Source organism: Cervus elaphus, chromosome 23 (assembly GCF_910594005.1).
Source record: "Cervus elaphus chromosome 23, mCerEla1.1, whole genome shotgun sequence".
In the NCBI taxonomy this organism is placed as follows: Eukaryota; Metazoa; Chordata; class Mammalia; order Artiodactyla; family Cervidae; genus Cervus; species Cervus elaphus.
Window position 1 is genome coordinate 25,699,380 of NC_057837.1, and position 576,716 is coordinate 26,276,095.

The 576,716-nt window shown below is 39.5% G+C and overlaps 1 protein-coding gene and 2 long non-coding RNA genes across 4 annotated transcripts; 2 read left to right on the forward strand and 1 right to left on the reverse strand.

Moving 5' to 3' along the window:
- Positions 1-94,679: 94,679 nt before the first annotated feature.
- On the forward strand, positions 94,680-385,311 carry GPR158 (G protein-coupled receptor 158). Its single transcript, XM_043884892.1, has 11 exons — positions 94,680-96,415; positions 126,922-127,027; positions 237,488-237,590; positions 261,381-261,604; positions 299,229-299,297; positions 345,620-345,729; positions 358,650-358,888; positions 372,382-372,520; positions 376,515-376,620; positions 379,955-380,101; positions 380,858-385,311. Exons 1-11 carry the CDS (start codon positions 95,523-95,525, stop codon positions 382,334-382,336), a joined length of 3,615 nt encoding a protein of 1,204 aa, XP_043740827.1. The 5' UTR covers positions 94,680-95,522; the 3' UTR covers positions 382,337-385,311.
- Positions 385,312-428,363: 43,052 nt separating this feature from the next.
- On the reverse strand, positions 428,364-431,844 carry LOC122681142. 2 transcript variants are annotated; one of them, XR_006336884.1, is made up of 3 exons: positions 431,532-431,844; positions 431,310-431,446; positions 428,364-428,454 (listed from the first exon to the last, which is right to left on the reverse strand). It is a non-coding gene; the product is annotated as an uncharacterized LOC122681142 (long non-coding RNA). The 2 variants fall into 2 exon arrangements; XR_006336883.1 differs by lacking the exon at positions 428,364-428,454 and adding an exon at positions 430,382-430,511.
- A 112,155-nt stretch (positions 431,845-543,999) lies between these two features.
- Positions 544,000-560,966, forward strand: LOC122682133. The gene is made up of 3 exons (XR_006337225.1): positions 544,000-544,128; positions 545,181-545,273; positions 560,749-560,966. It is a non-coding gene; the product is annotated as an uncharacterized LOC122682133 (long non-coding RNA).
- Positions 560,967-576,716: the final 15,750 nt, after the last annotated feature.

A 576,716-nucleotide genomic window follows, 5' to 3' on the forward strand; every position in this document is an offset into this window, starting at 1 on the left:
CATTTAAATGGTCTAATATTTATCTGTACTTGCATCCGATAGGTATATTGTTTCATAAAATTTGTATTGAAGGCTAGTGAAAATGAACTTCCAAACATCTGTGATTCTTTCTAATGGTATATAAAATGTACTTCATATCTTAGCTGTATTAAAATAAAAATGTGTGGTTTGTTTATAATATGAAAAATTATCAGTTCTTGAGCAATGGTTGTAATTTCTTGCTTCTCCAATCTTTGAAATTATTTTACAGTGTCAAAAATATGGTGAATTTGTAAGATTTTTAAGAAAAAAGAAATGAGATTTTTAATTGGATATCAGTGAAAATAGCAAAATTTTTTTTCATCAAAATAGAGTTTAGGAGGTAATAAATTGTTCTGTTTGAAGTTTTTGTTAGATTTTAATAGCAATTCACTTCCAAAAACGATCATGGCAAATACTGTTTCTCTCAATCCATTAGATCATTTAAACATTTTGTAATTCAGACTACTTAAAACATTAAGAAAAAAAGTAGCTGTTTTCACATGAGCCTCAAACTCATGGGAACATAAATAATAGAGTTTTGTGTAGGAAGATGATTAAAGCCTGATGATTAAAACCTGCGTATGAAATAGTTATTGGTTTGGGCCCTGCCTGTGTACTCAAACCACTCTTTGAAACTTTAAAAACTTAAAAAACAAACAGCCTCCTTTAAAATCAGAGGTAGAATAAGCTCCTCTGGTTCAAAGAAAGCAAAGTCAAGCAAATTGTTGTGTTATGGAGAAGGGACCTGTCAAACACAGGAAACCAAACCAACATCATGTACAGCAGTTCTCTGCTCAGTTGGCAAGATTTAGACCAGAGGCCTGTATCAAAAAGTTGTTTGCTTCCTACAGAAGGTGCATTACTCAGTTCAGCTATTTTTCTATCTAAACTCTTTATTGCTGTCTGAATTCTTGGGTCTTTATTTCAGTGGTGGTAACAACTGTCTTGAGCTGAGGTTCCATGTTCAGATGTGGCGCTACTTGTTCGGTTATTATCATAGACTTTATTGGGATCGTAATGGCCTATACAATGCAGAGTTGCTAATGGCACATTTAGTTTCACTTACAAATATTAGGAGGGTTTGTAATTTTAAATTACTAAAATCCACAAGGGGCTATTTTAAATCAATTATTATATTTGGTGATGGAGCCCTGAAATTATTTGTTTTGAATTTTATTTACAAGGCTCAAATCAAATAGTTGAAGTTTTCAGAAAATAATTTTACTTGCTCTTGATGCTACCTTTATTTTCTAGAACTCTCTCCAATCTGTTTGAGATTTTAAATATAATTGGCTGACATAATATTAGGAAAAGGAGTACATCAAAGGCTGTATGTTGTCACCCTGCTTACTTAACTTATATGCAGAGTACATCATGAGAAACACTGGGCTGGAAGAAGCACAAGCTGGAATCAAGATTGCCGGGAGAAATATCAATAACCTCAGATATGCAGATGACACCACCCTTATGGCAGAAAGTGAAGAAGAACTGAAGAGCCTCTTGGTGAAAGTGAAAGAGGAGAGTGAAAAAGTTGGCTTAAAACTCAACATTCAGAAAACTAAGATCATGGCATCTGGTCCCATCACTTTATGGCAAATAGATGGGGAAACAGTGGACACAGTGACTGACTTTATTTTCTGGGGCTTCAAAATCACAGCAGATGCTGATTGCAGCCATGAAATTAAAAGACGTTTACTCCTTGGAAGGAAAGTTATGATCAACCTAGACAGCATATTAAAAAGCAGAGACATTACTTTGTCAACAAAGGTCCATCTAGTCAAGGCTATGGTTTTTCCAGTAGTCATGTATGGATGTGAGAGTTGGACTATAAGGAAAGCTGAGCGCCGAAGAATTGATGCTTTTGAACTGTGGTGTTGAAGAAGACTCTTGAGAGTCCCTTGGACTGCAAGGAGATTCAACCAGTCCATCCTAAAGGAGATCAGTCCTGGGTATTCATTGGAAGGACTGATGTTGAAGCTGAAACTCCAATACTTGGGTCACCTGATGCAAAGAGCTGACTCATTTGAAAAGACCCTGATGCTGCGAAAGATTGAGGACAGGAGGAGAAGGGGATGACAGAACATGAGATGGTTGGATGGCATCACTGACTCAATGGACATGAGTTTGGGTGAACTCCGGGAGTTGGTGATGGACAGGGAGGCCTGGCGTGCTGCAGTTCATGGAGTAGCAAAGAGCTGGACACAACTGAAGGACTGAACTGACTGACATAATATTTAAACAACTGCCAAATCAGGGTGGGTCATTACCAGAAAATACATCATTTCTTGTAAATTTCACATCTGTGTAGGGTTCTTCTCTATTAAAGTCATGTAATTTAATCCTAAAGGATCTGAATAGCATATTTATTCACGGTATTCTGTACATTTTCCAGAAAAAGAGTCATCAGGTCAAAAGGTATCCCCTTTCCTCTTCAGTGTTGTAGCCTACTATGAAGAAATACAGAACATCTTTCTCTTGAGAAAAGTTGAGTATAACTATTTTACTGGCAGCAGAAAGAAGGAAAATATTAGCTTAAATTGGGTCAAGAGGATAAAATTTTTACTGGCCAAAAGTCATACCAAAATAAAAAAAAGTCATACTGAAATGAAACAAAATTTTAGGGAGAAAACAAAGCTAAAATATCCTTTGAAATATGCAGGTCCTTCTTGTCAAAGGGGAAAAATCACATGTAGGAGATTTGTGATTTGTAAAATGATTACAAATTGTTTGATTTTTCCCAAGGCCTCAGAAAGGGAGAGAGTGCCTAGATGTGGTCTCCAGAGTGAGAGGTCCAGAAATTAAATTTTTTTCATGTACACAAAGTTGCACAGATTTACAGATTTTATCTTCTGCTAATCACACTTGTAAGAGTTATATAAAGTAAAATGTACATTTATTGATTTATAATTGTTGTGTTTTTCCAGTGACCACAGATTTGGTCTTTTCTACCCAAGATTCTTCATCCCTTACATGAAGATATCTAGGAGACAGTAGTTCATTTGGCAAATATGAAGTCAAACCACAGAGAGAAGGATAGTTTTCAGGGATATTTCACTCACAATTATCTGATTTATCAAACAACATAGAATACCTCTTGAGTAAACAGAATATTCTTCCCTGTTTGACCCAAGGTGATTCTTCTCTGAACAGTGCTAAATATATACTGCCAACTTTTGATCTTTGGATCATTACCCTGCAAGATCACACACTCTGGGTGAATATGCACCTTTTCCAGATTTGTTACAAAGCAACAGATTCATAGTCTCAATCCCTGAGAAGCTTATGGAGAACTTAGGCAAGTAATTCAACTTAACTACAAGAGCATACAGTAAATACAATCATCAGGACCAGCCAGAAACATGGTGAACCCTGAGAAAGCCAAGTTAGATATTTGGTTAGATATTTGGTTCCCATTCAAACTGACGTTCTCTAAGTATGTGTTGCACTTTTCTTTTGGAGCATGACTACAGTTTTCTCACAGACCCCCACGCCACAAACATACTGCAGGGGAGGACAAAGAGGGACACCTTCTGGCAGAGGTTACCCTCTCCTGTGCTGTCCTAAGCAGCTCAGTTCTGGCAAAGAGAAGTGAGTGCAAGTTGCTCAGTTGTGTCCAACTCTTTGCGACCCCATGGATAAACCTTACTAGCAAAACAAAAACATGGAAACTAACCAAACTCAACCTCTTTGAAAGGCAATTAAGAAACCCTTTATTGCTACTCAAGCATATTCTTGGGTCTTCTCACCTTCTAATTTCTAGAAGCTTGTCAGTAATCCTAAGCGCCAATGGTATTGATAAACACTATCTTTTCTTCCCGCAATATTCCTGTGTGTATGTGTTCAGTCATGTCTCTTTGCAACCCCATGGACTGTAGCCCACCAGGTTCCTCTGTCCATGGGACTGTTTCTCAGGCAACAGTACTAGGGTGGGTTGCCATTTCCTTCTCCAGGGGATCTTCCCAATCCAGGGATTGAACCCTTGTCTCTTGTGTCTCCTGCATTGCAGGTGGATTCTTTACTGCTAAGTCACCAAGGAAGCCCTGCAGTGTTCCTAACAACATGTAAAGCTTTGTGAAGACTGGTGCCCTGGACCACTGCCTGGCTGACTCTTCCCTAATCCACTTCAGGCCGTGGTCATGTTTTAGACCTGGGGCTATGGGATGGAAGTAAAAAAGACAGACATAGAGATCACACTGAGGGATCAAAGAAGACATTCTAGAGGAGAGGCTCACAGGTGAGTCAAAGTTTAAAGGTTAGGTTACAGTTGATATAGGTGAATTGGTGAGCAGAGGGAACAACATGGTGGGGAGTGCTGGATGTATCACTCAACTTGCCTGGAACAAAATGTGTATGTATGGGTTTGTGAAGATGAAGCTAGAAAATCAGGCATGATCCATGAGTTTTCATGTGTCTGAAAGCTAAGAGATATCGCTTATGGTAACATAAGTTTACTTGCCATAAACTTACAGTAAGTAGAATACCATAATCAACACTTGATTTAGAAAGATTGTGCTGGCAATTGCGTGGGGTAGATAGAAGGGAGTAGACTCGCAGACCTAAGACTCATAAGGAGGCCAGAGTATGGACTGCAATGGTGGAACCTAAAGGAGTGAGCAGTTTCCAGAAATATTTAGGACATTGCTTTATAGGATTTGATGACAGATTAAAGGAGAGGGGCATGGAGAAGGATTAGGGTTTATAACCTAGTGGGATGGTTTTACTATTCACAGAAATCAGGAATATAGAAAGGTGTGCAGAATTTGTGATGAACAGAGTGGAGAGGAGCTGGTGATGGTTTTTCTCATCTCACTGGACATTTAATTTTCACTCTAATATTCCATCACATCTTAGTCTCCAAACCCTCGTTAAAGAAGAGAAAGTAAACTGACTCACTCACTAATGGAAGCATGTGGAGATTTGAACTTTACCTCTGAACAAATGCATCTCTTATTTTTCCCCTAACTCCCAAACCTGTCTTGCTCGTCTTTCCTCCTGTCTTTTCTTATCATGTTCTACTAAAAACATTCCTAAATCCTACCCATGTGTTTGTTAGCATTTTCAATTTTCAAATCAGAATTTATTTCATTTAAATTATCCCCTGAGCAACCACCATTCTTGTTCATTTTAGCCTTAGCATTTATATGTTCTTCTGTAGTTGCTAAAATACTGTCTTGCTTTATTATAAATATTTATCATTAAAAATTTAATTATAAATTTCCTTATAAGTTTAAATTCTTTGATATCTGACAGAGTATCAGTACATTACTGTCTAAAAGATGAAGTCTTAACCTCTTTAATAAGTGGTGCTGGGAAAGCTGGTCAACCACTTGTAAAAGAATGAAACTAGAACACTTTCTAACACCATACACAAAAATAAACTCAAAATGGATTAAAGATCTAAATGTAAGACCAGAAACTATAAAACTCCTAGAGGAGAACATAGGCAAAACCCTCTCCGACATGAATCACAGCAGGATCCTCTATGACCCACCTCCCAGAATATTGGAAATAAAAGCAAAACTAAACAAATGGGACCTAATGAAACTTAAAAGCTTTTGCACAACAAAGGAAACTATAAGCAAGGTGAAAAGACAGCCCTCAGATTGGGAGAAAATAATAGCAAATGAAGAAACAAAGGATTAACCTCAAAAATATACAAGCAACTCTTGAAGCTCAATTCCAGAAAAATAAATGACCCAATCAAAAAATGGGCCAAAGAACTAAGCAGACATTTCTCCAAAGAAGACATACAGATGGCTAACAAACACATGAAAAGATGCTCAACATCACTCATTATCAGAGAAATGCAAATCACAACCACAATGAGGTACCATTACACGCCAGTCAGGATGGCTGCTATCCAAAAGTCTACAAGCAATAAATGCTGGAGAGGCTGTGGAGAAAAGGGAACCCTCTTACACTGTTGGTGGGAATGCAAACTAGTACAGCCACTATGGAGAACAGTGTGGAGATTTCTTAAAAAACTGGAAATAGAACCGCCATATGACCCAGCAATCCCACTGCTGGGCATACACACTGAGGAAACCAGATCTGAAAGAGACATGTGCACCCCAATGTTCATCGCAGCACTGTTTATAATAGCCAGGACATGGAAGCAACCTAGATGCCCATCAGCAGATGAATGGATAAGGAAGCTGTGGTACATATACACCATGGAATATTACTCAGCCGTTAAGAAGAATTCATTTGAACCAGTTCTAATGAGATGGATGAAACTGGAGCCCATTATACAGAGTGAAGTAAGCCAGAAAGATAAAGAACATTACAGCATACTAACACATATATATGGAATTTAGAAAGATGGTAATGACAACCCTATATGCAAAACAGAAAAAGAGACACAGAAATACAGAACAGACTTTTGAACTCTGTGGGAGAAGGTGAGGGTGGGATGTTGCGAAAGAACAGCATATATATTATCTATGGTGAAACAGGTCACCAGCCCAAGTAGGATGCATGAGACAAATGCTCGGGCCTGGTGCACTGGGAAGACCCAGAGGAATCGGGTGGAGAGGGAAGTGGGAGGGGGGATCGGGATGGGGAATACGTGTAAATCTATTGCTGATTCATGTCAATGTATGACAAAACACACTGAAAAAGAAAAAAAAAAAAATGAAGTCTTAGTTAACTGAATTCTTGGTATACTTCATTCACCTCTTTCTGATAATGGACAATAAAACAGATATCACAATAAATGATTGAATTCTAAGCTTGTAGGGCAGCCTTCTTCACATAATGTAACATTTTGTCTTGCAGTCATTTCCTAAGGTGCATAGTATTATAGGATATTTCAGTTTCTTTGTGGGTACCATATTTAAAAATCTCTAATTTTATTTTATTTTGTTGTTGTTTTTTTTTGGCGGCACCATGTGGCATGCAGGATCTTAGCTCCCAGACCAGTGATCAAACTCGTGCCCTGGCACTGGAAGTGCTGAATCCTGACCACTGGACTATCAGGGAAGTCCCTGCGGGCATCATTTTTGTTTAATATCTACTCACAAATTTTTTGTTTGTGTTCTAGGGTAAAATGTCACAGGAAATGGTTTCCCTTTGAAAGGAGTTATCTTAGTGTTGTGGTTATCACAAAAGATGACAGAAATCTGATAGATGGCTGAAAGGGTCCCATGAAATTTGTGCTCTGAATGGACTTGGAACAGCACTGTGTCCCCACTTCCCGTGTCTCAGTGCTGCCTACGCCCACATGTTGTGATCTCCACTTCCAATAGTAAGAGAACTAGGCATTAGACATTTGTTTAACTCTTAGGGTACTTAAGCTTACGTTTAAAAGATACTCTTATTAGAGTATCAGTGAGTACTTCTCTCATCTGTACAGGCCTCTCTTTTTTAATCTATTTCTTAATCTCTTAATCTTAAAATTGGTATATGTTTGTTACAGCAATCTAATAAAATGATGTGTGTGAGAAGATTTTTTTAAGGTGTACATTATTCTTAGAGTGCCATTAAAAAAAAAAAAAAAGACATCAAAAAACAGGAACTTCGCTGGTGGTCCAGGGGTTAGGACTCTGAGCTTTCATTGCCATGAGCCTAGCTTCAATGCCTGGTCTGAGAACTAAGAACCCAGAAGCTGTGTGGTGTGCTTAAAAAAAATAAAAACAACTCTTAGGGTGCCATTACTGATACTGTCTTAAATTTTGAGATAACTAAGAAAAACACTGATTTTTTTTTTTCAGTAGTAGTTTTCTTTCCTGAGAATGATTTAATGTATTCATGAAGAATCCCTGCAATCCTTTTAGGTTGATTTCTGAAATGAATGCAAGTTTTTGACACTGAAATCGAATGGGACAAGATGATCTTAATGCACACTTTTGTTTCAAACTATGTTTTTTTTTGTCCTAAATAGTTCCTGAATGGTATCTGTGTCTCATGATGTCAGTGATGTGGAATGACCTGAACATTATATCCAGAAATTGTTTCAGTCAATCTTTGGTTTGATTTGGCACTGATTAAAGACTTAACAGATGCTTGCTCCTTGGAAGAAAAGCTATGACAAACCTAGACAGCATATTAAAAAGCAGAGACATTACTTTGTCAACAAAGGTCCATCTAGTCAAAGCTATGGTTTTTCCAGTAGTCATGTCTGGATGTGAGAGTTGGACCATAAGGAAAGCTGAGTAGCAAAGAATTGATGCTTTTGAACTGTGGTGTTGGAGAAGACTCTTGAGAGTCCCTTGGACTGCAAGGAGATCCAACCAGTCCATCGTAAAGGAAATCAGTCCCGAATATTCATTGGAAGGACTGATGTTGAAGCTGAAACTCCAATACTTGGGTCACCTGATGCAAAGAGCTGACTCATTGGAAAAGACCCTGATGTTGGGAAAGATTGAAGGTGGGAGAAGGGGACAACAGAACATGAGATGGTTGGATGGCATCACCAACTCAATGGACATGAGTTTGAGCAAGCTCTGGGAGTTGGTGATAGACAGGGAAGCCTGGTATACTGAAGTCCATGGGGTCGCAAAGAGTCAGATATGACTGAGCAACTGAACTGAATTGAACATCTTCTCAAATGGGCTTCCCAGGTGGCTCAGTGGTAAAGAATCCACCTGACAATGCAGGAGATGCAGGAGACATGGTTTCAGTCTCTGGGTTGGGAAGATCCCCTGGAGAATGAAATGGCAACTCACTCTAGTATTCTTGCCTGGAAAACCCCATGGACAGAGGAGCCTGATGGGCTAGAGTCTAAGGGGTTGCAAAGAGTTGGACATAATTCAGCAACTGAACAACGTGCATCTTTTCAGCTTCCTTTTTGTCAAGAGTAAAAGAATTGAAAGAAAAAAAACTGCAAGAAGATGTGGAGAAGTGCTTTACCAATGCAATGGAGGGGGGTTTATTAATTATAATGATTTGATTCATCTCTTTTCTCTCCTTCACTGGGGAAATAAGAGATTTCCTGGTGGTAGGATCAAAATGATACATTTTGCTATTTCTTTGCAAAGCCAAAATGATCTATTAAAAGCTGAGGTATGTTGTATCAAGTCCAGAATTAACCTCACTGACAAAAAGGGGAATTCATAATCAATAGAATCATAGGCTTTTGATGAGAGTATTATGTCAATCATTAGAACTATCACCTCCATTTTCTTGTGTGGTTGGTAAACTCTAATTCCATAATTTAAAGGTTTACTTGAATTTTACCATCTTTATAATATCCCAGAGGTGGAAAACCTTTCCATATGCTCTATAGAGGCAGTTCTGTAACTAGATCACCTGTATCCAGGCCCTGGTTCCAGCACCAGCTATAAGATCCTGGGAAAGTTACTCTATATTCCTGTGCCTTGGCTTCTTATCTGGAACATATGGATTAAATACCTGCCTGGTTGGGTTGTGAGGACAATACGCAACAGTCTTGCAAAAGTGAAAAGTTGCTCAGTCGTGTCTGACTCTTTGCAACCCCATGGACTATACAGTCCATGGAATTCTCCAGACCAGAATACTGGAGGGGGTAACCTTTCCCTTCTCCAGGGATCTCTCCAATGTTTAAGTAGAAGCTTTTATTTAGTTGGGGGGGGGGGGGCGGGAAATGACAATTTGTCATTTGCAAGTCTGGGCCAAAACAGTAGACTCTCACTTTCCTTTTCACCAACTAAAATTAGTTTTTGGCAACGAGATTCAGGGTTATTGACTCTGAAGCTGCTGGCAGTTTAAGTTTTTAGTCTATCCAAATTCTTACAGTTCAGAGAACAGAAAAACCCAGTTTCTCTTCTTATAAACTTAATCCAATGTGAACACAAACTTTCAAGGTTCGTCCAGGGATGCTAATTATTTTCGTGTTCAGTTTTTCCGTGATGAGGCCCTTGGATGTCAGTGAGCAGGATTAAACCCCAGGAGCATGTGAGGCCACCCTAAAATGCCTCATTGTCTTTCAGCCTTTCTGGGTCACTCAGTATTTGATTATCCAGACTAATTGTGGGCAAGGAAAGCGTGAATAATCAAATTGTACAGACAAGCATTAGTACCTTATTTTGGCTGACGACTTCATCCTTCTCAAAATTTTTTTTCCAAAAGAGCTAAGAAGGAAAGTAGAAGCTTTGTTTCCTGTCTTTGCTCTACTTCCTCTGCCCTTTCAAAGAACTATTGACAAATGACAAGTTGTCTTCCTCCCAAGAGTCCCCTTCCTTTGGCCGTAAAGAAGTGGTATCAACAATATATCTAGGTAGTCATTCCCTGAGAAGGTGAACTTGCCTGTTTCTAGAACTTTCTGGTATAAAAAAGGAAGACAGAACTTGAGCCTGAACTCTGCTTCTGGCTTTTTCTTGATCATCTTCCAACAATCTTAAAGGTCATTTTTTTCTTTTTTTCCATTACAGGATTTTTGGCACCTCAGAAGTAATAATGGAAATAAACATTTAACAGATGGTCCCAGCAGCTTCCCTGACATACATGCATAGCACAAAAGGGAAACATGTATAATAGAGTTGATTAGATCTTATTTTAATTTGCTTTATTTCTTATAGGATATTCTCCTGGTCACATTTCTAGTTTTCTTTCTTTCTTTTTTTTTTTATATGCCTTTTATTACTGGGGTCCCTTACACACAATTTCTGAATTGTTTCTCAAAGTCAAGACCCTGTACCTCCCTCAGCCGCATTCTGCACCACAGAGAAACGTCTACTTTAGTGTCAGCACAAATGGCTTTGCCCCAGCAACTCTGCAGAGGTTCTGCAGGAAAACTTAGGAAGTGTTCCCTAAACTGCATCTGGTTCTCTTGTGAAACCAGTGGTCACAGGGTGGAAGTAAGTCAAGGAAATATTAGCAACAAGGAGAAGAAAGAAAAGAATTGAAAGAATATATTAAAGGTTTTCCACTGCTAAGTGCCGGGGTGGGGGGGAACCCCTAGGGTAAAAATGTCAGCCTCGGGTTAGAGGGACAGCAAATAGTCCTGGTGAAGCTATCTGTGTTTTCATATTCACACAAAACTCTGCAGGGTCCTTTCCTGAAAGTTGGGGAGAGATCACTAATCTGTTGACATGAACAGAAGAGAAGCAGCAGTCTTGAGGGGCTGAGAACAAACCCAGCTCACCTTTCTGCTTAGAGACCTGTCCTGGCAACCCTCTGAGAGGAGGGCTGTAATTCACCATTGCGACACCTAGTGGCTGGCAGCCATGTCTGCATCAGCAACATACACATTTATAAGATGTTATTTTGGATTTTTAAAAATGGAAAAAACTTACCTTGAACTGCAAGATCACCGTTTAACCACCGGAGAACAGAGCAAAAAGCCAGTTGTATTTAATCATTGACTTGAAAGTTACATTCCTTAGGATTCTTAGATAAGATGTGCAGAAGCAGGTGAACAGAAATATCAAATCCTTGGCAAGGTCCATTACAATATAATATCAGTCTTATGGGCTAGTGGAATAAGTGAGAAACTGTCCCCTGAGTTTCACAACTTGATAAGAGGAAGGAAGCAGAAAGTCAACCTAAATCAAACCTTCTCATCTGGAAAGGAAAGAGACAAGTGTGCTAAAGAAAGGCTAAGTTTTGTAGATCTTGATAGTGGTGACCTCGCTTGGGCCTTTCAGATGTTTCCTTCTTCATATCTCTTTGTTTAAGTGTTAAATATTCTTACACTTTATGGGCTGATGTGCAATGCTAACTGAACATTTCTAACTCCTCAGGAATACTCATCTAGTGAATACATTTAGACTGATCATAGCCTTAATACAGTACTGGAGAAAATGAAGAAGAATCAAGTTTTCAATTAGGTGCGAGCTTTCTATCATCTTCCACCCTCAGTGGTAGCGGCAGAGGCTCGTTCAGCAAAATGAGGTGATTTAGGGTTCATGGGACGATCATAATAATGTTAATATTATCCTCCCTTTTTTACTGTGCCATAACTTATTAAACCAATTTTCTTTTGTTGGACACTTAGCATACATACTTGGCCACATGGAGCAGCATGTGGGGTCTTTGTTCCCTGACCAGGTTTGAACCCATTCCCCCTGTAGTGGAAACACAAGATGTTAGCCACTGGACTACTGGAGAAGTGTCCTAGTTTAAAATATTCTGACTATTGCAAATAACCATTTAATAAGCTTCTTTGTGCATAATCCTTTGTACCCAGCACTGATACTCTGTTTTAAAATTATAATGAAATATTTAAAACATATAAAATGCACAAATCATTTTTAAAAATACCTGTGTACCCACAGTCCTGCTTAAGAATTTGATCTTTACCAATATAGTGGGAGCCTCCAGGCATTCTTCTCCATCTTACATTGGGATAAGTCTCTTTTCTTATCCCAATGTAATCTTGTCTTGATGTCAGTGTGTAACACTCTTTCATATTCCTATATGCTTTCACTACATAGTGTGTATTTCTAAGCCACACATATATTAACTAGTTAATATAACCGTCTCTGATTGCAAATTTAATACATGCTCATTGTGGAAAGGCTGGCAAGATAATGAGGTATAAAGAGAAGTATAAATAAGAATTCAAACAAAATTATTGTCCTAAACACAACAGTATAAATACCATTGTTAGTATTTTGATCCATTTTGCTCCTCTTATTACATACTTCACAAAATCGATTGGGTTCAAAACAATTGCTTTAAAATGAATGGGGCTTCCCTGGTGGTCCAGTGGTTAAGACTCTTCTACTACAGTGGGTGCAGATTCAATCCCTGGTCGGGGAACTAAGATTCTATTTGCCACTCAGTGTGGCATAAATAATTATAAATTTAAAAAAATAAAATAAAATTGATGTGGCTGTTTCATTTACAAGTGCTTTTGTTTCCCATGGGCTTCCCTTGTGGCTCAGCTGGTAAAGAATCCACCTGCCATGCGGGACACCTGGGTTTGATCCCTGGGTTGGGAAGATCCTCTGGAGAAGGGAAAGGCTACCCACTCCAGTGTTCTGGCCTGGAGAAGTTCATGGACTGCATAGTCCATGAGGTTGCAAAGAGTAGGACACAGCTGAGCGACTTTCACTTTTACTTTGTTTCCCATCTCACTCACTGACTTCCCTGTGAGGTCAGTGATGTATTTTCATCTCCATTTTTGAGATGAGGAACAGAGGTCTTGAGAGATAAGACAGTATGTCAAGATCTCTCAGCTGTCAAGTGAAGGAATCAGGACTCATATCTGGATCTTTGGATTCAGAGCCGGGTGGCTTTTCTGTTGAAATATCCCAGGGTCACCACCATTCTCCCACACTGAAGTCCCCAAAAGTAAATGGTGGCCCTTCCTTATTCTGTCTCCTTGCCTTCTCATGATCTCTTCAATTTAAGTGCCAGCTTGCATCTTTATTTTAAATCGATTTTGCCTGTGTGTAAAAGTTGACTGGGGAGAAGAAACACAGTGTCATTTACCTTAGAGGACACATTTTTTTAAAAACTATTTTTAATTGAAGAACAGTTGCTTTACAATATTGCATTGGTCTCCGCCACACATCGACCTGAATCAGCCATAGGTATACGTACGTCCCCTCCCTCTTGAACCTCCCTTCCGCTTCCCACCCCTCTAGGTTGTCACAGAGCCCTGGTTTGAGTCACACAGCAAATCAGAGGTGACATCTTTAAGAAATGGTCCTGGCTTTCAGCTGTTGCTGCTCTGACTCACCTTTCTTCCGAGCTAAGGCCTGTATCCTGAGTAGAGGCATGACTTTAACTTGATGTTGTCAGAAAGGTCCATGCTTCCAAAATGTGCTTAAACTGCTCCTGTGTGGTAGGATCTCTCCCAAGGACATGAGCTTCTGGGAGCAAATAAATTGACAAAAAAGTGGGGGTGGGAGGGGAGGCAGCAATTTCCATTAAGATGACTCTAGATTTGGCCTAAATTGGAATGTTAATTTTGTCAGAAGTTTCCATAGAAATACTGATGATAAATTATCTTTTTTTTTTTTTTGCTGTGTGGTGGTTTAGTCACTAAGTTGTGTCCAACCCTTGCAACTCCATGGATTAGCCTGCCAGGCTCCTCTGTCCCTGGGATTCTCAAGGCAAGAATACTGGAGTGGGTTACCATTTCCTTCTCCAGGGAATCTTCCCGACCCAGGAATCAAACCTGGATCTCCTCATTGCAGGCAGATTCTTTACCGACTGAACTATATTCTTTTTGAGTGGTTAACAAAAGAATGCAATGAAGCTCTTTTATGTATCTTTTCAGCTACTCTTCTTTTTACTTTCATTGAGGATGTCTGCAAACACTATGATTCATCTGTCTATTCCTGCAGCACAGCCAACCTTCTTTTTTATTAGAGAAATTCCAGCCACCAACTAGAGCATCTCTAGCATGGCAGGTGTGAGGAAGACTTTGGAAATTCTTAACTGTTTTCTGGTGGTGTATGTTTTATTACATTGCTCATGCACAGAAGCTGAAGATGTTACATCATCACCCACCATCGTCATTGTAACACGGGTCAGACAGTACAGCGTAACTACCATATTCCTGGTACTATCTTTAGAACTCCTTTGAGGTGACTGTTATCTCCATTTTGCAGATGAGGAAACTGAGGCTCAGGGTGGTTAATCAAGTAGCCTGAGTTCACCTTGTTAGTAAGAGACAGAATCAGATTTTGAATGCAGGTCTGTCTGTAATCAAAGTCTGAGTTCTTTAAAGAGCGGTTCGCTTGTGGAACTTCTCTAGCAGTCCATTAGTTAGGACTCTGCGATTCCAGTGCAGGGTCTTGGGTTCAATCCCTGGTCAGGGAACTAAGATCCTGCATGCCACACAGCACAACCAAAAAAAAAAAAAGTGATCCATTCATGGAGCGCTTCTGTCACTTACATACTATGTACTCTAAGTTATGCAGAGGTGACAACACCTGCCTGTTACCCCAGGAGTTTCCAGTTCAATGGAAAGGAAAAAGACACACACAGAAACAATTGCAGTGCAAACCCAGCGTGTGGACTGCTATTAAGAAGGACTAGCAACACATCGTGTGAGCCTAGGGGAAGATTAACTCATGTTTAAGGAAAGATGAACTCATTTGGGGGAAGTGAGGGATTAGAGGAGGGTCTTGAAAAGGTACAACTTCTTCGGGTGTCACTACAGAGTAGTTCCCATGAATACAACATTACTAATGTAAGTCTAATGTTGTAAAAGTGTGTCATTGGGGCTTGATAATTATTAAGTGGCTACTGCTAGCCCCTTGGTCTGTCCTATATCATTCAACTTTAAATACAGCAGGGATTGGTTCTCACCTTTGATCAAATCCTACTGTGATTAGAAACAAGAGAGCTGACTAAGGACATCGAAGGCAGCCAGCAGGAAAGCTGTGTCTGGCAGGTTGAGGGAGGTGGGGGCACATGGCAGGGACTACTGAGGCTTATAGCACCCCAACCGCTCTGAGAAGCCCCTGCCCACTCCTGCCCCTCAGCCATGCTTCCATTGCCGGCTTCCCCTTTGTAACTTATTTTTCTATTTAAGAGGATACTTGATTGATGTTCATTTTGTCCTGGTATCTGTAGAAAGTATAAAAGAAGATGTATATAGCAAATATCATCTTCACTGTATCACCTCCACAGTCTGGACCAGAGCCTGGCACACAATGCTTGGCCAAAAAAATGTCAAGGGACATTTACTGCATGAAGGTCTGTTTGGTGGGAATGGAAGGATGTGCTGGCCAGTGTTGACACAAGGAGAGATACAAAAGTCTTGGATGAATTGGATGTGTTTCACCGTCTTGCTGAGGGCAGCCTGGTGTGAGTTATTTGTAGGAATAGAAGTGTCAGACCCTGTACCAATACCTAGCTGTCCCAGGGGAGTGGGCATCTCATATATAGAACCCTTTCATCTGCCCGGGCCTCTCTGCTTCAGGTTAGGCGTCTGGAAGGCCTACCTGTCTGTCCATGGAGAAACCAAGGTTTTAGAATGCTGCTGAGTTTAATGCAAAATGATACCAAGAAGAGAACTTAAGGTGACTCAGAGTCTAAAATTGTATTGTACAATCAGCCAGGGTGCCAGGCTTCCAGGTAAGCTGGCTGGACTGGGAAAGACTAGGGTTGAGGAATGCTGACCTCTACTGTCCACACACCCTCCAACAAAAGGCCAGAGTAAACCTCCACCAGAAATGGGTCCAGGCTGCTCTCATTTCCAAAGAGATCGTCAGCAGAAACACAGTGCTCATCTTCAACAAGGTCTACTGAGGAGACGTAACACTGAAAGCCTCTGAGTACTGAGGGAACTGAAGAACTATCTGCTCCCCATGAACGCAGACTCACCACACTGAAACCATGGGGCCATCTTCCCAGAAGGACCTCCTCCAATTTTTGTGGTCCTAAGTCACAAAGCTTGGGTGGTGGCTGAACCTGAACTTAATGGTAGGCAGTTCACCGTGTTGGCACAGGAGACAGCGCCCCTGGGGTGTGAGGATGTAATGCAATGATTATGTCAAACACCATCCCCCGCACCCACCACCGTGTTTCTCTCAATGAGACAAGGGGTCTCCTGGGTTTCCTGATATGGGCTTGGCTGCCCAGATGCAAAATCTTTGAGCCCAAGAATGTCAGTCTTTCCTGGGGCGCCACCTCCAGCCACCTGCTCTGTGGTGACTGGGTGCCCTGGGAAGCTCACGGGTGTCTGAGCCTGTTTGTGACTGTGTGGCGGACACTGCCGGACACTCCCGGGTGAGGAAAATAAACCTGACCCCAGGCACCGCACTGAGAACCAGGTCAGGCCTCCTCATCCTCCAGCCACCTTCCCTGTCGCGGGCGGGGCCTTCTCTGTACCTGGCCTCTGGCAGAAGAAACGCGGTCACTCCTAGCAGGAGCAGACACCCTGTTTCTCCTTCTGTTCCTCTCCGTCACGCTAGTCTCGTGTTTCCCGTATGTTTCCAGCTTCACACAGGAGAGGAAAAAGCTTTGGGCAAGCTCTCCTTCGGGCTTTTTATTCTTTCCTCACATTCCCCTGAGGGTCCTTGGGGAAGGGACAAGAGAGGTAATTAAGCCAGTTTTTAAAATAGCTATTCTGGAATCATTCAAGGAAAACTTTGGGCTTTGCATGGCTGCTTCCTGTCTGGGAAGTCTCAGGTCAGAGTCTCTTGAAGATTTTTCTCCTTTTTTTTTTTTTCTATTTTCTCCTTCTATTTTTCCTCTTCGTGGCCTCCCCGCCCCAATCCCCACCCCCGAGGGCATTGTCCTGTCTTAGGAGGCAGGAATCTGTCTGCGGGCAAGGTCGGGGAGGTGATGGCACCTCTGGCAGGTGGTGACACAGCGGGCCTGGCCTCATCTGTTACTAACTGTTGACACTTGGTCCAGAGGAAGACGTTAGGAACAGCGCTCACCTCCAGCAGGCTGCTCTCGGGCGTGGGCAGAGAAGACAGGCTGTGACTCACAGCACGGCGGGGGAGACCCAGTCACTGGGCCTGCGGGGAAACAACGTGGAAGGACAGGCCAGGAAAGGAGGGCGTCTCTCTCTTCGTCCCCCCAGGTCCCCGCCATCCCCAGCCTCCACCCAACCCCAGTCTCTCCCTGAAACAGGCTCTCAATTCCCACCTCCTCACAGGCTCTGGCCCAGGGGAGATGTGTCTGTCTCTTTATTTTCTTTCTTTGTCCTGTGAATTCCTCACAGATTTATTGTTTGTCTAAAAAGTATAAAAGCTGTCTGCTTTGGTTACTTCTCTGGTCCCATTTCTATGAGAGACTGCCATGTACAAGAACTAAAATGGGTCCCGTTTTCTTTGTTAACCTGTCTTGTGACAGTTTTACTATGAGCCCAGACACAAGCACTCAAGGGGTGGAGGGGGAAATTTCCTCCTCCCTAGCAGATGCTTCAAAACGGAAGCTCACAGACTCTTAAGGGTTGAAGGGCCCATATGTAGGGCATCTTGCCCGATTGTCCATCTGGTTCAGGAATCCCCTCTTTAGCATCCTTGCCAGGAAGCACCCAGCCATGGCCAAACATTACCAAGAGTATGGAAATCAGGGTGCTTGTTGTCACTGTCGGGCACTCCAAAGACCAGACAATTCTGTCTTCATTCTGAATCTGATTTGAAATGAGATGAAATTAGAGAAAAAGTCTTTACTTTATGGTGATATTTTTGCCCTCCAAAACAAGTCTATCTTAGGTGGCCCTGAAAGAGACACAGTACTTTAGGAAAGGGGGAGGGCCATATTCCTCTTGAAATTACACACAGAATCGCGGGGTATGTGTCTATATGCTCTTTTACTGTTTTCCCAGGAATGGGAGCCAGAGGTTGTATGGGATTCTGTCAGGCCAAGAGTCCCGCAGGGCCTGTGCCATTTGTGAAGTGCTGTGTTGAGTTGATTTTGTCGTACACCCGAGGAAGACAGACGGGCTCTTGCTCTGATCTCACACACCGATACCCCAGCCTGGCTGGCTTGTTGCAGGGGTGCCAGAGCCCAGAGACCACGCCGCTACCTCAAGGCCAGCCACGCAGAGACACGGTGCCGTAGGAACCTCCGTTTCAGCTCATGCTCCCAGTTCTCAGGTGTGTCAGCTTCTCTGCCTTGACTTCACATCCGCAAGACCCAGTTCTGGAAAAGGCGTGAGGGATATGGGTCATGATTGCAGAGCTGGAGGGCATCATGAGGGTTTTCCGACAAAGGGGTACAGACGCTCACGCGTTCCTAAGTCATCATCCGCACACCTGATCAGGAAAAGGAAATGACTGGGAGCCTCGTCACTCAGAGCGTGTCTCTACTTGTCCTCAACACACACACACACACACATAGACACAAAGGGACCCTTTTCTCTTCTGTTTTTAACAGCAAGCCCTCTCTAGGGGTTATGTTGTCTCTATGTTGATTATTTTAAAAACATTCTGGTGTAATCTACATCCTGAGAGTAGTGAGGAAATAGCTGAAGTGTCTTAATCAGGCATCCACATTCCAAAGGTGGTTAGTTAGCATCTGAAATGTACTAATTAGGGATTGACACTTCAGAGTGCAGGGAGTGACTTGGCATCAAATATTATTACTGACGTCTACACCACACAGAGTGTGTTCATGAGCAGAATGGATGTTAGGAGTAAAATTTTCAGTGGTGGAATGGATGGTATTTAAGTCATGCAAACTGGCAGTACAAGGTTTCAAATAAAAATAAACAAACTAAAGCCTCCACATGTAAATATTCTCCTTTTTTCCCCCTGTCCAGTGTGGATCCTTCAGGACGTTTCATAGTTATGGGATTAAATCCAAAATGCTTAATTCAGCAACTCTGCATGGCTTGGCTGCAGCTTCAGACATAGAGTCCCACCTACGAGGCTCACACGGGCAGCTTGTTTCATATGCTGTTTTCTTGGTGGGAAGCTCTCTGCTACTTGCTGTGTGAACTTGCTTAAGGCACTTATATTTCTAAGCCCCCACTTTCTCATCTATAAGATGGGGGAGAAAAACCACTCTCTACAATATTATTAAGGATGAGATTACATCTATAAGAAGTTCAGCTCAGTGCCTGGCATATGGAAAATGGGATCACTATGGTTTTTTTATTAGTCACCTAGCTAACTCCAACCTGATGGAAACTCATCTCAGATGAGTTCTTTTCTAGGGGTTTTTCTGGTCACCCACCCATAAAACCAAGATAATATATCTCTGCTCTCAGCTTTCACAAAGCCTGGTTAACCTCTGTGTGTGTACACACCATACTTTATAGTAAATTTCTTTGTATGTGTCTATCTCTACCTAAAAACCATTAGCTCTGTTAGAGCTATTTTTATGTCTCCGGTACCTGGTATCTAATAGATACTCCATAAATATTCAATCAACGAATGAACAAGGGCATGAGCTAATTAGAGATGTGTGACCCTCCGTAGAGACACATGGGAAGGAGCTGTGAGGATTAGCATCCAGTGGTGGAACGGGAGTCATGTGGAAGGAAGAGGAGTAAACCAAGCTTGACTTGGACACTGTAGTAGAATTCAGCTCAATATATGGAAGTACTCCTGTGACTTGAAAAAAATGGAAGGAGCTGCCTTAGTGGTAGTTCTTTTCCAAAGTGATTTCAACAGAAGCTAATAATAAGCAAACTTAATTTACCTATGGGATAAAGATTTATCTGTAAGGTGCTGCCTAACATTTACCTGATATTCTATGACAATTCCATATGAGAAATAAAACATTTTTTTTATTTTGTGAAACATTCCCAAATGAATATTTAGGCTTTATTGCATATTGATCCTATATCTTAACATCCTTAACTTTTCTCCTAAGTAGACTTTTTAGTTTTCAAATGATCTGTATCTCTGCTTGATCAGTTCGATTATTACAGACTTCCCAGGTGGCACTAGTGGTAAAGAACCCACCTGCCAATGAGGAGACATAAGAGTTTAATCTTATTTTAATAACTGCGTGTTCAATCCCTGGGATGATGAAGATCCCCGGGAGGAACCCCGGGGCAACCCCCTCTAGTACTCTTGCCTGGACAGAGGAACCTGGAGGGCTATAGTCTATAGGGTCACAAAGAGTCGGACATGACTAAAGAGACAGCACAGCTGCACATTATTATAGAATATAATACTTCTACATGTACTTATCCTATATATAGCTAATATTAAGGCCAGTCTTATTGATAGGATGATATATTCTGTGAGACTTTTGCTTGATTTGGGGGGAAAACAGGTAGAATTGTAAATTATTTGTATCAAATTGTTGGGGTTTTAGGTCCACTTACTGAAAGCACAGGAGTGGCTGAAAGAGGCTGTTTTGGCTTTAAAACCAGAATGACTTTAAACCAACAAGGGCTTTAAAGCCAAAAATCAAGGAAATCTTGTTTCAAAAAATCAAGTAAATTCACAGTATTATTAAATGTCAAATATTTTTTTAATTTCCAGAAAATAGTCAAACTTCAGATAAATCCAAAGCCTGAGTTACTTTATCCAATTTGCACTAACCAATCAATCCTTGAATGGGGAATATTCTCAAGCTATAGCTTGTGTACAAACTTCACATAACCAGGAAATTCCCATGTTGCCTCTGGAGCAGGTCTTTCTTTAGAAGGTATCCACTAAGTAGACACTTTGTGAATAGGTTAAAAAAAAATAGATCTAATCTAGCCATCTAGAAGGAGTTTGTATTTTTTTATTGGCAACATTGGGGCTAAACATGTGTCAATTTTTTTCTGGCCTTTTTTTGAAAAGCAGAGACACTCACATTACTTTATGAAAGAACCAGATTACTTCAACTATTTATATTTTGTGATTGTGCTCAGTCACTCAGTTTTGTCCAAGTCTTTTGCAACCCTATGGACTGTAGCCCTCCAGGCTCTTCTGTTGTTGGGATTTCCCAGGTAAGAATACTGGAGTGGGTTGCCATTTTCTCCCCCAGGGAATCTTCCCAACCCAGGGATCGAAACTGTGTCTTCTGTATCTCTTGCATTGGCAGGTGGATTCTTTACCACTGAGCCACCTGGAAACCCATTTATATCTTAGAAGAATTTTTTCTTCATTACTTTATACCTTTTCCTCTGCATCCATTGGGCAAGTGTCTAGAATAGGATAAAGTTCAGATCAGTTGCTCAGTCGTGTCCGATTCTTTGCAATCCCATGAATTGTAGCACGCCAGGCCTCTCTGTCCATCACCAACTCCCGGAGTTCACTCAAACTCATGTCCATCGAGTCGGTGATGCCATCCAGCCATCTCATCTTCTGTCATCCCCTTCTCCTCTTGCCCCCAATCCCTCCCAGCATCAGGGTCTTTTCCAATGAGTCAACTCTTTGCATGAGGTGGCCAAAGTACTGGAGTTCACCTTCAACATCAGTCCTTCCAATGAACACCCAGGACTGATCTCCTTTAGGACGGACTGGTTGGATCTCCTTGCAGTCCAAGGGACTCTAAAGAGTCTTCTCCAACACCACAGTTCAAAAGCATCAATTCTTTGGTGCTCAGCTTTCTTCACAGTCCTACTCTCACATCCATACATGACCACTGGAAAAACCATAGCCTTGACTAGACGGACCTTTGTTGGCAAAGTACTGTCTCTGCTTTTTAATATGCTGTCTAGGTTGGTCATAACTTTCCTTCCAAGGAGTAAGCGTCTTTTAATTTCATGGCTGAAATCACCATCTGCAGTGATTTTGCAGCCCCCCAAAATAAAGTCTGACACTGTTTCCCCATCTATTTCCCATGAAGTGATGGGACCAAATGTCATGATCTTAATTTTCTGAATGTTGAGCTTTAAGCCAACTTTTTCACTCTCCTCTTTCACTTTCATCAAGATGTTTTTTTAGTTCCTCTTCACTTTCTGCCATAAGGGTGGTGTCATCTGCATATCTGAGGTTATTGATGTTTCTCCCGGCAATCTTGATTCCAGCTTGTGCTTCTTCCAGTCCAGCATTTCTCATGATGTACTCTGCATATAAGTTAAATAAACAGGGTGACAATATACAGCTTTGACATACTCCTTTTCCTACTTGGAATCAGTCTGTTGTTCCATGTCCAGTTCTAACTGCTGCTTCCTGACTGCATATAGGTTTCTCAAGAGGCAGGTCAGGTGGTCTTGTATTCCCAACTCTTTCAGAATTTTCCACAGTTTATTGTGATCTACACAGTCAAAGGCTCTGGCATAGTCAATATAGCAGAAATAGATGCTTTTCTGGAACTCTCATGCTTTTTCAATGATCCAGCAGATATTGGCAAGTTGATCTCTGGTTCCTCTGCCTTTTCTAAAACCAGCTTGAACATCTGGAAGTTCATGGTTCACATATTGCTGAAGCCTGGCTTGGAGAATTTTGAGCATTACTTTGCTAGCGTGTGAGATGAGTGCAATTGGGTGATAGTTTGAACATTCTTTGGCATTACCTTTCTTTGGGATTGGAATGAAAACTGACCTTTTCCAGTCCCGTGGCCACTGCTGAGTTTTCCAAATTTGCTGGCATATTGAGTGCAGCACTTTCACAGCATCATCTTTTAGGATTTGAAATAGCTCAACTGGAATTCCATCACCTCCACTAGCTTTGTTCGTAGTGATGCTTTCCAAGGCCCACTTGACTTCACATTTCGGGATGTCTGGCTCTAGGTGAGTGATCACACCATCGAGATTGTATGAGTCATGAAGATCTTTTCTGTATAGTTCTTCTGTGTATTCTTGCCACCTCTTCTTAATATCTTCTGCTTCTGTTAGGTCCATACCATTTCTGTCCTTTATCAAACCCATCTTTGCATGAAATGTTCCCTTGGTATCTCTTTCTTGAAGAGATCTCTAGTCTTTCCCATTCTGTTGTTTTCCTCTATTTCTTTGCATTGATCACTGAGGAAGGCTTTCTTATCTCTCCTGGCTATTCTTTGGAACTCTGCATTCAAATGGGAATATCTTTCCTTTTCTCCTTTGCTTTTCACTTCTCTTCTTTTCACAGCTCTTTGTAAGGCCTCCTCAGACAACCATTTTCCCTTTTTGCATTTCTTTTCCATGGAGATGGTCTTGATCCCTGTCTCCTGTACAATGTCATGAACCTCCATCCATAGTTCTTCAGGCACTCTGTCTATCAGATCTAGTCACTTAAATCTATTTCTTACTTCACTGTATAATCGTAAGGGATTTGATTTAGGTCATACCTGAATGGTCTAGTGGCTTTCCCTACTTTCTTCAATTTAAGCCTGAATTTGGAAATAAGGAGTTCATGATCTGAGCCACAGTCAGCTCCCGGTCTTGTTTTTGTTGACTGTATAGAGCTTCTCCATCTTTGGCTGCAAAGAATATAATCAATCTGATTTCAGTGTTGACCATCTGGTGATGTCCATGTGTAGAGTCTTCTCTTGTGTTGTTGGAAGAGGGTGTTTGCTATGACCAATGTGTTCTCTTGGCAAAACTCTATTAGCCTTTGCCCTGCTTCATGCCGTACTCCAAAGCCAAATTTGCCTGTTACTCCAGGTGTTTCTTGACTTCCTACTTTTGCATTCCAGTCCTCTATAATGAAAATGACATCTTTTTTGGGTGTTAGTTCTAAAAGGTCTTGTAGGTCTTCATAGAACTGTTTAACTTCAGCTTCTTCAGCATTACTGGTTGGGGCATAGGCTTGGATTACCATGATATTGAATGGTTTGCCTTGGAAACGAACAGAGATCATTCTGTCATTTTTGAGATTGCATCCAAGTACTGCATTTTGGACTCTTTTGTTGACCATGATGGCTACTCCATTTCTTCTAAGGGATTCCTGCCCATAGTAGTAGATATAATGGTCATCTGAGTTAAATTCACCCATTCCAGTCCATTTTAGTTTGCTGATTCCTAGAAAGTTGACATTCACTCTTGCCATCTCCTGTTTGACCACTTCCAATTTGCCTTGATTCATGGACCTAACATTCCAGGTTCCTATGCAATATTGCTCTCTACAGCGTCGGACCTTGCTTCTATCACCAGTCCCATCCACAACTGGGTATTGTTTTTGCTTTGGCTCCATCCCTTCATTCTTTCTGGAGTTATTTCTCCACTGATCTCCAGTAGCATATTGGGCACCTACTGACCTGGGGAGTTCCTCTTTCAGTATCCTATCATTTTGCCTTTTCATACTTTCATGGGGTTCTCAAGGCAAGAATACTGAAGTGGTTTGTCATTCCCTTCTCCAGTGGACCACATTCTGTCAGACCTCTCCACCATGACCCGTCTGTCTTGGGTGGCCCCACATGGCATGGCTTAGCTTCATTGAGTTAGACAAGGCTGTGGTCCATGTGATCAGATTGGCTAGTTTTCTGTGATTATGGTTTCAGGGTGTCTGCCCTCTGATGCCCTCTCGCAACACCTACCGTCTTACTTGCGTTTCTCTACCCCACGTCCAAGGTAAGAGAAACCCAAGTAAGAGGGTAGGTGTTGCGAGAGGGCATCAGAGGGCAGACACACTGAACAGGATAAAAGCTATGCATTTAAGACAAAGTGGCTCTTTTCACCACCAAGTAGAATAAAGACAACAGCAAGCAGCTGAAATGTGATGCTTCCTGTAAAATAGGTTTGAATACATTTGAGAAATATTTGGCTCCCCATTTTGGTCAGATGAACAGAACATTGGTTATATATTGACTCTACTTGTGGTCATGTTGATGGGGTTTGTTTACGTTCATTCTTAAGAATTTTCCTTGGCTTTAGCAAAATGGAAGTATGCTATGGACTTCCCTGGTGGTCCAGTGGTTAAGACTTCCTATGCAGGGGGTGCGGGTTTGACCCCTGGTTGGGAAACTAAGATCCCAAATGCATGGTGCAGCCAAAAAAAAAAAAAACTCACTGAAAACAAAAACAAAATGCAAATATGCTATTGTTCCTTTGATGAATGTGACAATGGGTCATGCCTTTTAGGAAGACTAAACTTCCTGGCAAAAGCCCATGAATCACTAAGCGGCATCACAGCCAAAGACTAAAATAAGTCATTACAAGTTTTCTGCAGGTATTTCATTATTTGAGAATAGGCACCATACAGTGCTTAGGACAGACTCACGATATAGTTCACTATGTTTCTTAAAAGACTTCATGTTGTGTAAAGCTGGTAAGATAATAACAGTCTCAATCTCATTATACTGAGATTTCATTTTATTTTTATTTTCTAATATGCCATTTCAATAATAAAGTGAATAAAATGAATGATAGCAAACATCTCAACAGCTGGATGGTGAAATTAATCTTATAAGGGTGCCTCACTCACAACTATATGTCATTATGATTGTTTCTTAGAATAACTTTAAGGAATCCCAAGGGATTGTCAGGCTCACAATGTTTCTAATCGAGGAAACAGTATGGACTTCAGAAAATTCCCACAACTGTATTTTATCAATTCTCTCCTTTTTGGCATTGGAAACACTTAGAATTTCATTTCTTGTTTAAAAGATTCCATGCTTATAAAGCAGGAGGAGGAGGAGGAGAATTGCCAACAGTTAAGTCTGGCTGAAAATTAACCTTAAAATCCTATAATTCTATATGAATCATAATGTTTTGTTTCTGAATTTATAACAACTTCCCTGGAGGTAATGCTTAAGAGGCTAGAATTTTCTTAGATTAAGCAATCTCGGGAGAATTCTAAAGTACTGGCAGCTGTGAGAAAGTCAAGTCTCTGAATTACTTACCATGTCCCCTAAATACTGAAATCAAAATAGCCTTGAGCTTAAAGAAGATATTCAGAAACTGTGCCCCATAGGATTAACAGAGGCTGATGACTAGCAGAAATTCTTGAGCCTGTTTTACAGAACAACAAGATAAAGGAACAGTTTGTTAAAAACCCTTCTCCTTGTAAACTCCCTTCACCGATTAAGCTTGCTTTAGCTCTTTCTTTTCTTCCCCCTTCTCTTTACTTGCATATCCTCCAAGCTTCATAGAGTCTACCTAATGCATCACAAGACTTCTTAAACCACCCCTATAGGTAACACCTCTAGCATATGGGTTTCTATGGCAACAAGAGCTTACACTGTTTTTTAGTAACCTGGATTCAGCTCTTATCCAGTGCAGGCTGGCTAAGACTGGTTGGAACCACCAACCTTAAAAGAGGACATGTCAATAAATGACCTTCTGACATCAAAAGGCCAAAAACACCACTGTCAGATCACATTAAGGGCCTCCATTTTTGACTGCCTACCGTGAAGAAGCATGTAGCCCAAGTACACCTGCATGGAACACTGATAACCTCACCTTTTCCCTACCTCCAAGGACCTTCCTCCACACCCAAGACCACCCTGCTTCTTTATCCCATAAATATCTCCAGCCCCTCACCTTCAGGGAGGCAGATCTGAGACTTGTTCTCCCATCTCCTTGTTTGGTTGCCTTGTGAATGAACTCCTTCCCTGCTGCAAACCTCAGTATTTTAGTGTCTGGCTTGCTGTGCATCTAACAAGTGAACCTGGTTCAGTAACAGTTCTATATAATGCAACATTTGGGGGAAAAATATATCAGTGTATCTATAAGCAGACACATATGCAAAATGAATCAGCTCTGGGCACCATTCTATAAGGTATGATTTAAATGCTCTGCCCATTCAGGACACTCTGAGAGTCATTACACATGTCCTGTAGGTCCTACCCCCAATTATTCACTGCTCCTCAAAAATATCTTAAGTTGAATACTGGAACTTCACCCCACTGCTGAGAAGCCTCTGTGGTGGTTCTCTGTGTTCCACTGTCATGTCCATGGTGGCTCTAGTGGTAAAGAGCCTGCCTGCCAATGCAGGAGATGTGGGTTCGATCCCTGGGTTGGGAAGATCCCCTGGAGGAGAGCATGGCAACCCAGTCCAACCCACTCTTCTCTGGAGAATCTCATGGACAGAGGAGCCTGGCAGGCTACAGTCCATAGGGTTGCAAAGAGCCAGACATGACTGAAGGGACTCAGCATGCAAGCATGTACCATGTCTAGAGTCCCTTTACTTCTCATTGCTTCTCAGATATGTTTATTTATCTTGAGGCAGTGTCATAATATTTAAAGTAGAAATCTCATTAATTTCTTTCCATGGAATCATTTCCTCCCTAAAACTAGAAACATTTGTCAAGCTAAGGAAAGTACAAGGTAATATGTCTCTGCAGTTGAAGAAAACCATAATGGCCTTTTATATTTCTTACATGGCTTTATGCTTTAAATAGGGTTGGGAAGAAGAAGGTTGGAATGGGGAATCTTTGAAAATGGCATGGCAACCTCCACTGACTCTGGGACCTCTGGGTACATCCAAGCAAGCTACTGTTCCATATAAGACACAATGCCTAGAAAGTTAGTTTAGAATGGCAATATTCAGTGCATTTTATTGTATTTTTTGACCTCAAATATCTGAGTGATTTTTCAGTTTTTCTGGGTAAGAAAGCAAAAGAATATGGGAGAAAAAATCATTTTAGGCTCAGATTTTTAAAAATGCTTTCTTACAATGGTACCCACAGTGATTAAGTGCAAGGTAATTTTTTCATTTTAATGAAAGAACTGGAGGTATTTCCTTTGGGAGAAAAATGAAGATGTGAAAGATGGTATGACCTAAACCAAATCCCTTACAATTATACAGTGGAAGTGACAAATAGATTCAAGGGATGAGATCTGATAGACACAGTGCCTGAAGAACCATGGACAGAAGTTCATGACATTGTACAGGAGGCAGGGATCAAGACCATCCTCAAGGAAAAGAAATGCAAAATGGCAAAATGGTTGTCTCAGAGGCCTTACTGAGAAAAGAAGAGAAGCTGAGAAATAAGAGAAGCAAAAGGCAAAGGAGAAAAGGAAAGATATACCCATTTGAATGTAGAGTTTCAAAGAATAGCAAGGAAAGATAAGAAAACCTTCCTCAGTGATCAATGCAAAGAAATAGAGGAAAACAACAGAATGGGAAAGACTAGAAATCTCTTCAAGAAAATTACAGATACCAAGGGAACATTTCATGCAGAGATGGGCACAATAAAGAACAAAAGTGGTATGGACCTAACAGAAGCAGAAGATATTCAGAAGAGGTGGCAAGAATATACAGAAGAACTATACAAAAAAATCTTCATGACCCAGATAATCACCTAGAGCCAGACATCCTGGAATGTGAAGTAAAGTGGGCCTTAGGAAGCATCACTATGAACAAAGCTAGTGGAGGTGACAGAATTCCAGTTGACCTCTTTCAAATCCTAAAAGATGATGCTGTGAAAGTGCTGCACTCAATATGCCAGCAAATCTGGAAAACTCAGCAGTGGACACAGGACTGGAAAAGTCTGTTTTCATTTCAATCCCAAAGAAAGGCAATGCCAAAGAATATTCAGACTACCACACAATTGTACTCATCTCACATGCTAGCAAAGTAATGCTCAAAATTCTCCAAGCCAGGCTTCAACAGTATGTGAACAGTAAACTGTTCAAGCTGGTTTTAGAAAAGGCAGAGGAACCAGAGATCAAATTGCCACCATCCATTGGATCATTGAAAAAGCAAGTGTGTTTTAGAAAAACATCTACTTCTGCTTTATTGACTCTGCCAAAGCCTTTGAGTGGGTGGATCACAACAAACTGTGGAAAATTCTGAATAAGATGGAAATATCAGACCACCTGACCTGCCCCCTGAGAAATCTGTATGCAGGTCAAGAAGCAAGAGTTAGAACTAGACATGGAACAACAGACTGATTCCAAATCAGGAAAGGAGTATATCAAGGCTGTATATTGTCACCCTGCTTATTTAACTTATATGCAGAGTACATCATGAGAAATGCTGGGCTGGAAGAAGTGCAAGCTGGAATCAAGATTGCCAGGAGAAATATCAATAACCTCAGATATGCAGATGACACCACCCTTATGGCAGAAAGTGAAGAACTGAAGAGTCTCTTGATGAAAGTGAAAGAAGAGAGTGAAAAAGTTGGCTTGAAACTCAACATTCAGAAAACTAAGATCATGGCATCTGGTCCCATCACTTCATGGCAAATAGACGGGGAAATGGTGGAAACAGTGACAGACTATTTTTTTGGGCTCCAGAATCACTGCAGATGGTGACTACAGCCATGAAATTAAAAGATGCTTGCTCCTTGGAAGAAAAGCTATGACCAACCTAGACAGCATATTAGAAAACAGAAACATCACTTTGCCAACAAAGGTCCATCTAATCAAAGCTATGGTTTTTCCAGTAGTCATGTATGGATGTGAGAGATGGACTATAAGGAAAGTTGAGTGCTGAAGAACTGATGCTTTTGAGCAGTGGTGTTGAAGAAGACTCTTGAGAGTCCCTTGGACTGCAAGAGGATCCAAGCATTCCATCCTGAAGGAAATCATTCCTGAATATTCATCGGATGGACTGATGCTGAAGTGGAAACTCCATTACTTTGGCCACCTGCTGTGAAGAACTGACTCATTTGAAAAGACCCTGATGCTGGGAATGATTGAAGGCAGGAGGAGAAGGGGACAACAGAGGATGAGATGGTTGGATGGCATCACTGACTCCATGGGCATGACTTTGAGTAAACTCTGGGAGTTGGTGATGGACAGGGAGGGGTGGCATGCTGCCGTCCATGGGGTCCCAAAGAGTTGGACACGACTGAGCGACTGAACTGAACTGAACTGAATCATAGACACCTGCAAATGACCAAATGAATTCCATGAAGGACAGAACGTCATTTAGAGCTTATTAAATATTATTTGGGCCATTCATAATCAATGTGAATCGAGCTGAGCAGAGCAAAAATAAAACTTTAAATGGTGACTGATTTTTCTGTTCTTTCTGCCTTGTGAAGTCACCAAAATAAAGATCTCAAAGTCTATGTATGAATCTATCTGTTATCGAGAGGGTTTGTTTTCCTTAGGCAATGTCTTCAATGATGTCTTTCTGTTTTGCCAGATTCTTGACTCTGGATAATAGTGGTTAGCTGGGCCCGGTGCTGCTCTCCTGTTACAGAGGCAGGTGAAGTGAGGCCTGAATGACCCAAGGTGGTAGCCAGAAAAAAAATTGTTTCTCAATCTTTCCTTCCTGCCCTTTACCCACTCTCCACCACCTCCCTACAGGCCTGCCTGTGTAATCCTGTCAATTATCCCTAGCTCTTGTTAGCTGGTAAATCTCCCTTTTTCTTTGGACAAAAACTTAGCTATCCACCTTTCTCAGGAATAATGGCATAGAAAAAATTATTTCTGATTATAAAATTAATATTCATTTTTACAGGTTTGGTGGGAAAATATAAAAATAAAACAAAACCTAAGTCCATTTGTAATTCTACCTTTTAGAGATATTGGTCTCAGGATTTTGGTGTCTTTGTTTTTTTTTAAATTAAAAAATAGAGATAATTTTTTATATTAGACCTCCAGCATGCTGTTTTTCAACTAACACTATTTGGTGATCATTTCTCATATTATTAAAATTATATGCATGATTTTAAAGTTGTCTTCATATTACATCCTGTGGTTTCATCATAGTTTATTCTATCCATACTGGTCCCCTGGTATAGAGCATCTAGTCTCTTTCCCATTTTGCTTTTTTTTTTTTGGCTGCGCCATGCAGCAATGTAGGATCTAGTTCCCTGACCAAGGATCAAACCTGTACCCTCTGCACTGCAAGTGCAGAGTGAGCCACTGGACCTCCAGAGAAGTCCCCATCTTTGCTGCTGTTTTTAATAAATAATACTATAACATACTCTCCCTGCACATGTCAATGATATTTTAATAGGGGATTCTTAAAGACTCCAAGTGAACCAGAGAAGTTGCTCAGTCGTGCCTGACTGCGATCCCATGGACTGTAGCCTACCAGGCTCCTTCATCCATGGAATTTTCCAGACAAGAGTACTAGAGTGGGTTGCCATTTCTTTCTCCAGGGGATCTTTCCGACCCAGGGATCGAACCCAGGTCTCCCTTATTGCAGGCAGACCCTTTACCGTCTGAGCCACCAGGGAAGCCCAAAGACTCCAAGAGATGCATCTTTAATATAAAACTACAGAAATAGGTTACAGGAAGGAGTTATCATTTTGAAGAAAAAAGGGGCTTTTGCTTAATTTTCTTGCTAAAGGGATTAACTATCTTTGCATGTGGCTGAAGTCAGAGAGAGATGAAGCAACTGGTATTGACTCCTTCACACACCCTTAGGTTATCACTTAGGAAGGATGAAAGTGGGGTGAAAGTTGACCGGTTTTCAACTAGTAAACTGAGATCACAGGCTTCCCAGCTTCTACTTTCCATGTTAGTTAGCTAGTTGCTCAATCGTGTCCCGAATCTTTGCAACCCCATGGGCCGTAGCCCTCCAGGCTCCTCTGTTTATGGAATTCTCCAGGCAAGAATACTGGAGTGGGTTGCCATTTCCTCCTTCAGGGGATTTTCCCGACCCAAGGATCGAACATGCATCTCCTGTATTACAGGCAGATTCTTTACCATCTGAGCCACTAGGAAAGCTCAATGCATGGTTCCAAAATGAAAGAGAGGCTGGTGCTTCCATGTGTGGTGATGTCCACGGTTCCCACTGCCTACTTTAGACACGTATCATATAGCCCCTCAATGATTGTTTGTTGAAAGAAGAGCTAAATCCTTGAATTGAGCCTTCTTCAAAGAGAGATGTGTCCACGGCGAAAGAGACACCTTCCTCCTTTCCCAGCTTCCATCATTCTGTTTGTATTTCAGGTGACCGCCTTTTGGAAGTTCCTCCCTGTAGAAATCCGCAGAAGGCTGCTGCCTCCCCCTAGTGGATGTCAGCACTAGGCAAACAGGCTAATTCTCCCCTGCAAGGTCCAGAAGCCAAGAACTGGTGTCCTTAAACGCCCTCCTGAAATAATGGAAGCTGTGTTTCTGAAGGAGACTCTTCCTACTGCATGGAAGCTTTTGTCTTTAACAGGCCATCTGTGTCTACTGCTGCCACAAGACAAGACATCAGGGGAGGTTTTTTTTTTTTTTTCTTCAGGGCAGTATCCTGGCCTCTTTTTTTCTTTTAATTAATTCAGCAATCTACTGGGTTGTGCTTCTTTCTCACCAGTTATTATGTCCAGATTCACTTTATGCTGTGCCATGCACCAGAAGTGTTGCTAATATGAACAGAGCCCAGAATAAAGCAGCTGGGAACCTGAGAATATTCAGATAAACTACTGGGAAAATGTCATAAAAGCACTTCCTTTTGCCTTCCTATAAATGTAAAAATTAAGGAACATTGAGAAAAACAGAAGAGAATATTACAAGAGTTACCGGCAAATCACTTATTTTTATGAGGGTTATGTCCGAAGACTCTGTGATGTTCTTTTTCGGAGTTTAGCCAATCACCTCAGATGGGCATGCTGCTATTTTAAGAGTGAATTGAGAAGCTTTCACACATAAATCGTCTAAACCCCTTATTGATCTCTTCATGTGCTTATAAAGAAGTCTAGCTATGGTCAGATGAGGTGAACTGGTATCTGGTAAAGAGCCCACCTACCTACTTATCGCCTCCCTCCCTCCTTGCCTGCTACCTATACCGCCTTCCTTTCCGCCTTCCTTTTCTGCCTGCTTACCTACACCAAGCTGCCTGAAAGCTCTGGATCTAGATTTTCTTATTTGCAAAATTAGAAGATGGAATTAGATGAGACGTCAGCAGCTTTTCCAGTTATAACCAGCGTGAAAAACCAGCAGTTAGCCCCTTCTTAGAGAGCAGTCTACGAAAAGGTTTCTCCCCTCTGTCCACCACCATTATTGTTGGCTGATGATCTAAGGCGAGTTCCAACAACAAAGCAGGAACTATTTCCTTTTTCTAATTCCCAGCTCAAGTGTCCCCTTGACACTTGAGTCCGTAGCTGTTCTGACCAGGGCTTCTGAGCATCTAGGTCTGCGTCCATTGATGAGCAGGCAGCCTCTAGGACAACATGCGCAGTTGTGGCTGAAGAAAACCTTCCTGGATGCTGTACTCGAATTCTTTCCCTCTTATTTAAACTGAGATCAGAACGAACACTACAGCCGTGGCCTGTGCAAATACAATAAGCACTTCAGCCCAGAAACAGTTTTACCTCTTTTATTAGATTGGGCTTTCAGTTTGTGTTTGAAGAGGAGCTATTTATGGGCTTGCAAACAAAGTGCTGGAGGAAAGGAATTTAAAGGATGTCCTTGAGCGAATTCTGGGGGTTTTATTTCACGAGGCTAAGCTGCATATTAACCCTTCATCTGCTGGCGCACATGACCTCCATGCTGCTCCCCCATGTCTGGGAGGGATGAGTGGTCAGAGGCCTTGAGAATGTCACTTCCTCAGTGTGCTGGCTTGTCCCCCGGAAAATGAGAGGGCTGACGGTGACCTCCTGACCACAGGGAAGGAAGAGAAGTTCAAGATGTACAAGTCTGCTGGGGGGAGAAGGTAGGTCCTGGGAATGGTGATTTGGTTATTTGGCTCCTTTGTGACTTGGTGTTTTGTTTCCAAACTTTAGTCATGGCTATCCTGTTGAAAGAATGCATGAACTTTAAAAAAAATTAATAAAGTAGCCTACTACTGCTTTGGTGTGCCTGATGTAAAGTAAGATTATAGCTGCAGATTTTATAAAATCAATCTGTTGGACAAAAGATTGTCCAACACGGTAAAGTTAACTTGAACCCTTGCAGATCACTCCTCTGCCTCTTTCAGTTCAATTCAGTCGCACAATCTTGTCCAACTCTTTGCGACCCCATGGACTGCAGCACGCCAGGCCTCCCTGTCCATCAGCGACTCCCAGAGTTTACTCAAACTCAGGTCCATTGAGTCGGTGATGCCATCCAACCATCTCATCCTCTGTTGTCCCCTTCTCCTCCCGCCTTCAATCTTTTCCAGCATCAGGGTCTTTTCATAGACAATGGACACTGTGATTTTACCATGTCATTTTGTTTTCAGTCTTTTCTTCTGTGACCACAGATTGTCATTTGACATCTCTTACATCTTGGTTACAGAAAGTAAGAAAATAAATCTCTCTCTCTTTTTTTTTTTTGATTACTTGGTTATCTTTTTAAAAGTGATGGGGGAGGCAGTTGAATCTCCTGTTAGAACAGGGCAGTACTGCGATTCCCAAAATACTTGCACGTGACATTAATAGAGGAGACTCCAGAAAAAGGGTTTGTGCTCAAATGAATTGAGTTAGCATTTCTCAGAATGAACAAAGCAGTTCCTGTTCTCTCTGGAACCTCGGTTGACCCTGCTGCTGTGTCATCCCATGACTAGTGAGAGAAGGAATGAGAGCATCCTTATACCCCTTGGCACTTGGACTTGGTTGAAGTAAAGTGGCTGGTCAGTTGCTAGGGAGTATGTGTTTTCTGATCAAATGACTGGACCCCAGTGCTGAAAGAAAAATGGCTGCATTCAGAGTTGCAGGCGCCCCATTATACATTATCCCCTGCATCTCCCAGGCTACCTGGTATACCTTCTGCTGCTGCCAAGTAGCACCGGACAAGACAGCCCTGTCCTGGCCCCCATGTTTAAGAAAACCCTGCTCTGGCTCTCTTCCAAAGGGCCCTCCCTAAAGGCCAAAGAAGTTACACCCACCCAGAGCCCACGACCCATCTTCCTTCTAGACCTGTGGCTCTCAGATCTCGGTCTCCAAAATGGCAGCATCAGGTCATCTAGGAATTTGTTAGAAATGCAGATTTTCGGATCCCAATCAGAGCCACTCCATCAGAAACTCTGAAGGATGGGACTAGCAGTCAGTCCCATCTTTTTAACAGCCCTCTTGGTGATTCTGCCTGTTCTAATCTAGACCAGACTCTGGGATCTCATACCCAGAGATTCCCCGATCAGATGGCTCTGGGCCCCCTCTAGGGCCTGCAGAGGGGTTTTGAGGACAGATGTGGCTCCAATGGCCAAAAGCAGATCTTGGAGGAAGGCTGGGAGACAGAGCTTGAATTCTGTGGGTTGGGTTGTTCACAGTCATACTCCAAGTATCTAAGTGATTATGAAAGTACATTTTTCAAAGTATGAGGATAACACATACTTTATTTAACTGTCAGTTTGATTTGTAACTTTTAAATATTTAGATAAATGGTAGATAGGGCTCCGTTTTTTTCACTCTATCCTAGACTGTGCAAATGCCAGGGGTAATCCTGCTGCTAAAAGTCTGTTCTTTCATTTACCTGTTCATTGATTCATTTATATATGAGCTTGTTTAATAACTCTATTGATGTTCTTTGATGTGACAGTTATCATCATACCTTTCTTAACTTCTTTAGTCATAGTTTCCTTTCCTTCACTGAAGGATTTATAATGGCCACTTTGAAGTCTTTTTCTGTTAATTCTACCATCTGCTTGCTCTCACAGGCTGTCACTGTTGCCTGCCCAGGATCTGGGTCATACTTTCCTATGTCTTTGCATGTCTTGGAATTTTTTGTTGGAAACTGGACATATTGTCACAACTCTGGTACTTTCCTCACTCCCACTTGCCAGGGCTTGTTATTTGCCAATTTAGTTTTTTAGTGATTGGCAAGATTGTTTTAATGAAGTTTCCTGCCCCCTCCTCCCCCCACCCTCCCACACACAGTGTTGAACCTCAGATTTTGCTCCTTATGGACCTACAGCTTTGGGTGGGGGGCAGTCACACTGGGAAGATGTGGGTTGGATGGAGCTTTAGTCTTCTCTTTTCCTGACCACACCCAGCTGTTAGGCTCCACTATTGCTGGCTGATTAATCGCTCTATTATTTTCCAAAATACCCCAGAGACATAAATTGCTCTGAAGACAAATCCAATCACTTTCAGGTTTCCTTGAAGGAAAAGTTCCCTGATCACTGGTATTTGTTCTGACCCCAGGCGGGGTTCCACCCAGGCCACCTCTGACCTGAGCTCTTCTGAAAAGTAGCCAGCTTCTTCCCTATCCCGCCCTGCCCCCGCTCCCCCCACCCCCCCCAACTACAATAGTTACTGTCCATGAGAGCTCCTAGGCTTGAACTTCTTTATAAATTTGTTGCAAAAAGAAGCCAGTTCCTCTGGAAAGAGTTGAAGATCCATCAGTTGCAGAATCTTTTGCTCCCTCCAGGCAAAATTTCTGAGGCAGGGCTAGGAGCAGGGGCAATGGCACCCCTTCCTCTGCGTGACTCCCCATCCTAGGAGTTGACTCTTTGCCACTTCTAACACGAACCACTGCCTGCCAAGCTGGACCAATAGTGATGGGGGCCCCAGGATTTTCATTAGTACTGCACCCATGGTAAAGCCTACCTTCCATCAGTGAGGCCTTACGGGAACCCCCACCTCTCCAAGACACTTGCCCACAACTTAACCTCAGCAACAGGGAGCTGAGGCTGGATGAAAATGCTGATGTCCCTCTCTTGCTGGGAAGACAGTCCTCTAATGGGAGCTAGGGGTGGGGGGTGGGGTTGGAAGAAGGAAGCACTGTGATCTTGGCTCCACCAGCCTGGAGGGGAGTCTATGCCTCAGGGAACCCAGAAGGCCAGGAAGTGAATGGCTCAAATACCAGCGATTCCTTTTTCTTACTGAATTTTATAGATCTTCTTTTTCTTTCTTTTGGCCGCACTGCATGTGGGATCTTAGTTCCCTGACCAGGGCCTCAAACCCAAGCCCCGCTGCAGTGGAAGCACAGTCTTAACCCCTGGACCACCAGGGAAGTCCCTAGATTTTCTTGGATAGATTTTCTTTTTCCCCTTTACTGTATGCCCTTCAAACCATTTTTAGGGGTTTTAAATGGGTACTTTTAAAAATAATTTTCACCAATTTCACTGGGAAACAAGTCTGCAGAGCCCCTCACGCTGTCATATTAGAAACTGATCTTCATTAAAATTTATTTGGACATTTCATATTTTAAATCTTTTGGAGCACATTTTTGGGACTGTTTTTGGGTCAGATTTATGAGTGATAAAATAATCAGCTCATTGTTAGAATTCATATATAGCGGAAGTGTAGTTGAAATCATACTCATATTTTTAGTCAAAACAGCACTCTTCATATATTAGTCTGGTAACCTTGGGTTTTGTATCAGTTTGAATGAAGAAAATGTCAAACACTAAAAAAAGAAAAGGGAAAAATGTTTCATTTCATATACTGAATTAATTTTCCCATCAAAAAAAATTTTTTTTTTAATTTACTTGGACATTCTATTGAGCACCTACTGTGTGCCACGCATTATACCATGTATTGGGAGTACAGTAGTGAACAAAAAGGACACAGTCTTTTAGTTGATGATCCAGTCAAGTGCTTGGCATATGGAGGTATGTCAATAAATACATGTCAAATAAATGTATGGCTGACAGAAGTGTTTCTTTGTTGAGACAGTCTGAACTCGGGCTGGAAAAGAATTTCCAGACACAGAGCATTTCAGAAAGGAGTGAGTTTACTAAGAATGAAAAGTAGAGATAATATGGGCACTGTGAGCATAGCGGGCTGACCTCCTGACAGGACAGGGAGAGTTGGCACTTTTGTTGAGTTAGTAGCCAATTTTTGTGGCCTCGAGACAAAGAAAATTCCTGCTGGAAGGTTGGCATTAGGTGATTGCTTAGGGCACTATAGGGACTACCGGGTGGGTGAAAGTGAAAGTTGCTCAGTGGTGTCTAACTCTTTGCGACCCCATGGACTATACAGTCCACAGAATTCTCCAGGCTAGAATACTGGAGTGGGTGCCTATCCCTTCCCTAGGGGATCTTCTGGACCCAGGAATCCAACCGGGGTCTCCTGCATTGCAGGCAGATTCTTTACCAACTGAGCTATTTGCCTAATTCGGAGTCAGGAAGCCTGCTGGTGATGATCGGGGGCTTTTGGCAACAGTTACCAAAGGGTTCTGTCAGTTTCAGAGGGATCTTGGTTCTGGGCTCCGCCTCTGTGGCCTTGGTGCCAGGCCTTGCACCTGTGGCCTTGGGGCCAGATTCCACATTTTTCTCTGATTTTGTTTTGTTTGTTATTTATAGGAGATCTGGGAAATTTCTGGAACATCTTGCTACCTGGGTTTCTGGACATTTAGAGGCACTGGGAGTGTAATGAGGACAAGAACCTTGTTCTATCATGGAGTTTGCACATCTTCTAGTCCCAGCCTGATGAAAGCACATCATCTGGCAGTCACTGTTATTATTCTTTGTTACTTTCTCCCCTCTGTCTTTGGGGACCTTCACTGAGAGTTTAATATGTGCCCTTATCACATGGCCTGGGCTTGATGACTACAAGGGCATCTTCTGGGCATGGTCTTGCCAGGAAAAGCCTTATTTGGGGTTGTGCAATCTCGGAAAACCAGCCTGTACTCATGTCCTCAAAATCCTCCAATTCACATATTCTTCCAGTAACTAATTATGTGCTTTCCAATGACCCGCGATGCTACGTCTTCCTAATTCTTAAAGACCACTGAGGGAAACATGACAGAAATACAGAGGCTGAGTGTCCAGCCCCAGAAAACACTTGCTGTCATGCTCTGACCCTCGTACTTCAAGAGTAGAGGGGACAGTCTGATCAGTCACATCTGTCCAGGTGGGTTGTGTTTAGCAGGGTGAAGCTGAGCACATATTAGAGAGACTGGGAAGCTTTATCAGAATATCTGTAGGTTTTGTGTAGGCTGAAAAAGCTCTTTCCAGACACAGAGATGTATCATTATGGAATTAACTGCTGTCCCTAGAAGCTTCCAGATCAAGATTCTGTTTTCAGCAAATTCCCAAATGAGCGGGTCCTGTCTCCAGCTCATTGTGTTTCTATTTCTGCTTTGAACTGAGGTGCAACTAGACCCAGTGATAAGTAAGTTATTTCAGAGCCTGTAAGAAGTGCTAACTAAGCAACTCCAGAGAATAAAGTCCTCCACGCATAAAATGGGGCAATGTGTACCTTCCTGGGATTTGAGAAAGCAAGGCTAGGAGCAGCTAGACTGGCTCTTGGGCCAACTTTTCCCCAGATGACAAGGGTGATCACATGTTCATGACTGTTTTTGCAAAGAAGCAGTTCTTCTTTGGATGTGGATATGTCCATAAATGGATGATATGTAATTTTACTTTTTGATATTTCTAAGAATATATACTCAAGTCATAACAGCTTCTTTCTGGGACTTCCCTGGTGGTCCAGTGGTTGGGACTCTGTTTCCACTACAGGGGGCACGGGTTTGATCCCTGGTGGGAGAACTGAGATCCTGCATGCCCTGTGTCATAGTCATAAATAAAATAAAAATTCAGTGGAAATATATTCAAATAATTCAATTCAAAAAAGGATGACTTAAAAACAAACAAAACAGCTACTCTGTCATTCAGATGCTCACTTAATTCATTCAGCAAGCACTCATTAAGGGTTAACTATGTGTCAGACACTGTTCTAAGCACTAATGAATAAGATCCAGTCTCTGACCTCAGGAATTCCTGTCTAAAAGGTTAATGGATCCACAGGCATGTTACTATTTGAGAACATACAAGGAACGATAAAAAACATCTTTGGGAACATAGAAGGGATGGGTCTACTTCTGACTGGGTGAAGTGTTTTCAAGGAGGCTTCCTAGGGGAGGTAACACAGATTGAGTCTTTAAAGATAAGTAGGAATCAATCAGAGAATAGAGGGTTGGGTAGAGGATTAGGGGCATAAGGTCAACCTATACACAGACACTCAGATGAGTAGCCTTGGAACGTGTTCAAAGAACTACAAGGGCTGGGTTTCTTAGATCGGTAAGAGCAAGATGAAGAGCAAGGGATACATGTGTCAACATGGACAGCCTATGTATGGCTCGTTAAGGAGCTTGAACCTTTTTTCTAGGCAAAGAGAAGCTACTGGAGCATTTTATACAGTGAGAGGCATGGTTTGATTGTTGGCCTTGGGTAGAATGGATGGGGGATTTGAGAATGGAGAAACCAGAAGGCTGTTATTAATAAATGGATAGTAAGGGTTTGATTTGAGAAATAGTTTGGAGTTAAAGTCTCTAAGAATTGGAGACTGCACGTGGGGATGTGGGAGAAGGAGGAATCAGTGCTGGTCAGATCAAGGGTCCCACTGTCAGCCTCACCCCTCATCACAGCCTCAGGGCTGTGATGGCTACCTGTGTTTCTTCCTCCTGCCCCATATAACTTAGACTATAAACTATGGTGCCTGGAAACTTATCTTTTTGCATCTTCAAGTCTTTAAGGTTCTTTTTCTCTGAAAACCCCAAAACAAAATGTAAAAATAAATAAGAAGCAAATACCTTTAACATCTGCTAATGTAGTAGCTAAAAAAAATTGTTCAAGTTGATGAACTGAGATTTTATAATTATGATTAGACTACATAAGAGTATAGTTTGGGACATTTTTCTTCCCTTGGGACTTTTCGCACCTGAACTTCTAAAAGATCTTTTTTTGTACCTTTTTTGAGGGAGTAGATGAAGATGGAAAAGCAAAGGTGTGTTGCCCTTAGCAACGTGACTTGAACTATCATAGCATCACTGAGCAAAAAGAGTGACTTAATTTGAGGATATGGACCTGCAGCCGAAGGTCCACCCACTTCTGGCATCAAGGCCCATCCACAGGTCAGCATTTCAAGACTGGAATGGAAATTGGCCTTAAATATAGGTTATCTAATTAATTGATTAATCCAATGAATGTTCTTTAAGCACCTTCTATATACAGTACAAAGACAAACACAGAGTCTGTTCTCCTGACAACATATTCTAGTTGGAGGCCTGAGAGAGAGAGAGAAAGAGAAGAGGATGGGGAGGAGGCAGGGGAAGGGAGGATTTCAGATAGTGCAAAATGCTATGAAGAAAGGAAAACAAGATAAATGAGCAGAGAAGGACTAGTGAGTGAATGGTAGGGACAGAGCTGGTCTGCAGTGGGTGCATCACTTACAAAATATGATTTTAGTGGTCTGGATTTTCCCAATAGCATTATTAGCTTGACATCTGAAGTGGATCCTATTTTAACAACCACCTCTTCTACACAACAAAACTATTTTCAGTAATAATTGTAAAATTAAAAGAAGAATAGCATCCAGAAAAGAAATCTAGTAGAATTTCTCTTTTCTTGTTACCAATATTCAACAATAAACTGCAACGACTGCTTACAACTTAGACCAGGTAAAGATTCTGGGGAGAGAGGGAGAGGTATTTTATCAATGACATTGTTTAAACTTGCTGGAGAAAGTGGTAATAAAAAGTAAACCAATTTTGGTCAGATTTCAAATTGCTTTTAAGTTCTCTACCACCTCATTAGGTCTCTGGTGGCTCAGATGGTAAAGAATCTGCCAGCAATGTGGGAGACCTGGATTCAATCCCTGAGTTGGGAAGATCACCTGAAGAAGGGATGGCTACCGACTCCACTCCAGTATTCTTGCCTGGAGATTTCCATGGACAGAGGAGCCTGGTGGGCTACACTTCATCGGGTCGCAAGAGATTTGGACATGACTCAGCAACTAACACACACACACTCAACCTTATTGCCTGCACCCTGGGCTTGAAGACTTCCCTAACTGGTCATTGAGTTTTCCTCGCTCCCATGGTGCTTAAAATTCTCCAATTCCTTTAGCTAGGTTGGGGAAAGATTTTCAGAATGCAAATATTCTGGAGTAGTACTGCTTGATCTAGTATGCATGTACTCGGGTAGTTTTCACTTTAATTTGGGTTTACCAGAGCCAGTCCTGCGAGTTTAGTCAATCCTTCGTTTATTCAACATGTTTAATCATCTCACAGTATGCACCAATGACTGTGGTGGGGCGGTGTCCTCAGGGTGTGCAGGGCCTCGTGGGAGAGACAGATGCCTGGAGCAGTAATTGACATGCAGCATGATCAGGGCTGGGTGTCCGCTATGCTCTGTACAGAGAAGCCACAGCTCTGCGACGGGCTGATGGAAGGGGGTGTTAGTAGAAGAGAAACACCCCCAGGGAGGCGAGGAGTCGAGGCTGCCTAGCAGCATCCTTAGAGCCCACGTTTGCAGCCAGAGGCACTGTGACTGTCGGCTGGGCCTCCCTGCAGAGCTGGGTTCTGCAGGCACTGCCTGTTCTGAAAAGACTCATTTCCGCTGCCGTGGGAGACAACGGGGAGGAAAGTGTCTCATTAGTGTGGGGAGGAGGGACAGAGAGATTGTACTAGGCTCTGGAGGAAAGGCAGGGCCACTTCTTCCTTCACAAACCCCCCCGACCTGCTCAACACCGTGACTCTCGAGAGACTTGGGTTTCCTGAGGGGCGCTTTGCTCTGATAAGTGGCATGAACCTCCTTCACACGAATTTCCCATTAATTAACACACTACTTCCTCTGCAGAGACAGCTGGCAAGAGTTGTCATGAACTGAGGTAACTGAACTCCTGCCAAACTGTCCATCTTGTGCCTGCTTTGCATAAAATGTGCCTTGTCTGAGGCTGGACGTCATCGGTACAGAAAAGTGTTCTGGGACGCCCTCCCCCAGGAGGGAGCCTGAGCAAACTCCTGTGGGGTGGGGGGAAGCCTGGAGCTGGAGTGAGGCCAGGCTGCCTGGTTTTATGAATCCTGGTTTTATGAATTCTTTGGGGGGTGGTCGGGGGTGATGCAGAGAAAACAGTTTAAATCAGAAAAGCCTAGAGAAGTTCTGCGACCAGTCATTCGAGGTCAGTGCTGGACTGGACTCTGTGACCAGAAAGGTGGCCAGGAGGGACTGGGCCAGGTTTACTAGCATCTGAAAGCAGGGGTGGGGGACTCGTCAAAAGCCAGGCTCCCCACAGCTTCCAGAGTCTGGACAAAAATGCAGAGAAAGACTGTCAGACCTGCCCCCTCCTCCTCACTGTCATAAACCAAAAGGGAGCCACCTATTTGACAGAGGCCAGTGGAGAGGGATGAGGTGGGTGACGTGGAGAGGGGGACATTTTTCTGGGCCTTGGTTTCCTCCTCTGGAATATGGGTTGGTCTTTTGGATCCCTAAGGTCTCTCCCGTTCCCCCCCCAGGGTGGATGGAGGGCAGAAGGGGCTTGTGGGTGAAAGAAGAGGTAGTTCAAGTCCAGGGCCGTCTCATCTCCTTGAGCTCTGATGAGCAGAGAAGCACTGCACCTGGGAGCCGGGGAGACGACTTGATGGTCATTTTGCTCACAGAGGTCTTCTTCTTACACAGACGTGATCACATATCAGGGCTTTAAAAAGAACAATACACAGCCCTGGCTCTCGAGGAGTTCTAACTGTGAAAACAAGACATGTTCCTATGACAAATGGAAAATCGGTCTAGACTGCAACGCAGCTTCCAAGCACTCGTCGGAAGCATCGAGTGCCAGCTGAGTGTTCAGAGGAACAGGCTCTCTCATAACTCACAGAGGGACTGATTACAGCGCGCTGATTCACAGCTCAGGAAGCAGCCACCAGGTAACGTTAACAGAGCTCTTTGGGGGAAAGCAGAAGCAGAAGCTGGAAACTAGACAGAGGAGGTCAAGGTCATGGAAGCCGTATCTTCTAACAAGGATTTGAAAAGTGTTCCTCAGCCACACAGTGGGCCCTCTGTTGGGCCCGAGGCAGGGTAAGAGAGGGTAGGGGAACATGTCAGGACCTGCTCCTCTATGAATGGAATGAAACTGCAAAGGTTGCCAGTTCAGTGCCAACCTCCTGGCCCTACAGGCCTGCTCACAGCATCGGCTTCCACCCCACCCCCGCCCCCCCAGCAGTGTCTGCCCTGGATCCTTAAAGGGCCCCGGTCCATATCAAAGGACACTCAATCCAGTCCTTATCAAAGGACCCTGTGGTGGGACTGAACAAATCAGGACCTGAAGTGGTTCTCTCATTCCTGCACGGCCCTTGGGCCATCTCTTACTTCTGCTTCCCTCTTGGTATCTGATTCCTTCTGCCCTTTTCCCATAGCCAGACATTCTCTGTTTGTCAAGGTACACCTGGTTGGAAACCAGGTCTCTTTGTCTCTCAGCCACACTGTCTGGGATGATAGTCTTTGGATTACGATTCTAATTCTCAGGGCAAAACTTCTCTTAGCTCATCTAAGGTCCTGTATCTAGGTCTGATCCCATCAGCTGTGGTCAGAGGACCCCCTGTCCCTTCACCAGGGCCTGTGGGGAGCAGCTAGTTTCCAGAGAAGGGAGTGTTGACAGGGCCTTTTCTCCAAGAAGCGAGATCAGGGCTGGTCTCGTCTTCGTAATTACCCACAGGCAGAACAGTCTCCTCTTTGGCTAAGCTGTCATAGATAAATTTCTGAAGCCAAAAACCCCATCTGAGAGTCTTATGTGCAGTCTCAATGCCTACAACCAGGCCTGAGATGTGACTCACGGAACATTTGAGATATTCTACAAATTGTGTAAATGGCGACAGTGAATGAGTAGTCACTGAGAGTCACCTGGCTAATGAAGATGGCAAGGAAGTCAGCACAGAGGGTGATGTTCCTCTGGGCTTTATTCCTAATGCCATGTCCCCCACCCAACCCTGGAGAAGATCAAAATCCTCTGGCTTTAGAGCCAAGAGGCATTTGCTGTGATGTTTGTTTTCTTCATGCACATTTCCTATTAGTCAACACAATTCTTCCTCAGCACAGCCGTTGGCAGGGACCTGCCTGATCAGAGCACTCTGAATACAGCCAACCTGTATTCAGAGTGGCTCCTCGGCGCGACAGTCCACGTGTGAGGGCCTGCCAGTCAGCCTGGCTGCCGACGAAGTGACTCTTGGTTTCTGCTTTGACGGGAATCTCTTCACATTTACTATTCTTTCCCCATCACTGAGTTTACTCTTGACCCTTCCCAAAGTTCAGGACCAATTTGCACTCAGGACTTAGCTTGTCATATGGGGAAGGGGTTATCTTTTGAAGCTGGGTCCTCTCACCATCGCCCCTGCTATGAGTGGGTGAGGCGAAGTGTTAACCACTAATCATTTAAGAGAAACTCCATTTCTGTTGATTTATGTTCCAAGAAACCCCCGACCCTGAATTCACTGGAGTCTCCATTTATAGAAAGTCGTCTTGTCTTTGTCATGGAGTAGATGTTGGGGCCTAGCCTCAGACCAGTCTGAGTAACTGGAGTCCTCTTTCTCATCCTTTTGGCGAGTTGGGCTTTCCAACTGCACAGATCTGTTTTGCTCTGAGGGAAAACTCATTGTCTTGGGCATAATGCTGAATGTAGTTCACATGATTGAAGTCTGGGTTACATGAAGGGAGAAGGTGGTGACTGGATAGATTGCAAACCCAATGTTCCTCTTCTTTTAAAAAAATCAAATAAGTCCAAACTTAAAGACATTGTCCTCAGTCCCATTCCTTTTGAAATAAAGCCTGTTGAGGAGGATTCACGTGGGACACTCAGTTCATCCTCCTGGAGAATGTCCTGGTTTGTGGCATTTAAGGGAGGTGAGGTCATGGTCGGGTGCAGAGATTTGCAGGGGCTGTGGGGGAGGCATATGGTGACTTTTGAGTGTATTAGGCTCTTATTGCAAATGCATTTTTAAAATCTCCTTTTAAAAGACACAATATTTCATATTTATTATCAATCATGAAACACAAGGTAGTGCTTTTTTGATGTGTTGTGGATGTTTTGAAATTGTCAGAGTTCTCATAATTGTTGGCTGTAAAAATGTGCATGGACATGTGTTCTTTATTAAGACATAACCTCACACATCATTCATTCATAACACATTACTGACTCCGCTCCCTCTATTAACATCCGGGAAAAGAAATGGAAAGTTGAATTGGAAATGAATTTATATGCTCATTTAGCTTGGTTAATTACCTGCTGAAATAATGTCCCCAATTCTTAATGGGTGCTCCTCTTGATAGATAAGGCAGCTGCCTGAGATGAGGTGACGGCTCGAAAAGGCACCTGGCTCATGATAATGTTTGTCAAAAACATGACAGGAAAAAGCAGGTTGGAATGTTCTATCTGCCAACAGACAAGATGCTGCCAAGCCTGGAGGCAGTTGACTGACAGCCTGTTAAAACTGAGGCTGCTTACATAATAATAGGACCATTTTGTGTTCTTGATAATGCTAATGTATGCAAATTTACAGTAATACATTCCCTGAGAGTGCCCTGGATGGACAGTATAGGAGGGAAGCTGAGAGCCTTGCAACGATGGAATCTGAAGTTCTCTGAGGGACTGAGCAGGATGTTTACATGTAATTTTTAAAATTTTTAAGTTATCCACATTGTGCTTTCAGTTCTATTGATTGACATTCCCACTGTCAACTTTCTGAGGCTACTTCTAGTATGCATTGGTCTTTTTTTTTTCTTTTTAATGAAGAGCTCATCAAAACGGTATAGTATACATGTCTGGTCTTTAAAAGTCTACCCAAAGTTGGTTCAGAGCATCTCTATTTTCTTTTCCTCAAACAGCCCCCAAAATTCCTAAAGTTCATTTTGCTAAGTTGAAATCATTTACCTTCCCAGGATTGCTGGGAAGTTTGCTGAAGGGAGACACTGTCCTCCCCATTTTGAAGAGGGAATGGATTTGGAGTGCAGAGAAGTTGTGACTTCTACCCAGTTCGTAATGGAGCAACAGGAAGAATCTGCTTCTCTGATTTCAGGTTAATGTACTTTTTAGATCCCCCTCACTCATTGTTGTTGTTCAGTTGCAAAGTCATGTCCAACCCCTTGGACTACAGCACTCCAGGCTTACCTGTCCTTCAGCATCTCCCGGGGTTTGATCAAATTCATGTTCATTGAGTCAGTGATGCCATCCAACCATCTTATCCTCTGCTGCCCCCTTCTCTTCCTGCGCTCCATCTTTCCCAGCATTATGGTCTTTTCCAATGAGCTGGCTTTTTGCATCAGGTAGCCAAAGTATTGGAGCTTCAGCTGCAGCACCAGTCCTTCCAATGAATATTCCAGGTTGATTTCCCTCAGGATTGACTGGTTTGATCTCCTTGCTGTCCAAGGGGTTCTCAAGAATCTTCTCCAGCACCAAAATTCAAGCATCAATTCTTTGGCACTCAGCCTTCTTTTTTCACATCTGTATGTGACTACTGGAAAGACCATAGCCTTGACTATATGGACCTTTGTTGGCAAAGTGATGTCTCTGCTTTTTAATACATTGTTTAGGTTTGTCATAGCTTTTCTTCCAAGGAGCAAGAGTCTTTTAATTTCATGGTTGTAGTTACTGGGTGCAATGATTTTGGAGCCCAAGAAAAGAAAATCTGTCACTGTTTCCACTTCTTCTCCATCTATTTGCCATGAAGTGATGGGATTGGACACCATGATCTTAGTTTATTGAATGGCGAGTTTTAAGCCAGTTTTTTCACTCTCCTTTTTCAACCTCATCAGGAGGCTCTTTAGTTCTTTGCTTTCTGCCATAAGAGTGGTGTCTGGGGTTGGGAGGGAGGTGGGAGCGGGGATGGGGATGGGGAATACATGTAAATCCATGGCTGATTCATGTCAATGTATGGCAAAAACCACTACAATATTGTAAAGTAATTAGCCTCCAACTAATAAAAATAAATGGGGGGGGGGCGGGAAAGAGTGGTGTCATCTGCATATCCCCTCACTAGTAATGCCTAATCAGACCATATGAACTGGGAACCCAGAAATGGAGTCAGCCGTAGGAGCTGGAGGAGGGATGTAGACGGCTGTTTCAGATGAGGTCCAGGAAGGGCTGACTCAGCTCCACCACGCCTCGCAATGCTATCTGCTGCCCTTTCTTCCCATTCTTTCATCAGTCACCAGACTACTGTGTTTGCTAAGCTCCTGATGAGAGTTCCATCTTACCCGGCCAGTTGCTATTCTCTGAACACAATAGAATGTTAGAGTTGACAGTTACCTCAAAGAACAGCCAACTGTAAACTTTTTAGTATGAGGAACTGGACCCAGAGGGTTTAAGCAATTTGCCTGGAAAGGCTGCAATTCTCATATCTACTTAGTACCTGTGCCTAGGCTGCTACCCGTCTTGAATTTTCATCTGTCTTTGTTTCCTAGTGATGGTTACTGTTACTGCTGGCTTTGGTTGAGCACCTACTATGTGACAAGCACTACACATGCTTTTAGACCCCACTATGACCCTCTAAATGGGCCACATTATCTATCCTTAGGGCCAGTGTAGTCCAAAAAGGAATGAAAAACTACTGGTCCACATCAAGGTTTTTATAAACTATTGTAAAAGACAGCAGACAAATAATCACAATAATTTACGTGCCTAGCACACAATTACAACAGCAAGAACAACAATAACATCCAGTACTTATGATGTGTCGGGTTCTATTCTAAGGGCTTTATACATGTTAACTCATTCAGTCCTCTGGGTCACACTATTTGGTAGTTACTATATATTATCCCTGATTTACAAATTAGAACACAAAAGCACAGGAAGGTGAAGTCATTTTCCAAAGGTCCCAGTGCTGGTAATGGATGAAGATGGGATTTGATTCTGGGCTGTCTGGCACCTGAGCCCATGTATCCTAACAACTATATTTCTTCAAGTGATCATTATATGTTAACTATAAATAATGAGTAACAACTCTGACTCAGTCTCGGCTGGGAAACCGAGGGCCAGCGTGTCAATTCACAGGGTCAGCCCTAGGGTCTGAGCCGGCTCTGCAGCTTGATCTCCAGTCCCCTTACCAGCCTGTGGACCAGATGGGAAGGAAACCTCATTCCATTTTCGGAGAGGTTCCAGTGTGTTTCCTCTGGAAACAAGCAAGACACCCAATGCTCAGCGTCCATACAAGTTGTGCCTGTTACGCTACTCCAGACAAAGGATAGTGACTTTTCTTGAAAATTCAGTGTGGCCTCTGCCTGGCAAGCATCCCATCCTTCCCGCATATTGTCTGGCAGAGGTGAGGCACGTGGCCTCTGGTCTAGCCAGTTTGGTGTGCCCGTTGGCACTGGGGAAGGGAGAAGGCACTTTTTTCTAACGTCTTCCCATCACCTTTCAGGCCCTTGCTTTCCAGGTCGCGAGGGCTCTCTGCAGCTCATGGCACAAACCTTTACCACTAGGGGGCGCCTAGACATTTCAGAGAGCGCCCCAGCAAGGGGCCCTTTCAGGACACAGCAGACTCTGACAGAATGGATGGATTCCTGGTTATGAACTTGACGTTATGATTGTAGCTATGCTAGGCATAAACATGGGGAAATGCTTCTGTAGGATTAAATGAGGTCAGCTTGAGTCATTCCAAGACACTCAGGAACTCTGGGAGCCACCTCATTCTCTCTCCCTGCTGCCGATCCAGCCGTCCCGGCAAACCACAGTCACAGACCCCCCTTTACAGGGTCTGCTCTCTAAGCAGGGAGTGGGGTGGGTGGGGCTGGGGGTCCTGACACCACCCCTTGCATTGTTGACTGGGCCGCTCCTGGGGGCAGCCACGGCTAGGGCATCGCACTTGGGATCACTCACTCCTGGTGGCTTTACAGATGTTCGGTGACTAATTAGCTGACTAACTTTTTTATTTCTCTCACCTATTTGGCCATGTCCTTTCCTGTTTCTGCAAAAACGATGACAGTAAACCAGGAACCAAGGAACCAGCCTTAGGAGGAAACCAGCAGGCACGTGTGGCAGGGCTGGAGCTGTGGTGAGGCAAGCGAGGCACCCAGGCAGCCCTTTGTTGCCTGAGACTGTTGCCTCCTTTCGTTTTATGCCCCAGCAACTCTCTTGCCTTCCTAGTCCCAGCCCGGAACTGCCACAGTGGGAGATACCCGGCCGCACAGAAAACCAGCCCGCTATTTGTTTTCTGCTACTCTTCTCGCCCCTTACCCCAGTTCTCCTCACCCCCAGCCTCCCAAGCCTACGGCTCTTCCTGCTCTGGTTCGGATGTTGGTTAATAAGGATTAGTGAGAACTTCCCAGTCAAGGGCCTCGACAATAAAAGTGGCTAATGTTTACTCAGTGCTTTCTGTGTCCCAGAAATGCTTCTAAATGCTTTACAGATGTTGGGTCACTTAATTCTCTCAACAATATCGTGATGAAGGTGTCCATTTTACAGATAAACTAACTGAGGCACCGAGAGGGGACGATATTTACTCAAAGACACAGTAGATGACACAGGGTTTCCCTGGTGGCTCAGAGGGTGAAGTGTCTGCCCGCTGTGCGGGAGACCTGGGTTTGATCCCTGGGTCGAGAAGATCCACTGGAGAAGGAAATGGCAACCTACTCCAGTACTCCTGCCTGGAAAATTCTAGGAGGAGCCTGGAAGGTTGCAGTTCATCAGATTGCAAAGAGTCGCAGAAGACTGAGCAACTTCACTTCTTCACAGTAGATGGTGGTGGAGCCATATTTTGAATCCAGAGACTCTTTACCCCAGAGCCTGTACTCAGACATTATACCTTGCTCCAAATACTAAAAACCTTCAAAGATGCAAAATGCTGGATTTTGAATTTCCCGGGGGTTCAAAAAGCGGGGGAGGGGGTGTTGTGGTTTGCCATTTTAGACTGGGAACCCCTAAAATCACAAGTGATGTCTCTTTGGCAGACTGGCCAAGCCTGAGACCTATTGCCTTTGGCTTATGTTTGAACAGATTGCTGTTTTTCTGAACAAAAGGTTTGGCTTCTTTGATGGTGGTTTATTACAACTCTAAAGACTGAATTCACTTATATCTTTCTTACTCCTATTCTCATCTGGTACCCAAAAGATGGCTGTGAACTTGAGAAGGAAAAAATCTTTTTACTTGTCTTTGTGTTTCCATAGTCTCCAGTCCTTGGGCTTAGTAGGTGCTCACTAAATGTTGGTCCATTGCAATTACATCCCTGTAGTGTGTATCAACCACCTTGAATCCTGGGCCATGGTAAAGGTGCCCCTCTGGGACTGGCAGATACACCTGTTCTGCCTGTCACTGATATTTCACTCCCCACTTGTGCACAGAAGCATGAGTTCTTTTCTTTATTCAGATTTAAAGTGTGTGTGTAGGGGGGTTGGTTCTCTATGATAACTGTGACACAGAACATCATGCATTCTTGATTACTCTATATCTCTTGAACATATATGAGTAGAAAGGACTAGGAAACCTACCCTCTGTTTCTAACTGCTTGCTTTCAATTTAAACCCTATTATTCTAGCTCAACCTATCTTATCTATCATTTCAGATGCTTTCCTCTGCCATATCCTTCATTTTTTCCCGTTTCTTTCTACGAGCATTGAAGATCATTCATTTTGTTCCTCAATTTCTGATCTCCACCTTTTTGACAAACTTAATATGCACCCAAATATGAATTTAAAGGTTGAGACACATTAACCAAACTCTCTAATCCCAGGCATCTTCAGAAGGCTATCTCCTGAACAACCTTATCTTTGAGAGACCCTGGCATGAGGCAGATTCTGTTTACAGAAAGGAGATTCAATGGTGCTCAGAAGAGTAGGCTGACCCGGAGAAGCCAGGGACCTCAATCCCAAGGCTGATTCTGAGCAGATCTGAGCCTTTGCAGATCTGTGGATGAAGTGGACTCACCTGCTGCCTGTGGCCATTCCAGCCCTTGCCTGCTATGGACAGCCTCACTGTCTTCAGACTGCTCTGTCAATAGGTTCCTAACACTTTCAAAAGAAAATTCCTAAATCTGATGTGACCATATCTGATCAACCTCAAAGATCACTGAGTCTTCCTTTATTCTGTGTCCCTTCATCATCTAAATCTCAAAATTTAATTAAGGGTTTTTCAGACCTCTTCCAAGAACTGGAATATCTTTAGAGTCTTTTCTGAAATAAATGGATTTGTAAGGATCTGGAAGTCATATACAGGTTTTCCTACAGTTACAGAACTTAAATGAAGTTTGGCTTCTATATTTGTATTGATACCTGTGAATATGTTGCTTAATAAAAGCCCTCCAGACTCTCTTGAGTGTGATGCTTTTCTTTCCAAAGGCACAGAGCTAGGCTTCCTAGTGTTGTCCTTCTGTGTGTGACTGTGCTCAGGTGACGATGATCAGTAGCCTGCCCAGGGCAAGAATCTCCCCAAAAGGGACCCTGAAAGTTTATCTACCTTTTAAGAGTCTCCTACAGTGAAAGGGATCAATCCTGCAGCTCTGCAAATTAACATTCTCCAGGCCTCATTTTGGGGACATGGGACCTGAAAGTCTTTCTGTGCTGTATTTCTGTGCTGTGCCTTTCTTGTGCACCCACACTGTAGCCTCTGCAACTTCCCTTTCCCCCGTGCTAGGATTTCAGGACCTAGGAATTTCCCATGATGTCCTTTCACAGGCTTTTCATCAGCAGGCCTGTGCTGGCGTGTCACACAAGACTGGCTCCTACAGCCGACCATGTCTCTGTCTCTGAAAGGCATTGTTTGTGCTGCTCCGCAAATGTTGCCTTGACTAAACTGAATCTGGCCAATGCAAATGCTGGAGGGCTGATTCAATGCATGGGAGTATTTCATAAATACTGCATCTGAAAGTGACAGTTTTTCTGATCTTCTCATGACAATGAATAACTTCTCTGAATGTTTCTTTATGCCTGTGATTAGCTTATTGAAATGGATTGAACATATTTTTATCCATGTTCTTAGTTCTTATTAATATCTGCAATAGAGTTCTTTTTAGTTTGTTATGGAAATAACAAATTGGGAAAGATAGCTTTAAAAAACTTTCCAGTAACCAAAGCATAATCAATCGGAAAAATTTTTTGAATTCTTTTTCTTGTGAGAAGCATGAGAAATAATAGGAAAGGGAAAGTTGGGAGTGCCACTCATCAAAAAAATGTTTTAAGAAATGTGCTGGCTTCTATTTCAGGAAGGTCTGCATCGACACTGCTAACACAGACAAATGAAGGAAAAGGAAATGTGGCTCATTAGTTGGTATTTTTCAGAAAGGCTGATTGATAATATTTTCTTGTATTTGAGATAATCAAGGACAGAAAGCAATGTCACCGGATATGAGTGACTCCCCATGACGGTCGGGAATGCAGCTGATATATGGGTGTCTATTTTCTGTCTACAGTAGAATATGTCTTTGAAGTCCCTTCCACCCTGTGTCCTTGGTCTTTTTTCCTCTGACCCTTTCACATGACTTTGCCTCCTTATTGGTCGGGCCTTTTCCTAGGATTCTACTGCTGATAATCCAGTCGCGCTGTTGTCACACAAAGGCGAGTGCTAGAAATAGGCACATCAGGCTATGACACAGCCTTCCTCCTCCTTTGTGGGGGTAATGACCTTATTCAAGACGCTCTTATTAGGTCTTAGTGCTTCCATACAAGTCACCAGGGGTCAGTCTTCCTTTTACAGATTCTAGAGGACGAGTAGAAAAGGCGTTGCATTTCACACAACAGTGCTGCCACTTCCAATCTGGGTGGCTCTCCCAAGCCTTGTCAACCCTGTTTTATATGGAAGAGGCGAGGGAGGAAGTTGGGCAACGAACTGTCATAGCCCGGCTGATTTATCATTTTGCTTTCTAAAAAAAAAAAAAAAAATACTAAATATTATTATCTTTTTTCTGGCTGTAAAAGTACTCATTCTGACTGTAGAAAACACAGGGAAAACATAAAGAATAAAATTAAAATTCCAGAAAATATCACTGTTATTACATTTTGGTATTTTTCCATCTATAGCTTATTTTCTGAAAACCAAAAATATAAATACTTGATGAAGTTTCACTGTATGTATATATGTGATTTCTATTACAAGATTGGAACCATATTCTACATATAATTTTGTATCCTGCTTCTTTTCACTTGGCATTACAAGGTGGCAGAGGCTGCTGTCTTTAAATATGCCTCAGTGATGTAATTTTTAATAGATGTACAATAGTCTACCATATATGACTGGACCAAGGTTTATTTAACTTCTCTCCTACTGTCAACAATTTAGTGGTTTTATCATTTTTACTATGACAAATCAATGATAAATAGCCTTTAGGTAAATCTTAGGTAATGAACCTCATTCCTTGGGGTAGATTTTTAGAAGGATAATTCCCAGGTCAAGTGGTAGGAGCGCTTTTGGATATATATACTAGGTGGGCCAAAAAGTTCACTTAGGTTTTCCATAAGATGGTACCAAAACAGTGAACGGACTTTTTGACCAATCCAGTATAATCCTGCCCAGTTTCCTTTGAGAACAGCAGTTGCAATTTAAAAATCCCACTGGCTATGCATGAAAGGTCCAGGGCCATCACTTCATCAGCATTGTTAGTTTGTGTGTGTGTATGTGTGTGTGTGTGTGTGTAAACACACCTCTGCAAATACATAAAGTGATATAGATAATAAGACATGGTCTGTTTTTGAAATTAACAGAATTTTAAACTTGGCTTTATTGAGATATAGCTGACATATAACTGATAGTGCCTGACTTTAACTTGCATTTAAAAAATATTATCCCCTATCATTTTATTTTTTTCAAATTTTATATTATTAATTTATTTAATTTTTGGCCACAGAGCATGTGGGATCTTGGTTACCTGACCAGGATCAAACCTGTGCCTCCTGCTGTGAAAGCTCAGAGCCCTAATCACTGAACATCCAGGGAAGTCCCTTAATTTGCATATTTTTAAACTAGTAAGGTTGAGTACTTTTACTTTGGTATTTACGTACATTAAATGATCAGCCATGAACCTGAATTATATTCATTTTCCTAGCAGATTTGTAAGGATGTTAAAATAAGATTTGTATTTATATATATCATTTGTCTTTAGGTTCCTCTTTATAGCAGCAGATAGTAATATAAAACTTGATTTGCCCATTTAGGAGTGGGTACTCTATATGTATGTTGAGATGAAACGGAAACCATCAATGGCTAAATGGGCACAATAATGCCTACTTCACTGTGTTGTTGGGGAGATAAAAGAATTTATGTCAGCCCTTAGCTTAGGGTCTGATACATAATGAGAACCTGATAAATAGTAGCTGTCACTGTGATCACTGACAAGCATAAAATGTCATCTGCCCCCAACATCTTGTACTAAGTTCATTGCACAGAATCCTCTATTATTTGACAGTAAAATTATGGTGAAATAAGTGTAATTTCTTCTCATTAATGCAAATTTAGGCATGTGGCCTGTTAATTGGTTTGATTCACCATCCACCCCCATTGTATTTCATGTGATGTTGGTTTTCTGAACCCAGAAGGCAATGAAAATGACCCAATGAGAGGAAATGCAATAAAAATCAATCACCCAGCAAGATACCAGTACACACCTATTAGAATGGCTAAAATCTAAAAAGACTGACCATACCAAGTGTTGGGAAGGATGTGGAAAAAATGGAACTCACATATACTCTTTTTTTAAAATTAATTTATTTTTTATTGAAAGATAGTTGCTTTACAGAATTTTGCTGTTTTCTATCAAAGTTCAACATGAATCAGCCATAGGTATACATATAACTCTCTCCCACATCCCTCTGCATCCCACCCCTCTAGGTTGATACAGAGCCCCTGTTTGAGTTTCCTGAGCCATACAGCAAATTCCCATTGGCTATCTCTCTTACATATGGTAATGTAAGTTTTCATGTTACATTTTCCATACATCTCACCCTCCCTTCCCCTCTTCCCATGTCCACAAGTCTATTCTCTATGTCTATTTCTCCACTGTTGCCCTGTAAATAAATTCTTCAGTACCATTTTTCTAGATTCCATATATATGCATTAGAATACAGTATTTATCTTTCTCTATCTGACTGACCTCACTTTGTATAATAGGTTCTAGGTTCATCCACTTCATTAGAACTGAATCAAAAGCGTTCCTTTTTATGGCTGAATAATATTCCATTGTGTATATATACCACAACTTCTTTATCCATTCATCTGTTGATGGACATTTAGGTTGCTTCCACTGTTCTAGCTATTGTAAATAGTGCTGCAGTGAACAATGGGACACATGTCTCTCTTTCACTTTTGGTTTCCTCAGGGTATATGCCTAGGAGTGGGATTGCTGGGTCATATGGTGGTTTTATTCCCAGTTTTTTAAGGAATCTCCATACCGTCTTCCATAGTGACTATATTAATTTACATTCCCACCAACAGTGCAAGAGTGTTTCTTTTTCTCTACACCCTTTCCAGCATTTATTGTTTGTAGACCTTTTGATTAGGGCCATTCTGACTGGCGTGAGGTGATATCTCATTGTAGTTTTGATTTGCATTTCACTAATAATGAGCGATATTGAGCATCTTTCCATGTGTTTGTTAGCCATCTGTATGTCTTCTTTGGAGAAATGTCTGCTTAGGTCTTTTTCCCACTTTTTGATTGGGTTGTTTGTTTTTCTGGTATTGAGTTGTATGAGCTGCTTGTATATTTTGGAAATTAATCCTTGGTCAGTTGTTTCATTTGCTATTATTTTCTCCCATTCTAAAGGTTGTCTTTTCACCTTGCTTATAGTTTCCTTTGCTGTGCAAAAACTTTTAAGTTTAATCAGGTCCTACTTGTTTACTTTTGTTTTTATTTCCATTACTTTAGGAGGTGGGTCATAGAGGATCTCACTTTGATTTATGTCATTGAGTGTTATGCCTTTGTTTTCCTCTAAGAATTTTATAGTTTCTGGTCTTGCATTTAGGTCTTTAACCCATTTTGATTTATCTTTGTGTATGGTGTTAGGGAGTGTTCTAATTTCATTCTTTTCCATGTAGCTGCCCAGTTTTCCCAGCACCATTTATTGAAGAGGCTGTCTTTGCCCCACTGTGTATTCTTGCCTCCCTTGTCAAAATAAGGTACTCATAGGTGCATGGGTTTATTTTGGGGCTTTCTATCTTGTCCCATTGGTCTATATTTCTGTTTTTGTGCCAGAATCCTACCGTCTTAATGACTGTAGATTTGTAGTATAATCTGAAGTCAGGAAGCTTGATTCCTCTAGCTCCACTTTTCTTTCTCAAGACTGCTTTGACTATTCGGGGTCTTTTGTGTTTCTATATGAATTGTGAACTTTTTTTGTTCTAGTTCTGTGAAAAATGCCATTGGTAATTTGATAGGGATCACATTAAATCTGTAGATTGCATTTAGTAGTATAGTCATCTTCATGGTATTGATTCTTCCTACACAGGAACATGGACTATCTCTCCATCTGTTTATGTTACCTTTGATTTCTTTCATTACTGTCTTATAATCTTCTGTGTACAGTTCTTTAGTCTCTTTAGGTAAGTTTATTCCTAGATATTTGATTCTTTTTGTTGCAATGGTGAATGAGATTGATTCCTTAATTGCTCTTTCTGATTTTTCATTGTTAGGGACTCACATATACTCTTGATGGTATAATCATTTTGGGAAGTAATTTCTGAAAAAGTTAAACTCACATGTACCATAGGGTTACCTCCTCCCCCCAAAGAAAGGAAATATATGTTCACAGAAATACTTGTACACAAATGTTTGGCAGCTTTATGAGTAAGAATCTCAAACTAGACATTGAAAAAAGTGTGAAAGTGTTAGTTGCTCAGTTGTGTCCAACTCTTTACAACCCCATGGACTGTAGCCTGCCAGGCTCCTCTATTCATGGAACTCTCCAGATAAGAACACTGGAGTGGGTAGCCATTCCTTTTCTGTGGGATCATTCCAACCTGGGGGATGGGGTTTGAACCTGAGTCTCCCATACTGCAGGCAGATTCTTTACTGTCTGAGCCACTAGGGAACAACGTAAATGTCCACCAACAGATGTGTGGATAAACAAATTTCTGTATATCCACACAACAGAATACACTCAGCATTAAAATGGAATGAAGTATTGGTACACAAAACAACATGGATGAATGTCAGTATCAATATACTGAACAAAGTAAGTTGGACTGAAAAAAGTACATGCTGTCTGATTCCATTTATATAAAACTTCAGAAAATCCAAATGAATCTATACTGACAAATGCTAAATCAGGGATTGCTTAGGTGTGGAATGGGGTGGGGGGACAGGAAAAGATAGGAAGAAGAAATTACAAAGAGGTATGAGGAGACTTGAACATATTGACTTGATTGCAGTGATGGTTTCAAGACGGTATGCACATGTCAGAACTTATCAAATGATACTTTAAATGTGCTCCATTTACTGTATGTCAATTATACCTCAATACAGCTATCTTAAAAAAGGCCAATCAATTATATACCAGTGTGATTTATTCACCTTTCACTCTTTAGTCTCTGGATTTGACTAGTAGTTATGATAATAAACAGGCATGCAGACCCTCAGCTCTCTGACTTCAACAAAGGTCATGATTTAATTGGGTCACCTACTTCTTGTTATAAATAGCATTTTGACTCTTGAACTCGTGCCTTTTGGTTCCTAAAACAGTTTTGTTATTTCTATTCATTTTTCATTTCTTTCATAGTTCTGGTGAATTTTAAATCATGTACATCACACACACATGTGTAAATTGAATTTTAATATGTGAGCTTACTAGAATCTGTTTTTGTTGTTTTTGTTGTTCAGTTGCTAAGTAGCGTCTGACTCCTTGTGACCTCCTTGCAGTACACCAGGCTTCCCTGTCCTTCACTATCTCCTGGAATTTGCTCAAACCCATGTCCATTGAGTCAGTGATGCCATCCAACCGTCTCATCCTCTGTTGTCCCTTCTCCTCCTGCTCTCAACCTTTCCCAGCATCAGGGTCTTTTCCAGGATCTGCTCTATTCAACAACAACTCCCAGTTCCCAAGAAGCAAACCCCACCTATTTGAATATTAGGTTATAATTAGTTGATGGGTGTACCCAAGGAAACTCAAGCACTGAGACCAAAATAAGGAAATTCAATTCAAACTGCAATTCAGATGCTTCTCAATAACAAAGTCACTGCTGAGATGGAGAGCAACCATCTCTTTAGCTGTTCCTTTTGGCCCTTCTACTTCATCAGTACTATCCTGTCATGGAAAAGAGCCGGTACCCAGTTCATCCTTACAGATGCTCTGGAAAGGGCTGGGCTCCCAAGGATGCCTCTGATCTAAGACAGACGCTACCCACACAGCCGAGAGGAGCCCAGAGCCACACTGGAAAGAGCAGGCTCCTCTGCAGCCCTCTGGCTTTGCTGCTCTCCCTCCTTCATGGTTTGGTGGGCAAGGAATCCAGTTGCCATGGCAACTAACCAGCATCCAGTTCAGGCTGGAGGGAACATTCCCTAAGGCTCCTCTCCATCTGTGTGTCCTTGGCGATCTCCCTGCCTTGGTGAAGTAGGTGGGGAACCCCTTCCTCCAGGGATCTCCCCCAGCTCAGGGATGGTGTAAATGGGCAGGGGAACTGTGTTGCCATGGTAGCAACTCCTCTACTTCTTCCATTCAAAGATAGTCTGGCTCAAGGGATCTGCCTGGTGCTCCCAGTGGCAAAGTCAGCAAAGAAGGAACTGCATTATCTTAATGGTTTCCATGCAGTCTTTCCAAGAGAGGGGTTGGCTTTGTGGGTTGGATCCTGGGGGATGATGGGCAGGAAGCTTGGCTGAAGAGGCTTGTTTCCAGGGACCTTGATGCCATGGTTACATCCCCAGTGGCAGGGACTGGGCAGGTCTATCACCAGTGAAGCCCTAATGTCACCTTTCAGATCTGTTCTTACTCTTCGCTGCTCCGTTTTCTCTTTTTCAAATGCCCTCTCCCCCTCAAGGATTCTGCTGGCTTCTCCTCTCTGGATTCTTGAGATCACTATGATTAAGCCTTTCTTCTGCCCCAGACTAGTTTCAGGGTAGGCTGCAATCATTGCGTACTGTTACCTTCTCTGCTTACACACAGACACACACACACAGACACACACACACAGACACACACAAAAATCTTTTGAAAAAAGGCAGCTTTGTACGCAAGATAATGGGGATAGAGGAAATCACAAAAATAATAGTCATGGGAAAGCTGAACCAATTCTGTTAGTTGTAACTGTGTTCATCCGGGTGAGGGCAGCTTTTCCCCCAGCAGATGGTCTTCCTTCTTTTAGTCTTGGAGCCCTTGGTGGGAACAAAAATAGCTTTGGTGCCCAAACATCTGGGTTGGAATCTTGTTTCAAGCGATTCTGACCAGCTGAGAAGTCACAGGCAAGTCATGTACCCTTTCTGGTTGTCTGTTTTCTTATCTGCTGAAGGAGAAAGCAAGACGTCTTACTTGGAGAACTGTGGTGAGAACCAGGAGAGGTCATCTATGTATATAAGTACTTTGTCCATACTGAAGCACTTTAGAAGTCTTCGTAATTTTGGTAATTTCTGTTCTCATGGAGCATTCTTTTTTGTCACCTACGGAGGCTTGTGCTCATCATCGGGACCTGTGGGGAGCCAGACCTATGGTAGGGGTTGAAGTGTCTGGAGCACTTGGGTGTCCATGGGCAAGTTGGAGATGTCTGCAGGCATAGTACTGCAGGCTCTGGTGTGCAAGCCTCCTGATGGAGTCTGAGAGCAGTTTGTAGGGTCTACAGCCCTTTGTTGGATTTCTAAGCTCTGGCTGGTGTGAGTCCTCATGACTTTCCAGTATCATTCTGCCAGCCATCACCCATGCTGACTCCCTCGTCATTCTCAGTGAAATGAGAATGCAGTGAGCCTCTTGGGCAGCGTCCTCCACCTCTGGGGTTATGGAGCATTCTTGATTGGTTGTTCAATCAATTATTCATTCCATGAATGGATTAGGGAGCGCATTTCTAATGCCTCCTTTAAGGCAGGTTATGTAACCTCCAGGAGGGTTATTGTCTTCATCTGTACAATGGGACAACCATAGTCTCAAAGTATTATTTTTGAAGATTAACTGAAGTACTGACTAGTGACTGTGTACAGCAGTGCCAGGCAGGATACCTGCTCAGTTCATAATTACTCTTATAGATTGCGACTACCCACTCTTCTCGGTTTCTCCTTGGAAGTACTGAGTCATGCTGCTGTGACTCAGGTCTGCTTGTGATGCTCTCCAGAACTTGGAAAGATTGAGAACTGGCAAAGAAGGGTGGGGCTGTGAAGTTCCACCTTCAGACTATGCCAGGACCAGGGATTTTTGAAATAACAAGAGAAGCTATAAAACTCCTCAATGCCCTTTCTATTCAGTGGAGGGGCAGCAAATTTGGCCCTAAATCATGTTGCAGGCAGACCTCTTTGGGAGAACTTCTCTTCGGTTGCCTCGTCTTCCGTTCTTTGAGGCTTTCTGTCCACGGGGCTCAAGAGTTAACACCCTCATGCTAATCCCCTAGGGACTCTCATGCACTCTGACCTTCCTCAGGTGGTGCCTCCAGCTTGCAAACCTTCTTTAGGCCCTTCCTCCCTCCAAGCTCACCTGACTCACTGTCCGCTAGTCCTCTCAAGTATTAATACAACCCAGTGTTCAGTGGTCTAATCAATAATTTACGGATAAGACATTAAAAAGTAATGAACACTTAAAACACTGCCCCTCCCAGAAAGTATTTTTTGTAGTTTGACTGGGGCTTTCAAACGCTTCACTCCTAACCCCTTCGTGAAAGCTTTCATAGCTACATCAGCCTGCGGTGACTGGGTTCTCCCCTCCCTGAACTACCACTCAACTCAGGGTATTTTAGATTCCATTGTGCTTTATTGATCTCATATGCTGGTCTATTCGCCCCAGTGAGATTATAATTTCTTGAGGGCAGGACATTTTAAAAAATACTTCTTGATACACTCTTCTCTGACCAATAGTGTGGAGCATAATGTAGACTTTCAGTTAAAGAAAAAAAAGAGCAATTAGGAACTTCTCTGGTGGTCAAGTGGTGAAGAGTTCACCTTGCCACGCAGGGAATGTGCGTTCAAACTCTGGTTGGGGAACTAAGATCCCACAGGCTGAGCACATAGGCCCGTGTGCCACAACTAGACAGTCTGTGCTCTGCAACAAAAGATCTCGGGTGACACACTAAGATTAACGAAGATTCCATGTGCTGCAGCTAAGACCCTACACAGCCAAATAAATAAATAAATTTCTTATTTTTAAACAAAAGTGCAATTGATTTATAACAGTGAGAATTTCCTGAGCCAAGAATACGTCTTCTCATACACTGGAGTTACATTTGGAAAGCTGAATTCACTTAAACTTCTGATTGATTCTAGACCATTTTGGGGTTCTATCTCTACATCCTTTCCCCTGGACAATCTCGATAGGATAATTCTATTTAAGTGAGAACGTCATTTCAAGTGGAGTGATTTTACCAGCATTCTTTTGATGGCTTTGTATAAATTTACATCCCAAGAGGCAGTTGTGGACCTGCAAATATACTTTGTTCAAATTGTCTAATTATTTCTGATAAACCACTGGCTATCTTAGTTCCAAGAAGTCCAGGTTTAAAATAGGACCTATTAAAGGAAGTGATGCATAATGGAATTGCATCTTCTTTATTGATTAGATATTTTTAAGATGTGCCTTTCACTCAAAACCAAAGGACAGAAATAGAAGAAAAGTATACTCTAAAACAGTTAAATGAGAGAAAAACAGTGGAGTAAAGGGGAAAAAAATGAATGTTAAAATTAGCTTCAATTTGTAAGGAAAGTTTTTCTTCTTTTACTTTCAGCCAAAGGCAAATGAGAGTTCCTCAGACATAGGGTCCCTCTAGAAAAAGGCTGCGGGCCTCTGGTTCCCCTAGGTACAAATTAAGGAAATGTTAATAATACCACACAATGGGACTGTCACAAGAATATACAAGGGTAGAGCTTATCTCAATGGTAACACTGAACATGTCAGATTCTTTTTTTTTTCCTGGGGGGAAAAATTAAAATGCCCTTTAAAAGGCAGTGCTCACGGGGTTAGAGTAATATCCTCTGTACTACTAAGGAGCCTGATTTCCTCTGAGGGCTGTTTGCATAATTGAGTTATGCTCAGTGATACCATACAAGAAAGCTAGGCAAGGGGGACTCCAGCATTAGTTTTCCCTTCAGGAAATCACTAGAGGGAGAGTAGGGTGCCCCAGGCCATCCTATAGGGCCAGAGACTGGGAAGGGAAGAGACAGGGCCTTCATGGCCCTGGTCCCCATACTTAGAGGATGTGGGTACAGGACACGCAGTGGGTACCGCTGCTGCCGCTCAGACCCCTGAATCCCGCTTCAGGATGGAGGCATTCTGTCCCTGGTTTCCAGGGGTGTTGGCTGTTTGGAAGTTCAGTGCTGTGTCCTTATCAGGCAGCTGCCAACAGCTTGAGAGAAGTGCCTTACCTAGGTCAGGCCCTCTTTCTGAGGGGAGCTGCACCTGGTGCCTTGTTGCTAAAACCCAGACCCTCCCCACCTCATCGTGGGCCCTGAAGGTCCATCCAGGTCCACTGTTCCCTGCTTGGTGACAGTGAGGCCTGTATCAGCTCTGTGAAGCAGGGCCTTCCCTGGTGGTCCAGTGATTAGGACTCAGTGCTTTAACTGGCAAAGGCCCGAGTTCAATCCCTGGTTGAGGAACTAAGATCCTATATGCCTGCGGTGCAGCCAAAAAAAAAAAAATTACTAAAAAAAGACTGCATCACAGTTCACTCTGTCCATCTCCCAATACTACTTCTTATCTCCTCTCAGGAGTGTTGATCTTGCAGGAGGTCCCCACAAAATCCCTATTTGGATCTCTATATATTGGGGCACTAGAACTATGATAGAACACCTTTTTCAATCTTGAACTAGAATGGAGACTCTTCTACCAGGAAGTTTATCATAAAAACCTAGGCTCTTAAAACATGATAGGGCAATGTTAGTTAATTTTACAGGAGGAGCTGAGACCCAGAAAGATAAGAGGACTGAGGTCACACAAGAGACATCACACTGTGGCCAGGCCCTGACCCCAGCTTCGAAGACCCCCAAACCAGGGTTTTTAATCCATGTCGTGTGGCCACTGTGGTATCTACCCCATGCAGGTGGCAACTGAAACTGACTTGCTCCCTTCAGAGAAGAGAGCCACATGAGATTCTGAACCATGAAGGACCCTGCTCCCATGCCTGGTAAGGTGTTTAAATTTGTGTTGAGAAGGGGCCAGAAGGAGGTATGTTAGTTCCACTGCGACTGATCTTCCTCCAGTTTTTTTTTTTCCTTTTGATGTTGAGGGGGCTATGTTATGATGTAGGTAATAAACGTCACTGAGATGAAGGAGGCCCTAAAGTACCCTCCAGGCTTCTATAGCTCAGCTGGTCCCATAATAACCATCTTGACAAGGAGGGCTTGCTGCCAGAGCAACAGCAGTAAAGTCATCCTGAGCTCAGGCAGTCTGCAGAGTTACTGTGGGTACAGAGCAGCCGCATGATTACACTCTTCTTGTTTAGTGGCTCATTCTTACTAAATGCTTTACAGGGACTGAAGCATTTCCCCAGATATCACTTACCATATTACTGCCTTCTTTTAGTGAATGAGTCTGAATCTTTCCAGTTTTGGAGGGTCTACCTGTTGTGTGAGCTGCTGCTTTCCTTTCTGGCAAAATGCCCGCCTTCCTGCTTCCTAACACATCGTTAGGGGGTAGGTGGGTAGGACTGACTCTTGACCACCCCAATCCTCAACCAAAGCAGGGGGATCCTGACTAACCTGAACCAGTCAAGGCATATTCTCATCCCTGTTGCCATGGTTGCCTAGAGATTACCTTCTTATTTCTAAGCCTATGCCAGTCAGCTCCTGACACTGCTCTGTTCTTAGTGATTAGTTCCAAGGGGTATAAGAACTAAGATGGACCCAGTAGAGAGGAAGACTTTGGTGGTTGGAGAAATAAAAGCTCCCTTTTCCTCCAAAGTGGTGCCATGTGGAAACTGGAGGCCTGGGACTGATGTATCCATTGATCCATCCTGTCTTAAAGGAGTCTAGCCTAAGATTGAAGATAACATACAGAGGAAGATAGAGTGGAGACCACTACCAAGGCTGTGCCAGAGTCCTGATCAAATAGCATCTGAATTTCACTCTATCTTTGTACTTTTTAACAGCGTATGCAATTTATTTCTTCATTTCCTGTACAGTTTGAGTTGGGTTTTCTGACAAACACATGTCACTTGTCATGCTTCCTGTGGAGGCTGTTTTTTCTACATAGGCCCCTCTTCTATGCAGTCTTAATCTGGACCTTCTTGGGAAAGAGCAGTTTCAGATGGGAAATAAAACTCTTGCCAAGAGGAAGTTGAAGGAGTAGCTCAAAGAGCATCCATCAGTGGATTTTATCCCAATAGTTTTGGTTCATTTTAACCTGGTGCTCAAGGCCTCAAGCTGCGGGTCATGTATTTTGACCTGTCCAAATATTGGTCTTTCCTAAGTAGTCTGTAGTATCTGTGAGGAGAGGGCCAATGTATTATATGACCTGAATGTAATCCTGCCATACTGAAAAAATATTTTGCACCATATAGGTGCTTAGAAAATGAGAGTTGAACACAAGCAAATTCAGCTCCTGTCACTGCCATCAGCACATCTTCTGGAAGTTGGGAGTAAAGGACACTCCTCACAATACCATCAAGTTTTGGGATATAAAGTAAACTCCCTTGGCCAGACTCCTCCCTATTAAATCAGCAGCAACTAACACAGGGTATAACTCAGAGAAAGTGGTCAAATATTTGTTGAATAAATCCAGTTTGAGTTTGTAACCACAAAACTCATGTGGTCACTTAATGGTTTTGAACTACTTTGAGATGACATGATAGGTCTCTTTAAAGTCCAAACTGTTTTGTGTTTGGATTTGACTGACCTTGTTTTCTGTCTACCAGCTGTGTTACTCTGTCATTTCATTCCAAAAACCAAGTGTAGTACATTTATGGAAAGTGAAAGTCACTCAGTTGTGTCCGACTCTTTGCGACCCCAAGGACTATATAGTCCATGGAATTCTGTAGGCCAGATTACTGGGGTGGGTGGCCTTTCCCTTCTCCAGGGGATCTTCCCAACCCAGGGATCAAACCCAGGTCTCTCACATGGCAGGTGGATTCTTTACCAGCTGAGCCACAAAGAAAACTGGAGTGGGTAGCCTATTCCTTCTCCAGGGGATATTCCCTATCCAGGAATTGAACTTGGGTCTCCAGAATTGCAGGTGGATCCTTTACCAACTGAGCTATCAGGGAAGATCTCATACATGCCATGGAATTCTCCAGGCCAGAATACTGGAGTGGGTAGCCTTTCCCTTCTCCAGGGGATCTTTCCAATCCAGGGATCAAGCCCAGATCTCCTTCCTTGCAGGTTGATTCTTTATGGGAGGGTTGATAAATAGGCCTTTCTTGAAGGAAGGAAGGATGTGTGAGGAGTAGTGGTGAAAGTGATGGGGATAGTAGGGAGTTTTGGTGGGGCTATCTGCCTGCAAGCAATATTGCACAGAAATGCCCTTTATTGATTGTTGATTGTTATGCAGAAAGGGAAAATGTATACAAGAAATGCCTACTGGGCTGTAGGAGGTGATACTTCTCTAAGAAGTTCATAAAATAACTGTCGTGATTAATAGTGACTTGGGCAAGCTGTTTTATTAAGTAATAATCCTCTTCTCTGGTATAATCTTATCTTGGCAGAGAACTGCCATAGCTAAGCAAGAAGAAGAGTGGTTTCTCATCTTCACCAGGCTCAACAGCAGAATAACAAGGTTTCAGGGAAGGTTCCTTACCCAAGTGTACGTGTGGGCTAAGTCACTTCAGTCATGTTTGACTCTTTTCGAATCTATGGACTGTAGCCCGCCAGGCTCCTCTGTTCATGGGATTCTTCAAACTTTTTGCAAAAATAAGAAGAGAATTGTCTGTAGAGAAGTGCACCATGACTGGCCAGCTGGGAGCATTCTGAGTCTGGTGTTGATGTGCACTGGCCGGCTTGGCTTCAGTAGAATGGGCATGGAGATGTCTTTGTGTGAATCCTTTCAAAACATGCACGAAGCTGTGGCTGCCCCTTGCTGGGACTATATCCCCAATAAGCGAGAGCAGCTAACCAGGTTGGAGCAGAGTTTGTCTAATTTGGTTAAGAGTATCTATCTGAATTCATTAAAATGTAAACAAGATAGATCTTGCTGTTTAAACAACATCAGAGTTTGTCTTTGATCTGATGCCCAGAAAAGAATCTACCTTAGATGCACCTTGCTCCCTCCTCTGAATTCTCTGAGCTCTCCTCTTTCATCTGTGCATTCCAAGATTAAATTCTTCATCTTGTCTGCTTAACTGCTAGCTCTTGTAGGGCAATTCTTGCCTAATTTATCATTGCATCCTCCATAGCTCATAGTGCAAAGGTTTTGGGATATAAAAATTTATAGTAATGCTAACAATACTTAACATTTATTGATCCCATACACTGTGGCCATGTGCCAGTTTCTATGAGTTATTTCTATTAACTGATTTCTTCCAACAACTTCTTGAGATATGTACTATTAAATTTCCTGTTATATGATGAATTGGCTAAGGCATAGAACTGCTCAATAACTTTCCGGGGTTCATACAGCAAGTATTTGACGAGGCCACTGAGCCTAGAACCTGTGATCTTAACCTCTATATTGTGTAATAGATGAATAAATGTATGTCGAGGATTTGGTACCTATGCTCTTGAGTGACGAAGACTATTTGACTTGAGATCACAACAAACTTGGAGAATTCCTGTGGGTTTCTTGCCAATTTTGAGCATCATTTAATCTGGAAGATTTCTAGGAGATCAAGTTAGGATGGACCTTGATGCTTGTTCATTCATTCATTGAAATATGAATATTCAGGTATTCATCCATTTATTCAGTAGGTATTTATTGAACACAAAATATGGGCCAGGCACTGGTTAGGTATGGGATAAGATAGTGAATAAAAAGAAATGTTGTCTTGATGCTGGTACAGCTTTCCTTCAAGTGCGAATGATGGTGACAAGATGGTTATACTAACAGATATGTGAATTGTTACAAATTGGGAGTATCTCTGAAGGAAGAAGATATGAAGACTGCACACAACAGAGGAACCAGACCAGGGCCAGGTATCAGGCAAGGCTTCTAGGAAAGAAGTCATCTTTTAATTGTCTTCTGAAGAATGATTAGAGGGAGAGGAAGACAGAACGGGTGGGGAAAGCATTCTAGGTAGCTAGTCAGATAAAGCAGCACAAGGGCCAGGAGTTCTGGGCCAAGAGACATGCTGGCACGTCAGGACCTGTGCAGTAACCCTGGCCAAAGTGAGTGAGTTCACTCTTTGAAATAACATTAACTAGAAATCTACATATATATAAACCATCTTGCTTTTGAATATGGGCTTCTCAGGTGGCTCAGTGATAAAGAAGTCACCTGCCAGTGCAAGAGATGTGAGCTTGATCCCTGTGTCGGAAAGATCCCCTGGAGAAGGAAATGGCTACCTACTCCAGTATTCTTGCCTGCAGAATCCCATGGACAGAGGAGCCTGGTGGGCTATAGTCCATGGGGTCACAAAAGAATCAGACATGACTTAGCGACTAAATAACAACTTTTTAATGTGCATATATAATACGACAAGAGTTGGAATCACACGTAATACTGTTCTATAAAGTGCTTTATAAATTTAAGTTAGAACGTGAGCATTCTTCATGTATATATTTCTTATGATTTTTAATTGGCCCCATAATTTATTAAAAAAACCCTTTAGGTATATAACCAACAGTGGAATTGCTAGATCATATGACAAATCTAATTTTAATTCTTCGAGGCACCTCCATAGTGTTTTCCATAGTGGCTGAAGGCAATTGACATATCCACCAACAGAAAACAAGGGCCCCCCTTTCTCCACATGCTTGTCAACACTTGTTATCTTCTGTCTTCTTGATGCTGGTCATTCTAACAAGTGAGAGGGATCTCACAGTGGTTTTGACTTAATTATTGCTACAGTGGCAGTCATATTGCAATATGGAAATGGGTCAAATGAACATGTTTACACTTTAAATTTATACAATGTTATATGCCAAATATACTTCTATAATAAATAAATAAAATCCTAGATAAATAAATTTTTAATGTTGCATATTTTTTCTATTTTTTCACTATTAAAAAACATGAATAAATACCTTTGTATAAAATTATTTTGGTCAAACCTGATTCATCATCGCCAGCCCAGGCTGGATGCATGAGACAAGTGCTCAGGCCTGGTGCACTGGGAAGACCCAGAGGAATCGGGTGGAGAGGGAGGTGGGAGGGGGGGTCAGGATGGGGAATACATATAAATCCATGGCTGATTCAGGTCAATGTATGACAAAAACCACTACAATATTGTAAAGTGGTTAGCCTCCAACTAATAATAATAAATGAAAAAAATTATTTTGGCATATTTGTGATTTCTTTCTTTATGTAAACTTTTGTGGGCTTTGGATACACATTGTCCGGCCTCCCAAAAATGGTTATACCAATTTATAATTCCACAAATAGTATATGATTATCTATTTTACTCCATCATCACAAATCTTGGTATTTTTTTCTTTTTGATTTTAAGTTTTCACTAATACAATTTTTTTTTATGAAAGGCATGTATTTTTATTGGCATTTTTCTCTCTTGATTACAAATGAGATTGAGTTTTTATTCCACAGAATTATCAGTCATGTGTGAATTAGCATTTCAATATTTTGAGAATAGTCTTTCCAGGCTGACGAAGCCCAATGTCCCAGGGCATTCTACAAAGATGATGAATCAGGTTTTGACCAATTTCTATATGACCCTGAAAAGATATAATAATCAAACTTTTCTATTAAAAGAGGAATATGGCCATATTTGGTACTGAGCTTCTGCTTGTAACAATTTCCTCCATCATCTCTCTCCCTTGTCCTGAGACAGTTTGACCTTGCTAAAGGTCACTGCCTTGAGTCTGGTGAGTCCCATGTTGATTGGCAGAGTCAGGCACCCCAGTCAAAGGTCCACATCTAAGCTAGGAAGACAGTGAAGAAAGGAAGTGAATGAGGTGGGGGAGGAGACTCAGAAGAACATGGGAAAGGAGGAAGGAAAGTGATGAGGAAGGAAAGAAACAAATTGCTGAAAATACAACCCTGTTTGCCTCGTGTCTATTTCTCCTGCCCTTTTGATGGAAGGGCTCCCATTCTACGTAATTCCTTTCTAGACACAATTTCATTGCCCCATTTAGGGTTATCCTTCTCAGCCTAGACTCCGAAATGCCTTTCTCTTGTCTTAACTTTGTAAAGTGTTCCTCACACAGGATCTATTCTCTCTTCCCATTTCCCTTTCTGACACCTTTTAATACTCTCTTGACTAAAGTCAGCTCTTTAGTTTTCCACCTGAGAAAGTTTCTTCTCAGCTATTTTTCCTGAACAGCATTCATTGTTCGGGAAGCTCATGATCGAGCAACCCTCAGTGTTAAGCAAAGCAAAGCTTGCGGGGAGGTGGGGTGGGGTTGGCGGGGTGGGAAGGGAGAAGCGCCAGAAAACAGGATCATCCTATGCATCCTGCCCTGTGGCTGCCTGACTTGGTTTGGCTGGAACACCGCTGGTTCTTCGTAATAGCTTGTGTATCCTCTACTTCTGACGATTTTTTTTCTCATGTTCAATTTCCAAATACATGCTCAGGGAGTCCCCAGCAGTGATTTCCCTGAGTCATTTCCTTCTTTAATTGTCACGTTTCTCTTCATTTCCAGGATCACTCATTACTATGTGCTCCCCACGCACCCCCCCATCCATCCCCTGCCCATCTCTTTCTCCTCATTCTGTCAGTCAGGGGCGTGAGCAATGGCTCACGTCATCCCTGGTCCCTCTGGTCCCTCATGCCATCCATGGCCTCTGATGCATCGCTTTAATGACACTGCTGACACCTACACAGTTCTAAAATTCCTCCATTAGTCATTCCTTTGGTCAGGGCTCTTAAGGTCCTTTCAAAATTCATAAATGCTCTCTGGGAAAGTGGCACATTTAGCCACCTTTTAGTTATTAGTTTTCTCATCTAGTAGGTTCAGAGAATGGGGCCACAAGGTGATCTTTAATAAAGAGGTTTGGGACGTATGAAGCAGTACCTGGGAAGAGATGCTTCAGCAAAGGACTGAGCAGCCCCGAGGTGGTTCCAGAGGAAATAGGAGGTGCTGACCAAAGTGAAGAGAGACTCCAAAGCCAAAGGCCAAAGAAGATGCGTGTGTGGGGACAATCATTTCGTGGTTGTCCTTCATTTCTTCAGACTGACTTCTTTTGGCAAGGTAAGTTCTAGGTGACCACATAACCTATTGTCCAAACTAGGACACACTGGGGGCTTCCCAGGTGGCTCAGTGGTAAAGAATCCCCCTGCCAATTCAGGAGACACAAGAGATGTGGGTTTGCTCCCTGGGTCAGGAAGTTCCCTGGAGGAGGAAACAGCAACCCACACCAATATTTTTTCCAGGGAAATCCTATGGACAGAGGACCCTGACAGGCTACAGTCCATGGGGTTGCAAAGAGTCAAACATGACTTAGGGACTAAACAAAGAACGCTTTTGTGGGTGTAATGGAAGGAGGTTGCTCCTAAAGACTATACAGAATCAACAGTTATAAACAAGATTATCCTGGGCAAATGAGGACACACAATCCCTCTAATTATAGGAAGTACTGGTAAGGACTTTTGCATTTTCCCCAGAAGTCAAATTAAAAAAAAAAAAACACGACAAACCCAAACCTGCTTCCTCCTCCCAGGGCCACACAGAGTCACAAGACAAATATTCATTTGAATTTTTAAAATGCACTGATTCTTATTTAATGTATTCTTGGTTCAAAGTAAAAGGTGAAATATGAAAACAGAGGTAGGTTAGGGGCAAGCTGTGAAGGGCCTTGAATGCTGAGCTGAGGAATCTCAACCCTGTCTGCAAAAAGGAACTATTAGGGGAGGGAGCAAAATGACGGAGGGTTTACAGATCCCACCCTGGTGTAGAGAACGGATGGGTACAGTAAACACATCAGAGAAGAGACGCTTTTGACAGGGCGTGCGGGTGTGAGTGAGAGCAGGAGAGGTGGGCACACAGAGGAGGCTTCTTTGAGAGCCTATGAAGCAAGAATCAGTAGCACTTGCTGAGTTACTGAATGTGTGGAATGGCAAAGAAGAAGGAGTCAAAGATGACTCAGGTTTCCTGAAAGACAAACTAGATGAAGGGCCAGGCTATTTTAGCCCAGATCAGGGATGCAGGAAGAGGAACAAGGCTGGGGACAAAACAGGTTTCATTTTTTTATCTAATGTATAAGGAACATGGGGAACTCCCTGGAGGTCTAGTGGGTAGGACTCTGTGCTTTCACTGCCTTTAGTGTGGGTTTGATCCCTGGTTGGGGAACTAAGGTCCCACATCTGTGCCACATACCCAAAGACCAAAATAAAAAAAGAGAGTGAAAAAGCAAGCTATGGATGGAGTGGGCAAAGAAAGGTATTTGTAACACATATAACCAACAAATTAGTATAAAAAAGATAATTAAAAAATAGGTAAAGCAAACAAAACAAAACAAAACACCCCATCAACAGCAAAAGAATATGTACTATGTGCCAAGGCTTTGCAGGTACGTTATAAGCCATCTTGCTTAATCTTCTCAATAGCCTTCAGAAGGAAGTCTTAGCATTATTCCCATATATGCCTGTGTGCTAAGTTGCTTCAGTCATGTCTGACTCTTTGTGATCCTGTGGACTGTATCCTGCCAGGCTCCTCTGTCCATGGGATTCTCCAGGAAAGAATACTGGAGTGGATTGCCATGCCCTCCTCCAGGGGATCTTTCAGACCCAGGGATCAAACCAGCATCTCCTGCGGCTACTGTATTGCAGATGGATTCTTTACCGCTGAGCCACCAGGGAAGCCCCCATTAATCCCATGCAAAGGAGGAAAAGAAGGCACACCAGAGGTTGAGAGGCTTGCTGTGGACAGCCAGCTAATGCGTAGTGGAGATGCGGGTGCAAGAGCTCTCGCTCTAAAACTGTGATCACCTCTATGAGATAAACTTGGAGTATGTTAGGTGGCAGTGATCTGGGGCTATTGTTGGTATACATTTGGCAGATAAAAATCTATTTCCTTTTGTCATTTTTCTTTTCCTTCCATTTAGGTATGAGTATTATCAAGGCTTGGCACGGAGTCCCATACTCTTTCCTTTTGAGCTTATATCTGCTTTCATGTCACATCCACGGGATGACACCAAAGCATTGATCTCAGTCTTTGACAAACAGTTGTGTATCTACAGCCATCTGCTAACCTTTCTAATTGCATAACTGTTGCCATATAAATATTTAAGCCCTGATTGAGGATCTGTAACTAACTAGCTGCATTAACCTGAAACAGTCTTATATCTTTTCAGAGCTTCAGATTTTCCATGGCTGACAAGAGGCAGTTTGAAGTGAACAGCTATAGTACAAGACTTTAAGGCTAGGAGAAGCCTTAACTATCTAATTACTGATAAAACCTCTTTATTCTGCTTCTGCATAGCATTCCTATAACTTGTACTGTCCAATATAGTTAAACTTAGAATATATACATAAAATTCCAATTCCCTGATCTCACTAGCCACTTTAAATGCTCAGTTGTCACATGTGACTAGTGGCTACCATAATGGACAATGCTGATAGAGAACATTTTTATCACTGCAGACTGTTTTACGGAATGGCACTATAGATTTACCAACAATCATGTCTAAAGCCAAAATTATTTTCCTCTCCATTAGCTCAAACGTCATAGTTCCTTTGTCTCACAGTAGCACATAACACCACTGTTTTGTACTGAAGCGGGTCCCCTCCCGACCCCGTGCCCCAGGTTCACATGACGAAGCTCTAAACCCCCTGCCCCCATGGGACTGTATTTGAAGACAGAGCCCGTAGAGAGATAATTACAGTTAAATGAGATCATAGTGTGTGACCCTAATCCAACAGGCCTGGTGACCTTGTAAGAAGAGGAAAAGATCTCTCTTTGAACATGCACAACTGAAGGACCGTGTGAGGACTCAGTGAGAAGGCAGCCTCCCGTCAACCAGGGACAAAGGCTTCACCATAAACCACCTGGGTTGCCACCTTGATTATGAATTTTTGGATTTCAGAACTGTGAGAAAATAAGTGTCTGTTGCTTAAGCCAACCAGTCTGGTTTTCTTTCTGTTCGTTTGTCCATGCAGTTTGGCTTGCAGGATCTGTCTTCCCTGACCAGGGATTGAACCCATGGCCCCTGCAGTGGGAGCAGAGAATCTTGACCACTGGTCTGCCATGGAATTATCTGGTTTTCTGTTATGGAAGCCCAAGCAGACTAGTGAGACATTCTCTAAGAAACTTGACCTTGAGATCCAGACGTGAAGATAAGAGATGCCTACTTCCATCCATGACTTTATATCTTAACCTAACACCCCTTTCCTCTTTTTTGAATTGATTCTTCTCTTTTGAATATTTCCTAAATGTTCTCCTTCCTTTCAATTTCCACTACTAACCTTGCATCATCTCATATCTAAGGTACTAGGCTACCCAGCATCATTTTTCCTACTGCTCTCAATTTGTAAATTAATCTTACTAAAAGATTATTTCCATTTATGTTATTTTTTTTTGTCACAAATATTCAGAGATTCTGGATAACACTGAGCAAAACCCAAACTTTCTATCCCAAGATTCACAGTGTGGCCACTATTTACTCTTTTTTAAAAAAAAAATTTAGATATAATTGACATATAACATTATATTGGTTTCAAGCGTACAACATAATGACTTAATATAATATGTGTATACATTATGAAATGATTGTCACAATAAGTCTAGTTAGTATCTTTTCTTTCATCATATCTGGTTATGAAAAAAAAATTTTTTTTTTACTGTCCACTCTTAATGCCTCCCCCTGAAGCTGTACACACTCTGAACAAACTGATCTTCTGATTCATCTCCATACTTTAACAATCACCGACCTTGCTCCTTGTACCCGTGTCCTGCCCCAGGATGAAGGTGAATCCTGCTCTATATTTTGACCCTTCCAGCTGCTCAATGTCTGTCATCCATCATCTGCAACTCAACCCACAACTCTCTCTCTCTCTTCTAAACTTCATTCATTATCAGCAACAAAATCACAACAGACATTAAAATAAAAACACTTCACTGAGTGGTTATCATGAGCCAGCAACTGTGCTTAGGAGTTTGGACTATGTTATACAATTTTTATAAAACACTATGCAACTAATATCACTGTCACCATTTATAAGTGGAAAAACTGAGGGTCATATTGCTCAGGTTAAGGCAAACCTTAGCTTATCCCTCTTAGTTACACTCTTTACTGAACATTGATTTGGTGCTGGGTGCCAGAATATTTCTCTCTTCAAGCACGGATCTTGTTTTCACTCCTAGTCTGGAGATTTCCCAAAGGCAAGTCCCATGTCTAACACACTCTATTTAGGCATCAAAGCAGATCTCAAACTGTACTGATTTTCATTCTACATACCTTTCTGAATCTCATCCGCTGAATGTTGGCATTCCTCAAGTATCAGCCTGAAGCCCTCTGCTCTTCTTGTTCTAAACGCTTTGCATTGTAATTTCATGAGCCTTGGCTCCATCTCCAGCTGCGTGTGTGGTTCAGACCTGCCTGGCTGATTCTTCTGGTTAGAGAATACCTGTATAGGGAGAAAAGCTGAGTCCATCAAGAACATTGGAACACTTGTGATGTCTGGCAGGGCCAAGGCTAGGAGGAGGACACCCCAGAAGAACCCTAGGGTGTAAAATTTAAGGACATGCTCACTCCTTAGAAAGGATGGTGGACTTGCTGACCCTGCACTTTCATGACCCTGAGAACAAGTACTGGCTGTGACCTCTGGGCTTGGCCTAAGTGAACATGCTTAGGACAACCACAGTGTCGGGCAGTCCCAGAGCCTTTTAACATTTATTGTTATATAATATGGGCCTTCCTGGTGGCTCAGACAGTAAAGAATCTGCCTGCAATGCAGGAGACCTGGGTTTGATCCCTGGGTCAGGAAGATCTCCTAGAGAAGACAATGGCTACCCACTTCAATACGCTTGCCTGGCAAATTCCGTGGACAGACAAGCCTGGTGGGCTACAGTCCATGGGGTCACCAAAGAGTCGGACATGACTGAGTGACTAAGCGTGCATACACACACACATTTTCCCTTGTAGTATTGTTAGTACTATGTCGGATTTCCCCTTTTTATTAGATATTAAGTTTCTTGAGAACAGAAACTTATTTCCCTCTCTAACTCCTCCCCACCAGTGCTTTATAACACCCCAGCCATTCCAAAAAAATGGCTGTGATGTTGAACTGTATCCCCACTATTTTTGGCCAGTCCCCACTGTGGAAGCTTGAGTGAGCACTCCTATTCCCCACCCCTCCACGTGCCCTCCGAGTTTCATCCTGGACCAGCAGAGATAAAATCTATAAGATATGTAGGGACTAAAGGGAGTCAGTGGAGAAATAGGAAGAGAAGGTAGCCATCAAGGCACCAGAGCCAGAGCAGTGGTTCTCAAAGTGTGGTCCCTGGATCCACAACTTTATCTGAGAACCTGTTAGAAATGCACACTCCCAGGTCCACTCCAGACCTACTGAGTCAAAAACTCTGGGAGTGGGTCCTAGAGGGCTATGCTTTTTATAAGCCCTGGGGTGATTCTAAGCTGCAGAATGATCAGGTAGTGAGTCAACGTTAGGGCAGGAAAGGATTTCTTGGAGCTACCCAGAGGGAAGAAACTGTAACTGTAGAATATCAGTCTTGTTCAGTAGCAGAGCTGAGTAGGCCTGACCTTGGGAAATGCTGTTCTAGTAAAGAAAAAAATTGAAATCTGTGATGCTTTTGACATTAAAGAGAAGGGTTGAGTTTATAGAGAGTTTCAGTCTGTTAAATAAAAACTCAAAGAATGAAAAGGATCCCAAAGAGACTGGAGTATCAGGGGACACCCAAGATGAGAGAAGCCTGCTCAGAGAACCAGATGTTTAAGATTGTGAGTTTCAGAAAGAATAGAGAAACTTACATGGCAGGCTTCACTTAGGACCAGGAGTTCAGTGAAGCCAGTGACATTTATGCCAGGCTCATCCAGGTGGGGGAACGGACTTCTCCCAGATATTAGACCTTGTATTAGTCAGACTATTTCAGAAAATAAAAAGGAGTGTTGAGGGTGGGGGTGGGGGAGGTGCAGGGGGGATGAGAGAGACGAAGGATGAGATTTTAAGGAACTGGTTCACTTGATTGTAAGGGGCTTTATGAGGCCAAAATCTGATGGAGTAGGTTGGCAGGCTGGAGACTCAGGGAAGAGTTGCAGTTCTAGTCTAAAAGCAGTATCCTGGCAGAATTCCTTCTTGCTGAGGGAGACATGGGGTGGTGGTAGGGGGTGTCTGTCGTGGTTCTACCGAGACCTTCAACCGATTAGATGAGGCCCACCCACATTGTGGAGAGCAATCTGCTTTGCTCAAGGCCCATCAATTAAATACTAATCTTATTCAAAAAACATCCTCACAGGAATCTCCAGAACAATATTTGACCAAATATCTGGACACCATGGCCTCGCCAAGCTGACAAAGAAGACTAAAGGGTGGTAGGGGTGGGTGTCAATGGTATGGTATACTGCTACTGTGCATTGATAAGTCAGAAAAGCAGAGATCTGACAGGGAGCTCCTCACTAAAGGTCTACCCTACTTTATTTGTGTTCAACTAATTTCCATTTATGAGCTATGTGTATATAATATTCTACATAGAGGAAAGGAGTGAATTTATAAATTTCTACAAATAAATCAAGTAAAAATAATTCCTTAACAGTTTGAGACACCATATCTAAAATGTTAAATTTATCTCCCTTACCATTCTCTTACTCAAGGCTGTCCTAGTTTCTAGATCTCTGCTTCAGCATAATTTGATTGCTTTTCAGGCACTTCCTGATTACTCTTCATCTGTTTTGACCCTATTTTCCTTCCCTTATTTATCTCTTTATTGTCTATAAAAATCAACAAGTGTTTGGACTATTCTAATTTTTTTGTTATTATGAATGATATTACTACAAACATTTATGTATAAGTGTTTTGATATGCATTTCCACTCATTTCTGTTGGGGACATTCCCAAGTGATATACATGCACATGCTCAATTTTATTAGACTATGTAATGTAAGTCTTCTTAATCTCTGTCTGAGAATTCCAGGTGCTCTACATTTTCATCAACATTTGGTAGTATCATTCTCACTCTGATAAGTTTGAGCTGACTATTTTACAGTGGTTTTATTTTGCATTTTCCTGAGTACTACTAATAAGTTTGAATTCCTTTTCCTATGTTTGCTGACCATTTTGATGTTTTGTGGGGGAGAGGGGAAGTACCTATTCAAATCTCTTGCCTATTTTCTATTGGGTTGTCCAACTTCTTATTGATTTTTTGGTCTTTATTCATATATTTTGTGTATAAGCCCTTTGTAGTTTATAGATATTGTGTATATCTTCTCCTATGCTATGGCTTGTCTTTTTTACTCTAAGTGGTATCCTTTGATAAACAGAAGGTCTTAATGTGGTCCAGTTTATCAATCTTTTTCTTCATGATTAGTGCTTTTGTGTCCTATTTAAGAAATCTTAACTCCAAAGTAGTGTAGGGTCTGTTATGTTAGAAACTCAAAAAAACTTTATGCTTTACTTTTCATGTTAAGATATATACTATCAACTGGAATTAATTGTATGTAAGGTATGTGTCAAGGATAATTTTTTTCCAATGTGCTCCAAGTTGAGTTGCCTGGGAAACAGAATCTGGGACATTGAGATTTGTGTGCAGGAGTTTTGTTGGGGTAGACCTATTAAGTACAACCTGAGGGGAAGCAGAAGCAGCAGGATTGGGTGGAGGGAGACTTAAGCTGTGGGAACAGTTGCATTAGTGACCTAAGCCAGTGGTTCCTAACTTTTGGCACTAGGGATTGGTTTCATGGAGATGAGTTTTCCTTTGACAGGGGGTGGGGGTGGTGGTTTGGGGATTCAAGTGCATTACATTTACTGTGTACTTTTTATCTACTGCTACTGCTGATCTGACAGGAGGCACTGGTCCATGACCTAGAGGTTGGGGACCTCTGGGATGCTCTCGGACTGCAGTGGTCCTTCAGAGACCACTCTAAGCAAGCACCAGGACTTCGCATCCTTATATCAACCAGTCATTGGGTGTGTGTACCCTCAGGGAAAGAGAAATACTGGGTGAAGCAGCTTTCTCTGGCTAAGGGAACTTTTCAGAGAGATGCAGCTCTGAACAGTGAGTAGCCACCTAACTTTCCCAGCAACTGGGAGAATGAGTGCCTCTGTCCTGAAGGTGCATCTGAGTAAGCCAGATGATTCAGGACCATTTATTGAAAAGATTTTCCTATTCCCACTGTTCTGCAGTGCCACCTTTGTCATAGATCAAGTGACCAAGTGTGTGGGTCTGGTTTTGAAATCTATTCTTTTCTATTGATCTCTTTGCCAATCCTTGAAGCAATAAATATGACACTTTTAATTACTGCAGCTTTATCTTAAGTTTGATACCTGGGACATTTTGCTTCTCAAGATTGTCTTGGCTATTCTTGGTCCTTTGCTTTTATATTGAGGCCCTCAAAATAGTTCAATTATCACACATTCAAAATGTCTGCTGGGTTTTTGATTGGGTTTACACTGAATCTACTAGGTTCAATAGAGGAATTGGCATTTTAAAAATACTCATTCTTGTAATTCGCTAATGTGATCTACCTCTTTCCTTATTTTGGTCTTTAATATCATTAAGTATTTTAGAATTTTCTGTGTAGTTCAGTTCAGTCGCTCAGTCATGTCTTACTGTTTTCAACCCCATGGACTGCAGTACGCCAGGATTCCCTGTCCATCACCAACTTCCAGAGCTTACTCAAATTCATGTCATTGAGTCGGTGATGCCATCCAACCATCTCATCCTCTGTCGTCCCCTTCTCCTCTCGCCTTCAATCTTTCCCAGCATCAGGGTCTTTTCAAATGAGTCAGTTCTTCACATTGGGTGGCCAAAGTATTAGAGCTTCAGCATCAGTCTTTAGCATCAGTCTTACTGGTTTCCTTTATGATTGACTGGTTTGATTTCCTTGCAGTTCAGGGACTCTCAAGAGTCTTTTCCAACACCTAGAGTCCTTGAAAATATTTTCCCTTCCTTTTTTTTTTTGATGTTGCTATAAATTAAAAAATTATTTTCATTTTAAAACTATTCATTTTGGTATAAAACTTACAACAGACTCTTTTATATTCCCTTGTATCTGGCAATTTTGGTTTTTTTTTGTTTTTTTTTTGTTTTTTTTTGCAATTTTGTTAAATTTATTTACTAATTCAAATAATTTGTAGATGATCTTGGATTTTATAATGCATAACTATGTTGTCATTGGAAAATGACAGTTTTATATCTTCTTTTCCACAACTTATAACTTTTAACTTCTCTTCCTTACTTTAGGAACTCTGATTTAATGAGGATTAGAATATCAGGTTTAACAGTCATAGCAGATAATTAGAGCACAACTTATTTAATCAACATTTGATTGAAGGATATTTAAATCAGTTCTCTTTCTCATAAATAATGCTGTAATGAGCATCTTTTTACGCACATTTTTGTCAGTTGTTTCATTCACTCCTTAGAATGTATTCTGGATTTCTTGGAATAGTCTAATACATATAAATATATTTTAAATACTTTGAAAACAAGTATATGTGGTTATCAGACAGCCATGCATTTTCTTAGTAACGTCTGTTTTGAGTCACAATGGGATCACACTTTTCCAGAAAAAAGTCTAGGGTCTTGAAATGTAAATTTAGAATACGGATTTTCGTGAGATGTGAGCATACCTACTCTTTTGTATCTGTGTTCTAAGGTCCTCTGACTTCCTGGGCTTCATAGTCTTACTGTATTTTCATAAATCTCTTTCAGACTGTAAGAACTGCCTGATCCCTTGACCTAAATAAAAATGCATTTTCCCAACATGTTCCTTTGATATTGCAAAAAGAAAGCAGAGAGAAGAGGAAGACAAAGAGAGAAAGAACAAAAGAGATAAACAATGTGAGACCTTAATTCCTGCCTTGCCCCCAGCCTTCTGCTTCAAGGTAGCACACTAATTCACGGCCTCAGGGCAGGTATGTGGCAGGTGGAAAGCAGAACCATCTGGAGGATGTTCCCAGCTTTGTTTCAAAAAGTTTAATCCCATTGAGAACAATAATTCCCCAGAGAAATAGTGCCCCCTTGTCTAGTATTAGAAGAGGTTCATAATTCCAGAGACATAGCAACTCGGGCCCTGTTTATAGAAGATGCTTCAGGGAGGTGCGAAGATCTCAGAGAGGAATACTGGCCGGGGGATCACAGTAGAATTCTCAGATAAAATACAGGACCTCCAGTTAAACTTGAAATTCATAGACAGCAAATAACTTTTTTTGGATAAATATGTTCCAAATATTGCATGGAACACACTTACACTAAGGATTAATTTGTTGTTTATCTGAAATTCAAATTTAACTGGATGTCCTCTTTTTTGTTGTTTATATGTTTCTTCCTGTGGATCTGGCAACCCCAGATCACAGGCACTTCAGAGCTCAGCTGTGCTTGGCACAGAGATTCCTGAGGTCCATGTGTGGTCTGGAATGCATGAGAGGGTGGCCAAGTCTGGGTCTGTACAACCAGGGACAGAGGCCGTCTTGGTAGTAAGTGGTGATTAAACAGATGACTGAGGGCCCGGCCCCCACCCCCTGTCACTGTATGAAATCTTGGGACCCAGAGTCCAGTCTGGTATGGGAGAGGTAGATCTTTCCAGAGTTTTTGATGCTGAATTTCTTTCTGATTTTGCTTACTGAGATGAAATATTCAAGTGACAATTAATTTGTTGCCCAGAATATAAAAAAGCCATGTTCCATGCACATCTGAGTTTGTAAACCATGAATCTTTCTTTGGGATGATACAAAAACAAGGAACAGAGAAGTCTGGAGTTTCAGAATCTGGGCGATTAACATCTTGACCCTTGTTTCCCAATGGTCAGAGATAAGTAAAGGCTTTGAGTAGGTCAGGAGTGGAGAAAAGGATTCTGGGTGACTCGTGATTGCTGCTTATTCCTGCATCTGAATACATCCTCATAACGTGCATCTGTTTTCCCTGAGCTGCCTCTGAATTGCAGAGTACAGGGTACGAGGCAGAGGTCCATCCAGCTCGGGCCGCAGGGCCTGCCTCTGGCTCACCCTCCTTAGTCACAGGCAGTGCTTCCACTCATCACTGCAGAGCTGCATGATGGTGGTGGGAGGTATTAGTCAGTGTTGGTCACGGAGAATGTGACCATGACCAGGATCTGCAAACTCAGCCCAAATGAATGAGATTCCTCAAGGAGCTCTGTCTGGAGGGAGAACTACCCCCAGGTAATATGTATTGTTTATTACTACAGAACTTTGGCTCCAACTTGCATGGGGCTCTTCTGATCCTGGTGAGTTCAGCTGAACCTGAGTTGTTGTGAAGAGTCCTTTTGTCCTCATGACTTAGAAGCCCAGTCTGAAGGCAGCCAGGCTGTTTTTCTTGGCCCTTTTTCTCCTGGCTCACTCCCTAAATTTTAATGCTTTGCCACTTCCATGGTAAGAACAAAAACAAAGCAAAAGGAAAACAAAATATAGAAGTCAAACCTAACTAGGAAAAGATAGCTTATGAGAAATAATGTTGAGGTCTGAGAAAGTTCTCGCGTGGCCACGCTCATCTGCCTGCTCACTGCTACTTCCCCACCTCCCCTCTGATTTCCTCCTGACCTTTGACTGGAGGTTATTTTCATTGATTTCTTCTGGCAAAAATGTGTGGGGAGAGGAGGTGCTCTCACTCAGGGGATTCTGGGCCCATATTTTCACTTCAACTGCTCACATGACAAGTTTAAATAAAGCTAAAGAATCCAAAAGAGAAATCTGGGTGGTACATTATGCAGACGAGATTTTTTTAATATCCAATTCACTCTTCATGCCTCAAATATCTACCCATTAGCACTTTGGCTCAGTTTTCTCCTGGTCCTTGTCCCAAACCTGCCCCCATTTCAGGAAGGAGTGGTGCAAGGGTGGGGCAAACCCACTTTCCTCGATAGACTTTGTAATACAAAGCCAGTAAACTAGAGGCAAAAACTACTTCATCATAATTTGCAGGAAGCTCTAACCTGGTTTTTAGGAATTCACCAATTCTGAACTCATTTAGCAGCATAGAGACCTATATCTGTCTTTTTTTTTTTTTGAGTACTCTTTCCATAATGTCCAGGTCAATTTTAGAGACGAATTTATTGATGATCAAGGAACTGAGTACGAAGTCTAAAAATCCTCTGCCTGTATTTAAGAGGTATCCTGACTTTTCTCATCTCCATTCCTAATGTGCTTGGAATGAGTTAAATAGTAAAAAGCTTAGCTTTATGAAAATACCTGGAGTGAAGGTTATTATGTTGCACTGAAAAATATGACTATTCTTCTAGCTTGCTTATATATCTAGCTGCCCTTTCCAGCAACTTTCACTGAATAGCAGCTTGTTTCTAACTTCTTGATGTTTGAAAAAAGCCCCACCCTCTCCACCCGCCTTCCCAGGGAGGGCTTCTCTCTGCTGTTATCAGAGGGAGATCTGACCTGACACCTTTGACTTCGAAATGAACACTGAAGTTGGCCTCTCTGGGGTGTCTTGCTGTTTTCTTCTTTCAGGTACTGTGGGACACCTTCAAGCCTTTTCAGGGGAGGAAGACTGGAGCCATGCTCTGTGCCCTGCTGGCAGGAAAGAAGCTCATATACTTTATCTTTTCTCTTTCCCATCTTTTGTCTGAGGGAATCTCAGATACAGCTATGATGGTAAAATACGTGAACGGCTTACTATTTATATCTGGTGTTTTAGGTGCCATAATGATCATAATATGTATCATCAAATATGTCCGATTAAATTGGTGGTAAATCTTACTTCGATGTTACTGCTTGTATTTAAAAACCCAGGAGTTTCATCTGGAACCAGGCTGTTCTATCATTGATCAGAATTGGCCTTCTGGAGAATTATGTTGTGCCTCTGTGTGATCGTGCTGTGTGCCCCATGCTGGAAGCTTCGCTCCCCTCCCAGTAGGAGTGCAGCTTCTCATTTCCTCAGCCTTCTGTTCATGATTTATGGATCAGATAGAGGATAATGTTGGCTCCATCTGGAAAGTGGGTCAGCCAGTCTTTGAGGAGACTCATTGGAGGCCTTGAAATAGTGCTCTGGATACAGACTCCAAGAGGAGAGAGACTGATAGGGAAGAAAAGAAAGGGCTGGACTCTCAGGAAGTGAAATCAAATTGCTCCTCAAGTGGATTTCGTCAAAGAAGGAGGCTCAGCACGGTGTTATTCCCACAAAGATCTAGTTGAAGACAGGAACTGAAAACCCTTCCTGATCTCTAATACCTCTCCAGGAGGGTTGTCTGAGCACTGAACTTTCCACAGGTGGACTGCTGGCCATTGGGCTAAGTCAGTTAGAAAAGCTGACTCTGTTACCCAGGAGAAGTATTATGTTGACACCTACTGGAACAGTTATACCCTTTCTTTGCCAAATTTGTCAGCCCAATAAATTGCAAAATGTGGGGGATACCCTATCCCATTTTCACACCTCCCCCAACCCATGAAGATCAGCCACCTCCCTGAATCCTGTGTTAAAAATTTCCTTGCTTTCATTTTCTTCTGTGTGAGAATAAACACAGTTCATTCATCTGTTCTCCTGTGGATCGGCATTCAGATTTTTCCAGGTTTGTGCTTTTTACACAGTTGATATTATTCACATTCTTACACATATCATGGGGTATACATGTGCCAGAGATTTTTTTGTGTGTGTGCATCTATCAAGAGTGAAAGTGCTAGATCAGAGAGGAGGTGAATGTTGGACATTACTACATTATCCAAAATTATTTTCTGAAATGATCATACTAATTTACATTTCTACCAGCAGAGCACAAGAGATTTTGTAAATCCACATCTCCTCTGTCCTCTCCCCATCCAGTGCCAACAACTTGGCATTATTAGGCTTTTTAATTTTTGCTAATCATATATATTTAGTTTGTTTGTCTCGTGTTTTAATTTGCATTTCCACACTCCTAATGAGGTTGAACATTTATGTATTTACTGGCCATTTATATTTCTTCTGTTTTGAAATTTCTGCTCATGTCTTCTGCTCATTTTTCAGTTGGGATATCAGTACTTTAAACTGATACATAGGAACAGTGATTTTTCTAAAGAATAAAAATAATTTAATTCTAAACTTAGGATTCTACTCCCAAATGGAGTTGGCATACATTATTTTATATATTAAAATTATTCTTACTCTAGGAAAATCTTATTTGCATCTACAATTCAGTGGGTATGTATGGGCAGCCACATTCTCGATCTTTGGAAAACGACAATCTTGAATTCAACAATTTTCAACTGTCTCAACCATCATCATCCTGGCTTCCCCATCCACTTGGAGTCCAAACCACCCTCATCTCTCACTTTGACTAATGCAACCACTTTCTAACTAGTCTCTACTCTCCTCTGTCAGTCTACATAGCAGCTGACATGATTTTGCTACTCCTGTCCAAACCTTCCCATGACTTTCAATTGCCCTTGTAGTGAAACCAAAACTCATTGCCGCAGAGCAAAAAACCCTATGTGATTTGATTGTTACCTTCTCTCTCCCTCTATCATTACTTGACCCCTGTTCACACAGAAATGTTTGCTATTTCTGGGACAGACAAAGTTTGATACTCTTTCAGGGGTTTTATGATCATTATTTTCTGTGGGGAAAGTTGTCTCCTGTGTCTTCCTATGTATCCCTCTTTCATACCACTCACTTGTCTACTCAATGCCACTTAACTGGAGGTGCTTTCCATGACCTCAAATCTCTGTATATCTTTTTTTTTTTTTCTCACTATTTACTTCTTTGGCTGTGCCAAGTCTTAGTTGTGACACATGAAATCTTCCATCCTTGTTGCAGTGTGCGAACTTTTGTTGTGACATGTGGGATCTAGTTCCCTGACTAGGTGTTGAACTCAGGCCTGTGCCTTGGGAGCATGGAATATTAGCCACTGGACCACCAGGGAAGTTCCTCTATATATCTTCATATCCCGCTTTATTTTTCCTCACAGTACTTATTACAACTGAATGTAAGCACCATGATGGCAGAAACTTGACTTGTTTACTGCAGTATCACTTTCATCTAGAACAGTGTCTGGCAAATAGTGGACCCCCATAGGTATTTATTTGTTAAATAAGGTAATAAACAATATATATGAGAATGCAACCCAAAACTTCTTCAGTGGTCTACCTAGAAGTTCACAGATAGCATTAAATCAGCACATGTAAATCATACCGGGCAGAATGGATCCTAGGATGGTTCTGAAAGTTGTGAAAAAGTGAAAGCATTAGTTGCTCAGCTGTGTCCGACTCTTTGCGACCTCACGGACTATAGCCTGCCAGGCTCCTCTGTCCATGGGATTCTCCAGGCAGGATTACTGGAATGGGCTCCCATTCCCTTCTCCAGGGGATCTTCTGGACCCAGGGATCAAACCCAGGTCTCCTGCATTGCAGGCAGATTCTTCACCGTCTGAGCCATCAGAGAAGCCCCTAGATAGAGTCAAAGGCTAATTTTAGAAAATCAAGTCAATTGTGGAGAAAGCCTAGAGTTGGAAGTTTTTTTTTTTTTAATTTAAACAAACTTTATTTGAAGTACATTTTATATAGCACCCATTTCTAGTGCAAAATTCAATGATTTTAAATAACTTACTGAGTGGTACAGCTACCATCATCTGCTTTAGAACCTTCTCATCCTCTTTCAGTGAGATCCCTCAAGCCATTCTCCAGTTGGTGGATCTTTCAGTGGTTTCTGGACTTTGGCTGTTGTGAGTAATGCTGCTGTGAACAATGTGCATGACTTTGTATGAACATAATGCATTCATTTTTCTTGGGCAAATGCCTAGGAGTAGAATTGCTCGGTCACATGATAGTTTATACTGGACTCATTTGAGAAACTGCTAATCTGTTTTCCAAAGTGACTGTGCACTTCACACTCTCACCAGAAGTATACAAAGGCTCCTGGATTTCTACATCCTCACCAACATATGTTATTGTCTGTCTTATGTATTAAAGTCCTTCTAGTGGGTGGGCTTCCCTGGTAGCTCAGATGGTAAAGAATCTGCCTGCAATGTGGGAGACGACCTGGGTTTGATCCCTGGGTTGGGAAAATCCCCTGGAGAAGTGAATGGCAACCTACTCCAGTATTCTTGCCTGGAGAATCCCATGGACAGAGGAGCCTGGGGGGCTACAGTCTATGGGGTCGCAAACAGTCTGACACGAATAAGAGACTGAGCACTCTTTGTCTGCCTAGGCAGAATGAAACAGAACTCATTTCTAATACATGGACACAATTTCTACTGGAGATCACTAATTATTCTTCAGGAAAAGATATTTGCTTCTGCTTTTGATTAATTCATTTCAATTAAAAACAACCTTGACATTCAGAAAAGCTTTCTTATTTCTTTCTTGACTTTTAATTACATTTTAAGTTTTGATTCTAAAATATCTGATTTGATAAATAAAAACGAACAGTTGAGACAGCTACTTTTCATCACTCAGGATACTGCAGAGCCTTGAAAACTGTTTCTCTTTTTAGCGTCTGTTCACTAGTCTACTTTTTCTATACTCACGAAGAACCCATTCCTCCCTGGATGCTATGATAAATAATGGCCATATAGACTGGAAGTCAGCCCCATCACCCAAAAACATTCACTGACACAGTGAACGAAAGGAAGTGAAAGGTTCTTGTGCCAAAACTTCTCTAGAATTTTTCTGTGTCTGAATAGGGAGCTGTTGGTAAAGACTAGGCAAAAATTTTCCTGAAACTATTGATTCCCAAGAGTCCCTCCAATGGACAAGTTGGAATGATTTATATATGGCACAGGTCTCGGGCTTCTGCCTTAGACCTGCTTAATGCTAGCACAGAACATAATCAAAAGAAGACATTTCTAAGTAAACCTCAGTAAGGTATGGACGTTCTTTTTTCCCTTGTCCTGGGACAATCCAGACTTTCAGTTACTTTTTCATCGAGCACTTGATGTCTATAAAGGGATGAGAAAGAAGAGGAAGAGGAGGAGAGGCCAACTGACCAGAGATTAAATAGGAACTCTTAAATTTCTTTGCCTTCCTTTTTTTTTTTTTTTTTTCCCCTTTAAGGATAGCAGAGGTCTGGAGAAAACTTTTTTTTTTTTAACTAGGCAAATATAAATTACTGTTAAAATAAAACCACAGCTTTGTAAAACTGTTTTGTACCTGGACTCATACTTAGATTTGTCATTTTCTCAGTCTGAAGGTATTTCTGAAACATGTGCAGTGACTGCCTTCTTTTCCTACATTTTGTTGGCATATATTTCCATGCTGTGTTTCTTTGTTTTCCTTTCCATACAATCCCGACATTAAGATGATGTTTGAAATTTCAACAATATCAATGCCATCGAAATGATTTCCCTTAAGTTTTTAAAAGCTGCAGAAAACATTTTACTAGCAGTTTACTACTCTAAACTTGTTCTTTGTAAGTTTCTTTGGATTTACAACATCTGCTCTTTATCAATGAGAAATTGTCATTAATTAGTGGCTCCTATTTGCGTGTGATGCCGGGCACTTGAAGATCCCAGCTTTTAAAACCTCCTGCATTCAGACTGAGAGTCAAGTCCTAAACTGATCATGAAGTAAAGCCCCATAATGCCCAAAGTAGTATGCTGATGAGGGCTACATCATGAATTATAACAACATATGGGTGTATCTGGTGTGAGGGGCTTCCCTCCAGCAAGGGAAGCAGACAAAGTTGAGCAAAGACAAAATAATCCATTTCCCATCTTTTGCTATCCACAAAGTCAATTTATCAGTAAACTTGGCTTCAAGTTTTTGTTCTTGTTCCTTAATAAGAAAGAGAGCTGATCCATGTGTTGAGTGGAGTTGGACTTTGAATAATTTTTGTTTTTTTTTTTTTGGGTGGAGGTAATATATTAATCCTTTCCTGCACTGCTGCATATAGGGTCAGCATCATGGGAAGTTGTTTGAGGGAAATACTTGGCCTCAGCACACTTAGGATTTTCCTCCATAAATGCCAATTCCTGGTGTTCTCTTCCCTTGTGGTCAGGAAGTTCATCAGGTGTGTTTAGTTTGCAGAACCATTTTGTGTGCATAGGGGCAGGAGAATTAAGGGAAATTAGCAACGTGGATCAAAGTCCTAGTGACTCTGTAGATGGTACTATGCTTCAGTTCAGTTCAGTCGCTCAGTCATGTCTGACTCTTTGAGACCCCATGAATTGCAGCACTCCAGGCCTCCCTGTCCATCACCAACTCCCGGAGTTTACTCAAACTCATGTCCATCGAGTTGGTGATGCCATCCAGCCATCTCATCCTCTGTTGTCCCCTTCTCCTCCTGCCCCCAATCCCTCCCAGCATCAGGGTCTTTTCCAATGAGTCAACTCTTCGCAGTGGTATTAAACATGCACTTCACTGGCAATGCAAGAACAGTCCAAGTCATGACATCTCAGTGAAAAACAGAGATGACTCTGGAAAGGGAAGGAGTGTTGTTAGAAGTGATGCTGACAGGCAGCAAGAGTTTTAAGGGTAAACCGGAGGCAGATGAGAATAAACTGCTAAGTAAAAAACATAAACATCTTGAGTAAGCTTTCTAAGTTAGAAATAGAAAACTGCTGAGTTTTTTTTTTTTTTTTCCTGAGTAGATTTCAGGCATCTTTTCATCCCTTAATGTTGACTTTCTCCTTTTTCCATATAAAATGGATGGGGAAGTGTTACCAAAAGTGTTACCAAAAAGCAACAGATTATAATGGTGCAAAGCACTGCTCAGAGCAGTGGTTCTCAAAGTATGATCCTCGTGAGGCAGGAGATAGATGAGCCCCCACACAACCAGTCAGAGTTTGTTCTCTGTGGACCAATACTCCAAGAAGAAAACAGCAGGACAATTGAGAGAGGAGGCTGAGCCCTGCCCAGATAAATGAAAAGAGACCACATATTACTCACTCTCGAAGTCAGCAGACTTCGCTGACTACACATGCGCAGAAAGGCTCCTCGGAGATCAAAAGGGGAGTGATGCTAAGTGACGGTAAATACTCATAGGTCTCTTCGGTAGAATTCATCTTGGTCAAGAGATGTGTGCAGATACATGGAAGGATCTTGGAATATACCAAATATAGACTCTGAACCAGGCAAATCAAAATGATTGGCCAAAGGAAACCTGAAGAAACATCTCATAAAGGTAGTTGAAACTACCACAAGGGTGTGACTCTCTGAGTCTGCCCTTGTGTCTATCACCAGGTACTGCTCTCTTTTTTCCTCCTAATACTTTACTAGTTTCACTGCTTTCCATCTTTGTGGAATTCTTTTTCTGCAAAACTGAAGAGCCAGGGCCTTGTCACTGACCACTTGTCAAGTGGCTAGGATTTGGTGCTCTCACTGCCGTGATCCAACCTCAATCTCTCGCTGGGAGCTGAAGTCCTGCTTCAAGCCACTGTAGGCCAAGGCCACCCGGGATCACTTGAACCAGCAATATCAGCATCACCTGGGAATTTTTTCTCAGGCCCTATTCTAGACCTACTGAGTTAGCAGTGTGGGGGCTTAGGGCACTAATCTGTGCTGTGATGAAAGCTCTCCAGGTAAACCTAGTGGGTATCAACATTTGAGAACCACTGGTGTAGTGATTAAAGGTACGACATCTGGAGCCAGATGGCTGTATTTCTTAGGGCAATTCATTTGCTTGTTTCCTATCTGTAAAATGGTAGCTGTACCAAACTCACAGTGTGGTAATACAGACTACACGAGCTAAAACCTTAGAATAATGCTTGGCTACTGTAAGTGCTGTGTAAACATTTAGGTGATCATGACGATGATGATGATCCTCTTTATAGGTGTTATTTTCATTTTTTCCACCCACAGGCTATGTTTCACAATTTATACCACAGCTTTGTGTTTACCAGGAGATCTTCTCTCCTAATATATTAGAGTTATTATCCATGGCTCAAGGCAGTATTTCTCAGCATGTGCTCCGTGGACCATTTGCATCAAGATCACCTGTGGTGCTTATTAAAATGCAGATTTTTAACTTCTCCCCAAACCTAGAGTGATGATCAGAATTCTCTAGAGACAATTTTGCATCAAGAAATTTCAAAACCACTGCTCTTGGGTAACAAAGACTATGCTCTTCATTTTGCAGATGGGCACAGGAGACACAGGGCCAGCATATGCTCAGGGAAATCCAGAATCTCAGTAAGCCTGGGAATAAGAACTGGGTTTCTGATTTCATGTTATATCGACAGATTATGCTACTTCTTTGTGGCTTTATTTGCTTTATTAAGAATTTTATTTGGGTTGTTCCATTTTGTTTACTGAGACCTAGCATTATTGAACCTGAAAATAACATTATCTTATAAAGCTAGAACTATCAAGGATGATGAGTTCCTGGAAAATATACCTGGACCATTATCCATGACTCAGCTAAAACTGCTTCAGTTGTGGCTGTATCTAATACATCACTCTTGTGTTACAGATGAAGCAAAAGGGCTCAAAGAGGTTGAGAAAAATTGTCTAAAATCACATGACCAGATATCAGCAAAGTGGAAAGTAGAGCCAACTGCCAATCCAGTGTCCTCTCACCAAATCACACTGTCCTAGTTCTTGCTGATTTAAATGATTTAAAGCAGCACTTAAAATTTTAAGACAACTTTATACTGCTCGCATAAAATATGGTCTCAGCAGGTTTTTTTTTTACTTCTTTTATTTCATTTAAACATATGCTAATATCACATCTTCCTTTTAATAACAGTGATAAATTGATAATATCCTGACAACTAATAAGTCAAAGCTCCATTGTATATTGCTTTTTCATCAGTTCGAAATGGACTGTTCTAAAGCAATTAGATTGACTTTTCAAACTGTGATGAAATGGTTTGGGCTTTTTCACACTGGGCATACAGGTCATGCATACATTCTCTGTTTACAGTCAAGTTCCCACACAGTATTAATATGCATTTAGATAACTTAGCTCTTAATTTGAGGCCACATATGGTTATTAATCTCCCCTACAAATCATGTTCATGTAATTTGTGGTAGGACGGAGGTGCTATTCATACCAGGATCACTTGATTAACTTACAAAACAATTTTCTTTTTGTCTCCATTGTTTGTACTTTTTATATTATATACGGACTTCATCTTAATGCAGTCATCTTTTCCCATTTCTCTTTCCTGATAAGCTTCTTTTCATCATACCCTCAGCTGGTTCACTACTACCTACTACCTAGTTAATTACTCCTCATTTGTTATATCTCAGCTCAATTGTTACCTCCTCATAGAAGTCTTTTTTTCCCTTTATCTCTTTATATAAGAATATCCTTGGCCCCATATCCTTCACTCTTTATAAATTTACAGCATTTATTTCTTCATGGCACTTACCAAAATATGTAATTTAAAATTTTGCTTATTATCTCTCTCTAAATACACCTGACTGTGAGGTCCATGTGTCTATCATGCAGATGTTTGCCCCAGTACTAAGCACAATGCCTGATACACAGTAGAGACTCAGTCAACATTTGTTGAACGAGTATGTCTGTGAGTTGGTGTGGCATTCCACAGTCTGATTAGAGGGCTATGAGTTTGTGTTGTGTCTTGGTCCTTATAAAAGACCTCTTTTGGATGATCTGCTTCAGTGATGGATAACACAGACATAGGGTTGTCTACCTAGTCAGTTAGTCACTTTCACTCTAGACTTGTAAATGGAGCATACCTCCTAGACCATTTGGACCATAGCACCTTACTGTGAGTGAACCTAGGTTTTCTAGATCATTCTAGACCATAACATGCTATCTTCCAGAGCCTGTATTCTATGGTAGCCTCTGGCCACACGTGCTTATTGAGCACTTGAAATGTAGCTAGTATGAAGTGCCATATGCTGAGAGTGTAAAATACACATTGTATTCTGAGGATTTAGTACAAAACTGTAGACTACCTCATTAATAACTGCTATATTGCTTACTTATTGAAGTGAAATTTGGATATACTGGACTAAGCAAAATATATTATTACATTTTATTTCACCTTTTTCTTTTAAAATGTGCTACTGGAACATATAAGATAATATATGTTGATCTGTGACATGCATTATATTTCTATTGGATGGTGCTATTCTAAACCTAACTAGTTCACCTCTGTTGTTTGGCAATGTAGATGGAAAGTGATCCCCTAAAGGTTATGACAAAATTGCAGGTGCCTCTCAAAGCTTGCTCCAATCTTGTTAGACATGCACTAAGAGAAGGACTAGCACTCCTGGAAAGGGGCTCGGGTGCAGTTTTGGTACTCTCTCAATGTCCAAGCATGAGGCTCACATACAACTTATGTTCCAAGACACAGAAACTTTAAATATCTTGTTAGTTGCCATATATATTGCTTAAAATAATACTGGGACCAGAACCCAGGTCTTTCAATTACACGGAGTCACTGAATTACTTATAAAGGGACCTATTAATAAAGTTATACCTTCTTTTTCAAATGTAATACTAGCAAATTTTAAAGAATTGTTAATAAATTATATAGGTTTTATAAAAAATCAATGAGGAAATGACACTTCAGTCTTCAAACAAATAGAAAATCATATTGTATATTCTAATAAATTAAACAGAAAATCACATTATTATTGCCATAAGCCCTATATCAGAGGATTAAGCTGGATGACATTTATTTAGCAAAGGAATATACTTTGCAAAGCAAAATCAAAACAAGTCAGATATGAACATGAACTCTACTTGTGAATAAACACAAATCTAATAACCATTCTTTGCAAAGCTATAAAAGCTCTCTTGGGGACCCAACATTGCAGTTTAAAACACTGGTTGCTATGTCCTATTCCAAAAGCCATCACCACTGACACATCAGGCACACATGTCTTCTTAGAGAAGGAGACAGATTTAAAAATAATTAGCTTCCTCATCATGATCTTCTGGTTCATTCATTAGTTTAGCAATTAGCACCAGGCATCTGTGTATTCTAGGTGGTCAAGATACTACAGTGACCAATGCAGGCAAACTTTTGCTCTTTGGAGTTTAAAATTTCATCCTTCGATATTTTCTCAATAAGGTGAATGAAATGATAAAGCAAGTCTAAGCCATGTTATCTTAGAATGTCATAGGTAGCTTTTTTAAAGTTGGGAATTGAAAGGTTTTTGAGAATTTCTGTCTTGTGTCTTTCTCGGGAAATTTTAAAATGGAGGTGTATATGGAAGATGGAAGTGCATAAGACACTACATATCCAGTATTAAATAGTATTTTTGAATGAAAATGTCAGAAGACCCGGTTAAAGCTTCAAATAAAACAATTCGACTGTGTTAAGGGATTTTCAAATCATTTTTTTGGGGTTCTAGCATAGTTATTCTGCTCTTCTTTCTTCAATTGGGACATCCCAATCTATGGAGAATCAGATGTCTTAGTTCTTGCCTTCATTAATTTCAGGAACTCCCAGTCAGAATGGCTCTCCTTCCCACTCACCACAGACTGACTCATCCTCATTCTCTCACAGTCTGCGTCCTGCCCCTATCCTCGCCCTTTGGCACATTCTCTGTTTACATTTCCACAGGTTCCCCTTCATCCCTTTCAAGCAAACCTTCCTTAGATACGGCATTTTTTTTTTTTTTCCTTAAAGTTCAGCCAGTAGATGTCTCCGTTACTGCCGTACAGCCAAGACCTTGGCAAGTAGGGTTTAACAATTTCTTTAACCGACAACAAGGAGGAGGATTTGATCATTTGCCTAAAATGAGCAGATGCTCGGGAGGACACGTCTTCATCCTTCATCCCTCCCCTCCGATATATGTCACAAATGAAAACTACTTTCTCCCTCTTTTCCAGGCAAAAGAAAAGACTGATTTAACGAAGCATGCAAGACGCCAACACCCTCCTCCTCAGTACGTCCAAGTTTCCTTCTCTCTGAGCCACCCAAGCTCTGCTTCTCCCATTACTCCCGGCCACCCACCCCCAACCCTTCACGCTCTCGAGTCATCAGGGAACGCGAGTGGGTGAAAGGACTGCTGCAGCCCGCGCCGCTGCCTCCTCCGTGCCGCCTCGGGTTCAGCACTGGACAGCTCCCGCCCCAGACCAACAAATGGTACTCAGCTGATTGACAGAGGAGCCGACCAAACAGAGAACAAGACGAATTGAAGCCGCCCTTCAAGGGTTTGGTTGCGGCCAAGCTGCCTCTTTAAACCGGCTTTCCTCCCGAGAGTAGGGAGAGGCAGGAGTGTGGTTTGTGGCCAAACCTAAAGACTCCAATTAACCAGCTGCCTAGCCCTCTTGGCTCCGGAGAGACAAACGTCTTAAAAGAAACCCTCGCTCTCTGAGACTCGCCCCTGCGCTCGCGGCGCCGCTCTGCGCGCGCGAGCGCCGCGTCTCCGGGCGAAGCGAACGAGGAGGAGCCAGACCCAGGAGGCGGGAACGACCTGCCACGGGTGAGATGATGGAGCAGCGTCTTCGGCGGCCGCGGCGGCAGCAGCAGCAGCTCTTGAACACACCTCAATGAGAGCGGCGGTGGAAGGAAAGACGTAAGCAGGCTAACTATAGCTGCCGACTGCGAAAGGGGATGTAACCTGTTCGGTTCAAGGCTGCGAGGTGCGTAATCCTGAGGCGACCCATTGTGGAGCGGGAGCAGCCGGCGTTGCCACAGGTGATTTGATTTCCTGTGACGGTAGCTTAGTCAGCCGGGCATATTTCGGAACATCCCTATTTTAAAGTCCTTTTGGACTGATTGCCTGCTGGAGAAGGGGGAAGACCCCTAGTAAAAGTCTTACTGCTGACAGACTGACGACTACAATTTAAAAAGTGACTCCTCCCGTTACCTCCTCTCCGCTCTGCGAAGCAGATAGGAGCCATGGCTTACCCCTTCCTCTTCTGCGTTCTGCTCATTCATTTCGGATTGGGAGCTATTGGCGCCAGCCGCGAACCTCCAAGTCGGCCGGATTCACCTCGAGAGAGGACCCTGAGGGCGAAGCAGCACGCCCAGCAGTCGGCTCGAGCCTCTGCCTCAGACCCCTCTGCTCCCTGGAGCCGCTCCACCGACGGCACCATCTTGGCGCAGAAACTCGCCGAGGAGGTGCCCATGGACGTGGCCTCTTACCTCTACACCGGGGACTCCCACAAGCTGAAGCGAGCCAACTGCTCCAGCCGCTACGAGTTGGCGGGCCTGCCGGGGAAGTCGCCGGCCCTAGCCAGTTCCCATCCCTCATTGCACGGGGCGCTGGACACGCTGACACACGCCACCAACTTCCTCAACATGATGCTGCAGAGCAATAAGTCGCGGGAGCAGAACTTGCAGGACGACCTGGAGTGGTACCAAGCGCTGGTGCGGAGCCTCCTAGAGGGTGAGCCCAGCATCTCCCGGGCGGCCATCACCTTCAGCACCGAGTCGCTGTCCGCCCCGGCCCCGCAGGTCTTCCTCCAGGCCACGCGCGAGGAGAGTCGCATCCTGCTCCAGGACCTGTCCTCCTCAGCACACCACCTGGCCAACGCCACGCTGGAGACCGAGTGGTTCCACGGCCTCCGGCGCAAGTGGAGGACTCACTTACACCGTCGTGGCTCCAACCAGGGGCCCCGGGGCCTGGGCCACAGCTGGCGGCGCAGGGACGGACTGAGCGGGGACAAGAGCCACGTCAAGTGGTCTCCGCCGTATCTGGAGTGCGAGAATGGCAGTTACAAGCCTGGGTGGTTGGTCACTCTCTCCGCTGCTTTCTACGGGCTGCAGCCTAACCTGGTCCCGGAATTCAGGTAGGGAGGGGAAAAAAGACAAAACCTTCCTTCCGGTTTTGCGGGTGACTGTGAGTGTGGAGAAAGAACACTTGGCTGTGACCCTTACGCCTCCCACCGTCAAAGCCCAGACCCGGGCTGAGGGACACCCCACGCAGCCGCAAATGCTTAGGGATAAGAAGCGCCCCGCGTTTGTCAGCTTCAGACGCTCAGCGAAAGCTTTTCTCTCAAATCAGTTTCCCTGCAAGGAGAGATGCCCTGTTTCTCTCTAACCCTCGGGAGAGCAGGGAGGGGAGTTCCCCGTCAGGGATGATGCACAGAAACCTGGAGGGCTCAGGGCATGCTAGCCAGGCACAGACTGGTGAACATCTGATGAGAGTAGAGAAGGGAGCAGGAAGAGTTCGTTTTTTCCTGCAACTTCGGGATAGCCTCCTCCTGCTTCCTCCTACGTGTGCAGTTTGGGGCGTCAGTCTGCTGTTAGTCAGTTACCAGAGCGCATGATGAAAACAGTCAATCCCGCCGGCAGTGCTGTACCCTCAGCAGTGAGTCAGTTTCAGCAGCATAGCTGTCTCCCAGATCCAGACTTTGCAATTTGCTCTGTGTACTCCTTCCACTCATTTCCCTCCGTCCCCCAGTCCATCTCCCATTCCCTGGTCCGCTCTTTCTCTTGTTTTCTGTGTTTAGGCACACCTAAGGGTTCTCTGGCTCTTCAGGTGCACATCCTTTATAAATGAACCTGATTGAATTAGCCTAGGAAGGGAGGGATCAGTTCTCATTGAATTCAGTCAGGGAGCTCAGAGACTTAATAGTTCTGTAGTTCCTGCATTTGTGGGAAAATGAGAATGTGCAAATTAGCAGGGGGTAATTTGTGCCCTGGAATGTGCCTGATCTTTGGTGTGAAGAACTTTTAGAAGTAGCCCTTAAGAGAGGACATGAGGAACAGAAAGGAAAGAATAGAAACTCCAAAGAGGGCCTGGGAGAGGGCCATAGATTAACTGGGACCTTTCCCCATTCCCAATGGGAAGAAGGTTTTGGGGGTAAAGGCTGCTTCTGTACTTTTTGGGAAACTGGGCAAAAGTGAGGCATCTGTATGAGTTTTAATGCCCTGCTGGCACATAAAAGAATGATAACCTGGTGAAAGATACCAGGGGAAGTACTGGGTGGGTGAATGGGAGAAGTCAGAACACTTATTTGTCTTGGCACTGTCATTTACTGCTGAATGGCCTCAAGAAATCTGCTTAATCTCTCTGCCCTCAGCTACTTATTTATCAAGTAAGGAAGGTAAACTAGAGATAGATAGTCTCTAGGGAGACACCCAGTTATAAAATTCTGTAGCTGTTAATGCTGGCAACACTCAAGATTACATGAATGAAAAATAACCCCTTTTCTCTGATATTGTATGACCATATTAAATGTTTTTTTGTTTGTTTCTCTCTTTCAAGGATCTTGTCTTAAACCAGCATAACTCTTTCTTACTTTAAGGATAATCTTATTTCCTCCTAATTTCTGCAGGATCCTATTAGTCAGAGCTGATCCCAGGTTTGAGTATTTGACATATTGCTTGCTCAGAAGAGGAAAGATCAGCAGATGCCATTCACTGCCAAAAAACTGCTTTCAGCCTTCACATAAGCCTTTTCAGGGAGTCCCAGCTCCCAGGATTGAAAGATCCATCTATGTATCCATGTATCTATCTATATTATCCATCCATCCACCCATCTTACTAATATATACTTTATACTAGGCTCTGTGCTCTGCTTTGCATGTATTATCTTGATTAATCCTCACAACAACCCTCTGAGTTAGGTTTTATTAGTTTCCCGATTTTACAAAAACAGAACCTGAAGCTTCTTTCCTAAGATCATGCAGCAGTTAAACAGTAGCAGAGGCAGGATTTGAGCTCATTTCATACTTTTAATCACTATGTTAAACTCTGTTTCATGAAGGTGTCCTAGGAGTGCTACGTATATTGTAGCTGATGCATAAAAATATATGTATTTTCAAGGATCAGATGTGGGACTGGGGATGAGTCCATTTATTCTCAGAACTGTTTCTCATAAGGCTCAGAAAGCATACGTTGTCTAAATGAACTTAGGCCTTTCTGCCAGTCAAGATAAAAGGCTGAGGACACAAGGGGTCTGAGGTCGTGAGGGTTCACATGACCCTACCCGAGTTTTTGGACTATGTTCAGAAAATAGTTTCTTTCCTCTTTAAGTGCCTTCAGAGTCACTGATGGTGTTCTTCAGCCAAGGCACAAAGCCAGGCCATTTAGTGTCTGGCTCTCTACAGAATCTGGCTCCTCCTAGCAGCATGCATGAAGAGCAGAGTAAGTGCTCTCCTGTGAGTACTTTTGCCACATGTCCTGTGCCACTCAGGTACAGCTTATAGAAACTGGAAGAAATCTTGGAGATCAGATGGTCCCTCCCGTTTCATAAAGAAACAGATAAGAAAGGTGAAGGAACTTGTCCAAAAATCACACATCAAGTTTTTAACAACAGCAGAAACAGGATCTAGGCCTTCTTGCCTCTGGTTCACACTATGCTAGTTATATATGTATATGTATGCCTAAAGTATGTATGCCAGAGAGGTCCATATACTTTAGGCATACATATACATATATAGCAAGCATAGTGTGAACCAGAGGGACCTCTCTGGACTTCTGCACACAACTTATATTGAGGAACATAGTTTACTCTCTGTCACTTTTAGAACCAAAAATTTAGCCCATATAACACAGCTCTTGATTTAAAAAAGTTACAGTATTTCAAACATTTGAGAAAATTTCAATGGGCCTTTTCTGTCTCTTAATACTAATAAAAGGCACAAGTTTTTGATGCTATTGATGTTTTATCATCTAAGATGTGTATTCTAAAATTTTATACATGAATAACACTGTACAGGTATAGTAATAGGGTAGACACCAAATGAATTTTTGGGAGACCATGACTGGGAGCTCTAATCATTATTTTAAATATATTTTGAACCTATAGAGTGTTATTGGGTTGGCCAAACTGTTCATTCGGGGTTTTCCATACAATGTTAACAAACTTTTTGGCCAACCCAATATGTGTAAAATGCTTTCTCTATAGTAACAACAACAAAAAAAGACTGATAATGCTTTCCTCAAGGAAGAAAAGAGGAGGAGAAACTTTGCAGTTAAGGTTTTCATTTAATTTCAGTTAATATTTCCCCAGGTCTTGCTTTTGAGACTCAAGCATTTAAATTATACATTATTTATAGAGAATGTAAATCTGAAACATGAAATTCAAAAGCACTGTGGAGAACATGGTCAACTACCTTCTTACATTAATGCCTGTCACTGTAAAACATCTCTCAGAATAAATTTTATTCCCCTCTGCTTCAGAATGACACAAATTTCTTAAATTGTAAGGTCTAGCATAAGACTCACATGGGAAGAGAAGTTTATTGCTCTTCCTTTTCTCTTCCCCACAAAATGACATTAGTTGCTTTACCTAAATGGCTCTTGAGTCTATCGTTATAGGCTTATAGTATCAACACTTAAGTTCTCATCTTCTATCGCAGCAAAAAAAAAGAAAAAAAGAAAAAGGAGTAACAACTTAAGATATACCCTAAATTGTATTTATTTATCACATAGGTTTGTGATGTCATTGTAGAGTTTTCTTTAAAGTTAAGTCCTTTGGTTTTGTGTAGTAATTTTTCCGTGTGGAACTTAAAGTACTATGGAGTTGGATCCCAAATCTTTGAGATCACAGAAACATTGCCAAGGATGAATAAAAGGTACCTAGTGTTGGCTGAATTTAAATTAAGGTAAAGGAAGCTTTGGGAATTAATTCATACTTGATGAGTTGTAAGGGATTTTGGAATTCATTTGATTTTTTTCCCCTCTTCTCATGGTACAATGGAGGAAACAGACCCAAAGGGCTAAAGGAATTTGTTAAGAGTGGTACAGCTCTTTAAGGGTGAGTTAGAATGAGTGGGAACCAATATATCAAGCATCTACTATGGATCAGATGCTTTATAAATGTCCTACTGCATTTAATTCTTAATATTCTCAGGTAGGCTTCCCTGATGGCTCAGAGGTAAAGAGTCCGCCTACCAATGAAGGAGATGCAGGTTCAGTCTGTGGCTGAGGAAAATCCCCTGGACAAGGAAATGGTATTTCTGCCTGGGAAATTCCATGGAGAGAGCCACCCTGTTGGGCTACAGTCCATGGAGTTACAAAGAGTGGGACATAACTTAGTGACTAAACAACAATATTCTTGTAGTTACAACTCCAGAAAAGCTGACCAACTTGCCCAAGTCAGCCAGTTAGTAAATTAAAGAGGTTAAATCAAACTTGGATCTATCTAGCTATGAGGCTTGTATTGTCTTTCTTCTACTCTAGGCTCCTGAGCACCGATTTTCAAGCTTTCAACTTGCTGTTAAAAACATGATATTGACTTGAAGTAATTAATGTATTTGGCCAAAGACATGAGAGACACTTGTTCTTTTTGGCCAATTGTATAATCAAGTATGTTGCATAGAGAGAAGAGTATTAGACTTGAGTGAGAACTTTGCCTCAAGTCCCAGCTTTGTCTCAGACTGGCTGAATTACCTGTCTGGAAATCAGTTTCTGCACAACTAAGTGTGGAAACAGACTTGATGACATCCGTATACCTTTGTAACTCCTTATCCTGTGTAACTCCTTATCCTGTGAATTTTGAAACTTCCTATCCAATGGGTAACAAGGAGGCTTTGAAAAAAAGGTTCATACACATAAATGCAGTACCCTGTGGAAATGATGATTGATGGGGGAGTAGCATGCAGAGGAAGAGGACACCAAGTGAATGTTAGATCTGAATTTTTCCACAATAGTGTGGAAATGCTATTTGAACATTGTTGTCACTGAGTCACTGACTCCTGAGGGGTTACTTTACTTTTTCTCCTTCACAAACGTATGCTCACACAGCTTCATCAGAGATTCTGGTACAGATCTCTGCTTGGAACAAAAGAGGGCAAGAGAAAACACCATCTTGCTCTAGGCCACACATATCCTGTCTCTCTTGTGGGTTCTGGTGGTGGTGAAGAGGGTTACCTACAGAACAGCACAGAGATGTCTACCTGAGTAGTAGATCAAAGAGTTTTTAGATGAACTTCTGTTATTAAGGTTTTTGAGTTTCAGTCTTTAAACTGTGAATAGTGAAGTGTATCTCCTTTGGGATTCTGTGAAGACTAAATGAAGAACTGTCATCCCACAGGAAGTTCAGTAAACATTTTGTATCAAAGCTTCTGTCTTCCTAAATACTGTCCTCAGCTGAACACTTTCTTATTTTAGGTGTATTAAACTCACATGATTTATAGTAATTTATAATTATATAATGGTTTAGTTTCATTCCTAATTATTGTGAAGGCTTGTAATTACAGTGGATTATGGTGGAAATACTGACCTTGGAGACAGAAGATGTTGGCTCCAGGAAAGGACCACATCCTTGACTATTGTATTACCAAGGGCAGCAGCTGTCTTTTCTTTTTTTAATTTTTATTGTAGTTGATTTACAATGTTGTGTTAGTGTACAGCAAAGTGAACCAGTTATACACATATATACATCTAGTCTCTCTTCGATTCTTTTCCCATATATACCATTACTGAGTACTGAGTGAGCTCCCTGTGCTATACTGTAGTCCTTATTAGTTATCAGCAGTTGCCTTTCTAATTTATTCTTCTTCTATAAATTAAATGGGGCTGTACTTGGTGACTCATTGGGTTCCTTATAATCTAGAGATCTACGATTATGTATATAAATTAAATATGTCACTTTAACTCTTGAAGTTTTGATTGTAATACTGAAACCAGTCATTGTATGCATATTTAAATGCAGATCATGTTCACATATGTTCAGTGTTTGACTTTATCATGGTGATTTGCTAATAGGATATTTAAAGAAAGCCCTCTCATTGTACACTGCATTAAATATATATATGCTAAGGGAAATGAGAATTCCATTCAAAATAAGAATAAATATGATCTGAGTTTCTAGATGTTGAAAGAGCCCCTGAAATTTACTTAAAGTCAATAAGAAGCTGTTGCACAGATTTCTAAACCAAGGGCCTCAGTATATGGGGGTAATTTCTCTCCAAATAATCAGTGTTGAGGCATCCTGAAACTCCTTACTTACTTTTAAAAACAACCTGTGTTTGATTTTCCCTTTGTAGTTGGTGTTAAAACTTCAAAGAAGGCTATTTAGTGTCCTATAGCATTATCATGCCACGTTTTAGCACACACCTGTGGAAGGAGAAATGGGATTTCCAAGACTTAAATAAATGACAAGAGTTTAGGCCTACCCTCTGGGAAGAGAACTAATGCCCTCACAAGACTGATTTTACAGCCTCAAATGCTAGATAGGTCAAATTTTACTTTCAACTTCATGAAAGCATCAGTTTGTTGATCACCATTCAGGGTTTTAAGCCTACCCTTTTCTAACATGCACTGTTTTATGATTATACTGTAATGCACTGGGATGTCAAGAAGTACATTGTTGGTGTTATTTTGTACTTGGTTGGTACAGAAGAATTAGGCCCTTGTTTGTTTACTCTCTTCAGTTCTGGATTGATGTTCACAGAGTTATTTAAACACAATTACTAAAATCAGTTCAGTTCAGTACAGTCGCTCAGTTGGGTCCAACTCTTTGCAACCCCATGCACTGCAGCACGCCAGGGTTCCCTGTCCATCACCAACTCCCAAAGCTTGCTCAAACTCATGTCCTTGTGTCGGTGATGCCATCCAACCTCATCCTCTGTTGTCCCCTTCTCCTCTCGCCTTCAATCTTTCCCAGCACCAGGGTCTTTTCAAATGAGTCAGTTCTTCGCATCAGTTAGTATTGGAGAAACTCCAAAGTATTGGAGTTTCTGCTTCAGCATTAGTCCTTCCAATGAATATTCAGGACTAATTTCCTTTAGGATGGACTGGTTGGATCTCCTTGCAGACCAAGGGACTCTCAAGAGTCTTCTTCAACACCACAGTTCAAAAGCATCAATTATTCTGTGCTCACCTTTCCTTATAGTCCAACTCTCACATCCATACATGACTACTAGAAAAACCATACCTTTGACTAGATGGACCTTTGTTGGCAAAGTGATGTCTCTGCTTTTTAATATGCTGTCTAGGTTGATCATAGCTTTTCTTCCAAGGAGGAAGCGTCTTTTAGTTTCATGGCTGCAGTCACCATCTGCAGTGATTTTGGAGTCCCCAAAAATAAAGTCTGTCACTGTTTCCATTGTTTCCCCATTTATCTGCCATGAAGTGATGGGACCAGATGCCATGATCTTAGTTTTCTGAATGCTGAGGTTTAAGCCAACTTTTTCACTCTCCTCTTTCACTTTCATCAAGAGGCTCTTCAGTTCTTCTTTGCTTTCTTCCATAAGGGTGGTGTCATCTGCATATCTGAGCTTATTGATATTTCTCCTGGCAATCTTAATTCCAGCTTGTGCTTCATTCAGCCCAGCATTTCTCATGATGTACTCTGCATAGCAGTTAAATAAGCAAGGTGACAATATACAACCTTGCTGTACTCCTTTCCTGATTTGGAACCAGTCTGTTGTTCCATGTCCAGTTCTAACTGTTGCTTCTTGACTGGCATACAAATTTCTCAAGAGGCAGGTCAAGTGGTCTGGTATTCCTTTCTTTTGAAGAATTTTCCACAGTTTGTTGTGATCCACACAGTCAAAGGTTTTGGTGTAGTCCATAAAGCAAAAGTAGATGTTTTTCTGGAACTCTCTTGCTTTTTCAATGATCCAGCAGATGTCGGCAATTTGATCTCTGGTTCCTCTGCCTTTTCTAAAACCAGTTTGAACATCTGGAAGTTCATGGTTCACGTAGTGATGAAGCCTGGCTTGGAGAATTTTGAGCATTACTTTGCTAGCGTGTGAGATGAGTGCAATTGTGTGGTAGTTTGAACATTCTTTGGCATTGCCTTTCTTTGGGATTGACATGAAAACTGACCTTTTCCAGTCCTGTGGCCACTGCTAAGATTTCCAGATTTGCTGGCATATTGAGTGCAGCACTTTCACAGCATCATCTTTTAGGATTTGAAAGAGCTCAACTGGAATTCCATCACCTCCACTAGCTTTGTTCAGAGTGATGCTTCCTAAAGCCCACTTGACTTTGCATTCCAGGATGTCTGGCTCTAGGTGAGTGATCACACAATCGTGGTTATCTTGGTCATGGAGATCTTTTTGTATAGTTCTTATGAGTATTGTTGCCACCTCTTCTTAATATCTTCTTCTTCTGTTAGGTCCATACCATTTCTGTCCTTTATTGTGCTCATCTTTGCATGAAGTGTTCCCTTGGTATCTCTAATTTTCTTAAAGCGATCTCTAGTCTTTCCCATTCTATTATTTTCCTCTATTTCTTTGCATTGATCACTGACAAAGGTTTTCTTAATCTCTGTGTTCTCTGGAACTCTGCATTCAAAGGGGTATATCTTTTCTTTTCTCCTTTGCCTTTCACTTCTTTTTTCTCAGCTATTTGTAAAACCTCCTCAAACAACCATTTTGCCTTTTTGCATTTCTTTTTCTTGGGGATGGTCTTGATCCCTGCCACCTGTACGATGTCACGAACCTCTATCCATAGTTCTTCAGGCACTCTATCAGATCTAATTCCTTGAATCTATTTGTCACTTCCACTGTATAATCGTAAGGGATTTTATTTAGGTCATACCTGAATGGTCTATTGATTTCCCCTACTTTCTTCATTTTAAGTCTGAATTTGGCAATAAGGAGTTCATGATCTGAGCCACAGTTAGCCCTTGGTCTTGTTTTTGCTGACTGTATAGAGCTTCTCCATCTTTGGCTGCAAAGAATATAATTAGTCTGATTTCGGTATTGACCATCTGGTGATGTCCATGTGTAGAGTCTTCTCTTGTGTTTTTGGAAGAGGGTGTTTGCTATGACCAGTGCAATCTCTTGTCAAAACTCTGTTAGCTTTTGACTGGCTTCGTTTTGTACCCTAAGGCCAAGTTTGCCTGTTACTCCAGGTATGTCTTGTCTTCCTTCCTACTTTTGCATTCCAGTGCCCTATAATGAAGAGGGCATCTTTTTTGGGTGTTAGTTCTAGAAGGTCTTGTAGGTCTTCACAGAACTATTCAACTTCAGCTTCTTCAGCATTACTGGTCAGGGCATAGACTTGGATTATTGTGCTATTGAATGGTTTGCCTTGGAAAGGAACAGAGATCATTCTGTCATTTTTGAGATTGCATCCAAGTCCTGCATTTCAGACTCTTTTGTAGATTATGATAGCTACTCCATTTCTTCTAAGGGATTCTTGCCCACAGAAGTAGAAATAATGGTCATCTGAATTAAATTCACCTATTGCAGTCCATTTTAGTTCACTGATTCCTAAAATGTCAATGTCCACTCTTGCTATCTCCTGTTTGACCACTTCCAATTTGCCTTGATTCATGGACCTAACATTCCAGGTTCCTATGCAATATTGCTCTTTACAGCCATCTTTACAGCTCTTTACAGCCATGGACTTTACTTCCATCACCAGTCACATCCACAACTGGGTGCTCGTTTTGCTTTGGCTCTGTCTCTTCATTCTTTCTGGAGTTATTTCTCCACTGATCTCCAGTGGCATATTGGGCACCTACTGACCTGAGGAGCTCATCTTTCAGTCATACCTTTTTGCCTTTCATACTGTTCATGGGGTTCTCAAGGCAAGAATACTGAAGTGGTTTGCCATTCCCTTCTCCAGTGGACCACATTTTGTCAGAACTCTCCACCATGACCCGTCCATCTTGGGCAGCCCTACATGGCATGGCTCATAGTTTCACTGAGCTGGACAAGGCTGTGGTCCTATTCCTCTGCCATCTTAAGTAACCATAATTACTAAAACAATACATTGGAATTTTGATAGCTTTGGCAGCCTGATGGCCACTACGTGCAAACAGGCAGTTCACTGATCTTGGGGAGACTTGCAGAGATGCTTGGGAGACTTGCAGAGATGCTTGGGAGACTGTGCAGCTAATAGCATCATTAGGCCCTTGCCCAGCACAGCTATGGCATATACATTGGCTTGTTTTGCTGGTCTTTTAGCCTTCAATATTATTTTTCAGCTTTTAGCAAGAATCCTTTTCTAGGTGTAATTTCTACTTTGACTGTGCAGTTACTCATCTGGGCAGTCTTTCTTCCTAACATTGACCAATGAAAAGATTTAGGTGGATAGGCTGTTCTATAAAATACCTCCTTAGTTTAGGAAAAATTAATGTTCTTGACCAAAAGTCTTTCTCAAGTACCCCCTTGCCCAGCCCACCCCATTTTCTACAACACTGAACTTAATATAGGAACCATGACTGACCAAAGGATGTTACACCGCCTCAAAGCAATCACAAGGTTCGTTTAGTTTTATTACCTTCATTATAGGTAGAATTTAGAGAAAACAGAGATTAGCTTAAATGTGATTTGACCCCAAGATCATTTTTCCCCAAAATTCCTATTTCCTTTTAATTAAAGAAGGCAGTCTCTATTACAGTTAATTGATACTTATAATTAATCGATATCCAGTTAATTTTTATTATAATATCTGTTATAACTTTACCCCATTTATATCTAGAAGTCTTGTTCAATTAGCAAAGTTCCCAGTTTGCTTAAAACCTAAAAGGGAACTTAGAATTCTGTAAGATTTTAGTTTACTTTCTTACCCTAGTTTTCTCACCATTTATGTGTTTTATCTATTGTGTATATGTCTTATTGCATTATTGTGGAAAGATTTCTAAAGCTAACACAACACATGGCTTTTCTCTCAGAAAGAGGAAAAGGAACTGTAGCATAATGTATTTTTGTCAAGTCTAAGATGTACCTTTTCCACATTCTGATGTCACTCAAATTGAGATGTGTCTTATTATTGAGGGCATGGGCATGTCATTTTCCATTGACAGAAACTTTCTTTTAGTGGTACAGAATGCAATAATGCATCTTACGATTAATGGCATCTTATATTTGATGAACTTGGATATTAGAAAATGGGAAATTAAACTCCATGGTCTCTCCAACTACAAAGTTCTCTTATTATCTATAAGTTATTAAGATACAGCAAAATATGCCTATGAAGAAACAAAAAAAACCTAGACCTTACTTCTGCATATCAATTAGATTGCTATTTGTCTTCATAATTTTGTTAAACAAGACAAGCTATACTAAAACATGTAATATATGTGAAATATACAAAACAAGGGGCCAGAAGCTGCAGAGACTTTTATTTTCAGAATAGGTATGGTAAGGATTATCAAAATCTTTCCTACACCATCTGGCAAGTATTTCACTCATACTGTGGGGAAATGCCTAGGACAGCGAGAATAAAAAGCCACTTGTAAACTGAGAATGGATCTGTCTTTTCATTCTAAAGTGCTTAGAGGTTTCAGGGTGGAAAGAAAAACTTTGTGGTATAGCCATATAACCAGCTTGGTTAAAGAGATTTAAATGGAATTATGGAGGTGTGTGTTTTTTCTCTTCCTGTTCTAATCAGTTGCATAGAATGGAATGAAGAATTTGGCTTTCCCCCTCTTTGAAGCATTAGACTACTATGTAGAGCATGGTTTCTCAGCCTCAGAACTATTGACACCTGGGGCCAGATAATCCTTCGTTGTAGGGGTTGTCTTGTTCAGCTGTATCCCGACTCTACCCACAAGATGCCAGTAGCAACCTCCCTGCCCAGTGTGACAGTCAAAAATGTCTACAAACATTGCCAAGTCTTATGCTAAGGGGTAAAAATGCCTCTGGCTGAAAGTTGCTGGTGTAGAGAGAACACATATAAAAATGCTATTTTATGGCTATCCTTATTTCAGGAGTTCTATATGTATTTGTGTGTGTCTGTGCATGTATGAGTTTGTCAGATCACATTTCTATTTGTTTGGAACATAACATCATTGCATATATAGAAAACAGTATGACTAAGAAATGGAAAATTTTGATGAATCAATGGAGTATTAATTTATATTTAAATATCATTAAGGCTCAAAAAGAACATCTGGCCAAATTATCTGCAGATTTTGTTGCTAAGCATGGTTTTGCTACTTATATAGTTAAATGTCTTATGTTTGAGATTTCTCATTAAAGGATGCATTTTGAAAAGAAAATATGTGTGTGTGTGTATGTGTATGAATCTGGGGGGACCAAGAGAGAGAGAAAAAGTAGGGGATGGAGAGGAGTGGGGACATGGAACAAATGGAGATGAAGGAAACGATGAAAAACAATTAACAATCTATGATGCTGTGGAACAGTGTTTTACTTTATCATGAAGCTCTGTTTATAACAGAGCACTTTCACAGTTCTGATAAAATTGAATTATTCTTTTCTAGCAAGTAGTGAGAAATCAAATTCCAGAAGATTTAATCATTATAAAGAAAGGTTGATTGTGCTTGCATTTCAGAGCTTTATCTCAAGAAGTCAAAGCTATAATCAGGCTGATGCAGAGCTTATCCCATTAAAAGAATATCAATAGCTTACAACATATATATTTTAAATGCTCTGTTTTTTTTTTTTTTTTAATGATTTTTTTGTTTGGTTTCTGGCTGCATTGCATGGTTTGCAGAATCTTAGTGTTCCAATCAGGGAGTGAATCCAGGCACTCTGCAGTGGAAGCTTGGAGCCCTAAAACTGGACCACCAAGGAATTCCCTAAAATGCTCTTTTCTGCTTTAACTTTACTGATTCAACTAGAGTTGAATTTGAAATTATTATAAATGAAATTTCCTAGAATAATAAGTGACATATAGACATTATATAAGATGGTAACATGTTTAAAGATGCAGTTTTTAACATTATTAATGTCTAGACCTGATGCTGGGAGACACTGAGGGCAGGAGAAGGGGGTGACAGAGGATGAAGTGTGGATGACATCACATCCATGATTCAAAGGACATGTGTTTGAGCAAACTCCGAGAGATAGCGAAGGACAGGGAAGTCAGACCTGTTGCAAAGAACTGGACACAACTTAGCGGCTGAACACCACCACCACCTAGAATCTTATCAAAAGAGACCTTAAAAAATAACAATGACCACATGATAGAAAAGAATGTTTAGGCTTCACCGTGCAAAGTACTGGCGTGCAAACTGATGCATGGCTACTTCCTCCTGTGGTATCAATAAACGTGTAATACATGTGAGCGGCAGGGGCAAGGAATGAGCAGATGGCAGCTGTATATTGGGCTGATTACAGAGGAATGACAATGAATGATGTGAATGTTAAGAGATGAGTCCAAGGCTCATGAAAAGAAAGATGAACATTATTATTTTTCTGGATAAGGCAAAATTTTGAGAAAGTTTTTCAGGTACTGACCTAAAAATTAGTTTTGTGGGAAGGCTCTCATAATACAGCCCCTCTGAAAGTTATTTAGAAATCTGTCTTTTCGCATTTTTGAGAAAGAGGCAAATAACAACTGGAGCATTCTTTAAGGGAACAATGTTTTAGTAAACATCTTGGGAAAGCTCCTTTTTGAATAATTAGACTTATAGAAGTAAAAAGGATTTTGTTGTTTAGTTGCTAAGTCGTGTCTAACTCTTTTGTGACCCAATGGACTGGAGCCCACCAGGCTCCTCTGTCTATGGGATTTCCCAGGCAAGAATACCGGAGTGGGTTGCCATTCCTTTCTCCAAGGAATCTTCCTGACCCAGGGATCGAATCTGTGTCTCCTGCATTGCAGGCGAATTCTTTACCACTGAGCCATCTGAAAAGTCCCAAAAAGGATTTTAGAGATCACGTAGTCTGACTTATTTTTACTTTTACACATGAGGATATTGAAGCCCAAGAAAGTGGTGACAATCACTTGTTGTTAGCTGTGGCTGCAGTGAACTTGTAGTTTAGTTAACAGGCACAGACAAGATGACTCTGAGTCCTCAAGTAAATGCTAACTTCCATCCATTATTCACTGATTCCAAACTTGGCTGGGTATCATGATCACTTGAAAAGCCTGATAATACCTTCCCAGGCCCTTCCCAAACCCTGTGCAGGAGATAAATCTATATCAAAAACAAAATCCTCATAATTCAGAATCAGATGGTACTTAAACACAAACTTGGGAAAATGTAGACAGAATTTGATAAGGTTGAAGCATATAATTCCTTTTATATGATCTTAAGAATAAGAACTGAAAGTTGTAAATGCTTAGCAACTTTAGTTTTAGTGGTTCACAAAACCTGGCTGCTGACTATGCTGGTGGTACCTGAAGCTTTCCAACATTGTGAATGACTGTCCTGGCAGGGGTAGGATGACTAGCAGGTCATGAAGGCAGGGAGATCACAGGTACTGAGCACTAGGCTGTATCCTGGTTCTCCATCACTTTATTGTGAGTTATTCTTTCTTTTCTCACCTTTAAAACAGGGACTATAATGAGAGCAGCTGCCTCTTGTTGTAATTTGTCTCTTGATGTAAACTTTCTATTTCCCCAAACAGTTCTACTGGTCTTTCAAATGTAAGGACCATAATTCATAACTTCCCATATTCACTACCATTTGAAAGTGCCTTGCATATTTCAGGAAGTATGGAATAGTGTCTAAGAAAAACAGTTTTAGGATTATAAGCCTAGATTTGAATCTATAAGCTTCTACTTTCACCTACTTTTTGGCCAAGTTATTTAACTCCTCTGACTCAGTATCTTTATCTGCAAAGAGTACAGAGTACATTGTAAAGAGTAAACAATCAAAAAAAAAAAAAAAGAGTAAACAATCTAGTGAATATAAAGAGCTTAGCATAATGTGTAGAATGTGTTATTAAAAATAAAGTATATAACATGCACCTGGCTAAGAGTATAGGTATTGAGGATGTAATAGTGGAACAGACAGATAAAAATCCATGTACCTGGGAATTTTTTTGCTCAGGGTGGGCGGACATAGATGACAAGCAAGATAAATGTAAGTCTTGATAGAAACAAATGCTGTAAGAAAATAAATAAGATAATGTGGTAAAGAATGGCTGAGAGATAAGGTGGGTTACAGTAAATAGGATTGTCAGGGAGGATCTCTGTGAAGACTCTGAGTTAAGAAATGATGGATGAGTAGGAGATACTCATGAAACAAGCTTAGGTAATCATGCTTGAGACAGGGAACAGCAAGAACAAAGGCTTTGAGACTGGAATGAGTTTCAGAAGTTCTAAGAGCAGAAAGAAAGTCAGTGCTGCTGAAATGCAGTGAGAGGGAGTCTGACATAGAAAATGAGAGCGAGGGATGTAGAAGGTGCTCAATAAATGGTTAAAATAGAGAAACATGTTAAGGGCTTTAAAAACTTCTAGCCCTGCAGTAATATGTAGATTGTCAATGTATTGTCATTTGCTTCACTTTCCATTTTTCTTTCCTCCTTTTTTCAGTATTGGACTTCCTGTCCAGTGCCTCCCTTAGCTCTGGGAGCTTGGGCTTTCCAACTTCTCTGATAGGATTTCAACCAAAGAATAAGCTATCTATAGTTGTTCCATTCTTGACTGTGAATGAATAAATGGAAATAACTGACCAGCAACGCAGGCTGAAGAATGAAAATCCAGAACTTCTTGTAAAAACCAGCTGGCTGCTTTTCCTGCTCCCTGGCTTAAAATTGTACAGTGAGACCCTCTCTAAACACAGACAGCAGGAGAACTCAGGGGCAAAGCTTTTTTTTTTTTTTCCTTCACCAGCATGCCTCGGAAGACATCCTGTGGGTCCCCCCCTCTCTCGAGCTGGTGGCTGGCAGGTCTTGTTATTTAGTGTTTCCTGACTTACTTCGTTATCTTTTATTTTTGTTGCTGTTGTTTGGTCCCTACGTTGTGTCCAACTCCTTGTGACCCCACGGACTGCAGCATGTCAGGCTCTTCTGTCCTTCATTATCTCCTGCAGTTTGCTGGGTTTCATGTCCGTTGAGTCGGTGTTGCTATCTAACCATTTCATCCTCTGCTGCCACCTTCTCCTTTGGCCTTCAATCTTATCCAGTATCAGGGTCTTTTCCAATGAGCTGGCTCTTTGCATCAGGTGGCCAAAGTAATGGAGCTTCTCCATCAGTCCTTCCAATGAATATTCAGGGTTGATTTCCTTTAGGATTGACTGGGTTTATCTCCTTGCAGTCCAAGGGGTGCTCAAGAGTCTTCTCCAGAACCACAACTTAAAAGCATCAGTTCTTCTGTGCTTAGCCTTCTTTATGGTCCAACTCTCACATTCATACATGACTACTGGAAAAACCGTAGCTTTGACTTTATGGACCTTTGTCAGCAAAGTGATGTCTCTGCTTTTTAATACGCTGTCTAGGTTTGTCATACTTTTCCTTCCAAGGAGCATGTGACTTTTAATTTCATGGCTGCAGTAACCATCCACAGTGATTTTGGAGCCCAAGAAAATAAAATTTGTTACTTCTTCCACTTTTCCCCTTCTATTTGCCATGAAGTGATGGGACCAGATGCCATGACCTTCATTTTTTGAAGGCTGAGTTTTTAAGCCAGTTTTTTTCACTCTCTTCTTTCACCATCATCAAGAGGCTCTTTAGTTCCTCTGCACTTTCTGCCATTTGAGTGGTATCATCTGTATATCTGAGGTTGTTGATACTTCTCCTGATAATCTTGATTCCAGCTTGTGATTCATCAAGGCTGGCATTTCACATGATGTACTCTGCATATTAGTTAAAAAAGCAGGGTGACAATATTGTCTTATATGTCAGTATTGTCTTTTATGGTGAGGGTTAAGATGTCAGGTCAGGGGCCTCAGAAACTGCCAGTGAGAGGCTCAATATAGAGAAGTAGGATTGGAAAAGCCAGAGGAGACAGCATAAACATTTGGACACAAATTTGAGGGAGGAGGACTTTGCATCATAGGAAAGGACGTACAGGTAGAAGTGCATCTCTAATGAAGAGCACTATCAGTGGAAAACTGGGATTATGAATTTTGGGAAATAAAATCATCATTAGCTTTTCTGATATGACAAATGTGGGATTCAGCTTCTTTGTATTGCATTTTCTTCTTACTGTACTCTATTGTTTTATTAATTATATTTAAAAATTTTCCTTGATTATTTTGATTTTTCTATCCATAAAGTTTAAAAAGTATTTTCTACTGTTTTTTTTACCCTCTTGATCCTAATGCAACATTTTTAGATAATTCAAGATGATTACATTTTCAGTCACAGCAGTAAAAACAAACAAAAAAACAAAACATGCTTTGTCCATCAGTTGCTTCTAAGAGTTGAAATGTGAATATACGCATCTATGCCATTTTTAGAATGTTCCAATTTCAAGGACCAATGGATTCTCTCTCCCTTTTTTAGATCAGTTGTGCAAAATCATGTTATCTTTAGTTTGGGCACATATGCATGGAAACTTTTCACCTATTTTCTTTCCATGTAGTTGCCAATGCTCTCCTTTTCATGTTAAAGAAACAAAAAGAAGTCCTATGCTTTCTTACTTCTAAGATCATCTAACTTAATCAATCATTGTTAAAGAAAATTTACATTGCTTTTGTTACAATGTTGAAGACATTCTTCTTGGAGTCCCATAATTTGTACCGATTGCTTTAGGCCTTCTACAGAATAACTATCATGGAAATATTTTCAAATTATTGAAATTTTGGATTCAACTATGTGTTGGATGCTAGTCCTCTTATTTCAAGAATTCTTTTCTTCCCACCCCTTAATGTCCAATTTCAAATACTTTTTCAGAAAGAATCAGTGTGAGATAAAATTTCTAAGTCTTCCCATGTCTGAAAGTGTCTTTGTCTTCATGCATGATTGATAGTCTGAATACAGAATTATAGGTTCAAAGTCATTTTGCTCTCAGAATTTTAAAGGTATGGTTATATTGTTTTTAGCATTCATTGTTGCTGGTGAAAAACTTGATGTTAACCTGATTTATTGTATCTTTGTAAGTAATCTTTTTTCCTCCTCATGGAAACTTTTAATATCTTCTCTTTTTCCTCAGGGTTCTGAATATTCATGATGATGTGTTTAGATGTGATTCTTTTTATTCACCAACCTCACCACTTAGTTGGCCCTACTAGACTTTTCCACTCACTAATTTTCTTTTATAATGGCTTAAAACTACTTTCTGCTATCCATTTTCTCTTTCTGGAACTTCTATAGTTAGGTATTCATCTTTCTTTTACTTTCACTTTCATTCACCTTTCTGGATTGATCCCTATATTTCTTTACTTTTCTCTCATCTTTCATCTCTTTTTAACTTTACATTCTAGAAGATTTTTTTTTTTTTAACCTTTTGGAAAAATTAGTTTTCATTTGTCAGTCTCTTACTTTCCATGAACTCTTTCTTGTTCTGATTGTTTCTTTTATCATAACTGTATGTTCATTTTCTTAACTCTCTTTGAGAATATTAATGAAAATATCTATTGATTATATTCTGTTCTGTGAACTATTGCTATTTGTTACAGGTTCAGTTATTTTGCTTGTTCATACCAGTTCTTCTCCTTTATACTACCAATTCATCTCAAATATGATCCTGTCAGTCATAATTTTATGACCAAGCGACCAGGTTAACATACACAGGTAGATGGCATGCATTCCTGTGGCAGGTGTATAGGCCGAGTTCCTCAGCATACCTCCCCTTGACTGTCAGTCTTTCAACATTTACCTTTAGATGCCTGAGAAGGAAGCACACAGTCTCTGGGTCACTGCAGATCTTTACTCTGGGAGAATTAATAACCATTTAGAAGTTTTAGTTCTTTCTAGGCATTTCTTTCAAGCTCTTTGTAGAACAGACCTTTGTTTTCAGCTTGAGAATAAGTGCCATCACTGCACACAAGGAGAGGATGTGCCGACTTGAAATCCTTCATCACCTTGATATTTGCTTCATTTTCTACTTTCACTCTTGAAACCTATTGACTTTGGTTATTAAAACCTTTATGGAAATTCTGCTTAAAGAGCAGTTTCCGCCTCTGTTCCAGCCTTCTCCTAAGCATGTCCTGGGCTTGGCTGCCACCACTCCAGCTGATCATCAGTAGGATCCCAGAGAATTATGTCAAATCTTTGGTCAGCTACTTCTTATTCCATCTTATATTTATTTACTGCCATTACAGTTGTATGTGGAGGGATGAGGTAGAGAAACATGCTCAATTCACCAACATGAATAAGAACTCAAACTTAGGTCTTCTGATTGCTTCTATTACTTTTATACCTAAAGATATGGACATCATATTCAGTTCTTTTGCTTATTTGGTTTGTACCTTAGGTATACTATTTCACCTCTTTGTGTCCCAAATTTCTCAACCATTATTTAGGGAGAATGATAATGACCATATATAGTTGTAATACAAATTAGGGAGAATAGTATCAGTCATATAACAAGTTCAATGAGGATGTTTTAAGTGTGCATAGGTAATATCTGATACACAATAAGCACCCAATAAATAATAACTAAAAACACATGATTCAAAGCATACAAGTAAGCCCTATATTTAGTTCACAGTTGGGTATCTAACCACCAAAGTACTTTATTTAAATTCAAATGGGAATATTTTAAATGTACTTTGTAGGCTTACTTAGTTACCTTCTGTACAAAATTATAAAATATTTTTATAAAATAGTAGGATCTTGAAAAAAGTAATTTAGAATAAAAAACTACACATTATCAGATGGACAATCTGACTTGAAGAGCTATATGAGTAAGAACCAACAGAAAAAAGAAATTTAATGACTTAAAAAATTACTAACAAAAAAGAACATTTTCACTTAGGTAGTGTAGCCAAGCACTAACATAAGTGACTTGTTTAATGAGGTCACCAGGAAACTCAAGGTATAACATTGTTATTATATATTTTAAGATAGATTAATGTTCACATTACATCTTTATTTTCTCTGACAGAATATACTTTGTTCTTAATTTTCCTTCCCTAGCAATTAAAAAAAGTGTCTTTGGACATATTATATAACTTTTCTGAACTCTATTTTCCTCATCTATAAATGAATAAAAATATTCTCTCTTTTATAGAATTGTTATTTGAATAAAATGGGTCAATACAGGTGATCTCTTTGTACTGGTTTTCTTGACAAGGGAGTTTCCACCCCATTTAGAAATGGTCATATTCAAAGAGGTCATATAAGGAAGACTGGATGTGTTTGAAAAATAAACTGTCCTCTTGTCATTTTAAATTGAAACAGAATGTATCTCAAAATTATTCCAGTAAAGGAAAACTGTAAAATAAGACATTAGTCAGCTACTTTTGGGAAAGCAGCAAACTCAAAATATATTTTTCAGGAGGACAATTATCTATTATCAAACTCTTAAACCCTAGCATTTTTAAGATGTATGCTGAACTTAACTTTGAAAAAGGATCATCTTCAAGAGCCCCAAAATACAAAGACTGTATACCTGTGGGTGAAGAACTGACATTCTGATTGACCTTACTTCATTTTATATTTATTGGTTCTCTTTTTTTAAAACCAAACTTATTTTCTCCACAAAAAAATATATGGATCTTCCCAAGGAAGGTGTGACCTGATTACCAAAAAGCCTTCCAAGAACAAGAAGCCAGACAGATGGAAGACATTTGTCACTATGTAAAGTTTTGGCAAGCTTCTCTGGACATGTCAGCTGCAAAGTAGTGTGGGGGAGGAGAACATTTTCTTGCTTTGAGACAGACTGTCGTCAAGTTCTTCAAGATACTCTAGAGGTGATCAGACTGTGTTCTTGATTCTCCTGTACTTCTTGTAGTGATGGGTCTAAGTTAAATGATTAGAGATGTTTGTGTGGGCATTTCTGAGGACGAGAAGCCCCAAATGAGGAAGTTACCCAAAGATGATTGAAAGATTAATCTAAATTCTTCTACAATTATATGGAAACAGAAAGGAAATTGCTCTTTGTCCCCTTTAAAAGTCTCTTTTCCTTGACCCTACCCCATTAGCAATGAACCTGTGACATGTGCTCTTCTGTTCATGTACTATTTATGCACAAGTCATTTTAGGTAGATGATTGCTGTATTTCTCATTATTTTGCTTACTTTTTATTTATACAATTCTGTTTTAAAAATCTCTTCCTGCTGCTATGTATTCAACCAGTCTATTTCCCTACTGCTGCCTTGTACTCTATTGCTGCATAGTATGTAGAAATTGTCCAGTTCCAGGGATGGACAGATTGTTCTTTGGTTCCTTGCCATTACAATGACATTGTGGTAAGCTTATATGCCCCATTAGGGACCTGTGTGAGAATTTCCTTGAGAGATAAACTGAAGTGCAGGATTTCTGGGACACAAGGAAGGGTAAATGTAATTTTACAAAATATTGCAAGATTGCTCAATAGACAAGCTGCATCAGTCTACACGCCCACTAGCAAGGCATAAGGGCTCCTATAGCCTCATATTCCTGCCAGTATTTGGCATTATACAGCTTTCTAAGTTTTTGTTAGTTTAATGAATATAAAGTGACATCTCACTATTGTTTTAGTTTGCATTTCTCTGATTACTGATTAGCTTAAGCATCATTTCATGTGCTTGTAAACCTGTTGGGCTTGCTCTTTATTGAACTGCTTGTTTATAGCCTTTGCCCATTTTCTATTGTGATTTCTATATTTTTGTTATATTTCAAGAGATCCTAGATATTATTTCCTTGTCAACTTTAGACAGTGCAATATTGCCCAATCTGTTATCTTTCAGGTAACTTTGACCATAATATTTCCCCTTGAGTTATTTTAACATTTTTGATGTTATTTACTTACTCAAAATTTTACCTTACAGTTTATGCTTCTGGGTTTTATTTACGAGGTCTTTCAATGCCTTGCCTCAAAATTATTCTCTTATAATTAACTAATATTTTAAAGTTTTACCTTTTACAGGTGGATCTTTAACACTGGGAGTTCACCTTTGCACATGGTATTTGGTAGGGATACAGTTATTTTTATCTATTTAGTGAGCCAAGTTTCCACCCCATCAGCCTTTATAATACATACAAGTGTCTTATGTGCATGTGTATGTCTCTGAGTTCTCTGTTTCAGTGCTTCTCCTGTGTGTTTTCCGTCCCTAGTCAGTACTATTATATTTTATTTCCATGGTTGGGTAATACATCTCAATATTTGCTTTGGCAAAGCCTAAAGCCTCCTTCTTTCCCCTTTTCACAGCTTCTATTTTTCTACTTAAAGAAAGCTGTCAAGTTTCTAAAAAAAAAAAATCTATATAGAATTCTGATTGGTTCTGCATAAAATGTATAGCTCCATTTGATGAGAATTGACATTTTTAATACAGTAAATTATTCCCTGAGAGCTTGTGATGTCTTTCCATTATTCAGATAATCTATTTTGGCCTTCATTAGAGTTTCAAAATTTCTCCATAGAAGTTTTGTGTATTCTTCATTAAGTTAACTACTAACATAATGGGTTCTGTCCTGTTTTAAATGGAATATTTTCAGTTATAACTTTTTGCTGGAAATTGTTGGTGTATATATAGATGTTTGAACACTGATCTGGTATCTACCAACTTTGCTGAACTTTCTTCTTGTTCTCATATTTGTCTGTTGATTTTACTGCTAAATAAAGGATCATATCATCTACAAATAATGACAGTTTACTCTTTTCTCTTCAGATCTTTACATCTCATTTTTTTCCCTAGAAATCTTGAATTAGTTGTGAGTTTCAGTAACTATGTTAAACAGCATCAGTGATAACAAACATTTTTGATTTCAAGAGAACATCTTAAAAGAAAATGTTTTTCCTTCAAAGTATAGAGTTGATAGAGGCAAATTTTACTAAGTTAAGCATTTCCTTCAATTTCTAGTATACCACTAAAAAAATAACAGCTGCTGGAACTTTTAACTGTCATCTTTCAGGTAACTTTTAGAAAATAATTAGTGTTGCTGTTGTTTAGTCACTCAGTTGCGTCCGACTCTTTGCGACTCCATGGACTGCAGCACACCGGGCTTCCCTGTCCTTCACCATCTCCTGGAGATTGCTCAAACTTATGTCCATTGAGTTGGTGATGCCATCCAACTATCTCATTCTCTGTCGTCCCCTTCTCCTGCCTTCGTTCTTTCCCAGCACCAGGTTCTTTTCCAATGAGTCAGCTTTTCGCATCAGATGGCCAAAGTATTGGAACTTCAGCTTCAGCATCAGTCCTTCCAATGAATATTCTAGGTTGATTTTCTTTAGGATTGACTGGTTTGATCTCCTTGCAATCCAAAGGATGCAAGAGTCTTCTCCAACACCACAGTTTGAAAGCATCAATTCTTCAGCACTTCTTTATGATCCAACTCTCACATCATATGTGACTACTGGAAAAACCATAGTTTTGACTAGATGGACCTTTGTTGGCAAAGTAATGTCTCTGCTTTTTAATACGCTGGCTACGTTTGTCATAGCTTTTCTTCCAAGGAACAAGTGTCTTAATTTCATGGCTGCAGTCACCATCAGCAGTGATTTTGGAGGCCCCCCCCCCCAAAGTCTGTCAGTGTTTCCATTGTTTTCCCATCTATTTGCCATGGAGTGATGGGACCAGATGCCATGATCTTTGTTTTTTGAATGCTGAGTTTTAAGCCAGCATTTCTACTCTCCTCTTTCACCTTCATCAAGAGGCGCATTAGTTCCTCTTTGCTTTCGGCCGTAAGGGTGGTTTCATCTGCATATCTGAGATTATTGATATTTCTCCCTGCAATCTTGATTCCAGCGTGTATTTCATCCAGGCTGGCATTTTGCATGATATTCTCTGCATATAAGTTAAATAAGCAGGGTGACAATGTACAGCTTTGATGTATTCCTTTCCCAGTTTTGAACCAGTCCATTGTTTGATGTCCAGTTCTAACTGTTGCTTCTTGACCTGCATACAGGTTTCTCAGGAGACAAGTAAGGTGGTCTGGTATTTCCATCTCTTAAAGAATTTTCCTCAGTTTGTTGTGATCCACACGAAGTCTTTAATGTAGGTTTTTTTTTTTTAATTACTTTGTATCTATTCATTCTGCATTTATTTGCATATTTCTTGTTTGCATATTTTCTCTTTAATTCTTGAGTCTCCATTTATTTTCTCAAAGAAGTTTAGTGTTTTTATAACTAAAAATTTTTACTATTTTGAAATATTTTTAGACTTTCAGAAGATTAGCAAAGATGATAAAGTTTCCTTTACCTTACCTAGGTGAATACGCTTCACTGAACTTCCTATAACGTTAACATCTTCCATGAAATGATCAAAATTAAGAAACTCATATTGGTACAACACTATTACCTAAGTTACAGATTTTATTCTGATTTCCTCAGTTTTTCCAATAATTTTCTATTTCTCTTCCAGGATCCAAATAGGTTATCATATCTTATAGACTGAATTATGTTTCCCCAAAATTCACACATGGAAATCCTAACCCTCAGCACCTCAGAATGTGACTGTATTTTGAGACAGGATCTTAAAAGAGATAATTAGGTTAAAATGAGCTTGTTAGGATGGGCCCTAATCCAAGATGTTTGTGTCTTCATAAGAAGAAATTAGGACACAAGAACACACAAAGATCATATGAAGACACAGACAGATGACAGTCACCTACAAGTCAAGGAGAGAGGCCTCAAAAGAAACCAACTTACACCTTGCTCCTGGACTTTTAGATTCCAGAATTATAAGAAAATAAATTTCTGTTGTTTAAGCCATCCAGTCTGGGTACTTTGTTATGGCAGCCCTTGCAAACTAATGTATCACTTGCTTTTCATATTTTCTTAGTCTTCTCCAATCTGTGAATTTCTCAGTCATTTCTTGCCTTTAAATCATATTCTCTTATGTTATCAACTACCAACTGACACTTCTGAAGTGTGCTGGTAAAGTATTTTGTTGAATATCCCTCAATTTGAACTTGTCTAATGGTTTCTCTTAAGACTGAGGTTAGGGGCATTTGGGAAGGAAACAATAGAGGGGAAATGCCCTTCTCACTGTATTATACCACAGAGTACACAGTATCAATGTCTTTTTACTGCTGATGTTAACCTTGGTCACTTAGTGCGGTGTTTCTCAGGTTTGTCCATTCTAAAGTTACTATTTTTCCTTTTCCATACTTTATTATAAATGAATCACTAAGTTAAGGTCACACTCAAGGGGAAGTGAATTCCTTTGTTTAATGGATTCAGAATTGCAGTTCTGCAAGATGAAAAGAGTTCTGGAGATTGTTTGCAGAACAATATGACATACTTAATACTACTAAACTGTGGGCATCCCTGGTGGCTCAGAATTTGTGGCAAATGAATCTTTACTGGTAAAGAATCTGTCTACAACATGGGAGGCCTGGGTTAGATTCCTGGTTTGGGAAGATTCTCTGGAGGAGGGAATAGTTACCTAGTCCAGTATTCTTGCCTAGAGAATTCCATAAACAGAGGAGCCTGGTAGGCTGCAGTCCATGGGGTCACAAAGAGTCGGATATGACTGAGCGACTAACAGTTTCACTACTAAACTACATTTAAACATGGTTAAGATGGTATGTTTTATTCTATTTATTTTACCACAATTAAAAAAAATTAAAAAGCGAAAAAAAAAAAAAAAACCCAAAACACCAAAAACAAAGAACAAGCAGCCCTTCTTTAGTTCATGCTTTTCTCCTTGAATTCCATCACAGTCAGCTGGGAAAAGCCAGATAGTACTCTCTGCATTTTACTTATAATATTCCTTAGCCATATCCACAAGTTCATTTGCTCACAAGTAACAGCTTTGCCAAACTTCCAACTGTTATACAACAAAGGTTGCTTTTTTTCCCGTCTCCAGTATCATTTCTACATTGTCCTTTAAGACTCACCATGTTCTGGTTTTTATTAACCATTTCTTTTAAGGCCTTTCCAGTTCTGCCTCTGCCTGAACCCAAAGCCAGTGCCATAGGTTTCACGCTTTTGTTATGTAAGCAACCCCTGTTAGGCACCAGACCTTGTTCTGATCATCTATTGTTTGGAGTAAACCACTAAGGGCAGCTGGTCTACCAGCATCTGGTTTTTATCAACTCTTTAATTTTGACTGAACTTCTGCCCTGATTCCCCTTCAATGTTGACTAATGGGCTGTTACTGTCAATTTTTGTAGTGATGGAAAAAGAAAAATATTGCCCAAGGTGACATGGTGAAGAAACAAAAGCAGATTTTCAAAACTTTCTGTCAACCTATCCAGTTTTTCTTTCTACTCATTAGCCCATACCAGTCCATGATAGTTTTCTGTTTGCTTGGGTTTTCATTCTCTCTCTCCCTTTTTGGTCATGGTTTTTTTTTTTTAGCTACTATTTGCATCTCTCTAGCATCTGCCATTTTCCAGGGTTAACTTTTGGGGTGGGCTCATTTAGGGTTTGAGTAAACTCTGGAAGTTGGTGATGGACAGGGAGGCCTGGCGTGCTGAGATTCATGGGGTTGCAAAGAGTCAGATACGACTGAGCGACTGAACTGAACTGAACATTTAGGGGTTGAGGGAAAATATTAAAAAGACAGACAATGGAAATTTTGCCCATGGGAAAATCAATTAAAAACCAAATATTATAATAAAGAGTACTAATGGTATAAAGAAGGTAAGCATAGTATATCATGTGGAGAATAGAGAAGTAGTTTCTAAATGAGACTTGTAGTTTATGAAAGGTTTTAGAAAAGAGCCAGATAGAAGCTATGATAGGGAGAGCACAGCTTAGGCAAAAGGACTTCAGGTATAAAGGCATATATAAAAGAATGATTTTCTGAGATAGCATGAATTATTTAGGACCTTTCAGACTAATTCTGAATTGTCTAGAAGAAAGAATGTATGTGAGTGAGTGAATGGAGAAATCAGAAACAAGAGGGGCCTGGATATAATGTTATACCAAGGAATTTGGATTTCATTCTTCAGGAGAGTGGGAAATACTGATTTTAAGCAGGTAACTGTGAGGATCATATTCACGTATTCCAAAGATTAAATAGACAGCAGCGTTTGATGGTTAAGCTTTAGGGCCCCCTGCTTGCATAGGGAACTTTCTAATGTCCTGGGTCAAGCACCAACAATGAGTTTTGTGGTTAACTGTTTTTGTGTAAAATTTGCAACAGGAAGTTATAACTGAATGGTCTCTTTATACTATAATTTTGCCCTCCATTACATTTTCCCTGGGCTGTGGGCATTTTTGGAAATTGGTTAAGCAGAAGTTCTGAATTATTTAACAATACATACTAAGTTAGTTTGTAGTCACATCTAACTTATCGCTAGCCATCCTGGTATAGAAAAGCCTTCTAGTAATGAAATTACTACCCATTCAGCAGTAGTAACACAAATACCTAAGGCCAAAGGGTCATATTGTGATAAAAATAAGTATTCATGATTTTGTGCTTGTTTCTTAAAGAAGGACGCTAAACCTTTCTTAAAGAAGGGCCTATAAATCAAGACCTTCACTGGTGCAATGCCAGACAGGACCAAATAAGTAGACTATTACAGAAATTTTTTAGCTCCATGAGAGATGAAGAAGGCCTGAATGAGGCAGGATTAGCAGAAATGGAGGGAAAGGGTCAAGGTACCCGAAGGGAGTAGAATTTAAGGAACTTGACAAATTGTTTTGATTTGGGGGGTGAGTTTCACAACAAACAAGTTACCTACCAGGTAACTTTAAGGACGTAAGCCCATCCACGGACAGAGAACTTTAGGTAAATTCCAAACCTGGTTGGCGGATGAACCTTGTTTTGGCCTTGAGGCCTTTTGGAAGTCAAAGGAACAAGGGGAGAAAAATGCTAGTCTGCGGGTCAGTTAAGCACCCAAAGATTTGGGGAACGTTACCTGCTATATTTTCCATTCTCTGGAGCCCACTTACCAGGCTCTTTTTGGCCCTTGTCTTCCAGTCTTCAGCCCACCAAACACCAGCCCCTTCTGGGCCCTCAGCGCTTCCTAGCGGTGCCGGCTCACCGGATGTGGTAGCAGCACTTCCGCCTCAGAAGAGAGTGCTCAGGGGAGCAGCTTGCAGGCTTGGCGTGGATCTTCCCAGGCCCAAGCCCTGCCAGCGCGCATGCGTGGGGCTGTTAGCTTTTTGAGCGTCTGCCTTGTACTTGGCTGCATGATTTTCGCCACTCGGAGAGCTTTCTTTTCCAATTTAGTCTCGCAGACTTCCACTTACCCTGCAGGAAGTGTCGGTGCCTTCCCGAGGGCTTTGTCGCTCCCTAGGCGCCAAGGCCCAGGTACTAATGAAGATGAGTCAGCATTGATTTCCCAGCTGGTAAGCGCATGGCTCATTACCTTTGGTGGCTTTGCACTGAGCCCTGGGAGCATTCAGAACTGGGTTTCAAGTCTATGGTGACTTTTTGTTTCTGTAGGAATGTGGAGTTAAAAAAAAAAAAAAAAGGCGGAAAACTCTAGCCCTTAAGATACCAGTTTTTTAAACCAAATTTCCCAGGGAAGGGACCAGAGGTAATTGCATCCTTCTGGAATCCCTAATTAGCCCTTGTTCTTAAGCCAGCTCTGGAGGGTTTTGAGATCTTCACTATCTTGCGACTAAAGTGTAGCGGTTACTGGAGGAAAACTTGTGGAATAGAAATGTATATTTATATTGGTTTGCTACTTACATTCCTCAGCTGTTCAAGAATATCATAGCGGACATAGTTCAGTGGGAAATTTTATGTCGTAGAAGATGATGACTGGTAACTTAGTGTGTGAATACAAAACTACCCGTAATTATACCTTGAACCAGCGAGTTAGAAATCTTAACTTCAGTGAGGCCTATCCTGACCACCCTTTGAAAAAATCTTGACCTACTCTGTACTCGCGTCCATCCCTCTTACCTACTTGAAGGTAGTTTTTCCCCTCCATCTCACCTTATAGTTTGTATTACTAAGTTTAATTTACTTATTTATTATGTGTCTACTCAGTTATGTCCGACTCTTTGCGACCCCATGTACTGCAGCCCATCTGGCTCCTCTACTCATGAAATTTTCCAAGGAAGAATACTTACTTATTATAACCGTGGTTTATTTGTCTGGCTAGAGTTAAACTCCATGAAGGCAGGAACTTTTTTTTTTTTTCAGCTTACTAATGTCAGAGGCCAAGAATAATTTTGGCCCATAGTAGATGCTTGATAAGTAATTTATTAAATGAATGAAAAGCTGAATATGTTATTTTCAAAAGACCTAAGTAGAGCCTGGAGTGGGCTTGCCTGATTGGCATGAATATGTGGAGCACAATTTTATGTGAGGTCCTGATTGCTGAAGACAGCAAGTCAACCAGTGTTTATAGAATGCCTGTTGTACCCCAAGTGTTAACTTTCCACATTCCCCAGAATTTAGCATCCATTCTCTATGAAATATTCCAATACTTTTTTTTTTTAATTCCGATACTTTTAAAGACATTTTAAACCTTTGGGGTTTCTTGGGAGAGACCGTGGCATCTCTTATCTTGATATGTATATTTACCAGACAATAAATATGTATTGAAAGAGCAAATGGTTTTAAGGCATTAGGAGAAGAGAAAGGCTACCCACTGCAGTATTCTGGCCTGGAGAATTCCGTGAACTGTGTAGTTCATGGGGTTGCAAAGAGTCAGACTCGACTGAGCGACTCACTTTCACGGCTTGGAAATGTAGCTCTTTATTGCATAAATAGTATTTGTTTTATGGGATTATAGTCCACAGCGGTAGTATTTTGCAAACTAGGGCTATTTCTCTGAAGTTTTTTATGATAAATTTTTGCATCTTCCTTTGAGTGATCCTCTGAAAAATGAACTTACATATATTCTGGGTTGTCTGGATAACTAAATGCTGATATCAGGTTTTGGTGTGCCTCTTTGTTTTTAAGCATGGTAGCACTAGGTAGTGTAGTACATACTTTGTCACAGGTTAATATGAAAAGAGTGGAAACAGCCTTAAAAAGTAAATGATTTATTCACTCTAGATGAAGCCCAAAAGACATTAACCCACTCTGTCAGAAAATTTCACAGTAGTTTAAAAGGAGAAAAGAGATGAGAAAAATGAGTCATGACATGTGGTATCAGGCTTCCTGAATTAGCTGTTGTACCATATTCCTTTTCTGAGAGGTGATTTAGTTTGGCACGATGTAATCATTAATGTTTTTAAATTAATATTTTAGATTTAAAAATTGTTGGCTGTATAGCTTTTACATTTGTTTTGTTATTTTATGTGTGTGTTTTGTAGCTAGAAGAACTATAATACAAAGAATTTGAGGAAAGAGATGCTTTCTTTCTGATCCTATCTTCCCCTCTTAACTCATTCCTTCTTCCTCCCTTGCCCCAAACTTCCCATCCCTGGCCCTGCATTGGGAAGTAGGAGTAGAAAGAAATGAGAGAAGGGCTTTTGAAAAAATGTACTTTGACAAAAGAGGTTTTGGGAGCAAGTATTATTTCAGAGTCAGCTTTGCTTCCATGTCCACAGTAATTCTGTCTGGAGTTCAGCCAATCAACAAATACTATTGAACAGTTACTGTGTGCCAGGCATTATACAGGGAGCTGAAACAGAGAACAGTACAGAGCCCGCCTTTGGTGCTTACACAAAACGAATAACTTGCTGTTTCTGTTCTTTTGTCCCTACCTACACTGGCACACTTTAGATGAGTGTGAGTAGGCAATTTGGAGAATTTTAGTGCATTCTTGTGCCGATTTGTCTGATTTTTAGGTTAGAACACAGAATTAGAAATTGTAAAAGCTCAGATTAATTTGTTCTTTTTGTCTTTCTCTATTTTAAGGGGTGTCATGAAAGTAGACATAAATCTTCAGAAGGTGGACATTGACCAATGTTCAAGTGATGGCTGGTTTTCAGGAACTCACAAATGTCACCTTAATAATTCAGAGGTAAGAAAATGGAGATAAAGTTCTCTGAAATCTCAGAAATATATTACTTCTGAGTAGATTGTATTTGTGTGTGTAAGTGAACAAGACGTATCTTACTGGGGAAAAAGATCTGTTATGCAGGCCTGACTGTTGCCAAATGAACTGAAAGAGGAGTAGAAAATGAAATTTGCGCAGAATAACTAACTATTCATTTGGGGACTAAGAGAAGGCTGAAACTAAAATTATGTCTGAAGTTTGGCTTTAGTCAAAGTCTGACCCTATTGTTCAAAATGAGCTGGAAATTAAAATAGCCATGAAGTGAGAAACCATCCCAATAGGGGTCAACCAAATTATGCACATTTTATGGAATGTGATGCTTTTTGAAACATTGATGCTATTCGTTCAGACACCCTGCCATCTGTCAGAAAAGCAAATAGAGAAAGTACAGCTAGGAGATATTGAGAAGAAGGAGAAAACTGTTCGCAGGAAACTGGAAAGGAGATGTGTGTATTTGGTGTGTTTTTTGCAATGTTCAATTCCTGTCCCTACTTAATTTCATGGAACTCCAGTTGGCAAGGAACAGGCAGAGAAATCATACGTCTGGAAATAAGACTGTCATTTGTCTTCTTTAAAAAAATTTTTTTTAAATTGAATGAAAGAGTCTTTAAATTCTGTGGTGCTTTACAATTGTCAAGTTTAACACAGTTGATTTCATATAATCCCATAATAACCCTTTTTCCCTCTACCCCCATATTGCCACTCCCCTCATTCCCTCTCCTCACTGGTAATCACTAGTTTGTTCTCTAAATCTGTGAGTTTGCTTCTTCTTCTTCTTTTTTTTTTTTTTTACTATAATCACTAGTTTGTTGTATTTTTTAGATTCTACATTTAAGTAATATAGAGTATTTGTCTTTCTGTCTGACTTATACTACACTTAGCATAATGCCCTCCAAGTCCATCCACGTTGCTGCGGATGGCAACGTTTCATTCTTTTTCTGGCCGAGTAGTATTCCATTGTGTGTTTGGGTGCACTCAGTCACTTCAGTCATATCCTACTCATTGCAACCCCGTGGACTGTAGCCCCCCAGGCTCCTCTGTCCATGGGATTCTCCAGGCAAGAATACTGCAGTGGGTTGCTGTGCCCTCCTCCAGGGGATTCTTTACTGCTTGAGCCATTGAGGAAGCCTCTATATACATATATAATGTATGCCACATCATCTTTGTCCATTCATTTGTGGATGGACACTCAGGTTGTTTCTATATCTTGGTGATTGTAAATAATGCTGCTACGAGTATTTGGGTGCTTGTGTCCTTTTGAGTTAGTATCAACTGATGTTCTGTAATTCCAGAGGTGACATGTGATGACATCCTCATTTCATTTTTAGTAATCTTATTTCTCAAGTCCCCAACTGCTCTAAAACAAATGTACACTAAAATTCCTGACCTTAAGTACTTCAGTTGTCTCTACTTTGAGTCCCTGAATTTTTTTTTTTTTTGAGTCCCTGAATTTATGAGGAAAGTCAGCACGATTTATTTAAAACAGGGGATATTCCTATAAATGGAGTAATCTACATCTTCAGTTTAATTTTTGCCACATTTCCCTGTAGCCCACCATGACCCAAATAACCTTCCACAGTTCCGCACATCCCCCCTACATTCCACACACACCTTTACCTGCCCACCGCAGTATCCCTCAACCCTCTCACCCCCTAATCTCCCTGATAAGTCACTTCAGTCGTGTCTGACTCTGTGCGACCCTATAGACGGCAGCCCACCAGGCTCCCCCGTCCCTGGGATTCTCCAGGCAAGAACACTGGAGTGGGCTGCCATTTCCTTCTCCAATCCTAATCTCCCTAGGAACCCGCATAGTCCCCTATATCTCTCTAAGCCCATCACATATTCCCACCATGTTCCTGTGACCCCCACTTCCTCAGTAACCCACACACCCCGACTCCTACATCTTGATATACTTCCACATAGCCCACCCTCCACCCACCCTTATTGCCTTTGTCCCCTTCTTCCCAGTTGGTACCCTATTATGTAAATGAGTATTTCTGTTTTGTCAAGTCACAGAGGTCAAGATCCTCTTTTCACCTCTGCTCACTATTTTTCTTATGGATTTGAACTTTTCTGAGTTCCCACTTCCCTTTAGATGGTTTTGGCATTTCTAAACATATGAATTTCAGCCAGTGATTTGGTAAATATCTTTAGCCTGATTATTGTCTCCATGCCAGTGGCATAGAGCTTCATAACTTTGTCTTTTAGCAAGGGTGGAATTTTTTTCTACATGAGTGTCAGATTGTGAATATTGATCTGTATGTGCTCATTTCTGTATAGCCTTGTTTCAGTGGTATTCCTGGGTGGTTCAATAAGCAGTCTGTCCAGAAACAAGGAGATATTTGCTTATCAGTCTGTTACAGTTGTTGCTTGCCTCTAATAATCTTGGTGTAGTTTTCTTTTTCCTTATAGCACATCTGTTTATTTGACTAGGTGGTCTTATTGGATGGCTTTTTAGAAGATTGATTTATTTTCATTACATCAGGCTTATCAATTTTCTGTGGGTTGTGTCTTTCTAAAGCTGTCAAATAAACTAAATTATTTCAAGATAAAATATTATCCTCTGTTGTGGTAAACAGAGATTAGGGTGAAATATGTAACTTTTGGCTTTATATATGGGAGCTTTGAATTTATTCAGTTCCTATAGGAAAAAATGAAAAGCTCACCCTGTAAGACAATCAACAGTTCAGTGAATCTCATTTGACAATGTTGTACAAAGGTTCAGTGATCAAAAAAATAACATCAACAAACAATGAATCTACAAAGTGCCTGTTTGACTTAAACTCTGGATCCCTTGACCCCCTCACTTGCCGAGGTCCTAGTGTTGGGAGTAGGAGATGTTGGTGTCCTAGGTTGGCAGTCCCTGGTGCATAGTCTGATGGACACAGGGCTGGACTGGAACTCTTCACATCTTTTTGTGGGGCTTCTGTCAGGTTCTGGAGTTGGTGCTGGTCACTCTCGGCACTACTGCTGGTCTATACCACATTCTCAGACTCAGGAGTAACGATAGTCTTTCAGTTCCTTCTGTGTAGTGATGTGAATTGGAGACTAGGAACTGGCTTCTACTGATGTTTTTACTGCGTGGTAAAATCGAAACAAAGCTCTTGTTCAGGGTGTTTTTCATCTGCACTGGCTGCCTTCCATTCCTTGTCACAAATCTGTTACAGACCCCCAAGGATCATTGTGTAAACTGACTTGTTTTGGGACGTTCTTAACATGATTGGTATTTGTAAGAGGTATGGGTCCGTCTGGGCTGCCCAGGTGACTCAATGGTAAAGAACTTGCCTGCCAGTGCAGGAGACATAAGAGATATGGGTTTGATTCCTGGGTCAGGAGGATCCCCTGCAGAAGGAAATGGTAACCCACTCCAGTATTTTTGCTTGGGAAATCCCATGGACAGAGGATCCTGGTGGGCTACAGTCCATGGGGTCACAAAGAGTTGGACATGACTTTAATGACTAAACAACAAAACAGGGGCCTGTCTATGAAAATCCACATCATTAGAAACAGAGACTTAAATAATGTTTCCTGGGGGTTTTATTTTTACCAATGTTTAACATTCTTCTCTTGTAAATATGACAGGGAGTAACAAATTTCTAAGTTGTAATTGAGGCAAGCTTTTCACTTAAAAAACTTTTTTTTCCAGCGTGTTGACTTTTCAGCCTCTGAGGTATCTTAAACTAGATACAGAGTCTGATATTGGGAACAAATAAGTAGTATGTAACCAGTGAAAGAAGCTTCAAGAGCATTTTAGAAAGGCATGGGATGGTTTGTGAGGAAAATGATTTATCAACAAGTTTGGGTTGTTACCAAGTTTAGGGGGCCAATAAGTGCTTTTTGAAGGGCATAGTAAAATGAGATCTCAGTTGACACCGTGAGTTGAACCAGATTCCAGGATTATTTTGGCCATTTTTATAACTGATCCATATCACTGCTACCTGGACTCAATCAAGTTTCCTGTGGCCATTTAAATAATTCTTGACCTATTTCATATCACTGTTTCATTTGGGTACACAGAGTCCTCTCCTACAGAATAGTTTATTAAAAACATTCACCTAAATTGCTATTTTTGTTTTAAAGGTTTTCTTTTGCTTGTTTCCTTTAGAAGATTTTTTAAAATCACTATTTGAAGTGCAGAACTGTGACCTTGAAACTTTTTTATTATATTCTATTAGTAAAAATGCTTTTAGCATTCACAAATAGTATTTGTATGTTTTTTAATCTGTAAAGTAGATGCATCTTTTGTAATATATTTTGTATGTTATAAGAAAACTTAATTGGGTTGAGATAAAAATGAAACATTGTTTTAATGTAGATTATATTTTATAATAATAAATATTGTTATTAGTCACTCAGTTGTGTCTGACTCTTTGTGACCCCATGGACTGTAGCCCACCAGGCTCCTCTGTCCATGGGGATTCTCTGGGCAAGAAGACTGGAGTGGGTTGCCATTTCCTTCTCCAAATATATCTGGTTACAAGTTTTGAAAAATTTTCAGTGATAGTGTTGTGATTTATCATGCTTCACCATTTAAAATTTTAAAAGTCTTAGCTTAATACTTAGCAGTGCAATGATTCAGAGGTCTCTAAGTTCAGTTTATTTTTATACTTAGTTTTAATGTCTCTCATAGTTGAAAATATGCCTCAGAAGGATATGTCAGTCCACACTGAAGAAATAAATTGTTGACTGTATTTGCTAAATAACAGTGTTCATTTTTCAGTTTCCAATTTTGCAAAGGTTTTTTTCAGAAATACAGCTAGCAGTTTTTCATTTTACCTGATGTCAATTGGTCCCTGAAAACTAATTGGAAAGCTTGGCATTTTAATATTTTAAAAGAATAGGTTAAAAATCCACTCAGACTTTCATGGGGAATATTTTCAAATAGATTAGAAAATTTTATTTCCAAGTTTAAACTGTATGGCTATATGAGTATTTATAGTTTTTGACAACAAAAACCACATAACACTGAAAACATTTCCAAATCCATTTTCAAAATGCTCACTTCAAAAGGCTTTCTCACGGATTATTAAAATGTCACATTTACTTTGAAGGAAGAGCTTATATATTAAAAAAAAAAAAAAAACCTGCTGCATACACCCTGCTAACATCCACTTGTCATCATTGAGCAGGACAGCAAATTTAGAACACTTGCCTTTTTTTTGTAAAGAGCAATGAATAACTAATCTTCGAGTTCAGAAATAAGTAATTCACTTTGAGATAATCAGAAAATCTTTGTGTGGGAAAAGTGTTTCCAGGTCACACACCATCTTATTGATATTATGAAGAATTGTAAATATTTTGCAATTTAAAATAATATACTCTGTAAATCCCCTTGGATGGTCAAATACAAAAGGTAATACTTTCTTTAGAAAAGTTCTGCATTATGAGTATTATCATTCACCTGTCTCTAGAACTGTCCTGTTCAACATGATAGCCACAAGCTTCATATGCCTATATTGAAAATCAGCTAAACAAAATTAAGAATTCAGGTCCTTGGCCTTATTATCCTGATTTGAAAAATAAAATAACCACCTACAACTACTGGACACTGGACAGTGTAGTGGACAAGCCAGGCTTTTGAATATGGCCTACTTACAGTGCAGTCAAACCACACAAATTATTGAAACCTTTCAAAGCCCTGAATTTCCTTATATGGGTGAATCATTTCCCTTAACTTCACTAAGGGACATTTAAGTACAAATTTGAAATGAATTTTGGCTAATGTAATGAGCCTTATGATCTGCTGTATTAACGGAATTGAAAATTAATAATAAGAAATCAACCAACTATTTTTAATGCCATTTTACACTGAAAACTGTAAAAAGTCTTCCAGTAAATGGAAAAAAGTAAATGCTGATAATCTTCTAGATATTTACATTTCCGTTGTGTTTGTAGTACCAATTCTGTTTCCTCTGATTACCAATACAAAATGTGATGACGTGAAATCCCACTCTTCTCCTTGGATGTAGGGTAGTGATCAGCTGTTCACTGGTGCCCAGCACAGTGCCTGGCACATTTATTGAATTAATAGAGGCTGCCCACTCTGTGCGTAGATGGCCTCCTTATAATATAGAGTTACTGCTTTTGATTTCTCCCCATGGAATTGCTCAAAATAAAGTTAAACTTTTTTTTCTTCATAACAAACACACAGATATTAGAAGACTGATGTCAGTATGCTTCTCAGTCTTTCTTTTAGGCTAGATGTCTTCTGATTCAGGCAAGTATGGGTGTTTTACTAGGTTTAATCAAAAGAGGCCGTACCACTACTGTATAAGTCCCCATTTCTTTTTGAAGTTGTTTGAAGACCTAACTTGTTTGATTTTGTTATATAGTCCTTTCTAAAATTAATAGAAAACTGTTTATATTTTCAGAGTTTTCACTATACTCCTGAGAGTTATTTGGACTAGATATTCTGTATTGTTCCAAAACTAGGGCTAGGAAATATTATTTCAAAATAACTGTACTGAGATGCTTAACAGGTTAGTTAAAGGAAAACTGGGTCTCTCTCTTTTTTATCTTATTTTTTAACTTTTTACTTTATCTTGGAGTATAGTTGATTAACAATATTGTGTTAGTTTCAGGTCTACAGCAAAGTGATTCAGTTATACATATACATGTATCTATCCTTTTTCAAATTCTTGTTCAGAGCTGGCTCTCTTGTTCAGAGAAAGATGTTTCCAACAACAGAGCAAGGATTCACCAGTGGCTATTGCCATCTTGTGGCTAGGGGAAAGTGGGGGCAGAGAGAGGGAAGGAGGGAGGAATTTTGCAGGGCTCATAAAAATTTCATGCACCATTAGCTATATAGTTGAAGTAGGTGCCTCTTAAGTATCTTTGCAGCCCTAAGATTTTATATGTCTAGTATACTGTAAAGGAAACCACTAAAAGGTATTTCCATCCAAAAGCAAAGCTCTGCCTACCCTTGCATTGGAAATACCTGGAATTCTCACACTGCATGTGATCGTGCCTGCCAAACTCCAGATTTTCTTATTTTTCTCTGTCATAATAATAAAGCAAATGGTTGTTCATTATTGTCACCTTCATCCAAGCTAGCTTATGAGATTTGATTTCTACTTGCTCATTAAGCACTTTGGTAATGGTTATGCAGGACTAATACATTCCGGTTGAAGTGAGAAGGAAAAAATCAACTCTTGTTTAGTTGACTTTAGGTTGTGAATCTGGAATAGTGTAAGCCAGAAACGAGGCATAAGAGGAGTATAATTATTTTTTCCTCTAAGTTGCTTCTTTTTCTTATGAAGGAATCAGATACCAGGTACCACAGAGTGGAAGATAAATCCATTTTTCCACTGTGATAAGGTCATGATATTCGGTATCTGCTTCTGAATAATCCTCCTTTGTATACATTCCATGTCACTCAATTGCATTACCAGCCTTCTTGAACTTGTTGATCTAATGTTGGGACCTTTGAAGTATCTGCTTTAGAATTTACAAAGAGGGAGCACATCCTGTCTATTTAAGGTGAACAGACTCTTTCTCTTGATCTATCTCTTTATCTGTCTGCTTGATCTATAAAACCATTAAATCCTGATTTATAGCTTTCTACTTTATCAACTTTATGGACTACCTAAAATTAAAAAAAAAAAAAAACAACCTGTTAACAGGATCTTATAAGATCTCTTATGAATAGTGTAGGTAAAGGCATTTTTCATAATATCTGCTAGTAATTAAATTTTCTTCAGCCCAGGTCTGAAGAGTCTATTCGACACCAGAAGTGAAGCATCCCTTTGATACAAGTTTGTTTTTCGATCTTTGTGTAAGAAGATAATTATTTAAAAATTAAGACATCCATTTCATATTTACTTATTCTGTGAGTTGCCTATTTCTGTTATTCCTGTTTTCTAGATGAGAAAATTAAGACTTAGAGTGGTTTAAGTAACTTGACTAGGATCATAAAACTAGTAAGTGTTATTGTAGAAAGTTAAACTCTAGGAAGGTACTATGGGTGACATATGGTTGTTTGGAAAGAGAATCACTGAGTGGTAATGGCCCATGGGCTGATACTGTTAGTCCTGTGGTGGTACCCATGGGGGTTCAGCCAAGAGACATGGTAGAATTTGCATAACATTGATTAGAAGCAACCAATCAAGAAGAAGTGATCTAGCTCTCAGGTGGCCAAAACAGATTTCTGAGAGGGTATGGAAAGCTCACATGGAAATTTGGATTAGGATCCATGCGCAAGGCCTTCCATCTTGTAAGGGTGTGAGTGGCAACACCATAAGTTTCTTTCCAGTGGTGCTATTCTTGTTTCAATGTATGGCAGTGACTTGTGATGGTAGGAATGTCCAGTTTGAAATTAAACTCATGGGATAAATCCATCTCCATAGATATAGATATAAAGGGTTTCCCTGGTGGCTCAGACGGTAAAGAGTCTGCCTGTAATGCGAGAGACCTGGGTTCAATCCCTGGGTTGGAAAGATCCCCTGGAAAAGGAAATGGCAACCCACTCCAGTATTCTAACCTGGAAAATTCCATGGACAGAGGAGCCTGCCAGGCTACAGTCCATGGGGTCGCAAAGAGTTGGACACGACTGAGTGACTTCAGTTTCTTCTTTCCTTAGATATAAGGTGGCAAAGACTGTACACATTGTCTAGACATCAATTAAGAGGGCAGATGTGAAGGAAAGGGACCTTCTTCTTCCTAGGAGGGAATCAGAATACCAGTCAGAATGTAGAAATGAAACAAATGTGAATATGAAGGATTGCAACTCACTGGGTACTGGGATGCCAAGGAGATCATTATATATAAGTAAACTCTATTGGTGAAGATAAACACTTAAAATACTCCCAGAGTTCTCTGTGATCAGAGGTTAGAGTGGGGCTGAGCTTAAAGGTAGGCACATATGTATGCAGCATATGCAGCTTGGCTAGAATAGGCTGGGGCAAGGAGATTGTCTTACATACGGCAATAGATATAAGCTCAAAGGACTAGATTTCTTGATCTTTTCAATGCAGTGAGAGAACATCTGATGAAATATGAAGTTACTGAACAGATTTGGAGTATGTAGCTAAATTTATAATGAGTCAATCAGAGGAAAAAATATCTCAACCTATTAAACCTTTGCTTTTGTCATTTCCAGTAGCAGAAAAATTGCTACTTGTCCAATTCTAGATATGATAGGCAATCATAATATACAGTGAGTGCTCGGGGGGGGGGTACTTTTTAGGGGTTAAATATAGCTTTGCATCATTAGCTTATGAGGAAAAAAATCCCATCATGACAGCAAATCAGATCTAATCTGGCACCCCCTGTGCTACAATTATATAAAATATGGTAGAAACTTGTCAAAGCTTTCAGTGAGAAATGAGGCTACTGATGCCTGGCAGCCCCCTTTTTTGAGCACAGTGAAGAATCATGTTGCTTAGCTACAGTCTTTGGTTGATTTAGAAAGCTTTAACTGACTTATTATACAAGAGTTAAACTCTCTTTCTTGATTTTTTTTTTCTAAAAGAAAAAAATCTTTGTCACCTTTTTCTTTTGGGGTGTCTTTACCAAGTCACTTATGTTTATTCACCCAGGACAAGTTTTGATTTAGCATTGTTTTCCCAAACCCAGGGTTTATAGATTGCAAGAGAACAAGTGGGTGGTTGATACAAGCAGAACATAAAGTATTGAAATAGCTTAAATGCTTTTGCTGGCAAAGTAATGTGCAAGTGTCTATTGAAATTTTTTTTTGGGTCATTTGAAACTATTGTGTTTTCCCTTCTCTTTCAGTTTATTCATAGTTTGAGTTGCAGTTATCTTTATAATGCACAAGAACGTACAACATTTAATTATATTTTTGAATTTCAAAATGTAAACTGACTTACAGGTGTATGGAAAAATACAGGCAGCAGTGAATGAAACTGATGAAGCAGTAAGTGTGGGGGCTGGAATTGGAACCAAAACACTGTGAAAACAGAAGGATTAAGGAAAAAACAAAGAAGAACTGTCAATGGAGAGGTTTGCATCAGTTATTTGTTGATGAAGTAGAAAAGTGTGTAAAGGAGGAAATGTCAGATGTGTCAGAGACCATTTCAATGGGATAAAAATACTCAAGGACTCTTAAGTCTAGAAAGGAATATTTTTTATACTGTTCTAAATATGTAGATATCCACTTTATTTTTATAGCTCTTCAGGAAAGAGCGTTGACCCTTAGCAATGCTTTCTAACATCTTACCATAATTATTGTAATGAAGTAGAGCTGTGTCCTAATCTTAATTATGTAACTATTCAGTAGATTTTACTATTGACTTGTCTGTATAATCTGTTTTATACTTGCAGAGGCAGTTTTTTTCATCCTTACAGTTCCATGATTACCTGGAGGAAAGTCTATAGAGTTGATTCTGTATTTACATTCAATAATAGGGTGTTCGTTAATTGTCTCTATAGTCTTGAAAGTGAAAGTGCTAGTTGCTCAGTCATGTCTGACTCTTTGCAACCCCATTGACTGTAGCCCGCCAGGCTCCTCTGTCCATGGAATTTTCCAGGCAAGAATACTGAAGTGGGTAGCCATTCCCTTCTCCAGGGGATTTTTCCCACTCAGGGATAGAACCCAGGTCTCCTTCATTGCAGGCAGATTCTTTTAACTGTCTGCGCCACCAGGGAAGCCCATTCTAATTCTAATTCTATTGAAGCCCAGATTTCATAGACTTAGAAGCTAAACCACTTGGTTTATGAACTTTGTTTTTATGGTCGTCTGCAAATCACCTTCATTTGCCACCTTTTAAAATATGTTTGTGTAATATCATCATTTTCAAAGTGTGGAAATGGAACCCCTCAAGTGGGGAGCCGTTGGGATCCTCAAGACCCTGTTAAGGAAGTGTGAAGTTAAACCTTTACATAATAATTTTCATAATAACATGATTTGCCTTTTGAACTCTTATTTGTCTTATGGGTGTACTGAGGATTCATAAGATATGATATAGAAACAGATTAAATGCAGAAAGAAATATGACAATCTGGTTGTCTTCTAATAAGCCAGACTTTTAAGGAGATTTGCAGAAATGTAAAACAATAATACTCTTCTTGCTAAGTTTTTTTTAATTTTTGGAAGACATTGTTATTTTTCATAAACACATTTGTTAGCATGTTATGAAATTATTTTTAAATGAATTTATGAATATTTAAAAATTTTCTTCATTTAATATTTAAGATGGTAAATATCAATTGATATAACCAGCATAAATAAAAGCTCTTTGATATTCTCAACAATTTTCAGGAGTGAAAGGGGTCCCAAGATCAATAAGTTTGAGGGATCTAATTTAGCACATTTTTCAGCTCCTGCATGATTCTGACCTTGACTCCACTTCTGGTTTCTATGCTTTCTCTTCCTACCTTTGATGATTCTACCTACTATTTCTCACTTTGGCCGCCTGACAGTTTCTGCATATCCTTGGAGTCCTAGGTTTTGCTCCTTTGTGACCCCCTTGGCAACTTGTTCCCACTTCAGGCAGAGCAAGTTGTCTTCTATATATCACTATAAGGCTTCCCTGGTGGCTCAGATAGTAAAGAATCTGCCTGCAATGTGGGAGATCTTAGTTTGATCCCTGAGTTGGGAAGATTCCCTGGAGAAGGGAATGGCAGTCCACTCCCGTATTTTTGTCTGGAGGATTCCATGGACTGAGGAGCCTGGCAGGTTACTGGCTGAGGGGTCACCATGGGGTCACAAGCAGTCAGACACAATTGAGCAACTAACATTGATAGTACATTGTACATATTTTTGTTTTAATACCTACAATGCTGTGTTAAAATGACTTGATTACTCCTGAATTATAATTGCTACTTTTATCAAATGCCTGCCCTATTATTGTGTCCTATATATATGTGTGTATACATATATATGTATATATAAAGGTGAATTTAATCCTCAAAACAGTCTTAGAAAATACCTGTTATTATTCCAGTCTTACAGATGAGGAAACGGAGACTCAGCTACTTAAAAAAAATATAGATTACATCTTAATTAAGAATTTGAACTAATCAGTTGCTGATGAAATTTATGAGCCTTTGAGACAACGGCTGTGGCCTGCTCATACATGTTATTGGTATGGCTGCTCCTGCAGTTTAAGTTCATGTATAGTATCATTCTTTACCATCTGAGCCACCAGGGGTATTTATTTTTTTAGAGTATCTCTTACGGTAGTTTTTCATCACTGTGTTACACCCATAAGATTTAGATTAATTCTATCATGACTTGGCAGGTAGTCCATCTTCTTTAGGAACGGAAGATTCTAGGTACAGCCTGATTACTCAAGATATTCTTTCTAGTATCTGAAAACCTTTTTGGGTTTTGTAGGTCTAACTTTAATTTGTTTTACATTTTACTTCACTTATTTCATTTACTCATTGCAAGCACTTCTAATTAAAAATGAATAGGGGTTCAATTAAAATGGATGGTTTTAATTCTTAATAGAGAACTTCTATTTTCACAAATACTATAATCAGCTACTATTATTTTTAGAATCAAAGACTCTGTACATGCCACAATGACTTAGTTATGTGCTTTAGTTTCTACTGTTTTTCATTTATGATAGATGCATTTTATAAAAAGGGTATAAAGAATTCAGAGTAGGTGGTTCAACAAATTGGCTAGTGATTATTCTCAATTCACCATTGTCAAGTATTTTTGTCGCTTATCCAGATTTGACAGAATGAATGAATACATGATGCCTTTAAAAACTACATCTCTTTCTTTTTGACATAAAAATAGAGAGCTTTACAAATACTATTCAGCTAAATCCGTGTAAATCCTCCTTCACAATGAAAGTTAGATTGTTTTCTTGGTAGGTTTTTCAGTCTGTATAAATGTATAATTGGAACTTCATCAAATTTTAGCCTTCTTTCTTATCTCTCCCACCCTGTTTCTGTTTTTTATTTGCCTGTCTTTCCTTATTTTATCTCTTCAGTGCTTTCCTTTTTCCTGTCCTATACTCTCCTCCTTTCCCCCTTTCCTATATCTTCTTTCTTTTTCTTAAAAAAAAAAAACAAAACAATTCCTAGAAAGAGAAATGAAAGCTAGAAGTTTTAAATTCCAATAAATGTTGGGCTAAGAAATAGCACAACTTTGTCTGAAGCATTCCTAGAGCACAGTGGCCACATATCTTTTAAAATATGCTCGTACTTTTAGTGTCTGTTAATTGAGAAAAGCATAAACAATTCAGATAAACATAAACAATAAGATATTCTAATCACTTATTAAAATAGCCTTGTATACATTTGAAAAATAAGATAGAGATGGTTAAAATATATTTTTAATTTAAATTAGAATGACTGCTTGATATGGTCTCTTGAGTTTTTGAGTCTCTTGAAATGACTTTATGACTCCACAAAGGTATATGAGTTGCAGGTTCTATAGTACTTTGATTTGAAAATCAGCCTATTAATAGTATTGCCACACTTGATTGCATAATTGAACATTTTATTTTTATAAAATTCTTCCAAAATTATAAAACAAAATACCTATTTGTTATAATCATGCAAATAATACAAAGGCTAAAAAAAAGAAAACAATTACCTCTACATTTCCTCCTTTCACCAGCTTCAAATTTCACCCTTTTCCATACCCTTTCCATTATTAGACAGTAGTTTTTTGTCAATTTATTAAGTAAAAAGTATGTACTTATTGTTGCTTCATTTATATTTCCTTAATAACTAATAAGGTTAAATGTATGTGTGTGTGTATACATGTAAAGAAGCAATTATGTGAATATAATGAAAATATTACAAAATATGTATATTTCATATATATTGTATATCATATTATATCATATCTGGGGAGTTTGGGTCATAATAAATATTTTCTGAATATTTCCCAATTATGCTAGCAGACTAAAAATTAATCTGGAAAAAGAGAGTTAAAAATGTTACATTTCACTAGTAAAATATGAACTGAGTTGTGCTTCTGTTCATTATTCATATTTTCATTGTCCTTTTATCTGAAGCTAAGAGAGACTTGTGGTTTTTATTGGTAAACCCCCCAAGTTGAATCTTTTCTGTCAGAGGTGGAAGTCAAGAGATAAATGTTTTGTATATTCTTTGTACCAGTTATTAATTTATTTTCTCACTCCAAATCCATCTTTTTTTTTGCTCCACTTTTGTGGTACTGAATCTGAGCCCTCTAACCATTTCCCTTTTGCCATCTGGGACAATATTAAGCTTTTCAGTAGTTGGTATTGGAGAGACACTGTGTGAAGAAGGGATTTATCTTTCTGGTTCCAAGTGCTTTTTCCCTGCTCTCATGGTGAGCTGCAGGCAGTGGGATGCAAGGTACCCAGTGTCACATGCATGTTCTCCTGTGAATTTTGATGGTACTACAGGCAGCTGGAGGGACTTGCTCCCTCAAATGTATAGATATCCATGCAAGGTCACCGGAAACACAAAAAACAAAGAAACATGGTAACACTAAAGAAACACAGTCATTTTCAGTGAGAAACTCCAAAAAAATGGAGAGCTACAAGTTACTTGAAAAATAATTCAAAATATTTATTTTAAGGAAGTTCAGTGAGATTCAAGGGAACACAGATAATTTGATGAGCTCAGGAAAACCATGTGTGAACAAAATGAGAAGTTCATCAGAGGGGTAGAAATCATAATAAAACTAAACAGAAGTTTTGGAGCTGATAAATACAACAAATTAAAGAAAAATGCAATAGAGAGCTTCAACATTAGGCTCAATCATGCAGAACAAAGAAGCTGTGAACTTGAAGACAAATCTCTGGATAATCTCCAGTCATAGGAGAAAAAGGAAAAGGAAGAAAAGGCATGAAGAAAACCCGTGTGAATTGTGGGATACCGTAAAACAAAGCAACGTTCGCATTATTAATATCCCAGAAAGAGAAGAGAGAGAAAGGGATTGAAAAGTTATTTAAAGAAACAGTGGCTGAACACATCCCAAATCTGGGGAGGATGGCTGTCCAAGGAGATGAAGCTCAAATGTGCCCAAACAGTTTCGACCCAAGGGTATCTTCACTGAGATGCATAATAATCAAACTCTTCAAAACTAAAGACAGAATTTTGAAAGCAGCAAGAGAAAAAGGAGCTATCACATGAAAGGGAACTCAGCAGATTTCTCAGCAGAAACCTTGTAGGCCAGGAGAGAGTGGGATGATATGTTCAAAATGGTCAAAAAAACCAACCTGCCAAGCAAGAATACTTTACCCAGAAAAGCTGTCCCTCAGAAATTAAGGAGAGAGATTTTTCCAAACAAACAAAAGCTGAGGAAGTTTATTACCACTAGACTTGCCTTACAAGAGATGCTAGAGGAAATTTTCAAGCTGAAATGAAAGGGTACTCATTAGTAACATGAAAACATGAGAGTAGAAAAGTTACTAGTAAAGGTAAATATATAGTCAGATTCAAAATATTCTAATGGTGATGTATAAATCACTTTAAATTCTAGCATAAATTAGAAGACAAAAGAGTTTTAAAAATAACTATAGCTATAATATTTTGTTAACCAGTACACAGTATGAAATGATGTAAATTGAAACATCAACCATCAAAAATGTGGAATCAGGTAACTACAATGTTTTTTATGCAATTGAATTTAACTTGTTATAAGCTTAAAACAGGCTGTTATAGCTTCTGTAAGATAATACAAAGTCTCATGGTAATCACAAAGTAAAGATCTAAAACATAAATGATAAAGAAAAAAAGAATTAAAGCATATCAGTACAAAAAATCATCAGTTTATAAGAAAAACAGCAAGAGAGGAAAGTGGAGTTTAGTTCTAGGTGCATCCTCAGTCGTGTCTAACTCTTTGCTACTCTTTGGACTGCAGCCCGCCAGGCTCCTCTGTCCCTCGGCTTTTCCAGGCAAGAATACTGGAGTGGGTTGTCAGTTCCTCCTCCTGGCAAGTTCTTTACTGTCTGAGCCACCAGGGAAGCCCAAGAAAACTGTCGAGTTTAGTAATTATAAAACCATACATTTGAGTGATAAGATTGTAGAAAGCATAAAGATTCCATTCTTGATATTTCCAAATAGTTGTCTCAAGCTAACTTAATTAGCGCTTAGTTTGCTTTCCCAATGGAAGAATAATATATGCCTGAATTTACGAGCTTTGGCTATCATGTGTCATTCACTTACAGAGCATTATAAAGAACTTTGGTGGCTAAGAACTAAGGAACAAAGGTTTTTTGAAAAGTTTATATTACCAACTTTGGTCTTTTGATTTTTGTTTGTAGTATTTATAAAATATTATTTAATGAAACCAAAGCTGCCTATCCATGTTTTGTTTTGTTTCTTTTTTCCGTAGAACCATTCACAGAGATGCCTTGAAAAATGTGTTTTCCTTCATGCTAAAACAAGACAAATTGATTTACAAAACCATCTGAGCCTATATGGCTTCTAAAAATGGATTTATAATAAAACACTGTATGATGTAGCAGATCCTGAAGATAAGCTTCTTAACTGCTTTAGTTTAAAATTGTATTGTTATTGAAGAATTTTGGTTTGCCTGTTTAAAAAAATGGCTTGTTAAGATTTTCTTTGAAGTTTTTAGCAAAGTCACTGAATCAGGAAGTTCTGAAAAGCTCATAAAAGAAGGAGTTCACTAAATTATAAAATAGTAAATAACTCAGAAGTGAAAAAATAAATTCTGTTTCCAGTACTCTTACTGCATTGATATCATCATGTTGAATTATATATGAGAAAACAAAGAATGTAAAGAAGGGTTGTAGAAAGGGAAACAGATTTTAAAGATTCTGTTTCAGAATACCTTGGTATTCTTGTTAGAGCAAAGTTGAGTATGTGATTGTTTGGGGACTAAAAATGGATTTGAAAGGTTATTGGTATAATGTGTTTGTTTACTGGTTGTTTCTAAAGCTATTGGCAAATTAACTTTCTCCTCTTTTAAGACTATCCATCTACTAGATACATTGAAAACAACTTTTTCAAGAGAGCTGGCTAATCTGGACACTCAACCACTTGAATACTTAGCCTTGAAATCAACATAGAAAGTCTTAGGTCTAGTCCTGTTGTGTCTGATTGTTGTTTAGTTGCTCAGTTGTGTCTGACTCGTTTGTGACCCTATGGACTATAGCCCGCCAGGCTCCTCTGTCTGTGGGATTTTCCAGGCAAGAATACTGGAGTGAGTTCCTATTCCCTTCTCTAGGGGATCTTCCTGACCCAGGAATCAAACCCACATCTCCTGCATTGGCAGGCAGGTTCTCTACCACTGAACCACCAGCGTTGGTGGAACTGGAAATCATTCAGCACAGGAAGCTCAGGGTGGGCACAGATGAGCAGGAGAAGGCGGGCCAGAAGTCCTCTAAGACTGTTCTCGGGAGTCTGAGGCTTCTTCCAAAGGCAGTGGGAAGCCAGAAAACTGTTTTAGGTCAGGGAATGCAGAGATTAGCTTTCGATTTCAGTAGGATCCCTCTGCTATGGAGGCAGGTCAGAGCTGGAAGCGGGCAGGCAGGGAACCTGGGACACTAGTTAGGAAGCCTGGTCTGTGATTCATCACCGCGATGCCACTGACCTGAGCTCAGGGAGTGGCAGCAGGACCTGGAATGTAGACTCAATAGGACTGTGACAGGAGGGAGCAAGAGAGAGGGGGGTCAGGATGGAAGGCTGGGTTTTGACTGGGTGGTGGTTGTTGTTTTGTGGCTAAGTCATGCCCAACTCTTTTGTGACCCTGTGGATTGTAGCCTTTTAGGCTCCTCTGTCCATGGGATTTCCCAGGTTAGAATACTGGAGTGGGTTGCCATTTCCTTCTCCAGGCGATCTTCCTGACCTGGGGATTGAACCTGCATCTCCTGCATTGTAGTGGGGTTTTTACCACTGAGCCACCTGGGAAGACTGCTGCATCTGCTACTTCCTGGAAATTCTTGCTTTATAATGACATCAAGTGTTCTATGGATCTGGAATCCCTGCTCTTCCTGGATACTGTTTTTGTCAGCTTGTCTGGTTATAGAAATTATTTGTATTCATTCTGTCCCCTGCCCTCCACTCTCTCTCTGTCCCTCTCTCAGTGTCTTTCTCTCTGTTTTTGTCTCTCTCTGCAAATAACTCTTTTATTGAGAGCAAAACTAAGTCAGTACTGCTCCCAGTAGATAATTTTAGCAATGATAGTTGAGTTTTGTTTTTGTCTCAGAGTTCATTACAGCTTTCAATATATTTCAATTCAGCTTTATGCATCAAGTCACCAGGTACCTTGTTTGATGGCAGTACTAGAATGACTGTCTTATTTCCTACATTCTGTATTAATTTTGTATTGCTGTATAACAGATTACTACAAAGTTAATTATTACTACAAAGTTAACAACAAAAATTTGTTTTCTCACAAATTTCATAGGTTAAGCTCTAGGTGCAGTCTTACTGGGTCCTCTGCTCAGGGTTTCACCAGGTCTCTAGGTGTCATCTGGGACTGTGTTCTTATTGGGAGCATGGGATCTTCTAAGCTCATTCAAGTTAGCAAAATTTACTTGCATATGGTTGTAGGAATGATATTCCTCTTTTCTTGCTGGCTGTAAGCCAGAGGTCACTCTCAGCTCTTAGAGGAGCTGAGTGGCTCTCTCACAACACACAGGCTTGCTTCTCCAAACCCAGCAGGATAATCTCTTTTACTTCAAATCTCAGCCCCTTTTGGTAACTCTTGCCTGATTAAGTCAGGCCCATCCAGGATAGTCTCCCTTTTGACTCTCTCAAAATTGTGTCAGCAAAATTATTTTGTTTATGTCATGTAAAGTAACTTAATCATAGAAATAAAATCTGACATATTTACAGACTTATCCATTCTCAAGGGCAGTGGATTATAAAGAATGTGTGCAAAAGGGAATGGGAGTTTTGGGGACCATCTTAGTACAGTGACTACTGCATAAGCCATTGGTTGAGGATCAAAGTGTGCTGAGGTCTTGGGATATCAGTAAGTGCTGTGATTAAAGGCCTTGTGGGTCCACAGCTGCAATAGCCTTGTGTTTACCATCTGCACTCATTACCAGTAGCCCTTACTGTGAGTACCTTGTGTGTGTGCTCAGTCACTTCATTCATCTCCGGCTGTTTTCAACCCTGCAGACTGTAGCCCACCTGGCTCCTCTGTCCATGGAATTCTCCAGGCAAGAATACTGGAGTGGATTAACATGCCCTCCTCCAGGGGATCTTCCTAACCTAGGGATCGAATCTGTGTCTCCTGTATTGCAGGCGGATTCTTTACTGCTGAGCCTTCACGGGAGCCCAATGAGTACCTTAGGTTTTTTTTTTTTAAACACCCTATTTTTAGCAGCTAAGTAAATGTTAAATACCTTCTTTAATTACTGTTGTAACCTGAAAATATTACGAAGTTGTTTAGAAGAAGAAGATGGGTTTTTATTTAGAGATGACATTCAAGAATCTGTTGGAATTCAGTGTGCCTTATGCGTTCCACATGAAGAATCTGATCTTTAAAAGTAGTATGCTTTAATTGTCATCCTTGGTTGTCCTATTTCATGCCCTAGTTAAACACAGAGATATGCTCAGCAAATCTGCAGATGAAACAAAGCTAATAGCATTAGTAAATGTATTACAGTTACAGAATTGAGATCCAAAAATATTCTAACAGAATAAAAACAATTGGCTGAAATTAGCAAGATAAATTTTGAAACAGATAAATATAAAGCCCTGTATTGCTGTTTTCTCTAAATAAGAAAACATTGTCTCAAGTATGGTGGTGAATAGATGGCTTAGCCTACCTTTTAATAAGTGTGAAAAAGACTTGTGGATTTTGGTTAACATTGGCATTCCATGTGAGCCAATAGTAATATATGGCTGCCAGAGAAAGCTGATAATTCTATTTAGAAATAAGGGAGGTAGTAATAATGCTCTATCTTCCAGTCAACAGAGTAAGTAAATACATCTGCTGCCTTCTTTTTTCCTGTTTATTTATCCAAAATAATTTTGCAAGGTTTAGAAACATTTTGACACCTATTTGTATATTCTCATTTTGTTTATTCTGCTTATTAAATATAAATTACTTTGTATTCATATTTATCATTTGTATTAATGGTTATTTTTGAATGACCTTTAATTTTTGGCAAAATGTGGAAGTTATTTAGGTCCATTTTCGCAAGAGTATATCTTCTTACACAGTTAAGCTTGTTCTCTAAGTTTCTTGTCCTTGGATCAAGCATCATCTCCTTTCTTATATGCTTTCTTATTCTTTGGTATGTGAATGCCTTTCTTCTACAAAATAAGAATAAAATGTAGCTTTACCATCTGATTCCAAGGCTACGTATTATTAAGAAATAAAAATAGTCCCTTGGAAAGTGTTTCTGTGAGATATTTTTAACTACTAGAGAATTTCACCTGGTGCCTAGAGCCAAATGCCTAACTTAAATGTTCAAAGGCATTTAAGATAAAAGACTTCAAGTAGATTTTTAAACTAGGTGTAAGGAACTGCTCATTCAGGGTTCTAGATCACCCGTGCATAAAGTGGGCTTCCCTGGTGCCTCAGACAGTAAAGAGTCTGCTTGCAATGCAGGAGACCTGGGTTAGATCCCTGGGTCGGGAAGATCCCGTGGAGAGGAAAATGGCAACCCACTCCAGTATTCTTGCCTGGAGAATTCCATGGACAGAGGAGCCTGGTGGGCTATAGTCCATGGGGTCACAAAGAGTCATACATGACTGAGTGACTCACACTTACACGTAAAGTAGACATGCATACGTGTGCTCATTCATTTTATTCCTTTATGCATTTCAAATATACTTAATTGCATTATAGGTACTGTAATGATTGCTGTATCTTAATTTTTCTGTCTTTTTTTTTTTTTTTGAGTGTGTATTTTTTTTTTTCATTAGTTGGAGGCTAATTACTTCACAACATTTCAGTGGGTTTTGTCATACATTGATATGAATCAGCCATAGAGTTACACGTATTCCCCATCCCTCTCCACCCGATTCCTCTGGGTCTTCCCAGTGCACCAGGCCCGAGCACTTGTCTCATGCATCCCACCTGGGCTGGTGATCTGTTTCACCATAGATAATATACATGCTGTTCTTTCGAAACATCCCACCCTCACCTTCTCCCACAGAGTTCAAAAGTCTGTTCTGTACTTCTGTGTCTCTTTTTCTGTTTTGCATATAGGGTTATCGTTACCATCTTTCTAAATTTTTCTGTCTTTAAAATGCTTTAGTAGAGTCAGTGTCCGTTGAACCAGAGGCTTCCTTTAGCCTTTAAAAATGGCTGCTAGACTGGCTGACTTCTTCCCTGCCTCCCTCACTTTTTTTCTCCCTTCCTGCCTTTCTTCCTTGTTTTGTTATGAAATATACCAGGTGTGCAAGGCTTCCCTGATGGCTCAGTGGGAAGATATCCCTTGGAGAAATAAATGGCAACCAATTCCAGTGTTTTTGCCTGGAAAATCCCATGGACAGCGGAGCCTGACAGACTACAATCCATGGGGTCTCAAAGTTGAATGATGACTCTCATGAGCTGGACATGACTTCATGACTAAACAACAACATTACCATGCATACAAATGAATGTATATGATGCATATTAATATGGTTGTTAGTAACAGTAATAATTATAGTTGGATTCATGTAAATACCATTCAGTTTCTAAAATAAATATTGGAAGCCTCCTGGGAGTTTCTCTTCAAATACATCTTCCTGTTGCTGTCTACCAATGAAAGAACTCTTTTCTTTTTAGAGAATTTAAAAAATCTTTTAAATATCCTTTTTTGCTATTTTTCATAGTTTTACTTTATACATATGTATCTCCAAACAGTAACATTTTTATTTTTTAGTTTTTTAAAAATTTATTTTTTATTGAAGGATAATTGCTTTACAGAATTCTGTTGTTTTCTGTCAAACCTCAACATGAATCAGCCATAGGTATACATATATCCCCTCCCTTCTGAACTTCCCTCCCATCTCCTCCCCACCCCACCCCTCCAGGTTGACCCAGAGCCCCTGTTTGAGTTTCCTGAGCCATACAGCAAATTTCTGTGGGCTATCTATTTTACATGTGGTAATGTGAGTTTCCACGTTACTCTTTCCATACATCTTACCCTCTCCTCCCCTCTCCCCATGTCCGTAAGTCTGTTCTCTATGTCTGTTTCTCCGTTGCTGCCCTGTAAGTAAAATTCTTCAGTATCATTTTTCTAAATTCCGTATATATGTGTTAGAATATGATGTTTATCTTCCTCTTTCTGACTCACTTCACTCTGTATAATAGGTTCTAGGTTCATCCACTGCATCAGAACTGACTCAAAGGCATTCCTTTTTATGGCTGAGTAATATTCCATTGTGTATATATACCACAACTTCTTTGTTCATTCATCTGTCAGTGGACATCTAGGTTGCTTCCATGTGCTAGCTATTGTAAATAGTGCTGCAATGAACAATGGGACACATGTCTCTCTTTCACTTTTGGTTTCCTCAGGGTATATGCCTAGGAGTGGGATTGCTGGGTCATATGGTGGTTTTATTCCTAGTTTTTTAAGCAATCTCCATGCTGTCTTCCATAGTGGCTGTATCAACTTACATTCCCACCAACAGTGCAAGAGTGTTCCGTTTTCTCTACACCCTTTCCAGCATTTATTGTTTGCAGACCTCTTGATGAGGGCCATTCTGACTGGTGTGAGGTAATATCTCATTGTAGTTTTGATTTGCATTTCTCTAATAATGAGTGATGTTGAGCATCTTTTCATGTGTTTGTTAGCCATCTGTATGTCTTCTTTGGAGAAATATCTGCTTGGGTCTTTTTCCCACTTTTTGATTGGGTTGTTTGTTTTTCTGATATTGAGTTGTATGAGTTGCTTATATATTTTGGAAATTAATCTTTCGTCAGTTGTTTCATTTGCTATTATTTTCTCCCAAATAAGGGTTGTCTTTTCACCTTGCTTATAGTTTCCTTTGCCGTGAAAAAGCTTTTTAAGTTTAATTAGGTCCTATTTGTTTACTTTGTTTTTATTTCTGTTACTCGAGGAGGTGGGTCATAGAGGATCTTGCCTTGATTAACGTTATCGAGTGTTCTGCCTATGTTTTCCTCCAAGAATTTTATAGTTTCTGGTCTTCCATTTAGGTATTTAATCCATTTTGAGTTTATCTTTGTGTATGGTGTTAGGAAGTGTTCTAATTTCATTTTTTTCCATGTAGCTGTCCAGTTTTCCCAGCACCATTTATTGAAGAGGTTGTCTTTGCCCACTGTGTATTCTTGCCTCTTTTGTCAAAAATAAGGTACTCATAGGTGCATGGGTTTATTTCTGGGCTTTCTATCTTGTTCCATTGGTCTATATTTCTGTTTTTGTGCCAGTACTATACTGTCTTGATGATTGTAGCTTTGTAGTATAATCTGAAGTCAGGAAGGTTAATTCTTCCAGCTCCATTCTTCTTTCTCAAGACTGCTTTGGCTAATTTGGGGTCTTTTGTGTTTCCATATGAATTGTGAACTTTTTGGTTCTAGTTCTGTGAAAAATGTCTTTGGTCATTTGATAGGGATCACATTAAATCTGTAGATTGTATTTGGTAGTATAGTCATTTTCAGAATATTGATTCTTCCTACCCAGGAACATGGAATATCTCTTCCATCTGTTTATGTTATCTTTGATTTCTTTCATTAGTGTCTGATTATTTTCTGTGTACAGTTCTTTTGTCCTCTTAGGTAAGTTTATTCCTAGATACTTAATTCTTTTTGTTTCAATGGTGAATGGGATTGATTCCTTAATTTCTCTTTCTGATTTATCATTGTTAATATACAGAAATGGAAATGATTTCCTTGTATTGATTTTTGTATCCTGAAACTTTGCTAAATTCACTGATTAGCTCTAGTAATTTTCTGATACTATCTTTAGGGATTTCTATGTACAGTATCATGTCATCTACAAACAATGAGAGCTTAACTTCTTCTCTGATCTGGATTCCTTTTATTTCTTTTTCTTCTCTGATTGCTGTAGCTAGGACTTCCAGAACTATGTTGAATAATAATGGTAAAAGTGGAAACCCTTGTCGTGTTCCTGATCTTAGGGGGAATGCTTTCAGTTTTTCACCATTCAGAGTAATGTTTGCTGTAGGCTTATCATATATGGCCTTTACTGTGTTGAGGTAGGTTCCTTCTATGCCCATTTTTTGAAAAGTTTTAATCATAAATGGGTGCTGAATTTTGTCAAAGGCTTTTTTTTTTGCATCTATTGAGATCATCATATGGTTTTTATCTTTTGATTTGTTAATATGGTGTATGACATTGATTTGCATATATTGAGGAATCCTTGCACCCCTGGAATAAACCCAACTTGATCATGGTGTATGTGCTTTTTGATGTGTTGCTGAATTCTGTTTGCTAAAATTTTGTTGAGGACTTTTCCATCTGTGTTTATCAGTGATACTGATTGGCCTGTAGTTTTGCTTTTTTGTGTTGCCTTTGTCAGGTTTTGGTATCAGGGTGATGGTGGCCTCGTAGAATGAGTTTGGAAGTGTTCCTTCCTCTGCAATTTTTTGAAAGAGTTTTAGAAAGATGGGCATTAGCTCTTCTCTAAATGTTTGCTAGAATTCTCCTGTGAAGCCATCTGGTCCTGGGCTTTTGTTTTTTGGGAGATTTTTGATCACAGCCTCAATTTCAGTGCTTGTAATTGGGTTGTTCATAATTTCTACTTCTTCCTGGTTCAGTCTTGGAAGATTGAATCTAGATAGATTCTGTCTGTTTCTTCTAGGTTATCCAGTTTATTGCCATATAGTTATTCATAATAGTCTCTTACAATCCTTTGTATTTCTTCATTGTCTGTTGTAACCTGTCCTTTTTCATTTCTAATTCTGTTGATTTGATTCTTCTCTTTTTTTCTTGATGGGTCTGACTAAAGGTTTGTCAATTTTCTTTATCTTCTCAAAGAACTAGCTTTTAGTTTTATTAATCTTTACTATTATTTCTTTCATTTCTTTTTCATTTATTTCTGCTTGGATCTTTATGATTTCTTTCCTTCTACTAATTTTTGTTTGTGTTTGTTCTTTTTCCAGTTGTTGTAGGTGTAAACTTAGGTTGTCTATTCGACGTTTTTCTTTTTTCTTGAGGTAAGATTGTATTGCTATAAACTTCCCTCTTAGAACTGCTTTTGCCTCATCCCATAGGTTTTGAGTTGTTGTGTGTTCATTGTCATTTTTTTCTAGAAATTTTTTGATTTCCTTTTTGATTTTTTCAGTAACCTGTTGGTAATTTAGAAACATACTGTTTAATCTCCATGTGTTTGTGTTTATTTCAGTTTTTTCCTTGTAATTGATATCTAGTCTCATAGCATTGTGGTCGAAGATGACGCTTGATACAATTTCAATTTTCTTAAATTTACTGAGGTTTGATTTGTGACCCAAGATGTGGTCTATCCTAGAGAATATTCCACAGTAACATTTTTATTTTTGATATTTGAAATAATTTATGAATGCAGTTTATCCTTAGTTTGCATCATATAAAGTTTTTTCTCGTTGTATCGTCTTTTTTTGCCCTACTGCACAGCATGTGGAATCTTAACTTCCCCAGCCAGGGATTGAACCCACACTCCCTGCATTGGAACCATAGTCTTAACCACTGGAGCACCAGGGAAGTGCCAAAAAAAGTTTTTGATATTATTCTTTACAGATGTTTGTAGCTCTGTTACTTCATTCAGTTTTAATATTTTGTACTATTGCTACTGTATGAATATACCATACTTTTATTTATCCATTCTGTGGCTCAGTGAACATTTATGTTTTGTTTCTTTTTCTGATAGAACAGTGCCTAAGTTAGCATTCTTAGCCACATCTCCTGGTGCATGCATGCAAGAATTCCTCTAAGGAATGGAATTGCTGGGTCACAGACTATACACATGTATATAATTGCACCTTATCTGTAATGCTGATTTGTTTTCTGAAGTGGCTGTTGCTGGTTTGTATACCATCAGTATTGCTGGAGAGTTCCATTGTTCTGCCAGATCCCTGGCCCTTGGTATTGTCTGATTCTTTAATTTTGGTTTATCTGGAGGATGTGACATGACATCTCATTGTGGTTTCAGTTTTCATTTCTCTGCCTACTGTTGAAGTAAACTTTTTATTTTGTTGTGTTAATTATATTAATGTGTGTGTATGTGTCAGTCTCTCAGTTGTGTCCAACTCTTTGCGACCCCGTGGACTGTAGCCTGCCAGGCTCCTCTGTCCATGGAATTCTCTAGGCAAGAATAATGAAGTCGGTTGCCATTTCCTTCTCCAGGGGATGTTCCCGACCCAGGGATCAAACCTGGGTCTTCTGCATTGCAGGCAGGTTCTTTACCATCTGAGCTATTAGGGAAGCCCAATTGTATTAATAGATCATGTTAATCAGTCCTTCATATTTCAAATACCTGGTGAAATGACTCTTTTGTTTTCTTAATATTTCTGACTTTTACATTGCTAATATTACAGAATTGTAGGATATGATTATGTATTGTATATATTAATCCCTTTGTGACTTAATGTGATTCAGTATCTTATCTCTGGTTGTGGGTTTTTGTTGCCTCTTTGAGAAACCAAAGTTAATTTTAATTTATTACTTTAAAAAATATCCTTTTAAATTTGTGCTTTTCATATATTTTAAAATCTTCCCTTATCCCTTAATCATAGAAATATTTTTCTATGATTTTTACTATGAGTCTTAAAGTTCTTCCTTTCCCATTTACATTCTTTTTGTATTTGGACTTGATTTCTGTTTGGTAGAGGGTAGGAATTCATTATAATTTTTTATTACTAGCAATCACTGATCAGCACACTTTCCGGTAAAGGTCAGAATAGTAGATATTTTAGGCTTCTCCATCTGTATGGTCCCTATTGTAATACGTAACTTTGTCATTGTATCACAGAAGCAGCCAAAGACAAGTTGTAAATGGATGAGCATGCTTGTGTCCCCATAAAATTTTATTTACGAAAAGCATGAGGCTTGTTGGATTTGGCCTGTGAACTGTAGTTGCCAACCCCTGATATGGATAACTAATTGTCTCAGAAAATTTTTTGTCTTTGTTTTCCACTGATGTCCATTGTCTTTGTGAGTCTTGTTTCTGGGCTTCCATTTTTAAAAAATAGGAAAACTACTTTAAAAAATCATTTTACTAGTCCATCCCTGTGCTTATATCCCACTTCCTAACTACTACAGCTTTATTGTAAGGTTTGGTATCTGGTAGGAAACATCTCTCCTGATTCTTTTCTAGATGTGCTTTGGCCTTTCTTGGCTTTGCCTCTTCTCCGTAAATCTTAAAAATCAACTTGTCAAGTTCCACAAAATCTCCATTTAGAATTTGATTGAATCATATTACATCCATTTGGGGAGAACTGAGATTAGAATATTGTATGCCTGTTTTTGAGCACATTATGTCTCTCTTTTTATTTGAGTCACCTTTAATGTCTTAAAGTAAATTTTATAATATTCTCTAAGCCTTCCTTGCATAGGACTTTTTAGATTTATTTCTAGCTTCCTTATTTTTGTGTTACTGTGATAAATGGCATCTCTCTAAAAATTGCATTTTCCAATTCCTTATTGTTGATGTGTAGAATTTAAGTAAAAAGTTATATGCTGATCTTACATACATTTACCTGGCTAAATAATTTCTTAGTAATTTTAGTGTTTTCTTTGGGGTTTATTGTCTATATACAATAATAGTTTTTTTCCCCTCTTTTCTACTGCTCATATTTTTTATCTTGTTTTATTCCACTTACTGTAACCTCCAGAAAAATGTTGAATAGAAGTAATGAGAGTAGGAATCCTTGTGTTTTCCCTGCTTTTTAAGAATTATTTAACTGCATATTGATACCTTCTGACTGATTTTTAAAAATTTAATTAATTTTTGGATGTGGTAGGTCTTCATTGCCATGTGGGCTTTTCTCTAGCTGTGGTGCATGGGCTTCTCATTGCAGTGGCTTCTCTTGTGGAGCGTGGGCTCTAGGACCCAAGGGCTTCTGTAGCTGCAGCACATGGGCCCAGTAATTGCAGCTCCCAGACTCTACAGCGCAGGCTCAGTAGTTGCAGCAGACGGGCTTAGTGGTCCTGAGGCCTGTGGGATCTTCCGAGACCAGGGTTGGAACCCATGTCTCTTGCATTGGCAGCCAGGTTCTTTACCACTGAGCCACCAGGGAAGCCCCTGTGACAGAATTTTTGTTTATTTGCAAGATATATTTTATTAGATCAAGGAATTTGCTTTATTTCCCCCATTATACCTGATAATTATGGTTTTGGATTTGATTCTTGACCTTTTTTTCCCTTCCTTATGGCTCTCAGAGGGACTTATATTTCACATATTGCAAGGCCCTGTTTCTCAGGACATCGTGTGAAGACATTTTTCAGGCCAGGATTGAAGTGTGTTCTCCCAGAGAGACATGAAGTCTGTATCTGCTAGTGTGGTCACCACTATCTCAGGACCTATTTAACTAAATTTTTGGCCTGTGATTTTTTAGGCCACACAATTAACATGAATTCCTATGCAGGGCAGACTTCTTTCTTTTCTTCTGAAGAATCTAGAGTTAAGGCTAAGAATCACTTGTATTATTATTTTGGTGGGACTGGTGTTTTTGGCTTTGTCCCCCATCTTTCATGTTCTGAGGATGTCACCCTTCAAAGGCATCAGGTTTAAGGGAGCATCTGTAATCAGGCCACTCTAAAAGGACCCTTGGCTTGGTCTTCTGTTAATTCACATACAGCTTATTAAATCTCAGGATCTCAATTAACAAGAATTGCCATAGTCTCCAAAACAGCTGCCAGTCCCTATCCTACTCATTTGTGAGGATTTATGCATTCTTTTCATTCTGGCCTTTGAGAATTTCTCTTAATTTCTTGTCAGGTGGACAGTACATTAGAAAAAATGTCTTAAAACATTTTATCTAGCATTTTAGATTTAGATATTTAGCATATGTAGCATTGTGCTATACCATGAGATGGTTCTGTGAAAATGTCTTCTGCTATATTGCCAAAGCCAGTATTTGCCCTTAGCTCTGACCTATGATGGCAGTCTCCTGTCCTGAACTGTATCCCATCTGACCATGACTGACATCTGAATCAGTGGTCCTCCAGTCTCAATGCTGCACGTTGAGAAGCTTGTAAAAATCCTGATGATCAGGCCACACTCCAGATAAATTACATTAGAATACCTGAGACATTAGTGACTTTTAAATCTCCCATAGGGTTCCATGGTGGAGTCAAGGTTAAGAACAGCTCTTGAAAATCTAGCTGCTCATTTTGATTCATGTCTCTTCCTCTTCACCTGCCTTTTCCCTTTCCTCAGGCAAATAGTTTACTTTGGAGGCCAGGTGACCACATTCACATAAAACGTCAGCTTTCTAACACTCCTAATCCTCTTCAAACCAATATGCTTTTGGTGTAACTAAATCTACTCTACTTGTGGTCAACTGAATAGGAAGATGTTCAGCTTGTTTTATTTTTCTTTACAACATTCTATTTTTTTTTAACCTCTTTCACAAGATGCTGATGCCATTTTGTTTTCCTCTGCTGAGAAATTTTTAGTGCAAAGTCTCTTAATTTGCTAATTAATTCTGATAGACTAGTTTCACAGCCTCAGCAAATCAGTGTGTGATATGCTTGGATTATGAATAGCTTAGCACGGAAAATGATGTAATTTCAATGGAATAAATTAGAGTCAATTAACAAGACAGACTCAGTTATCTTTTTTAATAATGCAGATTTGTTCAGAAAAGCACTCTGCTTTATTTGTAAAATGATCCATGCTTTTAACCATTTTGACTGCCATAGCCCTTTTCCCTTTGGAGCTAATAATTTTAAAAAAGGGGAAGATAAATGACAGGAATAGCAAGGCCAGATGTAGCCAAACAGAGAAGTAGGGTTGTCACCATACTTTGTTCTAAGTCAAAGTATGTTAATTGACCATAGCTTGTTATTAAAATGCTGTGTTTTATGGCTGTCTTTAATATAATACTGCTGCTGCTGCTAAATCACTTCAGTTGTGTCCGGCTCTGTGCGACCCCATAGACAGCAGCCCACCAGGCTCCTCTGTCCCTGGGATTTTCCAGGCAAGTATACTGGAGTGGGTTGCCATTTCCTTCTCCTTAATATATAATACTAGGACATGTAAAAATGTGATACAGGTATAAGTTTATAATTATTTCTTCTGGAGAAGTAATAATGACATTTCCTGCAAGTCAAGCAAGTTGGAGCTTTCTTATATAGCTTTATTTACATATCTTTAGAGTTAGGGCTTGGGACCAAGTACAGTAAATAGAGATTCAGCAACAGTATTAGCAAATGATTAGTGTAGCACATTAATTTTAGCATCTGCAAGATAAAAGATATTTTCCCAAGTGAACAGATGGCTTCACCAGAAATGGCAGACTTCTTATGATTTAATGGTGAGAGCTGAGGTCTGGAAAGCTTTAGAGAAAAATCGCATTCTTTGGGTATGCACTTGGGCAAGTTGGTCTTTAGAAGCCTGCTATTGCTTTCCATAATACTGGATAATTATCATTATTTTCCTTGGGGGAACATTGTGTGGAATAACTAATTAATGATTGCAATGCACTTTGGAAGACATTCTGAGTAACTTTTAAGTATTTTGCATTTTAGTATCAGGAGAAAATGAGCATGAATAAAGAAAACCTGGAAGTAAGGTTTTAATTTCTAGATTGTGAAATGCTTTTTCTGACATTTTACTATGTTAATAGTTTCAATTTCTTTTAAAAAATGCTGTTATAATTTTGCTTCATGTTTACAGCTTTTTTGGGTGGGGAGGGGCATGCAACTTGTGGGATCTCAGTTCCCTCACCAGGGATTGAACCCGGGCATGGCATTGAAAGCTGGAATCCTAATCGCTAGGCCACCAGGGAACTCCTTTATTTCATGTTTAAAGATGCTACTTAGAAATTACTATTTTTAAAGATTCTGGTGCTGTGTGATGTTCGTATGTGCCTAGAAGTGGCTGCAAGGTCCAATACACAAGAAATTTTATACAGTGTATTCTGTTAGTTAATGCCATCTTTTAGTATATGGAGACCTGAATTTTCACCTTATTGGATATATCACAGGTTTGTTTTCAAGAAATGGACTATTACTTAGCTATTAAAAAGAACACATTTGAATCAATTCTAATGAGGTAGATGAAACTGGAGCCTATTATACGGAGTGAAGTAGATAAGAAAGAAAAATACCAATACAGTATGGAAGTGAAAGTGAAAGTTGCTCAGTGGTGTCCGACTCTTTGCGACCCCATGGACTATAGAGTGTCAGAATACTGGAGTGGGTAGCCATTCCCTTTTCCAGAGGATCGTCCCAATCTAGGGATTGAACCCAGGTCTCCTGCATTGCAGGTGGATTCTTTACCAGCTGAACCACAAGGGAAGCCCAGGAATACTAGAGTGGGTAGCCTGTTCCTTCTTCAGGGGGTCTTCCTGACCAGGAATCGAACTGGGGTCTCCTGCATTGCAGGCAGATTCTTTATCAACTGAGCTATCAGGGAAGCCCCCATGTATATGGAATTTAGAAAGATGGAAACGATGACCCTATATACAAGACAGCAAAAGACACAGATATAAAGATCAGACTTTTGGACTCTGGAAGAAGGTGAGGGTGGGATGATTTGAGAGAATAGCATTGAAACATGTATACTACCATATGTGAAATAGATGACCAGTCTGAGTTTGATGCATGAAACAGGGCACCCAGAGCCAGTGCACTGGGACAACCTAGAGGGATGGGATGGGGAGGGAGGTGGGAGGGGGGTTCAGGATGGGGGACACATGTACACTGGTGGCTGATTGATGTCAATGTATGGCAAAAACCACCACAATATTGTAATGTGATTAGCTTCCAATTAAAATAAATAAGTTAGTATATAAAAAAAAGAAAGTTATTCCTAAGTGTCACCTGTTAGGTATTTTTGACTCTGGCTCTTATTTTTTGAGCCAGTATTGTGGCAACTAGTTTCCAAAGATCCCTGATCCCCAGTAAATACCTCTTGTGTCTGTGTCTTTGTCTTATCGTTCACACACTGAAACTCAGCTGGCTCTTTGTAACCAAACTGATGCTGCATGCATTCCAAAGACAGGTCACAAAAAGCCCTGTAGCTTCCACCTGGATTTCCTGGGGGGGAAAGCTGTAGGGGAAGCCAGCTGCCATGGAAGAATTGCAATTAATTTTGAGATTTGCATGCTACAAGGTTACTCAAGTGAAGCATTTGAAAAGGTCACGTGGAAATATATATATACATGTGTGTATGTCCTTGTTCACATATTATATATATATGAACATTTGGCCATTCCACAACTATTGTATCCATCCTATTTGAAATGCCAGATATGTGAATGTAGAAGCATTTTAGGTGTCCAGACCAGCATCCATATGACTATAGGACTAGCTATCATCGCTTGCAACTGCAATAGCAAAAAAAAAAAAATCTGAATTAGAAATGGGCACATGACCTGAACAGACACTTTTTCAAAGAAGAATATGAATAGCCAGCAGGTACATGAAAAGTTGTTCAACATCACTGATCATTAGGGAATGCAAATTACATCCCCTTGAGAAATCACCTCATACCTGTCTTAATGACCATCATCAAAAAGACAGCGATAACAAATGTTGGTGAAGATGTGGAAGAAAGGGAACCATATGTGTTTGTGGGATTGTAAATTAATACATCTACTGTGAAAAGCAGTATGGAGAATCCTCAAAAAATTAAAAATAGAACTACCATATGATCCAGATTTCACTCCTGGATATATATCCAAAGGAAATGAAAACACTGTATTGAAGAGAGATCTGTGCCCCTCTTATTCGTAGCAGCATTATTTACAATAGCCAAGACATGGAAACGACCTGTGTGTCCATCAACAGATGAATGGATTAAGAATATGTGGTGTGTGTATGTGTCTTTCTGTGTATGAGTTTGTGTGTGTGCATATACAATGGAATATTATTCAGCCTTAAAAATGAGGATATCCTGCTATTGGAGGCAACATGGATGGACCTTGAGTGCTTTACTGCTAAATGAAGTAAGTGAGACAGAAAGACAAATACCTTGTGGTTTCACTTCTGTGTGTAATCTAAAAAGAAAAAAAGGACAGACTCCAAACTCAGATAAAAAGAGCATAATGTGGTTACCAGGGGCTGGAGGTAGCAAGGGGAGCAGGAATTGGCGGAAGGTGATCAGCCCAGCTCACACATACTTCTTGTCATCAAAGAACTTGGAGGGTAGCTGTCTGAAATTCAGATGAACAGTAATGAGTGAGGGCTTATGACACTCAGAGGGCAAAAGAAGCATTTCTGAACTACAAAATAATACAGCCACTTAGTTCAGTGATACTAATGTAACTTAGTGATATTGCTAAACAATTAGTTAAATATGCTTGAGTTTTCTAAATTCTTGCTAAGCTTCTGAAGTAGTGTTTTTTATTGATATATTAATATTATTTGATTTTTTGATTCTCTTGTCACATTTTCTTAAGAAAATTTTGAATTTGTGCTTATTCAGGTAATACAGATGGCGTTAATGTGTCACTGCTGTGGCAGGTGATTTATTTCCCCTATTTTCTGCTTCCTTTCTTTTGCTTTCCTTTCCTCCTTCACTCTCCTCTCTCTAACCATGTTTTCTTTATCCTGTTTCAAGACCCAATCTCTTATTTACGTGTTTTCATGCTCAAGTCAGCCCATAAATACAGACAGAAATATGTACAAATGTCAGCTTTCTGTCTTGAGTGGAAATCACCTTCCCAGAATGTTTATAAAAATGGATTACTTCCCTCAGGAGATTCATTCATCAAGACCGAAGTTGGTCCTCCTGTACAAAATGAGTGGAAATAGAAAGTCAAAATATACTAGGATAAACACAGTGATCAGAGCTAAGGTGAGGAGGGGAAGCCTCATTTGGAGGAGAAATGTTGGCTGCTTGTGAGGCCAAGAAATAGAACAGCAAATGTTCCTTCAAATTGCAGCATGAGAGGAAGGTTATCCAGCGATGTACTAGACTAAAAATTTTATCCACGACTGTTTTGAACCAAGGCTGAGCTCCTAGAATTATGGGTAAGATCAATGCATATGTCAATATCATAATTTCATAGGATTCTAGGACAGGAAAGCTGGAGGACTCTTAAGACAAGAAAGGTGTGTCTCAGTCAAAGTCACACAATAGGTCATAACTGGGACTGAGATTCACATATTCTGATTTCCAGGTCATTTTAAAATTTCACTGCTTATAAGCACTGTTACTGATTTTTGGTTCCTGGAGATGTACTCCTTACATCACCTGGCTTCTTCTGTATCCTCTCTGGTTTGCTCTGTGTGATGTGATCATCAGGCACCATTTCAGACACACTCCCAACACGGGCAGGATATTGTCAATAGCAGTATCTCTTAACTTTAAGGGAAGTGACATAGTAGATAATGCAGTCCAGCTAGAGACTCCTCCCTTTCACGCAGAGAGAAGTAGTTTGGCAAATGGGCTACCATTGAGAATCTGTTCTATGAATATTCAGGGTCTATTTAAAAAAATGTTTTTTTATTGGGGTCTAGTTGATTTATAAGGTTGTATTAGTTTCAGGTGTACGGCAAAGTGAATCTGTTACACATATTCATATATCCACTCTTGTTTATTTTGTTTTCCCATATAGGCTATTACAGAGTAGTAAGTAGAGTTCCTTGTACTAACAGTAGGTCCTTATTAGATATCTGTTTTATACATCATGTTGTATATGTGTCAATCCCAATCTCCAAGTCCATCCCACCCACCTTGGTGTCTATACATTTGTTCTCTACATCTGTGTCTCTGTTTCTGTTTTGCAAATAAATTCATCTATACTGTTTTTCTAGATTCCACATATATGTTAATATATGTTATTTGTTTTTCTCTTTCACTCTGTGTGATAGTCTCTGGGTCCGTCCACATCTCTGCAAATGATCCAGTTTCATATTCAAGGACTTCGATAAGGGAATCTTAACTTTTTTGGCACTAACATAAAGATTTCCATTATGTGTAGAAAATAGCACTCCCTTTGCTTAAAAACATACTTTGGAGATAAAAAGATGAATTATCTGTTCCTACTATGACTAAAGTACTTGAAGACGTCTAGCTCGGCAAGTGTAGCATGAAAGTGAAAGTGAAGGTCACTCAGTTGTGTCTGACTCTTTGCGGTCCCATGGACTGTATGGAACTCTCCAGGCCAGAATACTGGAGTGGGTAGCCTTTCCCTTCTCCAGGGGATCTTCCCAACTCAGGGATTGAACCCAGGTCTCCCACATTGCAGGCAAATTCTTTACCACTGAGCCACAAGGGAAGCAGTCTAGCATGGGCTTTAGCTAATTAGAGGGAAAGCATTTCTTTGCTTCCAAATTCATTCTGTCTTCTGTACCTTCTTTATGCATAGGAGAAAGTGGTTTTTTCCTCAACGTGATTCTTCTCTGGTCTACGTGGTTTAGAAAAAGATGCAAGTTAGTAGTGCACCACTTCCTCTTTGAGTGTCCTTTTATAGTTGGCATATTTTTCTCTCTACTTAGCCCATTTATTATTCTGCCTTTGAAGTCAACATTTTTATGAAAATTATTTACACAACATTCAAGATTGTTTCAATTTCATTATTGAACTATTTCTAAACCATTTTTTCTTTCAGTTCAGTTCAGTTCAGTCGCTCAGTCGTGTCCGACTCTTTTTTCTTTAGGAGATACTTATTTCCCTCCTGTCTTCAAAAAAACATATGTACACGCACACACTTCATGTGGTATGTGCATGTGTGTGTGCTCAGTTGTGTCCGACTCTTTTGCAACGTCATGGACTGTAGCCTGCCAGTCTCCTCTCTCCATGGGTTTATCCCAGCATACTTGTTGCCATTTCCTCCTCCAGGGGATCTTCTTGATGCAGGGATTGAACCCACATCTCCTGCGTCCGCTGCATTGGCAGGTCGATTCTTTACCACTGAGGCACCTGGGAAGCCTGTGGTCATACCACATCCTATATAGTTTGTGTATGATGAAATAGACTTGCTTCTAGAATAAGCTGTTCACTGTGTCTTCAAATAGTAATGATATAAAGGGAGCATAAAAAAGCTTCAGCAAGGGGATAATTTTATGTGAAGATTAACATATATGCATCCCGCAATAGGTATGCACCAGTTAACACCACCAGTGCCTGTGTCTGACTTTGTAAAACAACTTACTCCTCAGTGTTCACTGCATATAGACCAGAATAAGGAAATTGGTGACAGCTGAAAAGCAAATTATCAAATTCCAAGCTAGATGAATATATATTTCTTTGGTCAGAATGTAACCCACTCTTCTGATATATCTAAAAGCCCATTAATGCAGATCAAAGCCATATAACCATTTAGATAGTCACTGCGGAGAGATTATGAAGTGTTTTTAATTCTACCAGGTGTTATAGAAATGAAATAAATTACCTTTATTATGTTTTTCAGTCTAGTATAATAAATTAAGTAAATTCCTCATTGTAAATATAGATTCTTCATTTTCTGTATCCTAAATTCTGATGTTTGTGTATGCTAGGTGAAACTTTATAAAAACAGAGTTATGCTGACAAAGAAAAAGGAATTAAATTATCAGGAAAACACTATTGCTAGAATTATAGAAGTTTATTCTTGTTTGAAAAAGTGGTTGGGAACCATTTGTTTAGGAAAAATTATATTAGATTATGCTAATTTAATCACAGTGTTGTTCTAGAATCCTGCTTACAAACCTCTTGGTATTAAAGGATTATGTATTTGGATTTTGTTTAAATCATCTTAAAAAGTTTCCATGAAGTTAAGCTCCGTAGGCACTGTTTCACAGTTCTGTAACAAATTTTACAATTTGAGCTTTGTTGAGAGATGTATTTTTAAAATATAGCCCAAGACTGTCTTCTTTGGAATTATCAGGGCTGCCTGTCAGAAACACAGATTTTTGAGGCCCTTCTCAAGCTCGCCACATTCCTGACTTAAGAATCCCAGGTGATTCTATTATACACTAAACATTGAGAACCATCACTTTTTTAAGTAGTAACCCTTTTATAGACCTCCTCACCCTGCTCTCTCTCTCTCTCTCTCTTTTCTTTTTGGCCATGCTACTCTGCATGTGGGATCGCTTAGGTCCTCAACAAGGGATCAAACCTGCATCCCCTGCATTGGAAGTGGAGTCTTAACCACTGGACTACTAGGAAGTCACCACCCTGAACTCTTGAAACATCTCTGGTCCTCTACCTTAGTCCCTCAGTAACAACTAAAACAATATTAGAAGAGATAAATGACTTTCATTCCAATACTACTGTTTAACACCCTTCTTTCACATGTTTCCAGAAAGGGAGAAACTAGGGCAGTTTTCAAAGGGAAAACTAAGAAGTCGATGCTTGATACTTAAATGCTTCCAGGCCTCTTTATCCATCTTTTATTTCCCCAGTTCAGACTTATTACCAAAGAACTGTCATGACAGTGACCTTCATTTACATAGCCTCTCTTCTTGTGAAAAAGAAGGTACAAATTAAAAAATTCATATGACTTGCATCCAGAAGGAAACTTAGATCATTTTGCTCAGTTCTGTCATTTTACAGGTGAAGAAAATGATATCTAGAGAGGTTGTGTGATTTTTTTCAAGGTCATACTCCTAATTGTTGGCAGAACTAGCATAGAGATCCAGGTATCCTGACTCCCAGACCATTGCTCTTTTTTAGGGCATGTTTTTATAAGAATATTGTAGGGCCTTCCCTGGTGGTCCAGTGGTTAAAACTTCTTGCTGCTAATGCAGGGGGCCTGTGTTTGATCCCTGGTCAGGGAACTAGATCCCACGTGCCACAACCAAGACCCAGTGCAACCGAATAAATGTATTTTTTTTTAAGTTTGAAAAAATATTGTATATTGCCCTTGTTTACTTGAAGAGGAGCTTGTTTTGTGGCAAGAACATCATTACTTACTTTTATTTTTTTCTTTTTACTGTTTTTAATAGTCTCACTGCTTCCCCAGGTCTGTTTCTATTTATTGCATGTTGTGGGAAAACAGCTAAAAAAACATTTCTTATTGAGTGAGCTTTGGTGCAAATTGTGGCTTTCAAAGGAATTAGATCCCTTTTGCTTGAGGTTGAATTTGGTAACACTTTATTTTAGGTGTCAAGGCATGGTATGTTTAATTAGCATTCACTGTAATAACACTGATCAGTGTGAATTCTGTTGATTAAAATCTGGATGGTTGTATTACAGTACTTTGAGCAGAATCCACCCACATGCTGTTATATTCACTGGACTCCTCTCTCTTGCTCTGTTTTAATTTAGAAAAAAAACAAAACAAAACCTGAACACACAAGAAATCAAAAAATAAAATAGCTTCTGTTTCATTGTTTAAGTGATAGTTGTTGCATATATTCAAAGTATCTAGTTGGCAGGGACACAGTAACGAGGTCTTTTGCTCTTTCTGATTATGTGACAACTCAACTGGGTAATTATTTAAATTTAGATATAGAGCATTTTGATAACTTATTATAGTGATAAAATTATTCTGCTCTAAAAATCTAGACAAAGAGCTAAGAAACAGAACAGCAGTCCAAACCTATCAGTAGGAGTTCTTATAATTGGACCTTGTCTGTAAAAGATAAGGCAAGAGGAATACTTTAACTTGAGTGAGAGAAGAGTCGCATTTTTTTGCACGAAAAATGGTAGTTCTGAAGAATAGAATCTGCTGAACCCAGAGACCGTTTTGAGTCAAGAAAAATGTTTTTTTCTATTACAAACCTAAGCAAGAAACTCACCTGAACCTTAATTTCAGATTTTGAATCAAGAAAAGTGAAGGCAAGTTGAGTGGTTAGGGAACAGAAGCAGTAAAAGCATCAAAATATATATCCTAGAGATTTTGCCCCCACACCTAGAGTATTAAAAGCATCCACCTATTAATTTGATTTTAATTGAAGCTTCTCAAAGAAAACTAAAAAGTAATAGTGGTTTTTGAGCAGAGTTATAATAAGTAGGATTGTACTGTCGGCTCTGACAGAGAAGTCAATAAAAGACTTCCTGCTTCTGACAGAGTGATAAATACGGTATTTTTAAAATCTGGATAAAATAAAATAAATGTAATTTTAACTGAATATCTAACTTAGTAAAAAAGTAAGGGGAGATCTCCAAATGCCAAAAATGAAATTTTAGTAGCAAAATCAAAATAAAATTCAAACCTGAAGCAATTATGAAGTTGAAACCAGACAGATAAGCAAGTTTGGGAACTTGGGTTGCAGAGGAAACAAATGCTGGTATGAAGAAACTTGTCTTGGGCATTAATGGCTTCTGGTGGAGACTTGTATGGAAACCTGACCTGAGGCCATCAAAAAGTGGCTAAACGTGGGCCCTCAAAGGGATAGCAGTCTTCAGAGAAAGGGGCCTACAAGAAGCCTATTTGGCTGGCACATTGAACAAAGTGATCTGATACCTAGATGACTCTGGTTTGGAGATGTGGAGGTGCTTTCCTGAGAATTTGCAACTAGAGATCTCAAGCCTACCCACATCTGGATCTGAAGCTTGAATTTAAGTTATATGCATATTAGGACAAATCCTAGCCAAGACATTATTTTAAAGTAATCCTTGTTTGGAATCCTTCCAGTGCTACCCAGCAGGAGCAAATACAAAGCTTCCCTGAAGATCCACCTACCACCATAGACTCAGAATTACCAGACACGGCATTTAGCCAAATCTTACGTGATTAAAAAGGGATAGCCACACTAGGAAACCATGAAAAATTTAATGAAAATGACAGACCGCAGATTTAGATTTCTAAATACTTGAGATACTGGCATTATCAACAAAATAATATATTTAACACATAAAATAGAAAGATACCAAAAAAAGAGCAATAACAAGAGAGTATCAAATGTGGCATACAGATTTAAAGACATCCTTCTAGAAATAAAAATATGATTAATAACTTTGAAATTAATAAATTAAATGTATTAGATGCAGGTGAAGAGAGAATTGGTGAACTGAAAGTTTGATATAAAATTAGCCAGAAAGCAAAACATAGAGAAATAGGTGGAAAATATGAAAGTTTAAGACAAATGGAGAATTAAATGAGTACTAATATATGGCTACCCAGATGAGTAGATTTAGAAAAGTAGAATAAGGAAGAAATAATTCCTTAGAAGTTTCCAGAACTGATGAAAGATAAAAATTCTTAGATTTGGAAAAGCCCAGTATCTCTCAGCAACAATAAATAAAAAAGAAAGCCATATTGAGACATATCATCGTAGAATATGTAAAATAATTTCAAAAGAAAATATTAAAAGTATCAGTGAAAAGTAGCTAGTACAAAGGAATAATAGAAACTTAATATCTTCAAAATGCTAAAGAAAAAACAGTCTATCTAGAACTGAATGCCCACCAAGTCTATGTTTCAAGAATAAGGATTAACTGAATAACAAGCTGAGAGCACTTACCATTAGCAGGCCAAAGCAATGTCTAAAGGATGTACTTAAGGGGAAAAAAATCCCAGAAAGATGAAAAAGAAAAGAATGGTAAGCAAACAAAATAGTACATATGTGGGAAATAAACTTTATGTTGAAAATAATAATGTATGATATTAGAAAGTATTATATAATTAAAATGCTGAACACAAATAGGTAATCTAGGAGGGAGTTACGTCTAAGCTCATTGTGTTTTGGAAGAGGGTGATTGATAATAGTAATACCCCTACTAGCTTTGATAAATTTAGGGCTTGTGATATGCCAGTCATGTTCTGATTGCTATTTGTATATTTACCCATCTTAGGGTGCACAATAACCCTATGAGGTTAGTGATTATTATTTGCATTTTATGGATGATAAAATTGACAACCTGAAGCCACAGAAGTGAGACAGGATTTGAAATCCAGATGATCTGACTTGAGTCCATGGTCCTAACCACTAGATTTTCCTACTACTGATTAATTTGAAACTTTTATGCATGGTAACACTTTAAAGTTAAGCCGTTAAAAGAAAAAATAGTGTACAGCTACTTATGCATTAGAGAACAAAAATGGAGTAAGTGGGGAAAATTGGTAGCAATTCCACATAAGCTTAGAAAAATCAGGCCAGATAAAAAGCACAAAATAAGATGGTATAATCAAATCAAAAGATTTCAGTAATACATAAATGTACACAGAAGTTTCTTATTAAAGGAGGTTGAGATGGAATTAAAAATAGAAAATCCAGCTGTATTCTGTTTAGACAAAACACAGTCAGAACACAAGGATGCAGATAGTTTGACAGAATAAGGATGAAAAAAGATATGCCAGACAAATACTAACTGAAAGAAAGCTGAGATAGCTGTCTTAATGTTGGATAAAATAGACCTGAAAGCAAAAAACACTTGGTTATAAAGATAGTCACTATATAGTTAGCAAAGATTCACTACACCAAGAAGGAGATAAATAACATTTTAAAATTATATGACCATAATAAAATAGTTTTAAATTGTATTAAAAATTGACAGAACTGCTTGGAGAAATTGACAAAGCTACTGTAAGGGTAGGAGATATCAGAAACTTCTGGGTGAGGCAGTTAGTAAGGAAATAGAAGATTAACCACACAGTCAGGAACTTTAATTTAATGCACATACACCAGACTTTTCACTTCCAAACTAAGGAATATGTTATTTTTCTCATTTACAGAAAGAAAACATTTACAAAAGTTGACTAGGAAGCCATAAGTCACCTTCATCAACTTTAAAGAGCAGTATTATACTGGCCATATCACATGCATTGCCATACGGTAAAATTAGTCATCAGTTAAAAAATAAAGCCAATCCCCTCTCTGTCTTTTTATTTAAATTGTTTCAAATAACTCATGGATAAAAGAAGAAACAAAAATGGAAATTAAAAAAAATACTTAAAAAACAATAGTGAAAATAATATATATCAAAATTTGGGGATTAAGTAAAAGTGGCGCTTGGAAATGACTGTATAGTCTTAAGTGCTTGTAGAAGAAAAAAAAGACTGAATATTAATAAGGTAAGTGTCTAACACAAGAAGTTAGCAAAAAGAATAATAAACTCAAAGAAAGTAGAAGGAAGAAAATAAAGAGCAGAAATTAATGAAATAGAAGGCCATATAGAGGACCAATACTACCTAAAGTTAAATGAATGGACATGAAAGTCACTCAGCCCTGTCCAACTCTTTGGGACCCCATGAACTGTAGTCCATGGAATTCTCCAGGTCAGAATATTGGAGTGGGTAGACTTTCCCTTCTCCAGGGGATCTTCCCAACCTAGGGATTGAACCCAGGTCTCCTGGATTGCAGGCAGATTCTTTTACAAGCTGAGCCGTAATGGAAGCCCAAAAATACTGGAGTGGGTAGTCTATCCCTTCTCCAGGGGATCTTTCTGACCCAGGAATTGAACCGGGGTCTCCTGCATTGTAGGTGGATTCTTCACCAATTGAGCTATCAGGAAAGCCCAAAAGTTAAATGAATAAAATTGCCAAATTTCTAGTGACATTTCTCAACTGAATATAGAATGTGAAGAGACCCATCACAAGAATACCAGTGTAGATATAGAAATATGGTCCAGATAAGAACAACTTTAATTTTTTTTCTACAAATTTAAACTGTATTTCAAAATTTACATAAATGACAATTATTTTTAGTATGTATGAGTTTTGATAAATTTATAGAGTATCTACTATCATAATCAAGTTACAGAACAGATCACTATCCCCAAATTTCTTTCTGTTGTGTCTTTTTTGACAACTACTCATTCAATCACCCAAATTTCTTTCTGTTGTTTCTTTTTTGACAACTACTCATTCAATCACCCAAAACTTCTGGCAATTGGTGATTCTGTTATTGTTCAGTTGTTAAGTCGTGTCCGACTCTGCAGCCCTACGGACTGCAAAATGCCAGGCTTCCTTGTCTTTCAGTATCTCCCAGAGTTTGCTCAAACTCATGTCCATTGAGTCAGTGAGGCCATCCAACCAACTCATCCTCTGTTGCTCCCTTCTCCTCCTGCCCTCACTCTTTCCCAGCATCAGGGTCTTTTTCCAGTGAGTTGGCTGTCTGCATCAGGTGGCCAAAGTATTGGAGCTCCAGCTTTAGCATCAGTCCTTCCAATGAATATTCAGAGTTGATTTCCTTTAGGAATGATTTCCTTTAGGTGATTCTGATACCTGTCCCTAAAATTTTGTCTCTGCCAGAAAGTCACGTAAATGGAATTGTGCAATATTTAACCCTTTGTGTTTGGTTTCTTTCATTTAACATAATATATTTGATAAATGTTCATATGTGTCAGTAGTTTCTTTTTGTTGTTAAGGAGTGTTCCCTTGTATGATTGTCCACAGTTTGTGCGTTCTTAGTTGAATGCTTTAATTTTCAACCCATTCACTAGTTGAAAAACATTTGAGAAGTTTCCAGTTTTTAACAGTTATGCATAAAGCTGCTATAAATACTCATGTACAGGTTTTTTTTATGAACAGAAGTTTTTACTTCTCTTGATAAGTCCTAGGAGTGAGATTGGCATATGGTAAATGCATTTCAACCCTTATTTTAAAAAAAGACATACTGTTTTCTGAAGTAGCTCTATCATTTTGCTTTCACACCAGCAATATCTGAGGATTCCATTTGTTTTGCTTTTTCACCAGCACTTGCAATTTTCAGTTTTTAAAAAACATTAGGCAGTCTAATAGGTATATATTGGTGTATACTTGTGGTTTTAATTTGCATTTCCCTAATGACTAATGATGTTGAACATACTTTCATGTGCTTATTTACCATCTATTAACATAAGTCTTCTTCATGAAGTTTCTGATTATTTTTTGTTGTTGGCTCATTTTCTAATTGGGTGGCTTATTCATTTGAATTTTCAGAGTTCTTAATATTATATATTCTGGATATCCTTGTTTGTGATGTATCATCCTTCTAATATATTGAAAAATTTTATTTTCTAATATTCTGTTGAGAATTTTTCTGTCCATGATAACAAGAGGTATCCATCTCTAGTTTTGTTGTTATGTTTGGTTTTAGCATCAGAGCAGTACTGGCTTTTTAATATGATTTGGGAAGTATTTCATTCTCTTGTGTTTTCTGGGAAAGTTACTGTAGAGTTGATATTGTTTTCTTCCTTAAATGTTTCATAGAATTCACCAGTAAAGGCATCTGTATCTAAAGCCTACCTCTCTCCCTAACTTCCTCTCTTTCTTTGCAACGATTTTTGTTAAAAAATTAATATATATTTAATGTATGACATCATGCATATTTAAAGTGTGCAGTGTGTTACCTTGATACATTTATATATTTTTATTCTTTAATTTCTGAAGGAACCTCCATATTATTTTCCATAGTGGTTGTGCCAATTTAAAATTTCACCAACAGTATGTAAGAGCTCCCTTTTCTCCACGTTTTCACTGACACTTGTTTTTGATATCTTGTATTCTTGATGATAGCTGTTCTAACAAGTGTGAGGTGATATCTCATTGTGGTTTTGATTTGCATTTCTCTGATGATTAGTGATATTGGGTATCTTTTCATGTACCTACTGGTCTTTTGGGTGTTTTCTTTGGAAAAATGTCTATTCAGTTTGTCTGCCCATTTAAAAATCTGATTGTTTTCTTGTTATTGAGTTGTATGAGTTTTATATACTTTAGATGTTAATCCCTTATCCAGTACATGGTTTGTAAAATTTTTTTCCCATTCTGTAGGTTTCCTTTTCACTTTGATGATTGTTTCTTTTGCTCTGTGGAAGCTTTTAAGTTTGGCTTGGTTCTGTTTGTTGAGTTTTGGCTTTTCTCTTTTGTGTGTTTGGTGTTATATCTAGAATATCATTGCTAAGAGCAGTGTTGAGGAGCTCTTCGTTAAGCTGTCTGCTGGGACTTTTATGGTATTGAGGCTTAGTTTTAAGGCTTCATCTATTTTGAGTTAATTTTTGTGAGCCGTGTTAGATCGGGGTCCCATTTCATTATTGTGCATGTGCTTATCTAGCTTGTCCAACACCATTTGTTGAAGAGTGGTTTTCTTTTGGAAGATTTATCTAAAATTTAATTTCTTTAGTAGATAGAGCATTCTTCAGGTTATTTATTTCTTCTTGAATGGTTTGTGTCCCTTATCTAGCTGTCCCCTCTTGCTTCTCCCTAGTTTTAGTGGGTTTTCATTAGTGCCTTCTCCCCATATTGGAAGACGTTTGTTCTATAGGGGGGAAAAGTAAAGAGAGACCTGGGTGGGCGTTCTTGTGTTCTTTTTTTTTTCTGAAGTGACTGTTGTTACCTTCCTCCATGCCTGCATCGCAAAGAATGCTTTCTCAAGACTCTAACTAATCATTATTTATTTATTTATTTTAGGCTTTTATTTGTTTATTTTTTTTTCAGTTTTATTTATTTATTTACGTTACAATATTGTATTAGTTTTGCCATACATTGACATGAATCCACCATGGGTGTACAAGTATTCCCCATCCTGAACCCCCTCTCACCTCCCTCCCCATCCCATCCCTCTGGGTCATCCGAGTGCACCAGCGCCGAGCACCCTGTATCATGCATCGAACCTGGACTGGTGAATCATTTCACATATGATAATTTACATGTTTCAATGCCATTCTCCTGTATCATCCCACCCTCGCCCTCTCCCACAGAGTCCAAAAGACTATTCTATACACCTATGTCTCTTTTGCTGTCTCGCATGCAGGGTTATCGTTACCATCTTTCTAAATTCCATATATATGTGTTAGTATACTGTATTGATGTTTTTCTTTCTGGCTTACTTCACTCTGTATAATATGCTCCAGTTTCATCCACCTTATTAGAACTGATTCAAATGTATTCTTTTTAATGGCTGAGTAATATTCCATTGTGTATATGTACCCCAGCTTTCTTATCCATTCGTCTGCTGATGGACATCTAGGTTGCTTCCATGTCCTGGCTATTATAAACAGTGCTGCAATGAACACTGGGGTACACGTGTCTCCTTCAATTCTGGTTTGTTCAGTGTGTATGCCCAGGAGTGGGGTTGCTGGGTCATATGGTGGTTCTATTTCCAGTTTTTTAAGGAATCTCCACACTGCTCTCCATAGTGGCTGAACTAGTTTGCATTCCCACCAACAGTGTAAGAGGTTTCCCTTTTCTCCATACCCTCTCCAGCATTTATTGTTTGTAGACTTTTGGATAGCAGCCATCCTGACTGGCGTGAAATGGTATCTCATTGTGGTTTTGATTTGCATTTCTCTGATAATGAGTGATGTTGAGCATCTTTTCATGTGTTTGTTAGCCATCTGTATGTCTTCTTTGGAGAAATGTCTGTTTAGTTCTTTGGCCCACTTTTGGATTGGGTCATTTATTTTTCTGGAATTGAGCTGCAGGAGTTGCTTGTATATTTTTGAGATTAATCCTTTGTCCGTTGCTTCATTTGCTATTATTTTCTCCCATTCTGAAGGCTGTCTTTTCACCTTGCTTATAGTTTCTTTTGTTGTGCAGAAGCTTTTAAGTTTCATTAGGTCCCATTTGTTTATTTTTGCTTTTATTTCCAATATTCTGGGAGGTGGGTCATAGAGGATCCTGTGGTTTATGTTGGAGAGTGTTTTGCCTATGTTCTCCTCTAGGAGTTTTATAGTTTCTGGTCTTACATTTAGATCTTTAATCCATTTTGAGTTTATTTTTGTGTATGGTGTTACAAAGTGTTCTAGTGTCATTCTTTTACAAGTGGTTGACCAGTTTTCCCAGCACCACTTGTTAAAGAGGTTGTCATTTTTCCATTGTATATTCTTGCCTCCTTTGTCAAAGATCAGGTGTCCATAGGTTCGTGGATTTATCTCTGGGCTTTCGATTTTGTTCCATTGATCTATATTTCAGTCTTTGTGCCAGGACCATACTGTCTTGATGACTGTGGCTTTGTAGTAGAGTCTGAAGTCAGGCAGGTTGATTCCTCCAGTTCCATTCTTCTTTCTCAAGATTGTTTTGACTATTCAAGGTTTTTTGTATTTCCATACAAATTGTGAAATTATTTGTTCTAGTTCTATGAAAAATACCATTAGTAGCTTGATAGGGATTGCACTGAATCTATAGATTGCTTTGGGTCATATACTCATTTTCACTATATTGATTCTCCCAATCCATGAACATAGTATATTTCTCCAACTATTTGTGTCCTCTTTGATTTCTTTCATCAGTGTTTTATAGTTTTGTACATATAGGTCTTTTGTTTCTTTAGGTAGATATATTCCTAAGTATTTTATTCTTTTTGTTGCTATGGTGAATGGAATTGTTTCCTTAATTTCTCTTTCTGTTTTCTCATTGTTCAGTTCAGTTCAGTTCAGTCGCTCAGTCGTGTCCGACTCTTTGTGACCCCTTGAATCGCAGCATGCCAGGCCTCCCTGTCCATCACCAACTCCTGGAGTTTACTCAACTCATGCCCATCGAGTCGGTGATGCCATCCAGCCATCTCATCCTCTGTCGTCCCCTTCTCCTCCTGCCCCAATCCCTCCCAGCCTCAGGGTCTTTTCCAATTTGTCTCATTGTTAGTGTATAGGAATGCAAGAGATTTTTGTGTGTTGATTTTATATCCTGCAACTTTACTATATTCATTGATTAGCTCTAGTAATTTTCTGGTGGAGTCTTTAGGGTTTTCTATATAGAGGATAATGTCATCTGCAAACAGTGAGAGTTTTCTTCTTCTTTTCCAATCTGGATTCCTTTTATTTCTTTTTCTGCTCTGATTGCTGTAGCCAAAACTTCCAAAACTATATTGAATAGTAGTGGTGAGAGTGGGCACCCTTGTCTTGTTCCTGACTTTAGGGGAAATGCTTTCAATTTTTCACCATTGAGGATAATGTTTGCTGTGGGTTTGTCATGTATAGCTTTTATTATGTTGAGATATGTTCCTTCTATTCCTGCTTTCTGGAGGGTTTTTATAATAAATGGATGTTGAATTTTGTCAAAGGCTTTCTCTGCATCTATTGAGATAATCATATGGTTTTTATTTTTCAGTTTGTTGATGTGGTGTATTACATTGATTAAGCAGTAGGTCAGGGCAGTGGAGAAGAGCCTGAAATGCTCTGGCTTCCTCTTCTGTGTATGTTTCCCCAAGATTTTTACTTGTGTGCTATCCGCATTTAATATTTACTGATTTATTAGAAATTTTGACTGAATTCTTACTTGTCTCTGATAATGTGTGTGCCAGAGAAGCAAGTGCTCACATTCCTGTTTCTTCTTGCAGGTACCTGTTTTTCTCTAGATTTTAGGTTAGAGTCTGTTGCCCTATCACTTCAGCTTTCTAATGAGTTGATGAAATGTTGAGAGTTTTCAAATTATCCAGAGTTTTCTTAGTTATTTTTATTGTGTTAAGGGTGGGAACAATGTTCTTTCCAACTTTTTATGTCTCAAAAGCTGGCAGTACCCATCCATTATGTTTTAATGAGAAAATATGAAAATATGGAGTTTATTGATATATATTCATGGAATATATTCACAAATTACCAAGTCCTTGTGTTTAGATAGATCAAGCATAAATCCCATTATAACATACTTTGTGCATTCTTATGTTTATCTTTTCACCGTTGATAAAAGTTGGCATGATAAGATCAGAATAGCTAAAATACACATAGTGCATACTATATGCCAAACACTATTTTAATCATGTTCCACATATTTATTTACCTAATCTTCACACCTTTTATTTTGCTGATAAATTGAGGCACAGTGAAAGTAAGTTACTTGCTTAAGATAGCATGCCTTCTTAGTAGTAAATTTGGGGTTTGTACCCATGTTTTCAATCATTAAGCTCTATTGCTTCTCAAGAAAAAAGTATAAAATTATGGATGACAAATCAGGGTAATTTAGAATTTTGAAGAGCATTTAGTCCTGCTCTTTCATTTTACAAATGAAATCATAAACAGATGAGTTAAAGGACTTATCAAGGGCTAGACACAGTTTGTGGCTGATTTAATATAGAGTCAGGATCTTCCATTTCTCATCCTATTTTTATTTAATAACATTTAAATACAAATGGGAATACAGTTACAGTGTTCCTGGAACTTATTTAAATATACCGATTTGATTTCCTTTCAGTTTATTTTATTGGGAAGAAATGCAGTCATTTGATTTTCTTTTATGTTGCTGGGAGGAAATGCACTCAAATATAGAAACTTAACCCTTCTAGATTTTCTAGGCTTAGAGATTGATTTTTTTTAGTTATTTTTCATTTAGACTCAAATTTATTTATAGATTCAGCTCAAAAGATGGAGGTGAAGGTAATTTTCAGATTGCCTTATAATTATATCACATCCACTTATATGTGCAAAGAACAGAACACATACAAAGTTAAAATAGCCATCTTGTTCAGACAGGAAAGAGTAAATACTCATAGATGTGAGTCTTCTGTCAAAAGTTGTTTCCCTCTCGATGTTTGTTAACTAATATATTTGATGCATAGAAGCCACTTATTCCACTCAGGCTTTTTTCATAATAACTAACTCTTATTAGTCTTCTGAATGAATGAATCTTAGTATTTTTGAGCTTCTGTTTTCTCACATTCACCTCATGGTACATGAGGATCAAATTAGACACCTGTGTTTATTCACCCATAAGCACTTAGTGAACTTTTGTTATATGCAAGACACAGCCATGGGCACTGGGGACACAAAGTTTTTATAGGACATAGTTGCTGCTTCCTAGTGAGTTTATGTTCTAATCTGGGGATTGACATGTAAATAATTATGACATAAAACCAAATATATGAGTTTAATATTAAAAAGTCATGTATGAGAGTCAAAAAATAAGGAGAGAGCATTCCAGGCAAAGGGAATAACAATTAAATGTTTCTTTTTTTAAAAAAAAAAACTTTATTTTTTATTTATTTTCGGTTGTAATGGATCTGTTGCTGCATGGGCTTTTTCTCCAGTTGCAGCAAGTGGGGGCTATTCTCTAGTTGTGGTGTGTGGGTTTCTCACTTGTTGTGGAGCACAGGTTCTAGGGTGCGCAACCTTCAGTAATTGTGGTGTGTGGGCTCAGTAGTTGCTACTCCCAGGCTCTAGAGCACAGGCTCAGTAGTTGTCGCACATGGGCTTAGTTGCTCTGCACAGTGTGGGATCTTCCCCACCCAGGGGTCAAACCTGTGTCTCCTGCATTGGCAGGTGAATCCTTTGCCACCAAGCCACCAGGGAAGCTCTAAATGTTTTCTAAGTGTGCATCAAGAAAAGGTACAGGCCCACAAATGTCATTATTTTAAAGAACTATATACCAAAGGATTATGAAAATTGTAATTTGAATTTTGAAAACCACCCTTTTATGGTGTTGATAGTAAGCTTAGAGAAATGCTAGTTTTAAATTCATGAATAGGATATGGAGATGAAATGACAAATCAAGCTGTAATTAGTTATAAGAAATTGGATCCTCTTGTCTTCATTATCATAAGCCATGTTAATTAACATTTCATTAATTACCCTGACAATGAAATAATCACACAACTAGTGACCCTGTGAGCTCATAAAACACAGCAAACACAAGGTACATTCTTAGAATGTCAAGGTTAAGTAACTGAATTTTGAGATTGGCTGGCATTAAGGTCAAAACCCATACAATGCAGAAAAGAGCAAGAAATAGAAAACCTGACTCAGATTTAGTATGGCTCTTTTTATCCAATATATCAAAGACATTTCATAACATTGACTTCTAGAGAATAATTCCATATACTACCTCTCAGATTTTCTAACATGACTGAATTCCTATTACTACTGTCCTCTTGAATAATATAATTTGTCATACTCTAGGCAAATTTTGTCTTCAGAGGTTGGAATTTAAAAAGAAAAGTACAAGGCAAGATAGTTAATAATGTATGTAGTCCAGTTTTTAAAGATTTAGTAACAGTCTACAAAATCCATTGGTAAAGCTTAAAAGCAAAAGAGGATAATTCATATGATGATAAAACCTTAAATTGTCAGTGCAGGGGAAAAGAAAATGTGATTTCAAAAGAAAAGGGAAAGACAGTAGAAAGCATCAAGGGAGAAATAGATCAATACATAAAATGATAGAATTTTTTTTTGTCTATAGCAACAGAAATATGCTAGATAATCAACTGGCAATGACTTCGTAGCAGAGAGGTGTTCATTTGTATAAGGCAAGGCAATTCATGGAGTATTTTCTTCTATTTGTCTTACTATATATGTCTCTCACTTTGAACCTAAGTAGGGTAATTTTTATTTATTATACATTATTTATTTATTATACATTATTTATAACTATTATACAAATAAAATTTCCTTTTGAAATGTTTAATTAAAGCCCAATCTTAATTGAACAAAATACTGCATTTCTTTGGTTCTTTAGGGACACCAAAGTACTGCATATTAAAGATAAAATTCTACTGTAATACAAATTTTACCAAAATATGTAAACATTTAACAGACTATGTCATCATTAGAAAAAAAATGTTTATAATACAATACTAACACCATCACACAGTTATCTCATTATTTGTGCATTGTCTTTTCCATGTGGCCATGTCTTTAATATAATTGCAGTCATAATATGTATCATTATATTATAATTTTTGTATTGTGAATTGCCAACTCTCTCCACCTTGTGTAAAAAAAAGTTCAAGTTAGCTTAAGAAGATATGCACAACAGAACAAGATAACATTAAATGAAAAACAGTAGGCAAAGAAAAATTCAGGAGAAATACAGAGAAGTGTGGGAGAAATAAGAAATGTGTGAAGTAGTGTACAAAACATATGCCATTAGATTCTAAGTTTAAGTCACGAATTTATCTTTGAGCAGCCTCTCTAACACAGAGAGGGAAGTGGGGTCAATTCCTGATTTATAGTGAACTGAAGATTTAAAAAGACAGGTTGTTTAGGAGAAGTAAGAAGTATTCTTAATCCTGAAGCCATTTAGAAATTTTTTTGTTTGTCATAAAGATGATACAGTGACTTCAGTATCACTCTGGCATCAAATATGCAACTCATATGTTGCACAGGGCTTTTTATAATAATACATTTTGACATATTTAGAGTTGGTAAATACTATAGAACCAAAGTTAACATACAATAAGGCGTTTTAAGGAGCTATTTAAATTTATGATTCTGTTTGCTTTAAGAATTTAGAAAGTCTGTTTGGAATAACCTGGTTGTTGCTTTTGTCTTAAAAAAATCTTTCAAGGTTACTTTGAATGGACATTTTCTTTTCTTTCGGGTAATCTCTCCCATGATAAGCAGACAATTTAAAGCATTTCCTTGACTTATGATCTAGTTATGCTTTTCAGTGTAACCTTCCTACATTTCCTCTTCATGGCTAGTTTAATAGCACTATATAACAGCACCATTGAATGAGGGAGTAAAAGATTCAACAATGAGAAATAGAGCTAAGTTCAATATAATGACCTATAAAAATGAGGACAAAATTTGAGGCCAGTAAATGAAATAATGGATTTGAAAGATGTTAACCTAATGTATACAAATTTGAACCAAATTTTACAGAGTTGTTTTTCTCCCTCTCCCTATACATACATGCATGCACATAGAAACACACATATGTATGGAAAGAAGAAGAAATTTATTTTCTGTACAAAATTCAGTATTTTCCTGGTTATACCGGTTTATTTTCTCCAAAAATTACTGTGTCTTTTGCTATATAAGACACTTCTCTGTCTAGAATTATGTGGTTCATTAAGAGAGTAAACAATCATGGAAAATAACAAAAGAGTTTTAAGGAGAAATCAGTCACAGTGAGTTGTATATGATTTTCCCATTAGGAAATGTTTGAGAGATATGATAAATTCCAAAGACAGTATGCAAAAGTTATCTTTTTCTATTAGTGAAAAATAATGTCTTTTACCATTTCTGACCAAAGATATAAGCTCACTGATTTCTAAATGACCCTTTGAGATTTTGCAGTTTTCCTTTGTGGATCAACTGTGAAAGGTACATCCTTCATACACTACGGCTTCATGAATGTTCTTTTTCTAGCAGAGAACCAAGGGATTTGCTCAGTTCTTCATTCTCTACTTTTATCTTTTTTTTTTTTTAATGAAGAAAAATCTATATTATAACATGGGCTGCTGTATGAAGTCAGGGAAGATATCTGACCATGAAACTGAGCCTCCCACTTTAAGTAGTATTTATAATCTTCCAAGGATGAGTAAATTTATTTTTACTGTTTTACTGGAGAGTAAACTTTAAATAAAGGGGGATAATCTTCACAATGTCTTAGTGCCTGTTTAGAAGACACAATAAGACACTGTAATTCCATGGCTGATTCATGTCAATGTATGACAAAAACCACTACAATATTGTAAAGTAATTAGCCTCCAACTAATAAAAATAAATGGAAAAAAAAAAAGACACTGTATACCCAGCACAGTAACTAGTAAATACTAGTCTCTCAAAAAGTTGGTAGCCATATTATTTATTGCCACTGGTGTAATTTTTTTGGTGCAAATTGGCAAGAATAGTGACCAAATTTCTTGCAAGATCCCTGTAGGCACCATGCTTCTGTAGATAAGTATTTAGGATTACAGGAGAATATTAGACATAATTTCTTCATAGTATAATTTCTTCTTGCTTCTATGGATCATCTGGTTTCCTTGGTTCTGGTTTGGGGATTAAAAAATTTCTTTAAACTTATAACTTCTCATATTTTAAATATGTAGGTTTACTAACAGATCAATTAATTATCTTTTATCCTGTCTTCTTTGCATCAACTACATTTATATTGCTGTTGTGTGATCAATCAGCTAATGAAAAATGAATGAATTCTAGTTATATGAACCAAGGGAAGGACAGCTGATTATGAGTAAGCAAACAAAACATCTTTAGTGGGAGGACTGTGCAAGGAACTTTGTGAGTCGTTATTCTTTAACAAAATTTTTAATCAATATTAAAATCATGTTTTAATTTTAATACTCTCATAATTAAAAATAGGAGTGGAAATCCCTCTTTCAAGCAACTTAGTTTGCTCAGCAAGATAATCTCAGTTGATGTTCTTGCTGAATTTTCTGAGTTGTGCTTGTGAGTCACTGGGCTAGCTTTGAGGATGGTGAGTCATTTCAGATTTTCTGGAAAAAGGCTACCTGACTATCATCGGTTTATCTTTGGTTTGCAATGAGTTGAGAAGGCGCCCCATCACAGGTGACAGAAGAGATAACAAGGGGAGTATGGAAAGAAAAGCCAGCCCCTGTGATTTGGGTAGAATCTCATCTATCAGCTAAAGGACCAGTGATTTGTATATTAAAAGAGAGTCTAACCCAGCAGGTTATCTAATATGGCCAAGAATTTTCCTCTTTGCATCCTAACTAGGAACATGGAAGCAGAATTTTCCATAGGCAGTGGCATTCTCCCTATCTTTTGATTTTAATTTATTTTTTTCAAATTAATTTTTCTTGTAGTGGAGTTGAACTACAATGTTGTTAGTTTCCACTGTACAGCAAAATGAATCAGTCATACATATACATATATCCCCTCCTTTTTTAGACTTCCATCCCATTCAGGCCACTGAAGGAGCAAAGTAAAATCCCATAAAACCAAATAAATGAAGAGGAAATAGGTAATTACTTGAAAAAGATGCAGTACCTGTCTTTGTAAAACATAAGTTTGCATTGGGGCAAGATGCCCTATCTGAGAGTCATAGGACGTCTAGCTTGTCAGGTGAGCATCTAGATGTATAAATGCATAGAAGTTGAAAGTAAAAATTAGAAGACGTTAACTTCTGATAAAATTCTAACCTCTGTTGATTTAATACTTTAAAAAGAGGGTATAGGCGTTGACTGCTTTGTCAGTATTTCATTTGAAGATTTTTTTTGTTTTTTTACTACTATCCCTTTCTCAACCTACTCCTTTCCCACCTTCCCCATGTCAGTACCTCCCCAAGTCACCCACCTGTAGTCAAAATCCTAAGAATCATGCTCAACTCTTGTTTCTGATTACCTTCATCAGTTCTTTTATCAACTTCTCTGTCTTCAGAATACATCCTAAATCTTTGCACTTTTCATTATTTTCATTGTTAAGTCTGTAGTCCAAACCTCGTGATATATAATGTGGGTCTTCTCTAGTGGTTTCCTGACTGACAGACCTACTTACACTCTTGCCCTCTCTAAAGTCTGTTCACCCAACAGCCAATAATCAATTTAAAAAAGAAACCAGGTCTTGTCTTTCAGCTTAAAATCTCCCAATGATTTTGCTTTCCTCCCGTTTACCGTTCAGCCTTCAAATAAAACCTGGAAACACTTTTCATGGTCTTACTGGAACCATGAGCCTGAACCTGCTTAGTTCCTTCCAGACTGAGGTGATTGCTTTGCCAAACAAACTCATCTTCTTTGTAATATACTCTTTACAAAGCTCTCCTCTTTTGGTCTCTGCTCCAATATCAGAAGAGCCTTCCATGACCCTGTTTTAAAGAATAACATATTCTTTAAGGTCAGTGATGTTAGAAGCAGAGCCTGCAATAGGAATTCTTGAGAAAGTCATTTGTTGATGGAGTGCCCTCAGGAGAGGGGAATGAGAGGAATATTATATGGCAGGGAAAAAGCTAAACAAACATGATGGGGACTTGCTTTAGTTTGGTTGCATTAGGAGTATTGGAGCACAAACCTTATCAAAGCCTCAGTCCCAGCTGGAGGCAAAGAGGCTGGCCAGTTGTCGAACTTGTCAGTCAGTCATTGGCTGCTCCTGGGATGATGGTGATGGGATGCTGTTGCCTGGATGAGGCAACTCCCATTGAGCAGAGGGCAGTTCTTCAGGGAAGGAGGAAGCCATGAACCCTTAGCGGCCAGAATGGACTGAAGCTGAGGATGGGTACATCTCTTGCTGAGAGGGGATATGAGTGAATCACCAACAGCATGCCCTCCAGGTAATGTCCCCAATTATGTACCGTGCTTAATGTTTATATTATCTAAGTGTGTGTTTGTGTGTCTGCTGTCTATGAACCTTTTTTTTTTTTAAGAATTAAAATGAAAGGTTCATGACAAAAGGGATTTTCTCTTACTGCTGTATTTCTAGCACTCAAATAAGTACTCGATTCATTGTTGTTGTTCTTTAGTTGCTAAGTTGTGTCTGACTCTTTTGGACCCTGTGGACTGTAGCCCACCAGGCTCCTCTGTCCATGGGATTTCCCAGTCAAGAATACTGGAGTGGGTTGCCATTTCCTCCTCCAAGGATCTTCCCAACCCAGAGACTGAACCCGTGTCTACTGCTTGGCAGGCACATTCTTTACCACTGAGCCACCAGGGAAGCCCACCCAGTACATTAGAAATATCAAATAAAATAATCATGATGAACATGTATTGAGTATTTACAGCATGCTAGGTAGTAATTAACTTAATTATCATAACAATCTTGTAAGAAGTTTGCTATTACTCTCTCCATTTTACAGGTGAGGAAGGTGACACAGAGACAGAATAACTTGCTCACAGTTACATATTTAGGAAGTGCTGGGTTTAGGATTCAGCTCCATGCTGTCTACTTTCTGTAAATATTTGTTGAATATTAAAACATTTGAGTTCAAGTCATCAAGCATTTTCTAGGTAGTTTCTATCATTCTACCTGAGCACAGACTCAGGTAGCAAAAGGCTGGCACGACCCACTCTACTCATTGCTTGTGGCCTGTGTTTTAGTTAACTTTTTGTGAATCGACTTGCTTGCTGTATGTTGTACTCTAGGGCATAAGAACTTTGCCAGAAGTTTAAGAATGGGATTCTACTTCTAGATCTGACATTGCGATCTTTGTGAACCAGGGCAGCTTTGTCAGACTCTATGGCCTGTTTCTTCATTTGTAAAACTGATCAGTTCAGTTCACTTCAGTTGCTCAGTCCTGTCTGACTCTTTGCGATCCCATGAACCACAGCACACCAGGCCTCCCTGTCCATCACCAATTCCCGGAGTCCACCCAAACCCATGTCCATTGAGTTGGTGATGCCATCCAACCATCTCATCCTCTGTCATCCCCTTCTCCTCCCACCTTCAATCTTTCCCAGCATCAGGGTCTTTTCAAATGAGTCAGTTCTTCACATCAGGTGGCCAAACTATTGGAGTTTCAGCTTCAGCATCAGTCCTTCCAATGAATATTCAGGACTGATTTCCTTTAGGATGGACTGGTTGGATCTCCTTGCTGTCCAAGGGACTCTCAAGAGTCTTCTCCAACACCACAGCTCAAAAGCATCAATTCTTTTGCTCTCAGATTTCTTTATAGTCCAACTCACATCCATACATGACCAATGGAAAAACCGTAACCTTGACTAGACGGACCTTTGTTGACAAAGTAATGTCTCTGCTTTTCAATATGCTGTCTAGGTTGGTCATAACTTTCCTTCCAAGGAGTAAGCGTCTTTAATTTCATGGCTGCAATCACCCTCTGCAGTGATTTTGGAGTCCAGAAAAATAAAGTCTCTCACTGTTTCCACTGTTTCCCCATCTATTTGCCATGAAGTGATGGGACCAAATGCCATGATCTTAGTTTTCTGAATGTTGAGCTTTAAGCCAACTTTTTCCACTCTCTTTCACTTTCATCAAGAGGCTCTTTAGTTCTTCTTTACTTTCTGCCATAAGGGTGGTTCATCTGCATATCTGAGGTTATTGATATTTCTCCCAGCAATCTTGATTCCAGCTTGTGCTTCATCCAGTCAAGCGTTTCTCATGATGTACTCTGCATATAAGTTAAATAAGCAGGGTGACAATATGCAGCCTTGACGTACTCCTTTTCCTATTTGGAACCAGTCTGTTGTTCCATGTCCAGTTCTAACTGTTGCTTCCTGACCTGCATACAGGTTTCTCAAGAGGCAGGTCAGGTGTTCTGGTATTCCCATCTCTTTCAGAATTTTCCACAGTTTATTGTGATCCACACAGTCAAAGGCTTTGGCATAGTCAATAAAGCAGAAATAGATGTTTTTCTGGAACTCTCTTCCTTTTTTGATGATCCAGCAGATATTGGCAATTTGATCTCTAGTTCCTCTGCCTTTTCTAAAACTAGCTTGAACATCTGGAAGTTCATTGCTGTAGCCTGGCTTGGAGAATTTTAAGCATTACTTTACTAGCGTGTGAGATGAGTGCAATTGTGCGATAGTTTGAGCATTTTTTGGCATTTCCTTTCTTTGGGATTGGAATGAAAACTGACCTTTTCCAGTCCTGTGACCACTGCTGAGTTTTCCAAATTTGCTGGTATATTGGGTGCAGCACTTTCACAGCATCGTCTTCAAGGATTTGAAATAGCTCAACTGGAATTCCATCACCTCTACTAGCTTTGTTTGTAGTGATGCTTCCTAAGGCCCACTTGACTTCACATTCCAAGATGTCTGGCACTAGGTGAGTGATCACACCATCGTGATTATCTGGATCATGAAGATCTTTTTTGTACAGTTCTTCTGTGTATTCTTGCCACCTCTTCTTAATATCTTCTGCTTCTGTTAGGTCCATACCATTTTTGTCCTTTATTGAGCCCATCTTTGCGTGAAATTTTCCCTTGGTATCTCTAATTTTCTTGAAGAGATCTCTAGTGTTTCCCATTCTATTGTTTTCCTCTATTTCTTTGCATTGATCACTGAGGAAGGCTTTCTTATCTCTTCTTGTGTTCTTTGGAACTCTGCATTCAAATGGGTTTATCTTTCCTTTTCTCCTTTGATTTTCGCTTCCCTTCTTTTCTCAGCTATTTGTAAGCCCTCCTCAGACAGCCATTTTGCTTTTTTGCATTTCTTTTTCTTGGGGATGGTCCTGATTCCTGTCTCCTGTACAGTGTCACGAACCTCTGTCCATAGTTCATCAGGCACTCTCTCTGTCAGATCTAGTCCCTTAAATCTATTTCTCACTTCCACTATATAGTTGTAAGGGATTTGATTTAGGTCATACCTGAATGGTCTAGTGGTTTTTTCCACTTTCTTCAATTTCAGTTTGAATTTGGAAATAAGGAGTTCATGATCTGAGCCACAGTCAGCTCCCAGTCTTGGTTTTGCTGACTGTATGGAGCGCCATCTTTGGCTGCAAAGAATATAATGAATCTGATTTCGGTGTTGACCATCTGGTGATGTCCATGTGTAGAGTCTTCTCGTGTTGTTGGAAGAGGATGTTTGCTATGACCAGTGCGTTCTCTTGGCAGAACTCTATTAGTCTTTACCCTGCTTCATTCTGTACTCCAAGGCCAAATTTGCCTGTTACTCCAGGTGTTTCTTGACTTCCTACTTTTGCATTCCAGTCCCCTATAATGAATAGGACATCTTTTTTGGGTGTTAGTTCTAGAAGGTCTTGTAGGTCTTCATAGAACTGTTCAACTTCAGCTTCTTCTGCATTACTGGTTGGGGCATAGACTTAGATTACCATAATATTGAATGGTTTGCCTTGGAAACAAACAGAGATCATTCTGTCATTTTTGGGATTGCATCCAAGTACTGCGTTTTGAACTCTTTTGTTGACCATGATGGCTACTCCATTTCTTCTAAGGGATTCCTGCCCACAGTAGTAGATATAATGGTCATCTGAGTTAAATTCACCCATAGTCCATCTTAGTTCGCTGATTCCTAGAATGTTGACATTCACTCTTGCCATATCCTGTTTGACCACTTCCAGTTTGCCTTTTTTTTTTAATTTCTGAAATTTTTATTAGAGCCTGTGTTGGCATTTCAGATACAACAAACTGTGAAAAATGAGTCCTCTTCGACTCTTAACTTCACAACTTTAACAACATCAGGGAGCAAAGAGAAATCCAATGCTTTGATCAGTAATATACTGAAGTGATATGTTTTTGCCAGGTAAATCCGTTTATCTGAGGCATAGTAAAGCTTGATATTGGTCTTCAGTGGGTATTGTTTGAATGAACATGCAGGCATCATTTGAGATCCCAGGGAATTGTTTTGTGTTGTTTTAACTGATTAGGCCAGAAGGCATAGGAATATATGGACTTCACCACAAGCAGAAGCATTTCTCATCTATTCTCCTCACACATGCTACCTATTTCAGTCCTATCACCTGGGTGTCATCATTTCATAAAACAGGAAATATGTTCCATTTTACCTCTTAACTCCCACCTTTGGTAATATTACCAAAGCTCAGATGAAGGTACAAAATTCTGAGGGTCTGTCAGTATAATGACCAGACAACATAGGTATCAGTGGCATATCAACCATAATCTTAGCAAGAAAACTAGATTCAGGGACAAGAGACATAGCTTTAAATTTCTATTTCTGTCAGTAGCTGTGTACTTGTGACCCTTCCTGTTGAACTGTAAGAACAAAGAACTCTGAGGTTTAATATTATATTTGCTGTGTTGTGCATTGGGAAGAGCATGCACAGACTTGGGAACCAGTCTTGTGAGGTTATAATTCCAAGTCTGTTCCTTAATATCCAAGCGTCTTGGCCATTCCTGAATCTCATGTTCCATCTGTAGAAAATGAGTAAATGAGGGGGTATGATAAGGATTATGCCTAGCAGAGTTGCCTGTTGAGATTCATGGATACTCCATAAATTCAAGCTTTAATTATCATTGTTATGAAAACTTTATTTATATTATTATTATAAAAAAGGTTGAGCGCCAAAGAATTGATGGTTTCGAACTGTGTTGCTGGAGAATACTCTTGAGAGTCCCTTGAACAGCAAGGAGATCAAACCAGTTATTCCTAAAGGAAATCAGCCCTGAATATTAATTGTTCACTGGAAGGACTGATGCTGAAGCTGAAACTCCAATACTTTGGCCACCTGATGCGAAGAACTGACTCATTGGAAAATATGCTGATGCTGGGAAGGATTGAGGGCAAGAGGAAAAGAGGGCAGCAGAGGATGAGATGGTTGTAAGCATTACTGACTCGATGGACATGAGTTTGAGCCAACTCCAGAAGATTGTGAAGGACAGGGAGGCCCGGCATGCTGCAGTGCATGGGTCACAAAGAGTCAAGACACAACTGAGCGACTGGACAACAATTGTTATTTAGATTCAGTTCAGTTCAGTCACTCAGTCATGTCCAACTCTTTGCGACCCAGTGAACTACAGCATGTTATTTAGATTATGTTCTGTAATATTAATAGGTTCCTTCTTCTTGTACACTGTTCTTACACTTTGGCTATGCTCTATAGTAAGGCTAACTCCAAGGTTCCACATAATAGAGTTTAGCTGCTTTAATTCTAATTTTCCTATCTTCTTTTATTATAAATATTTGTTTAACTTAGCAAACTTTTGACCTTATATAGTGTTACCCAACAAAATAAATAATTCTCAGAGCATGTTTTTGAAACAGGTTATTCTTTGTTAAAAATCTTTTAATTGGTATCATTATTCTATAAACAATGGATTTTGCCATTAAATTAATAAAATGTCTGTTTTTGAATCTGTTTCATTAAAAGAGAATAATTGCAAATTAATATATCATTATGTATCTTAAGTTTAACAGTGGACCTTCTAATTCTCTTAAGGGTGCAATACAAATTTGTTCTCAATTTTAAGCAGTTTAAGGTACATTTTTATCTTTCTCATTAATTTTTTACCTTTTCCTTTATCAGCTTAGCCAGAATCTTGGCTTTAACTTAAAAGGTGGGTTGTTGAAATCTTTGAATGAATCATAATCTCAAACATCCTGGCCTGTGTATTTCACAGCAGTTTTGCTTCTTTTTATTTCTTCTTAAAAAAAAAAAAATAAAAGAAATAAAAAGAAAAAAAAAAGAAGGAAAATTTTTTCTTTCTTAGTAAGAAGTCTTCTATTTTTCCCTGCCTAGACTTTTGAGCTAATTTAAAAAATGTTTTAGTTTGTTTCCATTTCTCTGCTTTTAGAGAGCTTGGTAAGGTTGCCAGGAAGATAAAATCTCCATGTTTGTTTATTTATTTAAATCAGAAGAAGAAGAAGCTTTTCACTTTACCTTTATGTTTCATTTTTCAACTTAGTTTCTTTAGCTGGAGCTAAATTACTTGATATATATAGAGTACTTGTTTATTTTCTAAACTGTTCAGTCAGGAATGATTTGAGATTGTGGTTAGCAGAATTAAAATGGTTTCTTTCAGAATTATTTTGTAAACGAGCTGTATCCTTCACTTGGGAATAGTTTGAACATGTTTTTAGTGCAAATTTTGAATGAAGAGTTTAATTCATATTATGACATGTTATAAACATTTTGTATCAGTTTTCAATAGAAAACTTCTGTAACAGGTACCCACATTCATTGGCTTAAAAATAATAACATACATATATTATTTTACACTTTAGTAGATTAGAAATCTGACAGGGGTCTCACTGGGCTAAAATCAAGGTTCCAACCCCTTTGTGGAAGCTGGAAGGGAGAACCTGTCCACTGGAACTTGATCCCCGTTCCTATTATTATAACACTAAATTGGACTTGAAATTGGACTGATCACTTGACACTTGGGCTACAGTTTTGCCTTCCAGATTTTCTTCTTGTTAGTCTGTAATATCCCTACCATTTCCCTAAAATGCCATTTTCAGGAGGTCACTTCCCTGATCAAGGTTGTACAATGAATCCTATTGTCCACTCCATATATTACTTTCATTTAATTTCTTAGTTGGCTTTTAAGAGCCTCCATAATTTGGTTCTACTGGACTCGTCCAACCTTATTTTTCACTTGGTACTACATATTGTTCATTGAGTTTCAGCTGTAGTCAGACTGGCTGTTACTATTATTTTTATTATTGTATTATCATTCATTGTTCCCTAAATGCTTGTTGAGGCCACGTGGATACAACTGAAAGCAAAAGAGATGTGGTATCTGTTGTCATGATGCAGAGAGTCCAGAGGAGAAGACAAGTATTGATAGAAATTAAAAAATACGAACATAAATTAGTCTTTTCCTACTTTTTTGCAGTAAGTATGCACACATGCACATGCACACACATACACACACACACTTTTGTTTTTATATCCTATCCTTGCTGTTTGCTGTATCTGTTAACACCCAGAATTATTTTTTTCTTTTCCTGCATTTGTACATATGCTGTAAGTCTTATAGAACTATACTAAATTGTGCATCCATAGTTAAGTTCATGCTGAATTGAAGGTACTGCATTGGTCTGCAAAATCCAATTTTGAAAAACTGTTCAGTAGGGATTTAGACTTATCAATACTTTCCCAAAAGCTGAAATTCAAGACTTTAAATTGACTGTCAAATAGCAGTGCTCCATGAACACAACCAACTCTGATAACGATGGACAAGTTAGAAGTACTCTAGAGCATCTTTTATTTATAAAAGTAACATGTGGGCACATTATATAAAATTTTTATGGCTGCCTACTTGGGAAAGGTTTCAATTATGTATTTTGGAATGGTACCAGTTGAAGTTGAACAAAAAGGATTTATATTCTTTTTGACAGTTTCACTTTGAAACCACAGGAAGGCATTTTGGCATTTGAAGAAGACAATATTTGAAAAAAAAATAATGTGAAGAATGTATATCTAATCTAGGGTGGCCGATGTCAGAGGAAGCAATGGGAAGTTGGAGCATTGTTTTTCTTGAAGTGGCATTTAGGATGAAACCCATGGCATTTAAAATGGTGGTTAGTTATTTTTTGTCTTACAGTGGAAGTGAGCAATCAGTATATGTCTGAAATATATGTAAAAATCTTCCTTCCTTCCCTCCCTCCCTCCTTCCCCCTTTCAGTCCCGCCATCACCCTCTCTCAGGCTTATGTTGTCCTACTCACCACTTTCTGTCTAGGTTCCTCTTGGCTTTAAGTTTCTGGATCCATTTTCTGGAAACTTTTGTTTTCTCCTAGTACTATTTAACTTTTCTATGCTCTTACTCCCCTACACAGTTGTATCAGTCTATAGAAGTGATACAAACTTTATTTTCATGAGTACCCTCATTTTTCTTACCCTATGGACCTTTGAGTGAACCCACAGAACTTCCTTACACAAATCACAAAAGTACTTCAGTCTCCACACATTGGAAGTTTCATGCTGCTAAAGCAACTAATCTAATAATAGAAATGTCCATTTATGATATCTCTGAAGTCTCAAAATCCATTTTAGACTTTTCCCTCTCTTCTCCAACCATTAACCCAGCCTCCACTTTTCTCACTCTCAGAGGGTGATTTTATCTTCTATCCATATTCTCAAATTTAAGCCATTTACATAGATATACATGCTTGTCATCTTTCCACAGGAAATTGTACAGGATCAGATATTTTGCTTACTGAAGGATAAATCTACTTTTGCTTTATTGACTACACCAAAGCCTTTGAGTGTGTGGATCACAATAAACTGTGGAAAATTTTGAAAGAGGTGGGAATACCAGACCACCTGACCTCCGTCCTGAGAAATCTGTATGCAGGTCAAGAAGCACAGTTAGAACTGTACATGGAACAACAGCCTGGTTCCAAATAGGGAAAGGAGTATGTCAAGGCTGTATATCGTCACCCTGCTTATTTAACTTATATGCAGAGTACATCATGTGAAATGCCAGGCTGGTTGAAGCACAGGCTAGAATTGAGATTGCCGGGAGAAATATCAATAACCTCAGATATGCAGATAACACCACCCTTATGGCAGAAAGTGAAGAAGAACTAAAGAGCCTTTTGATGAGCCTCTTGATGAAAGTGAAAGAGGAGCGTGAAAAAGTTGGCTTAAAGCTCAACATTCAGAAAATTAAGATCATGGCATCTGGTTCCATCACTTCATGGCAAATAGATGGGGAAACAATGGAAACAGTGAGAGACTTTTTTTTTTTTGGGCTCCAAAATCACTGCAGATGGTGACTGTAGCCATGAAATTAAAAGATCCTTGGAAGTAAAGCTATGACAAACCTAGACGGCATATTAAAAAACAGAGACATTACTTTACCAACAAAGGTCCGTCTAGTCAAAGCCGTGGTTTTTCCTGTGGTCACGTATGGATGTGAGAGTTGAACTAAGAGAAAGCTGAGCACCAAAGAATTGATGCTTTTGAACTGTGGTGTTGGAGAAGACTCTTGAGAGTCCCTTGGACAGCAAGGAGATCCAACCAGTCCATCCTAAAGGAAATCAGTCCTGAATATTCATTGGAAGGACTGATGCTGAAGCTGAAACTCCAATACTTTGGCCACCTGATGTGAAGAACTGACTCATCTGAAAAGACCCTGATGCTGGGAAAGATTGAATGTGGGAGGAGAAGGGGATGACAGAGGATGAGATGGTTGGATGGCATCACCTATGCAATGGACATGAATTTGAGTAGTCTCTGGGAGTTGGTGATGGACAGGGAAGCCTGGTGTGCTACAGTCCAAGGGGTCGCAAGTAGTTGGACAGGACTGAGGAACTGAACTGAACTGAAAGGATAAATCTGCCCGTCTCTGACCAGCCCTTGCTCTTTTGGATATCACCTCTCTTCAGCTTGTGCTTCTCCACTGCTACTTCTACTTAGTCTAGAAATATGCCCAGTCCTAAAACCAACCAAACATCATTGCCTACCTACAAGTTCTTTTCTAACTGTCTTCCTATTTCTCCCTGATCCCCAGCCCCATCCAGGCAACTTAAAAGAGTAGTTTGCACTCTTCCTCTGTTACCCTTTCTAATTTACTCAATAAGGATTAAAATCGAAAAATCATTGCCAATTCCAGTGGATGTGGTTCAGGTCTTATGTTAAGGTATCTGGCATTGTTACTCTGCCTTGAAACTTTAGAGACTTCTGGTTCTTTCTCTGTGTCAGCCTGTTCCTTTTAACAGGAGGTGCTGAATATCTCAAACCCTCTGAGTTTAAAACTTAGCTCTTTATTTTCCATACCCATGTTAATAGTGGAGCTTCTCCTGAACTACCTTTATCATCTGGTCATGGGTCATGCAGGCCTGAATACTGAGCCATCCTCGACTTTTTCTTCTTCAGCCTTCAGCCCCAACCAAACATAAAACTCTCCTTTTTTATCTTTATTTCCTTAAATCCACATCCTTTTTCACAAAATTTTCATTAACCATTCAATACCTAATCTTGTTTTTTGTGTGTTTCTGTTTAAAGATACCTTATTTAGCATATTTGTAGTAACTCACTAACATTGAACTCATGGCCAACAGCACTATGCCTCATGCCTGAACTAAGGTTATCTGACGCACACATTTTCTCCATAAGTCACGTTACATCATAACCTTCTTGAGCTTAGGAACACTAGAAGGCCATTCAGCACTATGCTTGGGACACAAAATCACCAATAAAAAGCTCAAAAATGTGGAAAATCATGGCACTTCATGAGCCACAAAAAGGACACTTGACTATAATATGAGAACTGAAGAAGTTAGAGTGAATATTTATATCTGTTTCTGTGTTCAGTCTGTTGCACTATTTTTTCTGGTTGAGCTGTATGAAGATTATCTGATTTCATGCAGGTGTATAGTTGGAAAACAAAGAAAATCTTAGTAATATTTTCAGAGAATTGTAGATAGTCTCCTTTATACTCCAAAACATGATTGTGGTAACTGGTAACTGCTATTTCTAACATGGACTCTAAAACCATTTCAGTGTACTTTTAGGATATATTACATTAAAAACCCATTACTGTGTCTTGCAATTTGAATGAATCTTAGAGCCATGCAAACTTCCCTGGTGGCTCAGATGGTAAAGTGTCTGCCTAGAATGTAGGAGACCTGGGTTTGATCCCTGGATTGGGAAGATCCCCTGGAGAAGGAAATGGCAGCCCACTCCAGTACTCTTGCCTGGAAAATCCCATGGACTGGTAGGCTACAGTCCATGGGGTTGCAAAGAGTTGGACACGACTGAGCAGCTTCACTTTCACTTTTATAGCCATGCATGACTTTGTTGCATATGTAATAGAGATATTGTTTCATTAATTTATGCAAGTATTCTAAATGTAAATGCTCTTCATTAGAAAATATTAAAGTATCACATTTGTTAAAATTACCAATGATCTCATCAGAAAAGTCTTTAATTATTGGGAAGCTGTCAAACTCATGGTGGTAAATATAAGATTTCTAAAACTTGAATTTTGTTATTGGCAGCAAATCTTGCCAGTTGTTTTCCTTGAAGTTCACTTTATGCACTTTCTAAAAAATGTCTGCCAGATATCCAATCTGAATAACTATAATTTATCTGTCAGTTTTTCTTTCAAGGGAAATGGTGTTCCATGAAATAAGTGCTAATTCAGCTCACAACTGGAACAATTGTACAAGTGATTTTACTTGAGACAAACATTATAATTTGGTGTGCAGCATAATACTTCATGCATACTTTCCTCATCACACTGAATATTAAGAAGTGTACTCAAGGATTAAGACTTAATAATATTAACATTTCTTATCCCTTGATTAAGGGCATTCTTAAGTGAAATTGAAAATTTTTTTCTTCTAGTGCCTGACAGTAAGGAAAACAGTAACTAGTAGTAAAGTTTGGTGCCTTTGCCTGGATTCATGCTAAGATGCCAGCAGTTTTAACACCTGTGCTTTTGCGCCATCAGTTCCAGTATCAGTACAGTAGAAAAAGCAAATGACATTTTAGTAGTATTGGAGGAAAAGCTTTGACATTGCTAACCCCCTTGAAAGAGTCCTGGGAATCACCTGCAGTTTTTAGACCACACTGTAAGAACCAATGATCTAATAGATTTTCCTTTTCTAATTGCTTTTATTATTGCTTCCAGTGTAGTATTAAGTAGTAGTAGAGAAAGTGAGTGTCTGTATCTTGCTCCTAATCTTAAGAGAAATATCTTTTGTGTTTTTCTGTTAAGATACTGGTTTTAAGATCAAGATTTACATATTTTATTGTGTTGAAAAGTATGTATCAATTCCTGTTTTCCTGAACCAGAACCAGATGTTAAATTTTGCCAAAATATTTTGTTTTTTCTTTTGTAATCTAAAGCAGTAAGTCAGTAATTTTCTCCTCAGATGCTTTATTATATAGTATTATATTAATGGACTCCTTAATTCATTAATATATTTCTTGGAATAAATCTCCCTTGGTCATGATGTGTAATATCTTAATATAGCATTAGATTGTTGGATTTAGTTTGTTAGTATTTTATTTTTATAATGATACTGATGTGATATTAATCTGTAATTTTTTGTACTTGTATTTATAGATTTTGTAGATTGTATTTTGTAGATTGTAATGTAATTTTGTAGATTGTAATATATAGATTTATAGATTGTAATGTTATACTTGCTTTACACAAAGAATTTTGAAGATTCATTTCATATTTTGTGCTTTGGAATAACTTATGTGGCATAGGGATGATCTGGTCTTTTAAAGTTTGGTAGAATTCTCCAGTGAAACCCTCAGGGTCTGGAGTTATTTAGTTGGGAATTTTCTTAAAATTTTCTTTATGAGTTATAACTGTCTTTTAAAACATTGTAGTACTAATTGGATAAAATTTTTGAACTGTGTTTTCTTTGGAAATTATTCATTTCATATAAGTTTTCAAATTTATCATAATAAAAATTTGCATCTGTGTGTTTTATTTTTCAATTTTGAATGATGTTTTCTTCTTCTTCTTTGTTGTGTTTTATGTTTGCCTTCTCCTCCCACGTTTTTAAAGTATTTTTTTTCACTTGTTCAAGGAACCAGTGTTTAGATTTATTATTTAGATTAATGTTTTTCTTTTTTCCACCTCATGATTTTTGTGCTTATCTTTACTGTTTCCCTCACTTTGTTTCTTCTGGTTTAGTTGTTTGTTTTCTGGCTTTTCTAGCATATTTATTTGTATTCTTTTGTTCTCATTAACAAAAGTGCTTAAAACTATAAGTTTTCCACTGACTGGTTTAAGTATATTTGATAATGCATAGTATTTTTATTAACATTATCTTTAGAAATTCTCAAATTGCTATTTTTTTTCCTCTTCCATCCAAGAGTTATTTAGTAAAGGTTTTTTTTTTCCTCCTTAATATTCAGAAGGTAGGGCTTTATATATATTATTATTAATGTCTAATTTTACTGTGTTTTTCCCAGATAATGAAAACATTTGTTTTTAATACTTCTATTTTATGAAATGTACTTAAGCTTTCAGTATGACTCATATGTGGTAAACTTGTGATTATTTCACATAATCTTAAGATAAAGGATTTGTGTTTATTTCTTAGTGCTGTTATAACAAAGTGTTGTAAACTGCATGGCTTAAAACAACACAAATTTATTCTGTCACAGTTCTGGAAGCTCAAAGTTCATAATCAAGGTGATGGAAAGGCAGTGCTCCCTCTGAAGTCTGTAGTGATGAGTCCTTCCTTGCCTCTTCCTAGTTTCTTATGGTTTTATAGCTGTCTTTGGTGTTTCTTGGTTTGTGGTAACCACACTTCAATCTCTGCCTCTGTCTTCACATACTGTTCTTCTTTCTTGTGTCTCTGTTTCCTGTCCTCTTCTTATAAGGATACCAGTCATATTGGATAAGTTTTACCTTGACTCTGTATGACATCATCTTAACTTGATAACACCACAAAGATCCCTTTTCCAAATAGGAATATATTCATAAGAACTGTTGATGAGGATTTCCATATATCTTTCTTGGGGACACAGTTCAGCCCCTAACAGTCTATCTTATGGTCACCCTAAATTCATATACTTTCTATATGCCTAATATGTTCACCTAATTACACTGTCCCCAAAGTCATAGCTCATTCTAGCATTAACTTGAAGTCCAAAATGTCATCTTAAGTATCATCAATGCAAAAAGTCCCAAATATCATCACCTAAATCATCTGAATCAGTTATGATGAGACTCAGAGTATGAATTCCTTTTTATGGAAAATGAATTTTCTGCTTCCAGAATCCAGTGGTAGAGCATCCATAAGATAAACATTTCTATTCAAAAAGGGGGCAGTTAGAAAGAATACAAGAGTAGCAGGTTCCAAACAAGATGATAACTCATTAGGGCAAGTTGAGTTTCAGGGCCATAGAATAATTACATGTGACTGGATTCCCTGTCCTCTGGGATGGCTGGAATGGTAGACTTGCTCTGGACCTATGTGTGTAGTGGTCTTATTCTCTTGGGTCTACCATTGGCTCCAGGCCTCTGCATCCTTGGCTCTGCCCTCAAAGTCATTCTTCCTTCACCAAGATAGGGCTAAGTTCTATATACTTTTTATGTATTTTCTTCCACTCTCTTCTGACGTTTCCATAGATAAGCCTATACAATAGAGGAAAAAAGCAGGAAGAAAGGAGAATAGGGAAAAGGAGAAAGAATTAGGGAAGAAAACCTGTGATTGAAATCCAGCATGTATTATTCATTCAAAGATGTGGAAAGAAGAAAACCTTGACTGAAGTACGTGCAGAACCTTTCTACTTTATGTCCGTGGGTGCACACCATATACACACACAATATGTATAAAAGAGATAACTAATGAGAACCTGCTGTATCGCACAGGGAACTCTTAATGTTCTGTGGTGACCTAAATGTGAAGGAAATCCAAAAAAGAGGGTCTATATGGATCCATACAGCTGATTCACCTTGTTGTTCAGAAGAATGCAACTGTATCCCAGTTTAAAAAAAAGATCTTAAGAGCCAAAAAAAAGAGCCCAGTATCCTGAAGCCTTAATTCAGAGTCACCCAGATAACCTGATTTTATTGGCTTCTTCAGTTTTTCTATGGCCTTAAGTATTTTCTAGCAAAATGCCGCACAAATAGCTAATATATTGCTGTGCTAAGCAGCATTTCTGCTGCCGGTAGTGCACCAGCAAATGAAGTGCCTCATGAGGGAACTGTTGAATTAAATGGTGCACACTGGACTGGCTTGGTTCTCTCTCATTTTGGAATGACTTCACCTTCTTCATTCCCAAGCGAGAAAAAAAACTCTTTCCATCTGTGCTAGACTTGCATTCTGAAGGGATTTGGGGATTTATGATTCTTAGACGTGGAAGACAGGATCAGTGAGGCACTAACCGAATGTAAATTACCACACTGACTTTTAGAACTGTTACTATTGACTGGGGAGTTAATTGCCTGTGTACTTCATTTTTAACTATTGGGCTTAACTGGAAACTGAAGAGTTGACAAAACTACACTAAAGCTAGAAGAGAATAAAATAAAAGGGTGAAGAAGAGAGATTGAAATTCAGAATTCATTTGCAGAATTTCTTGAACCAAAGATTTTAAAAATGACAGTGTTGATAGTGTGTCCTATCGGTAATGCTAAAGTGTATATAATTTTTCCTTATGATTTGGTTAGTGTATTGGATCTGAGAGTTAATTCACTTGAAATGTTCCTAAATGAGAAGGCACTGGTTCTTGTCTTGATAATAAAGGAAGAGCAATACATGCAGACAGGTGTTGGATACCAAGGAATCTTCACAATTTTTATTCTAAAACCCACCTGTGGCCACGTTTGGAACTATGGTTCTAATCTCAGACTTAGAGAGACTAGGGCCTGTTGATAAGCCTTATTTATTTTAGTCGGAAATTGTTGGGGTACATCAATAATAGTACCTTATTAAATATATGTTTCACTTTGTAAATATTTGCTACCTAATGTTTGTTTGTTGGAATATTTCTTTAGTCTCTTGAAACCTTGACAAATATATTGATAGCATTCAGTTCAGTTCAGTTCAGTACAGTTGCTCAGTTGTGTCAAACTCTTTGCGATCCCATGAATTGCAGCACGCCAGGCCTCCCTGTCCATCACCAACTCCCAGAGTCTACCCAAACCCATGTCCATCGAGTCGGTGATGCCATCCAGCCATCTCATCCTCTGTCGTCTCCTTCTCCTCCTGCCCCCATTTCTTCCCAGCATTAGGGTCTTTTCCAATGAGTCAACTCTTTGCATGAATTGGCCAAAGTATTGGAGTTTCAGCTTCAACATCAGTCCTTCCAATGAACACCCAGGACTGATCTCCTTTAGGACGGACTGGTTGGATCTCCTTGCAGTCCAAGGGACTCTCAAGAGTCTTCTCCAACACCACAGTTCAAAAGCATCAATTCTTCGGTGCTCAGCTTTCTTTATAGTCCAACTCTCACATCCATACATGACCACTGGAAAAACCATAGCCTTGACTAGACAGACCTTTGTTGGCAAAGTAATGTCTCTGCTTTTTAATATGCTATCCAGGTTGGTCATAACTTTCCTTCCAAGGAGTAAGCGTCCTTTAATTTCATGGCTACAGTCACCATCTGCAGTGATTTTGGAGCCTAAAAAAAAAAGTCTGACACTGTTTCCACTGTTTCCCCATCTATTTGCCATGAAGTGACGGGACCAGATGCCATGATCTTAGTTTTCTGAATGTTGAGCTTAAAGCCAACTTTTTCACTCTCCTCCTTCACTTTCATCAAGAGGCTTTTTAGTTCTTCTTCACTTTCTGCCATAAGGGTGGTGTCATCTGCCTATCTGAGGTTATTGATATTTCTCCTGGCAATCTTTTTTTTTCTTTACAATATTGTATTGGTTTTGCCATACATTGACATGAACCCACCATGGGTGTACAGTGTTCTCCATCCTGAACCTCCCTCCCACCTCCCTCCCCATCCCATCCCTCTGTGTCATCCTAGTGCACTAGTCCCGAGCACCCTGTATCATGCATCAAACCTGAACTGGTGATTTGTTTCACATATGATAATTTCCATGTTTCAGTGCCATTCTCCCATATAATCCCTCCCTCGCCCTCTCCCGCAGAGTCCAAAAGACTGTTCTGTACGTCTGTGTCTCTTTTGCTATCTTGCATATAGCGTTATCATTACCATCTTTCTAAATTCCATATATATGTGCTAGTATACTGTATTGGTGTTTTTCTTTCTGGCTTACTTCACTCTGTATAATAGGCTCCAGTTTCACCCACCTCATTAGAACTGATTCAAATGAATTCTTTTTAATGGCTGAGTAATATTCCATAGTGTATATGTACCACAGCTTTCTTATCCATTCGTCTGCTGATGGACATCTAGGTTGCTTCCATGTCCTGGCTATTATAAACAGTGCTGTGAAGAACATTGTCTCCTGGCAATTTTGATTCCAACTTGTGCTTCTTCCAGCCCAGTGTTTCTCATGATGTACTCTGCATATAAGTTAAATAAGCAGGGTGACAATATACAGACTTACCGTACTCCTTTTCCTATTTGGAACCAAGTCTGTTGTTCCACGTCCAGTTCTAACTGTTGCTTCCTGACCTGCATACAGGTTTCTCAAGAGGCAGGTCAGGTGGTCTGGTATTCCCATCTCTTTCAGAATTTTCCACAGTTTATTGTGATCCACACAGTCAAAGGCTTTGGCATAGTCAATAAAGCAGAAGCAGATGTTTTTCTGGAACTCTCTTGCTTTTTCAATGATCCAACGATGTTGGCAATTTGATCTCTGGTTCCTTTGCCTTTTCTAAAACCAGCTTGAACATCTGGAAGTTCACGGTTCAAGTATTGCTGAAGCCTGTTTTGGAGAATTTTAGACATTACTTTACTAGTGTGTGAGATGAGTGAAATTGTGCAGTAGTTTGAGCATTCTTTGGCATTACCTTTCTTTGGGATTGAAATGAAAACTGACCTTTTCCAGTCCTGTGGCCACTGCTGAGTTTTCCAAATGTGCTGGCATATTGAGTGCAGCACTTTCACAGCATCATCTTTCAGGATTTGAAACAGCTTTATGAAATTGACAGCATTACATAATCTTTAATGACTTATAAGCTAGTATGTTTAGTAAACCAATAAAAGCTATTATATTTTTTCTTTTCAGAAATGAAGCAATTAATGTAGCATACTAAAGAAAAATGTCAATGATATTTCAATCATCTTTATTTAGTAATAATTGCATGCATGACTTCTTTCTCTTTGCCATTCCCTAGCTCATTGGAAATGTTAGGATCATTCTACCTTGTACTTGGGTGGAAATGCTTATAAATTAGTTTGCTTTGTTGTAATAATATGGCTACTAAGGTGCATTCTGTTTCCTTTACTCAGCCTGCTGTGCAGATATTCAGTGGTTTTCAAACTTTAAGATTTGAACTTGTTAATCCAGCTCCTGGATCCCACTGTGTCTCTCACTGTGTGTCTCTTCTAAAGTACAGCCCTAGAGGATGGGCATCATCCAGCCTGCTCTTTTCTCACAGATACAGAATGGTTTAGCATCTGTGTTTATTCCCTTTAACTTTTAAAAACCTTTCTCTTCTCGCTGAGCTATTCTTTCACTTCTCATATCTATTCCAGACACTTCCCCTCTTTTTATAGTTGTCCCCTATAGTAATGACTCACATTTATTAAACTAGAATTTTTATGGTTGCTGAAAAAGCACCAAAGCAAAGCTATGTATCCTGGAATTTAGCATAAAACAACTCATGTTTGGGGAGGCATCTCAATGCTTCTTTCTGCTCCTGGGACAGTACTGATAGCTATATAAAAGAGACGGATCAAAATCAAAGAGCACCAGCCTGCCTGAGGGATCCCATACAGGATTTTTAGTCTAGTGAGATTGATCCTGCTGTATCTCTGATAAGATGATGCTTAGAAATTAGATCCTGGGAATGTTTAGGAAACAGTTAATGGCCTGTGCTATTGGGGTTGAGTTTTACTTTCTGATATCCTTCTTTCCTTCATAGATGAAGCCAGGTTGACTCAATGCTGAGTTGTTCAGTTTGACTAATTGATGTCTGAATAGTTAAGACCTTAACCTAGCTGTTGGGAAAACATCATTCTTTTAATTACCAAAGATAATCAAGCAGAGTAGAATGGTGTCCAGCAGTCTACATCATATTGTAAGAACATCAGACTATCACATACCATGTTTGGTCCTCTATTGAATATCCAAATTATGATAAATAGTAATATAATAATGTCTTTTAAAATTTTTACAACAGTACCTTCTCTCTACTGGGTAAAGACTGCTTTCAGATCTGCCACAGAAAAGAAGACCTTCTCTTCTTAGGGTTTAACATGACACATTTAGCTATATTTTCAGTAACTTTTTTTCTTTACTGACTTATTTCTTGTATTCAAGTTAATTAGACAGATATCACATTTTTCTACCAACTAGTGTTGTTTAGTGTGATTTACTGGCTTGGATCTATCTAAACTCTATCTTAATTACAGGTGAAGATGAACAAGAGAATTCCATTTATGAACCCATTGCAGAAAAGCAGACTGATTTAAACAGTACTATAAGAGGTGTGATAGCACATTAAAAAATGTAGGAAATAGCATGAACCCTGTTGTTGATTAGTTGCTCAGTTGTGTCCCACTCTTTTGAGACCCCATGGACTATAGCCTATCAGGCTCCTCCGTCTATGGGGATTTCCCAGGCAAAGTTACTGGAGTGAGTTGCCATTTCTTTCTCCAGGGGATCTTCCCGACCCAGGAAATGAACCTTCGTCTCCTGCATTGGCAGGTGGATTCTTTACCACTGAGCCACCAGGGAAGCAACATGAACCTTAAGAAAGACTAAAAGCAATGACTGAAGAGAAATTGCCATCACTGTCTATGGCTTTTAGTGTTTCTGGCCTGTTTCATTCCAGGCTCTGCATTCCACGTTAGAGACTTGGGTCATACAGGCTGCGTGTTCTCCATAGTTTAGAATGTGACATGATTTTGAGAAGAACCCATTTTTATCAAGGTTCAAAAAAGATCCTTTGCTGTTTCTGGGATTTGTTCAAGATAATGTGTGGAAGTGGCAAAATAGAAAAAATGACTGGCAATAAATTGAATTTTGAAAGTTATATAGAGGTGTATGTTTGAAATACTCTATTAAAATGTTAAAATAAAATAATATAAAAACAAAAAATGGAATCTAAAAAATTACAAGAGCAGGAAAAAGCCTTTTGTTTATTTGTCTTTTGTGGCCATGTGACTTGGCTTGTGGGATCTTAGTTCCCTGACTAGGGATTAAACCCAGGCACTTGGTGGTAAAAGTGCCAAGTCCTCACCACTGGATCACCAGGGAGCTCCCTGAAAAAACCCTTTGTTAGCATATGGTGTCCAAGGGTAAGAAGTATGTATTAAGACATACAGTTCTGTGGTTTTAAACTTAAGAGATTCATAGAATGCCTGTATCAGGATCATCTGGGGCTCCTCTCTAGAGATTCTGATTCAGTAGACCTGGGAAGGGAAACAACTTTCTGGGGATTCTGATCTGCTCACATGTTTGGGAACCACTGCCATTGTTAACTGGCTAGATTATGCCATGAAACTCATTTGGAAAACCAGATTTTGATGAAGATATTAAAAATATAGAAAATGGTAACATTGGTGAAATTGACACAGCACTTTTTCCAGAGTTGACAACCTCTGGTGTTGGTTTCTTTGGAAGGAGATCTAGAGAGGATTCATAGAACATTAGAGCTGAAATCTTACTTAGATGTCTCTTGTCCAGTCTCTTCACTTTATAGACCAAAATTATTGTCATTCAGTTCATTTAATTTATTTTTTTTATGAGTAAACAGTGTGGGCAAGCAGGAACACTTTTTCCCTTTGCTTATTAGGGATTTAGTCATTGTCTTAATGCAGAATGGTTTGAGTGCTCACACTTGTGCATATAGTCTTTCTCTAGGTTGGTTTTTTTCAGGTATATCAGTGGTTCTCAAGTTTAATATGTAAAAGAATTATTACACAAAGGTATATAGGTATTATACATACCTATATACTGTATTTAAGGCAGATTTAAAGAGTTTCCTTAATTTTAATTATGTGACATTTGACTACAGGTGACTATAGAGCTCATCCCAAGCTCCCTGTAAGATGTGAGTGCTATAGAACAATACCTGTCTCAATATTACTAGGACTTCCCTGGTGGCTCAGTATTAAAGAACCCACCTGCCAATGTAGGAGATGTGGGCTCGATCCCTAGGTTGGGAGGCTCACCTGGAGAAGGAAATGGCAACCCACTCCAGTATTCTTGTCTGGGAGATCCGACAGGTAGAAGGAACTTGGTGGGCTGCAGTCCATGGGGTCCCAAAAGAGTTGGACATGGCTTACCAATTTAACAGTAACACTGTAATTAAGTGATTGGGCATGATACAGTGGGGAAAGGAGAGTTAACTTCAAGAAAAAAAGGATAATTACTTCCGAGTTTCTAAATTCCCTCCAAAATGAAAAGAAGCCAAAGACGGATTAACCAAGCATAGAAGCAGAAGTTATATATTTTGCTCTCAAGGGACATGGTGGTGGTTCTCTTGCTAAGAGAGGGTAGTGCTAACCATCTAGTTGTAGGGCAATTTCCTGGAACTTTTACAGAAAGAAAATGACTGGACAGAGCTTCTTACTTGACATCATTTGGGTTTAGTGTTACCCTGATCCAAGTGTAGACAGCCCATACACAGCCTCCTCCCTGTATGCCTGACAGTGCTGCTCAGGTGTTGCTTTACTTTTTAAACCTGTACATTACAGTTCAAATACAATATGATTCCTATGGCAGAAATGTGTTAGTTTCACTTATAAAAACATTTTAAGAGAGTGATTTCCTACTAGAAATCCAAGGGAGTATTTTGCCTCTAAAAAGCTAAAATGGAAATTACTGATAGGACAGTAGGCAACTTGTATAACATGACATCTAGAAGTGATAGTGGATTTATGTCAAGTTTTGGCAAATAAAAATAATACCCCTGAAGTTTAGGTATTTAGTCACTTTGTGGCTAGCTAAATGTTTTTATGAATTTAAACAGAGTATATTATGGGTAGAATTTGGAAGAAGTATTAGAATAAGAACCAAAAATTAAATTCACTGTCAACTTGTTCTGTTATTACCATTTACCCCAAATCTGTAATGATCAATTTTCACCTCCTAGAAACTCAGCCTCTTCTGCTTTGTTCTGTCTCCTATCATGGTGAAGCTTCAGTGCATCTGACAATAGAATTGGCAGCTGGATATGCAAAAACTGCCATAACAGATCAGTTTCAGTTTTAGAGAAACAGTGCAGTTTCTTTTGTACTGGGTAACTAGAGCCAGAATGTATAGTATCTGAAAGAAGCAAGATCTGCATTAGAACTTGAGCCTTGAGTCTGGCCTGGGTTCCAGTTCTGTAGAGCTGGAACCTCAGGTCACCTCAGGCCTTTGGCTTCTATGAGACCAGTTCTTCTTACAAAGTGATGTGACTATTACCTCCTTTACTACCGCATAAAGCTCTTGTGAGTTCCTTGTGCTATAAAGTAGAACTCTACTCAGTGCACTGTGGCAACCTCAGTGGGAAAGAAATGCAAAAAAGAGGGGACACACACACAGCTGAGTCACTTTGCTGTACAGTAGAAACACAATATTGTAAAGCAACTATACTCCAATAAATTTAAAAAGTAAATTCAAGGGGACTTCCCTGGTGGTCCAGTGGATAAGAATCCACCTGCCATTGCAGGGGATACGGGATTGATCCCAGCAAGATCCCACATGCTGCAGAGCAGCTAAGCCCTTGCATCACAGTTGTTGAGCCTGCACACCTAGATCCCATTCTCTGACTGCATCAAGAGAATCCACTGCAATGAGAAACCCGTGCACTGAAATGAAGAGTGGCTCCCATTTGCCACAACTAGAGAAAGCCCACCTGAAGCAAAAAAAAACCCCAGTGCAACATTAATTTAAAATTAAAAAAATAAATTCAAGCAGGAAAAAAAAAATTCTTGTGAGGATAAAATGTGATACTGGATGCAAAATGGAAAGTACAAGAGTAATATGAAATGAGATATTTGACTCACTGCTTGTATGTATTTGACTTTTCCATCCTCAGTATCTTTTTTTTTTTCCCAAAATTTTAAAAAGTTAAAATCCTGTCATATGTATCTTCTTCCCAGATATGCAAGTCGGGGAATGGGCAGGAATTGGTGTGAAGTGGAGGAAAGGCCAGCCTCAGAGGAGCTGTCCCATGGTGAACAGCTGGCTAGATAGAAAAGGCAAATCTTTTATTTTTAAAATAATCTTTCTTCATATTATTTTTAGAGGAAATTCTGGACAAATATCTAGGAATACTGGGAAATTTGTTCAAGTAGTACAAGCAATTTGCTTATTCAGGATATAAGTGCAGTCTACAGATTTTAGCAATGTTTGCTTTCTAGAATAATCCAACATACGCTTTTGAGTTAGTACCGAACAAAGAAAAGAAACTAGTGCTATACTTGGACTTTTTTTTGGCATAAATACGTGATTTACTAATGGCTTAAACTTGGTTAGATGCCAAAGAAGCAACTACATTCTTACTATTAATATTTCATTACTCACTAATAGGTTTTTTGCATAGGAATAGCAGTTTCTAGTGTTACGAGATGGCATAGTAACAGTTCCTTTTGTTGATGTTATAAATGATGGAATATTGTTTTTTATAAATAGCTTAACTTCTAAATTTTATTCATGAATCTGACCTGAAGCATCCCAACATGGTAACTAGACTATTTCCTAGCCTATATATTACATAAAATGGTCCACTAACACTGCTTTATGGTCCTGTGGAATTTTTCTAAAGACAGGAGTGTGTTTCTAAACACAGGAGTATAGCCTGGTTATGGTGTTTTGTCTAGTATCTAAGACCTTCTCTCTAGATAATTCTTTGCCTCCCTGTCTGGGAAGTTGCAGAGTCTGAAGAAAGGTTATTCTATTAAGCTCTTCTCTTAAAGCTTCTAGAACCATGTTATCATTTTCTTTATAGTTTACTGATAACTCAGTACCTTGGTTGTATCAAGTTTGCTTCTCTGATACTAAGTCATTGTAGTGTTTAAAAAATCTTGATATGCCTCAAGAATTAATTTACTATATTGAGTGCCTTTAATATTTTAAGATTTCCAGTCACAAATAAGGCTAAATGACTCCACCATTTACTAGTTATTGACCTTGGGAAGTTTAAAGAACTTTTCTGTGATTCTATTCCATTATTGGTAAAAAAAAAAACAAAAAGAAAAAAGGAGATAACAGTACTACCTAAAAGATTTGTTGGGAAGATTTAATGAGTTCCTTACATTTAAGGGCTAAGCACAGCGCACATTAAGCACTTGATAAAAATTAGCAGTCATTGTTACTATTATCATATGTGAAGATCAATTATTATCATGGTACTGTTATTATAAAAGATATGGATATTGGAGCTATATTTGTATTTCCTCAGATATTGAATGGGCGTATGTTTTTAAAAGTGAATCATTGTGTTTATCTTGTTTACCCATCTTATAAAAATAAGATACAAAATGTGGATAAGCCAATCTCTACTTGAATTTTTATATTTGAACTCTATAATTCTGTTTTGTAACACAAAAAAATGCATAGATAGTAGAATTGGCGAGAACATTTTAAAATTAGTAGCACTGCAAACATTTCAAATGATGTCAAAGAACCATTTATTTATGTTGTTCTTCCTTAACTGTGACTCAGTCAGCTATTATGGTAGATGATTTTGGTTGCCACCCCAACAACCGTCCATCTTCCCCTCTTCCTCTTCCTTGTTAACACAGTTCTAATGCAGTTCAGGTATCTGCTTGTCTCTCAGTGACTCAGAGTTAGATACTGATAGAACTTATCCAATTTAGTGTACCCTCCTAGTCCCCTTGCTGGTAATTGATTTAAGCAACAGCGTGTTGTAAAGCTGTAACTAATGAAAGGGAGAAAAAGTCTGCTGGAGGGATTCTGAGAAATGTTTTATTTGCTCTAAAAGGAGTAAGCTCTCCTTTCCTGTTTCTGGACACTGTGATGCTTGGAACTGTCGTAGGCATCCTGTGATCATGAGGTCATAAGCTCCAAGACAAAATTGATACGTGAAGATGGCAAAGCAGTAAGATGAAGCTAAACTCGGGTCCTTGAAGATGATGTTAAAGTATTGAATTAACCAATACTTGGAATTGCCAACCTCTTGAGTTCTTTTGTAGGGTAATAAATTCCCTCTTGTTGTCATTTAGTTGACTCAGGGTTTTCCGATAAAAGCTAAAAGCATCCTAAATAATAAAAGCATCCTAAATAACATTAGCTAAAAGCTTCCTAAATAATATTAGTCATTGTATATTTTTATTTTCTTGTAATGCCGTGTAAAACTTATGTAAATGGAAAATATAAGTAATTTATAACTATGTGGAATTCTGCAGATGCTAAAATTCTCATACAGAATATTTTCTGAAAATATAGCAGCATATGACATCTTTCTCAAATATAAGTAGAAACACTTCCTATAGTGCTTATCAGTAACAATGCTTGATAATATTTTTTAACTTAACAATGTATGTTAAATTTTTTAACTTTGAAATTTTTTTTTCTTATTTTAAAAAATTTTTATTTATTTCTTTTTGGCTCTTCTAGGTTTTCATTGCTGAGTACGGGCTTTCTCTAGTTGCCAGGCATGGGCTTCTCATTGAGATGGCTTCTCTCGCTGCAGAGCAAGGGCTCTAGCGTACACGGACTTCAGCAGCGGCGGCTCGTGGGCTCAGTGTTGCAGCTCCCGGGCTCTAGAGCACAGGCTCAGGAATTGCGGCACACGGGTCCAGGTGCTCTGTGAGGATCCGTGGGCTCCTCTCAGACCAGGGAGCCAACCCCTATCTCCTGCGCTGGCGAGCAGATTCTTTTCCACTGAGCCACCGGGGAAACCCCAAAATTTATTTTTTAACTTTAAAAGTTCTTTTACTATATATATATGCTATATGTACAGTAAACTGCATAAATCTTAGTTTACTCAGTTTTTATGAAGTTTTTTTAATGGTTTTGTAAAGTGAACATACCCTTGTAAACCATCACCCAGATCATGATATAGACCATTACTAGCTCCTCAGAAATCTTCCCTGTGCTCTCCTAAGTCAGCATTGTCCCCTCATTCCAGGGGTAACCACTTTTCTAACACCATAGAAAAAATTTGCCTGTTTTGAGTGTTATATTTATCATATAATATGAACCCTGACTTTTTTTGCTTAACAATTTGGAATGAGATTTATTTACTTTATGCACAACAATAGCAGTTTATTTTAGTTTCTACTTAGTATCCTGTTGTATGAATATACCATAGTCTATCCATTTTGTATTATGATATATAGTGGTTTTTTAGCTACTATGAATGATGAAGCAATGAATACTCTAACACATGTTTTTCTTCGTATGTATAGCCATACATTTCTATTGCATGTATAATTAGGGGTGGGTGTGCTGAGTCATATGGTAGGCAAATGTCCTTCTTTAGTAGGTATTGTCAAAGGTATTTTCTAAAGTATTATATCAACATGGACTTCTACCAGCTTTATATGAATGTAAAATTTGTTCCACATGCTTGCTAGCATATTATATTGTAAATTTTAATTTAGCTTGCCTGGTGGTGTATCATGCTGTCTCATAGTTTTAATTTTCATTTTAATTACCATTTTCCTGATAAATAGTGAGGTTGAGTGTCTTAGTCTTTTAGAGTTCCTATGATTCTTTCAAGTTCCTATGTACACAGTTTTATGATCTCTGAATAATATGTTTATTTCTTCCTTTCTGATTCTCACCCCTTCAATTTGTTTTTCTTCCTCACTACACTGGTTAGGAACTCAAGTACAATATTGAATAAAAGTAGTCCTTTAAAGGTAGCAGACATTCTTGTTCTCATTTTAGTGGAAAAGCCTTCAGTATTTCATCTTTAAATATTACATTTGCTCAAGGTTTTGTGCAGATAAATTTATCATGTTAAGGAAGTTTCCTTCTCATTTGCTAAGCTTTTTTCCAGGAAGGAGTTGAATTTTATCAAATACTTTTCTGGATTTGGTGTACTACTGGAATTATCATATATGTTTTATACTATCTTCTGTTAACATGGTGAACTATCCTGAATGGCTCTTAATATTAACTGATCTTGTCTCTCTAGAATAAACTCACTGTTCTATTTGCTTCACACATGTACAGCTTAAAAATTAGAAGTGCCTTTGGGAAAAGTGCCATCTTACTTCATTTTATTTCTTCTACTCTTGTGTCTTAGGTCCTTAAGTTCTGCCTGCCTTAGTGGCATGGAACTCGGAACTCCAGTTTTTATCACCCTAGGTTTAGTAAGACCAGTGTAGTCTGTGGGTCATGTGTTTTTTTTTTTTTTTTTTAAACTCTATACAGATTTACAAGTGTCTTGAAAGGAAAAAAAAAAAAATGTGATTAGAGCATTCACTTCAGTGAAGTTTCTTTAAGCAGACTCTTTGCCCCTCAAGTCCTGGTTGCTTTGGTTACTCTCCACAGCATTAAGACAGGATTTTTGTTTGTTTGTTTTCTTTTATATAGGTCTTAGAGTTGGCCTGAGCAAGAGGGTTCTTTTGAAACAAGTTGCAATTAAATGGCTAGAAGTAGGATTTCCACAGTATGTTTTAAAAGACTCTGTGCCTGTCTTTTGCAGCATTTATCTAAAGTTCAGTCCATCCTTAATATTCAGTTCAGTTAAGTTAAGTCTCTCAGTCGTGTCCGACTCTTTTCCACTGTATGCATTGCAGCACACCAGGCCTCCCTGTCCATCACCAGCTCCCGGAGTCTACGCAAACCCATGTCCATCGAGTCAGTGATGCCATCCAGCCTTAATATTGGGTTGGCCCAAAAGTTCATTTGAGTTTTTCCATATGATATGCTGGAAAACCTGAACAAACTTTTCAACCAATATATATTCAGCCAAATATATATTCTGAAAAAAAAAAAAAAGAAAAAAATCACACACAAACAAGTTAGAACCTAAACATATGAAGGACCCCCTTTCAGATCCCTCTTCCCCTTAGATGCTTCCACTTTTCTCTCCATAACCAGGTGTGATCTTATTAACAAAGTTCCTGATACTTAATTGTTTGTGAATTATTTCTCTCCTCACATCTTTGATGATAAAAATATATGATACCTTCATGTCGTATTGAAAATTGCTAAAATATAGCATACCTATCTGTCCAAGTATAATTTATTTTCTTTCTTTGGTAATAATAGCCCTCTAAAATAGTGTGCTAAATTACTTATGAAGTTCGTATTTCTTCCACTTTATTTTCTTTGTTAAGCCTTGAGGTATGTACCATCTCTGGTCCTTTAAGTACTGAAAGAAGCATTTAAAAATATAGAGGCCTGCAATGACCCTCGGTATTTGTTATTAGTCTTTCCTGTTTCTTTTTCTTCTTTTAAAAGATTTTTAAAAAATGTAGACCATTTTAAAAGTCTTTATTAAATTAGTTACAAGACTGCTTCAGTTTTATGTTTTGATTTTTTGGTGAGGCCTGTGGGATCTTAGCTCCCCTTGCAGGGATCAAACCTGCACCCCTTCATTTGGAAGGCAGCGTCTTAACCACTGGACTGCCAGGGGAGTCCCTCATCACTTCTGTTTCTTATTGTTGTTTCTTCAGCTCTGTAGTCTCTTGCTTTCTCTGGATCCTAATACTTACCTGATATTCCTTTCCTCTAATCACTCCCAGAGATGTAGATGTGATTTTCTAAATAACTATTTTGCAAGTTTTACATTTTACAACTCTTTTTTGTAAGTAATTTAACTTTGTTGTAAAATTTTGGAAGGGCTAGAAAATTGCAACAAAGAAAATAAAAAGCATCTGAATCTTACCATCCTAAGAGAATCGCTATTAAAATCTGGATATCTATTCTTCAAGGAAGAATGTAATGCTCTCTGTTGTTTCAGACAATTATTCTGTCTCTGAAATCTATCCTTTTCTTTTTTTTTTTTGCTGATGGTTGTTTGTGATAGTCGCTCAGTTGTGTCCAACTCTTTGCAACCCCATAGACTGTAGCCCACCCTGCTCTTTTGTCCATGAATTCTCTAGACAAGAATACTGGAGTGGGTAGCCATTCCCTTCTCCAGGGGAATCTTCCAGACCCAGGGATTGAACCTCAGTCTCCTGCATTGCAGATAGATTCTTTATCATCCTAGTCACCAGGAAAGATAGAGATTAATGCCCTTTCCCCCTGCCAAGATTTGTTGTGTATAAATTGTAGTGTGAGAATGAGGTCTGAGTTCTTAGTTTTCCCATATAACATATTATCTTCCACAGGGCTCATGATTTTTCATACTTGTATTAATGTGATCACAGAAACTCAATGTCTGTAGTTAAGTTTCTATTGCCAGTCTCAACCTCATGGAATAGGAGAGTCTCTAGCTTTCTTTACCTAAGGAAGGAATTGCATCTTGTCAGGTCTGCTGCTAGATAGATAAAATACTCATCAAGCCAAGTAAAGCATCAATGAAAATCTCTGTTTGAGCAAAATGGAACTTGTTCAGACAACTAGCAAACTTCCTATTTTCTAGGAAAATGAAATTTAGATATTGGTCTTGTGGAGGTAAGTTTAGGATGCCTTAGTAGCCTCTTTTAATCTGCTCAGGTATTAGAAATGAACATTGCTTGCCTCCTTAAGTAATCATTGATTAACTAGAGTTTCTGAAATTTGATGTTCACGCATTTTAAGAGGTAAAAGAAATCATGACTCCTGTTTCTAAATTTTGACTTAATTGGAGGAGAAAAGAGTAAGCAGATGAATAAAACCTGATAAGGTTCTTGATTCATTGAATTTTGTTCAACCCTCTTAAAATTGAATATGAGACCCATTTTTTTTAATTTATCTGTTACTATCTATATGTTCTTATGAAGACATTAAATTGCCTGAATCTACTAGCATAAGTCAGTTATTCTGCTTACAGAGGTAATATTACTAATTTCACATGACATGACTCATTTAGTGTATGGCTCTATGTCTAGTTTGGTCATAAAATCCTAGAGTTGAAATGTTTACAAGTCATCCTTGATTTAGCAAAATCTTTTTCTGTAGTTTCTAAACTTTAGAATACATTAAGATCATCTGTGTTGCTTTTGACTAGTTCAGATTCCTGAATTTGGTTCACAAAATATTTTGAACAAATAGATCTGTCTTTTATTGGAGTATAATTGCTTTACAATGTTGTGTTAGTTTCTCCTGTACAAAGAATGAATCAGCTGTATGTGTACATGTACCCCCTCCCTCTTGGGCCTCCCTTCCACCGCCTCCCCCATCCCACCCTTCTAGATTAGATCTAAATGGGTCTCAGAGAGTTTGACAAGCACTCCTGACAGTTATGAGGCTGGTGGTCCATAGACCATTTTTTGTATAACTTACATGACTCCTAGCAGGTAGTTATTTATCTTGATAGATGATACACACACACTGAAGATCCAGGGTTATTGAAAACTGTCATACATTTCCAAGAAACAAAAACAGTGCCATAATTTCACAAGAGGGAGGAGCTATTAAATTAGATATTTACTTAAGATCATTATGCATATCAAAGATAATTAGTCATAGAGGCTAGAGTATAACTCAGACCTCCTACACTAATCTGAAGGTACTGGGTCACCTTTGTTATCATTGGTATCTGAGATTCTTCTCAGAAGAGACATTCAGCAAGATTCGCTGCTTTAAAGGTTCAATCAGCCAGAAACACTCTTTATATTGTGCAGCATTAAATTCAAAATAGATCTCAAAATATAGAGATGTGGTATTTTTTGGTGGTATTTGTTGTGTTACTTTGTTTGGGGCTGGAGATCAAATTAAGATTGATTACCTTGATTTTTTAAAAGAAGAGTTGTAGAATCTCAGACTCCACCCTGCTTTATGGTTTGATTCATTCATGGATAAAGCATTCCAAATGCTTTATATTAAAAAATTAAATGTCTAAACGTGAAGGATATATACCACGATTAAGCATAGGAATGCTGGTTTTATGCATAGTTATTATACTTGAGTAATGTAGCTGCTTTCTCTGAAATGAATGCCATTTGCTATGCTTGACCTTGTCTAGAGACAGAAGCTGGTACCCATGTGACAAGTAACTGAGGATAGACCCCCATTTGTCCTGTGTTGCCAGAGCATGACATCTAACCTGTCTCTCAGTGGTCCCATCAGGTAATATTTTGCAGACAGAGATAAAAAGGACCCTCCTGCTGGCTGACCAGTGGGAGTTCTGCTAAGCTTCTTTCTGATGAAGGTCTTTCTCTTGCCCATTTTACTGTGTGGCAAGGGTCTTGACAAGATTTCTGACTTCTGTCATAGAACAAAAGTTAAAGACATCTTTGTAGTACTTTGATCTCTTCTGAAATCAGGCAGCAGGAGTACCCCATGTGATTTGTCTGGAAAATATCCTTCCTTATTTCTAATAATCCTGCAGTGTAGCAATGTGTATTTTTATAAATAAAGCATTTAAACATAAGCCAGATTTAAATATTACAAAGGAAGTAAAAGATTTGTCTATTAAACCTGGAGAGATATCAGCTCTATTTTCACAACCCTCATAATTTATGGCCATTAATCAGATATACAATGATGATATAAGCCGGCTTTTTTTCTTCTTTTTTGAGATTATTCACATTATCTAAATTCCTCTTGTGAAAGTTGAAATTGGTTGACTCATGTTGGTTTTTTCACCATAGTTTGTATTTCAGTTACATAAAATGTCTTGAGAGGCTTTAAAAATATATTTTTAATTGTTTTAATTGGAGTATAATTGCTTTACAATGTTCTGTTAGATTCTGCTGCACAATGAAGTGAATCAGCTCTAAGTATGCATATACCATACCTCCCTCTTGAGCTTCCCTCCCACTCCCCGCGCCGCCCCAGTCCCACCCCTCTAGGTCATCACAGAGCCCTGAGCTAAGTTCCTGGTGTTACGCAGCAGCTTCCCTCTGGCTAGCTGTTTTACACATGTTAGTATATATATGTCAGTGCTACGAGGAGAAGCTTTTCTTACTTTATGCATAGGGAAATCAAAGCAGAGAGAACCTGAATAGCTCATGGTATCCCAGAAAGCCCTTGGATGAGGTATTGGGTATTAAGATTCATTTTGGCAGTGCTAAGGCATTTGGCAGCAAGATCTTAGTATAGAGGTATGTGTAGGGGAAAGGCACGTGATATGATTCCTAGAGAAGTGTCCTTTGCTTCACCTTTTCTAGGACTCATCTGCCTTTCTTTCATTGTCCTCCTATACAAAATAAGTATATATGTTTTTATATACATGTGCTCATCATAGTATTTTTGTTTCCTGAACTTCAGTTTCTTTTATTTATTCATTTGTTCATTCATTCACCAATTCACACAACAGATATTTGGTTTCCAGGTACTCCCAGCCAGAAGATTAGAGACAAATGATTTAAAAATGAGTATTATGAGATTTACAAAAATTGACTAGGAAGCCATAAGTCATCTTCAGTCAACTTTAAAGAGCAGTTTTATTTGGACTGGGCTTCCCTGGTGGCTCAGTGGTAAAGAATCTGCCTGCCAGTGCAGGGAATGTGGGTTTGAGCCCTGGGTTGGGAAGATTCCCTGGAGAAGGAAATGGCAACCCATTCTCCAGTATTCTTACCTGGAAAATCCCATGGATAGAGGAGCCTGGCAGGCTACAGTCCACGGGGTCATAAAGAGTTGGGCACAATTTAGTGACTAAACAACGTTATAAGATCTGTAATAGAAATGCAGTCAAAATACTAAGAGAAAATAGTCATCCCCTGATGAGATGGGCACTCTTTCACAGAAGAGTCTAGGAGCCTGAGCAGGTGTTTGCTTACAGAGAAAGCGGGCATCCTGCCAGTATGCTCACTCTTAATCTCTCCTAGGCAAGTGACATTTCTGTGAAGAGAAGGTATTCTTGGCATTCTGCTTAAAGCCTTGTTTTCTTTCTTGCAAGTACAGTATCTAGCATTTGAAATTAAAATGTGACCCCTTTAAAAAGTTTCCTCCGAGACCGAGTGAGGGAAGGAGGGTTAATCCAGTCTGTGTGCAGCTTCAGCGGAAGGCAGTGGGTGGCAGTGCTAGCAAGTAGACTTTATTTTCAGGCTAAACTGTCCCGGGGCTCCAGGGTATCAATAACTGTCCTGGAGGATGATCAGTTCTTCAGTCATATCTGACTTTTTGCGACCCCATGGAATGTAGTCTGCCAGGCTCTTCTGTCCATGGGATATCCCAGGCAAGAATACTGGAGTGGGTTGCCATTTCCTTCTCCAGGGCATCTTCCCAACCCAGGGTTCAAACCCACATCTCTTGAGTCTCTTGCATTGGCAGGTGGATTCTTTAATGCTAGCACTGCCTGAAAATCCTGACTGGCCTGGGACAAATGGTAAAACCTCAATGTCAGACAGTACAGGATTATGAAGACTTGGGAGGGGCAGGGGTTGGGGTGGGTTCAGGCTTCTAGAATTGGACTAAATGGTGTCAGATAATAAAAAGGACATGGGACACAGAAGTAAAGGTAGCTACTGCTCCTTTTATTTGAATTTCCATTTTTCTTTTGAATCAGGTGGGGACTTGCTTCAGTTTAGGCTGACACCCTAGCCTGAGAGAGCAAACCTGATCTAACAGTAGTTTTTTTGTTTCTTTGCTTTGGTTGTTGTTGTTTTTAAATAGTGGGTAAATAGCCACTCTCCAAACCATGCAGATACCTACTTCACCCCATGCCAAGTCCTAGCTCCCTGGTCTGAAACCTCTGGACATCTCTAACTAAGAGCCCCCCTGGATCTGCGGGGACCTCCAGAGCCATGCTGTAGTCCCATGGCCAGCAATTGTTCTGATTGTTTGGTATCCCTGCCATCCTGTCATTAAATATTTTGCATATCTGTATAGGGAAACCCACAGTGATAAGGTTAAGGCTGTCAGTTTAGTAAATGAAAAACGAACACTGCCAACTTCACAGAGAGCTCAGCCAGTGTCCTACAACTGTGTGGGGCAGTCCTTGAATTGAGTCTGACTTTTTTTTAAAAAAGGGAATATTAGAGATAGCAATTAAAATTAAACAGAAATTCCTGCAAAATTTTAGAATGTTTCTTGGCATTCATTTTTGCTTTAAAAATGGTATCTCAATTTCTTGTTTATGTTAATATATGACTTCCCTGGTGGCTCAGACGGTAAAGCGTCTGCCTACAACGCAGGAGACCTGCGTTCAATCCCTGGGTCGGGAAGATCTCTTGGAGCAGGAATGGCAACTCACTCCAGTATTTTTGCCTAGAAAATCCCATGGATGGAGGAATGTGGTAGTCCATGGGATCACAAAGAGCTGGAGACGACTGAGCGAATAAGTGAAAGTCACTCAGTTGTGTCTGACACTTTGTGACCCCATGGACTATATAGTCCGTGGAATTCTCCGGGCCAGAATACTGGAGTGGCTAGCTTTTCCCTTCTCCAGGAGATCTTCCCAACCCAGGGATCAAACCCAGGTCTCCCACATTGCAGGCAGATTCTTTACCAGCTGAGCCACAAGGGAAGCCCAAGAATACTGGAGTGGGTAGCCTATCCCTTTTCCAGCAGATCTTCTTGACCCAGAAATTGAACCGGGGTCTTCTGCATTGCAGGCAGATTCTTTACTAACTGAGCTCTCAGGGAAGCTGATAGCTAATATAATTTTATATGTAATTTAAGAAGCATATGGTATTAAGAAATAAAAGACAAATGTGGCTTTGCTGATTGGTTGCTTCTGCCTTTCCAACCTTCAGAGCCTACCTGAATATCCAAACCTCAGATGATACATCCTTACAGTCTTTCCATCCTTCCTACCTTTAGAGATGCTTGTCCCAAGTTAATGGCACCAGTTCTAGAGATTGCTTTAATTTCTAAAAGGATAAAGCTGCCTAATGAGATGATTTCACACTGTGTTACAAACCACTGAATTTTGTTTATTGGTATCTGATGTATCTGACACATGTTGTAGATATCTAAGGAAACAGAATATGCATTGAATGGATATTTTGTATGTTACTTTCCTGATTTTTCCTGAAGTTTCTTAGTTTTGAACATGACCATTATAATGATCTTGGATGGCCTCTTCCTGTGCAACTTGAGGCAGGGCTTCAGTTCTGCAGCCAGAGATGAGGTTGGGTTCTGGTAGTGAGAGCACCAAATCCTAGCCGCTCAACCAGTGGTCAGTGACAAGGCCCTGGCCCTGCGGCTCTGTAGAAGAAAATTCCCACGAAGACGAAAAGTAGTGAAACAAGTAAAGTATTTATTAGGAGGAAAAGGAATATAGTACGAGTGGATAGACACACGGGTAGGCTCTGAGAGAGAGAGAGAGAGAGAGACTGAGTCACACCCTCATGGCAATTTGAATAACTTTTATGGCTCAATTCTTCCAGTTTTCCTTAGGCCAGTCATTTTGATTTGCCTGGTCAAAGTCCGTATTTGGGATACTGTTTCAGAATTCTCCCATGTGCATATACATGCATCTCTCAGCCAAGACAGATGCTACCGCAAAGACCCGTGGGTAGTCTGGCTTTAAGTTAGCGTCACTCTCATTTGACTTCCAGGGAACCTTTCTGTACATGTGTTTTAGGGGAGGTCTCCAGACTTCGAGGTTGAGAAATACATGGTTTGGGCAAGGCCCAGCCTCCTCTGTTAATTGTCCTGCTGTTCTTGTTTTGGAGTTCTGTCCATAGGAAATGAATCTCCTATCACTTCACCCTGGAAGGGCCTATCTACCTCCTGCCTCAGTTAAGAATGTAAGAGAGTTCAATATATGCTCAAAGAAATAGATGAAAATATAAACCAGATGACATATACCGTGCTAGAAAGAAATCTGGGCTAGTCGTTTCTAAACTGATACTCTGCAGCTTTGCTCATATTTCTTCCTGTCCTGAGTATTACAGTATTGCTGTGATAGTATCTAATACATCTTCAGTTAAACAGCCTTGTTAAACTTCTGCAAGAGCAGTAATGACTACAACTATCTGCAACTTAGGGGAAATAGATTTCTACTGTTGATTACATCATTCTTCAGGAAAATCTATTTTTCTTAAATTTAACAGTTAATTTTTGTAGTACTTAAGTTTATTATTTAACAATTTTGTAGCGCTTGCTGCTTAAAAAGTGCTTTACCATGATTAATTATTACCTGTTCCTCACTTGTCTAAGGTAGATTTCGCCTAATTAGAGCTGTTGAATCTAACATGAAACTGAAGCCAAGTTTTATGCTTTAAATCATTGAAGGTTTCCATTACTGATTTTTTAATAATAAAATTTGGGCCCATAGCCTAAAAAATGAAGCAAAATTTAGAGCTTTGAATGTCTGCCTCCTTGGGCACATTTATGCTTGCTGTATCTTATTGTGAGATTGGAAGTGGGTCTTCCTCTCACTACCAGATCACAGACTTTTCTTATGCAGGAAAGGTCAAAAGTATTAAAGTGGTGATGTGCCAGTGTTGAGTCAGTCTTTTCAGGTCTACAAGATAGATTTTAATTCAATAATGAAGTGGTCTCATTTGTGAAATCCTTGAATATCTTGCTTCAATTACCGTGGTGACTTAGGCTCTGTCTAGGAAATGTGGTTTTCATGTAAATAGCTATTTTACTCATCTTGCTATCCCCATCTTAAAATATATAGAGGATGCCTAATTATTTTATTAAAAAGTGAAAATAATGATCAGCTTTGTTTCCTGTTCCTAAACCTAAACAGAAATGTTCTTATCTATGAAAAAAATGATTTAACTAGCATTTGTGGCTGATTATTTATTTTATAGGTTCACAGAACTTATTTACTCTTACCAAATGTAATTCTTCCCTGTTATCACTGAAACCCAAGTACCAGTTTTGTGTTAACATATTGTTAGAAATCACCAATACATTTTCTTCTTGAAATTTAGCATTATTTATAGCAACTTGTAATAAAAGTGATGAACTATACATTTTTCTTCTGGGATAAGAATCAGGAAATCCTTGTTATTTTTCAGATATTAAATTTTCCTCATTTTCCAATAAGAAAACAAAATGTTGAATACAGTTAAATTGAATTACTTGAATATATTAGGGAAATAACCAATCCATACTCATAAAATATTTTGGTCATGAATTATTTTCTACAATTTGCAAATCAGATTGAGGCTATACAAATGTTCTATGGACGTTTGGAACATTTCCAATGTTTGGAATATTCTATACCAATGTTCCAAACCATTTATCTAGTTTCTGTTTTTTTGTTTTTTTTTAAGAGAGTCTTTGGTAAATGCTTCTTTTCACAGCTATCTGTAAGGCTTCCTCAGACAACCATTTTGATTTTTTACATTTCTTTTTCTTCAGGATGGTCTTGATTCCTGTCTCCTGTACAATGTCATGAACCTCCATCTTAGTTCATCAGGCACTCTGTCTATCAGATCTAGTCCCTTAAATCTATTTCTCACTTCCACTGTATAGTTATAAGGGGTTTGATTTAGGTCATACCTGAATGGTCTAGTGGTTTTCTCCAGTTTCTTCAATTTCAGTCTGAATTTGGCAATAAGGATTTCATGATCTGAGCCACAGTCAGCTCCCTGTCTTGTTTTTGCTGACTGTATAGAGCTTCTCCATCTTTGGCTGCAGAGAATATAATCAGTCTGATTTCGGTGTCGACCATCTGGTGATGTTCATGTATAGAGTCTTCTCTTGTGTTGTTGGAAAAGGGTGTTTGCTATGACCAGTGTGTTCTCTTGGCAAAACTCTATTAGCCTTTGCCCTGCCTCATTCTGTACTCCAAGACCAAATTTGCCTGTTACTCCAAGTGTTTCTTGACTTCCTACTTTTGCATTCCAGTCCCCTATAGTGAAAAAGACAGCTTTTTTTGGTGTTAGCCCTAAAAGGTCTTGTAGGTCTTCACAGAACTGTTCAACTTCAGCTTCTTCAGTGTTACTGGTCGGGGCATAGACTTGGATTACCGTGATATTGAATGGTTTGCCTTGGAAATGAACAGAGATCATTCTGTCATTTTTGAGATTGCATCCAAGTACTGCATTTCAGACTCTTTTGTTGACTCTGATGGCCACTCCATTTCTTCTCAGAGATTCCTGCCCATAGTAGTAGATATAATGGTCATCTGAGTTAAATTCACCCATTCTAGTCCATCTTAGTTCGCTGATTCCTAGAATGTCGATGGTCACTCTTGCCATCTCCTGTTTGATCACTTCCAATTTGCTTTGATTCATGGACCTAACATTCCAGGTTACTATGCAGTGTTACTCTTTACAGCATCGACCTTGCTTCTATCACCAGTCCCATCTACAACTCGGTGTTGTTTTTGCTTTGGCTGCATCTCTTCATTCTTTCTGGAGTTCTTTCTCCACTGATCTCCAGTAGCATATTGGGCACCTCCCTACCTGGGGAGTTCATCTTTCAGTGTCCTATCTTTTTGCCTTTTCATACTGTTCATGGGGTTCTCAAGGCAAGAATACTGAAGTGGTTTGCCATTCCCTTCTCCAGTGGACCACATTTTGTCAGACCTCTCCACCATGACCTGTCTGTCTTGGGTGGCTCCACACGGCATGGCTTAGTTTCATTGAGTTAGACAAGGCTGTGGTCTGTGTGATCATATTGGCTAGTTGTCTGTGATTGTGGTGTCAGTCTGTCTGCCTTCTGATGCCCTCTCTCAGTGCCTACCGTCTTACTTGGGTTTCTCTTACCTTGGATGTGGGGTATCTCTTCACTTGAGAGTCCCTTGAACTGCAAAGAGATCCAACCAGTCCATCCTAAAGGAGATCAGTCTTGGGTGTTCATTGGTAGGACTGATGTTGAAGCTGAAGCTCCAATACTTTGGCCACCTGATGAGAGCTGACTCATTTGAAAAGACCCTGATGCTGGGAAAGATTGAGGACAGAGGAGAAGGGGACGACAGAGGATGGCATCACCGACTCAATGGACATGGGTTTGGGTGGACTCTAGGAGTTGGTGATAGACAAGGATGCTTGGTGTTCATGGGGTCGCAAAGAGTTGGACACGACTGAGCAACTTAACTGAACTTGGCAAATGCTTACCCTCCAAAGTGTGAGTATTTCTAAGGAACAGAGAACTGACCACATATTTGTATCTGACTGTCTTTTACTATTAGCTTTTTTAAAAATTGAACCAAAATATGGTTTTAATCAAGAGAAATAACCCCTTTATGGTGAGTTGAAGGATTTGGGGACAGATCAAAGAAGAAAACATGATGTGATGTGGCAGGAACACAGAATGACTTTTTAGGGTGAATCTTGAACATTTACCTGAGAAGGGAAGTTCCATGTGGCAGACATCTCAGAGTCAGTGAACAGGGTCCTCTTTTTAAAAGGGAAAGAAGTCAAGAGAACTCCTGGGAGAGCAGGGAATTGGAGAGAGGCCTTATGTGTCCAGGTAAGATATAACTTCATTCTTTTGCATGTCAGCATCCAGTTATCACTGAGCCATTAATTTTTTCCACCATTAAATTATATTGACAGCCTAATAAAAAATCAGTTGACCATAAATGTAACGCTTTATTTTTTGACTCTTCAGTGCTATTCCATTGTTCTATTTGTCTGTCTACATCTTGTACCACAAGAAAGTACCACACTATCTTGATTACTTTAGCTTTGTAGTAAGTTTGAAATCAGGTAGTGTGAGTCTTCCAGCTTTGTTCTTTTTCAAAATTGTTTTGGCTATTCTGAGTCCCTTGCATTTCCCTGTGAATTTGGTGATTAGCTTGTCTAGTTTCTTCTCTTTTCTTTGTCTTGGTCTGTCTAGTTAATGGTTTGTCAACTTTGTTGATCTTCTCAAAGAACCAACTTTTTAATTTTAATTTTTAAAAATTAAAAAAAATTGTTTGATGTATTTTTCAGTCTGATATTTCTTTCATCCCTTTTGTTTGTTTTTCATAGGATTTCCTCTTTTCTAGTTTCTTAAGTTAGAAGTCTAGGATAACTTAAAATCTTCATTTATAACAAGGGCATTTACAACTATAAATATTCCTTTATTACACTGCTCTAGATATATCCATTTATTTTGGTGTGCTGTGTTTTCACTTTTATTCATCGAAAAGTGTCTATCTGTTATACTATATTTGTTATACTGTTATACTTTATTTGACTGTTATACTTTATTTGACTCACTAGTTATCTGTTATACTTTATAATTTATTTGTTATACTTTATTTGACTCATTAGTGAACTGCATTGTTATTTCCACATATTTGTGAATTTCCAAATTACCTTGTATTATTGATTTTTAATTAAAAAAATTTTTTTTGTTTTTTCATTTATTTTTATTAGTTGGAGGTAAATTACTTTACAATATTGTAGTGATTTTTGCCATACATTGACATGAATCAGCCATGGATTTACATGTGTTCCCCATCCCGATCCCCCCCTCCCACCTCCCTCTCCATCCCATCCCTCTGGGTCTTCCCAGTGCACCAGCCCTGAGCACTTGTCTCATGCATCCAACCTGGGCTGGTGATCTGTTTCACCCTTGATAGTATACTTGTTTCAGTGCTATTCTCTCAGAACATCCCACCCTCCCCTTCTCCCACAGAGTCCCAAAGTCTGGTCTGTACATCTGTGTCTCTTTTTCTGTTTTGCACATAGGGTTATCATTACCATCTTTTTAAATTCCATATATATGCGTTAGTATACTGTATCGGTCTTTATCTTTCTGGCTTACTTCACTCTGTATAATGGGCTCCAGTTTCATCCATCTCATTAGAACTGATTCAAATGAATTCTTTTTAACAGCTGAGTAATATTACATTGTGTATATGTACCATAGCTTCCTTATCCATTCGTCTGCTGGTGGGCATCTAGGTTGCTTCCATGTCCTGGCTATTATAAACAGTGCTGCGATGAACATTGGGGTGCACGTGTCTCTTTCAGATCTGGTTTCCTCAGTGTGTATGCCCAGGAGTGGGATTGCTGGGTCATATGGCAGTTCTATTTCCAGTTTTTTTAAGGAATCTTCACACTGTTCTCCATAGTGGCTGTACTAGTTTGCATTCCCACCAACAGTGTAAGAGGGTTCCCTTTTCTCCACAGCCTCTCCAGCATTTATTGCTTGTAGACTTTTGGATAGCAGCCATCCTGACTGGGGTGTAATGGTACCTCATTGTGGTTTTGATTTGCTTTTCTCTGATAATGAGTGATGTTGAACATCTTTTCATGTGTTTGTTAGCCATCTGTATGTCTTCTTTGGAGAAATGTCTGTTTAGTTCTTTGGCCCATTTTTTGATTGGGTCATTTGTTTTTCTGGAATTGAGCTTCAGGAGTTGCTTGTATATTTTTGAGATTAATCCTTTGTCTGTTGCTTCATTTGCTATTATTTTCTCCCATTCTGAGGGCTGTTTTTTCACCTTGCTTATAGTTTCATTTGTTGTGCAAAGGCTTTTAAGTTTCATTAGGTCCCATTTGTTTAGTTTTGCTTTTATTTTCAATATTCTGGGAGGTGGGTCATAGAGGATCCTGCTGTGATTTATGTCAGAGAGTGTTTTGCCTATGTTCTCCTCTAGGAGTTTTATAGTTTCTGGTCTTACATTTAGATCTTTAATCCATTTTGAGTTTATTTTTGTGTGTGGTGTTAGAAAGTGTTCTAGTGTCATTCTTTTACAAGTGGTTGACCAGTTTTCCCAGCATCATCGTTCCATTTTGGTCAAAGAACATGTTTTGTATAATATACGTCCTCTTAAATTTATTGAGACTTTTTTTTGGTCTAACATCTGGTTATGCTGGAGAATGTTCCGTGTGTACTTGAAAAGAGTGTATTTTCTGCTATTGTTGGGTTGAATGTTTCCTGGTAGATGTCTGTTAAATCTGGTTGATTTATAATGTTGTTCAAGTCCTTTACTTTCCTGTTGATTTTCTACCTATTTGTTCTATTCTTTACTGAAAGTAGGGTATTGAAGTGTCCTATTCTTGCTGAAATTTCTATCTCTTCCTCCAATTTTGTCAGTTTTTTGTTTCATGTGTTTTAGGGATCTGTTTTTAGATGCATGATGCTGCTGCTTCTGAGTCACTCAGTTGTGTCCAATTGTTTGCGACCGCATGGACAGTAGCCTGCCAGGCTCCTCTGTCCGTGGGGATTCTCCAGGCAGGATTACTGGAGTGGGTTGCCCTGCCCTCCTCTGGTCAGGATCAAACCTGCATCTCTTACATCTCCTGCTTTGGCAGGCAGGTTTTTTTTTGTTTTACCACTAGTGCCAGCTGGGAAGCCCTTTTAGATACATGCATATTGACAATTGTTATGTATTCTTGATGAATTGACCTCTTTATCCTTAAAAATTGTCCTTCTTTGTCTCTAGTATCAACTTTTGTTTTAAATTGTATGGTATCTGATATTAGGACAGCCAAACCAGTTCTCTTTTCTTACTGATTTCGTGGTATATATTTTTTTCTGTCCTTTTGCTTTCAGTCTATTTGTGTTTGAATATAAAGTGTGCCTCTGATATACCACAGATAGTGAGCCATGGGTTTTTTGTAGGGAGAGGACCATTCCTGTTTAGAGCTCTTCAACTTGGCTATAGTCTTTTTTAACTGAGGTTCTAAATGTTGAAAATAATAATCTATCTGTGAATGGTTGTTTATTCTAGATTACTTTATTGCCATTAATGGAAAGACTGTTTTAGTGTTTTGGGGGCAGTCATGTCATAATTTGGCAATTTATGTGGCTGATTTTTGTGAATTTGGTCACAGGACCCTGTATGTTTTATTAAATTTTATTTTGTTCCAGTTAACCTATTGTCCTTTCAGTTTCTGCTTTTATCAGCTTGTATGTTCAGTGTCATTCCAGTGACAATGATTGGGATAAGTGCTAACGTTTAGTGAGTATGTCTGGGCATCCTCTTTACCTGATATAAACTCCACCCTTGTCACTTGTTAGATGTGTGACCTGAGAGAGGTTGCTTAGTCTCTTCATCTATAAAATTGGGATGATGATGATCAATCATATCTAGCTCACTGAGTTGCTATGAGGATCAAATGTATTAAAGTGTTTTAAAAATATTGACTAGCATATAGTAAACACTAACCAAGCACTTGTAAAATAAAATTATCAACTCTGTGACATAAGAAGTATTGTTACTCTCGTAGGTAAGGTAGCTAAGACTTCATGAGACTGAGTAATTTGCCATCTTCCCTTGCAAGTTTCCACTGCTATTAAGCAGTTAATCTGGAACTTGAATTAGAGTGTGTCACACTCCAAAGTCCATGTTCCTGACCACTTACTCTTAAATATCATCCTCTCAATGCTTCAGTGAAGCTATCATTAAACACATTACGGAGCATCAAGAGCAGACGCCTTGGAATTCACTGCTACAAATTTCCTTCTATTAATCAGAGCATTTTTATGATTTATTCAATAATGTTTTCAAATCTTTTATCCATTTCTCCATGGGTATAAGAAACTTTAAGAAAAAGTCGTGAGAAATGCTTTGGTGAAGTCTGTGTATATGCCTTGTATGTTTATATATTTTATTGGGATTGCAGACATCCTCAGAAAGGAAATGAGGGCATTTAAAATTTTTTAAGCTTAGTGCAAATGCTTATTACTCCTTGTAAATTCCCCAGTGTTCTTGAATATGTTTCTTTTCTGAACTTTTATGTATGTTTTATTGGAAAAAATTTTCTTCTGTTTTAAAAAATCTGTTTTCGTAAAGTCTAGGATGCATGTCAGTTTTAGATGACATTCCTACTCATAGGTATCAGGAATGCTAAAATTACATAGCTACTTTATATTTTCACCCCAATTTTTTGTTGGTCAGATTAGAGTTTCAGGTAAGGCAAAGCATACTAAAGTTCTATGACTGGAAAGAGTGTGAGCAAATTTTTGAATGTTATGCCATAGAGATTATTTAGAGGGGGTTGTTTTGATGATAAAGAAAGTTTATAACCAGTATTTTTACTGTTTATTTAAAAATGTATATTCCTAAAGTACTTGGAAACATTTTTGATGTTAAATATTTACTTAAAATTTGTCCAATTTTTGAAAAACTTTTTTGTGGTTCAGTGATGAACTAAGGACATTTATGCATCTTGAATTTTTTTCTAGAATTAGATACATTGTTTAAAATATTTTGCATGTTTTTCAGCTGAAAATGATAGCAATTATGCCAATTAAAATGATTTTCTTTGTGAATGATAAATAATATTTTATTTTTCTCCATAATAAAAGAAAAGCTCAGTGCCCTTTGAGAATATAACATTTAGTTTTGATTTAGTGTTTAATAGGCGGTATAGTTCCTGGCTTTTGGTTTAGCCTTGTGCCCTTTATTCTTTAGCTGATTTGCTAATTACTATTGAAAAACCCTCTAAAATTTCACTGGGGAAATGCAGATGTACATTCAGATTCTAAATACTTGAGAGGCAGCCAAGAACTGAGTGCATGCAAACACATTCTGAGTTTTACATAATTTTTTATATAATTACTTTTAATTTCCAGAAACTTCTTCCTTCGTTATCAGTACATAGATCCCTTCTCTATCAGCAAAAATGGAATGGTTAAACTATTATGATTCTTTCAAATAAATCAGAATAATGAAATACAGAATTTATATGATAGGTGAAAGAGAAGGGGACATAAAAGATGGAGGGGAATATGGGATAATATAAATTGTATAATTTTTATTGAAATGAAAAACATTGCATAGAGGTACAGAATCGTAAGTATACAACACAACAAATCATCACAAAGGGAACACACCTGTATAAGTACCACTCAGGTCAAGAGAACAAGAATCACCAGACTCCAGAAGGTCTTCGCATGCCCCAATGCATCACCTTCTCTCAGCTATTCTCCTAAACTAACAGATATCCTGATTTCTAACACTTCATATTTTACTTTCTTATTGTAAACATTATATAAGTAGAATAATGCAGCACACATGACTTATTTTTTCAATATTGTTTGAGAGATTGAGACATTCACCCATGTTGTTGTACATATGGTGGTTCAGTCACTAAGTTGGGTCCCACTCTTGTGACCCCATAGACTGTAGCCCGCCAGGCTCCTCTGTCCCTGGGATTCTGCAGGCAAGAATACTGGAGTGCGTTGCCATTTCCTTCTCCAGTTGTTGTATATAGCATTGGCTTATTTTCTTCGTTGTACAGTATTCTGTTGTATGAGCTTCCCTGGTGGCTCAGATGGGAAAGAATTCACCTGCAATGTGGGGGATCTGGGTTTGATCCCTGGTTTGGGAAGATCCCCTGGAGAACAGAATGGCTGCCCATGCCAGTAGAATTGCCTGGAGAATAATATTAGATAGATACAATTTATTTCTCCATTCTACTTTAGATAAACATTTGGCTTAACAGTTTGGGATTAGTGCACACAGTCCAGCTGTTTTTGCTTGTCTATTAGAGCATGTTTGCGTATCTTTCAATTGAGTATATACCTAGGATTGAAATATCTAGTTAACAGGATACATTATGTTCAAATTTAGTAGGTAGTGTCAAGTTCATTTACAAAAAGATCGTATTAATTTGTGTGTCTGTCAGCACTATAGGAGGATTCTACTTATTCCATATCCTCACTAACACTAAAGTTGTCAGTTGTTAAAATTTTAGCTATCTTGATAGGTATATATTGGTTATCTTAAATTTGCTTTTCTCTGATAACTAATAAAAGTTAAAAACTTTCCTTATATTTATTAACTACTGTGACATTCTATTCATACCTTTGCTCAGTTTTAAATTGGAATGTTTATCATTTTCTTATTGAGGTATAAAAGTTTTTTTATATTTGGTATTTGACCTCTTGTATTATTTCTATTAATAATCATCTGAGCATTCTTTGGCATTGCCTTTCTTTCATACTGGAATGAAAACTGACCTTTTCCAGTCCTTTGGCCACTGCTGAGTTTTCCAAATTTGCTGGCATACTGAGGGCAGCACTTTAACAGCATCATCTTTTAAGATTTGAAATAGCTCAGCTGGAATTCCATCATCTCCACTAGCTTTGTTCGTAGTAATGCTTCCTAAGGCCCACTTGACTTCACTCTGTAGGATGTCCAGCTCTAGGTGAGTGGTCGCACCATCATGGTTATCCAGATCATTAAGACCTTTTTTGTACAATTCTGCTGTGTATTCTTGTCACCTCTTCTTAATATCTTCTGCTTCTGTTAGGTCCATATCATTTCTGTCCTTTAATGTGCCCATCTTTGCATGAAATGTTCCCTTGGTATCTCTAATTTTCTTGACGAGATCTCTAGTCTTTCCCATACTATTGTTTTCCTCTGTTTCTTTGCATTGTTCACTTAAGAAGGCTTTCTTACCTCTCCTTCCTGTTCTTTGGAACTCTGCGTTTAGATGGGTGTATCTTTCATTTTATCCTTTGCCTTTTACTTCTCTTCTTTCCTCACTATTTGTAAAGTCTTCTCGGACAACCATTTTGCCTTGTTGCATTTCTTTTTCTTGGGGATGGTCTTGATCACCACCTTCTGTACAGTGTTATGAACCTCTGTCCATAGCTCTGTCCATATCACCATAGAGCAACTTCAAGTTTGCCTTTCTGCTTGTGGATTGTAGGTTCTCTGTGAACTAGACCAAGATTTTGTCCCTCTTTGTTGTCGTAGCAAAGTGCATACAATTGGGCTCAGTAAGCAACAGGTAAATAAAGTCAACAATGAGAAGAAAGTTGCCACTGCTTATGATCTGTGACCACAGGAAGCACAGGGTGTCAAAAGTAGTAGTGAGTTTGTGGTTTAGTGGAGCTTATATTTATCAAGCCTTTGGACCTTTTTTCTGTAAAAAGATCTAAAAAAAAATTGGCTTGCTTACTCAGATAAAATCCTAACATTTTTCTGAGTCAGTTTCAACCCCCACAACCCCCACCAAAGCATCTTGCCATGTGTCAGTGTGAAGTCTGTAGACTTTTAAGGTGTCTGCTCCAGACACTGCATTGGCACCCTTTAGCCCCTTGTTGTGAGAGTGGGCTCCGCTGAATATAACAAGAATGTTTCAAAAATTAATAATAGGAAATAGTTTCTTCTTTAATTTTAACTGTATCGTAAGAGAAAACATCCCTCCACCGCTCACCCCAACCCCCGCCTCCAGTCCATCAAGCTTTTTAAACCAGGTTCTCTGGCAGCTAATGAATAATAGAGACAAAATGTAGTTCTTTTCCTCCCTGGTGGAATACTGCATTATTTGTTATTCATGAGTTCTTGATTTCCTGGAAGATTGTTTGATGAAATAGGTGGGTGGGTGATGTACTCTGTCATTGCCTAGAGGCCTTTTAGATTTCCCCTGTTTGAGTGTTTTCCTTTTGTTTTAATAAACTGCTGATAGTTGTAGAGAAGAATCACTGGATGTTAGGATAATTAGCATGTTTTAATTCCAAGTCCCCTCAATCCCACTTGGAAATTACCAGATTCAACATTTTACAGTATTTCTTCACAAGTTTCATAGAAGGAATGAAATACAAATAAATGTTGCTGGCTTTTTTAAATAATCTAGAAAACCCAGGTGGCATTAGTGGTAAAGTACCCACCTGCTAATGAAGGAGACATAAGAGATTCAGGTTCGATCCCTGGGTTGGGAAGATCCCCTGGAGGAGGGCATGGCAACCCACTCCGGTATTCTTGCCTGGAGAATCACCATGGACAGAGGAGCCTGGGGGTCTATTGTCCGTAGGGTCGCACAGAGTTGGACATGACTGAAGCGACTTAGCATACATACATAGAAAACCCAGTTACTATTTTGTCTTGCCAGGGTCAAGCCTTTCATCTTTCTTTATGCTTCTCTGGTCTTGCCTTCTACTTTTTCAGTAACGCTCAGGTGGGTCTAGTGGTGAAGAATCTGCCTGCCAATCCAGGAGACATAGGTTTGATCCCTGGGTTGGGAAGAGCCACTGAAGTAGGAAATGCAACCCACTCCAGTATTCTTGCCTAGAAAATCCTATGGACAGAAGAGCATGGAAGGCTACAATCCATCGGGTTGCAGAGAGTTGGACATGACTGAGTATAGTAAATTCATTATAGCAGGAACCCTTTTTGGAATTAGATGTGTCTTCTGTCAAAGCAGAGTAGAACCATATTTTTGCCACTAAAGAGAAAGAAGTGACAATCTGGACTGCCATGAACTCCCTGGTTTCCATTGCTTGGCTTGCTGGGTTTAGTTTGGGAGTAAGCACCTGTGAACTGATCTGATGACTCTCCTTAGACCCAGACCTATTTTCAGGAATTCAAGTAGAGAAGAGTTACTTTACTTATATGCCCTGAGATGAAGATTTGTTTTCTGAGATCTGAGCTTTGGGGACTCTGCTTTGGGAAGGGAAAGGCTTATTTTTTTGTTTGTAACAGGTGTAGGAATTAACCACATTTCTTAAGATACATTTTGTATATGCATTTAAAAATTAATAATTTTCACAGACTTGAAACTTAATGATTCAGCAAACCAATCCATTTTTGAATATTGCTTGAAACCAAGCAATAAAATAAAGTTCTTGAAACGAAGTAAATTCCAAAGTGACCGGACAGTAGCATCCGTTCCTGTTCATGGGAGAGTAGTTATTATTCTGTTTGGAGCCAGGCTCCTGGGGTTGAATCCTGTCTGTGCCAGGATTAAAACTTTAATTTTTAAAGTTTAACTTTAAATTAACTTTAATTAATTTAATTAATTTTAACTTTAACTTTAATTAAAGCTTTTAGGTTAAAGCTTTGGGCATTACCTTAGCAGTTGTTGCCTTAATTTTCTCATCATTAAAATGGAGATAATGATAAAATTGATGTAGGGTTAAATGTGTTAATACTTATACATTGCTTAGAACAGGACCTGGAGTAAATATAAAGTACTTACTATTATTTACTCTCACTTTGTTATGTGTTATCTTGTGTATTCTTGGCTTTCTATGTTTGATGATCTAGTTTCTATGTATACAGGCAATTAAAACATAATATAGGAGGGAAGAGACACTTCTAGAATAAGTCTATATTTTACAATTAAAGTATGATAACAAAATTAAGAAGAAAAAGAAAATGTAAAAACTAAGCAAAAGAACTCAAATAGTACAGCAGTCTGGGCTATTTAGTATATGAGAAAATAGCCATAAACCTTTAATAGCTCCAGAGGGCATTAGTGCATTTCAGCATAGTTCATTCAGTACCTATTGTTCAAAGTAATGATTCTGACTCATGAAGGAAATGTTAAATTCTGTTCATGATGTTCAGTTCAGAGAAGCCAGAAAGTGTTTCACATTTTAGGAAGATTCTAAAACAAAGTAAAACAAATTAAAAGGTATTTAAAGATTTCTAGAGGATTTTTGAATTATATAAATTTTATTGCATTTGCATTTTTGCCTCCTTCTTTCAGTCCAAATTAATCTTCAGAATGATATGTAAATATGATCCTTAGGCACAAGCATTGTTTCCATTAAATGCCAAACAATACTTCCCCTGTACGTATCTAATTTTAGCCTTCATTTTAGCCATTTCCCTGCTCTTTGGTACCTCCATACAAAATCATCATGACTGTCAAGGTGGCCAGGTTTTGCTCTGCAATTATGTTTAACCAGGTGTTTAGGTGAATTATATTGTTTAGTTGCTAAGTCGTGTCCAACTCTTTTGAAACACTGTGGACTGAAGCCTTCAAGGCTCCTCTGTCCGTGGGATTCTCCAGGCAAGAATATTGGAGTGGGTTGCCATTTCTTTCTCCACAGGTGGATTATATGTCATGGCAATTATGTGTTGTAGTATGCCCTGTGGACTTTATATAATTGTTGTTGAGGGAGAAATACTATTTTTCTCTAAACTCTTAAAAACTTTTTTTAAATTGTGATAAAAATACATAGGGGCTTCCCTGGTAGCTCAGCTGGTAAAGAATCTGCCTGCAGTGCGGGAGACCCTGGTTCGATTCCTGGGTCTGGAAGATCTCCTAGAGACGGGATAAGCTACCCACTCCAGTATTCCTGGGCTTCCCTGGAGGCTCAGATGTTAAGAATCCACCTGCAATGCCCGTTAAACAGCTTCTCATTTTTCTCTTCCTTTAGTCCCTGGAAACCACCATTCCACTTTATTTTTCTGTTAATTTAATCACTTTAGATACCACATAGAAGCATACAGTATTTGTGTTTTCTGAGATTGGCTTGTTTCAGTGAGAATGAAGTACTCAAGTTCGTTCATGTTGTAGCACATGACAGGATTTTCTTTATTTTAAAGACTAAATAATAATTCCATTGCCTGTATATCCACATTTTATTTACTTATTCATTAATGAACATTTGAGTTGCTTCCACCTCTTGGCAGCTGTGAATAATGCTCCAGTGAACATGGGTATTTGAATATCTTTTCAAGACTCTGCCTTCAGTCTGTTAGGTATACACCCAGAAGTGTGATTATTGAATCATATGGCAGTTTTTTTTTTTTTTTTTGGTTATTGAGTTCTCTATATCAACCCCTCATTGGATATATGATTTATAGATATCATCTCCCATTTAGTAGGTTGCCTTTTAATTTTGATGACAGCTTCCTTCTCTGAACAGAAGCCTTTTAATTGGATGGAGATTCATTTGTTTATTTTTACTTTTGTTTCCCTTGTTTTTGGAGTCAGATCTACAAAAATATTACAGATGTCCAGGAGATTGCCACCTATGTTTTGTTTTAGGAGCTTCTGATTTCAAATATTACATTCAATTCTTTAAGCCATTTTGAATTAAGTTTTGTAAGTGGTGTAGGGTAGTGGTCTAGTTTCATTCTTTTGTGTGGTAGCAGTTTAGCTTTCCTGACACCATTTATTGAAGAGACTATCCTTTACTCATTGTATCTTCTGATTTCTTTGTCATAAATTAGTTGACCAAAATATGTGTGGGTTTATATCTGTGCTTTCTATTCTGTTTCATTGATTTTTGTGTCTGTTTTTATGTCAATACCATACTGTTTTGACTACTATAGTTTTGTGGTATGGTATCATGTTATCTGCAAATAGTGATAGTTGTATAATTTCCCTTACAATTTTGATGCATCTTATTTATTTTTCTCAGCTAATTGCTGTGGCTGTACATTCCAGTACTATGTTGATGAAAGTGGGGAGAGTGGGTATCCTGCCTTGTTCATGATCTGAAAGGAAAAGTTTTTCCTATTCACCATTGAGTGTGATATTAGCTGTGTATTTGTTGTTTGTCATATGTGACCTTTATTATTTTGAGATATATCCCTTCTACACCTATTTTGTTGAGTCTTTTTTTTCTATCATAAGTAGATGTTGAATTTTGTCAAATGCATTTTCTGCATTTATCGAGATGACCTTATGATTTGTTGTTGTTAATGTGAATCATGCTGATTGATTTGCAGATGTTGAATCACTCTTGCATTTGAGAAATCAATTCCACTGATCATGGTGTGTGATCCTTTTAATGTATTATTGAATTTGGTTTGCTAGTATTTTGTTGAGAATTTTTGGTTATGTGTTCATCAGAGATATTGGCCTATGTTTTCTTTTGTTGTGTTATCCTTGTCTGGTTTTGGTACTAGTGTAATTCTGGCCTCATAAAATGAGTTTGGGAGTGTTCCTTTCTCTCCAGTTTTTTGCATAGATTATCAGATCTTCATTAAAACTTTGGTAGAATTCACCAGTGAAGCTGTCTTGTCCTATACTTTTGCTTGTCGGAAGGTTTTTGATTACTGATTAAGTGTCCTTGCTGGTAGTCAGTCTATACCACCATCTTAGAACCCCTTTCCTTTGGATATCGTTTCCTTTTTTTTTTTTTTTTTTTTGTCTTTCTCCATTTCTTTCAGCAGTATTTTTCTGTTTATAAATTTTTTACCTCCTTGGTTATTTAAAGTGCATTTAAAGTACACTAAATACATTTGGTTATTTTGTTGTTGTTCAGTTGCTCGTTGTTTCCTACTCTTTGCGACCCCATGGACTATAGCATGCCAAGCTTCCCTGTCTTTCACCAGCTCCAGAGTTTGCTCAAATTCAGGTCCACTGAGTTGATGATGCCATCCAATCATCTTGTCCTCTGTTGCCTGCTTTTCCTCCTGCCCTCACTGTTTCCCAGCATCAGGGTCTTTTAAAATGAGTCGGCTCTTCGCATCAGGTGGCCAAAGTATTGAAGTTTCAGCTTCAGCATCAGTCCTTCCAATGAATATTCAGGACTGATTTCCTTTAGGATGGACTGGTTGGATCTCCTTGCAGTCCAAGGGACTCTCAAAAGTCTTCTCCAAAACCACAGTTCAAAAGCATCAATTTTTCAGCACTCAGCCTTCTTTATGGTCCAACTCTCACATCCATACATGAATACTGGAAAAACCATAGCTTTGACTATACAGACCTTTGTTGGCAAAGAATATATATACACTACTCTATTCTTGGTATCTAAGACTTTGTTTACCTGGATATATCTTGGCTGGATGAATGCTTAATAAATGTAACTCACAAATTCCATGTTAGTTATGCACTTAGTTTCACAATCTACTTAGCTAAATGATGATACCTCACTGAATTGGTCTTCTTGGTGTCATTTACTTCTTCCTTTCTGCCTAACATTTTAACCTTGGAGTGTCATGAGTCATCACTTTGAATCTATTTCCTTTACTGCCCATAGGCACTCCCTTACTGATCTAGCTTTATCTGACCTCATGGCTTTGTCTATCATCTTTATGTGAATGATCACAAATTATACAGTCGAGACATCTCTCCTAAACTCCATACTACTTCATCAGACTGCTTATTTGATATGGAGATTAAATTTCAAATAGACATTTCACATTTGACATTTGAAAAAGTGAGCTTTGTGCTCTCTTCTCCATATTGATTCTACCTGTAGCCTTTCCTAGCTCCTTGATGACAGCTCCATTCTTAAGGTTGCTCAAGCCAAAAACTTGGGAGTCATTCATTCTTCTCTTCCTATTTCAGCTATTGAGACATCTTGGTAGTTCTGCCTTCTTAAAACTGTACCTGAATTTGACTCAATGATTGACACAATGATTGCAGTTAAAAAAATAAGGCTCAGAGAAATGACAAGAAAAGCCCCAAATACACATAACTAGTAAGTCAGAATTCAAATATATATTTTCTGGCTGACCGCAAATAATAGATTCTCTTCTTCTACTGGTGCTTCTCCTAAGTAAATGTTATAATTGCCTTTTTACTGATATAATTCAAAACTAGGGTCTGATCTGCTCTATCACTGGATCTTTATAAGTAAAATGTGTTATTGCACTTAGGTCCTGGATAAATTCTCTACACACAGGATAATTCTTTCATAAGTACTTGCCAACTCAGTTTACTTGACTGGTGCTTACCTGTCCTTGTATTTCAGTTCAGTTCAGTTCAGTCGCTCAATAGTGTCCGACTCTCTGCAACCCCATGAACCGCAGTATGCCAGGCCTTCCTGTCCATCACCAACTCCCGGAGTCCACCCAAACCCATGTCCATAGTGTCGGTGATGCCATCCAGCCATCTCATCCTCTGTTCTCCTCTTCTCCTCCTGCCCTCAGTCGTTCCCATCATCAGGGTCTTTTCAAATGAGTCAGCTCTTCGTATCAGGTGGCCAAAGTATTGGAGTTTCAGCTTCAACATCAGTCCTTCCAATGAATACCCAGGACAGATCTCCTTTAGTATGGACTGGTTGGATCTCCTTGCAGTCCAAGGGACTCTCAAGAGTCTTCTCCAACACCACAGTTCAAAAGCATCAATTCTTCAGCACTCAGCTTTCTTTATAGTCCAACTCTCACATCCGTACATGACTACTGGAAAAACCATAGCCTTGATTAGACGGACCTTTGTTGGCAAAGTAATGTCTCTGCTTTTTAATATGCTATCTAAGTTGGTCATAACTTTCCTTCCAAGGAGCAAGTGTCTTTTAATTTCACGGCTGCAGTCACCATCCGCAGTGATTTTGGAGCCCCCCCAAAATACAGTCAGCCACTATTTCCCCATCTATTTGCCATGAAGTGACGGGACCGGATGCCATGATCTTAGTTTTCTGAATGTTGAGCTTTAAGCCAACTTGTGTTTAGCTCTGGGTTAACAAATGTGTTTTCAGTTATAAGATATAATTGGATCAAAGTATGTGTTGGGTGAAAAAAGAAAGGTAATAATGAAATAAAATAGTCAAATTATTTTAGAAAGCTTTTTTCCCAAAGATTTTTCTTGCTATAACCTGTGAATTTAGAGCATATATTAGCTCCTGCTACCTTACTGACTGTTTGTTAGAGTTTTCAAGATATGCAATGTTGATTTTGTTACTAATCATTAGAACTTAGATTGAGGGATTATTATTCTGATAATTTGAAATTTTCTCTCAAGGGCCTCTGTATTAAAGGGACACTTTATAACTTTTAAATTTACTAAATTCTGAGCTCCTCTAATAGATTATAATTGGCAAAAAGGCAAAGGGTTGGGATATAGGTAGACAGATACCAGAGAAGAAATTTCAATGTTGATCAAATTCTAGAAACACCTTGTTTTACTGGTAAGTTGTATTTTAATAGAAGCTGTTCCCTCCTTATGTACTTGAATGTAGCATAAGTGAAATATATTAAACTGAATTTTGGTAAAATTCAGTGATATCTTTGAAAGAAGCCAATATTAAGCTTTTGGGAGATATCCATTATGTCCCCTGGTATGACATATTTGGAAAGCCAGTCATTGTTTTTTGTCACGTTTAGGTACATGCTGAACACTTGTCTGTGAAACAGATTTTAGGTAAAGAGTGCTTCAGATCATTAATTTATCTTTTTTTCCTCTTCTAATTTGCACTTTAAAGTTTACTTGTTTTGTTAGTCCATCAATTTGTATTTCTTTCCCCAAGGAAGAAGTTTGATGACTATTTAATTCATAAGGGCAGTTTCCACGTCTTAAATTCTATATATCTGTCTGTCCATCTACCTACCTACCTATCTTTGCGTTGGTGGAAATATGTAGCATGGAATCACTTAAAAATATTCTTACAGGCTTAGGAAATGTGTCTTAAAGCAATAAGATGATATTTGAGGTATTAAAAAAACTGTGTCTAATTGCTTCCTCTGGCAACTGAATGAGTTAAAGATATATGGCAACTGCAGCTGTAATGGCATATATTTAGAAAGAAAACTCAGTTTGCTACTTCTAAAAAAATGTCTGTTGGCAAACAAACCTAAAATAAAAGTTCAAAAGTGAGATTTTATTTCAGGAAAATGTGATCGTTCTGTTACCATTTGCAATGATGGATATCTGTGGGTCTTTATACAGTGAAATAACCTATGATCAACGGTACTGCTGTCTTTTCTTCTTCATAGTGTATGCCGATTAAAGGCCTAGGATTCGTGCTTGGAGCTTATCAGTGTATTTGCAAAGCAGGATTCTATCATCCTCGAGACTTCTCATTCAACAACTTTCAGAGTAAGTGCCCTTTGGTCCTGTTCATATATGTACATACCCATAATATCTGTCATAATTAATTATTCAGATTTTCTTTTAACCTTGTTGAAGTTAGATGATTAAATCCCCACTGGTTTGGCCTTCTTTCATCACTTAAGGAGTTTTTGCTTTCGTGTGTCATCTTGATATCATATCATATCGATATCCTCTGGCATATCACCAAAAATGTGTTTGTTTTAGGTATGTTTTCATTTTCAATACATTTTAAATGCCTAAAAATAATATTGCTGCTTGGTGAGACCAGTTAGAATTCAGTTATTGCGAGCTGTTGCTACAGAGAGTTCCTAAAACTAATTTTGCTAGTTTGCTTAATTTATTTATGTATCAATTTGTTTTTATGTTAGGTCTCTGTGCTACATGAAGAATTACTGCAGAGTTATTAACTTAAGGCAACACAGTCTTATTATCACACAGTTTTTTTTTTTCATTTATTTTTATTAGTTGGAGGCTAATTACTTTACAATATTGTAGTGGTTTTTGCCATACATTGACATGAATCAGCCATAGATTTACATGTGTTCCCCATCCCGATCCCCCCTCCCACCTTCCTCCCCATCCCATCCCTCTGGGTCTTCCCAGTGCACCAGCCCTGAGTTGGGTAGCTTTTCATTCAAGCATTAAGTGGTTCCTCTGCCCAGGGTCTCACTGAACCAGAATCAAGGTGTCGCCTGCAATGTGATCTGATCTGAAGCTCAGAGACTCCTTCCAAGTTCATTCACTTCACTGGCAGAATTCGGTTCCTTGCACCTGTGTGTGTGAGGTCCTTATTTTATTGGTAGATGCCAGTCTGGGCTTACTCTCAGCTTCTAGAAGCCTCCTCAAGGTCAAGTCATGTGGCCCTTACTTTTCAAAGCTACCAAGAAAACCTCCCCAGTTCCTAATCCTGTTCATATAGAGTCTCATACAGTGTAATCATTCTATTAAGTCCTGGGAGTGTTATCCTGTCTCTCTGCCGTGTAATGTAAACCTAATCAAAGGAAAGACTATCCCATCATATTTACAGGTCTACCCGCATTCAAGGGGAGGTGATGATACAGGGCTTATACAGGCAGACCTCATTTTATTGTGCTTTGCTGTATCACACAGCAAAGATACTGTACCTTTTTTTTTTTTTTTACCAATTAAGATTCGTGGCAACTCTGTGTTGTCAGATGATGGTTAGAACTTTTTAAGCAATAAAGCATTTTTTTTTATTAAAGTGTATATATTGTTTTAGACATACTGCTGTTGTACACTTAATAGACTGCAAGGTGGTCTAAACATGGCTTTTATATGTACTGGGAAACCAAAAAATTGATGTGACTCACTTTGTTGTGATTTTACTGTGTTGCAGTGGTCTAGAAACAAACTAATAATATCTTTGAGGTATGCAGGTACTTTAGAATCAAGCTTACCTGGTCATTTTCATCTTACTCTAGAAGTTGTCAAAGTTGCTATTTGAATATTGATTTTTTTTTCACATCAGCATGTAGCCAGCTGTTGGGTATAGTAATTAACAAAGAGTGTATGGAAAAATGAGGTGGTTTTATGGGAAGTTAGGGTTTGGAGTTGCTAGAACCAAGGTACAGGATTAGTTTAGATAGTCATCCATAAATCTTTGTCAGCCTCATTATTGGTCTGAATAGGAATTTGCATCTCTACTGGGTGTAGTTCAAAGGATACATGAGATTCAAACCTGAGTGTCTTTCCTCTGGGAAACTTCGCAGACATTTATAGATTTTTTTTCTTGGTTTTTCTCTTGGAAAGTACTGTTCTTCATCTTGAGACAGCTTCCACTTAACTTCTAGGTTCTGGAAGTGAGTAACATTTTGCTCTCTCCTAAGTCATATGATTCACAGGGTTCAACCCATGTTCTGAGTAATGGTTGTTGTAGGCATGATTCTAAGATGGACCCCCAAATTCTGTTTCCACATGTGTAGTACAATCCCCTCCCCTTAAGTGTGGGTGGCACCTGTGAATATAAGATGAACTCACCCCCTTGCTAGGGAGTGTTATGTAGTAAAAGTCATGGTACAGTTGCTCAAGTGTTTACATTGCATTCAATAAGACTCCTTCCCATAGGAGCAGACTGGAGAGAGACTCTAGTGCCAGCTTTGAAGAAGTAAACTGGCTTGTTGTGAGAGGACCATGTGGCTAGCACCCCAGTGTGGCTACTGAGAGCTCAGGCAGCCAGCAAGAATACAAGGACCTCAGTTCTATAAATGCAAGGATCTGTAAATTCTTCCAACAGCCTGGATACTTTTGAAAAGAGAATCTGGAGCTCCAAATGAGCATATAGCCTGGCCCAAACCTTGATTTCAGTCTAGTGAGACCCCGAGCAGAGAGCCCAGCTTCACTGTGTCAGACTTCTGATCAACAGAAACTGGGAAGTGATTGAATAGGTGTTTTCAGCTGTAGATTTCCAGTAAGTTACTACACCACAATAGAAAACTAATACAGTAGCAGTGATGATAATATATTTTCAGCATGGATGTGCTGTTCCTTGTGTGTGTGCACGCACGCGCGTGTGTGTGTACAAGACCATGGCAATAGCCCAGATACTTTGGCATTCTTCACATTTATGGTCCAGACAGAACATATGATTCAACACTGAAGGATTAAAGGAATAGGTTTTAGCTTATGTTCTGTGAAGGTATTTTGTATCTGGTTTACCCACATTTGTTCTCAGCTCCCACTATGTGACTGAAATAAAACATCTAAATATTGTAGAACTAGAGAATGACTGTGCCATTTGCTTATAACACCACCAGGAGAAACTAGTTAACCTTTAACAACTTATCTTTATTTAATTTGCACACTCCTACTTTCTTCCTTATTTTAAAAGCCAGTGTTTTTCACTGACCTACTCTAAGAGGAGGCTGCTTCTCTTCATAAGCCTAAATAACTTACATGTTGTACACACAACAGCCAGGAAAAGAGGCCACAGTTTTCAGAAAGATGAGCTATATTTGGGTGTAGCTGTGATTCAGCTTTGACCTCAGCACATATTTAACTAGAACTGGCCTGCCTCAATGACAGAACGGAAAGATGGCTACAAGTTATAATTTGAGGTCAGTAAATGCTGTTTGACCAAAAATATCTTTCCTGATGGCCTTGCCATCAAGTTGCATGAAAATCTAACATTATTCATTCCTTGGCCCAAGGAATACAAGTTATAACTCACTAAGGTATCCACCAAGGACTATCCAAACTTTTAAAAAATGTTTTTGATTTTTGATTATAATTCTACTACATTTCTTCATTTTAATGTTTTTTTTTGTTGTTTTTTTTTTTATAGATATGCAAAGTTTATTTCTAGATCCCATGGAACTTTAATAGTTTTCATAGATTTGGGTATTTTTTTTTATTATTATAAAGACACTAAACACAACAGAATAATATGTTGTTTTTAATTGTAATATCCAAGCAGTTCATATGGTCAGTTTTCATATAGTCTTGACGAGGTTACGATGAAGTAAGGAATGATCAGATGAATCCCTTGGGCCAAAGGTAAAGAAGATATTGAAGACCCCCAAAATGAGATAATGTATGTAAAACAGCTAGCACAGTACATGCCATATAATAAGTGTTCTTAATAAGTACTTGGCGTATAATAAGCGTGCATGCTCAGTTGTTCAGTCTTGTCCAACTCTTTGCAACCCCATGGACTGTAGCCCACCAGGCTCCTCTGCTCATGGAATTTTAGGTGTTCATGCTGCTGCTGCTGCTGCTAAGTCGCTTCAGTCATGTCCGACTCTGTGCGACCCCATGGACTGCAGCCTACCAGGCTCCTCCATCCATGGGATTTTCCAGGCAAGAGTACTGGAGTGGGGTGCCATTGCCTTCTCCTTTAGGTGTTCATAGATGTAGTTAAATAAGTGAATAAGCAAACAAACAAATATACACACATATATTAACGCACATCAGTGATCCATGTAAATAGAGAATCCTTAAGTATCCTTGGTATTTAGTACTTTGTCTCTTTATATTTGGATAACCAATTTTTTAATCTAGAATTCTTGGAAAATGAATTCTACATGGATCAGAAGGAAGATGGCACAGCAAAAATCTGTAACAACTGGTGCTCTATTGAGAAGGGCAGTAGGAAGGAGATTTAGAAATTAAAGGTAACAGGAGGAAATCAGTTGCTTGTTAGGGGAAATGGGATGTAGGAAATAGAGATGCCCCTGAAAATTTATTTAATTTATAGCTGTGAATCTAGAGAAAATATCTGAAATTCCCACCTGTAGTCTTGTACCTCATTTAGAGAGAGTAACTAAGATGTGGTTTTAATCTATTAGAGAAGTTGTCAGTGCTACAACTCCTGTTAAAAATCCTGTTAAAATATGAAGTGATTTAAAATCTTCATTTAGATGTAGGACCACAGTAAACAAAGGGCTTGTAAAGACCAACAAAGATTTGTTCAGATGACTTGATTTAAAACTGTGCTGACAGCCCAGAGACTGTGTTCCTAGCATCTCTCTTTAGATTGGTGGTCACAGAAGAGGTAATAGGGTCTGACATCTGGATAGTAGCAGGATTTCAGAACCGCCAAGTACTGATATGTAACTGTCTCTTCAGATCCAGGCTGTTCACTTCCAGGTTGATGAGATACAAGCTTATGACAAGCTCATCTTCCTCAAATCCATCTGTCACAGTATGAACTGTCTTCAGTACAATCTCATTTCTCTTTCTTGTGGACACATTACCAGCCTCTCAGTTTTAACCTCTCTTGCCTTTTGGATTGACTTCAGCTGACATACATTTCCAGATAAACCCAACTTACAAATGACCCACATCTGAAAGTGACAGCCCCTTCTTTGTAGATGCTGGCGGCTGTTGATGGTGGGGAGCAAAGGCTCCCCAAAATCAGAGATTTTAAAAATACGTAGTCTCGGAAGAAAAAAAAGTGGGAAACTCTTTGAAAGCAGGTACAATATAGAGATGCTGAGCTCCCAGCAAACTGCTAAGCAAGGCTAAGCTGTCTGTGGGGTGTGAATCTTTTTGCAGCACTTGGGTCTCACACTCCCGATCTGTGTTCTGTTTCATGACTGGGAAAGCTAGAGATATTTGGCTTTTTGCAGACTAAGTCCAGCAGCAGTCTCTAGTCCAGTCCCAAACTTGGAACAGATGAAAAGAGCCTCAACATTGTATTCTCATAATCAGCATCGTTACTTTTGCTGTTGGTCTTAAGCCTTGTGATCTGGTTCTAATCACTTTACTCCAGCAAAATTCTGTTTAACTGTCTTGGCTTATGCTTTTGTCAGTCATTTGCCGAATTTTCAGTTTTTAATATCTTCTTTCATGAATCCTCTTTACAGGGATTGAAATCTAGTCACTAAACATCTGGCAGATAGGGTTATTTGTTAGTGGGAGAGTTCCCAGTGCCACCAACCTTCTTAGACTATTAACTATCATATTTACCTTGTTTGTCTTTGACTGATTCTATTCAATTATTGGAACATACCATATTGGATTTCCCTTATTGCTAATCTCAGAACTGAATTTCTATCATAGTTTAATACAGTAATTAAGAGCATGGTCTTTGGGATAAGTCTAATTTAGGTGTGAATTCTGGCTCTATTACTTATTTGTACTGTGCTTAATTATTTAACTAGCCTAAACTTCACTTATGCCATATATAAACTTGTGATAGTGCTATCAGCTTTATAGAATAAATAAGGAACTAAATGATGTAATGAATGTAAAATTCTGGTGATAGCAGTTGACACATATTAAATGCTCAAAATATTGTTCTGTTTATGATTATTATTTGAAAGCTTGGGTTTATTCTGCTTACCCCTGTCCTCAGACATTTTGCCCATTTTCATCCCTTCCAACTAGAATCTGCTTTACTTCCCAGCAGAGTAACATATTTTCATGTCCCAGATTTTTTTCAGTTTTTATCCTTAAAATGGGCCCTGCTAAGAGATAAAATACTCAGTCCTCCCAAAAACTTCTTTCTCTCCTACTAGCTAAAATTTTATTAGATTTCTTAATTTATTTTACTATTTTTGTTTATATGGTTTTATATTTTTAGACTGCTAATGGAAATTCACTTATGTTAGCAATCAGCTACCCTCAAATTAAAAAAAAACAAAAAACAAAAAACCTCTGGCAGGGAAATTTGACTGTCAGTCATTCACACATTAGCTCATTGTTGTAAGTAGAACAGCACCCCTCAGACCTCCAAAGATGTGCAGTTTCAAGTTTTCACAACCTGTGAAAATGCTGCTTCACATGGCAAAAAAGGGACTTTTCAGATGTGATTAAATTGCAGATACTGAGATGGAGAGATTATCCAGGTAGAACTAGTCTAATCACACGAGTCCTGGAAAGCAGAGCACCATTCCCAGCTGTGGTCAGAGACAGATGTGAGGACACAGGAAATGGCAGAGAAATGATACATTGCCGTGGTTGATGTTGGAGGAAAGGGGTCCACAAGCCAAAGAACGGAGGTGGCTTCAGGAAGCTGGAGCAGGCAAGGAAATGGACTGTCTCTGGACCCTCCAGAAGAAAATGTAGCCCTGCGCACACATCGATTATATAGCCCTGTGAGATCCATGTCAGACTTCCAAGCTACAGAAATACAAGGATGAATATAACTATAGGTGGGTGACTCTTTAACCACAAAGAGTTAGGCACTGGCCCCTGTGAAGCTGAAAAATCCATGTATAATTTTACAGTCAGCCCTCCTTCTCACACATGGATTTAGCCAACTATCGATCATGCAGTACTATAGGACATTTTTCCAAAGTTTCCATGTGGAAAAATCCACATGTAAGTGAACCTGCACAGTTCAAACCTGTGTTGTTCAAGGGTCAACTGTATATTTCATATGAGAGGGAATGTAAATTTGTTGTTTTAAGATACCAAGTGTTTGGTAATTTGTTATAGCAGTTATAGAAAGCCAGTACACTTAGTAAACAGGTTTCCCAAGTGCCTCAGTGGTAAAGAATCCGCCTGTCAATGCAGGAGACACAGGTTCAATCCCTGGGTTGGAAAGATTCCCTGGAGTAGGAAGTGGCAACCCACTCCAGTATTCTCGCCTGGAAAATTTCATGGACAGAGGAGCCTGACGGACTCCAGTCCACGCGGTCGCAAAAAGTCAGACACAACCGAGTGACTGAGCATGCATCCACACTTTGCGTGTTTCCCACTTAGCATTCATTCCAGCATGCGTAGTACCCCATGGTGTTTTTTCTAGAGGAAACTGTTCACAATCCCAAATGATTGCTGATTTAGACAATTCATAATCTAGTGGGATCTTTGTATGAGGATGTCCTTTGAGTCAGGCGGATGGATTTGACTTTTATCTCCACTTACTCACAGGAGACTTGGGAAGTTTTTCATGTATTCTGAGATTCTCCTCTTATTCATACATACATCAGGAATAGTGAAGTCTATTCTTGGAAGTTATGAGGAATAATTGAGATAACATGATATCCTCTGATTATAGTGATTATTATATTAAAATGAATATGGAGAACTTAATCTTTTTATTGTGTATTAGATGTTCTGGGGATTGAATGAATAAATTGTCTAGAGGCAAAATAATCCACCGGTGTTTAATAATTTTATAATTCAGATCAGAATTATTCCAAGATCTATCTAAGGTGGTGTTTTTATCCAAAGAAAAAGATCACTAAAGTCACTTACAAGAAATAAAAATCCAGAAGACAATAGAAAAGTGAATAGAAGATATATATGTAACCTTATAGGGAAAGATTGACTGTATTCATAGGAAATATAAATTAAAGTTTTGCACTGGGCTTCATTTTGAGCTTATTGTTACAGCTAGCCATTCTTGATATAAGTACGTGAATATATAGTAGCTAATCCTGATTTTAGGATATGCAAATATGTATTCATGTCCCAACAGTAGCAGTCTTTATGGATAGCGGTATAAGCATCACCACGGTTGGGTAACTGTTCTCTCCTTGTGAATGTTATAAATATTGAACCAAATATACCCAGACAGCTCCTGAATTTGCTGGAGCTACTCATGTGCTTGTACCTATTTCCACTTAATTTTTGGATGTGATTTTATCAAGCTGGAGACCAGAGGCAGATTACTTTATCATCCTAAATATGTGAAATAATGAACAACAAATATATCTTCCCACGTGAGCTCATGGCAGCATGTTAACTCCAAACATTGATTGATGAACATGTTCCCTCCAGTTCTAATGAAAAATCAAATATGTGTATGGAAAAGAGGATGTTTACCCTAATAATGATTTCAGATGAGCATTATTTGTAGGAGAGCTAATGCTGAACCCTTAATGTCTGGCTTGATTCTTTGTTACTACCAGCTGGGTTCTGTTCATTGTCTGTGACTCATCTTTTTAACTCATGCCTGTGGAATGGAAAGAAGAAGGGGTCTGTGACATACAGCACGTGTAGCTGCTCTTGCAAAGGTCCCAACTATAATCTTCTGCTGTGACCAGTTCCTAGCACTGAGGGCCACAATACCTCCAAGAAGTGACCTCTGATCAACTCATTTGTTGATTGGTTTAAGTGTCTGAAAATCCATCTGTCAAAAAATATTACTGGACACTGACCCTGTGCCAGATGTTGTTTAGAACTGGACAAAAGAAGAAATGAGTAAAAAAGTGAGGTATCTAAGTTTTTAAGATAGACCCACATCTTCCCAGAACATATTGCAGTACCCACAAGCAAAAAATGAAGGCCATCTTGAATAGCATATGCTCACTGTCCAGTATTAGAGAAAAAATTCAAAGTGTTAGTTGCTCAGTTCTGTCCAACTCTTTGCGACTCCACTGTAGCCCGCCGAGCTCCTCTATCCATGGAATTCTCCAGGCAAGAATACTGGATTGGGTAGCCATTCCCTTCCCTGAGGGGATCTTCCCAACCCAGGGAAGCTCCCCAGTATTGGTAAACTAAGGTCAAAGGTAAGAGCTTTAAGGTATAACAGGCCTTCATGGGTAGGCATGATTTGTATCCAGATATTCAAATGTCTGAAAGTTGTGTTTTTGCTCTTGAGAAAACACAGTTTTATACTACTGGCACTTAAGAATCCTAATCAGCAAAACCTTAGTGACGTTTCTATTTTGTGTTTATACTGTGAAGACCTGAAATTTGTAACTGCTGCTTCAATCCACCCTTCCCCCTTTAACTCATTCCTTATTCTTTTCTAAAGCAGGCAGAAACTAAGTGTTTTTCTTCCATAAAACATAGGAAGAAAACTTTCTGGGGTACATTTTTTTTGTGTGTTAGTCACTCAGTCATGTCTGACTCTTTGTGACCCCATGGACTGTAGCCTGCCTGGCTCCTCTATCCATGGAATTCTCCAGGCAAACATATTGGAGTGGGTAGCAGTTCCTTCTCAAGGGGATCTTCCCAACCCAGGGATCAAATTTGGATCTCCTGTATTGCAGGCAGATGCTTTACTGTCTTAACTACAAGGGAAGCCCTGGGGTACATTTTGAAATATATCAAAATTTAAAGCTACGAAAATAGAATATCTTCAGAATTTCAGAAGTCTAAAAGTTTTCAGTAATTGTAGCATTGGTGGGTTAATTAGTTCTTTGGGATTTGGAGCAAAAATCCTCTTTGTTGCTGATTGCTATCCAGAGGGTCCTCGTTTTAAATATTTATGTTTTATTATTAGTATTGCACACACAGTAAAAAGAAACTTTGGAATGCATAGAAAAGTAGAATTTAAAAAGTTGTTTGAAAATCTGTTGTTAATTTAATTCTTTAAGTTTATAGTTTTTATACAAATGTCTATATATGATCTTTTAAAAACTTGGTATATTTGGTATATTATATTCATTTGAAATAGTATAAACAGTTTTCTTGAACAGTTTTGTTACATAGAATTCCATTGGGTAAATGTACTATGGTTTACTTACCCATCTGAAGTTTATGTTTTTACTAGTTTATGTAAATATAAAATTTTACTGATATAAACAAAAATGTCCAGTTTTGTGTTGTTCTGATGTCAGTGTAAAAGAATTAAGTAAGCAGATAGGTTAACACAGTGTTTACCAATTGTCACAATTTCTCTCAATGGGCCCATGTTTACAGGTGAATATTTTAGACTCACCAGTGTTCCTTGGTGCTACTGTAACATTCTCCTAGTATCCTCTGTACTTTTGCTCAAGGCAGCTTATTTGATCACCCATCTAATGAACTTAAAAGCTGCTATTGCCAAAGCTAATAGCTCTTCATAACTGTTGTTTGTCTTCAGTTAGTATTTATTTCATCTGAAAGTTCTGAGTATCATCTTTGTTTTTAAGCTTTAGCAAAGCAGATTGGGATTCTGCTTTCCCAAAGACCATCTGCAAGAAAAAGAAATGCAAAAAGGCAAAATGGTTGTCTGAAGAGGCCTTACAAATAGCTGTGAAAAGAAGAGAAGCAAAAGGCAAAAGGGGAAAAGGAAAGATATACCCATTTGAATGAAGAGTTCCAAAGTTTAGCAGGGAGAGGTAAGAAAGGCTTCCTCAGTCACCAGTGCAAAGAAACAGAGGAAGACAATAGAATGGGAAAGACTAGAGATCTCTTCAAGAAAATTAGAGATACCAAGGGAACACTTCATGCAAAGATGGGCACAATAAAGGACAGAAATGGTATGGACCTAACAGAAGCAGAAGATATTAAGAAGAGGTGGCAAGAATACACAGAAGAACTATACAAAAAAGATCTTCATGACCCAGATAACCACAGTGGTGTGATCACTCACTTAGAGCCAGACATCCTGGAATGTGAAGTCAAGTGGGCCTTAGGAAGCATCACTACGAACAAAGCTAGTGGAGGTGATAGAATTCCAGTTGAGCTATTTCAAATCCTGAAAGATGATGCATGAAAGTGCCTCTCTCAATATGTCAGCAAATTTGGAAAACTCAGCAGTGGCCACAGGACTGGAAAAGGTCAGTTTTCATTCCAATCCCAAAGAAAGGAAATGCCAAAGAATGCTCAAGCTACCGCACAATTGCACTCATCTCACACGCTAGTAAAGTAATGCTTAAAATTCTCCAAGCCAGGCTTCAGCAATACGTGAACCATGAACTTCCAGACGTTCAAGCTGGTTTTAGAAAAGGCAGAGGAACCAGAGATCAAATTGCTAACATCCACTGGATCATCGAAAAAGGAAGAGAGTTCCAGAAAAACATCTACTTCTGCTTTATTGACTCTGCCAAAGCCTTTGAGTGTGTGGATCACATCAAACTGTGGAGAATTCTTAAAGAGATAGGAATACCAGATCACCTGACCTGCCTCCTGAGAAATCTGTATGCAGGTCAAGAAGCAAAAGTTAGAACTGGACATGGAACAACAGACTGGTTCCAAATCAGGAAAGGTATACGTCAAGGCTGTATATTGTCACCCTGCTTATTTAACTTCTATGCAGAGTACATCATGAGAAATGCTGGGCTGGATGAAGCACAAGCTGAAATCAAGATTGCTTGGAGAAATATCAGTAAACTTAGATATGCAGATGACACCACCCTTACGGCAGAAAGTGAAGAAGAACTAAAGAGCCTCTTAATGAATGTGAAAAAGGAAAGTGGAAAAAGTTGGCTTAAATTTAAACTCAACATTTAGAAAACTAAGATCATGGCATCTAGTCCCATCACTTCATGGCAAATAGATGGGCAAACAGTGGAAATAATGACAGACTTTATTTTTTGGGGGCTCCAAAATCACTGCAGATGGTGACTGCAGCCATGAAATTAAAAAATGCTTGCTTCTTGGAAGAAAAGTTATGACCTAACTAGACAACATATTTAAAAGCAGAGGCATTACTTTGCCACCAAAGGTCCATCTAATCAAAGCAAAGGTTTTTCCAGTAGTCATGTATGGATGTAAGAGTTGGACTGTAAAGAAAGCTGAGTGCCAAAGAATTGATGCTTTTGAACTGTGGTGTTGGAGAAGACTCTTGAGAGTTCCTTGGACAGCAAGGAGATCCAACCAGTCCATCCTAAAGGAACTCAGTCCTGAATATTCGTTGAAAGGACTGATGCTGAAGCTGAAACTCCAATCCTTTGGCCACTTGATGCGAAGAACTGACTCATTTGAAAAGACCCTGATGCTGGGAAAGATTGAAGGCTGGAGGAGAAGGGGACGACAGAGGATGAGATGGTTGGATGGCATCACCGACTCAGTGAACATGAGTTTGAGTAAACTCCAGGAGTTGGTAATGGACAGCCTGGTGTACTGCAGTCCATGGGGTCACAAATGTCAGACAGAACTAAGTGATTGACGTCATCATCATTGAGATTCTATGCATGGAGAATATTTCAAGTTGCTCAGAATCAAGTTATCATCCAAGCAGATTTCTAAAAGTCAATAAGTAATAGCTTATATTCTTAACATATCTTTCTAGTTTATGTCTGCTGCTGCTGCTAAGTCGCTTGAGTCGTGTCCAATTCTGTGCGACCCCATAGACGGCAGCCCACCAGGCTCCGCCGTCCCTGGGATTCTCCAGGCAAGAATACTGGAGTGGGCTGCCACTTCCTTCTCCAATGCATGCAAGTGAAAAGTGAAAGTGACGTAGCTCAGCCGTGTCTGACTCTTTGTGACCCCATGGACTGCAGCCCACCAGGCTCCTCCACCCATGGGATTTTCCAGGAAAGAGTACTGGAGTGGGGTGCCATTGCCTTCTCCACTAGTTTATATCTAGCATCTTGAAAAATATAATTTTGAATAAATTTTTATGCATAAATGGAGACCATAAAGATTTATTGGGTTGAATGTTATTTTCAACTATACATTCGTATTACAGATCAGTTAATTTATTCTTATGAGTAATCACTTTGATCATTGCCATTTATTTCCTAACTATCCAGTATGTGTAAATTACTGTGTTTCGTGCAAAGTATATAAAGAGGTATATAATTCATGTTCCTGTTCTCTAGGAACTTAACATTTTATTTTATTTTTTTCCATTTATTTATTTATTTTTTATTTATTTATTTTTTTTTATTAGTTGGAGGCTAATTACTTCACAACATTTCAGTGGGTTTTGTCATACATTGACATGAATCAGCCATGGATTTACATGTATTTCCCATCCCAATCCCCCCTCCCACCACCCTCTCCACCCAATTCCTCTGGGTCTTCCCAGTGCACCAGGCCCGAGCACTTGTCTCATGCATCCAACCTGGGCTGGTGATCTGTTTCACTATAGATAATATACATGCTGTTCTTTCGAAACATCCCACCCTCACCTTCTCCCACAGAGTTCAAAAGTCTTCTGTACTTCTGTGTCTCTTTTTCTGTTTTGCATATAGGGTTATCATTACCATCTTTATAAATTCCATATATATGTGTTAGTATGTAATGTTCTTTATCTTTCTGGCTTATTTTACTCTGTATAATGGGCTCCAGTTTCATCCATCTCATTAGAACTGATTCAAATGAATTCTTTTTAATGGCTGAGTAATATTCCATGGTGTATATGTACCACAGCTTCCTTATCCATCCGTCTGCTGATGGGCATCTAGGTTGCTTCCATGTCCTGGCTATTATAAACAGTGCTGCGATGAACATTGGGGTGCACATGTCTCTTTCAGATCTGGTTTCCTCAGTGTGTATGCCAGAAGTGGGATTGCTGGGTCATATGGCAGTTCTATTTCCAGTTTTTTAAGGAATCTCCACACTGTTTTCCATAGTGGCTGTACTAGTTTGCATTCCCACCAACAGTGTAAGAGGGTTCCCTTTTCTCCACAGCCTCTCCAGCATTTATTGCTTGTAGACTTTTGGATAGCAGCCATCCTGACTGGCATGTAATGGTACCTCATTGTGGTTTTGATTTGCGTTTCTCTGATAATGAGTGATGTGGAGCATCTTTTCATGTGTTTGTTAGCCATCTGTATGTCTTCTTTGGAGAAATGTCTGTTTAGTTCTTTGGCCCATTTTTTGATTGGTCATTTATTTTTCTGGAATTGAGCTTCAGGAGTTGCTTGTATATTTTTGAGATTAATCCTTTGTCTGTTGCTTCATTTGCTATTATTTTCTCCCAATCTGAGGGCTGTCTTTTCACCTTGCTTATAGTTTCCTTTGTTGTGCAGAAGCTTTTAAGTTTCATTAGGTCCCATTTGTTTAGTTTTGCTTTTATTTCCAATATTCTGGGAGGTGGGTCATAGAGGATCCTGCTGTGATTTATGTCGGAGAGTGTTTTGCCTATGTTCTCCTCTAGGAGTTTTATAGTTTCTGGTCTTACATTTAGATCTTTAATCCATTTTGACTTTATTTTTGTGTATGGTGTTACAAAGTGTTCTAGTGTCATTCTTTTACAAGTGGTTGACCAGTTTTCCCAGCACCACTTGTTAAAGAGGTTGTCTTTTTTCCATTGTATATCCTTGCCTCCTTTGTCAAAGATAAGGTGTCCATAGGTTTGTGGATTTATCTCTGGGCTTTCTATTCTGTTCCATTGATCTATATTTCTGTCTTTGTGCCAGTACCATACTGTCTTGATGACTGTGGCTTTGTAGGATAGTCTGAAGTCAGGTAGGTTGATTCCTCCAGTTCCATTCTTCTTTCTCAAGATTACTTTGGCTATTCGAGGTTTTTTGTATTTCCATACAAATTGTGAAATTGTTTGTTCTAGTTCTGTGAAAAATACTGTTGGTAGCTTGATAGGGATTGCATTGAATCTATAGATTGCTTTGGGTAGAATAGCCATTTTGACAATATTGATTCTTCCAATCCACGAACACGGTATGTTTCTCCATCTGTTTGTGTCCTCTTTGATTTCTTTCATCAGTGTTTTATAGTTTTCTATGTATAGGTCTTTTGTTTCTTTAGGTAGATATACTCCTAAGTATTTTATTCTTTTTGTTGCAATGGTGAATGGTATTGTTTCCTTAATTTCTCTTTCTGTTTTTTCATTGTTAGTGTATAGGAATGCAAGGGATTTCTGTGTGTTAATTTTATATCCTGCAACTTTACTATATTCGTAGATTAGCTCTAGTAATTTTCTGGAAGAGTCTTTAGGGTTTTCTATGTAGAGGATCATGTCATCTGCAAACAGCGAGAGTTGCACTTCTTCTTTTCCTCTCTGGATTCCTTTTACTTGCTTTTCTGCTCTGATTGCTGTGGCCAAAACTTCCAACACTATGTTGAATAGTAGTGGTGAGAGTGGGCACCCTTGTCTTGTTCCTGATTTCAGGGGAAATGCTTTCAATTTTTTACCATTGAGGGTAATGCTTGCTGTGGGTTTGTGATGTATAGCTTTTATTATGTTGAGGTATGTTCCTTCTATTCCCAAGTAAAAAGAGACCATCCAAAAGCCTCCATACCTACACTGAACCCAACCACCACCCAAGAGCCAATAAGTTCCAGGGCAAGATGTACCACGCAAATTCCCCAGCAACGCAGGAACATAGCCCTGGGCGTCAACATACAGGCTGCCCAAAGTCACACCTAACACATAGACCCATCTCAAAACTCATTACTGGACACTCCATTGCACTCCAGCGAGAAGAAATCCCGTTCCATGCACCAGAACACCAATGCAAGCTTCCCTAACCAGGAAAACTTGACAAGGCAATCGTCCAACCCCACCCACTGGGTGAAACCTCCACATTAAAAAGGAACCACAGACCACCAGAATACAGAAAGCCCACTCCAGACACAGCAATCTAAACAAGATGAAAAGGCAGAGAAATACCCAACAGGTAAAGGAACAGGAAAAATGCCCACCAAGTCAAACAAAAGAGGAGAAGATAGGGAATCTACCTGAAAAAGAAGTTAGAATAATGATAATAAAAATGATCCAAAATCTTGAAAACAAAATGGAGTTACAGATAAATAGCCTGGAGACAAAGATTGAGAAGATGCAAGAAATGTTCTATTCCCGCTTTCTGGAGAGTTTTAATCATAAATGGATGTTGAATTTTGTCAAAGGCTTTTTCTGCATCTATTGAGATAATCATATGGTTTTTATCTTTCAATTTGTTAATGTGGTGTATTACATTGATTGATTTGCATGTTTAAGGAGGCTTTTGTACGGTCTCTTATTACTTAAAGTTCCCTGTAGTCAGGAGTTTTCTGGTGTTCTCAGGTTTTGGGCTTAAGTCTCCTGCCTCTGGATTTCAGTTTTATTCTTCCAGTAGTCTCAAGACTTCTCCAACTATACAGCACTGATAGTAAAACTTCTAGGTTAATGGTGAAAAGATTCTCCACCGTGAGGGACACCCAGAGAGGTTCACAAAGTTACATGAAGAAGAGGAGAGGGAGGAGGGAGATAGAGATGAGCAAGAGGAGAAAAAGGGGGGCTCAAGAGGAGAGAGACAGATCTACACAGTTGTCTGTTCCCAGAGTGTTTTCCATAGCCCAGATACCCACAGAGATTCACAGAATTGGATTGGGAAGAGAAGGGGAAGGGAGGAAATAGAGGTGTTCTGAGGTAGAAAACAGAGTCAAAAGTGGGAGAGAGTAATCAACACACTCCTGAGTAAAAATGGGTACTGAATATTGGATTCTTAAATGTCCAAAATTGATATCAAATACTGAAAAACAAAGATTAAAAACCTAGAGTAGAGGTTAGACTCTTAAAAATACAATATTAAAAACAAAAACAAAAAAATTTAGAAATATATATGAATTTCAGTTTAAAAATAGGGCTTCTCCTTTTTTTTTGGCAAGGTTATAGTGAAATGAAAATGAAAATTAAGGAGTAATAGAGGACTTTAAAAGAAAATAAGAGAAAAAAAATATAACAGGAAAAAAATTTTTTTTTCCTAATTAAAAAAATAGTAAAAATATATGAAAATGAAAATGAAAGTTAAGGAGTAATGGGAGAGTAATAGGGAATTTTAAAGGAAAATAAAAGAGAAAAAATTAAAAAAAGAAAAGAAAAAAAATTTTTTTAATTTAAAAAAAAAAAGTAAAAATATATCTAGGAATTTCTCTGGAGCTGTTGCGGTCAGTGTGGGTTCGGTTCAGTTTCAGATAGCTCATCATTCCAGCTCTCACTTCTCGATATCTATAGGCCCCTTCTGGTGTAGTCGGTGTTATCTATAGGGATTTTAATCTGTTGCACCGGTCCCTTCTGAAGCGGTTCTCTTTGTTTATTTGGCTTCCGTTTGCCGGTCTCTTCAGTGTCTAATTTCCGCCCTGACACAGGCTGGTGGAGGTGGTCTCTTGTTTAGGTTCGCTGGTTTAGTTGTGCTGCGGGGAGGGAGGGGCGCTGCAGACAGATATCGCTGTGTGTGGGGAGCACTCACAGTGTTCCGGCCACACTGGGTTTGCTCTCTCTCACTGGTGTATGCTCTCCCCGTCTACACTGCTCAGGCTCCCGGCTGCTCCATATGGAGTGGGTCCTGCATTGCGTGCGGTTCCAGTTTTCAGGTACTACACAAAAGCACAGATTCGGTTGCACCTGCGTTTTGTGCCTTCCCCGGCCGGAGCAGCTCAGGCAGCCAGGAGCTTGACGGACGCACTCTCCCCGGGTGTGGTGCGCCTTCTCCCCTCTGCGGTCCCAGCCTCAGTTTCTGCATGCGCCAGTGAGGTGCGTGCGCCTTGTGTCTATTCTTGGGAGCTGGCCTCTAGCGGAGACCCTCCCGGCGGATGTCGACCATCCAGAATCTCAGGAAGTCTTTGGTTAAAAAATGGAGGCCTGTTTGCAGTTTGGTAGGGGGTGCCGTCTCTGGGGCCGAGTTTGCCCCTTTCCCCTCCCCCCTGCCTCCTGCCTTCGGTGGGGATGGGCCTGTCCACCACTGGCTAGCTCTTCTCTGGAATTGCTCAGTCCCTTTGTTCTGCAAACGGCTGGCAGGTTAATTTTCTCTCTCTCTCTCGCTATCCCACAGTTTAAGTTGCTATCTCACGTTAGCTCCCTCCGATTGTCCTCAGGGCATTCGGGCCCGGTCCTTACCCTAAGCAATGCCGCCTGCTCCTCTCCGTTCATCCCCCACTTGCTGGTGGCGGATGCGGATGTCTGGGGTACTTTTCAGCTGGGAGTTGCTTTTAGGCATGTAATCTGTGAGTTTTATTTATTTTTCCTCCCAGTTAGGTTGCCCTTCGAGATTCGAAAACTTCCCCCAGACCCGCCCGTGAGAGGGTTTCCTGATGTTTGGAAAGTTCCTCTAATAGGACTCCCTTCCCGGGATGGGTCTCTGTCCCAGCTCTTTTGTCTCTCTTTTTATCTTTTATATTTTGTCCTACCTCCTTTCGAAGACGATGGTCTGCTTTTCTGGGCGCCTGATGTCTTCTGCTAGCGGTCAGAAGTTGTTTTGTGAAGTTTGCTCAGCGTTCAAATGTTCTTTCGATGAATTTGTAGGGGAGAAAGTGGTCTCCCCGTCCTATTCCTCCACCATCTTGGCTCCTCCTCCTGCATCATATACTCTTGATGTTCCTCAGATGTTAGTTACTGTGATGGTTAGGGGGCGTGCTCCCAGGATCTCACTGCAAGTGTGTCCAGAATTTCCTTTCTGCCTCAGGGCTTCTGCTGAAGCCCTCTAAGCTTGCCCAGCACTTGTCTAAGAGGGTGTGCATACTGAAGTCCTCTGAGAACAGCTGTCAACCAGTGGGACTGGGATTGGTAGTTGCTGCCTAAATGCTCCCGCCTCCGTCCTTTGCAGAGACAAATCTGAGGAGCATTACATGCACTTTTTAGAGCACTCCTGGAAAGATGGAGCCCCCATTACCTGCAGTGACATCCAACTTAATAATGACTTTTTTAAAAATTAATTTTAAAAAACTTTTTTATTTTTTTTTGGAGTATAGGTGATTAACAGTGTTTAGTTTCATGCATGCAGCAAAGTGATTCAGTTATACATATCCATGTATCTATTCTTTTTTGAATTATTTTCCCTTTTAGGTTATTACAATATACTGAGCAGAGTTCCCTGTGCTCTACACTTGGTCCTTGTTGGTTATCCATTGTAAATATGGCAGTAAGTACATGTCAGTCCCAAATTCTCTAACTATGCTTTCTTCCACCCTTCCCTCCCAGTAGCCATAAGTTTGTTCTCTAAGTCTGTGAGTCTGTTTCCTGGCTTGTAAATAAGTTCATTTGTATCCTTGTTTAGATTCTGCTTATGAGTGATATCATATGATATTTGTATTTCTTTGACTTACTTCACTCAGTATGACAATATCTGGGTCCATCTGTGTTGCTGCAAGTGGAATTATTTCATTATTTTTAATGGTTGAGTAATGTTCCCTTGTATATATGTACCACATCTTTCTTTGTTAATGGACATTTAGGTTGCTTCCATGTCTTGGCTATTGTAAACTGTGCTGCTATGAACATCGGGTGTTATGCCCGATGTCCAAATCCCTGAGCGGGAAGAGAGAAGGCTTCCAAGACAATGCAACTCGCAAAAAAAGGGAAGTTTATTGCTGACTCGAGTCAGGGCTTACTGCCGCAACCAATGCAGTGGTGCAGGGTCAGAAAGCGCTGAGCTCAAGCTGTTACACAAATTTATAGGGTGAGCATAAGCAGTTGGTAGCTGGCTTAAGCGGATTGGTTACATGTTTGCAAAGTAATCTTATTGGCTCAAACCTTCATGGGCTTTTTTCAAACTTGGGCGTTCGCGGGCTTTTCAGCTTTCCCCTGATAGGTTCCCTTTTTCTTACTGGGCGCATATTGACTGGCTGGCTCTAGGTGGCCTGATGGGGGTAGGGAATCTTACCATTTCGGGGGAAATCTAAACTTAGGTCCGGGCCGCCTGTCATGGTGTTAGCCCTGGCAGCCTCACACGGGGTGCATGTATCCTTTTGGACCATGCTTTCCTCAGGATGTATGCCCAGGAATAGGATTGCAGGGTCATATGTTAAATCATCTCCCAGATAAGTTATCAGTATCCAGATCATTGTCTCAGGCTCTGCTTTTGGAAGACCCTAACCAGGACAGCAGCTTTAGCTCTTTTGACAGTGGGAGGTCATATTTAAATCCAAAGAAAATATTTATTTATTGGTTGGCTGGTTGCTTTTCTGTTGAAGCTTTATACGTTTGCAGTTGTGGAGAGAAATGATACAGTGCCCTTTAAAAATATGAGTCACAGCCAAGGAAAGTTTTCTGTGATTAAGGATTTTGTGTGGCATTAATACTGGCGAGTCCTGGGAGACTTCCCTGTCTGCATTCCTTCTCTTGGCTCTAAACACTGTCTAAATTCCCGTGACCTTTGTATTTTAATCTTCCTTCTAGACCTTTCTTCCAAATTCCAAACCCAATATAGCAAGATGCGTACTTAACATTATCACTTGGGTCTCTAGTAGATATTTTCACACTGAAATGTCAAGTTTGAACTTGCAATCTTCTCCAAAGACTTGCCCACAACCATTCTTCTCCATGTTGGTTGTTAGCAACTTCCTCCATCCCCTGATTCATACCAGACACCTGGGAATCACTCCAGATTCTTTTCTTTCTCCATCATTCCTTAGCCAACTCATCAGAAAATTTTGTTGATTCTACCTTCAAAATGCATTTGAATCCAGCCAGCTTTTACTGTTGTACTGTGGCCCCAGCAGCTGTCGAGTTTCACCTGGATTATTCTCAACAGCTTCTGACAAATCTCCCCACTTCTACACTTGCCTGCTGCTGTATATTCTTCATAATTAAAGTAATCCTTTAACAACACAAGGCATATCATGTCACTCGCCCACTCAAAACCCTGCCATGGCTCTCTGTTTTACTGAGGGAAGAATCCAGGCCTTTACAGTGGCCCAGGGCACCATGTATGATCTGGACCTGTTACTTTTCTGACTTTGCCTTCCACCACACTGCCCTACACTCAATCCACTCTAGTGACAGCAGACTGTTTGTTCTTCCTTCTATAAGCCAGGTATGCACCCCCCTCAGGATCTTTGTACTGGCTACAGGTCAGAGTAGCTAACTCCCTTACCTCTTTCAAATATTTGTGCAGATATCACCTATAGAATGAGGTCTATCCTAACCACTTAATTTAAAATTGTAATTCTCACTCTGGCATGTCTGATTGCCCTGACCTTGTTCCACTCATTTTTCCTTTATGCACTTCTCACTTGGTGTGTGTGTGGTTCTTTTAATATTATTCAAAGTTTATTTATTTATTTAAATGGAAGTATAGTTGCTGTCCAATATTACATATTACAGGTGTATAAAATAGTGATTTGCAATTTTTTAAGATTATGTTCTGTTACAGTTACTATAAAATATTGTCTCTATTGGCACTGCTCAGTTTTAACAGACTAAATTACTTACTTATTGTTGATTGCTTGTGTTAGTTTGCTCTGCAAGACCAAAATCCCTTTTTTAAGCCCATTATTATTCCTATTAACCATGAGCTGTTTTTTTTTTAACTCAATGGAACATTTATTGAAACTATATTTTTATCATATATTTATTCTTTTGGCTCTGACAACCTAATTTCAATCTCTGCCACTGTCTGGAAACTACTGTCTTAAAGGTCAATGAAGGTTGCAGTAATCATTAAACTTCATAGTCTTTCCTCAGGCATCCTCTCTGATCACATTCCAGCATGTTCCAGTAAATCCATTTTCTTCTATGACATTGTGAAAACTTCTACCTGTTTAGAGTCTTCCTCTTTGAAATCCTTAATAAATAATTTGTCTACTCCCAGAGCTCTCTGTGGGTTCTTAAACTGACATTGATTCTTCTCCCAGACTCTAGTCTTACATTATTTCTCACTTCTTGTATATTTCTCCTGAACAATGAGTTGGACATCAAATTTAACTTGTCTGCATTGGGGCTTATTCCCACTGACTCCCTCCATATCTCAGTTCTTTCTTGTAATCTGCTTGTTTTTGAGCAGTAATGCCTCTCTTTAAAATACGAATGGATCCCTAATTTCTCTTTGCATCTCCCAGATTTGGAGAAGAAGAGAAAGCCAGGCATTGTGATTTACATACATTACACATTTAATCCCACAGCAATTCATATTTCATACACAAATAAGCTAAGACCCAAAGTGGTCAGGTGAGTTGCCTAATGTCTCAGAGCTGTCTAGGGATGGGAGCCTTATCTGCTGGACACTGAAATTCATACACTTTTCACTGTGTAACAGAGTGAAGAGTTTTAAGCAGTAATATATCCTGCACCAACAAAAAGATACTCAATTATGTCTGCTATCTGTGTTTATTAAGGAAGAAATGAAGACAAAAATATATTTTATAAAGATTGTGAACCTTCAGCAGGAGTCCAGTGGTCATGTATGGATGTGAGACTTGGACCATAAGAAAGCTAAGCATCAATTCACAATTGATCCTTTTGAACTGTAGTGTTGGAGAAGACTCTTGAGAGTCCCTTGGACTACAAGGAGATCAAACAAGTCCATCCTAAAGGAAATCAGTCCTGAATATTCATTGGAAGGACTGATGCTGAAGCTCTAATACTTTGGCCACCCAGTGTGAAGAACTGTTTCATTTGAAAAGACCCTGTTTGTGGGAAGGATTGAAGGCAGGAGGAGAAGAGGACAACAGAGGATATGATGTTTGGATGGCATCACTGACTCGATGGACATGAGCTTGAGCAAGCTCCAGGAGTTGGTAATGGACAGGGAAGCCCGGTATGCTGAAGTCCATGGGGTCTCAAAGAGACACAACTGAGTGACTGAACTGAACTGAACAGGAGTTGAAAGTAATAAAGATTTTCTGTTAAACTGTGTTTTTAAAATACTGTTAACCAGAACAAATTTTGCAAATTCCTCAGTCAGTCAAAGTTGTGTTAGATACTGAGCTTTGTGGTTGTGTTATATACTAAACTGCATACATATTCACGTCTTTCATGTTGAGGTCAGGATTGGAAATAGGTTTGAGGATTTTTAAGTGTATATTATTAACTGCATATTTGTCAGTGCTAAATGGTGGCTCAGTGAGTGGGTAAAGAATCCTCCTGCAGCACAGGAGACCCAAGAGACATGGGTTCATTCCCTGAGTTGGGAAGACCCCCTGGAGGAGGGCATGGCAATCCACTTCAGTATTCTTGCCTGGAGAATCCCATGGACAGAGGAACCTGGAGGACTATAGTCTATGGGGTCACAAAGAGTTGGCTATGACTGAAGTGACAGAGCGTGCAAACTCAACATTTAAAGAGAAGTCTTACTTCTTGGGCTTCAGGGCTAAATTAAGTTTGATAACCAAGACACAAGAATCTAAAATTAAAGGTAGATCAGTAACAGCAGTTAGTTAATAGTGTGGAAATGTCCTATGGGTGTGCAGAGTGGGAAATGACATGATAGCCTGTAAGTATGGATTGTCCTCTGGGCAGAGGATGAACCATCATTAGGCACTTGCACACTACAACTGTTGATTAAGTACCATTTTATCCAATTTAGACCTAATGAACTTGGTGGATGAAATCCCTGCTGGATTAAAGAGCAATCAAAGCCTCATTTCAGATTCTGTGCCATCTAGGTCAAGAAGTTCCAAAAGTGTTGTGTGTATTTACTTGGTACCAGAATGACACAACTTTCTCATCCTTTTTTTTTCTTTCTGGTTAATTCTTTAGCAAATATTTATAGAATATGATTTGTGACCATAGGGAGTTTCCATTAGGGAGTGGAAGATAGTGAAATAAAAGACAGAAAACTGTTCCCTGCCTCTGAGGAGTTTTAGTTCCATTTTTGCTCATTTTCCTCAATGGTTCTGAATGACATTTTTTTTTTTTTTTCAAATCAAAAGGATGAAAAGAATTCTGTTTGAGTCTAAAGGCAATGTAACTCTCTCTCTGAGCAAGAAAGTTGAAGAAAGGTTTTTAGTAAGAGGGAAAAGGAATGAAGAAGTGAGGATGTGTTTTGACTCTGTACTCTGTCTCACCTACCTCCAAGGTGCAGTGACCCTGGTTTTATTTGGAATTTTCAGGAAGGGGTCCGGATCACCATTTTGTAGAAAGTGCCAAGGATGTGTCAGAAGAAGTCCATGTCTGCCTGCCATGCAGCGAGGGCTGCCCCTACTGTGCTGATGACAGCCCCTGCTTTGTCCAGGAGGATAAGTACTTGCGACTGGCTATCATCTCCTTTCAAGCCCTGTGTATGCTGCTGGACTTCGTGAGCATGCTGGTGGTCTACCGTTTTCGCAAAGCCAAGGTAAACCCAGGTACCCTGGTTATGATCTTCCTTTTTATTATGAACTGACCTCTTCTTAGGCAAATAGAATTGTTCCAAATCCTAGTTGCTTCTCTATTCAGCCGAAGTCTTTCTGTAATACGACTAGAGCATGAAAGTTATATTCCTTAGCTTCTCAGGAGAAACAGGAATTGAAAATATGAAACTTTATTATAACAATTTCTTCCGCAGAATGTTTCTCCCTGTTTAGCCTGAAGCTCAAAACCCTCAAGAGACTCTTTTATATCATCTCTTTGGCTTCTCAAAGAATTTCTTTAGCCAGTTCCCAACATATCATTAATTTTTTCCATGGGTAGAAAACTTTGTGATCATTGTTGCTTTTCACGGATAAGTGTGCAGACTCTAAAACCAGATTACTTAGTCTCATTATGAGTATCTTAAGTTCAATGAGGTTTGCTCATGCCTAACATATCAACTCTGTAGTTGGTAGGTACCAGCAATTATTGGTCAAAGGTTATTAAGCATTGTATCATTTTTAATTAATTAATTAATTTTTAATTTATTATTATTTTTTTCCATTTATTTTTATTAGTTGGAGGCTAATTACTTTACAATATTGTAGTGGTTTTTGCCATACATTGACATGAATCAGCCATGGATTTACATGTGAAGTAAGCCAGAAAGATAAAGACCAATACAGTATACTAACGCATATATATGGAATTTTAAAAGATGGTAATGATAACCCTATATACATTGTATCATTTTAAACACAAACTAGATTCTGCTATGTTTTTGGTCGAGGCTGATAATACAACACCACAGAGTAAGTTAAATTTCTGTGGACAAACATTTAAGGAAATAATTATATGCATTTGTCCTAGGTTAAAGAATAAATCTGTCAATAAACTGTGAGTGATTTTGAACTCAGCAAGTTCTTCTAAAGCAGTGGCAATTTTTAAAATAGTATTTTAAATATCCTGAATATTAAATATTTAGAAATTATCTTTTTTTTAAACCAAATATTATGACAGGTCACATCTTTTCCTATTAGCTATTCTGAAGAGAGAGCATAGCTTCTTACATCTTAATAATGTGAAGTGTAGTACAATTTATTTTTGAGTGAAAATTTCAAAGAAAGAAGGTATACTGGAAGGTACAACAGCTTATTCCACTTCTGAAAATAATCTTTTGCTTGATTATTCTTAGTACTATATTAACATGTTTTGTTTGAGCTCAGTGGTTTGGAAAAAATAGTGATAGTCATTTTTTAAAGGGAACATACTACAGTTTATATTTTCCCTTCCAGTCCTATAATAATTTCTTTTTTTAAATTAGAAATTAATTGACAAGTGATTTTATAAGTGCTCGTTTTTGGTTTGGAAAATTAGATGTTTTAATGTAGAATGTGGCTGAAATTCTACTAGGCTAATTATAATGTTCTAATGCCTATTTTGGTGAGAAAAGGAGAGATGTACTATTTTTTTAATTGTAAAATACACATAACATAAAATTTACCATCTTTAACTGTACAATTAAGTGGCATTAAATACATTCACATCACTGTGCAGTCATCACCACTATTCATTTCCAGAACCTTTGCATCATCCCAAAGCAAACTCTAACCATTAAACAACTCCCTGTTCTACTAATCCCTGGTAACCTTTATTCTGCTTTCTGTCTGTAAATCTGTCTTTTCAGAGTACCTTGTATAAGTGGACTTTTACACTATTTGTCTTTTTGTGTTTGGCTTATTTCACCTAGCATATTTATCTATGTTGTAGTGTGTATCAGAGCTTCATTTCTTTTGGTGGTTTAGTTGCTAAGTCATGTCCAACTCTTGCGACCTCACGAACTGTAGCCCGCCAGGCTCCTCTGTCCATGGAATTTTCCAGTCAAGAATACTGGAGTGGGTTGCCATTTCTTTCTTCAGGGGATCTTCCCTGACTCAAGGATTGAACCCATGTCTCCTGCATTACAGGCAGATTCTTTACTGACTGAGCCACCTAGTGCTCATTTCTTTTCATAAATGAGTAATATTGGAAAAGACCCTGATGCTGGGAAAGATTGAGGGCAAAAGGAGAAGGGGGCAGCAGATGATGAGATGGTTAGATAGCATCATTGACTCAGTGGACATGAATTTGAGCTAACTCCAGTGGAGGACAGAGGAGCCTGGTGTGTTACAGTCCATGGGGTTGCAACTGTTTTCCACAGAGGCCAGACAACTTGATATTTTCACAAACAATTCATGAGGGTTCCAATTCCTTTGCATCCTCACTAGCACTTACTATTTTCTGGGTTTTTTGTTTGTTTGTTTGTTTTATAATAGCCACCCTAAGGAATCTAAAGTGAATTCTCATTGTAGTTTCAATTTGCTTTTTCCTACAGGTTAGTGGCAGTCTAGCATTTTTTCATGTGCTTTTTGGTATATCTTCTTTGCGGAAATGTCTATTCAAGTCTTCGGTTCACTTTTGAGTTGGTTGGTTGTTCATTGCTGAGTTGTAGGAGTTCTTCATGTATTCTGAGTATTACACTTATCACATAGATGCCTTGCAAACATTTTCTCCCATCCCTATGGGTTATCTTTTAACTCTCCTTTGATGGCCTAAAAGTTTTAAGTTCTAATGGATTCCAATTAGCTATGTTTTCTTTGATTGCCTGTACTTTTGGTGTAATATCTGAGAAATCATTCCCAAAGTGAATGTCATGAAGCTTTCCTGCTGTGTTTTCTTGTAGGAATTTTATCATTTTAGGCCTTACATTTAGATTTCAATCCAGATTTAGTTAATTTTTGTAGTTGTTGTAAGTTAAGGGCCCAACTTCCTTCTTTTGCATTTGAATACCTAGTTTTCTCAGCACTGTGAAGAGACTATCTTTTCCCCATTATATGGTCCCGGCACTTTTATGAAAGATCACTTGACCATACACATTTGAGTTTATTTATGGACTCCCAAGTCTGTTCCATTTGATCTATGCCTTTATGTAAGGACTATACTATTTTGATTACTGTAACTTTGTAGTAAGTTTTGAAATTAGGATGTGTAAAGCCTCCAAATTTGTTCTTTTCAAGGTCAGTTTTGAGTCCCATGAGCTTCCATCCGAATTTTAGGATGCATTTTTCTGTCTATAGGGGTTTTATAGAAGTTCCATAGTTTTCTGAAAACTTATATAAATTTTTCAGAAAAAAATTTATAAAAATTTACAAAATTTTCTTCTGAAACTTTGTTCTAATACTGGCCAACTGTTACACTGAACATATGTGTTTTCATTGGTTTAGGATAGATAATATTTCCTTCAGTTTCTGTTTTCGTGAGGTCTACAATGTTGAGCTTGACTCTTACCAGACATTTAAATTCTATTGAACTCTTAAAATATCACACAATATCACAATATTTATTTTCACTCTCCTTTATTGAATATAAATGAGAAATTTGGTTCTTTTATTTTTCACTTCACTTTTCTGAATATAAATGAGAAATTTGGCACTTTTATTTTTCCTCATTTCCCCCATCCCATTTTACTACATTAATCTATAATTCATTTCAGTCAATTTTCAATAAAAGCCATCATTAGTTTCAAAGGGAAAGCAGTTCTTTAAAATAGTCTGGCTCTCACTGCATTTAGATTTATGATTTAGACTTCTTCCAAATGTTTATTTGGTTTAGTAGCTCATCATAAGACCTTTCAAAATGTGGTTTTTTTCCCCTTTGAGTTGTAACTTTGACTCATCTTTTATCATTATTAAATATCTATATCTTCAAGTTTATTCAGAAAAGGGTAACTTTGTACCTATGTTATATCTGACCCACCCACCAACTGTGGCTTTTACACGACAACACCTTGGTTAGGGGAAGAACTTGGGGATTATATATTTTTCAGAGTTCCATTATTGCTGCTTCATTTATCTTTTAGAACTGAACATTTTTGACAGTTTCCAGGATTGCCCACTTTTTGTCTTTTATGTAACAAAATCTCCCATCTGAATGCTTATTGACTTCTTTCTTTACTTTTACCATCATAATATGGTTCTTCTTCATTGAGTTTGCAAAAAATATGATCCTTACTCTTAGATTTCATACTAAGCTTTCTTCTGATATTGGGAAATCTCTTCTGTGTAAATTCTTATATTATCTCTGCTTCTCTAGTTCTTCCAGGCTTCTCTTTTAGGACTTCCTGTTAAGTATAGGTTGGGTCTCCAGGCTTTCTCTCTTTTTTTTTTTTTTTCATATTCTCACTGTATTATCTTTTAAGTGTTTCCTTGTGTTTTGAGAAGCTTCTAAGTTTGTCTTCTGCTTCACTCTTTCAGATTTCAGCACTATCAAAGCTGCTGTCCTTACCTTCATGATATTCTAAAATCCAGCAACTGTTTTTAATCTCTGTAAAATTGTTCCTTATGTTTTATCTCCCTTTTTATATTGCAAAGGTTTTGGGTCAAAAAGTTTGAGTTAAAATCCTAGTGCTTTCATTTTCTAGTTGTGTGACCCTAAGGTTACATGTTATGTACTTAATCAGCAATCATTCTCTCTAAATGGCTTTTATCTCATGTAAAATGGGGACACTCAAGAGTTTGGAAAACAATAGCAATAATGTATATACTCTATAATCTAGCCTGATTCATGTAGTAAGCCATTCGGGGCGGGTACTCAATCTACAAATAGGAACCTTATCACACTAGCTACTGTGAGATGAATTTTTTTATGTCTTATGTATATGTATATTTTATGTCCTTATGTATATAAGGACCCATTCATTGAAAGGATTTCTCAACCATTCCAAGAGTTACCAAAAGGAAAAAGTATCACAACGTTTAATTTCACAGTTTTGTTCTTATAGGGGGTGAGAAGACAAGAAGTAATCATTTGTAATGAAATGTTTTATTTTGTAATATGATGCCTGATATTATTTACATATTTTTTTTCTTTTCATGGAGTATGTTTAAGTATATATATGAAGAAACTTGAAGCGCTAGGCTTGAAAATTAGAGAAGTATAATCATGCTTGCTTTCTTTCTTTTTTGACTGGGGACCATTTTTAAAGCCTTTATTGAGTTTGTTACAATATCGCTTCTGTTTTATGTTTTGGATTTTTGGCCACTGAGGTATTTGGGACCTTAACTCCCCAACCAGGGGTCAAACCCACACCCCCTGCATTGGAAGGTGAAGTCTTAACCATTGGAATGCCAGGAAATCCCTAATCATGCTTTCTGAATTAACTTTCAAATGATCTTCCTTAGGCCATAAGAAGCCTGAAGGCCCAGCCCCAGCCTTATAATTAGGTGCAGGGCAGAGTGTGATGGAGGAAGCATGCCCTGAGCCTCCCTATTCCAAACATTAGAGCCACTGTGCCCAAAGTGTTAGTGCTTCACATGTTTTAGTCTTGAAAATTTTCCAGCTTTCCAGGAAGTTTCAAAGCCTTCCTATTTAAAATACAGATACTGTTTAGGTAGGATTAGTCATCATTCTAATGATGAGTGGGACTTGAGCTAAAACACGATTGCCACCTTCCATCAGTTTATTGGATCACTGTTAAAAAGGGTTTGGAGGCAGCAAATGGATTTATTCTGCAAAGTGATTGCTTTATTGGCTAACTTTAGCAGCCACTATCAGGGAATCTAATGACATAAGTAGCACATATCTTCTCTCCTTCACTAAGAGTTTCAGGCTCCGGGGACAACAAGTAAAGGAACAAAACCTACTGATGCTGGAGGGCCTTTGTGGGAAGCATGGCTGTAAAACTGTTTCTCTAAGGATGGCTCACTTCTTAAAGAATTCTATCAAAGTTCTGGATTTCTACAGCTGATGAACTGTTCTATCTATCCAAGATATAATGAGTTTACTAGGAGTTATCCCATTCCATAATTTACTAGCCAGTCCTCCAGTAGTTTGAACTTGACACAGTCTAAAATGTATTTTGACAGATTCTTTTCCCTAAATATTTAAAGGCAAGTGTATTTCAAATAAAATATAATGCTTTCAATTCTTATTCATTTTTACTTTTCTTCTGACAAGTATGTGTGGTGTATATTAATAAAAGTGCCAGAAGAAATTTGATCCTAAAAAATTATGGCCTTCATCTCAGCATACAACATGCATCCCCTAGTGTACCTTGTTAACAAGAAAATGTTTTATGAGCTCTGAGTAGAGCTTAGTCTCCCTGCTTGAGTTTAGAGATTCAAATCTTTTCTTCTTCTTGTTACTATGGAAATTATTTAACTCACTTATAGATCACCTTTCCTTAAAGCAACTTTTATTAGCGGTAAAGAATGTCTACTTTTTCTAGTCACTAGGATTTTGAATTGTAAAGGGTGAGCTTTAGGACTAAGTATAACATTAAATAATTAAAACAAAATTAAAAAACAAATTAGAGAAAAGTGTTTTGGTATGATATGATGGTAAAGGATTAATGTTCTCACTGTCAGAACAGATAAAACTCTCTTAAGAATCAATATGAAATAGAAAAATATCCAGTAGAAAAATTGGCAAAGAATGTCCATCAGCAATTTATAAAAGAACATAAAAATATATTATCTGTAACCATGAGTAATAAGGAAATGCAAATTCAAACAGTGACATATACTTTTATAACAATAATTACCTATGTTGGTAAAGATGTTAGAAATTAGGTGTTCCAATACATTGCTGATGGTTGTGTAAATTGGTAGAAACTTTTGGATGAGATTTAGGGTTTTGTGTAATAAACATAAAATGCACAGTTTCAATTCAAGAACTCTGCACAGGGACTTAAAAATATAGTCAGGGTGTATGTGTATGTATCATAGCACTATTAATAGTACAGACAAACTGGGGACAATTAAATGTTCAAAATTGGGTTAGGTCATCCATGCATTTAAATATGGAGCCCATAAAAGTGATCATGCAGAATATGCTAAATGATGGGAGAAACTTTAATGTAATTATTTAATCAACCTTCAATAGCACATTTCCACCATTTTTAAAGTTTTATTTTAGCCTTCTCCATTTTTTCACCTCTTCTTCTCACCTTTTCTTCTCATTCCCTCCTTGTCTGCCTGCATCCCTCCATTCCTTCTTTCCATTCATCATCCACCTGCTGAGCATCTGTTGAGTGCTTGAACCAGACTGAGAATGCAGTTATGAACATGACAAATAAGACCTGTGCCCTTAAGGAGTATATATTCCAGTGTGGGGCTGGTAGAGATAAACAATAAAAGAAAAAGAAGACTGTATCATGTGGCTAATAAGTGTTGTGATCAAAATGAAGTAATATGACATGATAGGCTGTGACTTTAGAGTTTTAGAATTCTTACAGCCAACATGTACGCTGGTATTATCCTCATTTTATATTTGAATAAACAAAAGCATAGAGAATTTAAGAAACCCATTCACTGTTATTTGGGGAATCTAGGATCAACAATTGAGATCTGTTTGACTTTGTAACTCATTTTAACTCTTAACTATTGTGCTGTACTGTCACAGAGTCAGACACGACAAAGCAACTAAGCATATCTGTCATATGGTTACAATGCAGTTTGTTCTTTTTTTTTCTTAAATTTTAAAAAGTAGATGTCACCAACTCTGGTCCCAAGAGTAGTAATCCAAGTTCTAGGTCAGCATGCATTCTTCATTTTCCCTCATTCCTTTGTGCCTCATCAAAACTTTACATGTCCTATACATCATGATTGCTTAGTGCCTACTAGTTAACTGAATAAACTAAGTTATTGCATGGTGACCATTTTGGTTTTGTCTTTTGGGCCACGCTGCACAGTGTGCATGTGGGATCTTAGTTTCCCAACCAGGGATCAAACCTTGGCCCACTCCAATGGAAGTACCAGAGTCTTAACCACTGGACCACCAGGGAAGTCCTCATGTGGTACCATTTAAATGGATTTATGTCTTCTTCATCTCTGCTCATTTGTATCACTACATGGTTTTGTGTTTCAACAGCATTCCTTAGTGCCTTGACTCAAGGAGCAACTTGTGTGTAATGGTTTAGGGGTATGTGTGTGCATGTAAACGTATAGATGTAAATGAATGTCACAGTGGTGGTCAGGGTACGTATGGGAAGAAAAATAGTTCAGCTGAAGAGAAGTCTTCCATTCTGTGCTTCTTAAGAAATATCATTTAAATAGCCTCCTACTCCATCTGGTGACAGCAGAACTAATTATGAGTTATGACGAACAGCTAGAGAGATTATAACATATTTGTGTATGCCTTAAGAGACATAAAATGCTTAATGAATACCACAGCACCTTTCCTCTTTTGAGGCACTTATATTTATTTATGCTTATTTGAGTGGTAAAGTCAGTTACATATTAAGTATGCTCAAAATAACTTTAAAAAATTAGTGTACTCATATACTAAATTCCTTCCCAGTTGAAACATATTCTGAGAGATCAATCTATCTTGTCTAAATTCCCTGGGTCTTCATTTTAAATCCCATTCCAGTATCATGGAAGCAAAGTGCTTCGTACAATTATAAATTAATGCCTTCATTAACTATTTATTCATGAATACTTAGCTAGATTTTAAAAGATGATTTTGATACTGGCTTGCCCATGAGAGGCTCCCAATCTAATGAGGAAGTGAATATAAGGAAATACAAAGTATATGAAAACATGTCCTGCAGTTTGTTGAGTGCTTGGCAAGGCAGGGAATAGTGATGACAATCACAGGCTCTAGAGTCCATTTATGTAGGTGCGTCTCCTGACTTCACACTAAAGAGCTCCTAAACCTTAGGTTCAGCTTCCAGCTCTCTTTGTTTCAGGTTTCTTTTCTGTAAAATGGAGATAATAATAATAAATCTCAGAATAATGAATTGCAGAGTAATAAATCTTATAGGATTGTGGTAAAGATTACAGTGTGTGCAATGCTTATAAACTTATTACAATCAATGATCCATGGAAAATGCTCAATAAATGTTAGCTATTAATATGGATATGTACAGAAAGTGACATTATAAAATAAGAGTGGGTAAGGGTGGTCTGGGGCTTCCCTGGTGGCTTAGATGGTAAAGAATCTGCCTGCAGTGCAGGAGACCCAGGTTCAATCCCTGGGTGGGCAAGACCATACTGGAGAAGGGAATGGCAGCCCAGTCCAGTATTCTTGCCTGGAGAACTCCATGGACAGAGGAGCCTGGCAGGCTACAGTCCATGGGGTCACAAAGAGTTGGACACAACTGAGCAACTCACACACACATACACACACACAAAGGGTGGTCTAGGAAGACTGATCTGAGAAGACGTCAAAGAAGAAGTGATACATGAGAAGAATCTTGAAAAATGAATTTCTCTGATCAGAGGCATAGAAAGTGAGAGGGACAAGCTGGCAGAGAGACAAATATATGTGCAAAGATATTATAGAGCCCATGACACATTTGGGGAAATTGAAATGTTTCAGTATGAATCCTGAAAAGCCTGACTGAGCATTTTGGACTTTATCCTATAGGCACTTGAGATAAATTGCTGAACTGGGAAAGGATGTTAGACATATGGCTCTGGCACTATGGAAGCAAACTTGTAAGTTACTCACTCGTGTCTTCAGGAATTTTCGAGGATGCACTAAGTTCCCAGGCATTGTTTATGGATAGTGAACAAAGCAGGATGATCTGTGATCCTATAATCGGAGTTGAAAGTCTTGTGGGGTAAAGATCAGTGAGTAAATTTGTTACTAAATGCTGGTAAGTGCTATGAAGGAAAGTAACAGTAAAATGAGGAAAGATAATGGGGTTGGGGAGACTGTGTTTAAGACGACTTCCCTGAGGCAGTGTCATTTGATCTGAGGTCTCAAGGATAACCAGAAAGCAGAGAACAGGAGGATATTCCAGGAAGAGAATATCACATCTTTAAGGTAGCAATGTGTGAAGAAGCTTGGAGTGTTCTAGGAGCTGAGGCCAGCATAGCGAGCAAGTTGTAGCAGAGTGGAGAGAGGTGAACTCAGGGAGACTTTAGGGAGAGTCGGGTGCCAGCCATTCAGAGTTCTGTAGACCAGAGTGAAGAGTTTTGTTTATTTTTTTGAAATGCAATCAGAAGCCACTGAAGGATTTGAAGCAGAGGGATAAATTACCTCATTTAGATATGAAACTAATTTCTCTAGCTGCTCTGCAGAGTAGATCAGTAAGGAACAATATAAAAGTGGGGGAAGTGATAAGAGATCTGTTGAGTTAGTCTAGGTAAAAGACAGCAGTGGCTTTTGGTGGAGACTAGTGGTTGCATTTGAGATACATTTGGAGATAGAATCCATGGGGCCTCCTGATGAATTTGATGTGAGAGGTGAAGAAAAAAGACAAATTCAGTCCCCTCAGGTTTGTATCTTGAGGAACTGGGTGAAGAAGGGTGCTATCTACTAAAATTAAGAAAATGTGAAACACTGGTGGTTTGAAGGGTGGAGGAAGGAAAAATCAAGAGTTCCACTTCAGATCACAGTTCAACTATGGTTGCCAATTTAGCACGTAAAGAACAGGATGCCCAATTAAATTTGAATTTTATTTATTTTTTGCAAATGTTTTATAACAGCTTTGTTATTTTGTTTTATTATTATTTTAATGGGATGTAATTGCTTTACCATGCTGTTAGTTTCTGCTCTACAATGAAGTGAATCAGCTCTAAGTATACATATATTCCCTCCCTCTAGATCCTCCCTCCCACCTCAACCCCATCCCACCCCCCTAGCTCATCATAAAGCACCGAGCTGAGCCCCCTGCACACTACTGCAGCTCCCCACTATCTGTCTGTCTTACCCATGGTAGTGTATATGTCAGTGTTAATCTCCCAATTCATCCCACTCTTCTCTTTCACCCTTGTCGACATGTCAGTTCTCTACATTTGCATCTCTATTCCTGCCCTGGAAATAGGTTCATCAACAATGAATAGTGTTTTAGTATGTCTGTGACAAATACTGCACAGTAATACTAAAACATTCTTTTTTGCTCCCATGCATTATTTTTCTGGCAGCCCTGTTGGTTAAGCCACCTGTGAGAAGTCAAAGTGGAGGAGATGTCAGGTAGGCAATTAGGTATATGAGTTGGAAGCTGTGTGCGGGAGTTTGGGCTAGTGTTCAGGAGTTACAAGCAATGAGACATAGGAGTTTAAAGCTGTGACACTGAGATTACCTGCTTAGGAAATGTACAAAGAGGAAAAAGAAGAGAGCGCTCATGCCTGAGCCCTTACACATTTTGAAGAAAATTAAAATTCAGGAACCTTTTCTGAAAAATTAAGGAATGGCCAAGAGAGTAGAGGATGCCAGGTAAGAGTCATATTATAGAATCCAAAAGAGGACAGTAGTTAAAAGGAGGAGAGAGTGACCAGCTGGGGGGAGACTACAGTGCGATGGAATTATATGAGTGGAAAAAGCACGCAGTGAATTTGGCAACACAGAAGTCATTGGCAACCTTAGTGGTATACTTTTCTGTGATGACTGAGGAAGTAGAGAAAACATGTATGTCTGAAACTTCCAACAACCTTTTTTGGGAGGGGAGCAGAGAAGTAATGTTGGATAGATAGTGATAGTTAAAAAACATGACAAATTCTGAGCTTTCCCAGGAGAATGTTTACAGCAAGTAAGGAAGACATTAGAGCCAGCATCTTTGGGATAGATAGAAGAAAAGGAAGGGGTAAAGGAAACAGAGGAATAAGAGGTGTGAGCCAATGCCAGTAGAGAAACGAAGAGAGAGGGCCTGAAAGAGAGTGAGTTGTTAACAGCAGCAAACAATACAGAGCCATAAAGAAAAGTGAAGCCTAAAGCCTAAAATAGTTTACTGCTATACCCATGTCATACTGTTTTAATTATTATAGTTTTACGGGACTTAAGTGGTAGCTGCTGGTCTTTTATTTTTAACAATTAATTAATTAATTTGGTGGTACCAGGTCTTAATTACAGCACATGGAATCTTCAGTCTTCATTATGGTATGTGGGATCTTGTTCCCTGACCAGGGATCAAACCTGGGTCCCCTGCATTGGTAACATGGAGTCTTGGCCACTGGATCACCAGGGAAGTCCCCTGGTAGTCTTAATTTTTACAATCTTTTGGATATTTTTAGTCTCTACTCTTCCATATTTAACATTGGGAGAAAGCTTGTCAAACTCAATGCCAAATCCTGTTGGGATTTTGAGCTCTCATTTAATAGTATAAGAATAATTGTCTAGTCATATAGAAAAAGACAGTACTAGGTCATGTTCTAAGAGCATTTGCAATAAATCCCAGATGAATATACCCCTATGGATTTGGTTATTATGAAGTTACTGAAAACTTTTCCCAAGGCAGTTTCTGAGAAGTCAGATTATGGTGGACTCAGAGACGGATTGGACATAGCAAAGTAGAGAACATAAATATACCACTTTCTTCCAAGAAGCTAGGCTGTGAGGTAAATAGAAAGAGGCTATGACTAAATGGACAAAGAGGAGACTCGGGATTGAGGGAGTTTTGTCTCAGATGATGGCAACGTATTTATAAACTGCTGGAGAACGGAGAGAGGTGCAGGTTGAAAAAACAGAGAAACCTGGGACAGGGCCCCATGAGAACGGAAGGGAGGAGCATCATGAGCACAGGTGGAGATACTGACTTTGGACAAAAGATCTTCACTGTACCTCAGACTAGAGGAGCGGTGATGCTGATGAAGTAGACGTCAATAATTTGGGGTTGAGGTAACAAAGCTGCAGAAATCCTAGCTTGAACTTTCTGTCTGAGGTTTGGAGTAAGGTTGTTTACTGAGTGTTCTCAAATAGAGCGGGATAGAGAGCCGAGAAAACTATGCTAGTTTGGCAATAGCCACTGCAGGGGAAGGACAGGGGACATCCAAGTGCACACTTGAAAAGACTGCTGAGAGCCCAGCTCAAAGAGGACAGAGCAGATGTTTCCCTTAAGTTCCGCTGGAAGGAGGAAAACACAGAAGGTTGAAAAGATGGGAAATAGTAGCATAGGTTGTTATGTTACATGAAGGGTTATCATTCAAGGAACTACAAATACTTTGCAAGTGGCATTGCTTTATCCGTTTGATTTTCTTTAAACAGGTTTACAACATGTTCGCTCTCCAAATTTCTTGGTACATTTACAGCATTAATATGTGTGACCATTAATTAATTTTAGAGAAATCCCCAGGAGGGAAAGAAATAGCAGTAATTAGCATCTTCAGTCACAAATGGAGAAAATAATGCCAAAGATACTCCCAAGGTCATAATGCAAACCACTATTTGCCCATAATTAAATAAGCAATATCTTCCAAATTCAATGAAAGAGCACATTTTATAAGACATTAGTGGGAGTATTGTAGTCACATGGTGTCTTGAGCCATTTCTGTCTCATGAGCACAGTATCAAGTTGTAATTGATACGTCCCAGTTAGAAGTCAGGGAATTTTATTTTGTGAGTTTTATTTCCTAACATAACAGAGATCAGCAAAGTGTGACCTGCTGACTGTTTGGGGAAAAACAAATCAGAAGAAGAATGTTTCCTGACATGTGGAAACCACTTGAAATTCACATTTCAGTGTCCCTAAATTAAGTTTTATTGCAATAGGCCACACTTGCTTATCTACATGTTGCCTCTGGCTGATTTTGCACTGTGGTGGCAGAGTTGAGTAGCTGTGATGGACATGGTTCAGGCTGGAAAGCCTAAAATAGTTGCTCTCTGGCCCTTTACTGAAGAAGTTGGCTGTCACTTAAAATGCAGCACCTGTCTGGCCGTTTCCATCCCCACCTAAAAATGAGTGAATGTACAGCTGGAATTGCAGGTACAGGTCAGGAGCCTGGATACATTTTGGCTAAAAGGTCCCCTTGGCATCCTTTAATTTCACCATCCCGTCACTTCTGGCAGCTACAGACATGACTCTAATTTGGAGCATTTGCTAGTTTCTTGACCATTGTTCTCTTGGTAATATACCAGGGCCTTTTAGATCCTGAACTTCCCATTTTGAAACAGAATGGTTGAGCAGGGAGGCAGAACAGCTAGGCCTCAATCTGTATTTCACACATAGTTACAAGGAGCTCAAGTCCATTGCCTGGTTCTAAGTTCTGCGGGCCTGAGAAGCGTGGCTTGGCTGCCTTGGATCATAATGTTCAATTTTATGTGTTTTTATTGTGCCGAAACAGAATTTCATTTGGGCCATGAGCTCTTGTGCGTGTGTGCCAAGTCGATTTGACTCTGTGTAATAACCCTGTGGACTGTAGCCCTCCAGGCTCCTCTGTGGGATTCTTTAGGCAAGAATACTGAAGTAGGTTACCATGCCTTCCTCCAGGATGAGCTCTTGGGCCACTGCTAATTCATATTCAGTTTAGCTTTGTTAGTGCATTTGGAGGCAGCTCTTGTTCAGCTGGAGTTCCATGTGTGTCTACCGAACATTTGGAAACAATATTATCTCCTGTGTCTGTGTTCCTCAAGCTTGAGGTCCTGAGCCATCCTTTGAGGGGCTTCAGAGCTCATTTGCCCCTCTTCCTCATATTTCTGTCTCAAGAACCTTCTGTCATTTGACTTTCTCTGTTCACCCAGATAGAATCAGAGGGCTCTCAGGGGCAGGGCAGGCAACCAGGATGGATGCATTTCTTCTTTTCATCAGAGATTTTTAGAGACAAGCTCTCATGAGACCAAGGTTCCCACCTGTCTTCCCTTTCCACATCCATAAGGATCATGCTCTTCTTCACACACCTGTAAATATGTAACCTGGCTTCCATGGGGGCAGAAGGTGCACCTGTTCTTGGTAGGGTTTCCTGTCTGCAATATTACAATATTGATTAATTTCTTTGAGGCTTCCCTTCAGCATTGGATCTGAGCACCTCCTCCAGACTTCCCTCTTGTCTCTGCACAGATCAGAGATGAGAAATGAACTGAACGCTAGCTGAGCTGAGCCTTGGCCACCACCGTCAGGCTGGGCCCATCTCTGTATAACCCTGAGAAGCAGGGTAAGACTATATCAATGTATGACAAAACCCACTGAAATGTTGTGAAGTAATTGGCCTCCAACTAATAAAATAAATAAATAAATTAAATAAAATAAAATAAAAAAGAAAGAAAAGATGCTCTGGACTGTGCCTTGAGCAGGGTTCCTTTGCCACAGCCAGGAAGAGAGAAAGTAGGGCCTCTCAAGCAACACCTTCGTTAATGACTTGTTAGACTCGGGTTTGATCCCTGGGTCAGGAAGATCCCCTGGAGAAGGAAATAGCAATTCACTTCAGTATTCTTGCCTGGAGAATTCCATGGACAGAGGAGCCTGGGTGGACTACAGTCCATGAGGTCACAAAGAGTTGGACACGACTGAAGTGACTTTCACTTCAATAGTTGATGTTTGTAGAAGAGAAGCATGGGTTTCCATTTTCCCATTTAATTATGCATAATAGTACCCTGCCAACCATGCCTAGGAAATAACATCTGATGGGAGACATTTGTTTTATTTGGAAGAAAGCCGAGTTGACATGAGAAAAAGTTCAAGTTGAGGAGAAGTGGGCTTCTCATGGACCATTTTTCCCTTTCTTCTCTTGGTTTGCAAACTGTGAGACTTAAATTGTCTTTATAATGCTAATTAGCAAAGTGACAATTTCCTATTTATCACGGACCCTAGAAATGTGCAGGATTTTTGAGAAATAAAATGTTCTCTGAAGCTCGTTTACCCATTCTAATGACTTGCCAGTTTCTTATTGCTCTAGAAAATATTACTAAATTTAAGTAAAATAATGTTTTATAACACTGCCGAGGGCCCTTAAGGGTATATGTTATTTTCTGTTTCAGAATATAATATTCAGATAGGATCATTTTTGACATTTCAGTAATGCAGTCAATTTTTAGCTCTAGGATACAAATTTAAAATAGATTAGAGGTAGGACTCCTAGTCTCATTTCTAAAATATTTGGCCTCATTTCCTTATGAAAACTAGGAAGGATAGGGATGCAAGGTGAATAATAATAGCTGAGAAGCTTAGAACAAATAAAAAGGCCGTAACTTTTATTGGCCTCTGGCAGTAGACATTTAATACATAATTACTATGGGAGCCCTTATCATGTATATTTACTAGTTACCTAGCTTCTTTCTTTGAGCTTCTGCACGCCTTTGTTTCTAGAATTTTTTCTTCTTACTCAACTCTACCCGCTCCACTCAGCACACACAGATGCCTTACTAAAGCCATGGTGCTCCTGCTTGGCCCTGTCAGCACGATTCTGTGTAAACGTGTCTGTGCCCTGATTCAGTGCTTAGAAAACCGTGTGCTGACGATGCCATCATGACCCGTTTTCCTACTCCAGGCTCTGATGACTTGGAGTTTGCCCTTTCTGCTGTGGACTTCCCTGGTGGTTCAAATAGTGAAGAATCTTCCTGCAATGCGGGAGACCTGGGTTTGATCCCTGGGTCAGGAAGATCCCCCGGAAAAGGAAATGGCAACCCACTCCAGTATTCTTGCCTAGAGAATTCCGTGGACAGATGAGCCTGGTGGGCCCCAGTCCACGGGATTGCAAAGAGGCAGATATGACTGAGCAGCTGACACTTACTTTGACTTTCTGCTGTGGAATTTGTTCCACAAATCTCCTTTTCCTGACTGCTACCTCCTGGCTAGTTTATTCAGACACTACTACTAGATGCTTACTGCTGGTGGGTGACTGCTATTTCCGATGAAGTCTCGTGTGCATGGGTGGGGAGGAGTCGATGTCCCTTCAATCTGTTAGACTATCAGTTTCAAAATCCCCTGTACAGTCTTTTAAACTTTGGATGAGCATACCCCTTCTCCAGTCTTAGGAATACATTTCTTGGAATGGTGCCTCCACACACATCATTTTTTAAATTGTCATAGTTGTTTTAATACACCTCTAGGGTTGGGAAACATGACATAACCTTGAAAACTATCTTTCATATCTTCTTCCATGGCTGGAGGTAAAAGCTAAAAATAATTTTTCTCATCTGGGGAAGCAGAAATGAGACTTTTCCTTATTAATCTAGTATTTTTCACAATCACAAGACAGTAAAACTTTTAGAAACCTTAGCTAATCTATCTTTTTGGCTTTCATGGGTCAGGGAGAAATAAAACCAAAGAGAGATGTATTCCTTGAGGCAGTGACTTTCAGAAACAGTGGAGCCTGGTGGAGAGTGAATGAGCTATTGGTAACTATTGTAGATTCACTCACAGAAAGGAAATTCTTGAGCTGTTTACCCCAGATCATGAAATAGCTATAAACAAAGTTTATTTTAAAATGTCTATGAAACATGATTCTAAAAGAAATTAAACATGGAGAAAGGCCCTTGATTCATCTACTCTGGGTATTAGCAGCATGAAGGGAGTAAGAGAGACAATAAAAGCTATACAAACTAGAATGGAGGTTCAAGGGTTTTTTTCTTTGACACAAATAAGCAAACAGAGAAACGCTCGCCTGAAAGTAAATGAGCAGTTAGGCACAACAGCAAATGAAGCAACAATGCAGAATGCAAACACTGGTGGCTCACCAGTGAGATAAATATGGGAAATAAGCTGGAAGACATGACTGCATGAGGCAGATGTAACAGAAACAGACATCCAAGGAGCATCACATATAAATAACACAGGCAGCTGGAGTTCAGCTGAACCCACGACCTGCGGTTTTCCTATTAACTCTTCCTAAACAAGCTCAAACATATCCTCTGCACTCCGGACCCAGAGTCCCAACTGCCTGATTGATATTTCTGCCTGTGTCTCTATGCAACAGTATGTTTAAAACCAACTCTGCGTCTTCCTCTGCCAAAGCTAACCCTCTCCCACTCTTTTCCTGTCACCACCATCCATCACAGACAGAGGGTGTATTAGAACCGCAGCATCATCCCTGACACCTCGCTCTCCTTCATCCATCACAGAGCCTTGTCAAGTTGAGTCTCCAGTGCACTCACTCGTGTCCATCTCTGCTGCCTCCATCTTGGTCCAGGGTACCATCATCTCCTCCCCAGATTGTTACACTGTCCTCCTGCATTTATCCAACTTTTCCACTATCTTCTCTACCCTGCAGCCAGAGAGAACTTTTCTAAATTCAGTTAATCATTGTATAACCTGTCTCTTTCCTTAGAAACCCTCTGATGACCTTTTAGCTATAAGATAGAGAACAAAATTGTAAACCATACTTAGAAGTACCGGCATGATTGACGTTGGCTGTCTTTACAACTTCAACACTTAACTTCTCTGCCCTTCTTTTGACACTTCAGCCATACCCTTCCGTCACTTGATGAGACACACAGCCCAGGAACTTAGCATCTGGGCTGCACTGCTTGGAGCACCGTCATCTTCTCCATCACCACCTACCTATTCAGCTCCTTTTTCTCCTTCCAAGTTCTCATACCACAAGCATCTATCACTCAAGGAAGCCTCTCCCAAGCTCTCATTCCTGGTCAGATTTCTTTTCTGTATCCTATTGCAGTTCTGAGTAGTCTTTCTGTAGCACAGTGTTTCCCAACCTTGGCACTATTCATGTTCTGGTCTAGATAACTCTGTATTGTGGGGAGCTGTCCTGTGCATTATAAGTAGCATTGCTGACCTCTATCCACTGGATGTAAGTTGTAACAATTAAAAAGGTCTCCAGACATAATCAATACCTCCTGGGGGGAAAAGTTACTCCCTTTGAGAATCACAGCTTTAGAGCAATCACTTCTACTTCAGTCTGTGATGTATGTCTTTCCTAAAAAATTGAATACTCCATGAGAGCAGGAAGTCTGTGGTTTATATGTGCATGCATGTGTGTTTGTGTGTGTGTGTATTGAATGAAAGAATGAGGGAAAAAGCCCAAAACACCATATGGGATTAATGTCACTATTTGATTCTAATCTCCAAAGTTCATTCTTTGTTTCTTGTCCAGAAGGAGACTTGAGAACTCCATCCATAGTACTATTGAATTTCAGATCAGCGTAGTCTTGAGGTAGAGATTACTAGAGAACACTAGTTCTCTAGTATATATGGGGTATATGCTTCTGCTCTATTGTTGGAAACCTCCAGATCATCAGGCTCTTAAGGAAGAGACTCAACTTCTCTAAATCTAAATAAGCATCCTAAAAGTCGTACACATTCTTCATGCAGCTGTGTGGCAACTTGGTATTATTAACTACTTGGGAGAAAACTATACCTACAACATAGCTAAAATTTAAGCTTAAAATGGAATACAGAGTTTTTCTTACTAGAGGAATGTATATGGAGGAATGTACTCTATGCCTTCTGTGAGGTTTTCTAGCAGATCCAAGTAGCTGATGGAAAAAGTAGATATAAACACGCTAGTAATAAGTGGAAAAGTAGATAGGAGTGCGTATACAGAGCGAGTAACATTTGATTCTAAATGGAAAGAAACATCAGGTATGTCTTTCCAGAAAAGGTGACATTTGAACTGCTATGAAAGATGAGTAGGCATTTTCTCAATAAAAGAACAAAACCTGCAAAGTTCTTGGGATTAAAAAGAGCACAGTGGGACACAGCATGTGGTCTGTAGAATGTTTGAGATGAAGCTGCAGAGGTTGGAAGAGGCTAGAACATGAGGAGCTTTAAATGCCGAGATAAGGAGTTTGGATTTATTTATAGCAAACTATCCCAAGGATTTAAAAAGGGAAATGATACGGTTGCATTTGTATTTTATAGAAATCTCTTTGGCAGAAGGTAGAAGACAACCTAGAATGTATGAGTGCGCAGGTTTAGAGACCAAGTGTTTTTGTTGCTTAGTTACTAAGTCATGTCTGACTCTTTGTGACCCTGTGGTAAGTCGTGTCTGACTCTTTTTGACCCCATGGACTGTAGCCCGTCAGGTGCCTCTGTCCATGGGATTTCCCAGGCAAGAATCCTGGAGTGGGTTGCCATTGTCTCCTCCTGGAGACCAATTAGGGATCTGTTATACTAATTTCCAGGAGAAATGAAGACCAAGATGACTTAAGACAGTGACACGATAGGTGGGACAAAGGGAATGACCTCCAAAGACAGTGAGGAAGTGGAAATGACATGATGTTGACAGTGGTGAAAAAGAAGAGTCTAGAATGTTCCTCAAGATTCACATATCAGTGTGATTTCCTGCATACATCATGAAGCCATTAACACAGGGGACTTCGAAGGAACAGGTTTGAATGGACAGAGATGAGTTTGGTTTTGGACACGCTGAGATTAAGTCATTCATGATCTCTAGTTATAGAGGAGCCAGGTCTGGTCCTCAGAAGAGAGGTCAGAACTAGAAAGATTTGCGTTGCCATGATGGGGTCGTCACTGACGCTGTGAGAATGGACAGGAATCCCAGAGAAAGGGTGAGAAGAACAGGGGCAGGTTTATTGTCTATCACTGAAGAAGAGTTTCAGTAAGAAAGCCCTGGTTCTCAGTCTTTATCCGAAACTTGAATCACCTGAAAGATTTCTGTTTTAAGATTCAAGAAAGCAATGTAATCAAATTATTTTCATGTCCATTTGCTCTGATTTATTTATTCTGCTGGTATCAAGAGAACTAATGTTTGAGATGCCTTAAAATAATATCTATCTATTTACAGCTCTTTGTGAGCCAGGAAGTCACAAAATCTTTGTAAATTTTGCAAGTCTTTGAGAAAAGCCTTCATGAGATATGCTTTCAGACCACAGGCATATGGTGAGAGTGCCTGCCTTCCAAAGTGGAGACTGAGAAATAGAAAGGTTTGGTTATAGTTCAGATAGTTTTTGAACTGGTTTGGCAGTAATGGGTCAATTCTGTTTTAATGACTACATTTTATTTTCTTGATGGCATAGTTTGGATTTCCGTGTATATCTATTTTAGAGCTTTTAATATTTTATCTGGCATATGGTCTTTTCATATTAATGATGAGTGTGAGGTTAAAAAATATTCACAACCTAAAAGATGAGAGTTATGTTTTATTCAGCAAGAATTTTTAGGACTTCAAGCCCAAGAGGCAGCATCTCAAGTAGCCCTGAGAGAACTGTTCCAAGGAGGTGGAGGTGAGGAGGGAGCTAGGTTAAATAGGAGTTTTGCAGCAAAGGGCAGGTAGTTTGAATATCAAAAGATTATTGTAAATTAAGGAAAGCCAGATATCCCAAGTTAAGGGATTGAGCACTTTTCTATCATTGGGAAGATGCAAGAGTTTGGGCTCACTGAAGTCATATCTTTGATATGTACCTCAGCTGTTTGGGGCCAGTATTATGTGTTTTTACACCCTGAGTTTCCTCAGGACTCACTGGCCCCACGCTGGAGGGCTGCAGTCGCTGATGACTGTGACATCCTTATTTACTGATACGGCAGGAAATACTCCCTTTCTCATGGGAGGTATGAATATGGTCATTTTAATGACATAACCCAATAGCACTGCATGTAGTTATTTCATAACTGATGAGCTCAAATTAAGTTCTAGTCTGTTTTTTAATTGAATAACGTTTGACATATAACATAGACATTTAAGGTGTGCATATTAATTTAATACATTTGTGTATTTTAGTGATTGCCATTGTAGTGATAATTAGCACCTCTGTCACATTAATGAATTATCTTTTTTTAACTGGTTAGAATAATTAAGTTCTAGTTGCTTGGCAAATTTGATGGTTTTAGTACAATGTTGTCATCTGTGTTCTAGCCTATTTTCTTCTTATATTGGGTTTCTATTAAAATGTGTCTGCCAAAACCAGTTGTAAACAATTAGGTAATGTGAACAGATTCTCATATGAATTGATCTGAATGTTTATCAGCGAATAGATTCATTTTTTTCCTATAAGACAAATAAGCAACTTTTTTGTATCTGTAGGGATATTTTAAATTGGTAAATACAATAGGGATGATAATACAACAAAATCTTCTGTCAGTTTTAATAATAGCAAATGAGATTTTTTGTTTCTCTATTTGTTTCAAGATGCCCTTTTAGAAAAAGGCATTTTTCAAGGCCAGGAAAAAAAGTGATTTACCAATTGAAAGGCCATACAAAATGTTATTTCAAATTTAAATGTAATTGAAATATATTAGCAAAAACTCACTCATATCAGAATTGAATTCACAAGCTCAATGAGTGACAAAATTGTTTATACCTAAGAACAGAATCATAATTTATCAATAAATCTCTAGGCACTATTTTCAAAATAATTTTTTGAGTGTTCTGAGAAATGGCCAGGCATATATGTTTTATACAGTAATGATACATTTTCCCATAAATAGCGTGTTCTTGAAGAATTGGATTTAACTTGAATTTTTAATAGATTTTAGGATAAACTAATAGCTCAGCTGTTAAAGAATCCACCTGCAATGCAGGAGACCCTGGTTCAATTCCTGGGTCGGTAAATTCCCCTGGAGAAGGGATAGAGTACCCCCTCCAGTATTCATGGGCTTCCCTGTTGGCTCAGAGAGTAAAGAACCACCTGCAGTGCAGGAGACCTGGGTTCGATCCCTGGGTTAGGAAGATTCCCTGAAGGAGGGCATGGCAACCCACGTCGGTATGCTTGCCTGGAGAATCCCCATGGACAGAGGAGCCTGGCAGGCTACATGCAGTCCATGGGGTTGCAAAGAGTCAGACATGACTGAGCAACTAAGCCCAGCACAATACTAGTAAAGTTTACCCAAAGGCACAGAGCCAGGAAGCAAAACTCAGATCATAAAGACTACAGAGCTTACATATTTAAAAAATTTTATTTTATATTGGAGTATAGTTGATTTACAATGTTGTATTGATTTCAGGTATACAGTGAAGTGATTTAGTTATACATACATCTATTCTTTTTCATTTTCTTTTCCAATATAGGTTATTAGAGAGTATTGAGTATAGTTCCCTGTGCTGTACAGTAGGTCCTTGTTGATTATCTGGTTTATATATAGTAGTCTGTGTTAATCCCAACCTAATTTATCCCTCCCCTATCTTTCCCCTGTGTAACTATGTCTGTTTTCTATGTTGTAAGTCTGTTTCTGTTTTGTAAATACCTTCATTTGTATCATTTTTTAGATTCCACATATACATGATATCATATGGTTTTTGTCTTTCTCTACCTAACCTCACTTAGTATGATAATCTCTAGATCCATTCATGTTGCTGTAAATGGCATTATTCAATTCTTTAAGGCTGAGTCATATTCTATTGTATATATGTACCACATCTTCTTTAAGAGCCTCCATATTTAATTAGCACATTGTGTGTGATGTTCCTCTTTCTTGAAGTGTGAATAGAGAACTCTGAGCTTCTTCCTGTCAATTTCTTGCTCCCTTTCTTGTAGGGCTCTCTTCCATCTTTGCAAAGTAATCAGATAGAAGTAAATGAATGGGAAGTATGGAAATGTCCTTGGCTTAAATGTAAGTTAATACACTATACAAATTGGAGATACAAATAGTAGAAATACCAGAAAGTTATGTACTTTTGCTTTCTTTGCAGGTTTACCCCTTGTGTGATAGGTCTTGCAAATTGGTGGCACCAATTTCATGAGATTTGAAGTGTAATAAAAGGTCTATTGATTTTTATCTTTAACACCTTAGTGCAGGTTTCAAATCCTTTGTTATTTTTTTATTTTTAGGAAGGTACAATTTTGTTGTTGTTGTTTTCCAGTCTCTAAGTTGTGTCCAATTCTTTGCGACTCCATGGACTGTAGCATGCCATGCTCCTGTGTCCTCTGCTATCTCCCGGAGTTTGCTCAAATTCAGGTACAATTTACATGGAGTGAAATGCATTAATTCTACAGGGCAGTGAGTTGGACAAATGCATACACCCATGTCATCTATACCTTTATCAAGATGTAGAAGTTTCCATTTGCCCCACAGAGTTCTCTCCTGCCCTCTCCCAGTCGGTCCCCACTCCTTCCTGTCAGATTTCTATCACTGTAGTTTAGTTTTACCTGTTCTGGGACTCCATATAAATGGAGTCATGCTGTGTGTTCTTTTTTGCATCAGACGTCTTTAATAAATACTGTATAGTCTTTGAGGCTGATCTTGTCTGTGTGAATCAACACTTTCCCCCTTCTGTTTTAGTGGTATATCATTGTAAGAATATTGCTATAATTTATATATTCATTTTCCTGTTGGATGGATATTTGGGTTGTTCTGCTTTTTGATTATTATGATAAAGTTGCTGTGAATATTCTTATATGGTTTTTTTTTTTGCAATCAAATGTTTTTCTTTTACCTGTGAGTAGAATTACTTGGTCACACAGCAGATGTATTTTTAACTTTTATAAGATGTGGCCAAACCATTTTCCAAAGTGGTTGTACGGTTTTAAATTCTCATTTCATATTCCCATCAGCAATGTATGGAAATTCCCCTTGTTCCAAATGCACTCCACATTTGGTGTTGTCAGTCTCTTTAATTTTAGCAGTTTTAGAAGGTATCTTTTTATAGCTTTAATCTTTTCAATCTTTTTGTAAGATTAGAGTTTAATTTCTTTTAGTTTTTTGAAAAAAAATCAGAAGCATTCCTGGGAAGGCAAAGACTAAAGTTTTAAACTGTTCTGTATTGTAAAATCAGTGTATTTTATAGAGTTTGGAAAAGACTGAAAATTTTAAGTAATAATGTAAAAATTTCCTGTAAGTCCACAATTTAGTTTTTTAAACATTTAATTTCATATACATAAATTATAATCTTAAACTCTTAGATCAAGTGTGCCCCCAAACTTTGAATTTTATGACATAATAAAATTTAATATATCATAGAGTATATCATGATTTATTTTACCATTTATCAACTTTCTGGGATTTGGATTACCCCTAATTTTGTCCCGACATGAATAATGCTGTGTGTGGAACATTCTTATAACCAAATCTTATGTATGATGCCGATTACTTCTTTGAGACAACTTCTTGCCAGATCACAATGTTGCCTCATTGTCCTGTTTCCAGTCTTTATATCTCATTGTCGTTAATAGAAATCCCAGAAGTAAAATCCCACTGCTACTATCAGATGTCCTTATCATGTGGCTGCTTAAGAATTCCTGCCTCACCACTAAGACTCGGGCAGTGTATTTATGGTGGATGTTCTTTCTTTTAGAAAGTAATGCTTCTGACAGTTGCTTTCCTCATTAATTTCAGTTGTGATGAGTGTTCCATTCAGGGAGGTACTCTGTGCAGTTAGCGTAAAATGTTGAAACTTACACAGTCCGATTAGTTTTCTGAAACTCCTGTGTCTACTGCCTTGTGTGTTACAGTGACCGAAAAGTGACAGTGTTAGTCACTCAGTCATGTTTAAGTCTTTGTGACCCCATGGACTGTAGCCTGCCAGGCTGCTGTGTCCATGGAATTTTTCAGGCAGGAATGCTGGACTGGGTTGCCATTCCTTTCTCCAGGGGATCTTCCTGACCCCAGGGATGGAACCTGGGTCTCCTGCATCGCAGGCAGGTTCTTGACCATCTGAGCCACCAGGGAAGCCCTATATTGTGTGAAAAGTCAGTGAAACTAACACCTGAGGAATGAGTTGATGTGAGCCAGGTGAGGGTTAGGGAGCCTGGTAGAAGCAAGCAAGGGTGAGGGAAGAGGATGTGCTCTGACAGCCATTGGGCAGGAGCAGCTGCATCTGTGGAATGAAGAGCGGCCAGGTTGGCCGGAGCATAGTGAATCTCAGGGGACAGGATGCTGGACAGGGCTGGGGGGAAGCAGGGCTGTGAGGTCCAGGCCCCTCACTTGGTTCAGGCCTTTGACTGTTGCAGTTTGCTAGAATGTGATAACAGGGACTGATATTAAATGTCTTTTTCCTCCTTTTTTTTTTTTTTTCCCATGCTTTTTCGCCTTAAATTTCACTCTGGTAGATAGTAGAATTGTGAATTTCCTTTTACATGAAAAATTTTTGTTTATTGCCTTTTTCTCTGGGCTTTACTGTTTCCATTTTTTTCTTTCTATCTTCACTTTCTTCCCCCACAAATACAAATGTGTACTAAAAGTCAGACCCTTGAGATGAGTTTTGAATACTTCTCCTCTTGAAGCTTGTGGTTAAGTATCTTGCAAGTAGACTCTATTTTGGTTGTATTTTATCACTTTTGACCTACTCTGAGCATCTGCCCATTTCTCTCCTATCATTCTTTCTCTTCTTTCTTCTTTCCTTCCTCTTTTGGCATATAGGATTTTCTTTCTTTTTTTTTTTTTTATTCATTTTTTATTTTTTTTATTAGTTGGAGGCTAATTACTTCACAACATTTCAGTGGGTTTTGTCATACATTGATATGAATCAGCCATAGAGTTACAGGTATTATGGCATATAGGATTTTCAGTTGATGATCTTTACTTGAATAAGTGAATACATTGTTGTACAAAATTGACACATAAAGAAAAATATAAAGCAGTAAGTTAAAGGTCGTCCATTTCCTCTGGCTTCTACTTCTCTTCCCAGAAAATTTGTAACATCAAGGGTTTGATCCATGCACACACACTCATACCATGCCTTTCACTAATAAAGATTTTTTATTTAAAAATTATTTCTAAAAATCTCTTAAGCTTTTTTTTCCTGCCTGTATATATGTATTTTTCTCATATTTTAAAGAGCTTCATTATATCATGTCATATGGCTGAACCAGTAAAACTACTAGTATATTCTCTGTTATTGATATTCCATTTGTTTCAACTTATTTACTAGATATTATACCACCAGTGCTTTGGTAAACTTGTTTGTGCATATATTTTTGTGCAAAGATGTAAGTAATCCTTAAAGAGAAACCCTTTGTGTGGAGTGGCTGGTATAATCAAGTATAGACACTTAAAATGTTGATACTTCAAAACTGTGTTATCAAGGGCTTCATCTATTTCTGTTTCTATGAGCATGAAAGTGCCCATCTCCTAGCATTCTAACCAGTAACTGATATTATCAGTCTTTTTAACTTTTTCAGTCTAGCAGATTAAAAATGAGATATTTAAAGTTTCTATTTCCCAGTTACTTGTGAGAGTGAGTGCTTTTTCTCATTTTTATTTCTGTTTGTATTTCTGCTTTGAATTTCCTATTCACAGCAGGGTTGTGACTTTCTATTTCACATGTGTCTTTACATTTCAGTGGGAGGTTAGTAAAGGTTGCTTCAGGAGCTGCTATCCAATGCTATTTTAAATGATAGCTTTAAAAGTTGGATTTTGAAAGTGATAGGGGCAAGGTTGAGTGATAGCATTATGTAATATCAATTTCCCTGGACAAGTTTTTCAGTCCTGTTAAACCTCAGCTGCCTCATTTATAAAGTGGAGATAGCAATAGTGCCTACTACAAATAGTACCTACTATTTGTCATGAGGGTTCAATATTTTTGTGAGGGTTAATTAATATTATATAAAATGCCTAGAATAACAGCTGGCACAAAAATTCAACTGACTTCATTGTTATTGTTGTCATTGTTACTACCACTTTTATTATCAACATTTTGTGATAGTGAGATGTGCCTTTGGGGAAAATGCCACGGAAGGAGCAACTTAGCCCTGCTGGATATACTTTCAGGTCCCTCTTCTACCCAGTACAGTGGTTCTTGATTTAGTCCCCTTTCAGTTGGTATTTTCATTCCCAGAACTTATGCATTTATATCTCTTTCATGACTTTTAAAGCGTGGTCCAGAAAGAAACAAAGAGAAAGCTATAGTAATTGGGGCGTGTTTATGGGGCGGAAGGGAGCTGCTGTTTGGGAGCTGAAGTTGCACCCACACGGTGTGTCGTGAATCCCGTCACATGATGAAAGCTGGATTTCAGAGGCACCTGCCTTATTATCCAACTTCTGTTTCAAAGACAGAAAGAAGAAAGTGAAGCAAACCTCTTCGTTTAGCCTGCCCTCAACAAAGGCTTAGGGGATTTTCTGAGGCACAGATGTGTGGAAGTTATGGTGATTTAGGCTGACTCCTGATGGAATTTATATTCACAACTGAGAAGAAAAGACTTTTTTTGAAATCTGAACTTCTTCTTTAAAAATTCTTCAACAGAAGATAAAGGTGATGGGTCCCTTTTATTCCTGAAAGGAATCTCTGCATTCCCGTTTCTGATTGAATGAATGTAGGTACCTTGGTCTGCTTGCTTATCAGACCAGTCTCAGAGGAAGCAGTCACCGCCAGTGAGGTTGGAGCCTCCAGTGAGGCCCATGTGCTGACAGCTTCACTCTTCACTTTCAGAGTTCAAGGTCTTTGCCTTTAGGCATTAAGCCTTGACTATATACTTGGTCTTGCAAGTCCTACTTGGAGGAGCAGCCATTAAATTATTACTAATCACTAGCACTCTAATTGGCATTTATGATATCCCTAAGAATGGATAAGATTTAAGGCATGGAAGATATTACCAGTTGGAGATTAAGAGAAATAAGGGAATTCCTTTGAAATATATGCCTGCCTTGAAGAGGGCAGGCCTGGAGGGATGACAGATAGGGTGACATGAAGGCATTTATTGTCTGATGCGATGAGATGAAGGCAAGAGTGAATACAGAGGGAGGCAGCTCTGAGAAAGCCCAGAGAATAGTGACCTCACCTATTCCTGAGTGCTGTTCTATCTCCATCCATCCCAATGCCCCAGCCATTTTACCCCGGACTTAGAATTGGTAGTTCATTGAACTAAACATAAAGAGATGGTTTCAAAAAAAAAAAAAAAGAGAGAGAGATGGTTTCTTCTGCTTCTCTCCTCTCTCCTTTTTCTTCCTCCTACCTCCTCTTATTAAGATTTTGACTGTTTAATAATTTCTCTACGTTATAGAGGAGACTGTGGATTAAAAGTGAAAAATTTCCTCTCTACTTGAAAGTGGATCAACCTGCATGTTGCTTTTCAGATTAACCATTTATTTGGTTATCTGCAGCTCAACTGGTAAAGAATCCATCTGCAATGCGAGAGCCCTTGGTTCCATTCCTGTCTTGGGAAGATCCCCTGGAGAAGGAATAGGCTACCCAGTCCAGTATTCTTGGGCTTCCCTGGTTGGCTAAGACAGTAAAGAATCTGGTAGCAGTGTGGGAGACCTGGGTTTGATCCCTGGGTGGGGAAGATCCCCTGGAGAAGGGCATGGCAACTCACTCTAGTATCCTTGCCTGGAGAATCCTGATGGACAGAGGAGCCTGGTGGGCAAAGAGGAGTCCATGGGGTCGCAAAGAGTTGGACAGACTGAGTGATTAGCATACACAGCATACTTCTCACTCATTACTTAGTGAGATGGTTGGTCAACAGAATTTGGAGGGGATTCTGGAAAATACCAAATGTAAAAGCCTGGTAGCTCAAATGGTAAAGAGTCTGCAAGACAGGAGACCCGGGTTCAAACCCTGGGTCGGGAATATCCTCTGGAGGAGGAAATGGCAACCCACTCCATTATTCTTGCCTGGAAAATCCCACGGATGGAGGAGCCTGGCAGGCTGCAGTCCATGGGGTCACAAAGAGTTGGACATGACTGAGTTGGCCATGACTGAGTGACTTCACAAAACCAATAATTCATAAAAACCACTAGAAATAGAAACCTCTATTTCTACCTTGTATATTTTATATGATTTGACTACAAAATAGGTTAATCAGTTACCATTAACCAGGATGGGAAACATGAAGAGAAAAACAGATTGGAGAATGGAAGAATTTAGTTTTTGAAATCTTGAGTTTGAGGTGCCTATCAGTCATTCAGGTAGAACTGTTTTACAGCCAACTGAAAATAGGGGGTTGGAGCTCCAAAAAGAGGTTTAGACTGAAGATTTGCAGTCATTACTTTAAAAAGCTTCAAATATCAATTGCTTATAGAAAACTGCTTTAGTAATAGTTTAACCTTCAATGAGGTTAAACACAATTGCTTTTTAAAAAATCTATTACGTTGTAAAAGTTTTTTTCTAATTTTTGGTTTTATAACATTGTTTTAATTTTTCAGTAATTATCCACTGTCAAATTTCTGCTTGTTCTTAATTATTTCTCTTGAATCTCTTTCAGCTGATAATCTAATGCTAATGCATTTGTATAATACATTTTAGAGCAAATGATAACTAAGTGGGATCCAACAGAGAGAAGAGAGAAGACTAATGACAGGAAACCTTAGTTAGTGTGACCTTTCTAAATTCTCTATTGAAGGGTTAGCATTTATTTCTAATTAAAACTTATGAACTTATTATTGAAAATCTTTCATGAACCCTATTCAAAAAATAGAAAACTCTAAAATATCAAGGTAGTTATTATACATGTTGTGATTTGCTAATAAACATTAAGACTAACTGAAACAGCAGATTTTAGTGAAACAAATGGTTAGAATTGACAATCAGAGTGTAAGCAGGATGTTAGTTAATTAATATATGACTCCCATTTCTTTTCACTTTGTCTTTTGCTAAACAAGTTTGAGTGATATACTCTAGGTGGGCTGAATTTCATAATATGCATTTCATCGTTCTTCTTAGTGGTCCCAAGTTTGGTGAAAATAAGATCCAATTTACTTCATTTGCTCTAGAAATATTTATACTATTTTAGCGATTGAGTTTTGAATTCCTGTCTACATTACCTTTGCATATAAATAACCCTTGTTTTCCCATGACACTTTTATAATCTGCCTCTGTTTTTGCCTGTCAGATATAATGCTGGTATTTTTTTTTTTTAGATTTTTTTAAAATTTGGACCATTTTTAAGGTTTTTATTAAATTTGTTACAATATTGCTTCTGTTTTATGTTTTGGTTTTTTGGCCAAGAGGCACCTAGGCTCTTAACTCCCTGACCAGGGATTGAACCCATATCCCCTGCATTGGAAGGTGAAGTCTTAACCACTGGCCTGCCAGGAAGTCCCTCATACTGCCATTTTAAGCTTCTGAACTGCTTACTCTTCTTACAAATAGGGAGCATCTCTTGCAACTGTATTAAGTCATCTATTGGTTTATTCACTGAAATGTTCATCATTTTTCTTTGTGTATTTGTAAATGTCTTGTCAGATGGAAACTTTTTGGGTCAGTGTGGAGTATAAAATAAGGAACATAAACAAATTTTAGAATGTTTAGACTATTTCCAAATATTAGACACAGTATGAAATATTTCTTTGTTTTACACTCTGTCTAGTTATTCTGTGCATTTCCAAACATGCTTTGGAAGACAGACAATGTGTTAAAGACAAGCTTAACAATTCTAAGCAATTCTGTTCCCATTCTCACAATTTTTTTTCCTTTTTAAGAAGCCTGGGAAGAGCTGATGTTATCTAGCTAATATCTGATTGACTTTATTGCCTATGTGTGACCAGTAGCATTTTAAAGTAGTCACCTTACAGATCACAGTGTTCAAAATACCAAATTAAAATAGAAATCTGAGATTAGAAGTTTCAAATGATAAAGAAAGATTGCTTAGATGGGTTGGTACTTAGCAATCAAGTGAAACAGCAATAATTTGTCAAGTCTCTTGAATTTCTCTAAGTATAAAATACTCTTAAGTTTAAAAAAATGACATGTCACATTAGATGATATTTGAGTTAACCTCAGTGTAACAAAGATTGATATTTGAAAAAGTAAAGTGTTTTGTCTCATTACTGTGAAATTTTAAAGCACTTATTATTTTATGTTTTAATTATCATGCCATTCCACTTTCATGAGGAGAAATTTCTTTCAACGATCTACTTTTTAATTTGAAAATATATCCATTAATCTCAATAGCTTTTAATCAATAATGGAAAGCTGAGCAAATGACATATTTTGCTTTATTAATTTATTGCCACTTAAGCAGTCCTTTTCAAGGCAAGAGTCTTTGTAATATTTCAGTCTGCACCATTCACTTCTGTGTGCTTTTTTGACACTTAGAGAATTCATCTCCATTTTGTGATATATGAGTTATTCTATTTATTAGTATTGAAAAAAAGAAATTGGAGGTTGCAGATTGATTACAGAGAAGTAGCTGCTATTTTTGCAAAGAAGCTATGGGAAAAATGAGGACAAATCAGGACATGATGGTCCACAGTTTGGTACTGCATTCCAGTGGCCTCTTGTGGGGTGAGGGGCTGACTCGGGGGTTGATGAAGTCTGGAAGGAAGTGCTTTGGACATAAGCACGGAAGGACGAGCTTGACTGAGTAGAAGTGATCCAGAATCTTCTTCTTATGCGTCTAACTTATTCTACATCTCTGCAATAGCAGTTGATTGTCAACATCTTTAAGTGAAAATCAGGCACTGAACTCCAGAAAGATGAGACACTGGAGGAACACTTCTAACTGCATTAAGTGAAACAAAGCAAAGAGAATGGGTAAATGTCTCAAATCCTGCAAAAGCAACCAGAGATGTTTGTGCCCCTCAATAAATGGTGAACCATAACTAATAATGAACTACCGGTTATTCCTTTTTTCACATTTATAAAATATCATTGAATTTTTCTTTATTTAGTGTGCTATACTATTTTAAACAGTATGAAACTATATATTCATTACTCTGAATTTTATTTTGGGTAAACTTATTTTTCTAAAAGGTCTTAAACAGCACCACTGCATATTGCCATAACATACAAAAATAGACTTTCTTGTGAATCTTAAAAATTAAAATAATTCTTAATTAAAACCATGTCATAGTTTGTTTTAATGTTTTAATAAAACTGTCAGAAATTTTACATTGACTAGCCTCTTTTAAAAATAATATCAACCAAATTCCTTAGTTGTAGCTCATGTTTAATTATTCTAATAGTGCTGCATATTTTTGTTAGTATACTATAACATTCAGTCCTGTTCCTTTGGGTAAGAGGGTCAGATTAGATACACAGAGGAAATCGCCCTGACGTGGGACCAGCAGCTCTGGGTGACGGGACCATGTGCTGTCACTCATCAGCTAGAGTGGGCTTAGATGTGTTGACTCCACCTCATATCTGTCCATGACAGACTGATGAACTTCCATTGACTGAGAGCCTGCTCTTTGTTGGGCAGCATGATTGCAAATCTTTACAGCAGTCCTTCAAGGTGGGCATCACTATATCCAACTTGCCCATGGTCATAAAGCTAGTGAGCAGCAGATGCTGAGATTTCAAACCATCTGGATATAAGCCCATGTGTTTTATTCCACAGATTTATAATCATCTGAGTTACTTATATTTCAGTTTTGGAAATCACTATCCTGACCATTTTCTTCTGCTTTTCTAAACCTTTTTTTTTTAAACTGTTGTGAATTCTTCAGAAAAACTACTATTGATTTTTAACTAACCACATTTTGAACAGTTGTTCCTTGACACATTTTTCTAAATCTAATTGGTTTTTCAGTGTTTCATCACAGATCTTCTTAAGACAAACTAATTGCACATAGTCTGTCAAACTGGATGTGTCTGTTCACATCCATTGATATAATTGTAAATAAAATTATTGAAAATAGCATTCGCATACCTCTCAGTGTGAGGATTCTTTCAGGTTTGCGTTTCACATCTTGCCTCCAGTTTATTCTGGTGTACTTACTTCATCAGGTGGTTGTTGGGTTTCCTTTGTAATCTGTGGTTTTCTCTACAGAAATAGACGAATCAAAAGAAAAAGTGCAGCATGTGAGACTATTCTCCTGTCAGAATGGCTGATTCTTTCTGTAAATGATATACAATGATAGAGTCTTGGTTTATCATCCAGACCTGTGCTAGTTTGTTCTTTGCAGAATTGAATTCTCTTGCTCTCTTATATTTTCATCCTACATCCTGAAGCCCAGTTGTGTAAAAAATGTCTTCATGATCAGACGTTCCTTTTGTAATGGAAAGAAACTTTAATTGCTGCAAGGCTGAAGGTATCAGCTATGATCAAAAATAACTGCACTGTTTTAGCAAGATATACATTAATTGCCCTGGTGGTTGAAAAATGTTTAACAATTATAAATGAAGGAGTTAGCCCTATAGGATCAAGGAAATAATTTTAAGCTATTTTAGTTATTTTTAAAAGTTCTGACTTGAGCATTCTTACCGTCTTATTACTTCCAGTAACTCAGCTTCCTTTTTGTGTTTACATCCTCAGCGAATCCTGTGACAAGCTATGCTTCATCTTATGCCTCTGTACTTTGTATCTGGAGATTATAGAATTGAGAAATTGACTTTGACATAATTTTATAAAATTAGTGTGGTAAGATTAGCCTTTCTCTTTTGTCTACAGATCTGATATCTGACTGCTGTAAACCTTCGTAGGTCAGTTCTGAAAGTTTAAGAAATGGGGAAATTGGAATGGAAGTGGAATGAGGTGGAATCTGCCCTCGTCTGTTGTAAACTCTGGAATGATACTTATTAAGCTGTCTGGAGTCTAAGCCAGAGTTAGGCTCAGTAGCTCCCCCAGGTTTATACTCACTTATAAGTATCATGTTGTTCGGTCATTTGATGCATGTTGTCAGTACTGAATAAAATTTATTAAGTAGATATTATTAGGAAGGGCTTTGTTTAGAATTCTTTGCATATTGCAATACCCAGTGGTGGAATTTTCTACTAGCTGAGTTGACACATTTTAGATGATTTTTTTCACTTTATTTATCTAATTATTAAAATACATATATCAATACATGACTATATCTCCAAAGAAAGTAAAATATTTCCAGATAAATTGATCTATCCTCAGATATACTTCTCTAGGGAAAGAAAGTACATTCTTGTCAGTTTGGCATGTATCCTCCAGACCTGAATTTGATATATTTATACATTATATATATGTATATACATATAGAAAACATAAAGTTTTCATTTGTATGTATATGTTTTATATAAATATTCTACTATATAAATATACATATATTTATAAATAATATTTATATAAATCAGTACTGTATTATACTGTTCAACATACTGTATATTGTTTATCATTTTTCAAGAATGTTTTTCAGAGTTTTCCACTTAGCAACTCTGGTTAAAAAGAGTTCCATGCCTCCATTTCTTTTTTCTTTAAAATTTTTTAACATGAACCATTTTTTCAAGAAGTCTTTATTGAATTTGTTACCATATTGCTTCTGTTTCACGTTTTGATTTTTTGGCAGTAAGGCATGTGGGATCTAAGTTCCCCACCGGGGGTTAAACCCACACCCCCTGCTTTGGAAGGCGAGGTCTTAACCACTGCGTCACCAGGGGTGTCCCCCATACCACCATTTCTATCTCAGGCAAAACTTTGAAAGATATGAAATTTTTTCTTGGCCTCTGTTATTTTGTTCATTATCTTTTTTATCCATTCTTGTTTTACAATCCCTCCTCTCTTCTTCCTTATCCTATCACTTAGACACTAAGGAAGAGCTTCCTGCCCTTGACTTTGAACTTAAGTCACTGTATTACTTACAACATGTATACTAATCGTTAGTACCAAATACAAAATAAAGTACTTTGTTTGTTCCATTTAAAAGAACTTCCAGTTACCAGTCAGTCAATGTGGAAAGATTTCAGGGCGCATGAGATTTCTTCTTTGTCCCTGAAGTTCCACCTATTATGTATCCACTCTTTCGGTGAGGCCTTAAAACCAACGTAGCCTGAGTGTTTGGGGAAAAAAAACCAAAAGCACATATTTTGTACAGGCCTTACATCTGATTATGGAATCATTTGTTGAGTTCCAGTTTATAATTTGAAATCATGGGCTCCTCTACCCAACCAGAAGGAAGGTTATGAAGTATTAAGATTGTTCAATACATCCAGATGTAAAGGAGACAGATTATTTGCTCTGAGAATATGTAAAAGCGTGCACCACTACAACTGTTATGAGACAGTGATGGTTGCAATATAGCTAACAACCCACTGGCCCTAAAAAAAAAAACTTTTATGTTTTCTACTGTCAGGCTTTTGGCTCCTCTGGGGTCATTTTGGATCTCAAGCTTTAAAACAATTTTTACAGCTACTTACATATACCTCTGTGGTTTTCAAATTCACAATCCTACTGGTGTTTTCTACCTTGAGGAATGCATACCTACTTATTATATGTCAGCCATGATGCTAGCCATTTTTGTGTACTTCATAATTTATTAAAGATGTCAGATTTAATATGGCAAAGATTAGGATACCCATTTTACATGGGAGGCCATTGAAGTTCAAGATCACTTAACTAAAGTGGTTGTTTCATAATTCAAACTGAGATAATGTTAACTGCAATGTCTGTTTTTTCCACCAAGCTTTACAGTTTCTTTTTATATCCTTCATTTTCAAACAATATTGCGTAGATTTTTTTTACAAGCAGTCTTGCATTATATTTTGGACTCTCACTCTAAATTAGTGTCGTTTTGGAGCAAGTTTAAAAACTAAACTATGGAGTATTCATAATTAGGTATGAATGTAATTTGTTATGTTGGAAATTCTGTCAGCCAAAACCCGTTTAAAGTCTTGCTGATAGAAGTTTTCTTTTCACTAAGAGCATCTGCCAGCTAAAATAATGACCAAGAGAGAAAATCCACTCAAACAATCAAGTCTGTTCACTGACTAAACTCATTTCTCTGTTCCCAAATTCTAGATTAATGAAGACCCTGAGTTGTTTTGAGGGATTACATAAGGAATTTGTCTATGCCCTAGTAATGTCTTCCCAGTGTTTTGAAGAGGAATTAGAATTTTATTTCTCTGCCTGTCCAGTTATCTGACACTTTTTTTTAAGCTTATTTATTTTTGATTAAAGAGTAATTGCTCTGCAGTATTGTGCTGGCTTCTGCCATACATGAGCATGAATCAGGCACAGGTACATATGTGTCTCCTCCCTCTCAAACCTCTCTCCTACCTGATCCCACTCCTCGAGGTTGTCACAGAGCCCCGGTTTGAGTTCCCTGAGTCAGGCAGCAAATTCCCAGTGGCTATCCATTTTACGTATGGTAGTGTATATGTTTCCATGCTGCTCTCTCCTGACACATTTTTTTTTTAATGTAATGGACTTGTAGTTTAGCATTTCACCTTCTTTTTGTTGCAAAATTAATTTATCTACTTAAAAGTATTTCCCCATTAAAATATCATATGTACACCTAGTGTAATTTGTTTATATATTTAACGTTGCACTGAGTGAAAACACATGTGTTCTAGTGACCTGTTTTTGTATTCCTAACTGATATCTTTACTCTGCATTGGTATTTGAACTCATCAAAGCAAAATTTGTTATTCTAAGTGGGCTTGGTTTTTTTTGGTCTTGTATTTCTTGTCACGATTCTAAGCATTTTGCTTTGCAAAGATAATGCTGTTTTGAGTCTAACAAAATATCTGAAGATTATTGAGTATATTTATGCTTAGCAATGGAGAAGGAAATGGCACCCATTCCAGTATTCTTGCCTGGAAAATCCCATGGTCAGAGGGGCCTGGTGGGCTACAGTACATGGGGTCACAAGAGTCAGACACGACTTAGCGACTAAACCACCAAACCACCACCATCATGCTTAAATAATCAGGAAGTATATTTGAAAAATCAACTTATTCTTTTGAATTTTGAGTGAATAATTTAACTATTTCACAAGGTGAGATACCTCTGGTTTTAAATGTGATTTATGTTATTTAAATAGTGAAGTTGTTACTGAGTTTTGGGGACTATGTTGTGACATGTTGGGAGATGTACCATTGAGACACCAAAAGTTGTGCCTATGTTTGCTTTATCCACTGGAACCATTGCTGAGGATTTGTGAAATGGTTTAGGAATAGCATTCAGAAATGCATTTGTCGCCGATGTGTCAGAAACACAGGCAAGGTTTTCTGTGTCTGTGCATTTCTTAGATTGGCAGGATCTTCTAAATAGTGATTCAAATTTTAGAGAACAACATTCCCTGAAGCCAGTGGCAATATCATTAAGTCTACCCCCACCTTTACAGTCAGTCTTATTGCATGTTTCAGTTAAGTTTGCCTGTCTGAAATATAAGCCAATTTCTAATTATCCACCCCCACCAAAGAATGCTGTTCTGCTTGCGGCATTGTCGCAAGAGCATAAATTGTTCCATGCCTAGAAATGTCAGTTAATATTGACATTTTTATTTTTGTTATTTTTTTCAGAGCATCAGGGCATCGGGCCTTATCCTGTTGGAAACAATCCTTTTCGGGTCTCTGCTTCTATACTTTCCGGTAAGTAACATATTTTTATAGTTGCATTTCAAAAATAACCATTTTATTTTGCTGTAGAAGTATATTTGCTTGTATATACTATATTGTTTATATGTTTATATCTGTGTACAAATTTGTATGTCTGTATTTATATTGCTTACTGTATAGATGTAGATGTAAATGGCTTTACAGATATTCAAATCCTGGCTCTTATCTGGGTGACCTTAGACAAGTTGGTTAGCATTTCTAAACTAACCTTGGTTCCTCCTGTAAAATGGTGCTAATTATACTTTTCTTCCCAAATTTGTGAGAAGCAGTTAAGTGCATAAATGAACTCACATGAAAGGCATGTTTGGTATATTCATATAAATATTGGTTTCCTTCTGCTTCCTTCCTACTTGAATCAGAACCAGGAGACACACCAAGTAGTTAATGCTGAAAATTTCCAAGTGGTTATGTAGAAAAATAAACAGAATAAATGTGTGGGGGTACTAGTGGTGTAGATAATCATAATCTAGACCTTCCTATCATACTAGTTATTTATCTGTAACCAGAAAATAGTATTGATGCTACTGATTCAATTCAACCAACTTCTGTTCATCAGTGCTTTGGTCAATGTCATTTCTCCTGCACAAACTTCAGTCCTGTGGGAGTGATGGTCTGTTTGCTTGTGGCTCACTCTTGTGTCTGCAGTGTGAACCTAGTGCCTGTCTTCATAGTGGAAGCACAGTAGATATGCAGTGAGTGAATGAAGGAGGTTATACTTGCATGCATTTAAGAACTATACCCTAAAGTAGTGACTGTTGTCCTATTGAAATAGCCTCCAAAGAATCTGCTTGATTGTAGAAGACCAAGAATGATAGTCCTTATCCTATCCATATTACTTTATTTAGTACCTACTAGTTTTTAGCTAGGCATTAACACACTTCTTAACATTATTTTTAGGTGTTAGTAAATTTGGGTTTATTTTTTACTTATAAGATTCATACTTACTCAAATCCAGGGGCCGTAATAAAGGATATGGGCCTAAAATCTATAGAAGAATTTTAAAGCCTTTTAAACAGAAGAAGTATTCTAGAAAAGAAGGATGTTGGAAAGAATAATTGCAAATGTTAGGCTGCTAAATATTCAAAGCAGTCATTAGAGACCCTTTCATTGACTGGAATCCAGTTTTGAAAACTGTCTAATGGACCTATACCTGTGACATCAACTACAGAGAAAAAGAGGAGAAAGAAATGGAAACTTAAAGAGAACAAAAGATAACACCAATTCTACTTGACACTTCTGTTATGCCTGGGAGGAAAAAGGGAAGAGAAGACTTACCAAATCAATCCTGTCCAACAGGAACCTTAGGATACCTCACTGTGTTACTTCATCTTTAACTGTCTGTTTCATCTTTCATAACATAAATTCTTTCTTCAACTTCTTGAAATATTAATGGGTAGCTTTCCAGTTCATGCTGTGTACTTTGGTTTTAAATAAGTTAGTTAAATAAGTTAGTGTTCATGCTCTGATGGCAGAAAGGGCCAAATTATTCAATGAAGACTTGGATATAGCATAAAATACAGAAGGAGAAAAGACGTAATATACTAGTGATTGAATATGGAAAAGAAAGTAGTTTTGTTTTACGTGAGAGAATGGGGATGATGTCTCATCCCCATCTCAAACCTCTGGCTACCTAGGGAATGTTTATGTACCTGGATGTACATGCATAGAAATTTTTGACAAGAGTAAGTTGGTCTTTAGACCAAAGCTCATTGGCTTTCTTAGGTTTAACAGAAATGAAGTTTATGACTTTGAGCTTGAGTTTTCCTATAAGGAGGACCTCTGTAATAAGTGATAAAGGTGATTGAGTAAATATAGCCAAAGGATCTAATTATTTGATGGTGTAAATGTGACCTCTACGGATCTGTTAAATATCTTACTACTTTCTCTGTTCCTTGTGTGGCCTGTACCAGAATTGCTCATAAAATTTTTACTGGGGGTTACAGTTTTTTTTTTTTTTTTTTTTTTTATGTGTTCTTGAGTAAATTAGAATTGTTTTTCAAGCTAGGTAACTCCTTGGAAGGACGCTTTGAGGATATTCACTGTTCTAGTGAGTTGTTATGCAATGAGCCTTTTCTTCTTTTTATGCTGCATATTGTTGTACAGATTTGCAAGAATTAAGGTTATTTTTGCCTTTTCTAAGCAATCTTAGACTACAGACGATTTCATAACAATGCTTATATTGGAAAGTCCAAATTAGAGATTGTCATCATTCTGTAGATAAGGACAAACCAAAATCTGACTAAATTTAGCATTGTTATAATTGGGTAGCAGAGAGCTGAAGCATTTAAAACATTTTCTTACAGACTCTCTAAAGAGACTCATAATTTGAAGCCCACAGATTTGCGAACAAATGATTAGTCTTCATAATCACCTAAATAAAACTTTCAATTTATAAAAGAAAGAAAAAAACTTTAAAAATCAGTTAAAGTGTGTTTTTCTTGCTAAATCACGTAAAATGACATATTATGGATTAGTAAAGCATATTAAGTAATATGGAGTCTAGAGGTTTGTTTTTGGCTTGGCTCAACCTCCAGTTTCAGCCAATAAGGTGCATTTTTTCCCTCTAACCTTGGTGATCTGTTTGATTGGTGGATGTGCCTTTCTATAAAGGACACCAATACATGTATAAATATGGTACTTACTCTCAGGTTGATCCCCCTACACTCACACCCGCAAGTCCTATTAAGAAAAGAGCTGTAAAATATTAGAACTAGAAGGGATATCAGACAAAACTTAGTCTTGATTCAGCCTCTGTTTTGCAATGAAAGAAGAGAGGCTGAGAGAAGTTGCAGCTCCTCCAGCTTTCCTCCATTAGGTGATGGGAAAGCCAGGAAAAGACTAGTCTCTGGTCCCCTGGCCCAGCGTGGTCTTCAGTCTGTGACATTGCTTCTGATGGAGGGGATGGATGTGAGATACAGGTGGTGTTACACAGTGTCATCAGGGAGGCCCATGTTCTGCCCGTGGATCAGTCACCTTTCCTCTTCAGGCCTCCAAGGCAATAAAGGCCCAGAGAATAAAACAGGGAACCAATTTAAAATAGCTTGAGGTTTAGCACTAAGGAGTTTGATGTAAAACTCCCATGAGCTTGGGTGGACCGTGTTATTGAACCACATGGAGTTTCTGATATTCATCTGTTTTACCTACAAAAGCGGAAATGTGATCTTTCAAACCTAATCAATCATCCTATTAGACCATGCCAGGTTGGTTTCAGCGGCAGAGAACCTAACTCAGTTAACAGACTGCTTTCTCTGTGACCACCCCAAAGCCTAAAGCTAAAACTTGGACTTCTACTCCTGTTAAAGTACATGTATCTCCAGAAGAAGAGAAAAACCAGGAGCATGTTACTTCCCTGCATAGAGTTCAAAGGGCAGGAAATAAAGGATAGAGAGGTGAAAATAGGGAGAAGGGGTAAGAATGAGATCATGAGAATACAGTTGAAACAGCTAAGGTTTTATTCTATTATTATTATTACTTATTTTGATGCTCAAATTAATGCAGAATTGCCAGTGGAAGACCCTTCAAGCTCCCTCTTGCCTTCTTTTGATATGTGACTTCACCATTCTTTGAACACCTCCCTACTTGCTAGTGCAACAGAAAGTTGTTTCCATGCCCCAGCCCTGGACTCAGCCTCTTTCTTCTCCAAGGAGCTCTGGTGCTTTTTAGGGGGAAATGGTAGTAATTGGATTCTGGGACAGTGTCACTTCCATTGTGACAAACGCAGGGCAGAAAGTTCCCAGTTTTACAACTCGGCCACTGTTTCTCAAACCTCAGTTATCTAGGACATTTTGTAAGGAGATTTCTCCTCAGCCCTAAGATTCTATCCTTAAGATAGTTCTTAAACTGATCTAAGACTACATCTTACTTGGTTTCATTTAGATCCATTTGGCTTGATACCAAAGCAAAAGAGGGAAAGGAAATAGAAAGGAAAGTTACTACCCAGGAGCACAGCAGTACTGTGGAGAAAACAATAATGTGGGGATGTGGTTTCATGCTGACATTGCTCTGAGGGTACCGGAATTATAGAGCTTCCCCAGGGGCTCCGTGGTAAAGAATCCGCTTGCCAATGCCGGAGACACGGGTTTGATTCCTGGGTCAGGACAATCCCCTGGAGAAGGAAATGGCAGCCTGCCGGGGTCCAGCCTCGGCAGGATCCATGGGGTATCCTCTGGATGAACGGCGTCGGCGAGAGAGAGAAGACACGTGAGACCAGCCTTGATAGGGCCAAGTCTGTGAGGGAGAGAGAGAGAAAGAGAGAGAGAGAGAGTGACCAGACGGGGGGTGCAGAGTCTGGCAGAGTCTGGCAATGCTTTATTTTTTACCGTGGCTTTTATACCCTAAATTAGTACATTTCTAAGGGGAAGATAGTTTAACATTACATCAGCTTGTTCTTCACAAAACCAGGGTGTTTTCTGCATATTTCTTTGTTTATGAGGGTCTTGTACATTATCTTCTGGCCTTGGGGCATATTAACATTTTATGCAAGTCAGGTGAATGTAAACCTGTTTTCTGTTTCTATGGTGACCTTAACTGAAAGGTAGCAGTCTCATAGGGCAACAGTACAGAGTAGAAGTATAACCTTGTTAACACAAAAGTTAATCCTTCTGCAGAAGTTGTCAGTTGCGTTTATCTAAGAAGTTTACCCCAGACTGACTCTGTGACTTTGGTGAGGCAGTCTCTGCCTAGCACTCCTGGCTGACAATTAACAACCATCTCATTGTTACCACACTAGGGCTAAGCTCTTATTTCTCTAGATCTTTAACTATATTAACAATGGTTCCTATAACACAACCTTAGCACATTAAAAGCAAAAACACAGCAAGCAGAACACAGCAAGCAAAACACAGCAAGCAAATGTTAACCCAATAGCTACTTTTAGAATAATTTTCCTTGTTTTCTAATAGGGCTTCCTCACCCCCCCGAAGAGCTCTATGTCTGTTAGGGCCTTTATATGATCAGGTTCTTTATGTTATTTTATGATTAGGGTATATAAGCAATCATGCATATTAGTACCAAGGGCATAAATGCATTTGCCAAACAAACTAAAATACCAGCAAAGGAGTTTGAATTAAAACACTCCTTTCACCCTGGATAATCTCATAAAATACCACCACCCGGGAAGCTTATTGATTAAAGTTCTAAATTGATTCTTATTTGGGAAGAGATCGGGGAAGGCCTTCTGCCTGTGTCACAGAAATTAGGGAGTAGTCTATTGAGGCAGGCATCAGAAAGAGAGATATCATCTTTAAGGTGAGTGCTGGGGGCAGCTTTTTGAAATCCCTGAAAACCTGATCTGCCTTGCCTGTCAGGCTTTCTCCTCGTGACCTTGTCATGGGTGGGATCTCGTGAGCTGGCCTTTTCGAAACCCCTGAAAACCTGATCCACCTTCCCTGTCAGGTTTTCTCCCTCATGACCTTGTCATGGGTAGGGTCTCGTGTGTTGGCTCCCAGCAGCAGTCCACTCCAGTATTTTTGCCTGGAGAATCCCATGGATAGAGGAGTCTGGCGAGCTACAGTCCGTAGGGTCGCAAGAGAGTCAGACACGACTGAGTGACCAAACACCACACAGTAACAACAATCCCCAAACATCTAGAGGATTTCAGGCATATTGGCTTAAATATTGAAATCAAAAGACATCAGAGAACTAGACCACCTCTTCAAGGGAGTTTGACTTGTGGGATGCCAGGTCACTTTGTTCTCTTCTCTAGGGTAGGTTAGAGGAATCGAAGAAATGATCAGGGGACTTCCCTGGTGGTCCAGTGGCTAAGACTCCATGCTCCCAATGCAGGGTGCCCAGATTCAGTCCCTGGGCAGGGAACTAGATCCCACATGCCACAAGTAAAACTCAGTGCAGCCAAATAAATTTAAAAAGAATGTTTATAAATACCCTGGGGTTCTGTGCAGTTCCATTTGCCCCCTCCTTCCTGAGCTACTCTTCCCTAGCAGCCTTCAGACAGAGTCTGATCTGATGAGTAGGGGGAGCAGTAGTTTATGCAAAGGCATGGAGGTTATCCACTGTGCCTATTCCAGGGTATTTGGTAAAGAGCCTTGGGTCAGCAATGTGTCAGGAATTTATTAATAATTTTCCTTCAGCTGAAAGAGTTCTAATAAACCAAGCCTTAAAGAGTTAAGAACTGGACCCTTGTTTGGAGCAGTTTTCATCTTTAAGCAAATAAATACCAATTAGATGTCTCAAAAATACTTTGTTGCTTTTATGAAATATAATAATTTGTTATTTACACACTAGGATAAAATGGAAAATACAAGGAAAAGATCAACAAAAATTGTTATTATCCAGAGATAATCATTGTATACATTTGATCATTTGAGACATCTGTATATGCACATATATAAATTGAAATAGAAAATGGATGGATGGTGGAAATTGAGATACAGATAACTTTTTTAACAAAAGTTAATTGTAATCATTATTATTTTAATCAAAACACTGAGGTGGTACAAACTATTACCAATTTTTAGATAAATGAATCTTCATAATAAGCATTATTAGTTCTAAAAGAGCTAAAGTTAAAAAATATTATAAAATGTTTTAAAGTTGGGTTAGTTATTTTTTTCTTAGCTATGTTTCAACTTTTGGTAGTATCACTAGAATTCAGCTGACAGCTAAAAATTGAACTCAAATACAATTTTTTTTGCCCCTTATTCCCAGTCTCTGAGTTTTCTTGGCTAATCATTTTTGAGTTGTTAATGTTTATAATATGCAATTTTGAAGCTACAATTCACATAGTCGTTCAACCTTAGGTCTGTATTTAATGTCGTCCACTAATCTGTGTAGCCCGACTTCTTCAGTACGCATTTATTTTTATTTTTGCTTGGTTTTCTTTAACAGTTTTTCGTGCAGAAGTCGTGAGTTCTATAGTTCTTGGGTTCTTACATGTTTGAGAATCTCTGCCCATTGTCCTTATACATGAAGAATAACTTCCCTGGGTGTAAAAAAAATCAAGACCCACTTTCTGTTGCTCAGAATTTGTGATTTTTTCTGTTTCTGGATCTTAAGATAACCTGATTTTTCCCATGGATGACTTTGGTATTTTTGCCTTAGTGCCAATAAGTCATTCTTTTTAGTCTTGTGATTAAATAATCAAAAGTGCTCCTATACCCAAAAAACTGAAACTCCCTTTGCCTGGAACTCACTTCTTCCTATTATATTTGTGACAGCTTCCTCACTTCCTTCACAACTTTGCTGAAATATCTTTAAGGTGAAGTTCACCCTGTTGACCCTACTTTAAATTGCAGACAATGCTACTCTTCATAGTACTTTTGATCATTCTCACCCTGGTAATTTCTTTTGCATGGAATTTATCACTTTATATATGAATTTTATTAATATTATTTCTTATATATATATATATTTTTAAATTTTCTGTCTCCCTCCACTGGAATATAAGTCCACTCCTGTATTTCAGCACCTGGAATAGTGCCTGGCTCAACAAATGTATTTTGAATGAATATTTTTCAGACATTTTTCATTGATTAGCATATGCAGTATAACTCTTTCCTTATATTATTAATGATGGATTTTCATACCTTTTAAAAGTTATGTTTTGCATTTTTATTTATAATCATATTTTTAATTATAAATCTCAAGGTCAGGACCATGTCTGTTATGTTGATTTCCAACACAGCACATGAAAAATTCATGGAATTTCAATATAATTCCAACTAAAACTGTTACACATATGCATATACACATATGTGAATGTATCGTTGTATACTTCTGTCTTTATCTTTGTGTCTCTCTGTTTCTAGACCACTATCTTTATCTCTATGATTTCACTATGGGGAGGTGGAAAAGAATGTGGACCAATAACAAAGAATCTTCACTTCATGCCCACAAAGTCTTCTTTGACCTCACGCTGCACTCCTCTCTGCCTCTCTCCCCGCCACAACAGTCCTGGCCTCCTTGCTCTTCCTTGAGTGAGCCTGTCATGCGCCCACCCTACAGCCGTGGCAATGGTTGTTTCTTCTTCCTGGAGCACTCTTGACCCCCATTATCTCTCTGGTGAACTCCCTCATCATCTCTAAATCTTTGTTCAAATGTCAATTCTTCCATGAAAGGGACTTAACTCATTATTTTGAAATAAACAGGAAGAGATTAAATAAAAAATTGTGACATTAAAATGAGAATAAACCACCCCAGTTGCAGAGAATTTCTAATGGGACCAAATGAAGACTGATTCAACAATGATGTGGAGGCTGAAATGTCACAATTTAGTCATAGACTAGGGACATAATGAATGATCCTGAGAATGCCTTCATAGGAACAAATGAGGAGGTCAGCAGTGATAGAGAATTTGTCAGTCAGATGGGGTTTGAGTCAAAAGAGAAGAAATTGTACCTCAGCAGCAATATCATAACTAAAGCATATTTTAGCTTTCTAGTGAAAAAAAGTATGGAAAGAATGACATATCAGTTCATTTCTAATTCCCTTGCCGGAGTTTGTGGATTAATGTCTTCACCCTATGGGAAAAACATGGCAGAAACTCTTTTTTTTCTTTAAATATTTATTTATTTGGCTGTGCTGGATCTTAGTTGTGGCACGCAGAATCTTTGTTGTATCATGCAGAATCTTGAGTTGCAATACACTGTACATGGAATTAGTTGCTCTCCGGCATGTGGGATCTTTGTTCCCCGGCTAGGGATCGAACTTAATCCCCTGCATTGCAAGGCGGACTTTTAACCACTGGACCACCAAGGATAGTCCCTCTCTTTTTCAATTGTTGCTGTTTTTCCATACAGAAATGCACTTGAATTTTCCCATGCAGGCTCAAGACACGTAAGTAATGAGCTATTTCTGAAGTTTGGTAAGTTATTTTCAGTTAGTAAAAAGGCTAACAAATTTACACTTGAGGTTTTAAGTAATATATGTGAACATGTGGTTTTAGAGAATTTAAGTCTGTGGGAAACATTCTCAGATTTGTCTGACACATATATCAGCAGATTACCACTACTCTGAGATCTTATTCTTGAGCAGTTGACATAAGAGACAATGAAGATACTTAGACAGGTTTGAGAGATAATTAAGAAAATAGCTACAAACAGAATAAAAGTTGTTAATGTTAGAATTAGCAACATGTCCTGAAAAATAGTTTCCTCTTCAAAGTTAGTTCTTGGGTAAAAAAGTGTAGAAGACTTAAAAACACTATAAAATGCTAGCAAAGTATTCTTTTAAAAATGACAGTTCAGTTCAGTTCAGTTCAGTTGCTCAGTCGTGTCCGACTCTTTGCGACCCCATGAATTGCAGCACACCAGGCCTCCTGTCCATCACCAGCTCCTGGAGCTTACTCAAACTCATGTCCATTGAGTCGTTGATGCCATCCACCCATCTCATCCTCTGTCGTCCCCTTCTCCTCCTGCCCCCAATCCCTCCCAGCATCAGGGTCTTTTCCAATGAGTCAGCTCTTCACATGAGGTGGCCAAAGTATTGGAGTTTCAGCTTTGGCATCAGTCCTTCCAGTGAACACCCAGGACTGATCTCCTTTAGGATGGACTGGTTGGATCTCCTTGCAGTCCAAGGGACTCTCAAGAGTCTTCTCCAACACCATAGTTCAAAAGCATCAATTTTTCGGTGCTCAGTTTTCTTCACAGTTCTAGAATGTCGACATTCACTCTTACATTTCCTGTTTGACCACTTCCAATTTGCCTTGATTCATGGACCTAACATTCCAGGTTCCTATGCAATATTGCTCTTTACAGCATCGGACCTTGCTTCTATCACCAGTCACATCCACAACTGGGTATTGTTTGTGCTTTGGCTCCATCCCTTCATTGTTTCTGGAGTTATTTCTCCACTCATCTCCAGTAGCATACTGGGCACCTACCGACGTGGGGAGTTCCTCTTTCATTATCCAATCATTTTGCCTTTTCATACTGTTTGTGGGGTTCTCAAGGCAGGAATACTGAAGTGGTTTGCCACTCCCTTCTCCAGTGGACCACATTCTGTCAGACCTCTCCACCATGACCCGACCGTCTTGGGTGGCCCCACACGGCATGGCTTAGTTTCATTGAGTTAGACAAGGCTGTGGTCCATGTGATCAGATTGGCTAGTTTTCTGTGATTATGGTTTTAGTGTGTCTGCCCTCTGATGCCCTCTCGCAACACCTACTGTCCCATCTGGGTTTCTTTTACCTTGGACGTGGGGTATCTCTTCACAGCTGCTCCAGCAAAGCGCAGCCGCTGCTCCTTAACTTGGGCAAGGGGTATCTTCTCACGGCCACCCCTCCAAGAAGGTGACATTTTGACAAAGCAAATCATACCTTGAATGCCAGGGACTACACAGTGTCACTAAAGAGTCACAATTCAGTGAAGTGTTAATAGATATCTTACTTAAACAAGCACGCAAAAGAGGAAAAATATAAAGAAATAATGCTACCATGGAATCATAGTAATAAAAACTCAATATCAAAATATCCAGATCCTAGTATAAGTGTGATTGAAAGAAGAATTTGGACCTGTTGTTTAGAGAGGTCAATATGAACTTTTAGGAGAAAAATTACTTTTCTAGAACATATCAGAGAAGTATGTCAACTTGCATGATTATTTTAGTTATATGTTATCTAAAAGCTGTGATTATGGTATATGACTATCTCTTCATGTTATAATTTCTATAATATGAGGAAAATAGACCATATGTTCTGAGAATTTAATCACTATAGGTGTATCTTCATAAATACTGAATGTACATTATCTACGGGAGATATCATTGTTGATTAGAGGTCTGTGGTCGCCACGATTTGTTTATCCTTAACTTTTCCACATTGAGATTTATTTTGAATGTCTTCTCTAGGCTTTGGAGATAATATGATTAATTCAAATACAGACATGTTCAGATGACATCCTAATCCAAACATTACTTTCCATTCCACTTGGACTTTTTTCATTCTTCAACTTTGATTTGTGTAACCAGCATCTACTTTTCATCATGCTTACAGAAATGTGAGAAAAAAAATACTTGTTCTGCTCCGTGGTCTTGTCTACCTCACATAGTCAGTTGTGCTGTTGGGGTCTGGATGTAACTTCACCAGAGCCCCCATACAAGCGCTCTTGTTCTCTGTGAGGAGGGATAAGAGGCTTTGCTCCTGGTACGGATTTTCTCAAAACAATTGCACATTTCACCTTCTGATGTAAAGCATAGCATCTCATCAGATGTTCTGAAATAAAAGACGCTCTCTAAAAGAAGAGGTCAAGTATACACGGCCAGTACTTCTACCTGGGAAGTCACAGTGAAGATTACTTATTAAAGGCTTTGAGATCTACAGTAAAAGAAGGCATTTGAAACTGAGCATTTCCCAACTTGCTTGATTTTATTACACTCTTTTCTGTATAACACCTATTAAAATATTGTAATTAATAATGCAAGTTCCATAATGTTTGCCATAAGGCATATATAGTAAAAATCCTATAACATTGCAAAAGTATTATTCCATTTATATGGAGTGAAATCGTGTGTTTGTGTGTGTGTCTGTGAGACCTGAGCGTATGAGATAAACTATAAGAAAGCAGGAGAATGACAAACAAGGATGCTGGTGACCTTGGATAGCAAAGTAAAGAGGCCGTGATCACAGAGGAAGAGGGGAATAAAGGGAATTTTAAGGTAATAGTAGTCTTCTTCTTCTTAAACTGAGTGGGTAGATGTATGGGTATTTATTGTAGTTCTATATGAAATTATATGTATATGTGTGTGTATATGTATATATCAGGATGAGAAATAGTTCAACATGTTTTCATGGCTATGGATGGTCCCATAGAGATGGAAGATGATGTTGCAGAAGTAAAGTGAATATTGCCATTAAGGAAGCCCTAAGTAGACAAAAGCATATGGGCTTCAGTGAGTAAGTGGAGGGGTTGAACTTAGGTCAAAATGCATCCATTTCATTCATTGTGATAGAAGGAAGGAGGTACCAAGCTTTCTCTTCCATAAATATCAGATGGAAATCAGGGGTCAGGGCAAAAATAGGAACTTGGGACATTTCTGATAATGTGCAATTTTTAGCTACTTCTGTTTTCCTATTGTTCAGGACTTCACACTAGAGTCAGGTAGCATTTCAAGTCTGGAGCCCTGGTAAGTAAACTGCAACATTCTATTTATTTATTTTACCTTTTAGCCTCACCGAGTGGCATGTAGGATCTTAGTTCCCTGACCAGGGATCGAACCCGTGTCCCCTGCAGTGCCGGTGTGGAGTCTTAACTGCTGGACTGCTAGAGAAGTCCCTAAACAACAACATTCTAAATAATTGGTAGTGACTTCCAAGACTTTGTGATAACTATTCCATGGTTACAATGGCCTGGCATCATGTCTGCCCTCCAGACAGTTGTGTGTGCATGCATTCTGTCGTGTCACTCTTGTCTGACTCTTTGCAACCCTGTGGACTACAGCCTGCCAGGCTCCTCTGTCCACAGGATTCTCCAGGCAAGAATACTGGAGTGGGTAGCCGTGGCCTCCTCCCAGGGTTCTCCCTGACACAGGGATCAAACCTGGGTCTCCTGCATTGCAGGCAGATTCTTTTTTTTTTTTTTTAAATGAATTAGTGATTGAATTTATTTTTATTATAAGATCAGTGATACCTTTTCTAAAAATAATAAAAAAAGGTTTCTTTTCTTCATTTTGGCCATGCAGCTTGAAGGATCTCAGTTCCTTAATGAGGGATTAAACCCAAGTCACAGCAGTGAAAGCTCAAAATCCTAACCACTAGACCACTCCCCTAAAAAAGCTTTTCTATTATTTTTTTCTATTTATTTTTATTAGTTGGAGGCTAATTACAATATTATAGTCGTTCTTGTCATACATTGACATGAATCAGCCTTGGATTTACAAGTATTCCCCATCCCGATCCCCCCTCCCGCCTCCCTCTCCAGCCGATTCCTCTGGGTCTTCCCAGTGCACCAGGTCCGAGCACTTGTCTCATGAATCCAGCCTGGGCTGGTGATCTGTTTCACCCTTGATAATATACATGTTTCGATGCTGTTCTCTCGAAACATCCCACCCTCGCCTTCTCCCACAGAGTCCAAAATTCTGTTCTGTACATCTGTGTCTCTTTTTCTGTTTTGCATATAGGGTTATCATTACCATCTTTCTAAATTCCATATATATACGTTAGTATACTGTATTGGTCTTTATTTTTCTGGCTTACTTCACTCTGTATAATGGGCTCCAGTCAGATTCTTTACCATCTAAGCCGCCTGGGAAGCTGAAGAATACTGGTGTGGATCTTCCCAATCCAGGGATCGAACCCCTATCTCTTATAATCGCCTACATTGGCAGGTAAGTTCTTAACCACTGACCACCTGGGAAGCCCCAGTTGTACATACCATAGCAAAATGACTGTCTTTGATAGAATAGTGACTCTAGATGGAGGTACTGCCTGTCAAGTCCTATTCAGTTCAGTTGTGTTTGGATCCGTGTACTTTTTGGGGTTGTCATATCAGCTATTCAGTTACTTAGGCTATTTCTGCTATGATAAAGCAAATTGAGAATTTGACCATTGTCTAGTTATTCTAATCTATGTGGACAGGTAGTACAGATCTTCAGGACTAAAACTGAATTATCTGTCACATGAACTCAGATAGAGTTTTCATTAAAGATTTTAAGCTGCAAAAATGGATTAAACACTTAATAACCCAGGATTTTTGCCAACTCTTGAAAACGTTGAGTAGTGCTGGAATTTTTTCCCCTTCACTTGGTCAACCTCTTGCCATTTTATTCCACCTTTTTCTGTCCTGCTCTAATAGAATGTTGAAGATAAAAGTTGAATGTGGAACATGGGCAAATTATGCAAGTTTTAGGTAATGTTTAAATGGCATTATTTTCACCTTGGAAATCCTAGCTTGTACGAAATGGCATATTTATTTACCATTAGGTATCTTCTCAGTTTTCCTTAGCAAAATATAATTATTTCTGTCCCTTCATATTTGAGAAAAATGAATTCATGATTCAGTTCTAGAAAAAGCCTTGTTATGATGACATGCTACAAACGTTAAGAAATGGAGCCCTGCATTCAGAGCACTGAATGTCAGGGAGGAGAAAAGGGAAAAAGGAGGGAGGAAGGAGTTTATCTTCCTTATACTTTAGTACTGTTAGCATAAAAGTATTAGTGTATTAATATCAGGACTTTCCTGGTGGCTCAGCAGTAAAGAATCCCCCTGCCAATGCAGGAGACATGGATTCAATACCTGGGTTGGGAAGATCTCCTGGAGAATAAAATGGCAACCCACTCCAATATTTTTGACTGGGAAATCTCATGGACAAAGACGAGCCTGGCAGCCTATAGTCCATGGGGGTCACTAAAGAGTCAGACACAACTGAGCAACTTAACAATGATAACAATTAATATGACAGAATAACTAAGTATTATGACTCTCATTTCTCCTTAAGTATTACTGTATTCTCTTTGAGTTTATAGCTGTGTTCCTGTGTTTCACTATTATAAGCAAGAGTGGAAGCATCAGTTTAATGATAATGAGAGCTGACATTTATTATCTGATTTTCCATCTACTTTCCCATATTATATATCCTAAATCTTTTCATGTGTGTATGTCTTCATACACCCCAAAGTGTAACATAGTGCCTGGCAGATAATAAGAATCCAATAAGTATTTTTCCAGTTGCCTATAAACAAGGAATTAAATGAGCCAACAGTGCAGACATTTGGCACGACAAAAAGATTCCTGCCCTATAATATGATATGAAAGGCTCTGACAGACCATCTTACCAAATATGTGTCTGTGGTTGACATGCTCACAAAATTAGAATTGTTCCTTAACTTTCTGGAGACACATGATCGGATTGTGTTATAGCAGTTGTTTCCTGCAAAATTTAATCCACCAGCTAGTGAACATCTTAATTCATAGAATTTACTTATGTGATCAGTTTTAGGCTTTATTGTGAAATGGTTAAGACCCTGGACTGTGTAGTTATTAAAACTGACACATTGGCTGTGTGACCTTCAGTTCAGTTCAGTGCAGCTCAGTTGCTCAGTCATGTCCGACTCTTTGCAACCCCAAGGACTGCAGCACGCCAGGCTTCCCTGTCCATCACCAACTCCTGGAGCTTACTCAAACTCATGTCCATTGAGTCGTTGATGCCATCCAACCATCTTATCCTCTGTTGTCCCCTTCTCCTCCTGCCCCCAATCCCTCCCAGCATCAGGGTCTTTTCAGAGAAGTCAGCTCTTTGCATCAGGTGGCCAAAGTATTGGAGTTTCAGCTTCAGCATCAGTCCTTCCAATGAATATTCAGGACTGATTTCCTTTAGGAGTGACTGGTTTGATCTCCTTGCTGTCCAAGGTACTCTCAAGAGTCTTCTCCAACACCACAGTTCAAAAGCATCAATTCTTCAGCACTCAGCTTTCTTTATAGTCCAATTCTCACATCCATACATGGCTACTGGAAAAACCAGAACTAGATAGACCTTTGTTGGCAAAGTAATGTCTCTGCTTTTTAATATGCTGTCTAGGTTGGTCATAGCTTTTGTTCAAAGGAGCAATCATCTTGTAATTTCATGGCTGCAGTCACTATCTTCAGTGATCCTGAGCCCCAAAAAATAAAGTCTGTCATTGTTTCCACATCTGTTTGCCATGAAGTGATGGGATAGCTATGAAAAGAAGGAAGCGAAAAGCAAAGGAGAAAAAGAAAGATATATCCATTTGAATGCAGAGTTCCAAACAATAGCAAGGAGAGATAAGAAAGCCTTCCTCAGTGGTCAATGCAAAGAAATAGAGGAAAACAATAGAATGGGAAAGACTAGAGATCTCTTTAAGAAAATTAGAGATAACAAGGGAAAATTTCATGCAAAGATGGGCTCAATAAAGGACAGAAATGGTAGGAACCTAACAGAAGCAGAAGATATTAAGAAGAGGTGGCAAGAATAAAACAGAAGAACTGTACAAAAAAGATCTTTACAACCCAGATAATCACCATGGTGTGATCACTCACCTAGAGCCAGGCATCTGGGAATGTGAAGTCAAGTGGGCCTTAAGAAGCATCACTGTGAACAAAGCTAGTGGAGGTGATGGAATTCCAATTGAGCTATTTCAAATCCTGAAAGATGATGCTGTGAAAGTGCTGCACTCAATATGCCAGCAAATTTGGAAAACTCAGCAGTGGCCATAGGACTGGAAAAGGTCAGTTTTCATTCCAATCCCAAAGAATTCTCAAACTACCACACAGTTGCAGTCATCTCACACGCTAGTAAAGTGGTGCTTAAAATTCTCCAAGCCAGGCTTCAGCAATATGCTAACTGTGAACTTCCAGATGTTCAAGCTGGTTTTAGAAAAGGCAAAGGAACCAGAGATCAAATTGCCAACATCCACTGGATCATTGAAAAAGCAAGAGAGTTCCAGAAAAACATCTATTTCTGCTTTATTGACTATGCCAAAGCCTTTGACTGTGTGGATCACAATAACCTGTGGAAAATTCTGAAAGTGATGGGAATACCAGACCACCTGACCTGCCTCTTGAGAAACCTGCATGCAGGTCAGGAAGCAACAGTTAGAACCAGACATGGAACAACAGACTGGTTCCAAATAGGGAAAGGAGTATGTCAAGGCTGTATATTGTTACCCAGCTTATTTAACTTATTTGCAGAGTACATCATGAGAAATGCTGGGCTAGAGGAAGCACAAGCTGGAATCAAGATTGCTGGGAGAAAAATCAATAACCTCAGACATGCAGATGACACCACCCTTATGGCAGAAGGTGAAGAAGAACTAAAGAACCTCTTGATGAAAGTGAACGAGGAGAGTGAAAGAGTTGGCTTAAAGCTCAACATTCAGAAAACTAAGATCATGGCATCCAGTCCCATCATTTCATGGCAAATAGATGGGGAAACAGTGAAAATAGTGTTTTCTGGCTCCAAAATCACTGCAGAGGGTGATTGCAGCCATGAAATTAAAAGACACTTACTCCTTGGGAGGAAAGTTATGACCAACCTAGACAGCATATTGAAAAGCAGAGACATTACTTTGTCAACAAAGGTCCGTCTAGTCAAGGCTGTGCTTTTTCCTTGGTCATGTTTGGATGTGAGAGTTGAACTATAAAGAAAGCTGAGCAGTGAAGGATTGATGCTTTTGATCTGTGGTGTTGGAGAAGACTCTTGAGAGTCCCTTGGACTGCAAGGAGATCCAACCAGTGCATCCTAAAGGAGGTCAGTCCTGGGTGTTCATTGGAAGGACTGATGTTGAAGCTGAAACTCCAATACTTTGGCCACCTGATGCTAAGAGCTGACTCATCTGAAAAGACCCTGATGCTGGGAAAGATTGAGGGCAGGAGGAGAAGGAGATGACAGAGGATAAGATGGTTGGATGGCAACACCAGCTCAATGGATATGGGTTTGGTTGGACTTCAGGAGTTGGTGATGGACAGGGAGTCCTGGCCTGCTGCAGTTCATGGGTTCGCAAAGAGTCAGACATGACTGAGCGACTGAACTGAACTGAACTGATGGGAACAGATGCCATGATCTTAGTTTTCTGATTGTTGAGCTTTAAGCCAACTCTTTCACTCTCCTCTTTCACTTTCATCAAGAGGCTCTTTAGTTTTTCTTCGCTTTCTGCTATAAGGGTGGTGTCATCTGCATATCTGAGATTATTGATATTTCTCCTGGCAATCTTGATTCCAGCTTGTACTTCATCCAGTCCAGCATTTCTCATGATGTACTCTCCATATAAGTTAAATAAGCAAGGTGACAGTATACAGCTTTGAAGTACTCCTTTCCCGATTTGGAACCAGTCTGTTGTTCCATGTCCAGTTCTAACTCTTGCTTCTTGACCTACATATAGATTTCTCCGGAGGCAGTTCAGGTGGTCTGGTATTCCAGTCTCTTGAAGAAGTTTCCACAGTTTGTTGTGATCTACACAGTCAAAGTCTTTGGCATAGTCAATAAAGCAGAAGTAGATGTTTTCCTGGAACTCTCTCACTTTTTTGATGACTCAACAGATGTTGGCAATTTGATCTCTGGTTCCTCTGCCTTTTCTAAATCCAGCTTGAACATCTCGAAGTTCATGGTTCATATACTGTTGAAGCCTTGCTTGGAGAATTTTGAGCATTATTTTACTAGCGTGTGAGATGAGTGCAATTGTGCGGTAGTTGAACATTCTTTGGCCTTGCCCCTCTTTGGGATTAGAACGAAAACTGACCTTTTCTAGTCCTGTGGCCACTTCTGAGTTTTCCAGATTTGCTGGCATATTGAGTGCAGCACTTTCACAGCATCATCTTTCAGGATTTGAAATAGTTCAACTGGAATTCCATCCCCTCCATTAGCTTTATTCCTAATGATGCTTCCTAAGGCCCACTTGACTTCACATTCCAGGATGTCTGGCTCTAGGTGAGTGATCACACCATCGTGTTTATCTGGGTCATGAAGATCTTTTTTGTATAGTTCTTCTGTGTATTCTTGCCACCTCCTCTTAATATCTTCTGCTTCTGTTAGGTTCCTACCATTTCTGTCCTTTATTGAGCCCATCTTTGCATGAAATGTTCCCTTGGTATGTCTAATTTTCTTAAAGAGATCTCTAGTCTTTCCCATTCTATTGTTTGCCTCTGTTTCTTTGCATTGATCACTGAAGAAGGCTTTCTTATCTCTCCTTGTTATTCCTTGTGTGACCTTAGGTGATCAATGTAACCTCTCTGGACCTCCGTTGCCTCATCTGTAAAACGAGGGTAATGAAAGTATATTTGGGTGCTTTTATCCATGCGGAATCCTTAGAATGGTGCCTGACACATATTATGAGGTATGTGTTAGTTGACACAGCGCGTGTGTGCTCAGTCCTGTCTGACCGTATGGACTGTAGCCTGCCAAGCTTCTAAGTCCATGGGATTTTTCCAGGCAAGAATACTGGAGTGGGTTGCCTTTTCCTCTGACAGGGAATCTTCCCAACCATAAGGATCGAACCCATGTCTCCTGCATTGGCAGGCGGATTCTTTACTATTCAGCCATCTGGTAAGCCCCAGTTAACAACATAACATATCCTAAAACAGTGGTTCTTCAACCTCACAAGCATCAGAATCACCTCAGAGGCCTTAAATCCCCCATTTTGAGTTTCTGATTCCCTAAATCTGGGGTTGGGTTGGAGAATTTGCATTGCAGATAAGTTACGAAGGGAGCTGATGCTGCTGGTTCCTGGTCCTTGAGCCACATTTTGAAACCCTTTGGCCTAGAGGAGGGTTTTTCAAACTGTGTATGGTGAAGGGATAGATTCATTTGTACTTGTTCCTTTTGTTTATTCTGTTCTGCAATAAACAAATTCTTTGGTAAAATACAATAAATGTGAATTTCTAGGAGATCAAAATTTAAAAAAAAAAGATATTTCAGTTTCCCAGTTGATTTTGTTTTCAGATAAATGTGAGCTTTTTGTTCATACCTACTTTCAAAAAGGGGAAATTTCATAGTCAATGAAGTGAATATGTGTACATTAATATTTCATGTTAGGCTAGTGCCTTCTGGTATTTTAGCAGTCCTTTCTTTTACCCATTTTAAGTGGAGACTGGGGCTTCCCTGGTAGCTCAGATGGTAAAGAATCCGCCTGCAATGCGAGAAACCCAGGTTCAATTCCTGGGTCGGGAAGATCCCTTGGAGAAGGGAATGGCAACCCACTCCAGTATTCCTCCCTTGAAAATGCAATGGAGAGAGGAGCCTGTAGGGCTACAGTCCATGGGGTCACAAAGAGTCTGACATGACTGAGTGACTAACACTATTTCACTTTCAAATGGAGACTGAGATGTAACGTATTCACAGATTCCTGGGATTAAGATATAGATATCTTTGAGTGCTTTTATTCTGCATACCACAACAAGCATCAAAACTCCAAATTCCAACCCAATCTAACCAGAGCCTCCCCAGGTCTTTGAGATACTAATATCCAAAGTCTGATTATTTTTTATAATTTCTAGTTTTCCAAAGCCTGGTTTTAACTGTAAGCAACCTCCAAGACACACAATTTCTGTTTTATAGTGCCTTTTCTATGAATTTGCCCTTCACATATGTTTGCTTTCTGCATAGGGATTAATTTATTTTTCCATAATTTCTTTTCAACATCATTTGAAAATTAGCGAAGTTCTTATTAAAAGACCATTTACCTCCTCGATTGTAAACACTGGGCTCTTACTCCCTCAACACCCACCATCTGTTGGACTTACACAGTGGATCCCAACTAGGAAAGTGCCTGTTTTCTCATTTTGCACAGTCTCACCTGATCCATTTTACTCATACAGAATAAGTTACTGCTTGGCTTTCAGTACAGTGTTTGATTTTGCTGAAAGTTTTGACAATAAAAAGGAAAAACAGACTTCTTCTGACACCTACTTAAAACTCCAATTCAAAAGAATAAAACTGTATTTAAATTAATTAAAATAAGGAAGCTTCCCATATGCCACATGAGTTCTCAATGTAAAATAAACAAACTAAACTAAAAACAAAAACTTAAAGAGGTAGCACATAATTGTGAAAATGTGAAAACTCAAAATGTAGGTATGAAAAAACATGGTGCTATTAGGATTAGACAGGTGCCAGGGTCAGGTCTAGCTGCAAGTACCCAAGGAACATAGGTAACAGTAGAACGTTTAGAAAGCTCTAATTTCTTTCTCCCATAAGGAGAAGTATGGAAGTGTCTCATTCAAAGCTAAATTGCATTCACAATTACAGGGATCCTGGTTGATTTATTCCCTCTATTCCTTCCAACCATTACATCTTTTCCAAGGAAGCAGGCAGGAAGAATGGGGACAGAGAAGGTAATACTATACCTCTCTTCCATTTAATGTAATTTATTAGAATTTAATGACATGGTGTTGACTTTAAAAAAATGCACATGAGAGTTGTGGGTCAAATTTTATTTGGGGCAAAATGAAGACTATAGCCCAGGAGACAGCACCTCAGATAACTTTGAGAAACTGTTGCAAAGAATAGAGGGGGAAGGTCAGTATATGTGTGATTTTCGTGAAGGGGAGTACATGCAATCAAGCACATATTTTTGCAGAAGGTTTCTGCTGGTCACAAGGAACAGTTGTCACTATGAACGATTTTAGTGCTTTTCTAGATATGAGGAGATACAAGAATTGGGCTCATAAAATCGGCTCCTGAAAATGTCTAACTGTCTAAAGACCTCTTCTGCCAGTTTTTCCCTGAGCACAGAGTGCCTCGTTTCTGCTCTCCACCCTAAACTTCTTTTAGTTTCTGCTCATGTGCAGTAGCACATGACTGAATCCTTGTAGAGGTAGATGGCAAGTGCCAATTTGTAGCTGACAGTGGTCAGTCACCCTTAGCTTCAAAGAAGTCTGGGCAAGAGTCTTCCATCTAGGTAGTTGTGTGCTCAACTGGAGAACTGGGAGAAGGAAATCTGCCCATTGTGAGATCTCATCTCTGCCATGCATGTGTTTTTTATCTTCTTTTAGTTGCTGATTCATATTTTCTGCATTTTAATGCATATATATATACTATCTTTATAAAACTAAGTGAAAGCACTTTATCTCTGACTCTGCCTAACCATGACTTTTGGAGAGAGAACTAAGGTTGCTGAGGTACCGATTATGTAACTCACAATACGGACTTCACCTGGGAGAAAACTGCCTGTCACTATTAATTGTAATCTTTATATAGTTCTTCCTTCTTGTTTCTTTCACTTGCCTGGAAAGAAAGTAATTATATAAGAGATGTGATTCAGACAGGAAAGAAAGTCCTTATTTAATCCATGAGGCTATTAGATAACTAAAAGAGAGACTTGGGCTTCCCTGGTGGCTCAGTGGGAAAGAATCCACCTGCCAAGGCAGGAGATTCAATCCCTAAGTTGGGAAGATCCCCTGGAGAAGGAAATGGCAACCCACTCTAGTGTTCTTGCCTGGGAAGTCCCATGGACAGAGGAGCCTGGCTGTACTGTCCGTGGGATCACAAAAGAGTTGGATACAACTTAGTGAACTAAACAACAAAGAGGGACTCACCTAAGATGGATTTTCTAAGAAGACTTTTCTGTTGATAGCTCAGTTCCTTTTAGGGTGCACTCATTTCAATGGCTCAGAAATCTTTGGAAGTTATTTTAAGCTATAGTGTAGGCACAGTAAGTATAGTGCGCTAAATCTGGGAGGGAAAAAACTGTAGTTTTACTCTAAGCTTTGTTCCCTTTGCTGTGATTTTTTTTTTTTTTTAGGAAAAATAATGGTACCACAAATCGCTAATTTCTATGTATAACAAAGTGCTTAAAATTTCTTTGAAGTCAGAGGAGAAAAGAAGACAGGAACTTTTGTTGGCCTGATATCCTAGCTATAATGAAACAAAGAAAAATTTTTCTTCCAAGTGATTTTTTTCAAAATGGGATAAATACCTACTGAAATTTATGCCTGTCTTGGGATTAGAGTTATCTCAAACTGGGAGCGTTGCTCAAGAAGTTTGTTTAAGGAAGCTTCTCATTTTAAACTGGAAATTTTATCTGGATTAGGGTTGGGACTGACTTTTAGCAACTGGTGGTTATCATAGTATACATTGAGCCTTAGCCTGTATTTCTGTTCACATTCCACACTTCTAATTTTTCTTCAGTCACTAAGTCGTTGGCAGTGATAAGGTTCCATACTATGTAGGGTGATGATAGGAATTTCAAAAATATTAAGAGGACATATTTTGAGAAGCTGTTTGCAGACAATTCATAGATACTATGGAACGCTCATGAGGTGCTGCATTTTTAAAGAATTTAACAGTTACAGGCTGCAATGCTACTTCGAATAACGATCCATCCCTGGTAACTCCCTACTTCTCACCTCTACCTGCCCCCTATTCTCTTCACCTGTTTAAGTTTTCATTATCCTTCCGCCTGTCCTCAACTTAGACTTCAGTTCCCAGGGGGAGACTTCTTTGAACTGCTTTCTTCAGTCACCTTCTCTTTCTTCACCTCCCCCCACCTGAATTCTGTATGCAGTCAAAGCAGCATTTAAAAATAGTGGAGAGAGGAGTTTTCAGTGCATGCTCTTGAGACAAGGACTTCTATGTGGAGAAAATGAGATCAGATCCTTACCTCACACCACAGACACACACAGACACACACACACACACAATATCCAGGTAAATTGGAGATAAAAATATGAAAAATTTAAAAATTAGTCTGGTAGGAGAAAATATAGAAGACTATCTTTGTGACCTTAAAAAGATTTCTTAACTAATACACAAAAAGGAAAAACCATTAAAGCAGACTTTTTTTATCATCAAAATTCAGAACTTCTGTGTGAAGAAATACATAGAGACAAGATAAAGTAAATCAAAAGAAAATTTATAGATGAGGAAACCCAGTTGGGCAATATACATGTAAAGAGATGTCTAACCTCAAGGGCAATTCAGGAAATGCAAATGCAGGTGGAGATACCATGTCACATCCATCCGCTGTGGGGATATGTGGAAACCAAACCAAACTTCTCACTTGCTGTATTTCTATACACAGCCACTTTAGAATGCAAATTGTCAGCATTTGTACAAATTTTTAAAATATACACGTTTTTGCATATGCACATGTAAATTATATATAATGTGCATGCGTGCGTGCTAAGTTGCTTCAGTTGTGTCCAACTCTTTGCGACCCCATGAACTGTAGCCCACGAGGCTCGTCTGTCCATGGGCTTTTCCAGGCAAGAATACTGGAGTGGGTTGCTGTGCCCTGCACCAGGGGATCTTCCCGATCAGGGATCAAATCTGAGTCTTTTATGTCTCCTGTATTGGCAGGTTCTTTATCACTAGGGCCACCTGGGAAGCCCAATTTATGATGTACAAGCCCCAAATACTCTTTCTAAATATATACTTTAGAGAAAGGCACTTGCTTATAAGTAGACTTGCTTAAGGATGTGCCTAGTGAAAAATCTGTCAGGGGGTAAACTATAATGTTTACCAATTTGGGAAAGAAAATAGATACATGTTCATTTTAGAAACTTTGGAAACCAAAGAAAGGCAAGGAGAATTGAGCTTTGTGAGATTCAAGGTGTATTTTCAATGTGGATATGTATGTTGGGGCTTCCCAAGTGGCATTAGGGGTAAACAGCCTGCCTGCCAATTCGGGAGACATAAGAGATGCAGGTTCGATCCCTGGGTCAGGAAGATCCTCTGGAGGAGGGCATGGCAACCCACTCCAGTATTCTTGCCTGGAGCATCCCATGGACAGAGAAGCCTCGTGGGCTACAGTCCATGGGGTTGCAGAGTTTGGCACAACTGAAGTGACTTAGGACTCACACATGGATGTATGATATATGCTGTGTGTGTGTGTGTGTATGTGAAAAATGATCATGACAACCAGTTGTGTTTTATTTCTCTCTATACCTTTGTGTGTGCCTTAGTCACTCAGTCGTGTCTGATTCTTTGTGGACCCCTGGACTTTAGCCCACCAGGCTCCTCTATCCATGGAATTCTCCATGGCAAGAATACTGGAGTGAGTTGCCATTTCCTTCTCCAGGGAATCTTCCCGACCCAGGGATTGAACCCAGGTCTCCTGCATTGCAGGCAGACTCTTTACTGACTGAGCCACAGGGAAGACCTCAGATACTCTTGTAACAGAGACTTTATCTTTCACCAAATATCCATGTGTTTCTTCACACTTCCCATTCTCCCTTGCAGTAAGTATGAGAGCCAACATGAGTAGACTGGACAATGAAATTGTAAAAATTCACAGTGATTTGTAAAATTGATTGAGCCAGTGTGTCTCCTTTGTCTTTCTCTTTCTCTGCTGTGATACTTGGAGGACATGTTTTCTACATGGGGTGGCTGCAGGATAGAGGAGGACTGCTTGAGACAAACTGGACTTTGTAAGAGTGAGAATAGATATTTTTAAGTAACTGGAGTTTCTGAATTCATTTCTTTCTGCAGCTTAGCCTTGTTGGACATTGACTAATATCTCTCTCTGAATAAATATACATTTCACAGCCCAGCCTGGCACTTGGTGATAACCTGAAAGAGCAGGGTGGGTGGTGGGATGGGACGGAGGCACAAGAAGGAGGGGACATACACACATATATATATAGTGATGACAGATGTGTGATGTTGTATGGTGGAAACCAACACAACATTTTAAAGCAATTATCCTCCAAGTAAAAATAATAATCATAAAAAAATTTTAAAAAGGAAAAAATGCTCAAAAAAATTGAGATAAATTGTCATTTATCACTCACTAAAACTCACCTTCCCTGGTGATTTAGATGGTGAAGAATCCGCCTGCAATGCGGGAGACCTGGATTTGGTCCCTGGATTGGAAAGATCCCCTGGAGGAGGAAATGGCAACCCACTCCAGTGTTCTTGTCTGGGAAACTCTATGGACAGAGGAGCCTGGCAGTCCGTGGGGTCGCAAAGAGTTAGACACAACCAAAGCAACTAAATACACAGCACACATGACCCACCTCGATTCTCCCTACATTCCTAAAAGTACTCAGGTTTATTCTCTAAAGTTTAAATGGAATTCAAATGCTTTTATTATAAAAAGTGTTTATTTTTCAAAAAGTTAGGAATCAAAGTATAAAGATAATAAAAGTTACCCATAATTCTACAATAAGAATAGGATGTTGATAGTTTCATTATTATCATGTCTTCCTTAATGTATCTTTGTTCTTTCTATGACTCAAAAAAATCTATTTGATAACTAGGTTTCCATTATGTGAAGGGACCATAATGCATTTAACAAATCCCTAGACATGTGTGTGGTTTCCTATATTTATCATTACAATTAATGCTATGAAAAGCATTGTTGAATCAAAACACTTCAAATAGAAGACAGGGTGGTGAATTTCTTCCCAAAAATACTGTCCCTTGCTTACAGACGTTCCTCCACCACCTCTAGCTTCTTCAGTGGCACTGTTTATTGTGTCACAAGTGGTTTTGGACATATGACTATTAAAACAAATTGCTATTGCCTCCCAAGAGTGTGTTATAAGTAACAAAAGAGTTACTCCTTCTGTCCCACTCCTTTTTCATCCTTTGGTCTCAGACTAAATACTACATTGAAAAGAAAAAATGGTTTCATATTTGGACTCTTTAAGTTCTTTCTCAATGCTCAAATCCAGGGACCCAGAATCTGCAGGATCTAATTAATGCCTGATGATCTGAAGTGGAGCTGATAATAATAATAGAAATAAAGTGCACAGTAAGTGTAGTGTGCTTGAATCATCTGGAAAGCCATCCTCCACCCCCTGGTTTGTGGAGAAATTGTCTTCTGCAATATTGGTCCCTGGTGCCCAAAAGGCTGGGGCCTGCTGCCCTAACCCAGAATGCTAGACTTTTGGACTGGCTTTATCTGATAGCTCAGTTGGTAAAGAATCTGCCTGCAGTGCAGGAGACCCCGGTTCAATTTCTGGGTCAGGAAGATCCACTGGAGAAGGGATAGGCTACCCACTCCAGTATTCTTGGGCTTCCTTTGTGGCTCAGCTGGTCAAGAAGCTGCCTGCAGTGTAGGAGACCTGGATTTGATCCCTGGGATGGGAGGATCCCCTGGAGAAGGGAAAGGCTACTCACTCCAATATTCTGGTCTACAGAATTTCATAGACTGTATATGTATAGTCCATGGGGTTGCAAAGAGTCAGACATGACTGAGCGACTTTCATTTTCACTTTATCTGCATATGGCCGAGGGTCTTTGAACTTTTAGTGCAAAGAAGAGATAAAGGCAACAGACTGAGACATTTCACATGAAATGATGAAAATGAAATTCATCATAATGTACTTCTCTTAATGATGTTATAACATGATAAATGGTTCAACCTATCCAATCAATGAAAATATTAGCTTTTTCTGTTTTGATGCTAAATATTCATTACCCAATATAGTAAATTTGTGTTTAGAAGATTTGTTTTTCTTAATTTCTCTTTCTGTTTTTTTAAAAATATTTGAAAGTGACTTATTAGATTTGAGTAAAAATTAGCATTTACCAAGAGTGAAATTACGGTAACTACAAAACCATCACATACAGAATTGCATCTGAAGAGAAAACTGTATTCCTAGTGTATATATTTTTTTAAACTTACTGATTTACAACCCTTTTACAAAGAGAGAAGTTTGGGGTGTGTTCATTGTTGAGTCAGAGGTGCCTTTGTTGAAGCCTCACTGAAGAACTGGACTTAAGAGGTCCCCTAGTGTGGGGCCTACTTAAATACAATGGCAGTTCTCTGCCTTTGTCCCCTGGGGTCTGACTTCAGCTTACTCACTCAATCCCTCTTCCTTTTCTATAACCCAGTGCCATTCTATTCAAGTTTTTCTCTCTGCTCAGATAAGACCCTTGCTGCTCTTTGTAAATGTCACTCCTACTAGGAGATCATCTTAAGGTGTTTTCTGAAAGAATTGTTCTTTTTGTTTTTTTAAAAGAGTTTACTGGCCGAATGCACTCTGAAGGGTAGTTTGGGTAGGGGGCTATTGTTTTTTAACCTCTCAGGAGACCATCTGTAGACAGAGCAGTTCTCAGGAAACTGACTAGACTTGTTGGACGGATAAACCTGGAACGGAAGAACTGCTCCTCCACTGACAGGCTCCTGAACTGTCTACTGCAGGCACCTGGCTTTAAGAAACCTTTCTGTCACGGACTTTTCAGCATCTGAATTGGGAAATTACTTAAGCAGTGGTAACCATTTAGGCTAGTGAAGTAATTGTCTGTAATCTAACCAATAATTTGAATCTCAAGGCTGTGAAAACATATTTTTGTGACAGTTTGGGCAGCTCGAGATTGTTTAGTCAGAGTTGATGATATAGATGACTTTTGACTGCTTTCTTCTTTGTTTACAAAAAATTATATGGAATGATTTTGTAGTTACTTGTTTATTGTATATTCAAAGGGAATACCCTTTGAATAAGTGTTGCATGGTGAAATAAAGTTAGAAAGTGTTGTGTGCTGAATGTCTGTGCCTTCCTAGTGACTTTAAATGCACATTGGTATTTAAAGGCTTAAGTCAGCATTTACAGATGCATTTGATCACAAAGTAAGATAAGAAGAATAAAAGCAAAGTTTTTATTAACATAAACATAGCAAAAACTATTAACAGTCAGTAGGACGTCTTAGAGAGAACTTGTAATTTGATGAAAAGGAAGTTCTAACCATGTTTCTGAAACACGAGATGATATTATCAGAGAAGTATTTCAGTATTAGTGTGTAGACAGATTAGAAATATTAGTCAAACTTTTGGGATTCAACCTAGCGCCAATATATCCAGTTCCATTAAGTATCTCTTTGGGTGGGATCTAGATGTGAGTAATTTTAAAAAATACATTTATTTGGCTGCCCTGGGTCTTAGTTGTGGCATAAGGTTGGGCCTGAGCAGCAGCATTTTAAAAACTCTCCAGATGATTTTCCTGTGCACCAGAGGTCGAGAATCTATGACATGAGAATTTACGTGTCATGTATTGACAGTAAAATTACAGATGTTTACACAATATCGGCACCAGCTTGTAGCCCAGCGATCTGACTAACGTTTGTAAACCTGGGCTCTCTGTGTCGAGATTTTAGGTCGCAATTTAGCAGAAGTATTTTATTACATGTGACTAATAACCCTCCCACGATCTGTCACCTGGGCAGCGAACCATTTTTGAATTTGGGATTGCGTGGGAGGTAAATAGGGTCGCCTTGCTTTAGTACAGTCAGTACTTATAAGATGTTGGAATGTCATCAGGCACTGGATTGCAGAACTGTCAGATTTGTGTCAAAAGGCATTACCTCCTGGCATGCAGACTGGAGAGCAGCCAAACATTTGCTCCACAGCTTTAGGGACCCCGGAAGCCTTCAGGGTCTGGGGATGACCTTCCTCTTGGGGCCTAAGGAAGCCCTCAGGAGTGACTGAGATATTTCAAATTTGGAGGAACATAGAGTTGAGCTCTCAGGAATTTGGATAAGTGCCAAGTGCAGAAGCATCTGAATTCTATGGAATTGTTTTCGTTGTAGCCTGAAAATGGACTCAGCAGCAAGTTGATAAAACTGACTAGGTTTCATTTCTTTTCCTTCATCTTTTCCTGAAAGTTTTTTGATGTTAGTAAGATTGTGGAAGACTTTTATTTTACAAATGAGAACTTGCAATTCAAGAGTCTGGAAGAGGTTCATTTATGATTCAGTGAAAGTGTTATAGCCACGCTTTCCGGGAAACAAACTCACTCAGAAGGACAATGCAGATAGTGGAGTGCAGTTTATTACACCAGCGGGCCCAAGGCAGAGTCTCCTCTTAGCCAAGGACCCCGACCAGCATTTGTGAAAATCTTTTATACCCCATGTGTACGTGTCCAAACCCACCACCCCAATTCCCTTGAGACTTACATAAACAAAGGTAGGGTAAATACAACTACAATAACCCCATCATTCACGTGTTATGTGTTCAAATAGTCAATAATCAATAAGCTTGTGGTCATGTTCCAACCAGTTAGTAATCGATAAGCCTGTGATTACATCCCGATAGATACGGAAAAAAATTTATGACCTGTCCGGAGACAGGGGTTATTACGGTATGTTTCCTCTTAGGCAATGAGTAACCTGGATGTGGTCTTCAAGATTCCCCTGTCCGGAGGGGGTCTTATCCTTCCATTGTCGTTCCCACAGGCACTAAGCAGAGAGTTCAGAGTCCACTGGAGAGGCAGCCGAGCATGATCAGCACAGATAGGCCTGAGATGGAGTCCTGGCCCTATGAATTCCTTCTTCAAAAGGACTGTTTACCTGCCCTGAAATACAGTGGGATCTGCCCTTCTGCACCCAGAAACTCCAGTCCATCTTGCACAGTCTCCTTAATGAATGCTTCACCCCACCCTTTAGAGGGTGAGCTATTAGGACTTCCCTGGTGGTCCAGTGGTTGAGACTTCGCCTTCCTGTACAGGGATATGGGTTTGATCCCTGGTCAGGGAGCTAAGATCTCACATGCCTTATGGCCAAAGCAAAACATAAAATAGAAGCAATACTGAAACAAATTCAATAAAGACTTTTTAAAAATCGTCCACCTTTAAAAAAAGAAAAAAGGTTGTATGTCAAACTTCAGCCATTCAAGAGCCTGGGATGTTGCCACCTGTTCTCTGAAGATCACATGTTGTTTGTGTCTTCCTCTTGTGTGTTTCCTTTGGTGTGAATTAGTTCTCTCTCTGCTTTTTGAGGATGTGGCAATTAACAAGAGACTGGACCCTGTTCTCAAGGAGCTTATTATCTAGTCCAGGAGACAGGAAATAAGATTGACTAATCAATAAATGAGGATTTGGGGGAATGATGGATGCTGTGGAGAGTATGAAATAGGAGAGAACATGAGACGATCACTCTGGGAGGTGGCATGTGAGGTGAGACTCAGATGAAGAGAAGGGATCCTTTTAGTGAACAGCCACAGCACCCCGGGGAATGAGAGGACCTGGAGACAGGAACAGGCTTTGACATGTTTGAGGATCAAAAAGAAGCCCAGAGTGGCCTGAACACAGGAAGAAGGGGCAGAGCTCAGGATATGAGCTCAGGAGACAGCAGGGGCTGAGTTATGCAGGGCCTTGCTGGCAGAAGGAGACTGAACTATATTCCTAGTTCAGTGGGAAGCCTTGAGATCCAGTAGACTGGTTGCCTGCACTTGATTTGATTTGAGCCTCCAATTACCCAAAAAATTTTTTAAAGCAGAATGAATCCATTTTTCTGAGATCAGACATCTGTGAATTGTCTTTTAGCTCCATATTAATCTCAGGAGGATTAGTACTGTTTTCTCAAAGGAAGATGTGTGAGAGACATGTGGCTGGATTCTTGCCCTTTACCTGGGGGAATGATTGAGCTTGTGGTCTGCAGGAATCATTACTTTAATTGCATCTGATTTACTGAGAGCTGGATATTTCTTTGAAAACTTGTATTTGATAAAATTGTGTTCCCTGTGTACTGCAAATAAATATGGAAGGAAATACTGGTGTGGGACCTTCTTTGGGTTTTAGATGCTATTTGCTTTTAATTTGATGATCTGCTTTGACTTTTTAAAACACCTGGGGATCACCCCATGCCTTTTGGCCAAAAAAAAAAAAAAAAAAAGGAAAGCATAGATTGGATTCCTGTCACTTTTACTAAAAATCAGACAGGACTGTTAGAAAGTCACTGTAGAATGCATACAGAATAACCTTTACACAATTATTTATATGAGATGATCAGTCTTAACTAAATGATCAGATACTTGTTTGGTTTTAAAGCGTAAATGCTGGTGGATTTTTTTCTGGATGTTTCCCTTGTCAACACACAGAACTGGTTGGTTTCACATTGAAGCAGATGCATGCCTTTAAATCTTGAAGCAGTATAAACTGTGTGAAGTGACTGATAAATGAACAGATCTTACAACTGCAAAGTTATTGCACATGGCAGCTTATTGGCATATAAATTAAACTGCTGCAAGGTAGGAGAATGGAAGAAAAAAACGAGGTTGCTGTGTGAGATCAAATTAATTCTGGAATCATTTGGACATTTTATTCCTCTGAAAACAGTTTGCTTGGAGATCTCCAGCTGTGTCTGGCATCAGTTCACATTCACATGGAAGGAAAACGTGCTTTAAGACCCCAGCGCACAGGGGTTTCGGTCTGTCATGCACAGAGATAGATGGATGCTTTACGGAAATCACTTCTGGTAACAGGCAGCAAGCCTGAAAGGGGCAGAGGGAAGAGCGGGAACCCAGACTTACCCTAGGCAAACTCGGCAGCAAAAATTCCCCTCGTCACAGCTCAGGACACAGAAAGTCGGGGTTGTTTTGGGGAGGGGATAACTGAGGAGAGAGAAGGTTATTGTTGTCACAAAGTCATGTCTGATTCTTAGCGACGCCATGGACTGCAGCACGCCAGGCTCCTCTGTCCTCCACTATCACCCGGAGTTTGCTCAAATACATACATTGAGTCCGTGATGCAATCCAACTGTCTCATCCTCTGTCACCCCCTTTCCCTCCCTCCCTCAATCTTTTCCAGCATCAGGGCCTTTTCTAAGGAGTCAGTTCTTCATATCAGGTCACCAGAGTATTGGAGCTTCAGCATCAGTCCTTCCAGTGAATATTCAGGGTTGATTTCCTGTAGGATTGACAGGTTTGAGGAGAGGTTAAAATCAGGCCGTCCTGGGGTTCCGAGCAGTGAGCCTGCGCAGGCACACGATTCCACAAGGGGGTGCACAGCATCATTCCTGCCCGTCCTCTGAATCTCTGCTCAGATGTCTCTCTTCGAGCTACCTTTCCTGACCATCTTACCAAAACCCTCTCCTTCCATTATTTTCTATCACTGACCCTAGTTTGTTTCCCTTCACGATCATTTAAAATCATTTGTCTATTTATCAGTGCTTATGTGTGTATGGTCTCTCTCCCTCTCTAAATTAACCACAATTTGCAGGAGGGCCGAATCCTGTTTTGTCAGTATATCCCCAGCAATGCACTCAGCCCTTAAGTCTGCCTGGCAGACAGTAGGTGGGGAAGGAACGTTTGTTGAATGAATCTAGAGAGCCTGGAGGAAAACCATCCAGAAATGGCTGTGGACTCGGGTGTAGCCCCTGTCTTATAGAGAGATGAACATTCCACACTCAAGCGGGCTTAAACCTGTGGGAGGTCAGGTTGGAGATGATGCCTGACACGACCTCGTCGATCGTCCTAATATTCTGTGGCTGAGACTGCGGAAATCTTAGTTTTCATTTTAGTGTCGAGAGAATAGAACCCGACTGTAAAAGGAGCTGTCCAACCTGCCTGGCACATGTGGAGCAGAGCCAGGGTCTGAACGGTAAGACCAGGCGCTGTGTGTCCTTCCATCTCATCTTCGGACCCTGCCCTCCATGTACTGGGTTCTCCCAACAGCTGCAAGCTATTGTCTTCCCTGCACTAAGTACCCGGGACCCGTCCCTGAGTTCTGGAAAGCTTCAGTCTCCATAGTTAATCTGCTGACACTGCCTGCCACCAGGAGCTGCTGTATCACACACCCTTTGCCCTGGAACGTTTCCAGCTCTGATTACTGCTTCTTGCAGTGAGACAGTCAAACCCAGGGAGAGTCCCAGAGAGGGAATGCCTGAGTCTAAGAGTATTTTCAGCTTCCCCTAAGACAGAGAGGTAGGATTATATATAATCTCAGAACAGTCATGGTTTTCAAAACTAACTTCAGAACGGATTCAAGTTGGTATAGCCAATGTGTCTCCACAATAAACTGCCCTACCCAGGACCCTAGGCAGGGGAGAATGCTACCAGGAATTAAGCACCTACCATGGGTCAGACACTCTACGTATTAATAGATTGTCCCATATACGTTGAACCAGGGTTAAGTGTGGGATCCAGCCAAAGCTCTGAGTGATGCTCACATTTAGAACCACGTTTATAAAGTTGCCCTGGTATGAGTCTTGTGACTGAGGGTTAGGGTGGGACCACTTGGCAGCCTGGTAGTTCCCCAAACACTGAACATAAGCTGGCTTGTTTCCCTGCCCCCAGAAGGCAATGATTTCCCTTACTGTTGGCAGACTTCCAATGTTGGAAGACGAACCTGCAAAATTTAGTACAACATGCAGGACTTCCCTGATGGTCCAGGGTTAAGAACTCACCTGCCAATGCAGGGGACATGGGTTCAATCCCTGGTCTGGGAAGATGTCACATGCCACAGAGCAACTACTGAAGCCTGCAGGCCCTAGAGCACGTGCCCTGCAACAAGAGAAGCCACAGCAACGAGGAGCCTGTGCACCACAACTAGAGAGAGACCCCTGCTCGCCACAACCAGAGAAAAACCTGCATGCAGCAACAAAGACCCATCACAGCCAAAAATTAACAAATAAAATTTTAAAATAACAAAAGATTTATAGAGATATTTACAGAATAACAAAATAGTGAAAATTGTTCAGAAATTAAAACATAGCAATTTATTATAGGAATCAAGAGGAAAAGAAAATTTGGTTGAAAAAGGGTAACTCATTAGTTCTGTAGATATATCCCATATGGTTTTGTAGTTTCATGAATTGACTAGAAATGGATCAAAAATTTGACTTGGAACTTGCTAACAGCTAACACAAAGTGGGAAACACAGTTATACAATTAGGAGTTTCTCTGAGATAAGAAAGCAAACAGATCATATAGTGAGTCCCAAAGATTCTCATGAAGATCTCTATTGTTCTTTTATATTCCACTGACAAAGGCAATAATGAATTTCTTAGAGGTATTTCTGAAACAGTCATCAATTAAGGCTAAGAGCATGACAGCTAAAATGCAATTCAGCAATATCTGTAAGGCCCCAGCCAATGTACAAAATGTACAAAACTATGAGTGTATAGGGCTCTGATCAGAGCCTTATTTCAGATACTTAAGAGTTTCATACTTTAAGACAGTTTCATAAGGTAAGGCAGCACAAGTGATCTCAGAAACCCTTCTCACTCCTGTAATTCATCGTCAGCTTTAGGGATATGTCAGAAAAACACTCAAGTGAGCATTTTCAACTAGATTCTGTTAATATTGTTACTCCCCAACTGGGAGGCCAGAGCTTGGCATGGCTCTGACATGTAACAGATACCCTGCTTTTAAGTGAAAGTGAAAGTCATTCAGTCGTGTCCAACTCTTTGTGACCCCATGGACTGTAGCCCACCAGGCTCCTCTGTCCATGGGGATTCTTCAGGGGAAAGAATACTGGAGTGGTTGCCGTTTCCTTCTCCAGAGGATCTTCCTGACACAGGGTTCGAACCCATGTCTCCTGCACTGCAGGCAGATTCTTTACTGTCTGAGCTACCAGAGAAGCTCTGAAAACCTAGCAGGGTTCTGTTTTCAAGGAAGTTATATGCTTACTTTTTCATAAAGAGAGATGTCCCAACAGAGGTACAACCTCCTTATTTCTGAAACCCTATGAAGATAAGGCCAACTCTCCTCTAATTCTCCTTGGCTTTATTAATGAGATGTGGGAGTTGGAGGGAAATGAACGATTAGAAAAGAGATCTGGCTTTAGCTTTGTCTTGATGGAAGTCGAATCAGTTTAATTCATACAAAGACCTATAAATTTCAAAAGGCTAATACACAATTTACCACTTATATACAAATTTGAAAACTCACAAAATAAAGTTATATATTATTGATGGATGTACATAAATGGAACAAAAGTAGAAAAACATGTCCTGGGTGGATATACATCAAATTCACTTTAGTGCTTGCCTCTGGAGAAGGTAGGAGACAGTGGGACTGTGGAGTGGAATTAAGAAGCTTCCACTTGATATGGGTAAAGTCAAGTTATTTAAAGTCCCAAGGCAATTAGTAGCAAAACTATACATGGTTATTACTAATTTGTGTGGTGTGCAAATGCCAAAGTATTTTATTATTGTCAATTTCTGTATTTTTAAAAACTATTCACAAGATTAAAAGATAAAATTGTATTAAAGAATGCTGTCAAGAGCTGAGCTGAGCTGGAGAGAGCTGAGCTACCAGGTGTCAGAATAACTGATTAAGGTAAGAAACCAAAAATGAAAGTAACAATCAAGCCTTTAGTCACTTAACTGCAGTAGTGTTAGCAAGAGGCTAACCCAGAGGAAATGCTGGCTTCCGCACAGTGGCATTTTCTCCCATGGAGAAACTGTTTCAGATAATAAAAGAAGAGGGAACATTTCCCAAGATAATAAAAGAAGAGGGAATACTTTGATACCTAAACCTGACTAGGATATTATAAGTATGTATAAAAACAACTTTCATGAATGTATATCCAAAAATTCCCTAACAAAATATTAACAAATCAGATAGCTAAAAGTGATAATTCTTTGTGGCCAACTGGTATTTATCTCAAAAATTCAAGGTTGGGTTAATATGTTTTAAAAATATCAAATACTATAATTCACCACACTAATAGGATAAAGGAGAAAATTGATATATCTTCCCAAATTATGTAGAAAAAAATCTGACAAAATTCAATACTTATGTATAATAATAAAAAGTCTCAGAAGAAAAATAGAAGAGCCCTTTCTCAGTATGATAAAGTGCATCTGTCTAAAACCATACTTAATAGTGAAATACATGATTTTTCTTAAGATCAGGAACAGCACATAGATATTTGTTCAAGCTAATACCATTCAACCTCATACTGCAAGTCCTGGCTAGTTGTAGTGAGGCAAGATAATGAAAAGAAAAGGGTACAAACTGAAAAGGAAAAAGGAAGCAGCAATATGTGTTAATTCATCAACAACATACTTATTTACAATAGACAATCTGAAGAAATGTACAAAACTATAATGAATAAGTGAATTTGACAAAGTTATAGGATACAAAGTCAACATACAAAAATCAATTTTCTTATAGATAGTAGGAAACAACTTAAAAAATGAAAAAATTTTAATTATAGTTACTGTAGCATTTAAAGCACTAACCATCTAGAAAGATGCACGATATCTACACTGAAAAGCTACATAATATTAGTAAAAATAAAGAAAACCTAATAAATGGAGGAACATATAATGTTCAGGAATTAAATAGTGTTGACTTTCTTCTATGTGGTCTGTAGAAACATTGCAATTATAAACAAAACTCCAACAGGCTTTTCTTGTTGAAATTAGCAAGTTGATTCTAAATTTTATATAGATAAGCAAAGGATCTAGACTAACCAAACCAATATGTAGGAAGAGCAAAGCTGGAGGGGTTATACTGTCAGATTTCAAGAGTTACTGTAAGGCTCTGTAGTGACACAATACAGTGGTAATTGGACTAAGGACAGGTAAATAGATCAATCAGACAAAATGAAGTAGCCAGAGATAGATCCACTCATAGAAGGTCAATTGATTTTTTTTACAAAGGCGTCAAGGTAATTCAACATGGAAAGTTAAATCTTTTCAACAAATGGTGCCAAAACAACTGGATAAATATGTCAGGGACAATGGGGAGAAGGACCAGGAAAAGCCACACAAATCACTGAAAATGAAAGAAAAAGTGGATACTTTGGAACTCATTAGAGTTAAAAAGTTTTGCTCATCAAAAGGCATCTTTGAGAAGCCTTGGGTTTCAGGGAGGGAAGCATAGCTGGCTGCACTGGAGGAGGTTGCCATGGCTACTCAAGTATTGCCTTCACTTATAATATGTTATTATACTAGCTCACACTAGTAGAAAGGAAAAGTATAAAGAAAGTTTCCTAACACAAGATGATGCCAAGAAATTGTCATGAAACACATTAACACCTCAATAGCTGTGTTGTGAAGGTTGAGATGGGGTTAAAGGGAATATAGGAATCTTATCAGTTGGCCTGGTGACTGCACCAATGAAGAGCCACTGTTAAAACATTCTTCAGAAAAATGGTATGGAGGAACCTATTTGCAGGGCAGGAGTAGAGTGGACTTGTGGACAGTGAGGGAAGGAGATGGTGGGATGAACTGAGAGAGTAGCATTGACATGTATACCCTACCATGCGTCAAGTCAGTAGCTAGAGGGAAGCTGCTGTATAAAGCTCAGGGAGCTCAGCTTGTTGCTCTGTGATGTCCTAGAGGGATGGGATGCGGGTGAGGGGAGAGGCTCAAGAGGGAGGGGATATATGTATCCCTGTAGCTGATTCACACTGTTGTACAGCAGAAACTAACAAAACACTGTAAAGCAATTATACTCCAATTCAAAATATATATAACTCTTCTCTTCCTTCTTCTTGTTGCTGTTTAGTCGCTTAGTCATGTCCAACTCTTTTTCAACTCTATGGACTGTAGTCCACCAGGCTTCCTCTGTTCATGGTATTTCCCGGGCAAGAATACTAGAGTGGGTTGCCATTTCCTTCTCCAGGGAATCTTCCCAACCCAGGGATAAAACCCATGTCTCCTGCATTGGCAGGTGGATTCCCTAACACTGAGCCACCAAGGAAGCCCTCTTTCCTTCTGAAAGTGAAAGTTGCTCAGTCATGTCCAACTCTTTGTGACCTCATGGATTCTGCAGGCCAGAATACTAGAGTGGGTAGCCCTTCCTTTCTCCAGAAGATCTTCCCAACCCTGGAATCAAACCCAGGTCTCCCACATTGCAGGCAGATTCTTTATCAGCTGAGCCACAAGGGAAGCCCAATAATACTGGAGTGGGTAGCCTATCCCTTCTCCAGCGGATCTTCCCAACCCAGGAATCAAACTGGGGTCTACTGCCCATCAAAACTTCCTTATCCTATACCTCTGCTTTCTAGAACTTATTCTGTCCTAAGTGCTTTCAGTTAGTTGTCATCACTCTAATACTTTCAGATAAATTTCATTAAGAATTTTTAAAAGATGATTCTAATAGGCACTGTGACAACCAGGAAGAAAAATATTTTAAAATTGCCTTTTTATTAGGTGCCTTTAAAATTGAACTATTGTGACTTCTGACAGTCCAGTGGTTAGGACTCTGCACTTCCACTGCAGGGGACACAGGTTTGATTCCTGGTCAGGGAACTAAGATCCACATGCCACTTGGTGCAGCCAAATGTTTAAAGAAAAAATCGAACTATTTATGACACTTTCTAGTTGTACTTGCCTTATGAGAATATAGTGGCACATCTTATTCCATGACTCTTACCAAAGGTTATTCCAAGAGCTCCTCCTTTCTCTGTGACTTGGACATGTTTTCATGCTTCTCAGTTTATCTTAGTGCATTTAGTTTGTTAAACCTTCTGAATTTGGAGCTGATGATTTCTAGATGAAAACCACTTCCATTCATTCATTCCATTGGCATAAATTGAACATAGTGTCCAATGGAACAGAGATCTAGTGCACAAATGGTATTGCAATGCCATGTAATATGTTCCTTAATAAAGGACAAAAGACTCTGAGCACAGAGAAGGGATGGTATTGCAAGAGAGAACCAATAAAGAATGATGGGGACACAGAAGGGGCTTTGTAAACCATTTTGAGCAATGTAAACTTTACTTAAATGTAAAACAGGAAGCCAAGAGTGGTTTCTAGGCAAGGGTAAGATTTTATCAGATTTGTATTTTGGCTGGAAAACCTGTGGCAAAATACACCATATAACTTATGTTCACCAAGATAAAGATGTCCTTAAGATAGCAAGCAAGCAGTATTCCTCAAAACGGCTTTATTCCCATGGCCTTGAGCCTGTGGTATATGGTCCAAGACAGCTTTTCCAGGTGATACCCACCTTCCTCGTGGGCCATGTAGATTTCCTCTCATCTGAGAAAGGCAGAGGAGTAGAGGAGGCCAAGATATTGTGAAGTTAGAGTGTGTGCATGTGCAGACTATATTGAATAGCAAGACATGACAAAAGAAGGTTCTGTGCATGGGAAAGATTTTCAGGTTCAGTTCTTGTAGAGATGAGGGTGGAGGGGAGCAGGAAATTGCAAGAATTTCAAAAGGAGAAGACTCCTATCTACATATAGAAAAATAATTATCTGAAGAACACTGACTTCGAACTACTTCTGTTGGAGAGCAATTAATAACTTGATTTTTACCAATAGGAAAATGCGACCTTTGGATACCAAACAGGTTTTCATTAAAAAGAAACATGAAAATGTTGACAATTTAGAATAATTCTACTTTCAATGTGTTTCAACTACATCATCTTGGGCAAGTCACTGAACCTTCTGAGTATCTCCATTCAAGGAACTAGATAATCGAGTATGCAATAAACAGTAACAGTTCCATATAGAGATTGACTTTTATTATCAGCAGTGATTACATGTTGAGCAGAGCACTACAGAACAGGAAAGTGAATAGGAGGAGGATGAAAAATATATTGAGAAATCCATTTATTAATGCTTACTGACACATTCTTGAAGAGCTTTTATGGTAACCCACAGTTAAACTTAGATCTTTATTTTCAGCCCTTTATTTGGAACTGAGTAATAAGAATGTGTCCTCTCCTGAAGGAGCGAAGCAGTGAATGACTCAGACTGAACCAGGCTGCCAGAACAGTTCCCTCATCACGGCAATTTGATGTTTATGTTAATTTGCCATCAAGAGAGCATTTATAAAGACCAGGTAGAATCACCTAATGCTTATTTTAAATAAGAGAAAAAAGGGTTTTGCATCAGTCCTGAAGGAATAAGTGTAGGAGAAATAATTACACCACTCTAGTTGATCAGTGCTTTCACATACATTTTTTCCCCATCCTGGGGGGCAGGGAGGGGAGAGGTTATTAACTCAGCTTCCCAGATGAGGGAGGAGATAGTCAGAATGAGCTCCTCAAGGTCACGCAGTTAGTAAGTGGCAGAGAAGTCCCTTATGTCTCCAAATACTGAAGTCTTTCCCTGTATTCCTCGGCTTCCCAAGAAATCCAGGCTTCTTTCTGCTCAGGGCGTTGCGGGTGGGTCCTGGCCCTGCCTACTTTCCCGTGGAGGGAGGAATGACTGTGGCTGTAGCTTGAATCATTACTTTCCTAGACTTTTAGCCTGGTTTATACAGCCTATTGTTTTCTGTGTTCTGCACACTTTCTTCAACAAATTGGGAAGAGTCTTCAGACTCTGAATAGAGAGATGGTTTTTCTGAGTGAATGGTGGATGCAAGAGTCTCAGGGGGAAAGGATGACCCACAAAGCTCAGGTAAACAGATGGCCAAGGGCCAGGGGCCGCCTGAGACCAGGAAATGGCTCGGTGAACAAGCATCTTGTGTATTCTCTTCTGGGCAGTAAAAAAAAAAAAAGCTTTTGCTTTTAATCGTCTTATTAGATATTGTGAATCTTAATCATTTTTTATCCTTTCTTCTCAAAATGCTATACTTCTACTCTCTGTGAGTTCTGTTGCACCTTTTGTTTCTTTACCGAGGTCTGGGGTTCTTAAGATCCTCCAGTTTCTCTGAGGTCATTTTTCTGTATCTTGCTGCCTCCATATTATGTCAGTTCATAGATATCACGTGCGGTACCTTTTCCATTTCACTCTTGGATCCCTAGTACTTAGAAACAACTCTCCAGAAACTTCTCTGGTGATCCAGTGATTAAGATTTTGCCTTCCAAAGCAAGGAGTGGGAGTTTGGTCCCTGGTCAGGGAATTAAGAACCCACGTGCCCCTCAGCCAAAAACAGAACATAAACAACAGAAGCAATTCTGTAATAAAATACAATAAAGACTTTAAAAATGGTCCACTTCCCAAAAAAATGTTAGAAAAAGAAACAATCCTCCAGACCCCATTAAGAGTCAGGCATTTATAACTATTATATGAATTTTTTTATTTGTTTATTACAAAGTAATACATTCTCATTATAAAAAAGCCAGCTAGTACCAAAAGATATAAGTTAAAAAGTAAAAATCCCTTCTCTCCTTCCCCACCTCCTCAATCCCCAAGCCATCCACCCCAGAGATAAATAGTCTTAATCGTCCATTGAGTGAGCAGCCAGACATTCCTTTTTTACATATATACAAACAGAATCATATCTTGATACTCTTATGCAACTTTCTTTTCATTTACAGTTTCTCTTAAAGATGTTTCTGCAGCAACAGAGTCAGATCCATTTATTATTCTGAAGTTCATGGTTTTGCATTTTGTATGGCTATAACATGAATTATAGGTTTAAGGCATCCCCTCTGGATGGGAGAATGTTTTCATTGTTTTTTATATTGCACAGAATGCTTTAGTGAATATTCCTGGATATACATCTTTGCTTATTTTGTATGCACGTATATGTGGAACATTTTTCTAAAAGTAGAATTCTTAGTGCATTTTATTAGGTCTTAGAAACTTTCTTCACCCTCCCTGGAAGGATAAGGATAAAACTGATGTTTCTTCATTTATCTGTGGTTTATTCAGTGCTTCTATTAATAGTATAGGAGCTTTCATTATTTTCATTAAGCTTCTGAGGAAACACGTCGAGAGAACTTAAGGAATTTGTGTCCTTAAGTTCTGTGTCATATGTCCCAAGTCAAACGTCCAATTAGTGGTTGAGCCCAGACTGCCACTTAGGGAGGTTCATTTCAGTCCCTCATTCATGTCCAACTCTTTGTGACCCCATGGACTGCAGCATGCCAGGCCTCCCTGTCCATCACCAACTCCTGGAGTTCACTCAGACTCATGTCCATTGAGTTGGTGATGCCATCCAACCATCTCATCCTCTGTCATCCCCTTCTCCTCCTGCCTTCAATCTTTCCCAGCATCAGGGTCTTTTCAAATGAATCAGTTCTTCACAATCAGGTGGCCAAAGTACTGGTTTCAACATCAGTCCTTCAGCTTCAACATCAGTCCTTCCAATGAATATTCAAGACTGATTTCCTTTAGGATGGATTGGGTTGGATCTCCTTCCAGTCCAAGGGACTCTCAAGAGTCTTCTCCAACACCACAGTTCAAAAGCATCAATTCTTTGGCACTCAGCTTTCTTTATAGTCCAACTCTCCTATCCATACATGACTACTAGAAAAACCATAGCCTTGACTAGACAGATGTATGTTGGCAAAGTAATGTCTCTGCTTTTTAAAATGCTATCTAGGTTGGTCATAACTTTTCTTCCAAGGAGCAAGCATCTTTTAATTTCATGGCTGCAGTCACCATCTGCAGTGATTTTGGAGTCCAAAAAAATAAAGTCTGTTACTGTTTTCACTGTTTCCCCATCTATTTGCCATGAAGTGATGGGACCAGATGCCATGATCTTAGTTTTCTGAATGTTGAAGTTTAAGCCAACTTTTTTACTCTCCTCTTTCACTTTCATCAAGAGGCTTTTTAGTTCTTCTTCACCTTCTGCCATAAGGGTGGTGTCATCTGCATATCTGAGGTTATTGATATTTCTCCCAACAATCTTGATTCCAGCTTATTCTTCATCCAGCCTGGCACTTTGCATGATGTACTCTGCATATAAGATAAATAAGCAGAGTGACAATATACACCCTTGATGTCTTCCTTTCCCGATTTGGAGCCAGTCTGTTGTTCGATGTCCAGTTCTGACTGTTGCTTCTTGACCTGCATACAGATTTCTCAGGAGGCAGGTAAAGTGGTCTGGTATTCCCTTCTCTTGAAGAATTTTCCGCAGTTTGTTGTGATCCACACAGTCAAAGGCTTTGGCATAGGCAATAAAGCTGAAGTAGATGTTTCTGTTAAACTGAGGGTAAAAAGTTTAAAACAAAAATAGTCATTTGTTTTTATTACATTTGTTAAGATGGGATATTTCTGCAAAGTGCCTTTTCTTGTGGCATGCTGGGAAGACACAGTAGGGAGGCTCCGTTGTGCTTTCTAGGCACATCCTCTCTGTGCTCTTCCGTCTACCTTGCCACGCTTTTCCTGGGGAGCTAAGCATCACTTTTCTGAATGTTGCATCCTGGGAGGTCTAACCTGTGAATGGATGGAGATGAGAGGAGATGATGGTCGAGGGGTGGTGATGGACTGGAAGGCTCCAGGACTGACTGATGTAGAGAGAGTTCCTGCACAGTTAGGGCATGACCAAAATTTTTTAAAATTTGTTTGTTTTGTTTAGTAGAAGCCTATGGGTCTCAGTGTTAGACCTTGACAAGGAGTGTGAATGAAAATCTTTCTCTGTTATCTTTGGGTCTTCAGATCTTACTGTGGTTTAGAGAATGACGCAAGTGGTATTTTATTTAAAAGATGCTTGTTAGTTCTAGTGAGTAGAATCATAACAGATTGGGGAATCTTGTCATCTTTGTCTTTAGTTTTTAGAGTTGTCACCCTTTCATTTCTTGTTATTTCTTTGGGAGTATTACATTGGAAATTTTAGAGGGGCTGTGGCATATCTCATCTACTGTTATAATAACCCCCAAGTGTTACTTGTGTATATTATAAAATTTTTAAGTTATGTATTTTATATTTTTAGTCTGTTATCCCTTTTTTGTTGTTTTGGAATAGTAGGAGCCAAGTGCAGAGTGATAAGTTTTAGACCATGGTTATATAAAGACATAATCACAACCATAGATCCCTTCATGTATGTAGTGATTATATTAAGTATTTTTTATTTTTTGTAGTTTGAATCCAACTTTAGATAAGAACATGCATCTTCACCCTAAATATTTCCTGTGTATGGAACCATATGTGTTGCCAAATATAGAAAAAATAATTTATAACACATTCAACGACTTTGAATCTACTTATTTTTAAAGCAAATCATGCATAAAAGTGTTTTAATATATACAGGCATGCTTAAATGATACATTTCCAGCCTCCAAGTTCAAAATATAGCAAACCTGGATAGATTAAGTACTAGGTTTTAGCACTAGATATTTCCAAGTGTGATTTTTGTGGACTGGTCTCCATCAGGATAAGATAGGTGTCATTTTTTGCTTGTTCAATAATGATTGTTGGGAGCACAGTAAACTTGAGAGGGATGAGTGGGCCTGGAAAAATATTTGACTAGCAAGACTTTCCCTTGTATGAAGCTGAAGGAAATTGTATGGGGCTGGCCAAAAAGTTTCTTCAGGTTTTTCCTAAAATGTTATGGAAAACCCAAATAAACTTTTTGGCTAAACAGATGGCACAGGGGTGAAGAATCTGCCTGCCAATGCAGGAGACACAAGAGATTCAGGTTCAGCCCCTGGGTTGGGAATATTCTCTGGAGAAGAAAACGGCAACTCACTCCAAAGTTCTTGCCTGGGAAATCCCAGAGACAGAGCCTGGCAGGCTACAGTCCATGCGGTCACAAAGAGTCGGACAGGACTGAGCACACAGGCACACCACAATAGATGTTTAGAGAAAGTCCTTAAAGCCTCAGAAGTCCTTCAAATCCTTATTAAATGGCAGCTTCATCAATACAGGTCTCACCACCAGCATCTGTCATTCTTTTTCTTTTTTAGTAAATGAAACTGTTTACACACATCTACTAACAGAAACCCCAATGTAACACCTTCTTCACCTCTAAAAGTGGTTTAATTCACAGCCAGTTTCACTGACCTGGAGCAAGTAACACTTGACAAGTCAATTAGGGAAGTAGAATTGCTGTGTCTGACACTACTAGGAAACTTGCTCAGATCCTTAAAATATCAGGTGTGAAACAGGAGCTGCACACCTTTCAGCATCAGAGCTTTGGACAGAGCACTGGACTGTACTGGCCACTGAGTGGGTCTCTCTTTTAAGCATTATTCTTCCAGAGAAGCACCTAGCCTTGTACCCACTGAACAAACACAGCAGAGATCAATTTTCTGTCTCTGGTGTTGTATCTATATTTGCAAAAGAAAATAATTTTAAAGGATTCTTCTATTTTGTACATATTTTAAAAATGTATATTCTTTTCTCTGTGCTTCTCTTTTCTTCCTAAATTTGTTGTGTTCAGTATCCAAAAAGTATAAGCAATCAAGTTGACTTTAAAACTAGCTAAAAAAAAAAATCATGTTTGATCAAATGGGTGGATAATCTGTGCAGATTTGTTTGAAACGGGGGGACTGCTCCGAAGTTTATCACAATGCCTAGCACATCCCAGCACTTGAATCAGCTGATTGACTTCTGTAAGCCTCTGGAGAAACTTTGGGGACTTCACTGGTGGTCTGGTGGCTTAGAGTCTGCACTCCCAGTGCAGGGGGTCCAGGTTTGATCCTTGGTCAGGGAACTAGATCCCACATGCCACAACTAAAAGAGTTCTCATGCCACAACTAAGACCCAGTGCAGCCAAGTAAACAAATAGGTTTTTTTTAAAAAGGAAGAAACTTGCAGTCTTAAAGAACCAGTTCCTTAAAATGCCCATAGGGGTACACCCCGCTTAGACCTTAACACAGAAGGCTTCCTCTCAACAAAATTGGGGGAAACAAACCTGTAGGCAAAGTATCGTGAGTTCCCGAGAGGCAGTATTAAAGGTAAAAGGTAATTGGTGGTTCGGGGGTGACACACTTTCTCTCTTGCTGGCCCTAAATGTGTCTCTTTTTCTCTCACCCCGCCCTCCTCCACCTCTGCCAACAGTTTATATCCTGTGCTGATTCACCCAACAGTTGTACGTGTTCTTTGGTCCTTAGACAAAAGCGGCTCGCTTCTATCCTGCTTCACACACTTCAAATGAAATATCTTTATATCTAGCGGTAGCTGCTAGTATTGGAAAGAAAAATGGGAAAAGTTCTTGAAAATATGCCTTAGGTAGTTCTTCCATTTTTTATGGGTTTCCTATTTTTGGTAGATTGATGGGGGGATGGGGTGCAGTACAGATAATCTTCTCAGGGATATTTCACATGGGGGAGGAAGATATTACGGAAAGTGTGGATACAGGAAAAGGCAAGGCTGCAGGTGAGAAAGGCAGGCAGTGAAAGCGCAGCTGGCTGTCCCATCTGGGGAATTAAAGACAGTTAAGCTTGGACATAACAGAAATCTAGAGACAATTGCTAGAAATGTCTCAAAGTTAGAATTAAATACTTTAAATCTGATTTGAAAGCCATAAGGAGACTTTCTGATTTGGACAATGAATGATCAAAATCATATTTTAGTGTTTTACTCACATGAATATGTGCTCATGTCAAAATACACATGTATTAAACTTCAGATTATGAAATACTGATTTTAGTCTGTGGGTCATCAGCTGATCCTGAAGGTCTCTTTCTCTCTCTTCTCATCCCACAGGTTGTTATTTTGTACTTTGAGCCAAGCACATTTCGCTGTATTCTTCTAAGATGGGTCCGCCTTCTTGGTTTTGCTACTGTTTATGGAACTGTCACTCTCAAGCTTCACAGGTATATTTTATTAGTTTTCATTCTCATGGGAGGATCAAAGTGTTTCACTTAGCATATAATTGCAAGCTCAGTCAGCCACTTAAATGGTTAAATTTCAGGAATTTAGGTAGTAAAATGATATATGTTTTTCATTTTCAAGGCAATATCTTTAGGATTCTCTAGGAAAACCTTTAATACAGTTGAATTTGAGCAACATGCTTTAGTAGAACGTGCCATTGGTTATGGAAAGGTTAATTCTGAATAAAAAATAGTTTAGAATGAATGTGAAATAGTATTTACTAATTAAGAACAAGAAGAAAGACAATGCAGCTGAAATAATCAAGCCCAGAGCTGCCAAAGAATCCTATATGGTAGAATTCAGCAATATGCTCACCCGACAAAAAGCTGCTGTCCTCCATTCCCAAGTTCCAAGCCCCAGGGCAATCCTGCTGATATTCCTTGGGTGAATTTCCAAAAAATAGTGTTCTTGGTTTCCTTCCTTATCCAATATTCTCCAGTGATTGTCAGCAGTGAATTCCCTTATAATTTAGTTTCAAAATCACCTACTTTTAAAAATGTAGGGACTTCCCTGGCAGTCCAGACTTCGCCTTCCAATGCAGAGGGGATACAGGTTTGATGCCTGGTTGAGGAGCTAAGATCCCAAGTGCTTTATGGCCAAAAAACCAAGACATAAAACAGAAGCAATATTGTAACAAATTCAATAAAGATGTTAAGAATGGTCCATATCAAAAAAATCTTTAAAAAAATCTTTTCAGTGAATATGATAAATATTAGGAAGAAAGAAGCAATAAAATAAATTACCAGTCCACAAAGAGTAGGGATAGCTGGAAATGATTCCAGGGCTTTCCCTTGCCTCCACTTTCCAATTGTTAGTGGTGCCAAAGAACATAGGAGGTAAAATAGAAATTTCTGCTGCAGGATAACACTGTAGTTCAGTAGAAGAAACCCTTTACACTGATCAGGTTTAAAGTTGCTTTAAATATCACAGTAGGCCATTCATATGTTCATGCTAGTTTGATCATAAGTATTTTTCAACAAATGTATCTTGATATTGCCCTAGTGACAGTTTATCTTAGATGACATAAATATGTCTTTAAATATTTGTCTTCAAATGCCACCCATTCAACATTTATTAAAATGTGGTCATTGCATACTGTCTATTATGCAAGGTAAGGTAAAGTTGCGAACCCATAGACTGTAGCCTACCAGGCTCCTCTGTCCATGGGATTTTCCAGGCAAGAGTACTGGAGTGGGTTGCCATTTCCTCCTCCAGGGAATCTTCCCGACCCAGGGATCAAACCTGGGTCTTCAGCATTGCAGACAGACACTTGACCGTCTGAGCCACCAGGAAGCCCTATTATGCAAGAATCCCACTTAAAATTGGAGTATAATTGCTTTACAAGTTGAGTTAGTTTCTACTGTACATCAGCGTGAATCAGCTGTAGGTATACATATGTCCTCCCCTCACTCTTGAGCCCCGCTCCCACCTCCCCTCCCCTCTAAGATCATCACAGAGCCCCGAGCTGAGCTCCCGGTGCTATCCTGTAGCTTCTCACTAGTAGTGGATTCATGTCGGTGCTACTCTCCCGATTCATCTCACTCCATTTCTCTTATTGTTTTTTGTACTTACTTTGACAACTAGGAATACTCCAGATTATCTTTTTGGAACAAATGTAAATATCCTTAACTCTCAAGATTCCTTTCTTACGTATGTCGTATAGTAACTTCAGGAGGTCCAGTTTAAATCTCAGTTTAGCATGTAGGAAATTATAGTCCTGTATTTCCTACAAAAAGAAAGGATTAGATGAGTCTCTTGGAGGAGGAAATGGCAACCCACTCCAGTATTCTCGCCTGGAGAATCCCATGGACTGAGGAGCCTGGCAGGCTACAGTCCCCAGGGGCGCAAGAGTCGGACAAGACTTAGCGTCTAAACCACCACCAGATGAGTCTCTAATGTTCTTCCTGATGCTGACTATTATTTCCACATCACAGCACACTTTGCTCTCATGTCCGTTTTAATCTCTGTTCCTTATATGATAACTGTTTTTCAACCGGTGCTCACTAAAGGAAATTGACAGCCTGTTGACATTGACAGCCTGTCATGGACAGTAAGACTTCTGGAATTCACAGAAGAATAGATGGCCTCTTGAGACTTGACAATGACCTCTCTCCCTATGAGTCTTAGGGGTCCTCTGTTATATGCCACAGTTGCTTATGTAATTATTCTTTTGATTTTTAACTAACTAACTTCTCCTTGAAGTGAGGGTCTTACATGAATCCCCAGCTCTCAGCACAGTGACAGACACATGGCGGGTGCTTACTGTTTAGTAGTTGATAAATGAATGAATGAAAATGTCAGCTGCAGAATTGGAAGCAGCTGCCCACAGTTCCCTCCACACCTAACACATTCCTATTCCCCTGACTTGTTCCATGTCCTCAAGTGTCTGAAACATGTGACACCATGGTCTGCAAAAGGCTGATTGTGGGACAAAAACACAGCATTATTGGGTTGGCCAAAAAGTTCATTCTAGTTTTTCCATAAGATATTACAAAACTTTTTGCCAATCCAATAAATAACGGAATCATAAAGCAAGAAAATTCCTTCCATCAGGTTCTCTTTCTATCCTTCTGATTATTTCCAGGAGTAAAATTAGTTTGGAAATAATAGGTCTTTAACACCTGCCCCGCAGTTGCTAATTTTCCTTTACAACAAAGAGCAGGTCAAACTTCAGGCTTGGAGCCTCCCATTGCAATACGATCTAGATGAAAGCTGTTCCCTTTATTTCACTGTATTCATTTTCATCATTACATTCTATGTGTGGATTATTTATCAGTTCTTCCTTCAGAGTGGCAATGTAAAATTTTCTTTAAAATATTTTAAATGAAGAAATTTAAAGAAAATGTTAGCTGGTACAGGCAGGAATCTTGAGAGTGGTATGCAAATGACTGGTATTTGGTAAACTAGATCACTTCATCCTTCTTTTGTTTATTTTAAAGACCATAATTCAAACTGTTTTCTATCTGTGTGTCTCTAGAAGGCATTGCAGTGAAGGATTACCTACTGAAGGCTTAAATCAAGTGGAAACTATTTCTAATTTAATGAGCTGAATTAGTCTTATCCTGTCTGAACCATATGGGTTTATATTATATTGTTTTTTCCATATTGTTTAAATGGAACTGATTCCAATATTGTTTAAGGCTGTAAACTGAAGAATCAGCATCCCAGAGGAATGAGAGCAACCCGAGGGAAGTGACTACTGAGCCAGCTTTCTGTCCCCCATCCTTAGTGCTGCATCTTGCCCATGTTATGTGTATTCACACACTTGTTAAGTGAATGAATGGGCGGATGGGTTATAATGAATGGAGCTACAGGGATGTCTCTTATAGGCAAGCAACACATGGTCCTCAAGAAAGGGCTTCAAAGATTTTAAATTAATAGTAACATGATTGAGAGCAAAGACATAAATCTTCACAAATCCAAAGTTGAATTTCAGTTCTGCCATTAATTATTTATACAGCCAAGAATAAATGACTTTAACATCTGAGAATCACTTCTCACCCCACCTGTAGAGTTGTTGTACATCTTAAACATGATAGATATCTGTAAATATGTCATGTAGGGTGTTTGGGTTAAAAACTACAGACACTGACTATAGCTAAATTAAGCAAAAAGGGAATTCATTGGAATGATATGGGGAGGGCCACAGACTGAAGAGAAAGCTGAGGATCCAGGTTTGGGCAGACCCAACCCAAGGTGGCTTGAGGGATCAAGGTAGCCTGAGCTAAGGGATAACATCCCTTGAATGCCATATTCTCATTTTCATAAGAACTTCATTTTTTATTTCAAATTTTTGAAAAGTAAATCTCACCTCTCTAAGGCTGAAAATTCCAAGGCAATTATCAGTACTGATAAATAAAATGATTATTCTAGTCCCTTGAGAATAGGATAAACAGAAAAGACCCGAGTTCTTGTTTTATTTCAGCCATTTCCCTCAGGGCTTAGTAAAATTGTTGAACATTTCTTTTTCTGTATCCTGATCTCTCACTGATCAGTTGTAGTGTTTACAGAATTCCAGTAGCTCTGAAAACTTGAAGAAAATATGAAAAAGGAATAGAATCTCATCTGTCACTAGAAATGATACTATTATCCTGGAACTTAAGGGTCTCATCACTTTTATTACATTTCCCACCTTTTGCTTTAGGGGTCTCTCCCCACATTTGAGAGTCATACAGACAAAGGATACCATGCCAATGCAAAGGAAAGTCACAAGTCTTTTATCTCTTAACAGTGCAGTATAGAAGTGGAACAAGTTAGAGGAGGGAGGTGAAAGTGGTCCACTCCTTCAGGGAGGAGTTGTTTTATCACTGACGTTGTTTAGAATCACCGGCATAAGGTGGTGATAAAAAGCAGAACAGCTTTGACTTATTATTATTGCCTAAAAGTCTATACAGAAATTGTTACCTGTGCCCAGGACAGACAGTCCCACCACCCCACCTCACTGGCAGGCTGTTCATGCAATGCACTTTATTTGAACCTGAAACTGATTTTCTTCAGAAAAAGAAAGGAGAAAGGGACAGATTTTATCTGGTTCAGTAGGGATCATAAGGAAACACAGAACTGAAGTAGACAAAAATGAGAAGGTTCATTTATGAAAAGGAGTTTCCTTCAGTAACCGTAGATTTGTTTGACTTAGTACATTAATGATGTAAAACAGATCTAAAAGAACCTCTCACAGAATACTTGCTAAGCTAGGTTTGCTGGTTGGTTGGTTTTAGGAAACCTAGAAAGGCAGTATCTCTAGGCTCAGGAAAGCCAAGTATATTTTCAAGAGGCAAAATGAGGAACTATTTTAAATGAAAGGGAATGGAGAGAGATTAAGAAACTTAATGCCAGAAGAACATTTTCCTATTCCCTGCAGTATGGTTTCTGAAAACAAATTGCCTTTTCCTTTTCTAAGGCTAATCAAGAAAAAACAAAACTTTTTTTGTTTGCAGTATATTTAAAATGAACATTTAAGCAAGCTGCAAGAAGACCTTCTTCTGGCTCTTACATGGAGATTTTCATTTCATGCATTATTCAGGACTACCCATTCTGGATCAGTGCAATTCATAGCAGTTTTCTCTACTGTGCTCATTAGCACCAAATATTTACACTTTGTGGGAAAGGATAGATAGATAGATAGATAGCTACTTTTGTTTCCTAGTAAACATTTTTACTGAAGTGTAGTTGATTTAGAGTGTTGTTTTCATTTCTGCTGTACAGGAAAGTGATTCAGTTATACATCTATGCATTTTTTATATTCTTTTCCATTATGGTTTATCACAGGATGTTGACTATAGTTCTCTGTTCTATACAGTAGGACCTTGTTGTTTTATCCATTCCGTATATATAGCTTATATCTGCAAACCCCAACCTCCCACTCCGTCTCTTCCCCTAGTAAATTTTGAAAGGTGGCTGGAAGATATTTGTATTTATTTATTTTAGGTATTCTTACAAGGAAACATAAAATATAAAAAGATACTTTAAATTTTTTAAAGCGCAAAAGGAAGAAAATCTTTTTATACATTTCCCCAGTGACTGATGATGTTGAGTTTATTTTTAGGTGTTTATTGGCCATTTATTTATCTCTTTAGAAATATGTCCATTTTTTAATTGGGTTTTTTGCGTTTTGGTGTTGTATGAGTTTTTATAAATTCTAGATCTGAGGCCCTTACCAGATAAATTATTTGATAATATTTTCTCCAAATCTGTGGATTTTTTTTTTTTTTTTTTGCTTTCTTGATAGTGTGCTTTGGTGCATGGATTTTTTTTTTTTTAATTTCTATGAAGCTCAGTTTATCTATTTTTTCTTTTGTACATATGCCGTGGTATGATTTTAAGAAACCATTGCCTAATCTCAGATCAGAAAGCTCTATACCTCTGGTTCCTTCTAAGCATTTTATAGTTTTAGTTCTTACATTTGAGTCTTTGATTCACTTGGAATTAATTTTTGTATATTATGCGAGATAGAGGTCTAAATTCATTCTTTTGCTCTTGGATATGTACTTGTCCTTAGGATCATTTGTTAAAAAGATTTCTTTTTTTTTTTTGGTGGCACTGAGCAGCTTGTGGGATCTAGCTCAATCCAGGGATTGAACCCAGGATCATGGCAGTAAAAGCACCAAGTCCTAACCTCTGGACAGCCAGGGAGCTCCCTTTTTTATATTTTTGTTTTTAAAGATTATTTTTTTCCTTATTGAATGATATTGGCACTGTTGTCAAAAAACCAATTGACTGGAGATGTAGAGATTTATTTCTGGATGATCAGTTTTATTCTGTTGTTCTATATGTCTATCATTATGCTTGTATCACACTGTTTTGTTAAATTGACTTGAACTTGTAGATCAGTTTAGGGAATATTGCCATTTTAGCAGTATTAGATCTTCCAGTCCATGAACACACTTTCTGTTTCTTTAGATCTTTTAAAATTTCTTTCAGTGATGTTGTATAGATTACATCTTTTACTTTCTTGGTTAAATTTATTCCTAGGTGTTTTTTGATGCTATAGTAAATGAAACTCTTCAGTCAATTTCATTTTCAAGTTGCTCATTGCTAATACATAAGAATAAAACTGATTTTTAAATGTTGAACTTACATCTTACAACTTTGCTGAATTTGGTGTTTAGCTCAGATTGTGTGTATGTGTGTTCTTTAGAGTTTTCTATATATAAGATTGTGTCATCTACTAATAGATACAGCTTTACTTCTCCCATTCCAATATGGATTCATTTTATTTCTTTTTTTCTTGACAAATTACTCATACTAGAACTTCTGGTACAATGATGAATAGAAGTGGTAAAAACAGACATTCTTGCCTTTTTCCTAAGAGCAGAAGAAATAATCTGCAGATTCCTTCTAGCTCTATCAAATATTTGACTTGCAACAGTCATATAACTCTTTCTTCTCCCTTTATTTTTTCATTATTCTCCCTTATCCTGTATACTTACAATCAGGTCAAAAGAAAGGAAGGTTACTATGAGATACGAGAGCTAAAGCAAATAGGAATTGATAAAATTACCTATGTTGGGGAAGCTGAGTTATGGGTTTCCTTCTTATAATAGCAATAACTTAAAATAGTCACCACAGTCTTACTTAACTTCATGTCTCATAAATGTTAAAATCTATTTTTGCCTACATGATACTGATCCTTTTAAATATATCCAGTGATTAAAAAGTAGTGTTATGTTACTTCTGAAAATGAAGCTTTGAGAAGTTGATGAAAAGCTTGAGAAACATGAGGGCTTATGACCACTTAACGCAAACTGAGTAGTGACTTCAGCCTTTTCTGTGTTGTTTACTATCAAGGCTCTTCTGCCAAGAACTGAGTGGCTTTATGTTTATAAAAGAAAATAATCACCTCCTGTCTTTCAGCAGAAGCATTTATTTTCTGGAGTTTCTAAGAAAGCATTAAACTTAATAGAAATTCAAATCTAATGGAGAACTTCAAGACTTCAGGATTATTCCAATTAAATTAGTAGAAGCCTGTATGGCTTGATTATGTCCATATTCATTTCCTGGTGGCAAACAAAAAAGATGTGGTTGAATCACAAACACAAATATTCTGAAAATAGAAAACTTTCTGATGCTAGAGGTTTTAAATTTTGTTGTCAGCGTAACAAAAACTCAAAATTGTATCTGATAGATTAGAGCAGTCAGCCCACTGGAAAGACAGGCGCACCAGTCTTAAGCCTTTGGGGAAAAAATTATTTAGAGCAGCAGCTCTCAAACTATAGCCTTCATCAGAATTTATTGAAAGTGTTGAAAGGGTTTGTTAAAATACAGGTTTCTGGGCCATAATCCCCAGTGTTTCTGACATAGTAGATCTGGAGGGGACCCCAAAATTTGCATTTTTAACAAGTTTGGGGATGGTGTTAATGCTACTGGTTTGGGAATCACTGGTCTAGAGCAAGTGGCATCTCAATTGAACCTTGAAGGACTATGTACGAATTGGCTAAATTAGGTGTTTGTATTAATGAGGGGAGGGGGAGGGGCAGTACAGGAAAAAGAAGGCAAAGGTTCAGATAGAGGACACCGCATGTTGTTCAGAGAGACCTGCAGGATTGTAGGAAGGCAAGAATGGTGAGCAATGAGCCGGCTGAAGCAAGGAGGGACCAATTTTTAAAGGCCTTTTACCATCCTAAGGTAGCTGAATTTGGGTGGAGAAGCACAGGACTGTAAACAGGAGAGAAACAGGATCAGAAGTGCAGTGAGGAACGTCGCGGTGGCTTTAACGTACAGTGTGGCCTGATGGTGGGAGAGAACAGTAAGGATACTGGTTAGGAAGCTACTGTAGGAAATAGGTTGATGACCACGAGCTGTACAGTGGCAGTGAAAATGGAGAAAAATAGAAAGATGAGAAAGATGTTCTCAGTATATAAGAGGTAGCAATTAAATTCCTTTAAAAATATTTTTTTATGGCTGTGGCAGGTCTTAGTTGTGGCACATGGCCTCTTCGTTGCTCTATACTAGTTGTGCACAACTAGGCTTCTCTCTAGTTGTGGCACCCTGGTTCCGTAGTTGAGGCAGGCGGGTTTAGTTGCCTGGCCAGAGATTGAACCTAAGTCTCCTGCATTGCCTGGCAGATCCTTAATCACTGGACCTCTAGGGAAGTGCCCAGAAATTCTTAATTATGCATTTGGTGTTTTGGAACATAGAAGAGGGAGAAGTAAAAGTTCCTTCCTAGGTTTCTGCTTTGAATAATTAACTGGTACTTGTCATTCAGACAGGTAATACATGAGCAGTGGGTTAGAGGAGACAGAAATTGAGAGAGTAATGATTTTATTTTGGGACCTGTTGATGTCCAGTGGATCACTGAGTCTACAGATCTTAAGCTCAGGAGAGTGATCTAAATAAACCAAAGTTACAGATTTGGGACTCCCCAACAGGTACATAACTGAAGCAGAGTCGTGGTTGGAATTTCCCAGGTATAACATGTAGAGCAAAAATAGAAGGTGACAACATTTAGGAGATCCTTGAGGAGCAGTCTTATTTAAAAGGAAGGCTGAGGCAGAGGACTCTGTGCTGGAAACTAAAAAATTGCTGACAGAGGAGTAGGATGAAAACCAAGAGACTATGACATAATGGAAGCTAAGTGCTTCCGCCAAGGCAAAAGCTGAAGAGAGATCAAGTTAAATAAGGAGTAACATATCAACTAGAGGGACTTCCCTCATGGTCCATTGGATAAGATTCCACCTTCCAATGCAGGGAGTGAAGGGTTCAATCCCTGGTGGGGGAGCTAAGATCCCATGTACCTTGCTGCCAAAAAACCAGAGAAGCAATATTGTTACAAATTCAATAAAGACTTCAAAAATTTTCCACATCAAAAAAAAAAAAATCTAAAAAAAAACCAAACTAGCAATTAGATATTTGAAGAAGATAATCATATAACCTAAGTATAAGCCCTTACAGTAGTTTTGTGAGCTCAAACATGAAGTGTGTGGAAAGTGAAAACGTAGAGGTAGGCATATAGTGACAGCCAATTCCTGGATTGCCATTGTTTTTTTATCATTTCAACATGATTTCTTTGAATTTATCTCCTATTAATGAAAACTGAATATATACTTTAAATATGCCTTTTTGTATTAAATTCTGGAGATTTTTTGTAGTCCTCATATATATTACCGTGTTCATTGAGAATAGTGAAGCCTTCTCAACAGATGATAGCTTAAAGATTTATCTATGAAAAAATAGTAGGAAAAGTAATCTGTATAAGTTTAATGGTTGCACTTTTTCTATAGCTGTATTTCATATAAGTGCATGTCTAAGGATTTCACTTTTAGAACTTGGTTTCTAGGCAGTGATCCCACATAGACTAACAAGAGCTCATTTTTTAAAAGATGTAGCAGAATTTTCTCATTTTAAGGCAATCCTATAAAAATGCATCTTATTCCATTTTACAAAAACCAATATCCTGAAATGCTTAGACTGCAGTGCAGAGTTGTGTTACTGTATTTTCTAGTGTTTGAAAGTCAGTAAAATCGATAACAGGAGGCTCACGAGGGCTTGGCTTTGATTTTTCCCTCTCTGGAAATGAGATTTGGGGACCTGACAATCTTGAATTCTCAGACTCTATGATAAATACCCATGGAAAAAATGAAAATGTCTGATAATTTGGAAACTGGTTTCTTGACTAAAAGATTACTCTACTGGGATCATATAGATTTCCCCTGCAAATAACAAGCTCATCTGGTCAAAAAGTAGTATATTTTAAAGATAATTATTTAAAAAATTGACTATTTGCTCTCTTTGAGGTTTAGAGTTTCTATATGAAAATCTTCAAGTAACAGAAAAGTTAATGACTTTCCACATCTTGGCCATAGAAAGAAAGTATAAATCAACTATTTTTCTCTGAAGCAGTGGTTCTCAACCCGGTGAAAACCCCTCAAAGTAACTTGAAAAATCCCTAGGAGTTCCTCTGGGTTAAAGAAAACTTCCCCTCTTGCCAAACATTTCCATCCACTGTCCCTCAAAGACAACATTTCTCTGGTTTGGACTTTGCTATGTTTTTCCCTTCAGTTAGAATATCCCCGTATATCTTTTCTACTTTCCTCCACTTCTGTCAATTGATATCCATCAAAGATAAGACTAACTACCACCTCTCCTCTTTATCTAACTTTAAATGGAGTAAAATCTATAAAATACCGAATCACTGTGAAACTGCTAGTTTCACACCTGAGACTAATATCACAAATCAACTATATTTCAAGAAAAAAAGATGATAACAGTGGGTATAATTTGGGAACAAGTACAACTGATTCTTAACAGGCAGCAATTCAATTACCTGGAGCAGAAGTGTTTGAGGCCTACTAGAGGGAGGCATGCGTTTGCTACCAGTGCTAGTGTGTTTCACCCAGGGAATGGAGAATAACTGCTAATCTGGTGAACTACAGATCTTCCTTGATTTTCAGTAGAATTATATCCAGATAAATCCATTGTAGATTGAGACCATCATTAAGTCGAGAATGCATCTAATATACCTAACATCATAGTTTAGCCCAGACTACCTTAACTGTGCTCAGAGCAGTTATAGCAGCCTCCACTTTGACCACATCATCTAACACAAGGTCTATTTCCCAATAAAATGTTGAATATCTCATATAATTTTTTGAATACTGTACTGAAAGTGAAAAACAAAATGATTGAATGAGTACAGAATGGTTGTAAGTGGATCAGTTGTTTAACCTTGTGATCCTGTGGCTGCCTGGAAGCTAAGGCATCAGGAGAGAGTATTGTACCACATACCATTAGGCCAGTAAAAGATCGAAATTCAGATTCAAAGTACAGTTTCTGCTGAATGCTTATCACTTTGTGCCATCGTAAAATCAAAATATCACGAAGTTGAACTGTTTTAAATTGGGGACTGTCTGTAGTTAAACGAGTAATTAAAGTGATCTTTTGCATTCTTATTTTATACTAGAACCTTCCTGGTGTTGTTCCACATTAAAATTGAGGATAAGTATTTTATTCAGAATTAAATAAATTCACACTGTGTGTTAGCTGCAGGACAGTGGGGTTAAAGATATGGGTTAAAGTGAAAGTCGCTCAGTCGTGTCTGACTCTTTGTGATCCCCTGTGCTATAGCCCACCAGGCTCCTCTGTCCATGGATTCCCCAGGCAAGAATACTGGAGTGGGTTGCCATTTCCTTCACCAGGGGACCTTCCCGACAACCCAGGGATCAAACCCAGGTCTTCTGCATTGCAGACAGACTCTTTACTGTCTAAGCCACCAGAGAAGCCCAGAAATATAAACAGGGGGAGGATAAATATGAACCTGCTAGAAAATAACTTTCTTTACTGGATATTAATTCTAGAAGAGCTATCAAAGCCCTGCATTGAGAGAAAAGATAGTAAAAAAATCTAGATTATTTCAGGTGGCTAAGTTTCATTTCTGGATTTATAATGATTTTTATAAATAATTCATAGGAACATTTCATTTAATAAGTTGAAAGAATGAGATGGAGGAGGAAACAGAAAAATCGAAAAGATGAATTCATTTAGAAATTGATTATGGATACCCTTATAGTACCATAAACCATTATGGTAGTAAGTCATAACTTTGTGACCTAAAATATCAGAATGAGAGTGGGGAGTTAAAATCAGCTAAGAATATTCTGGAGATGATATTAAAGAAAGGATAGCTGGAAAGATCCCAGGAGTAAGGTTGAATTTTGTCTTCACATCATTTTCAGAGATGAAACAGTTCTTAGATACCATGTAATCCAGTAGTTCTCAACCCTGGCTATACATTTGAGTCATATATACACCAAAAAAACAAATGTAGTTCTTGTAAGTCATATCCCAGTCTTCTTTAATGCAGTAGTCTTATTGAGGGGTATTTAAATATTCCTTATTTTTTTTTTGTACTCATAATTATTTTTCATTATGTGATACAATGATGACAAAGGGAGGCCACATAAAATGATTTTCAAAAAATACCTTTTATAACATTCTACTATAAAGAATAATTCATTTAAGGAAGTTTTTGACTTAGTATAATGTAAAACCCAACTACTAACTTTCAGGATTATTTTTTGAGCCCTTAGAAACCCGGTTTGAGCAGTGTTTGCCAATGAATCTTTCTAAGGTCCTGAGAATTTTCCTTGAAATATTAAGACATACTCAAAAGAATTCCATCCTACACAGATCTGTTGACTCACTGACCTCTAACACAGGATATTTGTTCTGCTATTGGAAGATAAAATAGAATGAAATTCAGTAAAAGTAATAAGCAACACTTCTTCTTTTTTTTTTTTTTAGTGTTAAAATTCTGCCTAAGTAAGTTTGGGTAGATTTAGATTTCACCAGGAAAAATCAGGTATTTTAGAATTTTACTTCCTGGGTGTTAGGTTTGCCTTCACATTTTGATGTCTTGCTCTCCCAGGGTTTTGAAGGTGTTTCTTTCACGAACAGCCCAGCGGATTCCATACATGACTGGTGGACGTGTCATGAGGATGCTGGCAGTAATACTCCTGGTAGTGTTCTGGTTTCTTGTTGGCTGGACATCATCTGTTTGCCAGAATTTGGAGAGGCAGATTTCACTCACTGGCCAAGGGCAAACATCAGATCACCTCATCTTCAACATGTGCCTCGTTGAGCGCTGGGATTACATGACAGCAGTCGGTATGTGGTCACTCATTTTGTGCAGTTGTCTTGTCGTTTGCCCACTAGCATTACAATGGACTTCCTTAGAAGCCTTGCCAAACCCTTTCACAAACTCTAAAAGAATTTTACATATTTGGTTTTGGTGAAACAATATTATAAAAAGGACAATAATGATATGTGGAATGCAAACTTTTGCTGGGAGTCTCCATTATTTTTCAGAGGTGTGCAGCTTTGTTCAGAAAATGTCCTTCTTTGTGCAAGAAGGAGAAACACAGTAAGTAAAGGCAGCTTCTTTATACAGAGACTTTCTGCTTTCCATCCTAGCAACGTGTCGCCATTGGGCTAACAGTATCGAATCTTTTGACTTATTTCTTTATTTGCGGAGAAAAAAGGAAATGTGCTGGTATTTTTAATATAGTTTGGGTCCTATGATATATCAGACTTGGTCTCTATAGAGTGCTCTGGGCAACATTTCTAATTTATCTTTCCTCTAAAGATAATTTATTGGGAATTCTCTGGAGTTCTGGTATTACACAAGCACAGAACCTTGCTACTTGTGGGGAGTAAGTTATGTGACTGAGAAACTGCAGATCATAGAAGAAGCCCATGATGAGTTGGGCCATGATGAGATTATTTTTCTGGTACCTCAGTTTTTTGAAAAATGAGAAAGAGAACATTCCATAGGAATTTTTCTGTTGTTAATATTGGGCTATTTTTAAACTAAGCCTGCAAAGATACAAAAACATTTTATTATTTTGTTGTCATTCCCCTCAGTCAACCAGGGACAAATCTTAACTTTCTTTGGCAGATGTCAAAAATAAAAACATGAATTTAATTCCCATTATCTATCTCCCCCATATTGGCAGTTGTTTGTGGAATGTTCACATTTAGTATTTTGCTAGAAGCTCATAAAATGTGTACATTGTTTACAATTTGAATAGAATAATATTTTTCTGGAGAGGGTATTTTAGGACTCATATAAGCCTGATATCTGTAGTAATAAAGCAATGTGGGTACATAAAGGGAATGGTTGTAGCACTATAATAATATATAAAGTCTGTCATCATTATTTTGATCAATAGCAATGAAAATATCTGTAGTTCCATATCAGTAGATATCAATATCAGTATTAGAAGATAAAGCGTGGAACCATGGTAGCAAGCAGTTCTGATTCTGACTTTCATCTGAATGTGAAAATTAAACAAATTGTGTAGATATAAAATTTCTACGTAATAGAAACCTGTAACATTAGTTTACATTCTTCAATCCAGGTTGACCAAACTAGGAAAAATCATTTCCCAGTGTTACTATGAAGAAAAGCACATTACATTTCTCTTATGTTTTACAAAGAATACGACATTCAAAATACAAAATGAGGTGTCATTAGGCTGGCAATGACAAAGCAGAATGAAGCCCAAGAATTTGCTCTGTGACAGGTTCCCAGGTGATGCTTCTGCTTTTGGTGTGAGACCACACTTTGAGAAGTACTGCTGTATGTCTTTCTCCATTCTAATGATGCCAACTCCAAAATCCCTGAATTTGGGTTGTGTGTGTGAGGCGGGTATGGGTATGTGTGTCTTCTAAAAGCAACCTAGATTGAACTTACTGATTTATCACATCACTTTCTGATTCTCCAAATTCCTTTAACAGATTTTCAAGACTCATAGTAAACTTAAGCAGCATTGTTAATCCAGCATTATTTACAATGTATTTTAACACTATCCTCTTTTCCAGTTAGGCATTTCCTTCGTGTTTCACACAGTTCCTACACACCTCCACCACTCCTCCTATCAAAGGAAATGTTCTTTATACCTCTTTATAATATTCTAAATATTACCCATGCCTCAAAGAACTTCTCTTTTATAAAGATTCCTAGGTTCTAGTCCAAATGATTGTCTTCCTTCATTGAACTACCACTGTACCAAGGGACTTTACCACCTAATTTTGCTTTTGATTCTCACTTATCTTTATAACCCAATAGTTAACTACCTAATGAGAGGAATAAGTCTCTTATATATTTTATATCTACCATAAGGTCTTCAGTACTAGAGACATTATAGGTATTTAGTGGATCTTGCTTATCATAGAAAATTCTTATATATAAAGAAAGTTTATGTAAAATGAACTACAGGTTACTGTCAGTTCTGTATTCATATTTATTTCTACATAGAGATCACAAATGTGACCTTCTTTAGGGTACAAAATACTTTAAAGTAAAAGACTAATGATAAGGTATAGAGATCAAGAGGTAAGAGGAAGTTAAATGTTTGGTGATAATATTTTAATCTTTTAGTGATTATTTTTGTCCTAGTGAGTAATTTACTGAACTACTGAAACACCTTAGTTTCAAACTTACAGTTTTCTTACAGTGACACAATTCTCTGAAGAAAACTCAAGACACGTGATTTAACAACAGGAACAAATATTTTAAATTAAGACTATCTTGAAAACTCAAGAGACATGTGATTGCTGTATTTTTTCACACTGCCTTACAGTGGTTGCATTTATTTCTCTTTTGGCATGTATCATTAGATAGTCCATATTTAACCCCTCTTAATGTTTGCTAATGTGTGCCTCTTTGCAGTTCCCTTTATATATTTCTATAAGTAGCATGTTTACCATTAGATTTTTTATATCCAAGCTGTTATTCAAGAATAAATTAATGTATCTTCAGTCTGCCAGAAAGAAGCATGTACTGAAAGCTAAATTATTCCCCATTTCCTAAACAGAAATAATTCTGTGCAGGCTAAGGATGGAGATAGGCTTTACCTTGAAGTTGTTGTGAGAAATCTGTGTCAAGAAGTTGTGTATACTTATATTAGTGTCAGGAGTCAATTTCAAAAAAAAAAAAAAAATAACCAAAAAAGTGCTGTTAATATATTGATAAACTTGGATCAGTTTTACCTGTCTGAAACTGTTTTTTTTTTTTTTTAATACAAATTAAAGAATCATTTGAGTGTGATACTAGTTTTTCCACTGAGGTAGAACTCTAGTTAGAAATATGAGTTGTAAATTTAAGGAATGGGTCCTTCCTACTTTTTGCTCACTCCAGAACTGCCCATGTAGGTGATTTTCCTACCACAAGTGTTTCAGAGGAGGAATCAGGTATAGAAAACTACTGGGAAGAAACCTAATTCTCCTCTTGCCTGGTATATTTTAAACACAAAGGCAGACAGTGTGTTCAGTAATTCAATTAGTTGTACGCCAATGTTTAGAAGGAACTGAGGAGAATACAGTAACACCTACTGAGTTATATAGGGAAATTCTAGAATAGCAATTGTTTCTCAGGATTTAAATACTTAATTCTCCTAGAAGATTAGGCTATATTGTGACAGGTGAAATGTGGTATGAGCACCCTTTAATGAGTACTGGGGAAAATAGATTAGACTTCCTTTCCATCTGACTTAGATTAATGTTCATGATTTAGGTTCATTTACATGCATCATTTTTTATTCTAATGTACCATATGCCTTAATCCTGCTGCATCATTTGTTACCATTTTTAAAATGTATTTTTAATTTTCAATCAAAGAAATGAAAGCTTGACTGCATTGACAGGCTTGAGCTATATCATGAGAAACTCACACATACTGTTTTTTGGGGGGTGGAGGGTTGTTTGTGTTTTATGTTGCTTTATTTATTTATTTTTTTAGTTTTTAAATTTTATACTGTACTTTATTGAATCATAATCAGTGAACTTGTAATATATTTAAACATAATGACTTGACATATGATACATTGTGAAATGATTCCCCCAGTCAAGTTAATTAACATATTCACCAACTCACATAGTTTCCTGGGGGGGGGGGGGGGGGTGAGTGTGTATGTGTAAGAATGCTTAAAATCCATTCTCTTAGCATATTTCAAGTATAGTTACTGTGCTGTACATTATATCCTCAGAATGTATCCATCTTTTAACAACATCTGTAGCCTTTGACCAGTCTGTCCTTTGATAACTCTCCAAGTTATCCCTAACAATTTCAGCCCATGTCAATCACCATTGTACTGTTTCTATGTGTTCAATGTGGTTTTGTTTTGTTGTGTTGTGTTTAGATTCTATATATGATACACTCATACTTTTTGAAGGTCTTCTTGATAGTTTCTTGAATGAGTGAAGTAGAGATTATTTTCCTTGTTTATCTACATACTACTTCTGAACAATGTTTTATTTCTTTGAGGAGTAGTTATGATGCTGAAGGGCTGAGAGAAAGGATAAATTAGTTTTGTTCCTTTATTTTATCCTTACAGTGCCATTTTTCTTTTTAGAAGTGAAGAAATTTGGGGATGGGGTCTTGGGGCAGTGCCTAAAGGACATGGAGCAGGAGTAATTAAGATATCTATAGTGGGCATAGCTTCTAAGGAGTTTCAGCTCCCCCGTGGAACTGTTGGGTTTTAAAGGGTGAAAAATTAAGATGGGTGAAAAAAGGTTTTGTTGCTTCAGTAGATCGCCTATAGATTAACTCTGTTGTCAAAAGATTTTGGCAGCTCTTTTACTTGTACTAAAATGACTATCATAGTTTAAAAACAAGCTGCTAACCCATATGGACTGCAAATTCCAGCCTGTTACACCACCATTCCACTCCTATGTCTGCAGTAACTGTGGCGAGCAGAGAGCCTTCTCCTGAGGTTTAAGTATGGAGGAATAAGAAGGTTTGTGAGTTTTCCTGTTTCAGCTCACTGAGACCCATTCCCCACAGTAGTCAAAGCCAACATCTATGCCTCTAGTAAGTAATAAAGCAAAAGAAAGTCTCCAACGAAGGAGGTAATTTAGAGAACAGTGGTTAGGAGAACCAGGAGACCTGGGATCCAGATTCTGCTCATGGTGAGTCAGCAGGAGTGGAGCCAGCATCTCCGTGGGCCTGTCCATGGCGTGTCCTACGGCCCAGCTCTACCCATTCCTTCCTTACTGCTCCCTGGAGCTGAGAAGGGGGCAGGCATTCCCGGCCCGCAGAGTCCTAGTTGTGAACTCCCAGTTGTGAACTCCCGGCAACATCCATCTTCTCCATGCTTCTCAGATGAGTACCCTGATTTTACAACAAACAGAATTCCTGCAACTCACTAACCACCCCCTTCCTGGCCACATCCACACACTCAAAAATATATCCCTAAGACCACGTGGTCTCACAAAGTCAATCCTGCCTTTAAAATTCTACCACAAGTATCCTTTTCATTGTTTTCACCACTGTAAATCTCACACCTATCTTTATTCAAATCAAAGAAAAGACAAATAAGCCTTCAGAATATCAAGGTTTCTGTCTGCAGCCAAACCCTGGAATGCTGGAATTTGAGCTGTTTTCGAGCATTATTTAGTTGTTTGACCTAATGATAACTTCTGTGCAGTCCACCATATTATTAGAATAAAATGGAGTAAGTTTACCTTGTAAATTTTCAAAGTGGATAGGATTTAGAGAAAAACAGAAGACAACATTAAAAGAAACACTTGGAAAAGGAAGGCTAAATGTTTCATTTATATATTTAGTTGTGCCATGTAAAAATAATTTTTATTTTATTTATTTATTTATTTTATTTTTATTTTTATTAGTTGGAGGCTAATTACTTTACAACATTGCAGTGGGTTTTGTCATACATTGACATGAATCAGCCATGGAGTTACATGTATTCCCCATCCTGATCCCCCCTCCCACCTCCCTCTCCACCCGATTCCTCTGGGTCTTCCCAGTGCACCAGGCCAGAGCACTGGTCTCATGCATCCAACCTGGGCTGGTGATCTGTTTCACCCTAGATAATATACATGCTGTTCTCTCAAAACATCCCACCCTCGCCTTCTCCCACAGAGTCCAAAAGTCTGTTCTGTACATCTGTGTCTCTTTTTCTGTTTTGCATATAGGGTTATCATTACCATCTTTCTAAATTCCATATATATGTGTTAGTATGCTGTAATGAACTTTATCTTTCTGGCTTACTTCACTCTGTATAATGGGCTCCAGTTTCATCCATCTCATTAGAACTGGTTCAAATGAATTCTTCTTAACGGCTGAGTAATATTCCATGGTGTATATGTACCACAGCTTCCTTATCCATTCATCTGCTGATGGGCATCTAGGTTGCTTCCATGTCCTGGCTATTATAAACAGTGCTGCGATGAACACTAGGGTGCACGTGTCTCTTTCAGATCTGGTTTCCTCAGTGTGTATGCCCAGAAGTGGGATTGCTGGGTCATATGGCAGTTCTATTTCCAGTTTTTTAAGAAATCTCCACACTGTTTTCCATAGTGGCTGTACTAGTTTGCATTCCCACCAACAGTGTAAGAGGGTTCCCTTTTCTCCACAGCCTCTCCAGCATTTATTGCTTGTAGACTTTTGGATAGCAGCCATCCTGACTGGTGTGTAATGGTACCTCATTGTAGTTTTGATTTGCATTTCTCTGATAATGAGTGATGTTGAGCATCTTTTCATGTGTTTGTTAGCCATCTGTATGTCTTCTTTGGAGAAATGTCTGTTTAGTTCTTTGGCCCATTTTTTGATTGGGTCATTTATTTTTCTGGAATTGAGCTTCAGGAGTTGCTTGTATATTTCTGAGATTAATCCTTTGTCTGTTGCTTCATTTGCTATTATTTTCTCCCAATCTGACGGCTGTCTTTTCACCTTACTTATAGTTTCCTTTGTAGTGCAAAAGCTTTTAAGTTTCATTAGGTCCCATTTGTTTAGTTTTGCTTTTATTTCCAATATTCTGGGAGGTGGGTCATAGAGGATCCTGCTGTGATTCATGTCGGAGAGTGTTTTGCCTATGTTCTCCTCTAGGAGTTTTATAGTTTCTGGTCTTACATTTAGATCTTTAATCCATTTTGAGTTTATTTTTGTGTATGGTGTTAGAAAGTGTTCTAGTTTCATTCTTTTACAAGTGGTTGACCAGTTTTCCCAGCACCACTTGTTAAAGAGGTTGTCTTTTTTCCATTGTATATTCTTGCCTCCTTTGTCAAAGATAAGGTGTCCATAGGTGCGTTGATTTATCTCTGGGCTTTCTATTCTGTTCCATTGATCTATATTTCTGTCTTTGTGCCAGTACCATACTGTCTTGATGACTGTGGCTTTGTAGTAGAGTCTGAAGTCAGGCAGGTTGATTCCTCCAGTTCCATTCTTCTTTCTCAAGACTACTTTGGCTATTCGAGGTTTTTTGTATTTCCATACAAATTGTGAAATTATTTGTTCTAGTTCTGTGAAAAATACCATTGGTAGCTTGATAGGGATTGCATTGAATCTATAGATTGCTTTGGGTAGAATAGCCATTTTGACAATATTGATTTTTCCAATCCATGAACACGGTATGTTTCTCCATCTGTTTGGGTCCTCTTTGATTTCTTTCATCAGTGTTTTATAGTTTTACCCAAAACCTATGGGACATTGTAAAAGCAGTGCTAAGGGGAAGGTTCATAGCATTACAGGCTTACATCAAGAAATAAGAAAAAAGCCAAATAAATAACCTAACTCTACACCTAAAGCAATTAGAGAAGGAAGAAATGAAGAACCCCAGGGTTAGTAGAAGGAAAGAAATCTTAAAAATTAGGGCAGAAATAAATGCAAAAGAAACTAAAGAGACCATAGCAAAAATCAACAAAGCTAAAAGCTGGTTTTTTGAAAAAATAAACAAAATTGACAAACCATTAGCAAGACTCATTAAGAAACAAAGAGAGAAGAACCAAATTAACAAAATTAGAAATGAAAATGGAGAGATCACAACAGACAACACTGAAATACAAAGGATCATAAGAGACTACTACCAGCAGCTCTATGCCAATAAAATGGACAACTTGGATGAAATGGACAAATTCTTAGAAAAGTATAACTTTCCAAAACTGAACCAGGAAGAAATAGAAGATCTTAACAGAGCCATCACAAGGAAGGAAATCGAAACTGTAATCAGAAATCTTCCAGCAAACAAAAGCCCAGGACCTGATGGCTTCACAGCTGAATTCTACCAAAAATTTAGAGAAGAGCTAACACCTATCTTACTCAAACTCTTCCAGAAAATTGCAGAAGAAGGTAAACTTCCAAACTCATTCTATGAGGCCACCATCACCCTAATTCCAAAACCAGACAAAGATGCCACAAAAAAGGAAAACTACAGGCCAATATCACTGATGAACATAGATGCAAAAATCCTTAACAAAATTCTAGCAAACAGAATCTAACAACATATTAAAAAAATCATACACCATGACCAAGTGGGCTTTATCCCAGGAATGCAAGGATGCTTTAATATCTGCAAATCAATCAATGTAATACACCACATTAACAAATTGAAAGATAAAAACCATATGATTATCTCAATAGATGCAGAGAAAGCCTTTGACAAAATTCAACACTCATTTATGATTAAAACTCTCCAGAAAGCAGGAATAGAAGGAACATACCTCAACATAATAAAAGCTATATATGACAAACCCACAGCAAGCATTACCCTCAATGGTGAAAAATTGAAAGCATTTCCCCTGAAATCAGGAACAAGACAAGGGTGACCACTCTCACCACTACTACTCAACATAGTGTTGGAAGTTTTGGCCACAGCAATCAGAGCAGAAAAAGAAGTAAAAGGAATCCAGATAGGAAAAGAAGTGAAACTCTCGCTGTTTGCAGATGACATGATCCTCTACATAGAAAACCCTAAAGACTCTACCAGAAAATTACTAGAGCTAATCAATGAATATAGTAAAGTTGCAGGATATAAAATTAACACACAGAAATCCCTTGCATTCCTATACACTAACAATGAAAAAACAGAAAGAGAAATTAAGGAAACAATACCATTCACCATTGCAACAAAAAGAATAAAATACTTAGGAGTACATCTACCTAAAGAAACAAAAATAATTTTTAAATGTGCTAAGAAGCATAAGGGCTTCCCTGGTGGCTCAAAGGGTAAAGAATCTGTCTGCAGTGTAGGAGACCTGGGTTCAATCCCTGGGTTGTGGATATCTGCTAGAGAAGGGCATGGCAACCCACTTCGATATTCTTGCCTGGAGAATCCCCATGGACAGAGGAGCCTGGTGGGCTACAATCCTGGGGTTGCAAAGAGTCAGACACAACTGAGTGAAGAAGCACAGAAGAAGCATAAAACATTATTAACACAAAACGCCTTTGCAGCATGGCAAAGCAGAGGATCACAGCTTGAGAGTCGTTTGTACTTTGAGGTTGCTTTTCTCCAGCCCTTGTGGGTGTTCTAAGATCACCAACCTGGGACATCTTCAGTGTCAAAAAACTAATGTCATTTCTCACTCCTTTGCGTGACCCAGACCTTTGGAAAGATAACTTGAAATTACTTTCATTATGGTGTATTAATTTTTTAAAGGTTATGGTAGTTAACTGTTAAATAAAATGTTATTCCTTGTAGATTAAAAGTGGAATACCTCAGTTTTCTAAAAGCCCTATTTGAATCTTTAAATATAAACTCAATTCCCTTTTTAACTATACCCATGCCTCCCATCAGTCGTTTGCCACCAGAAATTATTTTCTAAAGCAGAGGCACAACATATATTTCAACTCCCATGAAATAGCACTGCAAAATTTGGTAACATCTGCATATTTTCTTTACTGATTGCAGTGCTGGTCTAAAGTTAATTATATGAAACTGACTTTTTTTCCTCAGCACAACTTTTATAAATTACATTTAGTTTAATTGGTACTTTGAGTAATAAATTGTTTTTCTGCTGGAGCATATTGTTTGATATTGCTAATGAAATGATTTTAATGTTCAGCTTAGCTGTTTGGAGGAATCTTATTTTGTCTTGTATTTTTAAACGTAATTTTTCATTGTAGCACACTAATTAACTTGATAACTACTTTCCTTTTTTTAAAAAAAGGTGTTTAGTATGACATTATATAAAAACACTGCTATAAGTGGCCAGAAGATAAAGTTTTCATAATTCAGTTTTATGTGGATCCTTCAACTGCAGCACATTTTTGTACTAGTGTTATTTAATAATATTTTGTATTCATCATTCTTGAGTGTCAAGTACCACACACTTAGTGGCCCATCAGTAAATATCATTTGCCTTTATTAATCATAATGCCAGTATGATCTTTAAATTGTGTATATAGATGTTAGATGGATCTAGACATCCATCAGTGTTAAGTGGAGTGCAAGGTAATAGAAAGCCTCTATCTCTTAAATACATGAAACTGATATCATTTATATTCATTCAATTCAACAAATATTTATTAAATCTTATCCATGTGTGATCAGTATCCTTGCTATCATCTTTGTGGGCAAAGGTAGAAAAAATAATTGAAAGACTCAATTCTTGTCCTGAAAAATATCATCACAGTCAGGGCTCAAGACTCCATGAACAGTTTTCTCCCACTTATATATTGTGTGGCATATTATTCTTTGCATGGTGTGGTATGGATAGTTGAAAACCGTAAGAGATTAGAGGAAGGAAACTTCAGTGTAAGTTAGAATCATGGCTGAAGACCTAGGGATGGAGGTGGGACCTGAATTGAACATCAAAAGATTGGTTAAAACTTGGAAGTGTGGATGAGAAGAGATTTTGTGTGTGAGTAATAGCATAAACAAAGACTCAGAAGCAAGAATCTTTGGAGTGTTCAGAGGACAGTGAGTCTTCCTGGGTCAGCTCAGAGTTCATGTTGGGGAACTCTGGGAGTTCATGTTGGTTGTATAACATGAGGTCATAGAGGGCGAGAAGTGCCAGGCCAAGAAGTTATAAAATAATAGTGAACTACTAAAGATTTCTAAATGAAGATACAAGCAGTTCCTCACAAGAGCTCACCTGAGGGTCAGACACTAGACAGGAAATCAGGGTCTAAGAACTACAGGAGCACAAAAGAATAAGGCCAAGCAATGGGGCAGCCAACAGGAAGCCCTGGGGGTAAGAAAGTCTTGAAACTTTCTGACAAGAAAGTCATCAAAGTCTTGAAACATGTCTGCCCTGGCAGGAACCCCTGTAGTCTTTCTTTGGGAACAGAAATTAATTCCAGGGTCCTAACTAGGTGTGAATGAATCTTCTAAGGGAAATATTAATACAGATCAGTGAACCCAAATGGAGATCTGGACAAATCCTGATATGAATAAAGTGGAGTTTTAGAAAAATGAACTTGTCGCTGTTATAAAGAATGAATTAATATAGGGTGAATCCAGGTTTAGATGGGCAGTTGATACGTAAGGAGTAAATTTATAGGAACTTAGGCAAAGATTGTAATTGTGGGCATTGAGAGAAGTGATACATATGAAAAATAAGTCTAGGTAGAAATGTAGCAGTGAAAGGTGACTCTTGAGATTTCAAACCTGAGTGAAGAGGCAATAGTAATACCATGGACAGAAGTACAAGCCTCAGGAAAGGAAGCTTCCCATGAAGACCTTTTCCCAGTCCAATAAGCTTGGCTAGGAAGAACATTCACAGACACGGCCAGTGGCCAACATACAGAATAATCGAGACCTCCGCTCTCATCTCATGGAGATCTTTGAGTGAGGTTCATTTTCTCTTTGGCTTTTGACCACATCAGGGTTTTTGAGTAAAAATGTGTTTACTTAGGGCTTATTGTTTAAATACTGGTAGAAACTTTAGCAGGTAAAACACCTGGGCATATGGAACTAGAAATCAGTATTTCAGTATGCAAGTAGATTACCTCTAGGTAACGCATTTTGTGAAATGTTTTTTGCTAGTTAGAGCTTTCTTTTTGTTAATTGGGTATTATTGTCCCATGAAGTCACGTTACTACGACAGAGAAAATGCATGGTACTTGGTCAGAATAGGTTAAAGTAACAATGTTCAGTTTGAAAAAAAGAATCAAAAGAGGGACTTCCCTAATGCGTCAGTGAAGAGTCTTGCCCTTGCCTGGCAGTGCTAGAGACATGGGTTCAATCCCTGGCCTGGGAAGGTCCCACATGCCGTGGAGCAGCTAAGCTCCTGTGCCTCATCTGCTGAACCTGTGCTCTCGAGCCCACGGGCCACAGCTGCTGAAGCCCACACACCCTGCAGCCCGCGCTCCACAGCTAGAGAAGCTGCCAAATGAGAAGTCCGTGCATCACAATGAAGAAGCAGCCCCTGCTCACCACAGCTAGCGAAAGTCTGGGCACAGCAACAAAGACCCAGCATGGTCAAAAATTTTTTTTAAATTTCAGAAAGTCAAACGAGATGTTTAACAAAAAGAACTAATTATTTAACATTTGTTTTATCTGACGTCATCCCTATCAGAAACTGTTAAGTGCTTTCTATCCATTATTGGATTTCGTTAGCAAATAACCCCATGAAATATGTACTTTTATTATTCTCATTTTCCAGAGAAGGAAACTCTGATCAGCGGGTTAACTCACGTCAGATAATGCGAAGTTAATTAGGGCTCCAGCCAGAATTCCCCATCAGGTCTAGCGTGACTCTGAAGCCCTATCCTTAATTACCACACTATCTTGTCTCTTCTGGCTTGAGCAAGAGAACAAGGTGATGGTGAATTTCACTAAAACTTTGGCATATAGCCACCAAAGATTAGATGTCTGTCAGGTGTGAAAACCATTGATTGTTCACTTATAAAATATGCCACTGCATATTTAACAACCAATTTTCTCACAGTTCGGGCAATGGAGGTCTTTGAGCCAGACTCAGTGTATTAAGAACTTAAATATCTTGAAGCTGCATGTAAATACATTATAAGCCTTTTGCTACCTTGATGACTTTATTGTGACTCAGAGGCTCTGTGAACAGCTTAAACTTAGGTTCGGGATGTGGAAAATTATTTTGCACATTTTAGGAAAAAGCTATTGATTCTCAAAAAAAAAAGAAAAATCTGAGATACCAAACACTGTTTAAAAAACTTTTTTTTTTTTTTTTTAATTTTTTTATTAGTTGGAGGCTAATTACTTCACAACATTTCAGTGGGTTTTGTCATACATTGATATGAATCAGCCATAGATTTACACTTATTCCCCATCCCGATCCCCCCTCCCATCTCCCTCTCCACCCGATTCCTCTGGGTCTTCCCAGTGCACCAGGCCCGAGCACTTGTCTCATGCATCCCAGCTGGGCTGGTGATCTGTTTCACCATAGATAGTATACATGCTGTTCTTTTGAAACATCCCACCCTCACCTTCTCCCACAGAGTTCAAAAGTCTGTTCTGTATTTCTGTGTCTCTTTTTCTGTTTTGCATATAGGGTTATCGTTACCATCTTTCTAAATTCCATATATATGTGTTAGTATGTTGTAATGTTCTTTATCTTTCTGGCTTACTTCACTCTGTATAAGGGGCTCCAGTTTCATCCATCTCATTAGGACTGGTTCAAATGAATTCTTTTTGACGGCTGAGTAAAATTCCATGGTGTAATTAAAAAAATAAAATATACCTATGAAAAACCTTCTATACACTGAATAAAAATTAAAAATAAACACGGCCTATGTATTCATATGTGAATGACATTTTTGTGTGCATCTATTTCTGTGTGTTTCTATCATAGACACAAAATGCCTGCTAAAGTGCTTAAATTTTACTTCTTCCTTCACCTATAAAGCTAACACCAAATTGTGTGTTTTTCTTTTCTTCTCACAGCTGAATTTTTATTCCTCCTGTGGGGTGTTTATCTCTGCTATGCAGTGCGGACAGTCCCTTCAGCATTTCATGAGCCACGCTATATGGCTGTTGCAGTTCACAATGAGCTCATTATCTCCGCTATATTTCATACAATTAGGCAAGTGATCTGTAGCGTCACAAAATAACTTTTATTTTTCTGATGTGTTGCAGTTTAATTTAAACAGCAAAACTGGATAAGATGCATAATGGAAAGATTTAGGAAGGATAATGTTTTGTACGTTGACTAATTTCTTTGTCAGAGAAATGACAAATGAGTACAGTTTTTTTAAAAAAACTCTGCTGTTCTTAGTTCCTTCTGATGAGCTGTTTATTGCCTTCATTTATTTGAAAGGGAACTCACTGTTATTGTATTACGTTAAACCACTTCTGGGGTTGTCATTGGGTATTGTTTATAGTATGTCATACTTTTTGTTCTGAAGCTATAAAGCAATACATACATACATTATAAAATAGATACAGATAAATCATCTATGATTTTACTCATGTTTATTATGTTAGTTTATACTTTCAAAATCCTAACACTCAGATAACTTACATATGTGAAATCTGTTGAATTCAAAAGCAAAATCCATTCCAAGTTGATGGCTGGATTTTTGTGTGCCGTTCGATTTTTTTCATCATCACACTGTAAGGATGACTTTTCTATGGTAAGAATACATGGCCCTCCGTTTCTTGTTATTCCATATGTCTCTATAGCAAAAGAGTACAAAGAAGAAAGAAAGTGCTTATGAAAAATGAAGAAAATGAAATATACATGACTTATCTTTTGAGAATTTTCACCTGGTTCATAATTGAAAATAAGTCTCTGCAAGAAAATAAAAGGAATCCAATAGTTTGAAAAACAACAAAGAGATGCCATTCAATTACTTGGTATACATTAAAAGTTAAGACACACTTAAAGTAATTAGAAATTTTGAGTATTAGTCTTGGTCCTCAATGGAAAGATAGAGATTAACAAAAGGATGAAAAAGTGATGGTCTGTGGACATTTTACAGGATGGTTATCGTCTCTCACTGTAGTCAGTAATCATAAAATGATATCTTGCATTCAGTTGATATCTGAACGCACAGCCACACTTCAGAAAACAGTTTTAATAGGAAAGATGTTAAATACTTGTTAAAATTAACTTTCTTATTTTGCTTAGACCTTTCCTACAGAGTCCCAAACAGCCCACTAGCTTGACCAGAAGAATCATATAAACCATGAGCTGTGTTCATGTAGATACAAGCTCTATACAAGGATAAGAAGCAATAACAATTTAAATCAGCTGGATTTATCTTGGCAAATTTTTCCTGGAGTGAAATAATATTAAATAAGGCATCCAACATCAGCAAAGATATTTTATATCAATAGGATGTATATGTTCTTCTTATCTACTTAAAATATAAAATTATGTATACATATATGTATGTATACATATTTGTACATACATATATATAAATTAAAAACTATTACTACAGATTATGTACAGATTTGCTATCTTTCTTACCAAACTGTCAGACTGAACAAAAAGAACCTAAAATAAGCTAAAAAGGTTGTGTCTAGAAGGATAAATAATGAGAAAGCATTTTGCTCAGTCAGTTCTAATTCTTTACTTATTTTTAGTACTGAGCAGAAATCTAACTTTTGGGAAAGTGCAAAACTTTTTAAAAGTCTGCCTTTATTCTTAACCTCAATTTTCAAATATTTGTATGTACCTGACTTTTAGACCTATTTAGTTGAAATACTATTTTTTTAAATGAAGCTTTAATACTACTGCAAAATTCAGTTGTTCTTAAGATATTTCTAATCAGAAGAACAACCTAAAAAAAATCTGTCAGTAATTAAAAGCTGATTAAGGATAACCAATGTTAGTATATTTCAAAATTGTTTTTTGGAAGAGTCACTGGTTTAATTCAAAACATACGTACCCATTCTTTTTTCCAGATATTGTCAGGCTAGTTTCAACTTCTGTTGGCATTTGTGATAGGAATTCCTTGTACATAGGATGCTTTTAGACTGTAAATCCATCTCCTCTGATGTACCTGTCTACTCCAGGACTGGCTGTGGCCCCAGAAGATTGGCACTATATTATTTTCAGGGGTACATTTTATATTGCTTCAGTGCTTCAATACTCTTGTCTCAAAGACTGTAACTTTTTATTGAGTAAGATAATCCTATTTTAGCACTTAAAAAGAAATCTTACCTGACCTAGCACAGATGGGATTCCAAAGTATTCCATCCCTGAACACAGTGAATATTGTCATGTTCAAAGCAGGTATGAAGCTACCCTTCTCACAAAGGAATTCAGAAAGATGTTAATCCAGAGAATCTCTTTTAGTTGTCTGTGAAGGACCATAGTCATTCTGCACTTCTGTCTATGTCGCTTATGTCTCCAGACACAGGGAAAAGACTCTCTCTGCATTTTGATAACCCCTGAGCTTCCATTTGACCTTGATTTTGGAGGAATAGGGAGATGGGGGTAAAAATGAGGAAGAAATAGCCTTGATGGAACTTTTATCTTAAATATTAATAATATGTATTTAGTACATTAGTCTTGAATATGGTATAATACAAAAATAAAATTAGCCTCCTCTATTTTTATATTCATATATGTTTATTTCGGGCTTCCCAGGTTGTGCTAGTGGTAAAGAAAGTATGTGTGTTAGTTCTTCAGTCCTGTCCAACTCTTTGTGACCGTATGGACTGTAGCCTGCCAGGCTCCTCTGTGCATAGGATTTCCCAGGCAAGAATACGGAGTGGGTTGGCATATTCTTCTCCAGGGGGTCTTCCTACCCCAGGGTAAAGAACCTGCCTGCAATGCAGGAGACCCAAGTTCAGTCCCCAGGTCAGGAAGATCGCCTGGAATAGGAAGTGGCAACCCACTCTTGTATTCTTGCCTGGAGAATCTCATGGACAGAGGAGCCTGGCAGGCTACAGTCCATAACATTGCAAAGAGTCAGACATGACTGAAGTGACTTAGCACACATGCACACATGTTTATTTCATGATTATATCATAAGCATTCTCTTAGGATTTAGCTTTTCAAATTTGATAATGTATATCATTGAAACAAAATGCTAATTCTCTAATTCCAAAATCTCATAGTTAGCTTTCATGGATAAACAATAGATGGGAAACATTAAAAGAATAATGAGTGCAAAATGACCTTAATAAAAGCAATACCTGGTTTTTGCATGAAGATAAATCCTTAAAACATGAGTTTTAGTACATATTCATGTACCTACTGATTTGTCAAAATATTCCAAAATTGCGAGGACAGATATCAATAATGAATTTTTCCTACACATGTTACTTGCAGGGCCATCCTGGAACAGAGCATTATAAATTCCTCTGTAAGATTTTAAATATAAACATTTTAAATTATTTTAAAATAGTTTGATGCTCTATAAAAACTAAAATTTGTATTTTAATAGATGCGCTTTATACATCCACTATATTTCAGTGTTTAAAAATAGTTAAAAAAGATGTACTTTATAAACCATTAGTACATTCACTTTTCCCATTACATTGCTTACCATATCAGTCTCTGGGATCATTTACTAAGATACATATTTACCCATTTTTTCCTTAGTTCTAATTAATGTTTTTAAATGAAGACTGTTATGATCAAGAGTTATTTGACTGTGTCTTATAATCCAAATTTCCCTGAAATAATCAATTTTTACCCTACACTTCTTTTGAGGAATTCACATGTGTTAACTACTTACGCTTTGCATATTCAACTTACCTACATAGTAATCAAGAAAATGTTTAGCATATTTTATAAGTATATGCTATCTTTCTTACTATTGATAATTTAAGGAAATAAAGAGTTTATGTCTTATGCACTAGTTAGGGTTCCTTAGACCCTTATTCTTCCATGATGAAAATAGTGAGTTAGCCAAAAAGTTCATTTGCATTTTAGTTTTTCCATAAGACCTTACAGAAAAACCTGAAGGAACTTTTTGGCCAGTTCAATATATGTTGTAGAAACAGCAGTATGACTTCTTACTTCCTTGCTTTTACTGATACATTGAGGAAAAGCAAGTATCATAGTGTTTCAAGTAGAGATCTTGTTGGGTTGCTAATGTGGTGAATTCTCATTTCAGATTTGTTCTTGCCTCAAGGCTTCAGTCTGATTGGATGTTGATGCTGTATTTTGCACATACTCATTTGACTGTGACAGTCACCATTGGGTTGCTTTTGATTCCAAAGGTATTTCTCCAACATTCTTTTCTCTTGCAAGACAGTTATTTTAAATGAGAATGAAATTGGTTCTTCTTAAATATCTGGCAATATAGGCAAAAGGTGGTGTGAAGATTTAACATGCTGCAGTATTTTTAAAACTCAGGAAACTATTAATAGGCATCTCTTTTCTTTGGAGATTCATTAAACATCTCACATAATATTTAACTACCTTAGTGTCTACAAAACCGTCATCATCCAGTTCAGTCCTTTTCCAAACATTTTGCTATCTATTTATGTTTTAATTATTAGGGCTTCAAGGTGGCCTTTCATTGTAGCTATAACCTCAAGATCATTTTTACACAGAATTATCTTTTTCTACGAATACTCTTATTTGGATTCATATTCGAGAAAGTGTTGTGTTTTAATCATTCAGAGAATTTTTATGTAAATAGAAATAATTACAATGTTGTATAAAAAGGATCTTCCTTAACAATGAGAGATTCTGATAAAGACTTATCTAGGCAGCATTCTGAAGTGGAGGAAAGTGGGCCAGGACTCAGAATACAGGGATTCGGAACTCATGCCCCACCCCGAGCTGACTGTGTAATGTAGCGTCAGCCAAGACTTTTCATCTCTCTGAGTTTCAGTTTCCTCATCTATGACATGATAACAATAAGTCTGCTTGGAATAAAATTATGTCAGAGCTTGGGGGAAAACATACATATTATCATCATTTTGCTTTTTTACATTTAGAAAAACAAAATATTAGACTATTATATAGCTTTATCAGTGTCCTATAGTATAACATTAGCCAAAATCAGAATTGTGATTTCTTTCTCTACCTCAGCTCTCACAATTAACCGAAACACTGAAATTTGGCCTGATTGAAAAGGCCAAGCGATTTTAAACAGAGAGGCATGCCTAATTTCTTCCTTACTTGAATGACATCAAATAGTCATAATTTTTGTGGATATGTCTGTTACTGCAGTTTATCTTAACCATTTTTATACTTTGTATAATATGATTATATTTTTATTAGATGAGTGTATACTCAGACTATTGATTGATTGATTCGATAAATTGTTGTTGAGCTCCAGAAAGAATTGAAAGAATATGTTCATAAAGAAATTTGTTTTTGATGTCTCTTACCTTGATTGTAGTGAGGCATCATGGGTGTTTGCATATGTCCAGACTCATCAAATTGTAGACATTTAATATGTGCAGTTCTCCGCATATGAATTATATCTCAATAAAGCTGGTTTAAATTTTTTTCCTTAATTTTTACATGAATGTTCATAGCAGTATTATCCACAGTAGCTCAAAAGTAGAAAGAACGCAAATGTCCATCAACTGGACAACAAAATGTCAAATACTCACACAATGAAATATTATTCATCAATTAAAAGAAATAAAGCACCGATACATGATACAAACCTTTAAAACATCATTCCAAATGATGGAAGCCAGATAAAACAGGCCACATATTATATGATTCCATTTATGTGAAATGTAATAGACAGCTCTAAAGAGACAGAAAGTGGATGAGTAGTGCTATAGGCTGGGGAAAAGAGGGGCTTGGAGTGACTGCTTAATTTGTTTAAAAAGGTTTCTTTTGGGGGTGATGAAAATATTCTGGAATTAGATGGTGGTGATGATTGTACAACCTCAAGAATATACTAAAAAATACTGATTTGTATAGTTTAAAATTGAGAATGTTATGATATGTGAGTTATATCTCAATAAATAAGTAATTCAAAACAGTTTTGAGGTGCTTTCTTCAATATCCTAGAATAAGAGTAATGAACAGACCTAAGTCTGTGCTCTCATGGTACTTATATTCTGGAGAAGGAGAGAAGGAAATGGAAAAGACAAACAAAATAAATGTTTAACATAATATTTTAGATAGAGATACATGTTAAGGAAAAGTCAGAAAGCAGGAAATGGAGAATACCTGACAAATTATTGTTTTTCAAGCTCACAATAATCTCTAAGACTTTGCTCAAGAAAAATAATTCCATTCTTATAAGTAATCTCCAGCTGGTTTAACTAGTAGCCTGTGAGATTTTGGAGGACTGGGGTCTATTTTCTTCATCTTTGTGGCCTCAAGTTTATGGCACATGTGGTTCCCACAAATATACATAGAAGAGTCAGTGGGAAAGTTCATCAGTTTCTATGGTTACTCAGCCAGTCCCAAATACAAAATATTCATTATTACTTAAAGAATTGCCATTTTACCTATTATCTCCAATTTATGTTCACCTGCCTAGCTGAATATTTGAACAACAGTTGACATTAAAACATCTCTGTGTTTCTGTGTCAAAGGGCAGTCTATTCATTTTTTAAAGGAATATTTCACCTGATGGCCAGCTGAGAGAAGAGAACCCATGTCCAATTTTCACAGGACAGTCACTTGTTTTATTCATTGTGTAAAGTGTGGCTGGATGCTTTAGAGTCTCTCTGTTGCCATCATTTACCCAATTCCTTCTTTCTTACTTCTGCACTTGAAGAAGAGTAGAGACAGCAAGACTACATGAAACTGAAAAATGTCCAAAGACTCCATGAAGATAATTAGAATATACCAAAAGGTGATGAAGGAGGCACTTGAGAATACTGACGAGCTAGAGGGAAAAAAAAATCTGTTATTTCAGTGATTCTTTGCACTTTTAAACTTAGACACCATCCAGCCCAAGCCCTGTAAGCTAAAAGGATCACCGTGCTCCTCAGAGGTGGCCCATGTGAAGATGGCCCAGTGAAGATCTCACTGACAACGCAGTCAAGGCTAGAATTCAGATCTCCTATCCCCTCAGTTTTGAAAGTAGTTTGTTTGAAACTCTGTGTGATGGACTGAAAGTCACAGTCCTGTGATCATTCCAATTTGTGCCCATAGATGAAATATAGCCTACTCTGTGTGAAGTGAAATGACACCAGAGAGACCCCACTGCTGGGAAAAAATATTCCTGTTCAGTTGCCAGTGGGTCCAAATTGCTGCCTTGAGAGTACAGTGTACTCAGAGTACCCTCAGAGAACCTTTCTTTGGGTTCTTCTACTTATTTTCATTTTCAAAATGCAAATATCATTGAAGAGAAATAATGTGAGTTAACCCTGGGAACCTGGAAAAAATACAAGAATGTAAATAGAAGTCAGAGAGGGAACCAAGTATTATTAACACCTCATTCTAAGGATTCTATCATGTAACAAGGATAACAAAACAAAATATGGCAGCAGATCTTTTGTAAAGAGTTCAGTGAATGAATTCATCTTAACTGAGGAAATGATGTAACATTAGAACCTTTAGAAAAATTATTATGCCGTGTCCTCCAGTGGATTAATGTCTACAGCTCGTATTGAATCTCTGTTGCAGTTTTCACATTCAAGCAATAACCCACGAGATGACATTGCAACGGAAGCATATGAAGATGAGCTAGACATGGGCCGATCTGGATCCTACCTGAACAGCAGTATCAATTCAGCCTGGAGTGAGCACAGCTTGGATCCAGAAGACATTCGGGTAACACCAGCATTTCTACTTTTCTGTTTTAGATTAGGCCCATTCACACATCATACATGTGTGGGCAGGTGTTCATATGTTCTTCTTTGTGTTACAGAACTTGTGTGATTATGTAAGGACTGAAGGCATCACATGCAGAGTTTATCCAGTTCTGAAACATAAAATCACAGTATAAGTTAGACCACACGGGCCAGTGTTGATCATCTTAACTGACTTAAGCTGCCATGATGATAAACTGGTTATATGTCCCATGATAATGGTTTATGAGATCTTGCTGATGGGAAGGTAAATAGACCTGTGAGCAGAGAGTGTGGATTATTTAAAATAATCTGTGACAATATGTCAGCATTTGGAGGAAGAAGATGCTTTTAGTATTTATTTGATGGTCAGTTGTACAGTAAAAACCTAATCTAACATTAGGTGTAATTTTATCAATGGCTCCATGATGCTTCCAGTATTATTCAGGAATAAGGTTTTATCAGTAGATAACAGGCTGTGTTTTGTCATAGTCCAGGCTGTTCACAAGTTCATGCAGTTCACACGTTCAAAGCGTCCATGAAGCAAGTGCAGAATGCAGGGGTTCGGGTCCTAAAGTTCAGACACTCTATGAAACAAGATACAGAGGAGTCAGGAGAAAGTTGAGGAGCAGAGATGTTAGGAAGAGCTCCGTGTATGGACTTCACATTACAGTAGGGGTTATTCGCTGGCTGAAATGCTACATCTCCCATCACTTTGAATCTGCTCTTATTCTGGCAGGATGAGCTGAAGAAACTCTACGCCCAGTTGGAAATCTATAAGAGGAAGAAGATGATCACGAATAATCCCCACCTTCAGAAAAAGCGGTGCTCCAAGAAGGGCTTAGGCCGTTCCATCATGAGACGGATCACCGAGATCCCAGAGACGGTCAGCCGGCAGTGCTCCAAGGAGGACAAGGATGCTGGGGAGCATGGCTCGGCCAAGGGGGCTGGCGCAGGCAGGAAGAACCCCCAGGAGGCTGCGGGTGGCGCTGGGAAGCCCAAGGAAGAGTCCCTGCGGAACAGGGTCTTCTCACTCAAGAAATCGCACAGCACCTATGAGCATGTGCGGGAGCAACCAGGCGGCCCAGGCAGCCCGCCCGCCCAGAGCCGGGAGGAGGAGGAGGCTACAGACAGCTCTGTGCTGGGGTCTCCGGCGGGAGCGAGCCGACCCCGACCCCTGCAAGACGACAGCCAGGCCGTGTCCACTGAGTCCGTGCCTCTGGTGTGTAAGTCTGCCAGCGCCCACAATCTCAGCTCGGAGAAGAAGCCCGGGCCCACCCGCACCTCAGTGTTACAGAAGTCCCTCAGCGTCATTGCCAGTGCCAAGGAGAAAACGCTTGGATTGGCCGGCAAAACCCAGGCAGCCTGCGTGGAGGAGCGGGCCAAAGGCCAGAAGGCTCTGCCCAGAGAGAAAGAGACAAATAGAAAATACTCCAATTCAGATAATGCAGAGACTCAAGACTCTGCCCCCCAAAACTCCAGTCAGTCTGAGGAGCCAAGAAAACCCCAGAAATTGGGGATTATGAAGCAACAAAGGGCCAACCCCCCCACTGCCAATTCAGACCTGAGCCCAGGCACCACCCAGATGAAGGACAACTTTGACATTGGGGAAGTGTGCCCCTGGGAGATCTATGACCTGGCCCCTGGGCCTGGGCTTTTGGAATCGAAAGTTCAAAAGCACGTATCGATTGCAGCTTCTGAAATGGAGAAAAACCCCACTTTTTCCTTAAAGGAGAAATCTCATCCCAAGCCTAAGGCAGCTGACCTGTGTCAGCAGTCCAATCCGAAGAGCGTAGACAAGGCCGAGGTGTGTCCTTGGGAGAGCCAAGGTCAGTCCCTCTTTGAAGAGGAGAAGTACTTGATGTCCAAGACTCAGGTTCCCCTGGGAAGAGCTCAAGGTGAGAACAGCGGCCAGCATTGTGCAACCAGTGTGTGTGCTGGGCAGTGTGAAGAACTGCCTCCCAAAGCTGTAGCATCAAAAGTGGAGAATGAAAACCTCAACCAACTAGGAGAGCAGGAGAAAAAGACATCTTCCTCTGAGCGAAACGTGCCTGACTCCCAGAACTCAAGGAATAAATTTCAGCCACCTTTAATGTCACGAGCTGAGGTGTGTCCCTGGGAGTTTGAGACCCCAGATAAACCAAATGCTGAAAGAAGTGTAGCTTTCCCTGCCTCTTCTGCTTTAAGTGCAAATAAGATAGCAGGGCCTCGAAAGTAAGAGGTCTGGGGTACTTTTAAAGTGTAGCATCCCCAGGAAAAAAAGGAGAAGGAAGAAACGCTGAATTTGATATAAGATAGAAGATACAAGGATCAGAAATACCCATGAAGTATTGGTCAGTCGGGGGAAATAGGAAAGACAGGAATGGACGAGGGTGTAGGGAGACTGGCTTCAGTGAAGAAGTGAGACTGGCCAGGAAGGTCTTTCCCCAGGGCACACTGGGAAAATCCTTATACTTCAGCGTGTTTGGGGGAAGTAGACCTCAATGTCTGCCCCTGATCAATACGTATTCTTGGGACTTGGAAGATCCCAAGCAAGGAAAACCAGAAGACACAGAAGAGGTACAAGATTTTGCAAAGGAGAAGAAGGTATCGGTGTCTATGCCCCAAATTCTAAGTAGCTGACTAAAAAGAACTTACTTTACCTATTTAACCTTGATAGCACTGCTAACTTAATGCATCCAAAAATCCCTTTTATATTAATGATGGCTCTCATTTTCTTATCAATGTCTGTTTCAGTACCTTGTTGTGTCTCATATTCAAGCATTCCAGATTGTATAATTTTTGCAAATAACTTTGATATTATGTGACACAACACATTTATGCAATCAGCCGCTACTCAATTGTTACTGCAACTTACAGAAATACCCGCTATCTATCAACTTTAGTTGATTCTTGAAGTACAATAAGCTTTCTTTGGCTTGGAAAGCCATAATTGTTATGATAAAAAACCTTTTAGTTTAGGCTGTGATTTATATATTGTGAATTTGGATTTGACTCTATGATTTCACATCATGGTTTGTTATACTGTCTTCATCAGGGTCTTTTTTTTAATACAAGTTGAGTGAGTTTTGCACTTTTCCTGTGAGGACGCAGAAGCTTTATTAATATTGGAGATCAGGTGGTCCTTCTTAGTCACATGTCTCAATAAGTTAAGGACAACTTATCTATTGTTTGTTCAAAGTCAGAGATAGATAATGCCTTCATTCCAATTAATTGTCCCTTTTAACTCTTAACAGTATTTCATACTTAGCAGCATTTCGTAAGGAAGGAAGAAGCTAACAGTGAGAAAAATATACTGTGCATTATTATTACCATTGGAAAGCGAAGCCTCTAGGAATGACAAGAGAATTCCTGGACTGCAGAGCCAGGGAATTTGCCTTGAAAACAAAGACAGAAAGGGAGCTCCCGTTAGCACTTTCAAGGGATTATATTTTTAAAGAGAGAAAATTATTATAGCATCAAGACCATAATATGGATATATTTTTATTATGCATACTAAATATATAATATTTTAAATTACCTTAAACTACTTATTCTCATAAACTCTTATTCATTACTTCAGGCAGGGGTAGAACTTGCTGGCTCGAATCCCAAAGAAGTTTATAACCAGAGCTACTCAAAGCCTATGAGGGCTCTTCATTCTTCCAAACTCTGGAAAACTTCCACGTCCTGCAAATGGCCTAGGTGAGCTACCAGGCTCAACATTTCATATGTCAGGTTTATTTGCAAGGTGAAACAGCCCCCACTCCCTAAAGCGTACTTCATCAAATGCATTGCATTCCACCCTGATCACCTGGCATGGAAATCCGAAGCTGCTGATTTAGCCCTACTGGTGTGATCATGCAAAGAGATCCCCTCGCAAAGCTCAGTCTCATTTTCTTTTAAGATGAATCACTTGAAAATAGAACCCTGACTTCCTTTTTCTCACACTAAATACTAAAGTACCATGGCTTGTTGGGCTAGGACATTCACAGCCTAAGGAACTGTTTTTTCATTTTTCTGAGCAGCAAGGAGAAACATGCTAGGGGGATAGAAGATGAGAAAGGGGAGTCCAAAAGTAGATACAGGGCTGTTCTTAGGATTACTACACTCAGTAGAAGAAGAAAACCAGAAATTCTTATTCCTCACCAGAATTTTCTCAGTGATTTGTCTTCAGGGTTAACAGGCATTGCCCCATTTTGCAAAGCTGTGCATAGATCTTCCTCACCCATTTGCTTGCTTCGTGCATTACTCAGGATGGTGGGGTAGGTTTGAAGAGATATAGAAATTCTATTTGTTCGTGCTTTCTTCATGCATTTCCTTCTCTCCTCCCTTTTCAATCAAAGCCTATCTACTGGGTGACCTTGGAAGATGACTCCAAGGTACCAAGTTGTGAATTTGGTTTGGAGCATCCAGACCCACCTACTTTTTTCATTTATGTACAAGATCTGTTAGCACTTTATTGACTTTTTCAGAAATAAGCAGTCAGGCATCAGTGACTTTTCATTGCACTTCAGGATGACCCTGCTAGAGATGTGGCCTAAAGAAGACTTGCCAGGTTCTACCTTAGTACAGCCCATAGATTCTCCTCCACCAGCATCAATCAACGACAGCACCTGGGGCATTCCCCTAGCCTTTCATTGCTATTACTTATGACCAAGAGAAGCTTAAACCTGCAACCCTTAAGGTTATTTTCCCAGGTTGATAACAGTAAGCGAGTGAAGAAACTCTATGAAGTTCACAAACATTTGCTAGGTTGTCCTTCTCAGTGCATGTTCAGGCTGCATCCTGTCCTTGTTTTTAAGCCAGGGTTTATAAATAAGTAGATTTATACCAATCTTAATAGAACTGTATATTTTATGCAAGAGTTCAATGCTTTACGACTTGAATTATAACCCAGCCCATTGTAAACTTTGGTGGCCATATGGATTTGACACTTGACAGTTCTCTTGTATTTGCTTCCTAGGTTTCTGCATGCAAGTGATGACAGGTAGGACTGAAAAAACACTGCCTTTGACTTGTAGCATTTAGCAACCCAGAGTTGTAGAGTCAATAAAGCTGTCAGTCTCTTCACTTAATCTGTGGTTCTTCTGAAACTATTATCTGAAACCCGCAGCATCTCATCATAAAATATTTGGTAAATTTATGTTGTGATGTGTTACAGCATGTAAATACTTATAACTTCTCTGCAATAAAACATTTATATGAAAGTGATTTGGGATGATTTGTGTGTTCATCTATCAAAAGTCAAATGTATTTCACCTCACTGACTTTAGGAGGAATTTTGTATATCTTGGGCTTTGGTACACTTACACACATGTATCCCCACCTTACCTACCTGTAGGAATGTATCATTAACCAAATGTGGCCTCAGAGCTGCGGGTAATCATTTGGACCCAGTAATACCTGTTAGGATTAATGGTTTTGATTTAAGAACACTCTTGCCAAATAGAAACTAATTCAGATAACTTTTTAAAATGTTTTTAAAGATTTTTTTGGACATAGCCCATTTTTAAAGTTTGTATTGAATTTGTTATATTTAATATTGCTTCCATTTTTATGTTTTGGTTTTTTGGCCACAAGGCAGGTAGGATCTTAACTCCTCACATGTAGGATTTTGGCTCCCCAGCCAGGGATCGAACCCACACCCACTGCAGTGGAAGTACAGAGTTTTAACAACGGGACCACCAAAAGTCCCTCAGCTGGGACTTTTTTTTAACTGAAATATAGTTGATTAATAATGTGTTCATTTCCGGTGTACAGCAAAGTATCTATATATACCTACATGTAGATATATATGGGCTTTCCTGGTGGCTCAGTGATAAAGAATCTGCCTGTAATGCAGGAGACACAGGAGTCCTGGGTTCGATCCTTGGGTCAGGAAGATCCCCTGGAGAAGGGAATGGTAACGCACTCCAGTATTCTTGCCTGGAGAATCCCATGAATAGAGGAGCCTGGCAGGCTACAGTCCATGGGGTCGCAAGAGTCAGACATGACTGAGCATGTACACAGAGCCATAAATTGACCAGTTCAGTTCAGTTGCTCAGTCGTGTCCAACTCTTTGCAGCCCCATGGACTGCAGCAGGCCAGGCCTCCCTCTCCATCATCAACTGCCAGAACCTACTCAAACTCACGTCCATCACATCAATGATGCCATCCAACCATCTCATCCTTTGTCATCCCCTTCTCCTCCCGCCTTCAGTCTTTCCCAGCATCAGGGTCTTTTCAAATGGGTCAGCTCTTTGCATCAGGTGGCTGAAGGATTGGAGCTTCAGCTTCAGTATCAGTCCTTCCAATGAATATTCAGGACTGATTTCCTTTAGGATGGACTGGTTGGATCTCCTTGCAGTCCAAGGGACTCTCAAGAGTCTTCTCCAATACCACAGTTCAAAAGCATCAATTCTTCAGCCCTCAGCTTTCTTTATGGTCCAACTCTCACAGCCATATATTACTACTGGAAAAAACCATAGCTTTGACTAGACGGACCTTTGTTGGCAAGTAATGTCTCTACTTTTTAACATGCTGTGTTGGTTGGTCATAGCTTTTCTTCCAAGGAGCAAGTATCTTTTAATTTCATGGCTTCAGCCACCATCTGCAGTGATTTTGGAGCCCCCCAAAATACTCTCACTGTTTCCTCTGTTTCCCCATCTATTTGCCATAAAGTGATGAGACCGGATGCCATGATCTTAGTTTTCTGAATATTTAGTTTTAAGCCAACTTTTTCACTCTCCTCTTTCACTTTCATCACAAAGCTCTTTAGTTCTTTGCTTTCTGCCATAAGGGTGGTGTCATCTGCGTATCTGAGCTTATTGATATTTCTCCTGGCAATCTTGATTCCAGCTTGTGCTTCATCCAGTCTGGCATTTCGCTTGATGCACTCTGCATATTAATTAAATAATCAGGGTGATAATATATAGCCTTGACGTACTCCCTTCCCAATTTGGAACCAGTCTGTTGTTCCATGTCCTGTTCCAACTGTTGCTTCTTGACCTGAAAACAGATTTCTTAGGAGGCAGTTCAGGTGGTCTGGTATTCCTCTCTCTTTAATAGTTTTCCACAGTTTGTTGTGATCCACACAGTCAAAGGCTTTGGCATAGTCAATAAAGCAAAAGTAGATGTTTTCCTGGAACTCTCTCGTTTTTTCAATGATCAGCGGATGTTGTCAATTTGATCTCTGGTTCCTGTGCCTTTTCTAAATCCAGCTTGAACATCTGGAAGTTCACGGTTCATGTACTGTTGAAGCCTGGCTTGGAAGATTTTGAGCATTACTTGGCTAGCATGTGAGATGGATATAGTTGTGTGGTACAGAAATAGAATGATAATATATATATTATAATATTCTTTTTTATATTCTTTTCCACTATGGTTTATTACGGGATACTGAATATATTTCCCTGTTCAGCTACCTTTTTAAATTTAGTCAACAAACATACCAGGCCACCTGCTAAGTAATGATGATGATCTTCAAATGAACCAGAGCTCTAATAACACTCAGGTCCATAAGAATATTCCAGTCCCTGCTATGGTAATACACAGGAGAGTGTGCCTAAGTCTTGGAGCCAAGACTGGTTTAATAGGGAGGCAATATTCACCAGGCTGAAATTCTGCAAAGTATAAGGTCTAAAAGGAAAGAATTAAGTCTAGAAAGGTAATGGTACACAACGCTCACCTTGCTTCAGATTAACTACCATTGTATCCTTTAGTTCTGGAAACTCTCAAAAAGCTTTATATGGGGTGTAATCGAGTGGCATATTAGAAGGGATAGTTAGGGAGTCTGGGATTGACATGGACACACTGCTATATTTAAAATGGATAATCGACAAGGACCTATGGTATAGCACAGGGAACTCTGCTCAATGTTATGTGGCAGCCTGGATGGGAGGGGAGTTTAGGGGAGAATGCATGTATAATGTATGTTTGAGTCCCTTTGCTGTTCACCCGAAACTGTCACAACATTGTCAATTGGCTATATTCCAATAAAAAATGTTTTTTAAAAATTTAAAAGAAAGAAATGATTTGCTCCCCCACTGATAGGGAGCAGCCCAGAAATGTCCTGAAGTGGGACGAGGCTAGAGGCAGATGGATCAGTTAGACTGTTATGAGAGTTGAGGGCCTAAGGAGGAGAGGAAAAAAATATTTGTTATTTCATCAAAATAGCATCTTCCAGTGGGCTTGGTGGTGGTGGTGTAGTTGTTAAGTCGTATCTGACTCTTTGCAACCCCATGGACTATAGTCTGTCAGGCTTCTCTGTCCATGGTATTATCCCTGCAAGAATACTGGAGTGGGTTGCCATTTCCTTCTCCAGAGGATTTTCCCCACCCAGGGACCAAGCTTGGATTTCCTGCAGTGCAGGCGGATTCTTTACCAACTGAGCTACCAGGGATGCCATTCCAGTGGGTTTACGGTTATTTTATGCTCACAGGAAGCTCAAAAAATTAGAGTAACTAGATATGTCGAGTATAAATGTTCCTTCTAAGTTTGTTGACATTTTGGATAATATCGAATGTTTTCAAAGCCCTCTCTGAAGATCAGTGAACCTCAATATCCTCTGCTCATGAGAAAATCTGGATGCCAGGTTCATGCTACAGGAAACCTTGATATTGAACTGGGCTGGGAAAGGAGCAAAGGGCTTGCCTAGATGGAGACAAAGTCCTGCCTGGACGTTGCAGGCTCTGAAGCAGCTCCATGAAGAAGCAGGTGTGGCAGGCAGTCAGGGGAGGGAGCTGGATCCACCCTCTGCCTGTATCACCTTTCCTTTAAATGGCTGCTGTGTGGCCTTTTCCTATCTCTGTACACAATTGTGTGTATTCTGTATACTCTGGGTAGTTACATGTAAGATCAGTGGTTTCAGGTCTTCATATGTTATATGGTATATGTTATATATTATACAGTATATACTATATATCATATACCATGTATGTATATTGGCTGTGATGGGTTTTTGTTGCTGCGTGTGGGCTTTCTCTAGTTGTGGCGATCAGGGGCTCCTCTCTAGTTGCGGTGGGTGGGCTTCTCATTGTGGTGGTTTCTCTTGTTGCAGAACACGGGCTCTAGGGTGCTCAGGTTTCAATAGCTGTGGCTCGCAGGCTCTAGAGCATAGTCTCAGTAGTTGTGCATGGGCTTAGTTGCCCCACAGCAAGTGAAATCTTCCCAGACCCGCGATCAAATCCATGTCCTCTGCATTGGTAGGTGGGTTCTTAACCACTGGGCCACCAGGGAAGTCCAGGTTTCAGGTCTTTGGATGATTCTAAAGTGCTTAAGACAAAAGCCATCGGGGATTAACAAGTCATGGATGTCAAGTCTACTTGTGTGATAAGTAAGAAAGAGCCTTTGCAGTATTTATTGGAAGTGCTTAGTTGATGGCTGTATTATTTTTCTTATACACCATGATAGTCTTGATTTTTTTGTTGTTCTTAAATTTAGAAACTTTTTGTTTAAAAAACTTATCCAAGCAGACTATTACTGTCACAGATTAACTTTGTCACCAAAGAGGAATCATGTCAAACTCTTGTTCTAAAGCAATGCAAGTTAGTTAAGATTTTCTTTATTATTATAGCATAAACCATCCTTTCCCCCTTGAATAGTTATCAGGACAGAAATAATGTCTTTCTAATTTTGGTTATTTTCTCTTTAAACATGTGTTTCTTGGAAAGTACAAGGGAACTCTTGGAATGCATTGTATGTTTTAATTCAGTATTAACTGGTCAGAAGGCAGATAATGGAGAATCTGAATTGGTTTTCAGTTTCTCTTTTTTTCTCTGCAATGCAAATATAATACTTTGCCAGAAATAAAACTCTGTGATGGAATGAAAATGGAAAAGGAGGGATAAATATAGGAATAGTCTGTGTTACACAACCACCATATTCCTAGAAAGAAAAATAAGTTAAATATGAAAATAGCATGTTCATGACAAATTTTATAGAAGAGACTTCCGTTTCCATTCAAACAGCAATAGGAAAGGGGGAAAATACCTTCTTTAAGAGCAGGATTGTAAGCCCAGTTTTCCCCCTAGTATACCATGGCATTTTATTCATTCATTCCTTTTTAGTCTTGCTGTTTCAGTTCAGTTCAGTTGCCCAGTTGTGTCTGACTCTTTGCAACCACATGGACTGCAGCACGCCAGGCTTCCCTGTCCATCAACAACTCCTGGAGCTTACTCAAACTCATGTCCATTGAGTCGGTGATGCCATCCAACCATCTCATCCTCTGTCATCCCCTTCTTCTCCCTCCCTCAATCTTTCCCAGCATCAGGGTCTTTTCAAATGAGTCAGTTCTTTGCATCAGGTGACCAAAGGATTGGAGCTTCAGCTTCAGTATCAGTCCTTCCAATGAATATTCAGGACTGATTTCCTTTAGGATGGACTGGTTGGATCTCCTTGCAGTCCAAGGGACTCTTAAGAGTCTTCTCCAACACCACAGTTCAAAAGCATCAATTCTTCAGCCCTCAGCTTTCTTTATGGTCCAACTCTCACATCCATATATTACTACCGGAAAAAACCATAGCTTTGACTAAATGGACCTTTGTTGACAAAGTAATGTCTCTACTTTTAATATGTTGTCTAGGTTGGTCATAGCTTTTCTTCCAAGGAGCAAGTATCTTTTAATTTCATGGCTTCAGTCACCATCTGCAGTGATTTTTGGAAACCCGAAAAATAAAGTCTCTCACTGTTTCCATTGTTTCCCTATTTGCCATGAAGTGATGGGACTGGATTCCATGATCTTAGTTTTCTGAATATTTAGTTTTAAGCTAAATTTTTCACTCTCCTCATTCACTTTCATTAAGAGGCTCTTAAATTCTTCGCTTTCTGCCATAAGGGTGATGTCATCTGCATATCTGTGCTTATTGATATTTCTACTGGCAATCTTGATTCCAGCTTGTGCTTCATCCAGTCTAGCATTTCACATGATGTACTCTGCATATATGTTAAATAAGCAGGGTGACAATATACAGCTTTGATGTATTCCTTTCCCAATTTGGAACCAGTCTGTTGTTCCATGTCTGGTTCTAACTGTTGCTTCTTGACCTGCATAAAGATTTCTCAGGAGGCAGGTAAGGTGGTCTGGTATTCTTATCTCTTTAAGAATTTTGGACAAGAGTTTGTTGTGATCCACACACTTAAAGTAATCAATAATGCAGAAGTAGATGTTTTTCTGGAACTCTGTTGCTTTTTCGATGATCCAGTGGATGTTGGCAATTTGATCTCTGATTCCTCTGCTTTTCTAAATCCAGTTTGAACTTCTGGAAGTTCATGGTTGATGTACTGTTGAAGCCTGTCTTCGAGAATTTTGAGCATTACTTTGCTAGCATGTGAGATGAGTGCAATTGTGTGGCAGTTTGAATATTTTTGGCCTTGTCCTTCTTTGAATTGGAATGAAAACTGACCTTTACCAGTCCTGTGGCCACTGCTGAGTTTTCCAAATTTGCTGGCACATTGAGTGCAGCACTTTCACAGCATCATCTTCTAGGATTTGAAATACATCAACTGGAATTCCATCACCTCCACTAGCTTTGTTCATAGTGATGCTTCCTAAAGCCCACCTGACTTCACATTCCAGGATGTCCGGCTCTAGGTTCATGATCACACCATCATGATTATCTGGGTCATGAAGATCTTTTTTGTACAGTTCTTCTGTGTATTCTTGCCACCTTTTCTTAGTATCTTCTGCTTCTGTTAGGTCCATGACATTTCTGTCCTTTATTGTGCCCATCTTTGCATGAAATGTTCCCTTGGTATCTCTAATTTTCTTGAAGAGATCTCTACTCTTTCCCATTCTGTTGTTTTCCTCTATTTCTTTGCACTGATCACAGAGGAAGGCTTTCTTATCTCTCCTTGCTATTCTTTGAAACTCTGCATTCAAATTGGTATATCTTTCCTTTTCTCCTTTGCCTTTCATTTCTCGTCCTTTCTCAGCTATTTGTAAGGCCTCCTGAGACAAACATTTTTCCTTTTTGCGTTTCTTTTTCTTGGGGATGGTCTTGATCCCTGCCTCCTGTACACTGTCATGAACCTCCATCCATAGTTCTTCAGGCACTGTCTATCAGATCTAATCCCTTGAATCTATTTGTCACTTCCACTGTAAAATTGTTACAGATTTTATTTAGGTCATACCTGGGTAGTCTAGTGGTTTTCCCTACTTTCTTCAATTTAAGTCTGAATTTGGCAACAAGGACTTCATGATCTGAGCCACAGTCAGCTCCCGGTCTTGTTTTGGCTGACTGTATAGAGCTTCTCCATCATTGGCTGCAAAGAATATAATTAGTCTGATTTTGGTGATGACCATCTGGTGATGTCCATTTGTAGAGTCTTCTCTCATGTTGTTGGAAGAGGGTGTTTGCTAGGACCAGTGCATTCTCTTGGCAAACTCTGTTAGCCTTTGCCCTGCTTCATTCTGTACTCCAAGACCAAATTTGCATGAGATACTCCAGGTATCTCTTGTCATCCTACTTTTGCATTCCAGTCCCCTATAATGAAAAGGACATCTTTTTTTTGGGTGTCAGTTCTAGAAGGTCTTGTAGGTCTTCACAGAACCATTCAACTTCAACTTCTTCTGCAGTACTGTTTGGGATATACACTTGGGTTACTGTGATATTGAATGGTTTGGCTTGGGAATGAATAGAGATCATTCTGTCATTTTTGAGATTGCATCCAAGTACTGCATTTTGGACTCTTTTGTTGACTATGAGGGCTCCTCCATTTCTTATAAGGAATTCTTATCCACAGTAGTAGATATCATGGTCATTTGAGTTAAATTCACCCATTCTAGTCCACTTTAGTTCCCTGATTCCTAAAATGTTGATATTCACTCATGCCATCTCTTGTTTAACTACTTTCAATTTACCTTGACCCATGGACCTAACATTCCAGGTTCCTATGCAATATTGTTCTTTACAGCATCAGACTTTACTTCAGTCACCAGTCACATCCACAACTGGGTGTTGGTTTTGCTTTGGTTCTGTCTCTTCATTCTTTCTGGAGTTATTTCGCCACTCCTCTCCAGTAGCATATTGGGCACCTACCGTACTTGGAGAGTTCATCTTTCAGTGTTCTATCTTTTTGCCTTTTCATACTGTTCATGGGTTTCTAAGGCAAGAATACTGAAGTGGTTTGCCATTCCCTTCTCCAGTGGACCACGTTTTGTCAGAACTCTACCATGACCCGTCTGTCTTGGGTTGCCCTACGTGGCATGGCTCATGGTTTCATTGCGTTAGACAAGGCTGTGGTCCATGTGATCAGTTTGATTAGTTGATTAGTTTTCTGTGATTGTGGTTTTCATTCTGTCTGCCCTCTGATGGATAAGGATAAGAGGCTTACAGAAGATTCCTGATGGGAGAGATGGACTGAGGGGAAACTGGGTCTTGTTCTGATGAGCAGGGCCATGCTCAGTAAATCTTTAATCCAGTTTTCTGTTGATGGGCAGGGCTGTGTTCCCTTCTTATTGTTTGACCTGAGGCCAAACTTTGGTGGAGTTGATGTAAATAATGGCGACCTTCTTCAAAAGATGCTGTGCAGGCCCTGTGGCACTCATTGCGCCCTACCCTGCAGCAGGCCACCCCAGACCCCGGCCTCCACTGGAGACACTTGCTGTTTAGTCCACCTGAAATTCTCACCCTCCTTTTTTGCATCACTATCTTACATGTGCTGCAGTACTAGTGTGATCATAGAATTTATTGTCCAAAGAAAGCCTTTAAGAGTGAAAATGCAGCACTAATTATAATTATGCTTGTTGTATGACATCCCTTCTATGTGGAATCTAAAATGACATGATACAAATGAACTTATTTACAAAACAGAGAACGAACTTTGGTTGCATGGGGGGAAGAATGAGGGGAAGGGATAGTTAGGGAGTTTGGGATGGACACGGACACATTGCTATATTTAAAATGGATAACCAGCAGGAACCTACCGTATATCACAGGGAACTCTGCTCAATGTTATGTGGCAGCCTGGATGGGAGGGGAGTTTGGAGGAGAATAGATACATGTATATGTATGGCTGAGTCCCTTTGCTGCCCACCTGGGACTGTCATAACATTGTTAATCAGCTATAGTTGTAGTAGTGTTAGTTACTTAGTTGTGTCCGACTCTTGTTGACCGCAGCCTACCAGGTTCCTCTGTCCATGGGATTCTCCAGGCAAGAATACTGGAGTGGATTGCCATTCAGCTGTATTCCAACATAAAATAAAAAGTTTAATTAAAAAAATAATGATTATGTTTGGAAAACATTGTAAACTGGGACTATCCCAAGCAACCTAGGATGTTGGTTGGTTTAGCCTGTTCAAAACAGTGTTGGTCCCATCTGACTCTTTGGCACCCCAAGGACCACGCTCCTCTGTTTATGGGGTTCTCCAGGCAAGAATAGTGGAGTGAGTAGCCATTCCCTTCTCTAGAGGTTCTTCCTGACCCAGGAATTGAACTTGGGTCTCTTGCATTGCAGGCAGATTCTTTACCATCTGAGCTACTAGGGAGGAACAGTACTCTTCCATGCTCGCTCCATAAAGCATTTCCTGATGCCAGGAATCAGAATGACTTTCTCTTAACTCTGGCCTTAGGAATTCGCTTAAGTCTGTGACCGCACTGACTCACGGTTTATTTAGTTGCATACTGCTCTGAATCATCTACTAAAATAAGAGCCCCATGAGGGCAAGGGATTTTTTGGTTTCCCTCTCTGTCCCCAGTTTCTAACAGTGTGCTTTCCTCTGAGTTCAATAAATATTGGCCTCCTTGAAATGTTTGATTCCTAATCATTGTCTAAAATACACTTGTAGAGAAACAGAAACTCAGCAGTTGAATGAAGTCTTGCTGCAGAATTTCTAAAGTGTTGAATACTAACCAGTTTTCCACATCCTGGCAGTGTTTAGAAGGTTCACATTATGACTGAATCCCATTAACTCTCTAGCACTGTTGTTCAGTCACTAAGTCATGTCCAACTCTTTGTGCCCCCTGGGACTGCAGCACACCAGGCTTCCCTGTCCTTCAGTATCTGCTGGAGTTTGCTCAAACTCATGTCCATTGAGTTGGTGATGCCGTCCAACCATCTCATCCTCTGTCACCCCCTTCTCCTCTTGCCCTCAATCTTTCCCAGTATCACCGTCTTTTCCATCAGGTCTTTGCATCAGGTGGCTAAAGTATTGGAGCTTTATCAGGGTCTTTGCAGCAGGTGGCTAAAGTATTGGAGCTTTGGCTTTAGCATCAGTCCTTCCAATAGAATATTCAGTGTTGATTTCCTTTGGGATTGACTAGTTTGAGCACCTTATAGTCCAAGGGACTCTTGGAATTGATTTGTCACCATAAGGAGGGAGAAACCTAAGGTTTGGGGAAATGGCCCTGTTTGTTAGAGCTATAAAAACACTTCCATATGGCATAAAAAGTCAGAAATATTTAATTTGGCTATAAGAACTTGCTTTTAGTTATTTGAAGTCTTTCTGGAAAATAAAACTTGGTGAGGTCTATATAAAATAGCCACATAAAAATAAATACTGCTGCTAGGCTTTCAGATGTTTCTAAGATATGAGATTGTTTGAACGAACTCAATGTTTTACTGACTTGAGAATTTCTTATCCGTATGTTTTATGTTACATAGACGTAGTTATGATTTGCGTGCGTAGAACTCTGAAGTTTCTGTATATAAACACAAAAATTGTGGATTGATTCAGATCCTCTCGAGATGAATGTTTAAGTGTTAAAAAACCTGGTTAAGGTATTAATATTTTGGTATAAATTTGTGACCTTGTTTATCCACCTTGTCTGTAAACCTCCTGGTAAGCTTCCTCCAAATGAATGGGTCTGGTCCATGAAAAGCTGAAAACATTCTGTTCCCTTTGGCCAATGCTTGACCTTTTTGGAGCATCTTAAGTATCAAAGATATAAAAATAACCTGACATTTACATTTACAGAACCTCTCTCCACAGCTCAAAGAGCTCATTGTTCTGGGAATTCTCAGTAGCATCTTACTCATTCCTAAAGGCACATCCCATTCTAACACCTAATCTTATTTATTCCCCCCCCAGCCCTTTTTTTTAGTTTATTATGAGAGTACTTATATGCTTATTTCCAGATATACTTAACATAACACAATCCTAGTAATCAAGTTGCTTCATTTGTATCCCAAACATAAATTCAATAGAAGTTATTCCATATCTATTACCATTTAGCAACTACAATCTTTTTTTTTATTTTTTAAAATTCTTCTTTTAAGCTTCCTCTGGCAGACATTTTGGTTTAATCATCTTGTTTTTTTGTTTTTTGGTTTTTTTTTTAGTACAGCTGAGTGCTGGGTGACCATTTATTTGTTACCTTAGAACATTTTTTTTTTTATCAAACTAATGAGTATAAAGAGGTTGACTTCTTGCTCCTAACTGCTCTGGGCAATATGGGGAAAGAAAAGGATGAGTTCAAGGATTCAAATTCCCACCTCTAGCACCACACAAATCACCCAAAAGTTTCTATGTCTATCTTAAAAGAGATCTTATCTCCTGCAGACACAGAGTAAACCAGACACACAATCTCTGCAGTTAGCTGCTGAGTTGCAATGCAAATTAAATTTCCAACTTTACAATGTGTTGAAGTCAAGGCATTGATTGGGAAGGAATGGAGTCCTGAAAATTCAAATAGAGTGTGTGGCTGGGTCCTGATGAAGCTGGGGACATTTTGTCTTCTTCACCAGGACAACCAGCCCTTACAGCTCCACCTGGGGAGATTAACCTGCTTTGCCAGATAAAGTTGTAATGGCCTCCCCTGAAGAAATTGCCTTGAAAAACATGGCTGATTCTCCTCAAGACATATCCCCATCACTTCTCTTTGGTACTAGACCCATAACTAGTTCCAGGGAGCCCCAGAAGATAAGGTACAAAGAGTGACATTCAAGGAGATGTGTCACACCCTTAAAGACCAAATAATTTTTCCATATATCCAGACAGAAATATGGGTGATATTTATGGGAATTAAGTAGTGCATGATGATGATGGAAGGAATGTAAAGTTGGATCGGGCTGTATTTATTGGGCCCACCAAACCAAGATTCTGGCTTCAATGTTGTAACTTGAAGAGTTAGAAAAGCTCTGGGTTTTTTTTTTTTTTTTTTTTTTTGGTGTTTTTGTTTGGTTTTGGTTTTGGTCAGTTGAAACAGATCAAGATGGCCTACACTAAATGAAGTTGAAATGCCTCAGTATCCTTGAAGAACTCTGTGATCACTCTTCTCTGTGGGTCAGAAATCATAGTGAGAACAACTGCCACTGAACTGTGATCCTTCAATGTCACAGGGATAATTGGATCCCAAGGTGGCAAAGGCCATTGGTGGTACTTAGTTACCAAGAACAAGGCAGGAATGCTTACTGTAATGAACAGCAGCTTTAAGGCAGCTATCAGAATAGTCTGACTCACAGAGACCTATGTCATTGGTCAGTTGAACAGTTTCCCTGGAAGAGAAATATTAATAGCTGGACAGTCTCCTAATTTCTGGCTTGATTTGCATATGTGGCAGCGTTCTAGGTCAAATGACAGAAATCTGACTTGAAGCACCAAAACTGAACGTCATGGCCCTTAAGTCAGTTCCCACCCCAGAGCCAGTTTACAGACCCAGAACCCCTTGAATGAAAAGGAAACTGAGTCCCCTGGAGAAGGACCTCATCACATTGCCCCAGACTTATGCTATTAATCTTCCTCCCAGCCTTCTCCAGATATGCCTACTGTCTTTTACAAGGGTAACTCTGCATTGAGGGAGAGGAAAAAATCAGACTTTTCAGGGATGACTGGACTCTAGTTTTGACCTGACATTGCAGGTCAACACAGTTGGGGCTCATGGAGGCCATGTGATCAGTGGAGTCTTAGCTCAAGCTTATCTCACACCCATCCTGTGGTTTTCTCCTCAGTTCCAAATGCATAATTAGAAATACTCAGCAACCAGCAGAATATCCATGTGGTTTCCCTGATCTGTGGAGCATGACAGAAAAGGCCAAGTGGAAGCCACTAGAGCTGCCTAAGTAGGATTAAAGTAAACCATTAATAAAATCAGTGTGAATTCCTGGAAGTATGGCAGAGATTAGTGGCATCATGAAGGACTTGAAGGATGTGGGGGAAGGTGGGGTGGTTTCCACCACATCCCGATACAACTGACTTGTTTGACTTGCAGAGAAAACAGATAGTGCTTAGAGAACGACAGTGGATTATCATAAATGTAATCAGGTGGTGACTCCATTCACATCTGCTGTTCCAAATGTGTTTTCTTGCTTGAGTAAATCAACACATCCCCTGGTACCTGCTGCGTAGCTGAGCTATTGATCCAGAAAAAGCTTTTTGCTCTGTGTGTTTGTGTGTGTGTGTGTGTGTGTGTGTGTGTGCTCAATCACTCAGTCATGTCCAACTCTTTGCGACCCCTTGGACTGTAGCCCGTCAGGTTCCTCTGTCCATGGAATTTTCCAGGCAAGAATACTGCAGTGGGTTGCCATTTCCTACTCCAGAGGATCTTCCTGACACAAGGATCAAACCTGCAGCCCTTGTGTCTCCTGCATTGGCAGAAGGTTTCTTTACCACTAGTGCCACCTAGGAAGCCCCTACCTGTTTGTAAAGACCACTGAAAGCAGTTTGCTTTTAGCTGGCAAGATTAGAAATACACTGTTACCATCCTACTTCAGGGATTCATCAATTCTCCAGCCCAGTGTCATAATTTAGTCTGCAAGGACCTTGATTGCACAAGACCTCTTTTCCACAAGACATCACATGGGTCCTTCACCTTGATGATAGGCTAATTGGAACATCTGAGCAAGAAGCAGCAACTACTCTAGACCATTGGCAGCAGGTGATGACTTGTCACAGGGTGAGAAATAAATCTGAACTATAATTCAGGGATCTTCCACCTCATGAAATGTCTGGGGGTCCAGTAATGTGGGGCATGTTGAGATATCCCTTCTAAAAGATAAAGGCCAAGTTGTTACATCTGGCTCCAACTGTAAGCGAAAAACAAGCACAGCAATTTAGTGGGTTTCAGGAATTGGGAAGGAACATATTTGGTTTGGCCAAAAAGCTCCTTTGGGTTTTCCCACAAGAGCTTATGAACTTTTTGGCCCACCCAGTATTACTCCCTTACGTTCCATGTACTGAGTGACTAGGATAGCTGCTAATATTGAGTGGAACCCAGAACAAGAGAAGGCTCTCTGGCAGGTCCATACTGCTTGCCAGCTGCTCTGCTCCTTGGACCAATAGGTCCAGCAGATCCAGTGGTGCTTCAGTTGTCAGTGGCTGATAGAGATACTGTTTGGGGCAGACAGGCCTGATTGGTTAATCACAGCTGAGACTCTTGGGGTTTTGGAGCAAAATCTACCATCCTCTGCAGATAGCTACTGTCCTTTGAGAAACAGCTTTTGACTTGCTACTGGGCCTTACTAGAGACTGAACACTCAACCAAGGTCCACCAAGCTATGGGATGACCTAAGCAACCCATTAAGAAATGGGTGTTGTTTAGCTGGATGGTCAGGACTTGGAGGGCTTCCTCAGGGACTCAGTGGTAAAGAATCTGCCTACAATGCAGGAGATCTGGGTTTGATCCCTGGGTTGAAAAGATGCCCTGGAGAAGGAAATGGCAACCCACTCCAGTAAAAATTCCATTAACAGAGGTGCCTGGTGGGCTATAGTCCAACGGGTTGCCAAGAGTCGGACACTTAGTGACTAAACAACAACAAGGGCTTGGAAGTAACATGATTGGAATATTGGTGACAAAAGGGTCTGGGGAAGAGGTCTACAGAGAGAATGCCCTGAATAAACAAAGGAAAATGAGTTTGGATCCCAGTGCTTACCAAAGGGTAACCTCAGCAGAGAAGGATTTTAATAATCAAGCAGGTAAGATGATCTGTTCTGGATACCAGTCAGTCTCTTGGTATCCCATGCACCCCTGTTATTGCCCAGCGGGATTATGAACCAAGTGGCTGTTGTTCCAGGTATAAAGGTCAGGCCTGGGCCCAACAATGTAGACTTCTACCCACCAAGGCCTAGGTGGCTAAAGCCACTGCTTCGTGCCCTATTTGAGACCAACACTAAGTCCTCAATATTCCATTGTTCCCCAGAGGCATCAACCTGGTGACAGGTTGGTTACACTGGCCTTGGTCACCAATTGCTTGGTTAAACACAAATCTAGGTTTTGCTGTTAGATTAGTTAACAGCAAAGTTAGTTAACTTTGTCAGTTGACTTTCAGTAAAGAACATTATTCTCATTAATATGGCTTGGACTTATCTAGTGAGTTAAAGGACTTTAGAGCAAAAACTAAGGTTTCCATTCTTAAGACTGTAGCATAGATCTTGCCTGAGTTTCCAGCGTGCTGGCCTGTCTTACATTTCAGACTTGCCAGCCTCCACAATGATGTGGGCCAATTCCTTAAAATAAGTCATTCTCTTTCCCCGCCCCTTCTCTCCTTCTTTCTCTCTGTCTTTATCTCTCTCTCTATGTATATATATGTATACATTGTGTGTGTGTGTATATATGTGTGTGTGTGTGTGTACAAATTGAGTTCTGATTTTCTAGAGAGCCCTGACTCATACAAATGAGGAACCAATAGCTCTTACATTATTGACTTACTATGATGATTGAATAAAATAGGGACTTCCCTGGTGATCCAATGATTAAGACTTACTTCCAATGCAGGGGGGTGCGGGTTCCATCCTGGGTCAGGGAGCTAAGACCTCACATATCTCAGGGCCAAAATACTAAACCATAAAACAGAAGAAATATTGTAAAAAATTCAATAAAGACTTTAAAAATGGTCCACATATAAAAATTTATTTTAAAGAATTAATATGTGTTAGTAACTTAATATGTTGCTGGCACACAGTAAGCCTTCAGCCAATCATTGTTGATAGCAGTGGTGGCGATTACTGTTATATTACCTCATACACACTTTTAGGAGTTCTTCAGCTCATTTAGCTGGTGTTTGCCAAAGCAGCAACAGGGTAGTTCCAACTTCAATTTCTTCTCTTCAAACAGCAGTAAAGAATCAATTAATACTTTCTGCTTCTGCAGGTCACACCATCTTGCAGGCAGATCACATTATTTGGGCTTTTGGAACATGATTCATCATTCTTCCTGGACAAGCAGAGGTGAGGGATGAGGAGGGTGGGGGAGAACCGCTCAACTTGGTTCATGGCACCTGGCAGAAGTTGTAGGCACAATGTAACATGAAGTCTTGGTGTCAGTACCAAGAAGCAAGTTTCGAAGCTGGTCTTATATGGGATGAGACCACGGAGGGGAGCCACAGTTGAAGCCACATGGATTCGAAGCTAAAGGATGATCTGCCCTTTTTTTTTTTTAGGATGATCTATTCTGGAAGGAGTCTATTCGGTCATAGTGCCCAGTCAGAAAACAGAAACCAAACTGGTTATTTGGGAAATTTTAACATAAAATTATTAACCAGTAACAAGGAATTGACTTCCAAGAGGGAGAAGGGGAATTCTTCATAATGCAAACATAGCCAATCCAGAGTGCAGCCCATGCCTTTAGGGCTGAGAGAGGAGGGGGCCCACAGAAGGAACAAATGTGGAAATGACCCCCTGCCATGGCTGAGACCCCTCCCCCCCTTAGAGAGGATGTGCCTGTGCATATGTAGCCCGCTGGACGGAGAATTTCCCAAGATGCCACAGGGCAAGGCTGGCTGCCGGGAATCTACTGGTGGAATTCCCTGGGAAGCAATGGAAATCGCTGGAGAGTGTGCACCTTCAGCTCTCCTGTACCACCTTGCAGCAAAGCCACCTGCCACGCCATGAAAGCAAGAAAAATACAGAGCCAGAAAGAACAAGGGGAGCCTCTTCCTCTTGCAGTGTCTACCCTGCATGCTCAAATATCAAATTAACGTTGTACCAGCTAACAAAGGAGACGTATTCCAGGGTCCATCTCCAGGAGAACAAAGCAGGGCAAAGAAGGGGGAACTGACAACTGTTCAGTTCAGTCGCTCAGTCGTGTCTGGCTCTTTGAGATCCCATGAACTGCAGCATGCCAGGCTTCCCTGTCCATCACCAACTCTTGGAGTGTGTTCAAACTCATGTCCATCAAGTCGGTCATGCCATCTCACCATCTCATCCTCTGTCATCCTCTTCTCCTCCTGCCTTAAATCTTTCCCAGCATCAGGGTCTTTTCAAATGAGTCAGTTCTTCGCATCAGGTGGCCAAATTATTGGAGTTTCAGCCTCAGCATCAGTTCTACCAATGAATGTTCAGGACTGATTTCCTTTAGGATGGACTGGTTGGATCTCCTTACAGTCCAAGGAACTCTCAAGAGTCTTCTTCAACACCACAGTTCAAAAGCATCAATGCTTTGATGCTCAACTCTCTTTATAATCCAACTCTCACATCCATACATGACTACTTGAAAAACTATAGCTTTGACTAGACAGACATTTTTTGGCAAAGTAATGTCTCTGCTTTTTAATATGCTGTCCGGGTGGGTCATAGCTTTCCTTCCAAGGAGCAAGCCTCTTCTAATTTCATGGCTATAGTCACCCTCTGCAGTGATTTTGGAGCCCAAGAAAATAAAGTTTGTCACTGTTTCCATTGTTTCTCCATCTATTTGTCATGGAGTGATGGAACCAGATGCCATGACTTTAGTTCTTAATTTTTTGAATGTTGAGATTTAAGTCAACATTTCACTCTCCTCTTTCACTTTCATGAAGAGGCTCTTTAGTTCCTCTTCACTTTCTGCCATAAGGGTAGTGTCATCTGCGTATCTGAGCTTATTGATATTTCTCCCGCAATCTTGATTCCAGCTTGTGTTTCCTCCAGTCCAGCATTTTGCATGATGTATTCTGCATATAAGTTAAATAAGCAGGGTGACAATATATAGCCTTGACGTATTCCTTTCCCAATTTGGAACCAGTTTGTTGTTCCATGTCTGGTTCTAACTGTTGCTTCTTGACCTACATACAGATTTCTCAAGAGGTAGGTACGGTGGCCTGGTATTACTATCACTGGAAGAATTTTCCACAGTCTGTTGTGATCTACACAGTCAAAGGCTTTGGCATAGTCGATAAAGCAGAAGTAGATGTTTTTCTGGAACTCTCTTGCTTTTTTTATGATCCAATGGATCTTGGCCATTTGATCTCTGGTTCCTGTGCCTTTTCTAAATCCATCTTGAACATCTGGAAGTTCACAGTTCACATACTGTTGAAGCCTGGCTTGGAGAATTTTGAGCATTATTTTGCTAGCATGTGAGATGAGTGCAATTGTGTGGTAGTTTGAACATTCTTTAGCCTTTCCCTTCTTTGGGATTGGGATGAAAACTGACCATTTCCAGTCCTGTGGCCACTGCTGAGTTTTCCAAATTTGCTGGCATATTGAGTGCAGCACTTTCACAGCATCATCTTTTAGGATTTGAAAGAGCTCAACTGGAATTCCATCACCTCCACTAGCTTTGTAGTGATGCTTTCTAAGGCCCACTTGACTTTGCATTCCAGGATGTCTGACTCTAGGTGAGTGATCACACCATCGTGGTTATCTGGGTCATAGAACCATTCAACTTCAGCTTCTTCTGAATTACTGCTTGGGGCACAGACATGGATTACTGTGAGACTGAATGGTTTGGCTTGAAAACAAATAGAGATCATTCTGTCGTTTTTGAGATTGCATCCAAGTACTGCATTTTGGACTCTTTTATTGACTATGAGGGCTACTCCATTTCTTCTAAGGGATTCTTGCCCACAATAGTAGATATAATGGTCATCTGAATTAAATTCACTCATTCCAATCCATTTTAGTTCCCTGATTCCTAAAATGTCGATGTTCACTCTTGCCATCTCCTGTTTGACCATTCCTAATTTACCTTGATTCATGGACCTTACATTCCAGGATCTTATGTAATATTGCTCTTTATAGCATCAGACGTCACTTCCATCATCAGTCACATCCACAACTGGACATTGTTTTCTCTTTGGCTCCATTCTTCATGCTTTCTGTAGCTATTTCTCCACTCTTCTCCAGTAGAGACACTGGTAAACAGACTTCCCAGGTGGCACTGCTGGTAAAGAACCTCGCTGCTGATACAGAAGACATAAGAGATTGTGGGTTTGATCCCTGAGTTGGGAAGATCCCCTGGAGAAGGGCATGGCAACCCACTCCGGTATTCTTGCCTGGAGAATCCCCACGAACAGAGGAGCCTGGTGGGCTACAGTCCATAGGGGTGCAAAGAGTCAGACGTACCTGAAACAACTTAGCATGCAGGCACTCACACAACATAGGTAAAATGAAGACACAGGTTTGGAGAAATGTCCTGGGTGCATCAAGGTCATTTTTGATGTCACACTCATGACCTCTGATGAGGTAGTATGAAGGCTAACTAGCAGGGGATTGTGGACATCATGGCTCTTGAATTGATCTGCTCCTAAACATATAACTGCACATTGTCTAAGGCTCTCCTCCCCCAGTCAGTGTTGAAAAGAAATGAAATACACCAGCTCCCTATTCCTCTTGGCAGGCTGGCCTGAGTCCTAATGAGATGTCTACAGCGTACTCTGTGTTAGGGTTTTCTGTCATAACTAGTAACTTCCCAGAGCATAAGCTGGAATGAAACAAAGGGAGATTTTGGAGTCGACATTCGCTACAGGAGCATATTTTAATACACTCAATTTGAATATTTTAAAATTTAATTAACCACTACTATGAATTATATGATGGAATTCACCAACTCAGAGTCAAACCAGTTCTTACAGCCATTTGATTGGACGTCTTAAGCATACAACCATGTAACAGATTTGTTGAGAGACACTGGAAATCTTTCCCAGTGAAATGTTTAAGGGAATTTTATCCACCACAATCTCAAAGGACTTAATTTAGGTATAATGACTCCTCTTTCTCTTTCTGCTGCTGAAACATGGAGTCTGTGAATAATTGGGAGATGCACACGGCAGTCCACCCGCAGGACCAGAACAAACCTTGCAGAGGGCTAACACCCTGGAGGCGTGCCATCTGTTAACTCCAGGTCTGGGAGAGTCTTCTTTTCTGGCCTTTAAGCTTATTTTTCCTGAACTAAACTAATTAGCCTGCTGTGAACCCAGCTCTGTGCCCAGAGTTGAGAGGGGTGTTTATAGAAGAAACCATCCAGCCAGGATCTAGAACTATGAGAAAGCCACAAAGAACTAAAGAAGTTTGTGTCACCACAATAATGGTGACTTTGTGTCACCAGCAATAATGACAAGAGATATTCAGACACAAGACAACCCGTGTGTGTGATTGCCCGTGGGCAGGACTCATGAAGAAGCCGCATAGACTTTGCCTGATTTTTCGGCTGTGCCAGGTCTTATTTGTGGCATGTGGGATCTTCAGCTGTGGTGATGTGGAATCTAGTTCCCAGACCAGGGATTGAACCCGGGCCCCCTGCACTGGGAGTCTTAACCACTGGACCACCAGGGAAGTCCCTGCCTAATGTTTTGATGTATTTCCTTTGGTGGTGGAGTGGGTTCCAGTAGAAGAAAGACTTAAAGTGGCTGATTATTTAAATCCTGGGGTCCAATTCTACTTCTTCGACTCATTAGTTCTGTGACATGAGGCAAAAGACTCACTAAACCTCAACCTGTTCTATTCCCGAAGTGAGCATGATAACATGCTTTGTCTGCCCAAAAGGAGACTGTAAACAGTCAGTTCTATCAGCATTTATTATTATTCAGAAGGTATACTTAACAAGACGTGATGAGTCAGAATACTTCTTTTCTTGGCCATACCTCCTATAGTCACCTTTGAAAAGAATTGCACTTAAATAAATTGGAAAGAAAAACCACCTTCGGCTGTATAATTCACCCTGAATAAAGACAATAGGAAGCAAAACAACATTCCAGGCTCATACATGTATGTATATTTGTTTGCTTCTTATTTTAACCCAAAGAAAGCAGTAATACTTTCAAAGAAGCAAGCGAACAAGCCAAGTGCCCGGGTTTCGACGGCAGATGACAGCTAAGAGTCCAGGACAAGTTGAAGGCTCTATTTTTAGTTTTTAGTCAGAGAATAAAAAACCAGACCTTCCTGTGGGAATCGTCTACACTGAGTCATGCCAACACCATGAGACTGGAATAAAATAGCTCTATAACCCAAAGCATTCATTACCTGAAATCAAGAAACAGAAGTAGCTTTTGAGATTGTACTCTCCTTAAGCTTAGACTTTGAGGGCATTTACCAAAATAAGCGTTTTGCCCTTAGTCACTCATTGTCAATGAACCCAGCAGCTGAGCTGGCACTTCCAATGGGAAAAGAGGAGGAAGGGGGCTTTAAAAAAATCAGCCAAATTAGAAACTAAAGATTATTTAAATCCAAAGCAAGGGATAAAGAACCAGCCGCTCTAAATATTATTCAATCAGTTGTTTGAACGATAATGTCTAAGTTTTCTGCTCAACCTGAATGGACGAGTCTGTTTTCATTTCATCCATTTCATTTCCCAGGGCCAAACACATGGTAGGGTTACTCTGAGAATGTACAGAATGTGAACACAAAAACAATATTCAATATCATCTAGGTATGACTTGCACTCAGCAATGTAGATGTCATCTGATTTAATGCCCTTCATTTTTTTTTCAATTTTCTTCTTTAAAATTGGGGGTACTTGCTTTACAGTGTTATGTTAGTTTCTGCTGGACAATAAACAGTGTGAATCAGCTGTATGTCTGCATATATCCCTCCCTCTAGAGCTCCCTCCCACCCCACCCCACCCCCATCCCACCCCTCTAGGTCAGCACGGAGCACCAAGCTGGGCTCCCTGTGTTACACAGCATCTTCCCACTAGCTATCTGTTTCACACGTGGTAGGACATATCCATCAATCCCTATCTCCCAATTCATCCGACTCCCTCCACCCCCCAGTAACTGGGACCCAAGGAATTACAACAACTTTCCCCAGTCAAGTAATAAGTTAGTAACAGAGCAGAAATACTCAAAGACGATAATGGTTAAAGTCTTGATTTTCAACAAGAGAAAGAACAGGTTCCAAGAAGATAATGGAAGAATCCTAGATTTATAGCTGGAAGCAGTCACTGAAATCATCTATCCCGGCCCTGTCATTTTTAGAGATGAAACGGAACTAGACAGTAAAGAAGCTGGCCCAGCAACGTTCGGCCAGCTGACAACAGAGCCTGGGCTAGAACCTGCATCTTCCGATCTCTGCCTGGGGATCTTTCCACTTCATTAGCATTGAGATTCTTCTCAGGCAAAATTCTAGAATAGATTATTAAACAGATGGCTGGGGAGCATTTAAAAAAGAAAGCAATCATTAGCAGCCAGCATGAGTTCAGTTGAACAAGTCAGTCATGCCAGGCTAACCTCATTTCCTTTTTGATACAAATGTACACATTTTTGAAGGATGCACAACCGGGGGTGAGGGGGAGGCGCAGTGGGGGGTGGTTTGGGGGGGAAATATTCTAACAGGATTGAGGAGACCCTGTCCACTCCAGTATTCTTGGGCGTCCCTTGTGGCTCAACTGGTAAAGAATCCGCCTGCAATGTGGGAGACCTTGGTTTGATCCCTGGGTTGGGAAGATCCCCTGGAGAAGGGAAAGGCTACCCACTCCAGTATTCTGGCCTGGAGAATTCCATGGACTGTATAGTCCATGGGGTCACAGAGTCGGACACAACTGAGCAACTTTCACTCTTCACTGATGCTGGAAAATACTGAGGGCAGGAGGAGAAGCAGGTGACAGAGAATGGGATGGTTGGATGCCTTCATCGACTCAATGGATATGAGTTTGAGAAAACTCTGGGAGATAGTGAAGAACACGGAAGCCGGATGTGCTACAGTCCATGGGGTTGCAAAGAGTTAGACACAACTGAGCAACTGCACAACAAAAATGGTCAGTCTATATTTCCCCCCTCCTTGTTTCCCTGGCCCATGCTGTTTTCAAAACTCCATAATTCTCCATTTCCCCACCTAAGACTGGAACCAGTGAGAATCTATATTCTTTTCTTTTTAATTTTTTACTTTAATTTTTAACTTTTTATTTTATATTGGAGGATAGCTGATTAACAGTGTTGTGATAGTTTCAGTTGGACAGCAAAGGGACTGGGTCATACATATACATGTATCCATTCTCCCCCAAATATTCTTTCTCTTAGCAACTTTGTGTGGCTTGGATCCTTTAGCCTTCTCCAAATCAAAAATATAGGATTTACATATTTGCAGAATTTGTTTTGCTTGTGATACTAAATATTGAGGAGAAGGCTCATAAATATCATATCCTAAGTGGAGGAAGATATAGGGAATTTTGGATTCACTCGATTTTCCTAGTGCTATTGGGTAAATACCATGCATTCTTAAATGCCAAGAGCCCCAGGAAAGGAAGGAAGATATCATTACCAAGTGATACATGCTGAGAGATGAACATCTCTTAGTTTGTAATGAAATCAAAGTATCAGACTTTCCCATGGATGATCATAGTGTGTATTAATATGGAGATGAGCTATAGATGAAATTTGAGAGGATTTTGAAAAATTTGTGAAGGGAGAAGGGGCTTTAATCTATATAAATCTTTGTCAAATTTTTGCCTTGGACTTAACTTACTTAAAAACATTGCCCACCACTGGGATGTCAGAGGGAAACCTGAGGTCACCAAAGTTTTCTAGATTAGGATAACCCAGAAATCTTAGTAGAATATATAGAGTACCTTGATTGCCCAAGACTTCCATGGTCTCCTCATTAAATATTGCAACCAGATTTTAGGGCAGAGTTTGTGTTGATGAATGCTTCTAGAGTTCTCTAGAAGCTAACCACTGCTCTGTTCTTGACTCTGTATTGTTTAACTGATGTTCTGGATGAAAGCATTTATTCCTTGTTGACCAAATCAGTAGCCAAAAATTTAGGCTCAACTTAACTTCCTACCAATTAAATCCATGAAAACGGTGAGCCCCAGGAGATAGTCAATAGCCACTGCTGAAGGTGGTGAATAGAGGTTGGATGAAGGCTGGTGGAGACACATCCTAGGAGATTCAATGCATCTGTGAGGTTATGAAGCCAAATAGCCTTTAAGACTTCCATTTTGTGATTGAATTATTCTAAACTAAAGGTACATTAAACTATCTGAGATGCAAATGCATTCCACTTATGATTGGTTAGGAAAGTAATGTTTGTTTCTTTTTTATGACCCTCTGTTTGTTTTGCCTGTTCAAGGTGACACAGGCCATATGTATTCAATATGCTCCGGACCTGGATGAATAACTCAGAGGAGGCCAGCCAACACCAGGGAGTCTCTAGGTTAAAAAGGCGAGGGTGAGTCACAAATGGATGTAAAAAATTATATTTGCAAGTCAACATTTGGATGAGAAAAATATCCCAGAGGAAGAGATCGCTGCATGCTATGACACCCTAGTTTACAGGAAATATTACTTCAGAGTAGAAACTGTTCCTAAAATACAGTTCCATTTTAAATCAGAGAACTCATAATGAGATGTCTTCTGATCATTTTTCAAATGGAAGTCATCTTCAAACAGCTATGTAGCAAGAGGAGCTCTCTCCCTATAAGAGGGAAGTCTCTCCCTTTTTAAAGAGAACCCAAGGGTGCCTAGGTCCATGGGGGCTGATGAGCATGCATCTTTGTTAATTCTCAAACAAAGTCCTTCCTGCCAGAACCAGTCTCAACTGCTAGGGAATTGCTTTACATCAGCAATATCTTCCCCATTTTCCTAAACACAGTAGTCAAAAGAATGAGAACAAAACAAAACTATATTGATACTATATATAAAGTAGATAACTAACAAGCATGTACTATATAGCAGAGGGAACTCTACTCAATGCTCTGTGGTGACTTAAGTGGGAAGGAAATCCAAAAAGGAGGGGATATATGTAATCATATGGCTGATTCACTTCGCTGTACAGCAGAAACGATTACAATATCATAAAACAACTATCCTCCAGTAAAAATTCATTTAAGAAAACAAAACTAGAAGACAGCATCCCTATAATCTAGGGTCTCCCTAGTGAGTGGCAGAGAAATGCCCTTAAGTCACAGGTTGGCATCAGTTACAGCAGGAATGCTATATGAGGAACCAGGAGAATGAGATTCCTTCCAGTTTTTATGCTTCTTCCATCACCTTGGGTCTTCATCTAATATTTGAACTAAAACCCCCAAAGATGAGAAGAATTCAGCCATAGGAAGAGGTTTTCAGGCAGATGTATCAGCTGGTGTCAGTGTTCGGGGGGGAAGGCAGTTTGGACTTGTGCTTGAGGAACTTAGAGGAGCAGGAGGGGCTGGAAGAGATGGAGGGCAGGTGAGCTGTGGAGGCTGGAAGAAACTGGATCATGCAGGGCCTCTGTGCTGTAGTCAGATGCTTCGGATCTTTATCAGCACTCTGAAAACAATTAAGGTGTTTAAGTGGCATACAGATATGAGTTATGATGTCTAAAGCTTCCTCAAGCTGTTCTATGGAGCATAGGTTGCCAACAGCCTCAAGAGGGTAGGAAGACCAACTTGGTGGCAACTCAAGTTGTGAGAGCAAGATACAATTTCAGCTAGAAGGGCAGAAGGGGGAAAGAGAGAAACTGAGATGTAGTTAAGGAGTAGAACTGACAAGACCTGCAACACATGGCTGAGGTGTTATTGTATGGGTAATCCAAGGATGCCTAAGTGGGTTTTTAAAAAGTCTGAATATTTGTGTACAAATGCAAGACAGGACTATCCCTACAACATCACAGACCAAAATGTGTGGTTCAGCCTATAAAATGCTACTCTTGGTAAACACGTTTGCTAAATTTATTCCTGAACATAACGAGGAAAGAGTCCCACATATACATTTACCCACCAGGCGCTTCAGTAGACAGGCCAGAATATCATGGACAATAATTACTGTTTCAGTTACTACCCACTGTAACTCCCCCCACCCTGCCCCCATGGACAGGCCAGAATGGCTCCTTTTGAGATAGATCTGTCCTTGTAGATCTGGGAACATCTTAAAATTGCCAGTGCCACGCTGCTCCCATGACTGGTTTCCAAGAGGAACTTTCCCATTCCTACTGAGGGAGTCATCTAGGGCATCCTTCACAGTCTTCTTCCTTCTGCAGGGCCCTGGGAGTGGTTGCAAAAGATGCATCCATAAAGCCAAAATACCAGGCAATTATGGCAGCCCCAAATCAAACCATCTACATGATATTATATAGAAAGATGAAGTGATTTATCAGCTGGATTTTTTTGCCTTTGACTCTAAGGATGAGCTTTATTTGGACATAACTAAAATCACTGTTCCATAGAGAGCTTAGGGCTACCCTGATTCTGGAAGATGCTATATAAAACTCGGTTCTATTTCCAATACTGCTATAGAACAAAAATAAACCAGCAGCAGTCTGTACGTTCATTTATACATACATACTGTACCTTCTCTAGCTGAAAATATTCACACAACAGATTGAATTCAATATGTTTTCCCTGAAGATGTTATTTCTGAAGAAGAGAAGTGCTATTACCTAAAATTAAAAAGATAAGAACATTAATTGCACCGTGATTCCATTGCCTCCACACAGTCTCCACTGATGAGTCTCTTAATTGCTCCAGTCACAAAGTGATCCAAACAAGAATCTCAGTTTGAGGAGAAAGTATACGGTTGGATCCTTACATTTTGCGCAGGCTGAACTCAGAAATCAGAAATCAACAGCTGTGTTTCTGGGAAAGTGTCTCTAGAATATTTCCGATCCACTTGAGATCAGTATTTGCTTTCTAGATATTGCAAAACAGGAAATAGATACCAATATAAATGGGCCATGAGGAGTCCCTTTGAAATTGCACTGGTACATTTTTTTCTGTTAAATAAAAAGAGACTATTTTAAATAACATTACTTTAAGTTAGTAAGAATATTATCAGTTGCTGACAGCATTAGAAACTATTCTAGTCCTTTTTGAAAGCAGTTGAGCAATATGAATCAAAAGCAATAAAAAATGTAGATCTTTTACACACTTTTCTCCTCAACTAGTGAAATTATAGCCTAATAAAATATTCCAAAATGTCGGGGGGAAATCACATGCTTAAAGAAGTATTTCAGATCATTCATAATAGTAAAAACTGGGAAGAAACCTATATACCTAACAATAGAGAAATGATTAAATTATGGAGTGAGGCTATATGGGTATCTATGGGTATCTATTTCCTGTTTTGTAATATTCAGAAAGCTGAGGTGACACATTGTGAAGTCAGCCAAGGCTAAGTGTTGACCATCAAGGGGTACCTACTACTGTGCCCATGCCTCTAATTTACAACTGTATGCAAATATCTAGAAATAGAAACCAAAAGAACCAAGATCAAGTGTCTATACTGCCTCCATGTCCACTTGAACAATGCTAATAAGCAGTCCTTTGTGGGCTAATACACGATTCCATATGACTAATTTTTTTCTCTGCCAAGTTCACCAGTTAATAATAATGACATTTTGCTCTATGTAGAAAGTGAAGATAATCTTGTAACAATTTCCCTCTAAAATGGAATTCCTCCCCTTCCACTAACCTCGCCAGTGTATCTATGTCCCCCAAGACTCTTAATAGGATGTGTGTGCGTGCTGTCACTGAGTCGTGTCCAGCTCTTTTGTGACCCCATGGACTGTAGTTTGCCAGGCTCCTCTGTCCATGGGGTTTCCCAGGCAAGAATACTGGAACGGATTGCCATTTCCTTCCAGGGGATCTTCCCCACCCAGAGATCTAACTTGTGTCTGTTGTGTAGGCAGGCAGATTCTTTACCACTGAACCACCTGGGAAGCAAATAGAATATTCTGCTGCAAATACACCATTGTCTGAGAGGGAAGATTTAGCCCTAAACCTCTTTGACTCCTGGGCTTGTGTCTCTCCAGCCTTCTGGGAAGTAAGCATGATTTATAAGTAAAAGTCACCATGGGGCTCACCTAGACTCACAATATATCTCTATCTTGTTATCTGGGAGTTGCCTCAAGGCCCTTGAAAATAACACTTAAAAAGTTTCACATTTCTCACATCTAAAGGGAGTGTGTTATTCCTTTTTCACACCCAAACTTGTTGGAAAAGGAGTGGTGGAAGCTTGTTATAACACAGCCGAGTAAAGGACGAAAGAAACGAATGCACCAGAATTTTAAAAAGTAAGTTGGAAAAAAAGTAAGAAAGTAAGTTACTAAGAAGGGTAAGGATAGAAACCACAATGCATTTCTAACAGCCCAAGAAACTGAGCTGTGTCTTTGACTCACAGTCACCCCCCACACACTTGCCTGGCTTTCAGGGCAAACATGGAGAAGAGGCTATTATCACTAACATTTATTTTTAAAATATTTGCTCAGAAGATGTTTTAAGATCTCATGTTAAGTGTTCTAAAAAAAGCTATGAGGAAGCAAACAAACAAAAAAACACAAAGGAACATAAGGAAACCGTGAGAGGTGTAGATATGCCTATTATCTTGATTGTGGTGATGGTATTACAGGTTCTTACCTGTGTCCAAACTCATCAAACTGCACACACTAAATGTGAGCAGTTCTTTGTCTACAGATTATACCTCAACAAGGCTGTATTAAAAAAAACAAACGTATCCACACTTTAGCCATTTTCTAGTATTATCAAACAACAGGTTTGCTGAACAGAAATCCATAATGTGCCATAATCAGCACAAATCATGATCACAGACTATTAATAGAGTATTGAGTCTAGCATATAGAATGTGGATGATCTGTGATAACATAGGAATAGAAATAAAGTCTCTGGGGCTTGGGGTGGATAGCATATCAGCGCCATTCAAAATACTGGGAACAGTAGACTTGAAACAATCGTAGTTGCAGAAGTGAGCAGGATCAAAAGATATAAACAACTTTTATGCTGATCCAAGAACCATATAATGTTCATTCGGTGTGTACTCACACCCTAGTTTTTTGAGGTATAATGAAATTTTAATGTAATAAAATTGCAACCGATTAATAACAAGGCTACAATTCCATGTAAACTACGTGTAAACTATGTTCCATGTAGTCTATGTGTAAGGATAGCCTGGCTGGTTATTCCTAAGACATATATATATATATATAAAGAAAACTGGTGGGTTGTTTTGCTTTACAACTTTATTGAGGTATAATTGATGTAAATAAATTGTCCCTATTAAAGGGTATTATCTGATGAATTTTGACATAATAAACTCCCAGGAAACCATCACTACAGTCAAGTTAATGAGCCTTTTTATCACCCTTAAAAGTATTGTTCATCTTTTTCATACTCTATCTTTCATTACCCTTGTTTTTTTATCTGTCTGTTCCCACTCTATAGCAAATAATTTCATTTTTAGCATCACATCCATTGTGACACAATGGGTAGTTATTAACCTTCTAAACTGGGATTGATAATTCTGTCATTTTTACAGTTATCGTGAATGGGATTTCCTCTTGATCAGAAAACATAGACTCCACAGGCGAATGTCTCTTTCTGTATTTAAGGCGGGCTATGATGAGCGAGAGAGCTGGCCTCTCATCTCTTGTTGCTGAAGTAAAATGTTCTAAGAAAGGAAAGGAGGTGACCAGGTGGGGGCATATATCCCACTCCTGGACATGTGTCTGGAGAAACTCAAAATTTGAAAAGAGACGTGCACTTCTATGTTCACTGTATGCCCTGGCTGAACTTTGGGCACTGTTAGCATACAAAGTTCATTGTTGTTGTCGTTCAGTTGCTCAGCTGTGTCTGACTCTTTGCGACCCCATGGACTGCAGCATGCCAGGCTTCCCTGTCCTTCATCATCTCTCAGAGCTTGCTCAAACTCATGTCCATTGAGTCAGTGATACCATCCAACCATCTCGTCCTCTGTTGTCCCCTTCTCCTCCTGCCTTCAATCTTTCTCTCAGCCTCGGAGACTTTTACCCTCTTGCATGACCCATTTAGTGCTCCACAATACTAAGATAATCTCACGCGTGTCTCTGGGACTCTTTTTCTGTGTACGTACCTTTCTGCCTTTTGGAACTTTGTGCTATAAATGCCACTCAACCCAATCCCGACAGACTCTGATCTCTGCTTCCTCAATTCAGGAGAGCCTATGATCTTCTCAAGTTTCTCCTGCCTGAATGCTGCCCCCAAAAATGCCTCCAGGCAGAAAACCAGAGTGACTTGTAGGGCTTAGTGCTTTGTTTTTCTTTTCACTAGCTTATTAGTCCTGTATTGATTTTCATCCAAGGTCTCAGAGTGGTTTTCTAGTTTATGACAGCAAGCCTGGTGCTGGTTATTTCTATCACGTCTCTAGTGAAACGGCCCTTTTAAGAGGATACAGTGCTCGGTGGTGACTGAAATGGGAAGGAAATCTAAAGGAGAGGAGACATATATATATGTATAGCTGACTCACCTTGCTATACAGTAGAAGCTAACACAACATTGAAAGGCAACTATACTCCAATCAAAATTTTTTAAAAAATAAAAAGATAAGTTGTAGGGTTGCTTAACTAAGGATACAGCAGATATAGTCCAATTGTAACTGCTTGTGCCCTTTCCAGTTGGGCCATAGAATTAGAGTTGGTTTTATCCTACAATTTTCTGTAACTACAAATAGAACCACAATAAATCCTCTTTTTCCATTAAAAATTCCCTGAATTGTGGAGAGAGAAGCTAGGTCTAGAGACTTTAATGAAAATTAAAGATATTTAATCTATTGGAAATTTGCATTTAGAGTATGCTTTTTACATTATGAAGCAATTCTATTCTGTCAAAATGTGAAACTCTAAGAATAGATTTGATTGCTTTCTTTCATAATGGACAAAGGAGTGTCTGATCACTAACATACAATGATAAATGATAGTCTTTCTTCTCTGTCTTTGCCTTTTCTCTTTAATAAATATTTTGAGGTAACACTCAAGTCCATTTCTCCAGGGAGTCTTTCCCCAGTTATTTCATCCCTATTTAAGTTATGATAAAGCTGAACAGCTGCCAGAAAAGAGACCGTGGGACACAGTGCCTTGAAGGATATGGAGGTTTCTCTCTCAGCTGCCAGTTTCAAGGTAAGCAAAGCAGATCCTTCCAGGGTACCTCTCCAGTTACGATGCTATCAGTCACCCACATAGAGGCCTCCCCTCCATGGTCAGAGCTGGATTTCTGCCACTTTCTGTCCCAGAACAGCGAGTTGTAGGGGAGAGCAGATGGTAGAAGAGAGCACATCCATATGGCTTACAGCCAAAACTCACACATCAATGGTGACAACTTAGTCTTATGGCCACACCTAATCACATGTAATCACAGGTTAAAACACTCAGTCTAGCTGGAGAGCTGTGGCCAAAGTATGTTAACATATAAGAAAGGCGGAGTGTCATTTGGTAGGCATATAACAGTCATCTCATTTCATTCTTCATTTCAGACCTAGCAGAGCAGCATCACTGTGAATCAGATGAGTCAGAGCAGATGTTCAAAGTAGGAGGGTCCATTTAACAAAGTTTTTAGTCAAATAAAGATTAGTAATTCTGACTCTTGCTTGGTGGTTTTCATCACTCCTTTATGTGAAATTGCATGTTCTTAGTCTACTAAGGAGACTTCCTCCAGCCCAGTTTCCATTTGGACAATACAGGCATGCAATGCTATTCATGCATAGATAGGTTTGGGGGACAGACAGACCTGACTTTGGGTGAGTTATTTCTCTGAGCCTCAGTTTTTTAAGAGTAGAACAATAACTATGTTTCAGATTAGGTAACAATGAAATGAGATATCATTTGTAAACACCTAACAGAGTGCTTGAGCATAGAGTTGGACTGCAATTAATCACACTTAAAAATACATGTATTTCTTTCTTTCTTTCCTTATTTGTTTTGGCTGTGTTGGGTCTTCATTGCTGCACATGGGCTCCCTTTAGTTGCTCAGTCTAGCTGTGGTACGCAGGCTTCTGACTGTGGGGGCTGCTTCTGTTGAGCAGCACAGGCTCCATGTGAGTGGGCTCAGGACTTTCAGCTCACCGGCTCAGTTTCCCTGCATGTGGGATCTTCCCTGGGCAAGGGATTGAACTGGTGTCCCTTGCATTGCAAGGAGAATTCTTAACTACTGGACCACCAGGGAAGCCCTAAATTGTACTTTTGGTAAGTTTCTTTTTTTTTTTTTGAGAAGTAAATTAAAAGAAATTTTTTTAAATTATGAAAATATGATAACAGATTTACAGGAGACTTGGAAAATACAGAACAAGGTTACATATGGTCCCAATAAATATTACAATTACTTCTTAAGTAGATAAATTATGATTTTTAGTTTGAGTTTCAATATCAAACTTGAAAAGTAAATATTGTTTGGGAGGGAACCGCAAACTAATGTCATATAGTAGTAAGAGCACCTGCCTAGAAAACTGCTTATTAATCTGAATTCTTCCTCACCTTGCTGAATGGCCTTGAACAAGTCACTTAGTCTACCTGGAACTGAAAAAAAATAATAATCATGAATTACTTATGAGAGATTACTGTACCAAGCACTGTACATTCATTTTGATATAAATTCATTTCAGTTATGCCATCAAGGCTAAAAGAACTTAAGTAAATTGTCTAAGGTTCCTCAGCAATGGAGCAGTGGTTTTAACCCAAATCTGCTTTACTCAAAAAAATTTTTCACTCTTGATCAAATGTATAAATCAGACAAGAGTCTCTTTCAGGTTACATAAAGCTCTAAAATTCAATGACTTTATGAATTCGAGTCAAAGAAAGATGAAAACAGAAGATGGTTGCCTAGAAAACACCACAATGAAAATGCTTTTTTGAGTAAGGCAATACATTGGCAGCTCCACTGTGCCTTTTAGCACTTTTGAAGACATACAAGGTCTAAAATGACATATTCAAAAAGCTGATCTATTTCTCTTACACTCATGAGTCAGGACACTTGAAGGAAAGAAAAATTTCCATGGAAGGTCCATGATTGGGAAATTTCCCCTAACAGAATGCATCCATGTATCATTTCTCCAGCCTCCTAGGGGGGAACCCCTTACATCTATTCTTTACTGCATCTCATTGTTTACTTGCCCATCATCTGTCTCCTTTATTAGATTCCTTTTCCCCTGGGAAGGGTCCAAGATTTATTTATTTTGTATTAAAAAAAATATCTATTTATTTCTTTAATGACTGCATCAGGTCTTAGTCCCGGCACACGGACTCTCTAGTTTTGGCACGTGGGCTGAGTAGTTGTGGTCCACAGGCTTAGTATCCCCACGTCACGTGTTGTCTTAGCTCCCTGACCAGGAATCAAACCCGAGTCCCTTGCATTGCAAGCAAAATTCTTAAGCACTGGACCACCAGGGAAATCCCAAGGCTCATGTTTTAAAATATCTTCCCCAAGCCCAGGGCTGCTGTTTCCCCCTGTGAGTTGGTGTTTTCAAGCATTTTCCGATGTTGTGGTCCACTTTGGAAATCCTTGCTGTCCACTGACTTTCTTGGCATTGTCACTCATTTCTGAGTTATAGCCCTTGGCTTTATTTTAAGGTGCAATTTAGTAAATATTTCACTATAGAAGCTTGCAGCAGGACCTCGCCAGTGCTAACTCTCTTCCAGATTCACTTGTTTTGTGTGTGTGCCTAGATGCTCAGTCATGTCCAACTCTTTGCGACCTCATGGGCTGTAGCTTGCCAGGCTCCTTTAGTCCATGGAACTCCCCAGGCAAGAATACTGGAGTGGGTAGCCATTTCCTTCTCCAGGGGATCTTCCTAACCCAGGGATCAACCCTGAGTCTCCTGCATTGCAGGCAGATTACCATCTGAACCATCAGGGAAGCCCACTTGTTTGACAAAGAGCAAACTGAACCTCAGTTCATGCTTGGTGGAGCCAGCCTGCTGTGCTATCGTTTATTTCACTCCCATATTTCCATGTACCAGAATGTGCTTTACCTCATTCCTTTGTCTCATCCTCGTCAGATGTTATCTAATTATCTGATCTTTGAAAGAGTTTGCCTTCTTTATCTCCATTATGAATCTACTTACCATCTTTAAATACTTATTTCTAAGCTACAAGGTTTTGGTTTTCGTTTAGCTTGCAAAACATTTTATTTATTAGATTATTGTAAACCCAGCTGGTGCAAACCCAAATTGGTTTAAACCCCATAGCAGCAGCATTAAGGAAAACAACAGAAAACAGGCAACAAGCTAGAGTTGTCATTCAGTCAGAATCCAAAGCTAAAATAAAGACAGAGCTAACATGGGGCTCTGGCTCTAAAGTAACTCATTTACTTAATTGTTCAATATTTCTTTTTTTGGAAGGAGGGGGGCTGGGCTTTTGTTGAGTCGTGTAGGCTTCTCTAGTTGTGGCGCGAAGGCTTGGTTATCCTGCAGCATTTGGGATCTTAGTTTCCCGATTAGGAATCGAACCTGTCTCCTGCTTTGGGAGACGATTCTTAATTCCTGGGACCACCAGGGAAGTCCCTTAATTTCAATATTTCTGATCCAGCCCCAGAGCCATGATGATGGATGAGCACGTGTTGGCATGAACACCCAAGTGAATGTGTTCCATTTGAGAGCCACCATTCAGGAATCAGTGTGTAAGATCTTCAACATCTCAAAATTCACGTGGCTCTCCCTTCACACCTCCCGAGCTGTGTCTGTGTGTATTTGATGTTACCACTAAATAAACCCCCCAAGGAGAAAGGGTGCTCTTGCCCCGTGTGCAGTCAGTAAGCCCCCATTCGGACAGCCTTCTGATCAGGAACCTTCAACTCAAAGTTGAGTCTCAGGAGGGTGCATGCTGTGGGTGTGGAACACCACACGTCAGCAAGGGGACAACTCCGCTCTTCAAGCCCTTCTGTTGAAAAGTGTAAGTGAAGTCGCTCTGTCGTGTCTGACTCTTGGCGACCCCATGGACTGTAGCCTACCAGGCTTCTCTGTCCATAATGCTGCAAATTTCCATGGTGAAGAAATGTGCATAGTGTCTTCTTGTCTGTGAAATATATTTACTTCTGGTACCTAAGGATGGGGGCTCTTACTCACGGTCACCTCTGAGCCAAGGATTAAAATAATGGAGCAGCCATTTAAACAGTGAGCGGTAAAAACTGTGTGTGAATGAAAGAAGTCAACAGGTAGAGAAACATGACAAATATAAACAGTGTAGCACCACAGGTAACTTTAATACGCTAGCACAGCCTGGATTTTCCTTCACACCCTGACGTTTTCAGGTAGGGAGCAAAGGATAAGAGAAAGAAAGCTACCTGTTGCCAGTGTCAATGTGTGCATGTGATTTCTCTTTTCACACCAGCCAGCAACTCCGACACAGCTAGGGGTCCTAGTATCCACCCAACTCTGACACCATCTACCTGGAGACAGCATCGAAGTCCAGTGATAAGGGCTTGTCCCACAAGGCTGCCCTCATCCCCTGAAGACATCAATCAGAAGCCCAGGTGACCACTTGGCTATAGATTAGAGGTTCCCACAAAACTCTTTGTTTGGGTTGGATTAATTTGCTAGAGCAGCTCACAAACTTAGAGAAACATTTGGCTTACTTGATTATTGATTTATCATAAAAGGATATCATAAACGGCTAGGGACATCCAGATGGAAGGGATGCAAAGAGCAAGTGATGTGTGTGGTGGTGGTGGGGGGGAATGTGAAGCTTCCATGCCCTCTGGGCTCACCAGCCTCTCTGAATCTCCACGTGTTCACCAACCTGGAAGTGCTCCAAACCCAGTCCTTCAGAGTTTTTATAGAGGCTTCACACATAGGCACGGTTGATTAAATCATTGGCCATCGACTGAACTCAATCTCCAGCCCCTCTCCTCCCTGGAGGTCTAGGGCTGGGGCTGGAAGTTCCCACCTCTAATCGCCTGGCTGGTTCCCCTGGCAACCTAAGGCTCCATTCTTAGTCACTGGAGAGGCTTTCCAAAAGTCACTTCATTAACATAACAAAAGACACCTTTATTGTTCTCCATGCTTAGGAAGTTCCAAGGATTTCAGAAGCTCTGTGCCAGGAACAGAATAAAGACCAGGCCCACCTTTCTTATTATAACCACAATATTACAAATATTATGTGCCACCTTGACCTCGGAAGCTGGCAGAGACTCAAATGGCCTAGCAGCAGTTTCTTTCCCTGCGTTGCTCTAGTGGATGAGATCCACTTGCCAAACAGTTCTGCTTATCCAGAAGACCTGGGCAGTCCATGAGTAGCAGGCTTTTGTTTCCTGCCAGTCCATTAGTCAAACAATCCAATCACGTCCTCCTTCAGGAACCAGAGTAGACCACCCTTGGCTCCTGGTTGATCCTGTTGATTCCCAGTGTGACCTCTGTGTGGCTCTACATGGCGATCAAAAGATGGCCCCCAAATGGCCACCTTCTTTGGTCATCAGATGTCATGCAGACCGGGGGTGATATACAATGGCTCTTTTGTCCTTGTTCTCAGCCAAAGAGGCGGCTGAGGAAGGACCTTTGAGAATTAGCTCCTTTCCTTGCCTCCTGCATTCATCATTTTCCATGGTCTTTTGTTTTCTCCTCTTTCCATCTTTTGAGGTAGAAAGACGAAAAAAGAAAATTTTGAGGTCCATCTCTGTGCTGCTCTATGTGATTGATAGTTTTCATTATTCAAAGTGTTATCTTCTATTCCAGTTATATTCATTCTAGTGGTGATTCTTTTCTTCATCATTTTTTTCTCATTTTTGTGGTAATCAAACCACCTTCACTGAACTCACCTGGGATCTCTCATAAAATGTGAGTCCTGGAAACCTCATTGGACAGAATCTCTGAAAGTGAGTCCCAAGGGTTTGTCTTTTTTTTAAGATTATTATAAGTATTAATTTTTTTCCCCCTGTGGGCCATTTTTTAAGTCTTTATTGGATAGGTTACGATACTGTTTCTGTATTTTATGTTTTGGTTTTATGGCCAAGAGGTCATGTGGGAACTTAGCTTCCTGACCAGGGATCTAACCCACACTGGCTGCGTTGGAAGGCGAAGTCTTAACCATTGGATTGCCAGAGAAGTCCTGGGTTTGTACTTTTAACACGCTCCCTTGGGCTACTGACCTTAGCAGTTACATGAGTGACTACATATCACTGGTACACCCAACACCTTAAAGTGAAACCTAGTCAGAGATCCTGGCTGTGTTGAGACCCCAAGAGCAACACCTCTGTGCCTTCGATGCTAACGCTGTTTTAATGGGTTATTTGTCTTTGAGCACTGGTTAAGAGACTAGATCATCTGCTATCCTCCACTCCACAGATATAGCTGGAGAGACTAAAAATAGACCCCACCTGCACAGAACATCCAAATGGAGCTAATTCTTTTATTCTGATGCCAGGGACACTGCTCTAGAAACATCTGTTCTCAGTTACTCTTGCTAAGAAGTGGCACGTAGGTTCAGACCGCAGCGTGACCTCTTTCGTCTTGTTAAAACTCTAAGTGAGAGAAAAAAAAAACTTGCAATTTTAGTCATTTTTGTAAATTAATTAAGGAAGTTATCAAATACTGTGTACATTTTGGCATATTCAATTTTCTATTTTCCTGGGACATATTATTTACTAATCTAATGAGGTTAATGTTTATCAATAAAAATTAACTCCTGTTGATCTTACAAGTAACTTGACACAGAAACAGCTAAGTATGATCTTCATATACATCCAATTTCAAGTGTTCAGAAAATCATGTAAATCAGAGATTCTAAACCACATGTGTAATAGAATCATCTAGAGAAGTAACATCACAGTGCTTAAGAATATTTTTAATTCCAGTTCTGGTTTTGAATCCAGATTCTGCCAGTTATTAGCATGGATCCTTGGGAAAGTTATTTAACCTCCCTGTGCCTCAACTTCTCCACTTGTAAAATGGGCATAAGAAGAATATATACCCCATGGTGTTGGTCTAAGGATTAAGTTGTCTAATATACATATAAAGTTTTGGAGACGTATCTAACAACACATATTCAATATTTATTATTATTCAAATAAAGATTACCAGACTGCACTTTCAAAAACGTGAAATGTTCATCCAAAATAGACTTTGGAAATCTACATTTTAAATAATTATTTCTCACAATTCTGGTGCCAGTGACTCACAGTTAAAGAGACAGTAATCTTAAACCAATGGTCTTAAGATGGGTGAGTGAGCAAGTACATAAGGCGATTCATTGGGGTTTAGGAGGAAATGTTTGAATTCTGTTTCCACTTGCCTTCTTTAAAAATAAATTCTTTTGAATACTATTTAAAATACCAGTTAAGACTAAGGCCCTCATTGGTCTTATATGGATTAGATGCCACATAGCGGGCAGGAGGAGTCTCTTATCATAAGGAATGGTGTGTCCTCAGTGACGGTGTGATTTCAATATCTTGTGATGCATTGCAATTTAGGTTCACATTGGATCAAGTAACTTCATAGATGACGTTTCTTAATTTTAAAATAAATATATCCTGGGACTTCTCTGGAAGTCCAGTGGTCAAGGCTCGAGCTTCCACTGTAAGGGGAGCTGGGTTGATCCCTAGTTGGGGGGCTAAGATCCCACATGCCGTGCTGCACATCCAAAAAAGTAATAACAAAAGTAAAATAAAATAGATGTATCCTTATAAAAGGGACAACTGACTTTAAAAGAATTTTGCTGAGAAGTTATACATCAATGATAATGCTAACCATTTTAGCAAAGGTGAACAGCAAGAAAATGGCAGAGTCTTTATTCACCTTAGTTTTTACCCAAATCCCTCTGCCAACCAAATCTCCAATAAAGACAATCTCCATACCACCCATTTCACAAAAAAAGAAGCTCCCAAAGTGCATTTATCAAAATGACTACCTGAAATATAAATTACTTGTCTTCTCATTACTGATTATTTCACCCCAAGCATATAGTAGGCCTTAATTTATTAGAGAATGTTACCATTGCATTTTAAAAGTTTGGAGATCATGAGAATAAATTTTAAGATTCAAGAGTCTTTTTGTCTGTGGTTAATTTCACATGTATGGAGTTCAACAACAAAAGTACAAAGCTGTCTTTTTAAGTTGTGGAAAAACTGATCATTGCACTAGAAGACAAGTAGAAGTGTAGCATGCATTCTAAAAGAGTCTATGTTTTTTAGATTCAGTTGTTTCCTTGGAGCATAAAATAAGATGAAAAATCCAACTACTCAGTCTGAATCCAGTGACGACTGGCTTCTCCCTCTGGTTTGTCCTTGTAAGGCTTTTTAAATAAAGCTACATGATCCTCTACATAGAAAACCCTAAAGACTCTACCAGAAAATTACTAGAGCTAATCAATGAATACAGTAAAGTTGCAGGATATAAAATTAACACACAGAAATCCCTTGCATTCCTATATACTAACAATGAAAAAACAGAAAGAGAAACTAAGGAAACAATACCATTCACTATTGCAACAAAAAGACTAAAATACTTAGGAGTATATCTACCTAAAGAAACAAAAGACCTATACATAGAAAACTATAAAACACTGATGAAAGAAATCAAAGAGGACCCAAACAGATGGAGAAACATACCGTGTTCATGGATTGGAAGAATCAATATTGTCAAAATGGCTATTCTACCCAAAGCAATCTATAGATTCAATGCAATCCCTATCAAGCTACCAATGGTATTTTTCACAGAACTAGAACAAATAATTTCACAATTTGTATGGAAATACAAAAAACCTCAAATAGCCAAAGTAGTCTTGAGAAAGAAGAATGGAACTGGAGGAATCAACCTGCCTGACTTCAGACTCTACTACAAAGCCACAGTCATCAAGACAGTATGGTACTGGCACAAAGACAGAAATATAGATCAATGGAACGGAATAGAAAGCCCAGAGATAAATCCACGAACCTATGGACACCTTATCTTTGACAAAGGAGGCAAGAATATACAATGGAAAAAAGACAACCTCTTTAACAAGTGGTGCTGGGAAAACTGGTCAACAACTTGTAAAAGAATGAAACTAGAACACTTTCTAACACCATACACAAAAATAAACTCAAAATGGATTAAAGATCTAAATGTAAGACCAGAAACTATAAAACTCCTAGAGGAGAACATAGGCAAAACACTCTCCGACATAAATCACAGCAAGATCCTCTATGACCCACCTCCCAGAATATTGGAAATAAAAGCAAAAATAAACAAATGGGACCTAATGAAACTTAAAAGCTTTTGCACTACAAAGGAAACTATAAGCAAGGTGAAAAGACAGCCCTCAGATTGGGAGAAAATAATAGCAAATGAAGAAACAGACAAAGGATTAATCTCAGAAATATACAAGCAACTCCTGAGCTCAATTCCAGAAAAATAAATGACCCAATCAAAAAATGGGCCAAAGAACTAAACAGACATTTCTCCAAAGAAGACATACAGATGGCTGACAAACACATGAAAAGATGCTCAACATCACTCATTATTAGAGAAATGCAAATCACAACCACAATGAGGTACCATTACACACCAGTCAGAATGGCTGCTATCCAAAAGTCTACAAGCAATAAATGCTGGAGAGGGTGTGGAGAAAAGGGAACCCTCTTACACTGTTGGTGGGAATGCAAACTAGTACAGCCACTATGGAGAACAGTGTGGAGATTTCTTAAAAAACTGGAAATAGAACTGCCTTATGACCCAGCAATCCCACTTCTGGGCATACACACTGAGGAAACCAGATCTGAAAGAGACATGTGCACCCCAATGTTCATCGCAGCACTGTTTATAATAACCAGGACATGGAAGCAACCTAGATGCCCATCAGCAGATGAATGGATAAGGAAGCTGTGGTACATATACACCATGGAATATTACTCAGCCATTAAAATGAATTCATTTGAATCAGTTCTAATGAGATGGATGAAACTGGAGCCCATTATACAGAGTGAAGTAAGCCAGAAAGATAAAGAACATTACAGCATACTAACACATATATATGGAATCTAGAAAGATGGTAACGATAACCCTATATGCAAAACAGAAAAAGAGACACAGAAGTACAGAACAGACTTTTGAACTCTGTGGGAGAAGGTGAGGGTGGGATGTTTCGAAAGAACAGCATGTATATTATCTATGGTGAAACAGATCACCAGCCCAGGTGGGATGCACGAGAAGTGCTCGGGCCTGGTGCACTGGGAAGACCCAGAGGAATCGGGTGGAGAGGGAGGTGGGAGGGGGGATCGGGATGGGGAATACGTGTAACTCTATGGCTGATTCACATCAATGTATGACAAAACCCACTGAAATGTTGTGAAGTAATTAGCCTCCAACTAATAAAAAAATAAATAAATAAATAAAGCTGCTTAACGAGTGACTGAATATATCGGGTTGGACAAAAAAGTTCGTTCAAGTTTTCCCATAACATCTTTTGGAAAAACCCAAACTAAATATTTTGGTCAACTGCAATGCAATATTTTCTGTGGGTAGAAGTTAGCTTCCGTTTAGCCTTAGGAGATGACCTGACAAAAGAAATTGTGTGGAGTACAGAAGAGTAAAATAAACAATGGGTAAACACTGGTGTGACTGGTGGCCCAGTGCAGGTTGAATCGAATTTTTGCAGACCAAATGGTTTTGAAAGGCATTTACCATGCTGTGTGTAACTCTCTGTAATTATATCAAAGAGTCATCCTTCTGCTTTGTACCTAACAGAAGCTCACTGTCAACACATCATCAGCTCTCAGTCTACAACTGCGTTGCAGAATAGTCAGAGCGAATAACTCTTTTTAAACTTTGTGTGGTCAAAAAAGTATCAGGTACCCAAGATACTTGGGCCCCGTGGGAGCATGTAGGGTACTTTAGATCCAAACGTTGGTGTTTGTATTTTATGACACTTACTTAAAACTCAAAAGCATGGCTATACTCCTGCACTCAGAAGTGATTGTGCACAGTGGCTCAGTCATGTCTGACTCTGCGACCCCGTGAACTCTAGCCCGCCAGACTCCTCTGTCGGTGGGATTTTCCAGGCAAGGATACTGGAATGGGTTGCCATTTCCTTCTCCATATAAACGGTTACCTAACTTCTGTCCTATAGTACTACCATAACTACTGTAACCCACCCATGGAAATTCAATGTGGTTTGTGTTTATGATTTCAGGCCCAAGCCTAAGGCAGCAGAGGTTACAACTGAATGGAATCAAATGAAATGGCCATTTTTGGAAACTAGAAAGGGTAAAAAATCAGCACTGGAGCCAAGGAATTCTGAATTCAGGTGGGGCCCGCCAGTATTGGTATGTGGCTCGGCTCTCACCCTGGGCTGCCTGGCCCCAGAGTCAGCCTCTTAACTCTTGAGTGTTTTACCTGCATTTATCACCCTTGTCAATGTCATCTCTCTAAAACCCTGGGTTAGGAATCTGCTGGGCTGAATGTAGTTACTTGGGAAACCTCTGCAAAGAGAAGTCGACTGCTGACTATCTGAAGTCTTTCAAATGGAATACATTCACTTTCCAAAAGTGATCTATGCCCATCAAGGTCCAGAAGTGAGTCAATTTTGAGAAATGAAACTGACATATGAATGCATAAAGCACACAGTTTGACCGATGCATTTTTTTTCCCTTCAAGATAGTGTTTGTAGGAGCCTATACACTCATTCCCAAGATGAGGTTATTCTTTAAAATATAGTCGGCACCACTATTGGTGTTACCCTGAAAAAGTGTTTATAAAAAACGTCCCCCTCATCTGACATTCATGTCTCATAAATCTGTTTACCTTGAGACTCTTGAATGAGAGGCCAGTACAACAGACAGCACAGGCTTAGAATATTTTAATAGTGATGAATCCGCCGAGAGGTATGACCACCTATCATAGTTTCAAGGAAGCCTTTCTGGAGCTGAACAACTCAGGATTGGATCGTGGAGTGGGTACAGATGAGTTGAGCAGGACAACTGTGACTGTTCTTCACTCATGAATGGAAAGAAGATAAGCATGAAAAAACTCATTATGAATGTGATTGGATTTTGGTATATGGTGTCTATTCTGTACTATTTTCTAAGAAATTCTTCAAATTTCCTCTATAGGGAAATTCTCTAAAATGTGAACCTGGAAGGATGAAAATGCCTTTGAATCTGTCAGATCACTTACAGGAACTTTTTGGGTTTCTGGGATTTTTTTCCTACCCCCAGAGGTACCCCTCCTCAGGAGCTATCAAGTAGTGTATCTGCATACTCCACCCAGCTTTCTGACAAAGAAGAGACAGAGTTGAGAACTAGAAGGTGGACCCTTCTTTTTTTCTTTCCTTTCTGGAAGTTGCAGCACCCAGTTCAGCCAGCAGCCTCCCATCCACTGCAGCTCTGGTTGTCATGGCACCCAGATGCTTCCCATGAAGCTGGCGTTTGGTCCAGGGAGTACAGAGTCCTGGACAGGAGCTGCCTCTTTTTTTTTTTTTATCATGATGCCATCTTCCAGAGACCCCCAAATGAAGCCCAAGCCTATTAGACTTTTTACAGCAGTTTTTACTTATCTGCAGTAGAGATGCTGATAAATAAACGTAGCTGTGAAAACCTTGTCCTGTAGATTCTCCTTTGTTCCCCATCTTATAGACCAGTAGGCCCTCAAATGCCTCCTTCCAGGTCACAGGGTCATCTGATGATTGGAAACAAGAAAGGCAGAATAAGAATTAGTAGGACATGAAATGTGCCTAAACCATCCTCTGGTTTAATTGTATAGCAAGCAGCACTGTGGCCAAGCTGACTAACGGAGCGTCTTCCATGGAGATGCTATTTGTTGGATATGTTAGAAAAGAAAGGTTCAGGACAATTGACACCAAAACCCAAAGAGTTTAGGGAAGGTGCAGTGATGCAAGGGCACCTGGGAGGTGTGATCAATGCAGGCTCCATATTCTAAGAGTTCAGGAGCCAGCAGCCCTAGATTGGAGCAGGACTGTCCACCAGCATTGGCAGACCATGTGTGTATTCAGGATTGCTTGGCTCCAGAGCCATCTGATCCTGGCCAAAACAAAAGAGCCACTTCACATGGTCCAACATCAGGCTGAGTCCTGCTGCCTCAGGTCCTATTTTCAGCGCCCCTCGGTGACCCGGGCATCCCCATCTTGTACCCACAGCCTCCAAGTGCCTGGTGGCTGGGGGACCTCTTTCTGTATCCTCTATTTAGCATTGCCCTTGGACTCTGTTTCCTTCCCCTGAATCCAAATCCATTGTTCTCCACGGAGAAATCACACTTTGGTCTGGCTGCAGCTTCAGGCAGTATCCACCTTCTACCCCCAGATCACAATTTATGGCAAAAGGTTCACAGTAGAATTGCAATTTGAGTAGGAAAGCAGAGGATGCCTTTGGATACATCTAGGGTGAGAGGTGAACCATAAAGAAGGCTGAGCACTGAAATATTGATGCTTTCGAACTGCAGGGCTGGAGAAGACTCTTGAGGGTCTCTTGGACAGCAAGGAGACCAAACCTTAAATCTTCATAATCTGTATGCTGTCCATCCTAAAGGAAATTAACCCTGAATTTTCACTGGAAGGACTGGTGTTGAAGTTCCAAGACTTTGGCCACCTGATGTGAAGAGTCGACTCACTGGAAAAGACCCTGATGCTGGGAAAGACTGAAGGCAGGAGGAGAAGGGGACGACAGAGGATGAGATGGTTGGATGGCATCATCGACTCAGTGGACATGAGTTTGAACAAACTCTGGGAGATGGTGAAGGACAGGGAAGCCTGGTGTGCTGCAGTCCATGGGGTCACAGAGAGTTGGACACAACTGAGCGGCTAAACAACAGCAACAAGGGTGATGTGTCCCCTTTCTTGGACCCCGATTGTAATCACAACCAGCAGGCCACCTATGTTCTCTAGACTCAGGCAGGCCTTCTTTGGGTGATTATGCAACTGGAGAAGATACGGTACTATTTTCTAGGTCACCCTCGAGATGTATATATTTTTGTCACCTGTTTTGCAATGGGTTTAAATAAAGTCCCCAGGGAGCATTTTGAGATCCCGGAGTTTACCTTCAAGATAATCTCTCCTAAACTTTGTCAGCCTGGAAGCCATTCTTTGGCACAAGGTGTATGCTGTTATGATACTGCAATCTACTGGCATGAAAATAACAAGATGTCAAACCCTGGGCCCAGGAATGTTGTCCCCATGAGATTATCTGCTGGGAGGAGAAGCAGGGTAGGCCCCCAGCCCAGACCTTGCTGGCAACAAAAATAGAGTGCTAATGGCCTGCAGTGACATGGAAGGGAGTGGGAAGTGGACAGAGATATTTATAAAGAAAAACGGCTCTGAGCATCTGCTAAGTCCCCATTCTCTTATTTTTCCCAGGTCTATTTGTGGCATCTCTTTCCATGGCGCAGGCAGCTCCTTAAAATAAAGAGCCTTGGTCCTGCCGGCCCTTGCCTCCAATCGAGCTCTGAAACAGGCAGGCCATGAATGATGATTATCTGTGTCTGGCGTTTTAATTGAAAAACATTCCCCGAAGTGGAAAGACGCGCGGAGGAAATGATCTCACCCTCATTGATTTCCCCCACCCCTCCCAACTTTCAGTTTGGTATCTCTGCGGTGGAACTCGAGACAGCAGCGCCTCTTAGTGGTGAAGCTCAGAACTGCAGGAGAAAGGGAGCTGCCTGCCGCTGATGATTCTTGAGATGATGAGTGGGCAAACAGCGGTCCCTGAGGCCACGTTTCAAACCTGCAGCAAAAAATGTTAAGTCTTCTCTCATTAGGGAAGCTCAGGGTAGCTTCTTCCTTCTGTGCTTCCCTCTCCACCCACTGTTTACAGTTTATAATCCAGTGCGAATGGCCCCACCCGGGCTTCAGGTTTGTACCAGAGGCACAGGACGAAGCCGAGGGAATGAAATATGAATTTGGAACTTCTGTCCAGAAAAGAAAAAGTCAATGGATTGTATTACTCTCCACTCAAATAAGAGTCTTACGAAGTGAAGGCTATTTAGGAAAATATGTTAATGTGATTATTTCGTGCTCATGTTAGTGACTCAAGGTGCGAACACAATCATCATTACTGTTAACACTCTAAAGATCTTAAACTCATTATTCAAGCTTCCTTTTTTAGAAAAGAGCTTTGTATGTACAAATAAATATGTAATCATAGAAGAGTAGATTGCACCACAACTAGAGACAACGCCCCCCGTCCCCCCCCCCTTTCCTAATACCCAGATTTTTCTACCTGGTAAACCAACCCCCATTCCATTTCTGCTTCAACTCCTTATTTGAGGTTGATTTCGATTACTATTTTAGTTGCAGGGAGATTTTTTTTTTTTTCCCTAACAAGTTTAAAGTGAACAAGTTGATGTTTCTGATGAAAGGACAGAAATCTTTCTCAACCCAGATATTTCTAATACTCTTCCAAGCGGGCCTAATGTGGAAGATATTGAAATCAGCCATCAGTGAATTTGTATCCAGCTTTCTGGACACACAGGACAGAGCAGCAACTTGAGCTGCTTGTCATAAGATCCACCGCAGGCTTTACCTGGTGTTCCAGTGGTTAAAACTTCGCCTTCCAGCGCAGGGGGTCTGGGTTCAATCGCCAGTTAGGGAGCCAAGATCTCACATCCCTTGTGACCCAGATTTAAAACAAACAAACAAACAACAACAACAACAAAAACACTAAAATAGAAACAGTATTGTAATAAATTCAATATAGACTTCAAAAATGGTCCACATTAAAAAAAAAAACAAAACAAAAACCTACCAAGTTTTGCTTCAGATGGAAGATAAAGTGAAGACAGGAAACAGCCTTCTGAGCAACAGGAAGTTCTTAGTCTTGAAGATGGATGATGGAGATCATGCCAGAAGAGGGCGGCCTCTCAGGGTGCAGCCCTGCTGAGCAGCAGCGAGGTTTCAGAGAAAAGGACGGGAGGCCTGGCCCACGATATGCAGCTCTAAGCTCTGTGCCCGGAGCCAGGAGCTGAGACACAGACCCCACTGCCAGGTAGGTTCTGCACAAGGAAGGCAGGGGCCTGTGAGCAAGCATTCCACAAAAGCAGGATGAGTCTCCCTACTCGCCTGCCTCACTGCGATGGCCTTGGGGCCAAAGGAAATCCCCGAAGGTGTGAGAGCGCCCCCTGGTGCTGTCCAGGCGCAGACAGTGAAAGTGCTCCATATTCAAGATTTGTAAGTCATGGTGGGGTTCATTCTAGGTCTTGATTTTCATAATTTGTTGCATGCCAAAAGAAAAAAACAAATACTCTTTGACAAAGATCTCACTCCCATACTTTGTGGTCTGCCCCCCGGCAATTTGCAGTGAGCCGGGTGAGCTGACTTGAAGAGACCGAGTCAGAGTTCAAGGTGAGGCCTCAAGTCCAGCAATATGTGACATCCCTAGAAATCCTCAACCTGGCTGGGCATGGGCCCTTCCAACACAGGCGCCCAGATGCCAATCTAGGCATGACTTAAACGTTGAGGATTTTTCTGCCTGGAATGACTTCGCGTCCTCCCCCTCTTCCCATTCTTCTCCACACCTCATCTCTGGGTCTATAATTCTTTTAAGATATGTACTATCCAATGCAAATGTTCATACCTCCCTAATTCCTTTGTCACAGACATTTTTTTTTTAAATCCCTTAGACCTGTAATAGGTTGAAATGATCTTCTATAGAATTTGTTATTTTCTATTATGTAAGTGCCTTGACATAATTTTATGTATTACCTCATCACCTACCATTCTATGCTTTATTTTCTTCATCTATTGGGGAAAACATCACTAGTATCTAGCTGATGGGTTGCCATGATGATTAAATGAGTTCACCTATGTGAGGTCCTAGAACCAGATCATACTAAATGTTCACAGAGTTAGCAATTATGATGATAATGTTCATCGCTATTCTAATATCTTTATATAGTCTCATAAATATTTTAGAATGAGTAAGTAGCACAAATAATTATTATTACCCAGAATCATGGGTGACTTGAAAATGCAGTTAGTCCTACATCCCAGACTCCTCTAAGAATTGTTCTGCCATCACCAGGCTCATCAGCAGAATCTGGATTGTGTCCTGTTTGGTCTGTGTAATGACCTCCAAAGTGTCCCATGCTGTTGGATAAAACCATAGATAAAGTTGAATAGGAGAGGCCTAAAGATATTATGTTCTTTTCAGAAGGAAAAGAAGTTGCCATTAGTCATATTACTACTGGTGGCTCAGAGTTATGGTGGTCTCTGATGTCATGGACATTCCTGAAATTATCTAAATTTGAGAATCTGGGAAATGACAAGGAACCTTATTACTGAATTATAATATGGGCTTTATAGACCCAGGAGAATTAGAATCTCTTAAAATTCTTTTTAAATAAGAGCTGACTGTAATCATTGTATCCAGTCACCACTGATGCATTTAGTTTGCATGATATTGTTTGCTTCCACCTTTTTTTTTTTTTTTTAACATTATTCTTTCAGTATTCTTTGGAAGGACTGATGCTGAAGTTGAAGCTCCAATACTTTGGCCACCTGATGCAAAGAGCTGATTGAGGATAGGGAAAGACTGAGGGCAGGAGGAGAAGGGGACGACAGAGGATGAGATGGCTGGGAGGCATCACAGACTCAATGGACAGCAGTTTGAGCAAACTCAGGGAGATAGTGAAGGACAGGGAAGCCTCCATGGCGTCTACACATTTATACTGTGTGGTAAAGGTACAGTTGTTAAAGAAAAGAAAGTCTCTGATCTGCTAGAGCTTAGACTCTAGTGGATAGACACAAGAAAGAAAGGATGGATAGATAGATAGATAATTGATAGATAGACGGAAAAAATATTATGACAGTTGCAGAGTCAGGCACGGCTTAGCGACTGAACAACTCCTTCCAAAAAAGGCAATTGACTGCCTTCCATTGAGAAGGAACTCGGTTGTCTGCATTGTCACCAATCTCTCTCGTGTTTGTTCTGTCATACAATGGGACAGACCCAAGGATTTCAAGCTTTGGTGAGAGAATCACTTGAGGACTTCGCTATGAACACAGACGTTAGAGCTCACCCCTCCACCCAAGCTTTCAGACTCAGTGGCTCTGCCTAAAAATGTGCGTTTTGAACAGTCCCTCCAAAACAGCCATCCTCTGGTCCTCATGTTTAGAAACCCTATTCGCTATAGACACATAGGAATAGAGAGGGTGCTTTTATTAATAACTGGAATATCATTAAGTCTTACTGTCACCCATGTATTAATTCATTCACCAAAGATTTATTGAGCATTTATTCAGTTCAGTTCAGTCGCTCAGTCGTGTCCCACTCTTTGCGACCCCATGGACTCATACTATAAAGATACAGTGGTTAAAAAAAAAAAAGAAAATCTCCCATCCGCTGAAGCTTAGATTCTAGTGGCTAGACACAGAACAGAAAGAGGGATGGATGGATAAATAACTGATGATGACAGCTGGAGGTAAGTTCTTCAAAGAAAAATAAAGGTGATAGAGCATGACAGTTGGTTTATGTAGGGCAATTGGAAGATCTTTCGGGAAGTGGGCATCTGAGCAGAGATCTGAAGAGACAAGGGTGTAAAGCCCCGGAGCTTTATGAGGGGAGCGCAACCCAGGCAGTGGTAAGAGCAAGTATCGGGGCCAGAAGTGGTTGTGTCCTTCAGGGGATGACGGACCTCAAGGCGGGGCTAATGGGCTGGAGCCGCATAAAACACACAGGAAGGCAACGCCCACAGACTCGGAGGGGAGTCCGGGGCAGATCCCGATGGACCTCACAAACAACGGGGAGGACTTCCTCAGGTTTCTTCTGAGGAAGCTGGGGAGCCATGGGAAGCTTTGAACAAAAGAGTGATGTGCCGGACGAGTTTGTTAAAAAGGATCACTAAGCCTGCTGGGAGGAAAGTGCGAATTCACGCCAAGGAGCTGATGGCAAGTTCCTGCTGCTCAGAAAAGCCACAGAGCATTCTGGTCTCCTTCTCAGAAATAAGTCAAGGAAGGAAAATGTAATATAAGGGGAACCAAGAGTCTGGAAAACACACAGCAAAGGTCACTGAGTGAGGATTCATAACATCGAAAGCAACTTAAAAGATCATGGTGGATAAAGATCATGGGGATTTTTTTTTCCAAGCCAAAAAATAACATTGGAATCCCTTCAACTCTGTGCCAGGCTTCCCCCTCCTTTTTTTTTTTTTTTTTTGATGTGGGCCATTTTTGGAAGTCTTTATTAAATTTGTTACTGTATTGCTTCTGTTTGGTGGTGTGTTGTTGTTGTTTTTAATCACAATGCATGTGGGATCTTATCTGCCCGACCAGGTACCAAACCTGCATCCCCTGCATTGGAAAGTGAAATCTTACCCACTGGACCACAAGGGGAGTTCCCAGGCTTCCATTGGGTGGGGCAGACTCTGATTCATGTTGTGGCAGCTACAGACAAGCCCAGGAGCAGACAGAGACACTGCCTCCAGTAGGTTCTTCCAACGGAGGCTGGCTTGGTTGGGCTGATCAGTGCTCAATGGGCTATGAAAGCTGAACAGAAATGGGTCCCAGAGTCTCTATTTGCTTTTCCTCTTTTTTGGCCTCACTTTTCTTTTTTCTTCTTCTCATAAATTCCTTTATTGTTTTGAAAAAAAAAAAATGGACTTGCTCCTTTTAAAGAATCCAAGCAATGCTTAAAAGTGCAAAAGAGAGAGAGGGAAAGTTGAAAAAAAAAAAGTTCCCCCAACACCTCTGTCACAGAGCAGCAAGGATGACCAACAAGGAGAGCATGGAGGAAGCCGAAAAGAATCTTTTGAAATAGCAGCCTGTCACACACATGACAAGAGGTCAGGGAAGAAGGAGGCCTGTCTATGCTGCCCAGAAGGCCCGGGTCTCCCCAGCAGCCCCTTCCACCAGCGGCCCCCCAAACTGCAGGCAGGGCTGGTGCTCTCTGCATGGCCGGAAAACCGGGTCACACTGTGCGAACCTCCTCTCATCACACCCTGCACCGAACCACCCTCCACCATCACAACGGCAAATGCTCTGACCACTTCCATCTCCGTTCTGACTCAGTTTACCATCCTGCCATCAAGAATTCTTTGATCCTGTCTTGATATTTTATTTTGCCCTTGGTTTCAAGGGCCCTGGACTGCTGGGTAGAATTTGGATAGGTCCCAAGCCCTGGGGAGGTTTGGGAGTGTAAATGCAGGGTTGGGGTTGGGGCTGAGGGGAGGGGTGGTTGGAGATGGAGCTGATGCAGCAAAGAGCTTCAAGAAAGGGTCAGGAAGGGTGTGTTCACCTTGCCATGAGGTCAGGACCCACTTGACCACAATTAATGGGGAAGAATCACTTCTAATCTTGAAAAAGTCCAACGCAATTAGAGAAAACGCAAGCCCAGCTCAAGCTGTAACTCATGCATGAGCCCAGCTCAAGCTGTAATTCATGCATGAAGCATTCGCTGACTTTCCCAGTCTCCCGGGGCATTTTTGATGCACTCAACTTCATGCATTTATGAATTACCTAGTTGTGCTATGCTAGGCATTGGACAAAGCAAAATGGGATGTGGTTCCTCTACCCAGGTGAATAAACATCTATAGGAAACAATAGATCAAGGTCATTAATGTTATCATAGAAGAATGTATTGGGGTCACAAAAGGAAAGAGGTCATCTAAATCAGACAGTGAGGTTCCTGGAAGAAGAGAGTCTTCAGCTGAGTGTGGGGGAAAACAGGCGTGTAATTCACAGATCAAGGCTTGGAATGCTCACACACTCACTCCTCCCTTAAGGGTCCTGGACTCACTCACGGTCCTGTGGCTGTGAAGATTTGTGTCACGGTACCCACCTCACCCCAAGACCCTCCCCAACCCAAATCAGCCGATTTGGGAAGTCAGGAAGTCAGCATCCTTCCATAGAGACAGCCGAATGGTGGTTCTCAGGAGCCGGGTTGATGGGGATTTCCCTGGCAGTCCTGTGGTTGAGACTCTGTGCTTCCGGTGCTGGGGGTTCAGGTTTGATCCCTGGTCTGGGAACTAACATCCCACGTGCCGCTGGGATGCAGCAAAAAAAATGGGGGGAGGGGCTAGAGGTGATCAGACAAAGGGTTTGTGGGGCAGGTGATGGGAAAGTCTCCAGGCTTTCTCCAAAAGTACACGAGGCAGGGAGAGAAAGGATGGATGGGGGCCCAGGAGATTGAGTGCCTTAAAGACGGGTGCAACCAGAAAAGAAGTTTGATGCTATCATACCAGGAGATTTCGAAGAGTTTTGGACACAAAAACTTTCAATAATGGGTGTAATTTGAGGAGAGTCAGGAAGGGGATCTGTGCAGGTGATATGGGGGGAGTGAGCGGCAGTGGACTTTCCCAGTCTCTGCTCCTGGCCGGGCCTTCCTACGTCTTTTCTGTCACATCAGCAGTGCCTGGAAATGGGGCCAAGAAGACCCCCATCCCCACCACCAAACTTTAGAAGGACTGCTCTGCCTCTCCCCAGCCAGGCTCCTCACCACCCAGCAAGAGCCCAAGGGGCCGAGGGGCCATGTTCCCCTTTTGGATCACGTACATGGGGACCTGGGACCCTAGAATTATTTACCCTACATCAAGTCAGCATCTCCATCTTTCTCTTCCCCTGCAACATCCTCTTGAGGACCAATGGGATTCCAGCATGTGTACCTGAGGCCAAGTGACGTTGGATGTGATGGGATTACCAAACATCACAGCCACCTTATCCCACAGGAGGGACCCAGGGATGAGGCCAGAAGGCCACTAAATCCAAACTCAGGGGCATGGAGGCTGGGTGTCTTTTCAGGTTGTCATTCTAGCACTTCAGATTGAAGAATTCTGAGGGCTGAATTCTAATTCGACACTCCATGTCATTATGAAGCCGTATTCCTCAAGGGAAAAGTGAAAATCGCTCAGTTGTGTCCGACTCTTTGTGACCCCTTGGCCTATTCAGTCCATGGAATTCTCCAGGCCAGAATACTGGAGTGGGTAGCCTTTCCCTTCTCCAGGGTGTCTTCCCAACCCAGGGATCGAACCCAGGTCTCCCACATTGCAGGTGGATTCTTTACCAGCTAAGCCAAAAGGGAAGCCCAGGAATACTGGAGTGGGTAGCCCATCACTTCTTCAGGGGATCTTCCCAACCCAGGGATTGAACAGGGATCTCCTGCATTGAAAGCAGATTCTTTACCAACTGGGCTATGAGGGAAGCCCTCCTCAAGGCAGGAGGATAGGATATATTTTCTATAACAGATTATAGCTGGGTTTATCATTTTAAATATTGGACACATGCGGACCTGCGTCTGTACAGGTGGGGGCAGCCTGGTCTCGTCTCTGCCTCTGTCCTTAGTCACTGACCGGCCCCCCCCCCCCCCCCCCCCCCCCCCGCCTAGCCCCTGAGAGGATCAATCCAAACAACTCATATGGTATTCACTTCTTCTTTATTTTATATCATGTCTGCATTTATCATTTCCCCCTGAAAGTATTACATGGTGATATTCTCAACTAACTTTTATAAAGAAATATCAGGACGCTTGCCCTTTGTTTACATATCTGAAGAGCTAAATGGTGATGTCATTTTGTCATGAACTCACTGATTTGGCATCTATGTTCTTCTTTCCTGTTTCTTCAATCTCCTATCAAGCCAACCTGGAATACCGTTGCTTCTTGGTCCCCAAACCACCATGATCCTGTCTAAACAGGGACATCAGTCTTCATTTCATTAATTCCGAAGCACTGGGACACAGGGAGGGACCCGCAGTCACCTCTTGGCCTGGGTATCAGGTTTGCAGTTTTATTTGCAGTGACTGAGTCTGGTCAGCAGATGGCAATGAACATCTTGCGAGGAAAAGAAATTATTTAGGTTGAGTTAAAAATAAAGAGAAGGGAGAGAAAGAAAACAGGACATGTGTGGAAGCAGACGGCTACAAAGTCGCGCCTATCTTGTAGGACACGGAAGCACACTCATTGCAGGACCTGGGCAGGGTTCCTTTCCCACCCACCTTGATTCCTGAGCTCCTGCCCTTCTTTCTAGCCCACGCCTCTTATTCATTGTTCAGGAGAAGTTGTTTACCGGAGATGTTAAATTCACAGCACATGCAGACTGGGGGGTTCTGAGAAAGGGAGATGGAGGTTGGGGTGTAGGGAAGATTGCCCCTGATTCTCAGTCCCAGGAAGGGCTGGGCCCTGCCGGGTGAGTATCTCCTCTGGCCAACCTACATGTACCGCCTGCCTTTCTGGTCCTTCCCTGCTGCTCTGTATGCATCCAGCATCTCAGTCTGGCTCCCGGCTGCAGAAACAGCCCTCCCCCTTCCCGCCCCAACCCCAAGCAGCTCCGGGTGACAGGAGACAGCTAATTTAACCTGTGTCCTCATCTCCCTTCTTCTCTGGCGGTTGCCATGGCAACCCCCAAGGCTCCTCAGGCTTTCTCATTGACTGACCAGGCCTGGAAAAACCATTCTGAAATTGACAGTGCTATATTTGAGGAAAATTTAATGAAAGAGCAGGTTGACCTAGTTTTAATGCCTCACAATGAAATGGTGGGGACGTGAGGTGTTACTGAAAGGAAGAGATAGTTGGTACCAGAGGGATGCATAAGGCCATGGAGGCAAAGATGTCTTCCTGCTTTATTTATTGCCTCATCTTCCAAAGAGACAGTGCTGAACTCCATCATTCAAGGCACAAGTCTCCCAAAGAGTGGAGACATTTCAGAAAAGGCAGAAGTATAGGATTCCTTTTCCATCCTTTAAGAAAAATAAGAACTAAATCTTCCTTCCTGAAAGAGGAAAACAAAACAAAACTGTATTCCCCTGTATTGGAAACTGTAATGAAAAATATGGGAAAAACATCTCTGGCCTTTGAGCTTCAAGTTTACCTGCTCTGCTCATATTGATCTGCCCAGTTTCCAGGGGCTTTTCTGGCAGGTGTCCCTGGTCAGCCTTGCCTTCTGGTACTCCGGTCACCCCTTCCCATCTATGTGGCCAGCCTTATTGATTTGCTTCTCATGACTGATGGTCCGCACTTCTGAGACAAGGATAAGAAGCTGTGGGTTCTGTTTAGGCGCTCTGTGGCTGGGGTCACTAACTGCCCATCATTGGGACACATGGGTATGGAGATGCCACATGGCAAGGACCTGCGGTCTGCCGGCGGCCATGACAGTGGATACGCTAGACACAGTGGAGCCGGAGGTCCAGCAGCCCCAGCTTCACTGCGACCTCATGCGAGGCATCGGGAAGAGGATCCAGATAAGCCACCCAGAGCCCTGCCCCACAGAAGCTGTGAGAGAATGAATGTCTCTTGTTTCCAGCAGTGAAGTTGGGGGGTGGATTTTGTTACACAGCTATCGATAACAAATACACCCATTCATTTGCTCTCTTGCTTCCGTGGTTGGAACTGTGATTATGATACAGTTTACTCTTGAATAACTCAGGGGTGAGGGGTGCTAACCCTCTGAGCAGTCAAAAACCAGTGTATAAGTTTGTAGTCGAGCCTCTGAATCCACAGTTCTGCATCCCTGAACCCAGGCAACTGTGGATCGTGTAATATTGTCGTTTATCTTTAGCAAAGAAAATCCATGAATAAGTGGACCTGCTCGGTTCAAACCCTTGCTGTTTGAGGGTCAACTGTATATGCCTTTAGAGTTTTATCCCAGGTGTCACCGCTTACAGCTGGATAATCTTGGGAAGTTTCCTTGATCTCGCTAGGCTTTAGTTTTATTATCTGTAAAATGGCTTAATATCTATAAAGGACTTAGAATGTACCCAGCTCACAGAAATGCTTAATAAACTATTATCGTTACTGACATTCTATATAACTATTTTTTCCCCAAATTTGTCTTCAGTGCTGATTTCCTCCAAAATATGATTTTTTAAATTTGCAATTTTAGAGCATTGAGGGTCTATTATGAAACTGCAGCTGTAACTATTGGGTTGGCCAAAAAGTTCGTTCAGGTTTTTCTATACTCTGGTGCAGAACAACCAGAACAAACTTTTTGGCTAACCCAATACATGGCTTGCAAAGGCATTGTGAATCAGCAGCCCTGAAACTCTGAATTCTGTCCTACAGCCTCGTTTAGAAGATCTAAGCGTCACTGCCTCTGTCCAGAGAAGGGCAAGAGCTAGATGGCCAGGAGGACCTGTGAATATCAGGTTGAGATTTCATGAATAGTCCATAATTTTTGAAGCAAGGCTAATTAATATGTTGGGTGGATTAGAAGTGAAAAGGAGTAGGAGCTGAAAGACTTTTCAGTTTTGATTTTTTTCTCCAGAAGTCTCTGGGTGCTCTGGAGATTTTTAAACCTGAAATACTTTGAAAGACATTGGGTTGCTTGAAGAAAAATAAGAAAGTTATGAAAAAATGGATAAAGAAGAGAGAAAGAAAGGAAAAATAATGGGAGGGTAAGCACTTTACCTCGCCAGCACTGATGCGGTTAACAACCGTCACCATCACCTGCATCACAGTCATTAACTGACTGTCTCTTCTGTGTGACTGGCACTGCATTATGAGACTTGCACGTGTTATCTCTAAACACATGCTCAGAGATCACAGACTGGAGGCTAGGAGCTGGATACCCTTCCCCAGGAGGCTTCCCCTCCTAGCTCAGGGTTTGGGCACCTGGCAGGATGTACAGGCATTGAAAAACACTCACTATCTGTTCTGCTGTGGTCAGGTACCACTGGTATTAAAGCTAGCCTTCCTCTGCTCTTCATCACTTACACACACACACACACACACACATTTTGCTCCCGTATTGGGGTAGGCCGAATAGAGGGCTCACTTGATGTCTGCAGTATGTCCATCATACACACATAGCTCAAATGCATCTCTACCCAGAGTGGAGCTTTCTTTTATTTTGGAATATTTATTTATTTCTTTGGCTGCCCTGGGTCTTAAGTTGCAGCATGTGGGATCTAGTTCCCTGCTTAGGGATCGAAACCAGGTCCTCTGCATTGAGAGTGAGGAGTCTTGGCCACTGGACCACCAAGGAAATCTCCAGACTGGGATTTTAAAACTTTATGGCAACAGAGGAAATCCAGGATCTTCAGGCTCATCGCTCTGGATTTCAGAATGTCCCTCCCCCATGGACTGGTCTGGTCTTCCTTTCACCCCTCCCCAACATTGAGCCTGTTTCCAGCAGAGGCTGCTGTGATGTATGGCTTTCCCCCAACCCTCATCCTCTCAGATAAAACAACCACAAAGTCCTCTGCCAGTCTGGTGCCTGACACTTTATCTTAAAGTGTTTTTTTTTTTTTCAGGAAAAAAAAAAAACAAACCGGAAACAAAATCTAAATCAGTAATTTATTTAGGCATTGACAGACATGAATGTGTCTTTGTGAATTAATTTGCTAAATTAATCAATCAATTTAGCTGAAAAATCAGATCAAGCAGATAACAAGCCAGTTGGATCTGACCTGATTAAATTAGGTGACTAGAAATGTCATCTGATTAGATCAGATCAGTCAAGTTGCTATTTCGAAGCAGTCACAGTCAGGAAATGAGAGGTCTTCCCAGGGCCCCAGGTCCTGCCTGCAGAGTGTGTCTGGGGTTGGGGCTGGTGCGAAGGACTTCTGAGGTCCCCAGGGCTGTCTGAACTCAGCTTTCTTAGGAGCGCCACAATTTCAGACACCAGGCTGCGTGACCAGGTTACCAGATGGCTGCGAGCTTCCTGTTGCTGCTGGAACAAATGGCCACAACCTTAGTAGCCTAAAACAACACAAATTCATGACCTTGCGATTCTGGAGGTCAGAGTCTGAAATGGGTCTCTTGGGGAAAAAAATCAAAGAGTCGGCAGGATGGTGCTTTTTCTAAAAGAAGGAGAAAGAATCTATCCTCGCCTTTTCCAGCTCCCATGAACCACTGCTCTCTTTGGCTCATGACCTCGTCATTCTGATGTCATCAGTCACGTGACCCTCCTGCCTCTCTCTTTCACATATAAGAACCCTTGAGACTACTTTGGGTGCACCTAGATAATCCAGGAGAACCTCTCCATCTCAAGATCCTTAACTTAATCCTCTCTGCCATGTCCCTTTTGCCACTTCATAGGTTCCAGGATCTTTGAGGGGTCAATTACCATGCTTCTCACAACAACTAAGGCTACTGCCAGATTTTCGAAAGTCAGGATGACACATTGGTCCCTTACAGACAACTCCACGATTAGAGATACTGAAGAGCCTTATGGGATAAAACCATACACCCCTGATTCTGCCATAGCAACCGAAGTTCTTGAGATTAAAGTAGTTCTTCTGCATTAAGACTTGGCTTCCATAAAACTCCTACTCCCTAGAAATATATAATGTGGGAGGATGAATAGCATGTTTCTATAACATCCATCACCTATCATCAAAGATGATGGGTTGGTTTATCAAACTCCATATGATTAAGAGGTGCTATAATTAGGTGGCCCAGTGATAAAAAAATGTACCTGCCAATGCAGTTCTATCTCTGGATCAGGAAGATCCCCTGGAGTAGGAAATGGCCACTCCCTCCAGTATTCTAGCCTGGAAAATCCCATGGACAGAGGAGCCTGGGAGTCTATAGTCCACGAGATCACAAAGAGTCGGACATGACTGTGCACACACACACACACACACACACACGAAGATAATTAATGCACATTGGAAGGAACTCAGCTAATAATATTCAGAACTTGGAACTCTAAGCCCAGGTCCAGACTCTGGAAAAGACAAAAAAAAAGTTAAATTTACATCAGTTACTTCTGCATAGGAATGCACTGGTGGCCCATCGGTTGGCAGTCTGCCAGCTAATTCAGGAGACATGGGTTCAATCCCTGGTCTGGGGAGATTCCACATGTCGTAGGGCAACAACTGGACTTGTGGGCCACAACAACTGAGCCCTGGCTCTGGGGTCCGTGCTCTGCCCTGGGAGAGGCCGCCCCAATGAGAAGCTGCGCACCACAGCAGGGAGTGACCCTGCTTACTGCAACCAGGGAGGGCCCAGGTACAGTGGTGAGTACCCAGAGCAGCCAAAAACAAATAAAAATTTTAAAAAGTTACTTCTTAAAATATGTTATGGAAAGAGCACAATAACAGACTCAGCTATGCTGAAATCCTTAGAGGTGTACTTGTACATAGTCTTGTACTGAATATTTCTTTCATGATTTACTTCTTTTGACAACATGGCATTTAGTAGGTTCTACGTTTGGAACTGGGGAGAAACTTTATAAGGCTAAGGAGGAAAACAGTTTAATAGAGGCCCTGCCCTAAGTGAGTAGGAGTGATGTGGTAGTTAAAAGCTGTCTGAGTCGTCAAGGAAGTTGTATTAGTTTGCCGGGGCTGCCATACAAAGGATCACAGATGGGGTTTTAAAAAGCATAAATGTATTTCTTCGTGGTTTGAGAAGGGAGGCTGGATGTCTAAAACCAAGATGTTTTCTGAGCCACCCTCCTTGGCTCGTAGGAGACCCCTCTCTACCTGTGTCCACACCTGGTCTTCTCCTGAGTTATATCTGTGTCCTGACCACCTCCTGTTACAAGGACACAGCCTTATCAGGTCAGGGCCCACCCTGATGACTTCATTTCAGTAACTTCTTTAAACACCCTGTCTCCAGATGGTCATATTCTGAGGTCCTAGGGGTTAAGACTTCAACATGAAAATTTTGGAGGGACAAATTCAGCCCGTAAGAGAAATGTAGGGCTTAGTCAAGCAAAGAGAATGAAGCAATGGAGGTGGAGGAGAGAACGCATACGTATGTGGAGGGAAAGGCTCAAGAGATCAGGTGTAACTTGGGCGAAAGAGAGTTTAACTTGCCTTTAATTAGAGGGAAAAACGCCAGCTATAGGGAGACAAGGTAGTAAGGAGCTCCCGGATGCCTCTGGAGGGTTCACTAATAAAAATTCAGTTTCAAGGTTTTCAGGTCCTCTTTGATCTGTGTTCTGCTCACCATAGCACTAACAGTACACCCACATTTCAAAAGTATCCAGAATACACCTGTGTGCCTTCATGACTGGAGAATTCTACCTTTAACTTTATGTTATAAGGCAGTCAGCTAAAATGGAAGCGATCTGCAGGTTCTCCCAATTTACCTCTTTGGGGACAGAAAGTACTGCCATAGTTTAGCTTTGTCAGTAGCCTTTCTACCTTAATTTCCTCATGTGTAATAAGGGAAGATATGATGATTCTAAAATTGTATTATTTAGTGGTGTTGGACTCCAATCTACTTATGACTCTAGAGAAAATTATATATGTTTCCCGAGGAAATATTAAATTCAAATCGTGACTACATAATGGCTAAATATTGAATGAGGATTAATATCAATAAATAGAAAAACAATTAGCAGAATAATTAGTTGGTATTTCGTGTATATTTTTATTAACACTGATCACTTCCTTGTGGCAATTACTGCCTGTATTAGCTTGCCAGGTGGGCCATAACAAAGTGATACCAACTGGGCCATTTAAAGAAGAGAAATTTATTGTCTTACCGTTCTGGAGCCTGGAAGTCTGAGATCGAGTGTCATCAGGACTGACTCTTTCCAAGGACAGATTCTGTTACAGGTCTGTCTCCAGTTTCTGATAGCTCCTTGACTTGTGGCAGCATCCCTCCAGTTTTCACCTGGCATTCTGCCTACATGCCTGTCTGTGTCCAAATTTTCCCCTTTTATAAGAACACCAGTCATATTGGAGTAGGGACCCACCCTACTCCAATATAACCCACCCTACTCCATTATAACCCACCTTACTCCAATATATAACATCACCAACTGAATGGACATGAGTTTGAGGAGACTCTGGGAGATACTGAAGTACAGGGAAGCCTGGCAAGCTGCAGTACATGTGATCATAAAGAGTCAGACACAACTTAGAGACTGAACAACTGCAACTCCAATATAACTTCATCTTAACTAATTACAGTTGTCACCAGCCTATTTCCAAATAAGGTCAACTTCTGGGATACTGGGAGTTAGGGCTTTAACATATGCGTTTTGGGGAGACATTATTCAACCCATGACCCTGCTCATTAGTGAGTTAAAAAGTATTGAAACCTTCCACTTCTTCCATTTCAAAAGAGAAACTCAGGCTTAATCAACATGTGCCTAGATTTCTGTAATGATACTTTTAATCAATAACCTACTCAAATGCAATTAAGAAAAAACTCATAAGTCGACTAATAAGATAGTCTTGATTATAAAAGGGATCCTACTTCAAGGGTGCATAAAGTCTACTTGCCTTTAGAATTTTCCAATCCTTTTAGTAAATCTATTTTTCTCCTCCAATTCATGTATGCATTAGGTTTAGAAGCCATTTTTCAGAACACTCCACTTCAGGAATCCTGGAAGCAACAAAATATTTATTTTAGACCACCTGTTTTGATCCAGGTGTTTGTAAGCGGCCTGTAAGGGAGAGAATAGATCCTTGCTTATAGCCTGGAAAAATCACGATTTAGACTTGGTTGGTAAAACTAGGCCATGTCTCCCTATTTCCTGTATAGGTAGGCTCAGTATTCCTCAAAGCTCATATTTATAAATAAAACAAATGCAACATTTCTATTTCTTTTGTATCTTACAAGGAAACATTAATAGGACATATCTTAATTCTTCACTTTTAATTAGCTTTTACAGAAACTGATATTGCTGTAAATTCCATATTACAGTAATAACATTTTCTGATAATTTAGGAATTCAAAATGGCCACAAAGGGCTATCACAATTTAAGAAAAACTACAGTTTAACATGGACCTTTTAGAGGTAAATGTACGACTGCCATTTGGGAATATTCCTTTAACCCTGGTTTGAAGATGTCTACCACTCTGAACATTTAATACCTGACTTCTTAGGGGCATACATTTTAAAATGAGATTTAGAACAAAACTCTCATTAAACAGCACCTGGCTAACATTCTCCAGGTAAATCAACTGAGATGAAAAAGCCTGCCTAGGGGCGCATAGAACGGATCTTCTAGAGCAGTAGGGACATCTTGTGGCCAATTTTATTAAGGATTTTTATTTTATTTTATTTTTTTTATTTTGAGGGGAGATGTTTTATTTTTAATAAGATACTTTGATTCTAATACAGTGAACTGTTACAGTGTCAGCAATTGTGCTCTATGCTGGAGTCAAAGGATGAATGAAACATAAATTGTGTTTCGAAAAATCTACCAGAATAGAAAGAGATTGAAGATTTTGATATTACTTATTTACATACAAGAAATCCAGGTCATCTTGAAAAACATTGCAAGTACGACTGTAATAGATGTCTGAGGTTTTTGCCTGGCCTCCATTCATCCTGCATCTGTCAGTCTCTTAGCTCAGTGTTGATCTGGGATCACCCCACACTCACTCACCATCCATGTGTTGGGCTAGGACTGCTGGTCAATCCCTCTGGCTCCAGGCCCCTCCATTCCAAATATTCTATTAGGAGCACAGGATCCAAACAAGGTGAAAAATCAAGGGAGTTCACTTCTACACTTTTGTTTGATCAAGGGGAAGGAGCCAGTTCTTTCTGCTGGTGGCTTGTCAGCCTGGAGCTTCTGGTAACTGACAGCCGTGATGTGGGGTGGGTACACCTGGGCCTGAAGGATCCCAGAGGAAACCAAGGCAAGAAGTGAAGAAGAGAGTCTGAGGTCTGATCATGGGATTGGAGTACCTGGACCCAGTTAAACTACCACAGAGTGTTCAGTCAAAAGGACTGGTCTTATAACAAATGTGACGGGAAAAAAAAATGTGAAATAAATGCAGAGATACACAAATACGTTAGCCTATGCACAAATTGACATATACACAAATATATAATAAAATATATTGAGATACAGTTCTAAAACTTAGCTTTAATGAACTGAGTACATTGTGAAAAACTCTCCACATGAATAAATGTTGCACCACATTATTCTTAAGAGTTGCTCAGTTTTGTATGCAATAATGGCATCATAATTTATAAAATCGATTGTCATCTATTGGACACTTTGAACATTTAGTCTGTTTGCAAGGTTTTTAGCTTCAGTCATGCTGCTATTTTCATGCTTTCCTGAAAAATTGTTAGATTACTTCTTTAGAATTAGAGAGGATTTTATTAACTGTTAAATCTATCTAATTGTATTTGAGATAAAGCAAGTATGAGTTGGGTGTATTAAGATGGTTTTACTACTATATCCATTCTAAAAAATTATTTGTTACTGCCTTTACCATTATATGTGTGATCTGAGACAGCAGATAATGTCATTAAATGTACCTCTATCGGTGACTCAAATGACGTGACTCTGAGCAAACTCCAGGAGATAGTGAAGGACAGGGAAACCTGGTGTGCTGTAGTCCATGGGGTCGAAAAGAGGTGGACACTTAGTAACTCAACAACAACAATAATTTCTAAATTCGTCCCTTTGGAAAAAAATACTTTTCATTTTGAATGATAAGTTGTACAACTATAGTTGTAGATGTCCCTCAAAATGGATCAAGAGGGAACTGAGATGGAAACTGCCAAGGCCTCTGTTCAGTACATTTTGTCTGGCCAGTTTTTACTCTTAATTCCAAGGAGATTGCTTTTAATATACAAGCGCATCCATTCCTGGCCACTAGGTGGCTGTCTATGGAAAAACACTGGCTTTGCTTTTTTTTTTTTTTTATCTTCCACAATGCTAAGTAATTACATGAGTGTTTGACCTCTTCTCTCCCTTCCAACCTGTGTGTGTTGAGATTTCCTCTTTTTGGGTTTGTGAAGAACAAAAGTTAGTAACCCTGAGTGCCTAAATACTTGGACAAAACATTTATTATTTTAAACAAAGGGAACATTTGTTACAGCAGAAATATCTTACAGGGTCGGACAGGAAAAGGGTACTGCTAGCTGTCAGTTCCGTGAGAGGTGCTCCCTTCCTTCCTGTTTGTTTCTGTCTCTGTCTCTCTCCTCGCCCTCTACATCTCCCTCTTTCTTCCTTTTTATCCTCTCCTTTACTCAGCACTTCATACTTTATTTCTTTGTTTCCTCGGTGCTGTGGGATTCTGGCTCCAGAGTGTAGCAAGTGAGAGAAACTGCACCCTGGGGGGAAACTCTACTGAGTGCAGCTTCAGTTCCGGCCCTGGTTAGATTCCTGGGTTGGGAAGATCCGCTGTAGAAGGGATATGCTACCCACTCCAGTATTCTTCGGCTTCTCTTGTGGCTCAGCTGGTAAAGAATCTGCCTGCAATGCGGGAGACCTGGGTTCGATCCCTGGGCCAGGGAGATCCCCTGGAGCAAGGGAAAATCCCCTGGAGAAGGGAAAGGCTGTCTACTCCAGTATTCTGTCCTGGAAAATTCCATGGACTATACAGTCCATGGGGTTGCAAAGAGTCAGACAAGACTAACTCATTTTCACTTTCAAAGTCTTTATTGGGCTTTCCTGGTGGCTCAGACCATAAAGAATCCACCTGTAATTAGGGAGACCTGGGTTTGACCCTTGGGTTGGGAAGATACAATATTGCTTCTGTTTTATGTTTTGGTTTTTAGGCCGTGAGGCACGCTGAATCTTAGCTCCCTGACTAGGAATCCAATCCTCACCCCCTGAATTGGAAGGTGGGGTCTTATATTGGGCCACCAGGGAAGGCCCCAGGGCCCAAGGTTAAAAAGGCCCACCCACCAGGGCAAAGCACAGAGTGGCAATGGTGAGGACACTGCTATCCTGCTTCCTTCCAGCCATTTCATTTCTCCTGGAGCTGTCAGTAATTGCCCTCTGCTCTTTCCCAGTAGCATACTGGACATCCTCTAACCTGAGGGGCTCCTTTTCTGGTGCCATATCTTTTGGCTTTTTCATATTACTTTAGGGGTTCTCTGGGCAAGAATATTGGAGTGGGTCACCATTTCCTCTCCAGTGGACCACGTTTTGTCAGAACTCTTCACTATGACCAGTCCATCTGGGGTGGCCCTGCACGGGATGGCTCATAGCCTCACTGAGTTGTGCAAGCCCCTTTACCATGACAAGGCTGTGATCCAGGAAGGGGCTGGGCTAAAGCGGAGACAGTGCTCAGCTGTGGTTGTGTCTGGTGGTGAACGTAAAGTCTGATGCTGTAAAGAACAATATTGCATAGGAACCTGGAATCTTAGGCTCATAAATCAAGGTAAATGGGACGTGGTCAAACAGGCAAACTCCGGGAGACAGTGGAGGACAGAGGAGCCTGACATGCTATAGTCCATGGGGTCGCCAAGAGTCAGACGTGACTTAGACTTAGTGACTGAAATACAGCAACCACCCTGCTTCCAGATGGCATGTAAATTGTCTTAAAATTTGAGGAGTTTCTTTTTTTTTCCCTAGAATAACATCTTTCACATATAGAGAGAAATGGCTGTTCTTTCCTGCAGGGGGAGTTACAGAAAATGAAACCTAGCCTCGTCCTGAAACTGGCCTATGTTTCCATTTCCAGAATAAGAAGACAGGTAAACTTAATATGTTTCAAGGACATGACACCATACTTTGCCACGAACTGTGATTATGCATAAGGCTTCTTAAACATTCTCTATTCTTATGACAGATTTCTGGTATGTTGTGGAAGTACCTGAATAGAACAGGAAACAGGATTGGGTTGTTTTCAACAGAAGGAACATGTTCAGAAATCAAAACTACTATTCTCAGCAGTCACACTGTATTATTTCTGATAATTACTTTCATTGCTTCAGGCTTTCTTGTCAGATTTTTCAGAAATCACAGGTTTACATTTGCATAAGACATGCTGCTTTGTTCCTGAACCCTGAGGGCATTTAAACTGTTTACACAAGGTTTACAATGACCTTATTGTTAAACTTGAGGAGAGTGAAGAGTTGTTCAGTTCTGAACTCACAAAACAGATCTGGACACTGTGAACTACCCACTTTCTTTTTTTTTTAAATTAATTAATTTATCTTAATTGGAGGATAATTACTTTACAATATTGTGGTGGTTTTTTGCCATACATCAACATGAATCAGCCAGGGTGCATATGCGTCCCTCCATCCTGAACCTCCCCTCACACCTCCCTGCCCACCCCATCCCTCTGGATTGTCCAAGGGCCACCCACTTTCAAAGCAATATCTTGTCTTGACTTTATGAAGCCACATTTCCTTTAGGTTTTTTGCCACATTTCTGTTACTGCTTCCGTTTTCCATTGATACATGCCTTTTCTCTCTCAGTTTAGAATGTAGAATTGGGGAAAGGAAAGATTCTGTCACAGACTTCACGTCTACCATTCAACCTCCAGTCAAGCCCCACCTTATACCATTGGAGGCAACCACCGTTCTCATCTTTTTCTCTCATAGATTGGTTTTGCCTGTTGCTGAACTTCATACAAACAGAATCATAAAGTACGCATGTTTCTTTTGCAGGGTGGTTGGGTAGCCTGCAGGTAGCAGAATGCTCTGTTCCTATCACCTTATCAAAGCAAAAGGAAATTAATGACTGAGAAGAACTTGGAGTACAAGATTGAAGAAGAACAAAATGGCCGGACTCATTCTTCCTGGTTTCAAGACATACTTTAAAGCTACAGTCACCAGGACAGTGTGATATTTATGAAAAAACAAGCACATAGATCAGTGGAACAGAAAAGAGATTCCAAAAATAAGCCTACACAGATACTGTCAATGGATTTTTTTTTTATTGTGACAAAACACATGTAGTGACCAATTTACCATTTTAACTGTGTTTAAGTGTACAGTTCCAAATTGGGAAAGGAGTACATCAAGGCTGTGTATTGTCACTCTGCTTATTTAACTTCTATGCAGAGTACATCATGAGAAATGCTGAGCTGGATGAGCACAGGCTGGAATCAAGATTGCTGAGAGAAATATCAATAACCTCAGATACACAGATGACAGCACCCTTATGGCAGAATGTGAACAGGAACTGAAGAGCCTCTTGATGAAAGTGAAAGAGGAGAGTGAAAAGTCTGGCTTAAAACTCAACGTTCAAAAAACTAAGATCATGGCATCTAGTCCCATCACTCCATGGCAAATAGATATGGAAACAATGGAAACAGTGACAGACTTTATTTTCTTGGACTCCAAAATCACTGCAGATGGGGACTGCAACCATGAAATTAAAAGATGATTGCTCTTTGGAAGAAAAGCTATGACCAACCTAGACAACATTTTAAAAAGCAGAGACATTACTTTGCCGACAAAGGTCTGCCTAGTCGAAGCTATGGTTTTTCCAGTAGTCATGTATGGATGTGAGAGTTGGGCCATAAAGAGAGTTGAGCGTTGAAGAATTGATGCTTTTGAAGTGTGGTGTTGTAGAAGACTCTTGAGAGTCCCTTGGACTGCAAGGAGATCAAACAAGTCAATCCTAAAAGAAATCAGGCCTGAATATTCATTGGAAGGACTGATGCTGAAGCTGAAGCTCCAATACTTTGGCCACCTGATGGGAAGAACCAAATTATTGGAAAAGAGATGGACAGAGAAGCCTGGTGTGCTGCAGTCCATGGGGCTGCCAAGAGTCAGACATGACTAAGCAACTGAATTGAACTGAAGTGTACAGCTCAGTGATGTTAAGTACCTTCACAATGTTGTTACAACCGTCATCACTATTCATTTCCAGAATTTTTTCATTATCCTGATAGACAGTCTATATCTATTAAACAATAATTCCTCTCTCCCAGCCCCTGGTAACCTCTATTCTGCTTTCTGTCTCTATGAATTTGTCAATTCTAGGTACCTCATGTGAGTAGACTCATACAATACATGACCTTTGTGTCTGGCTTGTTTCACTTAGCACAATATTTTCAAGGTTCGTCTCAGTTGTCGCATGTACCAGAATTTCATTCCCTTAAAATAATATTCCATTGTGTGTATGTACCACATTTTGTTTATCTGTTCATCAGTTGATGGTTATTTGAGGCATTTCTACCTTTGGACTATTATAAAGGATGCTGTTATGGATATTGGTGTATGATATCCATTTGAGTCTTGCTTTCGATTCTGTTGTATATGTAACTAGGAGTAAGATTGTGGGATCATATGTTAATTATACATTTTGCTTTTGTTTTAAACTTAAAAAAATATTTCATTTACTTATTTGGCTGCGTTGGGTCTTAGGTGTATCATGTGGGATCTTTCCTGTGGCTCAGAGACTCCATGGTTGTGTTGCATGGGCTCCAGAGCACGGGGTTTCCGTGGTTGAGGCGCACAGGGTTAACTACTTGGGGGCATGTGGAATCTTAGTTCCCTGACTGGGGATTGAACCTGCATCCCCTGCATTGCAAGGCAGATTCTTAATCACTGGACCACCAAGGGAAGTCCCTACATTTGACTTTTTGCCAAACTGTCAGATTGTTTTCCATAGTGGCTGCACCACTTTTACACTTTCACCAGCAACACACAAGGGTTCAAATTTCTCCTGGTATTCTATATCTATCTATCTATCTATATATATCACACTAATAGCGAAGTGGTATGTCATTGTGGTTTTAATTTGCACTTGCATTTTCCTAGAGATGAGTGATGTTGAGCATCCTTTTATGTACATACTGGACATCTTTTTTGGAAGAATGTCTATTCAAGTCCTTTGTGCATCTTTGAATTGGGCTGTTTGGTTTTTGTTGTTGAGTTGTTGGACTTCTTCATATATAGTGAATATTAATCTGTCATCAAATATATGATTTGCAAATATCTTCTCACATTCTATTGGTTGTCTTTCACTCTCTCAATAGTATCCTTTGATTCACAATTTTTAAAATTTTGATGATGTCCAATTTATCATTTTTTTCTGTTGCTACCTATACTTTGATGTTATTACATTAAAGAATCACTGCCATATTTAATGTCATGAGGATTTTCTCTTATCTTTATTCTAAGAGTTTTATAATTTCATGCATTTTATTTTTTTTGGATGCTCTCTTAAATAGAATATTTTTAATGTGAGAAAGTTTAATTCTGAAGGAAGTGGAAGATGACTCTCTATCCCTTATATGGGAACTGCACACAGTGACTTCCTTACTAATGGTAAGAGGTGGAAAGGGCATCTTTATAGTGGAGAAACCTGACAAATTCGGGCACGTGATCAAGGTAAACATCAAGCATAAATCATGTTGACAGAAGGGCACTTTATCTCCAAAATCTTCCTCCAGAAAACCCATAACTCATTTAACCACAAAAATAACATCAGACAAACTCAGATTGAAGGACAGTCTACAAACACCCAGCCATAACACATTTCCTCAAAACTGCTAATGTCATAAAAATTAAAGTGAAAGAAAGCGAAAGTCGCTCAGTCGTGTCTGATTCTTTGTGACCCCATGGACTATACAGTCCATGGAATTCTCCAGGCCAGAATCCTGGAGTGGGTAGCCTATCCCTTTTCTAGCAGATTTTCCTGACCCAGGAATTGAACCAGGGTCTCCCACACTGCAGTCAAATTCTTTACCAACTGAGCTACCAGGGAAGTCTAAAAAACCCATCACAGTCCAGAGGAGTCTAAGGAAATAGAGAACTAAATGTAATGTTTTGTTCTGGATGGAATCCTACAACAGAGAAGGACATTAGGTAGACACTAATGGCATCCAGTCACATCACTTCAGGGCAAATAGAAGAGGATAAAGCGGAAACAGTGACAGATTTTATTTCCTTGGGCTCCAAAATTACTGCGGATGGTGACTACAGTGATGAAATTAAAAGACACTTGCCCCTTGGAAAGAAACCTGTGGCAAACTAGACAGCGTATTAAAGAACAGAGACATCACTTTGCCAACAAAAGTTCACATAGTCAAAGCTATGGTTTTTCCAGTAGTCATATGTAGATGCGAGAGGATCCTTTTGAACTGTGGTGCTGGAGAAGACTCTCGAGAGTCCCTGGGACCACAAGGAGATCAAATCAGTCAATCCTAAAGGAAATCAACTCTGAATATTCATTCAAAGAATTGATGCTGAAGCTGAAGCTCCAATACGTTGGCCACCTGATGTGAAGAACTGACTCATTGGAAAAGACCCTGGTGCTGGGAGAGATTGAAGGCAGGAGGAGAAGGGGATGACAGAGGATGAGATGGTTAGACAGCACCACCAACTCAACGGACATGAGTTTGAGCAAACTCTGGGAGATAGTGAAGGACTGGGCAGCCTGGCATGCTGCAGTCCATGGGGTCACAAAGAGTTAGACACGACTTAGTGACTGAACAATACAGCACAAATGCATCAGTATTGGTTCCTTAACTCTGGTAAATATACTGTAGTGATATAAGATGTTAATAATAGGCAAAGCTGAGTGTGGTAGATATAGGAGAACTCTGTACCATCTTCACAGTTTTTCTAGAAATCTAAAACTATTCTAAAATAGAAAGTTTATTAAAAAAGAAAAAGCACATGAAGCTTGGACCATATCCTTTAGCAATGTTGCCAGACTGGTTGATTTTCCACACAATTGATTTGATTGAAATGTGAAATTGTGGGGAAACTGATGATTTCATGGCTTTTTGGAGTTTGTAAAAGGCAGATTTATAATATGGAGCTAACTCTTCATAGCAATTGAGACGCAGTTGTTATCGTGAGGTGAAAATTAATAGAAGTTTCAGGTTGGAGAATTATAAGAGAGAATCATCTCAAAATTTCACTCTAGAAAAATTCTTGGGCAACTGGTGATTTATCATGAACCTTGTTTTCAGGAAGAACAAATCTGTAAAAAGAAGGTCATAGGCAATGCTCCTTCAACTCTCCCCCACAGTGATTTCCACACATTTCTAGAGTGAAAACTTTGCTATTCAGTGAGTTTGTACGTTCATACAGTAGGATTTTCATTGTTCTGCCAGGAGAACATCAGAGGCAAGAGAAAAGTTTTCAAAGGTGAGACATTTTGAATAAACACATCTATACGAAGCCACTGGTTTGTTTGTGAACTCCACTCACTTCACGGGTTACTTCCCAGTGTTTAATTTCCAAGCCAAATCCCAGGTGCTACTTTCTTCCTGACATTTCTCTTTAGGAACAACTTAAATTCTTCTGTTTAAATTTTAATAACTTTTGCATAGTTGAAAATGGTGTGATAGCTGATTTAATTATTTTTATCATCGAGGTAAGTAATTATTCAAAGTGTATCCATTATGCAAGCCACCATATTAGAAACAAATGTTTAATTATTTTCCTTCCCACCCCTCAGGCACCATAAATTGACATTTTAGTTATTTTATAGGATAACATTCAGCCTAGAGTTTTTCTGTTTTTCAGTTAATCCCCACATAGAATTGAGATGATGACGTTAAAGTCATATTGATGAAGAAGTCATGAAAATTCAAACGTCCTTATTTATATGGATGAGCATGATATTGAATTATGAAAAGTGACTTAATTTCAAATCATTCCTGCTACTTCAGATCATATAGGATTTATATTTTATGAGCATTAGGATTCTGTACTAAAATCTTATTTCAGAACTACAAGTACATTCTTTCCATCTAAATTTGATTTGAACTGTCTCAATAAGTAAATGTATTTACATTTCTCTAAGGAGTCTATCAGAATTTGATGACTTGCCTTTCCATAATACTTAAGCATATACAACTTCTTAAAGCTAGTAACCTTATTCACAAAGAATTCAAGGCAGATCTTTAAGATAAACTGTCTTCTTAACATAAAATTCACATTCCCACTCTGTTGACGATCACGGATAAGGAAGATGTGTTCTCCTAGCAAACAGGCGGTAGCACAGTAACCAAAAACATGTAATGTGAGGAAGTGAAGTGAAGTAGCTCAGTCATGTCTGACTCTTTGCGACCCCATGGACTGTAGCCTACTAGGCTCCTCGGTCCATGGGATTTTCCAGGCAAGAGTACTGGAGTGGGTTGCCATTTCCTTCTCCAATGTGAGGAAGGTCATCTGAATTATTACTTTTCGGTTCCATATTTATTTCCAAAAAGCGTATTGGATGTCAAGCACCTTCTTCTATAGTAATACCAAAAGTGACTTGTGTGCTTGAGACCCAAATGTATTTGTGGAAATCAGCATGTCAAGGAACTGGGGAATTAGCCCAAAGGCATTAAAGAAGAATTGTCTGGTTTATTATCAGTGACTGAGGTCCAGGGAAGCCAATTTGCTTCCTGACACATTGATTTAGCCACTGAGTGACTCACACCAAATTGAAGACTGGAGGCTAAGGCTGCCTGCTTAATTCCAAAGATAAGCTAGGCTCTTAGTTCACAGACAGCCTGGAAAAGTGGCTGACAAATCAAGGAGACTATTAGTGAAGCTTAAATTATAAAGTCTGAGTTGAGAGCTTCGATTAAATATGGGCCATTCCAATTAATCATTAAGGGAGCTCTTTTCCCCTGTGTTCCCTTCACTCACTCTGACAGTCGTTATCTAATGAAGATGTAGAAAGGATTTGAGGGGAAACCTAAACACTTAGCATCTTAGGTTGGAAAGTTATGTCAATACAGGGAGACATTCAGAGTTGGAGGGGTTGATCAAAGCACAACCTAACTTCGAACCCATTCCCTCAGAGAGGATGCTGCTGTGGGCACCCTCCCACCCCTTATCCCCACTTTGCCACCTAGTACTGCTGCGGAGTTGTGATGATGACCAAGTGTTTACATATTTCAGACGGAAAGGAGAGAATGGAACTAAAACAGACAGAAATAGCACAGGCAATATAGACCTCCAAGACTTCTTTTCTCATTTTGCTTGGAGAAAATCTGATGTTCCACACATTTAGAAATGCATTTAGAAAAAAATGGGGCTATTTCTGGGATGTTGAAAGAGCTATTACTGTAAAGTTAATTAGTTGAATCAATTTGCAAGGCTCCTGATGCCTTAATGGAGACCAAATGTGCCGAGGGAATGATCATTTGGATAAGTATGGGAGGGGAGGGTGTAGGAAATAATTTTGGACCCTGAGTCCCTTTTTTTTTGGGCTTTCCTGGTGGCTCAGTGGTAAAGAATCCTGCCTACAATACAGGAGACACGGGTTTGATCCCTAGGTTAGGAAGATCCCCTAGAGAAGGAAATGGCAACCCACTCCAATATTCTTGAATGGGAAACCCCGTGGACAGAGGAGCCTGACTGGCTACAATCTATGGGATTGCAAAGAGTCAGACATGACTGAGTGACTGAACAGCAACAGAGTCCCTTTGGAAGAAAGAGAAAGAGCAACAATGACGTGCTCAGGACAGAGCGGAGAAGGGTTCAGAAAAGGAGGTGGGGAAAACCATCCCCTAGTGCCACGTGTGGTTTTTGTTTTTTTTTTTTTAATTTAGGCTGATCTTGGACTCAAGAAAATATGAAATTCCTTCTCCTCCTCACCACTCCCTCCTCCTCCTTTCTCTCTCTTTCTCTTTTCAACTTCAGCCTTTGTTCTCTGAGGTCAGTGCAACCAATCAACTCAACCAATATTGTTATGGGTGAAATAAATGGCCATTCCCTCACCTAGGACCATAAATAACAGGACATTTGGGGGGAAAAGTCTTTGAATTCCAGGAAATCAATTTATATGTGACCCTAGGCACACATTTCTTGAGTAAGGTGAGGGTTGTGTTACCTACACATAGCTTTCCACAGGGAACTCCTTCAGAGATAATTGTTGTCCCTGTTTTTACTTGGATTTTTCTCTTAGTGACTCACAGAGCCAAAGCAGGTCAGCTCTTCTGCATTCTGGCCATGTTCTGAGCTGGCATTCTGTGATTAGAAATGATGGAGTGACTCAAATCACGAGAACCCCTCTCTTTCCTGAACCTGAACCTGGAGAAGGAAAAAAAAGGAAGTCTGAGCAGTGAGATGCTCTTCTCAGGTTTCTGAGGAAAACACTGAGGGAGATATTGGCAAACCAAGGGGAAGGCGCTTCTTGCCTCCTGAATTGGATGTTTCTCTATTCGGGAGTTGTTCACAAATGATTTATTTCACTGAGTATCCATTTTACTGATGACTATTTACTGAATAGTCATCAGTCTAGAGATGCTAGGGATCTTGATACTTCAGTTTCCTTCTTTAAAATTGTTATTTTCAACTAATTAAGAAAATCACAATCAATAGCAATGAAGACAGCAATACACAAAATAGTTTCATAAAATTAACATTTCTTTTAAAATTTTTTTAAATTTTATATTGGGGTACAGTTGATTAACAATATTGTGATAGAAAATTAACATTTCTTAAAATTCAAAAAAAAAAAAGAGAGAGAAAATATGTATAATAGTCAGGTTCTCTAGAGTGAGCAAAACTTTAGGTGTTTCCTACAACAAAATGGGCAATTACGTGAAATTTGATAACCAATGTTAAAAAAAAAAAAGAGATTAGCCTTGAAAATTCCCTGAGCAGACAAACCCAGCCTCATTATATAAGCCAACCTTGATGCTGTTTCTTTTGCAAGACTAATTTGACCTGGTTACTTCTCGCTTCTGCCTCTGGAAATCATAAGCAAAGCTTAAACGGTATCCTCAAATCTGTGGAGAAGGAAATGGCAACCCACTCCAGTATTCATTCTTGCCTGGAAAGTCCCATGGGAGGAGCCTGGTAGGCTACAGTCCATGGGGTTGCAAAGAGTCAGACAGGACTGAGAGACTTCACTTCACTTCAGATCCATAAGAGATAAGCACTAATCAGTTCCTTATCTTTAAAGGAAACTAATACTATAACCAATCACTGTGTTACTGCCTTTCCTATATATAAGCTACTTTATAACATTCTGTGTTTGGGTTTAAATGCTCCTGGTTTGCAAACTGGGTTTTGGTGTCTGCACAATAACCTTCCAACTAGCTACTACTTTCCTGATTCACTGGTTTTACTTCTGCTATTTCTGAACTTTTGACACTAATAAGATTATTAAGTAATACTCAGTGAGTAAAATACTCTTTTTTTTTTTAATACTACTCCACTGCATGTGAGATCTTAGTTCCCCTACCAAGGATCAAACACCTGCCTCTTGCAATGGCAGCGTGGAGTCTAAACCACTGGGCTACCAGGGAAGTCCCTCATTAGAATACTCTTAAACCCAAATCTTGAACTCGTAAGCTCAAGATCTCTAAATGAGAGTTTGATAAGTGGGTTGATAGACAAAGACCATCTTCAAAGCCATGGAAGGAGGCTATAGACCAAAATAATGACTATAGATTGAATGTTACAGAACATCTCAGTAGAGGTACTTTGTATTGATAGAGCGAAAGGATACATTCCCAATGCTTGCCAAGTCATTCATTCATGAGATCTGGGGAGTCTCCATGTTTATGCATTGTGCCAAATGAGCCCGAGATGCCAAGGAAGGTCGGGGCCAAGAACTCAGTATTGGCTCTGTACCTCAGGAGTCCTTGAGACCCAGATGAGAATGGTTTCTTTGGGAGATGGGATTGAAGGTGGTCAGAGTGTATTTAAGGGAACACGGGAAGAAGAATATCAAGAGCAAGCAGAGACAAACCTTCTACGTAATTTCACTGTAAAAGAAACAAAGAAATGAAACAGTAGCTTGTCAAGGAGAGGAGGAGAAAGGAAACGTTCAATTCTTTGTAGGGCATCATCCTTGAGGAGAAGAAAGGCGCTGGGAGTCAATGCAGAGTGGGGGGGGCTGACCTCAGACAAAGCTACCGGCAGTTTATCCATCTCATGAGAGGGAAGAGAGGATTATGGGCAGAGATGCAGATGGCGAGTAAAGTTGAAGACAGGAAGAAGTGAAAGATTTTTTCTTTTTTTTTAAAAAACATCTCATTTATTTTTGGCTGCATTTGGTCTTTGTTGATGCATGAGGGCTTTCTCTAGTTGCAGAGCACAGACTCTCGAGCACAGGCTCAATAGTTCTGGCACATGGGTTCTTCCTGAACCAGGGGTCAAATCTGTGTGTCCTGCATTGGCAGGCGGACTATTAACCACTGGACCACCAGCAAAGTCCAAAAGTTCTTTCCTGATCATTTCTGTCATCAGGAAATAATCAGCTGAGAGTGAGAAGGAAAAAAATTGCTAGATAAGAGGTGTGACTAGCCCTCTGGGAGAGAAGCTGAGGGAATTCAGGAGGTAGTGGACAATGCTGAGAGCCCCTGAAAGCTTGGTTCATAAATTCATAGCCACACAGCCAGCTTGGTTGTGTTTTTTTCCACTTGTATTCAGCCCCTTGGATACAAGAGTGAAATAGGCAGAGAAGTGAGTTGAATCCATTTAGTGGTTTGGCCAGGTGAATAGGTTGAAGGGAAAAAGAAGCAGGAGGATCTGGTAACACATGCAAGAGAGTTCTAATAATGGGCCATGGAATCATGGTGAAGAAGAGAAATGAGGCCTGAAGGGAGACAAAAACTGGAAGAATAAAGTGAGTGGATTAGGAATCTCCTATGGGAATTTCCCAGATTACACAAGGAATTCAAATGCAATAGGGACCAAAATTCCACCTTTCTTTGGAATCAAAGTACAATGTCAGAGAATTCCTCCACCCCGCCTCCTCCTTCTCATCTAGAAAGTTCATATAAGCTAAACAAATTATTCACCAATGAAAAAGCAGGAATCCTATGAACTGAGTGAGTGAGTGAAGTTGCTCAGTCGTGTCCGACTTTTTGCGACCCCGTGGACTGTAGCCCAACAGGCTCCTCTGTCCATGGGATTCTCCAGGGAAGAATACTGGAGTGGGTTGCCATTTCCTTCTCCAGGGGATCTTCCCTGGAACCCAGGTCTTCCGCATTTCAAGCAGACGCTTTAACCTCTGAGCCACCAGGGAAGCCCCAAGTCGCTCAGTCGTGTCTGACTCTTTGCGACCCCATGGACTGTAGCCCACCAGGCTCCTCCGGAACGTCCCTGGTAAACAGACATAAACACCGACTCTCTCAGCTAGGTTGTGTAAAACTGCTGATTGGATTATTTTCAAATTAAAAAATTATTTTAAAAGAGGAACTCTAAATTCAAGCAAATCTCACTGGAATGATGTGGGGCCTATTGCTTTACTGCAATTTTCAGCAAAGGCAAGTTTCACTCGGGCAGAAAGAGCCCCGTGAAGTCAAGAGCAGATGACCAAACAGCTAAGATCATTTTCAGCTCCGCATGCAGGCACAGCCTGAGTCAGAGCTCATGCCCAAATTGGGTACTTAAAAAAGCACATTAACTATTTCAAGTCAGCAGGGAGATCGCACAGCTAGCAAAAGCAATTTTGAAAGTGCTAAAGTTGTTGAGCACTGACAATATACTTTCCAAGAGAAGGACTTCACCGCGTTGCAGAACAACACCCAGGGGCCCGCCACACTGTGTTATGTCTACAACATCTTAGCAAAATATTTGAGCTCTGCAGAGCAATGTAATAATCTGAATTTCCCTGGATATGGTCTAATTTTACATATGGTAATGAATGGCTTAGAAAGACTCATAAATAGAAGGTGTAAATATGATCTAGAAAGACCTTCATGATTTTTCTTTCCATCTTTTACAGTTATTGTGTGTGTTTTTCTCAGCTACATCCCCAGGAGTTTGTAAGGATTAGATCGAGACATTTATGGAAAGAAATCAATGCATTCTAGGCTGTGGTTTCAAAGTATAAACTTGTAAAAGCATAATCTATAAAATTGTGACATCTCCAGTAGCCTGAATGTATTATAAAAATTCCCCTAGAGGGACTTCCCTGGTGATCCAGTGGTTAAGACTTTCTCTGTGCTTTCACTGTAGGAGGCATGGGTTCAATCCCTGGTTGGAGAACTAGTATCCTGCACACTGTGAGGCTTAGACAAAAAAAAAAAAAAAATTCCCTAGAAAGAGAACATGTTCTGAACTCACATCTTCGGCCCTCATGGTCTTGAACCATTGGTTCCAAGACTTGTTTTCTCTGAACAAGAAGAAGGGAACTGAAATTAGGAGCTGCCTGCCAATGGATCAAACACATTTCACACATGTTTGAAACATAAGGATTATTTTATTCTTTTAAAATTTATTTTCGTGGCCTCACCAACTTAGATCCCTGACCAGGGATCAAACCCATGCCCCCTGCATTGGAAACACAGAGTCTTAATCACTGGACAACCTGGAAGTCCCAGGGATAGGGATTACTGTATATTCATGGGACAGGAGAGGAAGCTGGCCTATGAAGTTTGCCCAAGTCACAAATTAAGTGGTTGAGCTGGGATTCAAACTGAGGCTCATAGATCTACTTGATTAAAAAGGTCTTGTTCCTTTGAACAACTGAACAGTGCTGCTGCTTCATTTTAAAAGCTGGTGCCTCCCTGATTCACTTCATTTTTTCAAAGCATTTCAAGTTTTATGGGAGCTTAAAGAGCCAAGGAAATTCCACGCCCATGGGAAATCCCATGGGGCCACCTCTGCTTGAGTGATGGCACCCTACCCTAGCATCTGAGACCCTCACAGCATCTCAGGGAAGAGCAAAGGCTTTTGGTCCGGTCAGACCTATTATCGTCTCAGCTCTGTCATGTCATCGCTGGGTGACCTTGCTATAAGCCTCAGTTTAATTCAGGAAAAAAAAAATTAAAGGTTACACTACTACCATCGTCACAGTGTTACTGTGTGGATTCAGTGAGATAATGGATGCAAAATATTTAGCACAGTGCCTAAGAAAATGGCATTGTATATTATTTAAAAAAAAAAAATCAGCTACACTGGTTAGATCATTCTGTATTATTTTTAACAGCTTGTGTAATAGATCTGGTGACATCCATTAGCCGTTTTCATTTAATCTTTTTATCCATTCTTGTCTCTTTAATTTGTTTAAAAGCTTTTAAAAGCTTGAATTGTCTTCTATTTCTTTGTATCCACTACTCACTCTGGCCCAGGGCTTTGCAGAGAGAAGCTTCTCCAAAGATGTTTGCAGTTTATTTCATTGCATAAGATATTCTCTTTAAACAGGAACAGGACAACTAATTCAAGATACACCATGAATTCTGATAACGTGTTTCATTTTTACATTCTTTGTTTGCTTTTTCCTTTCTGGGCCCACGTTCTGAAATGCCACTTGGGGGCAGCAGTGAGTCAACTTGGCCTTAACTGTTGGGCACCAGAAGGAAAGATTAAATTGAAAGGTAGGGGCTGACAGATAGGAAATGAATAACTCTCAAAATACATCACGAGCTTTAAAATGACTGCGCACTTTGCTACAGAAATCTATTTAAAAGTAGCACACCCTCTTTCAGGCCTCATGGGGGCTTTTGAGGATAAATGACTTGTTTTCTTTCTAACCCTGGGTGGCAAAGCAAACTGCAAGATGCTTAACTGTTTGCTCACCCAGCAGAATGGAGCAAATGTGTGATCCTCATCACAAAGGAAGACAAATTCAGCAGGAGTTGATGATGTGAAAAGGCACATCTATGGCTCGGGTTAAATATGACTTGTGTAATTGGAATCAATTAAATCCGTTCAGTGAAACACTGAAATAAAATGCTCCATTAGCCAGATCTTGGCCCTGCCACATGAAAGAGAAGAAAGGTAAGGTTTGTGACAAAGGGAAAAGCAGTAGTTTAACTGGCCGAGGAACTTCCTAAAATGCTCTACACCCAGTGCAGATTCTAACTAATTCTCCCACGTCACGGTTTTGCTTATTTATGTTCAGAGTGTCCAATTCTGGGTATTGCAAGGTCAAAACCAACATGCTAATTGTTTGGGGGAAAAAGTAAACTCAGACACTTCAGAACTGTTTTTAAAGATTTGACAAAAGGAATAAATAAAGCTCTTAGGAAAATATCTTTGCTTAGCACCTTTCCCCAGAATCTGAGGAAACAATTTACATTTTTTTATACCAGTAAAGTCTCCATGAAAACTAAATGGAAAAGTACAAGAGGACTGTCCAGTTTCTCCATAGATCCACAGCCTCATTTATGTTATACCTGTTCCCTGACTTATCATAGAGGTATTTCTTCTTCATTTATTCATTTAACAGTCGCTGAACACCCAGTACGTGTCCAGTACTGGGACTAAATGGGGACTGTATAGATGAAAGACATATTATCTGTATTTTTTAAAAAGTTCACAGTTTGGGGAGAAATAAACATATACACATGCACGTGCAACACACACACACACACACACACACACACACACACACCTGTAAATAATTGTAATCATTCTGTGTATTTTTAGGCTTGGAATCTGTGATTCTTTTTGTAGCGATTTGAAATTATTCTTCAGAGTGTAATCTCAGAGAGCATGCATGCATGTTCAATCATGTACGATTCTTTGTGACCCCATGGACTGTAGCAGCCCACCAGGCTCCTTTGTTCAAGGGATTTTCCAGGCAAGAATACTGGAGCGGGTTGCCGTTTCCTACTCCAGGGAAATCTTCCTGACCCAGGAATCAAACTTGCATCTCTTGCCTCTCCTGCTTGACACGTGGATTCTTTACCACCAAGCCACCTGGGGAGCCCTTCAGAGAGCGTGGATCTCACTTAACAGATGAGAAAAGTGAAGCCCAGAGATGTTAAAAGATATGACCAAGGGCACAGCCAGTGACTACAAAGCCACAGAAAGAGCCAGTGCACTCCCAGCTGATGTGTTTCCAGCACATATAGTAGCATCTTCTCCTAAACCAGAAAACAGAAACAAAAACCTTCATTTATTTCCTTTCCTGACTCCTCCCAGGTTTCTGGTTGGGGAAAGTTTCTTTTTACAGTGTTACAGTGTCATCTACCTGGGGACTGTGTCAGGCCTGACCTTTCAGTAAATTTCCTATTTAACACAGCTTTTTTTTTTTTTTTAATTGGAGGATAATTGCTTTACAGTGTTGTGGTGGTCTCTGCCATACATCAGTGCAAATCAATCATAACTATACACACACACACACACACACATGTATATATACCCCCTTCCTCTTGAGCCTCCCTCCCTCCCGGAATTCCACCCTTCTAGGCCATCACAGAGTGCCAGGTTGGACTCCCTGCTTCACGGGATTTTTGTGTGTTCCCAGTATCATGGATAGGAATCCTAAACAGGCTGCTCTCCCAAACGTGAGCAAATCATAAGTGCACTGTCTTCAGAGCTATGTAATGACTCATATGTTTACTTTTCATGACATTTATAAAAATCTACCTTTAAACTATATATATCCGAGATCAGCCCAGTTTCTTTACTGTCCTTGTATTTTTAATTCAATTTTTTTGGAATTTAGATTATAAACTGCACAAACTGTCTCAAATACTAATACTTTGGATTGGCCAAAAAGTTTGTTCGGGTTTTCCCGTCACTTCTTTTGGCCAATGCAATATTTTATTCTCATGTGAGACCTCAGACTTTTAATCCTTCAGTTCAGTTCAGTTCAGTCGCTCAGTCGTGTCCGACTCTTTGCGACCCCATGAACCGCAGCACGCCAGGCCTCCCTGTCCATCACCAACTCCCGGAGTTCACCCAAACCCGTGTCCATCGAGTCAGTGATGCCATCCAACCATCTTAACAGCATATACTAACAGCTTTGTACGAACAGCTTCGTATTCTGATGTAACGTGGGGAAGGGTTCTTTTTCCTGCTTGTCTGGAATAGGTGGACACCCCACCCCAACCCCAACTGGCAGCTAAACCAAAGAACACCCATGATATTGTAAGGTTGTTCCATACTCTTTAGCTTTGTAAGGCAACACTTTGGAAATGAGACAATAAAGCCTGAAACAAGAGAGGGAGATTTTATGGTAGAAGAAAATTTCTCTTCCACTCAACCTCTTCAAATTCTCATGGGGACAAGAGATGGGAGGGAAACTTGCTGTACCCATTGAGAAAGCCAGTGAGAACCCTGGCATCTCTTCAGTTCCTTCTCCGTTAGGTGGCATCTCACAGAGAGGGTGATGAGGGAGTTAGGGGATGGTGCTGTGCCCCTTGATAACCCTGAGTTTCCCCTGGGCTCAGATCTGAGGCTGGGGCAGAGTCTCAGCCAGAGAAATAACCATCTATCGTGAAAGACTTGTGACTATGGACCACCCCTATGCACTGATACATTCATTTCCCCTGAACCCTGATGCCTCCCTCGCTCTACCTTCCCGGAAACGGTAGGGAAAGGGCAGAACTTTCACTGGACTGTGTTTGAGAATTGTGGAAGTCAAACCTGGGGCCGGAATAGGATAGAAAACAAAGTAAGGTGTAGAGATGAGTTGACAGAGAACCTTGATAGAAAATCATCCCAGAAAGAAGTGACCAGATTATATTTTTTGTCGAGAACAGAACTGGACACAAGAAGCAAAAATCAACGTGAATCATCGAGATTTTTTTAATAAGCAGTATTTACAGACACCTGAGTCTTGTCAATTATCAGGACCATGAAAATGTATACCTACCCCGCAAATAATCCATTGTAAATGTAAATTAGTTACTTAGTTGTCATATCACCCAAAATACCTGTCCCCCCATCATCCTGTTCCCTAGTATGGAGGTAGCTGATTGCGTCTTGAATCTGTTGAAGGTGGATGATTGCGTCTTGGATCTATTTTCACACTTAAAGTCCATAAGTGTAGCACTGTTTAGACAAATGGTCCATTATGTTTGCTTCATCTGAGATTCTTTCCAGGAGATGATGTTAGTCCTTTCTAAGTCAAGGAGTAGAAAAGAAAGGCTTATTGAAATATATTCAGCTTCTAACCATCAGCTGTGAAAGGGGTTAAGGAGTCATTTTATATGATTATTAGCAAATATGCTAATTCAAATTCCGTACCCATTAGGGATTCTCAAATCTCCATATAGATTGTCTTCTGAAGTAGATAGAGCACCGAGGGAGGAATTAGGTTGCATGTCAGTGGGTCCAGTAGAGGATCTGAGGTGTGTGACCATGAGGACAGACTGCTATTCAGAATCTTGGGTTCAAAAAGGTCCCAGACGTGCTTGAATGTTAGAAGAGTGTTTTAGAAGGGAAGTGGGGCAGGAAGAAAATACATAAAGAAAAGGGGAAAAATCCTACTTAACACATTGAACACTGCTTCTCTTTAAAACATCAACTTCATACATCAAAGTAGATGAGCTTTACATTCAGATGAGGCTAAATTGTTCAGGAAACAAAAGTGAAAGTGAAAGTCGCTCAGTTGTGTCCACTCTTTACCAGCTGAGCTACAAGGGAAGCCCAAAGATACTGGAGCGGGTAGCCTATCCCTTCTCCAGCGGGTCTTCCTGTCCCAGGAATGTAACCAGGGTCTCCTGCATCGCAGGCAGATTCTTTACCAACTGAGCTACCAGGGAAACCGTAGGGAACAAACCAAGACAAGAAAGGCACTAAACTTTTGCTTCTTAAGTCTTCAAATACTCCCCTGAAATATTACACCTGAACCGTTTGCCTAAATCTGAAATATTTGCTAATTATAAATAATTTAAGAAAAAGTTTAAAATCTTTCTGATTTGAAAATCTTTGCTCCCAATCCTCCATAGCCTATGAAATATCTGTTTCATAGTTAAAGTAAATTAAAGGTTTTCATTTTTTCCTCCAGCCCGCCCACCCTAAAAGCATGCCTAACTCACCTTCCTGCAGAAGTGGGGTGTCACCCGCATTTGGGTGGCCCTCAAAGAACATCTAATGTGGCTATTTATGTTGCAAGAAAAACTCACTAGTTCAGGCAAATCTCTCCAGAGGCTCTGATGCCAGCCCTACGAGTCTGTGTTTGTTTGTTTTGTTGTTTAGTTGCTAAGTCCTCCAACCCTTTCCAGACCCACCGACTGTAGCCTGTCAGGCTCTTCTGTCCATGGAATTCTCCAGGCAAGAATACTGGACTGGTTGCCATTTTCTTCTCCAAGGGATCTTCCCGATCCAGGGATCAAATCCAGGTCTCCTGCTTGGCAGGCAGATTCTTTACCACTGTGTCACCTGGGAAGCCCATCACAACGAAGTTGTAATGATTATAATTACCCACTTCCCTCATCTTTCTCTTTTAAAGTGTGAAGCCAAGGAGAGTCAGGAATTCAACTTCTCCCCCTAGAACTGTCACAAAATTCCTGTTTCTCCATCCACTCTTTTTTTTTTTCCCCCTAAAGCGGAAAAAAAACATCGTGGACTTTGGAGGACGCATCACTCACTCTGTGTGGGACCATTGCCCCCTCCCTGACCCGCGCGCCTCCCCACTGTCCCCCTAAACGTGCAGTCTGTAACCAGTTGTTCCTGTTGAGTAACTGCGTGAGCTGCCAGGCTTTTGCCGCCTGCCTGCAGATAGATGGGGAAGCTGCCTGCTTCTCTCGGGGTGGAGACCCCACCCGGGAGCCCCCAGGAGGCCGTTATCAGCGCTGACAGACGAACCCATCAGCGCTGCCAGCCTCCACACCTGTGGATCGCGTGCCCCGGCCAAAAAATTAATTGCTTAGAAATTAAAAAAATAAAAATAGGTGGACTCAGGTCATCGGAAAGGATTAAGAAAGAGGTTAAGCCAGGGAAAGAGGAAGCCGTGTTCTGCGGGGGCTCCTGACCCACGTCAGCAGATCCGAGTGTGTGATTTGTTCAGCGTCTGATTTGGTTTTCAAATACAAGAAAGACGCAGGATTAGAACCGAAGGTGGGAGAAGGGAGGGAGGGGAAGGCGACTTAGAGCAAAATGCCCATTGATTTACACTGGGTCATTCACAGGCGTTCCAAAGGGGGGCGTGGGGCGGAATCCACACAAAAAATTTCCTTTTGTATGTTTATGCTTTGCTGTGGAAATATGCGTTTAAACTTATTCATTGTCCTTGTTTTTCTTTTTTCTCGTTTTGCTGCTTCTACGATTTCCAAATCAGCAGAGCCATTTTTGGCTTTGTTTTGTTTTCTGTAATGGTTTCATGGGACTATTTTTATAACGCACGTTTTCTTGTTTCCCGAAATAGTTTTTCTTTCTTTTTCAAATAACGTTAAAAACAGTCAACTGAATAAATTTTAAAGATCTTATTGGTTTTATTCAAAGATTTGATTCACAAATCCAGCAGCTAAAAAGGCAATTTAAGGTACTGTACAAAATGGAAGACTTCCATAAGCAGAAGGAGTGGAGGATCAAAGAGCGCCAGTAAGTTATACCAGCAAAGACCTGTTTCTGTCAAGGTCAACTTCCTTTAGGACAGTAAGGGTTCATCACACATATTAGCTCATTAGTGCTTACTGGGTCCTTCCAGGTTTAAGATTCCATTCCTGGGAGAGGTTGAAACTAAGGTAGTAAGTCTCAGTGTGGTGACTTGGGGCTTAGCACCAGTGACTTCATTTGGTGCCTGTTGTCTTAACAACAGAAAAATTAGTTTTGATTCCATTGCAAAAATCATCTGTCACTGTGTGACCTTTAGTCCTTCATCTTTTTTGATCTCAGTGACCTGCAAAATGAAGCATGAATGCTAAGATCCCACACAGCGATTAAACCATATGACTCGATAAGTCAATTTCATGCAGTATTTAGAAATGGCTTTTAGACAAAATATCTGGAATAAGGAAATAAAGGGACGTGGGAGAAAAGGAATCCCTAAGAGAATTATTTGCCACATTATCTAACACAGCCTCTTCTCTGAAAATTTCTCCAATGAAAGAACAGATCATTATTACCTAGGTCATCAAGAGGAAACATCAATAGTTTTGGTGATTAGGATGTAGAAGTGAGGGCTACCTTTACTTAATTGCAGATTTAAGCACAGTTCTTATTTGTCAATGTCATGCTTCAGTTTAGTTTTGAAACAAAGTTATCTTTGATTCTGGCACAGCAAAGCAGTGTATGTATATTCTGTATCTGAATTGAAACAACCAGTTTTGGGTTTTTTTTCCTATAATTTTCTGCAAATAGACATTTAGGGGCAATTTGGGCTTCCCTGGTGACTTAGCAGTAAAGAATCAGCCTGCCAATGCAGGAGACAAGGGTTTGATCTGGGTTGGGAAGATTCCCTGGAGTAGGAAATGGCAGCCTGTTTCTGCATTGTTGCCTGGAGAACTCAATGGACAGAGGAGCCTGGCAGGCTACAGTCCATGGGGTCGCAGAAGAGTCGCACCTGACTGAGGGACTAAACAATAAGAACAAATCTGACTAAGGATGAATTGTTCTGGGACGTCCCTGGTGGTCCAGTGGTTAGGAGTCCACCCTGAAGTGCAGGGGACTTGAGTTTGATCCCTGGTCAGGGAACTAAGATCCCATGCCTAGGGACAACTACTGAGCCTGGATGCTCTGGAACCATGGGCCACAACTAGAGAGAATCCCTTGGGCTACAACTAAGGCCCAACATAGCCAAATAAATAAATAAATATGTTTTTAAAAAATGAATTATTGCAGCAAACTTTTACCATTTATCACATGTCAACTTCCAGCACACGTTGGAAATAAGATATAGTGCCTTTCCTCAAGGAACTTAAAATCTAGCAGCTGGAATAAAAACAGTTGCATAAATAAAAATAATGATAAAATAATTACTACCATTTATTGAGCTCTCAGGCTTCCCTGACAGCTCAGATGGTAAAGAATCTGCCTGTAACGCAGGATACCCCAGTTCAATCCCTGGGTCCAGAAGATCCCTGGGAGAAGGACATGGCAACCTACTTCAGATTCTTGCCTGGAGAATTCCAGGGACAGAGAAACCTGGTGGGCTACAGACCAAGGGGTCGAAAACAATGGGATGCGACTGAGTGACAATCACTTCACTTCACTGAGCACTTACTGAATGTGCCTTGTCTCTTGACCTACATCCCATATATCTAATCATCAAGACATCAAAGCCTGCAAAGTATCGTGCTTAACCTGTTCTTTAAAAAGACAATTTTTAAGAGCAGTTTTAGGTTCACAGCAAAATTAAGAGAAGATACAGAAATTTCCCATGTTTCACCTGCGCCCACACATGCTTAATCCCCATTATCAACCTCCCCCACCAGAGTGGTACATTTGCTACAGTTGAAGAACCTACATTGACACGTCATAATAACTCAAAGGTTACAGTTTATGTTAAAGTGAAAGTGCAAGTTGCTCAGTCATGTCCAACTCTTTGTGACCCTATGGACTATATAGTCCATGGAATTCTCCAGGCCAGAATACTGGAGTAGGTAGCCTTTCCCTTCTCCAGGGGATCTTCCCAACCCAGGGATCGAACCCAGGTCTCCCGCATTGCAGGTGGGTTCATTACCAGCTGAGCCACAAGGGAAGCCAAAGAATACTGGACCCCTTCTCCAAGGGGTCTTCCCGATCCAGGAATTGAACCAGGGTCTCCTGCATTGCAGGTGGATTCTTTACCAACCAAAAAACAGTTTATGTTAGGGTTTACTCTTTTTTAAAAAGCCTTTATTGACTTTGTTACAATATTGCTTCTGTTTTATGTTTTGGTTTTGCTGGCCCAAAGACATGAGGGATTTTAGTTCCCTGACAAGGAATGGAACCCTCACTCCCTACATTGGAAGGCGAAGCCTTAACCCCTGGACAGCTCCAAAAATCTCTTGGGTTCACTCTTGGTGTATTTTTCTTTGGACAAATGTATAATGACATGCATTCATCATTATGGTATCATATGTAGTATTTTTACATCCCTAAAAATCCTCTGTTCTCTGCCTGTTCATTCATGATTCATGACCCACATGTCACCCCTGGAAGAGCTGATCTTTTATTGTTTCCATAATTTTGCCTTTTCCAGGATGTCATACAGTATGTATGAATCATGCAATATGTAACCTTTTCAGATTGGCTTATTTCACTTACTAAAATGAGCTGAAGTTTCCACCATGTCTTTTCATGGCTTGATAGCTATTTCTTTTTAGCACTGAATAATATTCCATTCTTGGACAGAAAGGAGATCAAACCAGTCAATCTTAAGGGAGATCAACCCTGAATATTCACTGGAAGGACTGATGCTGAAGCTGAAGCTCCAGGATTTTGGCCATCTGATGCAAACAGACAACTCATTGAAAAAGTCCCTGATGCTGGGAAAGATCGAGGGCAGAAGGAAAAGAGGGTATCAGAGGATGAGATGGCTGAACAGCATCACTGATGCAATGGAGAGGAACTTGGGCAAACTCTGGGAGATGGTGAGGGACAGGGAAGCCTAGTGTGCTGCAGTCCCTGGGATAACAAAGATTCGGATGCGACTGGGCAACTGAATAACAGCAATATTCCGTTGTTTGGATGTATTACAGTTTATTTATCCTTTCACCTAATGAAGAGCATCTTCATTGCTTCCAAATTTTAGCAGTTGTGAATAAGACTGCTATAAACATTTGTTCGCAGGATTTTGTGTGGGTGCAAGTTTTCAAATCGTGTGGGGAAATACTAAAACCCATGATGGCTGGATTCTATAAGAGAATGTTTAGTTTTGTAAGAAAACACAAAACTGTCTTCCAAAGTGACTGCAGCATTTTGCATTCCCAACATCAATGAATGAGAGTTCCTGTTGCTCCGCATCTTCGTCAGCTTTTGGTATTGTCAGTGTTTTGGATTTTGGCCACTTTAAATGGGTGTTTTGGTATCTCATTGTTTTAATTTGCATTTCCTCAATGACATATGATTTGAGACATCTTTTCATATGCTCATTTGCTACCTGTGTATCTTCTTTCATGAGACATCTGTTAAGACTTTTAGTCCATTTTTTAATTAGGTTGTTTTCTTGTTGTTGTCTTGAGAGTTCTTTGTATATTTTGGATAACAATACTTTATTAGATGTATCTTTTGCAAGTCAGTGTGTGGCTTGTCTTCTCATCCTCTTGACATTACCTTTAGAAGAGAAGAAGTTTTGAATGTAATGAAATCTAGCTTATCAATTATTTCTTTCCTGGATTGTACCTTTGGTATTGTATCCAAAAGGTCATTGTCATACCCAAGGTCATCTACATTTTCTCCTATGGTATCTTTTTTGAATTGTAGAGTTTGAATTTTACATTTAGGTCTGTGATCTATTTTGGTATAAACTCAATAAACATTAGGGTGTAAGCTCAATAAACATTCTTATATATGAGAACTCATATATAAGAATAGCTCATAAGCTATTCTTATATATAGTTTATGCTTATATCTGCCTTAAGACTATTCCTAGGTTTTTCTGAGATATAGTTGATTTACTACCTGGCTATGTCTTAGCTTTTAAACCTAGATGTGTCTGACCTCTCATGCCAGGCTGTAAAAATCCCATTTTGGGGATTTCATACCTGTGAAAAGACTTTCACCTGAAAAAATCATTACCCTTCTATAAGATATTACTTTAAATACATGGATCAGGATTTTGGAGACACAGGTCTTGCTGGAAAACGGTAACTTGTAAAGATTTTTTTTTCTTTTTTTAGAATTAATTCTAAGAGATGTTTTATAATGCGTAAAGTGAAAATGACCTATCAGAGTGGATAAAAATGCCTTGCACATAAAGATGACATGTTTAGAGAACATGTTATTTATTGCAATTGGCACCCAATCTCATTTGCTCTGGTCAGTGGGGACATTCCATGAGTAGATACATAAATGAAACCAATGAAATGAGACATTTCTCACTGAAAAACAGTGTGTGGCAATGGAATGAGGGTGTCCTAGAGCCAGAAGACCAGAGTTCTTGTGTTGATTGCTGTTAAATTGTTGTGTGATCTTGTACAAATCTCTTCACCTTTCTGGGGACCTATTTCTTCATCTGTGAAATGATGGTGATTGGGTAAGACAGTCTGTGAAGTCCTGGAGTCTATAGTTTATACCTATTCAGCATCATCAGCTTTAGAGATACCTAGATTTAATGAAACCGGGAAGGGAGGACAACCTGATCTTTGATGATCTGATGATGTACTTGGGGTTTATTTTCATCTTTCTTTCTCTAGTTGGCTTACCTGGTGTAAGCAAAAACACTCTGTGGTACCTTCTTGGACAGCTTCATGAAATTAAGACCTCATGAATTAGGATAAGCAAGTAGAAGATGAGTGAACATTTTTTTTTCCGCATAATTCAAATTGATTTTTTGAAGTTCATCTCTTGGTTTTGCAACATGTAGATCATACAAAAGAGAGAACTCTAGTTTTTGGTGCCACAGATTTCAATTTTTCAGATGTAATGAAGCATTATCATTCTGTGATAAACATTCATTCATTATTTCTTTATTTATATCGCTAAATGACATCAACTTTTGATAAAGTTTCAAGGATCCAAGAAGCAAACTTCCCAACCAGTTCCACACAAGTTGCCAAAGTATTGGCTGTTCTTGCCTGCACTCTGCCCCTGTCTGATGTAGAGAATTTCCTTCTGTGAGCTCCATGGGGAGGAGCTCTTAGGACATTTCTCTGCTGCCCCTGAAGAGGATCCTATACCTAGACATTTTTTTTTTCATTTATTTATATTAGTTGGAGGCTAATTACTTTACAATATTGTAGTGGGTTTTGCCATACATTGACATGAATCAGCCATGGATTTACATGTGTTCCCCATCCTGAACCCCCCCTCCCACCTCCCTCCCCATCCCTTCCCTCTGGGTCTTCCCAGTGCACCAGCCCTGAGCACTTGTCTCATGCATCCAACCTGGACTGGCGATCTGTTTCACACTTGATAATATACATGTTTCAATGCTATTCTCTCAGATCATCCCACCCTCGCCTTCTCCCACTGAGTCCAAAAGTCTGTTCTATACATCTGTGTCTCTTTTTCTGTCTTGCATATAGGGTTATCATTACCATCTTTCTAAATTCCATATATTTGCGTTAGTATACTATATTGGTATTTTTCTTTCTGGCTTACTTCACTCTGTATAATGGGCTCCAGTTTCATCCACCTCATTAGAACTGATTCAAATGTATTCTTTTTAATGGCTGAGTAATATTCCATTGTGTATATGTACCACAGCTTGCTTATCCATTTGTCTGCTGATGGGCATCTAGGTTGCTTCCATGTCCTGGCTATTATAAACAGTGCTGCGATGAACATTGGGGTACATGTGTCTCTTTCAGTCCTAGACACTATTTTAATCCCCTTAAATGTGTTGCCAGACAGTGTGTCTGATTCTGTGTGACCCCATGTACTATAGTGCTCACCAAGCTCCTCTGTGCATGGAATTTTCCAGGCAAGAATACTGGAGTGGGTTGTCCTTAAACATAATACCCACTTATATGAAATTAGTATTGCCATTTCTCCTGAATCATCTTCCACTTTTTTCTTTTTAGTTATTTACTATGCTTATCAAGACACTTTATTTCATCTACTTTTATGCCGTATTTGATTGTTATTTATTTAGACTAAGCTACAGAGCCTCCTTGGTGGCTCAGCTGGTAAAGATGCCACCTGCAATGTGGGAGACCAGGGTTTGATCCCTGGGTTGGGAAGATCCCCTAGAGAAGGGAAAGGCTACCCACTCCAGCATTCTGGCCTGGAGAATTAGTCCATGGTGTCACAAAGAGTCAGACATGACCGAGCAACTTTCACTTTCCTTTCATACTCAAAAGCAAAAAAGACATCATTATCCACTAGTCACTCCTCTTTATAGGATGAAAATACCCTTTGAGTCTGAGTTTCATGTAGTCTTTCCTCTTTTATTTTTTATTTTCGCCAAGAACTTTGCTGAACAACATATTCACCATTTTGTTCCACTATCTTCTGCCATTTTTCAAGCAACTTCATAATTCTGTCTTTCCCAAACTTCTTATCTTTCTGAACAAAACACTCTTCCGAGTGCCTTTTACAGTCTTCCAGGGGGTTGAAATTTTTTTCCATTAAGAGAATTTTGTACAGACTCAAATAAATGGACATCCAAATGTGCAATGTCTGGTGAATATGATAGATGACTCAGAACTTCCCAGTCAAGCTGTGACAGTTTTTGCTTGGTCATCTAAGAAACATGCAATCTTGCATTATCTTGATGAAAGATTATGCGTTTTCTGTTCGATGATTCAGGTCGCTTTTGGTCAAGAGCTGCTTTCAGTTGGTCTAATTGGGAGCGGTACTTGTTGGAGTTAATCATTTGGTTAAAGAGTAATTCATATTCTGAATATCTGGAAGATCAGTGTCATAAGAAAATTTCCCCTTAGTAGCCTGTGTATTTTTGCTCTACTATATGTCACCATTCCAAGTTCCATGATCCATCTTGATTATTATTATGATTAGACATCTCTTCCTTTCCTATTTTGGTTATTCCTAATCTCTGTTCAGTCACCTGCTCCCTTCACTCCCTAAATGTACTTCCTTCCTTCTGATGTTCCCAAAACCTGCTGCTTTCACTGACAAATCTTAGTCAAGAAAGGGAGGTGTGAACTGGAGATTGGGTGACTGGCCTGGTGCAAGAGGAGCCGGAAACCTCAGCGCTTATGCCATTTTCACAGTTTCATTTTAGTCAACTGCTCGTATAGAGTACTTTGTCTCATGACAGATTTGTTGTTTTGTAATGTTCTATTCATGGTTATGTGTATGCATTCCTAATCTTGTAGTTTGAAGGAAACCATTTCTGATTCTGTGGGGCTGTGCACTTAATATCTGCATAATAAGGGATGATTACATTTGCCTGTGAGAGAATATGGATTAACAATCAACATCAATGCCATGAAAGGCCAGCAGCTGGGTGTGAATGGGATGTTTTCAGAACCACTGTCATTTATGATACAATGGATAAAAACAATTGGATTAATGAATCAAGCAGGCATTCTACTTGCATGGCTCACATTAAAAGAGTAGTAAGCCCGTTTCGTGCTTACTCGACAGCCATCTGTTTATCCTTTGATGCATTTCATCTTAAAGGAAGATTTATACTAATGAAACAGTTTAAACTATCCATAAAAGTTACACTAGTATATCCCCATAAGCTCTGCAGAGCTCCTGTGCATGGTTTTTAAAGTCTATTTAAGCTACTCGGATTGGCTTAATTTAAAACTGCTCCTCCTGCTTTCTGTTTCAGCCTCTGACTTTTTGTGAGCTACTTACTGTTTAATCTCGTTTCCTTCTCTCTGATGATGACAAGGGCGATATCAGTGTAACTCCAGAAACACCTGGATATTTCCCACCTGTTCAGTTCTTTTCCATTTGGTTTCAGATCAAGTCTTGGTGCCAGATATTGTGAGGCTGTGTCTATTACGGAGCAAATCCAGACAAACAGTCCATGAAAAATAGACAGCAGCTGCCTTGGCTGGGAAAGGAGCTCTGTCTCACCGCCAATTGCTATACACATCACATCCACAAGTATTCACTAAGTGTCTACTGACAGCTTGAAATTGGGGCATTTAAAATGTGATCCTTACCTAGAGTGGTGGGCGGGTGGTGTGGGAGGGAGGCTTAAGAAGGAGGGGACATCTGTATTTATATAGCTGATTCACATTGTTGTAGAGCAGAAAATAACACAACATTGTAAAGCAATTATACTCTAATAAAAAATAAATTAAAAAAATAAACTGGCCTAGAATTCTGTGCCATTTTCATGGCCAGTGGGGTTGCCAAGTTGCTGGTCATTCCAGCCTTGGGAGGTGTTCTCCGGTAACCAGTGGCCGAACATGAAATATTCTTGTTCCCGGTCCTTTTGCTCCCTGTCAAGGAGCTCTGTGAATGAGCTTTATTTCCCAATCTGTGGATTAAACTCTAAAATCCTATAAACCTGAACCATGTGAATTCATGTGTGGTTTGTAGGATAAGAAATACCTCTTTGCATTTTTTTTTTTTTTTAAAGAAAGACAAGCATGGTTCCTTTCCTCCTTGGAGCTCTACTACGGAGTGGCAGTGGATTCTGACCCTTCTCTTTTGCTTCTTCTAGGTGTTTCTCAAGCTCAGGGCCAGCTCCTGATACATTGGGGGTTTTCCTTACTGAGAGGGGGAGTCTGCAGTTCAGAGTGTGATCTCTGCCTGGCTGTGTGTGCAAAGTCACTTCAGTTGTTTCCAATTCTTTGTGACCCCCGTGGACTGTGGTCCACCCCCTCTTCTGTCCATGGGATTCTCCAGGCAAAAATATTGGAATGGGTTGCCATACCCTCCTCCAGGGGATCTTCCCAACCCAGAAAATCAAATCTGCAACTCTTAATGTCTCCTGCAGTGACAGGCAGATTCTTTACCACCTGGGAAGCCTTTCTGCCTGACTAACGGGACTAACTTTGTGGCCTTGGATTACTTCCCTGGGCCATGATCTGCTGCTTCTCCATTAAGTTGGCCTTCCCCTTTTATTTTTTTTTTTTCTTTTAATGTTTATGTATTTAATTGGCTGCACTGGTTCACAGTTGCAGCATGTGGGATCTAGTTCTCCCACCAGGGATCGAACCCAGGCTACCCTGCAATGTGGAGCTCAGAGTCCTAGCCAAGGACCACCATGGAAGTCCCAAGTTGGCCTTCTTAAAGCAACATTACCTAGACCTGCCTTTTGATTGAACTAATTTCTGAAGCCTTCTTGGAGAACACCCTCAAAGCACCCTCAATCAAACAAAATCCTTTGGTCCAAGATGATACTAAGTCATGAAAAGCAGATTCTCACTCCTCTGTGAAACAGTGGCACTTTCTGCAACAGGAGATTGTTGGCTATTAAAATAGCAAATGATGGGAACAGGAGGAGCCTGTTTTTTGGTATCTGTTGCCATGAGTCAGCTATCTGGGCCACCACAGTCCTCAAGGAGCCAGGAGCTATGTCATTTACATGCATTCTTCTTTAAAGAAGACAGACTGGGACTTCCCTGATGGTCCATGCTCCCAGTGCAGGAGGTTCAGGATCCTTCCCTGGTCCATGAGCTAAGATCCCACATGCCATAAGGTGTGGCCTAAAAAATAAAAAATAAAAACTATCTTCTCATGCCTCCTGTATTGCTTATTTAAAAAAAAAAAGCAAATGCAATTTATTGAGAGGGGAGATGTCTTTGAAAAACACACTGAGAACACATGAATAAGTAAAATCTAATGAAAATGCAGATTCTGCAACACCATCCCGGTGATTCTAGTTCATTGACCTGGGCCGGAGCTCTGGCAGCTGCATTTCGTGCAGTACCTGGTGGCAAGGATGCGGGCAACCCCCACACCTCCTCTGAGAAACACCAGTAAAGCCAAAACTTCTGTGTGGGATCCTAGAAACATACTTTACATAAAATTTTTTTGAATTTATTTCAGTAACTTATTTATTTTTGGCTGTGCTGGGTCTTCATTGATGCATGAGGGCTTTCTCTAGTTGCAGCAAGTGGGGGCTACTTTTTGGTTGGAGTGAGCAGGCTTCTCATTGTGGTGTCTTCTCTTGTTGCGGAGCACAGGCTCTGGGGTGCGCAGACTTGGGTAGTTATGGCGCACACACTACGGCACATGGAAGTAGTTGCCCCGAGGCACATGGAATCTTCCCTGACCAGGGATCACATCCATGTCTTCTGCATTGGCTGGCAGGTTCTTAATCACTGGACCACTGGGGAAGTCCTATAGCCTACATTTTAAGAAAAGAAAAATTCCTCCTTGGTATAATTCAATTATACTAAGGCAGAGGCTTCACTGGGCCTTCCCTGATGGCTCGTTGGTAAAGAATCTGCCTGCCAATGCAGGAGACTCAGGTTCCATCACTAGATCAAGGAGATCTCCTGGAGAAGGAAATAGTAATATGCTCCTCACCTAGGAAATCCCGTGGACAGAGGAGCCTGGTAGGCTACCATCCACGGGGTCACAAAGAGTTGAACATGACTGAGCGACTAAACAACAACAGGCCTCATAGACTCAAGACAACAGAAATAAGGGAGAAATAGATTTACTTGCTTCACTTCCATTGCTTCACAAAACCATTTATCCAGCCTACATCTTTCCTCCTAATTAATGACCACCTTATACCCACTCCAATATTCTAGGGCTTCCCTGGTGGCTCAGACAGTGAAGAATCCACCTGCAACATGGGAGACCTGGGTTCCATCCCTGGGTTAGGAAGATCCCCTGGAGGAGGGCATGGCAAACCACTCCAGTTTTCTTGCCTGGATAATCCCCATGGACAGAGGAGCCTGGCAGGCTACAGTCCACAGGGTCGCAAAGAGTCGGACACGACTGAATGACTAAGCACATTATAGCTGGGAGATTGGAGATCATGGACTTGGCTGGCCTTCTCACCCCTCCTCTGACATCAACCAGTTCTCTCACTCTGGCCAAGAAGTGGCTACTTGCAAAGTTGACCCAAACAACCCAGCAAAGCAAATACTACCCTGACCTGTCTACTAGAGGGGAGTCTGAGCTTGTACTGAACAGTGCCTGAGTTCTGAGAACGCCTCTCCCGTAACCCTGGCAACATTCTCTAAAAGCACCTGACAGGCTTTTAGAAAAGACAAATTCCCCAGGTCTGCCCGAGACTCTAAACTAAAGGTCTAACTGGGTTGCTGAAGGAAATTATATCTGGGCTGCTTTAAAAGGTGGGGGCTGATGCTGAAAGATGGGGCATCAGAAGTCTGAGAGGCAGAGGGGTAGAGAGGCTGAGCAGAGAACATTCCAGACAGACAGAATGGGAGCAGGGAGATAGAACATCCTGATACGTCTTGCTAAGTTAGAGTTAGGCTAATCCATTGACATCAGCAAGAGGTTTCTAAGAACCTTCAGCATTAGACAGATACAAGCACCGCTAGAGAGTCTCTCTGAGGTCTCACTTAAAATGTCTTGGCCTCAATTGAAATTTATTTCCTTTGGTCTGGCCTTGAAAATAATGGAGTTTTCTCTGAGAATGAGCTGTGTGCTTCTGTGATTTGCAGAAGGGCTCAGTGTAGCCATGCAGAAGTGCCGGACAGACACTTGAGATTACTGGAAGTTTATATTAATCTACATGCTTTGGGGAATAACTGGAAAATTGGGCTAATTTTATGTTGAAGTAATCCTTGAACTTTTTTCTTCTTCAGGGATTAAAAGAATCAACTAGTGTGTATATTTATGGTTTCACTATGTTGGACATTAGGAGCTTTAAAATGAGGTGACTAAAAAAAATGAAACAGACAATAATCTCCAACTGTTTTAACAGCACTGTGATGGGAGTGGAATGAGGTGGGGCACAGTTGGAATTTCCCTCAAATCCAAAACTGCTTCACTCAGAAACTTTGTGGGCAATAATAAAGTCTCATACCATTGCATATATGGAATATCTACATTTTTACCCTCTTACATGGACCCTCTGTGAGGTGGGCACGATAGGTATTGTTTGTCCCCATTTGAGATGAGAAAACAGAAGTGTATTTAATTGACTTGCCTGCATCTACATGTTTAATTCATGAAGGGTTTACCTGGTGTCAAGGTCTGATTTCCTTAAATTCCAAGTGTCTTCTAATACAGTTTAGATCATGCCTAATGACAAAGAAGCATACTTAGTTTGAAAAAATTCATTTCAAAAATATAGTTATTTTCTTTGGTTTCTTTCATTTGGCATTAAAAGATGACTTCATACGTCAGAATCAAAATACTATCTCTGATTGTGGGATGAGGAAGATAAAAATTTTACCCCCACAGTACAGTGTCCACCTCACAGCAGATCTGTAAATATTAATATTAATGAAAATCAATAAATATGACAGGAAAAAAGTTAGGAGGAAGGCTGAACTCAATACACAGTTTTCTTTTCTGAGGCACATGACTTCTAAGAGTTGTGGTCATTGTTTTTTTTTTCATTTATTTTTATTAGTTGGAGGCTAATTACTTCACAACATTGCAATGGAGTTGTGGTCATTGTTGTATGTGGTCAGCAGAGCTGGAAGGGACCAGGCATGCCACCTTCTTTGCCCCCACACTCCAGCCCCAGCCCAGGCAAAAGGGCCCATAGTTTATCTTATGTTTTAACTAGTTAAGTCAGGGATGGGTGACTGAGCTCAAAAAACGCCAAGTCATTTGAACAGCCAGTGACTGTCTTACTGTCCGTAACTATTTGAACTCAGAGGCCAGAAGCGGTCTTTAGAAACGAAAGGTCACCGTAACAAGCTACAATCTACCCCAGGAAAAGGGAGTCATTTAAGAGGAAACAGGGCAAGTTAACATGCAGAGATGAAATTGTGGGGAGGAGAGAGCTCATGTGGCCAGAGACCCACACACACAGAAGAGGGAGGGAGCGGGGAAGGGAGAGACAGACAGACAGACAGAACTTGGTTCCTAACTTCCCAGATTTTAAGTACTGTTTCCATGAAGCCCAACTTCATTTCCTTGAGACATACTTATTGTATTTCATTCTATCCTTTTCTGTTTTGTGTTTGTTTTTGGAAGCAAAGAACTTTCATTAGAACATCATATTTCCAAGCCAGAAAGTAAAGGTTTTTAATAAAGGTGAAAAGGAAAGTAATATATTTATCAATTTTGTTTTGGGGGGATTATTTTAATGTGGAGTTTGTGCCAGGACCTCCAGGGCCATTGTGAGCTGACAATCGGTATCAAGGGCATTGGAGCAAGTAAACGTGCTCTGTCACCCTTCTCAGAGGGTTATGGTTAGGGAGTCTTGCCTTATCCATTAGAACATACACCCCTAGAGAAAAATGAACCTGGGGAGACAGGCACAGTGGATGACAGATGATTAAAGTGGTGACTCAGGCCTGTTCTAGGAAGACAAAGACTTGGTTCATGGGAGAATGGCAGGCAGGCCTGTTGGCTCTGACAGATCTGGGGGTGCTAATGTGTTGTTGATTTCTACATCCCATGTCAACATAGACCATTTCATGATAATGAAGTGGCAGTCTTCCTACAAACTGCCTGTTCTTCTGCTCTGAAGAACAGTAAGTAGATAGATAATTTCTGAATGTCTAGATTCCTGAGGTTTATTTACCAGCTAATGTCTTCTGACCTCCGAATCTTTAAACGAACAGGAAAAGAATGTCCTTGTTTCATAGAAGCCTATGGGCTAGAAACAAGCAGTCTGGGGACAGATTATGGTTATATCACAAGATATATGGCTCTATTCCCACGATAGGCCCAGTGCCTCTGTATGGAAATGTGTCATCATTTTCTCAGGAGGTTTGATGCCCCTGGAATTTCAGGACTGTCTCATAAGGGAGACTCCTAGCCCATACCAAACTAATTGTGTTACTAATCACCAAGCCATGATTTATGCTCCAGGAGCAATCCATCACATGTACTGCACTCTCATTCTCCAAGCTGGTGAAATCACTCTTGAGTTCAACTCCTTGAGAATGTTTCTCTGCACAGTAAAGAGATTTTTAAAAACCAAGCCGCTTGCCTCATAACAGATGCAGACAGCAGTGCAGCGGAAGCCGGAAGCACAGGCGGGCGGCACAGAGCGGGATGTGAATCCCTCGGTTTCAGGACCGGATCGTGTCCCCTGGGTTTGAATGAGTTTGTGTGAGTGTGTAGAGCAGCCTGCTAGGATCCTCTGCAGTGACTGCTGAAAACAAACAGCAGACTGATGTCCTTGCTGTAGCCCAGAAGCCTGCCACCGTTTGATGGAAGGACATCCAAGGAGACCTATTGTCTGGGTGCTGCCACTGGATTTTTTTTTTTTTAAGAAGTTGGGGGTTGAATAGCTGTGACAACAAAAAATAGCTGTTAAGATTCCATTTGGAGCTGAGTCTTTATTTCTGCCAATCATTCATTCCCGTCTGAGGCAAATTAACATCCAGACAAGGAATTGTGGAACTGGGAGTTGGAAAGGACATTAAATGTCAACTAGTGTGATCTGTTACTAATGGAAAGAATCGCTTTTATAAATTCCCCCACAGAAAACCTGAAAATAGGACTATCTTTCTCTCTCTCATCTCTTTCTATCTTCCTGTCTCCTCAGCTTCTTTTTTTGTCTCTCTTTTTCCCATCTCTGTTTCTCTCTCTCACACACACACAGACACACACACACTCACTTACACATCCATTTCTCTACTAGTCTGTAATGTAGCTCCCTTATTGATTCTACTTTCCAAGCTTCAATAAAAAGGAGAAGCAATTTTTCTCTCTTTCTTTTGCTTGATGGTTCTTCAAATGTCGTGGCATCTGGATTTACTTTCTTTTTGCTAAATAAACTTTCCTCTAAGGCTTGGTTTCAAACCCTCATCATCTCAGTCAATTCTCTCTGTATATATGCTAGTGAGAGAAGGAAAACTTCTCTAGTTGATGTTATTTCAAGATATTCAGAGGTTTAGATGACAATTAATTGTGGTACCAAAAGTGGCTATCACTTACATTCTATTTTAACATAAGCTTAGACTCTGCAAGTATTTGGCCACGTTTTAACCATAGTTCACTTCCTCCTCCTCTATTTCATGAAGCATTAAGGACGCATCTTATGGCACAGGGTGCTCCAGATAAGAGATAAACCTTGTTCTTAAATTTAGGAGCTGGTGTGATGACCAGGGTAGAGGTCCCTGTTAGTGGTCCTTTATTGCTGGGAATGTTGAGAATGTTAATAGTGTCAGCCATGTCCTTAGGTGCTGCCCAAGACACGAAGAGTTACACACAGTCCAGCTTCAAATAGCTTTCCCTCTAGTTTGACAGGCAGGCAAAGATGTAAACAGTCCATAATTTATAATAAGGCAAAACTGAAAGCTAGCTTGTGGAATTAGCTTAAATGTTTTGCATTTTTTCAGAGTTCATTTTTCCACCTAGATGGTGGTCCATAGATGGATTTCTCACAAGGATAAATAATCTTCAGAACCATTTACACCTAAAAATGAATCTCAAGATTTTTTCCAGCTTGCAGCTAGTGTATTGATATGATAAAGACCTCAGTTGATTTTGAATGAATAGAGAAAGAGCTAACAGACCCAAAGTAAATTACTAAGCAATGGCAGTTCCCTCCTTTACCCATAAAATTCTCAGAATGATACCACGTTGAGAGTAATTCCTCCAAAATTGTTCCATACTCATCTGGTTTCTTTAATAGATGGACAGAGCATAATTTAACCTTTCATCGATGGCTCACTGTCAACATTGTAGACATCAGTCCTGGTACTGTGATAATACAACCATGCTCTCTGGGCCCACTGACTTGGTAAGGCTGTTTCTGTTATAATCAGGGCTTATTCTCTTCAAGAGTTCAGCTTTTGTTGGCTTTCTATTGGGATCTCAAGTGTATGATTCAGCGCAATTTAATGTATGATGTTCTCAGCCCTTTCTTCTGAAATGAGGTCACCATGTGCCTCTTCTCAGAGCAAAGTTCATGGGTATTGGCATGGTCAAGGGCCCTTCTAATCAGGAGAGGAATAATATGAAGAGCCCTTAGCAAATCGACCCCAATTTTACATTTCTTTCAACTAACAAGGGACTTCTGGTTTAAGGGAAAATATCTGATCAGGGGAAAAAGTTTTGAAAGGGCAGCGTAAGTTCTGAGCTCACACTGGTCAGGGGCCACTGGTTTTCTGCACAGCCCCACAAACCCTGGGTCTAGTCCATTTCCTTATTCATGATTCTGCTCTTCAGAGACACTCTTACTCGGGATTCTTGCTGAGGGACTGAACTAGCTAACACCTGACCACTAAACAAAAGATAGGTTATTATCATTAAGTTAGAAAATACCATTGGAGTTGAAAAACTAACATATGAGAAAAGTAGTATCTTTAAAAAAAAAAAAGGATTAATGCCTTGTTTTAAGAGAAAAATATAAGCTCAAGTCAAAATATCAAATATAACCATCTGTATTCATTCAATTTAACATGCATTGTGGCTCTGTGATATGCCAGGTATTGAGATACACAGATGAGTTACAATAGTTTCTGCCCTTGAGGGACTGACAGACTAGAAGAAAGCAAAGACATAAGCCAACAGCTACAATCTAGTGTGCTGAGTGCTGTAACAGACATGGAAGTTGAGCTAGGAAAGCAGGGAGGAGAGAAAAAATCAAATAGAGAAAGTGTTAAGTATGGTTAACTTAAGGGATGGAATGGAGTTTAAACAAAGAAGGTGGGATTTAAGGTTGTTTTTAATTTTTTAAGGACCATTTTTAAAATGTCTTTATTGAATTTGCTAAAATCTTGCATTTGTTGTATGTTTTGATTTTTTGGCCATGAATCATGTGGGGTCTTAACTCCCCAACCAGGAATCAAGACTACACCCCCTCCATGGAAAAGTAAAGTAGTAACCACTAGACTGCCAGGGAAGTCCCAAAACAAAAGATAGGTTATTAAAAGATGCACCAAAATGGAGGGATAGAGAAGGATAATTTTGACAAAAGTGATTAACAGAAGGAAAAGTGAAATCTTCACAAGTGTGATGAGAGCCTGAGATTTTTAGAGTGGGGTTTAGAGATTGAAAGATCCTCTGGAGAAGGGCATGGCAACCCACTTCAGTATTCTGGCCTGGAGAATCCCATGGACAGAGGAGGCTGGCGGGCTACAGTCCATGGGATCACAAAAAGTGGGACATGACTGAGCCACTAACACACTTAGCGATTGAATGGCAGAGACTGAATTGGGCTTAAACCAAATGCCGTGAAAGGTCATTCGGAAAACTGAGGAGAGGGTATTATGTATTTTAAATTAGGAGAATGCCAAGGTAATCTTTAGTTTCTTAACTAAAAAAAAAAAAAAAAAAGAAGAAAAAGAAGAGAGAGAAAGCAGAGTTGAAAGCAGTCAGGGATTTGATAAGTAGGTAATAGGAAGACCAGTTAAGAGTTTCTGGAGTAGTTTACACAAGGGCTGGAGAGGACTAATGTACAGTGGTATTAGCCATGCAGAGAGATGAGAAGGTATTCCAGAGAGTGAGGCAGAATTGCCTGGGTTTTGATTGGAAGGGAAGGAGGAGATGGATTCTAGGATGACTACTGGTTTGCTGACTTGTGAGACTTAATAGACTATCCCACACTGAGTTTATTGTTCTGGATAAACTATCTTCGGGACGCCCATAGGGCATGTGCGCTGCTGGTTATAATTGGTGGCTGGGAGTATGTGTGCTCTAGGGAGTGAGGTTGAGTGACTGGTCACATGACCAGATGGGACAGAAAAAGGTAACAGCGAGGTGACAGGGCATGAGTCTGAGTTTGAACAGAGGTTTGAAAACAGTGCAGGTTTAGTAACCGTAGTTTCCCCAGCCCAAAGTGGGATGCTTTTTCTGACAAGTGTATGTCCACGTGGGCTTCCCAGGTGGCTTAGTGGTAGAGAATCCACCTGCCAATGCAGGAGACACAGGTTCAATCTCTGGGTCGGGAAGATCCCCTAGAGGAGGAAATGGCAACTCTTCAGTATTCTTGCCAGGAGAATCCCATGGACAGAGGAGCCTGGTGAGCTATAGTCCATGGGGTTGCAAAAGAATCAGACACAACTTAATGACTAAACAACAACAACAATTCATCCAAGTATATCCAAGTATTAGGGATTTTTTTCAAGTCAATACTGTCGCAGAAAATACTGGTCACATCAAAACAATAAAAGAAGTAGTGAAAGTGGGTTGCCAAGCAGTCTATTGAATTGTTCACCACATCCTTTGCACATAAATGCACCGTTTGTAATATTTCCAGATATTTATTTCTACAAAGTCTTACTTCACTTCACTTTATCTTTCATGAGCTAGCAGTTCTGCCCAGGAAGGGGCACAGCAGAGACAGCCTGTCCTGCCTGTAGAGGCTATGGCTGCTCCCTTTCTGAGTCCTGGCTGATTGTTTTGGCTCTTATTGCTAAATTTTCCAGTGAAGGGGCCACTGGAACTACAATGACCTACTTTCCCCAGTTCTTTGACATTTAAAAATCTGTACTTAAAAAAAGCCCTCAGGAATACAGAAGATGTGGTACATATATCAATGGAATATTACTCAGCCTTTAAAAAGAATGAAGTGATGCCATTTGCAGCAACATGGATGAACCTAGAGGTGCTCACACTGAGTGAATTAAGACAGAAGGAGAAATATCATAAGACATCCTTTATATGTGGAATCTAAAAAGAAATGTGTCACTTGTAACTTATTTACAAAACTGAAAGAGACTCACGGTCTTAGCAAAGTTATGGCTGCCAGTAGTGGGAAGTTGGGGGGTTGCAGGGGGCGGGGGAGGAGGATGGGGAGGAATAGTTAGGGAGTTTGGGATGAACATGTACACACTGCTATATTTAGAGTGAATAAGCAACAAGGAATTCCTGTATAGCACAGGGAACTCTGCTCAACGCTATATGGCAGCCTGCACGGGAGAGGAGTTTGGGGGAGAATGGATACATGCATGGGGGCTTCTCAGGTCGCGCTAGTGGTAAAGAACCTGCTTGCCAATGCAGGAGATGTGAGAGACATAGATTTGATCTCTGGGTCGGAAAGATCCTCTGGAGGAGGGCATGGCAACCCACTCCAGTATTATTGCTTGGGAAATTCCATGGACAGAGGAACCTGGAGGGCTAGAGCCCATAAGGTCGCAAAGAGTTGGACATGACTGAAGTGACTAAGCATGCACATAGGCACGGATACATGTACACATGTGGCTGAGTCCCTTCACTGTTCACCTTAAACTATCACAACGTTGTTAATTACCCTAATACAAAATAAAAAGTCCAAAAAATTCCCAGTTCTATTTTTTGGAAGAAAAAAAGTTCCGCTTTCTGACCATTCTCCCTGTGGCTTGACCTTTGAATTTTCTGAAGTCTGATCTAGCTTTTATTGGATAGAAAAACACAGAACAACAAAGAGTTGGTCACCGCCCTACCTGCCCCCACCTCAAAAGGACCAGGGATTCGTGTACTCACGTGGCTACAGCAAAATATTCATGGAATTTGCTCTCAAGGGCCTTTGGTTTTACCGTATCATCCATATCTTCAATAGAGGATGGCTTGAAATAAGGAAATCTGAGGCATAGCTTGATAAAACCACAGGAGTGAAGCCCACTCCTGCAAATTCCTCCGGCAGCCCTCTCTGAATAGGCAGCCCCTACAGGCTTTAGCAGATGAAAAAGAGAATTCACAACCCAGGAACACAAAAACAGTGTATGTATTTTTTGTTTGTTGCATGTAAAATACCTGTGCATTCATCAGGCTTTCTAAGGCAGGTATTCTTTTTTTTTCCCAAAAGGGGAATGTCAAAATGCCATAGCCAAGTACAGATGTTTTTAGAAAACCATCCACGGATACAAGGGGAAATTAGCATTCAAGTCATAATGGCAAGCAGTTTATTCTGGAGTTCATTCTGAGGAGGTAATGACTAGGAAAATGACAAAGAAAACTGTTACTGACCATTAGTGAGCAATCACTCTGTCATATTACTGAGATAATTTAGATAAATGCGGGGTTTTGCTGTCTCCCAGGGAGACCGGCGGCTGATGTCTTTGAGAACGGCAGCTCTCTTAAAAGCTGCTTTTAACAAATGTATTTTTTCATCAGGCAGATGTAAAACAGTCATGTCTGTGCTTATCCATGGGATGTAGTAATAGCTCATTTTAAAAATTTGTTTAAAAAAAAAATAACAAAAATCCCCCCAAACCTCTGTCTGGTCTCTGTGTTTGGTGCCCAGGTTGACGTGCTGTCATGCCCTGCAAAGGCTTTTCAGCCACTGTGGAAAGCAGTGTTTGGAAACATAAGGTATTGAATAAATCAATGCTAAGCCTACCATATTTTTGTTCAATTGACTTCTATTATTTTAGCAGCTGCTAATTATGCGCTGTTGATATTTGGAGGTCGGGAACAGATTTCTCTGTTCCATCTGGGTGATCTCCTGTCTCCAGAATAGACTTTCCCCCACCCGAATGCTATAGGAGTTTGGCTGCTGCATTTTGAGGGCAGTGATCATATCAAGGCAAAATGAGTAGACAGAAGGGACAATATGAAATTTTACCTAGTGTTGGTCACAAAATAGTTCATTTTATCTGTGATGTCAGAGGCCTGTGTCTGGTGCCACCCAGGTCATTTAATGCTACGAGGAAAACAGGAGGGACTCTGTCCATTTTTATAGTGAGTAATTGACATATGAATTCCGAGACTATTTTAGCTTAAGAAAATACTGAGCAAAACCAACCACAGCCTATTTTCTATTTATTAGGAATTTACAGGAACTGTATTGGGTGTGGAACCCAGCTTTTATTTGTAGTCGGGTGATGTAGGACAGGAGAGAGAGGCTGAGTATGGGGTCCAGAGTCAGTTACTTCTCTGTACTAGCTGCTCCAACGGAAAATTTTCTAAAATATGGTTTCCCCACATATAGGAAGGAGGTGAAAATAATTTGTTTTTAGGACTGTTATGAGAATGACATAAGATAATGAATATATAGCTATGATGATGATTTTTTTTTTTTTTTGATGATGATGGTTTTTTAAAAGATTTTTTTTAATGTGAACCATTTTTAAAGTCTTTATTGAATTTGTTACAATATTGCTTCTGTTTTATGTTTTGGGTTTTTGGTCCCAAGGCATGTGGGATTTTGCTCCCCGACCAGGGATTGAATGTCTCCTGTGTTGGAAGGCAAAGTCCTGACCACTGGACCCCCAGGAAGCCTTGATGACGATTTTTAAAATGCCATATCCACCTCGAAATAAGCAAAGGTGCTTTTACTATGATGCAGTGTCTGTGGATACTAGGCAGGCTCCTCCTACTTGCTTGTCCTAAGATACAGGGAGGCAAAGAGCTGCATGGAAATTCTAATAATTAGCCATCACGCTCTTTATCAATTACTTTGCTTTGTCCTTGCACATGGGTGTTTTGTTTTTATTTTAACATGCTAATTAATTAATTGAAATGCTTGCTAAGAAGAGTGGCTGCCTTGCTGCTGAAGCCTGGGCAGTGGGCCTGCTGTTGAGGAGAGGGGCCAACGAGGGGTCCACTGTGTATTTAGGCCTGGCCTGTCCACATCCCCTGCAGGCTCTGTCGCTGCATTAGTGTGCTAGGGCTGCCATAGCAAAATACCACAGAGCGAGAGGGTTAAACAACAGAAACTTGCATTCTCACAGTTCTTAGAGACTAGGAGCCCAAGGTTCTAGCTAATTTGGTTTCCTCTGAGAGCTCTTTGGGGCTAGTCTATGCCCATTCTTACTGGGTCCTCACATGGCTCTTCCTGGTACACAGATACAATACAGAACCATCACTCTCTGTTCCTCTTTCCATGGGGCCATTGGATTTGGGCCAATCCTTGCAAACTCCTTCAGTCTTAATTACGTCCAAAAGATTCCATATATCTCCATATACCATCACACTAGGGGTCAGGGCTTCTGTAGAGAAATTTCACGAAGGGGACACAATTTAGTCCCTAGCAGTCATCATCAAAGAGAAGCACATTTTCAGAGATCCCAACTCCTCACTCTTAAAAACTAGTGAGAAACTATTAAGTAGAATAAAATGCAGGGGATTCCCACAGCCCTCCATGTCATAAGTAGAGTTTTCCTTTAGATAGGAGGAAAGTATTATAAAGATTCTAATTGCATCATTCCTTTTAACAGAATATCTTATGATACCTTTTGAGGATTTTAAACATATTCTGGAGACTTGGTTTTTTAAAAATCCTAATAAATACATAGTCTGCTGGTTTAGGGCCTGTGAGCTAAAGATCTTTGCCTTCAAAACAGATTAGGTAAATTGTTCAATACCGGTAGCACATTAGAATCACCTGGAGAATGTTTTTTTGTTTTGGTTCGTGTGCATGTGTATTAAGTGTTGATTCCTGGACTCTTTCCCAGGTCACTTAAATCAGAATCTCTGGGGGGTGGATGCTGGCTTTATTAGCTGTAAAAAGCCTCCAGGGCATTTTAATTCACTATAAGAGTTGAAAACAACAGATAATGATTTCCTGCTTTGTCTCAATTGTTTTAGGGCCAGAATTTAATTTTGAAATAAAAAAGTAATAAAATAAACGCATAATCATACCAGCATTCTGCACAAATAGCAACATTGCTGAAACCGAAGCGTTGGCCTCCATTGCTACAGCTGCTGCTAAGTCGCTTCAGTCATGTCCGACTCTGTGCAACCCCATAGACGGCAGCCCACCAGGCTCCCCCGTCTCTGGGATTCTCCAGGCAAGAACACTGGAGTGGGTTGCCATTTCCTTCTCCAATGCATGAAAGTGAAAAGTGAAAGTGAAGTTGCTCGGTCGTGTCCAGACTCCTAGTGACCCCATGGACTGCAGCCTACCAGGCTCCTTGTTCAAGGGATTCTCCAGGCAAGAGTACTGGAGTGGGGTGCCATTGCCATCTCCGGTTGGCCTGCACAGTAATCACCTAAAATGCTCCTCTCCCAACTGATGTATGAAAGTCTCTAATATATAATGGGGTCCACAACCCGCAGTAGCTCCAACTCACTCAGAGTAAAAGCCCAGCTTCCCACAGTGGCTTAGGAGAGTTACACCCTCTTTGCTTTATGTCTGTGTCTGATATCATCTCTCCTGCTCTCTGCCTGGCCATCTCTGCTTCAGTTGACTTACCTCCTTATTCTCTATGTTATAGCCTTGCATCAGTGATTCTCTCCTCCTGGAAGGCTCTGCCATAGATATCCATGTGGCTGAGGTCCTCACATCTGTCCAGTCTTTTATTCAACTGATACCTTTCTAATGAGAGCTCCCCAATTACCCTACTAAGAACATGAAACTCACACTCACGTGTGTCCATGCATTTCTGACCCCCGTTGCTCATTCATTTTCCCAAAGCATTTCTCAGTTTCCCACACACTAGTTACTGTTTGTTGTATATTGCTTGTCTCCGCCCACTACAATGTATGTTCCATGAAGTGTCGTTATTCCACTGATGCATCTTGTCTGGAAAGTTACCTGGTACAGAGCAGCCATTCAGAACACTAGGTTTGCTCGTTTGTTTTTATTTGGCTATGCCGGGTCTTAGTTGTAGCACATGGGATCTTTGTTTCAGCATGCACACTCTTAGTTGTGACATGCAGGATCTAGTTCCCTAACCAGGGGTTGAACCTGCACTCCCCTGCATTGGGAGTGCAGAGTCTTAACCACTGGATCACCGAAGTCCTAGTACGTCGGTTTTAAATGAATGAATGAGACACCTGCTGGTTTCCATAGATAGGACCCATGGGCAACCCTGTAAAATTTCAGGGCTCTTGACTCGTAACTTCTGGTCGAGCACCTTCTACTACCTAGGCCTCGTAGGGGAGGATGGAGGACAGACCCAAGCCCACAGTCACTCAAATCCTGTTTCTGGTATTCCATTGTCAATGGGGAGATAAAACTAAATCCAACTACCCCAGAAGAAGGAAAATATTCATTCCACGTTTTTGAAGCTATTCCATAATATCCTGGTGTCTCAATTATGTCTGTTTAACATCTCAATCTAGCTCTTTGAGCTTTCCTGGTGACTCAGATGGTAAAGAATTCCCCTTCACTGCAGCAGAGCTGGGTTGGATCCCTGGGTTGTGAAGATCCCTAGGAGAAGGGAATGGCTACCCACTCCAGTATCCTGGCCTAGAGATTTCCATGGACAGAGGAACCTGGTGGGCTACAGTCCGTGGGGTCACAAAGAGTCAGACATGACTGAGCAACTTTCACTTTCAGCTCTTTGAAGGACAAAGAAGCTTTTCTCAAACAAAAATTTTTTACGTCTTAGTAGGAAGAGTAGAGCTAGTGTGTGTAGAATGCCTGTGCTTATCCTTGACAGCTCTTAATCTGACATTATTCAATGGGTAAAATTCCCATCAAAAGGTTCACTACTGAGCCTGATTTTAACACTAGGGAAAAATGTTGTGGAGACAGCTAAATGTAAGCACCAATCCTCATTTCCCATCCTTTTGAATTCATAGCTCTTGTCTCACCTCCTGCCTCTGACTCACATTCCTCTTAAGAATCTACTCCACAGAAACCCCTGGCTCAAAGCAGCACAATCTGTCCCCTCGGGAACACAAAAGCAGACCCTGAGCTGAACAGTTTGTTGTGTTTATTTTATCCTTTTCCCATCATCCTCATGAGGGCTTATCTTCAGGGAAGACAACGATGTCAGAAAGTCTAATTGGATCTTACTGGGCTTTTCCAATTTCAGGGTGTGGTTTTAGGAGGAAGAAGCTGTCATATAAACTCATCTTTGCTTTCTGAGTAATAGAGGAGGAAACAACTTTGAAGTACACATATTCCTTTTGCTCTCCAGGTTTGACCCATTATAGTGAAATTATAAAGCTTTTATGTTGCCTTTTCTTACTTCTCTGTGGATGGCTGGTGAGAGAAGAAAATTATGAAATTATGTGTAGTCACAAAGCACTGACTTTTTAGTCCGTGGATTTTTTTTTTCTTTCACATAGATGTATTTGCCCATACCTATCTTATCTTTCATCCTTCACCTAATTTGTTGGAAGTGGCCACTTAAGGCATGATGGGGAAGAGGAAAAAGGAAGAAAACACTCTTGATATTATAGCAATGAACATCGAAACTGAAAATGAGACTGAGCTGGCATTATCTGTACAATAACCTCTGGAAGGTTCTGATTCCTGATGAGCTCAGGGCAGCCAAGCAGACAGAAATCATATAGAAACAGAAGTCACACCGCCTGCATCGCTCAGACTCTGGCATAGAATTGAGCAGTAAGTGCCTTCAGCTGTCGCCTGGCGTGTGACGGGAGGAGGGATCCGACTATTCAGATTGCCAAGCGAACCTGAAATTTGTAATTAATATGTGCAGATGGTAGGGGAGCTTTTTTCTATGAGAGGAGATAATTGAGGCCAACTCTGCCTGTTCAGTCAATGGCATTTGAAAGCCTTCCCAGTTCTCGGGGAATTGAAAAGTGTGGGTGAGGCTGGGGTTTGGAGCTGGCTCAGATGGTAAAGAATCTACCAGATTAGATCCCTAAGTGGGGAAGATCCCCTGGAGAAGGGAATGGCTACCCTCTCCAGTATTCTTGCCTGGAGAGTCCCATGGACAGAGGAGCCTGGTGGGCTATATTCCACAGGGTCGCCAAGAGTCAGGCACAACTGAGCCAGTAACGTTTTCACTTTTACTTCACTGCCTGTTCCATCAGTGACATCTGAAAAACTTTACAGTTCTAGGGGGTGGATTGGAAAGTGTGGGTGAGGCTGGGGTTTGGAGTTTTCTCATTTTAGGAGCCCTAGTCTCCTAAAATGGCAGCTCAGCTTATGCCTAAGTAGAGCCCCGATGGCGTTGGAACTGGACTCAATGTTAAATAGAGGTCTTAAAGGTGTCATGGGCTTCCCTGGTGGCTCAGATGGTAAAGACACTGCCTGCAATATGGGAGACCTGGGTTCGATCCTGGGTTGGGAAGATCCCCTGGAGAAGGGAATGGAAGCCCACTCCAGTATTCTTGTCTGGAGAATTCCATGGACAGAGGAGCCTGGCAGGCTACAATTCATGGGGTCAGAAAGAGTCAGACATGACTGAGCGACTAACACTATTGCTATGAGAGGGGTCACACGGGGCCTCACCCCACCCCTTCTCGGGGCATTCCTGCTGACTGAATCCCTTTTCAAGACCCAGTCTCTCCTGGATCATGACAGGATGGAGGAGGGGAAGTGACAGGTGAAGAGGTTTTATTGTCCCTCTCCAGTCACTGCAGGGGCCTATCAGCCCCATGTCCTACAACTGGAGCCATAAACAGACTTGCAGGTGAGTTCCCACCGTCTTTCTAAGCTGCACCAGTTACCTATCCGATCCGCTCACATTGACCCTGGTCAATGACAGCCCACAAGCTTGAAGACCAGCAGCTGACATGCCCGCTGCAAAAGTTGTTGATTCAGAGTGATAGGAAAGTTAGGTGTCTGGCGGGGATCTCACCTCTGGTTGATGGGAATGTTGCTGGAGAATGAGACACGACAGAAAAAAATGACATGGGAGTCACATATTTACTGTGGGAAAGGAATGATGAACCCGACTGATTGATCCAGAGTTGGGAAAATGAGGTCTGGAGAGGTGAAATAACTTTCCCAACCTCCCAGGTTGTGCGTGCTGGAGTCAGATAAGAACCCAGAGTCCCTGAACCCTTTGTTCTATTTTTTTTCCCCACTGACTCATAAGAAGTCTCTTCTGGCAGGTTCTATTCTTTTAGAAAATCTACTTTATTATCATGCTGAGGCTACTCTCAGCTTGAGCCTGAGTTATATTCACTGCTGACTTGCAGACATACCTGACTGATGGGCTAAAAGCATGAACCAGCCAAAGATTTCTTTGCACAAAGAACAAAAAATTTTGCAAAATAACTCACCCTAAGGAGGCGTGAATTAGTTCCTGTAATAGGACTAGTAAGAACATGTTTTGTTCTATTTACTGTACAGTACAGGGAGTGATCTTCAATATCTTGTAATAACCTCTAATGGAATACAATCAGAAAAAAACTGACTGAAAGACTATGCTATATACCTGAAATTCACACAGTATTGCAAATCAAATATACTCTAATAATAATTTTAAAAAGAACGTCAGTCAGTCAGTTCAGTCACTCAGTTGTGTCCAACTCTTTGTGACCCCAGGGACTGCACCACACCAGGCTTTCCTGTCTATCACCAACTCTCAGAGCTTACTCAAACTCATGTCCATAGCGTAAGTGATGCCATCTAACCATCTCATCCTCTGTTGTCCCCTTCTCCTCCTGCCTTCAATCATTCCCAGCATCAGAGTCTTTTCCAATGAGTCAGTTCTTCACATCATGTGGCCAAAGGATTGGAGTTTCAGCTTCAGCATCAGTCCTTTCTTAAAAAATGGGTGATTTTTCTGTCAGTCCGTGAACATTTTTCAACTCAGTCCTTCTTGAGTAACTATACAGAGGGAGCTGTGTTTGCAAAATAATTCACATCAGAGCAAAAATCAGGGAAGAGGTATATGCCCACCTTCAAGGAGTGGGTCCCTGGCATCATGCAAATCAAGGACCATGGGTAGGAAGCAAGACTATCCTTTCTCTGTATATTAGTCTATATGAAGGCCATCCCCTGGAATTGTACAGCCAAATGCAAGGGTCCTTGTCTAGAACATTCAATTCTACTTACTGGTGGACCAAGAGAGTTGTGAAGAGGGAAGGGTGAAAACCAAAAAACCTGGTTTTGAAACTTCATTGAGTCACTCATAACTGAGAAACCTTAAGAAAGTGATTTCAACTTTCTGGACCTCAGTTTCCTCATCTGTAAAGTAGACGAGTAATAAGTTTTCTGGGATTTAAACGATATGACTGGTTGTACCCTTCTATGCCTCTTGCCATCATTCACTGAGAACTGTGTCCAAGCAACCAATTTGGGGGGCAACACTTTGGCCCCTTGGAGAACCTTTTCTGCACCATCTGTGGATCATTTCTCAGGAGGAAACTTTCTGGAATGGACATCGTTTTGCAAGTAAACCAGAGTTGCTAGAGAGATGGCACCTCACAATAGGCCTCTGATCAGCAGCATCCGGAGTCACGAACGGCGGTTGAGTCAGCCAAAACCTCCTTCTAAATTAGGTCTGATCGTGCTTGCGCCCTGACAGAACCCCTCCCCCAATCTCCAGAGAAGTGACTTTAGCAGGAATGGGCACCAGGGGATGCGGCAGTTGATCACAGGCTGCCCACAGAGTCAGGAGACAGTGCAGTGAACACACGGCTCTGATTCTGAGTCCTCTGCCCTCCTGTCAGATGGTCTGTTCAATTTCACCTTCTACCAGCATGGTTCCCGGAAAGGGGGTGATGCATAATCATACCAGTGCACCCATTCTTCCCCTTCAAAACATGAATCATGTTCATGGAAACACCTCTATGGATATTAACCTGAGGAGTGACTCTGGGAGACCTTATGTTTATTCAACAAAAAGATGCTTTTCTGACATGTAAAATGCTCTAAAACATTTTAGGAATGATGGAAAGCTTTCAAAGTTTTTTTTTTTAAAAATTAGTCCTTGTTGGAGTATAGTTGCTTTAGACTGTTGTGTTAGTTTTTACTGTACAGCAGATTATTTTTTTTTGGACAGTATTTTGAATTTCCTCCTTTACCATTGGTCTATCAAGGCTCACTATTTCTTGAGTAATGCTGGCATTTTATATCTTTTAAAGGAAATTTTCAATCCTGATATTTTCAATTTATTATACAGAATGGCTTTCTATATAATATTTTGCTATAATTGTAATTACCATTCCATCTGATGTTTCATTACTTTGTTTCCACATTCACTGTACTTGTATCCTGCCTTTCCTTAATGGCACATACATGTCTGTCACCTCCATCGCAACTAAAACAAAAAATTCTTTAATTTATTTTTTGCTTGTTTTCCTGTATAGTAACTCACTTTTATCTCATTTTTCCAGGTTTTCTTATGCTTTTTTTTGGTATAATATCTCTAGCTTTTTTATTTAAATGCGTCATGTAAAAAGTTATTTCTTATTTGATAATGTAAATGACTTAGCATTAAGCCTGTCTTTGAGTACAGCTTTAGCTTCATGGTATGGGCTTGATTTGTAATATGCCTGTCACTGTCTTCAGTTCAGTTCAGTTCAGTTCAGTCACTCAGTCATGTCCAACTCTTTGTGACCCCATGAATCGCAGCACGCCAGGCCTCCCTGTCCATCACCAACTCCTGGAGTTCACTCAGACTCATGTCCATTGAGTTGGTGATGCCATCCAACCATCTCATCCTCTGTTGTCCCCTTCTCCTCCTGCCTTCAATCTTTCCCAGCATCAGGGTCTTTTCAAATGAATCAGTTCTTCGCCATCAGGTGGCCAAAGTAGTGGTTTCAACATCAGTCCTTCAGCTTCAACATCAGTCCTTCCAATGAATATTCAAGACTGATTTCCTTTAGGATGGATTGGGTTGGATCTCCTTCCAGTCCAAGGGACTCTCAAGAGTCTTCTCCAACACCACAGTTCAAAAGCATCAATTCTTTGGCTCTCAGCTTTCTTTATAGTCCAACTCTCCCATCCATACATGACTACTGGAAAAACCATAGCCTTGACTAGACAGATATATGTTGGCAAAGTAATGTCTCTGCTTTTTAAAATGCTGTCTAGGTTGGTCATAACTTTTCTTCCAAGGAGCAAGCGTCTTTTAATTTCATGGCTGCAGTCACCATTTGCAGTGATTTTGGAGTCCAAAAAAATAAAGTCTGTGACTGTTTTCATTGTTTCCCCATCTATTTGCCAGGAAGTAATGGGACCAGAGCTATGATCTTAGTTTTCTGAATGTTGAGGTTTAAGCCAACTTTTTCACTCTCCTCTTTCACTTTCATCAAGAGGCTTTTTAGTTCTTCTTCACTTTCTGCCATAAGGGTGGTGTCATCTGCATATCTGAGGTTATTGATATTTCTCCCAGCAATCTTGATTCCAGCTTATTCTTCATCCAGCCTGGCACTTCGCATGATGTACTCTGCATATAAGATAAATAAGCAGAGTGACAATATGCACCCTTGATATCTTCCTTTCCCGATTTGGAGCCAGTCTGTTGTTCGATGTCCAGTTCTGACTGTTGCTTCTTGACCTGCATACAGATTACTCAGGAGGCAGGTAAAGTGGTCTGGTATTCCCTTCTCTTGAAGAATTTTCCACAGTTTATTGTGATCCACACAGTCAAAGGCTTTGGTTTCGTTCAACTTCAGCTTCTTCAGCATTATTGGTTGGGGCATAGGCTTGGATTATCATGATATTGAATGGTTTGCCTTGGAACAGAGATCATTCTGTCGTTTTTGAGATTGCATCCATGTACTGCATTTCGGACTATTTTGTTGACCATGATGGCTACCCCATTTCTTCTAAGGGATTCCTGCCCTTAATAGATATGATGGTCATCTGAGTTAAATTCACCCATTCCAGTCCATTTTAGTTCACTGATTCCTAGAATGTCGATGTTCATTCTTGCTATCTCCTTTTTGACCACTTCCAATTTGCCTTGATTCATGGACCTAACATTCCAGGTTCCTATGCGATATTGCTCTTTACAGCATCAGACCTTACTTCTATCACCAGTCACATCCACAACTGGGTATTGTTTTTGCTTTGGCTCTATCCCTTTATTCTTTCTGGAGTTATTCCTCCACTGATCTCCAGTAGCATATTGGGCACCTACCGACTTGGGGAGTTCCTCTTTCAGTATCCTGTCATTTTGCCTTTTCATACTATTCATGGGGTTCTCAAGGCAAGAATACTGAAGTAGTTTGCCATTCCTTTCTGCAGTGGACCACTTTCTGTCAGGCCTCTCCACCATGACCCAACCATCTTGGGCGGCCCCACATGGCATGGCTTAGTTTCATTGAGTTAGACAAGGCTGTGGTCCATGTGATCAGATTGGCTAGTTTTCTGTGATTATGGTTTCAGGGTATCTGCCCTCTGATGCGCTCTCTTAACACCTACCATCTTACTTAGGTTTCTCTTAGCTTGGACGTGGGGTATCTCTTCACGGCTGCTCCAGCAAAGCACAGCCACTGCTCCTTACCTTGAATGAGGGGTATCTCCTCACGGCCGCCCCTCCTGACCTTGAACGTGGAGTAGCTCCTCTCGGCTATCCCACAATTATGTTGAGATTTGTTTTGACCCTGGAGTCATGTAGGCAAGCATTTTGTTTTGTTTTATCCCAAGTGATTAAATGGTCGTGAAAACTATTGCTGAAAACTGACATAGGGTTGAAGCTAGACTACTGTTTTGCTCATTTGTAAGCTGGGAAGTAGAGAAAGCAGTTCTGCAGACAGAGAGAAGGAAATCTACATAAAAAATAATCTCCAGGGGTCTCTGATGTAATGGAAACAGGGACTGCTATTGAAGGACCATTATACTAAACCACAATTCCTCTTAACTAGAACAAAACCAGGGATCAAACACTCTCTTCTTCCCCTCACCACCACTCCATCTCTCAGTGACTCCAGACCACACTAAAACTTCAACATTCTGTCATGTTAATAAAATCTTGCAATGACTACCATTTTCTAAGTGCTTATTCTTGACTTTGTAGAGATTAAATAACTTGTACAATGACATGAAGCAAGTAGGTGGTAGAACCAGAATTAAAAACCAGATTGAGTGGCCTCTCATTTAACCAGGTTCTGACTCCCATGCTTGCTCCCTGGAGAGCAACAAATTCCCAGTTGATGAAATGTCTAGTCCAATGAACATAAATGGTAGGTACATGAACCAAATAGTTTGGAATTGCTATTTAGACTCGGTAATGCCCTCAAGGTCCAAGAAAGACCAACTAACAGATTTGTTCTTTGCACATTATAGACAGAGTAGATACAGAAAAAAAAAAAATTTTTTTAATGACAGGGACCATTTTTAAACTCTTTATTGAATTTGTTACCATATTGCTTCTGCCTTGTTTTATTTTTATTTTATTTTTAGGCCATGAGGCACGTGAAATCCTAGTTCCCCAACCAGGGATTGAACCTGAATCCCTTGCATTGGAAGGTGAAATCCTAACCACTGGACCACCAGGGAAGTCCCCAGAAAAAGATGTATTTTCATCATCATGAAAGTTGATGCAGGCAAAAGGCCTTTTAAAAAATTTCTAACTCATCATCTCTTTCAGAATCCTATCTATCAAGTTGCATTTCAATATAAGTGGACAGTAATTTTTTCATTTTCCATTTCTCTTTGCCTCTAATAGTACAGATAAATACAATTTTTACTTATATAAGCAAAATCATCTCTAAGATGACTTCAGCTGTAATAATCTGCCAGCCAGTGAGTATTAAATAAACAGTTTATCCCTCCATCCCCCACAAACACTGCTTACCTCAAAGGAAAAGATTAGCTATGAGACTCCCTACATGAATTCTTGCCTCGTAATATATTTGTTTTGCAGAAAAATCTTTCATGTAACAATTTATATATCCATTTGACCATCCTGAATATTTAACTGATCATTTTAAAAACAATAATAAATGATGATAAAGAATTGGACATTAACTATAGGATGCTGGAGGTCAAGCCCTTGGAAAGTGGCAGGAATTCTGCTGACTCCATGGTTTGTTTCTGATTTCCCCTGATCAGTACACAGCTTATGAGCTACAGCAGACTTTCATTCTGAAAAGTCAATATCCAAGGGCATGTTTTAAATTAATCAAACCTGTCTCTGAGAGATAAGCTAAATTAGTTCTTTAAAAGGAAAATGTGAAAAGCAAACTTATGTGTTCATCATATTTAGCTTCAAGAAATAGTCTTACATAACTCCAAAGTGGATTTAACTGAACCAAAACCCAGCTTCAAGTTTGAAGCTGATATGAAACCCCAAAAGAATGTGTTCTGAACTTCTGAACTCATAGGTTGCACTCATTATATTTCTTATTGTTCCATTCATTTAAATCACAATTTAAATTATGGGAGTGAAGTCAATAAATATCTATTAACCTTCCTTATCTACTGTGAATAGGAGTGTAAGACAGTTTGTCTACCCAGAAAGTAAAGTCTTACTGAGGAAGAAGACTTAGACTTGGAAACAGTTACAGATGAATAAAAATTGTATAGAAATGACTCAAAATTCATGACTTCTAAATGGTATGATGTGCTTCTACCATCTCTCTGTTACTTCTTGCCTTTGTCTTCTCATTTAATTGTGGCCCAAGCTAGCTCTTTCCAATTTAATCACAGCCTACAAAAACCTTAGACAGAGGCATGTTTTTCTTTATCAAATGGGAGATTATTATTATCCCTTGTTTTGAGAGTAGTTTTAATAAAACATTGGCACACAAGCCTTAAGTAGCGTATAGAAAAGAAGAGCTTCAGAGAAAACAAATAATGTGTTTGGAAGCATTTCAACTGGTAGCCAGCTTCCCTCTGCCAATATCTTATACTCTTTAGATATTCATTGATTTCTTTCTTAAAAAGTCTTTATTGAATTTGTTACAATAATGCTTCTGTTTTATGTTTTGGTTTTTTGGCTATGAGGCATGTGGGATCTCAGCTCCCCAATTAGGGATCAAACCTGCATCCTCTCCATTGGAAGGCAAAGTCTTAACCACTGGACCACAGGGAAGTCCCATCCATTGATTTCTTAATCAGTAGGAATTTGAGGATTTGTAGACTATAGGCTTTTTAAAGAAAGTTAATTTTTACCTTGGCTGTCCCCCTGCTCATCAAAGTATTTAGCACATGAGCGACTTCACTTTCACTTTCCACTTTCATGCACTGGAGAAGGAAATGGCAACCCACTCCAGTGTTCTTGCTGGAGAATCCCAGGGATGGGGGAGCCTGGTGGGCTGCTGTCTATTGGGTCGCACAGAGTCGGACATGACTGAAGCGACTTAGCAGCAGCAGCAGCAGATATACAATATTATCTGCTTGCTTGATTTTAAAAAATGAGTGAATAAATAAGTGTCTCCTTTAGAATAATGTTTAAAATGCAATATTAAGTAGCATAATAAAAGTTTGAATAAGATGTCTTTTGATTCTTCTAAATGCAAGAGCTTGCATTTAAAATGATCTATATTTTCAATGACTGCACCATACATCAAAAAATTATTAAATATTAGAGCAAGGATGTTGAAAGACTGTATTCTTTTGGTTTTGTATGTATAAGTATGGGGATTAATTTCTTTTGAAAATCTAGTAAGAAATATTATTCCAAATGGTGGGGAAAAATTCCTCAGATTTAAGAAAAGAAGAGTTATTATTTCTAGTCTTTCCTCCTGGTCTCCAGGTGATACTATTTCTAGAATTTCAGTCTCTCATCTTTCGAGTTTATGGTTGGCAGTGAAATAGATGTCTTTATAAAATAAGTGGTTGAAACAACATAGGCAAATTTCAATACTCTTACTCTTAACGGTGCTTGAAGAGCAGTCCCTGATGAGTGCACTCTCTGTGAGCTACAAAATGGAAATAACTCTTCAGAAAGGAGAGCAACTTCTAGTTGAATAAGTGAAATTAAAAAATCAATGAATGAGGCTTCCCTGGTGGTTCAGCGGTAAAGAATCCACCTGCCATACAGGAGACATGGGTTTGATCCCTGGTCTGGGAAGATCTCACATGCTGTGGAGCAGCTAAGCCTGTGTGCCACAATTATTGAGCCTGTGCCCTAGAGCCCAGGGAGCTGCAACTACTGAGCCCACAGGCCACAAGTAGTCAGCGATGCCTACGTGCTCTAGAGCCTGTGCTCTGCACCAAGAGAAGCGGCCACAGTGAGAAGCCCCTGCACCACAGCTAGAGGGTGGCCCTGCTCACTGCAACTATAGAAAGCCTGCATGGCAACAAAGACCCAGCATAGCCATAAATTAATAAATGAAAATTATTTTAAAAATCAATTAATGGTTGCAGATATGCAGTACATTGAAAGTTTGTTTACTCCCAAATTCAAATGTTGGAACCTAATCCCCAACGTGATGGTATCTGGAGGTGATGACTTTTGGAGATGACTAGGTCATGAGGGTGGAGCCCTCATGGATGGGATTAGTGCTTTTATAAAAGAGACCCTGAAGAGCTCCCTTGCTCCTTCTTCCATGTAAGGACATAGCAAGAAGGAGGTCCTCACCAGACACCAAATTTTTCAGTGCCTTGATCTTAGACTTTCTAGCCTCCAGAACTGTGAGGAACGAATGTCTGTTTGTTTAGATCACCCATTCTAAGATATTTTGTTACAGCAGCCTAAGCAGACTAAGACAAGATGCATGTAGTTTCTTAATGCAGTAATGGGAGTCTAGATATTTGCGTCTTGATCAATACATCAAATTCAGTACATCAAAAGCTAGTTTTTCTGTTGCCACATCTCAGTAACCAGTATAAGTTCCCTCTTCATCATCAGAACAGCCCTCGAAAGTGAGTCCCAACTAACTCCGCTGTGGTTGACCCAGCAACATACACAAAAAGGATGGGCAATTACCACCTGGGAGCCTGGACACTCTGAGAGTGTATCATTATGAGAATCATTTTCGTAGAGGTTGCTATGGTTTTTGTGCAACATTCTCTATAGTTGGATGATTTTAGTTAATCAATGGCAAGCCACAGTGTAATTATTTTCTCTTCAGAGATCACAAGGAAGAAGAAAAAGCTTGGCATTTCTTGTACAATGTCACTGCTGACAGCTATTTTCTTTGACTATAAAAGAAAGACATGTTCTTATTCTAAATGAAAAGGAGAAAAGGAAAGTTGGAAGAAAATTGAAATAATTTTCCAATTTAGGTTAGTCTTTTAAGAAGTACCAGAAAAGCAATTTCCCCAAATGATCTTCTTAGAACTTTATTTTTTTTTTTAATTAGGATATTCATCCAGGAGGATGTGAGGAAAAAACTACCCCCACCCACAAAGAATCTTGGGATTTTTCTTACTACCTCTACAGGGTGTCTGGACATCGAGAAGTCATGGTTTGGGCTTATTATTACTCCCCCTAAAGTTAATCACTTCTCCACTTTTTGCAGTTTGTTTACTGGATATTACTTAAAGAAAAACCACTACTTCATATAGTTGACAACACACACACACACAAAATGAGGGAAAGAATCCTATGAAAAGTGGCAGAGAAATAAAACCAACACAAGTAAAACCATTAAACAAGCTCAAGAGATCATTCAGAATGCTAAATATTCAAGAATTGACACCCACTTTCCATTCTAGTCCCAAGAGTTGATTGGGTATAAGCTAAGTATGTCACACTCATTCAGTTGCTGGTTGGTCAACTTCATACAGACAGTAGGAACAACACATGAAAGTCACAGGGACAGGGGCCTCCTCAGAAGTAATTCAAGACTTCTGGGTTTCATCAACAGAGAAGATGAGTGGAGGGATTTACAAAGAGGAAGGCAAGGCTCCTGTTTTGAGGAACTTTGCTTTTGCATGTAGAAGACAAGTGTTCTTGAGTGAGATGGAAAATTTTTCTCATTGCAAATGTAAAGTTCAGTCAATTTCCTGTTTGAAGGTTGTAACAAGCAGTCAAAGCCGGAGTTCTTTGGTCCCATGTAAGCAAGTCCTATCACTCCCCACTGTTCTGCTTTGAAAGGGTATATTTTATTCAAGCTATATGATATTAGTTCATGTTTGAAAACAGGCCCATTTTCAGATACATCCAGCTCTCTACAAAGTGACTGTGTTCCTTGGCTATGTGAAAAGAAACTCAGAGCCTTAACATGTGTTGTCAGATATACAAGAAAAACAGTGGACTTAATAGTTTCAAAAGACAATGTGGACTTACTGTGAATTCCCTAGAAGTCTTTTATTTGATTTGGGTTTGTTTTTTTTTTCTTAAATGTTTAATTATGAGACATTTCAAACACAGAAAACAATGTAACAGATACCAGCTGCCTCACCACAGCTGCTGAGTCGTGTCCGACTCTTGTGACCCCATGGACCGTGGCCGGCCAGGCTCTTCTGTCCATGGGATTCTCTAGGCAAGAATACTGGAGTGGGTTGCCGAGTCTTTTATTTGAAAATAAAAACAAATTACAGATAATGGAAAATTTTATTACTTGGGGATTATGTTCATCTGCTCAGATTAGAAGCTGCCCTTGGCTTTAGTTGTTACCATCACATCCATAAGCCAACATCACTGCTTTTCTGGGGTTTGGCACGGTGGTATGTATCCCTGATTTATATGGGAAAATGGCATGTCCCCTCTCTTGGCTCATCAGGTAGGCTGAGAATCCATCAGGTTTTGCAGAATTGAGTTTCTATTCACAGTGGCTGGCTTCCTCTGAGCACTAAAGTCACACACTTCTTCCCATTGAGATTTCCCCTGAAGGTGTAGACGTCTTTTGTAGAACATACTGCCTGCTCATGTTGTGGTTTGCGCCCTTGTTAGCACTTTTGATGAGAACACACAGCACGTATCACCATAAGTTCAAGTTCACTTGTGAGCTTCAAATTGAAGAGTTCTTTCTGTGACAGTAGTCAGATGACATACATTCTCTCCCAATGCATACCCCTCGAAAATGCAACACACTCAAGTAGCTTTTTCTCAAATGTTGTTCACACTTCTGCTCAGAATATTTTTGCAACATCTGTGAGGCAGTTCTCATTGATACTTACTTGTTTGTCTGCTTATAAAAAGAATACCTAGTTTTTACAGAATACTTAGAAAATACAGAAAATATTTCAAATGAACATTGAAAGTTACGTACAACCGCTCTTCAGTAATTACTACCATTAACATACGGTATATTGTTTTAAAATTTTATGCACTCACACGCATGTGTATAGCCAAGTACACACAAAAATACATTGAACTATATATATCATTGTGTATATATTAATACAATGAGCTATAAGGATAATTCTCCAAGCCAGGCTTCAACAGTATGTGAACCGTGAACTTCCAGATGTTCAGCCTGGGTTTAGAAAAGGCAGAGGAACCAGAGATCAAATTGCCAAAATCTGCTGGATCATCGAAAAAGCAAGAGAGTTCCAGAAAAACATCTACTTCTGCTTTATTGACTATGCCAACGCCTTTGATTGTGTGGATCACAACAAACTGGAAAATTCTTAAAGAGATGATAATACCAGATCGCCTAACCTGCCTCTTGAGAAATCTGTATGCAGGTAAGGAAGCAACAGTTAGAACTGGACATGGAACTACAGACGGGTTCCAAATTGGGAAAGGAGTATGCCAAGGCTGTATATTGTTACCCTCCTTATTTAACTTATATGCAGAGTATGTCATGTGAAATGCTGGACTGGATGAAGCACAAGCTGAAATCAAGATTGCAGGGAGAAATATCAATAACCTCAGATACGCAGATGACACCACCTTTATGGTAGAAGGTGAAGAGGGACTAAAGAGCCTCTTGTTGAAAGTGAAAGAGGAGAGTGAAAAAGTTGGCTTAAAGCTCAACATTCAAAAAACTAAGATCATGGCATCCAGTCCCATCACTCCATGGCAAATAGATGGAGAAACATGGAAACAGTAGGAGATTTTATTTTCTTGGGCTCCAAAATCACTGCAGATGGTGACTACAGCCATGAAATTAAAAGACGCTTGCTCCTTGGAAGAAAAGCTATGACCAACCTAAACAGCATATTAAAAAGCAGAGACATTACTTTGCTAACAAAGTTCTGTCTAGTCAAAGCTAGACTACTGGTTTTTTCAGTAGCCATGTATGGATGTTGAGAGTTGGACTACAAAGAAAGCTGAATGCTGAAAAATGGATGCTTTTGAACTGGGGTGTTGGAGAAGACTCTTGCGAGTCCCTTGGACTTCAAGGAGATCCTAAAGGAAATAGTCCTGAATATTCACTGGAAGGACTGATGCTGAAGGTGAAACTCCAATACTTTGGCCACCTGATGTGAAGAACTGACTCATTGGAAAAGACCCTGATGCTGGGAAAGATTGAACGCGTGAGAAGAAGGGGACGACAGAGGATGAGATGGTTGGATGGCATCACTGACTCAGTGGACGTGAATTTGGGTAAACTCCAGGAGTTGGTGATGGACAGGGAGGCCTGGCGTGCTGCAGTCCATGGGGTCGCAAAGAGTCGGACATGACTGAGCGACTGAATTGACTGACTGACTGATAAGGATAATCTTTAGTTTGTCATAACTATTGCAACTATTTTATTCTTATTTGACATTAACCTTTTAGTTTTTAAGAATACTGATGCAAATGATCATCTATTTTCAATCAGTGGTCTTAAAAAATTTGCCCTTTCTGACTCCTCTTATCACTTATATGCTTAGAAAGTACTTTCACACATTAATTTTTAATGGAGTTTGAGCCTTATTATTTCATTTTATATTTTTTTCCTGAATGCATCTGGACTTCTTTTACTATAAGATGAAAAGAGAGTATCTAATCTAATTTATTGACTAAATGGCTTATTAATTGTTTCAACTGCATTTTTGACTCTTTCTTCATTGATTTATGAAAACACCTGAATCACATACTATTATTTATATTCTGAGACTTCTTTCTGGGCTAAGTATTATGTTAATCTGTCCCTTTGTAAATTCATTCATTTAACAGATATTTCTGAGGGTCTGCTAGGTGCCAGACATTCTGTTTTAGGCAACGGAAATAAAGCAGTAATAACACACACACACAAATCCCTCCCTTGTGGAGCTTACATTTTGGCACAGATTGGGAAGAGATTAACAAATACAGGACGAGTGAGTGAAAGATTTATTATGTCAGACAGTAATTCGAGGTGGGAAGTGAAAAACCAAAGAGAAGGGATGGAGGCTTGTGTGTGGGGGAGACTGGTGATTACTAGGTTGCTATCAGACAATAGTTGGCACTAACCATCTGACTGGAAGACAAAATAATCTTAAAACATGAAATACTCATGTCTTGAGTGATGTCAGGCAATACCCTAGGGGTGAGGGCAGTGCCAAGAACAGTGCTATAATAGAACAGAAATGATTTGTGCAAAAGCACACAGTTGTATTCTTATTTGACATTATAAGCAGGTAGAATCTTTCCCCTTAGGACCCTAGGACTGACGATGCTGGATTTTTATTACCACTTGAACAGTGACTCATAAATGGTCCTTGACTGACCAAACAAAGAGCTGCTTGGTTTATGGATGGCTGTTCCAAGGTGATCCGACAGCATCCTGTTTGGAAGGCTGCCACTCTGATCGATGGAGGTAAACATAAGTCAGCTCAGAGGACTGAATTCATGATGTTTTCCCCTGTGTTTGGGGTTTTACCAACTTGCAGGAGTGGATAGTGGTTTGTCCATATGGTTAGGCAGAAAAGCAATGGAAAGTTGACCTCTTAAAGGATGCTTGTATAAGGAAGAGCCTTGTGGAAATCACTATGGGAATCTGAGGGATCATGTATAAAATCTGGATAGGGAGATAGTATAGGTAAGTTAGTGTTAGTCACTGAGTCATGTCTGACTCTTTGCAATCCCATAGACTGTTCTCAAATGAAATAGAAAAGCACATACCATAAAAGAAAAAAAGATAAATAAGAGTATATTGAAACTAAAAACTTCTGCTCACCAAATGAAACTTCAAGAATGTGAAAAGATAAACCACAAACTGGGAGAAGTTTAAATATATATATCACATGAGGGACTCATTCATATTCAGAATATTTAAAACCCTCCTATGGCTCAATAAAAACAATGATGAATAGAAAAAATAGAAAAAAATTGATAAAAGACAATTCTCAAATATAAAATAAGGTGTGCCAATCAACATGTTAAAAATATTCCCAAATTATCAACTCAGAACAATGAAAAATCCATTAATAGGAAAAAAATCAGACAATAAAAATATCAGAGACGAAGTAGAACACAGAATGTTAATATACCCCTAGGGGAAGAGTAAATCAGTAAATGTATTTTACAAAGTGACCTGGCATTATTTAGTATATACCAAAGAGAAACTCTTACACGTGTGCAATCTATGAGATTATTGTGTGCAATAACCAGCATACAAGTGGAAATAATCAAAATGCCCATTGATAGGAAAATGGAAGTAATAACTACAGCATGGACACAAAAGATGTAAAGTTATATACATCAACATGTGTGAACCTCAGAAATACAAATATTTTAAGCCAAAATGTGGCAGAAGATTATATTCAGTATTTTAAATTTAAAATATTCAAATAAAATATTCTTCAGGATTTATACATATATGGTAAAAATATAGTGAATTGAAAGGAAGTCATGAAGACAAAATTCAAAAGATTCTGGAGGAGGGAGAGGAAAAGAGATGGAGGATTTCCAAGGTCTTAGTTATGGTCTATTTGTTTAGCCAGGTGGAGGTCATATGGTTGCTCATTTATTTTTAATCTTTTTGTCTTAAAAGATCCACGTATCTTTTATGTTTATGAAATATATAATATTTTCAATTTTTAAATTAAGGGAAATGTATTCCATGATGTCAATGGATTTAAGTCCTTCAGCAGGTACTATGCCAATTACGGCTACTCTGAGAAATTCAGCAAGATCCATGTCACTATAGCTTACCAAATTTTCATCACAAAAGTAATTGGTTTAGCAACAGAATATTAAATCACACCAAGCAAGTTAGCTGGATTGTTTTGTACCCTTCTGGCATTAAGCAGATATTCTCAGTCTCATAAGCAGACTGATATTCTGCAGCCTTGAAGAACCATAAATATCACATCTCACTGCTTAAACAGTGTTCTTAGAACCGTTACCTTCACTTTGATCAGGACCATCTCACACAGTGTGGTAGATCCTAATGGCATTAAATCTCATTTTTTGGATGTAATTCTCCTAACAAGTGCACTTAACTTTCACAGATGTCCTAGGAATTTCTATATGCATGCGAGTTCAAGAAAAGTTACAATTGTGACTTCCCTGTTGGTCCAGTGGTTAAGACTTTGCTTTCCAGCTCCAGGGGTGTGGGTTTGATCCCTGACTGGGGAGCTAAGACTTCATATACCTCGCAGCCAAATTACCAAAAAATAAACAGAAGCAATATTGTAACAAATTCAACAAAGATTTAAAAAATGGTCCATATTTTTAAAGAATTTTTTTTTAAAAAAGAGAAGTGATAGTGTACAAAGTAAGAAGCATAAAGAATAAACATTCCAAAAAGGGGTTAATGAACTGCTGGTTATCAGGTTCACAGTCACACCCACCCACAAAAGCAAGAATCACCAACCTTAAAGATAAAGGTACTAGAGGGACTTCCTGGTGGCCCATTGGTTAGTGGTTAAGACTCCACACTTCCAACGCAAGGGATGTGGGTTAGATCCCTGGTTGGGGAACTAGGACCCCACATACTGCATGGTACAGCCAAAAAAAAAAAAAATATATATATATATATATATATATGTATATATATATATAGTATAAAGGTACTGGGATGATTTAAAAAGAAGTCCAAGAGAAGATTTAAGTAAAACATGAACTGAAAACATGTCTAAAAGAACGATATGAATAAAACAATTTTAATTTTATTCAAAAATATTTCCTTAGAGGTTTTTAAACTTAACAAGTCTTATTAGAAGAGAAATGTGATGAAATAGGAGAGGGATTTTATTCTCCCGAATTACTTCACATTGAGTACTTAAAATCAGCCAAAGCCTTAGAAAACATTTAGGTGTTACCATGTTTGTGAACATTGTCCAACACTCCTTCTCCTGTCCCCTGTAGAATATCATTCACCATGCAGCAGAAATCATTATACGGTTATTTAACTTTGGACATCTTTCAATAGATTCTGATTATCTCATTAAAAGCTAAGCCTGAAGGCTTGTGGAACATCTGTGTGTGTGTGTGTGTGTGTGTATGATGTCTATCTTAAATGAAAATTTTACATATGTATGAAAAAGAATCACATTAGCCTCTGAAAACTAATGTCAAGACAGATAGAAGAAGAGAGATTGAAGGTCAATTTGTTTTCTTATTTCCCTAAGTTTTAATGTTAGCGATTTCTATTGTGTGCAATCTGTTTCCTTGTTTCTGGCAAAGCATTTCTGGCTGACAACCATCCAAAATGTCCATACTAGTGCAGACTACGATTTGATTTATGGGAGCAGTGTAAGTGTGTAAAACATTCAGTCCGATGCTTTTGACATGTTTCAAGAGGATATGAAATAAAAGGAATACCCTGAAAGAAAGAATGGTCCTTCCTGGTAGCTGGTCAGCCGTGACTTCCCCAGAAATGCACAAAAGGAGCTTGCTCACACATGAATCTGGGACGCTGGCTTCCCCACAGATATGCCACGTCAGCCAGCCAAAGGGCTTATGTGAGTCATTTATGCCCTCGTTTCGGATTGAAAAGTACATACATCTGGCACTGTTATGCTTGACTGGTGCTAGCTTGTGGCATATGAACAGCTGAGGAATAAATTTGGGAACATTATTAACCAAGACCAAAATGGGCCATTCGGTTTCACTGGCTTAAAAATGACAGCTCTTGGTTTTCTAAAATGTGTCTTAGTATTTGAGGATGTACATTACAATATTAATTACCAATCAAGAGTTGGATATGACTGAGGGACTGAACTGAATTCATAAACTTTTTTTTTTAATCTGTACATATCTATCCTCTAGCAAATTGAAAAACAAAATTCAGGAATTTGTAAACGGATAGTTTAAAAGACATAGAAGGGCATTTGCATTTCAGGGAGAGTCAAGCCATTCTTGTGCAGCTGTTTGATAGAGGGATGCAAAATCAAAACCCTCTAATGAACATTTTGCAGATCCTTTATGAGTGGACACCACTCTACATACTAGGAGATATCAAAAGACACAAAACATTATCTGTGCTTCCGGTTCAGTTCAGTCACTCAGTCCTGTCTGATTCTTTGTGATCCCATGGACTGCAGCACACCAGGCTCACCTGTCCATCACCAACTCCTGGAGCTTGCTCAAACTCACATCCATAGAGTCGGTGATGACATCAAACCATCTCATCCTCTGTCATCCCCTTCTCCTCCCGTCTTTAATCTTTCCTAGCATCAGGGTCTTTTCCAATCAGTCAGTTCTTCACATCAGTTGGCCAAAGTATTGGAGTTTCAGCTTCAGCATCAGTCCTTTGAATGAATATTCAGGACTGATTTCCTTTAGGATCCCCTTGCAGTCCAAGGGACTCGCAAGAGTCTTCTCCAACACCACAGTTCAAAGGCACCCATTTTTCAGTGTTCACCTTTCTTTATAGTCCAACTCTCACATCCATACATGACTACTGGAAAAACCATAGATTTGATTAGACAGACCTTTGTTGGCAAAGTAATGCCTCTGCTTTTTAATATGCTGTCTAGGTTGGTCATAACTTTTCTTCCAAGGAGCAAACATTTTTTAATTTCATGGCTGCAGTCATCATCTGCAGTGACTTTGGAGCCCAAGAAAATAAAGTCTCCCATTGTTTCCATTGTTTCCCCATCTATTTGCCATCAAGTGATGGGACCAGATTGCCATGATCTTAGTTTTTGAATGTTGAGCTTTAAGCCAACTTTTTTACTCTCCTCTTTCACTTTCATCAAGAGGCTCTTTCGTTCCTCTTGCCATAAGGGTGGTGTCATCTGTGTATCTGAGGTTATTGATATTTCTCCCAGCAATCTTGATTCCAGCTTGTGCTTCCTCCAGTCTGGCATTTCACATGATGTACTCTGCATATAGGTTAAATAAGCAGGGTGACAATATACAGCCTTGATGTACTCCTTTCCCAATTTGGAACCCATCTGTTGTTCCATGTCCAGTTCTAACTGTTGCTTCTTGACCAACATACAGATTTCTCAGGAGACAGGTAAGGTGGTCCATGGTGGAGAGTTCTGTCAAAATGTGATCTGCTGGAGATGAGAATGGCAAACCCCTTCAGTATACTTGCCTTGAAAACTCCATGCTTCCAAAGACTTCACAATCCAGAAAAGGAAATTATCTATGCAATGAATGTTGCATAGATACAAATTATCTATGCAGAGATATTCATGCAATTATCTATGCATGGAGAAAGAAATGGCAACCCACTCCAGTATTCTTGCCTGGAGAACCCCACAGACAGGGGAGCCTGGCATGCTACAATATATGGGGTTGCAAGAGTAGGACATGACTTAGCAACTAAACCACCACCGCCATGCATAGAATGTTTGGTTAAACCAGCAGGAATGGAAATATGATAATGGACAAGAAACACCCCACAGACTGAGTCTGGAGAATCTGGAAGCTCACTGAGGGTGGAAGAAGGAAGTGTGAAAAACAGATGATGTAACAAGTGACCAGGAGCATCAGTGAAACAAGGACCAAGCAGGACCAAGTTTGGCAGAAAGTATGACGTTTGTGCTTTGACCTTTAAATAGTTTAATTCCTCCCTTCCCAAGTAAAATATCTGAAAGGAGGACTTCTAAACAATGGCTGATTATAGCAAAGATTGGAAGAAAGGTGATGGTTTAATGATTTGATTACACAACAGATGAAAAAAAGAAAGAAACTGCTTCACGCAGAATGTCAGCCCTCTCTACTCAGAGCAGAAAGTGCTGGGGTAGGAGAGGCACTAGTTATTACGGCTCCAAAAAGAGAGGCATTTGGACTGAATTTTGAATGTTAATTTATACAGCCTCTGATTGTGTGGGTATACATCACACTAAGTATTTGACCAACAAATTTGAGGTTGAAAGTCTCTACTTAGCTTCATCTTTTTCTGAGCTTTGTCTTGGAAAACAGTTATTTTAACTGAAGAGATAGCAAATAATGGGAATGGTTGAAGGTGAGATTTTAAATGAGCGAAGAAGGAAGCAGTTCAAATGATCATCCTACTGATTTGTTTGGAGAAGGAAATAGCAACCCGCTCCAGTATTCTTGCCTGTAAAATCCCATGGACGGAGGAGCCCGGTGGGCTACAAGTCCAAGGGGTTGCAAAGAGTCGGACACGACTGAGTAACTTCACTTCACTTCACTTCACTTCACTGATTTGTTATACACAATGCCTGGATCACATGATCATAAAGGCAGACTGTTGTATTTGCATGAAAAACTGTATTTTGATTTGTTATAGATGGTTGTGTCAGTTACCAACTACTAGTTACTAAAGACCAAGGATCATATCTGACAATTTATCTATCTCCACAGAGTTCAGTCTAGAATCAAGGACATGAGGACATTGTATTTGATGTTAATATCAAATCTTTCAAGTTGAGATTTGTGCAAATGCAGTAAATTATTGGGCCAAGGTGTCCATTTAGCTATTCTAATTCAGAACTTCTGTTCACTTATATGCAATCACTGATAAAATAAGACATAATGGTGTGAATTGGGAGCAAAAGTCGGGGCTCCTAAATCACTATTCACATTCATGATTTTTGTTTCTAGACTCACATATTTCATCCTTTTATAAATGTCCTGAAGTTTGAAGAGCACAGAGGGAGAGCAGGTGGTTCAAAACCTCGTGTTCACCTCTCATTCTTAGATTGAGCTAGTACCAGGGATCCACAGATATCAATTTCAGTTAAGAGTCAAGGGACTTCCTTGGTGGTCCTGTGACTAAGATTCCACATTCCTAATGCAGGGAACCCTGGTGAGTGAACTAGATCCCACGTGCCACACCTAAAGACCCTGAATGTTGCAACAAAGACTGAAGACCCTATGTACCACAACTAAGACCTGGCACAGTCAAATAAAGAAATAAATAAAAACAAGTATTTAAAAAAAAATAAGTGAAAAGTAATGATGAGGTTTCTTTTGCTCCCTTGTCACAACAAGACATCAGAAAAATGTGTGAAGCTTCTCAAGTTTGAGGCTACAGTCAAGTTGCTCTGTTGACCATTACCTGTCCCCCACAGGCACAAGGGTGAGTTTGATTGGGTGCTTCCACACTGGGAGGTGTAACAGGCATTTTTAAAATGGTCTAGTATGTTTCTACCATCACTGAGAGTGCTAAGTTAGCAATTAATTTTGAGAATATTTTTGTATATACATAGGCTTCCCTGATAGCTCTTGACAAAACTCTGTTAGCTTTTGCCCTGCTTCATTTTGTACTCCAAGGTCAAATTTGCATGTTATTCCAGATATCTCTTCACTTCCTACTTTTGCATTCCAGTCCCTTATAAAGAAAATGACAACTTTTTTGTGTGTTGTTCTAGAAGTTCTTGTAGGTCTTCATAGAACCGTTCAACTTCAGCTTCTTCAGCATTACTGGTTGGGGCATAGACCTGGATGACTGTGATATTGAATGGTTTGCCTTGGAAACAAACAGAGATCATTCTGTCGTTTTTGAGATTGTGTCCAAGTACTGCATTTCAGAATCTTTTGTTACTATGATGGCTACTCTATTTCTTCTAAGGGATTCTTGCCCACAGTAGTAGATATAATGGTCATTTGAGTTAAATTCACCCATTCCAATGCACTGATTCCCAAAATGTTGATGTTCACTCTTGCCATCTCCAGTCTGACCACTTTCAATTTACCTTGATTCATGGACCTGACATTCCAAGTTCTTATGCAATATTGTTCTTTACAGCATTGGACTTTACTTCCATCACCAGTCACATCTACAACTGGGTGTTGTTTTTTCTTTGGCTCCGTCTCTTCATTCTTTCTGGAAACTAAAAAGAGAAGGCTCAACACAAGTAAAGACTCTACACATGGATATCACCAGATGGTCAATACCAAAATCAGATTGATTATATTCTTTGCAACCAAAGATGGATAAGCTCTATACCGTCAGCAAAAACAAGACAAGGAGCTGACTGTGGCTCAGATCATGAACTCCTTATTGCAAAATTCAGACTTGAATTGAAGAAAGTAGGGAAAACCACTAGACCATTCAGGTATGATCTAAATCAAATACCTTACAATTATATGGTGGAAATGACAAATAGATTCAAAGGATTAGATCTGAGATTAGATTAGTTCTTCAGAGTGCCTGAAGAACTATGGATGGAGGTTTGTGACATTGTACAGGAGGCAAGGATCAAAACTATCCCCAAGAAAAAGAAATGCAAAAGGCAAAATGGTTGTCTGAGGAGGCCTTACAAATAGCTGAGAAAAGAAGAGAAGCAAAAGGCAAAGGAGAAAAGCAAAGATACAACCATTTGAATGCAGAGTTCCAAAGAATAGCAAGGAGAGACCAAAAAGCCTTCCTAAGTGAACAATGCAAAGAAAGAGAGGAAAACATTAGAATGGGAAAGACTAGAGATCTCTTCAAGAAAATGAGAGATACCAAGGGAACATTTTATGCAAAGATGGGCTCAATAAAGGACAGAAATGGTATGGACCTGACAGAAGCAGAAGATATTAAGAAGAGATGGCAAGAATACACAGGAGAACTGTACAAAAAAGATCTTCACAACCCAGATAACCATGATGGTGTGATCACTCACTTAAAGCCAGACATCCTAGAATGTGAAGTCAAGTGGGCCTTAGGGAGCATCACTACAAACAAAGCTAGTGGAGGTCATGGAATTCCAACTGAGCTATTTCAAATCCTAGAAGATAATGCTGTGAAAGTGCTGCACTCAATATGTCAGCAAATTTAGAAAACTCAGCAGTGGCCACAGGACTGGAAAAGGTCAGTTTTCATTTCAATCCCAAAGAAAGGAAATGCCAAAGAATGTTCAAACTATCACACAATTGCACTCATCTCACACACTAGTAAAGTAATGCTCAAAATTCTCCAATCCAGGCTTCAAAAGTACGTGAATTTTGAACTTCCAGATGTTTGAACTGGATTTAGAAAAGGCAGAGATCAAATTGCCAACATCCGCTGGATCATCGAAACAGCAAGAGAGTTCCAGAAAAACATTTATTTCTGCTTTACTGACTATGGCAAAGCCTTTAACTGTGTGGGTCATAATAAACTGTGGAAAATTCTTCCAGAGATGGGAATACCAGACCACCTGACCTGTCTCCTGAGAAATCTGTATGCAGGTCAAGAAGCAATAGTTAGAACTGGACATGGAACAACACGTTGGCTCCAAATTGGAAAAAGAGTACATCAAGACTGTATATTTTAACCTTGTTTAATTAACTTATATGCAGTGTACATTATTTGAAATGTCAGGCTGGATGAAGCATAAGCTGGAATCAAGATTGCCAGGAGAAATATCAATAACCTCAGATACGCAGATGACACCACCCTTATGGAAGAAAGTGAAGAGGAACTAAAGAGCCTCTTGGTGAAAGTGAAAGAGGAGAGTGAAAAAGTTGGCTTAAAGCTCAACATTCAGAAAACTAAGATCATGACATCTGGTCCCGTCACTTCATGGCAAATAGAAGGGGAAACAGTGGAAACAGTGGCTGACTTTATTTTGGGGGGCTCCAAAATCACTGCAGATGGTGATTGCAGCCATGAAATTAAAAGATGCTTTCTCCTTGGGAGGAAAGTTATGACCACCCTAGACAGCATATTAAAAATCAGAGACATTACTTGGCCAACAAAGGTCCATCTAGTCAAAGCTATGATTTTTCCAGTAGTCATATATGGATGTGAGAGTTGGACCATAAGGAAAGCTGAGGACTGAAGAATTGATGCTTTTGAACTGTGGTGTTGGAGAAGACTCTTGAGAATCCCTTGGACTGCAAGGAGATCCAACAGGTACATCCTAAAGGAAATCAATCCTGAATATTCATCGGAAGGACTGATGCTGAAGCTGAAACTCCAATACTTTGGCATCCTGATGGGAAGAACTGACTCATTTGAAAAGACCCTGATGCTGGGAAAGATTGAAGGTGGGGAGAGAAGGGACTGACAGAGGATGAGATGGTTGGATGGCATCACCGACTCTATGGACATGAGTTTGAACAGGCTCTGGGAGTTGTTGATGTACAGGGAGGCCTGGCATGCTGTAGTCCATAGGGTTGTAAAGAATTGAATCTGACTGAGTGACTGAACTGACTTGAACTGATAGCTCCGTTGGTAAATAATCCACCTGTAGTGGAGGAGACCCTGGTTTGATTCCTGGGTCAGGAAGACCCCCTGGAGAAGGGACAGGCTACCCACTCCAGGATTCTTGGGCTTCCCTTGTGGCTCAGCTGGTAAAGAATCTGCCTGCAGTGCAGGAGATGTGGGTTCAGTCTCTGGGTTGGGAAGGTCTCCTGCAGAAGGAAAGGCTACCCACTCCAGTGTTCTGGCCTGGAGAATTCAATGGACTGTGTAGTCTATGGAGTCACAGAGTCAGACAAAAGTGAGCAACTTTCACACAGATATACATACCTGGCCTGAAATCAAAGCTTAATCTATGCAAATTGTGATCTGGAATGAGAAGTCAATTTATTCAATTATAAGTGTATCTATGATTATGCCATTTTCATCTTATTAATTGTGTCCATGATGTGTATACTAGAATTCTTTAAATTGTCTGTGGATGTTCCTCATGGCCTGCTTCTCAGTAGAAAATATAAAAGTATTCAAAGAAAGAAATGTTTTAATACTGGGTAATAGTCACTTTCCATTCATTCTAAGTAAAGCTGATAAGTGATCCAAATGAAAACCATCAGCCCCACTTGTAGACTTGGCTCACGAAAGATGCTGTGATGTTGGCTGTAGATAATAACTTTTGAGCTAACTACATTTTTAGTTAAGTCTCTTAAATCCAGTGTATTAGGAAAGAAGAGTATGGGGGAAATTGAAGAAACTGGTTCTTTCAAACAACAGTAATAAAAACTGGGTAAAAATTTGGTTAGAAAATTTTTTCCTTCTAGGATAGGTTGGGGCAAACTTTGCAGTCAATGAACAACCATTTGGGTATTACCCACTATTTTATGTTCATTGTGTATTTCCCCTAGTCTCACTTCAACTGGGGGTTGAATTTTGTTACCCCTTAATTTTATTAAAAAAAAATTTTGTTATTCAAAGTTTTAGAATTTTTAACTAATTTTTATTGGAGTATAGTTGTTTTATAAATATTGTGTTAGTTTCTACTGTAGAATGAAATGAATCAGTGATAGGTATACATAGGTCCCCTCTTTTTTGGATTTCCTTCCAATTTAAGTCACCACAGGATACTGAGTAGATAGAGTTCCATGGGCTATACAGTAGGTTCTCATTGGTGATGTATTCTATACATTGTATCAATATGTTAACCCTCATTACCCCTTAATTTTAAATGCCTCTTCAAAACTACTGCACAGGAGGAATGAAGAATATCAGAAGTGCCACCAACTTTCTCCAAATTTCACAACTTTTGTGAACAGTCCACAATCAAATCCATGTACCTATAATTAGAAATTTTATCTTTAGAGATTTGCAATAACAACTCTCAGAGTGAAGACCTAGGAACATATGTATAATTTGGAGGGTAAATTATACAAATTATAGTTTGTATAGTTATTAGTTAGTTCAGTCGCTCAGTCGTGTCCGACTCTTTGCGACCCCATGAATCGCAGCACGCCAGACCTCCCTGTCCATCACCAACTCCCAGAGTCTACCCAGACCCATGCCCATCAAGTTGGTGATGCCATCCAGCCATCTCATCCTCTGTCATCCTCTTCTCCTCCTGTAATTATACAAATTTTATAATAACAGTAGTAAGAGAGGTAGTAATAGTAGCAGCTATAGTAATATTAAACTTCCACTGGGCAGACACTGTTGAAAACCCTTAATATATCACTCCACTAGATCCTTAGCAACCCTGAAAAGTGTGTACTGTTGTTACCACCATTTTACTGAGGCCCAAAGAGCTAAAGTACTGTCTACGACACAGGGTCCCACAGTTTGGAAGCAGCAGAGTAGCATGCTGATTCTCAACATTACCAACCTATCATACTGAATTTTTTTCTGAAGTTTGTTTTCTATATTCTCTTTCCTATTAGTGATCCAACTCAATTTATCTTTAATTATAATATCTTGCATCTCTTTGGTACTTTTCATTGAATTACTATACTTAAATGTTCATGTGCTATATGTGAATCTCTTTCAATTGTCGCATTTCTGAAATTTCAGTTAACTTATACTTTCCAGCTAAGCATTTACTTGTGTTGAGTCTCATGCCTAACAGTGAAAGCAATGAAATGATGGAAATGCTGATGTTAAAACAAAAACAATGGTCTCTAGGTATTCAGTTCAGTTCAGTTCAGTCTCTCAGTTGTGTCCAACTCTTTGCAACCCCAAGGACTGCAGCACGCCAGGCTTCCCTGTCCATCACCAATTCCCAGAGCCTACCCAAACTCATGTCCATTGGGTTGGTGACGCCATCCAACCATCTCATCCTCTGTCGTCCCCTTCTCCTCCTGCCCTCAATCTTTCCCAACATGAGGGTCTTTTCGAATGAGTCAGCTCTTCCATCAGGTGGCCAAAGTATTGGAGTTTCAGCTTCAGCATCAGTCCTTCCAATGAACACTCAGGACTGATCTCCTTTAGGATGGACTGGTTGGATCTCCTTGCAGTCCAAGGGACTCTCAAGAGTCTTCTCCAACACCACATTTCAAAAGCATCAATTCTTCAGTGCTCAGCTTTCTTTATAGTCCAACTCTCACATCCATACGTGACTACTGAAAAAACCATATCCTTGACTAGACAGACTTTTGTTGGCAAAGTAATGTCTCTGCTTTTTAATATGCTGTCTAGGGTGGTCATAACTTTCCTTCCAAGGAATAAACATCTTTTAATTTCATGGCTGCAATCACCATCTGCAGTGATTTTGGAACCCCCCAAAGATAAAGTCAGCCACTGTTTCCCACTGTTTCCTCATCTATTTGCCATGATGTGATGGGACCGGATGTCATGATCTTAGTTTTCTGAATGTTGAGCTTTAAGCCAACTTTTTCACTCTCTTCTTTCACTTTCATCACTTTCTGCCGTAAGGGTGGTGCCATCTGTGTATCTGAGGTTATTGATATTTCTCCCAGCAATCTTGATTCCAGCTTGCGCTTCATCCAGCCCAGCGTTTCTCATGATGTGCTCTGCGTATAAGTTAAATAAGCAGGCTGACAATATACAGCCTTGACGTACTCCTTTTCCTATTTGGAACCAGTGTGTTGTTCCATGTCCAGTTCTAACTGCTGCTTTCTGACCTGCATACATGTTTCTCAGGAGGCAGGTCAGGTGGTCTGGTATGCCCATCTCTTTCAGAATTTTCCACAGTTTATTGTGATCCACACAGTCAAAGGCTTAGTCATAGTCAATAAAGCAGAAATAGAGGTTTTTCTGGACCTCTCTTGCTGTCTCAGTGATCCAGCAGATGTTGGCAATTTGATCTCTGGTTCCTCTGCTTTTTCTAAATCCAGCTTGAACATCTGGAAGTTCATGGTTTACATATCGCTGAAGCGTGGCTTGGAGAATTTTGAGCATTACTTTACTAGTGTGTGAGATGAGTACAATTGTGTGGTAGTTTGAGCATTCTTTGGGATTGCCTTTCTTTGGGATTGGAATGAAAACTGACCTTTTCCAGTCCTGTGGCCACTGCTGAGTTTTTCAAATTTGCTGACATATTGAGTGCAGCACTTTCACTGCATCATCTTCTAGGATTTGAAATAGCTCAACTGGAATTCTATCACCTCCACTAGCTTTGTTTGTAGTGATGCTCCCTAAGGCCCACTTGATTTCATGTTCCAGGATGTCTGGCTCTAGGTGAGTGATCACAGCATCGTGGTTATCTGGGTCGTGAAGATCTTTTTTGTACAGTTCTTCTGTGTATTCTTGCCACCTCTTCTTAATATCTTCTGCTTCTGTCAGGTCCATACCATTTCTGTCCTTTATTGAGCCCATCTTTGCAAGAAGTGTTCCCTTGGTATCTCTAAATTTCTTGAAGAGATCTCTAATCTTTCCCACTCTATTGTTTTCCTCTAGGTATTACCTCTGCTTTAAAAAAAAAAAAAAGTTATTTATTTATTTTCGCTGCACAGGCTCGTCATTGTAGCTCTTGGGCTTTTCTCTAATTGCAGAACAGGTGCTCTAGTTGTGATGCATGGGCTCAGTTGCCCTGAGGCATATAGGATCTTAGTTCCCTGACCAGGGATTGAACCTGTGTCCCCTGCACTGGAAGGTGCATTCTTAATCACTGTGCACAAGGAGAAGTCTCACCTCTGTTTTTACAAAATTTTAAGTGGTTGACTAACTGTCCATGTTTTTTAAGATCATAGGAAACATTCAGTTCAGTTCAGTCACTCAGTTGTGTCTGACTCTTTGTGACCCCAAGAAGCGCAGCATGCCAGGCCTCCCTGTCCATCACCAACTCCCAGAGTTTATCCAAGTCATGTCCATTGAGTTGGTGATGCCATCTAACCATCTCATCCTCTGTCCTCTGTCGTCCCCTTCTCCTGCCTTCAATCTTTCCCAACATCAAGGTCTTTGAATTAAAAAACCTATGTGTGCAATGTATTTAGTTTCCATTTCCTTTCAATGTTAAGGACCCTCACACCTCTCCTCCAGCACATCAAGATGAGGGGCTTCAAGAAAGGAATGTCAACAGGGTTCAGCCCTCCTTGGCAACGTGTCTTCTGAGTCCAGAGATTGAGCTCAACTGATACCTTTAAGCATCAATGAATCTGATCACCTATAATAAAAATGTAGGGATTAACATAAAAGTTTAGAATTTAGCCTTTTTACCAGAGACCACTTGGAATTCAGATACTTAAATTGTACCCCTCCACCTCCTTTTAAATATTGAAAAGCATTATCAATCCATTTTAAGTCAGATCAAATGTTTCTTAGGGAAATGAGAAACTCTCCCTAGAGGCTATATTTTCTCTTTCTAGAAAGTGGACAATGGTATCATGGGAGATCCTCAGTGCTAAAATGCACTGGACACCATAATAGGATTTGCCATGTAATAAATGGTGCTAATTTGTATGCCATTAAGGAAGTGATAGGGACAAAGGAAAGTGTATCAATGGAAATAGGGCTCCAGTAATTAGGGCACTTTGAGGTTAGCAGCTGCTCCTGCATATTTACATATAAGTCAGGCCTTGGAGAAATGAGGTTGGCTACTAGCTAACAGACTGGAGCCAGAGGCAGGACCCCAAGTGTCTGCACTTACAGTTCCCTGGAGTGTCCCTGAGTTGGAAGAGTTCTGCAAGGATAACTAGAGGTCCACACCCCATGGTCCGATGCCAACACTCTCTGGCCCCCATCAAAAGCTCCAGGTACACACAAAGCAGTAGAGAGTGTCTGGGACAGGCTTAGTGCCTGAACTACAAGGGAACAATTTGAGAACAACACACACATTATGTGAAAAAGAATTCAAGTCCAGATTGGGATTAGAATCCACTTCCATTAAGAAATATTTGATGATGATGAAGAGGATAAGGGTACTAAAAGAGGCTCAACAGTAAAAACAACCATAAAAATGAAAATCTGCCATATTTTCATTTTCAGTTCTTCAGTTCTTCTTACCCTATGAGAAGGAAAATTCTATCCCCTGAGTAATTAACAGGATCTGAATAAATAGAGCCCTCACAGTTACCTTAGAAATGCTCTGGAATCAAGTAAGATATAAATAAATTCTTTAAATGTTCCTTCATCTCTAATGAATCAAGGCCAAGTTAAGCTATAGTTAAAGATATCATGGCATTTCTCAGATTTTACATGCCTCAGTCATTTTGTCCTTTCTCATCCCCCATATATGTTCTGATTTCATCCTTACAATGGCATGATGAGTCACCCTGCAGAATTACTTGGGTTCCTATCCCATAGTTTAGATATCAAGATTGAGAGTAAAAAGAGATTTGGTGACTTCCTTGAGGTCAGGACTTGAGTCTACAACTGGTCTCCTAGAACCAATTCAGTACCCTTTCCCCACATCAAACTGTTTTCCGTATTTTGTTTTTTTTACTTTAGGTTATATGGTGTTTAAGGTTATAGTTCCACTCTAGGAAAAAGTCACTGGAAAAGTCCAAGCATCCATCTTAATGATTTGTTGAAACCTCAGAACTCTGATTTTCTGAATTAATTCAGGTCATTGTGAACTTGGCATAGGAACAAACTGTTTCTCTTGATGTTCTTTTCCTGAGTCCTGAATCCATGTACCCTAGAAGCAGCACTGAGGGTACAGTGTTCAGATTTTCTCAAGCAGACCCCAGTGACTCTCAAGTTCTTATTCAGCCTCATATTTCCAATCCATTGAGGCTTTTGTGATAAAAACCAGAAGATTCATTACTTGGAGCCTTCAAACAAGCCTTGTCTTTTTTCTCTATCAGTGATGAATGGTTCACCTGAGCTTGCCTTTGGCTTTTCTTATTTTCTTATAAGAAAATAATGTGTGCATTCCTCATATTTTATAATGCACAAAACCTTGAGTAACACTGGCTTATTCAAGGAAGAGTTATTTGCCATTCATCTCCTGGCCGTATGTAAATCTTCATCTTCACAGTTGCATTTTTGTTTATCCCTAAATGCACTTTGTGTTCTCTTTCTAACAAATATTCTTCACCCTATTTCACCCCCATTCTGGCTTATGGTTTTATTGGCCAAATCTCAGCTTAGCAACTGGCACTCATCTCAGCTTTCTTGCAAATGCAGTCAGTCTCTGATATAATGTGTGACCAAAAAATTTCTCTTCAGTCAGAGAATCACTGTGATATGTAGCATACAACTAAGGCATATTGCATGGATATATTTTTTCCTTTGGAACACTTTCTATCAGAGGTGCTCATAGGCTGAGAACTTGAGTGATATTTCAGGAGTGATGTCAATTAGCATTTCTGGCTCCTATCCAGAAACCTGGGTGTCTCTCCAATGGACCAACTTCATGGTTTGATTTCAGATCCATCCCACTGTGCTAAAGGAAAGTATAAATAAGTAGATAAATTAAAATATGAATATAAATATACACATCAATAGCTAAATGATCAAATGATGGGTTCTTGAACTGTCCCACAATAAACAACTTTCTTCCTTATCAGCTACCTAGGGCAGATCCCATGAAGACTGTTCTATTCATAGTATTTCTTTCAGCTGAGTAGGACTGAGCACTCAAGGCTTGCTACATTTCCTTTATTTATTTATTTGGCTGTGTCAGGTCTTAGATGTGTCATGTGGGGTCTTTGCTGAATCACACAGGATCTCTTGATTCGGGGCACAGGCGCTCTAGTTGCAGTGCGGTGGGCTCAGTAGTTGTGGCCCTCAGGCTTAGTTGCTCCACGGGCATGTGGGATCTTAGCGCCCCAGCCAGAGATCAAACCCACGTCCCCTGCATTGGAAGGCAGATTCTTCACCATTGGACCACCAGGAAAGTACCCTACATCTCTTTTCATTGATTTGTGCTGGTCTAACCTTGCTCTAACCTTACCTATAGTTGGGGGCTTGCTGACACAATGTCATTTTGGGTACAGCACCCCCATGAGGCAAGATCAGAAACTGAATGTAAGCATTTAAAAGCTATAATGCAATTTTATCTCTATTGGATCTAATAACAAAAAGTTGTTTTGAGTTGTGATGTTGTTGTATATGTTTCTTATTTTTAAAATTATTTTTCTAATACTTCATGATTACCTCTATTCTATAAAAGTATTACCTTTTGATGGATTAGAATTTTGTTCTTTTAATGATTCTTTAGGTGGTTTGAGAAGCACAATACTGAAGGCCACAGGCAGTGCCCCAGTGTGGTAAATTAAGAATAAATTCTTGTCTTGTTGGTTCCAATTTTGTAAATGATTTAGTGTAGTCTCCCCTTTTAAGAATATGACCTGATGTCTCTTCTTGTCTGGAATCAGACTGACGCTGAGGAAAAGGATGCCTGGAATCTGGTTGCCTCCATCATTCAATAGAGAAAGTTGATGGAAACTGAAAGTTTAAATGCTCTGATTTAATAGCACAACAAAAACAGCAGATTTGAAAAGCAACTTCATTTAGTTTATGGGAGTAAGTTTCTCCCCATGTGTTGACCTTAGAAATGCTCTTCTGGAACATAAAACAAAAAGAAATATACACCAACAGAGAGTAAATAATTTCTCCATTAAGGAAGTAGGGATAATGGAATGAAAAAACATTAAGAAAATATGATATGACATGATTATGTTTATTGCCTCGCTTTATAATCCTGGTTCCTTACAAATGCCTGATCAAATAAGTTCAAATGCGACACAGAAAACCAATTCTTTCACCAGAGCCTTATCATATAGCATCATTATAAAGCACACGCCATCACTAGGAAGGAAAAATGTGTTCCACTGAAACACACTTCCGAATATCTCAAAAAATACCTTCTTACTTAGGAGAATTTATTTCTGAAACAAAATCAAATCTATCTTTACAGAACACATTTTCATTCCTTCTAATGACATGTAATCATTCTGCCTGTAATTTGCCAAGTTTCTCTTCCACAGGTTTCCAAGAAGCCAGGGTTTAAATGTCTATTATTTCTGCAACTCACAAAAATAGAAATAATTTCACTCCTGGTGCAAAGTCCCAATATGAGACATTTCATATGCAACAATTTACATTTCTATTGATAGACTAGAAATTTATATTGGGAAATAGTTTTTTTTTTTTTTTCAAAACAATGTCACTCATCATGCAGGGAACCATGAGCCCTCATTCATATGCTGGATGTACCTAATATCCTTAGACATCTTTTCTTAAAGGGAATGTTTTTCGTAACAACAGTAAAGGGGTGTATCAGATGACAAATCAGCCAGTATCTTGTGGGATCAAGTCTGTTGTTTCCTTATGATCTGAAAAATTCTGTTTTAGTCTCTCATCAGATCAATAGGAACTTTATCCCAATAGGGGTGGCCATTCGATACATAGTGCTAGGGGTTATTGGGCTGATGAAAAGAAATGCAAGAAACTGCTTTGTGAAACAAAGCAAGCTCTCCCAGGTGGCTCCAACTTTCTGTGAGATGCTGTTCCATTATCCCTAGCCCCAGACCCATGAGGAACAAGGGATGCTGGCCCAGTGGAAGGTTTGAGGGCAGCACTGAAGGCACCCTGGCTCACTGGACGTGCCAAGGGAGTATGATGACTGGCTCTGCTCCCGCTTGTCAGGAAGAAGGTGGTCAAGTCACTTTTGAGATTCAAGATAGTTCTGAGATTAATGCTAAGCTGTAAGATTAATGATAAATACAACTTTCGTCACTGAATCCTAGTGCCTGGAAAAGTGCCTAGTGCAGAGTAGACATTAAAATGTTTAATGATAAAAGAAAAGAAGAAAGGAAGGACAGAAAGAAGGGAAGAAGGAAGGGAGGGTGGAAGGGAAGTAAAGAGGGAGAAATCTATTGGTAGATCTAATTTTTCTGGGTTAGTAAGTATAATTTCGACTATAGGTTGAATAATGTTTACACCAATAATGTATTACACCAATACACCAGTATTGTTTACAAAGGAAAGCCAGTGTTGGGCCATGGTGTGTCTGTTTAGGGCTGGGGTTGGGAGGACTTAGACTTGACGGATGCCCTGAAGTGAAAGCTGTGCTGAATGGTCAGATGTAGGTCTCCCCGACTCATTGTTCAGGGAGAACAGAGACTAAAGCTCTGAGCACAAGTTCCTGAAGTCAATCACGTAGAGCCTGTTCTCAAGGATCTCAGTCTAATATGAGGCCTAAGTAACCACAAAACAGTTGTAAAAGGATAAGAACCCTAAGAGAGACACCCATAGATGGGGCCTAGGACCGTGTTTGGTTACTTTAAGTGCTGGAATGTGGGAAGTTGCTTGAAAAGGGAATGTTTGAGCAAGACCTGGAAAGGTGGGACTGTGTAGCTTAGATGCTGCATTGTGGCCTTTTCAGACCCAGTCAGGTTGTTGGAGAGACTGACCTCATCTTTCTCCTGTGGAACAGGCAGGGAGAATGAAACTCAAAACTCCTGCTTGCCTGAGTTTCCCCTGTTCCCCAGCAGAGTCAGAAACAGTCATCAAACTCTTGAATCTGAGAACAGCTGCTGTCAGCATCTTATCGCTTCACAACAAATAAACCCCAAATCTCGCCATCCTTTTGGTCTTAGCTTGAGAGCAGACATCAAAGGCTGGGATGAGAAGAGACCAGAAAAACAGACCAATTCATCCAAATATCCCAACAAGCATCTTGTGGGGTCAAGTCTGTGTCCTTATAATATGAAAAATTATGTTTCAGTCACTCACTATTTTAACAGGGACTTTCTCCCAGTAGAGGTGGCAATTTGTTGCATAGTGCTAAGGGTTATTGGACTTCCCACATCATGCTAGTAGTAAAGAACCCAAAGTGTTATGAGGATAATAAAAAGAGGAAATGCAAACTTTATTTGGAAAGCAAAATAAGTCAACATGTGGTGGTTTAGTTACTCGATTGTGTCAGACTCTTGTGACCCCATGTGCTGTAGTTCATTCACCAGGCTCCTCTGTCCATGGGATTCTCCAGGTAAGAATACTGGAGTGGATTGCCGTTTCCTTCTCCAGGGGATCTTCCCAACCAAGGGATTGAACCTGGGTCTCCTGCATTGCAGGCAGATTCTTTACTGACTGAGACACCAGGGAAACCCAAGTCAATATGTTCACAATCAAAGATTAAAGATCTGGTATAAGTCCTGGTGTCTTCAGGACCCCCTGAACTTCAGGCTAACCTACTTGAAAAATATGTTGATTTCTCTTTTTTTCAACCAGGCTCCAAAGATTTGAAACATCAAGCACATTATGTAGGAAAGCAATAAATGAGGGAATGGAGAGTGGGTTTTGCTTCTGAAAAGGATAATGTGATGAGTCATTATTTAAATGAATCTGCAGAGCTTTGCAAAATCTTTAAAATGGACCATTTAATTGTTTAATCTTGAGCCCTTAACTTTATAGTGCCTGGAAGAAGACCATCTCTGTGAAGAGGTGGGGGGTGGATGCTGCTATGAGATAGTAAGATGAGAGCAATAGCTCTCAAGATTCAAGGAGGAAATTGGTGTATTGGATTCTGAAATAAATTGCAGCGGTCAGGAGCTCTCTGTGAAGCCTGGCTTGACCTGTCAAGCAGAAAGGCTCTGTAAGTGCTTCTGTGGAAATGGTGGGTGGATTCATCCCCCTTTTAGGAAAATATCTTGACTAAAAGAGTGTCCTGAGTGCAAAATCAATAAGAATGGATCATTCCAAGCCTCGTTCTTCTTTTTACCTTTATTCCTATGGGGAACTGTGTTTTCAATTCTTTAATGACCTGCATCAGGTTAAGTCAAATGCAGTGTGAGTTTAAGACTGTGAGTCCCAACCAGGGGGATTTTATACCACCACCAGCACTCCCCCAGGGGACATCTGGCAATGTCTGGGGGTGTGTTTGGTTGTCACAAGCATGAAGCTGATACTTGTGTCTGGGTGTCTGGGGTAAAAGGTCATGATGTTGCCCAACATCCTACAAACCACAGGACTGTCTTCCCAACGAAGAATTATCTGGCTCCAAATGACCATAGTATTGACAAAATGTAATTGACCTTGATTTACAGTCAATATTTTCCCCCCCAAACTGTTCAAATTAGTCGTATTTATAATAACTCCCGAAACCAAATCAGAAGCCTCAGCAGGTAGGTAATCCATACCTGTGATCTGTGATGCCTGTTTCTCACAAACTTAAGAAAAGTATAAGCATTCCCCTAAATCAGGAATAACACAACACTGTTGCTGTTAGTGGCCTCATGTAATTAATTATATAAGAAATGATGTGATTATACTGAAATAAAATCATGATAATATATCATACAATTGGATACCATTCCCTCTGGAAAGGCAGCACAACAAAACAGCAAAACACATCAAAGGGATAATATGCATATATTCAGGATTACTTTTTATATTCTTGGACATTTCTCAGGTCTCAGCAAAATAAACAGACTCTGCAACCCAGGGAACACAAAGCTCAGCAAAGTTTCAGAGAAAATTGCTTCAATTCACATAAAATTCATTGTCAGGAAAAATAAGGATAGCTACTATTTTCTTTTTTTAACAATTTTCATCATTTATTTTTTAATTTTTATTTTCTATTCAAGTATAGTTGATTTACAATGTTTTGTTAGTTTCAGGTGTATAGGAAAGTGATTCAGTTATACACATCCCTAAGAATAACTAATATTTTTCAAGTGCTTATTTTTTTACTGGTTTCTCTCCTCACTGTTCTACATGATTTATTTTATTTGACACTCACAAAAAGTCCTGCAAGGTAGGGGTTAGTAGCCTTAGTTTAGAAATGTGTTGTCTCAGGCCTAGAGTGATAAAAGAACTCACCCATTTATAGTGAATTCCAGTGTATCTGTTTTCTTTCCCACCCTCATTCTTTTCTGGGGGGCTCACAGGTACTAAGTCAGAGAGAACAGAGAAGGTCTTTTGGAAATGGAATACAAAACAGAGAAAGAGACTATAGTTAAACCGTATTATATATTTATATTGATATATTATCAGTGTAAATTATATATCATGTATAATATATATATTCTATGCTGTATATTATATAGTTACATTGTATTATATATTTAAAAGTTGCTAAAAGAATAGATGTTAAAAGTTCTCATCACAGGAAGAAAATAATTTGTAACTAAGTATGATGACAAATGTGAACTAGACTTACTGTGGTGATCATTTCATTACATTATACAAGCGAAACTAACACAATATTATATGTCAATTATACCTCATTAAAAAAAAACACTACTGATATGAAAAAAGGAAAAACTAAACCAATATGACAATGTCATCCAGGGGTGGTGGTTTACTTGCTAAGTTGTGTCTGACTCTTGCAACCCCATGGACTGTAGTTTGCCAGGCTTCTCTGCCCATGGGATTCTCCAGGCGAGAGTACAGGAGTGGGTTGCCATTTCTTTCTCCAGGAGATCTTCCTGACCCAAGAATGGAACCCGGGTCTCCTGCATTGCAGGCAGATTCTTTACCAACTGAGCTAGAAGGGAAGCCCCAATGTCATCCTATTTCTGTGCTGTACTTGGTTGTAACTGACTCTTTTGCAACCCTGTGGACTGTGTCCACCAGGCTTCTCTGTTCATTGGATTTCCCAGGCAAGAATACTGGAGTGAGTTGCCATTTCCTACTCCAGGGGATCTTCTCGACCCAGGGATTTAACCTGGGTCTCTTACCTCTCCTGCACTGGCTGCACTGGCAGGTGAATTCTTTATCACTTCACCACCTAGGAGGTTGTCATCCTAGTCATGTCCATACAAAAAATTGCCATAATTGGCTTAAATTTCAGGTCTATTAGCACAAGCACTGATGTTCACAACCCATCCACCTTGTATTATAATTTGTGAACAGCAAGGAAAAAATAATGACACGCCATTTCATATACATTGATTTTACCATGGACTAAAGATAAGGTCTTAGCAAGTTTAAGTGATAGCAGCTAGGCAATGGCAGAAATTGGTGGAACCATTGCTTACTTGTACTTCAAGTCTTGCCATCTCTAACTATTTAAACTGAATTATGAGTGTATGTGCGAATATAATACAGTTTAGGATACTAAATAAACTGTTAAAGGAAACACAAGTTCATCATGGTGAGGCAGAGGTATATTTCTGCATGAAGGACTAATTTTCTTCCACACTTGTCATTCTGTGAAGAGAGACGCTTCCCTTCCCCTGGCCCCAAGTAAAAATAGGATTGAATGGAACTAAATGGTGACAAGTTAGCTGCAGAGGGTGAGGGGTATGCCCTGGGGAACAGGTGGGAAGCTACAGGGACCAAAATGGCATCAGAGAGAGGGTGCAAGGAAAGCTATTGGAAAACTCCCTACCAAATAGGAGAGAAATGGCTGAAATAGAGGTCACCAATTCAAATGTCCTTTGGTATCTGACCTTGGAGAGGCAGTAGGGTAGAGCACCCAGGATTAGGGGCTCTGGATTCAGCCACTTGGGTTCCCATCCCAGCTTCACCACTTATTGACTGTGTGACCTTGGGCAAGCCTGTGCCTAACTTCTTTGTGCCTCAGATAGTACCCACTTTCTTCAGTTGCTTTTGTCTCCTTATGTCTCCTTTATGTCTCCTTTTTACACTTAAGCTAAATGAGATTAACCTTAAAGTGCATGCTTGCATGCTCAATTACTCTGTCATGTTCAACTCTTAGGGACCCCATGGACTGTAGCCCACCAGGCTCCTCTGTCCATAGGATTTCCCAGGCAAGAATACTGGAGTGGGTTGCCATTTCCTTCTCCAGGGGATCTTCCTAACCCAGGGATCGAACCTGTGTCTCCTGTGTCTCCTACATTGGCAGGTGGATTCTTTACTACTGAGTTGCCTGCAAAGCCCCTACCTGTAAACGGTCACCCAATATTGACCAAGAACAACAATTAATCTCAGATCTTTTAACTTGATATTCATATGTTGATTCCATACCACTAAGATGCTCTTAACAAGGATCACTGTTAAATAAAATAGTAATGGAAGGGGGGGAGCAGAATAGAGGGATAGAATAGAGGGAAAATGTGGGAAAAGCAACAGATACTGAAAATGATGAGGAGAGAGGTGATATAATTAGAGTGGAAATGAGATGAAGTAATAAAATGAATGTCAAATATGAACAGAAGGAGGGAATGGTTGGTGATTGAAAGACATTATATTTATACATCTTAGTAGTGGGTGAAATGAGCCTTATGCATTACAGTATTTCTAATTTGAGCAACAATTTGTAAGCTATAAATGTTTATAATGAGTGTAATTTGTTCAACTTATGCTATGGAATAACATAAGATATAGTGTTAGCTATTAAGAGACACTGCAGATTTACAAAGGGATAATAATTTTTTTATTGGAACATAACAGATTCAAACATAAATCATTTTATTACTCTTACAAATCAGAGAAATTTATGTTTTAGATAAACCTAAAAAATAAGCTTATCTACAGCTGTGCTAGTATCTAGATTTAAAAGAGACTAAAGAAAAATGACAAGTAAATGCAATGCCTGATCCTTGATTCAATCCTGGATTGAAGAAAACAGAATAAAGTATATCAATGGGAAAACTGAATCAATTTGACTAGGGACTCTATATCAGATAATATTGTCATGTCAATGTGTATTTCCCAAACGAACTTTTGGGCCAACCCAATAATTGGTGAATCTAGGTTAAGGATATTTGAGTCTCATTGTAATATTTTTTCAGCTTCCCTATAGGTTTTTCAATTTTCAAAATAAAAACTTGGGAAATCACACAGTTTTGAAATTTACATGAAGTCAGAAATCTGTATGAAAAATGGCTGAGATTACTGGGGAAGTAATAGTCTGAAACTCCAATACTTTGGCCACCTTATGCAAAGGGTTGACTCGTTGGAAAAGACCCTGATGCTGGGAGGGATTGGGGGCAGGAGGAGAAGGGGAGGAAAGAGGATGAGATGGCTGGATGGCATCACCGACTCAATGGGCATGAGTTTGAGTAAACTCCGGGAGTTTGTGATGGACAGGGAGGACTGGCATGCTGCGATTCATGGGGTCGCAAAGAGTCGGACACAACTGAGCGACTGAACTGAACTGACCTGAATAGTGTGAGTAATTTAGGTTTTAAACATTTAATTCTCTAATTCCATAGGAAAAAGATATACAATCTATTCATCATTCTGCTATTTAATCAATTAGATGACTCTCTTATAATGTAGCTGATTCAATTTCTCTGAATGATAACTCTTCTAAGAGAGAACAGAAATGGAAATCAGGAAAACCTTTTTCTTTCTTCTCTGACTAGATCAATTTTAAGAAATAAACTAAGCCAGTAATATCAAAGAGATAGAATACATGTTACATAAATGATACAAAGTTCTTTAAAATCATTGAGGAAGGCAATACAGACAAATACGTAAATACAGAAATCCAGGTGAGCTCTGAAGAATACTAGGACCAGCTTCTCCCAATTTCCCAGAAATGACATGTAGAAAGACAACCACAAAACCCAATCACACCTTTTGAAATAAAAGTAAGAGATGTGGAAAAATTCTCACTAAATTCAACTGTGGGGGAATAAAAGAGAAATTCCTTTTTCAACGTCATGCACTCTACATACAGGATAATAAGATAGAAAGCATTAAAGAAGATAAGAAATCTAAAATTAACTTCCTGCCAGTCCCTGACGCATGGATATAAGGATGACAGTTACAGGTATGGTTTTCCAACCAGCTCTTTTTTTCTTTTTTTTAATCAAATTTTTATTGGAGAATAATTGATTTACTATGCTGTGTTTAACTTTTGCTGTACAGCAAAGTGACTCAGTTTTTTATATATATATTATATATATAATATATATATATATATTATATATACACTATGTATATACATATACACTATGTTATATATGTATATATATATATGTATATGTATATACACATGTATATAGTACATATGTATATAGTACATAGTGTATATACACTATGTATATACATATACACTATGTATAATATATGTATATATAGTGTATATACACTATGTATAATATATGTACATATACATATATTATATATACACTATGTATATACACTATGTATATACATATACACTATGTATATATATATAAACAATATTTGGCATTACCAAATCCTTTTTAAAATTAATTAATTAATTTTAATTGGAGGTTAATTACTTTACAATATTGTGGTAGTTTTTGTCATACATTGACATGAATCAGCCACAGGTATACATATGTCCCCCATCCTGAACCCCCCCTCCCACCTTCCTCCCCACCCCATCCCTCTGGGTTGTCCAAGTGCACCAGCTTTAAATGCCATGTTTCATGCATCAAACTTGGACTATTCGTCTACTTCACATATGGTAATATACATGTTTCAATGCTATTCTCTCAAATCATCCCACCCTCACCTTCTCCCACAGAGTCCAAAAGTCTGTTCTTTATATCTATGTCTCTTTTGCTGTCTCACATAAAGGGTCATCATTACCATCTTCCTAAATTCCATATATATGTGTTAGTATACTGTATTGGTTTTTCTTTCTGACTTACTTCACTCAGTATAATAGGCTCCAGTTTCATCTACCTCATTAGAACTGATTCAAATGTGTTCTTTTTAATGGCTGAATAATATTCCATTGTGTATATGTACCACATCTTTCTTATCCATTCATCTGCCAATGGACATCTGGTTGCTTCCACGTCCTAGCTATCATAAACAGTGCTGTGAGGAAGTTTCCTTCGTTATGGAAAAGTTTTAAAGTTTAATTAGGTCCCATTTGTTTATTTTTGCTTTTATTTCCAATATCCTGGGAGGTGGGTCATAGAGGATCCTGCTGTGATTTACATCAGAGAGTGTTTTGCCTATGTTCTCCTATAGGAGTTTTATAGTTTCTGGTCTTACATTTAGATCTTTAATCCATTTTGAGTTTATTTTTGTGTATGGTGTTAAAAAGTGTTCTAGTTTCATTCTTTTACAAGTGGTTGACCAGTTTTCCCAGCACCACTTGTTAAAGAGATTGCCTTTTCTCCATTGTATATTCTTGCCTCCTTTGTCAAAGGTAAGGTGTCCATAGGTGCATGGATTTATCTATTTTGTTCCTTTCTATTTTGATGTATATTTCTGTCTTTGTGCCATTATCATACTGTCTTGATGACAGTTGCTTTGTAGTATAGTCTAAAGTTAGGCCGGTTGATTCCTCCAGTTCCATTCTTCTTTCTCAAGATTACTTTGTCTATTCGAGGTTTTTTGTATTTCCACACAAACTGTGAAATTATTTGTTCTAGTTCTCTGAAAAATACTCTTGGTAGCTTGATAGGGATTGCATTGAATCTATAGATTGCTTTGGATAGTATACTCATTTTCACCATATTGATTCTTCTGATCCATGAACATGGTATATTTCTCCATCTGTTTGTGTCTTCTTTGATTTCTTTCATCAGTGTTTTATAGTTTTCTATATATAGGTCTTTTGTTTCTTTAGGTAGATTTATTCCTAAGTATTTTATTCTTTTCATCACAAAAGTGAATGGGATTATTTTCTTCATTTCTCTTTCTGTTTTCTCATTGTTAGCATATAGGAATGCAAGGGGTTTCTGTGTATTAATTTTATATCCTGCAACTTTACTGTATTCATTGATTAGCTCTAGTAATTTTCTGGTGGTGTATTTAGAGTTTTCTATGTAGAGGATCATGTCATCTAAAACAGTGAAAGTTTTACTTCTTCTTTTCGAATCTGGCTTCCATTTATTTCTCTTTCTTCTCTGATTGCTGTGACTAAAACTTCCAAAATTATGTTGAATAGTAGTGGTGAGAGTGGGCACCCTTGTCTTGTTCCTGACTTTAGGGAAAATGCTTTCAATTTTCCACCATTGAGGATAATGTTTACTGTGGGTTTATCATATATTGCTTTTATAATGTTGAGATATGTTCCTTCTATGCCTGCTTTCTGAAGAGTGTTTATCATAAATGGGCATTCAATTTTGTCAAAGGTTTTCTCTGCATCTATCAAGATAATCATATGATTTTTATCCTTTCATTTGTTAAAGTGGTGTATCACATTGATTGATTTGTGAATATTGAAGAATCCTTGAATCCCTGGAATAAAGATCACTTGGTCATGATTTATAATCTTTTTAATATATTGTTTCCAACCAGTTCTTTTTCTTCTTATTTTTTTTTAAGCAGGTGTCTTCTGAGCTTCACTTTGTACCTTCATTGTAAAGCCATTAATTCATTTTGGTAAATTCTCCATGGAGAGCCTAATGCTCTCTGAAATGCAGTCATCCATTAAAAAAAAAAAAATCACTGGCAAATTGAGAGACAGGAAGAACCCCAGCAGTGGGGCCACTAATGTTAATGAAATGCTCGTTAATCTCATATGGACATTATCAGATGGTCAACACCAAAATCAGATTGATTATATTCTTTGCAGTCAAGGATGGAGAAGCTCTATACAGTCAGCAAAAACAAGATCCAGGAGCTGACTGCAGCTCCTGTGAACTCCTTATTGCAAAATTCAGATGTAAATTGAAGAAAGTAGGGAAAACCACTAGACCATTCAGGTATGACCTAAATCAAATCCATAATGATTATACAGTGGAAGTGAGTAATAGATTTAAGGGACTAGATCTGATAGACAGAGTGCCTGAAGAGCTGTGGACAGAGGCTCATGACATTGTACAGGAGACAGGGATCAAGACCATCCCCAAGAAAAAGAAATGCAAAAAGGCAAAATGGCCGTCTGAGGAGGCCTTACAAATAGCTGAGAAAACAAGAGAAGTGAAAGGCAAAGGGGAAAAGGAAAGGTATACCCATTTGCAGAGTTCCAAAGAATAGCAAGGAGAGATAAGAAAGCCTTCCTCTGTGATCAGTGCAAAGAAATAAGAGGAAAACAACAGAATGGGAAAGACTAGAGATCTCTTCAAGAAAATGAGAGATACCAAGGGAACACTTCAGGCAAAGATGGGCTTATAAAGACCAGAAATGGTATGGACCTAACAGAAGCAGAAGATATTAAGAAGAGGTGGCAAGAATAAAACAGAAGAAATGTACAAAAAAGATCTTCACAACCCAGGTAATCACAATGGTGTGATCACTCACCTAGAGCCAGACATCCTGGAATGTGAAGTCAAGTGGGCCTTAGAAAGCATCACTATGAACAAAGCTAGTGGAGGTGATAGAATTCCAGTTGAGCTACTTCAAATCCTAGAAGATAATGCTGTGAAAGTGCTGCACTCAATATGCCAGCAAATTTGGAAAACTCAGCAGTGGCCACAGGACTGGAAAAGGTCAGTTTTCATTCCAATCCCAAAGAAAGGCAATCCCAAAGAATGCTCAAACTACCACACAATTGCACTCATCTCACACGCTAGCAAAGTAATGCTCAAAATTCTCCAAGCCACGCTTCAGCGATATGTGAACCATGATCTTCCAGATGTTCAAGCTGGTTTTAGAAAAGACAGAGGAACCAGAGATCAAATTGCCAACATCGGCTGGATCATTGAAAAAGCAAGAAAGTTCCAGAAAAACCTCTATTTCTGCTTTATTGACTATGCCAAAGCCTTTGACTGTGGGGATCACAACAAACTGTGGAAAATTCTACCAGAGATGGGAATACCAGACCACTTGGCCTGCCTCTTGAGAAACCTATATGCAGGTCAGGAAGCAACAGTTAGAACTGGACAGGGAACAACAGACTGATTCCAAATAGGAAAAGGAGTACATCAAGGCTGTATATTGTCACCGTGCTTATTTAACTTATATGCAGAATACATCATGAGAAATGCTGGGCTGGATGAAGCACAAGCTGATATCAAGGTTTCCAGAAGAAATATCAATAATCTCAGATACGCAGATGACACCACCCTTATGGCAGAAAGTGAAGAGGAACTAAAGAACCTCTTGATGAAAGTGAAAGAGGAGAGTGAAAAAGTTGACTTAAAACTCAACATTCAGAAATCAAAGATCATGGCATCCAGTCCCATCACTTCATGGCAAATAGATGGAGAAACAGTGGAAACAGTGGCTGACTTTATTTTTTGGGGGCTCCAATCACTGCAGATGGTGTTTGCAGCCATGAAATAAAAAGACACTTACTCCTTGGAAGAAAAGTTATGACCAACCTAGACAGCATATTGAAAAGCAGAGACATTACTTTGCCAACAAAGGTCTGTCTAGTCAAGGCTATGATTTTTCCAGTAGTCATGCATGGATGTGAGAGTTGGACTATAAAGAAAGCTGAGTGCCAAAGAATTGATGCTTTTGTACTGCAGTGTTGGAGACAACTCTTGAGAGTCCCTTGGACTGCAAGGAGATCCAACCAGTCCATCCTAAAGGAGATCAGTCCTGGGTGTTCATTGGAAGGACTGATGCTGAAACTGAAACTCCAATACTTTGGCCACCTGATGCAAAGAACTGACTCATTTGAAAAGACCCTGATGCTGGGAATGATTGAAGATGGGAGGAGAAGGGGACAACAGAGGATGAGATTGGTTGGATGGCATCACTGACTCAATGGGCATGAGTTTGAGTAAACCCTGGGGGTTGGTAATGGACAGGGAAGTCTGGCATGCTGCAGTCCATGGGGTCTCAAAGAGTTGGACACAATGAGCGACTGAACTGAAGTGAGCTGTTAATCTCATAAATTTTTACATTAGATCTCCATCTCAAAGAGGAACCAGTTAACATCAAATGTGCACAGAAAGAATCTCAGGCTCCTCCTCTCCCTGTCTATTGCCTTCCTATTGGCAAAGTCTCAGCTAATACTAATCACTTGAGCACAAATATATGTACATATATATACAAATATGCATTACATGTGTATATTCATATTTATATATATATATGTTATCAAAATTCAACAGTAACTATAGCAACTAGATCAAAAGATTGAGAGGAGGGAGAAGTCATATATCAGTGATATTTTAAGAATTGGCAGCACATAGCAGAAATAAAACTCAAGCTGATTTTTCATCTGTTTGGTTATTGATTTTAAGTTCTCTTCAGTGGCTCCACCTTTATCACCTGCAACTGGTAAACTGCTTTTTCCATCTTTTCCCTGGTAGAAAGTTTGAAAAATTGGAAAGGATCAGAGATGAGCTAGAAGATTTTACTTTGGAATAAGACAAGAAAGGTATCCAGTAAAAATGACCAGAGATATTAAGAGCAGGGTAGGCTGACTTCTGATAGAGGATTTGGGTAGAAAGTTGAGAGAGGAGATGAAGGATAATTTAGGGAAAATAACTGTTATCTTCTTTGATAGTGACACAGACTAGTAATAATTTTCAGTAACAATAAAATCAATAATAAATAACTTATCATATTTCAGATATTGTAAATGCTGTACATGACTTCATGTGTTAGGTCTATTTACTCTCACAATAATCTTATTATATGTTTACCATTATCATTCCCACTTTACAGATGAAATAACTGAGGCAGATGAAGTAAGTACTAGGAATTGACAGAGACAGTTTTTAACCAAAGCAGTAAGGCTTCAGACCTCACTTTCAACTGCTTCACTGTGTATTTCTTGAGAAACACAGACTTGAACTGTCATCAATTTTGTTTTCAGTCAGACCACTGTTCCTGTAAATTGATGTAGCACAGAGACCAAAGTGCATAGGGAGTACCTGAGTTATACGAGGACAAGTTGATGAGGTTATGCAAACAGGAGAAAGTGAACAGAATCCAGAGAGACTTTGCAAAACCATTATATAGGACTTCATGGGGACTAAATAAAAACAGAAGATAAGAAGAATGAGTCATTGATGACTCAAAAAATTAAGCTTTAGTAATGCAGGAGATGATGGTGCCACTGGCAGAGAGTGGGAAATGAACAAGTGGGTGGATTGGTGGGTGGAAGCTGATGGTGAATTTAGCTTTGATAATCCAAGGAGAAAACTTCAATAAGCATTTAGTAACACTGCAACTATCAAGAAGAGAAGAAAAATGGAAAAGTATATTTCAGAAGTAGTAGTATAGATGACACAGGACACAGTTGAAATTTTACCTTTTTTTTCTCTTTAGTATGTGATGCACTCATTGAACACTTTGAATCCTGCTTCATTCTACAGAGGGTTTGAGGCAGTTTACACTAAAATGAACAGGAGATAATTGTTGATATATTAATCTGGTATATAAATTCATTTATTTTTAACTTCATTTTTTTCTTTTCCAAATAAAATGATTTCATTTTTTTTCCTTGACCCTTTCCTAGACCCAAATTTTTATTCATTCAGTTGTATTTATTTTTAAGTCTTTACTGAAATTGTCACAATATTTCTTCTATTTCATGTTTTGGTGTTTTGGCTGTGAGGCATGTGGGATCTTAGCTCTCTGACCAGGGACCAAACCCTTGCCCTGGAAGGTGAAGTTTTAACCCTGGACCACCAGGGAGGTCCCTATATTCATTTTTAAACAAGTTTTTTTTTGTAATTCTCTGAATTGGCGTGGTAACAGTTTTTATCACATGTAGTGTTTTGTGTTGTCTCATTTTGCTTTGTTATGTAGCATATAAAATAGTGGAGTCTAAGTGGTAAGGATCATGGTAACAGCATTTGAAAATCATGATTGAAATTATATGTGTACATACATATATTTTTTCCACTATGTATTTATACCTTTGCTCTCCTATTTTCCCAACAGCAGTTAATTTTTGCAGATTTTTAATGGAAAGTTTTGAAACTAGTCTCCCTCCTCCAGAATCTAAGAAACTAAGAACTTAGATGGATCTTTGACTTCCGTGGTAATAATTATGATAATAGATGTGTCAGGTAAGAGAATTTGTGGGTGGAATTAAGCAGGAATTTTGTGTTCTTTCCAGTTAAATTTTAGTTTTAGCAGGTTAAGTTGAACTTGGAAACTTCATTTTTTTGTTTAGTAAAATGAGTATTGGGTTGGTAATAATTGGTTATTGAATTTTGTCTATTTTCATGTGTAATATATAGAAAAGGTAGAAATTCAGCAGAAGCATCATAACATCCTTCCATGGTTCCAAGGAACCCATGAAGGCCCATTGTCTTGGTAAGAGTGGAATTTCATATATGGATGGAACTCATAATAATCGGGCAGTGAAAAGAGGAAGTGCCAGGTAGAATCTGGCAATCTAAGTATCAAAATATCAATAATGTAGGATGTGAACAATAGGTGAAACAATTACTTGTCAACTCTCTACACTATCTTCTCAACTATTTTTTAAAATATAAAACTATTCTAAAATTTAAAAGTTCAGTTTTAAAAGCCTGTCATTAATAAGTTCAAGAAAGTATGTTGATTTATAGGAAAGAATTATAGGAAAGAATTTTACCAGAATACCAGAATATCTGAATCATTAAAAAAAAAATGTCAAATAAATAACGCAGTTCAGAAAAACACAGCAACTTGTACATAGTAGAAAACAGAATTTGTGAACAGGAAGACAACCAAAATACTATCCATGTTTGGATATTAACTAACCCATGGTTAAGAGTTAGTAAGAAGGGTGGGCTGGTTCTCCTCTGGCAGTAAAGAATAGCTCTTTTCCAGAAGCTTCCTTGAGACCCCTATCCAGTGCTTCAGTTCAGTTCAGTCGCTCAGTGGTGTCCAACTCTTCGCGACCCCATGAATCGCATGCAGCACGCCAGGCCTCCCTGTCCATCACCAACTCCCTGAGTTTACTCACACTCATGCCCATCGAGTCGGTGATGCCATCCAGCCATCTCATCCTCTGTCGTCCCTTTCTCCTCCTGCCCCCAATCTCTCGCAGCATCAAGGTCTTTTCCAATGAGTCAACTCTTCTCATGAGGTGGCCAAAGTACTGGAGTTTCAGCTTCAGCCATCAGTCCTTCCAATGAACATCCAGAACTGACCTCCTTTAGGATGGACTGGTTGGATCTCCTTGCAGTTCAAGGGACTCTCAAGAGTCTTCTCCAGTGCTTACTGCTCCTCAATTGATTAAACACAGTCTTTGAGGTGGAATATTTAAATACATCCCTGAATCAAGAGCTTGGCAGAGAGGTAGATTCCTAAGCCACAAGAATTTGACTTCTCTGGAGTTTCTTTAAACAAACTATGGATGGTTGTGATGTCATAAGCCCTTATAAGAAAAGGCTTCAAAACTACTGCAAGGCTGACGTAACAAGTTCCCCATTGTCCTTTTTGTCCCGAGTCCTGGAGAAATTCCTCTCTGATCCTAGAATCAAAAGTAGTTGTAACTTTCCTGAGCTGTTGTGTTTGTTTTTATCTCAAGGACACAATGAATCAGATCTGCCCCGGCTTTCTTTTTCACCCTGACTGCTTCCTGCTGCCCACCGATATCCAGCTCATTTCCTTCCACAGGAAGGCGGGACTTTCCATTTCGCTCCAGGGTGGAGTCACAAGACTAGCTCTGGCCAGTGAGAATGAGCCAAAGCAACGCCACCAACGCATTTAATTGCTAGTGCAAGATCCTTTAAAGCTCTTTATTTCCTCTGCAGAGTGACTGACCACATGAGAGACAGTGACTCCTCAATGGCATAGAAATTAGAGAGGGGAGTGGGGAGCAGGCCTCCAGGTCACCTGTAGTGAACCTGTAACCGGTAAGAGAAACTAAAGCTTCATGGTTTCAAGCCCCTGAAATTTCAAAATTGTTTTTACCATAGTAAAACACAGTCTATCCTGACTAATAAAACTATGTCCAGCTATCTATATAGTCTATTAATGGACAGATGGTCGGTTGTTGTTTTATGCATTTTAGTCTAATTTCTTTGTTTTGCCTTGGTTTTTTTTTTTTTTTAATCATTCAACACAGTTGAATGTGTCCAATTTTGTCACAGCTTATGCATCCTTGTATGCCATTTTGGATGCATAAAGGATGCATAAACTATGACAAGATTGGATACATTAATCTGTGTTGAATAATTATAGGCCATTTTGGGGGGCTTCCCAGGTGGCACTAGTGATAAAGAACACGCTTGCCAATGCAGGAGATGCAAGAGACTTGGGTTCGATCCCTGGGTGGGGAAAATCCCTTGGAGGAGGCTGGCAACCCACTCCAGTATTCTTGCCTAGGAAATCCCATGAACAGAGCAGCCTGGTGGGCTATGGTTCACAGGGTTGCAAAAAGTCGAACACGACTGAAGTGACTTAGCAGCAGCAGCAGCAGGCCATTTTGAGAACAGGTGGTGAATAAATAAGGTAAAATAATGCATTGGTATGAGAAGAACATCAGTATCAGTATGAGTACCCTATACAGGATTAACTGAGATTTTTAAACATAGGCTGCTTTGGAAATTTTCTTCTAAGAGAAAATACTTACATAAGCATAGGACTAGCAACTGCATTTCCAGAGAGATAACACTAGAGGGCGTGTGGAGTTGGAGTACAGTGTGACCCCCATTGGCCAGTACAGGTGCACTAAGAAGAGATATTATTGCCCAAGGATTTAAGTAAGAGTTTTGGTTTGTGTATTTTTCCATATTTTAAATTTCAGAAATCCATATTAATTGACCTTCTTTCTAGGGAAAATGATGAAATGAATTGGAGCCTGCCTGTCTATAATATTATTTTACTATGAAATTCAGACTTCAAGGGCATGATTCTTGGGATATTTTGGAGTCTCTGTTCTCACAGGCATTTTCTTCTTATGCAGAATTCTACCCAAACTTGTTCAGCTTTCTACAGTTTTTTTCACTTCTTCCCTCAAAACCAACAAGTCTGGCTCCCTCTTCTTGGGTGAGGCCTGGTAAGTGGAAGTTTTGTTATTCTGACAATTTAATTTGAGATAGAGTGTTGATGGATGACAATACCTTATTACTAACCATGCCTACAGGCTTCCCAGGTGGTGCCAGTGGTAAAGAACCCGCCTGCCAGTGCAGGAGACTAAGAGTCACGGGTTCAATCCCTGGGTCAGGAAGGTCCCCTGGAAGAGGGCATGGCAACCCACTCCAGTATTCTTGCCTGGGAAATCCTATGGACAGAGGATCCTGGTGGGCTACAGTCCATGGGGTCTCAGACACTCGGACATCACTGAAGTGACTTAGCACGTACGCAACCATACCTACCTGTCCAGATAGAATTATGTTTTTATCTAAAAATTTATTTATTTAATCTAAAAGGGACTACAGAAGTAAGTGTGAAAGTCGCTTCATTATAGAGGGCATTCCAAGCTTGAGTATCACTTGATCTTCCTGAGTGTACTCATGAGCCTAAATTCACAGCAATTCATCCATCACCCCAAATGGTAGTTCTGTCAGTGGAATTATGACTTATATGGCAAGTTGAATACTATTAATATTTTATAGAAAATTTTTGTTATTCAGATCCCTAGTTGAGGATAAAGCATCTGGAGTTTTGATATGTTACATGCTATTTTTGTGTTTGTTTAAATTTTGGAAATAGTGCCGGGAATTGATACAGGGTTAAAATGCATTTGATAACCTTCAAACATTCCTCAGTCAACAAACTCAACCTTTTCCCTTTCATGAAAAGTGTAGGATAAATGAAAGAACTCAGATTTTGGAGTCAAGTAAATCTAGATTTAGACTCAGGCTACCACATTATCCTGAATTTTCAATTCCTCAACTGTAAAATGTAAATTACCATTTTAGTGCAAATTTAAATGGATGTAAATTTAACCTACATTTCAAGGATTTGGGGGAAGCTTTATGTCATATGAAAAGTACCTGGAATACCTTAAAATGATGCTAACTTGATCTTTTTCATCATTTTTTGGGTCAGATATATCTATGAGCAAAATTGATTTATTTAAATTGCATTTCTAATATGTAGAATTGAAATGGCATTTCTTATTAATACTTGTAAAGTCAAGCAGCTGATGGAGAGTACTAATGGTGAGATGACCAAGGGTGGCAGAGCAGATTTGGGATTGGTTTTAGCAAACCAGTGAGCAGTCAATGTTGTGACATTCATCAGTCCACCATGTGAGTTCCTAGCATTCTAGTTCTCAGTGGGGACATTCTGGTTGGCAGTCTCCAGCCTCTCACCCAAACTTTCATCCCCATCACTATTCTGTTTTTATTCACATGATTCTAGATAATAAGGAAATGAAAATCCAGACTAGCATAGATAATATAGTTAAGATCTTTGTGTTGCTTGGACATGATCTAGGGTTCTTTTCTTTCTAAGTCTTAACTGAATTTGTTACAATATTGCTTCTGCTTTCAGTTTTGGTTTTTTGGCTGTGGGGCATGTAGGATGCTAGCTCCCCAACCAGTGATGGAACCTGCACCCACTTCATTGGAAGGTGAAGTCTTAACCACTGGACTGCCAAGGAAGTCCTTAGGGTTCATTTGTTGAATTAGTCTTTTCAATCCTTAGGGTTCATTTGTTGAATTAGTCTTTTCAAGAGAATAACAAACTAAAGAAATATTCAGTTCTGAGGATAATTCTCAGCTCATATATTATTTTAGCTTCTGCCAAAATAATTTTATATACCCGGTGATATTCAATTATTTTAAGCTGTCATTTTCAAAATAACTGTGTAACACATTATTTTTTAATCGATTAGAATGTTTCCAAAATCAATTCCAAGCAATATACATAGGAAGAAAAATTTCTACTGTAAGTGCCTGTTATAAAATGTGCCTTGTAGAAAGTTCTTTTTCTAGGTGATTACTGAACATCAGCAATTCTAATACTGATCTAGACCACTCTTATCTGCAGAGTGAATACAAAGGGAAATGTAAAATTCCATGAAATCCCTGATTATCTATGCCTAATTTCTATTGAGTCAGAGCTTGTTCTCTGACATTCTTTGCTACAGATATTTCATGTTTTCATTCATTTCCTGGAGTCTGAAATGACTGGACTGGGTGATATTCTCTCCATAGTTTCTGTCCTGTGTCTCAAAATCATTCTGAGGGAAGAAGAATCAGTTTAGTTTCATCACCCTTTCTTTAGAGGGACAAGTAACTCCAGTCAAAGTATTAATTTCCATGATCATTCTATTACAACATCTTGTTTGAACCAGGCACAGTGGTCAAAACTGATTAAAATACAATTAATGTGCACTCTCTTGGGTTTCACTGTAAAATATAATTTTGTGCACTTCAAATTTAGTTAAGTTTTTATAGCTAAATTTTCTGATCCTTTTTTTTTGTTACTTGTGTCATTTTGAATCATGCATATATTATTAAAGTTTAAGAAAGCTATTTCAGACAGGAATCCACTCTATTTTTCTAGTCTGACATTCTTCTCAATTTCACTGAGGAACCAGAAGACTGATGAATCACATCTACCCTAAGGACAGACTTCTTGGACTTTGTTCTGAGTTGTCACTGCTTTCTCTTCCCTTCCCCATCTCCTCTCACCTGCACATTCTGAGCTGAAGAATTGATGCTTTTTAACTGTGGTGTTGGAGAAGACTCTTGAGAGTCCCTTGGACTGCAAGGATATCCTAACATCAATCTTAAAGGAAATCAGTCCTGAATATTCATTGGAAGGACTGATGCTGAAGCTGAAACTCCAATACTTTGGACACCTGATGCAAACAACTGACTCTTTAGACAAGACCCTGATGCTGGGAAAGATAGAAGGCAGGAGGAGAAGGGGATGACAGAGGATGAGATAGTTGGATGGCATCACTGATTCAGTGGACATGAGTTTGAGTAAACACCAGGAATTGCTGATGGACAGGGAGGCCTGGTGTGCTGCAGTCCATGGGATCACAAAGAGTCAGACACAACCGAGTGACTGAACTGAACTGAACTGAACTTGTCCTTTTAACCCTGGAGGATTAGCAGAAACTGCATGAGAACCTTAGTTATTTTGAGCATAGGAAATGGATAAGCTGTACCATATGAAGAACAAGGGGGAGAACTTTGGAGAAATAGGATGCGATTTTAAGGATGAGAAAACAGGACAGAACAGCGGTATAGACCAGAAGTAGGGCCAGGACAGCAACCTAGGAGAAATAAGTACCCTGGGGAAATAGAAGATGAAAAGCAAGCTTCACTCATGACTCAAAGGACAGTCACCAGGCACAGACCGAGAACAGGGTACAGTGTGGTTGAGACTGAGGGTAAACCAATGGAAGAAGCTACTGCTGCCCAGGTCAACATTCTTGGGACAGCAGCTGGTTTTGTTGTCATTGACAGATGAGAATAAGATCATTACTGCTGATGGGACTGACTGTGAAATACTTGGACTTCCTCAAGATGGCAGGGTTTATATCCTCCCCCTCATTTAGTCTTCTCAATATTAAAGTTCACTTGGATATATTTTAGTAGGTGGAGTCAGGGCTCTCTGAACCGGGAATTTACTACTCTGCCTTTGAGCAAGAGATCAGAGGAAGGAGGGGATGGAGAGTGTCAGGTGCTAATTGATGAGACTCAAGGATTGGCTGGAATGCTGGGCATACTGCCCTATAGAAGTGAAAGCACTGAGCAAATCCATAGAGTCAGAAGTACATTGGTAGACGCCAGGGGCCAGGTGTAGGAGGATGGGGAGCTAGTGTTTAATGGAGACAGAGTTTCCGTTTAGGAAGGTGAGAAATTTGGGAGATGTACGAGGGTGGGAGGGGCACGACAATATGAGTGTACTTAATACCACTGAGCTGCACAACTAAATGTGGTGAAAACAGTATGTTTTATGTTATGTGACTTTTACCGCAATAAAAAACAATTAAAGAAAAAAAGGTGAAAGCACTAAAGTGAAAGAGAGGAGAAACTTGTCAAGAGGTCAGTGGAGGGAGAAATCCGCATTGATGGCAGGCATCTGTATCACTTTCCCCATAAAACAAAAAGCAAGGTCATCTATAAGAAAAAGGGGAAGAAGGGGAGAAGAAAGAGTTGGCTTGAGTCCACTAATGATAATTTATAATTATTAATGTTGTCCAATTAAAATCTAAAAAATATTTTAAATTTATAATGTAAATATCAAGCCTTTAATTTATACTGGCCCTATGAATTTATGGGACTTCCCAGGTGGTGCTAGTGGTAAAGAACCTCCTGCTAATGCCAGTAGATATAAGAGGTGTGGGTTCGATCCCTGGGTTGGGAGGATCCCCTGGAGGAGGGCATGTCAACCCACTCCAGTGTTCTTGCCTGGAAAATCCCATGGGCAGAGGAGCATGGGGGACTGTGGTCCACAGGGTCACAAAGAGTTGGACATGATTGAAGCAACTTAGCACGAACACACGTGAATTAATAGAATTGAGACAGAAAGAAAACATTTTCTCTATACCCAGCAATTTAACCAGGCTGAGAAGACTCCTGAGAGTCCCTTGGACTGGAAGGAGATCCAACCAGTCCATCCTAAAGGAAATCAGTCCTGAATATTCATTGGAAGGACTGATGCTAAAGCTGAAACTCCAATACTTTGGCCACCTGATGCAAGCAACTGACTCATTTGAAAACACCCTGATGCTGGGAAAGATTGAAGGAGGGAGAAGGGGATGACAGAGGATGAGATAGTTGGATGGCTTCACCAACTGAACGGACATGAGTTTGAGTAAACTCCGGGAGTTGGTGATGGGCAGGGAGGTCTGGCGTGCTGCAGTCCATGGGTTTGCAAAGAATTGGACATGAATGACCAACTGAATTGAACTAAGAGACTCCAGGGACTGTAATGACAGTGTAGGTTTAGAAAAGAAGATCTCCAAGCCTACATAAGTATTAACATTGAGCTTAATTCCCCTATCTTCCAAAATCACTCCTAAATAATTGAGTTGTACTAGCTAAAGGAAATAAAACAAATATATGAATAGTTACTAAAAAAAAAACAACCCAAAGAAGAGAGGAGAAGAAGAAATAAAAGTACTGACATTTTCTTGAAAGACAAATCGGGTTAAAATTACAACCAAATGAATTGATTGTAGTTTTTTGTTTGTTTGCCTTTTTTTGATCATTTCACTCTGCACAATACATATCTATGGGGCCTCCCTGTTGGCTCAGCCTTAAAGAGTCTACCTGGCAATGCAGGAGACTCAGGCTCAATCCCCAGGACAGGAAGATCCCCTGGAGAAGGAAATGGCAACCCGCCCCAGTATTCTTGCCTGGGAAACCCCATGAACAGAGGAGCCTGGCAGGCTACAGTCCATAGGGTCACCAAGAGTTGGACATGACTTAGCAACTAAGCAAAAATAACAATATATATCTATGTCATATAATCTAGTTTATAGTAAACCAAGTGAAACAGAATATCAATATTTACCAAAATCAGACCAAAGAGAAAAGAAACATGATACTGAGATGATATATACTTATAGAAAATGCATATTTGCTATTTTACTTTTTATTTTGATAATACTCTCTATTTCAGAGTATATATTTTGTTTGTTTAATTTGGGGGGGAAGAGAATCACTTTATTTTTATTAATTCACGATTCACATCAAAGCAGTTCATGTAAGGATACCACGCACACAGTTGCCCAGCCCCAAATGCCTCATCATCTCAATTCACTTCTCCATAAGAACATCCTCTGTTGTGATTTAGCCAGTTCTTTAGTTTAAACTTCTTGATTAGGTTAAACCATGTGCAAATTTGCTCTGATTCTGCACCTCCTTAAAATCCACACAAAGCTCATGGTCACTCTGGATCTGCGTCAGAATGTTTCAGCTCACAGTGGCCAGGACCAAACTGTTGCTGGAGGAAGTGGACTGAGTTTCATATCTCAGTTAGTTCAGTCGCTCAGTCGTGTCCAACTTTTTGTGACCCCATGGACTGCAGCAAACTAGGCTTCCCTGTCCATCATCAACTCCCAGAGCTTGCTCAAACTCATGTCCATTGAGTTGGTGATGCTATCCAACCATCTCATCCTCTGTCGTCCCCTTCTCTTCCTGCCTTCAATCTTTCCCAGCATCAGGGTCTTTTCAAATGAGTCAGTTTCCCATCAGGTGGCCAAAGTATTGGAGTTTCAGCTTCAGCATCAGTCCTTCAAATGAATATTCAGGACTGATTTCCTTTAGGATGGACTGGTTGGATCTCCTTCCAGTTCAAGGGACTCTCAAGAGTCTTCTCCAACACCACAGTTCAAAAGTATTAATTCTTTGGTGCTCAGCTTTCTTTATACTCCAACTTTCATATCCACACATGACTACTGGAAAAACCAGTAGCTTTGACTAGATGGACCTTAGTCAGCAAAGTAACATCTATGCTTTTTAATATGCTGTCTAGGCTGGTCATAACTTTTCTTCCAAGGAGCAAGCATTTTTTAATTTCATGGCTTCAGTCAGCATCTGCAGTGATTTTGAAACCCAAGAAAATTAAGTCTCCCACTGTTTCCATTGTTTCCCCATCTATTTGCCATGAAGTGATGGGACTGGATGCCATGGGCTTCATTTTTTGAATATTGAGTTTTCAGCCAGCTTTTTCACTCTCTTCTTTCACTTTCATCAAGAGATTCTTTAGTTCTTCTTCACTTTCTGCCATAAGGGTGGTTTCATCTGTGTATCTGAGGTTATTGATATTTCTCCCAGCAATCTTGATTCTAGCTTTTGCTTCATTCAGCCCAACATTTCTCATGATGTACTCTGCATATAAGTTAAATAAGCAGGATGACAATATACAGCCTTGATGTACTCCTTTCCCAATTTGGAACCAGTCTATTGTTCCATGTCCAGTTCTAACTTCTTGACCTGCATACAGATTTCTCAGGAGGCAGGTAAGGTGGTCTGGTATTCCCATCTCTGGAAGAATTTTCCAGTTTGTTGTGGTCTACACAGTCAAAGGCTTTGGTGTAATCAATGAAGCAAGTGTTTTTCTGGAACTCTCTTGCTTTTTCAATGATCCAGTGGATGTTGGTAATTTGGTCTCTGGTTCCTTTGCCTTTTCTAAATCCATCTTGAGCATCTGGAAGTTCACGGTTCATGTACTGTTGAAATCTGGTTTGGAGAATTTTGAGCATTACTTTGCTAGCTTGTGAGATGAATGCAATTGTGCAGTAGTTTGAACATTCTTTGGCCTTGCCTTTCTTTGGAATTGGAATGAAAATTGACCTTTTCCAGTCCTGTGGCCACTGCTGAGTTTTCCAAATTTGCTGGCATATTGAGTGCAGCACTTTCACAGCATCATCTTCTAGGATTTGAAATAGCTCAACTGGAATTCCATCACCTCCATTAGCTTTGTAGTGATGCTTCCTAAGGCCCACTTGACTTCACATTCCAGGATGTCTGGCTCTAGGTGAGTGATCACACCATTGTGGTTTTCTGGGTCATGAAGATCTTTTTTGTATAGTTTTTCTGTGTATTCTTGCCACCTCCTCTTAATATCATCTGCTTCTGTTAGGTCCATACCATTTCCATCCTTTATCATGCCCATCTGTAGATGAAATGTTTCCTTGGTATCTCTAATTTTCTTGAAGAGATTTTTAGTCTTTCCCATTCTATTGTTTCAGATCTAAATGTAGGATATTCTTGTCTAGGATATTCCACAAAGTGAGAACACTTGATCATTTTTACTTCCCTCCAGAAGTGGAGCTTGTTCTCTGAGAGTGAAAACTCCCTGTCACCCCCACACATCAGTATCTTTCTGAAGCCCTGTCTGCACCTTTAGCGTCACTCACCAGGATGCTTTAGGCTGGGGGCAAATGGCTCTGCTGTCTCTGGTTTTGTAGAAGGAGGATGATTCGTTTGTCTTAGAGTTCACGATTCAACTCTCCAGTAATAACCCTGAAGACTGCCCTAAATAGCTTCGCTGTTCTTTGACTGTTTGCCTCTAGGCTTGGAGTTCCTCTGGGTCTACCCTCCCTGGACAGTGTGTTTGATGTGTTAAAATGGCCTCCCATTACATTTTCCTGTAGACCAGATTCTGACTGCTGAATATCATTCTTCAAATTTTCTCTTGCATTGACCAGACTCTTCTTGTTTTCCCAGGCTACTGTGGATTTTTTTTTTTTCTTTTTAATATAAGGAGAATGGTTGGGACTGAGGGACTGCATATGTCCTCAGTCTACCTTTTTGAGACACTCTCATTTCTCTGTAACCCCCTTCATATTCTGCGGAAGAGTCATTCTCATCTAATAACCCTGTAGGTACACATCTTTTGCTTTTCTTCCTTCAAGTCTTTCCTATTTTAGTGCTTCTTTTGCGACACATCTCTTTGCTCCCCTTGAGGACTTTCTATTCTTTGAACACTTCCTCTGGTCCTCAAGTCCAAATTCAATATTCTCCTCCAGTGAATTGTTACGGCCTTTAATTTGAATCATTGTTATGACTATGTTATAACCTAACGCAGAATATATTATCTTTGGACTTATCATTCCTTCACAACCACACACACTGTCTTTCTTATCTTTGTATTACAGTTACACATTACAGTGCCTTCCACATAGTAGGGACACACATCTGTGACTGCAATTAAGTTAATTTGAATTTGTAGCCAGTTCCCACCAGTAAAAGAAAATTCATCTTTATGCTATGTTTAGGCTGACAGTTTTAATAACTAGGTTGTTTTTTAGCTAGTTTATTTTATAAAGTTTCTTAGTATGGTATTTGTTGAGAAGCACAATAAAATAAATTATGCCTGTGATTAACTTTGTCCTCAAAATTGAATTGCTGTCTTTTTCACACCTTACATTTTTATATTAAGAACCTCAAAGAGAACATTCAAATATTTCTGGTTTGCTCAGCACTTATAGACATTAGCTGATATAATATTTTCTTAAACAATGCTATCTACACTGCACATACCCCCTTAATCTCTTGCAAAGGGTAACCATACTGCTACATACGATCATTTATCACAACACTCCCCTTAATCATTCATGCTGCTCAACCTCATCAGACATCCTTCCATCAAAGTGTGTCTCCATGGTAACGTAAGCCAGATTTGGCCATTTGGCCTCTGTTTGGAACACAAAGGTCACTTGAGTGTTTATGACATTTGGATTTTGGACTGTATTTCCAAAACTACAAATTCTGCATGGTTTTGACATTTGGATACACTCTTCATTAATAGTGTTTTCCCTTGGTGTACACATATGTTTCAATTTGAAGTTATATTTGCTTACTGGAAGTGAAAGCAGCCAACGTAACCAATTTTAATGAGATTCATTTTTGTTTCTTCATTACATTTCTTTCCAGAAAACAATACTTTGTGCTTTAAAGGAGTGCTCTGTAGGAAAATCATTGTAAAATGCAAATCACTGAGATTGCTAAAAAAAAATCTCAAACTAATAAAACTGAAAAAATGCTTATTGATTATTTTGTAATGTTCTCTTTTTCTCAAAATATATTTACATCTTGAATTTTTGTTGAAATGAGATAATTATTCAAGTTGTCAGCATATTGTTACCTTTCATAGACAGAAAGTATTGAATTTTAGGATGGAAATAATAAAGTGCATGGTTTTTTCTGGATAATAAGACTCAATATCACAGGATCAATACTTTCCAAGTGTATCTATTTAAAATAATAATAGCTCACACTTACTAAACATTTTCTACGTGCCTGATTCTGATCTAAATGATTTAGATATATTAATCTATTTCATTCTCAGAGCAACCGTAAGAAGTTGATGCTATACTCTCCCCTTTTTTACCAGTGAGAAATTAATACCCAGATAGAGTAAATAACTTGCTCAAGGTATACAGCTACTAAGTGGCTTAATCAGGATTCAAAGTCAGGCAGTCTGGTTCCACATCTTAAGTCAGACTGCCTCCACCTTTTAAATTATGGAGATTCCAAACAAGATCATTTCTCCAGAATTAAAAAAAAAAAAGTATACTTCATCTGAAGGAATAAGCACCTTAAAATAGCTATTAAAAATTCTTCAACTTATCTGATATTTAAGTATTGAAAAACCCAGAAAGCTAGTCTAAACAGTGGGTGTTTAAAAAAAATAATTTTATTTGTTTATTGGCTGTGCTGAGTCTTCATTGCTGCACAGGCTTTTCTCCAGTCGCAGTGAGGAGAGGTGCTCTCTAGTTGCCGAGTGCAGGCTTCTCATCACGGTGGCCTCTCTCAGCGAGAGGGGCTCCTCTCTAGTTGCGACGCTTGGGCTTCTAATTGTGATGGCTTCTTTTTCTCACTCTGTCTGTTGGGACACAACTCTTTGGAAAGGTTCTGTTTACAGCTCCCTGGTAGATCTTTGCTCTGCTTCATGGAGTCTCATGCTAAAGAGATTTTTCTGTGTAGCTCCCTCTTCTCTCTGCTCTCTCTGGAAAAGTTTAGCAGCTCCAGCCTCCATGAACTCCAGTCTCTGACAGCTCAGGTCAGGAGGATACCCATATCCTGTTTGGGCTCCCCTCTCTCATGATACAGTTGTGAAGGACTTCCTGATGGAAGTCTGGGGGCAGTTGCGGGCTCATATAATTTCTTTCCTGTGTCAAGTATCACAGCCCTGTGCTGTCTGTCTGTCAATGGAGTAGGACCCTAGGGGGCCTTCCCGGGACAGACCCCATGCCCATGTCCTCTGTGGTAGCTCCTCTCTGAAGTACCTGGATAACAGTATCTGATGCTCTTTTCCTGAGTCACTTTACAAATGCTAAAACAACCGCCACATGGACGACATTAACTGGTTGATGAGCATGAGGCCCTAGACCTACAGACACCTGCGTACTGATAATGTTAACAGCCCTGTTATCATCACCCAGAGAACTGTGCATGAGCTCATCCCATATCCTGCAACATCCCCCCACCCCCGCCCTGCACCTGGCCTTTAGAAATCCTTTGCTGAAACACCTGGGGGAGTTTGGGGCTTTAGAGTGCAACCCACCCCTTCTCCATTTATTGGCGCTTTTACAATAAATGCTTCACTCTCCTTCATCACAATTGGTGTCAGTAGATTGGCTTTACTGCTTGAGGGCAAGTAGACCCAAGTTTGGGTGGGTAACAAACCAATACTTAAAAATACTTTGTCCAGTCACCCAGTGGTTTTCAGTGGGAGGGCAGTTTGAGTACCAGTTATTCCATTGTGGAGAAAGCAGAGTTTTTTTATCCTCTCTAATGGTCCTTTCTGTTGTGTAGGTCATGCTATATGACACTAAATTAAGGGAAATTAAGCCATTTCCCTCCAGTGAGTCATATAGAAAGCAAAAAGTGAAAGTGTTAGTCACTCAGTCCTGTCCAATTCTTTGTGACCCCGTGGCCTGTAGCCTGCCAGGCTCCTCTGTCCGTGGAATTCTCCAGGCAAGAATGCTGGAGTGGGTAGCCATTCCCTTCTCGAGGTTATCTTCCTGACCCAGGGATTGAACCTGGGTCTTTCGCATTGCAGGTGGAATCTTTACCATCTGAGCCACCAGGGAAGCCCGAGTCGTATAGAACTCGTCCTTTATTAATCAGTTGCTGGGAAAATAAAATACTTTTCTCAAAGAAACCTCATTATGTATTTTCAAATTTAACAAAGATGTGTGTTCCAGGGCATAGGATTGTAATCACAAATTATAATAGTGAGTTGGTAGGAAAATGCCTGAAGAATTTCAAATAACTTACAAATATAACAGATGACCTACATGCTAGTAATCCTCTGCTATAACAGAGGCCCTGCTACTAAAAGCAGAGCCCAATCATTCCAAATCCTCTGGAAATGATAATTACTACTTTAAAGTTATGATTACATAAATCTGTCATGGTTCATGATAAATGTACTCTTGCAAATTTGTTTTCAACATTAAGGAAAGTTTAGTCCATTTTTAAGAACTTTAGAGATAATTTTACTATAGGCCTTAAGATAGATGCTGTCCAATTAGATCCACAAATCCTGGGCTAAGTAAAACTATTTCATGTCAGATACACTGCAGAACCTTTTACAATTATATTGAAGATATAATATATTAGTATAATAACATTTAATTATGGGAATTTAGGGTATGTTAGAATTCAACATAGACTTTTTGTTGGGTTTTGTTTTTATTTGTGTTTTGTTTTGTTTACTATTCAAAGTGCTTTTAAACAGCTCTCTGATTATGCCTAACTCAAGGAATGGAAGATGTTAGCTCTTATGTACAGGCAATAACTGTGTAGAATGGTTAGATAAGTAGCAAAAAGGCTGGCCTTTTTGTTTCTCCTCCACTTCTCTTATCTCGGGATGACAGCTCAGAAAAACCCATTGGGTAAAGGTATACTGGGCGGTGCTGTTTCTAGACACAATTTCTTGCATTGGCCAAGCCCTATAAAAACTGGCTTGAGAAGAAAAAGGGAGGCCAGCTGGTAGAAAGAGTTGGGCATCCAAAGCCTAAGGGAACAGGTACTCTGTGCAGCTGACATGGTGGCCAGGAGGGTGATTCTACACAGGTGAGTAGAAAAGAAGCACAGGTAATCCCAAAGCAGAGGGCGCTGAGAATCAGGTGAGCAGGGAGGGGTAGCATTGAGGGAAATCTCTCAGAGCATCATGGGAACCCAGCAAGCCAGTCTCTTGGAGCAAGATTAGAAAGAGAAATGCAAGCCTTACTTCTGGAAGGACAATGGTATTAGGATGGGAGGGATGGAACACTAAGGTATGAATTGGACTGGCCACAAAAGGACCATTTGGAGTCTCAGAGTTCCAGGCAAGAGCTCTCCAGACCATTCAGTCTCATGTGTAGGTATCTTTGCAGCTTTTTATGAAGCTGAGCCCAGAGGAGGGAGTCAAGGGGCAGAGCTGTCAGGGTGGGAGCTGACACGGGGCGCAGACACTGGCAGGGCCAGAAATCCACAGCCTGCCCGCCGTGTGCTTAAATGTCTCATCTTCAGAAAGTTTTTTTTTTTTTTTTTTAAGGCAGTTTTGAGAGCAGTCCATCCCCAACCTTTTTGGCACCAGGGACCAGTTTCATGGAAGACAATTTTTCCATGAATGAGGGGCGGAGGATGGAGAGAATGATTTCAGGATTATTCAAGTGTACTGCATTTATTGTGCATGTTATTTCTACTATTATTACATCAGCTCCAACTCAGATCATCAGTCATTAGATTCCAGACATCGGGGACCTCTGTTTTAGAGGATCTCTTAGAATAAAATATATTGCCAGAGATGTAACACTTTAAATCCCTAGGAGACTAGTCCATAGCATGTATTAATTTATTAGATTAACTGTTAGCTTCAAACAGAGAGAGTAAAGTCCTGAGAGAATGAAATTCAGACAAGAGACTTAGAGGATATCTGAAGGAAATAGAGTTCCAGAGTAGGTAATGTGGCACATATTGCTGATGAGTGGGAAATCTGTGCTCCATGTCTTTCATTTCAGATTTGCCCTCTAACCAATGCACACTGAGAATTCACTATGTGCCCTGTGCTTCTAAATCCCTTTATGTATATTATTTCCTTTAATTTTCTACCATATGGGTATGTTTATCATTTTCATTTTAGAAATAGAAAAACTGAGGCTCAAAACATTTCCCACGATCACACAGCTAGTAAATTTCAAGATGGGGATTCACACTCATCTATGTCTGGTGACCCAAAAGGTCTTACAAGAGAGTCTTTTAAAGGTTCAGGTGAGAGGTTTTGATGGTTTCACCAGGAAAAGTGTCATTGTAAATGTGGGATAGGAACTGGGTTTCGTAGTGGAAGAAAATTTTCTCTACCCGTTAGGGTATTCTAGCTGATCTAAGAATTAAATGGACATAAGACAGATAAACAGGAGAAAATTAAGCTAAAGTTGAATAATATGTATACACAAGAGAGATGCAGAAAAACTGAGTAACTCACTGAAGTGGCTAAAACCCTCACCTTAATTATCATCATCAGCTAAGACAAAAGAGGATGTTGAGTGTAGTGACTTGGTTCTTCAAAAGGGAGGAAAAGCAACTGACATGGAGATGGAAAAGCAAAAGTTTGGTAAATAAATGTTTGTTGGGCCAAACAGACAATGGGACACAGAGAGGAATTTTAACAAACATTCTTTGCTGGGTTCTTCACTGTCCCCACACCTTGTTCATACTATAATGTTCCATGGTGATAGCTCCCTGCCTGCTATAGGTTTTCTGTTAAAATATTTTTGGGGAGCTAAGGGGGAGGTAAAAAGAAAGACTTCCTGCATCTTCTGTTTCTTAAAGATAATCAATCTAAATTAATGCTCCTGTGGATAAAACACATTTTAGGGTGGCAAATTTTACTCCCCTACAGGGGCAAAAAATAAACATCAGAGAGAACAAATCAATAGTTAGCCTCTGTTTGGGGAATGCCACCATTGTCAGAGATGGTACCAGGAATACTGTCATGAGAAGCCAGACAGGACTCAGGCTTCATGGGGCTGATAGCCTAGCAGGGAACAGATGTTCAATCAATGGCGATAAATAACTGTAAATAAGTATCAACTCCATAAAGAGTTGAAAATAGAGTACCAGGTGGTGGCTGCCATCAACAGAATGGACACTCCTGTTTTGGTAACCAGAATTTAAGCAAAGAGAGGGAATGAAAAATGGTTCTGAAGGTGACAGAGGATGGACACAGGAAAATCAGGAAGAAGAGTGGTTTAATTGGAAAGAAGTGACAAGATGGGTTTACAATGTCATGAGTGTAGGGTGAGCTTGAGACACCGAGGAATTGTCCACCAAACAACTGGAGATAAGGTTTGTGCCAGAAGCAAGGGCGAGAGACCTTGTCATGAGCCCAAGAGAAATACTTTGTACATAACCAAGCTGGACACTATGAAGGAAGAGGTTCAAGCGTCTCTGGGGTGTGATCTCCACTCCATATCCATGTCTAGACCTGCCCTTGTGACAGAGGAGGGGAGGATCAGTCAGGATGGGTAAACAAAGCTGGTAGCTGCAGGACTCTGAACTTTGCAAGCATCTCTTTAAAAGCCACAGTCTCTCTTCTAAGTAATAATAGCTAACAGCTCTTCCTGCTCATTCTTCGCCTGGATGGCCCTTAATTTAGTCTTGCTAACAGCACCAGGAAGAAAGCACTATTATTATCAAACCCCTGTAAACACCGAGAAAATTGAAGCCCAGGGAGGCTAAGTAACTTCCTGAGCTCCACCACTCTGAAGGTTTTATCCTAGATTCAAACTCAGGCTGGGCTTTTAACCACAACAACAGACCCAGTGGACAAGGAGCAAAAGAACTTTTGCTTCCTTCAAGTCCTGGTGTAAAGAGGAGAGAATGAAGTTCCTTATTTCCCCTTGCAAAAGCAAAATGTATGTAATTTTATACCCCAATGCTATTAGCAGGGAACTGATACTAGCCTATATCTCTAAGTCCTAAGTGTTTTAAATCTATTTCATCAGGTTCTGAATTTTTTCTCCTTGTGTCACAGCTGATGTTTTCACATGATCAAGATAACAGATGCTCCATCCATGAGTTATACTAACCTCCTCTTTGTGACCGCTCTCATAACAGCTTTGAAGATGGGGAGGAAGGATGTCAGGATGCCAAAGGAAGCATCAGAGGATATCTAATACTGGAAAAATTGTCTTATCAAGAAACTTCCAAAAGAGCCTCTAAAGCCTATGGGAAGTTGAGCCAGGACAACCAAATACAGCAAGAAGAATTCTTTCTCCTTAGCACTTGCTAAAAATGAAATGCAACCATGGGAAAATTTCTTGACCTCTGTAACCTCTGTTCCCTCATCTGTTTAATAAAGCTAATTTGAAGGTCACTCTATGTCACCCTTGTGAGGATTTAATGAGATAACACTTATATGCTCTCTGCACAGTGTATGATGCTTAGCAAGAACTCAATAAATGTTTGCCTTAAAAAAATGAAATACTATATATGAAAGTACTTTATAAGCTCAAGCACTATATAACTGTGATATTTCTTAGATGCAGCAAAAGAGAAAATTGACTCAGTAGTATATTGTGAATACATAGGCACCTCAGTTCAGTTCAGTTGCTAAGTTGTGTCCAACTCTTTGCGACCCCATGAACTGCAGCACGCCAGGCTTCCCTGTCCATCACCAACACCTGGAGCTTGCTCAAACTTATGTCCATCAAGTTGGTGATGCCATCCAACCACCTCATCCTCTATTATCCCCTTCTCTTCCTGCCTTCAGTCTTTCCCAGCATCAGGGTCTTTTCTAATAATTCAGTTCTTCGCATCAAGTGGCTAAAGTATTGGAGCTTCAGCTTCAGCATCAGTCCTTCCAATGAATAGTCAGGATTGATTTCCTTTAGGATTGACTGGTTTGATCTCCTTGCAATCCAAGGGACTCTCAAGAGTCTTCTCCAGCACCACAGTTCAAAATCATCAATCCTTTTGATATAGGCACCTATGAAGATCCATTTCAAACTGAAACATTGATTACTGTTTCCCTTTAAGGATCTTCTTATTTGCTATGCTTAACATAACATTATCTAAAAGCCACTAAGTATTTTCTGAGCAACCAAATAATAAGAGTTGCCCCTTTTCAGAACTGAATAATAAAAGCTGCACCTTTGAAAACAATATGAAACATTTAAGCACCAATGACCTGGTGTTCTCATCTAGCTTTGTGACTTGTTATCTTCCAACATCAATGTTTCCATTGTCACTCTGCTGTTTCAGATAACAATGCTTTCTGGACACTTGCCTGATAGCCATTTAAGAGATTAGGGGCTTTTTTTTTTCTTCTTCTTCTTAGTCTACCACTGTGTTGATTCCCAGCTATACAGTTACCATTTATAAATCAGTGGAGCAAGAACTTAAAGACAACCTGGCAGACCTGCCTGTGGAAGACCAACATCAGTAAAGGTACCGGACGTCTTAGCTTATTGCCTTCTATACATCTGATCAAAACACGCCTTCTCAAAAAGAAAAAAAGCACAATTACCGTAATCATCAGGAATAAATAAGACACAGTAATAATTAGACTAGGAAATGATTAAATAAATTTCTCAGATTTTATAATATAAAAATGAAGACCTGGGACTTCCCTGGTGGCCCACTGATTAAGACTGAGTTCCCAATGCAAGGGGCACAGGTTTGATCCCTTGATTGGGAAGCTAAAATTCCATACACTGCACAGCATGGCCAAAAACAATAAAAGCAAATACATTCTAATAAAAATTAACTTAAAAACAAAGACTTCATTTTAATGCTTTGCATTCATCTTTTTGATTCTTACACAAACATAAATTTTAACTTCCACACTGTCCATGGTTGTTCCCTAGGTTTGCTTGGAAGTGCAAATGGTTTTGTTTCCATCAGTCAGTTTAGTTGCTCAATTGTGTCCGACTCTTTGTGACCCCATGGACTGCAGTATGCCAGGCTTCCCTGTCCATCACCAACTCCCAGAGCTTGCTCAAACTCACGTCCATAGAGTCGGTGATGCCATCCAACCATCTCATCCTATGTCGTCCCCTTCTTGGCCTGCCTTCAATCTTTCCCAGCATCGGGGTCTTTTCCAATGAGTCAGTTCTTCCCATCAAGTGGCCAAAATATTGGAGCTTTAGGACTCTCAGGAGTCTTTAACACCACAGTTCAAAAGCATCAATTCTTCTGTGCTCAGCTTTCTTTATAGTCTCACACCTATACATGACTCCTGGAAAAACCACAGCTTTGATTAGACAGACATTTGTCAGTAAAGTAATGTCTCTGCTTTTTAATATGCTGTCTAGGTTTGTGCCAATAATACTTCATAAATAGGAAGTGAAAGAAGGAAGTAGACAATTGATGGATATTACTATAACTGAGTGAGCTTAGTCTTTGTCTTTGTGTGGAAGGATCAAAAGCCACCTTCCCTGTTATATTTTCATTTTCCTGTAGACACTCTGATGAATTGTCTGGTTAGCAAGGAGCTGCCAGCATGCCTGAATTCTGCCAGTGTGTTGCAGTTGGCACCTGTGGTCTCCTCTCAAGAATCTAGGGCAAGCAAAGGAAATCACACATGTTTAACAAAATCTGGAACATGTCTGAGTCTTCAACCTCCAGATAGTTCTTTCAGTCATTTCACAGTACTTCCTGGGAGCCACAAAATATTAGTCCGTGGGCATGCAAGATTTCTGGTCTAGAGAAATTTACCTTAACAGACATTTAAATATAATACAATGATACAGCAGTGAAAATTGAATGACTGGGACAAAAGAACCAGCAGAGCAGAATGGATATCCCTGAAGCCCTAATATATAAAGTGTGAAAATTTATATTTGAAAATAGAATATTACACATGAGGAAAATGAAAGTGAAAGTAGCTCAGGCATGTCCAACTCTTTGTGACCTCATGGGCTATACAGTCTATGAATTCTCCAGGCCAGAATATTGAAGTGGGTAGCATTTCCCTTCTCCAGGGTATCTTCCCAACCCAGTGGTTGAACCCAGGTCCCCTGCATTGCAGGAAGATTCTTTTCCAGCTGAGCCACTGTATTATTTCATGAATTAGGCTGGAGATTGATTAATTACTTCAAACCATAAACAGGCAAGACCTTCAGTATATATTCCAAATAAATTCCAGCTGAGGAGCTAAACACAACAAAGAAATCCATTAGAAAGCCAGAAGAAGATGCAAATGAATAATAGTTTGATGGGCAAGGACTTCATGACATAAAAATAAAAGACAGTATACATTTTAAAATGATGATATTAGACTGCATACATATATAAAAACTCTGATGTCTTCAATATTAAGAAGTATAAAAGTAAATATTGATGTGAATGTATCAATATTTGTATATATAATTTCCTTCCTCTGGTTTTGTTTACTAGCAGGTCCTGGAAGCAGTGATACCACAAATGCAATGTGCACATCTGGTAAGCAGACCTGGTTTCCAAGTTCCAAACTTCGATAAAAGAAACCAGAACTCTTTGGAGAAATGGCTGGTTCAAGGGCTGGGGTGGGAAAGTACAAAATGGACCTAGATCAATTTATTGTGCCAGAAACAAAGAAAATACTCAAAGAATATTGGGATTAAAAAAAAAAAAATAGGAGCTCCTTTTAGCCAAATCTGCAGTGGTTTGAGCATTAGAATACATGATAGCAATATTTAGCTTATAACCCAACATATAAAATAGGAATTCATGAGTCTATATTGATTCAAATTAATACTGAATCAACTGGAAGCCTGAGTTGAAAAATTCTTCCCCTCAAAATTACTTATTACTGACAAAGGGAGAAGGAGTAATTTTACAGAGAAGAATCCTGACTGATACCACCTTAATCAAATATTTAAGGTGAACATGACCAATATTGGGATAGATCTAAGCAGCGTTCCATCTGATCGGATGTAATAAGAACACAGTATCTCTTCTGTGATATTCCTGATAAAGCTGTATAACAGGAATCTAACCATAAGGAAACATCAGCAACGCCACAAGATGCACAGCATGATAAATATGATTAACACTGCTGTAGGTTATATATGAAAGTTATTAGGAGTAATTTCTAAGAGTTCTCATCACAAGGAAAAGTTTTTTCCTATTTCTTTAATTTTTTATCTATATGAGATGAGGGATGTTCAGTAAACTTAAACTGTGGTCATAATTTCATGATGTATATAAATCAGTCATTATGCTGCACATCTTAAACTTATACAGTGCTATGTGTCAATTATATCTCAATAAAACTGGAAAGAAAAAAATTTAAAAACAAACTCACAAGGGACATTCCACAAAATAATTGACCTGTGATTTGGGCTCAATGATAAAGAATCCATTGCCAATGCAGGAGACACAGGTTCAACCCCTGGGTCAGGAAGATTCCCTGGAGAAGGAAATGGCAACCTGCTTCAGTATTCTTGCCTGGGAAATCCCATGGATGGAAGAGCCTGGCAGATTATGGTCGATGAAGTTGCAAAGAGTCAGACATGAGTCAGCAACTAAACAACAACAACACTGCTGTTGACCTGGCAACTAATGAATTATGACTCTAGATTAGATCCTTTCATGTAAAGACATTATTGGGACAATTGTTGAAAACTGGAATGGGATGTGAAGATGAGGTGGTAGTCATGTATCAAGGTAAGTTTCCTGAATTTGATGGTAGTAGGTAATTAAGTAGCAAAATATCCTGGCTTGTAGGAAATTCACCAGAACATTCAGAGATGATGAGTTATCATGTAAGAAACTTAGTCTCACATGGTTCATGAATATAAAAAACATTCTTGCAACTTTTTTTTAAGTTTGAGATTGTTCCAAAATAACAAGTGTACCTCTTTTAAACTCTCCTTTGACTTTAAACAATTGGATACATGTAAACATTGTATTAGTGTGATATATTTTTGGTCTATCAGTCACAGCATCTTCTCTTATACAAATTTATTATTTATTTTTTTGAAAAGACTTTTTTGTTGTGGACTGTTTTTAATGTTTTTATTGAATGTGTTACAGCCTTACTTCTGTTTTATGTCTTGGTTTTTTTGGCCAAGAGGTATATAGGACTTTAGCTCCCCAACCAGGGATCAAACCTGCACCCTCTGCATTGGAAGGTGAAGTCTTAACCACTGGACTACCAGGGAAGTCCCTCTCATATAAATTTTAAGTGTCAAACATCACGGGGATTATTAGGATACAACTGTATCCTTTGTGTGTGTGCTAAGTCGCTTCAGTCATGTTCGACTCTGTGACCCTATGGACTGTAGCCCACCTGGCTCCTCTGTCCATGGGACTCTCCAGGCAAGAATACTGGCGTGGAGTGCCAGGCCCTCCTCCAGGGGATCTTCCCAACCCAGAGATCAAACCCATATCTTCTGTCCTATAGGCAGATTCTTTACCACTGACCCACCAGGGAAGTCCAACTATATCCTAGAATATAATTATTTTTAAATGTTTTTATTTTGACAAATAAATCAAAATACATGAGTGTTATGTTGTATTAAAGTAAGGTTAGAGTACTACATACAAAATAATCTGATTCTGTATATACATTTATGACTTGAAGGAATTATAACATTTCAACCATGTTGAATATCTGGTATAGAGTAAATATGGGTAACTTGTGTTTATTTTTATTTTAGCATAAAGTCTTAATTTCCTACAATGGCCATTCATTTTTAATAGTAAATACTGGAAGTATAAAAGTAATGAATATAGAGTGATATGAAGGAGCAAGAAGTAGACTGATAAAAGAGGAAATAGCTGAGGATATGAAACCCAGTTAAATATGTTGTAGAAGCTATAGTAGTAAAGAAAAAATTAAGTAAGACCAGAGACCAAGCGTTTTGCCCAAAGAGGAGATTCTTGGTTGTGATTCTGTTCCTATTTCTGCGGTTCTGCTAAAGTACAGCTTTAATTCTTGAGTGCCCTAAAGGTGAGTGCCAGAAGAAAGATGAGGGCTGTTAGGGCAGTTGCTGGCTCTTGGCCTGGGTTTGTTTCTCTGTTGTTTGGTATGGAAGTCAGAGACAGTGTGTATGAAGCCCCCAGCACAGTGACTGGCACACAGTTTCAGGGGCTCCTGCCAGGGTCACTCCTCTGTTGATGCAGGGAAACCTGGGCAGCCCCAGATACTAGAGCATCTTCTACAAGAAGCTTGTCACCAACCACCCCTGTTCATGCAAACAATAGGCCCCCTTTCCTACCCACCCCGGATGGTCAGGGGTGCACAGCAGGGCTTAGCCTGCAATAAAGAAGGGTCAATAGGCATTGTCAGTAATCCCCAAATCCAAATATGCAGTCTCCTGGCAGGCACAGAATCATTCTTGTTCTCAAATCAAAAGGACTTGTCAGCTATCAGAGAAAATGAATGCGTTTAACTACCTTTAACATTAATAGAAACACCCTGCAGATATCCTCTAGAGGAACATCAGACATCATGGATTTGACAATTCGTCATGCTCTTTATTCTAGGCTTGCTTTCAGCATATTTGAAATCAGCTAGGAGGGTTCTGTTGATACAAAATATTTGCAGACTTGGATGTTCTGATGCTAAACAGATCATATGACAGATGGTGAGGAAGTATTAGCTGAAACTACCACACAATGATATGAAGGGAATGTTTATCTGCAGAGAAGTCTTGGAAAGCGTCATATAAACTCCAAAAATCAACATCTCAAAGGGTTTAAATTCAGGATGATTGTCTAGAAAAAACTGTGTCAGGTTTGAAGTCAGGCTTCTTGAGTTCAAATCCCAATAGGTTGATAATAACCAGACAGGTGACTTTGAACAGGTGACAAACTCTGTAGACTTTGGTTTCCTCATGTGATAGATGGATAAACGGAATAGTCTTCTGGGATCACAGTGAGGATTAATGAGATAATGGGATATATACAACACTTTTATATGGAAAGCACAATAGCAGTTAATGTCATCACTATTATTTTAATATTATTAATGCATCTGTTGTAAGTCAAGTAATTAATACCTATGTGCTGAAAAGGCATGTGAAGGCATGCAGGTGGAGAAGGTGAGAGAAAGGATGAAGAGAAAGAAGCAGAAGATAAATAGAAATTCATTCCTCGACCCCTAACATTTAGATCTTTATTCTGTTCCTAGTCCTCTCCATCTCAGTAAATGGAATCACCATCCACCCAGTTGCTTGAACTAAGTATTTCCCAGATGAGTCCCTTTCCCTTATGGATTGGCCCCACCCACTCTCCATGCAATCCCAATTATTCTAACCCCACCATCATCCCTCCCTAGTTTTTGGTAAAAGCTTCCCAACTCTTCTTCCTGCTTTTTCTGGAAGCCCCCTCTGGCCCACTCTCCATGAAAAACCAGCACCATCTTACTACAATACAAATCAGATATCTTTTTTCCCAACTGGAAATCCTTTAGTGTTTTCCTATTGTACTTCAAATAAAATCTAAACAATTCCCAGGTCCTGCCTGATCTGCATCCTAAAATGTGCCCCCAACTACTTCCTGTTCTTATCTCTCCTGATAAGCCAACACCACCTCCCCCCCCCCACTACTTCTTCCTTCCCCACCTCACTGCCTTTGCATATTCTTCTCTCTGTGGGGACACTTTCTTTTTTGCACAATTGTCTGATTCCTTCCCACTTTTCAACTCAGAGCTTCCAGGTCACCAGCTTAGAGGGGCCCTCCCGGTATTCCAGCTAAAGCAACCAACCTCTTTCCGTCAGTTATTATCTAGATTGGCACACTGTCTTCTTGATGGCACGTGAAACAATTTGTAATTATTTTATTTAGTTGTTTTAAAAAATTTTTTTGTCAGTATCTTCCTAAGCCTGCAAATAAATTGAAGGCTGGGGTTGTATCTGTTTTTTTCATTAAAAAAAAATTAATTGAAAGATAATTGCTTTACAAGGTTGTTAGTTTGTGCTGTACAAAAACATGGACTGGCTCCCTAAGTATACATATATCCCCTCCCCAACATTAGAAATCAACTGTACTTCAGAGGGGTATCTGCAGGAAGGCTCCAGAATGTCCCCAGTTGTCTGAACTCTTCATCCCTCTCCCAGATTTCTCTGTCCCATTTTTGTTTCTGTCTTTTTATTTTTACTTGATATGGGCACCTCAAATTAACTAGGGGGCCTTAGAGTATTTCCTCCAGCCCCAAACTTTCACTCCTATATGCAGGAGTTTTTGTTTGCTTTGAGGCTATTTGTTTATTTGTTCTGATGCTGCTGTTTGGCTGATTCCTTATTCTGGACCTGGAACTGAGCTCCCAGGAAGCTATCCTGGCCAGGTTTCCACTAATCCAGTCTTTCTGGAATGAAGAATGGGTTGGATATGACCAGAGTTATACAGAGCTCAGAGATCCCGAGTAACTAACTGGAGATTATTCACAGTGATTTCACCCTGAGTCCCCATCTAGAAACGTAGGCGTTAGATCTTAAGGACAGCCTAGTGTTTCCTAGATATCAGGTATTTTATTTTCTTAATTTTATTTGTTTGTTTCTGGCTTTGCTGGGTGTTTGTTGCTGCTCAGGTTTCCCTAGTTGCAGTGAATGGGGGCTGCTCTTCATTGCAGTGGCTTCTCTGGTTGTGGAGCATGGGATTTAGGACACACAGGCTTCACTAGCTGCAGCACGTGGCTCAGTAGTTGCAGCTCTTGGGCTCTAGAACCCAGGCTCAGTCGCTTTGCTGCAGGGTAAAGGAAAGCTCTATGGCTCAAAATAGCCTGGAGTTAAAACTCCCCTCCAGGCCCTCCCCACCATTTTACACAGAAGAAAGAACTCTCTCCCCCAAGAAAGGAATGGACATTCAGATTGATTACGTTCAGCTCCCAGCCGATCCCAGTCTCCGGCCAGTCTCAGGGATTCCTTAGCTCAGTTGTTGAAAGCTAACTAATCAAAAACAATCATGAGGAAAAATAGACCTCCTCGACAGGATGCATCTCCGCATGTATATGTTTTCTATATATACCTACTCTCTTCTTGACTTAGCTCAGCAGCCCACTAGCCTGACTACTGCTCCTGCTTGCCTCATTAAAGGTGATCTGTTCCTGTAAAGTGCTGGTCTCGGGTTTTTTGTTTTGTTTTGTTTTGTTTTCCCCAAACCTAGCCTTCTCTAACTCCCTTACCTTACACAGGGGTTTGTGGACTCTGTGGCATGTGGGATCTTCCCAGACCAGGGATTGAACCTGTGTCTCCTGAATTGGCAGGCAGATTCTTTACCACTGAGCCACCAGGGAAGCCCAATATTAGGTATTTGATTACACTGTATTAAAATATTTCATTTGAGGAGAAAACAATTAACAAATGTATATCCCAGAAGAGAACATCACTGTAAGCGACAATTCTCATTGTCCCAAGGAGTCCCGTATCTGACACTTGAGTGCCTCCTCCAGGCAATCCAATGATCAAATCATCTCAAATGATGGCCTCCCTCCCAGCACTATCATGCTTCTCTCATCACACCTGAACTACCACACATGCCTAGGAATCCCCAAGGGGCCTGGACTCTGTGGTCTATGGCAGAATGGGCACCTCAGTGTCTTTACAAAAATGATGCTTAGGAAGCACCACATCTGTGCTGCCCACATGGGAACTCTCAGCTTCCAGTGTAACTTGCTTCACTTACAGCTTCCGTCCTTGCCCTTGGCCTCAGTCAAGGTCCACGGACGTGGCTGAGTGACAGCTTCTGCTCCATGCATCCCTCTGATGACTAACGCTGTGTTTCTGGGTCAAGCTTGTCACGACTCCTTTCTCCCTTAGGGTAAGCGCTTTCCTAGTTCACTCCTCCAGCCCTTGTACAAGCAGACTTCTGATAAGCTGTCCTGCTGGCTCTCAGCATGCCTGAGGGCTAGCATTAGGACATCCCAGGGACTTATCTCCAGAAAGAAGGCAGCACTCCCCTCCTGCGCCATAAACCCCTTCACATATGTCTAGAGAAAGAGCTACAGATGAAAAATAAAGAAAACATGGTTGCTCCTGTAGGGAGAGTTGAAGCATTGGCTGTTTCCTCCTTTGGATATTCTGTTACTTTTGTCCCTGTTGTCTGGTTTGAGAGAGGATGCCTAGCTTTTAGGTTATTATCATCACAGATGATTCTATTGCTTCTACTTGTGAGACTGGCTGTGACACAGCCTAGTTCTGTCTCCTAAGTGCCCCATGTTTCTACATTTCCTGTCAGCTGAGTTATACTTGAAGAATCAGCACTGTTCTGTTCTGGTTGGTTCCTGAGTTCCCTCAATGCACCTTGATCATGCAAGGAGTTTGAGAGCTTTTTGGTGATGATAGTTTCCTTCTGCTTACAGTCCGGATAAAAACTGAACACTCTAGAATGTTTTAGTTAAAAACTTCATGTCAGATTTGACATAGAAATCAACTGAATCAAAATATGTTACATAAGATGACATTACATTTTGACCTGGAGACAGAGTAATCCACCTAATTCTCCTTTCTTTACTTCTCTGCAGGTGCTGACCCCAGGAGCACTCCCAATATTTTTTTGGATCTGGCTCCTAAAGCAAACAAAAGCAAAAATAACCAAATGGGAAGTAATTAAACTTAAAAGCCTTTGCACATCAAAGGAAACCATCAACAACACAAAAAGAGAACCTACTGAATGGGAGGAGATATTTACAAATAATATAAGCAACAGTGGTGAATATCCAAACACATAAACTGCTCATACATCTCAATAGCAAAAAGCCAAATAACCTGATTTAAAACCTGATTTAAAAAACAGGCATAAGACCTGAATAGACATTTTTCCAAAGAAGACGTACAAATGCCCATCAAACACATGAAAAGATGCTCAACCTTGTTAATCATCACAAAAATGCAAATCAAAACCATAATGAGATATCACCTCACATCTGTCAGAATGGCCATCATCAAAACAACCCCAAAATAGCAAATGTTGGGACAGATGGGAGAAAAGGGAAACTTTGTACACTGTTGGTGAAAATGTAAATTGGTACAACCACTGCAGAAAACAGTATGGAGGTTTCCTAAAAAACCAAAGTAGAAATACATGACCCAACAGTTCCATTCCTGGGTATATATTCAGAAAAACCCAAACACTAATTAGAAAAGATACACGCACTCCCCACCCCTGCAATGTTCACAGAAGCATTATTTACAATAGCCAGGATATAGAAGCAACACAAGTGTCCATCAATAGATGAATGGGTAAGGAATATATGGTGCATATATACAATGGAATACTACTCAGCCATAAGAAAGAATGAAATTTGCCATTTGCGAAAACATAGGTAGACTTGGAGGTATGCTAAGTGAAATAAGTCAGACAGAGAAAGATAAAAACTGTGTAACATCACTTATATGTGGAATCTAAAAGATACAAACTAGTGAATATAGAAAAAAAAGAAAGGGACTCACAGATGTAGAGAACAAACTAATGGTAAACTGGTGGGGAGAGGGAGGAGAACAGGGGCAAAATTGAGATGGGGATTAAGAGGTACAAATCACTGTGTATAGAAGACATAAGCTACAAAGATAATGTTATACAGCTTGGGGAATATTGCTAATGTTTTATAATAGCTATAAATGGAGTATAACTTTTAAAATTGTGAATCACTATGTTGTACACCTGAAATACATGCAATATTCTACATTAACTATAACCTCAGTATAAAAAATAAATAGGTACATAAATTAATAAAAGGGAATATTTTGCAAGATTATAGAGTCTTTCAGCCACTCCAGAGCTCCTTTTGCTATAGTTTTAAAATCTCTCTCTCTCTCTTTGAGTTTGTTAACCTTGTGACTTACAAATCTATCACTTATGGAAATTTAGAATTGAGTTAAAGTCTATTTTAATTCAATAATTAGGACATAAAACTTAAATATGCTTTTCTTTCTGAACATTTGTATTGTGTATTGTATTGTGTGTGTGTGTGATGTGTATGTGTTACACAAACAGCGATGTGTATGTTACATATAATGTGTCTTATGCCCACGCCATTTTAGCAGAAAGCAATCGCACCTAGCGCCAAGCGAGCCTCCTGTTTCTGGCATGAGTCTCAGAGAAGAAAACTTGGTCCCACTCTGTTCCAGGACCGAAGACCAAGAAAATGGCTCAAAAGACTCCTGGGGAGAGTGTTTATCGAATTTCCATTTAATTTCTTGGTTCTAAAGAAATCTTCAGTTACTTCTAAAGTTTTCTCTTCAGGAAAACCATGGCAAATAATAATGTTTCACATTTTGATTGTGACTTTGAGAATGGTTTCATAAGTGCTGTTTTATTGGGTCTTCACAAATCTCTTGCAAAAATCCATTATGACTGGTCTTACCATTCTCATTTTATAGATAAAGAAACTGGGTCTGTGTGTCCATGTTTAACAGCCCTTAAATAATAAAGAGTAGAACCAGAGTCTTGAAATTGCATCAACTTAAAATATATATATAGCTATATTATGTGTACATATACACATATATATAAATGTACTATATATACATACCTACATGTCTATATGCAATATTAATCTACCATGTAAAATAAAATATATTTATAAGTAAAAATCATATATATATATATGTACACACACACATTCATACATGCAGACAGGCCGAACAATGATGCATTAATAAGATTAAACAACTGCATCTGGGTCATGCTTCCATCAATAGCTCCCCATAAAATTGTTACAAGGAAAGAAATGAGACCGTGTGAGAAAGCATGTAAGTGTAAATCACCATGAAAGTGAAAGTGAAAGTAGCTCAGTTGTGTCTGATTCTCTGTGATCCCATGGACTGTATTGTATCCATGGAATTCTCCAGGCCAGAATACTGGAGTAGGTAGCCTTTTCCTTCTCCGAGGGATCTTCCCAACCCAGGGATCAAACCCAGGTCTCCCACATTGCAGGCGGATTCTTTACCAGCTGAGCCACAAGGGAAGCCCAAAAATACTGGAGTGGTTATCCTATCCCTTCTCCAGCAGATCTTCCCTATCCAGGAATTGAACCGGGGTCTCCTGCATTGCAGGTGGATTCTTTACCAACTGAGCTATGAGGGAAGCCCATAAATCACCATAAATGACAGCAATTAAGTTTTTCTCTCCTGCTGTTCAATGTGACAGATAAATATTAACCATTTGAAGACAGAAGCAATTTCATTGACTTTTCTGTTTATCAGGGACCCTAACACAGTGTTAAGCTCATATGGGTAATATTGATAGAAGATGAATAAATAACTCCTCATTGATAACATAGTATTAATAAAATGGCAAAACCTCCTTTAAAGGAGAGGAAAAAGCAAACAGGACACTGGGGGTTATGCAGGATGGATTGCTGACAGAAAATGACCTTCACTTTGCCTTTCTCAGTTGTTCATTTGCTACCAGTAATGATATCAATCATCTTGGACCCAAGGAAGCTGGAGTAAAAATGATTTTGAAAAAAATGGGCTGTGGTAACCTGAATCAAAGTGTCAAATATTGTTTCTTTTATTTATTTTCAGAAATACTCAGATGATTAGATGCTAAATGCTCAGTGTGTTTCCGAGGCAGGAAGATGGTTCACCATCACAAAGGAAGAAGCAATATGTCCTTGGATACGCATATATAACCTGTTAATGTTCATATACGGGAGGCACCATGTTGGACCAGCGTGCCCTACAGCACCTTCTCTGATTGAGTCAGCAAGATAAATGGGCACTTGACATTAGCTAGTGGGAACAGTAATAGATTTAGCTGAGCAGCCTTATGTGAACCTTGCTATGTTCTTCTGTATCATCCACCCAAAGCAGAAGCCAGAAATGTCCTCCTTGTAGGCTTTTTATAATTTCCAGGAAAGGAAACCTGGGGATCCCGGATCAGTCATGGGAGGGAGGGAATGATGATTTGATGACTGAGGTAGAGCTTGGACACACACATTCTGTGAGTCTGCCTCCCTCAAGTTTGTGGTTTGAACTGACTCCTTGGGAGGAAACGCCCCCGGGAAAATAAATCAGCCTAGTATTTGAGGAGGCTGAAGGAAATGGCAACCCACTCCAGTATTCCTGCCTGGAGAATCTGATGGACGGAGGAGCCTGGTGGGCTACAGTCCACGGGGTTGCACAGAGTCGGACACGACTGAGCGACTTCACTTCACTTCACTTCAGATGCTCTAGAAATGGGCACACCTGGTGTTTCTAGCCTTGGCTTATCAGGAGAAAAAAAAAATGAACCAATCAGAGAGTATGGAAAGTAGAAGGAAATCTGGGGCCACTCTGGTAGATTTTCTTACCTCCAGTCTCCCAAGACTAGACTCTCCAGCCTGGTGTCCACCCTGTATGTTTGTTACCACCCAACAATTGCTTCTTTCCTTGACTATCTGCAGCTTTTGCTTTGCCAATTCCAGTTCTTGAATTTCCAACTATGGTGGGAAAAAAGAGATCTCAACTCCAGTGATTGAGGTTACCTCAGCTCCTTCCCATCACACTTCTTCATGGGTACTCAGCAAGGTCTTCACTCTTCCCTCATAGTTTCTGATTATTAAATCCTTATCTTCTCCAGGAGACCCAGTGTCCACCTACACACCTGCATACACACACTCTCATTTACTGTCCTGACCAGCTCTGCAATGCACTGCCCACTTTCACTGCATGTTCATATCTCTATTACAAAAGCTTTCTATGTATTTCCTCTCTAGGTCTTCTTTCACCTACATTTCTAAAGATTAACATCACCTTTCTAGGGTTAGGGGTGCCAAAGTGTTCCTTTGTCTTCTTCTGGATTCACTCCATTTCTTCCCACCTCTTTTCCCTATGTTTTCATCTAGTCGTTTAGTCAACTGCCAAACATAGCTCCCACTCTGTTAGAAGGCATCAAGGACAGAGAAATGAATAAAAGATGATTTCTGCCTTCGAGGAGATAAACAAAAATCCTAATGCAATGTGCTCAGAGTGGTTTTAAAGGTACTATGGGAGAAAATAGGGTTCATGCTTCAGGGTTGTTTGGAGGAAACTTATGGAAAGCCATTTGCACGGGGCAAGACATATGTGCTTAACATCTGCTATATATTTTTTTCCAAAAATGGAACATGCTCTTCAGTTGCTCTTCTATTGGCTTCTTTCTCCAATTTCAACTAGTGTGAAAAAAAAGTCTTTCCTACACTGCTGTCCCTCTTTCTTTTCCTTTAGCATCTGACTGCTTATAAGAGCCTCCACTGGCTAATTTTGCTTCTTTACTAACCATTTATTCTAAAAATATTTGTGACCTAGAGTGAGATAGGAATTATCCCAGCATATGTGTGTATGCTTACATGCACGTGCACACACACCCCCACACACACACTGTGCACTTCATTTTATAAACAAAACCTTTTGGATTACCTATATTTGTGTGTGTGTGTGTGTGTGTGTGTGTGTAAGTGATTTTAGAAATATTTGGTGAGGACAGTGGCAAAGCATTCCCGAAGACTTCTCTGACCTGCTTTGCAGAAGAACTTTAACTAAATCACATTCTTTTAGGATCTTCTTTATCAAGTATACTTTTAAAGATGTCAAACTCCCCAGGGTTGCCTTTAGGCAGTCAGTCCCTTGGAGATCAAAGTTTTTAATCTTAATTTCCAGATCTGTTCTAGAATTGGATCTCTCGCTGGGATCCAGTGAATCAAATAACATTTGAGGTGGCACTTGTCCAGGTGAGTGTAATGGGCCATGGAAATCATCTTTCATATCATACTCACCTAACTTGAAAGGCTTTAAAGTTAGGCTCCACTCTAGATATTCTATATCACCCCCTTCACAATCTTTTCTGGAGCAAACGTGCATCATCTCATTGGTGATATACCATCCCTGAAGATACGGTGTAGCTCTGTGTGTACTCAGCTGTGTCTGATTCTTTGTGGCCTATGGACTGCAGCCTGCCAGTTCCTTTGCCCATGGAATTTTCCAGGCAAGAATACTGGATAGTGAAAGTGAAAGTCACTCAGTCATGTCCAACTCTTTGTGACCCTATAGACTATACAGTCCATGGAATTCTCCAGGCCAGCATACTGGAGTGGATAGCCTTTCCCTTCTCCAGGGGATCTTCCCAATCCAGGGATCGAACCCAGGTCTCCCATATTGCAGGTGGATTCTTTACCAGCTGAGCCACAAGGGAAG

Coding starts and splice junctions, on each gene's coding strand:
- GPR158 (XM_043884892.1), top strand. CDS start 95,523: ATGGCTTACCCCTTCCTCTTCTGCGTTCTGCTCATTCATTTCGGATTG. Junction 96,416..126,921: donor AACCTGGTCCCGGAATTCAG/GTAGGGAGGGGA, acceptor CTCTATTTTAAG/GGGTGTCATGAAAGTAGACA. Junction 376,621..379,954: donor GGTTGCTTTTGATTCCAAAG/GTATTTCTCCAA, acceptor TCTCTGTTGCAG/TTTTCACATTCAAGCAATAA.